General features: G+C 38.4%; 20 protein-coding genes and 1 long non-coding RNA gene across 39 annotated transcripts; 12 read left to right on the top strand and 9 right to left on the bottom strand.

Annotated features, from left to right (window-relative positions):
- Positions 1-8,265: 8,265 nt before the first annotated feature.
- On the top strand, positions 8,266-180,922 carry rptor (regulatory associated protein of MTOR, complex 1). Of its 4 annotated transcripts, none has more exons than XM_062440702.1 (36): positions 8,266-11,110; positions 13,666-13,840; positions 28,654-28,756; positions 30,747-30,829; positions 68,097-68,255; positions 69,756-69,902; positions 79,969-80,144; positions 94,640-94,699; positions 104,849-104,949; positions 106,397-106,541; positions 112,172-112,247; positions 113,980-114,081; positions 117,799-117,882; positions 119,798-119,908; positions 120,553-120,627; positions 120,873-120,938; positions 124,207-124,398; positions 127,392-127,532; positions 128,131-128,251; positions 133,509-133,649; positions 137,676-137,831; positions 144,926-145,044; positions 149,844-149,947; positions 150,383-150,560; positions 150,671-150,781; positions 155,636-155,741; positions 159,518-159,632; positions 159,729-159,853; positions 161,508-161,609; positions 164,820-164,867; positions 173,217-173,323; positions 174,896-175,023; positions 176,239-176,325; positions 176,407-176,523; positions 176,904-177,033; positions 177,807-180,922. In XM_062440702.1, the coding sequence occupies exons 2-36, from the start codon at positions 13,673-13,675 to the stop codon at positions 177,873-177,875; spliced, it is 4,053 nt and encodes a 1,350-aa protein (XP_062296686.1). In that variant the 5' UTR covers positions 8,266-11,110; positions 13,666-13,672; the 3' UTR covers positions 177,876-180,922. The 4 variants fall into 4 exon arrangements, with proteins under 4 accessions (XP_062296686.1, XP_062296678.1, XP_062296694.1 ...); XM_062440694.1 differs by having other exon boundaries at positions 161,508-161,633; XM_062440710.1 differs by lacking the exon at positions 164,820-164,867.
- Positions 13,685-17,478, bottom strand: LOC134001157 (uncharacterized). The gene is made up of 3 exons (XR_009927462.1): positions 17,103-17,478; positions 16,947-17,011; positions 13,685-13,821 (listed from the first exon to the last, which is right to left on the bottom strand). It is a non-coding gene; the product is annotated as an uncharacterized LOC134001157 (long non-coding RNA).
- A 1,917-nt stretch (positions 180,923-182,839) lies between the features above and the next one.
- Positions 182,840-199,351, top strand: pecam1b (platelet and endothelial cell adhesion molecule 1b). 11 transcript variants are annotated; one of them, XM_062437881.1, is made up of 16 exons: positions 182,840-183,012; positions 183,113-183,148; positions 186,103-186,399; positions 186,696-186,977; positions 187,062-187,334; positions 187,442-187,714; positions 188,768-189,040; positions 189,246-189,524; positions 190,766-190,867; positions 190,985-191,015; positions 192,779-192,858; positions 195,385-195,438; positions 196,020-196,109; positions 196,590-196,646; positions 197,568-197,590; positions 199,111-199,351. In XM_062437881.1, exons 1-16 carry the CDS (start codon positions 182,964-182,966, stop codon positions 199,210-199,212), a joined length of 2,301 nt encoding a protein of 766 aa, XP_062293865.1. In that variant the 5' UTR covers positions 182,840-182,963; the 3' UTR covers positions 199,213-199,351. The 11 variants fall into 11 exon arrangements, 10 of the variants coding, with proteins under 10 accessions (XP_062293865.1, XP_062293864.1, XP_062293867.1 ...); XM_062437880.1 differs by having other exon boundaries at positions 196,017-196,109; XM_062437883.1 differs by lacking the exon at positions 196,590-196,646.
- A 12,494-nt stretch (positions 199,352-211,845) lies between these two features.
- On the top strand, positions 211,846-225,865 carry p4hb (prolyl 4-hydroxylase, beta polypeptide). The gene is made up of 11 exons (XM_062426980.1): positions 211,846-212,199; positions 214,089-214,295; positions 215,527-215,660; positions 215,983-216,120; positions 218,372-218,476; positions 218,588-218,713; positions 218,834-219,034; positions 219,167-219,287; positions 220,472-220,653; positions 221,602-221,715; positions 224,054-225,865. The coding sequence occupies exons 1-11, from the start codon at positions 212,061-212,063 to the stop codon at positions 224,126-224,128; spliced, it is 1,542 nt and encodes a 513-aa protein (XP_062282964.1). The 5' UTR covers positions 211,846-212,060; the 3' UTR covers positions 224,129-225,865.
- Positions 225,866-227,614: 1,749 nt separating this feature from the next.
- ppp1r27b (protein phosphatase 1, regulatory subunit 27b) lies at positions 227,615-229,369 on the top strand. Its single transcript, XM_062437869.1, has 3 exons — positions 227,615-228,027; positions 228,237-228,387; positions 228,707-229,369. Exons 1-3 carry the CDS (start codon positions 227,802-227,804, stop codon positions 228,828-228,830), a joined length of 501 nt encoding a protein of 166 aa, XP_062293853.1. The 5' UTR covers positions 227,615-227,801; the 3' UTR covers positions 228,831-229,369.
- Positions 229,370-230,538: 1,169 nt separating this feature from the next.
- anapc11 (APC11 anaphase promoting complex subunit 11 homolog (yeast)) lies at positions 230,539-233,400 on the bottom strand. Its single transcript, XM_062435762.1, has 3 exons — positions 233,247-233,400; positions 233,017-233,136; positions 230,539-230,827 (listed from the first exon to the last, which is right to left on the bottom strand). The coding sequence occupies exons 2-3, from the start codon at positions 233,123-233,125 to the stop codon at positions 230,682-230,684; spliced, it is 255 nt and encodes an 84-aa protein (XP_062291746.1). The 5' UTR covers positions 233,126-233,136; positions 233,247-233,400; the 3' UTR covers positions 230,539-230,681.
- Positions 233,401-234,032: 632 nt separating this feature from the next.
- Positions 234,033-243,541, bottom strand: LOC134000660 (excitatory amino acid transporter 3-like). Its single transcript, XM_062440086.1, has 14 exons — positions 243,427-243,541; positions 241,807-241,947; positions 240,712-240,804; positions 240,465-240,576; positions 240,146-240,188; positions 240,003-240,065; positions 239,686-239,903; positions 239,143-239,250; positions 238,068-238,190; positions 237,671-237,865; positions 237,429-237,563; positions 236,856-236,957; positions 236,434-236,617; positions 234,033-234,287 (listed from the first exon to the last, which is right to left on the bottom strand). The coding sequence occupies exons 1-14, from the start codon at positions 243,539-243,541 to the stop codon at positions 234,033-234,035; spliced, it is 1,887 nt and encodes a 628-aa protein (XP_062296070.1).
- A 1,554-nt stretch (positions 243,542-245,095) lies between these two features.
- Positions 245,096-249,788, top strand: LOC133993565 (THO complex subunit 4-like). Its single transcript, XM_062432559.1, has 6 exons — positions 245,096-245,409; positions 246,903-247,070; positions 247,178-247,325; positions 247,443-247,509; positions 249,055-249,280; positions 249,365-249,788. The coding sequence occupies exons 1-6, from the start codon at positions 245,188-245,190 to the stop codon at positions 249,383-249,385; spliced, it is 852 nt and encodes a 283-aa protein (XP_062288543.1). The 5' UTR covers positions 245,096-245,187; the 3' UTR covers positions 249,386-249,788.
- A 2,181-nt stretch (positions 249,789-251,969) lies between these two features.
- LOC133989244 (rho GDP-dissociation inhibitor 1-like) lies at positions 251,970-265,391 on the top strand. The gene is given in 7 exon segments (XM_062428127.1): positions 251,970-252,045; positions 256,229-256,417; positions 259,305-259,388; positions 262,170-262,246; positions 263,519-263,582; positions 263,881-263,910; positions 263,913-265,391. Coding segments are annotated over 6 exon segments (609 nt in total). The 5' UTR covers positions 251,970-252,045; positions 256,229-256,230; the 3' UTR covers positions 264,080-265,391.
- Positions 252,949-363,497, bottom strand: ppp1r12c (protein phosphatase 1, regulatory subunit 12C). Of its 2 annotated transcripts, XM_062428124.1 has the most exons (20): positions 363,182-363,497; positions 361,486-361,660; positions 361,259-361,389; positions 360,711-360,829; positions 360,233-360,392; positions 359,943-360,087; positions 359,761-359,835; positions 359,589-359,668; positions 358,298-358,410; positions 358,126-358,193; positions 357,137-357,267; positions 356,881-356,968; positions 356,247-356,364; positions 353,618-353,733; positions 352,475-352,527; positions 352,055-352,094; positions 351,603-351,707; positions 351,149-351,199; positions 350,411-350,461; positions 348,157-349,470 (listed from the first exon to the last, which is right to left on the bottom strand). In XM_062428124.1, exons 1-20 carry the CDS (start codon positions 363,385-363,387, stop codon positions 349,384-349,386), a joined length of 2,112 nt encoding a protein of 703 aa, XP_062284108.1. In that variant the 5' UTR covers positions 363,388-363,497; the 3' UTR covers positions 348,157-349,383. The 2 variants fall into 2 exon arrangements, with proteins under 2 accessions (XP_062284109.1, XP_062284108.1); XM_062428125.1 differs by lacking the exons at positions 348,157-349,470; positions 350,411-350,461 and adding an exon at positions 252,949-252,962 and having other exon boundaries at positions 351,136-351,199.
- A 3,092-nt stretch (positions 363,498-366,589) lies between these two features.
- On the top strand, positions 366,590-372,762 carry LOC133996937 (nicotinate-nucleotide pyrophosphorylase [carboxylating]-like). Of its 2 annotated transcripts, none has more exons than XM_062436447.1 (5): positions 366,590-366,741; positions 367,426-367,679; positions 369,852-370,162; positions 371,199-371,330; positions 371,406-372,762. In XM_062436447.1, exons 2-5 carry the CDS (start codon positions 367,427-367,429, stop codon positions 371,628-371,630), a joined length of 921 nt encoding a protein of 306 aa, XP_062292431.1. In that variant the 5' UTR covers positions 366,590-366,741; position 367,426; the 3' UTR covers positions 371,631-372,762. The 2 variants fall into 2 exon arrangements, with proteins under 2 accessions (XP_062292431.1, XP_062292439.1); XM_062436455.1 differs by having other exon boundaries at positions 366,592-366,737.
- A 2,174-nt stretch (positions 372,763-374,936) lies between these two features.
- On the top strand, positions 374,937-395,347 carry zmp:0000001082 (integrin alpha-D). Its single transcript, XM_062435670.1, has 36 exons — positions 374,937-374,982; positions 377,245-377,362; positions 377,689-377,780; positions 378,566-378,648; positions 378,740-378,854; positions 379,004-379,134; positions 379,220-379,362; positions 379,709-379,862; positions 380,165-380,300; positions 380,421-380,494; positions 381,092-381,212; positions 381,477-381,619; positions 382,575-382,721; positions 382,824-383,021; positions 383,527-383,657; positions 383,975-384,132; positions 384,216-384,382; positions 384,795-384,911; positions 385,950-386,020; positions 386,119-386,260; positions 387,443-387,541; positions 387,695-387,783; positions 387,898-387,978; positions 388,100-388,178; positions 388,458-388,565; positions 388,657-388,701; positions 388,782-388,907; positions 389,003-389,113; positions 389,216-389,260; positions 389,357-389,467; positions 389,700-389,735; positions 390,032-390,085; positions 390,758-390,811; positions 391,615-391,668; positions 392,417-392,467; positions 393,954-395,347. The coding sequence occupies exons 1-36, from the start codon at positions 374,937-374,939 to the stop codon at positions 393,957-393,959; spliced, it is 3,636 nt and encodes a 1,211-aa protein (XP_062291654.1). The 3' UTR covers positions 393,960-395,347.
- Positions 395,348-396,028: 681 nt separating this feature from the next.
- LOC133994457 (uncharacterized) lies at positions 396,029-403,026 on the bottom strand. The gene is made up of 9 exons (XM_062433715.1): positions 402,682-403,026; positions 402,307-402,420; positions 402,053-402,167; positions 401,834-401,943; positions 401,622-401,752; positions 399,813-401,260; positions 399,617-399,730; positions 399,422-399,516; positions 396,029-396,575 (listed from the first exon to the last, which is right to left on the bottom strand). Exons 1-9 carry the CDS (start codon positions 402,979-402,981, stop codon positions 396,348-396,350), a joined length of 2,655 nt encoding a protein of 884 aa, XP_062289699.1. The 5' UTR covers positions 402,982-403,026; the 3' UTR covers positions 396,029-396,347.
- Positions 403,027-413,730: 10,704 nt separating this feature from the next.
- On the top strand, positions 413,731-417,166 carry LOC133991188 (group XIIB secretory phospholipase A2-like protein). The gene is made up of 4 exons (XM_062429686.1): positions 413,731-414,049; positions 415,132-415,220; positions 416,179-416,344; positions 416,766-417,166. The coding sequence occupies exons 1-4, from the start codon at positions 413,794-413,796 to the stop codon at positions 416,882-416,884; spliced, it is 630 nt and encodes a 209-aa protein (XP_062285670.1). The 5' UTR covers positions 413,731-413,793; the 3' UTR covers positions 416,885-417,166.
- A 1,189-nt stretch (positions 417,167-418,355) lies between these two features.
- LOC133994439 (zinc finger protein 318-like) lies at positions 418,356-425,681 on the bottom strand. Of its 2 annotated transcripts, none has more exons than XM_062433696.1 (7): positions 425,518-425,681; positions 424,611-425,199; positions 424,291-424,437; positions 422,569-422,703; positions 419,800-421,470; positions 419,079-419,150; positions 418,356-418,934 (listed from the first exon to the last, which is right to left on the bottom strand). In XM_062433696.1, exons 2-7 carry the CDS (start codon positions 425,103-425,105, stop codon positions 418,905-418,907), a joined length of 2,550 nt encoding a protein of 849 aa, XP_062289680.1. In that variant the 5' UTR covers positions 425,106-425,199; positions 425,518-425,681; the 3' UTR covers positions 418,356-418,904. The 2 variants fall into 2 exon arrangements, with proteins under 2 accessions (XP_062289680.1, XP_062289688.1); XM_062433704.1 differs by having other exon boundaries at positions 424,611-425,146.
- Positions 425,682-429,202: 3,521 nt separating this feature from the next.
- LOC133995978 (cyclin-dependent kinase 12-like) lies at positions 429,203-433,614 on the bottom strand. The gene is made up of 4 exons (XM_062435487.1): positions 433,478-433,614; positions 431,864-432,530; positions 431,658-431,759; positions 429,203-430,909 (listed from the first exon to the last, which is right to left on the bottom strand). Exons 2-4 carry the CDS (start codon positions 432,497-432,499, stop codon positions 429,689-429,691), a joined length of 1,959 nt encoding a protein of 652 aa, XP_062291471.1. The 5' UTR covers positions 432,500-432,530; positions 433,478-433,614; the 3' UTR covers positions 429,203-429,688.
- A 2,680-nt stretch (positions 433,615-436,294) lies between these two features.
- scrn2 (secernin 2) lies at positions 436,295-470,857 on the bottom strand. 2 transcript variants are annotated; one of them, XM_062431735.1, is made up of 9 exons: positions 470,772-470,857; positions 445,255-445,417; positions 443,383-443,564; positions 442,443-442,642; positions 441,299-441,514; positions 440,618-440,783; positions 439,794-439,974; positions 437,486-437,642; positions 436,295-436,682 (listed from the first exon to the last, which is right to left on the bottom strand). In XM_062431735.1, exons 2-8 carry the CDS (start codon positions 445,414-445,416, stop codon positions 437,490-437,492), a joined length of 1,260 nt encoding a protein of 419 aa, XP_062287719.1. In that variant the 5' UTR covers position 445,417; positions 470,772-470,857; the 3' UTR covers positions 436,295-436,682; positions 437,486-437,489. The 2 variants fall into 2 exon arrangements, with proteins under 2 accessions (XP_062287719.1, XP_062287726.1); XM_062431742.1 differs by lacking the exon at positions 470,772-470,857 and adding an exon at positions 446,201-446,249.
- Positions 462,014-462,940, top strand: sp6 (Sp6 transcription factor). Its single transcript, XM_062439994.1, has one exon. It carries the CDS (start codon positions 462,014-462,016, stop codon positions 462,938-462,940), a length of 927 nt encoding a protein of 308 aa, XP_062295978.1.
- Positions 466,748-471,310, top strand: cwc25 (CWC25 spliceosome associated protein homolog). The gene is made up of 9 exons (XM_062431754.1): positions 466,748-466,912; positions 467,875-468,047; positions 468,140-468,376; positions 468,467-468,536; positions 468,685-468,836; positions 469,621-469,693; positions 469,789-469,997; positions 470,536-470,703; positions 470,787-471,310. The coding sequence occupies exons 1-9, from the start codon at positions 466,895-466,897 to the stop codon at positions 470,896-470,898; spliced, it is 1,212 nt and encodes a 403-aa protein (XP_062287738.1). The 5' UTR covers positions 466,748-466,894; the 3' UTR covers positions 470,899-471,310.
- A 731-nt stretch (positions 471,311-472,041) lies between these two features.
- psmb3 (proteasome 20S subunit beta 3) lies at positions 472,042-475,279 on the top strand. The gene is made up of 6 exons (XM_062431778.1): positions 472,042-472,172; positions 473,970-474,154; positions 474,310-474,417; positions 474,537-474,714; positions 474,915-475,009; positions 475,110-475,279. Exons 1-6 carry the CDS (start codon positions 472,170-472,172, stop codon positions 475,156-475,158), a joined length of 618 nt encoding a protein of 205 aa, XP_062287762.1. The 5' UTR covers positions 472,042-472,169; the 3' UTR covers positions 475,159-475,279.
- Positions 475,280-477,101: 1,822 nt separating this feature from the next.
- On the bottom strand, positions 477,102-491,937 carry LOC133994161 (phosphatidylinositol 5-phosphate 4-kinase type-2 beta). Of its 2 annotated transcripts, none has more exons than XM_062433380.1 (10): positions 491,271-491,937; positions 487,174-487,271; positions 485,601-485,697; positions 485,366-485,518; positions 484,904-485,050; positions 483,262-483,300; positions 482,831-482,944; positions 481,076-481,370; positions 480,130-480,233; positions 477,102-478,498 (listed from the first exon to the last, which is right to left on the bottom strand). In XM_062433380.1, the coding sequence occupies exons 1-10, from the start codon at positions 491,412-491,414 to the stop codon at positions 478,418-478,420; spliced, it is 1,272 nt and encodes a 423-aa protein (XP_062289364.1). In that variant the 5' UTR covers positions 491,415-491,937; the 3' UTR covers positions 477,102-478,417. The 2 variants fall into 2 exon arrangements, with proteins under 2 accessions (XP_062289364.1, XP_062289371.1); XM_062433387.1 differs by having other exon boundaries at positions 481,109-481,370.
- Between the last annotated feature and the right edge of the window lie 2,158 nt (positions 491,938-494,095).

Below are 494,095 nucleotides of genomic sequence, written 5' to 3'. Positions count from 1 at the left end.
CTTCTCCCTGACAACCATATATTCCCAAAGTAAAATATCACTTTCTTAACCTGCTGACGCCGTGGCAGGTAATCTTTCAGAGAGCCTCACGCACATTCATTTTGCCAGGAGGTAGACACATAACGCAGACACACCACATTCATTCAATTGACTGGGTGTCGTCTGGTCTCGTATGAACTCATTGATCAAGGCTAAGTGGAGACATGGAGGATGTGTGCTCCATGATGCCTGTACTGGTCATGAATGAATAGGTACCTGTGTAAGTGGCTATCGATTATCCTGTCAGGAGAAGATTACAGAAGAATTGCATGTACACAGAGGCAATTTGCATGTCTCACATACCTCTCAAAGCTAATTATTGACAAAGGTGTTTGGTAGGTTTTTAATAAGCGCAGGGTTGTCAGATTCAGTTATGATTTTAAAAAGTGTGTTTGAAACATTTCTGCAGGTTGCTAAAGTCAACATGTAGCAATCTATAGTCATGATATAATGTATCTTCTTTCTCATTACTAATGCTGGTAATTCAAAAGCATCAGTTTATCTGTGATGCAGATGTGATCATTTGATTAACTGTAACTATCTATTGTTTTGCCCAGCCTTGAAGACTGTTAATCAGCTTTGCTCATTACTGAACCCAAGATGAGAAGCCTAGTCTTCAATGTTTTTGACATGTTTTTAAAAATTCATTAATTGATAATAAATCAAACATATTTCTCAATAATATATCAGCCAGTCAGAGTGTCTTACACCCTTCTTAAACCCTTCAAAAAATGTATAAAATGAATCTTACCTCAAAAGTGTTGCGACAAATCTGGTCAAAGTGACAAATATGAAGAAAATAATAATAATAATGAAAATCAGCTTAAATGTTTTATTTACTTTCACACACTTTTCTTTCTGCATTAAAGAACACTGCACTAAAGAACACTGCAGTAAAGAACACTGCATTAAAGAACACTGCACTAAAGGACTAAAGGCATCATAGACAATACTGTGCTATGAAGTGCAATATTATTATTTATTTAATTTTACTATACAACAATGTGTGTGTGTGTGTGTGTGTGTGTGTGTGTGTGTGTGTGTGTGTGTGTGTGTGTGTGTGTGTGTGTGTGTGTGTGTGTGTGTGTGTGTGTGTGTGTGTGTGAGTGTGTGTGAGTATCTTTATATTTCAGCTCCACTCATGCAGTTCTGTTCTACTCTCATGCACACACATATCATCACATGACATCTCAGCCATTGCTATTTTGTTTTGTGTGCAAAACAGCTGTATGGACTTTTGCAAAATATTGAACTAAAAATAATTATTTGAATAGAAAATAGAAGAAAATATGTGATGTGAATTTAGTTGAACAAACAAATTTTAGCATGGTTCATTCTTGTTTTTAGCCGCTCCATCCACTGACATATGAGCGGCAATAATTAATCGTACCTTGTGTTTTATTGAAAATGTTTATTTCTTCTGCATCAGTATTTTTCCTCCTCAGTTTGTGGGGGTCTGAGATGATATTTTTTCTATACTGGTTCAGGAGAATTTATCCTCGATTAATGATTTTCAGACAGTTACGTAAAACTGTGTGACTGATGGTATGAAACATCTGATTCATATGGTGAGATGTTGAAGCTGCAGCAGATCGATGTTCACAGACCTGAAAGATTTCATGTTGCTATGTTTCATCACCATCATCATTTTTAGCAGGTTTCACATTTAAACATAAACTAAATCCAAAGTCTTGACCAAGAGAAAGTTTTACTCGAGGATTTCTTTTAAAGAAAGACATCAAGTGATGATTTTCTTCAACTTGACTTCTTCCAAACATCAGATAAAAGAAATTTCAGCATGGAAGTTGTGAGATTTTTTTTTAGCCTTTAAAAAAAACATACCATATTAGCCATTAAGACCGTTAGAGCCCTCAAATACAGTATGTAGTCAATATTCCATGAAAAGGTTTTTTTTTTTCTCTTGAGTGACATTAATCAAATGCAACAATATCTCAGCTGTGTGAGCATGGCTTTAATAGGACCCGCATTTCTGTAGAGCAGGGACATATGGCTGAGAAATTATACTTCCATATATTATAGCTTTTTTTATAAGATTTGGACGAGCTATATTAGATCTGTGCAAAAAAATATTCTTTAACAAATTAACCACATAAACAAAGTGTAAAATAATGGAATCTCATATATTTTTAGCTCATAACCTTATATGATAGGATGCAAACAGTTTTAACAGCTTTACCACAAACTAACACCTGTTGAATCTGGAGCCTCTGGGCCCACTTAGGATCTGGGGTCCCAGAGCAGTTTTTTATGCTTTGCCCAACACAAAATCCAACCTGTATTATATGTTTTAAAATAATTGAATGAACCAAAATGCATAGAAAGAGCAATAAAATGACTGAATACTGGTCAGTATGTTTTCCTTTTTATTTTCAATTCCACATCACATATATTGAAATATTTGCTATTCCAGCTCTATGTGTAGCCTATACTGTATAGTAGTATTGTGAAGTTAAGTACAGTTCTGAAGAGCTTACATTTTGTTATTACCAGCAAAGCAGATTTTATGACATTTCACGCAGTGTGTGGCAAAATACTGCATGTTCAACTTTTTCTTGCTGACAGTTGAGAAGGAAATACTCTTTATTCAATTCAGCATGCTGCTTTTACCTTAGTGGAGCCTAATTCTGGTCTTAATGAGATGTTTTGTTGCAGTGTTGTGTGCAGGAGGAGGAGGAGGAGGAGGAGGAGGAGGAGGACCCTGCTTAAGGAAAAACCTGCAGGCTGCTACAACCAGGTAAACACTGCTTTTACTGTTTCTGACACAATGCACATTTAATTAATAAGACCTAACTGACTAGAAAATGAATCTATAATTAAATATTCTAATACTGTATATACTCATATTGTCTGGTGAATGAAACAACTTTCATTGCTATAAATCTTTGGTAAACCCTGTAAACTTGACAGTAACAGTAACACAAATCTGTTTGTTTTTAATGTATGCAATGTAGTGTATCAGATATTCATTTACTGTCAAAGGATGCTGTTAAAAGTGTGCCAGAACAGCAACCGTGTGCTTCTCACCTTCTACAGGTCCAGGATTTAATCCCCAGGCCCCAGCTGGCAAGCCCTAGTCCTGACTTCCACCAGGTCCTAGGTTTGTCCCTGACTCCCCAGGCTGACACCATGACTCACCTCTGATGAACAGAGGATCTACCACTCTGTGCTGCATGACATGCTGAGGTATGTTTGGAAATGTTAGCATTTTCCCCTTTTTGAATGTAAATTATAATAGACAATGAATTCTGATTTATTTTTTGTCAAATACTTCCTGCTTTAATGAAATCATGCTTGAAAAGGTTTGCTTCATTTTGAGCACATCACCTTTTTTAATTACATTTCTCTTTACAATTAAATGTTTGTCTCTCTTTTTGTCTTTTTTTAACCCTTATTTATTCAGGTAAGTTTCACAGACAGGAAGCCTCTCTCTTTTGCAGAAACACCCTCATCACACTCACACATTTGCCCACATTCACACCTGGAAGTACAAGCAGTACAACCACAGTCTGATCTGCTGACTGCTGACAGCTCTACTGCGGCAGGGTTAAGGGCCTTGCTCAGGTGCACCTCAGGGTGAGGAGGGGAGGGGAAAGCGCTGATTTTTCACTTTTCCCCATCCAGATTTGTCCTGCTGATCTGGGGATTGAACCTTCCGATCACAAGCTTGCTCCCCCAACCTTTAGTCCACCACTGCCCCCCTGTCTTCAGCTTGGACAAACATTTAAACAAGCGTCCCTTGCAGAAACTGAATTCTCTAAAAGTATTGGATGGATTTCTGAAAGTAATTGAATCAAAGGTTAAAATGGGATGTCTCCACCTCCTATAGATGTGGACATCTCAGCTGAACTGAACCCTTGGGAGTCGAAAAGGAAAAAAAAGCTTAACTAAACTAAATATAGTATTTCTAGGACAAGAAATATGTATTTGTAAAATATCTGTGGTAATATGGATTATCTATCTTAAGAAACAAGAAAACTAAAATTACATGTTAATGTAGAATTCTTTAATCAAATTACCTCACAGAAAAATCCAAAGCCGATTACATTTAAATAAATACTCCAAAGTAGTCAGAAGAACATGAGTTCAGCCCCAGCCTCCACCTTCATCAGCAAACAACACCTACAACCCAGAATCACACTGCAGCTTCTGACTCCCAGTTGCACCTCAGCTTCCACCTACAGCTGCTAACATCCAGCCTTCGTAAAGCCAGCTCCAGTATCATCCGCCCTCCATCTGCAGCCTTTGGCTTCAAAACGCTTCCATCCTTCTCATTTCCTGCCTCCAGTGACCACCAGCTGCCTCCAACCACCTCCAACTCCAGCTTCAATTTCAACAAAGCCCCCAGCAGACTCGGCTTCTCGCAAATTGAAAAGATTTTGCATGTTAACCTTTTGCAGTACCGATGCAGGTTCATTTGCAGCCTGCAGCTTCAGCCTCTGGCACCCAAAGGCAGCCAACCATAAGCAAGCTGCCTCAGCCTACAATGTTTGGCAGCCAGCATTTTCTACCTGCACGCGGCCACTTACAGCCACGGTTTTTAGAGAGACAGGTGTAGCCTGAGCCTCCACCCATGAGCCTCTGATAGTCAGCTGCATCCCCAACCAGTCCCTACTGTGTTTATCAGCTACGGCCTGTGAGCTGACAATGAATGGCAAGTGTGCCTTAAAGCCAGCAAGAAGGTTAATGGATGATACATGTCTTAAATACCAAGATGTTATTTGTTGTCTTTTATTGTGCTGAACAATATGTTGAGAAAAGCAAGGTTGAGCACAACTAACATCAACCATAACCTTTTTTTGAAAAGAAAGCTACTTATTATTGCAGCCACTTCTATCTCTTTTTTTTTTGTCCCTTTCTTTTGGCACCCCCGCTGGGCTGTTGGTTACTGCCTGTGCTGTCCATTTTTCACTCCTTGATCATTTTCCCCTCACGCTCATTGATACAGCCTCACCATATTGCATTGTGGCCTGCTAAGCAATCATCACTTGCCCACCCATCAAACTGACACATAAAACAGTCAATTATGAGACTTACACTTCTTGGAAACAACTTTTATTTCATTCTGATTGGCTAACACTGCTGTTGGGTGGAAACCAAACTGAACTGCATCCACGGTCACTGCCAACAACCATTGGCATCCAGACTCAGCTTTTCCCCACAGCCACTGCCTGTAAGATAGCACCCAATGACATTCAATCTTTAGAACACAATGATGGAAAATGGAAAATCATTCCTTAAATAACACAATTTTATTTATTTTGATTAATGATGTTAGTTGTGTTCGACCTCAGCACCAGCTTTTCCAGCTACCGCCAGTCAACAGGAGCCCCAGTGTCCAAATTCAGCTCCTGGCATCTGTCCATTTACCTCTGCCTGCCCCTGCAGCTCCCACAGCAACAGCTTTGGCCTAAAAAGCATCTGACAGCCCATTTCATCCACAGCCACTGCCTTCAATCCTCAACTTCCACCTGCAGCTAAAGCCTGTGAGTTTCAGTCTCACTATTCGCCTGCAGCTTGTGGAAGCCAATTAAGGCCTGAAATCTTTATTCTGACTTGTTAGAGCAACCAGTCTCAGCCCCAGCCTCCACATGCAGCCTCAGGATTCAAAAAGCTATGTCTTCTTTGTGCAGTCTCTAACAGCCGGCAGCAAAACTGAATTCACCCAGCTCAGGCTAGTAATTTAATACGTTTTATATACTATGTTTAAAAAAATGCTTTATAATGAAGTATACACTGTAAGTATGTGGATTTTTTTCTAAATATATTATTAAAAACTAAATTGTTCACAGTGCATTGTGCATCATAAACGATTTTTTCCTAACATCATGCTCATATAAGACCATACAAAACACTTGATCTGACATAGGTCTGTATTTTAAAATAGAAACTATAGTTTTGATCATTATTTTTCTGTAACGAGTACTTAAATATCCCACTCAAGTGAAAGTAAAAGTACTTGTGTAAAAAATGACTCAAGTAAAAGTAAAAAGTAGCTCACTTAAAAAGTACTCAAAGTAGAAGTTACTTAGTTACTCCCCAAAGCTACCTTACATGAGCATCACATGCAATGAACTGAAAAAGTTCCATTAAAATCATGTTATATTTGGAGTGCTTAAGTAGCTGAGTGGTTACAGCGCATACCACATATAGTCCCTGGTTTGACTCCGGCAAGGTATCTTGTTGCATTTCATTCCCCTAACCCTAACCCTCTCCCTGTTTCCTGTCGGCCTCTATGCCATCTACTTTCAAATAAGGGCAAAAGGCCCAAAACATAATATTAAAAAAATTATTAAAAATGTGTTATATTTTGATTTACGAATATTCGACTCTAAGAGTTCATGCTGAGGTTTGTGGATTTTCTTGAGTAACATGGATGTTTTTGGACAGGCACACTGCTGAATTTTTTCAATATTTTTCAATGCTTTGAGAAGCATAAATAAAATATCAATCGCTTCCCCTGTATTGGCTTAGTGGGTAAGCCAGATCAACCTCAGCTGTCATAAAGAAAAGCTCAGTACCAGCTATCATCCGCAGCACACTCTGCAGCTACAGCCCTTCGGTCAGCTACAGCCATTCCCATCAGCCTTCATCCACAGCCTCGGGCGCCCAGCTTCAACCTGCAGCCTCCGAAAGCCATCTGCACCCTCGTCCTCAGCTCAAACCCCTGCCTGATGCTTCTGACAGCCGAGAAACTCATTTGATGTCGGTCTTGACATCAACCACTGGTGAATGTCATTTAAAGCTATCATTGTCTCGCAAATTTCACACGGGGGACTTAATGGATTTACAATTCATATTCTCAGTCAACCTTGAGTGTGAGTTATGAAGGCTGAGGCTTTCACTGGAGTGGCCTGTGCTCAGAGAGTAAATACTGATCATCATTATGCAACACGGTACAAAGCATTAATCACTGCAGCAGGGTTTTTATTGATGTACTGTAAACTTGGCTTGAAAACAGCAATGGGACGCATGATTAAAATGGAGGGAGTATGGCCTTTTTTCTTTGGTTGAAAACACACAAAAAAAAGCTCAGAATAACCTTTCTTGTTCCTTGAAAACGTCTCGGAAGAGTTTGATGAGAGTGTGTATATGGGGATTTTAGCTCGTCTAACTCGAACACATTGTAATTGTTGATGAACTTGATTTATGACTGTGGCGAGTGAGAAAGTTCCTGTTAAATCTATATCTTTATGAGACATGAAACACAAGAGAAGAGGATTAATGCTCCATTACTACAGATTGTGTGTCTCCAGTTTCCTTCTTGAGAAGAGACACTGTTCTATTGGCGTCCCATTGGAGAATCACGTGACACCCAAAGCTTTCCTCTTCTGAAACACTCCCTTCCTCAAATCCATCCATCAATCTCTTTTCTCTCTGGCCATATTTCCCCTCATCTTGTTGCAATCAATCCTTGGAAACAAGATGTTAGCCTTTTCTCCTCCCGCTGTCAGATCTGTTCCTGGTAACAGCTCCAGCTTCCAGGACCAAGCCTAGTTGATCATGTCACCATATTCTCAACATGTAAGACAGGCGTATGAGGAGAAAAAAGTAGACTAATCCTCTCTTTCTTGTCCTCCCTCTTATACCCATCATCCATCCCAGGGTCCTAACCTCTATCACACCTAGGAGATTGGATTGGTCCCCCCTCCCCCCCAACACTGCAGGTGGACACTGAGACTAGGAGGCGAGAGGAACAAATTCAGTCAGATGTACCTATGAGTTTCTTACACACCAGATTGTTCCGGTGCTGTTAGAGAGGCGAGCCAAGGGTCTGTAGCGGTGATTGCTACGCCGTTGAATGCATTGAGAGGGATGTTTTCATGCGACATCCATCTGGTGGAGCGTTTTCATGTTTTCTGATGAGCTGACATCCCAAAAGAAAGCTGCTAGTCATCTCAGCGCAGCATTGTCCTTTGTGCCCAAGACATACTGTGTTGTGCTTGATTAAAGTCATCAAGGCCTTTAAGCAAATGTCTTTGTTGGCCAAGAACAAACTGGTAAACATGTTGATTGTGCTGCCCCCAATTACAAGGCTCTCAGTAATGTCACGACCAACTGCCCGAGTGAGTGAGTACGCGTGAACTGGTGTTAGATTCAGACTTGCAGACAGATGGGACAGCTTTTTCCTCTCTCTGGGACTTTTCTTTCAAAAACAAACCTTTGGCTCCTGCTGTTTGAGAAATGAGTGTGAAGCTTGACAGTGAAGGATGTTGAAGACATAACACGTGTAAATTCACCTTGTTCACCCTGACTCATGCATGTGCTGAGACCAGCAAGGTTTCTACACAGCAAACATCACTGTGTTGTTGAAGAAAAACAAATAAAACATGTGAAACCATCACATTCAAAGTATCCTTCTTCCATTGACATTTTCGGTCTATAATCAATATTTTATACCAACAATGAAACACATGACTACTTGTGTGAGAAAGGGATCGCTTGTATTGATGAACCCCTCGAATTTCTACCAAATTCTGCAGTTCCCTTTAGCTCTGCGGAGCTTTTTAGCATCTTTCAGATCATTGTTTTGGTTTTTCGGCCTGCAGATTTATTGTATTGATGAATTCTCACAACTTTTTTTGTTACTGGATCAAAATTAAGCATCAAATCCATCCATCAGTGTTTTTTCTCTGTGGCTTTATTTCCCTCGCCTGAGAAATTAAGCATCCAATGGCAGACAGACAAAGTTAGCCACTAGCTTGTTAGCATAATGGATTTAGCAACTACGGTACCAGATATTTCCCTTAAAAGCTGGTGGACAGAAAAGAACACACAGTGAAAGGACATGAATATTTATTGAATCATTTTCATTAGGTGGCAAGAAACATAACTCACTTAATGCTGGTGTATTGTTGCTCTTTATTACTGTGTAAATAGGCAAATGTTTGCTCACAAGTTCACTGTTTCAACTTAAAATATGATAACAGATCAGTGTTCCTGCTGCCCCCAAGTAACCAAAAAATCAATTATTGAAGGTTTAAATAATACAAAATAAATGTTTACCCTCAGTGATTCACCATTCTGAAGGCACCTCTATGACTTAAATAGAGCACAGGCTACTTTTAAAAGACTCCCACATGCAGTGAAGGATTTTGGAACAGCTGCTCCCCTGTTAGTTTGTGATGGATGCAGTTATCAGATGAACTGGCTCAGGATTGAAAACATCACACAGAGGGAAGATGTCCTGAATGTCCTCACTTGGCCATGAAATCAGCCAAATACATACACAATGATACAGTATACTATACTTTTGATAGAAAGTTCTCTTTAAGAAGAGAGGTTGGAAATAAATAAAGGTATTTGCTTCATGTGTACTCTCTGGAGCCATTTTCAGAATAATCTTTACAGAAAAACATGTTTCATTTTAAAAGATTACCTCTGTTTTTCAATTAAATCGTTAGTTGACTTTTTGTTGTTGTAAACATGTCATGTATGTATGTGCTATGTATACACAAAGCAGGGTGATGTATGGCATGATGTATGGCAGTTCTTGAGCCCCTCCTACTCAACTTCTACATGCCTCCTATTGGTCAAATTGTCCAAGACTATACGATTGCTTATCATAGCTATGCAGTAGACACCCAGATTTATGTAGCACTCTCACCAAATCACTACAGTCCTGTATAGTCACTTTATTTGTGCTGTGAGGAATTAAACAACTGAATGCACTAAAATATCTTCCCATTAAACAAAGGCTGAATTAATTCATTTTTGGCAATAACGAAGGAAGGCTGGCACTTAGTACTCATTTCGATTCTGGAGCACCAAAAGTTAACACCCGGGTCAAGAATATTGGTGTAACCATTGATGAGGATTTAAATTTCAGTGGCGACATCAAAGCTTTAACAAAATCATCATTTTGGCATCTTAAAAAAACTTTGCTAAATCCAAGCAAGATGTAAGGTGGACTACTGCGATGCACTTCTTACTCATTATGAAGAGTCAGTAAATATTGGATATTAGTGGCCCACTAATGAATTGTATATTTATTGTTTATTGTGTATAGTATTTTATTATTATGTTTTTTAAAATCACTTTTAAAGAATACTGTTGTGTCAATTTTGAATTTTCACTAGGGGGATGAATGAAGTAACCTTACCTACCTACCCATTATGCAGTCAGCAGATATTTGTGGGTTTTAAATATATTATGCAGAGTTAGTCGATATTAATGTTTTTTGTGTAGGACTATTATGGAGTCAGTAAATATTAGTGGGTTTTTAGTATATATAATGGAGAGTTAGTAGATATGAATTGTTTTTTTAGATATATTGTGGAGAGTGAGTAGATATTAGTGGGTATTTATATATGTAGGCCTACATATAATGGAGAGTGAGTAGATATTAGTGGGTTTTTACATAGCTGTGTTATGCAGATACAGCATAGTGGGCTTTTAAATATAGGCCTATTATGCAGAGTCAGTATATTAGTGGGTTTTTACATATATTACGCTGACTTACTATCTGTATTTACATGTGGGTTTTTTGAGTTTGTGTGTGTGTGTGTGTGCATGTGTCGCAGGAACAACAGCAGTGACGTTTTCATGACAGCCTCGCGCAGCCTCGCCGCCGCTCCAACAGTGCATTCTGGGTCCAACCCAAGATGGCTGCGCCCTTGCAGAAGTGCTGAAGCAGTGCCTCTCCGGAGAAATTGTCGGGGATTATTTGAGACATTTCCGCGGTAACCGTCGCGAGAAACCGCCGAGCGGCGACGCCGGTTTGTAGTAGAACACCGTAGCACCGCAGTCATCGATAAGCACGGCCCGTGCCTCGTGTGGCTGTGGCAGACTGTCCGCGTGAAGATGGGCCTGGTCTCGAGCCGCTTCCCATAGCGTCGCGCGGCGCGGAGAGGAGCCGCACGTTCCCCTGCAAACACGCGCCTGTGCAGCTCGGGTTTGACGGCTTTGACATACTGTACCGCCTGTGGACGCTGCCCTACAACCTCTTGACCAGGATAGTCTGTGCCACCGTGTCTGTCATCGTCCGGAGAAGGAGAGCGTCCCCGGCCCGGGCTGACCCCGACACCGATACCGTCACCGCCAGAGCTCCGAGGTGTGCACCGCCACCAGCTACATGTTCTGTTCACCTGCACTGTGTGTGTGTTCACGTACCAGCCGAGGACAGCTTTTAACATAGTGCTACCCTCTCATGCAGGCTGACAGCTTTATTTGGCAACAGCTACTGGCTAGCAAAGAAACCCCAGCTGTGACACAACCAGCTCCTGTTAACTGGACTTAAAGGATATGTTCACAGTTTTGAAATTCGTCTCAGAAACAAAAGGCAGGTGTCTATATGAACAGTGAAAGAGGTTTTCCTCGCTGTAATCATTCCTCCTGTTCATACTTGTTGTTAAAACACTTCCTTCCAATGTGCAACAGTGCATTTAAAAGTGAATCTGAAGCATATAGACGGTTCAACAGCCTGAGTTAGTCATATCAAGTGGATATCTGACACATTTAGCATCAAATTCCCTCTTTGTGTTTCCCTGTTGAGCTGTGGTGGAAGTATAGTAACAAAAAAAAGGAATTTGGCACTAAAAAGACTGTAATGCTGAAACTTACCTACTTGGTTTGACTCATTTGGATGGCTGAAGCTTCATATTAGCTTCAGATCATAATACACTCATACATGCCATACACAGTCAAACAAATACAATAGAAGGACTGTAGATTTTGTCCTCCATCACTTACATTATAAGTGCATTATGAAGGGATCTTCTAATGGTCAGTATGAACAAGAGGAATGATTACAGCAAGAATAAACCTGTTGCAGTTGTTTTAAGGCACCTGAGGGATTATTGTTTGAAGAGACTAGATAAATTGTGATCCCATCCTTTAATATACGTTCACATAACACAATGACTGAGCTAGCATCTCATCTGTGCCTAGAGGTGTGTTTATGTGGGCACAGGAGCCCAAACATGACGACATCCAAGTGCAGGTCTGTCAAAGAGTGAGCAGCTGGTCTGTTAGCAGTTTAGTACTGCTGTTGTTTTTGTAAGAATCCACATGTGAGAGTGTGTTATGGTTTCAGTTGTTGTTGTGGTGGTTTTCATTCACAGCAGAGCATCAAATGTGACTCATAACCAACATCCCATCAACTAAAGGAACTTTTCTGGCTTAAGGTCGTGAATCAGAAAACACAAGCCATTGTGGTTTTAGGGATTGTCAAATATCGGTGTTGTGATATTTAAAAAAATATACAAATGTCAAATTTATTGAATTCCAAACCAACTTTCTCCCTCGTTTTTAAAGCCAGTTAGTGAGTCACTGGCACAGCTGCACTATACACCCCTTAGATGGAAGTTAGTCATGTTGTATCATTTGAAATTCTTTGATACAACACTTTTGATATCTCAGACCACCAAGACGCATCATAATCTGATCCCTCAAACCACTTGCCAAGGTGGTCTGAGACACATTTGACCACATATCTTTTGTAGAGTAAACACAAATGTGTCCTGGGGCGTTCCCTCCGAGGACATAACTGGTAAATGCGTCATCAGAGCAGGATGTTGTGGTTGTATCGGTGATGGCGCACCAACGCCAAATGACTTTGTTGTAGCAATCCGAGCAGTTGGTATAGTCAGTGCATGTTCCTGATTTGTTCTTGAAACATTTTTGTTTTCTCAGTCAGCCTGTGCAAAACAAACCTGGGATAATAAAATAGTAACTGTGTGTGAGGTCCTCTTGCGCTCTAGTGGAAGTGATGAAGGCAGTAAAGGAATCGGAGATGCATGATAGAAACTGGTGTGAATGGTGTGTGTCAGCTTTCCACTTGTGTTCAGATCACCGAAATGTACTTTAAGTCCAGGTGTAAAGAGCGTCTGTCTTTGAGGATTAGAGTGTGCAAAACATTTTTGTCATTTAACAAAAGAAGCAAAAATTCTCACATATTAAATATCTGAACATAAACAGCAAAAGGATTTTGCCCACGTAAACTAGTCTGAAATCAGCAGTTTCATCATCATCATAGAAAAAGTAAACGAGATGACCACAATAATCTGATTCTTTAAAAAAATTATCTATGGCCATTTCGTTCATTATCAAAATATATTGCCCTATGATGTAATGTTCTGTTTTTACTATCTAATTTGCTATATATCAGCGTTGTTAGTCTCATGTTAGAGTCCTCATAGTATGGCTACGCAGACTGTTTGGCATTCCAGTATTGCACAATACATTTATTGAGTCAGATGGTTTGTTTTTAGCACACATGGCAGTGGAGCCCAACCGATACTGGATTTGTTATCGCTGTATTCGCAGATAATATTATATTTATTAAATAAAAAACAAAACATATGCATATATTAAACCTGAATTAAGAAAAGGGGTCAAATATACATACAATGCCGCCTAGATAACTTTCAGGTGATGTCTTACACATATTTAGGTTTCTTCAGTAAGATTTCAGTCAGTTGTCAGCTGATGATTGGTTTAGATCTTCAGGGGAAACCCTAACAGCTGTTTTCATTATTGTAATGAAATTAGAGCACCAGCCACAGTGAAAATTCTAGATTGTTTGTTAGCATTAGTTTCCCACCTGCACTGCACCACATGAAGTGACCAAGATCTGTTGTTTTAACATGAGCTCTCCCCCTCCGTCAGGGCCCTGATGAAAATGGACTCAGACTTGCTTCACTCCCCAGCGGTGGGCCTCGCTGAGGAGGAGGAGGCCGACATGAACGACTGGAAGCTCCCGCTGGCCTTCATGAAGAAGCGGCACTCGGAGAAGATCGAGGGCTCCAAGGCCTTAGCGCAGAGCTGGAGGATGAAGGACAGGGTAAGGAGGCTCTTTCTCAGTCTAATGCATGTAGAGCTGCTGAGGTATCAACTCATCCTCATACACAGCTCTGCAATAACATTTTAATATTCAAATATCTGTGAAGGGAACATGTTCATCTTCATAGATGGAACTCAGGGAACAGTTGATTATAACTGATGATTTATTACGCAAATGAGAGGGAAAAAAAGTCAGATGCAAGATATCCCATCAGACTTAAACGATACACTCATCAGTTCATTATTTTTAAAGCATGATGATATTCTGTGTGATTGACTTCAGTAGAAATGAATATTAGTCAGTTTTGGTCTTTTTCTTGAGATAAAAATATTAAAAAATATATAGAATATCGACAGCATTCTTCTTTAATATGAAAATCTCTATCTGAAAACACACTTCTTGTTAATGATGAAGCTGTGTTGGGTCAATAATATGACGTCCCATACCATTTATCCACTTACTTTAATCAATAGTTGATGAGAATCGGGGGAAAGAAATTTCAATTCAGTAAAAAAGAAGCAAATGAAACGCGCCGCTGTCACACTCTGAGAGGACATAAGTCTTTAAACAGCCGGGGACACAGCCAGCAAATCATTCATTCATCAAATTCATTTCATTGTGCTGGAGGCTAACCCGCGCTCCGCTTTGACAGGGGAACCTCAAAGCTTTCCCTCACCGATGGCTACAGTGCATTTCAGCTAACATAAAGCTGTCGTTTGATCCACCGCCGCGCCACCGACCTGATTGTTTCCACCGCCTCACGGCTACGGAGCGCCGCCGCTGTAATGATGGCAAATGCCACGCAGCCGCACATAACCCCACCTCACAAACTCTGCGCGCCTATTGCAGAAGAAAATTCACCCTAAATTAAATTTTAACACCCCTTCCACCCCTACTGCTGCTAGGATATCACCAGAATCACAGCGCAATGCTGGCTCAAGTGTCGAGCTTCAGGAGAAATGTGGGATAGGAAGGCGTCATTAAACGTGTTGCAGGTATTGATTTAAAAAGAGGTTATAGGAGCAGGATGAAATGAGCTTTCCTTTCAGAAAGTCGCACTAAGTCGACTACAGAACATTTTTCATCGCTCAGAGTATTTTCAGGCTGTGAACCCTCATTTGTACACTTGTAAGACAGCTGAGACCTAAGAGTTTAGTGTTTTATGCAGGAAGAATGTGTCTGTGAATGCACCTCTGGCTTGGTGTTAAATCCATCTTTTTAAGAGAGCAGTAATTACAAAAAAATGCTTTCCTGAATAGTGCGATTGGGTATACGAATGATATTTCTCTTCACTTTTTAGCATAAATCATTCCAGTTTTTTTCTATTAATACTGTGCAGCGCTCTGAATGAAATCATCATCTGATGGCTTGCAGGGTCTCACTCTGCAGCTTTGGACAGTTTTAATCTCATGTTCATGGCTGTTCACATCACAATCACACTACTTGGATTATCCATGTATATCACATCAGGCGATTTTGGTCAGAATCAGCAGATACGACATTTACAAAGCACTAGATTTACATTGTACTCCTCATTATTCGTATTTCGCTAATCCACCCTCAATGTACTATTCTTTATACCATCATCATCTCAGCTGGAGCGCCGTAATCTATCAGCTGTTGAAATGGTTGCTTGGCACAGATGTTGATTCGCTCTCCTTATTTGTTGTGTGTGTGAGACATTCTTTGGAACGATTTTGCATGTAGACTTCATTCAGGCCATTGATGGTGGAGGTAATGAATGTAGCATTATGCGCTGCACTAGTATGTGAGTTGCATTCTTTGACTCATGTCCATCTACAGCGTCTTTTGTCTTTATACCTATGTAAAATTTCACTTTTTTACATGTAAATTGGGTGGAGGGGGACACTTTGAACGTGGTCACCCTATTACCCCGCACTTTGTGAATCTGGGCCTGGCTCCGGGTGATTTCAGCTGACGGACAGTATCTGTGGCAGTGAGAATGTGGAGTGAGTTGGAACATGAACAGTTAAGCCTGTGGAGAGCAGCGTGCAGCGCAGGGCTTTTGGAGTGGGCCGTAAATGATGTTCTGCACTGTGGGAAATCAGAGGTCTTGCTCTTGCAGACACGCACACACACACAGACAAAAACACACACAAATACACACACAGTTGTCTCAGTGTGATGCAGAACACAGGAGGGGAAAGGGAGGCTGTACAATTGACCCATTGGTCAAAGCAGTGTGTTTGTTCTGCTGGGCGGATGGCAGCTATTGAATCGTGTGTGTGTGTGTGTGTGTGTGTATTTGAAATTGTACACAGCTGTGTGTGTTCCTCACTCTATGTGCAGTATGAGTATGCGTACAGTTACTGCACCTGCCAAGTGGGATTGTGTAACAGTGAGATATAAGAATGGTTATCAGTATTTTTCAGCACAGTACAAAGTCAGAGCTGACTTCAAATGAGCAGAGACTCTATATAAGTGACACAGTGCTACTTAATTGTTGATTAGAAAGCTATCAAGATGTCAATGAGGATAGTTGTTGTTAGTAATGTTAATCGCAATAAGAGGAGGTAAGATCAGAGGTGTGGCCGGAGCTCATCTAGGTATCGAGTTTACGTTATTGGACTGCTTGACCTGCAGTGAGGAATTAAACCAGTCAGGTTGATCAGCTTTTCAGTGTTTTATGTAGGTTCGATCGGCTGCCTCCAATTTGTTGCCGTAATTTGTTGTTTTCAGTCTATTTTCACCCTCGCACCAACAGCAATCGTAGAACGTGACACCTGCGTGCGATGATGGCAAACACACCTGGACCTCGACCCCAGAAGATAACCCAGTAAAGCGATTGATTGCAGCATCATTGATCACATCTTGTTCACAAACATCGACTTAAAATATAGGTTGTAACAAAGTCAGAAGTTGGAATAGAAATAATAACAGTAACATTGCCTTTTAAAGTCCGTATCAATAATGCAGGAGAGATTGGGAATTTATGAGTGGATGTTCGGGGAGTTAGAATGTCTCGTTGGGACCAGCAGGTACTGTAGCTACCACAGCTGTTCATACTGCCCTCTCCACTGCCATGAGAATATATATAAACTACCTTCGGGCTGTGTGCCAAAGACAGGGTGAGTGATGTACTTACCTGTTGTTGACAATAAGAAAAATGTAGATTTCCAGCCATGTCTGCAGAAGGTGTTACAGAAATACCTACAGAATAAATAAATAATTTAGCATTATTTCCACCTTACGGCATTAAAGGATTAAATACTATATCTGTGCTGGATGGAAGTTGACCTACCTTGCATGCACAGAAACTTTTCTATTGTTATTATTGTTCAGAATCTCCAGGTCTGTGACGTCAAAGTGGCAGTGACGCAAACTTTACATCCATCACTTCAGAGTCTACCACTGTCGACTCTTTCTAAAAGCTGCCAGCGTCCCGTTTGTCCCGGCCTGATATTCTGTCAGACATAGAAATGGCATCGTTGAGGCTTATTTTTAGGACTTAGTGCATACGGGCGTGAAGGTGGATCAGAATTGATTTGCCAATAACAAATGGATATGAATGTTAGAAGCAATTGTGTGGAGACTGTAGGACATGCAAGCAGACTACAGAGGCTGAATAAGAGAGAGCAGAACAAACATGCAGAGGGGAGAATAAACATAAGCGGCAGCAGAACGTACAGTCCGATCTGAGTGTCAGAGTACACCGAGTGTGATCAGAGCACTTTGGCCTCAACATTTGTCAAAGTTTGTTTAACAATCACTTTTCAAGGTGAAGTTTTTGGTCAGCCTGTATTTAGCCTTTTTTTCCAATTGTAAGCACCCTAAAATTAGATAATACATTTAGAGAGCATGTTTGTGACTCTATTTTATTGGAAATGACCCTGATCTTCTTGGAACTACATCTTGATTCCTCTTGTGTGTGACCTTGTGTGGCAGCTGCAGCAGACATAATACCTCCACAGTGCACCTGTGTGGCTTTTAGTTACAGACCTGAGACCCTGCTATCAATGTTCCTAAAATAAAAACATTTGGTCATTAGTTGGCCGCTCTTAAGGAAACCGATGAACTGAATGTTTTAAAAATATCAAATAGAAGTGCTTGGCTAAACACAACTTGCCACACCTGTTTAAAATTGATAAAAAATCATTAAAAACACAAAGACAGTGTTAACATCATCTACAAGACACACTGTGTGTCCCATACAGTAAAAAGTCCAAAATGTTTCTGTATTAATTCATATGTTTTTTGATAAAGTACATGTACAAAAACATATTCAGGCTTAAGTAATATATTAAACAATTTAAATATTATATCTAGTGTATTCTATCTAGACAGTATCAAGGGGTTTGAGGGCGTGGACAGCGGCATGCATGTTAATTACATCTGCATAGTCAATAAATAGTAGATACAAATGTTGCTTTTATAATCTGCAACCTACTGCTCAAAGAGAGGCACTGTTTATTTCTAGTCAGTTCCTCAACATGAGTTTTAAAAGATTATTTTGCATCTGACCAGATACCCACGTACTTATAACATAGGGCTTTTAAAATTTGAGTCCCAGTTATTGTACTGATGGTAAAACTTTAGAGGTTTTTTCATTTGGGATCTGGTGAAGAGCATGTTATTGTTCTTATCTGGATTTAGTTAAGTTCAAGTCTTATTTCTAATCTAAAAGTTGAAAACAAACAACCAGTGTTTCCAAATGGTATTAGTGTTTGTGCTGCTGTTGCAAAGACAATCAGATTGCTATCTTTTTTTAACAACACCACTCTGGAAATAAGAGGAAAAAAAAGAAGCATGTTCACTGAAGAGGTACATTGAAATTGCCACAATTTTATATTGAATTGGGGAACAGGCAAACGCTATTGTAGTGATGTGCAATACATAGTATTAACATAGTGTGAGTAAAATTATTGCTTTGCTCAAAAAAGTAACTACAACAGGGGTTGGTGTCTGGGTGGATCACGAGACTGTTCATTCATTTAATCAATTATGTAGACATCAGAGACAAGACAAGTTTAAAATGTAGTGTATGCACATATATGGCATATAGAAAAAAGACAATATAAAGAGGTTGGCCACCTAACAAATTATAATGATTTATAGTTACTGGTAGCTACTGGGGGATACTCTTCCTCTTTTGGTTGTGCAATGGTTGATGCACTTCCATTGTGCCGTAAATCATTCTCCTGGTAGATTGTACCTGGTGGCAGACAGAGTTGCATAATGTAAGCCAGGCTTATAGGGGAACAAATCTAAATGCCAATGGTGTCATTGTTTTATAGCCATTACACTGTGCCATCAACATATACTTCATAATGATAAGTTAAAGTATAAAGTTTCCACTTTAAATTAGACAAAGCTTTGTCAATAAATGGCACTGATGGGTTTAAGTGCATCGTCAGCATAAGTCATTTATGTACAATGTGAACAAGAGATGGCCTAATATTGAGCCCTGTGGCACCCCTTTTATAATTTTTAGGGAATCAGATTGGTGACTGTCAGCAACTTTTGCTCAAGTTCTACCAGTAAGATGAATATGAAACCTGTTACATGCATGTGTGTCAAAACCAATTGATCTAAGTCTATCCAAAAGAAGGGTATGGTCCTCTGTGTCAGATGCTTTAGACTAATCAATGAACATGGCAATACAACACTCCTTATCCAAATAACAGATTATATTATTTACTACCTTTTTAAATGTTGCTGTCAAGGTTCTATGTCTAGGTCTGAAATAAGACTGATAGACATTCAAAATGCAAAGCTCAGGTAGAAAAGTGATGCATTTGAATGAGCTTGATGAGCTTTTCTAAGATTTTGGTTTGGAGATTTGGGTGTAGTTGTTTGGATAGCTGGTGTCACTGCTCTTAGGCAGAGGCAATACATATATGGCTTTCTACAATCAAGTAATATTTCTGGACATAAGACTTAGATTAAAAGTATGTGTTAAAGGATAAATTATAACAGGTGGAGCCAGTAGTAAGAGTCTGCCCCAATAGCCTTTTTTTGGTTCATTTGAGGCCAAGACATTTCTAATTGCTGTGACACATATTTTTTCAACTTTGGCTGCCAATCCGTAGAGGACTTTTGCGCATGCTACAGTACATCCCTTAACAATAACATATCTAAGATTTCAGGTGAGAACCAAGGATTATTTCTATTTTTACTCTGTATTTCTTGCAGGGAACAAGTTTATTTTCTAAAGAGTTAAAAAAAACAACCTTCTGTGAAATGGCTTAGTGCTGATTCAGGGTCATGAATAGCACATAACCTTGTGATATCACTGAGAAATAAGTCATGAAGAAAAGCCTGCTCAAGAAAATACTTGAGGTCTCTCTTTACAATAATATGTGTTGGAATCCTTTTTTGCCTGTACATCATCAATGTTACAATGATTTACATGCTGAAAATGAAAGTTAAAGAGAAGATACATTTTGTTGTCACTTCATGTCTTTCATTAATGCTGATCAGACAACAAAGGCAAATCTACACGATGAGTTGTATTCCTAAATTAAACTCCACGCTCCAAGTGACAAAAACAGTGAATCTGTGCACCATGTAAACTTACTGAGAATAGTAAATATTGCAAAACAAGGACACAATGAAAAACAAAAAAACATGATACTGTCAGAACAGTGCATATATAGGGACAGTATTGTGTCTTACATGTGCTTTTTGCCAGTGATGTGTTCTTTCTCACTTTCAGACACTAGCTCAAAAAGGTTGTAGTCCTGATATGACTGGTCGTGTCCTCCTCTCTCTCTCATCAGTAGTCTAGTGATTCATTTTTTCATTTTTCTTGATGCCCACAGCACTCTTGTAATTAACACATTGACAGCCCTTTGTTGGAGAAACACTTTGTTACAGCAAATTGTTAAATTGTCAAAGCAAGTTAGTATCAGTGTGAAAATAGTCTGCCGGTGTTGGTCAAACAATGTACGTCCCTGATATTTAAAATGTCTATCAGTTTATTTGTCATTTGTTGCACCCCTTTTGGACTGTCAGATAGCTCAAATCTGTCTTGTTCTTGTATTTAGCAGCAGTATGATTTGAATTCTATTTAAATATTAAATATATGTTCTGACAGGTTTTATTATCAGCTGGATATGATAGTTGATTTTTGTAATTGATTGTGAATTAATGTGCTTTTGCAAATGTTCCTGTGTGTTACATGAGCAGTAACTTGCATCTGTCTGGACAGCTGTTGGACACACACACACACAATGTTCATTTAAATTTCTCTCCTATCCTCCCCTGCTGTTTTTTCACACATTTTCGGCTTTGGAATAATGAAATCAATAAGTCATCAATAACCAAGCACATTGTAATAATGTGGAAATGAGACAGGTGGTCTGCGCTGCTTTATCTTCCGCACCATTAGTTGAATTCAATCAATGTACACAGTTCATTAGGCAGCATATAGACTTTCAGCCACATAGGCATGAAAACAAAATTTATTTGTAAAGTACTGGGTGTTATTACAGGCAAGTGTTTTTAAAAAAAGAATCTTTGTTGAATCAAGGTCATCTGGTTTTCCGTAGTTAGTTAGTATGTGGACACCATTCTTTACGAAGGATCTGTATTCAAGCCCAGTTGTGATTATAGTCTGTATATAAATATGGACATCATCTTTTTCATTTGGAGCCAGCCACTTTTAGCCATCAGTTATCCATACCTAAAGGTGTGTTCACAATATTTTGACAATCATCCATGGTCCAACGCAGCCAGAGCTCATAATATGACTGAGCAGAGTTCTCTGTAGTTTTTTCTGGATTTGCTTCTGCAACGTCCAACTGACCTGTTGCTGCCCAATTGCTATTGGACGCCCGGAGGAGATCGATGCTCTCCACCGTTTTAATAACCTTCATTTATTGCAGGCCTAACAAATGGAATAATCAGGGGCCATTGATCCAGGCAGCGAGCGGCGCTGGGGGCTGCGTGAGAGTCTTAAACGGGAGCACAGGGAAAAGGCTGGAAAGTCCCCTGGAGTCCCGTGCAGTTATTAATGAGTAGAGGACGGCTACCAATTATATGCACAGGCCCAAAAAAAAGAAAAAGGCAGAAACGCACACACACACACACTTTTTCTCTCAGCACATACATACAATTAATCTCTTTCTCCTCCTTTCCCCCGCCCTCTGTCTCACTTCATTCTCTCCTCACTTGTATCACTTTTTCACATCACACCGCAGGGTCACACACTGCAGAGAGGGAGAAAGAACAAAGTGTTGTGAAAGCACGCTCTCCTCATCTCTTCTGATGCTCCGTCACACCTTGTCTCTAAACCCGTCCTCCTCCTCCCCGTCACCTTTCTCCCCACACCCAAGGAAGAATTTATGGGATTATTGGAAATCCATGAGTTGCAGCGTACCTGTGTTAAACTCTAATTTTGTTTAGGCTTCCCTCTCAGATTAATGCTAACAGTCAAATGAACTGGGTGGGGCCACATGTTTGTTAAAGAACCACTTACAGGTCAAAAGTAGTTTTATCCCCTCATCTCTTTCTATCCTTTCTTCACTCTTTCTTTTTTATTACTTTCTGTAATACTCCCGCCTCCCTTTTTTCCTTTGGTGCAATTTAGCCTCTGTTTTTCTGGGGCTGCAAATAATTAGATTATTTTCATTATAGATGAATTGTATAAAGGGGACGCAGTGTTTCCCGTAATTCATTCTACGATGGTGGTGTGCTGCTGCAAAATTATGAGCGCCGCCGCTAAAAGTTCACAAAATCATTAATTATCAACGGGCTAAAAATGATTTTCACTCGCACATCATGCAAGCAGGATAACAGCCTACGTCATCGTGGAATTGTTTTGAGTCATCCTTCCTCCTCCTCATTCTTCAAAGACATCGATGTGGAAGTTAATGTTGTAAGAGTAGCGTAGCTCTGTGAAGGAATAGGGCAGCAGTAATGTGTGTGTGTGTGTTTGTGTGTGTGTGTAATGAATGTGTGGTTGAGTGAGTGGCAGAAAAGTGAGAGAAAGTGAGGAAAAGGTTAGCAGTAAGTAGTCAATCAGGCAGTAAATTTATATTACAGACTACAGTGTGTCAGTTAATAAATGCTGCAGCTTCTCAACACCAAGAAGAGTGTTGTTTGTTGCTTCCTCAACAGCTGGAAAAATTGAAGGGGGTTAGTGACAATGGGTTAGCCTAACCCTGACCAGGCTCACTTACGGTGGACTGACCTGAAGTATTCTCATTTTAGTGTCAATCTCAGCTACTAAACTTCCTCCCCCTGGGACACATTATGCACATTTCCAGGTCTATAATTGTTAAACTTGGGCTCTCCTAGAATATCTTTACCTGATTCACAGTTCAAAAAGCTCCTTATTTAACTCAGACTCTCTATGTACCCCTCTCAGTTCAGCCTCTGTCTAAAACAGCCTGTTTTAGCTTTTACCTCTTTTAGCCAGTAATGTCCAAACCAGCCTGATAAATGAACTACTTGTTTTTGTTTCCACAGTGTGTGTGTGTGTGCGTATGAGATAATACGTGGAATAAAGGAGCGCATAAATGAATGAGAATAAAGAGCTCCACATATGTGTGCCGTCACACTCAAAGGCCGCGTTGCACTACAATGATGAGATGGAACAGAAAAACACTGTCCCTCATCCATCTGCATTATTCTCATGCAAATGAGTGCCAAATGTATTATAAATTACACTGGACGCTGACTGGAAACAAATACCTCATCAGTGCTGTCTAAAAGGATGTTAATTATCTCGCCGTCTTGGGCCACTTAATTGTAATTATGATTTACGCCAATGTGATACCACTGTGGTGTCATTGGTGCAGCCCCTTGTCCTCACTATACCTGTAGATACAAGTTTGACTTATTTAAGTACTGATTTTGAGTGTTTTTAGTAGGTGCATGTTGACACAAATAAAGCAATGATATCTTACCGTCTCCTCTGGGTAGTCAACACTTTTCTTTGACATTTTGTCTGCCATGACACTAAAATCTTTTTTCTCTCTCGGTGGACTCTGCATTAATACCCAAAAGTGTGCTGTCATTTCAGCTGTTGTATTTTAAAGGGCAAACCTGCCCAGGTTCTGCCTAGTTGTGTCTGTGTCTTTGTAGTATGTCTTCAATACGAATGTCTTTCCCCAGGATATTGGTACACACATTTTACTTCTCCTGCAGAATTGATACAGAACAGACAGACATATTATATACAAAAGTCATTTGGGGTCAATGTCTTTCAGTTTTTTTAAATGTGCACAGCAGAGATTAACCCACATCTGAGTTCATTGTATTGTATTCAAATGACAGATACACTTCTTCTTTTACAAAGTCAGACTCATGCTCTGACGTAACACAGTCAAATGAATTGTAATAAGGTCTTCTGTCTGCCAACAGTGTATCTTACAGCACTGTGCCTTTCATTCACAACAATGATGAAGAGATACTTGGACAACATAATGTTAAAATCTCATAGAATAAATGTATGGCCATAAGAAGCAGTTGGGCCACCTTTTGCTTTCCAAACATCGGCAGTCTTTATTGAATTCTCTTTCACAGACAGTTTGAGCTGTTTGTCAGGGGACATTCAATGATTCTTGAAGGAAAGCCTCCAGTTTTTTGAAAGATGAAGGAAGTAAAAATCTTTACACCATGTCCCATGAAGCCTTACTAGGTTTTAGATCTGGTGACTAGGGAGGCCGGGTTTGGCTTTTAGCCTCGTTTCGTGAAACAACTCTTGAGCTTTCACTGGATTTAAAGACACCATTACAGATCCAACAGTTGGCAACAGGTAGATGTGTATTGGAGGCATCTTCTGGCTTTCCCCCAGACATATGTCTGTCTCAGTGAGAGAGTTAACCACCAGCACCACCAGCAGGTTCACATTTGTGGTTTTTAGTTAAATGTCCTGATATATAGGACGGGTTGCGATGTGTGCACTGTGGTAGATTTATAGATTCATGTTCCCTTTGGGGTGAATTGAACTTAACTCCTGAGCTTTTTACCTCAGCACTATCATCAGGTTACGTTTTTCTATTCGTCCAATATTTTGCTTTGTGACCAATGACATGCTAAACTAATGACATTCACACTAGCCTCATCTAGAGCTGCGTGATATGATGATTTATATCGCGTGCTGGTAGAAAACCGTCCATCGTTTCACATTATGCTCTATCATTTATGTAGTTGTGACCCAAATCACACTCTTAACAGCAATAGTTTTCGTCATTGGGAGTCAGGCAAGGCTGAGCCCTCTGTGTATCCTACACACACAGGAGAGACAGTGAACCAGGTGAAGTATTCAAGTTGCACGGGTGCACGGACCAACTATATATTCATTGAATATGAAAATGTGGTATATCAGGATAGATATCGTCACCAGGTTTTGAAATGATCTATATCGGAAAATGAGATTCTGGTCATATCACCCAGCTCTAGCCTCAGCTGTATTTTGTGTTTAGTCCTAATTAGCACATTTTAGCATGCTAACACGCTAATCAAAGATTTTAAAAGTAGTGTTTCTTCGATCTTTAGTAAAGCACATTCTAGTGCAAGTTAACTTTCACTTGAAAATCATTTACCTTTCAGTCATTTTGTTAACCCACTGCAAAAATGTGGCAGTAATAGTGCTATACTAATGGCTCTATAGTGGCAAAAGCTGGAGTGATTGTCCATTAGTTGGATAGTTGATCTAGCACTTTGCTCCTGACTGAAATATCTCAAGTATTGTATGGATTTCAGTAAAATGCAGTACAGTCAAAAAGGTTTCCCCTCAGGGTACACAGTAATATCTTCGGTAATTCACTGACTTTTCATTTGACATCATAATCTGGTCAACATTTGAATTTTGCCAAAACTTTAGGTCATGACCATGTACTTAAAATAGTGAAATGACATTAGCCTTTAGCTCAAAGCTTCACTCTGCCCAAGTACATGCTCACAGAGCTGCTAGCGAGGCTGTAGACTCCAGTTTCATTATTCTCAGTAACTGGGGTATTGTGTGCATATAGTGTTGTACCCAAGCAGAACACTTTGACATCAGTTTCCATTCAGCAGAATGAGTTCATGATGTACACTGTGCAAGCAGTAAAAGGGCAGGGGGTGAGGAGGTCAGGTGAGAATGGAGGAGACAATGCGATGCAGTGAGCCTGTGTGTGTGAATACATGTACGTGTCTAGTCTTGTCCTGCTGAGTCCCACTAGCACAGTGACCTTTTTCTTGGTCAGTGGGAAAGCAGAGGGCGCCTTAATTACCTTTACAACAACAGCCATCCTAACCCTCTTCAGCCCTGGGACATCACATAACTCGCAGTGAACACAAAACGTCTTCCATAGGTGTACATATCACACAGAGACAGTATCTAACACTACCTGCGAAAGGTCACTTGGCACCATTACATTGACCCATATGTCTGTATATGTAGTGGCTGACATTTCTGCCCCAGATTATCCATTCTTGACTTTTGGAAATGTATTTTATTATTCTCAAATTCAGTCTTTGGAGGTTTTTATTTATTTATTTATTTTCCCACAGATTTTAGGTTTTATGTTCAATAATTGTAAAACGTGTATGGCTTATGAGATTAGCTTCTTTATAGGCACTCAGTACAAATAAAGTTTTAGAGCCATTTAATTATTTGTATGATGCCTTTTTCAAATGTACCAGACACCTGGATTTGGCCTGATTTTAGAAAAAATGAAAACAAGGGTCTGCAATGAAGAATACAGTCCAGAGACTGACACCGTGGGTAGCTGACCTTCGGCTAATTGGTGCCAAGAGGACACACAAGGGCCTCGTGAAGTTCAAGCACCATCTGTCTCAGAGTAAACGCCATCAGGCTTTGACTTGAAAAGTGACACAATGATGATACAGTGACTCGTCAACTCGGGTCAAAGCGGGCCATCAACAAACAGTTGTCTTTCTGAATCAACGGCCAGTTGAACTGGTAACTGGTCCAGTTATGAAGTAATTCTGTTTTTCATGCCAAACCTTTAACTGAACAGAAGAAGACGAAAACACTGAATACTTACGTACTGCACTCTAGTCTTGCTTCTTAACAGAACTAATGTTGACACAATATATTGGAATCATGTGATTTTATTGGTCGTTTTCATCTTGATTTATGCTTCCTAATTAGATACACAGCTATGTTAAAGTAACTCATTAAACTCAGAGAATATATTCATTCTTCACTCTGTAAAGTTGATTAAAGCCTTGGTTGGTTAACTTGGCGCACCAGATGGTTTGTTACAAAGAACCATCTGAGAAGTTGTCCCTGGAAACTGTTTGGAAAAGGGCAGACACTTTCAAACAATGCTTGGCAGGTTACTGATAAACCATCTGTCTATCATCGTCCATCAACATCTTCCCTTGTGAGGCAGCTGGATTCAAAAGATCACGCAAGAATCTTCATAAGACACTGATTGGTCCAAACATTGATGGTTTGGACACAAGCACAAAACTTGAACCGTGACTGGATGGATTCTCATGTGATCTTCTAATATTGTGATCTCGCCAATCCAGCTGCCTCCCAAGGTAATTAGTTGGTTGGATGATGGAAAAACATTGTTTGGACAAGGAGATGCCAACACTGGCTGTAAGCACTGTCGTAGAAATGTTGCTTACTTTATATTTTAATGAAGCTCTTTCTGGTTTTACCTTTCATTTGAGCAAACTCAATGACCTCATATGCTTACTTTAAATTAGGATTCTGCAACTGTACTGAAACACTGATGGCTACAGATAAAGTCTCTTTCATCCTCACATAATAAAAACGACAATGTTTCTATTCGAAATGGCACAGACACTGCAAACTTCAAAGATGTTCCACTATAAATGATCATTTATTTCAATAAGTGACAGCTTCCTGTCATCATTGGTCAACATAATAAGGATAATGCACCAATTTTCCTGAGTGAAGTCCGCTTACTACATGGATTACACTTATATTCAGAACCCATCTCAGTTTGAGAAGCCACACCTGACACTGCGAAAGGTAGGGTAGGGTCAGGGGTCAGGGTTATGTTAAGAGGGTTAACGTGTTCAAGGTGCGACAGTGGCACTCTAGTTTTCTTTGTTTGTTAGTTTTTCTTACATTATGAACAACGTATGCATTTTATGATAAGCTGGGCATCATGTGTAGTCTTTACGTTGGGTTTAAGTTCAGCTGTAAGCTTTTAAGGTCAGCATATTTTTTTCAAACTCATTAAAGCTACAAGTTGGAGCAAAAAATGTGTCAGGAACGCTGACGTCCGTGGTGACGCACAAAGAAAGAGTGATGGCTCATCGCTACTGCAAAGTGTAATTTGCACTACTGGAGACCTGAGCTGCCTGATCATGTCTGTGTGTGTGTGTGTGTCAGGATGGTGCACATAACCCATGGATCAATGATCGTTCTGTTTCAGATGGCGTACTTCCCATTGCGTTTACTTCATGCGACAGTGCTGTGCTGTGTCAGGTTCATTACCTGTCAGCTTGTTGTCCTATTTCTACAATTATTTATGCCTTGATCGGCACCTTTCTGCTGTAAATTCATACAATCATACACATTTATACCAACAATCTGTCTCACTGAGGTGGTTGTAGATGAGATTCCTTGATGAAGTGACAGCACTAGTCTTATGATCAGTGATATTTCTGTGGTTTGAATCCCAGGTTTCATTTGGGAAATGTAATATAAGGGGAGTGAATAGCAAAATCCAATCCACTGAATGTGTGTAACTGAGCTGAATACAAGCATGGGTGCTCAATCCAGTTAGATGAATAAAGATTTAATGTGGTCTGAAAAACACAATTAATCCAGTAGTACATTATGATTCATGCACTGAGCTGTGTGTGTGTGTGTGAGAGGGTAATATTGTGTTTTATGTCCTCTCCCCCAGATGAAGACTGTGAGCGTAGCGCTGGTGTTGTGCCTCAATGTGGGAGTGGACCCTCCTGATGTAGTCAAGACGTCCCCCTGCGCCAGACTGGAGTGCTGGATAGGTGAGTCCACACAGAGACCTACATGAGTATCTGAATATCATAAATAAATGAGTGTGACATTTAATTATAGGTAATTAATGGGGCAAATGCATGAACCCAAAGTACAAGTTTGCATCAAAAATCTGAAGGCACAATACACACTCTTGAAACCAGAGCGACAAACTCTTTACAGACTGTATCTGTGATGTCCTTCATGGATAAATGTCTGTAAATCCACTTAGAAATCATATGAATAAAAGACGCTTTTTTTTTTCTCCAAAAGGATTATTCTGTTTTTATTCAAGGGCGGGAATATAGAGGAGACCAGAAATGAAGGGGCAGAGGGCACATGCAACAAAGAGTCCAAGACCATGAATTGAACGGCAGACATTTCAATCATAGTGCAAACCTATCTTAACCACTAGAGCACCATTAAGACCATGTATATCTATGCAACCAGTAAATCCTAACAGTTAATGTTTGGGTGTTTAGTTCAAATATAAACAATCAATCATTCTCCAGAATGACTGACTCTACCTTTTAAATGCTTTGTGGGACTGTCAACTTCTACTTGACAGCAAAAGTTGAGCTTTTACTTTGTAGCATTTAGGGATATTGTCAGTCTTCCCCATGGGAGCTCAGTTCATACGGCCTCTGTCAAACAAGGATGAAGCAGCGTGCCCTCACCAGAACCACAAAATGTCACACAGAACAAAAACAAAAAGAACCAGCTCCATTGAATGAGAACCTCAAAACTATTCTTCAGCTCCCCTGAGACAGCTTGTCTCTCAGGAGTGAATAAAGTACATGAAAGAGGCAACAAAGCTCTGAAAGTTTCTGAAACTTTCTCTGTGACTTCTGAGGACACTGACACCACTTAGACCTGCCACTTGGTTTATGAGATGGGGTTTGGGAATATTAAAGGACCAGTGTGTAGGGTTTAGTGGCATCTAGCGGGGAGATTGCAGATTGCAACCAACTGAATACCCCTCCCCTTTCAAGTGTGTAGGAGATTCTATGGTGGCCACGAAACATGTGAAAGTTCCTCTGTAGAGCCAGTGATTGGTTTGTCCTTTCTGGGATACTGTAGACACATAGTGCAACATGACCTTTGTAGATATAAGAGGCTCAATGTAAGGTAACGAAAATACAACAATTTTCAAATTTCAGGTGATGATACACTAATAAAAACAAATGAGTATTATAGACCATTTTATATTAAAGTCCAATAGATCCCTTTTAAATCCTACGCACTGGTCCTTTTTAAAAAGGGTAAAGGCTGTGGTCATGACCTACAAAGCACCACAGTGTTTGAATGATAACATATGATGAGTCATAGGCTTATAAAAGGTATTATATGTGCTTTTCAGTGGCTTTGGTATGTGTGAGAACTTCCTTGATAAACTGGCATTGTTTCAGTTTGCACAATAACAGGAAATTGTAAAATGGTTTCACACAGTGTGAAACAAAGTCCAAGTTTCATTTTTACCATTGTAGGACGTTGCTTCTCACTCCATGTCTAATTTGAGAAACACCTATAAAGATTATAGATCATTTCATCAATAACAAGTCATTTTGTGTTTATGCAGGTATCTTATATTTTGCTATAATTTGACTCATCTAACACATCTCCATTGTCTTTTTTTTGTGCTGATGCCTTTTTTTTCAGAAGGCCTCATTCATCATAACAGTTAATGGTTTAATTCGCTATAAAAAGCATATCCGTGTCTCTTGCAAACTTGCCTGCTGAGCGCAATTTGATCTTTCCTCAATCTATATGCAGCTATTCTTCATCTTATATTGATTTACCCTCATCAATATTTCAATTTCCCAAACCCTACTCCTGTTTTTAATAAGAATGCTTATAAACTTGCCTTACTTTTAGAAATACTACAGTGATGTTGTAATGTAAGTGAGGGTGATTGTGTCAGCACCAGATTGAGCATGCATGCTTTAGCTATGCTGTGAGAGCTTTGTGTTTGATTGTGTTTTCACTCTGTTTTCTTGCCAGATCCTCTGTCGATGAGTCCACAGAAAGCCCTGGAGACCATCGGGGCCAACCTTCAGAAGCAATATGAAAACTGGCAGCCCAGGGTGAGTACATTCACATGAACTAGCCTCCTTTCCTCCTCTTATACGTCCTTATTATGATACAGTGGGAACATACACTCACTCACACAACAGTAAATGACAGATTTGGATCAGACGGTCACTCCAAGACATATTTTGACTGATTGATTCTGACATCCCTTAAGCCATTCTTCTGTATTTTCAAAGATATTTTAAAAAGATGTTTTATAGATTCTAACAAACTACCCTGAAAGTCTTTCGATTCTTTTGTCAATCCTGTAGCCGAACTGATTGTTAAAGCTCTCGATGAGCACTGCTCAGTCTCACAAATGATGAACCTCTTTCCCCTGTTGATTCAGAATGAGCTTTTCAGGACAGTGACAGCTATTGATTCCAATCACGTTTTCTTTGGGTCTCTTATCACTTAAAGGGCATCGGTTTTTACTCTGATTTGTTCAAGTGCGAAAAATCCAATTCTTGAGTACATGAAGCTTTACAGAAGGCCATGAGAACTTGTTTCACATTACTAGCTTGTTAAAAATTTGCAGAAAAAAGATTTTATTCACAGCCTTAATGCAAGCAAGCATGAAAAGACAGTGTACGTGTCACGCTAACACTGTGGCTCCACACAGTCAGTGATCATTTGAACATGAACGAGGGTTGAATGAGATTATTTTAGATATTTCATTGTGTCAGCTCTAATACACTTCCTGTCTGCACTGTGCCAACAAAACACCCACATGCTCTTCATAGTGATTCATTTTTTAAAAAACAGACACATCATGTGGTCCTGTAAATTCAGCTGTAAGTTTGTGTGTGTGTGTGTGTGTGTGTGTGTGTGTGTGCATGCATTTGTATCATTGCCAGCAGTGGTTGTTCTCTTTGGCCGCAAGTTGTAAGCGAGCTCAGTGTTTTCTCAGAGGCTCTTCAGTCCGTTGTCCTCCTGCAGCAGCTCCTTGGCCTCTGAGCATTGGAGCCTCACTGCTGGAGCAGATGGAAAGGGCTGCCCTCCCCCCATCACTCCTAAAAACACTTTAAGAAAACACTACCCAGGAGAAAGTTTAAAGTATTGGAAGAAAGGATTTTAGGTGGTGAGGTGTGTAGAGGAGATGAAGAAAAAGACTCTGGAAACCTGCTCGCACACTGCTCGACCAGAGAAAACTTAAACCTTTGTTGTTGAAATCTGATCTTTGAGATTGACTGTCCACATTGTAAGTGGCCAGTCATTTTCCACCACTATGACATTAGATGTCATGTAATGGTGAATTCTCATTAAAGGGCAATCCACACCACCAGCATCTTTTGAAATGTAGACATCCGTCTTATGTAACAGATATACTTCTATTCATTACATCTCTACATGTGTAACAAGCACATTGATCCATCACACACCCTCAAAGCCTCTCCATAGGGTGGGCTATATGGACATAATCAAATATCGCAATATTTTTGACCAAATACATCTGTCGATATTACGACTATTGTACGGGTGACTATTGGTACTTTTACAAGGTTTTTGATAAATAATCATCAGTAATGAGGATATAATGACTAAGTGGTGGAAGACAAATAATAGAACAACTAGAAAAATGACATCACTTTATTGTAATGCAGCCTTTAAAACCAGGGGAAGACTTATACCATATCACAATATAACGATATCTAAAATGATATTAAGTCTAATGTCGCGTGATCTCGATATCTAAGACGATATCTAGTCTCAAATCGCGGTATTACGTTATCTAAGACGATAACTTGAATCATATCGTGGTATTACGATATCTAGTCTCACATCATGATATTGATATAATATCAATATATTGTCCATCCCTATTCTTCTGTTTTTTACACTGTTTTTCTCTGGCACACATAGCCAAGTGTAATCTTTAATATTGCTCAAATATCTACAGCTGAAACAGAATGGTTTTCTGATTAAAAAAAAAAATAAAAAAATATATATATATATTTTTTTTAAATACAAAGATATGAGAAATGTATGAGTTCCACATATTTGGTAGGTTATTGAATCCATAAGTAAAACTAAATGCCATTCTCCTCCTATAAACACCTTATGAAGCCTGCTCTAAAACAAGCACATTTTTCTGACAGCTAAGAAATGAGTCTAATTTCTGTTTTTTTTTACACAGACATTTTGAAGTTACGGTACAGAACACATTTGCGACTCAAGGTGACAAAAATGAACAGTTGTGTTGCGCCACTGTCGATGCACATTTTGACTCCTCCATATTTGTTTCCCTTGTGCTCTTACCATGTCAAATATGCATCAGGAGGTGGGCAACAGAAGAAAAAAAAAAGCAAACACTTGAAATCTGATCCGAGCTCTTGAGCCAGATCACATTTGCAGATATTGGATTTGAATTGCATTTCAAAGCACCTGCGAATATGTGTTTAAATCCGGTCAGAAAGGATTGGATTGGATCTTGCCCTCTTTTTTCCAGTCGTAATAAAATGCATCTGTATTTGTATTTCACCCATCTCTGTCTGAACATGGCCTCTGAGAGACAGCTTGATGGGAGAAGTGAGTTTTTCTTTTCCTTTGGAGATGAGGTGGCAGGAGGATATATGAAGGGCCTGTTGCTGGGATTGACAGAAAGTGAAAGAGAGACAAGTCGGTAATACACAGAGAAACTTCTGCGCAATAATACCCTTTGAGTTGCTTCAGCACTGTTGCTGGGAAACATCAAAATAGGCGTCATATCATTGCATTGCTGATGGAAGTTGTATAACCAAAATCATCTTATTTCAGGCAAGTTGAAGTAGAAGCTAACGATATGTGTCTGTTTTGGTTAGATAGTAAGTAAGAGGAGGAGGAAGAGACATCCCAAGAGAGAAAGCGGCTAAAGGAATGTAGGCTTGGGCTTGGTTGACCCAGTAGGTCAGCAGCAAATGGTTTTAGGAGTGCAGGAGGAGGAGTGGGAGGGTGACAAAGCTGTTCCTCTTTTCCAGCCTCAGGATTCACAGCTTCGCCAACACACCTTACATAAACCGTTGACAAAGCAATCAATTTACCTGCTTTGTCGCCGCAACGAGGAATCACGATACAAGTATGTTTTCGGATGAGGAGATTCGATAAACACTAGAATCCTGAGAGCAAATCTAAAATCCATGGTTACCCGTTGTACTGGTGTATAAGAACAATGTTTGTAACATTTGAGCTGCCCAGAGAGTTTTAGCCGTGCCAACCTGCCGTCACGAATCCATTTCTCTGTTTGCTTCTGTGCTCTTACATTAACCCTCATGGCCAGAAAAACACAGAAAGAATGGCAAACACAGTCTTGGCTGCTTCCCACTCACTTTCTCTACCATCGCACATCTTTTTCTCTCCCTTTCTGACCTTTCTTCATCATCGTTTTCCACTCCACATCAAAGATCTTTATTTTTTTTCAATCAAGGCTCTCTTGTGTCCATCCTCACTCTTCATTTTTTCTCTACCAGTCTTCTTTGCCTGTGGATTTGTTTTGTGTGTATGTGTATATGTTGTTTGTGCTGGAGTGCCGAAGCCAGGTTATGAAACCTCTTGTGGCTCGGAGCGGAGAGCTCAACAGCAGATGCAGATTGTCAAAGATAGATGTCCAGCTGCGTCTCCAGTGAGAGCCAACTTGAATTCTGTAGTTGTATGTGTGTTTTGATCTTGTAGGAAATGTGTGTTTAGTTCAAATCATAGCACGTCATGGTGAAGTTATCAGACAAATGACACGAGTATTGATGCCAGCTGATCAGATAATAGATACATTTATCAATACTCAATCTCTTTTAAGGTCTGAATCCTTAAGATTGTCTTTATAATAAACCTCAAACCACATTTCATATAATACAATTACCAACACCATCATGTCTATATATGGACTTATTGTATAATACATGAACATGACCTTGATCATTTTTTTTTTGCCACACTTCACATTAGCAGCTAAGAGGCTATTCATGTCACATTGGCTAAGCAAGCAGTGTCCTCCATTCCTCACTGTGTACGTCCTGAGTGGAGACTGCAGGAGCGAGCGGTGCCGCTTATATGGAATTAAAGGTACAGAAGCATAGCGCCCCGCCCCGCTTGCATTATTATGCTACTATATTATCATTATATCAGTGGTATAAAACGATCTTCAAATGACAATAATATTGTTTATTGCGATAATTTCTGAGACAATATATTGTCCAACAAAAGTAGTTATCGTGACAGGACTAGTGAACAGTAATTGTTCTTAATTAAAAACTAACATTTATGCATTAAACATACAATACACAAAAGACAAGAGATTACTAAATATAGGCTGTACAGGGGAATCTGCTTATTGAATCTGATTACTATTATATATGCCATTTGATCAATTCAAATCCTTACTGAATCTATTAGAGGATTAGACAAGATTGAATTGAATCATCCAATAGGGTTTTTTGGTGACAAAGAAGCTCCGTGTCAATAGCTGGCATCGCAGTTTGACCACCTGTTGCAGCTTGGCCATCATTTTGAGATATGAATAATAATAATGTGATGTTTGTAAGTACTGTTTTTGTCTGTAGACGATCTCGTTGATTGAGAACAGTGTACAGATTCTATTTTTCGCCATGATGTCTCCTTTTCTGGTCCCGCACCTTTTGAAGAGTTCATTAGATGTGGATACTTTTTTTTTTCTCCTTCTCTTCAGCTGTAGCAGGCTCAGATAAGTCTTCCAGTATGGATGTCAATTATTTATAACAGCATGTAAAAAAAACAAAAAACCCTGACAAAACTAAAAACCAGCACAACCAAACACACTGAATGGTACATTGTATCTATATCTTCACCATCATAATTACATTTGTCAGCCATCTTTGTTGTGGAGCTTTACTAGAAGACAGCCTTTCCTTTGCTGTCTTTTCTTTATTGAATGTGGCTGTACTGCGTAATATTAAAAACCCAGACTGGATTCAACTGAGGACTCCTTTTGTTTCATACACAGGCAGAAAGAAAGAGATATCTCTCTTTGTTTTCATCTGCTCTTTTGAGTTTTCCGTCTCAACATGCATCCTCTGCTCTCCTATTCCCTTTCAAGCCTCAGATGTTCACTTTCATTTTCTGCCTGCATGTCATCCTTTTTTTTTTTTTCTCTCCCTCCATCTCGCTTTCTCTCTCTATCCTCTGTTATATGTTTGGGGAATCTAGTGTGAAATGTTCCACTCTTGACTGTTTTGGTAGTTATTGAGATGAAAAGCAGCGTGCTTGTCTCGTCAAATGACCCCTTCAAAGCCACGCAGAGCGCCATACTTGCAGAACATGTTGCACCTGCCAAACAGGTTTAAACCGTATCTCCAGCATGTGTAATTGTCATTTCTCCTTCGTTCTGCCTTTTTCTCTGGATCTGTGCCTCCTCTGCTTGCCCGTGAACCCCTGCTGTCCACTCCACTAACTACTTCTACATAATGCATCAGAGAGCCGCATCTCAAACACTTTGCTTCTGATTAGCTTCGAGTTTTTTTCCTCTTATCGTCACAGAAACACCGAACTGCTCAGCGGAGGATGAGCGCAAGTGAAGGATTTCTGTGTGTAGTCAGTAATGATGCACGTTTTAGGCTTGGTAATTTAAGACTCAGACGCCATGACAATACGACATTAGTGACACGACAAAAAATCATGCACATATTTCTACAATTGACGTGTTATTCTGTGCTTGTTTGGTCTTTGTTTATAGCCAACAAATGTTATTAATGAGGGTCATTATTATTAATGAATCATTCATGGACAACTAAATAAATGTAACAGTAGGCAAACTGAGAGCACCTAATGGTAACTTACCTAATGAATGAGGTTCAGATATCGATAGGAGCTCAAACTGCCCTGGAGTTATTGGTTGCGGTTCATACTAATCAGGAACCAGTTCAGATTGGCCCCTTAGTAGCCATTCCTACGAGAGAAGCTAGATGAAGGTGGACCTGTTTTCCATTTACCACAGAAGGCTGACAGCACCTTTTTTTACACCTCTGAATTCATCATGTCATGCTTATTTCATGAAGGTCGAGTGCACCTATATCCACTGTTAAAGAAGCAACAAATAGTTGAGTTTATCATGGTAATGTATGATTGTGCACTGTTTTGGTCTTGTAACCGGGTGCCTTGTGGAATGTGCTCATTTCTATTGTTAACTGCTGTTTACTTCTTCTTCCTTGCCTTGGTCCATGTCTGGATAAGATATAAAATGTGAGTTTTGGGATGTGAGGATGTATGACCACTGCTTTGACCTTGTAGGGTTGTGTGTCCTGAGGAATACTCTCATTGACTACATTAAGGGGTCTGATGGTTACCAGGTTCTTGACCTATGCCCAGATATGGTTAAGGTTTGGGGTCTTGGAAAGGGTCTATTATTGAGGACTGTGAAGGAGACTTGATTGGCAAAGAGTACAGATAAAGTTTCCTGTTTTGAGATCCTGTGTGAAAAAGTAAGGTAACATATTGTCAGTTGAATCACATAACTAGATTTTGATAGTGGACCAAAGATATGATATAGGTGCATTAATTTATAGTGCTCTGTATATTGACTTATTGATGTGTTTATATGTGATGATACTCTGTCTGTGATGACAACAAAAGGTAACAAAAGCACAGGTGGAATCAATAATTAATAACGAGCCACTTCCGTTGTCTCTGCTCTTGCGAATACTGGGACATGTAATGGAACTGAATCTTTGTTAATGTGATTGGTTAGAACTGTGCTTCTTATTTTTATTGAGGGATAGATAGTGAGACAGTGTTTGTGTGACTGAAACTAAGAGAGCGAAAATACAAGAGGGACAAAAACAACATTAATTAGGCGGCTTCCCTCGACAGCGTGATTTTCTTTTTTCAAGGAAGTTTGGGGGGGGGGGGAAAATAAATAACAGTAGTGATGTGCCCATGTGACATTAATCATTTTCAAAGGACTGCACTATAGTAGCTCCACTCACATCTTTAAGCTTGCCAGTGTTGGATTATTCGAGGCAGTAACAGAAGAATTCGCCACGTCTAAACTTTATGATGATATAAATAACAGAGGGTTGGTTTTAAGTGAGCGTATCAGGTGAAAACATCATGTGAGGATAATTAGAACAAACCCAAATCATGTGAGGATAACAATGTGTGGAATTGAGCAGCTGTTTTGTAGGAAAAATGTTGGTTCGGTCGCATTTAGTGTGCTGAGAAAGTAGGAGTTGGTGTAGGAGTGAGGCTCCCACACTCACGAAAGTACATAAAAAAAAGAAAGAAGAACACATAAAGACTGAATATGAGCAGAGCTTGAACGTCTACATATGGATTGTTTTCACACTTTCAGTTTCTGTTTAGATTTTTCAAAATAAAACCACCTCTTTGGCTGATTAAGATATAAAAAATGGGTTGTGCTGTCTCTGGTGGTAATAGAGCAACAGTACTTCTTCTCCACGCTTTAAACTCAACTTATTCCTTTTGGGGGACCCCTCACAGCCACCAAATCATTTCGTCGGCCGGCGTGCGTGGAGTGAATAACACAGCGCAGAAACCGTCTTAATGATCTCGCCTCTCCTCGTACACTCAGTCTAGTCGGAGCCATGGAGAGAAAACCATTAGGCCCACTGGAAGACTTATGGACATCCCATTAATGCATCTATAAACATTGTGCTCACGAGGAAGGCTACAGGTCACGGCTGTCGTATCCTCGCAGGGCAGAGGGAGGAGAGGGAGAGCGGATCGATCAATTCTCTGCCGCTGATCACCTCATAAATATCCCGCTAAACGACAAACCATCTGGAGTTGACGGTCGGATGCAGAGATTAACCGTTATGATGATGTCAATGTGATGCAGAGTGGTTATTGTCTCAACAGGCCTAGAAGAGGTATTTGCTCTACAAAGCAAGTGGTCGGGACTCACAGTGGGCTTCTGCTTTGTGGCATGTGGGTCCTCATGTGAGCGGGGCAGTAATGCATTTCATCGATCATTCGCTCCCAGGACAATAGAGCTAATCTCTCATTATTTTTAAAGTGGTGTGTGTGTGCCACGAGACACAAGACATTTTGAGGAGCAGAGTTTTGTATGTGGGCTATTGGTTAGGATAAAACAAGACATTTGAGGACATTATCAACAATTTTCACCATTCTCTAACATTCTATGGACCAAACAACCAATCAGTTTATTGAGAAAACAATCAACAGATTAATCGATACGGACAAGTATAATCTATAGCGACCCTACATCTTTAACAGCTCAGTATTGTATCTGTTAAATTGCAATATCTAAGTTTGCTAGCATTAGCCAACATTAGCCTCCATCAGTTACTTTTACACCAGACTACATTAGACTCTCAGTCTATGTTATGATGTTAGCATGTCATGTTAGCAAACAGTTCATTTTGTACACATTAAACGCATTTTTTAAAAAGCTAAATGCTTCATTATGTTCACCAAGTAGCTGCTAACTGCTAGCTGTTTTGTCAGCCATTTGGTGCTGGACAGATAGTGTACTGTGGTTTTATCTTAGCTTGTTTAACTAAAAACAGCTACCTCCTCCTGCTACTGCTAGATATAAGGTTGATGAGAGCCGTGACACTGAACCACACAGTGAATTTATGGGCTTGAAAACCAAAGCGATGAGTTAAAAGTAGCAGAGTCAGGCGATAATTCTCTTTGGATTTGTCACTATAAGCAACCCCTGTCACATTATACATAATAGTTTAAGGGAATTGTTAGTATAAAAGTATTGATTTGTGCACTTTTAAGCTTTAAATCATAAACTGAGAAAAAGACACATTTAAAAGTGTGTTTTCGTCAGCTGGGTTGAAAGAAATACAGCTGACAGGATTTTGGAAAAGCACAAACACTGGTGAGAAAAATCACAGAGAATTGAGAACATTATTAAGAGTCCAAGGCTCACAGGTGTCATTAATAACACGAATAATGACTCTGTTCTAATTAGATGAGCCAGTTCCAGGACACAGCTATTGTGCATTACTGCCTCACAGGCACAGCTTGCTGGGACATTAAATGGGGACTGCAAGATTTTTAACTGCTCTATTTGTTTTTTTCATATAAAACAACACTTTCAATATTTTTTGTCATCCCGAGGAAACTTTTATTGTTCAAAAAGAGACTTTAATAAAATAAGGACTGTTCCAGTAGTTGTATATGTGTCCAGTCAATAAAGAGAAGGTGATTTATTACACTGTATTACTGAATATATGTGTTTGTCCAATACAGCAGTGTGTGTAATGACTCCCCTCCATGTGTGCCTGCATTTCATTGAGCTTCAGCATCAAATTGCCAACGTATGACTATTATTATCCCATTACAGTACGTGTCTGTGCGTGTCAAAGACATTATTATGTATGTGTGCGTGTGTTGGCCTGAACCTTCTGGAGAGGATGCAGAGCAGGAGGGGACAGCGCAGGAGGCCAGGATGCGACTCAGTGGACAAAGACACACCGCCCACCTTTCATTCAGCTATTTTTCATTCTGGCGATGTGTTAAAAAAAAAAAAAAAGAATCACCAGGGTTGCATGTGTGCACGCCAATCCACCAAAAAGCTTCCAGTTGAGCGATGTGTGGGCACTGGTGCATTGGCGTGTTTGGAGGACAACGGTGCAAAATTCAGGGCGGATCCAGTCAGCGTCAAGGTTTCCGAATTTAAACCGCGGAGGAAGTGAGTGTTTTTTTGGTGACAAATCGCTGATCCCTGAAGGCCTTTTTGTGACTTTGCAAGTCATCGGAGCCACATGACTACCCGCCACCCCTGCAGATCATCCACAGCCCATAGTCTACATGTTACTGTTACTTTATTATTAATACAGCTCTACTCAGCCAGCCGTGGATGTCATATTAAATTCAAAAGCTCTTTTGTTCTGTGCTGTGAGTTCAACTGTTTCTGAAAATTGTCTGGTCTCCAGAGAGAAATGTACTTTTTTTTTATTTTTTATCATAACATTTGGCTTCAGTTCACAGCTTCAGTTTAAGGATTAGAAAAGCATACAGTGCTATATCCAACCTTTTAACATTGTGAAACATTACATTTAAACAGTCTTTTTAAGGTATCACTCTGTTGAAGTACAAAAAAACCCCCAATCAACAAATGTCACTCCTCTGATCATCAAGACTAATGGTAAATTATAGTATTAAAGTTTCAGCATAATTGAAGCTGTAATGATGCAGCTGTTAGAGGAACATCGTTTATGATACACCATGAATGCTGCTTGGCCGCTATTCAAGAACGTCTGGCAGTCAGATCTGTCTCTTCCAGTAACCGTCATGTGTGAACGGGACAATATGTCTGTGCGTGTGGTGTCTAAACATTTGCCCTGTTGAGGAACTGATGCGTACACACATACACACATGAGTTCAGCCTCTCCTTATTCTCTCTGTATTAACCCATGAATCAACAGTTACACGTAATCATATGGATGAATGGACGTTATGTGGGTGGAGCAGCTCTATCATTTATGTATGCTGCTGTTGTGTGAAGGTACCTTAGTGCTGTCATTCTATATCTTTTAAAACAAAAAGCCTTCTGCATGCTTCAAGATAGATACTTTATTGATCCTTCTCAGGAAATGACTTGGTCACACATGATATAAAACACATCTCTTTTGCTAAAATACCCCAAAATTGTACCAATAAAACAAATATGTAATAAATAATAATAAGATGTAATAAAATATGTGCGAAAAGTGCCTTGCAGTATTTAAAAATATATAAAAGATATATAAAAGACCAAAAAAAAACCCTGTGTACATGGCATCCAATGACTGTATAGCTCCATTTGTTGTTACATAAATGGTTCTTTTTCTGCATGCCAGCTGTAGCTGATATTCATTATCTTTAAAAAAAATCTAGCAATCTTATCGATCTAAAAGTAGCATTTAAGCAACACACCACAAAAAATCTTTGGTGCTATGTCAAAGTATAAAAACAAAAGTTGTGTAGTTTTCAGGCAGCTATAAGTCAAGACTCCATGCTATAAATACATCTTTTAAATAAATAGTGCAGTGCTAGGTAAAAACGTGCCTCCAGTATTGCTGCTTCAAAGCATAGAAATATTAATAGTGCTTTGTGAATGAGTATATACAACAACAAAATGAAAGAAACTAACATTCTATCATATACAGATGGTAATTACTGTAATAGTGAATCATTTCTCTTTGAAATGTAATGAGGGATGCATTTAAAAAAACAAAAAACAAACATCCTGAAATAAAGCAGATCGATCATATCAGCGTCTTACTGATCGGACGACTTGAGCTGGAATGTTTGCTCAAAAGATTTGTGCATATATAAGACAAACTGGTTTTGAACTGCCTGTGGGAAGTGGTGTTTTCTACTTTTCTCTATGTGGATGAACTTTGCCGCACCACTTTTTGGTGCGACTTGTTTCCTGTAGCTTTGCAGCATTGTGGATAAATGGCACCTTAGCATTTGTCCATCCTCTGCTTCTCAACCTCCCAAAAGGCAAATGTTTGTGTGAGTGTATGTGCAAAGTGTTCCCTTTTGTTGCTTCCACTGCCAACAAAGCATCTGCTAATAGAGACTAATGTCCCTGCTGCAGATGCACTGGCATATAAGACTCTGTGACACAGACGTAATTCATTATGAGAAGCAAAGTGCAAAATTAACTTTTTTCCCCCCAGCAGCCAAATGGATCGTGAATGTTGAATTTTTACCAACGACTCAATAGACGACCATTGTTCTTTTGGCTGCTGAGTAAAACAAGTGGCTGATGTTAATTCTAAGCCACTGCATGTATACAGCAGTGTTTTATATCTGTCCTCCATTAAGATATCAGACAGAATTGAGAATCCGCTTCAGCCTTGAATGAGTGTAACTAATGTATTCTAAGTAATGAGCCGTCAGCACGCTTCATGCAGACGCCGCCGTTCTCGTTGTAAATAATAATCGCTGTCGATCCGGCAGATGTGCGGAGGGCTCTGTGTTCTTTTAATGGTATTTTAAAATTATTAGGCTGCACAGTCCAATAATTATTAAGTCTTTTTTTTTTCTTTCCTCTAAAGTGGCTTCAATTAAAGAGCTAGTTCTTCCAATTACGCACTCGGCAGATTGTGAGATCAGTCTTTTCTGTGTTCTGTCTCTCATTAGCGCCGAATAGGAAGTCTATATGTCACCAGACTACGTCGGGCTTGGTCAGCAGCCACCCAGCATCCCTCACTCCCTACCCCCACCCCCCCACCCCCTCCTACCGTCAGTCAACCACGCCGTCCTTCACTTTGGCCCTGATTACTAGTGAATGCTGGGACCTCTACCTCTCACTCTGCACTAATTAGTAGGACAGCTGTCTGTATAGATCATTAGTCCCCATCCTCCTCCTCTCTGCTACCCCAATCTTCAGCTAATAGCTCCCCTGTCCCACCCTTCTTCTCTCTCTCTCTCTCTCTCTCTCTCTTTTTCTATCTCTAATGGCGCGCTCTCCTCTCCCAGTGTCTCTCTCTGTCTCAAGGCAGTGTGGCATATCTGTATCAGTGACCTGACCGGCGGTGGCCTTTTAATGGGCTCATTTTACAACATGATTTCTGGCTCGCTGTCCATCTTTAAATGTAATGACACTTAACCCCAAGATGAAAGTGTTTTTTTTCTTTCCTTTTTTTTTCAATGGCAGATGTCCCACTGCTTGTTAGGATGATTCTTGAGATGTGCAGCAGATTTTTATTACATTTTCCACGAGGGTAAAAAGAATGTTGAATTAAAATGACTGTGTTGGTGTTGTTATGGATACTGGAATAACTGGAATTACTGAAAATTATTCATTCTGGTCCCTTTCTCTGTTTTCATGTGATTGATGTGGATTTAATAAGTAAAATTGAAAGGATTCTAGCTTGATATACACTAAAATATAAGCATCTTCTCCTGTGCTTTTGAAGTAGCAAAACGTTTGCTTGTTTTAAATTGTCCATGGCCTCCAGTCAAACATTTGGGGGTCAGGGTTACTCTGAATTATCTAGCTCAATGATCTGGCTCGCAGCCGTGTAGTAGAGGAGGGCGTCCTCTGACCTTATGTGGGTTTTTTAAAACGCTTGTTTTTTTCCCAGGAAATTGGTTAGCAAAGGTGGCAAGCACTCCCACCAAAGACTGCAAAAATTATGTCTTCTGCTTCAGTGGATAAGACCGTTTAAGAGGAGGTTGAGTTTTTCATCAAGATGCTGCAAACTGGACAATGTCTTGGATCAGTGCCATCCTTGTGTTTGGTGTTTAAAAAAAATACTTTATAGGCACATGGCTTCAGTAACAGGGAGGAGTACTTGCCTTAATGGTGTTGACTTCTCCTCTTAGTAATTTCAGTGTTGGCGCACACTTAGCCTTGTTAAATGAGTAGTGAGGGTAAAGGTGCCACAATAATGAAGTTTAAGGCTACAAATTTCCAACTATTTTGGTGATTGATTATCATTTAGAGGAATTAAAAAAAAGTCTCAACACTCTGATTCCAGTTCTGTAATGTAATAATATATATATGTGTATGTGGGTAGGTACATTGGAGTGTTTGTGATGGTGAGGCTTAACAGTAAAGCTGTAAATGTAGTAGTGCAGTGTGTGTACAGTTTAGACTATTTGTCAGTGAATAAATGCTACAACTCCTCAAGCTCCAAGCCAAGTGCCACCTGCTGATTACATTAGAACGGGTTAGCCCCGAAGTTAGCGAAAGTAGGTTAGCATTATCCGACCAAGCTCTTATGGTTGACTGGCCTTTTAAGGTGGACCGGCTGCTCTCATTTTAGTGACAGTCTCAGCCGTTCCTGAGAAGTATCTTGGTGCTTAGGCCACCCGTGTACCAAACACACTGGTGAATACACACATCGCTCAATCCTACTCAAAACTTGTAGCCATGTGAAGAAACAGAATAACATCCTGAAGAGCCCTAACATCTGAAGTCTGTGAAGTGTATTACAGCTTGTCCTAACATAAGAGAGTCAGGAAAATCCTCCAAAAACCATAAAGCCCAGTCATGCAGAGTTTGACAGGGTTTCTTTCTTCTTCTTTGTCCCTTGGCATCATTAAAAGGAGGGGAGTGTCTTTTCTGGATTAGAGGGGTTTGTAGACTGCCACAGGCTGTGGACAATTGATCATTATACGTCTCCTCTACACTCCAGCACATTTTCTCCCCTCCTCCTTTCTCTTGTACTCACTGTGCCTTCTTTTAGGCCATGTCGACACTAAAACTCTTCTCCCTGCTTTTCCGCTGCTTCCTCTACTTTCCTTTTTCTTCTTGTCCCCTCAGCCCTCATTTGCTCTTATTTTATCGCCCCCACCCCCCTCTCTGCTGAACAGAACTTTAATTAGAACTACCCATGAAGAAATATATCAAGCTTGAACCTCTCAAAAGGCGTGTGTGTGTGTGTGTGTAAAAGCAGAACGAAGGCGGCTTCCTCCACCTTTGTAGGACTAGATAATACACAAAGTAGTGTGAGACAGAATTTGGTTTTATCCCCGAAACCCAATTACTAGAATGATTTATCGCATCCAGTTTAAAGAAAGTAAGTAATGACTGAGCACGCATGCATTTGTATCCAATTTAGTGAAGCAGGGTTTGGGTTAGACGCTTGGCATTTAAGAAGTAAATTCACCACTTGTCTTTTTTAAATTATTTTATTTTATTTGCCTGTTTTTGCTCAACAACCTTTCCGTCAGACGTCATGATTATGAGTTCCCTGCTGATAGAGAAATATACGATAAAGCCTCAGTATCTCACCCAATTTAAACAAACAAAATCTGTAAGAAAACATTCAGAACCACCAAAAACTTTTCTCTCCAAATGATTCAGTATGAAGACATGCCGAGAATTCACGTCATTCTGAAAGTATACACCACATTGATCTGTCAAAATCAAACACTTGCTCTTTATGATCTCCACACACTGTATAATACAACAGTGTGTTGCTTCGTGCCCATAAAACACTTCTGGAAGAAAAATCACTAATGTCTAGAAGGCAAATACAACTTAGATATTCTGTTTGTTTTTGACAACAGTAAAACTTCCAAAAACAAGTGGTTATCCAACAGCCTTCATGGCGAAGAATCTGACTATGCAACGTCTTATTTACCACTGTTCCCACAATGACATTGATCGCTTTCATTGTCGCCAAGGAGTCCAGCTTCTGAAACTGGAACAATAAGAACTCAACGTCACGCAATTGATTGATTATAGAAGACTTCTCATTGGAACAATATGACTGCCTCTATTTATCAGTTTTTCCAGACGGTAAGTCTACCAGCAGGCAGGCCAGTCTTCATAGCATCCTTCGCACCACTATCATCCCATCCACCTTTTAGAAGTTGTCCCCTGCTCAACTTTACTTGTCTCCTCTTTCACCAAGTGGGATCTTTTGACCTGAGCTTCCTGTACATTAAGCAGCTGTCTGATGCCACCCCGAGAACACCTTTCCTAACCTGACGTGCGGGCAATCTTGAACCTGAACTGGCAACACAAGATGTCAAAAAGGCTCATCGAAGTGAAAAGTGAGATCATCTGTGACCTCTGTGCCTCACTTACCTGGTCTCATCCCCATCGGTGTGAGATCAGAAGCACTGCTGACATAAGTCCTCACACAGCTGACCACTGAGCTCTCAAGCATGATGCGCTCCTTCAGGCGTAGTCCAAACCACGACTACTGGTCAATCAGATCTTTGTCTAGTCTCTGTACCACATCCCCATCTTTCCCCATCCTTTATATTCACTTCACACCCTTGGTTTCAGTTGGTAAACCAGACATGACAGGGTTGCTGTGTTACCAGGGCTAAAATGAGTCACCTGCTCCCTGTAGTGGACACTTCACTGAATAAGCAGCATACGACTGTGGTGGCAGGACCTTGAGTGTTCTTGTACATCACTTTAGATTTCTCATGGTGGTTCACGGCTCGCCCAAGACCAAAGCAGAGCTGGTCAGCAGCATCTCTAAACAGGGCCCTGAGTCGCATAATTAAGATTTGTTTCCCAAGTTTCTATTCTGTTAAAAAATATCAGAATGTTTCATTGTCTGAATTACAAAAAGTCTGAAAGTCCCAGTGGTGTCTTTTTTGAAGTTTTTCTACTTATAGTTGGTACTAACTCTTTGATTTGAGACAGACTCGAGTCTAGGTGTCAGAATACACATTTGGCAGTGCCTTTTCACCACCATGTTGTAAAAAAGTTGGTCCCCACTATTTCTGAGACTGTCAGCCATGACTTGGGATAGTCTTGTCTGAATGTACGTGCTTGGCGTTGAAAAATGCCTGGTCGACCATGTCTTTCTGGCCCATGAGAGTTCAGCAGTATGAGAACGCTGAAATAAAACTCTTAAAAGAATGTATCTGAATGTAGGCTTCAGATTCTGTTTAGTGTCACTATGGTATCAGAATCAAAAGATACAATAAGATCTTTAAAAAAAAACCTGTATACCTTAAGGTGGTGGTAATGCACCAATAAGCTGGATGCCACCCGCTGTAAAACAAGAAGAAGAGGGTCCTGTTAGGACTTCTTGCCTCACCTGTTTTTGAGCCCTCAAGCATCAAGTTTGAATGCAGCTAACAAGGAACAGTGGATAAAGAAAAAAGTATTTTGAAGTAAGTTGAGCTTCCCAGTCCTGTCAGACTGGTCTGTCAACAAGACCAAAGTTATTAGTAGTTGCTGTTTTTGTCAACTGAATTACCACCAGAGGACATCTAGTCTTAAATACCTTTCACTTTAAAAATGTCCCTTTGTGCTAAATTTCGAACTGATAAAAAATATGCGATTAATTTGTGATAAATCGCGATTAACTACGCAAAGTCATGTTATTAATCACAATTACATTTTGAGTCCTTTGACAGCGATAATATATAGCTACCTCAATGAGATGTCGGTAAAAGCAGCGGGACTGTGTGCACAAACATGAAAGGCATCAGAAAAAAATAACAGGAGGTGGGTGTGAGAAAAAGAGATAGGAACAGAGTACAGAGGAAGCCATTTATCATAGCCAAACCACGACCGCCACCATCTTAATGAAGATAGATAGTACCTCCGGCTGTCAACATGAGACCCTTATCTCTGTATTAAGCAATCCACCATTAGGAATACATAGACATCATGTAAGGAGATCGATCCGGAGCATTTAGCGACTGGGTGCACACCTTAATTAGGTTGGAGTTTGACACCAGGTCTTGTTTTCCCCTCCTAGTGGTAGAGCAACCTTGTCACTTCAGTCAGAGTAGCAGAAATAGTCCTTCATCTTCAACGGAAAACATCAACTCCTCTTTCACCTGCTAAAGTGGCAGGTTTAGAATAATCTTCTACATCTCACATTTAATTTTATTTATTTATTGTGCGAGTATTTACCTCGGGTGTTATAACGTAGAGGTGGCAGGATCATTGGTAGGCTACTGAAATCGTTATCCTCATAGTCCTTGTTGCTGATTAGCTTATTCACCTGATGTATTTATTGTAAATTGTTCTGAATAAAAGCAGGAGCCGCGTACTGTCTTTCAATTGGAAACATTTAACATTTCCTTTCAGACAGTGTACAACAGTGTAGACGAGTACTCAGGTCAGCACTAAATAAAAAATGGCAGCCTTGTCACAGTGGAAAGACATTAGGAAAAAATGAGAGAGACCATCCTGTAAGCCATGTCCTGTGACCCTGACTATCCTTAGTGTCATGTGATGCTGTATTGATCCACGTTGGAGAAATTGTATTTGTGCTTTCCCCTCCCCTTCACCAAGAGGTCAGAGGGCAGGGTCAGGTACACAGTAACGTCTCCTGAGCTGGCAGGAATTCATTGTCTGACTGCTGGTAATGGAGCTCGGCGAGACACTTTGTTTCTCATTGGCTCAAGTAGATGCACTGTGGTGACCCTGTGTTCAGACCTTCCATGCCCTTCGGATGAAGAGAATATGAAAACCAATAGGCGCGGTCATTCTCTGTGGATTCCCTTCAATATTTGTGATTCACGGAGTATCAATGTGGAATCAGGTTGTCTCAGGTTTGAGTCTTAAAGCCCGTTCACAGCAACAAAAAAAGCAATTTTTTTAGCAAAACCGGCTAACTTTTGTGATTAGCAGAAACACTTTTGTGGACCAAGGCTGTGTCCGAAATCACTCCCTATTTACTATATAGGACAACATATTTACCGTCCGCCATGTTATTTGGTTTTCCGAATGTTGACTGTGTAAATATATCCACTACATAGAGCACTCAAATATTCCAACGTTCTACTGACAATCCCACAATGCAATGCTCCACACTTTAAAGATGTGAAAACTACCGTTGCAAGGTTTACTTTTATTTTATTGGCAATATGTCATAAATCATAATAATTTAACTAAATAACACACGCGTGTCATGTACTCATCTTTTTCAGTCCTTACCCGTTTGCATCCCATTATCACAGTGTCTTGTATCAACTATTTTGCGAGAAAGCACAGATTAATTTTTGTAACTTTTTGTTTTTGTTGGACAAATAAAGTCCCCTTACACTAAAAAAAAATGTGATTATCTTCTTGTTTCTACGCTTGAATGTTTGAGATCTCCTGAACAGAAAAACATGTATGTGCAGGATTTGATTCTAGTGGCTGTTTTTACATTCTTCTGCTGAAGGTGGAAAGTTTCTATTGGGCTCATTGAAAATCTGATTCGAAGGGTTGCTATGAGCAGGATTTGTGACATCACAACTAGTCTGGGATTGTGTGCCAATACACAACTTACACAAGTGTGAGGTGGAAACTTGAAGCCACCAGTACATGTACATTGAGAATGGACTTGACAGTGAAGTAGGAGACATCTTATGAACGATAGTTAACATCTGAAGTGAAATCTATTTGCATATTTATAGGTCCTGGAAGAAGCCAGAGATGCCTTTTCAAGGATTTTAACAAGATAAATGTAATTTTTTGTGGTAAAAAAACATATGGGACATGAACTATGGACTTTATATAGACCTACATTTAAAGCATATCTGGAAGGGCTCTTAAAACGTGTTGGTTCAATTCATAAAAGTAAATGATTATTCTTATTCCTGTATTTCCATTACAATCTACGATCTAATCTTTCCTAAATTGTATTTGTGGATAAAAAATAAATTAATGCGAAAACTAAATTCACACACACAAAACCATGACAAGATGCCCACCAAATAATCTACTTGAGTGATAAAATATTTAAATGATTTATGCAAGTCGGCGTTCTCTCAGAATCTAATGTGTACTCATATCCACCATTAATTTTTTTTTTTTATCAGCCGCCAGTTTGTAATCACTCGATTGTTTATTTTGACTAAGTTTAACTTTTCATTTAATTCTTTCTATTAAAATATCAAGCTAGTCTCCTCTTCAGAAAATTACATGTCCGTGTGTGCACCAGACCTGTTTAATATGTTTTTATGTGTGTATGATTCCAGTCATACAGAACTAGTCAGACATAGAGGAATGTTAGGATTGACAAAGAGCAGTGAAAAGGAAGAGAAAGTTAAAGAAAGATCTGAGAAAAGTAAAAGGTGAAGAGGAAAATAAAGCAGTGAATGGAGTGATGGGAAGAGAATAATCATCTTCCTCTGCATATAACTTCCTGAAGCAGAGGATGATGATAATTATTAACTTCCTGAAGGAGAAAGTTGATAGTCTGCCCATTTGAGATGATTCATTCATCCGGTAGGAGAGGACAGAAGAGAGAGATAGGTCGAGGCAGAACTGTTTGGATAACAAAAAGCACTTCAGACAGCACTGTCCACTTATTGTGTTCTTGCACTCAAATCATGATTCATGCAATTTAACACATTTTAGAGGCAGGAAAATGCTGAACTGTTATAGAGGCGTGCAACATGATGATATTAGATTGTGAATGATTAAAATGTCTGCTCGAGCCTCGGAGGCTAACAGGTAACAGGTAAAGACAAGCTAACAGAAGAGTAAACTATCTGCACTGTTCACCCCAGGAGCCCAAATACTTTTGTTTTCGCTGTTTGTGAGATTTTCAGCAGTTTTAATGTCCTGTTAGGAGGCTCAAAGGTAACAATTTAGCGTTTAGCTCGTCTGCTAACTGGTAGCACTAACTTCTGTCTTGCTACAAGCTAACGCGATGTCAGCTCTGGTGTAATGTGTTGGAGCCTATTTTTTTTAAAACAGCGCACATGTTGCTAGTTATTCGAAAAAACACACTAACACTTCTACACAACATCAACTGTTTTGCTGTGAAAATTTGACACATTTCTATCAAAATAGTCTTAAAAAGCAACATGAAAAACGGTTGTGATAAGATTGCCCGCTCCTACTGTATTAACACTATTGGATGGTTACATTGAATATTTCAGTTGAAGATTTCTTAAAAATTAATATTAAGCTTCAAAACAGGATTTTTCTTGACTTTTGTGCCATACGAATAGTAAGAATATTAGCAACTTCATAGAAATATTCACACATTTAAGCTCACCATTACACTCCATATTTACTTATACATTAACATATTAACTCTCAGTTTTTTCACATTTGCTCGGTGATAAAACGACGCCTCATTTCAAACACTGTACCGCCGGTCACAAACCATGACTAAACAACAGAGCCATGCCTTTACAGTTGATTCTGTCCTTTTTAAATTTGCATAGACACTTTCATTTCCTTCATCAGTTTGCCTTACATGCCTTTTATAAGCTCTGATTCACCCAAACATTTGCTAACTGCTGTTCTTTTTTTATGTGTGCTTGTGGAGGATGTTTTCCTGTTTGTAGTTGTGAGTCATATCAATATAAAGTGCAGGAAACATTCAGGAATGCAGAGATGTTATCAGTCTCCGAAGAGATATACAATATATAATAATATATAAGGAATGTAAAACAAATTCACATTATATGGCTGTTATTCATCTCTTTCTCCCATTAGTGATGCAGCTTTCCATCAGCAAGTTGCTATTGAACACCAACCTAATTTCTTCTACAACATTACAACCCTGGCAATATACCCAATCTCATGATGATGTCAAAAGTTTTCCCGTGAATGCTTTTAGGTGATCTCCTCTTTTCCTTTTCCTGAAAAAACACACTGCGCCAATCCAATAAAGCCATCATCTTCAGCTCCTTCAATGCCATTACGTTTAATGCAATATGAATGGAGCCTCTCTGCTCCTTTCAATGGAAAAAGACGCTCTCTCACTCATTGCTAAAACACTATAGCTACATCCAAAAAGCCTATTAGATTTGATGATGCCGGAGCTATTTTTAGTGACAAATGCCTCAGTGAGATTTCCAGGAATGAGGCAGGAGGGCAGAAAATACACTCCGATGTCCATTTTCCCAGCGCTGGTTACAGTAGGCCTGGGAGGAGGGGGGGGGGGGGGGGGGGGGGGGGTAGGGTGGAGGAAAAGGATTGGGTGGTGGGTGTAGGTCTGTTTAGTGGTGAGGAACATGTATACTCACACACACACACACACACACTGGAAGAAGGTCATTTCCATGCATGCTCAATGGGCTTTAAAGCCCCGAGGGCTAGAGTCACAGCTGCACACACACAAACACACACTGACAGTTCATTAATCACAGCAACGAGGGCTCACCTGACATCCACATGCTTACATCTCTCTTTCCCGTACACACACACACACACACACACACACACACACACACACACACACACACACACACACACACACACACACACACACACACACACACACACACATTCCCATACATTACTCACTAAGCAGGCACAAGGGCTACACAATTAGAGGTATGATTTAAACCCCCCCCCCCCCCCCCACCGATTACGAAGTTACTGCAGCTTACACACGACTAACATCACATTTACTGAGCATGTGCAGAAAAGGCTGCATTGTTTTTCTAGTGAAGTGTTACAGAAAATTACATTAGTTGAAGCTTTTTCAGTTTTTTTTGCTTTTGAGCACAGTGAGGAACACAGTTGTTTTCAAGGATACTGAGAGCCGCCAGTTTATTTGCTTGTATAATCTGATGGAGAACAGTAGAATGTTTTCAATAGAAAATTGACTCCGCTTTCAGATACATGCACAAGATAACATGACTAGTTGCAGTTGAGATATTACGAAGACACAAAGTGTTCAAATTGAACGAAATCATAGTCATAAATACACACAACATATGTAATATAATCATGAAATGTGAAACAGTACAATAACTTTTTCAAACTTGTAAATGTCATCCTCCTTTCCACTTTAACAACGTTTACTGGAGGTCATTCCAGCTGTTTTTATTACACAATGTCCTCTTTCCAAACTCTGCTTTAATTTCACAATGGCGGTTCTTTCCCTAATGATTATTATTTCCTCACGCCACTTTTTGTCCTTTAGTCAAGACAAACTAAACCAAACAGTGTATTTAAAAATGTATTATTGCACAATTTTGTGCTTCTATTCCATATTTTGTATGGTGTTATGCATGATATTATGTATTTCATATGTATGGCAATCATTCAGGGTGGGATATTGACTCCATTCCAGGCCACCTTTTTCACGTAGACCACCAGACCTCTACTTTTGTAGGCTAACCCTATTTGTTCATATAACGGTTTAGACTAGGTATACATTTGTCCACTTTGTTAATTACGGAGGAAAGTTATCCCATAAATTTGGGACCAACAAATCAGCAGAACAAAAACATTAAAAATGGTGCTATTGATCTTCATCATTGTGTTGCACAGACCGTATTAGTTACGTTATTGTAGCCTGTTTTGCTTTCAGGTTATGTGGCATGAATGAGAGCTGGCATGATGAGGGCTTCTCTTTTTTTCCCCTAATCTTCCATTTCTTGCGACTTGCATGTAAACACACGGCTGCAGATTTAAGGCAGCGAAACTGTAAAATCCTTAATTGCTATATTTTTGCTGGTGATGTTCCAGGCCAGACCGACTACCAGGACACCGGGAAATGTCCTGGTGTTCCTGACGTGCAGACCGCCGGTGCTTTGGATCCAGAAATGATCGTAAATCAGCACCACTGTAAAACAGTTTATACAAAAACAGAACATTTAAACTCAAACATGATTTATTGCAGGGCTTGTAGTTTAGACTATACAGTTGGACGTCAACGTGGACGTGTTTTGGTCTATGACGTGTTTGTCTGCAGACAGGTGTGACTGTGTTGATAGTGTACTGTATGCTTTCATAATAGTGGTTGACTTGACACCTGATTGATTTTAGATTTCAATCCAATTTTGCCACACATTTATTATACGATTGAGAATTACAATCAGATTAGATTTGAATTTACCTTTTAAGTTTATGCATACAATACCACAACTCTGCATTTTAACATGAGTTGTGATTGCAGACACAGTAAATACATACACCATTTAAACAGTTTATTGGCTTCTGGCAGCTCTTTCTCCTCAGGTCACGCTGAGCCCATTGACACTCTGAATGGAAGCACTAATGAGGAGCCTGGGGAACCACACACACTCACACACACACACACACATGCACACACACACACACATGCACAAACAGGTCACTCAAGCAACAGTGCACATGCATTATAAAGAAAACACTCCTTCCATGTCAGGTGTACATATAGATCCATTGATCCAGTTAGGAATGTGTTTTGTGAAACCCCCTCTGAGCTCTTCTGAGTTATTATAGGAAACGAATGGGATTGATGCAGACTTGGAACTGAGAAGAGAGACAGAGACTTTGCACATGCTTTGTACATGTGTGTGTGTGTGTGCGTGTGTGTGTGTGTGTGTGTGTGTCTGGGTCAGTCACAGAAACTTTATCCTACTAAACGGCCCCTGGGATCGAGTCGATGCATCTTTTACTGGAGCACACAGCTGACAGACATCCTCTGTGTGCCTTTAATAACACCAAAGTGTGTTTGTGTGTGTGTGTGTGTGTGTGTGTGTGTGTGTCCTGTCTGGTGGATCCTCGGTGCTGTGTACAGAGTTAGCAGCTATTTCTGAAGTGAAATGAATCGATTACATCCGAGTGGGGCTCCGTCTATACGTGCTTGTGTGTCCCTCTCTTCACTGTCCTACTGCTCCACTGCCTCTAACCCTGAAACCCAAATCCCAGTCTGTCTCTCGTCACTTCATTCTACTTCCTGCCAGGGTCATGATTTAATTTTCTCCAACATTTCAATCCATATAAAACGTCAGAAAAAATACAAAATTGGCATCACTATTTCTTTATTAATCAATGAATTGTTAAGTCCAGTGGTTTCCAGCATTCAGTGTATTCCATCCTGTCAGTGGATTCATACTGACAGCCAAACAAACCAATACTGCTACTTTATAAATGAAAAGTAAAAACAGCTGAGTACAACAGAGGCTTAAAACTCAATATAACAAGATGCAATGCAGCAGGAAAGCAATTAAAAGCATTCCAGGTGTTGAAATAACAACTCATTCAGTCTGATTTCAGCTGGTCTTTTATACTGGAAATGTTCAGCACAAACAACAGACCACTACTACTGCATAGTCTCTGTCTGTCTGTCTCTGTTTCTTTCTTTCTTTCTTTCTTTCTTTCTTTCTTTCTTTCTTTCTTTCTTTCTTTCTTTCTTTCTTTCTTTCTTTCTTTCTTTCTTTCTTTCTTTCTTTCTTTCTTTCTTTCTTGTTCAGTGTTAGTAGCTGAGTATATTCAGTGTTTAGTTCAGCCTGTTGTGGAACAAACAACATGTTTGCCTCTGTAAAGACCACTACAGTCAATAGACGTGAAGGTGAGGGTCACATGACCTATGAAGCCAGCACTGATAGGTCACTGGTATTGTCAGCTTTGGGACCACTACAAACTATAAATTCACTACATTCTTTTGGATGAAGTTAACACAAATGCTGAAAACCCACTCATGACCATGACCCGCTTGTTGGGAACCGTTGGTTTAATATTTAGAAAAATAGTGAAAAATTGTCCATTACAGCAACTGAAAGACCAAGGTCATGTATTCAAGTTGCTTCCTTTGTCCAAACAAAAGTCCAAAACTCCAAAATATACAGCAAATTAAAGCTTGATAAATGATTCTTTTGGACTCTTTATTAGCTGTGTTTGGAGGCTAGTATTGACAGATGTGTGTTTTCTTACTTTGGTCGTTAAAGCAGCATTAAGAGGGATTCTTAGTGTCACGCAGCACAATACAATAAGCCTGTGTATTTGTTTATGCTTCTGATCAATACTCTAATACCTCATTATTCTGCCTCATGCTGTAATTTCTGGTCATTTTCATGGCTGTGAGCAAGCATCCAGCATCACAAGACAATCAATTTACCCACCATAAAAAACCTCCAAATGACTAACACGTATTATTACAGCTGGGTTTTTTTTTGCAAAGTGACATTTACTTATTCACTCCACTTTAATGAGGCGTCGCTACTCGTAACTCCTCAGCTCTCTCATCTCTGTGGTTTTATTATGTATATCAGACACAGGCCGCTGTAGGATGAGCCCTTTGAAATCAGGACTCCAGGTGAAAATGAAAAGGTTTTTGATAAAACTTAAATTTGACTTTCAATAGATTCCCTTGACTAGAAAGTACAGACACACACACACACACACACACACACACACACACACACACACACACACACACACACACACACACACACACACACACACACACACACACACACACACACACACACACACACACACACACACACAACATCACACATCACACAGAGTCAGAGACAGCAGCAGTCCCTGAGCTCTGTCTGCAGGCTAATGGTTTGTGGCACTCTTGCCCGCTCCAATCCCTCCTCAATCACCAACTGGTGTAACTCTCCCCTGCAGGTGGCTGGAAATGAGGGCAGCAGTTGATTAGAGCAGAGGAGAGAGCGCCGTAATAGGCAGCCGGCTGCTCTGGATAAGTATAGCTGCTCAAATGCATCTGTTGGACCACAGGTTACTGTTGTGCCCACCAGCACTTCATGACAGATGGAACATCTCTTGCTTGGCCTTGTTTATACCGCTTTACAACTATAACTCTATTAAAAAAAAGCACAAATATATATAACAGGTGTGTATCCTTGACGTTTATATACTGAGTTTCTTCATATATCTATAACTATATAAAGCATAGTCACTGTGGAAAGTATCAAACCCTTGACCTTTTGCTTACATATTGCAATACAGACATGTTCATACACACTGCATTCATACAGCACCTTTCTAGTCTTCTGAGTGCTCAAAATGCTTCATAATACATGTCAACATTCACCTATTCACACACACATTCATGCACTGATGGCAGACCTCCATCAACACATAAAACACACTACAAGCAGTGTTTAAATAGGGTATTTAAAAAACAGAAAAAACATTCTAAAAGGTTAAAAAAAAAAATATATATACAAAAAATAACCAATACTGTGCATCCAGATGTGCATCAGCCAATGGGTAATCCATCAAGGTGGGTTGGATATATGGTCGTGTGACTTCAGGCCAATCATTGTCCCAGACAGGCAGGGAGGCAAGAGGAGTATGCAATAAATGACATAGACGACATCATATTTAGTCCATGAACCATAAAAATACAGCCTCAAATCTAAACTGTGTCTATTTAATACGCAATATTGGCTTACATGTATGCTTAAATATACATACATACATACACATATATAAATACATACATACACATACATATAACATGTATATATAAATGTGCTAAATGTGGGACGAGTAAAAAATATATAATACAAACCATTAAGAAATCACAAATACAAAAGACATTTAAAAAAAATCTATAATAACATTGAAAAGTTCTCATTCATGCCTCCTGGAAATGAACTTTTGCTTCTCTGTTTTTTCTGAGGAAGTTGACCTTACCACCTCTTTGGCTGGGCTTCATAGCTTCCAGGTTTATAAAAAATAGAGATGTGATACGGTGTTGCTCCTCATTGAAATGTCTTGCAACAGGGATAGTTACATCATTCCTCTTGATAGAGCTCCTATGTTCAGTGATTCGCTGTTTAAGGGAAAGAAGTTCAGAATACCCAAATAAAATAAAAAAATGATAAAAGATGAATAAAATATGATACACATATAATAAAATAAAGCCACTATAAAGTGAATTAAACCAAATATGTGAGGTGGGTTATTAAAAGAAAAACAAAGATAAGAAAAATAATAATGCTAATTAATCATAATAACACACTCACATCACTGACGCTGGAGGAGCCAGGAATCAAACTGGCAGCCACCCCTAACATGTAACTTTATCATCCAGAGAAGGAAATGAATTTGTAAAAGCAGCCAAAAAAATTCAGAAATATCATTATTGATTCATCTAAACGTTCCCAATTAATCATTTAATCTACGAAATGTTAAAAAAAGGAAAATATTGTACATTATAATTCGTCTCACCAGCAGTACTCAACCTTAAGTATCCAATGACTATAAAATAAAAGAAGCAAGTCCTCATTAATCTAAAGCTGTGTAATATTTGATGCTTTTGCTTGAAAAATGACAAATAATTGTAAAAGTGGGGGATTATGTATAAAAAAAGCATTACGCTGTTCACCCAAAAGAATTCCAACACCTTTTAAAGCTGATCATCAGCTATTTAAACCTCATAGTGTGATGAGATTAGAGCCAAAAACAATAGAAAACGTGTCAAATACAGGAACATAAGTGCCTGTGTGCAATCTAAAGTAACCTGACTGAATTCTAAATATGTGCTCGTACGCACACACACGCAGGCACACACACACACACACACACACACACACACAAAGACCTCCGAGAGCTGCTAAGAGCTTCGCTTTTAATTGGACTGGTGCTTTAGAAGTCTCTCTGCCCCTTCTCTTAGCACACACGTGTACACTGCACACACACACACACAAACACACATAACATGGATATTCACAGAGGTTTTGATCTCATACAGCCTATTAAAGCTCCCTGAGTCTGACACTGAAATGGTCCCACATGTATAGTGTGTGGGAACATCAGCGTCCTCTTTTGTGTCTCTCTGTGTGTGTGTGTGTGTGTGTGTGTGTGTGTGTGTGTGTGTGTGTGTGTTTGTAATGCTTTACCAATTTTTGTGTTTTTGTTATGACTCTGAAATGAAAGCTGGATATCAGAAGATTTGAATAAGTAAATGAAATCAAGGCTGGCAAATAATGTATTGGTGAAAACTCCAGTTTTTGGGAAGGGCAAGTTGCATGACATGACAAATATCCCTGTCTAGATATGTCTTACTGGGAATGTTACAAGTTCAAGTTCTCATGTAACTACTATGGGAAATTTCCAAAGCATCTACGAGTTGAAGGCATGTTGGGGAACAAAAAAAAAAAAGGGTCGCTATGACTGGATGCGTAGATGAAATGTGAGGAGAGGAATCGGGCAGTCAGTGTGAATGGAAAGCCTACTAAGTAGTTGAAGTTTTCAGGAAGTGAGGTGTGTTATGGTAGCAGAGAGGAAGCCTCATTGATTTCCCAGCTTTTCTCAATGAAGCCGATCATGTTTCCATACAAAACGTAAAGGCCTGAAAGCTGAAGGATGTGATTCAGCAGTGATAGATTTCAAACAGTTATAGCACTTGCATTTGAAGCAGGTTAAGTTTGAAATCCTGTATTAAAATCTATACAAACAGTCAGTCTGTGCGTTTTGGACATTCTGCCGGTTACGTAACTCATGTCACTTAGTCAGCTGCAGCAGCAGTGTTCTGACTCCTGCTGCTCTCTTTCAGCATCGGACTCGTCTTTAAACACAAGAACAGACCCAAGGAGAAATGATGAGTGTTGCCGCACCATCAGTTATCTGCTGTTTGGAACACAAAATGCCTCTTTAAGTTGTTGATAACATAAGATCATACACATAAGTGATAAGAAACCAATGTGTTAGTTGATTTCTAACATGTTGACTGAGAGCTACATAAGCACCAGCTGCCCGCTACTTTATTATATGAATGTTTAATTCTTATAAATGAGTTTTTAATACATTTTTACATTTATGACCACTTACCTCTGCTTTAAAACACTGTGAGCACGATGGTTTTCTTATATGACATACAGATGTTTAGTGGTTTAATGAATGGATGAATTCACTTCATTAACATTGCACCTTTTAACAGCAGTGTCATCAGGCCTGTGTCATGTGAGGAGAATGTCTCTCATCCTCACACTCAGGATGATAGTGATGATGAAGATGACTACAAGTTGAGTAGATTCACATGATTTGAGTCAAGTGATTCTCATGTGTTGTTATTCTAGAGTTATTTTTGGCATATGTTTATTTTTATGAATAAATACATTTTAAACCAATTAACCAAACTAACATAAATAGATAAGACATGAGCTTAAAACATGTTCCTCCTTAGATTAACGGATTATTTTCAATGATTAAGTGCATTTAGGTTTCTCGTAAAACAACTAACCATCATTATGGCATGTCTTGATAAATCTTACAGTGAAGCTGTCAATAAATATATGAAAAAAACCAATGAATAAGGTTGGATGATTCTCAGTTACTAAAGTCCTGATTAGACAGGAAAAGGCGTTAATAACTATTTACAGACTGTGGCTGGTTACTCCATCTACTTGTGTAAAGCCCCGTGTTTAACTTTAGTTAATTATTTTTTATTGAAAACTCCACAAAAAGTGCAGTCGTCCGCACTCCCGAAGCCACAATTTGGGGACCGAGAAATGGCTGCGTGGGTAACGTGATCTGGACAGGAGGCGTGTGTGCTGGCAGGAACGGGAAGGTGACGTGTCATCTTCTCCCTCTGCTCCATCCGACCTGCTGTGAACTGACTCAGCCCTGACACACTGGCCCCAGCAGGGCTGCTGTCACTGGGGAAATGACTAGTGCCACACAGGCCTGCACGCTGCTCTTCATCAGACTGCCTGTACTTTCTCAAATACAGCTGAATAATACACTTTCTTGATTCCTGATATTATCTTTTTTTTGTGCCTGATCCAGTTCCAGGTCAGATCCCATCGCTGGTTGATCTGTACCCCATAGTACCCTCATGAGATATTCTAGGGGACATAATCCCTCTCCAAGTTCACAAAGAACTTGTAGACCCAATGTTCCCCAACCAGGACAGAAACTTCATTGCTCTTCCTGAATCTAAAACTAAAATTTACAAAATACATCACCAATTTGTACATATATAGGGGCACCACAATTTTTGCCGAAGCAATTTTAAACCAACCAAGCCCCGATTTCACTCACATTCTGATCATACACTGATCTCCTGGTGTATGCGATAATAACAGGTAGCTAAGGTGTGATCTGAACTCGATGACTCTCTTTCCCTTCATCTACAGTGACTCACACAATATCATTATGGACATGACTTTTTAACACTTTCCATAATGTGCATCAGTGGCATTTTCAAATTTCCTTTCAAGGTGAGGAAGATGAGGGAAATCGGTTTGTCGAGTGTGTGTTCAGTGCTCTCACATTCATGAGGCATACAGGGTTAAGTGTAGTTGTGTAACCAGGTTATGAATGACACCGTCACTCTGTTATTGATAATTGTCACGGTGAAGTGACGACTTGTTCTTTTGGAGAAGTAAAGTCTCGACCCTGTTGAAAGTAAACTCTGCTGTGATTTGTGTGTCAGCCCACCAGCAGCATTATTGTGACATTGATATATAACACGTGTATGAAACTAAACAAATGTGTCCCATTTGTCTGCTGATTGTAGTAACCATTTCCTCCATCATGTTGCAGAGCAGGGTGTATTTCCTCCTTCACGCTGATTCTAAGACGTTCATTGTTATTTATGAAAGATGAAGTCCACTTACAGACTTGAATAATGCTCATTTCTGCCTACATGACCACTACAGAAGATAAATAAATCCTTCATCTACGGTGAAGCTCGGTGATTTACTATCAGCCACCAGAGTAAACTTATTGTAGTTCCCCTGTGGGGGTAAAAAGTAGTGCTGATACTGAAACTGTCCAATGATTGAGTAGCCTGTCACTTCATGTAACGCCATGTTTAAAACTGTCAGCTGGAACAGTGATGGAAACATTTTCTTCTTGGGTGTGGACCAAGAGAACCCAGCTTTAGCTTCACTGTTTGGAGCTTTGGGCATGGTCCATTATCCAATCCAAATCCTTCTTGAATCCCTCATCAAATCTAATTAGATTTAGTTTTCAACATTTGCTACTAACTAACATTTTAAATAACCAAAACTCACAGATTCAATTCAGATCTGTAATCCAACATAGCTGTTTGGACTTGGAGCCTAATTAATGTTCACAAGCTTTAGCTCCAACATGAAAATCAGATGAGCAGAAGCAGATTGATTAAATATGTATCTTACTCGCGCACTTTTACACCTTATTTTTCACAAGCTGCATACATAAAAGTTGAGACACGACGCGCACCTGTTCAATCCATCAGTTTACATTATTGATATGATGTGTATGAAAGTGTAAATTCTCCTGAAGCTGACATGGTGCGATCACCTGGTCTAGTTGAACTACACACACACACACCATAGTGACTTTCAGGGACATTACATTGACTTACATTCATTTTCTGGAGGCTTACACTCAACTTAACCAATGACACAAAAATCAGCCTTTTCCTAATTGAGGACACTGCTTCTCAGATTCAGACAACTTTATTGATCCCAAGGAAGGCCTGTCCATAATCACATAAACAAACAGAGATATTTAGCAATAAAATAATACGTAAATAGATATTTGTTACATCTGTTATCAAGCAAAAGGGACAGTCATTACAAATTTCATTTAAAATGACTACTGTTGAAGTTTAGTAACCTGACAGCAGAAGGAATGAAAGATTTGGAGTATCTATTAGTTCTCCTCGAAGGTACTTGATCCCCTATTGCCAGGTCATCCGCAATTAACTGGTTCTATATCTGAATTTGTCCCCAGAAGTAGCCTAGGACAGAACACACACACACACACACACACACACACACACACACACACACACACACACACACACACACACACACACACACACACACACACACACACACACCTACAGTCCACTTTTAGCTCTGTTTCTGTTCACTAACAAATGAACGTGGGCTGAGTATAATCACCGGCTCTCAGAGAACACATTAACCATTTAGCCATTAAAAAAAGGAGACAGAATCCTGCTAAATGATTTTTTTATGTTCCTATTGTCCTTATAAAGATTTAAGAGAAAAGTCAAATTTGAATAAACGATTCATTAATTTTTAAAGGTTAGCAAAATGGAAATGGAATATACAGTATTCTAACCCAACTGTACTGCCTTGAGTCACTTTGAAATGCTTCCTCTAGTTTTTTTTTCTATTCCTTGTTTTTCTTTTTAAGCTCCATCTGAGGTCAGCGTTTAGTGATCACATGTTGATTGGCGACTGAGAGGACAGAGGTTAACTTTGCTCATTTCACCTCTCTGACAAGTGGCTGCTGCTATCACTGTCATGTTCTTTAACCCCTCTTTTTTCACAGGGGTAGATGAACCATTAGGTTACTTACAGGTGATAGAAGCGGTCCCTGTCACAAGTGAGAAATTAAATGCAGTAGACACTTATCTTAAAACTACATTTTCTATCACGATGATGACTTGAAATATAATTGTCCACCATCACTACAAACACGTTGTCACGGCCACAGAGGCTCCCAACTGAACTTTCAGCTTAACAGTGTGCATTTTAATTACATCCTGAACGCTCACACTGCTTTTGAAAAGGTCGCTTGTTCTTTGGAGGTGACACGATGATAAATGGCCGAGAGAACACCTTTTAAAGGAAAAGAAAAAAATGAGTTTGTTTCCTGTGGTTTTGATGGACGTAATGGAGGTGTTTTACAGACAGCTGCAGCTTGCATTCACCTCTGGAGGCAGGAGCTCCCCCTACAGGTCGAGGTGGTTAATGTTAGGAAAGGAGTTCACATTTTTTACTATTTATCTTCACCCAGAAAAATCTAATCTGACTCTCAAATGTAACATGAATGTATTTCTTTAACATAACAAATCCAAGCAGGTGTAAACACTCTTTTTCCTCCATACCTCTTATACAAGCTCTGATTTCAGACGCTACACCTCCATCACTGCAGGTCCCTCACTAACACCATTAAGCCATTCAGATACCACTTGATATCATCAGGATGAGTGCTGCGGCTGCTGCCATTCAGACACTCTTATCTGATTATAGCCAAATTGAATAAGCCTGCCGAGCTCTGCTATCACGCTACAATTCAAACTCATCCAGATACGGGAAGCTGAAAGGCAGCATCTTTGATCAAAGTCTGTTCAGTTTGGCCTCTGTAGGATATGTGTGATGTGATGAACAAGTGATCATTTGACTTCTTGAATCAAGATTAATATTTAGGATTACAGCATTTATCATTGATCGCACGGCTGTAACTGTATAAATTACTGTATAGCTAGAAGACTCATATATAAATAAAGCTTACACGATCATTAAAAAAAAACATCACAGTTTGACATCTGACAGCTCACATACAATAGCATGTCAATATTAATAACTTAAAGCGCACGTTCACAGTTTTTTAAGAAAATTGTCTTAAAACAACAGTCAGGAAATCCTTAAATAGCCAGTATGAAAAGTTCTTATGGACACTTTACTGTTGTTTTAACACAAGCTTGAAAAAATGTAAAAATGATGCTGTGCAAATTTCAAACAAAGCACTGTTAGACCATGAAAGGCTTTTAATGTGACAGTGAAGGAAGAGAGTTTTAATGACAGTAGCTTCACAGTAAGTCGAAAAACTACAGAATAGCAGAAGAAGTGTAAATATTTAGTGGAAGAAAACGGAGGAGGAGGTTTTGTCATTTTTTTAAGGGTATATTCGTGTCTTTTATTTTTGTTTGTTTTTAATGGTTTGAAGTTTTGTAAGAAGTTGAGGTCAGAACGTGGCTCTTTGTGTGATTCAGAGTGGTTTGACAGGAGGCAGGCTGTTGGGTAAAAGGCATGTTAGTTACAGTATAACAGAAGGCACATGGTGAGTGTGATAATGAGACAGCCGGTCTAACGGGGCGCTTTTCTGTTGCATAACTCGTTGACACCTCTGTGTCCGTTCCGTCCGTGCTCACACACACACACACACACACACACACACACACACACACACACACACACACACACACACACACACACACACACACACACACACTATTTAATGGACGGAGGGGGAATGCAAACATCGCACATGTCCTGTTTCCCGCTGTTACTCCCAATTTTTGTGGACCAGCTTTTCCACGCCGCAGGTGCAGACCAACTTCACTGTCTGTAGACTGGTGAAGTTGAATCTGAAGTCAGCGACAGGTGGCGGAGAGAATAAGTTAAGCAGCAAACTCAGTGTTGTTGTGTTTTTGAGTTTATGTGTAGAATGGTCTTCCTACTATCAACAGCTTGTTTAAATGTCACACTCAAATGCGGAAAAGCTTTAAAAAAGTGATATTTGTACTATTTATGTTCCTTACAATCAAAACCAAGAGTCCCATAAACACTATTAGTCTATTGATTTAATGCTGGCAGGTTTTCAGCCAAAAATCATTATTACTGTCAAATATAAAAGGACCTTTTTAAAAGGTTTGACATCTTGCAAAGTGCAACATTTGTCTGAGTCAACAGAATGTTGTATCATTGCAAACAAACTGTCTTCATCTGCTCCGCCAGCTCATTAGTCACTTTTTAACTGATTCTCATCTTTATTTTTGGGCTCTTCAGCAGCTCAGCAGATTTCTCCTCACACTTGGAATGTTTGGTATTTTAAAAATGCAAAGTTGTTTTGTTTTTTTTCCTCTTGAAATGGAACAGCTTTTTTCCTCAGGCCATAAGACTTCTTAATTCTTCTTAATGACCACACACACACACACACACACACACACACACACACACACACACACACACACACACACACACACACACACACACACACACACACACACACACTCTTTTTTTTGCAATGATCCCTCAAATGTGAAACCCTTACAAAGACATGTAATGGATGCATTTTATTTTACAGTTTAACTATAATATTCATTGTATAAAATAACATCAGTGCACTGAAACTGTAAACTTCACTGGAAATATGATAATTATAAATTACTATAAATAATAAAACATAGAACAAAAAATATATGTATTAAACTTGAATTAGGAAAAAGGATCAAATGCTCATAAAATGATGCCTATATAACTTTAAAAAAAAAAAATCTATCAGCTGATACGTCTGTGATAGGCCGATATCAGCTGACTGTTATATTTGTTGAGCTTTCATTAAAATGTCTTTTACACTTTATACACCTTATTTCAACACTTATTTTTACACTTTTGTTTTTAAATTTAAATGACTTCAACACCATGTATAACTTTTGTACTTTCTTGCTTTTGTAATGTATATTTATTTGTCTGTTTTCATATTTATGTGCCTTTTATATATTTATTTGCTGTTTCTGTAATGGAGCCTCCCAGCTAAATCATTTCACATTAGTGTGTGTCTAGTTATTTGTTTTTTTCTGACTCAGTGTCTGCCCAAACTTGAAAAAGAACAGAGGACGCAGTGGACAACTTCAAATCTTCGTTTCTGCATTTATTTAAGTTTTCAGTTATTAGATTTCAGGTTGATAACCTTCAATTCAAATCAGGAGAAAGAAAAAATAAAAAAGCTTACTATATAACAGTAGTATGTTGAATTACATTTCACTTTGCAAATGAAAATATTGATTTAATAAATGATAACCACAATTTCAATTAATAATCAAGTAATCAATTAGTAATCAATCTGCAAGTTACACCAATCATGTGCCTACACAATCATAATAAATAGTACTTAACTGTCTAACTATCACACAATATCCATTCACAAAATTGATAATAATGCAAATAGCACACAGCCGCATTGCTCATTAATTATTAACCATCAGAATCTCAGCAACTCCAAATCAGCTGTGCAGGATAAATACATACAAGATAAAGTTTGCACACTCATAGACCAGCGTCTCTGAAGTTGTCTTTCCTTTTCTGTCAGACGATCATGGACTCATTTCTGTCTGTTCCTTCATTCACTGATCTGATCATTCAAACGCTGCTTTTTTAAAATATATATTTTGAATATTGATGTTTGAGGTTCGTAATTTGTGCCTCTGTATATCAATGCGTAGAATCAACATGATAACTTGTCGAACTAGGTTACATTTATTCAAAATAGTTTTACATTTGATTTAATCTGTCAACTCCAAAATGTGCCATAGTGTTCAACTAGATAGAGATCTCCTCTCTTACCAGCTTTATCTAAAATCATGGTACTGTTCAGTATTTGTTGGCCTCTTTTACCATCTTTTCCAGATTAAATGCAAAAAGACTGTGTACAATATTAATGGAAGAAACACTAAACCTGCATTTCAACACTTTTTAACTTAATGTGAAGTTGAAACTGTGAGTGCAACTTGTAGAATTGGACTTTTATTGGAAGTTAATTCATTTATTTTTGTCATAGATTTTGTGTCCTTGTTTGTTCTGCAGATTTATTGAGTTATAAATGAGTTTTTCTCTCTGCTGTTGTTTGATGTTTCCTTCAGGAAAACATCAGGCAGTTTCTTTTACCCGCCGTTAACGTCACACAGCGGCTTTGAAATACATGAAAAAATCTGACATGTCAAATAAAGAAAATCCACTCTCTTCTGTTTATACTGTCGATACATTATAGTTCAAGTATAAACCTTGACTCCACGGCCGTGACGTACATGTAAGACACAGCGAGCCTCCTTACCCTCAAACAAGTTGTCTCCTTTACTACTAATTAACATCATGTTTATGTAAGTCACTGTTTGATCGCTCTGACTCGGCGCCCTCAGCTGCTCTCATATGACGACTCATGACGCAAACATACACGTACTTAAAGAAGTGAGCAGAGAAAACCTCTCATGGTCATCCAACCTTGTTCCTCATAGATGTTTCTTCTCCGTGTGCCTCTCTCTTTCCTCCGGGCTTTGTTTGTTGTATGTTACGTACCAACCGACGTCTACTGTTGCCTCTACACAGGACGTTGCATCATTTACCATGATGTATAAAGATCTAATGCTTGCTCTGCTCTACTTTTATTATCTCTGAGGGTTTGCAGGCATGATAAGTGATGAATGTGTAGATGTTTGCTGCATTCAACTCTGGAGTCCAGATTTTCCTCAAGGGGACATACATACAATTTATTCAAGATGGGTCATTGTACATTTTCATTGTGTGTATTTCTTGTTCTTTCACAAAGCAAAGATTCACACCCACTCACACTGACTGACTGAATGACTGAATGAAGCACAACCTTAGATGTTGGTGGATCTGCTGCTTTATTTGAACAAATGTCAAAATATTATCATCGTACTTAAAGTCATGCTTGGCAAATAAACCAAGTTCTTACTTCCAGATACTGATCTCTTCCTTCCACCCCCTCCTGTTTTTCAGGCTCGTTACAAACAGAGCCTGGACCCCACGGTGGACGAGGTGAAGAAGCTGTGCACGTCGCTGAGACGCAACGCCAAAGAGGAGCGAGTCCTCTTCCACTACAACGGCCACGGAGTGCCGCGACCCACCGTTAATGGAGAGATCTGGGTTTTTAATAAGGTACGACACAAAAAAGGAAATAAGTGTTTGCGTTCACATAGAGTAGCAATAGAAACACTTTAATGCAACATGGTATGTACATGTATGAAAACACCTCTCCACACAGTTTTAGTGTTTAGGTTCACTCTCACTGCTCCCATCAGCATCATTTACAGCAACAGTGGACAGCTCTGATAAAGCCACTGCTCTGTACATGTGGAGCATTTAGCAGTTGGTGGAGAACAAAACAGAGCTATACATGGACACAAACTAAATGCTAGATGCTGGATGTATAAATAAGCAACTGTTTGCTCGAATCTTTGATGTAACAACTTTATAAACTAATTTTGTGTTAACAGCTGTCTCAAATTTCCCTAAGCAGTAAATAAAAAAGAAGCAATTAATGCATATTTAAAGAATGTAGCTTTTTGAATACAGTTATTCTTATTGGATATGGCTGCACTGAATAAAATTGAAGTGTATTTGTTCATTAAAAATGCAGCTGAAAGTTTATATTAGCAGATTTGTTTGCATTTCCACTGCATCTCTGGAACCATGACGATCAGGCAAATGAAACCAGTAAGAGCTGAATAAATGTCCAAGTGGTTTGATATATCATTTTCAGGACTGATGGTGGAATGAAAACGTAAAAAAGATTAAGCTGCTTCTCTCCAAAGTAGTAACTGAACTTGTATTGGACAGTCAACACACATGCAAAAACTTCAGTACCTGAAAAGGCTGGTGTGGTCAGAAACATGTCAGATGTAACATGTCATGTCAAACATGTAAAGGATCATCACAGCCTGCCTGACGTTCAGAGTCCAGCTCCACCGCAGTACAGACATAAAATCTTGACTTGTTCATCGCCTCGTCCTGTTAAGTAAGCACCCACTCACAATGATGCAGCGCCGCTGTCCAGGCTTAGCTGTTGCCTCCACATCCCCACAGTACACCCTCGGGCCTTGTGTCTTCTGTTCTTACTCTGTCCTCCATCCTTCTATCCTTCTATCCTTCTATCCTTCCCCTCCAACAATTTATTTCTCATACTTATTCCTATTTACCTTTATTAAAAAAAAGAAGAAAGAAATGAAGCTGCTGCGTCACCGGCTGCTGAAACAGGAGATCAGTGGGGATTTGGTGTCGAGGAAAGAAAATGACGGGGGGAATGAAGGCTCGTGCGCAACCAAATTTTCCAATTTTCCATGAAGTATAACACTTTTATAGCACAGTTTTTCTTTTCTTTTTTTTTTAGATTTAGCATCACCAGCTTATCTCTGTGTTTCCTACATTCTCATTTTTCTAAATCTCTCATGTTCCCTCGTTATAATTCTCTTTCCCACTGCCTTCCCCTCCTTCTCTCCTCTGCTCACACTCTTCATCAAACAGATGACTAGTTAATAATTAACCAAAGAAATCCATAAAAGTGAGTTATCAGCAATAACATGATGCACCATCTCTCTCTCATCCCTCACTCTGACAGCCTCTCTCTCTCTCTTTTTTTTTCTCTCTCTCTTTTTTCAGAACTACACCCAGTACATCCCGCTGTCCATCTACGACCTGCAGACGTGGATGGGGAGCCCGTCCATTTTCGTCTACGACTGCTCCAACGCAGGAATCATCGTCAAGTCCTTCAAACAGTTCGCCCTGCAGAGAGAGCAGGAGCTGGAGGTGGGCATCTGTGGAGACACACGCACACACGCACACATACATACAAATCAGATACTGGTAATCAGCTTTTTCCCAGTTGAGGACATGGCTTTTTGTCCCCAATTGGACAAGCCATCCTGAGTCTGAAATTTGTCCCAAAAGTAGTCTATAACACACCACACCCCAATTGGACAACCCGTTCTCCAATTAACTGGTCTCAAGTCTAAAATTTGTCCCCAAAAGTAGCCTATGACAGACCACACACACACACACACACACACACACACACACACACACACACACACACACACACACACACACACACACACACACACACACACACACACACATCAGATAATGGTGACTTTTGGGCAAATTAAATAGACTTACATTCCACTGACCCAAAAAACAGCTTTTTCCCCATTTGAAGAGATGGCTCTTGTCCCCAATTGGATAGGCTGTCCCAAGTCTGAAATTTGTCCCCAAAAGTAGTTTATAACAGACCATATCCCAATTGGATAAGCCGTACTCCAATTAACTGGTCTCAAGTCTGAAATTTGTCCTCAAAAGTAGCATATGACAAACCTCACACACATATCAGATAATGGTGACTTTTGGGGACATTAAATAGACTTATATTCCACTGACCCAAAAATCAGCCTTTTCCCAATTAAAGACATGACTCTTGTCCCCAGCTGGACAGGCCTTCCCCCAATTACGTGGACTTGAATCGGAAATTTGTCCCCAAAAGCAGCCTATAACAGACACACACATACACACACACTCTCGTACTTGTACTCGTGGTTTATGGCACGTCACAACACAAGAGCCATGAATTAGTGCTATGGTTGTAATTGGGGGAAAAAACGCACATACACACACACTTCAGAGATTAGGTGAGTCATACAAACACACACAGTAGGTGTGTGCGTATGCCGACAGGGTGAAATGATCTGTCGGTATTTATGAGTTATTAGCAACACACCGAGTGACACACACCACAAATACACACTCACACTCAGTCACTCACTCATTCACACACTCACCGAATCCATAAAGGGGGCTGCAGAGGTGTCGAGTCATGATTCTCAGCTTGACTTGATGATTGAGTTTTGGTCAGGTTTTTTGGAGTACATAATACACACACACACACACACACACACACACACACACACACACACACACACACACACACTCATAGAGACACCACTACTACCAGCCTCAGTCCTTTCACCGCTTCATCTTTTTATTACGTTTTCTCTCTCTTTCTCTCTACGGGCTATGGCATGTTATGTGAATTCCTAATGAGTTGGCGCTGTCATTCATCTCAATTATTCACGAAGAAGTTTCAGCCAGACTGTAGATTAGCCGGGAAACGAGGGAGGAAGAGAGGGGAAGGTACAGAATGAACCATACGAAGTACAGAGGCGGGAGGTAGAGCGAGTGTAAAGAAGAGCCGCTGTGAACACTGTGTTACCGTTAAAGTGAAGGTGAAGGTAGCAGCTAAAGTGCTGAGTTGCTGCAGTGTTTGACAGAACTTGTCACAAGCACCTCTCCGTCCTCAGCCTCCATCCTGCTCTCTGCAGAGGTCACAGCGGGGCAAACAGCACAACTCTTATTACTCTGCCAAAAAATAAAAAAGATTGGCTACAAGGTCATACTTTTCAGTGCTATATAAGGTTCATATCTGGATAATTAAAACAATAACTTTCTCTTACTTTGTGAAGGCGTCGCAACACCAAGAGAAACTCAAACCCATCATGGAGCTGACCTGTAATTTACTCACATGTAATAGTTTCCCACCAGTTCTACACACACTAACTTGCACCACATATAGGAAAGGAAAGTAATAGCATACTTTAGACCTGCATGTATAACACTGTGTACTGTATATTGATGGTGCTTAAAGACAATGACAGTAATCGTAGCAGCAAACTTAACAGTTGCACCACCTACAGACAACAAGTGTTTAAGTTACACTCTTTTTTTTATTAGCCCTGCACAGGTACCCTTACCCTCCCATACCCACTGCGCTTAAAACCACACCCGACCCGTTTATCCAACAGCATCACTCATTAAATTCCAGACCCCACCCACTTTAAATAAAACTTGCGGTTCACCTGTTGCGTACCTGCGGATACTTGAACCCATGTAGGACTCTGATATTAGCTATTTTCTGGATTACATTTAAATAATCTAAAAATGGAACATCTTTGTATCACGCTACATTTTCACTGGATATTAAATAAGTAGAGCTGCAGTGATGAAGAAGAGCTAAATTGTTAACTGCCTGTAGAGATATAGTCACCTGTCCACAGCCAAGTGTTATAATAAAGTGAATATGCAGTAGCTGTACAGTACATTAAAACTGCACTATTATCTCAATACACACATCCAAGTTTGAAGTTTAAATATCCTACAGCAGACAAGACTGCTCATTTTCTATTAGAATGCCTTCTTGTTCTCATTTACTCTCCATAATACACACACAGTGACACCAGAGCAGAAGGAAAATATACTCCAGTTACAAAACTTACAAAAAAAATCTAATGTAACACACACACGTTATATGTTTAAGTGTATGGAGGCCACTTTTTTGATATGTTTCATATTGTCAACACATCTCATATGTAGAACCAAACCTACAATGAATTGATCTGCTTATAGCTACATAATGGGCAGTTGTTAATGACTTGGCTATAATGACTCATCTTTAGGTATATACCAGTTCTCTGTTAACAAAGTTTAGAATTGGTAAAACAGATTGAAGGCTTGTTTCAAATCACATCTCAAAATAAAGCTAGGTTTCATAAAATACTTAGATATAAAACTTTATTAATCCCTTGAGAGAAATGAAATGATCATAGCAGCCATGTATGTAAAAAACAACAGAGATACAATGAAATACAATAGAAATGGCAACACCTCGTCTGAAATTCACAATCTACAAAATGAGCTTTTACTTCCTATTTTCTATGAATGAATTCATACTGAAAGTGAACCGACCCTCCCAACCCTTCCCCGCCTCTTCAATCTCCAACCACGGCGAGCTTTCACAAAGCAGCAGCAGCACGTTAGACTCAAACTGATCAGTGTGTTGTAGCAGCCAGAGAAGAGGCTGGTGGGAGCAGAAACTCCACTCCACTCCACTCTTGTAGATACTTTGTACGAGTGTTACAGAATAATGGGCCACTTGGGGTTCTCCCAAGGCTGCAGCCAAGATAAAAGTTTCAGCTACCGCTGTCTGTCGAGCGTAATTCTAGTCAAACCTTCGGCTTTGAAGCCCGCGATGAGAAGCTTGTGAAGGCTGCTCGTGGTCATCGAGGAGGGCCGTTGTGTGGCTGATGCAAGGGTGGTAAACAGGTGGTGAGTCATTTTTAAAGGGAGGATAGCAGGACATGCCGGATACTCTGAACGTATTAGCCGCACCGTCGCACAAAAAGTATGTATTTAAAAATAGGGGAACTCCGTAGTGTTTTTGGAAGTGAAATAAACTGAGGAAGCCCCCCTCCCTAAGTTAAATGCAGGGGAAGTTGCATAAGGTTCATAAGCAATTTGACTTTTCCACCTGAGCGGATGCCCCTTCTCAACCACTCACATACTAAGAAGAGTATAATAGTGAGAGTGGAGGGTGGGGCAGGGGGGTAATGGAAGATAAAGAGAGCTCTGATGACTTCCCAGAGACCTTCTTTTTTAATCATGCAGTAGATGATCCAAGCAGGGAGTCCCCCACCTCGCCCACGCACTCCTGTACATGCATCTCCCCGTCGCCACAGCCTGTGCATGCACACGGGTGGTCCCGAGTGGAAGCACACACACACACACACACACACACACACACACACACACACTGAGCTCACTTGGGACTGTATCATATTATTTAGGGTACACTGTGATGCAAATGAAGACGAGAGCATGAAGGAGACGGATGAAGAAAAGATGTGAAAGGAGGGAGTAGATGTTTTATCACTCCTCCTCCTCCACCGCAACTTATCAATGCATCCGCCTTCTGCATTCCAGTCAGTCTCAGTGTGTCTGTGTGTGTCTGTGTGTGTGTGTGTGTGTGTGTGTGTGTAGGTGTCTTCTCTGAGTGCTCTATTATAAGGCCACCTGCTTCCTTTTAAATATCTCATCACTTCCTGCATGCACTCAGCAAACATGCTCACTGCATTAGCTGCGGGGCTGAAAGAGGTGTGTGTGACTGACTTTCAAAGAGAATCACTGCAGCACTCACAGCGAGCGGACGCCGGACTGTGAGAGCTTGTGTGTGTGTGTGTGTGTGTGTGTGTGTGTGTGTGTGTGTGTGTGTGTGTGTGTGTGTGTGTGTGTGTGTGTGTGTGTGTGTGTGTGTGTGTGTGTGTGTGTGTGTGTGTGTGTGTGTGTGTGTGTGTGTGTGTGTGTGTGTGTGTTTAGTGCGCTGCAATTCCTGGGACTCTCCGCCGGCTCCTTCTATCATTTTAATGAATAATTAACGCTTGGCTGTAAAATGTATTGCCCAACCAGAGTTGTGTTTTGGTAGTTGTGACAGCGCTCTTCTTCTGCAGTGATCATGTGTTGTTGTGTTACATCTGAAATCAACCCCCCCCCATCCCTCCCTTCTCCTCTTCCTCCTCCTTGTAGGATTAGTCTCATAAATTAGTGTCAATTTTATTAAAAAGACGGGAAAAAATGTGGGGGGAATTCTCAGCAATTAAATTGTAGCTTGATACCCCGCGGCGGGGCGGGTGAGAGAAAAAGAAAGCTGTCATGGTGATTTTCATGGTAATTTGTGAGATTACAATATGCTAATGTGATAATTACAGTGGATGCTCGGCATTAATCAGCTTAATGTTGTCGTATTTACCATGCGGATTACTGCGGCACGCCGTCGCACCGTTTTCTCCCAAATTTCATTCGGGAGACAATGTTCCTCTTATGATGACACGACGAAAGGCTTTGGAAAACGCACGCCTCTTTGTTTGTGATGTCTGCCTCTGAGAGCCGCTCAGCATTTTCCTCATTAGAGACAAGAAGAAGAAGAGGAAGAAGAAGAGGAATTATATTACACCAAGATTGGCACCGATTCACCTGCAACAAGCAACACCCACTCACGCCTGCCAGCATTTCAAAGAGAAATGCACACACATACACACACACACACACACACACACACACACACACACACACACACACACACACACACACACACACACACACACACACACACACACGCACACACACATTAATTAAGACTATTCTTCTGTATTTTTAATATCATGATTTATTCATGTGTGTGCAGGGCTCCTTGTAGAGCGAGTACTGTAAATACATAATGTCTCACACTGAGATCCGGGCTTCTACTGCCGCCGCCTTTTCACAGCTAGTCGACTTATTATAGAGTCAACTAATGAGTTATTGTACTAGCACAGAGTAAGGGGGGGGGGGGGGGTTGCAGTATATACAGGAGCAACAAGGCATTACATAAATCTACAGTGCCCCATCATTTTTTTTTTACACTTTGATTCGTTTAACTGAAAACCGGAGTGCGAAGTTGAATCAAGTTCTGGCAGTTTAATGAATAAAATAGTGTTTGTGTTGCTTGTGACAGATGAATTTTTCAAGCCTACACTAGAAGGAGGTGCCTTTCCCCCCCCCCCCCCCCCCCGTTTTGTTTCCTATTGTTGCAGCTTGTTGATCATTCGTTATGTATTTTTTCATCTCATCTTCCAATCGGCTCTGCTCACCCTCCAGGCGCAGAGAGTCCAGCACGTCCCCTCAGTGCTCGCCTCAGGTAGCATCAGGTTTACCCAGACTTGCGTCAGATGCTGAGCCATAGCACACAGCAAGCTGGGAGGACCAACCAATCAATCAATCAATCAATCAATTAAACTTTATTTATATATCACCTTTCATACAGGTTAGTGTAGTTCAAATGCAATTAATTGATTGACAAGCTGATAATAAGACAGAACAAGTGTAGACCAAGAACAACAAAGAAAAGGAATGAATTAATAAATAAATAAATAATTTTTAAAAGAAATGATGAAACGAAGAAAAAGTTGAGACCAATGCACAAGAGAGAAAATAAGAAATATAATAACGTTAAAAAAAGAAGAAAAAAAGATTTAGGATTTATAATAAAAATCTAAAATAAAATTTAAAAAATAGAATATATGAAAAAGTTTATTAAAAGTAAAAAATTAAAATGAAATAAAATAAATATTGTTTAATAAAAGCTAGACTAAAAACAAGATTAAAAAGACAAAAGAAATGGAGATGAATAGAATCGATAAGATAAAGGAAAAAAAGAGTTCCCATTAAGGAGCCCTGGTGTGTTACTGCTACTGCTTCATGTATCTTTAGGTTATTTCATGTATTAGAGTGTTCTCATTCTATATGTCTGTATATGTTAACCTGCATCATTGCGTGTGTTACTCTGGATTGATTGTCGGGGCTTTTAGTGTATCTTTCACACTGTGCCGGACAGTCTGAAGATGTTTTCACACCCGTCTCTTCCTGCTCGACCTTGCTGCCTTTAGCCCCAAAAGTGTTTGTAAAACACAGAAAGACTTTTAACACTTGAAGCATCGTTTGCTGCTGCAGAATCCAGCTGCTCAGGTGTCTGCAGCTCATGGGAAAGATCTAAGAGTAACGGTCAAGTTTATCTACAGTGAGCTCCAGGTGTTCAATCTGTATGTAATATCACTAGAGGTAGGTGAGGGGGGGCTTTCTTTGGACTTCTTTGAGTCCCCCTATATTTCTGCTATGCCCACGGATATAGAATATTGGGGATTAAAAAAATGTGATACTGATATATCCATGATAGGCTAATATCGGTTGACTGATATATTGGTCGGGTTCTAGTTGTAAGCAACGTTGGGTATTAAAAACTAGCTGGTTGCACAATTTTGGTCTTTTTTTCCTTACTAAAATAATATGAGAGAAATGAAAGCAGATGTTGTGTATTGAGTTTTAATTCTTGTGATGGAATCGGAGATCTCTTTAGTTCTTGCTAATGAAATGTCAGCAGTACTTCAATAATTTGTGATTCCTTGTTAATTCCCTCAGCCGTGATCAGACTAAGTTTCATTTTCTTTTTCTTTATCTTCTTTAATTACAGCATGAGAAACAACTGTAATTTAAAATGTGTATTAATTTGAATCGTTTTATCCTCCAGCAATTTATTGAAGAGTTTTTTTGGAGACAGCAAGAGACAACAAACAAAAAGAGGAGAAATGGTCTTGACTGTAATGTGACATGTCATCATCAGACACCCTCCACCTCCGCACGGACGAGCACCATGACGCAGCGCTTCTCGGCACAGGCTTTTGTTTTCCAGAAAAGAGGCCGTAATAATAATAATGTAATAATCTCCCCTCCCCTTATTTCTTACTAAAATTAGGCAGGGCCTGCGAAATGAAAGAAACAAGCCATAGCAGTCAGTGATGATGAAGGGAAGTCTTTTAGGATTTTTGCCTCCATTAAAGACCCCACAGCTCATTAAAGTCTACTCAGCAAAAGACAGAAACCATATTTAACTCCCAGCAAACAAATCAACAATACAACAGCACAATGAGCATATAAATAGTCAAGTGCTCCAAATATAATTAAAGTTTTACATCATACACCAGCACCCCTCCATTATTCACGTTTGTTAAGTATTGACTGGGCTGTCCGGGAGTGGAGGGAGTAACATGCTAATGCTGTTTTTTAACAATAGGGAAGAGGATTGTTTACCACCCAGGACCACTTGCTCGAAAGGGATCATTTCATCACCGGGATCGATAAACTTCCACATTATCGTTATGTTTTGCCTAAAAGAACGAGGTGGCAAAACCTGCAAAAAACACTGATTTGTATCTCATCTAATTAAATGTTTCTCCTTTTTCTTTTTGTTTAGTGAACGCTGCGAAAACAGAACAAAAAATAGACTTTTAGTGCTCATTTCACAGTGTTTATAATGAAAGAAAAGTTTGAACTTCTAGTTTGTGTCAGTTTTTAGTATCTTTGATAGGCCTGTCATAATAATTACGTTATTGGTTTACCGTACAGTAACGTAATTATTGATATAATCATGTCTATATATCGATTTATCGTATGATACATGGACATGACCTTTTGAACTCAATATTGCCACACTTCACATTAGCAGCTAAGAGGCTATTCATGTCACATTGGCTAAGCTAGTAGTGTCCTCCATTCCTCACTGTGTTTTGAGTGGAGGATGCAGAAGAATTAAAGCGTAGCGCCCACTCTCCAATCCCACCCCCTGTCCCCTTTTGCATTATCATGCTATCATATTATCGTTATATCAGTGGTACAACATTTTCTTCAAATGACAATAATATTGTTTATCGCGATTATTTCTGAGACAATATATCGTCTAACAAAAGTAGTTATCGTTACAGGTCCAGTTGTATCAGAGTCTCACTGTTAAAGGTTTAGAGACAACAATGGGTAAAGACATTTTAAACCCAACCAAGCCCTGAATCCATTCACATACTGATAATATAATACAATAATACAGTTTATCGCGATTATTTTCGAGAAAATATATTGTCCAACAAAAGTAGTAATCTTGACAGACCTAGTTGTATCTCATGCAATTAAATGTTCGTCCTGTGTTTTTTTGTGAATGCTGGTAAAACAGAACAAAAAAAAAAATAGACTGTTGGTGCTCATCCCACGGTGTCCATAATGAAAGCAAAAAGTTTGTTTCAATTTTAGTGTCTTTGTCCAAGTAAACAACATTTTAAATGGGTGTACGGTAACTCTGGAGGAAAAACAGTGATTTTTTTGCTCTTGGTGGAATCTGTGGCTGTTGAATGGAAAGTTAACTGTTGATAATAATAAATAATGAATCCGCCTCGGTTGAAAAGTTTTCTGACGGCGTGATGCCAAATGCGACGAACTCAAACAGCTTGCAGTAATAATGGCAACAGTTAGAGCAGGTTTGTGTAGGTGGTGAGAGGGTGCTCAACCTTCACCTGTTGCCATCGCTGGATTTTGTACACACTCACATACGGAGATCAGATAAGCTTTTTCTTCAAGAGTTCTTCTCTTTTCTATGTTGTCTTTGTTCTCTTTTAACTTCTGTCTTCATTGCATATCTTCCTCCATCAGTTCTGAGCTGCTCTTCAGTCTGTCTCAGACCCTTCATTTCACATAGTATCTAGTCTTCAGTTTGACTTGATCCTGTCTTTTGTCCTCTTTCAGTTTCTGTTGCTATCTTTGAACTCTGTCTCTTTGTCATACCACCACAATATCCGATTTTTACTTTTGTTGCAAAGTTCAGCTCTTACACACTATAGAAAGACGTCTAACCATCAAAGTGAAGTACTTTCACCTTTTTAACACATTTTCCAGTAATCTGTCAGAGGTTGTCACAAATGGATACTCTCCATATCTGAGTCCTCTGACTAGAACTGCAGCTAAAGATTATTTTCATCATTCATTTATCTGACTTCTATTTCACAATGAATGGATTAGTGGTTTGGTCTATAAAATGTGGTAAAAAGTCAAGAGATCTTCTGTCTGTCCCTCTGTCATTAATTTCCCCAGACAGACAGTTAGGTTGTGGACCAGATATTAAACTATAATTCTGTGTCTAGAACTGAAGCTGACTATTAAATGAATCGCCAGCTATATATGATAATCCATTAATCACTTTGAATCGGGTTTTTTTAAGAAGGAAATGTCCAAAATGTTCCATTTAATATCCATTTCCAGCTTCTCAAATGTGAATATTCCATGGTTTTCATAAGGCTTTTATGACAGTAAACTGAATATCTTTGCATTTGACACAAAGCAAGACATTTGAAGATGTCAGAGTATGCTTTTGGAAACAATGATTGTAATATTTTACTCTTTTCTGACATTTTATGGACCAAACAACCAATCATTTACTCAACAACAGTTTAATTGATGATGAAAATCAGCATTGTCTCCTATCTAAAACCCAGATTTGTTCTGAAATCACTCTCTTGATATTTTCAAGCCCATTCTTCTTGTTAGTGGGAACAGGACACATTCGAGTAACATGTTTCCAGACATGGATCATTGCAACCAAACAAACTAAGAGAAACACTGTGCTGTTGTGTCCATCCAGGTGGCAGCCATCAACCCCAGCCATCCGCTGGCCCAGATGCCCCTCCCTCCCTCCATGAAGAACTGCATCCAGCTGGCTGCCTGCGAGGCCAGCGAGCTGCTGCCCATGAACCCCGACCTCCCTGCTGACCTCTTCACCTCCTGCCTCACCACACCCATCAAGATCGCCCTCCGGTGGTAATGTTCCTTTCACATTCCTTCTTTAACTGCTCTCCTCCTCACACAGCTTCTGAAAGCACTGAGGAATTCATGAATATATGATGCAGATGGTATATTCACGATATGCCTTCAATTTATTACTTTAATAATACTTTACCTGACTGTTTTACATTAAAATGTTTAAACTGTGTTCTCCATTAATGAGCCCAAACTGGCTTTAAAACGAAAGGAAGAAAAACTTCAAGAAGCTGATAAAAGAAACTAAAATATACCAAAATATGACAATAATTTATGACATTACTTTAAGATTATAGATGAATTTTCTCAGGTTTTTCTTTATTTCTTAGTGATAATCATGTGAAGGAGCAGAGATTTCTCCTTGCAGTAGACAGCTGCAGTGTGTCATTCGTCTGTCAGGTTAGCGGCAGGTTGGATCACTGTTTGGACACTGTGATGACACCATGATGTGTGCTGTACAGAGTGTGCCAGCTTTTCCTCTGAGCTTCAGCCCTGCTCAGTATTCAGCTCTGATAAGAAATATTCAGCTATGATGAAAAATGTAAACCCGCCTCATCCACAGCGCTGCGAGGGTGATGATCCCCGCAGAGGAGGGAGTGTGGTCCATTAACAGCACCGTTCCTCCTGTAATTCAAATAGTGAAATACGTATTTTAATGAACGATTGGTTTTGTTGTAGTCGTGTTGTGTATGTGTATTAATTCCAGTTGTTAGGCTCACATTAATCATGCGTAATTACAGAAACGTGCGATGACTAATGAAAAAGTGCTGCCAACAATCTGTGCCTGTGTGCTGAAAGTCGTACTTTTCTCTGTCCGACGGCGGTATGTGTGTAATATGTTCAGTATTTCCTGGTGGCCCCTGATTGGTTGATATCACACGGTGAAAATAAATGCAACTGGGGCGGAACATTTTGTTGTATTCCAGTTACGTTGGAAGTTGGAGCTTGGAATGATGTCACACTCGAGCTTGAAGCATTCCAGTTCAAAACTAGTTCTAGCTAACACTGTAGCAACATGTCCACAGATAGAAGACAAAAAACTGCTAATAAACAGGGTATTACTACAACTTTCACACTGTTGATGTGCGGGGCAGCCCTCTTGGGTTTTAAGGTTGGGGCTGGTGAGGTTCCTTTGACCTTCGGAGTCAGATATTTGAATTCAGGAGGCATTCCGGTTGAAATGTTTGACTGGGAACTTCAAAATTCAGACTTCCAAGTACAAATGGAGCACACCATTTTACACCCCAGAAATGTTACCAGATAGTGCAATTGTTCTGTCTAAATGCTGCTTCCTCATTAAATAACATCAATCAAATCAAAACCTACATGAATCATTGTTGTACTGTAGTGATAATTGTAAAGTGAAAGCAGTTGCTAAGTGGCCACCAAACGATAATTCCAAAACATGTTTAGAAACTGCTGGCATGGCTGTTACCCACCAGCAGCTGCCTCTCTGCTACATTGTACTGCACATGCTCAATGCCAAAATACACAGAAGTACCTAGAGCCATCACCCCAGCTAATTGAAAAGTCACAGCACGCCACAGAAAATAGTTCAAAAGATATTCAGGCGAAATGAGTTCATCTGGGAGACTGAGCTGATACAGTGGCCTGATGTAGATGTGCCATGATGTATCATTCAGAAGGATGTACTTCAGAGCTTCAAGATAACCACAGGAGCACACTGGTTTCATCATCCAGTCAGCTGTGTGGGACGCGCTGAGCGTGTGGGGCTTGCACACCCAGCCAAAGGTGATTGCATCACCTCCGACCCACTGTCAACACAAATCACACACACACACACACACATGGAACATATGTCATCCATTTTTAACTTACACATGTAGATCCTCATCCTATGTGTAGAGTGTGTTGTTCCTGACACAAGTGAGAAGTGTTCAGAGAGATAAATTAGGCCACGGTGAGTGATGATGAGGTATCGAATGTCTACTCTGTCAAAGTATGGCAAACTTATACTATCCCACTAGGGGAAATTCATGTGGTGATGCACGTCTCATTTAAACACAAACGTAATGTAAAAGACTGTCCTCATACAGAGTCTTTTCTGCAGGATTCTGCTATTTACTGCCAAATATTGACTGAAATCTGTCACCAGAATCCAAAATCAGATAACTTTGATAGTTTTCAGTCAAATCAAACTATTTTATATAACTCCTTTGTATGTGTGTAATTTAGTTCAAAGTAAAGACATTTTATGTAGTCAAAGTTCTAGTATGGCTGCTTGTGTTTAAACAACATTTAATGACATGCATTGGGACATCTGGCACAATATGGTACATGAAAAAAGAGTTTTGTAGAAAAACAGGTTAAGAGTTTGCCATTAGTAACAAAACTCAGTTATCATATTGACACATTTTAAGCAATACTTAGTCCTAGTTATTGATAGTTCCTCAAAAAAGAAAGGTAGACAGACTGTCATTCCCTTTAGCAGCCTATACAGAGTCCCTTTGGTGCCATGAATCATTACTTACCATCACAGTTTTTGTTGCATTTTAATGATTGAATTCACCTTGCGCACACACTAGAAGTCAGATGGGTGATTCAACACATTTTCAGGAAAAAAAGAAAAAAAATTGAAAGAAGAAGCTAACTTTATTTTTAAAAAGTGCATAAGTGAGAATGACAGGTCGCCTTCAGGAGGTGTCCAACAGCGAGGCCCAATGTTTCTCTTCTGCCATAAATGTTGAAGACTTTCGTTTATCTTCCTCCACTCTTAAATCCACAACCCGCTGTGACCTTCAGCATAATGAGGTCTCAGTATTACGCCATTAATATTGATAACCCTTACCAACATCCCAATTTAAGAAGAGAAGTTGCTAAAAAAGCCTGCTGGATAATATTGACTGTACCACATCTTAATACCCTCCGCCTCCAGAAAAATGGATGTAGTGACTTGCAGGGAAAGTTGGGACTGATTCTTTCTATTAAAAACTCAGCTAGGTCAAGCTTCACTGGTTCACAGTAATGCATTTATTTGTAAGTCGCTAATGAATCAGGGGAAATCTAGCCTCCTATTACATGCGCAATATATTTGAAATTCCCTTACGTGGCTCAGTGGAATTTGATAAGCTCACATGGCATCAATTTTACATGAATGTCAAAGCTTCAAAAGAGAAAATTCAAATGTATTATTCATTAATTCATTTAACCTTTATGTACACTGTGAAAGCACGCAATATAATAATGAAGTAAAGACCAGAAAGATCAGAAAGAATAAAAACTACCCCTTTTCATTTACGTTTCTTAGTGAAAGAAGAATGCTGTAGTGTTTTTTGTTGTCGAGGGAAACAACAAATCCATTCATTACTCATTTATGACATTTAGTTCTCTCTGTTCTAACTTATATTAAAGGGAACTTCCTTGTAAATTAAAGCAAGACTATGACGTTTGGAAAATTAATACAATTTTCTTACACATACAACATGTGCTACTGGTCTGATCTGACCAGTAGCACATGTTGGGTAATGTTGGCAAACTTTACATTTTCTTTACGCCTGGCACGATAACTACTGTTGAAATAATCGCGATGAAGAATATTATTGTATTATATGATCAGTATGTGAGTGGATTCGAGGGGAAAAGATTGTCTCTAAAGCTTAAACAGTGAAACTCTGATACAACTAGGTCTGTCATGATAACTACTTTTTTTGGACGATATATTGTCTCAGAAATAATCGCGATAAATGATATTATTGTCATTTTAAGGTCATTTTATACCACTAATTATTGTACGATATGTCGATCATTATTTTGATTATTAGATATATTTTTATAACAGTAACATTGCTAGCATTACATTTAGAGTTAACTGTTATCATTATGATTGTCACTCATGGTCGTGGTTCAGCAACGGTTATCAAGGCCGTCTTTAAACCGAAGGCTGTTGAAGGAGGAGCTACTGTGTACAGCTGGGAGGTGCATCACTAATTCCAGACATGGTGTATACAGCTGCCGTTCATAATCCTCCTGCCAGGTTTGGTAAAGAATAACAATTTGATGCAGAATAGTCCCACTGCTCGAAAAACCAGATTAAAAATGCCAGCTGTGGCCCGCTGCTACATCAACCTGCTCCCCAACTCACACCGAGACCTGGAAACTCTCAAAGGGTTCTCCAAAGACGCTGTAGCTCCCACTCAACACTTCACTTCTCCTCCTGCTCCTCCTATAGTCAGTCACCGCCTCTCTTGTTCGCTTATCATTTTCTAAATAAAGACATGCCAAGCTGTCTTCTTAATTTCACACAGGCCCAGAATGAGAACCAGAGAGAGAGGGGGGGAAATGAGGAAGGGATGAGGTGGGAGTTTGGCAGGGTATGAGTGGGCGGATGGAGGGATTCACTGATGTGCTGGCTTTACCTTGGCTTTAAAACTTTAATGAGATGCATTGAGGGACGGATGATGGGGTTTACAGAGAGAGAGAGAGAGAGAGGAGAGGTGGTTGGGGCGAGCGAGGTTGACTGAGTGCATGTGTACCTTTCATTGCTCAGCTGAGCAGAAAATCATTACTGATGGAGCTCCATCTTCAAGGGATTTCCCCACCACCGCTACTGCTGCTGCTGCGGCGATGGACAGGGAGAGATGGAGGAGTTGAATGTCTGTAAATAGAGAGAGAGAGAGCGAGGGAGGGAACGGGGTGACACCAGGAGAAGGAAGATGGAGACATGAAGGAAAAGATGCAACATTTTAGCTTTGTCAGTGGAAGAAGTCGAGAGACATTTAATTGAAATGCGGCAGAAACTGACTTTGGACCCAGTGCCATCGTGAGGTTGACAGTTGAATTATCTTCATATCTACTGCTGGATTGGCACAGGTTGTTCACCCATTATACGGGTCATTGAGGGTTTTTTGTGCCCATGTGGTTTAGTCAAATGTAAAGGGGTTGACATTGAAAATAAGCGTATGAATAACTTGCACACATTCTTTTTTTGTGGACCCAGCATCAAATTTCTGCTTTAAATCCATTTTGAGAGAATATATTAGAGGATTATGGCAAAAATGTCTAAGTGGTGTAACCATAAAAACTTTGTACCAAATAATTCAACTTGCTTAAAAACTGTAAATTCTCAATAAAACACCATATCAACTAGTTTGGCATGATCTTACATTATAACGTTTTATATTAAATAAAGGTAATGGATTATAATTGTTGTAAATATTCTGAATCTGGGGAATCATTACAATCAGGAACACATTTACATTTTTTAAATGAAGTAATTATTTGTATGAGTACACTTAAATACACTGTAGGTGGATAAAATATGTAATGTTTATCATTCTTTTGTGGTTACACCATTTGACATTTTCAGGAGCATTCAGTCTTACTTTTGGTTAAATGTCAATTTCATCTTGCCAACTCGTATTTGTCACTGAGCCATATATCATCTCATTGATGTTTTCTTAATGACTTAGTTTGTCTGCTGACTCTTCATCTCGCTCCATCATCAGGACAAAATATCAAATTTTCCAACACTTTGTTTTGTTTACCTGGTCCTCCTCACTGCAGTGTATTGACAGTAAAATGAAACTGAATCATCTCACCGCACTGCCACTGCTGGTTTTCATTTATATACATAGATTTTTATTGAAGTTTGCGACTGTGACGGCAGCTTGCATATAAGCACCCTCCCAAAAAATACACAAAGGCAAAAGTCAATAGAAATCATGAACCTTAAAATCACCTCCATCCAAAACCAATTTGACTAGCAGCAGATATTAGATTTAGATTCTGCAAGTTTATCTCCCAACGTTATTATAGCTTTTGTTTAAAACATCTATGCCACCGCTAAATTTTAAGGGAGGCATTGTTTGAATAAATATGGTAAATATTTCACCTGGAAAAAAAACCCCTCAAATTTGAATGTGGGGACACAACTACTGTAGAACAAAAGCTACAACAGTGATACTTATCAACCCAAGTTTACACAAGGCAGCTCTTAAACTATCCTTAATCAAACAGGTGGAGCATTTGGATCATGACTTTGAATTGTGACAGGACTTGAAAAAACACCTTGTTCAAAAAAACCCACATGTCCACAGTAATAGAAAGATCACTTCAGGGTAAAATGTACTCTCTCTGTCACTCAGAGCTTTAGTGAGGAATCAGGCAGCAGGGCAGAATGCAAAGCAGGCTGAGCCGACTCCACACAGCAGGCACCTGCTCTCATCTCTTCAATATTGCACCAATACAACCCGCTCTCCACTCCTGCTCGCCCTGCCACTGGGATTCCATGTTTTTGCTGCGTGTACGTGAATAATCATCCATAGCTTATACACAAGTGGTATATACATGTTGATAATGACACATAAAAGTGCTCCTTTTAACCTGAATGACTGTGACCTCAAGTAGCATCTCATTATCTTCATGTGTGTGTATGTACAGGAACTCAGATGAGATTTTAATGGGAATGCCGCAGCGGTAAAGGCTCACGTGACCACATCTTATATTCCGTTCATTCAGCAGGAGCTCCCCATTGAAACACACACATACACACATACACACATACACACATTGCAGCCTCATTATGTTCATTGAGAGCAAACGTGGCTGCATATGTTCTTTTTCCAGCTTCTATAGGTGAAATGATTACAACACCCCCCTTCTGCTCTTACTGTGGACCCCTGGCTTTAATGACTTAAATGTAAATTACTTGTAATATTTTGACACTTTCACCCCCTTCTACCTCTCACCACCCCTCCCTTGTCTCTGAGTATAGGGTGAACTACAGAGGGAAAGGTTACATAACACTGCATATGCCTTAGCTGACAAGTTCCTGTGGACCTCTGTTGATTTAAAGGGAGCAGCAGGTTTACCTCAGAAAACCCCCCATCGTACATGCACACTGATTACAGAGTCTGTACACGAGGTCCTGATCAGCAGGAAGCTTCACCCAGTGTGCTGCCTCTTAAAACAGGGTTTTTTGCACAAAACTTCAATTTTCACCTCCCTGAATGTGATCATTATATCATCTTTTATCTGTTTTTACAAAGCAGGTATGACCACTCAAAGTCCATCTCAAGTCAAGTCTCTAAAATAGCAACAGTGCTCAGTGTTGTAGAATAGAAACCCTTTTGAATGGACACTCTCAAGACATCGCTGTCAGCTGTAGGCCTCACATTTATTATCAACTAATAAACGGAATTATGAACATCGTCATGTCTGTATATGGACTTATCGTATGATACATAGACATGACCTTGATCATTTTCTGACCTCAATATTGCCACACTTCACATTAGCAGCTAAGAGGCTATTCATGTCACATTGACTAAGCAAGTAGTGTCCTCCATTCCTCATGGAATTAAAGGTAAATAACTCTGTTTTTAAGGAAGTAGTGCCCACTCTCCAATCCCACCCCCCGCCCCTCTTGCATTATTATGCTATTAAGTTATCATTATATCAGTGGTATAAAATGGTCTTCAAATTACAATAATATCATTTATCGCAATTATTTCTGAGACAATATATTGTCCAACAAAAGTAATCGTGAGTTTCTATTAAAGTTACCTCACTAAGTCATCACTACTCAGTTTTTCTAGACTCTAGGAAAGTGGGGACAAAGTTTGATGAAACAGAACACCTCTGTGCTAAAGCCTCATGTCATTGTGATGATGCTCCACAGAAAGAGTAAGAAAGAAGGTGCATCTCTTTGTAAAGCTTTCAATAGATACCCATACATAGTGGACAGGTTAAAGGAAGAACCAACATACAGCACAGTGTCGACTCTGTAAATCTGTGGAGACATTTCCCCTTTTGATGATGATGATGAAGAGAACGATTGAGATCTGACTGTGACTATAGAATGATTCCATCCATTTTATACTCAAACCATTCTGGTGTCCCCTATAGAAGCAACATTCATCATGTTTCTCCACTTCAATTTTCACCCATCTGTATAAAAAAATAAACCCCTGCAGGATTCAGCCATGAAATCACCACAACATATTCATCTTATTCTGGACAGTCAAAACGAGTAAATATGCACAATAGTCTATCTACTTACTAATGTCATCAGGTGACATCTGCTTATTACTGTACATCCAAATCAGTGTAATTTGAATGTCAGGCTTCTAGCTGTGAGTCAGTAAATGTGTTCATATCCCTGCAAAAATCACCACCACTGCTGTCACATCAAGTCTCAACAGTTGTTCCATTATTCATTGTCGGAGCCGCTCCAGGATTTGTCTCGAGGTGACATCATCTCTAGAGTCTGTGCTGGTCAGAGATGAGGAAAAAAAAAAAAACCCTAATTAAAATGTATCTGCGTAATATTATAGGAAGTAACATATGTGCATTTTTTAAGGTGGATTTTCCTTTAAAGTTGATAGTGCCACAGGCAAGGTTAACATCACTGTATGTTCAGGAAATGTATTTTAATTAGCATAATGTGTCCAGTATAGCAGTAGCACCCCACTTTGATGCTAATGAAGTGAAAGCAGTAAGGGAGCATGTTTCTGTGCTGATCCAGCTTCACATTTATCCTGCACATTAATCACCATGTATCATCATTTGACATTTTAGCTCTGAAACAATCAGCTGGAGTTTAGGAGTCCACTGCCACTTAATGAGCAGCTTGATATGAGCGTTATGTAACAATAAGAAAGTGGAAATGCCAATACTGCTCTTATAGTTCTTTGTACTTATACTACAATAAACTACACACAGCATCAGCTTATTCAGTAGCTGAATAAGTTTAACATGTAACATTAAAAGAATACCACACATAACATAAATATGTACAATAGTAAATTCCTGTGTCCTGTTTGCCACCTGCTGATTAACATGAAGGGGTTATCCCTGTAGTCAATGACAACTGGTTAGCCTAGCCTGGCCGGGCTCACTTAAGGTGGATCAACCTTTAAGGTGGACCATCTATTGTCATCTTAGTGACAATATCAGGTGCTGCTAAACTGAGAACGGAGAAATGTTTTTGGTGGTCGTGAATTAGTTTTTCTTTTTCTTTTTTAAGACAAACAGAAATTGACCTTTGTGTATATGAACTGTTTAACTCATAAAATCCCTTTTTTTGTGAATATCACACTCACCCCCAAATGTAAAAATGGGTCCTGACATTTCTAAAAACCCAACATTCTCCTTAAATGTTTCACTCCCACTACTATATATCATACAGATGCTGGGTGTGTGGACCATGTATGTATGGGTGAATGTGGCATGTATTGTAAAGCGCTTTGAGTGGTTGGAAGACTAGAAAAGTGCCATATAAATTCAGTCCATGCAGTCCAATCTGACCTCACGAAAAATTGACAGTCCTATTCAGTCCTATCTATTTAGTTCACGTTAAAAGTTGAGGTGATTTGAGTCAATTGACAGTGAAATTTCCAAATCACAAGGTCAAAATCTATTCTCCCTTTTCTCTCAGCTTCCACACTGATTTGTTATTGATTATTCGCTTTTCTCCGCCGGCGCTTAACGCTGCCATCACACCCGGGAGCGCATTTGAATTCCAAAAAGGATCGAGAGTTTGTCTCCAACAACTGATCCATCCTGACTGTGACGTAAGACTTAACGCTCCAATTCAAAGGGTCTCCCCACTGCTGGAGAATAATGAGATCCCACATGACATCAGTGGGACTCGCAGTCTCTTTAAAGAGCAAGCAGGCCCTGAGTGACTGACACTCTAGGAACAAAGGGGGGAGGAGAGGAGTGACCGGGACTGCTCGTTCTCAAGTCTTAACGATTGGCAACATATTGACTGCGAGCCATGATGTGCGAAAACCTGCAAACCAATACAGTTCCACATTTATTCATTTGAGCCACAAATTAAATATTAAGTCGGCATTTCAAAAGGGGAAACTGCAAATCTCCAGATATAAACAAAGATGATAAACTGAAAATGGAGTCCAAAGCAAACAGAGCGTAGATATAGCAGGAGGTTGCATCAGGGAGACAGTGTGCAGGGAGATGCAGGACCCCCCCTCTAGGCATTGAAAATAGAGAGGATAGATAAGGAAGGGAGGAGGAGGAGGAGGAGGCATATCAGTATTTATAGTTATTTTGATTCACAACCTGCCTGTGATTAAAAAAGCAAAAAAGAAACTGTTTCGGGCGCCTCTCAAATGATCAAAACCTGACTATTACATTCAGAACACGCTGCGTGATCAGAGGAGAGCGATTGGACGAGGGCTTTTACAATCACAGTGTATGAACGTGAACTGTAACAACTCAAATCCCCTCTGGCCTTTTTTTTTTCTTCCCAATACCAAAACAACAAATGCAACAAAGCAAGCAAATATGTTTACTGCTTAGCAATGAGAGGCAGGGAGCAAAAGTAAATAATTAAAATGGAAAATGTGTTGCCTGGTGTGTGTGTGTGTGATGAGAAGTGATGTTAAATGAAGTATAAAGTGGGTATCAATCTATCAGTCTGTGTGACAGACTCCACAGGGGAACGAGGCAGGGATGCAGATGCGTGTCTGAATCCATAAAACCCTGAATTCCTTCAAAATAAAAGTGAATCTTTAGCAGGAAACAAAGCCATCTTCTACAAGCTGAAACCATGTTTTATACATTAGTTTCTAAGACCTGATTTCTGATTGAAATGAGAGTTGTGAGGTCAGTGGAGGGAGCTTTCATCACATCCAGCCTTGCCAAAAACTCACTGGCCTTCAGAAAATATCTGCTGAATGCTGTTCAGCCTGATAACACGTTCAACTTAAAGTCCCCCCTCCAGCCAAAAATGTGCTTTTTCTTCTAGATCCCTCAGTTAGATTTCTGAGCTTTACTGTGCACAATGATGTATGTGCAGAGTTTGACACTAAAAGACTGTTTTCACATTCAGATGCTAAAATTAGGAAAGTTTCTCTGAGCTCACCTTTAAAATCAAAGTTTAAGGTGTTTATGAGCTTTTGTGACATCACAACTAATCTGGAGCCAATTGTGTTCTTATATTCAATTTACACAAGTGTGATGTGGAAACTCGTAGCTGCCAGTGCATAAACACTGAGAATGGACTTTTAGTGAAGTAGAAGATATCTTGTGTCCAGCAGTTGAACTTTTGAAATAAAATAAAAAATTGCATATTAATAGCTTTGAGATTTTTCCGAACAGTTGGATGTAATTTTAAAGATTTTTAACTAGCTAACTGAACTTTTTTATGGAAAAACCTGTCAGTCGCACAAAGCAAGATGAGTTTTATTTGAAATAAAATATGTCTGGAAGGGATCTTTTAGTATTTGCTAACACCAAAACTATTCAAAGGAAAAACATACAACTTCATAATTCATCTCAGCCATGTCTTAAACTTGGTCAGTCAGACTTCAGAGACAGCTGGACAACCAGATGATTTGAGGAGAAAAATCAACCTCAATAAATATTGAGTGATGTAGTAGTAGCTGTGTCAGTGCTCAGAAAAGTGTAAAGATCACATCTATAGCTTCTTGCATACTTAAGTTTATATTTGGCAAAATGTCCATCTGTCCGACCTGTCAATCACACATTTAGAGACATTTAGTCTGTAATAGTAGCTTATGTCACTCAAGATTTCCAAATGGTTTGAAAGTCTTTGAGTTTTAGTATTCATCATCAATTGCCAATTTGGCCTTAAACTTAGAATATAGCTACAGAAAGGAATGTCATTATTTTTTACAGGTATTTGATGATAAACCTAAGTACTGGAAAAACTGTCTGTGCATTAGATAAAGCTCCCATGGACATACAGTATATACCAGTAAATGCATAATCTTATGTGTGGACTCTATTTTTCTGTTTTTTGCATATTCTTCAGTCCAGCACCTAGTATTTATCATTTGGATGTGCGTACTTTTGCAAACTTTTTTCAAAGTGAAAATGTATCTTGATGACAGTGCTAGAAGGAAAGTCAGGGGAACACCAAATTTATCTAGGGAGGTTCATGAATGTCTGTACCAGATTTTGTAGCAATCCATCCAAAAATTCCTGATATATTTCACTTTGAACTAAATGTGTCTACTTGCTGGTGGAACTAGATGAAAATCAAAGGAATCACTAAAATCATTAGGACTCATCTGAGAACTATAGATGTTTATATTAGTCCGTCAAGTAGACTTGATGTCAACATATTTCATTGTTTAGAGTAACAGTAGAAACTTCTTTATTTCAGCAGGCTGTATATTTCAGTAGGAAACACAGTCATCGTTTGAGAATAAGTCTCTGGAGCAATCTATTGGCTGATCCTCCCAACCAAAAAGGTGAAAGAAATGAAGAATAAAAAAAAGTTCTGTCTTGGAATGAGGGATTTGAAATCAATAAGGAGCTGATAAAAGATTCCCAGAAACTGGATGTTAGAGGTGAGGTGAGACGCTGTATCACTCAACTCACCTCTAACTGCTTTGGGAGTAAAGTAAGCTTTTTTACTTTAAGTGAAATTTAAGATATAACAATAACTATGGCTGGTGAATAAAACATTCCTACACTGAAGACGCTAGGGACAGTTGACACAAAGGTGGAGAGGGTCCGGAGGGCAGAGACGAAGAGGAAATTGAAACATTATTACAGAACAGAGAGCAAGGTGGCCAAACTTAAATTGGTTCAGTGAAGAAGACAGAGCGAGTGTGCGGGGAAATGAGAGGAGAGAGGGGGGGGGGGTAGGAGCGGGCATGTACATATTAAACTTTGAGGAGGGAAATGAAGTGGATCTTATGTGAGGAAACTACTACACTGCTCCTGGGGCGAGGGGGAGGGTGGATGAGGAGGAGGAGGAGGAGGAGAGCGTCTCCTCCGGTCCCCACAGAACAGGCTGTCTTCTCCAGCTCATTACTCCTTCAATCAGCCTTCCTGTCCCAAGTGAATGACTCTATGCCGGGTGATCTCAAATCTAATCTCATCTGTCATTGACCTACAATATCCATGAAATATATCTCACTGTCCAATGAAATCATTTCAATTTTAAATATGGAAAATCCTGTTTATTAGTGAGGGAGGAGCTCTGACTTAGACTCTTCACAATTCATTTTCCCCACCTGTTATTCTGTTTAATAAAATAATTCATATGACCAAAAAAAGTTTCTAGCTTCCACAAATATGCGCAGTAGTGTTTCCCCTGCCGGCCCCAACCCCAAGTTTCATCTCGACCCACAGACTTTACATTGTGACAACATCACAGATTTATAAATCACTTATCTCGGCTAGAGGAAAGTTTCACAAATATAAAACCTCCATGGATCAAAAACTCATAATAGAAAGAGTCATGATTGACCTTGTCTGCTGTTTAAGGTGTCCTGTCAGCAGTTTTACAGACGTCTCTTTTACAGTGGGGGTCTATGGGGAAAATGCTTTTTGGGCCAGATACTCTGCTATTTTCTGACTTTATTTCCATTTGGCTTCATTGTGTCTTGTATTGTGTTGAATGAAGTTGTGTTTAGTTGCTATCCAATGCAGCTGACATAGAAGCAGCTGTAATAGTGTTTGCAGGGAACAGTTAACTCCACATTTATAACACTGATTGAAGAAATATGCTAGTTTCACACTTTTATTTCTGTATGTGAACTTACAGCCACCTCTCCAGTCCCTTTAATTGGCTCATCTGTTACTATATTTCATGGATGTAGGTAAGAAGACGGTGATAATCCCATCTTCAAAGCTCTGATATGATCGAACTGTTTCTGCAGCTGGAGGAGGCAGCTGTATATGAACATTAAACAAGAGCTCTTCAAAGTGCTGCCAACTTTTCAAAGCTACACTGTACATATATATTTCTATACATACGCATGTACACACAGTATCAGACAAAATATTGGACGACACTCATATTGAAATGAATGGAAAGGTGTATCTTTAAGTTCAGTGATGTCGACCCTGTGAATTTTTGCCCTAGAAGAACTACTGATCAAATTAAACCAAGTATTCAGTTGTTGTTCAGTTACCTTTAAATTTAAGGCAGCGTAGTGACAATTTACCTCACATTATATTCCTTGCAGTTGACACACACACACACACACACACACACACACACACACACACACACACACACACACACACACACACACACACACACACACACACACACACACACCTGCTCCCCTCCAGGTGTGCTCCGACTCGCCACAAGCTCCGACGCCTCCGCTCATTCCTGTCAGGGCCTCTGAAAGCCGACCTGCTGTTACTTACAGCTGGCCCGACCTGTCGGAGCTAACCAGGCGCAGTAAACAAAACACACAAAAAAAGAAGAAAACCCACGCCAGACGTTTCAGAAATATGACTGTGTCTCCCGCTGCCCCCACCCAACCCCCTTACCCTGCCCCTCCTCCTCCCCTTTGACTATAATTCAGCCAAAACACACTTATCAAAGCGCTCAGCGGTTGTAATATTTGATAGTCTCGTTTTTCATTCCAGTGTTTTATTCATTGATTGTTTCTCTGGTAGGTTGTAAAGCGTGTACTGTAGAGGCCAAGCAGTTTTTTTATGGCTTTGTCTAGTCTTTGAGCACCTCTTGTTCTCCTCCTGAACCCTTATCAGCAACTTTTTTTTCTTTTTTCCTAAAGGTTTTGTATGCAGAAGAGTGCCAAGCTGGTGCCAGGGGTGACGTTAGACCTCATCGAGAAGTAAGTGGCACTCCACAGCCATACTAAAAACACACACACACACACACACACACACACACACACACACACACACACACACACACACAAACACAACAAACAAATCCGTCGCAGCTCTCTCTCTTTCTTTCTCTCTCTCACTCTCTCTCTCTCTCTCTTAGGAGGGCACAGTCTAGAGAGATCATTATCCAGTTTTCCTGGTTTCTCTCTCTCTCTCTCTCTCTCTCTCTCTCTCTCTCTCTCTCTCTCTCTCTCTCTCTCTCTCTCTCTCTCTCGCCGCCTCCTTATTGTCAGCCTTCTTTCTTTGTTGTTCCATCCTGCAGGTGTAATTCTACTGCCTATATCCCCCCCCCTCATAGCCAAAGCAGCAGCAGTTTGGCAGATTTAAAGCTCCACATTTCTTCAATAAACCTCCGGGTGCCGACCGTCTGAGCACAGAACATCTTTCGCTCTCAGGCACACGCACTCAGATTGATATTAGAGCTCGATATGGATGTCACATCCTAAGTTTTAGTAGTTTCACAGATGCGTCGGGGGTGGCTTTTTCCCTTTCTTCCCCTTATGTGTGGGGGAGAGGAAAATGACACCCATGTACTAAGTTGGTTGAGAGGAGACTTAGATTTAGAAGACTTGAAAGCAGAGAAAAATACACATTGTTGGGAAAACAGCTAGAGGTGCTGAAGTTGAGTGTCTCGACTGTGTCTTAATGATGCTTTTCAGTCTGTTTGATAAAGTTAAATAATTGTTTTTACTCACCTGTTCGAGCTATGATTTCACATTGACACACACACACACACACAGACACAGACACATAGACTTCAGTGAGGGGTTTTGTGCAGAGACGCTGTCAGCTTATCTGCTCGTCTTTGTCCTGTGTGTCCTCAAGAGCTGTTTTCAGTGTGTCTGCGTGTGTCTTTGTTTCTGTGTGTGTGTGTGTGTGTGTGTGTGTGTGTGCGTGCGGTGCTTCACACTCCTGTCCCACAATGACGCACTTTTATTTTTCGCTGTCAAAACATAGATGTTACCTGCTCTACTTTGGAGAAAGCACTTGAAATCACTCGCCTCAGTCAAGTAAACAGAAGTGGATTTGATATGACTGTAAATGTAAAAATTTAGCTTATATATATATATGTTTTTATTTTAATAAGAAGCCTTCCTTGTTTTTGATCTTCTGCCATTTAATTAGCAGCCTTTTGCTTTTTACCATGAATGCAGACTCAACATTTCCTCCATGTTTACCCTTCATAAGTTCAGTATAATGTACACTTCCACAGCACTAACGTCCATCAGTACAGCAACAAACACATTTCATCCTCCCTACTCAACCTTCTCTATCAATAATTCAGCGCAATCGCTCGCACTTTGTCGTTCTTTTGTTCGACATTAAGCTGCCGTCAGTGAAACCCAAACCTTCCTGCGCTGATGTTTCAAATTAAAAGCCTTCCATTGGCTCAAAAGATATAATCACATTCTTTTCCAGTAAGATTTAACTTTTTATAATTTCCAGTATTTTCCCGTCATTGTGTTCATTCATTATTTTCTGTTATTTAGTTGTACTTTTCTCTTTGACTCACATTCCGCTCCACTCATGTCTCACATAATATCCGAGAAACCACTCAAGAGAAGAAGTGATACATCTACTTGTTGTGTTGAGGCCTTTTCAGAGTCGCAGCAATCACACAAAGAGAGGGGCAGATTAGTAGCTGGATCAGCTGTGGGCGGGTGACTCACAACTATCCACTTGTTTCCTGTGTTTCTACAACATAAATAAAGATGATGTGTAATGCTCACCTTTTTCACCTCTCCACATCATTTTTGTCACTCACTCTTCCTTCTATTACCATTTAATTAGCTTTTTAACTATTCATCTTGTTCACTTCCTTCCAGTTTTTCTTTCATCTTTTTTAATTTTTTTTCTCCACAACATTTCCCCCCTATTGCTTCTCTTCCTCTGTCAGACTTCTCTCCAGTGGATAAGTCTCACGCAGGAAATGCCCTAGTACTGTACGTATAGCCTACTGCATCATGACTCCCCAGGCAGGATGGGAAACCACTGAAGCGATGCTGAACACCTTTGAAGAAACAAGGCCTTTCTCCATTTGTCTCTGCCTTATATTTCTCAATTCTTGCCTTCTCAACCTCACCAACATCAGTCGGTGGGTTTGACAACTCTGAAGCCCCTTCATCCATTCATGCTCTAGCTCTCATGTGCTCTTCATCTTTTATCACTTGTCATGACAGATTAAAGAATGGGCTCAGCGCAGGGAGGGTTGGAGGGAGTCATTTATGACGCGCTGGCTGAGAGGAGAGGTTTAGCACCTACAAACGTCAGACTAGTTTACGTCAGAGACGTGTCGGGAAACGCATTCTCACCTGATCTCCTGTGTGAGTAAAGCACTGAAGAGGAGACATCAAAGACGTGACAGTTTAACAATGGTTTTAGAATCAGTCTGCCACCTTAGAATGAATTTCAGAACGGTTCCTGTCAATGGCAAACAAACTGTGGTCTGAATACAAAGCTACAGTCACCAACCAATCATTGGCTCTAAACCAATACATGCTAAAGCAACTCTTAATACAATTCCACTACAGCGTAGATTCGAGGCTTATACACCTTCTCAAAATGTACCACCACGACTACTGAAAAACATTTTACTTTAATAAGAAAAATCCTTCAGACAGCAAGGTTTTCTAAGATCCTGTGCTGTGCTCTAATATCAGTGTTAGCCGCCTGATTCAGACTTTAACACAACAGGACTGTAGACTAATAGCAAGCCACTGAGGTTAAGACAAAGAGTTCTAGCAGCAGCAAAGTGTCAAACTGTTCTGTATTAGTCTGTATGCTCTCCTGAAATTGGATTTGAGATGTTATTGATTCTAAACAATATTGAAAACTAGAAGTAAACTTTGAAATTCATGAGATACATGACTTTAAATTGACATGAAAAAGAAATATTGGTGGTGAAATGTAATCTCTTCGCAAAATAAAATCAAGAATTACAATAAAGAGTGTTATGTTCCATCAGGGGAACATTTGAATTTAAATAAAATAAAAACCTTAATATGCTAAAATGTGTTTAAAGGCACAGACGGAAAGTGGGGGATCCCTGATGCTTAAGTTGCTGTTTTTTTCTTCATTGCATGTCCAGCGAAGTTGTACAGAGGGCTGAGTGTTGACTCAGCTGATGTCCGCCACACTTAAATAATGGATAGTCTCAGCGCTCATAAAAGATAAATGGCACCCTAACTAATTTGCCGCCTCACCTCTCTGCTCTGTGAGGTGGAGCCAGCATTCTCAACTGAAGTCAAGTGCCAGAGTCAAGCATTTTTCAAGGGACACTTCATCATAACAGGAAGTATCACAAAAACAGCACTTTGTGACTACAAGTGTTTTGAGGATGATGAAAATGTTTATACTCAAATGTTATTAAAGCTGCACTTATAAATCTTTTCCTACTAACAATCCATCTAATGATTAGTGCGATGAAAAGGGTGACACTCGTATTGCTGAACCCGCAGAGCATTATCATCCGAAGCTGCAGTTCCTCTTAATGCTGCTGAGCTTTTTAGCCTTTTTAGCTTCTTTTAGTGAAGTCATTTAGTTTCTGCATTACAAACTCCAGTTTAATCAACCACTTTTCCTTACTAGCGTTACCTACCAAACAGTAAACAGACAATGTTAGCCACCAGCTAGTGAACGTAGCGGAGAATATAGCTACTGCAGAGCCAAATATTTCTATCAGAGGTTAGTAGAGACCAAATAACATAACATATTAGATTTAAATTCATCAGATGACCAAGACCATTTCAAATGAATGCTAATCTTGCTTTTTGTCTGTTAGCTGTGTAAATTAGCAATTGTTGCTAGCATGTATGCTTTAACAAATGAAAGTGGTTTAACTATTAATTATTCAAGATGTATAAATGCTAAGATATATTTCAGTATTTTGATGAAAAAGTTGTACATCTTTAATGCTAAAGGAAAATATTCACACTTAGTACACAGATTTTGGCAGTTTAACTTTAAACTCTTTTAACTTCAGCTAAAAGTGCACAGTGTGGCTTCACATATCCAGATTTTTTTATCCAGTACTGTCTATCATTCCTGCAGTTTGAAATGATAATGTAACTGTAGGACAACTAACACAGAAATGGCAGATAGTTGTCAGCTAAATTTGCGGTATCCTAGCAACAACAACACCAAAAAAATCCAAGCAGCTTGCTTTTCTTTGGAGGCTTCAGCAAACAAATGCAGGGCGGCTCGTTTTTGTCGGGCCTTGAAAACGTGTCTCGGATAGTTTTCAAAGGAGCATTTTTCCCTCATCATCATTTTGTTGTGTGTATGTGTGTGTTTGTGTTTGTGTGTGTGTGTCCTGATTGCACACGTGGAGCATGAGCAAGCAGCTAATGGGCTTTACACTCGAGTGAGCACTCACTTGGCACCTTTGTAAAGGTCACGCACAGTTGGTAGGAACGTATCCAATAAGCACTCATCCGCCTTGAAACATTACAAGCATTTATTTATTTATTTAATTTTTTTTTTTTTTTTAAGGGAAAAAGGTATTCAGCATAATGTCAGCGTTGAGTATTTCTGTGCTGTTGATTTGTTTATTAATTTGGATTATTCCTCTGTCTCTTCTCCATCTGTGCACCCTTCTGTCTCCGCTTCCCACATACATCCAACACACATTCTGGCCGCATCCACTCACAATAGCCTTTTTAGATAAGAGAGTCACGACGCCGAGAGCATGTGGATTTTATACCTGCTCGCGACACACACTCACATGTCCGCTCGCTCCATCCCTCTCGAGCTGCAAGTATCTCTCACCGACTTCCTCTCACGCTCAGTCGCACATGAGCCAGTGTCTCGCTCGCACAGTCATCCCTTCTCTTTCATCTTACACGGGGGCTGACACAAGTGTCGTGGGTTGATCCCTACTCACAGCCTCCCTCTGAGTCCTCAGTGTCTGAAAACCAGCTGTGTTCCAGTCACCTGGGGGAGGAAGGGTCTCTGTAGTTTGGCTCCATTATTGAAGAACCCTCTGCATTAATAATACTGTGGAGAAACTTTATTGATCCCGTGAGGATACACTTCATGCTCCACAGAAATGTCAGAGGGGCCAAATTCCCAATACGTCAGTGGGGATGTGGCCCTTTGCTGCAGTCACATCTAGTATCTTGTACACACACATGCTCCAGGTTGTGCATTAGGCCACATATAACAGCTATTGTTCAGAATAAGTGAAATAAATTATTAACCTCTAAATCAAGACTTGTCCCCCGGCTGTGGTTATAATGAAGTCATACACACCTACCTGTTGAATGCCTTACACACAGAGAAACCAGCTCACCTGCAGCACTGACTTTCTGCCATATTTCATGTAGAAAATTGTCTTCAGCGCTAACACTCACAATATAAATTAGATAGAAGCAGACACCCAAGACCTGCCATCAGCAAAATAAAAGACATTGTTAGTAGATCATAAAGCAGCTTTTATAATAAAATACTGAGGCAGCTTCTGTTTTTATAAAATTTGAGGTAGAGTGTTGTAAATTGTTCTTTAGCAGTTGGAAACACTGAGACATATTTTATGCCCTTAGTAAATAATTGAAAATAGAGAAATGACAGAAAAGGAGAGAAGAGAAGGATAAGAATCAACATGCAACAAAGGACTCCAGCCAAATCCAATTCTGTGTGTTTCAGCACCTTAACCCATGAATACATGTTTTTTAACAAAATCTTAGGTTGAATATGGCCCAATATGTACATTTTTTTCTGAAGTTTGAGCAAATTTCACAATCTGTCCAGCAAACTAAAAATGTATGTATTTGTGCTTCTTAGATTCACAATTTTAGTTCCTAATAGACTACTCGTAGCATAGCACTCCTCAAATAACAAGATGCTTTACTGAATAGAAAATAAATAAGAGGATTACTAGCATGTGAATAAACTGGACAATACAGCACAGAATAAACAAGTAACAGGAGTGTTTTGATCAATGACACTCCTGAGGGCATTTCTTCAGCCTGTTCAATGCTTCATCCTTCTATCTGTCCATCCAGCCAACAAAACACTGTCTTTTTCCCCTCCTCAAATACATTACACTGGATACTGAGAAAGGATATGAACTGCTTGAGTGTTCATCCTTTGTGCTGACATGCCAAACACCTCTGGCAAGCACTCAAAGTGCTGGGGAGCTTGCTGGCCCCCAATGGTGATACAGTAAGCTTGTACCTGCCAGAAGCTTCACAGCTGCCATTATTTGTCACTTAGAGGTGAATACGGGAGGTTTAGGTCAGGAAAGGTTCAGATGCTCTTTGTGGAGTTATAAGTCATTTTATTGGATTCTGATTGACTTTACAAGCCAGCAGCCAGACTTTGGTGGTGATTAGACATTATGAATGTATCCTAAAGGTTTCTTTAGATTGATTAGCACTGAGTAAGTTATGCTTTATTATAAAGTGTCATTTATTGTCAGATAATGTTAACTATATTGCATACTTCTATCTGAAGATGAGAGCATGGTCATGGCAGGGTGGTTTTGATTAGTTATGCTTTCATATCCTGTTATCATGACATCACAAGTTAAAGAGGGCCTATTATGCTAATTTTTGGACTCCACTGGAGTAGCTTTGTATGGCTCACATTCAACATATGGGGATATTTGGAGCTCTTTTTTATCACTGGATCAGTTAGAAATAATGCAAGAGGAATAGTACAAGCAGAAACAATCACAGTGATGGTGATGTTTGATGAAGAGCTGTATAGACCAGCACATCTCCAACCAGTAAACTATGTATTTTACTTGGTTGTGTTGTGTAATGGAAAAACACTTAGTGTGCCAGGACGACTCAAGCCATGGTTCGACTGGTCTACTCCCAAAACAATGAAAAATGCCATAATGTAATATAAAATATAAAGGAATCCGTCACCAGCTGACATCAGCTCAGGCTGAAAGTAGAAAAAAACATTGGAAACCAAGTGTCTGAATCAGATGCTTTTTGCTCACAGGAATTACTTCTACCTACTTTAATCTTATCACTTGACACTTTGGTCACGTTTAATATGAACATCTGACACCGTAACTTTATTCATAACTGAAAATAAGGAAAAGCATAACAGGTCCCCATTAATTAACTTGTTAGCTCAAGACAGCAGAGTTGTTTTCTTGTGATAAAGAGTTAATTATCTCATTAATTAACCTTTGAGATAATGAGATGACTATCTCAGTGAAACAAAAACTGCCGTCTTGAGATAGCAAGATGATTATATCATGAGGCACACATGAAACAATGTGCTACTGAGGAGGATTTATAATGTGAATATTATCACTGAGTGTGTCATCCCACCATGTTTATCACAGAAAAACTGGCACTTTTGTTCAGGTTGACACAGTTTTATCTCAAGTTGTTTAAAACATACAGAGTGCTGAGTCTGAGTGGATCTTTATGATTCCTTATACAATTGCTTATCATTATGCACTGAAACCATGACGACCACTGGACATCAGCTTCAAAAAGAGATGTCAATAATGAGTTTATTATCTCATTATGCCCTGTTTCTTTTCTAGAGATAATGAGAACATGTCCCTGTTACCGGGTGAAAATGACTTAGTTACCCCAAGATAACAAACTTTTGAAATAAACTTCAACCACAGCTGCCCTTGTCTTTTGTGTGATATAATAATATTCATCATATAATGATAATATACTGCGATAATCAAAATCAAATATACAACTTTTTCCATCTCAATACAGATTCTAATACCTTAAAGGGAAATAATAGTTTTCAACCTCGACACTGGATCAACCTGGTCTATTTGGGTCTAAGTGACTAAAGTGGACACACATTTTTGCAATTATTCCAGTATTGAGTGAGTTCAGCCAGCATCTGCAAAAGGGGCTGCAATGTAATCCTCGGGGGCAATTGTTTCATTCAAAGTACGTGAAATAAAAAGGCTTGTTTTTGCCACTGACAGGCTCACACTGTTCTAAGTCTCTAACTATGAAGTAAACACAGGAACTGCTCCCTGACAGTGAAATATACTCTTACCTGAATGTAGCATTTTTAGCTGTAATGCTTCAAAGTTTCAAAGGTGTGTAGCAGTGATTTATCTCATTTATCTTGACTCTTCTCTACATTTTTTCCCATTAAGTTAAAGCTTATTCCTCTCTTCTTTTTTTTTCTTCCCTCAGACACAAATGACTCACATGCTCACATTAAGTGTAATATCTGTGAGCCGGATAGTGTTTGCCCTCATTCCCCGTCTCCTCTAAACTGCTTTACACAGTGTTCATTAAAACGCAGACTGCTAGGTGTGGTAAAGGTAATTTTCTCAGATTTGCTACAGTGATTATTGTCACACCGTCTGAGAGAGAGATTTCCCCACTCTCATTTCCATGGTGCTCCCACTCTCCAGTCATAGAATCACTCTCCTCCTATTTCGAGTGCCAGACTATAAGCAGAGGAGTTTCTGTGAAAATGGATGTATCATGCATCGGTTTACATGCCTCAATTTCCTCTGTGCGTTACAGATACACAGCTCTGTGGATACTGTAGTGTAGTGATACCCACTTAAGACTATGATAGATGAAATTCATTTAGCATCCTCAGGCGGTTCTGCTTAAGAGGTTTACAGACAGATTACAAACGGGATAAACTGATATATAAAAGACTTCTTCAGACTTTTGCATTTAAATTGAAGCACTCGAAACCGCCTGTTAAAGGGCAGAAGTTGGTTTTCTCCATTTGCAACATACAAGATGTCAGAAGAGATACTTTTAGCAAGTGCGAGCTGCTCCTGCTGTGAGCTACTTCAAAGGAGTGTGACACAGGTTGGCCAAGACTAAGAAAAGATGCTTCCCTACTTGTGATTTCAATGGACGACTGCTGAATCTTAGACTCAGTAATGATGTTCCTCAAGAAATGTTTATCCTTAAAAGAAGTTATAAAAGAAGTTATAATCATCATAATGTACTAGAATCACATATAATAGACTTTAGTGTGCTATTAGTACATATTTAATAAATAAATAAATTCATCCCCTTTCTCCCCTCATACGTTTCCTATCTGTCGCCACTCTCTATTATTTATTAAAGAAAAGAAAATGTTGAAAATAGAAAGACATTGTTGACTGAAGTGCTTGTTTTGCCAGAGGTGTTGGTCAGTCTGGTACATTATGTACAATGTGAAACTGAATAATCAAACATGTTTAGGTGTTCTTGTCTTTAGCCTCAAGCTCCTACTGTACTGTACCGTCTGAGTTGTATCATTAGTCGCCCATTTACACAGTTGTTTCTTGGCTTCGTTAAAAGACAAAGTGTACACATGTATGATCATGCCGCTATTAGCCACAATAGCAGCTTGTTTTTATTTATTTATTTCACTAAGAGTAAACTGACAGTCTCTTTCACCTTGTTGATATTTGATCATTTTGGCATGTTTAAAGATATGTTGATTCCTGTTCTTTGGACAACAAACTAAACCAGCAATTAAAAAGAAAAGATTAAAATACCTTAAAGGTCAAAATTCGACAATTAACATTATCGTTCATCAGGGGAACAGGAGAAAGTACTGACAAAAAGACTGTCAGGCTTTCGCTTTCTCCCCTCATGTTTCATATTTCTCATGGAGATAGTGGAAGTGGTCTCCAGTTGAGCTGCTGCAGTTAGCCTCCTCAGTAATCAGATACATGTGAGAAAACCCTGCAGATAAAGACTGCTGAAATGACCCTCGTCCAGGCCGAATCACTACACAAATGTATTCCTTTCTGCTGTTACATTACATCACCTGAAACACCACTACGGTATATGTAAATCTCTCATATAATCTAAGCAGTACAACAGTTTTCTCTGCTTGTATCTACAGCTTCAGCGTCTTAGCTCACGGCCTACAGTAACTCACACAGTACACACACACACACACACACAGGAATGTAAAAGTGCACATGAATATTCAGACTGTACTTGAACTCATTGTGAGTCTCTGTGTATAAGAGCCTAAGAGGCTGTAAATGTAAATGTCTTCAGATGTGTTGTGATGATAGTACCGAGCAGTTGCCACTTTGTGCTCTGACTCAACTTGCGCGACATACAGTGAGCACGGCTGACACGGTGCCATCTGTGTTGTGTGTTTTTGTGTGTGTGGTACAGGATCCCTGGCAGGCTCAACGACAGGCGCACTCCCCTCGGAGAGCTCAACTGGATCTTCACCGCCATCACTGACACCATCGCCTGGAATGTGCTGCCCAGAGGTCAGGCTTTACACAAGCAAGCAAACACACACACACCAAATCAGCTCCATTTTATTCTCTGTAGTTACCAATATTACAGGACCAATATAACTCCACACTTTATTAACTTTGAGCATGTCCAATGTAGTTCTGTTTTCATTGGTTGGTTATGATAACAGTGTACTCCTCAAGTTAATTACTGAGATGTAGGAGCACGGTGATGCTACTAAAAAATCCTTATTTGAATGTGACAATGATCATGCCCACTGGGAGCCCAAATCTTGGCATCTAATAATAAAAAAACAGCACTTTATTGAAGCATCAGCAATACTAAAACTTAAAGAACATCCCCAGTGGTTGAAAACAGTATAGATGTTTATATATGAAATGTCAGAAGTGCAGTAAGTGCAGGTTTGCTCCTCAAATGGAGATGAATTGTGTTTAGAGTATCGAGCACAGTAATTGGGGATATCCTTTTAACCATAATTTGGCAAGTATACATACAGATACACTCGAGCATTACTCTGCACAGTATGGTGACAACACACACATGCACGCACATATTAAGCAAGCACACGCTGCCACAAACTATTACCCACACACTCATCTTGGCCAGATGAGAATACACACACACACTTATCATTTTTGACATGTATTTACCTTTTGAATGCAGCACACACAGCTCCTGTTATTGGTCACCTGTCTCTAGTATGCGCCACACACACACTCTCATACACACACACACACATATATAGGCACACTCAGACTCCCCTGAGACACACACCGTATCCCAGCTAGAATAGCAATGTGACAATGCTGATGGCTGCCAAAGCCTTTTAAACCCACAGGGCTCTGCTGTTAATGAAGCAGCCCACATCAGAGAGAATCCCTGTAATGAAGGCACTGCACACCTAATCCAAATCTCTCTCACACACACACACACACACACACACACACACACACACACACGCACACACACGCACACACACACAGTCGTCTCACACTTTAGCACACTAGCACAAACACTTCAACATTTAAACAGCTGAACACTAACAGCTGGCACAGGAGTTGTCAGACACTATGTATCATAAAATATCCCTGGCAGAAACACGCACACACTTTCTCTCACACACAAACAGAGCAATCATAATCATAAACCAGAGATTGGCATGGGATTGGCCTGGCCCCATTAAAGTGAATTAGTGAATACATTAATGAGCTGATGAATATGTGACTGCAACCCATCGCTTTAATCTGCATATCACTGTCCTCTATATTCTGTAAGCATACACACATGCAAACACTGTTTTGGCCACTGATCTAGAGTTTCTTTTTTTTTTAATTCACTCATTCAGTGCCCCCATTTTTTCTTCACTTGTGATCCCATCTTTGTGTTAATTTATTCATCCGCTGCCCCTTTTCTGTCTCTGACGTGACGGGTCATTTCTATTCCGTCTCCGTCTTGTAGATTTGTTCCAGAAGTTGTTTCGTCAGGACCTGCTGGTGGCCAGCTTGTTCCGCAATTTCCTGTTAGCGGAGAGGATAATGAGGTCATACAACTGCACACCGGTCAGCAGTCCACGTCTGCCCCCTACATACATGCACGCCATGTGGTAAGACACACACACACACACATACACACAAAAAGGGGGCTCAGGGCTCGCTTTCATGCATGCAGATACACAGATGTCCTTTGCTTTGCTGAGCAGAAGGCAAGAGGAAGAGTTTTTGTATTTGATCACACTCACTTTGCAGTTAAACGAATAGACTTTCTTACAGATATATACTTTGATTAGACAAGAGTGCTCTCTTTTATGGTATGTTGTGCATATTTAATGATTGTAAGTGCTTACTTTTAAAAAGCCACAGAGAGATGAAAATACTATCAATCTGGTCACTTACTCACAAACTGTAAATCTGCCTTGGGCCTCATTTACCTAAAAGTAAATGAGCTTGCCCATTGAATGAAAATACTTTACTATTGTAAAAAAAAAAAAAAAAAACAGCCATTAGCAATGTACTTTGTGTTTTTCTGGTCATTTTGTTGGGTTTTGTCATTTTTCTTTACCACGTGTAATATCTCACAGTGAGATCATTCCAGCAGTGCTAGATACTCTTCTAGAAACTTTACAGAGTGTAAAATAATGTTGTTACACTTTCTGAAGTATACTTCTTTGTTTTCATACTAGCACAAGTTGGTATCTTGGGGTTTTATATACTAGTTTAGAGAAAAGTAATGAGAAGCTAGCTTACTGAAGCTAGCTCACTATAGCTAATTACTGACCAACAACAGCTGTTTTAGCTCACCACATGCAAAATTGAACTGCCTCGCAACAAAACCCAGGTTATTCTTGGATGTGTTTGTGGCTATTTGCTAACTAACAATTTACAACATGACAAAAAAATACAATACAAATTTGTAGCTCTCTAAAGGTGCAGTTTTCCTCTTTTTGTGGAGGTTAGCCTTTCCCCGCTAGCAGCAGTTAAACTACGATGTTTGCTTTCATACTTTCACAAGTTGTATCTTGTGGTTTTATACACTAATTTAAATAGAGAACAACAGTAACGAGAAGCTACCTTACTGAAGCTAGCTCACTATAGCTAATCACTGACCAAGAACAGCTGTTTTTGTTAACCACATAACCCAGGTGATTGGATATGTTGGTGGATATTTGCTAACTAACAATTTACAACATCACAAAAAAAATACAAATTTGTAACTCTCTAAAGGTGCAGTTTTCCCTATTTTTGTGGAGGTTAGCCTTTCCCTGCTAGCAGCATTTAAGCTAGGATAAGCTAAACACTGAATTTGTCTTTTTACTGAATGCACAGACGCAAATTATATATTTAACATTTCTACAAAATTCCCAGTGAGAAAGTAAAGAAGCATCCCGATGGAGGCATAACAGCATTCAAAAAACAGATCGAATCATGTAAAAAAATAAAAAAAAGGAAGAAAAAAAAGCATGAGTCAGTTTCCTCACCATTTAAGCCGCATTTAACAGAAAACAGCAAAGTTAAATGAAATGCTTTAATCACTCACAACTTCTCAAAATAAATGTTGAGGAAGTGTAAGCCAAAACATGTAGGTGTTTGTATTTGCGTCTGCCCTCCAGCATATGTATACATCTCACTCATGCAAAGTATCATTTGTGTAATTACGTTTCTCAGTTATTTCTGTATGACTGCATTAACCGTTGCCAGCCTTGCCCCCCCTGCCTCATAACGGGGGCACATAAAGCCGTCTGTTCCCTGACGGCAGCCTCAGTCGACCTGAATGTGATGCAGACAGACAGGACAGGTTGTACTGTATATGGAGTAAAAGCATAGCTGCATCTTCAGTCGCCCACACATGTAACCCGCAGCCGAATATCTCTGCCTTTTGATTTAAAGCGGCGAGCTGGCTACTCTTTACTGTAGGATATTAAAAGACTTTGCGGGACGTGTTGAACATCTCTGACAGGGTTAGGTTAAAAGCAAAGAGCACCACAAAACAGAGCCTATACCAGTCCAATGAAAACACATTTATATGAAATAATTAAACAGCACAAAAGTACGACGAGTTAGAGGGTTTTGTCTCTTTTGTGTTCACAGTTGAGACGTGAGCCAGAAGTCATTTTCCCCAATTTAACTTATTTGTCTCCCTTGTATTCTCATTACATGTAACACACACACACACACACACACACACACACACACACACACACACACACACACACACACACACACACACACACACACACACACACACACACACATAAATAGAGGTGCTGAAAATCCTCCCTGTTGTAAATTGACTTAACTTGCTCCTCCACACTGTGTAAGAAATATTATCCAGTCATCTATCTCCCTTTAGTTACACAAACACATCTCCCACTATGTATTGTTTCTCTTCTTGGTCTTCTATAAATGCCTCCCTCTGCTCTCCCACTCATTATCTGGCTCGTGTTGGAAAAAAACAAAACAACTCTCACTCTTTTTCTGCCTCGAGGAGCGACTTGTTGTGTAACACCCTGGCATTGCTTATTGTAAAGAATACTGCTCCTTGCTCCTTTTCTTCTCTCTCCCTCGCTCGCCCTCTCTCTCGTTCCTACAGACCCATTATTTTAGATTGTGGGTAATATTGCTCTGTTTACCGCCAAAGAAATTGGGAGTTGCACTTTGTTTCACAGCAGCACATGCAGTATTAAGGAGGACAGGATAACGACAGAGTGGTGCTTTAAGAGTTGCAGGAAACAAGACTGAAAGAACAATAAAAAATGAAATTACCAGAGATAAAAGGTGAGTAGAAAAATAAAAGTTGGGATCAGTATAGATGAGAAGGAGGAGGAAGAAGGGGGGGTTAAGTAATTTTGGGGGCTCAATGATCGATGTCGGTGGCCAAATGCAAACAGCAATTGTTATTCAGATGGAGCTGAATTGGGGAGAGCAGATAAACCCCAAGGCTGATTACTCCCTTGTGGGCAGTTTCAGTGCGGGTGTGTGTATGTGAGTGTGTGCAAATGTGTCTACTTTAATGTGTGTTTGCGTGTGTGTGTGTGTCTCTGCACCACTCTGCGGGCAACAGGAAAAAGAGCTTAGTCAGCCGCCAACTGGTCCCCTACACTCCTCTGTTGTCGACTGTCCCCTCATCTCACGCACCATACACACACACACACACAGATTTTGGTGATGTGTTACTCATTCATATTGACAGGCATCATCCAAGTTAATGCTGTCATCTCAAACGGTGCTGCGGCCTCCACCCTGTGAGTGCGTCGATGCTGATTAGACCGCTCTGTCGGCCTGCTTCCTCACAGTTGGATTACATAAACACCAGCGGGGATGGATATTTGTTGGCAATATTTCTACACAGATTCAAATCCCAGTACTTCAAGTTATGAAACCTAGATAAATACATTTTGAATTATTTCTTGTTGAAGGAAAGGTTTTTACACTGAAATGTACTTATTTTTCCTTTGACTCTTTTTCATGCCAACCAGTTTGTCTTATCACAAGGAACATTAAGTTTATTTGCTTCACAAAATACTCCAAAATTTGACATTTAAAATATCCATCTTTCAATGTGTTTCAGTGTCGATACCTTGAAGTGCTTTAAAAATCCAGTATGATACAAATTTAGTGAGACAAAAATATTTGCTCTTAAACAGATCTACATTTAATGATTCATCAATAAGTATGCTTTCAACACCAAAAATGAAAGCATCACTATTTCATAGGCATGAAAAGGTTGCTGGATAAAATCTATACATGATGTTTTCCTCTATTAACAACCAATATGTAGTTTTCAGTAAGGTTAGAGTTATTTTTCAACCATACAGCAGGAACCATGCAGTAAATGTGAAATAAACTGGCATGTCTGTCAACAAGTTAAATACTTTGCCTTTAGGCTTCAATGAATAATTCAATATTTTGGGGAAATACAATTATTTTCTGTGAGTGAGATGTACACTGATGTGACTTTCATCTAGGCATGTTAAAGATGGAGCTGTAGTCTGAATGTGCTTAGCTTAGCTTAGCTTAGCTTAGCTTAGCTTAGCATACAGACTGGAAGCAGGGGGTATAGCTAGCATAGTCCTCTCCAAAAATGAAAAGTAACACCTACCGACATCTTTAAAGCTTACTAATTAGCTTTCTTAATGAACTCATTGTATCATCTTTAAATGCTTACACAAACAGATAGGGGGACAATAGCTTTTTGGGGTTATGTAGAAACGGTTTCCTAGTGAAAAGCAGCTAATTTGGTTTTAGCATGTAGCTTTCCCTCTCTAAAAGTTTTCTAAAATAAACTTTTGTGGCAGCTTTAGTCAGCTTTCAGTTAGAGGCTTTAGCTTTAGAGGTTTTAATGGACACATTTTCTAGCTTTGGAGAGTTCAGGCTAGCTGTTGCCTCATTTCCAGTCTTTATACTAAGCTACTTTAGCTAACCATGTTCTGATTCAAGCTCAGTAGGAGATAGATATTGATCTTAACCTTGTTCTCGTAAAAAAAGCTTAGAAAGAGTGCTATGTATATACACATGTAAAGTATATATATATATATATATATATATATATATATATATATATAGGTATAATGTGTATGTGTCTTTATAGATATACATAGTATCGTCGTTGTTTGCTAAATGCAACTGGAGGTGCTAACTAAAAGTTTTAATTTCTTCCTGTTTAATTATTTTTGGTGCAGCAAAGAGCTTGTAATTCATTTGAACAGATAAAAGTCAAATTTCTTTCAAGTAAGAACTTTTTCTGGCAGTAAACTCCTGCAAAGTAGCACCTGTTCTTAATATAATGCAAAAATGTCTGTTTTGCACTGTTGACACTTTTACTCGGAGGGTAAATTATTTCCCTTCCATGGTGGCAGCTGAATTTATAAATTATGCTATTTAGCAGGAACTTGTACCATCTGACTTGAATCCTAGAATAAATTACTGTTCCTTCTGTGACTTTTAAAACAAAATAAGGTGGAGCAGATGAACCACCTGCCAGAATTCAGCTCCCAGTTTCCTAAATAAATACTTTTATAACCACACACTGTAGTGTGTGTTTGCATGTTGCACATACATGGCAACAGTGGATCAACTGTATCTTTAACACCGTTGTGTCAAAGAGTGTAACTGTTACACTGCTCACAGCTAATAGGGGAAGCCGTTTAAGCAGCTGAATGAGTCTCAGACCGAGTGAACTCTGTGTCAGTCATTCAGCATCACATTACAACGCAGCGCATTGACTGGGAACATGACTCAACCCTAACTCGTTCAAACTGAGAGGAAAAAGCCCCACCGAGGCCACAAGCTCAATTTGCCGCAAGAAAAAGAAGCCGTAAAAGCGAGAGGAAAGAGAGACAGACAGAAAAAGAGCGAGAGAAGCTGCCATAAGGTTTGATGCGAGTTACATAACCGCATGAATTAGATATGATGACCATGAGAGAAAGCTGGTGTTTAGAAAGGGATTAAAGGCTCCATGCTGCCCTCTCTAGGACCTAGGGCTGGGAATAAAAAAAAAAAGAGATGTATATGCACAAGAAGGAGTGCAGAGGAGAGAATGAGTTAGATGAGGAGAAATTGGAGTGGTGAGGTGAAAAGGAAAATGCCAAGTGTGTGTGTGCTGCGTTTGCTTCCGTTGGCTTCAGCTCACAAAAACAAGAGATTGAAATAAACGGAAACAAATCTGCACCCTCCCTTGTAATAAATGCCATAATTGTAATGCGGTGTGTGTTTGTGCGCATGTGTCACCTCTCTCCAGGCAAGCGTGGGACCTGGCTGTGGACATCTGCCTCTCTCAGTTGCCTACCATCATCGAGGAGGGCACCGCCTTCAGAGTAAGCAGTGATGCCTCTATAGCTTCACTTGAAATCACTTTGTGTTTATTGCAAGTAAGCATTGTGTGTGCGCGTGTGTGTATATATGTGTGTGTGTAGGTTTAGTGGTTACCGGATGATGGATGGTTTGACGGATGGCTTTTTATCTTGAATCTGTCCACAACTGATGCCCGTAAAACCTCAAACAGTTCTTGTTTGCGCTGCAACTTCTCCACTACCAACATCTACAGCATCTCAATTAATCTCCCAAACACACACACACACACACACACACACTCTCACTCTCACTCTCACTCTCACTCTCACTCAGTCTCAGCAGATAACATTGTAAAACGTCAGGTTTGATAATTCAAGTGCGAGTGTCAAAGAAAAAAAAGAAATAAAAAAGTCGCTGAAACCACGGGCCTTGCACTTTGAACCAGTGGTGTGTTTATGGTTATATTTACTGACATGGCAGGAGCTGTGATGGAGATGCTGAGTGTGATGGAAACACGCTGTGAGAGAGAGATGATAGGACTGATGATAAATTAAGATATCTGGGTCAGCACGAGGCATTTCTGTGTGTGTGTGTGTGTGTGTGTGTGTTTGTGTGTAAGAGCAGAAAGCCACAACATGTGCTTTGTAATGCTAACTAATCAGGGAACATAAGTCTTGAAGAGAAGGGAAAGAGGGAGGGAGGGAGTGGCGCGGCTTTCCCCGATGTTAGCACTTTTTCTCCAGGCTGTTTCTCTTGTCCACCTGGCACTCAGAGGTGGGCATCTTCTACATCACTCTCCCGGGAGCAGTTCCCCCCCCATTCTCACTCCTACTCTTTCTCATCCGCTCAGGCTGAGAAAAAAAAAAGAAAAGAAAAAAAATTACCAGCACCGTAATTGAGCCTCTGAGGACTACTAAAGGAGATCTTCCTTCTCTGTCTTGCTCCTTCTTTGAAGAGCCTTTAATTCTTTCTCAGATGCACTTCAGCTATTTTTTTTCTTACTCTTGTCACAACTGAATTTAGGACTGAATAAAAAATGTGCATGTCAATATCAGTTTTACTGTCTACTCTTTGGATTCCTGCTGCAGAATAATCAACATTTTAATCGTCAAAATAAATCAAATTAATGATTTTGAAGCAGAAGATTTTTGCTTTTTCTCTCCACTGAATAGGAAGGCTGTGTGTGTGGTGAGTAGAAGCAGAGCTTATAGACTCTGCTTCTACTCACCACACACTACAATACTTTTTATTCATGTATCAGTAATGATACGAGTGGTGTGTGTATAGAGTTATTAAGCTTTGATTATGCACAAATTAATTTAGCCGTCCAGCCACGAAGCGTTGATATTTCCCTCTCGCTACATCCATCAAGCGTCTACACACCGCTATTATAATTCCCGTTGAGATATTAACGCTCCACGTGATCAAAAACTCGGCAGCCAGCAGCCAATCAATCAGGCGAACTGTCATTGTAGGAGAGGGGGGCAGGTGTGTGTGTGTGTGGGTGTGTGTGTGTGTGTGTGTGTGTGGGGGGGGGGGGACTGGCTGACCATGACAGATCAGGATTTATGTCGTTACCGCAGTGCAGTGTCACTTCTGAGCTCATTGTGTCAGGGCTTTTTAATGAAATGATAGGCTACACACTGCAGACTGGCTCATTGTGTGTGTGTGTGAGAGAGAGAAAATGAGTGTGCGTGTGACTTTAAAACGGTGATAAACTGTGTGTGTGTGTGTGTGTGTTCTTTCTGTCCACAGCACAGTCCTTTCTTCGCAGAGCAGCTGACGGCATTTCAGGTGTGGTTGACGATGGGTGTGGAGAACAGAAACCCTCCTGAGCAGCTCCCTATTGTACTGCAGGTATACACACACACACACACACACACACACACACACACACACACACACACACACACACACACACACACACACACACACACACACACACACATGTCTCCAAGCTCCAATACATTGTTGTGTGCAAAAACCCTATAAAGAAAAATGATGACTAAAGTCAACATGTGGAGGAACACCTGCACAGTGTAAAGCAGTCTCTCCATCACACTGCTTTCATACATATACATTATTTATATATGCAGGCAGTTTTTTTTCCTGCTTGGTCTAATGCTTCCCCACTCACATTTCTGTAAAAGTCACAACGGCAGCCTTTGACCTACTAACATTTCCACAACACTCTCAACACCGCTGGAGTCTAAATGAAATGATGTCACATTAAAGTAAAAACTACAGCAACACGAGGTAACATTTATGTTTAATATCGTACACCATCTCACACAAATCAAATAAAGAATGCAACTTATTCTGACTTCTAAGAGCACTGGTATGAATTAGTCATTGTATTCTCTTACACACAAAGAAGTATAACATGTTTAATGGAGATTATTATGTCAAAATATACTCTAAGTGTGTTTTCATTCATTTATTTAATTATTTACTATATGTTAATTATTTACTATACTTCATCTCAAATGTGTACACAGAGTTGGGGAGTAACTAGTTACATGTAACTTACTTAATTATAATAATTGAAGCACACATGGCCTTAAATGGTGTCACAGTACCAATTAAGCCCATGCTATACTTTTGACTTCTTTCATAACATATCTTTATTTTATATTCCAAAATCTACATGAACTAATGAATACATTTTCAAATGAGAGTTAAAACTCCCTTATAAATCATGTCAGTATCCATGAAAAACAGCTGACCTTAGATGTTGGTGCTTAATGGGAACACTTACCCTAACAGCTGAAAACATTGGTTAGAAAATGTAAAAAGTCATCAAAAAGTAATAAAATGTAATAAGTTACATAACTTTGATGAAGTAATTGAAATAGTTACATCACTTATTACATTTTAAATAGGGTAACTAGTAATCTGTAACCTATTACATTTCCAAAGGAACCTTCTCAACATTGTGTACAGCATGAACATCTGACAAAAAACTTGACATTCACTACAGCAAACAGGAAGTTCCTTTTTAAACAGTGTTTTCTGAACTGTGCTAACTATGGCCCTAATTAATGTTGATGAGAAAATCTATTAAGGGGATTCACAGGGACCCTCCTGCTCACAGCGGTCATTAATGAAGTCATGATAAACATTAAAGTTCAAAAATAGGTTTTAATAATTCATGCGGCTTGTCAGAGAACTAAACAGGCATATTTTTCCTTTTTTTACATCTTTATTTTCCAGCTCACTTCAACTCTCGAACAGCAGGAGTTTGAGCTTCACGTGTCACATAAACAACGGTGGCAAACAGAGATGTTGCTAATTACATGTCCTCCATTACACACGAGCAACCTCTTTCCTTCGTGATTGAACCCTCACATCAGCTGGCAGGAGTTCTTTATTAGCATAGATGGAAATAGAAATACTATTACAGCAGTGCTTTTCACACTATTACCACACATCTCTTCAAGTCTCCACCCTGGCATGATATGTGCTGCAAAAAAACACACAAATGTCCTTCCTTACAGCCCTTTTAACAAAGCCTGTGACGAGAACAGGGTCTGCTGTGTTCCCTGTAGCAGTGTTACATTTGTTTGGGATGCTTTAATTGGGGGGAAAATCCTGTCAAAAGGGTGCATCAGCTGTTGAGCTATAGCAGTCTAATGTCTCCCCCTCCTCCCCTCCCTTTCCCTCTTTGTCTTCTCCCCGCACCTCCACCTCCACCACCCTGCGGGGTTGTACAGTTGTGATGCTGTATTATATCACGGCGTAGTAACGGTGCACCGCTGTCCGTGCTGAATGGTAATTTAACGCTGAGTCAGCGCTCCGCGAGCCGCAGCCCCATCCGTACGAGCGGCTCTGTGGGGACCTGTTAAAAGCTGAGGAAAAGGAAGAGTGATGGAGGAGAGCTGGATAGTGATGGTGTGTGAAGGCATGTATGTGTACCTGCGTGTGTGTGTGATGTGGACACGAGGAAGGAGAAAGGAAGTAAAGCAGCAGCCGCCTTTAAGATTACGCAACATTATGCAGCTTTACGCCAAAGGGGCTAAAAGTAATCTCAAGGCTACTTTCAAGCGCTCTGACGTAACGGACGGACACAAACTGGTTTTCTCCCTCTTTTTAAGCACACGGTTGCATAAGAATGAACTTTAAAGAGCGCTGTATTCTCAGAGGATTTAACATTTCGATGCCAAAATATAATCTGGCTCCCTTTTTGAAAGATGCAAAAAGCGACAAGAAACAGGCAACGGAGATTAATCCATCAATAATGCTCTTTAATTAAATGAGCAAAGGCAGGGCAACAGAGCTCAGGACAGAGAGATACGGCGCTGCGTTGTCTTGACAACAGCCGTTTTACCCAAGGAAGGATTAACAGATTTTTACAAAGAGATTACAGCATCTCTAAATTGTGATGTTACGCTAACAGCAGCGCATGCACGTTCACACATACGTTCACACACACACGTTTGGCATACGTTTGGCGTAGTGATTAAGTCGTGATGGTAACATGATAGCGTGTGTCTCGCAGCGTGCACACACACACAACATGATGATAGGAAGTGCTTACTCATGGCGCCAAATGAGATTGGAGTCAAGGTGTTACACAAATGAAGGAAGGGAGACAAATATGCACGCACACGCATTTTAATAAAGCTGCATTAGGGATTGTACGCTTAGCCCGGCTATGACAAAATGACATGTGTGTTAATGTGTTATTCAAATCAGGAGGATAAAGTGTGTGTGTGTGTGTGATAGAGGTTTTAAAAGATGAGTCATGTAAAAGAAAAAGGGAGGAAAAGACCTCTTTTTGAAGCTTGGATTGGGAGAGGTTTAGGTTTGATTCTTTCTTCTTGCCTTTTCTTATTCCTGTAGACACACGCGCACGCACACACACACATATCCACATCCGTGTTCCCACGCTGTTCTTGGAGATAAAGGTAACCCTAGACCGGTCTTTCCCCGGCCTCCTTCTGTTTGTGTGGTCACGCTCAACAGATTGAAGTCACAGAGGACGCTAATAATACATTACATGTTGGTGTTCGAAATGTGTGTGCGTGCGTGTGTGTAAACCTGTGTTCCTCCATATGCTTGTTCCCACACACACTGTGGGACAGTCACATGGGGATGGACCGGTGTCCAGCCTTCACGCAGGCTCTGTGCTACACTCTGGCTAATGCTGCATAAGCTACACACACACACACACACACATTTTTAGTAGTACCATATGCATCCTTAAAATAGTTTGGGCCAAAAGTTGCTTCTTGACGATTCCGTTTGGCATCGCTCTTACATTGCGTACATTTGTAGTATCTCAGGAAGTAACTACGAGAAATGGCAGCCAAGAGGACACACCCAGTCAACCCCCCCGCCCACGCACACACACACACACAAACACACACACACACACACACACACACACACACACACACACACACACACACACACATACACACCCACAGTAAACAAGAGCAGTAGTGGTGGGAGAGCCATCTGTTTCACTCCAGCAACTCAGCTTCCTCCCGCTGTCCTTCCTCTTCCTCTTCCTCCTCCTCCTTTAATCTCAGGCGAACGCACAGTTGACCTCTGACCTCTGCTCTCTATCAGGTTCTACTGAGTCAGGTGCATCGGCTACGTGCTCTTGACCTCCTCGGACGGTTTCTGGACCTAGGACCATGGGCCGTCAGTCTGGTGCGTAGAGCTCTACATCCACTGTCCCTGTCTGATGATATGATGATTTAATGGTGCAATAACACTGTTTAAAAAGCAGATCAATGTGAGGATACTGTGACTCAGACACTCACTGCCGTGGCTTAATATTCTCTTCTGCAGCTGGATCATATTTACAGCGAGCAGCAGCGACATTGGTTGATAAAGTAATCTTATAAGTGGTGTCAAAGTGAGTTTAGCCCTGCTGATAGTTTAACTTTTATGAGCGGAGGTTTCAAGATATCTTTCAGCAACATTTCTGCCTTCACCTCAGAAGTGAAGGGAGGTTTCTAACTATTAAATTATTCAGCAGCTATTTTGATAATCGTTTTGAGTCATTTTTTAAAAATTATTATTAAAGAATAAAAGGTCCAAATTGTCTGATTTAAACCTCTTGAATGTGAATATTGTCTGAGAATATTAAGCTGCTCTACCACAGTGACAATAAGCTGAATATGTTTGGGTTGTGGACAAATGAGACATTTGAAGACGTCTTCTTGGACTTTGGGAAACAGTGATAAACATCTTTAACCATTTTCTGACATTTTATTGACCAAGCAATCAATAAAATAATGAAGAGATGAATTGATTATGAAAATAATCGTTTTCCACGACTGCAGCCCTAACAGCAACTAGTTTGTCCAAAAACAGTATTCTATTGCTCATTATTTTTGGACACACCTCAACTGTGAACAGTTTTATATGACTTTTGAGTTTTTAAAATAAGTTTTCAATGAGCATGGGACAAACTCTATCAAAATATTGGCAAACTAGATACAACTACAGGTAAGTGGTAAACTGTTTTTTTACCAATTTGTTATAGAAAAACAATAGAAAATGATGACTCTGTTCTGTTCAAGTGTCCCAATAAGTTATGACAGTGTGACAGTGAGCCAACATGCACAACAGCAGGACCCTGAAACTGAAGCAGCTAAATGGAATTCAGCCATTCAGCCAATTCAGTTTTTCCCACTGCGACATGCCAAAATGTCTTTATTGAAAAAGTCATACTGCATGAATACGCTGTCTGAAAAAACTTAACTTAACCAGTAGACTACCAGGGCGCTCCAACTTTAATACAGTTTTAAGAGTTGTATACAGTTTGATTCCAGCAGCTGACCTTTGTTGCCTGTCATTCCCTGTTTCTCTCTCTCCCCTCACTTCATGTCACCTCTCTCACTATCTAATAAAGTCATAAAATGCCCAAACATATATATATAAAAATATAAAAGACAAAGAGTAAAAAACTGTATTCAAGTCTCCAGAAATTACCCAAATTCTTATAATAAACAGGAATCACAAATTATATTCTTAAATAAGTTGGTGTTTAAGCAGCAAATTCCTTCCTGTATGTACGTTATTAGGACCTGTACACCCATAGTAAACCCACACAGGTGATCTTTAATGATTTTGGCTGGTTAGGCCTCCTATCAGGACCATGTGAGCATGGACAGGTGTGTTTGATAAGCACCAAATTGCACCTTTATCATCCTTATTTGTAAACACACAGTAAAGTGCTAGATTTACTGTAGCTGCTAACCTAGAAAGACAGTATACAGTAATTCCCATTTTCACTTCTTTTCATTACCTGGAAGATACACAGTTTTAAAGATATTATGTAGTTTAATTAATTCGACACCGGCTGCCTCATACTGTCACTCACACTCCTAATTAACAGCGCAGTGTTTACTCCTAAAGGCGAGCTCATCTGATTAACAGTCAAAATTCAGACTCTGTTTCCAATAAGTCTCCCAGCCTCTACTCAGCTACATTCATTCTTGTGTACATGTTTACATTTCAGACCACGTTTATGTGTTGATGATCAGTGAGACCTGGCTCATAACAGCAATATCTAACTCTCTGTAAACACCAGCCCTGTTTGTGTGTGTGTTTCCAGGCCCTCTCTGTAGGGATCTTCCCCTACGTGTTGAAGCTGCTTCAGAGCTCAGCCAGAGAGCTGCGGCCACTGCTGGTTTTTATCTGGGCCAAAATCCTGGCTGTGGACAGTGTAAGTTATATAAAACACTCACACACTTAAAAAATCATGCTGCCCCCTCTCTTTTTAAACCCCGATTGTCGTCATCACAGGTTAAATTATTTGAATTCTGCCTGCTTTTCGTAATAGCTGACGGAAGGGATGAGCTCTCAGTAAAGCAGCCACTGGTAGCTTCTACTGCTGAGTTTAATCTGTGCAAGTCTTGATTTGTGCATGATGTAATGCTGCCAGTTGTCTCAAGGCTACAGTTCCGGAAAAAAAACCCACAGAATCTATGCGAATGTGTTTCATTTCAAAAGTTTAACTACTGGACTGAAGAAGTCTCCTACTGTCTATTCTCAGTGTTTGTTCACTGGAGGCTTCACGTTTACACATCAGACTTGTGTAAGTTGCATACTGGACCACAGTTGGCTCCAAACCAGTTGTGATGTCACCCATAATACTCATAGATACAAGCCTCAAGTTGGGATTTAAAGTGAGCACAGAGAAACTTTCCCCATTTCAGCAGATGAATGTGAAATGGAAAAAATGTCCCTGTCACAGGACTGAATGTGAATGTTGAATGAGTGGAAAGCGACCTTTAGCAACATCTGCACAATTAACCCCTTCCTTCCCTCCCTTTCTACTTTTTCTCTCTCTCTCTCATATCTCCGCAGTCGTGTCAAGCAGACTTAGTGAAAGACAACGGTCACAAGTACTTCCTGTCAGTGTTGGCCGACAATTATATGCCAGTGAGTATTATCATCATGTTGACACAGTTGTGAACAAAGTGACCCATGTAGGACTTTAAATACAATGTAAAGGTATATATAATTGATTTTTCTCTTGATATTGATGCTTAACTTATCACTTTGCTGAGAGGAGTTGTAAAGGTCAGCACAAGCCTGCAGCAGATCATCAGTGCTACAGAGTAAAATGTGTCACTTTTAAGGTTTCAATAAAAAGAAGCTGACAATGTTGAAAAACTGTGTTACAGGCTGAGCATCGAACCATGGCTGTCTTCATATTAGCTGTCATTGTCAACAGCTACAACACAGGACAGGTAGGAGTGTGTGTACGGATACAGAATGTGTGTGTTTATGAAAATGGATGTCATGACAGCTCCTCAAAAGTGAAGCCAAAACCTGTCGATTGCCACCTGGTGGCTGGCTGCAGTATAGCTCATTAGTCCAACCCTGTCCACGTTAGCCAATGAGACATGAGCCAAACTACAAAATAAACGTCAAATAAATTGTTCCCAAACATGGTTTCTGTCATTTTAGTTCATTTTATCGTGTTGTTTTTCAAAGTGCTCATTTTTCAACTTCAACTTTATTTATATAGCACTTTAAACACAATGCAGTTGATCCAATGTGCGTCACACAGAGGAAAAACAAACTGAAGAATAAGAAAACATAAATGATGATAAAAAATTACTACAACATCAATAATAAAAGTACATGGTTATATAGAGCGTAGGGCACACGGGGAGAAAAGTACAAACCTATCGAGACCTCAGGTGAAACACCTAAGTTGGTTTGTATTTATCTGTTTTTGTTTATTTTTCTGATAAGTTTGTTTTGAATGAGTTATTTGGGGGTGTGAAGTCATGATTGACAGCTCTGACAGCCGCTCTCAAACCTCCGTCAGGTTGCAGGGCGGCTGTGACTCAACTGTACAGACTCTGGCTCCAAATGACATCGCACAAGCAAGATGGCCACTCCCAGAAACAAGCTATTTCGGCTTCCCTTTTACATAGCAGTAAGAAGTGGAGACACATCGTCCATATTTATATACAGTCAATGATTTCTGTTTGCTCATGGGGGTCCCGAAGGGAAAACACACCAAACCATTAATTTACTTCACTCACCAAGACCACTGCAGGGTTCTTTAGGGGGCTAGCCGTCACTTTGAGAGATTACTATATCGCCCATTGTGTATTTCTGGAAGATATTGGTTATGTGACAGTTTTGTCACCGACCGTCACCTCTATAATCTCCATCTCCGTCCCAGCCATCTCCACGGTGACACTCCATCACCTCAAGTGTCACTTTGGCCTGCTCCTTGCCTCCGGTTTTCAATCCCAGAAGCCTTTTGTGTCTGACGCTGATCAAACATTCAAGCAGTGCAATGCCGGGATGATGTAGCTCGTCATTTCATGGAGTACAAACACACACAAACACACTCACTGACACACTCTTCCGCAAAGAAATATTCCACTATCACTCCTTTTTTGCCTGCTGTCTTCTTCTCTCTGCAGTTATTTTCCGTCTAGTTGTGAATGTTATTTGACTCATTCATTTTCTCTAGTGAGTTTACCTGCTCACACTACTTTTCCTCCCATTCTCAACATTATATAAATGTGACAAATCAGAAAAAGCTCTATTGGCTCCGAAACACCCATTCTTCTTCCATATCCCTATGTACTTAATGCCCCCACCTCTCTCTCCCCCATAGGCCTGTAAATAATAGATGATCTCCCAACATTACTGAGAGCCTCTCTGCCTGCTTCACATCTCAACGATTTATCTTTTACTTTCAACAACAACGCTCATTACTGCGGTGTTGCTGTTGCGAACATGTCACCGAGCGCCGGAGTCTTAATATTCTCCGCTGGCGGGGTTCAGCTGGGAGGTGCAATCAGATCAGAGGCAAAAACGAAGCAAAGAGAGATCTGAAGCACATGAAGAGAGTCGAGTTGGGGGGGCGTTGAGGAGACGGGGCACATTGTGTCGCTGCTGATATAAGATTTGTTTGTGTGATGCCTCAATCTACAAGAGAGACAAAAAGGGGATTCTCAACACTCTAAACAGGTCTTTATGTTGGTTCATGTGGGTATACTGTGTTTTTTGAACGTTTTTTGAGCTTCTGAGATCATTGATAAATGTGATCAGTGAGTTTTTTTGTCACACAAAAGTTACATATTTACTATAATGCTTTTATTTAAACCAACTGCAGAGCGAGCCTGACTGTCTTTCTTCTTTACTTCCTCGGTTTAAATAGTTTATAACCATAATTCAAGAATCTGCTCCCATTTAATTTCGCTACTACTGCATGGAAGAAATGCAAACTTAACACTTCTTCCATGTTTACTTGTTGTCTTCATATATTCATGTTTAAGTTCCCACTCCATTAGTTTAATCGTGTAACAATGGAGCCATGTTACACTCGTCATCATCATTTTGTTTCTCTTTTCAATAGAAATACTGATTTTTGTTCAATAGTTATTTCCAATGTGTTCAACTTGATTTGCTTGATTACTGTCATTGAACCTTAATACTTCCTGCTAATAAAATTAAAAGCCTGCCAGGAAAAGAAAAAAAATTGTGCACAAAGAGTGCACTGCAAAAAAACACAGCGTAAAAGTGTTTTTCATTGTGAAACATCTGTACAGGAAATGGTGCTCTTTCTCAACGGTACCTTAATGTCAAAAATTCAGCAAAGTAGAAAAAAGCTCAAGATTCTTCACAGTAAAAGCCTGGTTCAAAGGACATAGACTTTTGAAACATGCGCAGGAAGTGTTGAGTTTAATTAACACCGAAACAAAAAAAAACATGGCAAAGTAGAAATGATTGGAGGTAAAAGAGAAAAATAGAAACAAAAGAGCAGGATAGTGAGAAATATGACATGAGCCTATAGTTGTAATGCTATGGAAATGTACATTAAGGCACAGCTAACCCCGTACACAGTCCATTAAAGTGCTGCACCGGTGATAGTTCATGAAAAGAAGAACCACAAAGGCGGCACAAAACAAGAAAGGAGAGAGTGCTTATCAATGCTCTGCAAAGACTAAATCAAACAAAAAAAACAAAAAAAGGGGATTGTGAAGATTTTGATACCAGCTTTTTCCATCTTACTCTAGACGGCTCAAACCTTGATGGACCAATTACTTTTTTGTTCACAAAATAGAGACAGGTTTGAAAAGGGCTGAAGGGGCTCAAAGGAATACGCAAAGCTCATAATCCTTTTGTCCGTCAAACAGTGTGAGGTTACAGGTTAGCAGTGATTAACTGGCTAATGAATTACTGCACTGCTCCAAGCTGGGAGCCTCTGTGCTGCTCAGGAGGGTTTGAATCATATATGATGCAGATATTGTTATTTAATGAAATACATACTTACAGGTCACTGGTGCCTCAGTTTCATGTTCAGTGTCTGCTGTAGACATCAGGACAAAGTCTCAACAAAAATGACCCTTTAACTCTTACAACGTCCTTAAAATCTTCCATGGGTATCCCCCCATTTACACCTAAAAGTCCACTTGTGAACATCTCTCACATCATCCTTCTACATCATCTTCCTCACTCTCCTCTCACCCTCCTCCCCTTTACCAGGAGGCCTGTCTGCAGGGCAACCTAATAGCCAACTGCCTGGAGCAGCTGTCAGACCCCCACCCTCTGCTCCGCCAGTGGGTGGCTATCTGCCTGGGCCGCATCTGGCAGAACTTCGACCCGGCACGCTGGTGTGGAGTCCGGGACAGCGCCCACGAGAAGCTCTACACCCTCCTGTCGGATCCCATCCCCGAGGTGAGACGTTCATAACGGTGTTCTCCTACTTTTTAAATACTATGAGATGTTTCTGATCCTTTTCCAAGTCCTACGCTGCAGAAAGGGCAGTTTAACAAAGTCATTTGTGGTCTTATTTTAGAATGATTGAAAATGAATTATCTTGTCAAGCACCATTAAATTATCTAACATGTTTTAAACTTCATGCTCAGGTTTTTTATTAAGATTGTTTCAGCTTAAATCTGACAAGAAACAAGTCCAATGTCAAATGTCACATCTTCCATAAATTGTATCATTAACGTCTCCTGAAAATAGATTTAAGGATAAAAAATAAAGTTTGAAGAAACTTTATCTTGACATTGTGAAGTTTCATTGCCAATGTCTGTCTTGTGGTTTTGTCAAAAGTTAGTTTTTAAAGTCAGATTTAGTTTTGAAGTGACCTTGTTAACACCTGTCATTAATATGAATCTCAAGTGATCTGATCACAAGTGGACAGCTGAGGACACATTGATATTCACACCTCTAATTGTTATGTGTCTCGAGCGGTCTCGAGCTGACCACTTGGGTCCAGATTTTGTTTCTGCCTACATCACTTCCACAAGAAGGTCAAACGGCCCCGAGCACAGTTATGATGTCAGTCAGACAAGCCCCAGATTTGTTGTTAGTACTAAATAGCTAATTACTCCAACCTTATATATCTGTGCTCCTCTACATTCTTTCAACCGTTGTCCCACTTTTACCAAAACCACCACCACTTCCTACATTGATGACATATTTTCCTGTTACGTCCTTGCCAGGGACCCATCAGGATGTATTAGCGTTTACACTACAAAAACAGATATGTGCAGATTCGTCCCAGACCTCCTCAGCAAGTGGTTTGGCTCACAGTGCATCTTAGTGGTCGCTTACACTTGTATTTAGTGCTGTTCACCCAAGACTGTTGCCTACCTCAATGGCATTTTGTTTGATCATGCCAAATGTCTCTTAATTATACAATATTTTTTCTCATTTGTGTAAGTATAGAGTCCTGAAAGAAAGAGACATCTGGACCAATGTAGAAAATTGTAAAAAATATTTGGGAGGCAACTTTTGGCCCTGCTGTCTAAAAGACTGGGGGATTTAGAACCTTTTAAGGGTACTTAATACATAAAGTTTCTCTTTTCTAATGTAAAATAAGCTCAGATTAAAGTGCATACAGTATTCACCTGAAAACATGTTCTAGATTTTGGGCTAAAAAGCGGACTACACTCAGTGCACTGAGCTCAGTAACATACCCAGACCCACACAGGTTTAAACAGTCGGGAGCCACCGTCAACATCTGACTGGGTCGTATGTGGACCAGAGGGACAGCCAGACAGAGTTTGCCCTGATGCTCACCCAGACACTTTATGCCCTCACTGGCACACTTCACACACATGCAAGCGCACAAACACACACACACACACACACACACACACACACACACACACACACACACACACACACAAACATTCACACACACACATTCAAACACATTCACTCACACACACACACACACATTCACTCACACACGCACACGCAAGGAACATCTGTTTCCAGCAGCAACTTCCTCCCTCTCTCTTGGACAAACAGCTGCTTTGGCCGTAGGGTTGAAATTGGGGTCTGCAGACACAGCTGTCTGTACACACACACACACACACACAAACACACACACACACACACACACACATACAGCTACATTTCCAGGTTGTTCGTTTGTTTTACATCAGGAAGTTTCACCAGAGACTGACTGAGTATAATTAACTCCTTCAAATGCTTTGAGAACATATTAACACATAAATGACAGCTTTGATCATGATTTCTTTTAAAGTAGAAAGTATAGGCTTACCACAAGCTTTAAATTCTACCAATTCAAGGCACATACAATTGAACAACAACCTTAAGCCATCATGCTCCTGACAGGGTGTTAAAGAGTCTCCCGGTGCACGTTGTCTGTTTTAAGGGTTCAGTGACTGATTGTAGTTCTGTGTGAAACAAAGCATTCAGGTTATTGTGATAGGACCAGAGGTGTAGGAAGTGTGCATAATTGCCCATATCTATCTTAAGTCACCCCCCCCCCCCCCCCATCCCCCAGTCATGGCTGATAAAACAACAGAGTACACATGGATCAGTGGGTGGGTTTATGGTGCTCATTGATTATGTAACTTCTCTACTCTTTAATCAATTCTTGTAATGGTTGCTGTGACGGAAAACTGTGGAAATCCACTTAAAACTTAATAATGACTGGTCAAAATCCCTATAGATTTGTATAGAGTTGTTTTGTAATATAAACAAATGCAAATAAACACCATCACTAACAGTAGCTTTCAATCAGCTCATCTTGATGCAGGTGGAAGAGTTAACTGATGTAATTCTCTCTATAGTGTGTATGTGCTGCTATTTGAAGCAGACAGATGTATCGTAGTGCATAACAACACCGATTAAGATGCTTTCCAGTGTTACAGCCTCCTATTTTCATTTGCCTACAAGCCATAGTGGTTTTTATGACTTATTTTTATTCCAGATCTTACAGAGAAAATTACATTATGTTCATGTGCAATGTTGCAGCCGATCATTTTTAATTGGAGTGTAGAAAAAACGATATCAAAGCAACATCTGCGAGCCGTAGCGTCACTAAAGCTGCCTCATAAGATTAACACATAGACAATGACGAACACTACGCCCCAATATCCACTTTTTGTGCTGCAATTTGGTCCTTCATAGAAAATTCCTTCCACCTTGATGATAAGTTTGAATTACACATCTAATCAAGCAGGAGGAGAAAGTAATGAGGTTTACTGACAAAAAAAGCAGCTCACTACAGCGCACAGCACCCACCTGATCATCTCCTGTGTATTTTATGATGATACACTGAGAGAAAATCAAACCCATGATTACCATTTTTAAAAAAGTCAGTTGAAAGGGTTCTAGTGTTTTTTTGTTTTGGTTTTTTGGGGTTTTTTAAAAATATCCATGCTATGACTGTGCCGCTGCAGGTGAGATGTGCTGCTGTCTTCGCTCTCGGGACGTTCGTGGGAAACTCCGCCGAGAGGACGGACCACTCCACCACCATCGACCACAACGTTGCCATGATGCTCGCCCAGCTCATCAACGACGGCAGCCCCGTTGTCCGCAAGGTCACTGCAACACACACACACACACACACACAAAGCACTATGCTTTGAAAAACCTTCATATATATCTCTCATTTGGAGGTAAGTGTAACTTATAGTGATCTAATTGAGTTAATATATGCAGAGAAAGTTGTAATATCATGTTGGTATAATATAGTATAAAAGAACTCTAGAAATCTTTTGACTATCTAAATGAAAAGAAAATGAGAGAGAAAGATGCAAATAACTAAAGAATATTAGAATAATATACTTGATGGGTAAATTGGACAAAAAAAAAATCAAGGTCTTTTGTGAAGGATCTTTTGGAATAACATAATTTGAAAGGGGGCTTTTTTTGGCTTCATAATTGAATTTTTATACAAAGTGGTTCCCTTGGACAAAACAATGCCGGAGGGCATGATGTGTTTAAAAATTGATTGATGTTTTTAATATTTCCCCAGCTTGTCCTTTGATTTTTATCACGCTGGCAAGAAAGAGATAATAGAAATATTCGGATGAGATTGTTATTGCGACTTTGTCAAATCCAAATATTGAAAAATATGAATCAAATTTTATTTTAAGTTCATAAAGTGAACAAATTGTTTGTGTGTGTGTTTTTCAGGAGCTGGTGGTAGCACTGAGTCACCTCGTGGTCCAGTATGAAAGCAACTTCTGCACAGTAGCCCTGCAGTTTATAGAAGAGGAGAAGAACTACACGGTGCCGTCGCCAGCCAACACTGCAGGTAGACACACACACGCACACACACACACACACAGTTTAGATTTGCAGATTGAGTGGATTTAAGGAAAAGCATATCTGTTGAAATGTTATCAATTGTGGTTACAAAGTTCAAGGTACAACAAGTGAAGTATTGCATATCGTGTCTGACACCCCTGTTCACACATTCAAAGCACATGATTTGATAACATCCCAGTTATCCCAGAACCATCCAAAGTGAGTTACAATAGTTACAGTATGTCTACAAAAAGCATGACGTTTCAGAAGCCAAAGCCAGTAACAGTGCAGGCTTATATGAAATAAACTTCCCTTCTACAGACTCATCTGGCGCAAATAGAGGACCACAAAGAGTGTCTTTAGCTCCATTCCCAGATACACGTAGTTATCCCTCTTATGAAAACAGCAGCAGAAGACATTCTCCTTAGAGTTCCTTTACTGTCCTGCCAAATAGATCCCATATTTGAGCCGTCACCAATGGCTGTAACCTCTCCTGAAGAGAAGGTCCACTGCCAGGTTCAGATGGTCTGGGCAGAAAATGAACAGTGCAGCACAATAACAAAGAATGAGACCATTTCCTTACATATGTGTTGGAAGGCAGAAGAAAGTCCACATACTGTAGCTTCCAATGCAGGTATAGTTTAACGTGATGTCAAGAGTGACGTTTGAAGCCTGTCTGTAGAAGAGCAAGAGGCTCAGAATGTCACTCTTGATATCCTGTTAAACTATACCTGCATTGGGAGCTACAGTGTGTGGACTTTCTTCTGCCTTTACAGATTTAGTTCTCTGGTCCAGCACCTTGTTTTTTGTTCCAGATGTGTACGTCTACCACACAACCTTTTCATGTGTATGTAGGAAACCATGAAGGGTCTACTACTGTCCTGATCAGAACATGCTGGCCTGTTAGAACCAGATGTTTTAGAGCTTAGAAGGTAGCCAATTGCTCCAAATAGTGAATGTGAAACTTGCACTGTGCAGGGTAACCATACCCCACCTCACAAAGGCTCAGAACCTCCACCCTATGAGGTAGGCGTCTGTTGATACCACCTTGCGAAAAGACACCGTACCTATGGGAGAGCTCTATCATAGTAATCTGTCCTGACCAGCATGACAGGGTTACCTACAGGTGATGCAACACACACAGCCAGTGAGATTGAGTCCAGCTTTCAAACGCTCACATATTAACAGTCTGAGCTGCACCACCACCACCATCATCAACGCCATGCCCAGCAGCAGTAAAATCATCCTGAAACGCTTTCTGCATCCTAACTGAAGAAGAACCGGGCTGTGGAGAAACGCAGCCGCTCTGTGCTCTGACAGATGTGTTCGACTGCAAAAGTGAAAATGGTTTCCAGCCTCAAAGTTAGCAAACTTTTCTGCATATTCACTGAGAATCCCTAGACTTGAACATGCCAAAGAATGCACCACCACCTCTACCATCAGACCCCAAATAGTCCAGATATGCTAAAATATGGACGCCTTCTTCCTTCTGGAGAGGAACTAATACCTCCTCAACACATTTAGTAAAGGTGTGTGTGGGGGCTATTGACAGGCCAGACAGTGGCACCAAGTACTCGTAGGCTGTGCCCTTTATTAGAGACCTTAGAAACTTTCTCTTATTGCTTCTTCTCTTCACTAAACTCTTAGACTCTTCTCAGGTGGACACAGTGGTGTAGCAGCAGGCCTGCAGGCATCAATAGTGTGTTTGGACTTTAAATCACATTTGAACTTGATGTTGCTTCCTCCTCAGCTCGAATTGCACCTGAATGATGTTAAGCAGCTGAACAAACACACCCTCAGCAGATACTGGCTCACTGAAATAAACGTTCTTGTCTCTGTGCCACCACCGTGGTTGCTAGCGTCCTGCTAAAGAGAGAGCCCTGCTCAGCCTGACATGCAGAGGATGTAGTTGCAGTGATCCTGACACTTGAGCACAGCAGTCAGTGGTTGGGAGAGAAGGTGGCATCTGCGTACCAAACACCAAACCCACTTCTTTTTTTAGCTTCATCCAAATCCACATGCTGTCCATAGCCGATAAAGGGTCACGCAGTGCAACAGCAGTCTTCCTCAGCACTCTTTCCACAAACGTGACCTGCCTCTCCAGGTACTGAGTGCTGCTACAGAACACATGTGAGCGAACATGCTCCAGGCACTGACAGTCCCCAGGGAGTCTGCTGCTGCTGCTGCTCATGAGGACACCGGTGGATGGGACACTTCCTGTTTGCGTGCTTCACTTTAGTGCTCTTCAGGCATGAATGCACAAGATGAACTAAATACAGGACAAAGATGACGTTATATATATAGATAGATAGATAGATAGATAGATAGATAGATAGATAGATGGTGTGATGAATCTTTCTCTTTACTCTTTACTCATGCCAGCATGGGGAGGAGGACCAGGCGTTCTCCTCCGACCATACAGACACAACTTTTATATTGTAACCCCTAGTGGAAATTTGAAGAAGAGAGGGTATTAAAGTAATACAGCATTCAAGTAATAAAGCAATACAGTTATAAAGTCAATAAACCCACCAATAAACACTACTGAACCCTTGTTGACCTCCTAATAAATTAGTCAATTCTACTACCAGTTGTGTCTTCTCTGGGTTCAGGGATTCAGGCATTCATGATAGATAGATAGATAGATAGATAGATAGATAGATAGATAGATAGATAGATAGATAGATAGATAGATAGATAGATAGATAGATAGATAGATAGATAGATAGATAGATAGATAGGCAGACTTTTTTGATCCCAAATTGGCAAATTCTTGTGTAACCGCAGCAGATTACCCAGACAAACAGCTCAATTCAAGAATTATAAGGAAAAAATGTAGCATACACTGTAAATATAAGATACACTGCCTGGCCAAAAAAAAAGTTGCCACCATATTTCGTTGGTCCGCCTTTAGCTTTGATTACGGCATGCATTCGCTGTGGCATTGTTTCGATAAGCTTCTGCAATGTCACAAGATTTATTTCCGTCCGGTGTTGCATTGATTTTTCACCAAGATCTTGTATTGATGATGGGAGAGTCGGACCACTGCGCAAAGCCTTCTCCAGCACATCCCAAAGATTCTCAATGGGGTTAAGGTCTGGACTCTGTGGTGGCTAATCCATGTGTGAGAATGATGTCTCATGCTCCCTGAACCACTCTTTCACAATTTGAGCCCAATGAATCCTGGCATTGTCATCTTGGAATATGCCCGTGCCATCAGGGAAGAAAAAATCCATTGATGGAATAACCTGGTCATTCAGTATATTCAGGTATATTGTATAAACATACAACAACTAAACATACAACAGACCAGATCAGAGGTGTGAACATTTGTTGGTTTTAAAAATGCAGTGAGGTGGAGCAAGAGTATAATAATTTAAATTCACTATGAGCAAAGTTATTAAAGGAGCTAAACAGATGAGTTTGGTTGAGAGTCTACTGTGTTAGACAGAAGTGAGGTGTTGTAGAGAGTTATTGTCCAGGGCTGTAAAGATTTCTTGTATCAGTCCCTGTGACGTCGGAAACTGAAGAGAAAGTGCTCCACTGTGTGTCCAGTTAGCTGTTGGACAGGGTGGTCAGAATTATCTATAATGAATAACAGTTTGTTCAGTGTCCTCCCCATCACCACTTCAATACGTCTGGTTTGCAGCCAATTAAAGAGCCGGCCTTCTTAATCAGTTTATGAAGTCTGCTGGTGTCGCCGGCTCCAGCGCCGCTCCCCCAGCACACTGCAGAGAAGAACAGAGCGCTGGCCACAAACAGACAAAATCTCACTGCACACATTGAAAGATCTCAGCTTCCTTCAGGAAATAGACTCTGCTCATCCACTGATGTTAGTCTTCAAGTTTATTCCTATGAAAGTTGGTCAGTGGTGCATGAAGCCAGAAAATTGGCTTCCTGCTGTAAAGAAATTACCCGGATGTTGCTCATGCTGCCTGATTTTTTTGGGCGCATAGAAGATGAGTTCTGCTGGCTGAGCCGGCCCACGTCCTGCTGGCTCTCTGCTCACTTGAACGGGGATGAAATAATTGAATCTGAAAATATTATTGGACCAAATCGATGAATCGAATGAGTCATTTTGCTAGGGTTGTGATGTTCAAAAGATTCATTCAGTGCTTTACAGCTGCTCCTTTTATAGTTATTGTGTGTGAAGACAAATGCATTTTGTGCCAGTTTGTATCACATGATGGACCCAGTAGTTGTAATTACACAGTTTAGCCACTATGTCAGCTTCACAGTGTTTGGGGCTTGATTTCAGGTCATTCTGTTTACATCGCTAAACTTGAACAAGCCAATATAGATTTAATTGGCTTGGAACAGTGATACACATACACCAGCTCTCTGTCAGTAGCACACTCACCAGCTGAAGCTGATCAACACTGACACCAATTGGAACAGTTTAGCTGAATTTGAGTCAAGTCCTGTCAGTGTTAATGAAATGCAGAGCCGACACTGACGTGCTTTTAGAGAGGTGAAGAGTGTAAGAACTGAGAGATGACTCAAGTCATCTGCCTTTAAGGCAGGAGGAGAGATGTATATGTGTTACACTTAATGAACTGACTGAAAGGGAAGTAGGCATGTTGAATTTAGATTTTTTTTTATTATGTTGTTTTCTGATACTGTGTTTCTATTAATTTAATATTTAGCTAATTTTCAATTAAATTATATGTAAAGTAACACCATCAGTAAATCTAACAGTAAATCAGCAGCTAGTCATAATGAGTGAAAAAAGTTTCATCACTAGCTAACTGGAAGTCATCTTTGACTTTAGCAAACTCAAACTGGAACCAGTATGTTTGACTTTGTGACATCACATTATTTACAAGGCTTGCTTTTATTCGAGAAAAGTATGGGCAGTTATTGTTTCCTCTTCCAGGTCTTATTTCTACTCTCTGTCCCTGAAGCTCTTACTGAACTGGGAACAGGGTTGTTTATGTATGCTGCTCCCTCTGCTTGAATCAGTCGCTAACTAGCTGAATCTTGTGGAGCTGCTTTCACTGGATGCATTTAAAGTGACTGTTAATGACTCAGAGGCAGCCACATCTGGCTGTAGATGTTTTGTCTGACTCTTATCGCCCCTGTTTGATCCCTGATGTTAATGACTTCAACAAATACTGATGTATATTTTCATATTTTCTCTAATTAATTCTTTATTTTCATTGTAAATGATGTTGTTTTGTATGTCTGTAAACCTGGTAATTGTGCTGATGCCTGCCAAGATGTTCTTGATTATTGATTATGTCCTCCTGTGTTTCCATCCACAGAGCTTGGTAACCTGACACCAGTGAGGGACAGTCCGGCCATCCCACGCCTGCGATCGGTCAACTCCTACACCAACATCCGAACTGCCACCACCGCCCGCAACCTGAACAAGAGCCTGCAGAACCTCAACCTCAACGAAGAGGGTAGGAGGGAGGGAGAGAGAGAGAGAGAGAGAGAGACAGAGAGAGAGAGAGAGAGAGAGATAAATAAGATGAAACAGAAATTGAGATGAATCTGCAGGAGGATCGAATGAAGACAAAGAAGTAGATTTACTCTGCCCAATGAAAGAAATTAATCAAAAAAGAGTCCAGTAACACATTTCATTAGGTTTTCTTCCTGCTGTGTGTGTGTGTGTCTGTGTGTGTGGATGTAACAAGTCCTCAGGCTAACTTCTCCATTCAATCATTACTATTCCTGAGACGGACTCAGTGAGCATTAATAAGAGGCTTCACAACCAGCAGAGAGGCTGTGACCAGTTTGCCAAGCAGAAATAATCATTTCAGTTTGCGCTGTGGTCGATATTTATTCCAATCCACATCTCTGGGAAAACTCTCAGCGCCTTTGTCAGGATGCAGAAGTCACAATCAGAGTCATGTTTATTGGCACTTTCATAGTAAACACTCAACATAATACTGTACAACATGTGCAACAAACAAGACACTACTACAAGTTATTAAAAATCACCAGGAGTAAAATAATACATATTTAACTCACTGTTATGGATAAATTCTAAAAACATACAGAACATTTATTACATAATCCCAATCTACCAGTATTTCACTATACGGTGTCTTTCTGCCCAAAGTCACACTCATGGCCATGTACAGCTCTCCGTATTAAAGGGATGATGCAGCACGACGCGTCAAAAGAGATTTTAAGTAGTTAAACACGTCAGCTTTACTTAAATTGATGTTTTATCTATTGCAGCCTCACACTGACTGTAAAAGTCTTCCCACTGGTCTCTTGAGAATTTTCTAACGAGTGAGTTTGGCAGTTTGATTGTAGGGTTTATAGTGTCCTGGCTCTGGTTAAAGCATGGTGCATCCCACTCTGCTCTTCAGGTTTCTCTGTCATAGTGCTTCAGAATGCTTCTTTATAATGCAACTAATAACTAGATGTTCAGTTTCTTAATAAAGCTTCTCGTCAATATTAGCAGCAGTTTTTGTAGTTTGTCCTCAAACTGCAGCCCTGATCTTCATCATAGTGAAGTCTTTCTCCATCAATGAACTTCACCTTCCTACCTTCCTACCTCACAGTCTTAACACAGTGGTACTGTCAAGATAATATTCAGACACCAACATGATACAGGTTCAACACGGACACCAGTGCTGCCAGGTTATTTGAATATTTATCCACATTTTCACACAAAACAGAGGGAGGAAACAGGGACAGCAAACATGCCGCTGAGCTCTTTCGTCTCATTTCAACCCAAATCATTTCATCAGATGTGCAGACCTCGCTTTAGCCTGCAGGGGCAGGATCAGCACAGAGGGCCGGGTGCTGTCCATGGTGCTGAACTGTGGTACAAGCTCACATGCAGTAGTTTAAACAGGGAGAGTATGAACACAGCACAACATGAACAGGAAACATAGAGGCCTCATGACACCTATGTCACCCAGCTGAAGATGTAAAATATAAATTATACTGTATTGTATTTAATATAAAAGTATGAGAATATTATACAGTATAACAGTTTCCCATGTAAATGTAAATATACATTTCCAAAAAACTTCAAACAGACTTAACATGTCTGGAGGGAGTCTTAAAGGATAAGGTTGCCAATGTTTTCATCCTTATACTTCCATGTTCTTTGGGTATCTTATTCCTCTGTGCTGTAGATCTCCATTATTGTCTGGAAACGATTAAAAACACATTATGGAGACCCACAACTGCACTGGGTGCAATGTTCCTTCACCCCCTAAGACTAATCATAGCAATAAAATTGTAACTTTAGGGAAAGAAGTTGCTTGTATATGCCACTGCATATTTGCCTTGCAAGCTTCTTATGCTACATAACTCAACCTCTTGACTTTCCACTACGTTGTAAATTGCTCTAAGAACTTAGTACATTGTTGAAAACATTTTAAAAATATACTGTAAGTCATGTTTTTGCTTTATTTTCATCACACTTCTCTGTGATTTTAATTCAGTTCAATTCAGTTTATTGTATTCATACAGAGCAGAGCAACATTTACTGTAATTAGCAGTGTCATCAAGGCAGTGCAGTACAAAAAGTGCAATTTAATAAGGCAAGAGTAAAAGTAAAAACAAGACTTTTTGTTTTTAATCTGGATTTTCCAACAAAGTGACATACAGTGCATATAGACAAAATAAGCAAAATAAGGCATAATTGTACAGTAGTATGTCAGAAATCATCCTTACACATATCCACCTGCAAATCCACCCAATTTAGGTCAGAACCAGAGAGGGAACGATGACACATACACACATATATGCACACAAAAGGAACTAAAAAAAGAGGGGGAAAGAGAAAATAAAAGGTAGGGGAGTGAGTTAAGTGGCAAGTCGCTGCCATACGCAGCAGTTTTAAAGACAGTCCTTTCATTGTCCAACAGTCCATGAGTGATATTATATAGTGAAGTACCTGAATGTGTTCCAGTTCATTCTTTCTCAGTCCAGCCTATTAGTGTGCATGGCAGTTTCTCTTCTGGGTTATTATGGGTCAATTATGTTTTTTTGTGGTTTAGTCAAATTTAAAGGGGATAAAATGTGAAATTAAACATATGAATAACTTGCACACATTCTTTTTTTGTGCTCTCAGCATAAAATTTGCTTTTAATCCATTTTGAGAGAATATATTAGAGGATTATGGCAAAAATGTTTAAGTGGAGTAACCATAAAAACTTTGTACCAAATAATTAAACATGCTTAAAAATGCTAAATTAATTCATTTCAAATGACATAAAACCAACAAAAATACCAAATGTACATTTAAATGACCAAATGCTGCTTTTAAGACAATTTTTTAACATATTTTTGAATTGCTCATCTTGCCAACCCTTATGTGTCACTGACCCATATACTGTAAAATGAGGAGCAACAAAAAGTTGTGTTTTTGCTTTATTTTCACAGCACTTCTCTGTTATTTATTCCAAATATTCATTGGAAAAATGAGCCTTAACATCGGTTTAAACACAAAATATACTGTATTATCTAACAGAGGAGAAAGGAAGAAAGATCACTTTGACTTTTGTACAAGTGTAATTGCATTCTCTATATAACAAGCTTTTCAGAGGATGCGCTGATTTTGTAGAAGGTCAGATTTGTTATGAGGAAGTTTAATATCCAGGTTTTGTTTCAATAGGAAAGAGAAGGAAGTTCAACTGCTATAAAACTCTTCTTTTGTTTCCAATAAATATATAATCATGACATATAATCCTAATATCAACCACAACAATCAGGTCATAATTCAAGCTGTAATCATGTCACACTAACATCTTTTGGAGCTCTTGACCTGCCCTCCCCGCTGAGCTCTTGACCCTCTGCTTGTGTCACCGCTCTGTTGATTCAGTCGACTATCTCTCCGCTGATCCTCCTTCTAACCACCACCACCAGACTGAGTCATTCATAAGCCCTGAGCGCAGCTAAGTCTCTGGCACTTGGTTAAGCACATAACCTACCGCCGACACCATTTCTAATTCACACTCGCAGCGCTCCTTCCAAATACGCGGCAGTGTTTATCATCAATAAGCGCAGAGCCGAGCAGATTCCCATTCTCCTCCAATCTCCACTTCCACATTTCAGGCCCGCAGTCAGTTCAGAGGATGCATGGCGCCAAGGGTTTGTGTGAGTCAGAGTAATGTTTGGTGATAAAAAGAGTTAGAGGAGGAGAAGACTGAGCCAGACAGCCCCAAATGAAGTTATGGGCCAACTTCCTGTGTCGGTGTTGCAGCCTGCTTTACACTGTCTGCACATCTTACCTCCTTATTGGCTGCTGATTTGACCATTTGCTTCGTCTTTGTCTCTTTTTACAACAATAATAACTTTATTTGTAGAGCACTTTTACAGCAGCTTAAGTGCTTTCTAAACAAAATAAGAGCCGCTTCTTCTTCCACTAAAGCTTGTTTTACATTTACGGTGCTCACGATGTTTTCCGCTGATTGAGTTTAAAGCTTTTGTGTCCTTGTGTGTGATTTCTCTTCATCCAGGTGGACCGGCAGCCTTCTCTCCTGGTAACTTGAGCACCAGCAGCAGCGCCAGCAGCACCCTGGGGAGCCCCGACAACGACGAGTACATCCTGTCCTTCGAAACCATCGACAAAATGAGACGGGTGTCTTCGTATTCCTCCCTCAACTCCCTCATAGGTAATAAACTGTCTGTGGTGCTGCAGTTCTAACAGGCCTGTTCTGAGTGTCAAACTGGCCCGTTCATTCATTCAATTTAAAAGAGAAGTCCACCAATTTTACATTAAGTTCAGTCTACTAATCATGAGGAGTGCTACATAGGCTGTGAAGACAGTAATGTCCTCTGTGGTCATTTACCAGGCAGAGAGAGACTAATGAATACATATTAATGAAATGCTGAAAGTTTGTCCCACACTAGGCTCTAATAGTCAGGATTCTGCTGCTTCTATTTTCACTATTCTTTTATTTGTAACTCTGTCTTCTGCTATTCCCTCAACATTGTGGCTGCTTTAAACCATGCAAGTAAATCAAATGCATGAATATGATCTAGCTGCCATATATGAACTTACATGAACAATAGGGTCAAATCACAACATGTGACATGAAAAGTAAGTAGCTCATAATGACAAACTCACAGAGAATGAGCACATCTTTACAGAGCTTAAAGAGCAGGTTACAGGCTGGAGACCTCACTGTATCAATGTGTAGGAAAATGATGGAAAAACTAGATTTTCCTAAAAATTGTGCAGAATTTTACTTCAGGGAAAATTCAGAGAGAGCGACTTCCTTCTGTGACGTAACATGTCAGTGCCTGTGGCCAAGGTACTAGCATAGAACTGGAGTTGGTCCCCAAGCGCTGCATACTGGCTGCCCACTGCTCCAAGTACTTAAGATGAGTTAAATGCGTGAATCTCACTGTGGTGACAAATAAAGTACAGAAAAATGATAATAAAGTACTGAAAAAAGTAAATAAAGAACACAAAAAAATAAATTACAGAAAAAAGCAAATAAAGTACAGAAAAAATTAAAGTATCAAAAAAAAGTAAATAAAGTACATTTTTAAAAAAGCTTATTGCTTACTGCTCAAAATGCTAACTTTTGTGTCTTAATTTCTGTCCTTATGTAATAAAATCAAACATGAATCATTTACAGGATGATTTTCATTATATAAACATAAATCCAGGTAAAAATTCAACATGCAACCTACTCTTTAATTGCCTCTTTTAGTGTGTTGTTTTGGTTCCTACTGCTTTACTTACTTACTTATTTACTGTTTAACTCAAGCAGAAATAATATGCTGTACTCTTCCTGGCCCAGCACCAAACAGTAAATGAGGTTAGCGACTCCCTAGCGAAGATAAAGGTCATCAGGTAGCCAAAAACACAACGTCAAATCAATGTTAATGTCAGTGCCTTGTGTCTATGGACAAAAAACTGATTAATGCAGCTTAAAGGGACAATAATTTGCTATAATCAATTTTATTGTCACACCTGCTGTAATCATTTAGAAGCTGTGATGTTTTTGAGACATTGTGGATCATCATGTTGTTAATTTTGCATCTAAACAGTGGCAGCAGCATTAGTGATGTAGCTGCACAGAAGCAGATATCAATGAAACACTCCCAAAGGGACAAAACTCGAGAAAAAAAAGACCTCAGACCACCCTTGGAGCGGCTGAAACCCCTTAAAAAACGAGTGCAAGGGACAGAGGTGGAAAGCTCCCAGTCTAAAAATAGAACAAGTGTAAAAAAGCTTTGCAGATGTGTAAAGGACAGCAGAGCAGAGGAGGTGACAGGATAGACCCCCAGGAGCCACCTGAGGCCACTAAAGTGCTTTTCCTGGTACACACTAAACTGGAACCAGCTCACTCCCCCTCTTGCTCTGAGGTGATTGGCAGGCTCCACCATGTGTCCTGACAGCCACTTTGTGTGCGAGCAGGAAAACCATTAACTCACTCCCACCTCCACGGGGGGAAAAGAGAAAGTGAAACAGGGGAATCCCTTCTCTTCTCCCACTCCTTTCTTTTTTTTGTGGTATTGTTGCGTTTCAAGCTACAAACCTTTTATAATCTCCCCGCCACCCTCGTCACATTCCAGCGTGTGCTTTTTCTTTTTTGCACGCAACAGCAGAAAATGGAAAAGTAAATTGAGCTCTGGAGAACGGTATATTTGACTTTGGCATGAAAGGAGGTTCAGGTAGCGTAATGAAATTTCCTTTTCAGCCTGTTTTCTTTGATTTGCTGCTAAATGAATGTCACCTTATTTTAGGCGTGCCTGACTCAGTGACGCTCAACTCAGCCTCATATCTGACTTGGATTTGAACTTTTAACACAGTCTACTTTATAAATGTGGATGGGGATACACTACCATATGCACCTCATGTTCATTTTACTCACACAGACACAGCAGTGACCGAAGATAATCCTATATTGTTTCCTTTTCTCTCTCTGGGAAGACACATCAAGCTGTCACCACACTAAGAACTATTACAATAACAATAACTATAACAATGTGAACATCCACACTATGAACTATAACGTCCTCTAAATAGCGGTGTCAAGCATGTGCTGCGTGCTCCAGCTGTGTCTGCAGCTAGTAAAAATAGATATAGATGAGCTGTTACTGCTGTATGTTGTACAGAGAAATAAGAAGAAAAGCAGGAAGGTTCACGGGCGGGTGCTGATTCAGTGTGTTGATCACAAGTATTTTGGGACACTAGTGTTACGACCCCTCCCTATCTGCTCGCCATGGTGCGGTTGGTCGCTTCCTGCAGGAGCTGGCAGTCAGGGAGGGTTGTTAGGACAATGTGCTGACATTGCTTGGCCTCTACCAAGGTTACAAATACCAGCATGGACTCAGCGTCTCTCTCTTTCTCCTTGACTCCACATCATGTCAGGTTCTGGGTTTGTTTTCTTTTCTTTTGCATTCAACAGCAGCACACACATTCCTAACTCATCCATACCCTTCATTCACCACTGATGCAGCTACTCTCTACACCTCAGGCCTTTTGTAAATAGTTATGTTGTTCAGGTTACAATTAAACATTTTCATTGGCACTTAAACTTGGCTTGTCTCCCCTCTTTGTCACACACATTAAGCTGGTTTGTGACAAGTGGGGGCTCGACCTGTTTGTGACACTAGTTGCTGTGATGTTTCAGTATTTATAGACCAAACTGACCCACAGCAGCACATGTTGAAGCATGATGTGCAAATGTGCACCGCTTTGGCAGTAACACACAGTATGAGAACAGATCTGAAGCCTAAAAGATTCACTAACTTTGTCCTTTTTTTAACATTATAATAGAGAACGGCTTCTTTCAGTTCCAGCATCTTTGTGTCATAGACAGATAAACCTATCCAAATAAATCAGTTCTGGGTGTCATTCTGCTACAATTTTTAGAGAGGAGCAAAGCCGAATTACAATAAATACATATAAATAAATAAAGTCATCAGTCAGTTTCCAGAATAAAGGTGATATTTACTGTTAAAGTTTTACTGTTAATGTCAGGCTGGATGCAGATTTTGTCATGCTGTATGGTTTATAGGAAGGATTTGGATTGGCTGTCATCAAATTGCTCTGAAAGTGATCTAAAGAATATTGTTCTCTAATGTAGTTGTAGTTATAGTTGTGGTGTGAACTCCTGTGACTATAAATTTATAGTTTCAAAAGTTGTTCTGACACCCAGAACGATTTTCAAAGCTATACATTTATAGTCATAGTTTTTGGTGTGGATGAGCCTTTAATCAGACTGGTTTTCTAGCTGTTCTAGTAGGATTTGTTAGGACACAGTATCATGAGACACCAAAGCTTAGAGAAAAAAAAACCAACAGCAACAAAAAAGGTCTGGCACAGGTCTCGCTCTCATCACCTTTTCATCTGACACATTTAGCATTTGATGTTCGCTTAAACTGTTGCAAGCTGCTTGTGGGCACGTATGCTGGCGTGAAGACCCCACGTAAACAGGTTAAAAAACATATTGGCCCCTCGCCCACTAAGCTGCGCCCCCACTACAGCAGAAGAGAGTCCCAGCCTCCCAGCGCTTGTTTGTAACTCCCACCTCGCTGTGTGCTGCATGTATAAACAAGCAGAGCAGAGCAGGTGAATAGATGCTGGGAGTAAAATAAAGAAGATTCAGGAGAAAGCACAATCCAAATCCATGTTCTTTTGACATTTACCTTTCCACATTACTACTTACATTTATTTATCTAACTCAGGTGAGACTTCACTTGTCATTTCTGATATTTGAGTTGTTTACTCATTTGCTTCTGTCCTTTGTTTGGTTTCAAGTAGTTGTGAAAAGACCTCTGGGAGCTTGTTTTTCATCTTGCCTGAAAACGTATTACCGTAACATTTCCTTCCTTTTTGTTTGGCTCACGGCAAAATACATTCTCAGTTTCATTACATCTATTTTTTAACACTGCAAACCCAAACCAGAAGAAATGTTGACATGTAAAGGGGCCTGTGCACTGTAGCGTAGCAGTTTAAAACAAATTGAAACCATGAATGCTAAATGCTGTAGCCGGTGGACGCCGACCTGCAAGAAAATAGCAGCAAAACAAAACTGTGTGGGAGTTAAAGTTGTGATTTATTGATTTACTTTTTTAGAATTATTTCTTTTTTTTCTCTTTGCCCTCTTTCTATAATTTGCATGAATGAATTAGTTAGAGGCTGCAGCCAGGCTGGTATCTCTGTGAGGAAGTTTGTTTGTATTTAAGTAAAAGTAAAAATGTAGGTTGTAGTGACTGGTATGTTAGAGGAAGTCATGTTAACATGCACCAATGCTACAATTTAGCAGGTATAATGTTCATTATGTTTATCATCTTAGCATTAGCGCATGTTAACATTTGGCAATTAGCACTAAATACAAAGTTGAGGCTATGGTAAACACTCACAGCGCCTTTCTAATCATTCACACATACATGCACATACACACACATACATGTGATGACAAGCTATGTAATAGTTGTCAAGACAGTTCACTTAAAGTTCCAATCTGTGGGATTTAGTAGCATCTAGCAGTGAGATTGGACTTTGCAACCAAATGAAAACAGCCCCCCTCCCTTTCCAAGTTGTGGGCTACTTTAGAAACAAAGTGCATCATGATGGGCTCTGTTGAAGAGGACCTACTCCCTATGTAGATATAAAATAAATAAAATAAAATAAAAATATTATCAGTATTAAGATATTTTACTGTAGACCAAAGAGGGTGGACTGGCTGTGTCTGGATATAAATGCCAGATAAAGGTGTCTTGAGGTTGCACCGAGCCTTTCCTGTATCTGCGTTGACATTTCCATTTTGTCACATCAAAGGTTTTAAATCCACGTCTACCTGCGTCAGTGTATTTTAGACTCTCTTATTTCAAAAAGCACCATAGATGTGATTCGGTGCTGCTTCCACTGCTCAATAGCTCTCCTGTAAAATGTCTTTAAAATATGCTTCACAGAGGAATTTCTCCTCTGCTTTCAAATGTTCTGATGCATTTTTTATGCCTCCACCATTTAAAGCTCCAAAAAATCGCTATGCAGTGTTAAAAAGTATTTTATGTCATCTGCCAGAATTGAGGAGGCCATAAAACCGTGATGCAGTGGTTCATTTAGCCAATGGTTAACATCTTTACTACAGTACATCCATTTCACTCAGTGCTCTCTCTCTCTGCACAAGTGACAAGAGTGTCACATCAGGACACGAGCGGCCGGTGCAGCGTGCAGCCGGTGAATAATATCCGCCGCCGCGTTCCCTCATGTGAACTACGTGGCGGCAATTTGTGTGCACCCGTAATATGGCGTGGCGGTTAAATGGCTGAGAAACCATATTTCACATTTATCAACTGGCTGTTTACTGCAGCAGCTAGCGTGCAGGCTAGCCATTGCTATTCATATCCTGCCCCTCAGGCTACAGCCTAATCACCTCTTTAACTCCCTCCCTCTCCCTCTCTCTCTCCCTCTCCCTCTCTCTCTCTCTCTCTGTCACTATTTCCCTCACTATCTTTTCACCCTTTTTCCTGTTTTCCCTTTCATTCATCTCTTTCTGTGTTCTTCCTCTTTTTTGGTCCATATTTCAGAGCACGCAGGCTTTTCCTTATTCCCTTTTTCTTTCCTCCTTCTGGCCTCTCTGCTTCTCACTTTTTTCCACCTTCCTCCTGGTTCCGTACCGCATCCCCCCCGTCTCCTCCCAGCTGTAGCCCTTCTTCCTCCTCCTCCTCCTCTCCTTTCTTGGTCTCCCATCTTTGAAGTGTGGGACTATTGAACACCTCCTGGGGCTCTCTGGAGATCAGTCTGAGCAGTAGAGGGTCCAAGCTTCAGTCATTCTTACCTCTCCACAGCACCCTGAGGAGTTGAGCCTGTTTGCCTCATGGAAAAGTTGGGAGGAAAGCAGAATGATTGGGAGATGAAATGAAGAGCGGTCATCTTCAGAGGTCACATTTACGGAGAGGGTATATAGGGGGTGGAACAGAAAGCGGGGGTCAAGTAAGAAACAGCGAAGTGATTGAAGCTGTCAAACGTAGAGACACAAAGAAAGAACAGAAGAAAAGACACAGCAGCAGTGAAAGATGTTCATTTGAACTGCAAAGGTGACAGAAGAGAAGGAAGCTGCTTCTAACAAAAAAAGACAGATGCGTAAAACAATCACTTTAAGAAGCAACTCTCCAAAAAAAAAAAAAAAAAGGAGAGATGGAGTCAGATTGTAAATTAGCAGACAAGCCACAAAAATCACAAGTTCAAAGAACGATAAACAACCTGAAGGAGCGAAATTGCGTAAAAAATGTCACCTTTCTCTACAAAGACGATGCTGGAGATAAGAGGAGCGACAGATGAACAAAACCACCTGACAGCAGGAGGGATTTTGTCCATTTGTATTCGTGATAACTGCGACTGATGACAGCAGCGAGGCTCTAGTGGATGAGAAGAGCCAGCTGCTTGTAATGTGTGTGTGTGTGTGTGTGTGTGTGTGTGTGTGTGTGTGTGTGTGTGTGTGTGTGTGTGTGTGTGTGTGTGTGTGTGTGTGTGTGTGTGTGTGTGTGTGTGTGTGTGTGTGTGTGTGTGTGTGTGTGTGTGTGTGTGTGTGTGTCCAGAGGAAAATGAGCAGGGCGGGTAGCATGAGGCTAATGAGATGATTGTGTATTACTACTCAGCTGGGCTGCGGTAATGAACTCAGATGAGAGTTGGGGGTATATGTGCCGGATATGATTCATGTTTATTTTCTACAACTACATTTCATTTGCAGATCATTTTTAGAACTGAACCCGCTCATCTCTCTTTGTGCTTCTTTTCCAGGCGTGTCCTTCAACAGTGTTTACACTCAGATCTGGAGAGTGCTGCTACATCTCGCCGCAGACCCTTTCCCCGAAGTGTCTGATCTGGCCATGAAGGTCCTTAACAGCATCGCCTACAAGGTACGACGAGTGTCTGAAGCTTCCGTGACCTTTCTCCTCTCTTTACAGCGCGTCTGCATCACGCACAAATGTTCCAGGAGGAGGTCGGGAGTTGTTGTCGGAAGCCGTCTTTTTAGGCGTTTTGTTCTTTTAGTGTTTCGATTATAAGGTTGAGGATGTTTTTGGAGTATCAACTAATTTCCTCGAGTGTCATTTAATCGGGCTTGTTTTATAATTGACTTTTTGTCTCTGTGTCTGTATGTCAGCGCTATTTCACCACATGGTGAAAAAAGATCCGTTTCTCAGCACACATGCCCCCCCACCCCCCACCCCCACCCTCCCACTAGCATTTCCCTCCTCCAAAAAGGCCATTACTTTTTGTGCAAATGCAATTAAGCTCTGATGACTCCCTCCAGGCTGGGCAGAGCAGAGCACAGTAGAGCGGAGCAAAGAGGCTGCTGGAACTAAAGGAGCTGTAATAACTGTTGTAATCAACCACCTATCGTAACCCTGAGGCTAAAATTTCTTACCACCAACACCAGTCGTCCCTTCAGTTACCTTCAGACAAGCAGCACCTCTGCAATGAAACTCCCTCCTGGACTGCAATAAAAAAAAACACAACAGGACTTGATTTACAACGTAATGCAATAGATTTCTCTTCCACCAACTAATGCACTGGACACTGCAACACACATGCCTGTAGTGTTGGTTACTGCGTACCTGAAGTCAATTAAGCAAACACTGATATCATATTTATTTAAAAAGACAACCAACATATAGGAACAAACAGATTTTCAGGCACTATAATCCCAAGACAGACAACTTGAACCCTAATAAAGACAATTCAACCACTTCAGACCTTCTGCATCATCTTTAGAGGTCTGTTCATTGCAATAGCTGTTGATGTGTCAGGTTTTAATCTTGGCTCAAGTCAGACTTCATTGATACAAATTAGAACATTGCTTGTGCTTGACTGCTGGAATACTTAAATATTAAAGCCTTGAGTTTAAACTGGTAAGATCCATGCATATTAACATTAACCATAAAGGATGAGATGAGAACAAGCAGGCTTTCTATGGCAACACAGCTTCAATATTTAATTGAAACACTGGACATCTGCAAGAAAAAGACTTTTGTCTCATCTTTGTGAAATGAAACCATTTTACACAGCTCGGAAAGGAAAATGTTTAAATGTTAGATATAAAATATTCATTTTAATGATCAACATTCAGAGCTTGTTCATAAACCCAACTTCAGTTGACGTTATGATGTGTCTTACAACATGAGAGTGGACTTGGACTTGGACTACAGCTGACCAGAGACTTGAAGTATTTGTAGCTTCTTTGCAGCAACATCCATATTTTAAGCATTGTCAACTGTCATGACTACAACTGTGTTCTATCAGAATCAGCTGTATCGGCCAAGCATGTGAACACATACCAAGAAAATAAAGTCTTCACTACAGATATTACATGAGTCTGGAGAGACAATTATACAAACCGCAACTTGACTGGTTTGCAGAGGCAGTATTTCTAGATTCTTCCTTGGAGTGAGCTCATCAGAGACATCTTAATCACAGCATTCATCCCAAGTTCACCAGTGTTAACATCAGACTAACAGAGAATCCAGCTCTTTTAATTAGGATTTTAAATGTCAAATGTTATTGATTTGTAACAAAGCGAACAAGGTCAGCAGCTAATTAAAAATGGACTTTCTTCTCAGATGATGGAAAACGTTAAATGTTTTTTTAATAGTCACCTCTTAGCTGCGGGATTCTGTGGTGAAGGTCATGGGTTTTCTTTTCTCTTTTTTTTCAATCCTGATTTTGTAATAGGTCTAGTGGGTGTTTTCACTGAATTTTTACCTTTTGAAGCTGCAGGAGAAATAAAGATGACCTCGTTTATTGACAGATAAAAGTTTCACGGGACAAACGATTATAGTCAACTGAAACATTACCATATAAAGTCCTTAAATGTTTCAATGGACATTCAGTGGAAGACTTAACTCACTCACTAATGCAGTTAGTTTACTTGACAAGAGAATTTGTTGCAGTCATGAGAGGAGAATATGACTTTAGAGAGTCTAATTGTCCTAACCTGACACAGCACAAATCTCCTCCCTTACTCTTCTCCAACCCAACAGCATCTTCAGAACATCATATCTGCTTCAAACAATCCCCTTAGTCAACCAACTAAGGTTTTAGATGCAGCTTCAATAATTAAATAGGACAGTGCAGAGGGTTTTTTTCTCAGCTCACATCCGCTTTCACTCCTGAATCCTGCAAGAGCCCCGGCTCATAGCGTTGACTGTAATTTTTTTTGCTCAGTTGACTTATTTTCCAGCCAATTAATGACTGAAGAAGCGAGGAGGGAAGTGGGGAGAGCAAGCTGCTTCCCAGCATAGAATGACGCAGCTGGTAGAACCGATTACCCCCCACCCCATCATCCATCCACCCACACACCCACCCAACGCCAACCCCTCGTTTCCTGCTAATGCGGGGAGTTTTGCATATCACATTTTCTGGAGAGCTTGTCAGCAGATAAAGGCACGCGGCCTCCTGCGTTAGCGTGATGTTTGTTTACCACATGTTGATGACCCGCAAACGCTGATGAATAATCCATGAACATATTGCATAACGGAGCCCTTTTAACTGACGGGACCTGCAACTTTACATTCATACCAGCATCCGGCCAAACGTATCTAGATTATTCTCTGGTGCTTAAAGGAAGAAAAATACACAGCTGGTGAAATTTGGTGAAAGAAACAGAACGCAGTTGTTAATTGAAGCTCACTTGGTTCAGGGTTAAAACTTCTCATCTCTAGTGCCAGATAGGTTTAATAACCACTTATCCACCCTGCTGCCAAACCATGTTTTGTTTGTGTGCTTACAAGTATAAAGTTGCACTTTGCTACAACCCAGTGTTAGAAAGTATATTATTTACTCAAGTTCTCTACTTAAGTACAATTTTGCATTTCCATTTTATTCAACTTTACTTCCACTCCACTACATCTCAGAGGGAAATATTGTACTTTCTACTCCACTACATTTATTTGACATCTTTAGTTACTTTTCAGATGAAGATTTGACACAATGGATAATATAACAAGCTTTTAAAATACAACACATTGTTGAAGATGAAACCAGTGGTTTCCAACCTTTTTGTCTTTGACGTCTTATAAAAAGCAGTGTGTAGTCAGGCTCACATCTCAGATGTCTATGAGTTGTTAACAGCTCCACCAAATAGTGATTTTTCCCTCTAAACTTCTCACATGGTTTCATTTCAATAAATGTTCAAATGATTCAATATTTCAGCAAAAATCAAAGATTAGAGAAAAAGTCCAAACACTGAAAACACATTTGTGTATCAGAACTTAGTTTTTCTTCTTTCCTCTCCCATTAATCATCTCACCACCCCTCACATTTATCTGCTGACCCTTTGGAGGGGCCCCACCCCTAGGTTGGGACCCACTGGACTAAACTGTATATAAAGTAGTGTAAACTAGCTCCACCTCCAGCAGCTACAACAGTAACATGCTGCTCTAACACTGATGCTTCACTATTAATAATCTAATGATGTCATATATAATAATATATCAGTCAGAGGGACCAAACCACTACTTTTACTGTAATACTGCATACTACATCACTCATAATACTGCAGTACTTTTACATTAATACTTTAACTACATGAAGCTGATAACTAAAGTCAGTTTTTCATGCAGTACTTTTACTTGTAATGGAGTATTTTTACATTGCTGTATTGGTACTTAAATAAAGAATCAAAATACTTCTTCCACTTCTGCTGCAACCCCCCACTAACTTTCAAATGATCTCCAACAGGCTTCATGCTGCAGTGTTGAGCTCACTGTTGTCATTATAATATGAGTAGTCTCTCTGCATGGTGTCTGCGGTGCACTGCTGCCTTCACACACACACACACACACACACACACACACACACACACACACACACACACACACACACACACACTGCTATCCATCGTCCACATTCACTCACCTCCCAATTTGTCCAAAAATGAGGTTGTTTATCCTTCATTTATCATGTCCTACTCATCATATCAATCTGTTCCTGCTTGAGTAGAAAAAGTGCTCGGATTAGTGACACAGCTATTTCCATAATAACCCTTTCAACTGCTTTTACTGCTGTTTTGTTTCATTTCCAATCATCTTAATGGAGCACTAACAGCTAACCCTCGTTACTGAGGCTTTTTCACTATCACAAATGCAATATATTGTATGAGTGTGTGTGTGTGAGCTATGCATTAAAAACTTTTTCTCTCCCTTCCTCTCAGCCTTTTTTAGATGAATGCCAAACAAAAGGGGAACCTGCTGCAATTTTGTAATTAGCATAGAAATCAATTCAAAAGCAATCCCCCGCTAGTAAAATGTGTTTGCCTGTGTTAACTAGATTTACACTGCGTCGACTTTTCTCTCCGACCGGCTTTAGTAAACAACAACTCGGCTATTCATCAGTGATGCTTTCGCTCCATTGTCTTTATTAAGTTTACCCCTCCCCAGTGTGCAACCATTAGACAACTCACAATGAAGAGGGGGTATTACCTGCTCCATTTAATGAGAGAAAGTTCTGGAAATTTTAGGCCAACTTTTTAAAGTCCCGCACTTTTTTTCATGGACTGATACCGTAAGAAGTGAGAATCTGCTTTTAATGCATTGCTTCTAATCCTCGTAAATATCTGAATATTTAAAATTCTCCCCTTTTAACCTCTAATTCCAACTTTCCAGTGACTAGAACTTAAAGAAACAACAGTCAACTAACAAACAAGTTTGTCTCCACCCAGGCGACCATGAACGCTCGGCCTCAGAGGATCCTGGACTCTGGATCTCTCACCCAGTCAGCCCCGGCCAGCCCCACCAGCAAGGGCACGCACATCCACCAGGCCGGGTGAGCAACACACACACACACACACACACGAATCCCAACATACACAGAAAACTCATTAAACTAAAGCCTGAAAACATGTGCGTCACACGTAGAAGCTCGCTCAACCTTCCTGCTAGCGAGACAGAAGCACAGTTTGATTTAATGATGAGGACTTCGACGGGGGATATTTCAGTTGAATTATGTGAATTTCTTGTAAAAATGTTATTGTTTGCATCCCTTTAGATTCATTATTGTAACCCTCAAGATTCTTTCTCATTTTTCAAGCTCCAAGAAAAATAAAAAAAGGGGAAAAACATGACAAACACATGATAACTGCCTAGTTTTAAACAATTTAAACAAGGATTATAGATCATATGTGTAAAATTATACCAGTATGGGATTTGTAGTATTTTATTTTTATTGTCTCCTCTTTTTCTTGTGTTCACCCTCCTCCAGTGGTTCTCCTCCCATGCCCAGCACCAGCAGCTCTAGCCTGACCAACGAGGTGCCCAAACCCCCCGCCAGAGAGCAGCCGGCCACACGCCCCCCTTACACACCCACACTGGGAGGACAGGCGCCCCACTCCCACCAATTCCCCCGCACCCGAAAGATGTTTGACAAGGGACCCGAGCAGGTAGAAGGAGCTCAGACATCATGTGGGAAGAATAAGTCAACAGTTAGTGTGTCTGAATTAACTGCTTAAATCACTAATGTTTGTTTGCGTGTGTGTGTGTGTGTGTTCAGGCAGCTGAGGATGGGGACGAGCCAGGTGGTCACAGGAACTACATCAGCGCAGCCCTCCAGACGGGTCTGTGTGATTGGAGCGCCAAGTATTTTGCTCAGCCAGTCATGAAGGTATTTTCCTCCACTTCCTCTTTTCCATCAATCATTCCTCTTTCCTGTCTTTGTCTCCACCTGTCATCCCTTCTTCTCCTCTGTGTGTGTGTGTGTGTGTGTGTGTGTGTGTGTGTGTGTGTGTGTGTGTGTGTGTGTGTGTGTGTGTGTGTGTGTGTGTGTGTGTGTGTGTGTGTGTGTGTGTGTGTGTGTGTGTGTGTGTGTGTGTGTGTGTGTGTGTGTGTGTGTGTGTCAGGTGAGTTATTGCTCTGCATCCTTTTTTTTAATGAATCATTTAAAAATAATATTTTCATATTATTCCTCCGCCGGGCAATCTCTTCTTGAAGAGCAGCTTTAAGCGGTTGCTTAGCAACAAAGAAGTAGTGATATGACAGGTAATTTTCAGTTTTCACATAAATATTTATGTGAGTGGGTGTCATAGGTGCACGTTGGTCACGCATTTTACATTTGCTGTAAAGGTGACGGAGCAATCTGAGGACATGAACTCTCCATTATAGAATTTATTTTTAAAGAATAATGAAGTCTTATGGAAAACAGCAGGTCAGGGACCAATCACAGTGTGAGAAAGAGCCTGCTGCTTGTACAAAGATGGCTTGGCTGAATAATTGAGCTCTCTCAGCTCCATAACTTAACATCCTCCAGAGTGAAATTTAAGATTACAAGTACTTTTTACCATGCACAGTAGTCGGTGCTGAATTTTGTAATATTAAATCAAGCCTCTGTCTGTTTTAAGAGCTTAAACATACCATCCTGTCCAGAAAAAAGAAGGTAAAACAAATGGTGTCAGCGCATTTTGTAGAGGTTAAACAGAGAAGAAGGGAATTAATAGAAAAAGAGAGCATGAGGGTCAAATAGAGGAGAGAAAGTGTATGTGTGGACGAGGAAAAACAAGTAAGGAAATAATTAGAATTTCATGTGTGTATGATAGACAAAGTACGGGAGATTTTAGTAGAATAAAATATTTACAACAGGAAGACATTTGGAACAAAAAGAGGAAGAAGCTTTGTGTGTGAAGGAGAGAGAGAGCACACACATACAGATAAGTAAGATGATGAAAGTAAAATATTTGTAAAGGAGAGGCAGACGTCGAGGGGTAGATAGATGTGGAAGAAGAGTGTGGGAGAAAGGAGAAGAGGGAAAAACAAGAGGCATAGAAAGTGAAGTAAGAGTGTGTGTAAAGAGCACGGCGGCGGCATGAACAGGATGAAGGGAAGACTGAGCCAGAAGTGGCAACAAAAGGTGATGAAAAGCAGAGAGGTGATTGAATAGGAAGAGCATAGAGCGAGTGAGAAATGGAAGAGGAGGGAGAGAGAGAGAACGCTGAGTTGGCAAAGTTTTGAGTGCTGCCATAAAACTCAGCTCCATTTACAGAGAGCTCTGTATATGTGTGAGAGTGTACCTCGAAGTCTGCACACAGGTTATCATATCACTGTGTCATCAGAAAGAGACGTGTGTTTGTCTGCTCATACAGTTTTAGGGGTGTGTGAGCAGCAAGGACATCCACATGAGAGACTGATGAAAAATGTGGCAGCTAGAAGTTACTGTGTGTGTGTGTGTGTGTGTGTGTGTGTGTGTGTGTGTGTGTGTGTGTGTGTGTGTGTGTGTGTGTGTGTGTGTGTGTGTGTGTGTGTGTGTGTGTGTGTGTGTGTGTGTGTGTGTGTGTGTGTGTGTGTGTGTGTGTGTGTGTGTGTGAGAGCAGTGGATACTCACACAACTTACAGATACACTAATTTATTTATTCATTAATAACAATACATGGTACTTGGTCAATTTTACACATTTAACTACAGTCATGAGGGCTGTCATTTGGGCTCTGAGCGCTTCCAGAACGCATGTGACCTACGCTCAACCATGTACCTGAACGCCTCATGTGTGGTAACTCACTGCTGTTGCTGATCAGCTAAACATGCTGCTTACGCTACGCTTTCTTTCTTCACATGGAGTCAGAGTGTCTATTCTTAATTAAAAGGTCTGTTTTCACGTCTACTTTTCTCTCTTTAGAGCACTTCTCTCTCTGACTCCAAGCGGACGCAGAGCTTTAGGGCTGTGCCCACTGTTTCCACGATGTCAGGGAGAGACCAATCGGATGAATGCTTTTCGAGATATGCAGAAGACATAAATACAAATATACAGACAGTTTCCCTCCTTTAATATATACATAATGCAACTGGATGTTGTAGATTAGATACCAATAAACATAGCTAGTAGTTACTGATAGCTGCTACAATTTAATCCTGACCTCCGCTCCATCCAACACCTTTGGGATGATGTGGAAAAAACAACTGGGAGCCAGATGTTATCGACATCACTGATGCTCTAGTGGCTGAAAGAGAAAGCAGCACATGAATGCACATGGTTTTTAAATGACATGTTCAGCATATACATACTGTGTGATTGTAATGTTCAGGTGTCCATATGCTTAGTGTCCATATACTGTAGGAGTTTTTTTACAGTATATCCACAGTGTGTAGAGCTCTGCTGAAAATGTATGCAAGAGTCTCACACACACATTTCACCTCAGGGTCTCATTATACGTTACATTAGCAGCTGACACAGTACAAGACCACAACCCTGGGAGCCACAGTATCAGCTGGCTCTTACCTTGACACACACACACACACACACACACGCTGCTGCTCACTGATAAATCTGCCTCTTTTCTCAGGCTTGGTCAGGAACCATAAAGCCTGTTGGGACACTGTATGTGTTACAGAGAAAGCTGACTTGACTACACACACACACATTCTGTACGTGCATCTCACACACAAATATATTCATTCATTCAGCACTGCTTAAAGGTGTTAAAATGTGTGCTGTTTACCTAAAAAGCAACATGCAGAGTGAAGACATTATCGGAATATCGATTGCACACAGTAGTAGTGTAGTCGCATGGCGCTGTAGCTGTGTGTGTGTGTGTCTGTGTGTCTGTGTGTGTGTGTGTGTCTGTGTGTGTCTGTGTGTGTCAGGCTGTTTAGCATTCAGTGGGTGTGGGAGGCCTCGCTGTAGAAATGTGCTTAATAAGCACACACTGGCAAGCAGCATTTACCCCCCCCTACACACACATACACACACACACACACACACACAGAGAGACAGTTCCCCACTATTACACTTCTGTGTTGTATACACCCTGTTGTTTATTTATTCACCTATCAAATATGCATTATAGCAAAGTTCTTAATTAATTACTTTAATACTTGTAACTTGAAAAATTACATAAATCACACTCATATAACATTCTGTGTAATTAAAGTATTTTTCTTTTTTTTAAAGGGGAATAATTTTGCTCTTTTAAAGGCGGCAAAAAAAAAGTGTGGGGGGCATTTTCTAATAGAGTTAAAACTTTTCAAATTGTCCCCTCTGCTCTCTGTCACGTTGCATAAAGTGAGCTGAACGCCTTTACTCATTATCTCAATAACTGCAAGAGCATCACTTAACATTGCAGCTGGCACAGTAATCTAGACCTGCGCTGTGATGAGACAAGTTTAAAAATATGAAATACTGTCAATGAGCACAGTGGGTTTCATGTGAGAGGGTGTCAGTGTTTTATAGGGTGACACAAAGCTAGCTGGAAGTGCTCAGACAAACAGTCCAGATCACGTTGCTCTTGGTTTGTGTGTGTGATGGCCAGCCATACACCTACCTACCGTATATCTTTAAATCTTACCAATTAACACATTATATCTTATTTGTTGCTTCTCCACAAAGAAAATTTGATCTGTTTCTTGCGCACAGCAGCCAGGCACAATGACTTCACCTTCACCTGCAATCACTGAAAGGTGTCAAACATACGGATAACTTTGCAAAGTGTGAAAACTCAATCACAGTCAAGGCCTCTGATCTGCCCATGGACATCCAACTTGAGATAACTGACTTACACAAAATTGATTTTACTGTAACTTTATTTTTAGTGAACTTACAAACACTTGGCTTAAGAGAAAAAGTCACAGTAAAGTCAGTTCAATGTGCTGTGGTTAACTTTGACTTTTTGCTTTAGATTTATGTCCCTGTTTATTGGCAAAAATCAATGTTGAATGCTCTTCCACTGGTCAATAGTTATTGGCTGTAATGCACCAAAAAACATGAGAATCCACCATCAAACCACAGAGAAGAAGGTGCCGTTCAGATGATGGAAACACAGAAGCAGAGCATGTGGATTTCAAGATATTCACATAATCAGCTTTGCAAAGGTTTTATAAGGAAGGAGATGCATTAAACATGTTTGTAAAGCCTCAGTGATGCACACAGTGTGGGTTTGGGGAGAAGCATTAAATATAAGCGGTGAGAACTCCCTGTGTGTTTGAATTTTCCCGTTTTCATTCTTTTCAATTCTCCTTATAAACCACATTTCTTATTTTCTCACATGCCTAATGTTTTCACTTCATTCTTTATCACATGCTGTTCTTCCTTACGTCTTCTAATTCACAAAACGTCACTCATGTGTTTTGATGTTACCCCAGAGAGACCCCCACACACACACACACACACGCACACACAGTGATAAACAGAATTGTCTAATCCTCTTCTTAACAAAAACACCCAAATCAGAAACTTCGGTGATGTCTCTTTGCTATTATTTAGTGTAGCAGTCAGAGCATGAAGAGAATCATCAGCATAAATAGACATTTTTAATCCTGGTTGCCTTTAAAATTTAAACCAGGTTTGCAGCTGAGGTGTCACAGTGTTTAGAGGAGCAGTACTTAACGCCTCTCGTACCTGATGTGGGGACTCAGTTAATATCTAAAGTGTCTTATACAGTACGCCCACAGTGTTTATCTACTTATGTCTGAGTGTACAAACATTTAAACTATTTGCTCTTTCTCTCTGTGTCTGTCTTTCTATTTTTCTTCACAGATCCCAGAGGAGCATGACCTGGAGAGTCAGGTGAGGATGGAGCGGCAGTGGAGGTTCCTGAGAAACGCTCGTGTGAGAAGGCACAGCCGGAGCATCACACAAAAAGGTCAGTCTCACACATGCTGATGTATAAATACTCCATAAATACTCCCACATGCACTTTATACTGTTTTATTTACACTTGACAATTGTGTCTGGCAGGCTAAGCCTCCTTACTTATTTACATGTGAAAGAAACAGTTGGTTTAATAAATAATTCATTTGCACAAACTTTACTTGAAATGAAATTAAACCCTTTATCAAACTTTTACTAAGATTTTAATCATATTGGTGTTATATGGTTTTTATTTGGTTTGATATAGGGTTCTCTAATAAAATGACAAGCAAGTTTTAATTTAACACATTTCATACACGGGGCAATTTCAAGTTATAAACATGCAAACAGAATCAAAATCACAGAGATAAGTGTGTGATAAAGTTAAAAAAAACCATAACAATAATAAAAGGCTTTTTAAAAACCACGTAAACGTTAAGGAACAAGTAAAGCATCAGTACTACTCTCTAAAAAAAAGGTAATAAAACATGTATTGAAAATTGAAAACTGCACTAATCCAATATTTTTTATATATCAATTATAAATCAGATGTGTGTGTGTGTAATGATGTGGTGTAACAGGTGTAACTCATAATAATGAACCGACAGAGAGTTTTAGCATTTTAGCTTTTAGTTTCAGCTTTCAGCTTATTATTTTGGATTTATGCAACATTTACTGTTCGGTTCAATCTCCCTGCTCTCAATAATTCAGTTTCCAGCTGTAACAGGCAGTTTTCAGTGACAAGGCTCCAAAAAAAACACTATACCTGCCCAGCTAATGACAGTGCATAGATAAAGTTAGCAACTGGCTAACAAGTTGGAGCATTTAGCATCTTGAGAGCTTCTCTCTGGATTTAGTGGCTACCAGACAGCACTCATTTTTTTGTAAATTTACCAATGTGGGACTAATAAAGGAATATCTTCTTTTATCTTAAAAGCAGAATTAATATTGGAGTTTAATTCATCAGGTGGCCAAAAACAGAACTTTAAATGAATGCTAACTAGCTTCATATTTGCTTAACCGTACTTGATTTTGCTAACAATTTAGCCATAATAGCCTTTAAAGCTCATATTAAGTCTTCTGTCCCCAAGTGGTCAAAAATAGAGCTTTAAGAATACACTTATTTTCTGCCTGTATTTAACATCAGAATAAAAAGCTAATTGTTCATGTTGTATCTGAGTTGAAAATGATAAGAAATGATGATTGTTGTGATATGGCTGTCAAGGGTTTTGAGGTTTGTTTTTGTCCGTCAGACTCAGAGATGTATGATGCATGTTAACTTAAAACTTGAGCAGCAAACACATTCATCTCAGATTTATTGTTATTTATCTTTAGGGATTTGTTCAGTGCAATATGTTAATACTATATTCCAAATACAACAACAATATGTGCATGGTGTTTGTATATTTATGTATGCAAATGAGCTATTTAGCACCACAGAGAGGTCTAAGAATTGAACCTTGAAATAAAAAAGTTGTCAGGTTGACTTATTTGAACTTAATTAGTGATGGACAGAAAAACATCCCAGATAATAAGACATCAGATCATAATTCAGTATTCAGAATGGGTCTGTAATGACTCTGAGGTTTTGTCCTAATAATGTTTACCTGATAATTGTTGACACTTGTTGAGGGAAGAATCACAAACCGAGACTGTCCCAAAAAAAAAAAAAGCCCAAGCCGAGACACACACCAGATGTTACGGCTCTGTTTCAGTCACGCGACTGAGTGTGCGATTGATTTGCCATGACGAGAGGATTGATTGAAATCTACCCAGAGCCAGAAACAACCCTGTTTATGAGTCACAGGACTCCCTTACACACACACACACACACACACACACACACACACACACACACACACACACACACACACACACACACATTGAAGAGCCCGGGGTGCCAGTGTACACACAGACTCCCCAAGTGAAGTCAGAGCTTTCTCAAACAGAATCACTAACACCCCCGACGTCACTGGCAGACCCTACACACACGCACACACATTCACGCAGTCACGAGGTGATTGGCGTCAGAGTTGCCCCCCCCCCCTCTCTCTGTCTGAATCATTGAAATCCCCTCTTTTCTTACAGTGGAGTAGTAGCGTTGCCCTCATTCAGTCTGTTCCCCCCCCAGAGAGGAACAAGACGAGAGAGGAGGGAGAGTGAGATCGAAGGAAAGTAAATGTGAAGATGGAGGAAGCGAGAAGGTGGTGGAGAGGCTAGGAATGAAAAGTAAAGAAGGAGGGAAACTATGTGGAAAAGAGTTTTTTAATTAATAGTTTTTTCTTTTCTGGTTGATGCAAAATTTACACATATCACCAAGCACTTCTAAAGTCTACAGGGTAGTTTAAGATTCTACAGTTAGTTTCATATCGAATGTGCCGTCAAAGAGCACAAACAAAAGCAGTCGATGAAGATTATCTTTTCCCAGCTTTTAACCGAAGGCCTCAAACACTCGTATCTATATTTCCCTCCAACTACATATTTTCCAGCACTGTTGCATCAGTCACGAGTTCATGGTGAATTTTTCCTCATTCTTCCCATCTCATTATGGAAGTCTCGAGAGCGCGTTCAGGTAGCCAAGGACAGGCTGGAAAACCGACATGTGGTGTTGCCATGACAACATATGGCTGAGGCAGTGAACTTATCGAATGTATCAGTGTGTTGGCGCTTTTGTTTTACTCCCATTGAAACCTGCCAAAGGGGTACATAACCAGACTTTTTGTCTCTCCGCCCTGCATCACCTAACAAACATTCTCTTTCTTTTTCTCCTCTTGCTTTGCCTCAAGTCCTGCTGTTGTTATTTTGTAACTACAGCTCTTGCAATGCTGCAATGATCCAATACTCAATCACACATAGTAATATGTTCTGGTTCGAAAATTGTGTTGTAAATGCCTCATTTCTGTTTATTCATTTCTCTTCTGTTCTTTTCTCGGCTCTGTTGTTGTGTCCTATATTTGCAGATGCAACATCTCCCCCTGGCATTAACAAGAAATACATTTTCATTTTCAAAGCATTATAAAATGGCCATCTGCAATCAGAGTACTTTGAATGGACCTATTATGCTCATTTCTCTCTAAATCTCCCCAAACAAATGATGCAACTTCTCAGTTTAGCCTCTGACTCTTAACAGGCAGTCTTAGCTCCTGGCTCTTTAAAGTCAACCTTCCCCCTTATTTGACATTGTTCTATGTATGCACTATGTATTGGAGTCATGAGTGTGACTACTCCCAAAACAATGAAAAATGTCATAATGTTAGTGGAGCGAAGCACTGATCTTGTGTGGAGTCTTTGTGTGTAGAGCAGATGACCCTATAAAGAAATCCATCACCAGCTGATGTCAGCTCAGGCTGAAAGTTGAAAAAACTGTTGGAAACCGAGCATTCAGAGCAGTCTGAAGCCACTGCTTTTTGCCCATAAGGATTACTTCTACATGTGTTTACCTTATTATTTAACATGTCGGCCACTTTTAGCATCCGACATTGTAACATTTTATATATTTTTATATGATTGAAAATAAGGAAAAGCGTAATAGGTCCTTTTTAGGTAGTAGGAAGTGGAAGACACATTCCCAAATCGGGTTTCAAGTACCTATGAAACATTTACGATTGCTATTATCTACAAACTAGTCAATGTTAAGTACAGGTAGACTCAGCCTATGTAGGGGACGACGATAGGACACAGGTGTGCTTGTGTAATTGCAATATGAAACCAAAACACACACAAGGGCATGAGTACCCATGGATGGAACTGGCTGCTCTATTTTACACTTCTTTCTGTCCTCTCTTACAGGTGTTTCCCGTCTGGACGATCAAATATTCATCAACCGCAACCCTGGCGTGCCGTCCGTCGTGAAGTTCCACCCCTTCAACACCTGCATCGCTGTGGCCGACAAGGACAGCATCTGGTCAGAGACGGAGAGCACACACACACAACACAACTGATTGAGTTTACGCACTGGTTTAATTATTTTAAAGACTTTATGTGTGTATGTGTGTTGTAGTTTTTGGGACTGGGAAAAAGGCGAGAGGCTGGACTACTTCTACAACGGGAACCCTCGCTACACCCGCATCACGGCCATGGAGTACCTGAACGGACACGACTGTTCATTACTGCTCACCGCAACAGGTTGGAAACACACACGCAGGCATTTGTATATATGTCCATGTGGTTTAGTCAAATTTAAAGGGGTTAAAATGTGAAAATAAACGTATGAATAACTTGCACACATTCTTTTTTTGTGGACCCAGCATCAAATTTCAGCCTTTAATCCATTTTGAGAGAATATATTAGAGGATTATGGCAAAAATGTTTAAGTGGTGTAACCATAAAAACTTAATACCAAATAATTCAACTTGCTTAAAAACAGTCAATTCTCAATAAAACACCATATCAACTAGTTTGGCATGATCTTACATTATAACTTTTTATATTAAATAAAGGTAATGGAATACAATTGTTCTAAATATTACATTTAATCTGGGGAATCATTACAATCAGGAACACATTTACATTTTATTTAAAATTAAATAATAATTAGTATAAGTCCACTTAAATACACTGTACACTATTTATCATTCTTTTGTGGTTACATCATTTGACATTTTCAGGAGCATTCAGTCTTACTTTTGTTTTTTTTTTAAATGGTGCAAATGTCATTTCAAATGACATAAAAACCAACAAAAATACAAATTGTACATTTTAACAAACCTGATGCAGCTTTTAAAACTATTTTTTTTTAAAAATTTTGAATTGCTCATCTTGCCAACCCTTATTTGTCACTGACCCATACATTCACATGGAAGACTCAGGTCTATGTATTACTACGCTGAGTAAAAACTCAAGGTAGTCCTTCAGCGAGCGGCTCAAGTGTTCACACCCACCAACAGAGTAGAAATCACAGTGCTACTCATTTGTAGCAACAACAAGCCTTAAACACTTGACTTTTCCCCCCACAAACAGGCACACTCAGAGCACTCATGTGTATTCATCATCTTTCATCAACAGAACAAAGCAATTACCCTTCCGTGGCTTTATCTTCATAACCCAGAACAACTGTAGAAAACACACACACACACACACACATACAGAAACACACAGTTGTTTTGTTTTGTCTTGTACAGCGTGACGTTAAACATGAAAATGAACACCGCATTTTCCTCGCACACCTTCCGAAACCCCGATAAAAACTCGGGGGGGATTAATACATTTAAATTCCATCTCATCAAAACGTAATGTGCACTTATTCAGCTTTACTCCATCAGTCATGTTACGAGGGATGTCAGGGAGGACGTTAGTTATAAAAAATATACAGCATTAAAAAAGTAAAATGCGGCATGTAAATCAAGCTGAGACTTTTATGGATTGTAATAGCTTCCTCGTAAGAGAGCGCGGCCGTGTTTTATGTGCGGCTGTGTGTCGTAGCCGTGTTTCACTCTTCTGACAGAGATATTTGGGGTTTAAGACTCCTGCCTCAGGTTGTTTCTCACTGACAGTACAATTTCAGGCAAAGAGGCTTTTAAGATGCTGCTCTACATTTTCTATTGATTCTTTTTTTGTGTGTATATGTGTGTGTGAGGGAGGAGTCATGGTCAGGTCACGCTGTGTGTTGCATGTTTTGATGGAGTCTGAGTTCAAGGTTTTTCTCGAAGTTCAACATGTAATTTCAAGCAAGTGTTTGACCTTCATCTGCATTCTTTTCAAGCTCTCACTTTTTCTCTTCCCTCTCCATCTCTAACCCATCTCTCCCCCCCCCCCCCCCCCCCCTCTCCACTCTTCCCAGATGATGGAGCGCTGCGTATCTGGAAGAACTTCGCCGACCAGAAGAATCCAGAGATGGTGACGGCATGGCAGGGCCTTTCTGACATGCTGCCCACTACCAGAGGTCAGCCCTCCACCAGCGCTCACAGTAAAGACCGACGCTCTATTTTAATATCCGCCCGCCTCCTTCAAACCCATTCTCCCATAGCACTTCCCAATGTATGAATATCACAAACCTTAACACTCGTTGTTTATTTTCACCATCGATGAACATTACATTGAGAAATCCATTGAAGTTACAGTGTTAACTACAGTAACATCTGTGTTGACTTAGAAACACACTGTACTACTCACATGTAGACCCCGTTTATATCAATCAGGATAGACTAAATATTCTACACTCAGTTATCACATGGTACTGTAAAGCATCTCAATCAAACCCAGTCAAACCAGATGTCTTAAATACTGCAGACATGCGCTTTAGGCTATTGTCTATCCATTCTGCAGTAGCCTACAGAAGTTATAATGATGTCACGACTTGGCAAAAATAGTGATAGAGAGTAAGAGTAGCAATCATCGAACTTTTGCCAACCAACCAGAAGGCCATTCAAATTACTGAATATGACAAAATTCACGATCTAATCATAAACACCAAGTTAACAGTGTTGTCAGCAGGTATTTGCAGACACATGATGACATAATAGTCACATGAAGTCCAGCAGAGTAGGTCACGATTTCTTTACAAGAACTGATTTGCAGTGACTGTGAAACCAGGGTTGAACCACACTGGTTGACAGGAGTCTGCATTTAGCTCCATCAGTCAAAACTAATGTAGCAACCTCACCCCCTGCTGTCAGCTCCACCTGTCTTACCCTCTCGACGCGTTCCAAATTCATCACATCTTACACACCTGACCAAGCTGAAGATCTGTCTAGAAGCCTACATTTCATTGTTAGGAATCCCACATTAATCATAAAATGTAACCGGTAGATTAATCATTGTTTTAGGGTCGTTAGTGCTATGTGAATATAATCTCAGACTGGGTGGATGTTTACCTACTGTTTTGGCACACTTTCGTAGTTTGGGAGGCAGAGTTAAACACAAATATTTGAACCAGGACTGACACCCTCAGCACACACTTGTCAATGTTATCCACCCACTTCTTCGTTGTGTTAGGTTACCTACACACACACACACACACTCTAGCTTTCTTTTTCTCTTAACTCTCTCCACTGCCCCACATTTCCATCGCTCTGCCTCAGGGCTTTCCTAGCCATAGTTTCTGGGTCATGAATGTTTTTGGGGAAAGCGTGACAGCCGTAGGAATGATTGTTTTTTTCTGAATACTTTATATGTTTTATAAATGCAAAAATCAACTACCTTTTGTATTTTAAAAAAAGTTTTATCATTTTAGCATGAGCACACGTGGGTGGACGGCTTTCAGATAGTGTTTTTTAGAGCACATCTCATATAGAATAAGACACATTTTTGGTTAATTGGTAGTAACGAGAGCAGAGCTGTCAGGATGAATGACTGGCTGACTGGTTATCTGTGCAGAGGTGTGGACCCCACGCTGCGAGCACACATATATATGTCTCCATAATTACAAAGCCGCAGAGTCACCAAAGCTCGGCGGAGACCCGCAGAGAGGAGACACACTTAACTAGCATCACTGTCTGTGTGACTCTCACGACACAAATCGCCCCGAGAGACTCATCCTCTGCAGAGGACTCCCCCACAGCAAGCCGCAGCCTGGTTTTCACTAAGACTTTAACATTTAATGGTGTGCTTGTTATCCGGGATGTGTCGTTAGTGACAGTTGCTGTATAGGTGCTGCATTCAGTCTGCAGCGGAGGCATCAATTTTAATAAAAACACCCACTTGAGATCTTTTCCTGGAAAAGTTTTACTTGAAGAGTCCGGCTTCAGCTTGTGGTGTTCAAATATAATTTTTTTTTCTCAACTTGGCAACTTCAAAATCATCTGAAAACTCCCCGTCTCTGCATCTCTTACTCACACACACACACACACACACACACACACACCCACACACACCCACACACACATACACATACACAGGGTTTTCCCAATTTTATGCACACAGGCCCTCTCCCCTCCCGGCCCAGTATTAATTATAATATTATTACCATTTCTTGGAACGTTTTTCAGCTGGAGTATGATAATTATATGTGTTTGTTTTGGAATCTTTGAGACTTTTAGCATCGCCTCGTCTGCATTAATAATGCAAAGACCTGATAAAATATTACATGAGTCTGTCTTTGTGCTGCCAAAAAACCTGCTCCACCTCTGTAGGCAGTTGCTGCAAGACTGGGAACGTTTTTTTGTTTTTTTCATGGAGATGCTGGCACACACACACACACACACACACACACACTCTAGTCCCTGTACAACCTGTCCGCACTCATCCCGTCCCTGTCCTTCAATGACATGCTTGTGTGCCGTTTTTCATCATTGAACCATCTCCTTGAACTCAGACTGTCTGGCTTGTTGTTACTTTGCTGGTTCTTTGATATTGTTTTGTGCACCCCCTCCGAGATAGAGAGAGAGAGAGAGAGAGAGAGAAAGAGAGAGAGAGAGAGGCTGAACAAGGCAGCAAGCAGTTTTCCCAATGGCGTACACTCTCCACAGCAATAAATCTTGCTACAGTTGTGCCATTTCATGTCATTACATAGATGGATTTATGGTGATTCCTGTAAGCGCACACACCTTCATGCCTAGTTAAATTATTTCTGTAAGTATTGGTTACTATTGATCTCGCTCCGGCTTTTAGCACATACACACACCATTTAGAGTCCTCTAGCAGCAGCGCTCCACCCTCTTGGCTGCTTTTTTGCCCTGCGGTGAAGGGATTTGGGATTCTGTGTCCTGCAGGCTTGGAGGTTGGGGACCCTGTGCAGCTTCCACAGCCTCTGTTTGTAATGCGGGGGCAGCAACTTTCTCTCTCTCTCTCTCTCTCTCTCTTTCTGTCTTTCTCCTCACGCACTTTGATTCCAGCGTCTCACTGTTATTCATTTGGGAGACGCCACACTGGGAAACAGCAGCCTTGTTCATCCCTCTGCTGTTGGTGTGTGTGTGTGTGTGTGTGTGTGTGTGTGTGTGTGTGTGTGTGTGTGTGTGTGTGTGTGTGTGTGTGTGTGTGTGTGTGTGTGTGTGTGTGTGTGTGTGTGTGTGGAGTACACTCATGAATGCGAGTTTCTGCATGCACAGGGGTCCTTTCTAATTTTTTGCTTGCTTTGTTGCGTTCCCGCTCTCCTTCCCACCCTCCTCCCCTTTTCCGTTTGCCCCCACCCTTCCCTCTCCCCTCCTGCTCGCAGGTCTGGCCAGAAGGGTCTCCATCTATCTTGACAGGAGTAAGCAAGGAGGTGAGTGTGGCCATTCTTTTTTCTCTACTGCCTCGATCCCAAAGCCAAGGTGTTGCACTAAACAGCCAGCAGCGTGCCTCCTTTTTGTTTTCTTTTATTCCCCTGACCAACACCACTCCTTCTTCACTCCATCTGTCCAGTGATGCTCAATCACTCCATCCCAGCTACTCACATGGAGGTTAGGAAAACTCACTAAGAAACAACAAGTTGGAGTTCTGTATTTCTACTAATGCTAACAAGCCCTCTTCTAGAAGCTAGACAGACAGTTATCATAAATGCAGTTTGCAGTAATAACAGCATGAGATTCATCACTTAGTATTCTTCGTAACTTTGAAACAATGAGCTCAAAAGCAGAAAGAGTCAGCCGCCGTCTATTTTTCTGAAAATGACAACTTCGCTATTACATGTAGCTAACTAACTAATCAAGCTAACGTTAGCTCCATGAGTCGGTAAAAAAACGTTGTCTCCGGCTCGCTTTTAATGTTTCCAGCTGACTCATTTTAAAACGTGAACCCGTAAATATGCAGTTTATGGCTGCATACGTAATATTACACAAAAAGTTTCATTCCCCAGACAAAAAGCCAACATTCTCACCATGTAGAAGACATATAAATAAAGAAACAGCACAGTGTTCTTCACACTGCAGTGTAGAGCTAGTTATTCCCGCTTTCTTAAGTATTATACGGAGCAATGTAACATCAGACTGTTATTTCTTCTCTAACATGCCAGTTGCCATTTTTTAAGCAGTATTTTTTCTCTTTGAATGTTAGAAGAGTAAAGGCTTGTAGGATGAGGACCAATGTGTTTGGGGAAGATAACGCTCCCCGGGGATAATGCTAGCAGGGTTTGCTGAAGGCAAACTTTCCCCAAATAAAAAAAAAAAAAAAAGCCAGACAGAGCCACAAACCTTAACTCTGATAACATCCAGGACAGCAATGCTAGATCTACCAATAATACCAAACGTCCTGTAATATATGATAATTTGATCATTTTCTAACACATAGTACACACACAATTTATAAAAACATAATAGTATTTTCTATAAATTTCCCAACACATCGGGATAGTAAAACATCTCTTCTCACACGACTTCTTTCTATCCAATCATGCTTGTTGTGACGGTGGATGTTCATCGTCCCAACAAGCATGGTAAGCTGGCTCGCTCATTTGAAGAGAGTCTGCACGAGAGATAGCGTACTGCTGCATACATGTGAAAAAAGTAAAGAAAATGAGTGCTGAATCAGGCCGACAGCGTTACAGACACATAGAGTAATCTATTTGAAGATTGCACAATAGTAGGCTATGTGGAACTTGAGCTGCTATGATAAGCATGTTCACATCATTTCCATGTAGATTTTGATCAGGCTATAACTTGTATTGTAGTTTACTACTATAGGCTTTAGTTTATTGAACAGCTATGCTTTTGTTTCCAGTGTTGGGACATGTTTATTTGAGTGAGATTTGTAGGCGGTGTCCGAAAGTATTTTCTGAAATTACACATTCACATCTATTTGTTCTCTTAGTTATGACATGCATACCATAATAGTTCTCAAAATGCAATAATTGTGTAGTAATGTTCTGTTACTACTGAGGGTAGTACAGTATGGGGGAAAGCTAGTTAGTAGGGCATATTTACTATTGTAGCATACGTTAGAGTAGATAAGCACACTAAAATGCCAAGTATCACTCTTATAGCCCCACACATTCTGCTTCAGCATGTGAAGGAATGTCAAGTTCATCAGAGGTGCTATGCATGCCGACAGTTGCTAAGCTACATGTAGACAGTTACTGTCTGGGGAATACGGGTTTCACTAACAGTCGGTGGCAGAGCTAATTTGCACCTAGGTATTTGGCTGAAATCAAAATACAAAACTTCACTGAGATAGACACTTTTAAAGTAAGCAAGAAGTAAATAGCTTTTGCCTTCGTTAAGGTCAAGTTCGTCCTCCAAACAGCCACTGCCCCCATTACTCATCTTCACCTTAAAAAGGCCTCTCTCATGTTTAAAAAAAAATACACTAATTTAAGCTGGTCCCAAAGGTGTCAGTGTTTGATTGGGAGTGTGACGGTGCTGTGTGATTTTAATAGCGCAGAGCCACCCAGTTGGTCTCACCAGAGGGATCAGCCTGTTAAACTCCAGAGGTATGAGTGAAATTAGGGGACTGTGACTGACACAGACTGGAGAACTATTCCTGCAGCTGCTGTTGCATTAGTATGCAACGAATGTCACTGGAGGAGAGAGGGGAAGGAGAGATTTGGGCAAAAACAAGAGGGAAGTGCCTTCTGGGTAAAAGTGGGAGATGTCTTATGAGGTAAGGTCAGATTGAGGGTTAAAAGAGTTGGATAAATAGTTGGACAGGCAGAGAGATTGATAGTGGAGATGGCTGTGAATCAAATGGAAAAATAAAGAGGAAGAATAAGGCTCGATGGAGAGAAGATAAACAAATCAAAAAGTTGGAGACTGCACTAAAAGAAGGTCATAATCATATTTATTTCAGGCTAGTAGCAATCACACGCACAACAAAATACAAACACAGATACTCATTACACACATTTGAGTTCTCATCTGCGTTTGTTATGGAGTCAGAGGGAGTGAAGCACAGTCTTTACATCTCTGCAGATTAGATTGAGAGCCGATCTAATTAAAGTCTGATCCACATACTGTTAATAATGTTCCAATTTTATTTTTTTTCATTCTTCATTTACCTCCGTCCCTCCCTTTGTTCATTCTTAGTCCTGCTCATGATTAGGGATATGTTATATCCTTTGTTATCCTTCTTTTTCTCCGTCCCTTTTCTTTTGACTGCATAAGTGAAAGTAGGGCAGCCCTCATCTCTTTGGCTTAAGGGAAGCAGACGCTGTGTCCTGCTCTACATTTGGCTCCGCTGCCTGGTGCCTTGTTAAAATCGGGGCTCTGGGAACTTGCTAAATCCAGAACCGAGAGCTCGGTGAGGAGCCGGAAGAGAAACATGACTTGGAAGTGTCAGGAAAGTGAGACAAAAAGTCTTGAAGGGGACTCTATATTTTGTTTGCTGCAGGGGTTTCAGTGTATGGTGGGTCCCAAATAACTCAGCACTGTTTTTAAGACTTCACATTCTTAAGAGAAAATCAGCTTTACATTGTGGACTTGCTCACCTTGCTTGAGGTCTAACAAATGATGCTGTAGAGTTGCATTATGGGAATTGTAGCACCCAGCATTTTGGGATCTTGAGCCATTCTAAGGAGTAAAAGTTAGGATATCTCAGTGTCTTGCTGCTTTGATCTAGGTGATTCATTTTTGAATTCTTGTGAGTCCCCCAACCTTACGGAAGTGCAGAGCACCCACAGTATCCATCACAGACACAAGATGATCTTCTGCTCCATATTTTTATAAGGACATTGACATGACATTAAGTTCTAATGTGATACAATTGGTTATGAAAGGTCCCCTGAAAGCTTGTTCCAAGTTTGGCCTTCGTGTGCAGCTGCTGAAAATTACAGGCTCTGTTCACAGCTGTTGGAGGACTCCCCTGTTGTGAATTATGCAAAGTAGTTTGAGAAATTAGGGGTAGTCTCCTGTCCACCATAATTAGGTCAGTAAGTGTTAATGTCACGGAGGTTATGCCTCATTTCACTGGGTCTATATCAACCTGGCAGGTCAAAGCTTTTTACCTCTCAGAATGCCAGGGACCGGCATCCAAAGGTTAGACAAATGCCATGGCAGCGAAGTGTCCTGCCAGTCAGAGCACTCCCATACATAACGTCATGATGCCGGGCAACTGCCTGGTATACCTGGAGAAGGTTTATTACCGGAGTCCTGGAAGACCTTTTCAAAGCAAACAGGATGAAGGGAAGAGAAGAGAAAACACTGAGGGAGAGAAGAACCAGGAAGGCCGCCGCACTGGTTTAATGAGCTGCAGTGTGTGGGAGAGCTAGTCCATCACTAGAGATAATGGTGCAGAGTAAGAATACAAAGGAAGTTGCCTTCTCCACAGAGAAATGAAAGGATTGAAACAATGATATTTATGCAAAGGAACAGATTAGGGATTGTCTTGGCACACTGGCACAGGAGCAAGATGATCTAGCACCACTGCTGTCAGACTGTTTGTGGTGGTTAAACTACTTCGTTATTACCCTTGACGAAGATTCAATAAGGGGAAAGCCATCCACCTAACAATATAATTAATGTTTTTGACATCATTATTGGGGGAAAACATTTGAACTGTTTTGCATAGACAAAAAGAGCAGAGGCATAATTAGAGAATATACACTGAAGCTACCTACACCTCTGTATAATGGTACGGTTTAAAGCTGAGGAAGCATTGCCCACACTTCCTTGCTTCCGCTCTTCCATCATCCATCTCCATTCTCCATGTACGTATTGATTTCTGTGTGGGTAACTAAGACTCAGTCAGGCCCACAAAGGTTCCCTTTAAGGCAGATTTTTCTCCCATTTTCAGAGGTGATGACCACAAGAGACAAAACAAGGGTCAGGTTTGAGGTTGCAGATTTGTGAACTCTGACCCCCTGAACTCCCAGTAAACTTTTTTGATGGGACTTAGAGAGGATTCAGTTGTCTGAAGAGGAGAAAATAATGAAGGAGAGATGAAGTAAGATTAGGATAACAGAGAAAGTGGATAGGTGGATATAGAGCAAGAGAGATTGATGGAAGGGATTGAAAGACTAATGGAAAGGCTGAACTGGGCTAAAGGGAAACTTCCCTGGGATCCAAGAACTCCATATGCTCCAAATCCTCTGGTTTACTGAGTCAACATATTGATCGTGTTCAATTAATGGAAAACTGAGAATACACACCATCAAAGCGCAATGTCAACTGACATGGCATGGACCCTGCTTTATTACTCAAGATAATTGTAGTTCATTACTGCCTGGATAAAAAAATGTTCTACTAAAATCACCAGGACGATGATAAGAACCGAAATCAGTTGATTAAACAGATTTTAATCTAGCAAACAGTTTATCCAAATGATCTAAACCACTAATTAATTTGTCGCCTTTTCATTAACTGACATTTTGTTCAGAAATCAGAAAGTAATATTTAAGGGATTAGGGCATGTGTATGAGGTCACATGTTGATGGGATTTTGGATGTTTACAGTGGGAACCTTGGCGTTCTCTTCCAAATAGCTTAAAACCAGTCTTATTGTCTGACTGCTTGGTTTCTTGTCTGGGCTTATTTCTTTTTAATAATGTTGTTGAGTTCTGACATCTCAGCAGTTTTATGAGTAAGTTATTATCACAGATAGAAACAATGGCCAGACCTACAAAATGAGATCTGAAATGTGACACATCAGGGTTATCCTTAAATCTTGCCCTTGGTCAAAATAGTTGTAAGACCTAAGAGTGACGGAGGATCAGGGTCTGCAGCAGGTTCATCCACCCTCAACACAAAGCCAGTTTGGCCATAGCAGTACTGAGTTGGGGATCTTGTACACATGCACAAACACTGTGTTATACATGTAGGAAAACATGGGTGGATAATGAGTAGAGGGATAAAACTGAATCAGAGTCTTAAGAAAGCTCTTTATTGTAGAGGAAGTACATGCAGTTGTGTGTGTGAACAGGGAAATCTTCCGTTCTCCACTCCCTCTCATTGTAACCCACATTTCCTCATTGTGGAGCTGCCAGCTTCAAAGGGAATGCCTCCTTTCCTCTCGCTGCCTCTGAAATGAACCAGCATCAAGCAACTGTGCGAACGTGCTGCTGACTGAGCACAGTTCCGTGAGGTGGTTTTCCCCGCATGCTATCCACCCACGTGCGCTCCCATTACCGGCAGTGTGATGTCGTGATGCCTGAGCGGTCCCATTGACGTCACAATGGAGGATTTGAAGCCACCACATGGGGCTCGGGTTTTCCTGACAACACAGGCCAAGTGGAACAGTAGAAAGCCCCGGTACAGATGGTTAGATAGAGGAGAGTTAAACTAAGTCACAACTCATGAAGGGAGGCACGCTGAGGAGATAATCAGCGGGAAAGGATCTGAATACACATAGTCACTATTGTTTTGAAAAGGCTGTGAGAAAAGTAATAGAGCCTTCATCCTTCTATCTTACTTCAAAATAGTTTGAAAGGAGCCAATTAAGAGGGAAAAATGCAGCATTGAAGCAGGTGGGTGAGCTGAAGATGGTTATTGATCGTGAAAAAACAGGAAGGAGGAAATGAAGCATGCCGTGATGAGTTTCAAGCAGAGAGAGAAGGATGCTGTTGCCTTACCACCTGGTAAAAGCATCCTAGTGAGAGAAAGAAGAGGATGTTTATGGGCATTTTGTTTTCTGGAGTACCTCCTGTCTTCCTTATCTCCTTCCTCCAGCACACGAACTTCCATTATCAAAAGAGCATGTGAACTCTTCTCAGCTCCGTGGCGTATTGGAAATGTCATTTTCCTACTGCTGCTGATGGTCAAGTTCAACAACACAGGGTAGACACAAGGATCAGTGCAAAATAACCTTTGCCTTTAATAATTACTGTTCCAGAACAGATGCATCTAAAAACTCTCAGAAAAGCTATTAAATGGACTTTGAGTTAAGATTATTTTGTTTCCAAGGCTTACAAAGGTCTTTCAACACCCATTAGATGCATCTGAAAGCTGCAGAAAAAGCTACTCCGTTTTGACTTTTTTGACATTTTTACATCTGCCCATGTCTTCAAGGGTCCTCACATAACCTATATGTGGGTAAGACATTTGTGCACAGACGAAATTTAGAAACACATGGACTGTACGCGCCTACACCTGCATTGACTGCACGTGTTGGCCACACAGAGACACCCAGCATAGTGCACATAAAACCAGGTCCACTAGTACTGTATGTTAGAGAAAAAGTAGTTTGTACAAAGGGTCAGCAGACCACATCTTAAGGCAAGTGTTTATACCTTTTCTGAAAAGCCGCACTCATAAGCAGGGGTGAAAGGTCTACCATCAGACCCGAAAGATTCACCGAACATTTTCTGTGGGATGCGAGCACTTTGCAAGACATTGAGGAGTTTCGAGCTAAGTGAAAGAAAAGGAGTTGGACGTTGGAAAAGGTTGAATAAAAGGCTGAAATGTGTTTGGAGGCTCTGCATTCATTTGCCAAAGAACATCACTCTGGAGAAGAAGATCCTTGCTGGGTAGTTTCTTTGCCTTCAAGATTACAGATACTAACTAAAACACAGAGTTGTCACAGAGTCATGTGGTTTGTTGAAGAATGACGTAGGTTGCTTTGGTGATGTCACGTGATATTTTCAACTGCCCATGGTCTTTGCCCGTAGAGGCGATGAATCACACAAATGAGGAGAAGGGCTAACTCTGTTGGACAAACGAATAGTGGTAAAAAATAATCGTGTAAAGAATGAATAAAAAGCTAGACTTTTGCACACCTGGTCAATCTCTACATGAAGTAGGCGTGATTGTCAAAACTTGTTGGGCAACACTTACTTAATTCAAACATCAGAACACTGCAGGTAGACAGGGCTTCAGAGGCTTTTCAACAATCCAACAGATACTTGGTTAGAAGTAAACTGATGTCCTTAGGCTGCAGCCAGAGGCCTCTGCCAGGCATCACTTAGCCAGCAGGCCTTAATGTGACTGAGATGGCTCTGCTCATTTGATTCCTGCTGTGAGTCTTGCTGTCTTCAGCGTCTTCCCCCTTCACTCTCTCACTTGTGTGCCATTTGACTCACTGAAGCCAGAATGTGCTGACAGGCTCAGTTCCAGGGTCAGCTTTGGCATCTCCCAGTGGTCAGCTTGATGGGAAGGCTGCAAAATGCAAAACTACGCTTCCATCTGCATGAAGCCCATGGTTATACACTCAGAAATTAGAAAAAAAAAATGTTAATATGCAGATTTGTTAATCGTTTCTTTTAACAAAATGATGTTATTTAATAAACTGACCTGTGTTTCCCCTTTTTGTTGAGTCCTTTGTACAGTATTTATTATTTACACAGTGGTGCAGTGAGCTGTAGCACTAATATTTCATTTAACTCGCTACATGTGGCAACAAAAGCCTTCCGAACCCTCTAACAGATTGTGTGTGTTGTGTATTACCGGGATAAACACATGCTAGGTGTGTTTAACAGCTGTGTGTGTGTGTGAGGTTCACTTATAAATTCATTTAAAAACAGTAAATGAAACCGGCAGTTCACATATTGTGTGCAAATTATTTCCAGTCATTAAATATTTGATGCTCATGTGAGCCATTTGGGCAGCTTTTGAAGCTCGTTTCAGTTTTAATTTGATTAAAAAGTCGCCTTCTGTTATGTTTGGATTGAATCCGTTCAGTACCGGTGTATGTTTCATGGAGTGTGCACGTGTTCATGTATGTTTGTGTGTTTGCACTGTGCATTGGAACTACTGTGTCATCCTGTTTTGCAGGTGCAGGGATGGTTGTGGACTGGGAGCAGGAGACCGGTCTCCTCATGACGTCTGGAGATGTTCGAGTCATCAGGATCTGGGACACTGACAGAGAGATGAAAGTCCAGGTACTCAGTGCACCTGTCTGTTTGTATGTGTCACTTTCTCAGTAAGGTCACAGTAAATATCAGTAAGGAGAGGCCCATATATAAACTTTATAGGCACACACAGTACTTCTTCTAAGTGTTGTTGTCGTATTATCTAACGATTCCATAAAGGGTCATGTGTCTGCAGGTTTTTGATCCGACCAATCAACAGTACGCTAGTCAACCAATCAACTGCCTGAAAACTGAGATCAGTTGATTAAATGAGTCGAGGCTGGTGTGCTCCTGCTTGGTTGGAATGAAAAACTGCAGCCACGTGAACCCTGAAAGTTGTGACTTATTTTATCATGTTAGTGATTGTTTTTAACCCTGTATGTGAACTTTCATCTTAATGCTTTGTGTGCTAAAGTTATCATGCTAACATGTACAAAATGGCATAAATAGTAGTGTAATCAAACACATGATAAGAACATGCAAATGTGGGCATGTTATCATGCCAGTGTTAGAATTCAACTAACACTGGCATGATTATATATAAAAATGTAAACCTGCCAAAAGTTAGCATTAGCATTCAACCTAAAACAGCAAATGAACAGCTGCACAGTATGGTGATATTTTTACGGCAATTTAATCATTGTCAGAATCCACCTCATTAAATACATGAATGCATAATATAGAGGAATGTTTGTCAATTGGTAAATGACTGTACTTATAGAGTCTTTTCTAGACCTACGACCATTTAAAGCACTTTTTACACTACACACCTTCACACACGTTCATACACTGATGGCAGGGGCTACCACGCAGAGTGCCAATCTGCTCATCAGGAGGAAACTAACTCTCACTCACACATTGATACATAGTTGGCACAGACATCGGGAGCAATTTGGGGTGCAGTATGTTGCCCAAGGACACATCGACATGCAGACTGAAGGACCTGGAAATCAAACCGCTGATCTTCTGATTAGTGGACGACCCTCTCTAACCCCTGAGCCACTGCAACAAACAAAAATATTCAGTTGTATCATTAGGCATCAATTTAACATTTGATTGACAGTGAAGCAGTACCCTCAATCTAAATATTAGTGCATAACAGATGATGTCACAATTAAAACCAAGCTTGTCTTGTTGGTCGGAGCTACTCTGAAAACTGTATTATTACAGTATTCCTCAAAAACAGCCCAAATAACTCTGCTGACACTTTAACATGAATAAATCATGTCTGTGGTTTTTAGCTGCTTCACCACTGAACTGTATCTTCATGTTTTGGTAAACTAATGGAAATCTGTGGCTGTGCCAGCACCATTAGTGGGATTTCTTCTTTTTCTTTTTTCCTTCACTTTACACGTCTAATGGTCCTCGGTGTACTAATCACTGTCTTGATGGATGGACTGAGTACGAGTACAAATAGCCCAGCCTTGCCTGTGGCTGCATATTGATGCTTGGTCCAGCTTCAAACAAGCCAACAGTCAACAGAGCACATGATTGATTATTTCAAAGACCGTTAAATGTGAAATGAGCGTAGTAACAGCAAATTACCTCGCTAGGTTTCTTGAATTGAATCTTTACAAGGGGATTCCTCTGTGTGTCCACCAGGACATCCCGACAGGAGCAGACAGCTGTGTGACCAGCCTGTCATGTGACTCCCAGCGCTCGCTCATCGTCGCCGGTCTGGGTGACGGCTCTGTACGGGTCTTCGATAGGAGAATGGGTCCCAATGAATGGTAACACACACAATCTCTCTCTCTCTCTCTCTCTTAGATATTCATGTAACCTTTGACCTCATCACTGACTAATCATAGAGAAGCTTAAATAATTATTCATTTACAACCTCTTTTAACTGTCTCACTGTTATTTAAACACTCTAAAGAACACACACACAGCAGTTTCTGAGAGCTTTAATTCCTACAGACTCCTACATTATTCACTTCTCTAATCTATATTTATTATATATTGCATGCTGTAAATCTCCCTTTGGGGTTGCCACCTCTTTTAATGGACCCTGGTGGCACTGAATCCCCCCCAGTTGGTTAAACATTATTTTAATTTCAATCCCAAAGGGGCAAAACAAAGCAGTTAAACCGTGAAGTGCCCCATAAATCTTTAAGTAAAGCTAATTTAATAGTTCCCCTCAGGCAAGGAATTACATCTTTAAGCATCTATGTTGCCCCCCCCTGAGATTAGTCAAGGAGTAGTAGACGGGCACGTACAGGTCATGTTTTAAATATGTTTGATGAAATGTTAGTTAACAGTGATGTTTGGGCTTTAGTATGAATGTTATTTCTATTTCTTCTGCTGTTTGTTTCAGTGAAAAATACTTAATTTTGATGTTTCAAATGTTCGACCGTGAACTCTATTTTAAAGAGGATCAGGTGCACTTCCTGTCACAGCTGCAGTCAGAATGAAAAGCACAATATAAAACTCAGTTTCACAGAGTGCATCATGGGTAGAAGCACAGCTCAGTTCTACAAAGATGATCAGACTGTGTTTTGTTTTTTGTTTTTCTGCTCTATTCCGTCTCAGCCGCTCAAAGAACCGCACTTATTTTTCTCCTGTCATGATCACACACTGCCACCCAGTGGTCACTCACCTTCATTACATGGAGCAGGTGTTTCTCACATAATGTGACAGTAGCAGTCCTCAAAAGGCAAGGTTTTATAGTTTTTGCGTTATGTAATTGCTATTAGAGCCCAACCAATATATCAGTCAGCAGATGTTATCGGCCCGTATTGACCTGATGACAGATATGATCAGTGAATATGTTGACAGATATGTGCCGATTTTATTTTTTTTAACTTATAAAGGCAGCATTTTATGTAAATGTTACCCCTATTTTTTAATTCAAGTTTAATATGTTTTTTGTTTGTTTTTTTGTTTCTGCTTTTTTTTCCTGCATAGTATGATGTTTAATTAGTTCTTTCTGTGGTGTGTTTCCATAGTCGGGTGATGACCTACAGAGAGCACGGAGCCTGGGTAGTGAAAGCTCATCTACAGAAGGAGACAGATGGACATATTATCAGTGTCAGGTAGGTTCTTTCTCTTTCTGTTAACAGTCATAGAACTGAAGTGATTTCTGGCCCTCACTGACCCTGATCCTCTCCCACCAGCGTTAACGGAGACGTTCGATTCTTTGAACCGCGGACACCGGACTCCATTAACGTGCTGCAGACGGTGAAGGGGTTAACAGCCCTGGACATCCACCCGCAGGCTAACCTGTTCGCCTGGTCAGTTTATTTCAGAAAAGGTCTTCAAGTGTCCGCTATTTTAAGATCAGCTAAAACTGAAGTCTTCTTTTTGTGTCTTCCTAGTAAAAAAAAAAAAGGAAAAAGAAAAATATATTGATTTTCTGTTTTGTTGCCTTTATATCTAATCAGCTTTCAGTAAAGTCAAAAAATATATAGCTGGACAATACAGCTGACATCAGACAATCCCATACAGTGAACACAGCATGTTATGATTGATGTGATGTTTAAAACTGAGACATTCTCTTACAACTCTCTCTCTCTCTCTCTCTCTCTCTCTCTCTCTCTCTCTCTCTCTCTCTCTCTCTCTCTCTCTCTCTCTCTCTCTCTCTCTCTCTCTCTCTCTCTCTCTCTGTTTCCAGTGGATCGATGAACCAGTTCATAGCGGTCTACAACGCTAACGGCGATGTGATCAGCAACATAAAGTACTACGATGGCTTCATGGGACAAAGGATCGGGGCCATCAGCTGTTTAGCTTTCCATCCTCACTGGGTAAATCAGTACTGATGATGACTTACTTACTTACGACAGGTTTCATACAGTTTCATATCTGGGCCAATAGTTATCAATCATCTTAGTATTACTCTCAGGAGATGCAGTTTAGGTAGTTTGGACACACCTTCACTTTCCTTTGAATGAGAAAGTGCGTCCAAACTTTTGACTGTTGCTGTATAGCAATGCATTAAGTAACCATAGTAACCACAGTTGTTAATAAGTGTTGCGGAATAAAAAAATGTATAGAGCAACAAGACAGTAACAATAAACAAATGACGTCATATAAAAGAAAGTGTGTAGAAATTAGTTTTAAGAAGAAGTTACAGATTCTGCTAGTCTTATTTCCTCAGTCAGGTCGTTCCAAAGCCGAGGGGTCCTGATGGTAAAAGTCACCTTTAGATTTCAGCCTCGACTTTGGAACAGCCAGTAGCAACCACACAGAACCCCTCACTATCTTTTACTTTTAGTTCATTGGCACCAAAGTAAGCATTAGGTAACTTTATAGTGCTGCATTAGCTGATAAGATAAGATAATCTTTTATTAGTCTCACGATGAGGAAATGTAGGCTTCATTAGATTACCACTGCATCTGTGAAGGAAATCCAGCATAGATTGTATCATAATTGCAATACTCTCAATGCGTCTAGACTTGAGACTTTCCCCCTTTGCTCAGTTTCTGTGAAAGTAAGTCTGACTCTCTCTCTCTGTCTCTCTCTCTCTCTCTCTCTCTCTCTCTCTCTCTCTCTCTCTCTCTTCTTCCTCTCCCTGCAGCCCCACCTGGCAGTAGGCAGCAACGACTACTACATGTCCATCTATTCAGCAGAGAAGAGGCTCAGATAACACACCAGCATTCATCACCCCCCTCCTCCTCCTCCAACCACCCACCAAACCACCCACCTCTCCCTCTCTCTTCCCGCCAAAACCACGACATATGACTTCTGACCCTGGGCCGCGAGCGCCTGGATGTAAATGACGTTTTTGTTGTAAATATGCAATTAGCACCCTGAATGTTCTAGTGATGGCTGCTGACAAAAACTCATGCTACAAACGACTATATATATATTATTATTATTATTATTATTATTATTATTCTCATTGTTTATTCATATTCTTATTATGAAGCTAATGATTGTAGACTTGGCTGTGCTGAGGAGTGTGTATATTTAAATAGCGTATACAGAAGAAGAGAGGTTCTATTTTAAAAAAATAAGAAGTGGTACCCGCCGATCACTGGGGCTCTTCCTCGCCTCGCAGCGAGCATCACTACCTGTAAAATGAACTGTGACACATACCCCCCCCACCCCCCACCCACCCCCTCTTCTTCCAACCAGATGTGTGGGCGAGGGGGAGGGAATTTCGCCCCCCAGAGGACAACATACACACACTGTTAAAAACAAATTCACTGGTGCAGGAAACAAGGACTTACCCTCTGCTGGAGCGCAGTGTGTTTAGGAATTCATTTAAAACGGCCGACGGACACACAGTGTTGCTATTGGCTGCACCGCCTCCAACACACACCCAGAGACGGTGGACTGGGGTCGGTTTTTTTTGTTTTTGTTTGGTTTTTTTGCCCGACATGTCAACACAAGGCAGACGTGATGAGTGTTTGTTTGTGCATGCTTGTGTGTGTGTGTGTGTGTGTGTGTGTGTGTGTGTGTGTGTGTGTGTGTGTGTGTGTGTCTGTGTGTGTGTGTGTGTGTGTGTGTGTGTGTGTGTGTGTGTGTGTGTGTGTGTGTGTGTGTGTGTGTGTTACAGTGGATTATAGCACATACAGATGTGCCCCACAGCGGGACTTTATAGCCTTGGACTTTAAGTGATGCCCCCCAAAAAAATGACGCCCGCCACCATGCTTGGACTCTCCTCCCTGCTTTCTTTACCCCAGCGTGCCAAACATAAACATATTTTTCCGTGAACCCCCCCCCCCCCCCCCCCCGTTGTTGCTTGGGGGGGTTTCACAGTGTTTTTGTTGGTTTATTTGTTCAACTCATAGCTTATAATAAGGGAAGACGTCCATCGCCCCGTGGATGATACACACCTTTATACCCAGCACAGTGAGAGGAGGAACTAGAGCGGTCAATTCTAAACTCAACCCCCAATCCAATGCTTCAAGGAGCCTGCAGTACCCGCCTATCTGCCCCACAAAGCAATAAACACCTCCCATGAGTCAGCCTCAAGATCTTCCCATGAATTTTTCGGACAGAAAAAAATCACTTCAGAGAAGGCGATAGCAGCATGACACACTGCTGATAGTGGGTTGTGATTGTCCCCGAAGCACCCGTAGGTGCCTCGCTACAGCAATACACTCATTTCCATTCACTGCAGTAAAATCCTCCTTGGGTTTCTTTTTGTATTCTGGGAGTAGCAGATGGGTGTGTTTTATTTACCCCATCGGTGACGCTCACATCAGTGACAGGAAATGTATCAATTAAATTGGTCTTCCTGTGATTGTCTAAACTTTCTATTATTAATCAGAACAGTCCAAATCCCTCCAGTGTAGAATCAAAAAGAAGGAAAAATAATAATAAAATAATTTTTGGGCTGATCACATTAGTCATGATGACACAGGTCCCAAAAGCAAACGTTTTGTTTGTTTTGCCCTTTGTGTGCCAGTCCGGTCCAGCTCCTCTGTGGCTTCCAGCTTTTTCTGGCTCTTGAATACCCAGCGAGGCAGCTTTCATGTTTCTAGACCTCCTTTGAGCACACAGTACTGTAGATTTAGGAGTACTTTAGGCCATGTGGCTCATCACACCAGGGATCACCTGCCGGCCCGCAATTTGGACGCTTTTTCATTTTTGATCAAACCTCTCTGTAAGGTTTGTTTTTTTCTTCCTGTCTTTGAGTTTTTATTTAGTTTTTATTGCCAGAGGTTTTTTCGGTTTGATTTCCTTTAACAAAGTTTATGAGGCAGAAAGCGTGTTGCGGCGCTCTCTCTTTAACTCCTGTACCTGTACACGCTCGTTGTATCAGGTTTCAAGTCCTCAACTCTCGCTCAGGTACCTCAACCAACCTCAAACCCGCTGCCTCCCGCCGTCCGCAGCATGATGGACGGGCGAGGTCGGTCACGTGACCCCCCCCTCCTCCCCCGCGGGCTGAGCGGAGCGTCACTCCAGAGATGATGGTGCGGTTTGGTATAGATGCCCGTGTATGTGCATTATCACCATGGACGTGCCTCTCTTCTCTGGGGCTGCAGCCTTTGCTTATTTAACCTTTTTTTCTCCTCTTTTTTTTAATCATGTTTCTCTTTTTGTTAATGTGTCATTTTATGTTTTTAATTCTGCTGGTATTTTGTTCGCCTTGGCCTCAGTGACGTGAAAGGAAGAGAATGGGGATGGCCTTAGCCTCACACACTCATACACACACACACACATTGCACTTAAGTCTCTCTCGCCACGCCCCCCTTTTCTATCACGCCCCCCTACTGTGAACTGGAAACACACACAGTCCATATAACTGACTGTAGGATCAGTCACCACATCAGTCCCCCACCATCCACCCAGTCACTGAGCTCCAGCGCTCTCTCTCCGTGGTGTTAGCAGCCCCCTGGACTGCTCCACCGGCTCTCAGCCAAAAGCCCCCCCAATCACTTTCATCTCTAAGTATCCTGCTTTGAGTTTTAAGATTTTAGACCTGGAGAAAAAGAAGAGACTTTAACAAAGTAGTAAGAAAGGAAAAAACAATCAGGTTTGTCTCTGTGACTTTAGACTGCTTTGCTGCCTGTGGTTTATAAGACAGGAGATGAAATCAGTGAAATAAACCAAATACAACACCGGATTTTGGCTTTGGTTTTGACGTTTGCTTTTGAAACAAAATGACGCTGTGGTGCTTGGTGTGGTGATTTGTGTAAATCAGCATTATATATGTTTTTGAGCTCTAACACGTCACGTATGAACAGCAGATTATGTTTTGTTGACTAATTGAATATTTCTGAACTAGAAAAATAATCATCAGGAATATTGAGTATTTTAAGATATATTTCAAGTATTAAGACTGGGATTCATTTGAATTAGAGTGATACATTTTTTTCAAACATCAATACTGTGAATGTTATAGTCTTCAGGCTCTACTGGGGAAAGTCAAGTACACCTGAATATCTCTTTTGCAGTCGAGAGTTAACTGTGTTCTCAACTATGGAAGTCCATTTCTGCCAATGTGATGGGGAAAAAATATGTAGGTCATTATAATAAGAAACTTTCTCACAATATTAACTAAAAATAATGGCTTATTTTATGACTTATTCATGTCTCATTATGAGAAGGTTTCTCATTATATTGACTTACAGGATATTTTTTTCTCAATCATATTACATATATATATATATATATATATATATATATATTGAAATGAAATGATCTTGAAATTTAAGTGGTGCTTTAGAATTTGTATAATTACAATATTACATTACATGTAATTCATTTTTACTCCTAGCTTTATTGATGCTAATCAATAAGTTAAGTGACAGAAAACAACTTTTCATAATCAACCATAATATTTACTGAGAAGACAATCTCCAGATGAACTGATAATGAAAATAATTGTTAGTTTTACCTCTAATTGATAAAGATGGTTTAAAATATTTAACAATAAAATATCTAGATTTAGTTTTTGATATTCAAGGTCTAAAAATGTCTTGCAATGTTTTGAATTGTAGGTGTTAAGGCACTACTTTTTTGTGTGTGTAATTATATTGTTCAGTTGGTGTTATTTATCATTATCATTATTTTCTGATTATTTTACATAAGCAACCAATCAACTAGAATGAAACTAATCATTAGTTGCAGTCCAATATAAATTACTTCAAAATTAGCTCAATTTCAACCCACTGCAACAGTAAGATCCTGCTTTTGCATTATTATACGTCTCAGCAATGGTATTATTTCTTATTTAAAGAGGTTTTAAAAAGATTTAAAAGTCATTAAAAAATGTGCAGATACCCTGTTTTAAACCTCCATTAATTTGGATGTGACTAGTCAAATTTAAAAATGTTAAACAACAGTCAAAATTGTCCTCAAGTATTAGTCAAGCTTACTGGATCTTACAATTCCCACAACACATCTGGATAGTGTTTTTCCTGGTAAAACTGCCTTCAGTTCAACCCCAGACTTGCTGGTTTTTATGTTATGTTTCCAAGCTCAGACCGAGATAATGTTATCAGGGTTATTTTTATTATTTTCAGACTCGACACAGTTCCTCTATAGTCTACAGCAGCTTTGTTCCACAGGTTCAGTACTTCAGAAGACCACAGAACTGTCATAAGTGAAAAGTTGTGGAATTTGTCAATTGCATCAAATCTTTGAAGTCAAAAATGACATTCCACTGACTTTTTCTTTATTGGGTAAGTCATGATGGAAAGTGTGTGTGTATCAGTGAAAATAGCCCCACCTACTTGTGTCCTCTAGGAGCCGGGCTGAGATTTATGTCAGTGGAAACAGTTTTCAGTAGTCAAGCCAAACGATTATCTTCAAATCAGGAAACGGGCTTCAGTTACGCAAAGTGTGTTGTGTTGCTCTTGTGCTTCTGTTTACCTGCTCAGGTCATACTCACCGAGGTCATCGGTCAGAGGCCTGACTACTGCACCCCAAGCAATACGACATTATTGTGACTACCATTTCACACACACACACACACACACACACACACACACATACATGTAGGAGACCAGAGGGCAACATTCCACAACAGCAAAGAACCAGGCAGCACGAACATCCTGAGGAAACAACACTCACTTCCTGTCAAATTAAGCCAAGCCGACGGCTGCTCAGGGTGATAACCGCCATCTCTGGCTGACCACTGAGTGGCTGAGGTAGAGCACCACCTTAGTGTCCGCTCCCGCCCACCAGATCGACATCTGCCTACCACCCACCACCCATCAACCAGCATATTCACAAGTGTGTTAACTTCCAGGACAGTCAGCAGTGTTCCTCACACAGGATGGGCCGCCTAACCCTAATACTGCTCACCTCCACTCTCCTGTCCAGCTGTAAGACTCCTGCTCTTTTATCTGCTGTTTGGATTTCTTTTTGAGGAGATGGTTGATAAGATTTGTTCTAATCTTCTTCTTTTTCTTATCTTGTTCCAAGACTTCCATCCAGGGAGAGTGGTGGATGCACAGTCAAGTAAGTAGAACGTGTTCAGCTTTAGGGTGAAAACAACCTGCACATAGAAAGTTGTGTCTAAGTAAAACACTTGTTCAGAGTCAGTGTGAGTCAGTGGAAACAGTCCTGTTTGTTATCAGAGCTTTCTGATGGCTGCTGTGTGGTGCAATGGAAAAGTCATGGTGTTGGGAACTTGTTGGCGAGCAGTGTCACACGCCTCCCTGTCCACCTTTGATTCGATTGATGGAATGAGTCTGTCCGGATCAACTGTAGATGAGATGGAGGATGTGTAATGAAACATTAACATATCTAGATTGGAAGTAAAAATCTATATTTTTCAAGTGAATTTGTTAATTGTGGTTTGTGGTCACATAGAATTTTCTTGGTGACTCCGATAAAGAGGTCAAAAGGAAATGTCAAAACAGGAATTGCAAGTGCTTATTAAGCTATTTTCCGATATGAGAAAAAACATTTTTTAGTTTCATATCCACCCTTAAATCCCTGCTGTATATATCATCTTTGGTCTTGAGCAGGTCTCACGCTATGTATTGAAGGCCCACAGCAGATCTCTGCTCTGCACGCCTGATTTTTCTCATCATCAGCCCTGCCAGGTCCTGCTGACTGATGCTGGGTGTGGGCCACATTCAGCGGGCTCTGAGATGGTGATAGGTCTCCCGAGTGGCCTGTTTGTCTAACAAAGTGCTTTTCCTGCCTTTTTTCTTCTGTTCTCCTGGTTTGTTTACTGCTCCACAACACCCCACTCTGAAGTCACAGCAGCAGCCTGTTGTCTAATACTCGACCATATGGGTGGTTTGGTGGAGGCTTGATGTACATGTACAGATGTTTTCTGTTTCTGGTTACAATGCGGAAAAGTAAGCTGTTGTCACTCAAAGTTACTGAAAAGTGTGCCACGTTCTGAATCTCAGACAACACTGAGCATCAGAAATACAAATTGTATCCTAAAGGACCGAATGTTGCTCTGTTAAGTCTCGGACAAGCATCTTCTGTGAAACATTCATTAGTTTTTATCTGTTTGTGTCTGTGTGAGCCACATGATTCGTTGCTTTTGGGATTGGTGCAGGTGATTATAAAAGACCTCACAAGCAGCCGTGTGAATGACGCAGTTATACTGTTGTTATTAAATTAGAGACAATGAAGCTGAGAATTGAAAAGCATCCTGAAAGGAAAAAAACATGATTGATAACCATGAAAAGATTGAAAAACCTTCCTCACAAATATGAAATGAGTGATTCTTGAGGTCAGACACAAGTTATTACAACACTTTAAATTGTGTTAGAAAGACAAAACAAGACAAAGATCACGGTGGCTTATTGTTACAAGTTGTGTCCGAGGTGTGATATATAAAGACAAAGCTAGGAATCCAATCTGAGATTTTAAAGACAGATAAATATGGGATCACTATTTGGCAAGCAGCTGGTTACCCTTTTTGCCAATGAGTTTTAACAGCTTGTTAATGATTTTGAAAGGGTTCACAACCTAATTAACAAGCCAACTATAAACCATTCACAAAGCCTTTATAAGGGGAGACTTATTGTAAAGTAGGACCTAGAAACTATACAGGACATTGAGGATAGATAAATGTAGTCAGTGGGTTAGGATGCCAAAATCTACAATCACATACCAGGACTCACCCAGTCTGTCTTTCCTCTGATCTCCAAAAAAGCTGCTAAAAAAAAACCAGATCCAGCTGCGTGCGCCATTGATGGAAAGCACTCTTCCTTACCCACTGTGGCATTGTTGTTGCTTTGTAACATCAGAAAGCTACCAAAGACATTAGCGGTGATGCGTATAAGCATTGTTTCTTGTATTAGTCTCATAGGATGATGTCAATGATTGCATGATAACACACCTGCTTCCGACCTCAATTTGAAGGCAACAGAAATACAACATGTCAGCAGGAGTCATTCTAAATACACCAGTGTTGATTTGAAGTGGGAGTGATTGAAAGGAAATTCTTGTCATTCCACTTCAATGCAAATTGTGGCTCAGAAATCTCCACATAACATGGTAATGAATCATTTGTGGATGTGAGATCTCAAGGAAGTTAAGGAAAAGGTACACAGTCATCAGTAGACTCATAGAGAGGTCAAGAAAGGACTTAAACATCAACATATCCACATTCTAAGAGCCAAACTGGAGAAACACAGCAAAAATCACAACTTACTAACTTTCAAATGAAGCAGTAAGACTACAAAATAATACAAATACATATCCAAGTTACAATGTAACAAACTAACTATCAAATGACTATGTTTCCTCTCCCAGGCTTTACAAATAAAAGAAAATTTAAATAATTATAAATTCAGAAAATGTTGCTAAAAGATATGACTGCTGACCTTAAAGGAATACATTTTTGGGAAGTGTGTCCATTAGCTTTTTTGCTGAGCGTTAGATAAGAAGGTTAATACCATTGTTATGTTTGTGCGGTAAATTTGAAGCTAGCTTAGCTTAGCATAAGGACTGGAAACAGCTAGCCTGGGGGAAAGAGCTAGCCTGTGTTGACCCATAGCTCTTTAGCTGAAATATTGAGCTTCTTATCTAACTCTTGGTTAAAAGAAAAAAAGTCAAACTGTTCCTTGAATATAAGTAGCAATAAAACTTGAATATGTCTTCAGCTTCACCGGAAACACATAACAAAGCCTTTCCTCATCAGGGAAACCATTCAACTCACCTGTCACCTGTATGTGAACATTACTGCACACACACTTCTAACAAGATACCATTTTTAATGCATATGGTTTTAAACTTTAGAGACAATATGTGACCCCAAGGATGGCTCTGTAGGTCTCAACGCACAAAATCATTGTTAAAATGTACTGCTACTACAAAAAATCTAAACACTTAGATAACTATAGCTAGAGCTTTGAGCCTGAGGTCAAATGAACTTTTTCAGGGCCATAGTATATCTTGTAAATCAGCTGACTGCTAATGCATTTTTTAAACTCACTCCACAGTATTCACGATAAGAGAAGTCAGCCTGTCCATGGAGCCCAGTAATGATGTCCCTCGGGACACCAATGTGACAGTGAGATGCCGTGCCGTTGTCAGCAGCTTAGGCCAGGAGGTACTAAATCGTCAGTACACCATACTCAAGGACAGGGTCCAGGTCTATACAAAGACCACCACCAGCTCGGAGGATCTTCTGTACCCGCTGCCCATGGCCAGAGCCTTCAACAGCGGCAAATATACGTGCCAGATCGCCATTGAGGATAAAAGGGAGGTCAGCAAGTATCAGAAACTCACAGTGACAGGTTTGTTTGACTCAAGTTTACCTGTGTTTAAACATCTGTCTGCAAGATACTCCAATCTCTGGGATTTTTTAAATTTACACAAACATTATTGCCAATGTAGAGTGAAGGCCTGATGCCAAGTATTTGCATTATCAATAAATCATTTTAAATGTTATTAGACTGGAATGATATGTTTGGGAGCAACAGCAAGTGGGAGAATGTATTCATTAGCAAAAGATGGTGCAATAAAACTTTCAGAAGCTTCGTTTTGCTTATGCTTAGAATCTGAGCATATTCCTTTCCATTTGTGTCTCCAGGCTTGTCGAAACCAGAGCTCCATCTTAACAAGGCTGTGGTCAATGAGGGGGAGGAGGTAACAGTCAGGTGCACAGCGCCCGGTGAGACAGGCTCCATCATTTTCTATTTCTACGAAGACTCCAAAGAGATCAAGGAGGAGCAGGTCAGCTCCAACTACGCTGAGACCAAGATTCGCTTCACCAGCACTGGCATCCACAAATGTCACTGTGCCTACACTGTGGTGGTAGTGCCAGACGCCTTCAGGTCTGAGCAAAGCAACATCGTCACTGTTTCAGTCAAAGGTATGTAGAGTTTTGATGTTTCTTTATTTTTCAAAGCATCAGTCCTGCCTCAGGGCTTTTTCTCCATTGATTTTGTCTCCTTAGAAATACCCTACACGCCGGTTTTGGAGATTTTGCCTATCTACAAAATCTATGAAGGAGACACACTCGACATCTCTTGCTCCCTCAGAAGACCTCAGTACAGTTCTCAAAGTACTCAGCTGATCCTGAGCCAGGGGACCCAACTTCTCAGCAGCGGCACTAAAGACAAACTCAACCACAGCCTGGTCGCACTGGCAAAGCACTCAGGGGAGTTTGAGTGCAGGTTAGAGATAGGAAATGTAGTGAAAGTTGCCAAAAAGAACGTTTCAGTGACTGGTGAGTAGACCTTTGTTCCACCTCAGATATCATGCTTTTTATCCTAAGAGTATTGATGTCTCTAGGTGTTTCATGTGTCATGACTCTGACTTTTTTTCTACCCACAGAGTTGTTTTCATTGCCCACTCTCACCATGTCTCCAGTTGAAGTCTTTCCAAGGGAACCACTGACACTAATCTGCAAAAGTGAAAGCCTTGCCTCCGAAAGACTCCACAAGGAAGAATTGACGTACACTCTGGAGCCATCTGATGCTTACCTAATCCCAAGGGGCGCTGGGGTATTTCAAGGCAAGGCCCTGAATGCTGATTTCAACTATACCTGCACAGCTACAGCCAAGGGCATCATGAAACAAAGTAAAATCCTGACCGTCCGTCCTAAACGTGAGTTTACTTGCCTCTTTCAGATTTAAAATGTGATAAACACATTAACAGTGAACTTAAGCCTATGTGTCCTCATATCTCTTACTCACAAAAATCAGTTTAGTAAACCATGAAACACTGCTAATGACTCAATTGTTGAGGAAAGAGTTTTTATTCATGACACCTGCATTAATGTGTCACTGAGTATCCAGACAATGTAAGCAAATAAGCGAATTATAATTATTAATCCCAATTTAAAGATGCTTTAATCAGTTTTTATACATTAAAATGGATCAAATGACTATGTGTAATATGAAAGAGGTCACTCATAGTGAAACTACTACAATTCATCTTAACTCTGCTGGGATTTTTCAGCCTATTGCTCTGGCCTGTAACTTAACTGTTTGTTTTATTGTTATATGATGTTTTCGGATACAGCAGTAAAGCTCTAAAACTCCACTATATTCTACCTGTCCAGCATCAAACAGGAAGACACAGTAGCAGCTAGATGATTAATATAAAGCAGCATTATCAGCTAAAGAAACAGATGTTTCCCTCAGGATATGGTGGAGACCAAAGACAGAGCTGAAAGGTTTTGGTAAATGTAAATTAGATTTACAGTCATCAAGTGACCAGAAACATGGCTTCAAATGAATGTTAATGTTCTTCTGTACCTGCTGAATATGTAAAAAAGTAGTTTGCCATATCAATTTGTGTTCACAGCTTCCTCTGCCCCAAATAGCCCAAAAAATCTGTTAACGCTGTTACCAACTTACTGTCCTATCATGCTATGAAGATGCGGACATTAAAAAATGGGCAGTAAAATTGGCTACCTAATGTTAAATGATAAAATTGACATTTGATCCCGCTAACGCACAAGGTGCCAAATATGAAATATGAAAGTGTTGTGGCTTTTTCTGTAATGATAGCAGAATGAAGTCGTGAGAAGCGTTTTCACGATGTCTGAGTGACAGAAGTCATTCAGGTTAGGTTACATATTCCATGCATGAAAAGGGTTTAAGTTATTGATTCATACGATTAACCCCACTTTGTTTTTCCCTTTCTCCTCTTCAGTTCCTGTCTCCGCTCCAAAGATCACGGTGCTTAGCAAGGTGATCCTCGGACGGCCCTTTGAGATCCTCTGTAACTCAAGTACTGGCACCCTGCCGATAAACTACACCCTACTGCATGACTATATGCCAATGGACATGATCACCGTCAAGCAGCCCTATGAAGAAGCGCGCTTCACAGTCACCATCACTCGCACTGATGACATAAGCAAGTACATATGCCAGGCAAATAATGGTCGCAAGGAGCTCAGTAGAAGACTTGACGCTACTGTCATAGGTAAATATTCAAATCAGTTTAGTATGTTTTTGATTTGCCTCATCAACACTGGACAATATATTCAAATCAGTCAACGGGTTGCTGCATGTAGTTTTAACAGTAACAACAACCCTGAACAACACTACTTGACACCCTTTAATCATATAATTTAATTAATGCAAATAAAGTTGTTTCTAAATATGTTTGCTGTTTTTTTTTCTCCCAGTGCCTCTTTCACACCCGACTCTGACCGTCGTCCCCACCTTGGGAGAAATCTATGAGGGAGATCATCTTTACTTGATATGTGGTGTCCAAGGCACACCGCCGGTCACCTTCAAGTGGTATCGTGTTGGGAACGAAAATCCACTGTACAGCACCACCTCCAACTCCAATAACACAGACTACCAGGTCAAAGATTTGGCCAAACATCACAGCGGCATGTACTTCTGCGAAGCCATCAACCCTGCCAACACTGCTGTCGGCAGTAACCCGGTCACCATAGAGGGTGAGAATGACACTTTGTAGTAATCCCAAAAGTTCTGTGATCGTTGATCCGATCTATCTATATTCACCATCCTTATAAAAAGAAACGAAAAATACCTTTAAACAAAAAGTAGAGGGACATAGTTTAGCTCCAGGGGTGCAATTGGTGAGAATCAAGAGATGACTAACCCTGTGGAGCAGATCACAGCAGGGTGTGGTCACAATTACACCAGATCATAGATGACCTAGAGTGTCATCACAGAATCAACAAACTTTTCAACCCATTATGAGTCAGCGTAGCAATGCTTTTCCTCCTAGCATTGCACTGACTATGTGTGTGTATGTGTGTGTGTGTGTGTGTGTGTGTGTGTGTGTGTGACTCAGCTCAGACTCACACTGATCTCAGAACATAGCAGGAAGTCCAGTTCTTCCTGGGGTTTTCCTCCAGACCCCTTTCTTATATCTCTTTATGAAATACAATCAGCTAGCCTCAAGATACGTAAAGGTGGATTTTTCAACCCAACACTTTCAACTCAAATTAACTCATCTTTACTCAATTTGCACCAGTCCTTCACTCCTGGTCCTCCTAGCACTGTAATGTCTACTTATGTATTATTTTATAGACAATATTAAAGATCAGGGACACTGAAATGATCAAGTTTCTAATTCTTTACATAACTATACAAACGTGAACCTGGACCTCATGCTAGCAGACACGTGGAATATTGATTTATCTCTGAAGGCTGGAAGTAAAGGAGCTCTTACATTTTACTAATGAAGGTATCTGGAGCCTTTGAGTAAAACCACAGCAGCGTCTTCCAGAGGCTAATGCGGGCATTGACAGCTGTGAGCTCCCACCTCTGACTTTAGCATTCTCTGATTGGCTACAACTTCGAGGCTAACTTAAATCATTGAGAAGGGAATATCTCTGTATTGCTGCCAAAGAAAATAAGACAGAACTGTATCTTTGACTTCATATCATATCGGCAGATACTCGGTGCAGTTACACAGGAGTTCATGAACTATAGAGATTGTTTTGTGGTACCAGTTCTTCAGATTTTAGAGGTTTAATCAGTGTACATTAAGCATACCTGTTGTTGTTTAGTTACCTCAACCTTTGTGTCATTGTTTTTCGACCCTGTTTTTCTCCTCTAAAGCAACCTTTGTCATCCTGTCCTGTTTTACTCATTCTCCTACTTCCTCCTTGTGTTTTTGTTTGTTACTGACTCTCTCTTCTCTATGTGTGTCTCTCTCTCTCCATAGTTCGCATGGCATTGTGGAAGAAAGCGTTGATTGGAGGGATCTGTTTGCTGGTGTTGGCGGTGCTGGCGTTGCTGTTTGTGCTGTACTACAGATCCAAGAGAGGTAGAGAGACCTACAGTCCTCCAGCGACTAAGGCCTCTTATATCTAACTGTGTATGAAAACCAACCTTCCTCCTCCTCCTTCCTCTTGCTCCTCTCACCTCTCCTCTCTTATTATAGGTAGAAGAGAAGCAGCTGCTGAATTGTCAGTGTGAGTTGGTTCGACTACTTGCTTCCTCTGAATGTGACAGATATCGTAGAGAGGTGACAGCGTATCTAGTCTTATTAGCTGGCTGAGATGGCCGATGGTCTGATAGTGTTGTGTCCCTATTCATATAGACTTACAAGAACTGTACTTGTTGTTTTGCATGTTTGAGCCCATTGAGCGACAGCTGTTATATGAAAAATGTCTCATTGACAAGGTCTGTAAATATGAATAAATTGTCAGAAAACCAGACCTGTAGGACAAACACTAACAAATATATACCTTTTAAAGTATAATTTTAGCCAAAAAAGGTTGCTGTGAAATATCTGAAATAGATCAAAATATCAGAATAGAGACTAAAAGTGGGACCATAATTTAAACTATTATATTTATTGAATATACATTGTATAACAGTACTGCTCAATGACATACGGCACATAAGTTAAGAAAGTAAAGTTGATAACGAGTATGCCTGGTGTATAATATGAAAAAATAGTTATTTGGCAGAATAAAAGTGAAGGAAAATACAAAAAAGTCCAAAAATACTTAGATATTAAAGGTACCATGTTAACTTTTTGACCACTAGTAGTGCTATGGAGCAAACTTTTTATGAGTTGGGCCCAAGCCCCCAGGACCAGCGCTGGGCTTTGAAGCCAATTTAATATAGTGTACAGTATCAAACTTACAACATCATCTAAAGCAGTGGTCTCCAACCCTGCTCCTGGAGAGCTACTGCCTTGCATGTTTTAGGTATCTCCTCACTCTAACACACCTGATTCTAATAATCAACTCGTTATCAAGCCCTTTGACGAGCCTCAGCTGCTTGATAACGAGTTAGAGTGAGGAGATACCTAAAACATGCAGGGCAGTAGCTCTCCAGGAGCAGGGTTGGAGACCACTGATCTAAAGCTACTAGAACCCAAAGGACTATTTCCCATAGCCTTGCTCCTTCTGGCAGGGGGACTGCCAATGGAAACTAACCTTTTTTTAGCTACAATTGGGTGCATTTACATGTTCATTAATGTACACTGTCCCTCTTGAACAAATATAGATAAACTAAACTAAACATAGACTTGTGAAAGAGACTTTTGTGTCACAGTGTCACAAACCCCAATCAGAATTTGATCTTCTTGGTCCAATCAAAGAAGAGTTGCGTGATAAGATCGTTTTATCCACATTCATGTTAGCGTGAGGGCTAAACTTTGAGTAGCTGGCATGGCCAGCTGAAGTTGCTAGTGCTCTAAGGGGTATTACTTTAACCCTAACCCAGTGCTCTATGAGCCCAAAGATGCAAAAGCATTTTTGAATATTGAGCAGCTTTTACAGGAATGAACAGGGCCCATGACGTTTGGCAGTAATGCGCCAAGAAAAGTGGCAACATTTCAGCAAAATGGAAGGAAGATGAAGACTGCAAGCTAGCAAACATGGATGTAAAGGGCAGGTTTAAAAAGGTTCCTTTACAAATGTTTTATAAGGAAATGCATTCAACATGTTTTCCATGTGCTAAACATGACACAATGCACAATACACAGTGCATTGTGGTGACAAAACCTCGACAGGGTACCTGCATCAACATGCTGCCACCACCGTGCCACCACCTTCAATAGGCTACAACATGCAAAACCTCCAGTATAGTTGTTTAAGTGCATTACTAGTTTGTGTCAGAATTTTTTTTTATTGTTTTTTCTGCTTCAGATAATTTGGCATTGAGTAGATTTCTCCTTGATTTTGCTGCTGCCAGAGTTGACTTTATTTTCACCATTTCTCAGAAAGCCTTCGAGCCCTAAATCAGATGACTCTTTAAGATTGAATCTAACCCACGACACAGAAGTTTATAACGCAGCTACAGGTAGCTTGGTTTTACTATTCTTGTGCGTAGCCTACCACCGACTGTCCTCACCAGTCATTACTTTAACAGCCATAGGTCATTTCCTTCGCCTCAACTGCCATGGCATGTTTTGTGTAGTAGCCGTAGTGATCCATACTCACTTCCATGATCCATGATCTAATATGCATGCAGGGGTCATACTGTTGTAACCTGGCTACCTTTTGTGTATGTAACTGTCTATGTTGCTGTAGATTTATCCTGTTTAAGTTTTCATGCAAGCACATTATCATGTCTGTGTGTGTGTGTGTGTGTGAGTGCATTGTCTCTGTCTGTCTCCGACGTTTTGCATGTACATTGTGTTTGTGTGTGTATTCCCGTGGCAGGAAAAGTAGGATGTTGTCAGAACACAGATGCAGTAGGAAGTAAACACTACTGTGTTTATGCAGGAAGAAGCTGCTTGAATAGTTAAATCATAGAACATGGCTTTGACTGTCAAGTGTTGCAAGCTGCTTAGAGCGCCCATTATCATCTTCTTCCAGGCGCAGCGCCGCTCTATGATCGTACGGAGGGGAGAGTGACCAATGGGACGCGAGATAGCGTGGCGTCGCTTCCCGCTGACTTCAGCAACAGGAGCAGCTACAGTATCCCAGCCACAGTGTAGAGACACCCTGATGTGGGAGGGACTTGAATTCAATTTTTTTTTTTAAGAAAACAAAGTTCTAAGAAAAGACTGAGAGCAAAAAATGAAAAGGAACACAAAAGGCAGTAATCCTGCTTGTCACGCCATGTGTTGTAGGATTTGGACATTTTCTTCATAGCTGAAAAGGAGGGGAATGTTACAACACAAAAAAATGAACCAGCACCCACTGCTCCCTCTCCCCTCCACCTACAATCTAGATGGCCTTTGATTTATACATAATATTACTGTCTTTGTTTTCTGTTTCTTCTTTCGCCATGTTTGTGCGATTGCATGTCCTTTAATGTTGAAACTGCTCTTTTTGAATGATATGCATCTTTTAAGAAAGGTTGGTGACTGTTTGATTTGTATATACATTTTTTTATCACCATCACAGGAAATGTGTGTATATATTTTTGGTTTATCCCTTGACTGGCTGAAAGAGACACTTGTAGAATAAAGAAGTTGGTTTTTATTTAGAAGCGTGTCATTACCATTCATTTTGCTCCAGCTGCATCTGATGCTAAATGCATGTGCTGAAATCTTGTGTAGTACAAAACAAAATGCTAAGTGCAAGAATTTGTAATATTATTATGCATGTATTAATGGTACTTTATGTGCTCAGCATGGTGTTACCATATCAGCACAGGTCCAAAGTGAGAATAGCAATATAACATTGAGTCGATTCATTTTCTAAAAAGGAATGCACAACAGAGACTTCCTTTAGAAGCTGAAACAATGGAGTCTGCAAGAAACTTCCTATGTGGGCACAGAGCAGGTTGGGGGTGGAAGGGATGGAGGGGGGGTGTCCACTGTTGATAAAACTGGTAGTGTTGGGGTGGATAGAGTTTATTTTGTTTCAGGCCAGGCAACTTTGAATGCATGCAGCAGGTGGAGGAAATTAATCACATAAGCCTTGGTTGAGCTCTGTGTGAGATTACATTACCAACCGGGAAGTTGCAATGGGATGTTGTTTTGCCAGAACGTACTGTGCAGTCGCTGCTGAATTAACAGTCCATTGTGCAGAAAGCAGTGGAAGATTGTGTGTACAAGATGACAATTTTTAAATCAGCTCCTTTGTTGCTGGTTTTGTGTTGGGAGCAATACATTCAACACCACAGGCCAAAATGTGGAGATATGCCCCAAATGTGTGTCTTATATCTCCATTACTGCCTTTAGAGCAGAATACAGTCTGAAAATATTAAAGGAATAATTTGAGGGTTTTTTTTAAGTACTTTCTTGCTGGGAGTTTGATGAGAAGGTCAATATCACTTTCATATCTGTCCGTTAGGCTATATATGAAGCTACAGCCTGAAGATGGTTTGGTTTGGTTAGCTTAGCATAAAGACTGGAAACAATGAAACAGCTAACTTTTTTACTGTACATTCAGGACTATTAATTTGCCAAGTATAGTAACTTGCTAGACAACCAATAGATGAAGTTACTGCTCCTAGCCAAAAAGAACTCCACATACCCCCCACAAAACCAAAATTACTTTTAAAACTAGATTAAACAAGATATAACATTAGTTAGCATTAGAAGTGCTGTTAGGTGTTTTTTGTCAGGCCAGCTGTTCCCCTTGATTCATAGTTTTCTTCACATTTAGTGGACAGGCCTGCAAGTGATGTTGGTCTTCTCATCTAACTAAAAAATAAATTTAAAAAAATTCCTAAATGTCACACTATTCCTTTATTAAGAGAACATTCAAACCTGTGGCTCTGTAACTCAAGATTTTACAGTTACACTTAATTACCTATTGAGGTATGTTTTTATTGGTTCTCATTGTTGCAGATTCTTTACTACTACAGTACAATGGGTTGATTTTGTCAGATGGTTCACCATGTGCATGTCTGTCTTCCTGTGTCTCACAGTGAGAGTGGACAGAGCAGTCACCAGTGTGTGGAGCGAGCGACCACCTGAAGCAGGTGAGCTGGGCTTGTCAATCAGTTTTTACTCTCGCTTAAAATACCTAATGATAACATGTAAGATTGTGTATTTGCATGGGTTGACCTGGAAGAAAGTTCAAGTTCCTTAAATTTACTTTTACTGGGTAGCAGTCACTGTGTCCTCAAGTACGAGATAACAGTGGATGATAAAACTAAGGGTAACAGCTACACAAGCAGAAAAGAGTCATAGAGTCAGATAACAGATTAAGTAATGTCAATTACACCGTGATACTTACTAACTCAAGGTCCACTTACTAGCTGTTTCTGGCGCTTTCAACTATTTCACATAGTCTTTATCAGTGGATTGAGTTTGCTCAGCTGGCACAGAGTTGAATATGTTAGCCTGTGATATCTGTAACTGCACTTTCAGGATGCACTGTTAGCTGAAAAGTAAAGCGAGAAAGCTGATTTTGGAAACGAACATGAACTCGTTATGCTTCATGCTTAAGAAAACATTATCATAATAACAATAAGATAAGGAGTTGAGTTGAGTACAATAAGTCATGCAGAAGAGTATTTAGCACTTTTCATAGAGAATTTTGTATATGTGCTCCAAGCAGCCAATGATGAGGAGACCAGCATGATGTCCAACGAGCCTGATGTGGAGTACACTGAGGTAGTGCATACCCGGGCGGTAGATTCAGCCCAAGGTAAACAGTTTTCTCACCCCTTCAAACTCATTACTCACTCATATTACTTTGATATCTATTTTTTAAGCATCCTGCATCTTCTTCCATTGCGGATCTTATTGCTAAAAACAATTTTTGCTGCTTGACCAACATTCCTTAATAGTTGATAAGACAGACCAACACTTCCTGGGAGGAGCCTAATTACCCATAATTAAGACATCTCCAGGTTGCTTTAACTGCTGGGATTTCCAGAACCGTTGCAGAACTTATAAACAGGAAGGGCTGAGCTAATTGCTGGGCTGGTTTTCTGATACCGGCCCCTTCTTCGTTATGCTCCGGCGCTCGAGGTCCCTTCATGCTGGAGATGGCAGTTACAGAATGTGACAATTGTCTGCCTATTTTTAGGTTTATGTTAATGGTACATCAAACAGACAGTATCTACAGCAGCAATGTAAACTTTGGATGTTGTAGAAGGCTAATGTGTTGAATTTACATTAACAGTTCCGTTGAAAAAAGGCACAGACACTGTGTACAGCGAGCTCCAAAACGCCCCACATGGTGAGTTTAAATCTTTAAAGCTGCACTGATTCATATTTTTATGTGAAAGACGTCGCTGATAGTGATGAAACCGAGGACCGATAGCCCAACTCTGCATTTCCCTTCAACTCAGTTAAACGTTTCAGCATCTCTTAGCTCATTGTTTTGGTTCACTCTCACAGCTCTCATAGGTGTCATTTCCAGCTGCAGCAGGTTACTGTTTTTAGCAAAAAAAAGCATTTATCTCAGTTTGTTGAAAACTAAACAGAGCCAAAAGAAGAGTGAAAATGAAATTTGACTTGGGTGATCAGAAACACGACTCCCAATGGATTAATGTTACTCTGTGCTTGTAGCAAATCATTGCTATTTACACAAACATCAACTTAAAACTGTAAATGTTGATTTCAGCATGTTGCACGGCCCTCAAGTGGCAAAAAAAACCCCAAAACATCACTGTAACCTGATGATAGTAGAGAAACTTCTATATCACACCAAATATTATGTCCAAGGTGAAGACTGTATTTTTAATAGAAGGAGAGTTTGCTTAGGCCAGAACCGTGAACATATCCTGTTACTGCTGGAAGGAACTTCCTGTTATTAGAACAGCACCTAAATGTTGACGTGTCTATCAAGCAGTCAAGCAGTCCATCGGACTCCTAATGTTTCCTGTTCAACAGTGGCAAAAGAATCATGAATTGTTGAAACATCGGTAAGAGTAGGAGGGAATATTCTAAATATTGACTCAGATGTCAGGGACAGGCTCTTTTTTTTTCCTCTGAAGCAAAACAAAGGCTCTGCAGAGGAGGAACATGTGAGTCAGCAAGGTCAGACGTGTCGTCATAACTGTTAAATGTGTAATTAATCATTCTGAGGTCAGCTAGTAAGTGAGCAGGACACACACCCAATACACACATACGTAACCTGTGATGTTTTTCCCTACAGGTGCTACTGACCCTCATGACTATGTGAGTAATATGCTACAATCACACTCATGCTGTCTTGCTGAAAGTACTTCTTACGGTTCTTCTTTGTTTTTTTTTAAACACCTGTAACTTGAGAATCGTTCACACTGCATGCACTATAGATATCTGTCATCATACTTAATTTTTTAATAGATCGGAGCATTGTATTTATATCTCAGCTATTATATAAATTACAAACTATATTCATATTAAAAGATTCTCACAATGACTAATCAACTGTACACAAGCACATTATAACTATACATAATCTGATGAGTCATTGTGAGTTATATAATGCATTAAAGTATATGGAAAACATTCATTATATAGTACCTGCAGTTTAAATTATGCACCATTATGTATTAAAGATTCATGCATATATTATGTGTTTTTAAGTCCCCATTCACTCCCATTGCATTTACAGTATAACTCATTATATAACTGATTATAATAATTGGAAAATGATGCCGGTCAGAGTTAGTGCTTCCGGCAATCATTTTCTTCAGGGAATGCTACTCTAGTTTAATCTTAACATTGGTTTTAGGTTTTAATTTGTTCTCTGTGTAGCATTATAGAATTATAGAAGTAGATGAACTAAGTCAGGATAAACTTTACATTCCACATTCCACATGAAAAGTCAAATAAGTTTTTAATAGTCTAATTACTCATGTGTGATACTTACTTATTATGTACTGAAACCACCCTCATGTCCCTGCTTTGGCTGCCTCGTTCGTTCCCTCATGGTCGCAGTGACCCTCCGCAGGCCAATAATCCTGAGCGAGAGGGAAACGGCTGTCACAGTTTCCAGACAAGAACAAAGGCATTTGGGCCGGGGCTTCCTTCCCTATCGGCCAGCCAGATCAACGTTGTGGTCCAGTCAAATTACCTCCAGGCCCATCTCAGCCCTGCACACTGTCCCCCAGCATGCCTTAATCACCAGTGTTCCTGACTGCACGCTTTTTCCCTACATGATGTTAGAGGCAGTTAAACAGAGGAATTTGAAATAATAAACTATGGATGTGACATCATGATCTAAAAGCACTTGGTTCTTTCATCAGGGTATCATCTTGATGACTGATAATGTGGTTTGGTCTGACAGTAGCCCCTGTTAAATACATACTCTTATTATGGTTTGTCTGCTCCTCAGGAAGTTGATGTTGAGTTGACAATTAGCAGTTTGTATTTTGAGAGAAAAAAACCTAGAGAGTCTCCTTTTGGAGTGTGTTATTAGGTTTTGCACCCGGGTAAATAAGGGTCAACACTTAGGTGTTTGAGGAGATGGATGAAGATGCAGCTTAAAATCAGATTTGAACACATGCAGAGGTAAGTCTGCTGCACATGTTACTAGAAACCACAAAATAAGTGCTTTTGTTTGATTTTGTTGAACGTATCATATGTTCTGAGATGTAAATGTGTACTTCGCGGCAGCATCGATGTGTGCTTCAGTTTGAACTGCTTTGCATTGTGTGCGCTACGTCTTAACTTTGGTCAGTGATTAATGGACGTGCTCTGTGTGTCAGCAGGGTTCAGTAGAATACGCTGAGCTCAACGGTGAAAAACCTGAGATCAATCACAGCTATACAGAGGTCAACAACTACCAGGACCTGCCGGTGCCAGTGGATTAAATCTCCTTTCTACATACACTGCTCTGTCTCCCCTCCCACCTTCATCTCTTATCATCTCTAAGCATCTCAACAACTCAGCCCCCAATCAGTTATGTGTTATGTGAGCTGTAAATATTTTTTTTACCCTAATAAAGGCATGTTACACCTCCTTCCTGTTTTGTTTGATGAAATGCGATGACAGGTTAAGATAGAACAACTACAAAGAAATTTGATTAGCAAAGAGTAACTCCATTACCGTCAACTGTGACATCATCTTTTAGTATTTACTTCCTCAAGGGCAAGGGACTTGATTTAATATTTTCACGAGTACAGAGGTCAGACTTTTTTTGTAAATGAAATTAAGATTAAATAAAAATGCCTATCGAACATGGATCATGATTATTTTCCTTGGTGTTATGTAGAAGTGTAAAACTGCTATGATATAATACATACAGTATATATTTATACACAATAAAAATAGTGACATGACATGGACAATATACAGAGAATGTGTATTAGTTATAGGGAAAGAAAGATGAACCAAGCTGTATGTACCAATGTGTCAATGAATCAATATTTACATATAAATCAATATTTATATCTGTAAATAGAAAAAAATCAGCATATCAGTGTGTTATCATTTCTAATGTGCAGAGTAGATCAGTGGTGGACAGGAGAGCTTATCTCACAATAATGAGAATACACAGAGATAATCATCATAGTGAGTCAGAATAATACATTAGTGTACTTACCTCAAAGTATAAATAAACATGGCAGGTGGAGGGAAAATGATTAAACCAAAACATATATGACATCAGATCATGGCAAAAAACTAACTGTTCAAGTTTCAAGTCATTTCTAAACTTTTATCAGAAGTTGATCTTTTACGGTGGCCTGTGGGCACAGATGGTGGTTCCCCTTTATTCAGTTGTTAGCCTTTGGACTCTGGGTTGTACCTCAGCTAATCTGCTCATCCACTAACACACACACACACACACATTTGTGTCAGACTCCGGCTCACATCCTATCGCTGAATCACACTTGGAAAAAATACATAAGTCTTTTGACTGAGAGCTGTTCGGTTGTTGCAGCTGCTCAGCTCACTGGTAAAATAGCTGGTCAGTGATTTCATATCCTGTTACACCCAAATCTGTCAGATCTAGTAATGACTCAGAAAAGTACAATCAATCTCTGCTTTGTTGAAATGTTTCATGACTACTAGGCTTTTTACACAGCAGACATTTTCACTTGTCGCAGTAGGAAAATCACAAGTAATGATGGCTCTGTTCTGTTTAAGTGTCCCAGTAAGTCGTGACATTGTGACATTGTGACAGTGTGACGGTGAGACAGCAGGCACAATACCAGGACCCTGAAACTAAAGCAGCTAAATGGAATTCAGCCGTAATTATTTGTATTATTTGCACCTGTCCTCTATGTGCCCTTCCCATCAACCCAAACTCCTCAAGTTCAGTATTTCCCTCAATAAAGTCCAATAATCATCTTTTCCTAGTATATACCACTAGAGAGCACCATTGCCCCAACAATGTACTGTACAGCCGATGACTCTTTTTCTCCTCACTTTGCACTGTTGTCTCAAATGTGTGCAATTGGTACTTGGATCCATCTTGTGGCAGAACCTTGAAAAACACTGCAGCTAAACAAGATACACAATTAACATAGAAAAAGTAATTCTTAGTGAGGCAGTGATTACTAAAATAACACTTAAACACAGATTTAAATTAGAGCAATGAATCTACATGGCATTAGTGTCATATAATCCTGTACTACCATGACAATAGAAGGATTTTTGGACTCGTGTCTAGAATTCCTGTATTCTCTGGTGCAGCTTGATTTTTCAATTTTACATTTATTTTACAAATCTACTGTGGAATAGTCTCATTAAAAGAGACTTAATTTGAACATTCTTCATAAGGCAGATCAGATTAACCTTCACTGATATGAGAATATGCAAATTGGGCAGCTACATTGTTTAAAATCTTGTCAAAATATACTATATCTTAAATTATTTGGTTTGAGAAAGTTGCATTTATCAATAATTTTATATCAACAATGGACCAAATATCTGTGAAACGTGAAAAGAGTCTCTCATTGTGATGAACCCACAGAAAAGAATCACCTGACTGCCCTCCCCCTCAGCTAGCTCTATGTAGCCTTTTAGCTTCTTTTAGTTCATTGTTTCGGTTAGCCGACAACTTTTTCTCTCATGAGCCCCATTTGCAGCTGCTGTTTTGAGTTAAAAATAAATAAATAAATAAATAAAAAGCTCAGATAAAACCTCATTACATAACTCAAGTGACTAGCTGGTAAACTCCAGTGAATACTGGTGCTGCTCTGCGTTAGCTGGGTGTAAACAGCTAACGCAACTGTTTGCTAACACATTGTCTGGAACAGTTTTATGAGGATGAAAATAATATAAATATGTTAAATATGGCAACATGTACGGAGCCCGTAAAGGATCATGGTAAAAAAAAAAAATAATTAAATTGTGGCCACAACATAGCTATAACGTGCGCATGAAATACTAATTTGTGGCCACAAGATACTAATTTGTGCGCACGTTATAGCCTACTTATTTCGTGGCCACGAAATAGGTATAACGTGCACACGAAATACTAATTAATAATATTAATATCATTCCTGGGTGCTCGGTGCACTCTCAATGCCTCCCGTATTTCTGGTGACAGCTGCACATTGTAGAGCTCTGAAACTTTAAACTTGATGCAGCTGATTTAAACATTATGCTCAAGCTCTGACACTGTCCTATGAAATCAATTTAGTCTTTGGCAGATCAAAGTGGAATGAAGTTTATTGATCAGATATTATCTGTGGTAATAAAGGATTGCGCAATTTTCTAATCAGGGTTCTATTAGCTGTAATATAGCAGTGTAAAACGGACTTCAGCGAATCAGGACCAAGCATAAAAACATCATCAAAGTGTTAACATAATGGTTTAAAGGAATTATAGCACATTTCATCAGATATAATATAGTGAACTTTTAATCTTCTGTGATTTTATTGAAGGACAAATGTCCAGAGAACACTACAGACACATTCAGTAGTTCAGTCAGAGCAACAACAACCTGCAAATCAATACAAACTAGATTCTGATCACTGATAGGCTATATTTTCCCATGGCAACGTGATACATACAGTGAGCACTACTGTAACTGCACGGCTTTGTCTGGTGGCATCATTAAACGCTGCGGTTCATATAACCTATGTATTCCCTCAGCTGAGAGTCTGACACACATGATGCTATTTTCAAAGGAGATGATCAGGGACAAAGGCACTTTTTTGAGATGATTTCAAGCTGAAACTGAACAGAATTTGGTCCGGACGTAGGCTATTGCAGGTTATAGAGATGGTGCGCTCGATTTGCTTACCCAGCTGTCCAGGAATGATATTAATATTATTAATTAGTATTTCGTGCGCACGTTATACCTATTTCGTGGCCGCTACTTAGTATTTCGTGGGCACGTTATAGCCTACTTATTTCGTGGGCACGTTATAGCCTACTTATTTCGTGGGCACGTTATAGCCTACTTATTTCGTGGGCATGTTATAGCTTACTTATTTCGTGGCCACAAATTAGTATTTTGTGCGCACGTTATAGCTATATTGTGGCCACAATTTAATTAAACGTGCACACGAGTTAATAAAACGTGTACACGAGTTAATAACGTGCACACGAATTAATGAAACGTAAGCACGAGTTAATAAAACGTAAGCACGAGTTAATTAAACGTGCTCACGTTTTATTAAATCGTGCGAACAAGTTAATAAAACGTGTGCTCGATTCCGTCAATATTAAAAATATATTGCATGATCCTTTATGGGCTCCGTAAACATGAGCTCAGGTTGTTGTGTATTCAACTTGTTCTGCTGTCAACAAGGCAATATATGTATATACATATATATAAAATAATGATTCATTATCAATTAATGTAACTTTGAAGTAACATTTGAAACCCAGAATTTGGTTCTCTACCTGAACATGGCATCTAAAACCACTCAAAAATTTGGACACACTTTCTTATTCAAATGAATGAGAAAGTGTGTCCAAAACTTTTAACTGGTGCTGTATCTGCAAATGCCACATTATTGTAAAAACCTTGCTAATTCTTCTTTATCTTTTCCCCTATCATTGTCTTACTTAAACGCACATATCATATCTAGTTGTATTGTAATGATCAACTTTAAAAGCTAATAGGAAATGGCTCTTATGGACGGAAGTGTAGTGGTAATGAAGCAGAAGGCTGATGTGGCATCAACAGAGGAAGCTGATGTTGTCTTGTCACTGTAGCTTACACAAGGCTGTTGAGCAAACAGCTTTGTGGGTTCACAGAAAATAACAGTGATGTACAATATGGACATGTGGAATGCAGCGTACAATGTGATGTCCATGGTGACAGTTGGTTGGCTGTTATGACTAATCCAGTTTTATATGCACTAAATTGCGTGAAAAAACACATTTTCAGGATCTTTCATTTGTGAAAACACAACCCTCTGACACATTTCAACACTGTATATATTAATAACATCATGTTTTATGCAATTGTGCTGCTGAACGTCTAAATGTGTACTGCTAACTCAAATATATGCTGAAATGTATACATTTTTTAGAGCTGTGTTGAAAACGAAACATTTTCTCACTATAGAAAACAGCTCATCGTATAGGAAATGACACATTGTTTGATATCAAGATACAGAATCACACACATTTTTAAAGATACTTTTAAATGGCATCCTTTCACATGTCGTACACAATGACCAAAACATGAAAGCACACTAACTCACATCATATTCAGAATGTCCTCCCTCTACTAACCTCAGGGACTCCAGGGACCTGCACTGGTAACGTTGGCATGGCAACTGCACTTAGAGGTTTTTTTTTTTTTCTTCTTTTTTAATGAATGCATTTAGGCTTCAATGTTCCTCTACCTCTCTAGCCCTGCCAGCATCCTCATTAAAATCCCATTAAGCTTTAATGAACTGACTTCATTCGAACGGTCAGAACATGAGTTCAATCGCCGTGTTTACGTCAATCAGCGTGTCCTCATCTTTCATTCTGTCCTCCGCTCTGAATTGATCCTGCTTATTACTGAACTTCCTGCTGCACTCATTCATATGAACAATTAAATTCACCCTGTACGTCAGCTCTATAGGTCCCTCTGGTTGGTGCTGTCTCCTGTTGTTCATCCCTAGTGGGAGAAAAACATAGAGCTGAGTTAATCATCTTTTCAATTCACAGAGGAACACAAATTGTTAGAGACATATTGAGTTAAAGCTCAGTAGTCTAAAAGTTTAAGAATTATTCTCTAACTTGCCTCTTCCTCATTCTCTAAATGTCTTTGTTCAGTTTTATTGAGGTAAGTAAATATAATAGGATAATGGATTTTACCTGGATTCATTTGATACTTGTTACTTGAATATCTGGTCCAGTCATGCATATTTCTAATCTGGTCAAAACTTCAGCAACAACTTTGTTCTTAAACCGATGCACTTTGGTACCAATGCACAAGCCAAACACATTTAAAGGTCAGGTTCACAATTTTTCAAAGCTTCTCTCAAAACAACACTCAGATGTCCATATGAGCACAGAAAGAGATTTCTGCACTGTCATCATTCCTCCTATTCATACTACCTATTATAAGACTCCCTTCAAATGCTAACAGGAAGAATGGTTATGGCAATGAAAAACCTGTTTCAAAGTTCATGTGAGCACCTGACTATTTTTTTTCAAGACAGACTGGAAACTTGAAATTGTGAATCTGCCCTTTAAGACTACTCTCTCTTCTTCATGCATTGTGTAAGTAGGTGAAGAAACTTCCATTCTACTCATGGAAATATGTCCTGTCATATCACTACTACTACTACTTTAATCTTCAATTCATTTCCCACGATCTCCCATCATTAAACACAGCAGACTGCTCAGCGTTGACATGCCTGATTACATAAAAGTTAAGCAAATAGAAAAAAAAAAAAAAGATTACATTTGCAGTCCGCAAGGGCAAAATTTGAATTCAGAAATTGCCCCTGAAAAAATGAACAGATAGCCTATTCCTTTATTAATGACTTAATTGTTTCATGTCTGAAAAGTGCAGCTGCATAAGATCACACACTGAAAACTACTGTAGGACTGTACTGTAAGTGCAGTAAAATAAACATAAAGTTGCAATAAAGATTCTTTAATGAAAGCAAGAAGAAAATGTTCATATTTAGCATTAATAGAGATCCTGTATGAATGTGCATTTCACTATTGTACTGACTGGATTAACTTGTATTAAACCATTAAAAAAAATCATGTGTGATTATGCAAGTTTGACTTTGGCTTGAACTTATTTTAGTTTCCTTTTATGTGTCAGAGTGCATGATGTGGCCAAACAGAGTGTAAATGTGACAAACTGTCAAATAGCTTCAGCCAATCAACTTGCTGATCTCACTGCTGTGTCAAACTGAGCGCCAAACAGTCATGACTCGAATGATTTGCATTTAACAAGGAGTGAGCTGCCTTCTGGCTTTTTGTCCTTCCTTGAAATAAAAGTGTGTCATGAAACACTGAGGTGATACAGTACTACATTTGTTTCACAAACACTATTACTGAACAAGCACACACCAATTATATTCAGATATTCTCTGTGAAATATTGACAGGATCTATTTAAAGCAACGCAAACAGCAGAACACCTTGTGTACAAAGACTTTAGGTAAACATGCGGCCAACAGACATAATCCTATGGCTACCCTATCATATGACATTGTCACAGCAGCTCCAAAGTCAGACATGTAGAATAAAGGGAGCTATGGGTGAATACTAATTTGCTTGAACACTGTTGCTTCAATCTGGAGAGCTTGTTGCCAAGAAACAGAAAAAAAACTTTTGCAGTGCATCTGCATGAAATCTAACCAAAAACTGTTGGATGGAGCCAAATACCTTAATTCCTAAATGAGATTTCCACTCTTCTTTTAACATACAATTGATCAAAGATTGAACTTGTGTGGCAGTAAGGTCACTGCAGTTTCCTTCTTTAAGTAGAGGGATTACATGAGCCAAATTCTGGGGAGTATGTCAGATATTATGTCAAGATTATATAATATGCTCTATAATTAATGATACAGGTTCATGCAGGAAGAAATAATCCAAATTGTCCGTATTCAGTTTTCTAACAGGCTGAGCAAAGATCAGAGACCTGGTATAATCTGCATGCACATAACTGCTGTTTGCAGGAGAGTCCCTGGGCAATCATACTTAAACAAATGGCCAGCAGGAGCACAATGTCTTTTGAAATGTAAGGCAAGGCAAGGCAAGGCAAGGTAAGGCAAGGTGGGGTAGGGTAGGGTAGTTTTATTTATATAGCGCATTTCATACACAGTGGCAACTCAATGTGCTTTACATAAAACAAACATTTAACAGAATTTTTTTTTTTTTAAATCATGGAATTTGAGATATAAAAATAAAACCCAATCATAGTAAATACATCCAAACCCTAACCGCCCCCCCCACACACACACACACACACACACACACACACACACATACACAAACTAATAATAAAAACAAAGTACAGAAACATAGAAAGAGAGAGAAATAAAATACTATAATAAAGCATTAAATATAAGGTTGCAGCATAAAATAATGATTTGCTTTAAAATCATTAAAAGGACATAGAGTGCAAATGAAAGATTCAAATTTAAAGTGCTTTGAAAGAGCTCAATCATAAGCACAGGAGAAGAGAAGTGTTTTTAACCTGGATTTAAAAGATATTCACAGTTGAGGCTGATTTCAGTTCTGCTGGTAGTTTGTTCCAGTTGTGTGCAGCATAACAGCTAAAAGCTGCTTCACCATGTTTAGTCTGAACTCTGGTATGCATATATCATTCTGATTTGATGATAAATAGCTGTTGGATTTAAAATAATAACTGGAGGCATTTTATATGATTTGGCCTGCTTCCCGAAAGTTAAGTTGGGTGTGAGAGAGAACTTCTGACCTAGTCTGCAGCATTCACTCCATTTCTGAGCAGTTGGTTGGATCATCCAGGCTAGAGACCTGCCTGAATCCTGCAGTGCACTACCAAGTCAGGAGTACACCTTTAGTCAATTTTTAGTCTTTGTTTTAAAAGTTGATGATAACGGTGAAAAGGACTTTAAAATAGGCCAAAGTAATATTAGGCCTGATAAATATCACTATGGTACATATTACTCAGGAATTGTTTGTTAAAGTTTGTACTCCACCAATTGTACACATGTTCAGTTTACTCGTCCATGTTTGTATTTCTCACTCTGTGAAAACATTTGCGTAGTGTAGCCTACTCCGCCGCAATAAAAAAGTGCTTCTGAGTCTAAATAAATGTGAATTTGGGCTGGGAAAATCCTAATTTTTAACAGAAATCCACAGTTACAAACCAGGGGCATAGTGTGCGATATACTGGTAATGCAAAATCAGTCAAATACATGATAATCAATCATTTCTTTTGCGGAGAAACTGAGTTACGGATTTCCACCTTTTTGTCAAATCCTGATATTTTCTGAGACACTAACATAACATCACAGTATAATAAATCAATCTTCACTGTCACAGTCCAGCGTGAGCATTAAAAGTCAACTAGTCTAATTTAAATACTGTATACAGATTACAGTGTAGTATAGTGCAAGTACAATGTATTTGCAGTAGCAATGAATGACAACAGACATGTATAACCTGCTTGGCTGGACCATCAGACAAGTAACACTTTTAACTGAACACCACATGTTACAGAATGACTGCATTACAGTAGCTTTTAGTGTTTAAGTCTGGCAATTGACTATATACCCGGGACTCCCCATCAGTTTGTTAGAACTGAAGAGCCCCTTGGATGAGAGGCGTAACACCTTCAAGTATATACTAACAAGTCCAGTTGCCCTTAATTGAACCTTGGATAATCATGACTTGGATGTCTAAGAATCTCCACAGACATCTTTAGTCAGCATTTTAGGATGAGCACACTCAGGATGGTAGAGGAGTATGAAAGGACAGCCCGGAAAATTGCAAACCACACCTGTGGTTTAACCTGAGATACCAACAACAAAGACTCATACCCAACATCCTAGGTTCCACTGTGAAAGGCCACAGAGCTGGAATGATCCTAGAGAGGGCGCGGATACAGCTACTGAATGAGAGAGGGAGACAGGTCCATTTCACCACTGAAGCTTTGAATAAGGAGGCTTTACTCCAGAAATTGAAATCACATCTGCCCAATACAATCTTGGAGAAGGCCAGTGATTTCATTGGGAAGGCTCCTGGATCTTAACAAGCCAAACGCAAAAAAAGCCTAAAGACAGACACAGACATTCCAAAACCTACAGTCATGAGCCAGTAACACAATAAATCTTCCCTTGAGGCAGAAAGATAATTCCACACTGGATTAAACATACGACCGACAAGTCAAGAACCTGTTAGACATGGAACTCATTCAATCAGAGCAAAATGTCCCAGTCAAAGGAAAACTACCTCATCGCAGGACCTTCCAAGGCAAAGTCACTCCCTTCCAACTTCCCAGGAAAGGAAGGCTGTAATGTCACTTAGCAAGAAAAAAAAATCACCATCCTACCGGCTTGTAAAGGAAGATGCACGGTGGTCCAAAACAGAACAGACTACCATGTCAGGATCACCACACTACTCAGCAAACGAATACATATGAAACACTGCGGCTAAAGGCTTTCTTTCTTTCTTTCCCACTAGTGGATGCAAAAAAAGGGCTATATAATGTTTAAATCAGCCATAGAAGGAGAAAACCATTAATTGTGAATTATATGATCACATGTATCCTTGGGAAGCCATATCATGAATGTAGTGGCTCCCAGATTCACAAAGACGTAGCCCCCCTTCAGGCCCAATATCAGCAGCATCATATCTACATATATCTATCATCTTAGCCCCCTTGGTTGGTAACAGTCCTCACTATATTTAAAACTCCATGGACTTTGTGAACAAGTTTCCAGGATTGAAACCACAGTGTCCAAATGAAACCCTAACACAGGAAAAGCAATCTAGTATGTAACTGTATGTATGTATGTATGTATGTGTAGTCCAATGCAGTGAGGAATTCACAGACTTGTATATCAGGGAAACTAAACAACCATTAAGCATGGCTCAACATCGGAGGGTCAACTCCTTGAGTCAAGAATAAGCAGATTACCTAAAACTGGAAGATAAGGGACACTCTTTTGAGGACAACAACGTACACATTTTGGATAGGGAAGACAGATGGTTTGAAAGAGGAGTGAAGGAGGCCATTTACGCCATAGTAGAGAAACCAACCCTCAACAAGTGAGGACACCACTTATTCCCCAACTGCAATGGTGTCCTTTTAACCCTTCCTATGAGATTTAACAACCATTCACATTTGGCTTAGCAAACACATTCATTTCTAACTGTAAGCTCAGTTTCTGCCAGTTAACATGGTGACAGGTATAAAATCACAAGAGGAATCAGGTTGCACTAAGGTATTTTCCCTGACGGTTTCTTTTGTACCAGATAAACCTGATCTTCAGTATTTAGGATATGAGCACTGACTTAGCCTGCTGAGCTGCTTCTTAGGTTCCTCATTCGTCCACATAGACATTAGATGCTCAACTCAGAGCAGCTAAAGCCACGTGTTGTAACTAGATGTACTTGTGCATAGTAAACCACTTCTGTTCAACTTCAGTTAAATGATCCAGTTAAGGATGTGTAAAACACACCAGACACCACAAGATGGATGATTAGATTTTTGACATTTAATGTATCTCTTACTATCTGTGTAGTTTAAGTTATCTTTAGTTAAGAAAACTTACTAAGTTGTACCAGCACCACATATTGAACTTGTCTGACATCCTGACCTCTCTATGGCCTTAATGCCTCTCACTACCTTGTGTCTTATCTCATGTCAGAAAACACCACATGTCCAAGCTCTTGACCGGTGTCTCTAAAACTATTACATCTCCATAAATGTGTCCTCATACTGTAGGCATGCTCTTAAGGATAGTGTGTACTTCTTCGACTTCCTTGTAAATAGCTTCCTCTTAACATCCCTGATCATCACCTTTTCCATGTTGTTCCTTAACTCCTGATCACAAGACACACTTCCCCTCTTTACTAGATAAAGTGACAAGTCAGTACAAGAGTATCATAAGAAAGTGTTTTGATAAAACAGAGCAGGTTTATAATTACTAATACTATTTAAAATGTGCCTGATATAATTCATTGAGACTCTCAGATGAAACTAACACTGACCTCAGCCCTCAAGATTACCCTTAAATCACCCAAATCACAAAAAAATAAACTACACACATAAAGATTAATGAAGATTTAAGAAGCTACATCCTACCAAATAGTCCTTAAAAACTATTGAAAGGGTGCTATTTGAATTATTCAGAGACATTGTATTGGGGAAATTGCTGTTGAATCTTTTTTAAATGTATATTTTCAAACCTTTGAGCCCCACAAACAAAATTCCACTCAAATCCACTTTATTGGAGGTAACAGCAGATATCTTAGGGAAAATTATGTCAGCATCTGGATAAATAAAATCAGAACTGTCTGCATGGCCGGATATCATTGTGAGTTGTGTTTTTTTTAATATATCAATTATAATATATGATAAGCACTTTTTGGGGCACTTTCAGTAAAAAAATGTCATGTGACTGAGTGACCGCTTAGTGTTAGTCATCATTCAGACTTTGCCCTACCCTATGCAAACATTAAAACGAATGCTGTAAATCGCCAAACAACCCTCTCCCCATTACAGCTGCATGAGTACACACACCTGAAAGTCCACAGCTGGAGCAGTACTGTAAATACCCAAGTTACAACATACTTTGTATATTTTTACTTTTTGTTCATATATCTCCCTCTATAAAAAAATATATCGATAGTAATAATTTATTTGTACCGCACCTTCCAACCTTCCATTCATATTGAAACTCAAAGTGCTGCAGTATTGATAACATAGAACATACAACACAGGCACTTTTTGCACATTGTTTTATTATCAATTACATATATACATATATTTGTTTAATTAATAGGCCTACAACTTTTGGGTATTTTTAGTAATACGTTTTTTGTTGTTTTTTTCTTCCATCTATCTATCTATCTAAAATAATAAGAGTTGAGCTGAAAAAGCCTTCATGAATAGAAATGTGTTAGTTGTTGATCTATGTGATGTTATATGTGGCTGTTTTAAGTGTGGATGTAGCAGCTGTGAACCAAGCAATTTTCTGTGAATGATCAATAAAGTATGTATGTATGTATGTATGTATGTATGTATGTATGTATGTATGTATGTATGTATGTATGTATGTATGTATGTATCTATCTATCTATCTATCTATCTATCTATCTATCTATCTATCTATCTATCTATCGAAATAAAATAATACGAGTTGAGCTGAAACGGCCTTCCTGAATAGAAATGTTTTAGGTAATATGATTGAAACATGTAAATATTTGTGTCCGTTTAAAAAGCTTAGGTGCTTAAAAATCATGTTTTTCCGTCATGTTCTGGTGTAACGTTCTCGGGCTGATGTGTAGACATACCAGCAGAGAGCAGGGAGCGTCTCTCTTTCACTTCCAGGTGCAGCCCGCTGCGGTCCAGTCACATTTCAACACGAACTGCTTTCGGCCTAATAAATGCGCATGCGCACAATAGCTGACCCCTCCGGTTTCTGCGTGCAATGCCACGTTAGTAGCGGTACACACAAAATACCAGCTACTCTCCCAACGTCTAACAGGGACACAGACCAAAAGCTAAGACCAATTACCCGCCTAAGCTTAACCCACCGTGTCTGCAGCTCTCTCTTTTCTGTCCGGAAGACTACTCGACGGTAACTATGTTGAAGTTGTTCCTTTTATGCACTCTGGCTGTGGCCAGCAGGGCTGAAGTCGGTGAGGAAGAAGATGTCCTGGTGCTGAAGAAAAGTAACATCGAAGAGGCTCTGAAAGCTCACCCAAACATCCTGGTTGAATTCTGTAAGTAAAAAAAATACCTTGTAAATATCTCCAGCTATAATGCTAGCTGCTCCTCTGCATGCTCACCGGTCCCCCCGGCTAGCTAGCTAAATGAAGCCCAGTTGAGTGTTAGCATTAAACTTTGACACTTCTGACAAGTTGCTGCTGTTCGTGGCTAACTTTCTCATGTCCTGCACAGTTTTGCACACATGCGTGAAGCTACGTCTCGTAGTTATTCCACCGTAGTTCAAGCTATGTAGGAATAGACGGGGCATTGTTTATCAGACGGCGTTTTCTCTTTGTCAGACTGTTTCTCGTCTCATTTGACTAGCTAGCACCGAGTCTCCTCGAAAATACATCGTTGCATGGATTCAAACAGGGCCATAAGAACTGCAGCTCTGCTCACACTGTCTTACTACTGTGTTTAATCACTGTACGTTTGTCTAGCCAAATGATTACTTTAACACGGCTAATAGACATTTCGATACCCCCAGGATATTGAAGCAGCTCATATTGCATTTAGGGTAATTGGCCGTTGCTTGCATTATCACACAATGCAGTTATATCAGAGTTATAAACACCAGAAGTGAAAAGAGAAGATGAATGCTTGAAGTGAGGGGGTTAGTAAGTTTCGATTGTCTTTCGTGGTTTTCATATGAGTTTCATTTATGAGCAGTCATTTTATCCTGCTATGTGTCGCCTGTCATTTTCATGCAGATCTAGGCTTTGAATAACTTCAACATTTCTTGAATAAAAGGGTTAATTTGTGTGTTGTAACGCAGGCTTTACTAAGCCTCCTCTTGATAGCCTGCAGGCCCATCCCGCTACACTAAAGTGGGATTGTTGACCTGCTCAGATATGATGCGACTGATTCGTGGACCAGTCAGAGGAGACTCTCCAATGAGCTCTCCAATGAAGGCCGGGATGGGAGGGATAAAGGCTTTGTTGGCCCACGTATTTCTCAGCTGGGCGGGATCTCTGTGGGGCTGTGCAGCTAGGTTGACGTGTACTTTTACAAAAGTTTATCTATGCGTTTGTATTGCCTGGATGTGGAACAAGGAAGTTTTTTTTTTATTTTTTGTTAAGACTTTATGATGATGCAAGGCAACGTCAGTTTATTTGACGTGTCACTTCTGATTAGGTGATTGTTTGTTGGGTGGTGGTGGCCACTGCCAGTTTTGAATTTACAATTGGACACCATGGCTTACAAATTAACACGTGAAACCACAGTAGAAATTGAATTATTTCCCACATATTTGTAGCAGTCTGCTCTAGCCAATAGGATAGGTTCCCACTAACCACAAACTATTGAAACTATTCCTTTAAAAAGGCTACAAATTAAATTCAATAAAAGTTGTCCTGAAACTTAATAATGTAGCGTTGCAACTGTGTGTGTGTATTATTGTTTAGTTTTTAAAATGTCAGAAAATAATGTAAAAGCTCAAAGGTAACTTCTCAAGTCACTTATTTTGTCTGACCAACAGCCCAAAACTTAAAGATATTGAAATTACAATCAAATAAAATGAAGAAAATGGCTAAATAATTTGAATGATTAATAACATAAACCATAAAATAGTTGTTAATTAATTCTCTTATTGGTCAACCAGTTGTTTCCATATCAGTATATGTTGCTCTGCTGTGTATGAACAGGACTTTGTCTTGGTCAATTGATAAAACGGTTATGTGGTGGATGATTATCAGGAAAAAACATTTTTTTAAATGTTTGTGATTTATTTTTCTCTAAAAATAAAACAACCGTTTCCCAACAGTATTATAAGATAATATCCAACCCTATTCACCATGAAGGGCTTTCTTGTGCCAAAACTTATCACCTCTTTGCATCAGGTTTACCTAAACAGTGCAAACCTTTGTATGTGCTTGGCTAAATCTCCTCCCGACCCTTCCTACAGATGCCCCATGGTGCGGTCATTGCAAGGCCCTGGCTCCAGAGTACGCCAAGGCCGCCGGCATGCTGAAGGCCGAGGGTTCACAGATCCGCCTGGGTAAGGTGGACGCCACAGAGGAGACCGAGCTGGCCCAGGAGTACGGCGTCCGGGGGTACCCCACCATCAAGTTCTTCAAGGGTGGCGAGAAGGAGTCACCCAAAGAGTACTCTGGTGAGCATCCATGCATTTTATAAGCACTTACTTCAGATACTGTAGATGACTTTTATTTATTTATTGCAGGTTTATGTACTAAATACTGTTGTGTTAAGATTTGAAGTTGTAGTGCATTTAACTTGGCTTTTCACTAACCAATGCAATGAGTGGAGGACTTGTTTTTTTTCTTCTCTTTTTTAAACACAATGATGTAATGTTGAGTAACCCCGTCAAAGTCAAGAAAGGGAATTTATTATTTCATACTAAAATATTATGAGATGCTTCCTTAATAGTAAAGAGTCAGGGCCAGGCCCTATTGACTTTCCTTCATACTGGTAATATGATCTGAGCAGCATAAACAGGCAGCCAGCCAGCCAATCAGCTTTCGGCAGCATGACTGGGGCAAAAAGTGGGTCGGGCCTCCCCCTGCACGTTCCTCACACGCTGACTCTCAGCCCTGGAAGTGAGATGTGCTGTTCTTCACGTCGCCTCTTTTCTGTGGTCCAGCTTGGTTTAGAAAGGGAGGAGGGAATAAGTTGGGAAGTCTTTTATTTTTGTGTGTGGAAATAACTACTCTTGACTTCAGCCCCAGCTTCTAGAAAACTCCCTGCTCTTTTCTCCCACACACTGCCTCAGATTTCGTAGCACTAGTCTGCACCAAGACTACGTGCTGTATCACTTCATCAGCATGTGATTGCTACTGTGTTGCATCACTGGTTCGGTCTGAATTAAGTCCAGTTGAATAGTAACAGGCTTATTCCAAAGAAAGGTGAATGTGTTTCTGCAGCTTCACAGACTTGGAATAATCGTTAAATGTAATTTTAACGAAAACAAGTCAAAGACAAATGAGCAGCGCTGTGTATTTTCATCAAAGATGCAGGAGCTATGGCCCTTAAAATGCAGAAGTGATCTGGTAGTGATGTTACTTGTCTTTCACACCAGTACATTTATGAAGGGTGTGCCCATGGTTCTGTGTTTTGAGTTAACTACAGTCGAGGCAGTGCAAAATTAACTTGAACATCCAAACCCCTCAGGCATTATAGCATTTAATCAAGGTCAGAAATATCTCCAGAGAAAAGAGTTTCCTCCCTTCTTCATATGAACGGCGAATGTCAGCCTAACACCTTGTCCACGCTTGAATAAACCTTTTGAAGTTTAGTCTTTCAGGTGTGAATTTGTGGCGATTCACGTGCCGTCTTTGCGCACATGAGCGCTCAAGTTGTGTGTGTTTTTTCTGCCCGTCTCACAGCTGGCAGACAGGCAGAAGACATCGTCAGCTGGTTGAAGAAACGCACAGGCCCAGCCGTCGCCACCCTCGACGGAGTCACCGGGGCTGAGTCTCTGATCGCTGACAATGAAGTGGCCGTCATCGGATTCTTTAAGGTGTGATTCTGATCCCACGGTTTAAGCCCTTTCTGTTTGTTGTAATAGTGCTCATACACTCATGGTCTGGTTCCTGGATGGTCCATGTAATACAATCCCTTTCCTATATGCCTGTGTCATCTCCAAAGCTCAATAAATGCTTTTTAGTCTAACCCATAAGTTCATTAGACACACACAATGTTCCTGGCATCATCTTTAATATCATCATATGTTTTCCAAGTCTCTGCAAAGCCACACTGCTCTAACTGTTTAAAAGTAAGTTTTAATCACATCTCTTGCACAGTGCTTTTATCTGAAGGAAAGTTGTCATGTATGTCCGTAGGATCCCGAGTCTGCCGACGCCAAGGCTTTCGAAAAAGCAGCTGAAGCAATAGACGACATTCCCTTCGCCACAACCGCAGATGATGCTGTTTATTCCAAGTTTGAGGTGTCCAAGGACGGTGTCGTCCTCTTCAAGAAGGTGACTTCAAGTTCTTATTTCTCCACTGCTCAGAATCATTCATTTTATAACCAGATGTCATGCGGTGACACATCTGTGCATATCCAGTCATCATATGCACAAACTACCTACTGTGGTTCCAGGATATCACAATCTACCGGTTACAAATTGAATTACTTGATTATTTAATTTAATCAGAACATACTGTAAATAGGTTATTCATGTTCTTGCACAAGTATTTCAGAGAGACGGTCACATGTGTAAGTGCTTACAGCAGCGTCTGGAGAAGACACTCACAGTATGTTTGATCTACTCCTCGGTAACGTAACGCCGACGACCTCACAGTATCAACTCTCTGTTGCTAATCTGGGCTCGCCTGAGGTCCTTCAACGGTTCTGACGTGAGGCTGCCTCCGAGCCTTCTCCTAGACCTTGCCAGTGTATGACCTCAGCATGTTGAGCTCATGGTGATAGATGGTGAAGAGCTGTATTAGGCAATGCTACTTCTTTCAAGTAAGCTCATTGGCTTGCGAGCAGGTGATGAATGAATCACAGCTGAATGCGTTCAAGCTCGTCCTCCCTTTTTTGTCGAAATTTGCACAAACTGGGATCTTTTTATTTTTAAACAGGAGGTCATGTTTGTCTTTTACCGCTTATATCGATGACACCGTTTTTCAGGTCATAGATCAATGAGGTGTCTTATCAGTTAAACCATATCTCAGTGTGTGGATTTGTCAAAGTTGGTCAAAGTCCAGAATGTCTGTCAATAAAAATGAAGTAACTAGTGTGTTAAATTAATTTAAATTAACTGCAAAGTCATCCTACAGGAGCAGATGGATAGAATAGTGTGACAGTCACTCAACCTAAGAAGCAGCACTGCAAATAGAAACATAGGGACACTTATTGCATTTCCTTTAGCTGTTCTTTAGGATTTAATTTCAACATAAAACTAGTCAAATGCTTCAAATTGACAGCGACATGCATCCAGTAAAATTTGTACACACCTCATTCTTGTGTTTTTGTAATTCCTGTTTAATATATACATATGTTTGTTTTGTTCTGTGTTATTTATAGTTATTTATAATGATTGAATTCCCAGTAAAGTTTACTGGGTTACTGGGTCAGTTCACTGACGTCATTTTATATGAACAAGTAACTAACTTTATAACCACAGTTGGGGGTTGATTGCAGAAAAAATGTACATTTTTGAATACAAACGATGTATTTGCTGATATATCGATTATCAGGATTATTTAATATCAGTATCAGCCCCAAGAATCCAGTATTAGTCTAACCCTAGTAAGAAGCTCAAACTTAAGAAGCTTAAATTCTATTTACAATATACAACTTCAATCAAAGTTAATCAGTGTTTTCTAAAATCAATAAGTGACATATTTGTAAATGCAGTTATATTACAAAGTAAAATGCATGTTTAATTACTCACAGATGATGGTTTCCAGTAACACTGAATGTGTGTGTATGTGACACAATCTAAAAGTTTTAGACTCTGCTCTAAAGTGATATGTAATTGTAGTTCATTTACTTTATTTTGTTTCTCATAGATGACTTTAATATGTTATATACAGTCTTGTTCAGTCTTAAACACTCATTTCAGTTCATTTTTAACACTCACATCTTATTTCTTCATCATTTTGGAACATTTTATAGTTGTTACTATCTCAGTAGTGAAATAATCATTTGTTGCAGCCCCCGTTTACTTCAGCACAAACAAACTCTAAATATATCAGCGTGTTGAGTTATTGATGATTATCTTTCACTCTGACACATGCTCAGTCCTCCCGCTGATATTGTCTGCTCTTTTAATTCATGATGGTAACTTAACCCTAACGCAAACACCGCTGACATGAGGCATGTTAAATGAACCCTCCCAAAGCAGGGGCTCGGCATTAATAAACAGCTGGCGTTTTTTCACTTGTTTATTGCAAAGGGGGAGGGAGGGGTTGGGGGCTTAAGTTTGACAGCCTCGGTCAGTATCTGCACGGCTGGCAGCAAGCCACCAGACAAATGTCCTCCTTCCTATTGTGTGCCAGTGAAGGCTGCTTGGCACAGCTGTACCACCGCTATTCTTAACACTCAATAAAAGTCAGTTTGGTCTCGTAGCTCTTTGGTTACCAGGGGATTTGAAAGTGGTCTGTCTGGTAAATCTATGTTTGGTGTTCACAGGCAGACTAGATGAGACACCAGCTGGGAGGATAATATTTTTATCTAAATGTTTCCATCTTATTTTTTTTTTTGTGCGTGTGTGTTTACAGTTTGACGAGGGACGCAATACCTTTGATGGAGAGATGACCAAAGAGAACCTCCTGTCTTTCGTCAAGGCCAACCAGCTGCCCCTGGTCATCGAGTTCACCGAGCAGGTAATTATGACCGGCCAACGTGAGCACTTCTATCCATTTTCCCAGCAACAGGCAGTGCACGTTCAAAAGTGATTCTCACATGTGACACTAGTATATGTCTATTTCCTGCAGACCGCCCCCAAAATCTTCGGTGGAGAAATCAAGTCCCACATCCTCATGTTTTTGCCCAAAACTGCCTCAGACTTCCAGGACAAAATGGACCAGTTTAAGAAAGCCGCAGAGGGATTCAGGGGTCAGGTATGTGAAGTGAACTGAGACATGCTGAACACACACACACACACACCATAAAACCCAAGGCATTGCTCAGCTAGGATATTTCAAAATAAAACACTGACTCCTTTCATCTCTCCTCTCCAGATCCTGTTCATTTTCATCGACAGCGACGTTGACGACAACCAGCGCATCCTGGAGTTCTTCGGCCTGAAGAAGGAGGAGTGCCCCGCCATCCGCCTCATCACCCTGGAGGATGAGATGACCAAGTACAAGCCCGACAGCGATTCCATCACCGCAGAGAGCATCACCCAATTCTGCAAAAAATTCACCGATGGCAAACTCAAGGTGAGGGAACGAGAGTGGTTGTAGACTCACTCCCCTATACATCCATAATGGTGCTTAGGGTTAGCTTTGAGTTATTTAATTCACTTTTTGTTTTAATTTATAACTCAAATTCATCTTCCCCTTCTCTCACAGCCCCACCTCATGAGCCAGGATATCCCCGAAGACTGGGACAAAAACGCCGTCACTGTTTTAGTGGGCAAGAACTTCGAGGAAGTCGTCTTCAACCCCGCTAAGAACGTCTTTGTGGAATTTTGTAAGAGCTTCATCTTTACTCATCGTTATTTTTGACCCGTGTGCATTTTTATTATGAGCAGAAAGTCAGCAAGTGTCTCAGTTTGATTAATTATCTTCGGGTTGAGGTGTTAAAGGGCTTCACCTGTTGCAGGGTCAATTTCTGGCAGTGAAGCGCTGTAGATTTGTCAAACGCTCGAGCATCAATATCTGAAACTCGATTCTCGCCCTTCCTTTCTTTTCCTCTCGCCAAGACGTTTTCAAATACCTAAGAGAAGAGTCAATGCTAGGGCCCCTCACTCACACCCTCGCAACAACAAATTAAATTGTTACCTGACACCGATGCTGAAAACGTGCGGTTAAATATAGCTCACAGCATTATTTTTATAATGATCAGCATCCAAATTTGCACTATTTTTGGAGGAATTTTTTCCATTGCTGGCCGCTTTTAAACACAGCTTTACAGGCCAGTCATGCACAACAGGGTAGGCCCGTATTCCCTGACAGGTGATGAGAGTTTCCCAGCCGGTCAAAGGGGAGCGAGGTCGTGAAGCTGAGGCTGCATGTGACACACTCGGTGTGTGTCTGCTACCGACCATATCAGGGCTCGAGATCAACGGGCAGTAGACAGTAGAACATTCTCGATGCACAAATTACTAACTCACAACTCACAAGACACTAATAACAGCCATTTCTACAATTATAAGACACATTGGTGCACTCTGCTACAATCTGTCCAGACTGCACAGGGCAGAATCAGGCAGCATATACATTAAAAAAAACTGAATCTGTATTGCAAAAGCACAGGTCAACCATGAAAACATTTACAAGTACTGAAAGCAGCATCTCCAATCTTTTTAAGTAAATAGTTAGAGAAAACACTCACATATCCATAGGGGCAGATTTAGTGATTTAGGGGGAAACTCTGCCTTGTTTTACCAAGTAGAGAAATAACTAACTCTAATTTTGGGACAGTTTATTTTCACTTTGGGATGATTTAAAAATTGTTTTTCAGGCATTTCTGTGTTAACGGTGGAAGAGTTATATATATAAGCCCTGAGCCATATAATGTACACATGTCTGCAATCCAACACCACATCCTTAATTTTATGTGCTAAACAAGCCCACACAGCATGTTATTGCATTTCAATGAGTTCAATGCTCTGTATATTTAACCTCTGTTCTCTCTTCACCATTGTGTTCCAGATGCACCTTGGTGCGGACACTGCAAACAGCTGACTCCCATCTGGGAAAAGCTCGGCGAGAAGTACAAGGACAGCGGAGACATCATCGTCGCAAAGATGGACTCCACAGCCAATGAGATCGATTCAGTCAAAGTCCACAGCTTCCCCACTCTTAAATTCTTCCCTGCAGGAGATGAGCACAAGGTGAGCTCTCCATCACTTAGTATTTTTCTCTCTTCTATGACTTTTCGTGCTTACTTACTTGGAGAGAAAACAGTAAGAGAATAAACATCACCTCCTCTAATCTACAAGCTGTTTTTGGGTTGACTGATGGTAATCCATCCGTCTTCCCCCCTCCGGCCCGTAATAATCGTATTTGCTTTCTTATTCATTACATGCCTTTGCAGTTGTGAGCTACAGTGATCTGGGTGGTTATTTGGAACCAAAATCATTGACATAGGGCCCTCCAAAGTATCATTAGTGCCTCTTGATATAGCAGTGTTAACCACATGCAGAAACCTGAGCCTGCTGGCCTTGTAAGATTCTGCACCTTTATGTTGATGCAGTTTTGCTTTCTTCCAGATGCTACTGGATGATTTCACTTACTTTAAGACTGTGTGCCTCAGCCTGCACCTGCTACACTTTCTCAGCCCTGCTTTTATTGAGCGAGCATCTCGTGCCAGCCTTCAGTTCAACAGTTAATGAGCAGTGTATTGACTTAGGGGGGCCACCCCATAGTAAGTCTAAGGATTAGCCCATGACCCTAGTTAGACGAAGCATGCAAAGAAGAGCAGAAAGGCTGGAGCTGTGCGGCAGGTCATTAAGGCTGGATTATGTAACTAAAAATGTGAAATAGCAGCTTAGAAAACGTGTTTTGATCGTCCCTTTGCTAAAATAAGTCATGTGAAATCAACCCACTGCTGGTTTGTTGCTGAATCACTTCTCATAGATCACATCTGGACAAGTTATGGAGACCAGGTGCCAACATTTTGTTGACCGCATTTTAAAATGGCTCAGCGATGGTCAGCGGGTTATTTTTTGCTTCATGACTGAAACTCAGCTGGTTTCATGTTTGAATCATAGACACCATTTTCAGGTCAGGAGGTGAGACACAATGTTGTGCATTTACCAGAAATAAAATCTCCTCAACAGGTGATTGATTACAATGGGGAGAGGACCCTGGAAGGCTTCACCAAGTTCCTGGAGAGTGGCGGCAAGGACGGCGGTGCACCTGCAGGAGACGAGGAGGAGGATCTGGATGCAGAGGTAAGATGGGCTGCACTGAGAAACACAGCTATGCACTTGATACTGTTGCAAGCAACACAACAACAGCATATTTTTAGCCCTATATGATCTGATCTATATTCATTTCTACTGTTCTTTTTATCAGCTGCAAAGGAAAAGTAGTGTCTGGGGTTTGCATTTTTTTCAAAACAACAAAAAAAAGACCTTATTCTGAAATATCCCACCATACACATGTCTGAAAAGTCCACTAAACTTCCTCTGAGTGTGCAGGACTATCTGCTTGTTATTTGACATATAGGCCCCAAGCTGCCTGTATATTTTCCACTGGAGCCAAATCAAGGAAACAGTAAATGTCAAAAAATCCAAACCCTCTTTGAAGTCCAAAGGGAAACAGGAAATAGCAGTGAGCAAATGTGATAACAAAAGCTGCTGCAGTGAAAGTTAGAAAATCGAGGCCCAGTTTCTCAAACTGAACACAAGATTCTGTGAAAAGAGGTCTAGTCTTGGACTAAATTTAATCCCTATCCAGGGTATTGGCCCATTGCCTTTTTCTAAAGAGTTAGCCAATGTTTTTAGTGTTTAATTTTATCATTCAAACATTACACTTCAGGTGTTGTTACAGGATATAGTCAAAACCTCGCCATGAAGAGTATCTATTGAAAAATGGGCAGTTTTCCAGTTGCCTGTGCATTATTATTCAAGTTATTATTGAAAGATCAGGTTTATGTGCATACTTATGTTTCTGATTGAACCCTTTCAGTGCTTTTTGGAGGCAGATTCAGCATTAAACTCCTATTAGCAGTTTAGGGTATAACAACTCTTACAACTGACCCAGTTTGCAAATGAGCCAACTTTTAAAGGGGGACATGAGATGACTGTATAAAAGAAAGCTCTGGATTCAATAGCCATTTGAGGAAAAATTCTTAAGGCATATATCCTACACTTACACCATGCACACAATTTATAAAATGAGCAATAGATCAATCAGAGCAACCACACTGGTGAAAATGACCAAAGGTGCAGAGAAAGCAAGCTCTCCCATATCTTACTGACTCCACTGCATCCTCTTCACTCATTCCACCCAGCTATTGTCACCACGCCCCCCTTCTCGGAAGTCTAATTACAGCACAGCCGATCGCTGTCCGCTAAATATCCCCCACAGCTGTTGTAGCTGTTTACTAGGCTCTGCCTGGAGACCTAAGCCTCCAGAGAAAAAGCGGCACGTGCAGCGCTGCAGTCAACATTAGCGCCTCCATGTATCTCACACATCTCCTCACCACACCTGTCCACCAGACTAGACTTAAAGATATGGCCCCGCAAGACAAAGATGTCATCTATATGCGGCGGTCATGGTTGTGACGGTGTTGATTACACACATTACGAGTGACAGATGATATGATTTGGTTAGACTATTTTTTTATTAGTGATAATTATTATGATTATTAATGTCCGTCACAACCTCATGATTTATTTTTACCTGATGATGTATATTTTGAGCAGCAGTTAGGTTGTGGGTTCACTCAGGGTGATCCAGCTTCCTCCCAAAGTCCAAAATCATGCAGGTTAGGTTAACTGATGACATCAAATTGCCTACAAGATGTGAGTGGGAATGGTCTCTTTACTGTACTATACTATATTATACTATACTATATATTAGCCCTGGTGTTGAGTGGCGATCTAGCCAGGGTGTACCCCGCCTCTCACCCAATGTTAGCTGAGATTAGCTCCAGCTCCCCTGCGACCCTCTAGAGGATTAACAAAAGGATAGGTGTGTCCAAAAGGATGGAAACATACCATGGATATATTATAAGAGCTGGATACCGGGCCAAATGGTACCCGTTCAGTCTTATATTCCCATTCAGTTTCTAGCTTCCACGTTATGCCGCCCACTGAAAATGCTCAATAGTGTTTCTCTCTTCCTGATCGGCCCACAGACTTTACATTGTGATGACATTGTGGATTTTTAAATAGCTTTTCTTGGCTCGAGGAAAGTTTTACAAATATAAAACCACCATGAATCAAAAGTTCATAATAGAAAGAGTAATAATTAACCTTGTCTGCAGTTCGAGGTGTCCTGTCAACAGTTTTACAGACGTCTCTTTAACAATGGTGGTCTATGTGGAAAATGCTTTGTGGGGCGCAGGGGGATTTTGGTTACAATACCACGAGTGGCCACCGGGGGTAAAAATTGGCTGACAGGCTGAGCGCGTCCTATCCAGCTCCTTATAATACATCCATGATACCAATTCCACCATACATACATGAAGCTTGCAGGTGTAGAGTAGGATCGATTTATTATCACATAGCATGCAATGGTATATTGGAGAGATTCTTAACAACTTCTCCTCCTGCACTCCAGGATTTGGACGAGGAAGGACAGGACGACTCTGACATGGAGGACGGCGGTGAGGATGACGGACACGACGAGTTGTAAGAGCCGGCAGAGGAGAGAAGCGGAGAGAGAGAGAGGAGACAAGTCCCGCCCCAACCCGTTCCAACCAGTCACCATCACCACCTTCACTTCCTTTGTGGACCTTCCCTGTCCTGTGAACATTAATAGTTCCCCTTTAAAACTGCCTCTGTCAGTCAGTCGTCAGCCGGCCTGCTAGCCAGCCCGCCAGTCAGTCCATCAGTGGTGTGGCAGGCCCCCTTTTTGTTTGCCACATCTCCAACCTCGCAATCTCTGGCCAGACTGGTCCTGTCTCACCTTGGGGGGGGGGGGACTCTGTGGAAACCGTGCACCACCTCTACGGGAGACCTCAATGCCTTCTCTACAAAAAGCTCCACATCAAGCTGTTTGCCTTGTGTATTTTAAACCAAATGTTAAAAAATAGTGGCATTGAGATCTAGTTTTCAAAATGTTTTTTTTTTTTTTGTTCCAACTGAATTTGTTCCCCTCCTCTTTTAACAAAAAAAAAGAAAAGAAAAAAAAGCCTTGCCATTGATCAGTGTGGGTGTGAGCTAAATGAGTGTTGTAACCTGTATTCATTGGTAAAGGGGGGGCTGCCAATGTTCGTCTCCCTCTGGTAGGAATCCAGAGGACCAGGGTTTTCGTGTGGCGGTTTTTGTACAGGACTGATCTCTCAGGGGACAAGGGGCCATTCTATTAGATGTGTTTTTATTTTGCAATTCTAAACTAACATTACCCCCCCCCCCCCCACAGAGCTTGGTCTAGCACAAAGGGCCCCCTCATCTGTGGCTGAGACCAATTTCTTACTTTCTTTCAGTGTGGTGGGCGGCGGAGGTGTAGGGGGTCTACTTTCTTTCAATGTCTTCATTCCCAAACTCCTCTTTACAGCACGGCTACTGACTATTTTCTAAAAGGAACAAAGGTTAACTTTTTTGAGGGGGGGAAATCCTATTTTTATTTAATTGCTTTCACTATAATTATATTTTTTTGTTCTTTTTAATTTAGGACTTGTCATTTGTAACGATGTGCCATTGTGCCCAGCTGTAGCCAGTTGGCCTTGTTGGGGCAGAGTTGGCCCTCGGACACACTCTCAGACTCGGGAATGGGGTTTATTTTTTTGGCGCCAGTTCTGATAGGTCGCACTGCATTCATGCCTGATCAGAGATTCATTGTGGTTACTAAAGCAGTTGGAGATTTGGTCGGTCTGAGAGAAGTCTGTTCTGTCTGAGGTGGGGAGGGAAACATTGCACAGCCCCACCCCCTCGCCCATACTGTACCTAAGGCATCCCTTTTGGCTCTACCCAACACCCTTGTTGCCACAGCAGCGTGAGTGTGTGTGTATGTGTGCTGTGTGAATGATGTATAAATTGCTGTGTGATGAGTGGAATGACTACTTACATTTTTGGTGGTCAGTGAACAGGTGAATGAATGTGTTGTGTGAATGTTGGTGTTTTGTTTTTTTTGGCAGGGAGGGGAGGCTTGAGTAGAGCAAGGTGATGGGTTTGACAGCTGTACAGCGGTGGGGGAAATTTAACAAAGCATTCCATCATATCCAAATTGATGTGGAAAACGTGAAATGGTGGCCAATAAACAAAAAACTATAAAAAATGTATTTGTCTTCAGTTTTGATTTTTTGTATTGAAGCAAATTCTGAATTTCTACAGCTGTATTGTTCCACACAATGAACCTGGGGGAGATGTCACTACACTTTTTCACAAATCACATTTTATGAAGATGAATAAAAACAGAGAATCAAGCATCTACCTGTGACACTCAAACACTGTAGCACCAATTGGAGACCAATGAATGTCCAATTTGCCTCATCAGCAGCTCAGAACAGTAAATATAAAGTAGTATCTTTAAAAAAAAAAAAGTTTTTAAAACTCTTTACCATCATTTCGGATGCATACAAGCAACATCACATCCAGTGATGGGATGTAACATGACTACATATACTGAACATCTGATATGCAATGTTATACTTCCACTCTACTACAATGCAGAAGAAAATATTTCACTTTTTATAGTTCTGCACGTCTGACAACTAGTTAGTAGTTGCTTTTCCAATTATGATGCTATGTAAAACAAGATATATGAAAGGGTGTCATGTTTTATACATCCATAAGCTATGTCAGTTTATACATATTGATATTATTAACCTTTATTTTACCTCGAAAGACCATTGAGGAGGAATCCTCATTTACAATGGTGTCAAGAAACATTTACAGCAACACAAAAAAACACAAAACAATATTAAGTACAAGAAAACAAAACTTTACTTAAAAGATCTTCATGCTTTTTCCACCTCTGTTCTATTATCAATCAATCAATCAGACTTTATTTGTATAGCACTTTTCATACAATATAATATGTAATATAACACAAAGTGCTCTAGTAAAAACAAACAAAGCAAAGCAAAAAAGAAGACAAATAATGACTGGATAAATACAGGACCTGAGGAAATGCTATCATAACTCGTGAATCTGCAATAATCTGTAATGAATCTATAAATTAACCTACGCCGAGAAAAAAGTGGATTATTATTATTTCAAGGACTTTCTGTAAAACTCACCCACACTGAATGCTGTTTGAAAGCTCCACATTGTTGTAAAAGTTAAAAATGAGTCTAAAAATACCTGCCGTGTAAAGATGCCCCTCCTACTCCCCCCGGCCGGGTTTGCTAAACCCCCCAAATTCCCAGGACGAATACAGAAGGCATGACCTAAGTGTACTCAACAGAAGCTACAAAACTGTCTCTACACTGTTGTCACTCCATCACTCAGGTTAAAGATGACTTGAAAAATGAAAAAAAATAAGCTGAAAGTACCAAAACAAATCTATGAATGTGTTGATCATTGATGCGTAAAATATCAGGAAATTGTGAAAAATAAACTTGAATGAATCAGTTGCTGACCATTCAACTAACACATAAACCAAGGTTTATTTTAGATAGATTGAACATTTCCCATCGCTCATACAGGGGATGATGCAAGCTGTGATGTCATGTGGACGTGATCATTACCCATCCTGCATCCCACATCAGTGATTAAGATAGTGTATGACTGTGAGGACAGCGTACCTTCTAGATTGTTTATGTCAGTGCCAGTGCAGTGAGTGCAGCCTTTCACATGGCATCTCACCCTCGCAACATTGGCAGCAACACTCTCAGGCAGTAAACCGCTTTTAGTCAACCGCATGTTTACTAGAAACCTCCAAACTCCCCAGCCCCCCGCCCCCTGCCCCCCGCCCTCGCCCACCTCTCTGCTGCTGGGATGTCACCACTATCTGGAGTGTACTGCATCTGGGTATGCAGAGCTGAAAATGGAGCCAGAGGTTACTGGATGAACTTGGCTAGTGACTGACTTAGTGGGAGGGCCCTGACCCGAGAGGTCTACTCATCTTCCAAATCTCGCCACTGCGATCTGTGAGGTGTTGCGTCTTAAAATAGCCTGATGGAGAGTATAAAGGATCCACAGGGGGAGGCCTGGCCTTCAGAGAGACAAGCGTCACTGTTGATACACTAGACGGAACAGCAGGAGAGCCCCAACCGAGAGGGACTACCGGATCACTCTTCAGGGAGAAAGAAGACTGAGCTCACATAGACCTCAGAGAAGACCTTTAAGACCTGATTTTTGTAATCATTTTCCTGGAATTCACCAGTTTTTCTGCAAGAACTGAGCAAGAAACTCTGAGCAGGATGAAGTACTACCAGTGCCCCGTGTCACAGAACATGAGGAGCAAGGCTTACAATGAGGACTGCGTCATCCCAGTCAGCTGCAAGACCTCTTCTCTGAAGCCTATCCGCAATGTGCACTTCCCCAACGACATCGTTTTCCAGGACTACGTCAGACACGGCGAGCTGGAGAGGATTGGACTTTTCCTCCGAGCCAAAAGGGTTAACCTGGACACCATCTACCACTCTGGTGAGAAGCCACGAAACAATCACGTGCTGATCTTGGAAAAGCTTTTGCAGTTAGAGATCTTCCTTTTAAACTATAAATATGAATCTTTGCTGCTAATGCTGAGTCTGTTTCTCACTGCTCTCTCTCTCTCTCTCTCTCTCTCTCTCTCTCTCTCTCTCTCTCTCTCTCTCTCTCTCTCTCTCTCTCCCTTTCTCTCTCTCTCTGTGCAGGCATGGCTGCTATCCACGAGGCCGTCCTGTCTGGGAACCTGGAGTGTGTGAAGCTGCTGGTGGACCACGGAGCAGATATCCACCAGAGAGACGAGGAGGGATGGACCCCCCTGCACATGGCTTGCAGCGACAGTTTTCCACACATTGCACGGTGAGCATCTCGTCCTGAAAAAATCAATCCGAACTCTATCTCAGTTTCAAGCCAAAACTTTGACGCAAACAAAATGTAGCCAGAAGGAGGTGTGGCGTTACATGTTGACAGTTTGCAAACACATACCACACACAGGCATTGGTTCAGCTCTCTGACACCACAGAAGTAAGAGAAACTGGAGTATCTCTGACCTCTCTAGACCTTTCTGACCTTTCTGACTCTGAAGTATGCCTGAAACTCGCATTGAGTTTACCAAACATCCAAAACCAGCAAGATTCCATCTCTTTTACTAACCAAGCTTGTATTTCGCTCATTTCAGCTACCTCCTCTCGCTGGGCGCCGACCCCGAGCTGGAGAACGACTGCGGGGAGAGGCCAGCTGACCTCATAGACCCAGAGAACAAGGAGCCGCTGGAGCTGTTCGGCCTGGCCGTCAACGACTGAATGAGAGACACCAGGATTTTAAAGCATGCACACTTTTGTCTGAAACCTGCTGATCCGGTCACCCGACTGTTGTGCAGAAACGGACCGAAGAGGCCTCGTCGATCCAGCGTCCCGATTTTGCGAGCGGCCTCGTTTCTGGAGGTTGAGGACTGACCTCGAATGTCTGGTGTAAAGAGGCCTGGTCTAGCTGGTTGAGCAGAGACGTTTCCAGCTTTACAGATTTACAGCTTCACATCACATATTTTTTATACCGCAGTGAATTGCGTGAAGCATTTGATTTTTAGGTGTTGATTTTATTTGGCTTGTCGCTGGATTTAGGAAGACTTTTGTATGTTGTGAAATTTGACACTTGCTTGTGGCTCAGATCACTGGCACCCCTCTGAAAGCACCTCTGTAATGTAGTACACAAGGGTAAACAGGCTTGTCAACTAGTTTGCAGTCTATCAAAAGTTATAAACCCAATGTATTTTTTTTATTCTTGCCTTCTTCTTGTTGTTTGTATATTATTTTTATACTATTTTTTAAAATAAAGTTATTAAACAATAGATTTCAGTTTGTCTGCCATTTCTTCCATTTCTTTCATTTTCCAGGTAGATGAAAACCAAAACTGATCAAAGCACTACAGTGAACATGGCACCATCTATAAAAAAGGAGGAATTCAGTATACAACCTTTATCAGCGTTATTATGACTAGTGTGCCTTCAAAAGGTTGTTCTTCATGCCACAAATGCTGGCTTTCCTCATCAAAAACAACCAAAAGGATCTGTAATGCAAAACCTTTTGGTACAAAACTTATAAAATGGTCGGATTCATGCTGTTTACCAGGACCAGATGAGTTTTGTGGATAACAGGTCTGCTACAAATCTAAAGTCCTAAAAACTAGAAAAACTACAAAAACATTCAATTTTAAATTTGATGTGGAGCTGTAATTTCATTTATTTATTGAGAAAAATGATTACATCTTCTTCTAGCTTTCCTATTTGTAGAATTAAGAACACACACCATTGACGTTCCATGTTCTCTTGATGGTGGACTCGTGAACATTGACCGTAGCCACTGCAATAAAAGGCCCTTAGTTTCCTAGCCATTGCCTTGGGGTCCCTGTGGAATCCTGGACTATTATACACCTGCTCTTGGTGTGATCTTTGTTGTTCAACCACACCTAGGGAAGGTAACACTGGTGTTTGATGTCTTCCATTTCTACACAATCTGCTGTTGCTCAGGTTTTCTTGCTTTTCAGTTGGTGGAGATCAAAACAGCTGTAACATTGAATCACATGGACAGAAACATGACCCTCACTCATGCCAGCGTTGCTCTGTCTACTGGCTGTGTAAACAAGCAACTGTCTGCCAACATGTTACCCTAACTTTATAAGGTGAAAATATGTCAAGTGTTTTCAGCTTGTTCTGCTGGACCAGAGTGCCCAAACAATTCAATTAGCTTCAGAAAGGTATCATTTCTGAATATGAACATCTCCAATCCCATTTCAATTGCAAAAGTTTTTAGCTCTGATAATAAACTACCTTCTTGTTCCTCTTGAGAGTCATTACTGGAAACACAAAACAATCAGGTTAATCTCATCAAGAGGGATTAAAGTCAGAATCAGTCAGCAGAGCATTGAAATTCAGGTCATATGCTTAACCCACCAGCACAGACCTCAAATGCACCGTGAAAAGCAGGAGGCGTACAGTGCCACAAGTTATGTGGGATTTTTATTTATTTATTTAAACACCTTTTCTGTTGATAGAATATGTTTCAGGTGTTTATTGAATTAAACAAGAAGCAGAATTACAAAAACAGAAGTTATTTACAGTCGATACAAAAACAAACGAGTAAATCCGAGAAGATGCTTCATTCTTTAAACTTCCACTCCTGTCGGCACATGGGGCACTGCTGCTGCACCTGCTGCGAGTTCAGCCATTTCAAGATGCAGTGCATGTGGAAACAGTGAGAGCACTGACCCCAGACCAGCGGGCAGTCGTCGCCAGGTACCTTACCTGCAAAGAAAGAAGAAAAAAAAGGATTAAGATTAAAAAGATAAAGGATGTTAAGCATTAATAGGACATTCATAAAGTGTTGCTCTGTGTTGATTCGGGGATTCAGCTTTGAATATTTTGAGTCTAGCCCAGATTTGGTTCTGTTATTTTCTGGAGCTCTGCGTTGGAGGGGGTGAGCTGCTGCCTCCAGCATTATACACTTTTCTCCACATTTCAACTCTGAGATTAGTCATAAGTAAACTGCATAGAGCACAAAAGCCACAGTTTGCACACTTTATTTCCATCTAGTCCATTGAAATGTTGCTCAAAATACAAGTATTCACAGCAGGCAGGTCAGTAACAAGCTGGATTAATGTCTGAATCTTACTAATCAATGTTGGTCAAGTGTTACTGCATAAGCCTCTAATACTGATGTTATGTTTCCCATCAGTGAATGAGTGCAGAACTCTTTCTTTACGTTTATTCAATAGCTGCAGCATCTCACAGCTGCTGAAATGATAAGAGACTCTTTAACTTTAAAGCAGTTCTGTCTGCATTTACACACAAGCAGCTGTAACTTTTTGAATGATTTAAATCTCCCGACTTGCCAACAGAATAATGTTCCTTTACACATCTGATATTTTTATTATTAGTATGTAAAAGTCCAAACTCTGTTTCCTCTGTACTGTCCTGTTATCTGTTCTAGTGTTTCTGCTTAAATGTAATGTCTCATAATATTTGCTGTAGTGACATTATTGAGCACACGAAACGTTTTCCACGTACTGAACAAAGACTGAAATCGAAACAGGAGCTGTTGCCTGATTGGACAGGAAGGTGAACTTGAAGGTGAACCTGTGCCTCGTTCCAACTGCTCTATTCAAAAAGGCACATTTTCTGTCATCAAGCTATATCTCTCCATGTGGATAGTTTTCATTTTGTTTGTCCAGGTTTGGAAATCACTCTCCAACTGGGATTGTGGTTGCCTCCACTCAACACTGTGGTTACAACTGTTTGATGGGTTGCTTCCCACAAAACAATAATGCTAAAGTCTACTAAATGTGAGAGTATTATTGTAAATGTACATTGAAATATTTGAGGGTTGGTGTCTTGAATAAAATCATAATTTGTGGTAGATACAGGAAATAAAGTATGTGCCACAATCATGCCTTCTAAGATGTACTGTAGCCTAAAGTCAGGCTTCATTATCTATATTTACATTAATACTACAATAAATAAAATGTTTTTAAGTCATTCTTATTCTGTCTTATGAATACAGACTCCTGAGGAAATTTCCCATTTCTATATAATGCTTAAGTTAGCTTCTGATTCATAGCTAAGGGAAAAGTTAAAGGTGAAAGTTAAGGGAGACCATTTATACTTCCACTTGTGAAAAAGTGTTGAACATTGTAGCATAAAGCTGTTTAAACCCACTTTATTTTGCTTTAGAAAACAGACAAGAGGGTGATTTCACTGCTTTTATCCTCATGCACGCCATATTAGACCTGTTCTAGATCAAAAACAACTGTACTTTGACCTCTTTTATCTTCAATCTTATATTAGTTATGTAGTCTACGTATATGTGGCGTGTCTGTGGCTCAGGAGGTAAAGCGGTCGTCCACCAATCAGAAGATTGGCAGTTTAATTCCCGGCTCCTCCAGTCCATATGTGTCCTTGCTCCCGTTGGGGTGCCAACGGTGTATGAATGTGTAGGAATGGGTGAATGAGATGTAGTGTAAAGCGCTTTGAGTGGTCATAATGACCAGAAAAGCGCTATATAAGTACAGTCCATTTAGTCCAGATTTGACAAGTCAAAGTACAGTGGTTTTTGATCTGGACCTGGGTGGGAGAAAGCAGTGAAATCTCCCTTTTTAGTTTGGTTTTCATAAGGGAGGCAAAATGGTTTCACATATCTGAAAGTAGGTTAAAAGAGAGTTAAAGCTTTTTGCTAGTGTAAGTGGTGACAAAACAGACAATCAGCCACTAAATATCATTATTATTTATGAATATTAGTTACTATTTGACAGCATGACTGAAATGTTTTACTACAGCACAGTTGGTATATTGTAGTTATTCTCTTTACCTAAGGGATGTTTAATGCTGACAAGCTGATATTGGTATAAAACACATCAGTGAGCAGCTGCTACAGATACTGTCAGCTGTTCCATCTTTAGCATCATCCACACAGCATGAAGGCTGGCGGGGCTACTCACAGTCTGGGCAGCAGCCATTAAACGGCATCCTGCAGATCCCACAGTTTTCATCATTAGCCACCCACAACCAGGACGCCACTCCGCTCCAATTCCGGATCTTCACCTTCATCCTGAGAGTCTCTAACAGGAGAAACAAAACACTCATTATCACACCTAAGTTAGCATGTGAGCTACTGTTGACAGCTAACTTCAGCAGTTCACTGGCTGTTCAGAGATATCAACTGACTTACTGAGTAGCGTCTCCTTCAGATATATTCAACACGAGTTACGTTTCAATGTTTCTTAGCCAACGAGAAGTCATTTTATGTGCAGCCTGAAGTCAGAAGTCAACAATACGTAGCTAACGTTTCAGCTGCCCGGGAGAATGGCCCCTTTCTTCTTCGTCTGTTGGAATTGCGGCAGGCTGCATGCTTGGAGTAGACAAGCTGCCATCTAGAGGTGATGTACGGAACAGCTGGTGAGGCTCAAATTATTGATAACAGTTTTTTGTTTTTTTTTAGAGATTTACATTATTACAGCAGCAAAGAGGACAGTAAAAATAGAAGAGCATCAATAAAAAAGAATAAAGAACAATAAATAATAGGTACATTCAAAAGCAATAAAAACAATAGTAATAAAAATATAGTAAAATTACGTAACATTATGTACAAGAGTAATATTGGTGTTGAGTGATAATATACCTGTGTTTGATGGATTTAAAATGGAAATATATTTATATATTTATATTTTCAGTTGAACTGAAAGTAGTGGTATACCTTATTAAATTAAGATTAAGATTCAATTTTCATTTTCATTCACTACAGCATCCAAAATGCATAGAGAAGCAAATTACGAGCAAAGCTCTGTCAAAAACACATAAGATAAATTGAAATAGATATATAACAAATAAATAATTAAAATAATTCATTTCTGGACAGGTAAGAAGTTTGGAGAATGTGAAAACGTACACATCAATAAATAATGAATAATATTGCTCATATTCATGACAGCTGCCATCTGTAAGATGAACAAAGCAGTCAGCGGTGTGTAATTTTTTTTAGCAGTTTGATAACAGCAGGGTAGACGCTGTTAATGAACCTAGCAGTGCTGCTATGCAGGCTGCTGTACCTCCAGCCTGAAGGCAAGAGGGAGAACAGTCCATGACAGGGCTGAGTGGAGTCTCTCAGGATGCTGGTTTCTTTGGTCAGCATGCGCTTTTGGGCCATGTCTTCTAAAGGTGGCAGTGTGACCCCAGTAGTCGCCTCTGCTGTCCTCACCAGTTTCCTCAGGGCCTTTATGTCTCATACCAGAGAGAGATGCTGCTGATCAGAACACTCTCTGGTGCCCCTTTAGAAGGTGGTGAGGATGGATGGACTGAGATGAGCCCTCTTCAGCCGCCACAGGAAATGTAGACGCTGGTCAGCCTTTTCCACCAGAATGAAAAAGGTGAAAAAATATACATTGCAGTCATGTATATTAAATAGTGCCGTTTATAAAATTATCCAGGTCAGGGGTGTGTGAGGTTTACTGGTAGCAGTGCTGATTGTACAGTTTGACACCTGCAGGGAGGAAGGACCTGCTAGATTGCTGCTTCACACACTTTGGATGAACCAGTTTGTCACTGAAGGAGCTCTCCAGTGCGGTCAGAGTGCCCTTCATGGGGTGGGATTCATTGTTCATCAGAGATGACAGCTTGACCAAAATAAAATTATTAATAATAATAACTTTATTTGAAGAAAGAAGTCATTAGAGGGATATATTGATCACTTTACCAGCCTTTCAATTTTTTTTTTTATTTACTTTTGATAATTTTATCAAACATCATGTTAAAATAAATGGCTATTTTGCCAATATTATCATTAAATGAGTTTAAATATTTATTTTAACACTGCTGATAATCATAATATTACAATCATATGATCAGTTATGCATCTTGTAATATCCTTCTATACAGATTCTGTATACATGCTGAAATCTATGTAAATTACGTAACACTGAGTTTCTTGGTGGTACATACTGTACAAAAACTGCAGTGTGCACATGCTTCCCAAGAAAGTGGTTGTCAGGATAAAATCATTGTATTTCCCATACTTAACTGGTCACAAAATATTTTTTATGGTAAACCCTCAAAAAAAACTCAAAACAAGTAATCCTGGACTGTCGCTGGATTGGCACATTGGCAAAGGCAGTCATGTTTAATGTGCTGCACCTCAATTTTAAACCACACATTATAATATAATAGTTAACATACATTTTTATTCTGAAATTATAACTACCATGTGTGACTCCAAATAATCATTAAAAAATGAGCAGTTTTTCAACCATTGAGTGTGCCTCCATTTAGCATTTATGAGCAGTATATGAACATTAATAAATGGTATGTAAAACACTATCATTTAGTTATAAGCAGATATAAGATCATTTAGCATTTCCTTTACTTTGATTCAACATAAAATTCTAAATGTTTAAAGACAAAGAGTCCTTTCAACAACTTTTTGGTGATTAATTATACTACATATGTAATACATATGTAATACTACATATACCATATCAAATACTACAAATACTACATACACGACAACAAATACTACATCAAATACTACACATACTACATCAAATACTGCATATACTGCATCAAATACTACAAATTCTACATCAAATATTACAAATACTACATGTACTACATCAAATATTGCAAATACTACATATACAAATACTAAAATATTACATATACTAAATCAAATACTACAAATGCTACATCAATTCACTTCAATAATTATTGCACATCTGTTACACCAAAACAATTAAAATAAATTGAATTCAGTTAAATTCAATTCAATTCAATTGAGTAACATCTATTACTATAATGTACAGACACCAGCCACTTCATTAGGTACACCTGTGCAATCTAATTCAATCCAATGCAACGACTCTTCCATAAATTCTACTTTTTTCAAGTGTATACATTTTCAGTTCATGAATGTTAATGGAGTGGACAAAATATCAAAATACCATTCAATATAATGCACCCTAATACACCTCCATCACCCACTATGACCTCAGTAATATGGAAATGGAAATGTATAAACTTATAAATGTAATATTTATAGCAGAGCTGTTGTATTGGATTGAATTAGATTGCACAGATGTACCTAATATAGAGGCCAATTACATTTTTGTAAAGGAAATTACATCTCTAATACAAAACACAAAATTAAATGATGGTGACACCAAAAAAGTCAAATAATCCCAAATAATAAAAAACTGAAGACATGAGACAATATTTTAGCACTTTAAGGTCAGCATTGTTTCCACTGTTGATGAGCAGTCTTTGTTCAGGCTGAGCTGACACTAAAAAAACTCATCATCATCATCATCATCATCATCATCATCATCATCATCATCATAATCATCAGAGTCCTGGCTTCTGATGTGAACCTGGATCTTGCTTGGAGTGCAGATTTCAGCATCACTGTCCCAGACTGACAAGTATTCTGGAGTGTGTTGAAAATCAAGAGCAGAATCCTCACTGGCCTGAAAGTACTCATCTTCCCCATCCACGGCTGGGTACATGACACCATCAGAGTCCTGGCTCATGTGAACCTGGTCTCCACCATGGGCCCTATCCAGGAAAAGTACAAAACGGTCATCAATGGTGTCAATAGTTTTGCGACATTTAGATGTGTTCAAGGTTTAGTGTATTACATTTAGTGTGGGAGCAGATTATTGCTGCTTGACTTTGCTCAAGGCTACTAGTATGCCATTTTCTTCATTGGAATAAACATGCATCAGATTGAAACATGTTGAAAAACCCATGTTTTCAGCAAAAAAAGAACAATTAAGACTATCAGCAATTTCACCTGTGTCTGTCCATTTCTTCCAGTTCTTTCATGGATATTTCGTTAACCAGTGCCACACCAACGCAGTCTCCAAATACATTAACAACTGTGTTGCAGCGGTCTCTGAAAGGCACAAACAACACCAATTTATGAAAGCAGAGGATATATGCTGATTAAAACTATTTTGTACATTTTTTTCTAATTCCAGTGACTCAGGAGGTAGTTACTCCAGCTGCTCTTAAGTTCAAACTTAGCCTTCTTATAACAGCAGTTTCTACTAAACTGAAAATAACAGACCATACAATTTAGCAGTGGTGGAAGAAGAACTCAGATCTTTCACTTTTAGTAAAAGTACCAATACAGCAGTGTAAAAATACTACATTACAAGTAAAAGTCCTGCATGGAAAATCCTACTTCAGTAAAAGCACATAAGTATTATCAGCTTGATGTTCTTAGAGTAAAAAGTAGGGGTTTGGTCTAGGGGAGGTAGTTACTAAGAATTTAAGAAAGATTTACAAGTAGCTACTGCAACCCAATCCTGATGCAGCTGCAGTATTGATTCATTAGACACTAAAATGTTGGGTTTGAACTTACAGGAGCCATTCTACAACCACCAGAATGGACGCTTCCTTCGCAGGTAAACCAATGGATGTCAAAACAAAGAGAGTGGTCACTGCTCCTGTAGCTGGGATCCCTGCCGCTCCTATGCTGGACACCGCTGATGTCACACTGGGGATCGAGCACAAAGACCATTAAGCATGTTTGTGAAGAGACTAATATCAAACTTTAACATATGATTAGTCTTGATTTCCATTGGAACATGGAGAGTGACTTACGAAAGGGTTAACAACTGGCTGATATCCAGAGGGATGTTGTTGAGTTGGGCGATAAAAACCGCCGCCACCACTTCATAAAGGGCAGTTCCGTCCATGTTGATGTTGGTTCCAATGGGCAGCATGAAGCGAGTGATCCTTTTGTCGATAATGAGTTTTTCCTCACAGCATTGGAAAGTGATCGGCAGTGTGGCGGAGCTTGGAGAGACCATGCATACTTGTTAGTGCACAATCCAAATAGGGGAAAAAATCACTTTAAACCCTCTTAAAATGTTACCTGCCACTTGGCTTGAACAGTTCTGATGAATGGGAATGGAATGTATGGGGAAAAAAGCTGTGCTCAAGAACTCTCTCCATATAAAATATCTCTCCAAGATACTTCACTGTTGAGTAACCTTACCTGGATGAGATGACCAGTGCAGTCAGTAAGGCAGAAGAAACCCCCCTGACGACGGTAATAGGGTTCTTTCTCACACACACGAAATAGACCAGAGGTAAAACTATCACTCCGTGAATTATAAGCCTGAAACACACAGTGAATACTGATTACTTGGACGTATTTATTTATTTATTCGTATTTATGAGTTTTTCTTTTCTAAATTCATGTTTTTAATTCCAATCAATTAATTTTGTTGTTGTGTTTTAATCTGTTGTGTGATCTGTGTTGTTTTTCTGTATACCTTCTGCAAACTAAGTGCCCTTTTGGGACAAAGAATAAAATGAATCTGAATCTGAATGAATCTACATCAAATACAATTAATGACAACAGCAAGAGTTTGTATTCACAATTCTCTGCTGGCTAGGAGACTTAAAATGAAACTGTATAACCTATGAAAGAAGAAATAACATGTTTCTTTTAAAATGCAATGTTGAATTCATAATCAATGAAACTCATGATTGCTCTTGTCATTACATGCAGGAGTTTTGCTGATATAGCTTTATTTGGTCTGCTATGTTTGGTGGCCAACGTGAGCAAACTTTGCTTAGATACTGCTTTTTAACTCACAATACTGAGTCAGTAGTCTATTTAACTTTTACTAAGCAGCTGACAGTGTGGCCACAAGTGATAAGGTTCATGCTAAAACATGACATCATAACATAATACTAATAATAAAACAAGCACAGAAAAGTAAAAGCTACCTACAATTTGCTAGCATTAGCTAACATTACCCCAGATAAACGTGTTTTTTCTGAGAGGAATGTGTTGTTTCATCTTTAAAAAATTGAATAGTTTCTATAGTTTCTGTTTAGATTTTTGGTGGGCAAATCTACCATTTGATGTACATTTGGATTGTGACTTCATGGGCAGTATTACCAGTTCTCATAGGACATAGCAATGATGACTTTGCAAATTAATATACTGGCCACAGCCTCCTGCTCTTACTCACTCAAAGAATTAGAAACGTTGGTGTACTGGCATCATGCACATTCATATTAGGAGTCCATAAAAACATTTTTTGTGAAGGTGAACATACCCTACAAAAACTACGACCATGAACTTTCCAAGTTTAAAGGTAGTTTCCCAGTCGTGAACCTCAACAACATGGCTTGCAATCAGGAACAGCACTCCAAATGGCAAGTAGCTGTAAAGGAAACAATGGATTTAAAAATAAAGGGAATACTTAAGTGACTTAGTCAATGAAGTATGATGATTAACTTAAGAAAGAAAGCAGTCATGGGGAAAGGGAATAAATCAAGTATGATTAATATTACATATTGTTGGAACTTGTTTTCAGAACTTGAAAAATTATCTGAAACACTTAACCCCAAATTGCTCCCGTTGCTGTGCCAACGGTGTATGAATGTGTATAAATGGTTAACCTCCCCTGATGTGCACCCTGCGTGGTAGCTCCTGCCATCAGTGTATGAATGTATGTGAATGGGTGAATGAAATGTAGTGTAAAGCGCTTTGAGTGGTTGTAAAGACTAGAAAGGCGCTATATAAGTACCATTACGAAATATTTTGAACTATGGAAACAGAGTGTCATGTATTTTGTTGTTATGGCGTTCCACTTTACCCCAGTATCAACTTGACCATACGTTTCGTGGACTCGTTGAGGACAGTAAGGACCTCCACAAGTACTTCCCCTCTTTCTCCCATGACGTTGAGGATCAGGCCAAAAACAAAAGACCAGACAATCAGGCCCAATGTATTGGCTCCTTCCACATAGTGGCCCACCAGTCGCAATTCTGTTCCATTCTGTAATAAGGCCGGACAATCATTAAGAATAATGGTCTATGTGCACAACACAACAAATCCATATATCTGGGATTCTTACAGCTATGTAAACCTTATAGATTAGTCTCTACAAGAAGACGACGGAAAAAACCATACCGTTTCCAGGCTTGAATTTTGCTCATCCGCATCAATTTCAAACTCCACCCTCTCCGTCTTGTACTATGAAAAAAATTTAACAGGAGTCACATCATAATTCAAGGAAATGAGTAGCATTACGTATATCTTAATGAAAAACATACCTGTCGGAAGCAAGCCTGAATCAGATTTTGTGGCACCATGTTCCTAGAAACAATTTTTAAAATGTTACACTATCAGTAAGCTTGTAAATGTCAGCCAAGAACACAAAAAAGCAACCATATCTTTGTAACTTTGTAAAGCTGACATTTCTGCTTAAGACAAACATAGATGGATGTGACTCTAAAGGAATATAATACATTTAAACTCTATTGATCTCATTAAATGTTCCAGGACTTTCTGAAGTGGTGCTGACTGACCTAAACATTGCTGAACTGGTGAATAAGTAGAGAAAGCTGGTTGTCAGAACACACACTTTCTTACCTCACTAGATCCAACAAGGCATCGACAGTGGAAAAGGCCTCCTCATCCTCCGTTTCACCTTTTTCAGCAGCATAGCCAATCCCAGGCTTGATCATCAGCACCAAGACTAACCCTACAACACAAAATCCAGGGGTAAAAAAACAGCATGTATTCTATAGCTGTTCTGTATTAACCCAATAATAATCATGGATTTAAAAAGAAAAAAAAAAAGCCCTTGTAAAGCCAAACAATAGGCCACTTTTCTTACCTATAGTCACAGACATTACAGTGGTTGAAACAAAGTATGCTGCTGCACGTCCAGCGATCCTCTTGGAGGTTTTAACACTTAGACCAGAAACACCTGTAAAAAAAAAAAAAAACCCAACAACAACATAAGTCATATATGGGTTTTGCATCACTATAATTTAATGGAAAGTAAGGGCAACACAGGTAAAATGTCAATTTACATATCACTGACATAGCACAGAGTTGACCAGCTGTCAAACATGTTGTCTTGCATGTAAAGAAAGCCGGCACATCCTTATAGAGAGCTGAGGTTTCATCTTTTGTACTGTGGCCTCTGTTCCAGAATATTCTCTTCTTTTACATTAAAAGAAACATAACCCTGCTAAAATGATTGAAAAAATAAATGTACCTGTTATCGCAGGTAAAACACTTGCAGAAGATAAAACAAATATTTTGTTAAGCATTCAATGACTACATATCCCAGAAGTCTTAGCCAATGAGTCTTAGAGGAAGATCAGTTGATAAATTCAGTTTGTTATTCACCAAAACATGTACGATGTTCCTGATACTCTGGACAGTTCATTTTATATAAATTATATACAGTATTTGATCATTATAATAAGAGCACATAGTAGACTTTTTAGTTCCAGTTGACATTAAGAACCATGACGTACGAAGAGGAAGAGAAGTCATGGTAAACCTATGGAGATATAGTTTTTCTAGTCGTCCAACCACTCAAAGCACTTAACAATACTTGTCAAACTTGTCACAAATGTATATGCTGATGAAAGAGACTGCCAGTGTACATCATGAATGTACACTATTCCCTTTTTAAAAAAAAATGTATTCATATGTTGATGGAAGAGACTGCCATGTAAGGTGCCAACCTGCAGGATCTAATCTAATGCACATTCACACACACACACACTAACAGAAACATGTTACATTACAACATGTAATGTTTTAAACAAGAAGTAACATTTTCTAGATTATATAATATATTTAATGGCTTCAGACTTGCTGAAACACCACTATGTTCCTCTACTGTAAATGTGGAAAGTATAACATGTGTAACCTAATGTAACAGTTAACACAGGGAGGAATATAACTGTCTTACCTGTTATCACACTTGTAACAATGAGAGGAACGGTAACCGCCTGAAGCATCCGCATGAGCATTTCTCCTGGAAAGCTGAGGTATTGCTGGTCGAGTTCAGACAAGTTGAGAAAAATCTTGAGAATGAAGCCCAGAATAATACCTGTGAGACAAAAACAAAGAAATATTAGAAGATGTAACAACACAAAAACGACACAAACTGTTTCACAAAAAAGGTTTTCATCTCTTCAGCCAGCAAAATCATATGGTGTAAATTCACAGAAAACATGGCCCTTGAAACTTTAGATGAAATTTACAGGTCACACAATAATAAATCATAATTCATCCCTTGTTATTTTTGTGTCTAATGATTAAAACTGAGTTAAGAAGATAAAGAATTGTAAATGATGTGTGATAAAACTAAAGTCTCATGTCTGTATCATTTGACTAAAAACACGCATGCTGATCAGAGGCATTTGCTTTGGGGCATTTAAAGTGGTCACACTTTTAAAACAAATGTAATGATTCACATTGTCCACCAGATGAAGCTGTTTATCACAGTATGATTCTGTGACCCAGCTGCAAAATATTTCACCATAAAACTGCAACACCGTACCTCTGATATCTCAAAGTGAAATCATGAGTTGTACAATTTATTTCATCTTTAATAACTAAAACATTTAGTCTGTCTAATTAAAACCTTATTGATGGAATAATAACTTTCACCAGTGCACACATTAGAAGTGTAAATGACAATTTTCAGTTTCATGGTAAACATAAAAAAGCAATCATTTAAAAAAGATAGGACTGAACGTGAATTATTAGGAAACGAAGGAAAACTTTCCATGACAATTTTAACTTAAAACAATATGTTACAAACAACTATTGGTGAAGATTACACTTATTTCCTAGTTGTCTCAATTTATTGAGGAATATAAAATATGAAAAAAACAACAACAACAAACTCTTAGAAACGTCTTAATTATGGACTGTAATTTCCGTACAGTCCCTAATTAGTCTGTCAATATCAGATCATATGGGTTAGGGTTAGGGTTAGGGTCTTTTCATGTAAAAGTTTCATGTAGCCTAACAGAATCTGGCAGATTACCCTAATCTGTGACAATTTTAATACTGTAGTAGCGTTTGTGGCTGTTTGGTAACAGCTATTAAAATATAAGTTATGATAAAGTATGATGAAACGTTGAAACTGGGTTACCCTGATGAGTTACAGCATTTGAGGCAAATCACTCAGCAGCTCTGGTTGCCTAGCAACGGAATGTGACATTTATTTAACTTGATGTAAATCTGACTTCTGTAACTGACAGTAAATATGCGGTGTAAATGGTCATTAAAACTCAGACAATATCTAGACAACATAACTTCTTAATACAGTTGTGTCCTGGACAACATTAAATGTCGGAATTTTCATTTAATATCGTTCCCCCTTATAAACGACAGAAAAGGTAGGACTAAACTGTTTTCTTTTGCTTCAGTTGGCTATCATTCATTTTTCATTCAGATGTGATTCTAACTTCAGTCACACTTATAATATAATAGTATAAAAGTTTCCTACACAGCATTATTGGTTCCTGAAGTAACGTTCACCCAGCTGTTAATTAAAAGCTTGTCGGTTATCACTTACCCAGTGCAACAGCACCCAGGCTTGAAACGATAAATTTATGATGAATAATGTAATTCCATACTGTCTTCAGGCAGCCAGTACTGTCAGAACCGCTATTTGACTCAGAGGACTGCATTTTTCACTCAGTGAAGCGGACAGTAAACAAACTAGAAAGTTCAGTGGCATCAATACTCTGTCCTCCCCTTTTTATGTTGTGGTTTAAAAAAATTAATCATAGAACCTTATGACAAATATGACGTCACTCACCTAGTTTAGTGTGATTTATTTTAGATGTATTCTTTTTTTTTTTTAACTTTTTATTTGTATCATGCATTTCATGTATTCATTTCAATTCTTAATTCATGTACAATTCATAAATAAAAGAAAGAAAGAAAAGAAAAAAACAGCCGAAAACTACAGAAAAAACAAGCAATAAGCTAGAGGATACACACCAACCATAAGGTTATGATGTTTTTTCTAGCTATCAGGAGAAGGATCCGTAGTAAGTCTCATTTATTTTTCTCAGTTTGGATTCCTACTGGGATGCCTAATACAAATAATTTCGGGTCAAGGTTTAATTTCCTACCCAGAATACTTTTTATTTCCTTCTGAACATCCTCCCAGAACCCCTGTATATTTGGACACACCCATCTTTCTTTACTCTCTAAATCCTTATTTTTAAGATCGTCTTGTAATGCTCTATAGAATCTTGAGATAATTTCCTTTTTCAACTTTTTTGCACAAAAAATACCTAAATATTACAAAGATAATAATATACAGTGCAGGGAAAGAAATACAATCCAGAAGGCTTAGTTGAAGCCTCCGCCTAAATAATGTTCAAATTTCACAAGAAACGGAAAAAGTTATGGAAAACTAATAGTAATACATATTTATATATGAAAGCAACGATGACAATAATAATATCAAAATAAAATCAGAAAGCGTGTGTTGTGTGTTGTGTTTGTGTATCTTTTCCAAGTTGTGAGGTTTTGGGGACATAAATCTGTTTACTCACCTCCTTAGTCCCCATAATCATTCATTTCAGGGTGAAGACTTGGATTAAAGTTAAGGTTAGTTAAGGGTTATGATAAGGTTAGGATAGGTCTGTGTGTGCGTGTGTGTGTGTGTGTGTGTGTGTGTGTGTGTGTGTGTGTGTGTGTGTGTGTGTGTGTGTGTGTGTGTGTGTGTGTGTGTGTGTGTGTGTGTGTGTGTTTATAAAGGGGATATTGTTTTTTTTATAGACCTTTTAAGCATCTTTTGTGACAGTTTTTTGTTAGGTGAGAAAAGCATTCCAAAATGTGGCACTGCTAAATGTAATAAAAAAATTGACCTCTGCGAGTGAGAAATGTAGAAGGATGAAGATCAGCATTTGTAGCATTGTAAACATTATTATTTTGTTAGGTAAATTAAGGTATATGTTTTCTAACCCTAATCCACTATTACGGTTATTTTTAATTGAAATAAAATACTAAAAAAATGATATTGCAGAGATCCATTAGATATATGTAACTAAGTTTTAAAATAGAATTCATACTAAAGTCCTCAAATGAATAAAAAAACAGCAAACACTATTTGAAGTTGTATTGTTCAATAAAGTATTTTGTGAAAAAACGAAGGGGCGGGACTTGCGTGTCGTCGTCACGTCCGCAAACTATTTACGCATTTCCGTCAGCTTCTACACCGCGCCACAGAGGGAAAGTAGCTGTTTTACCACCGTCTGCCGGAACCCAAAGTTCTTTGTTTGTATTCAGCTTCAGGTCAAAAAAAAGCTTGAACGCCACGATGTCCGATAAGATGAGCATGTCTCTGGATGACATTATCAAGCTGAACAAGAAAGGAGGTAGTGGCGGCGGCGGCGGCGGCCGCGGCCGGGGAGGCGGCGGAGCATCGTCCGGCTCGGGTGGAAGTTCAGGTCGGGCCGGTGGTGGATGGTCGAGATCGGTGCGGAGTCGACCGAATAACTTCAACCGCGACCGGAACAACAGAGGCACGCCGTACACCAGGGTATGAAAGTGAAACGCGTTGAATGGAGGCGGAAGAAACGTGTCCATACGTTATTTATCGTGTTGTTCATTTACAGCCATGCTAACACGATAACAGGCTTCCGTTACCGGTGTGTGTTTTAATGACGGAGCTTTCCATGGAAGCTAACTGTCCGCTAATGAGTTCACATACCTACATTGAATGTTTCTGTGGGATGTTTACTATAACCACGTGTCACGCTTACTGATCACCACTGACCAGAGGCAACAGGTCTGAACAGATTTTAAAACCATGTGCCTTGAGTGAGAGACTGGCGCTTTTATCAAGATGGCCGCTTTGTGCCACTGGAGAAGCGGTCTCTTGTAAAGTTATTAGGATTAGGAATTGGTAGCTTATAGTGTGCCACCATTACCCAGGTGTGTTTTTTTTATTCGAAGACTTAGTTGAATATGTTTAAATGTATTTAAAGCTGCCACCTTCAATCCTTTGTTCTTTGTCTTGTCCAGTCCAAACTTTCTTCATCACCACATCATTAGGAGGTGTTTTTCTCTGTTGCAGAAGAAATGCAGATTTCCCACCTTTTTAAGAAGACACTTCTCTGGAGTCACTAGTAGTTTTTAAAAGTGGAAATGACCATACTGGCTGTTTAATGTTATCTGACTTGTGCAAAACACCACAACAACATAGGCTATACAAAGTGTGGTCAGTCCTGCTAGACCCACATCTTTTCCTTTCCTTTTATTACTTTATTAGTCCCACAATGGGGAAATTTGCATTGTTACAGCAGCAGTGGACAGCAAAATAGAGCAGCAATAAGAAAAGAATAAAGGACAATAAATAAGTACAAAAAAAGAACAATACTTGTCTTACTGTTGGTTCTTCCTTTGTATCATCAGTAGAGCTGGGTATTGGTACTCAATACCTCTTTAAGGTATCAATCAAAATACATCAATACCAAGTAGTATCAAAACGTCTCCCATCAAACGATACCTACAATCGATCATTTTGGACCAAGTGCTGAAAATATGACTATTTGTATGCTCACAGCCAATCAACACAGGCGTTGTACGATTTAATGCGACATGTGATTGGCCCACTGCCACAGCAGCTACAACCCGTCTGTGGTGATGAAGTCACGTTGAATTTGAGTTAGCGTGTATAGCAGTTTAGCAGCCAAGAGGCCAGCTAAACGCGGTAAAGTGTGGCTACACTGGATGAAAGCTAGTGCACAAAATGTGTAATGGGTATCGAATGAAGTAATGAATTGGTATCAGTGTCACTTTAAGGGTACTGGTATCATAATATTTTAAATGGTACCAAGCCCTCATCAGATTAATCATGTATTTTATAGACTCTAACCAAAACCACTATTTTGCATACATTTGACTTTGGGGTTGAGTAACATTGTTGTAGCTATCTGAACATGACCACACCCCATTGTGAAATGTTAAGCTGAAACTGTTAACATTTAAAAAGGAACCTAAAGACAATTTTTCTTTTGTTGCTCTTCACAGCCCAGAGAGCTGCCAGACAAATGGCAGCATGACATGTTTGAGGAGCAAGTCCAGTCCAGTGGACGCAGAGTACCAGAGAGAAGCGAAAGAAATGAAAGAAGTGAAGAAAACACTGGCAAGCTGCTAGTTTCCAATCTGGACTTTGGCGTCTCTGACACCGATATGAAGGTAATTCACTAAAAATGATCCTTGATGATGCTTTGAAGCATCATCAAGGATCTTTGCTAGCTTTGAAGCATTGAGAGTGTGACTGACATTACTGTTTTGCTCTGCAGGAGCTGTTTGAAGAGTTTGGGGAAATAAAGAAGGTATCCGTACACTATGACCGGTCCGGTCGCAGTAAAGGGACTGCAGATGTTCACTTTGTAACAAAGGCCGACGCACTCAAAGCCATGAAGCATTACAACGGTGTCCCACTTGATGGTGAGGATTCAGTTCTCGTGCTACAGTGGCGTTATCATACTTTGGGTACTACTTTAGAAGCACTTGGAAGAAATTTACCGTTTCATGTGTTTCCACTTGTTTCCCCGTCATATTCAGGCCGTCCCATGAAAATCCAGCAGATGACTTCAGAGGTCGACACACAGAGTAGACCGTCTACTCAAAGGTATGTCCATATAAAAGTGGTTATTCATTCTGAATGTATGAATAAACCATAGATTTTTGGATGTTTGTGTATTGTGGGGAAAAACATTTATGTAGAAAGCTTGCTTTATTAACAGTCACAAATGCAGTTGCGATTGTAGGTTACTAGTGACTTGGGTGGTATTATGGTATACTTTTTACTATACTATTTATGGTATTTAGAAAATCTTGAAGGTATGATTTTTCCAATACCGTCAAAAATATACAGATGCACCTCTTTCTGTTAAACTGAAATGGAGATGCTGTATTGAGGTGGTGTATTGCTGTGCACAACTTAGGCCACCAGAGGTCAGTCCCTTCTGGTGGAACAGACTGCTGAACTGAGAAAGATTGCAACTGTGATTGAATCATGAAAATATTGTCGCACATAACCTTATCACAAGATTACTTTTTCCAACTACAAGCAGTTTATTAGTGGCATGATGTTATTCAACGGTCAGTTTGCCACCCGCACATTATCTCTGTACAGCCCACTGATGTGCTGATCCGTGCCGTTGCAACAAGTATCATCGGGTCCTCCAGCAAGAGTCTGTGGAAGAAGGCGCTTATTTCCTACCTGTTCATTATTCTATTGGTCATAAGTACTTAAACCCAGCAAGACTTGTCTAAGTAGGCTAATTGCATATTAGACGCACAGCTTTGTAGGCTAGACAGTCTCATATATGTTTACAATGACTCCTATCACCAGCCGCTCAGCTTTTATGGTAAATGGACTGTATTTGTATAGAGCCTTTTTGTAGTCTTCCGAGCACTCAGGGAGCTTTACACGCCACATTCACCCATTCACAACTCACCCTTACTGGGAGTCCACATGGGAAGTGAGTTATGAGCGGCGCAGCAGCCGGACAAGCTACCTTTACCAGGCTGACTGACAGCAGAAATGTACTGAACCAAAATAGTTTGCATGTTGGCTCCACCGGAAGAAAGCGACAGTGTTTTGTATCTATTAATCCATTGATTGACTCATTATTTCCCAGCCTACTGTAGTGAGTGAGGGGAATCTGTCTGTAGTGAAACAGATGAGCTCACAGACAGACCGGGAGCCTTAATCAATCAATGTAAATATGGTTAAGTTAAAACAATCTAAATACATACAGCAGAATATTTATGCAGCACTGACTGATGGTAGAAGCTACTGTATTTTTGTTTGTTTGGGGTTTTTTTAAAATCTCATTTTTGGGGCTTTTCTTGCCTTTATGTAATAGTGGATGGCATAGAGGCCAACAGGAAACAGAGAGAGAGAAAGAGAGAAGGGGGGGAGTGACCTGCAGCAAAGGTACCTTGCTGGAGTCAAATCAGATCGCTGCGATTATGTGGCATGCACGGTAACCACTTGGCTACCAAAGCGCTCCGGCTGGTCTTTTTTTACACAAATACCGACATACAGTATACCCCAGTGAATTTTTGGGAAGATATGAAAAAATAGATATCGCCCAAGCCTTGTTACTATAATAATTATCTGTAAAATGAGATCTCATCTAAAAAAAATGACTTTGTGCTTTTGCAGTTCAAACAGAGGGTTCGACAGGAGCAGGCTTGGTCAACCCAAGTTTGAAAGGAACGAAAGGAATGACAGGACTGAAAGGACTGAAAGGAATGACAGGAGTGAAAGGAGTGAACGGAGGCAAGGTGGCGGCGGCAGAGGCTCCAGAGGGCGAGGAAGGGGAGGCGGAAACAGACCCCAACTTACTGCAGAAGAGCTGGATGCCCAGTTGGATGCTTACAATGCCATGGTATGTACCTGTTAAATCCTTCATTTACTCTATTCTTTCTTCTGCTGTGAAGATCTGATGCTGATCTTGTTTCTTATCTTTCAGTCTCAGATGGACACCAGTTAGAAGCACTTGGACAGAAACCTGCACCAGTCTGGTTTTGTTTTTTGTTTTTTTTAAACATTGGACGTGATGGATTGGACCTCATTACACTTGTTTTGAAGCCATTGTATTTTACGGACCAATACGTTCTATCAGTTTTAATATTTCTCTATATTTTTGTGACCATGTTTTCTGGGATGTTCTATGTTTTAAGGATTTTTTGCACCAAGGCCATCAGCTTCTGTGCTTTTCCAAATGAACGGAGAATAGCCTTAAATCATGCAACATCAGTGATTTTTTTCTTTTTTTTTTCTCAGCGGTTTGATAGACTGTTAAATGTGATGTTTAAAATGTTATTGTACATCAGTTCTGTCACTTGGTACTGTATACTTGACATATGGACATATTTCCAAGGGTTTTGTACATAAATGCAGTATATATACTGGATCATCTGGTGTTTGTTTGTTTATTAAGACATTTCTCAGAGTGCCGTTGCTCCTCTCTGTGAAAGTGTAAGCCGTGAAAAAATTGGGCAAAAACAATATATGACCAAATGAAAACAATTGTCCTGTAAGAACATTTTTTTAAATTTATTTTTCAATTGAATTGAAAACATCTCCAGCAAGGATAAAAGGACAGATTCACATTTTTAACAGTATATACAGTTGCAAAACAATTTATTTAACCCCCACTGCAAATAAGGTTTATTGGCAAAATGTACAAACTAGCAGCTGTTTGCAATAAACAAATCAAACAAGAACAATTTAAATAGCTCAACACAACTAATATTACAAGTGGTTTCTCCAAATTCAACACAAAATGCCACTTTTAATGACCACTGCAGTCTCAAAATTATTCAACCCCTTCATGACAAGCATCTTTAGTACATAGTAGAGCATCCTTTTGCTGTTATGAGCTGCTGCAAATGTGATGCATAGCCACACACCAGCATCTGGCAGCGTTCCTGAGGTATCTTCAGTTCACTAATATTCTTGGGTTTGTGTGCTGCAACTGCCTTTTTCAAATCCCACCAGAGATTGTCAATGGGGTTCAAGTCAGACAACTGTGATGGCCACTGTAGTATCTTCCAGGACTTCTTCTGAAACCAAGCCTTGGTGGACTTTGAGGTATGCTTGGGATCATTGTCCTGTTGGAAGGTCCAATGACATCCAAGCTTCAGCTTCCTCACAGACGGTATGACATTTTCTCCCAGGATTTCCTGATACTTGATTGAATCCATCTTGCCCTCCACACGCTGCAGGTTCCCAGTGCCAGAGGAAGCAAAGCAGCCCCAGAGCATCACTGAGCCATCGCCATGCTTCACTGTAGGCAGGGTGTTCTTTACAGCGTCTGCTTCATTCTCCCTCCTCCAGACATACCGCTGATCCATGCTGTATCTCTAGGAACATTAAGTGCCTTTGCTATCTTTTTGTATCCCTTTCCTTGTTTGTGCAAGGCAATGATCTTTACTCTGAATGTTTTGGACAATTATCTTGACGTAGCCATATTTCTAACATGCAATGAAACGTCACCGTCAACAGTCCAGGTATTTGAGGGGTTCTATCTCAAGCACACCTGATGCAACTAATGAAGCCCTTGATATGTTGCATCAGGTGTGCTTTAGACCACACCTGATTTGCAAATGTGTGCTCATACGAAGAATTCTATTCAGGGGGTTGAATATTTTTGAAACTGCAGTAGTCATTGAAAGTAGGATTTAGTGTTGAATTTGGATAAAATCCTTGTAATATTAGTTTTATTTAACTATTTAAACTGTTCTTGTGTAATTTGTTTATTGCAAACACCTGAACAATTTAAAAAATGTGCCAATAAACCTAAAATGCAATGGGGGTTGAATAATTTTGATTGCAACTGTAAGTATATTTTATTGACATGTCCACAAACACAACCAGTCAAACGTTTGAGAGACACCCTCTAATTCACTTGAATGGGAAATTGTGTCAGAACTATTGACTTGTACTAAGATCATTTTTCCAATGTGATTCTAATGGAAGTGATAGGGACAACATTCTCAGTCCTCCTCCTGTGGAAAAATCCATTTTTATCATTTTACCTAATCCTTATATCAAAATAATCTGTATTGGCCAAGCATGTTTACACATAAAAATAATTTGACTCTCGTCTACTGACTCTAAATATTTATACAGAATAACATTCAGAAATATATACAAAGAAATACTATAAATGGGTGAAAGGTCTACAGTGCTGAGGTGGATTTTAATTAATGAAAGAACATGATGTTAAGATACATATAGTAGGTCATATATGAGGATTCAGCTGTCCTGAGTTAGTCAAATCAGGGGGGTATCTTCCAGAGTTACTGCTATATTGAAATTATTCATTATATATAAGTATGTGGGATGAAAGACATATCCTTAAATTGCAGAGTACATCATGTTTAAGAGGAGAAAACTGTGTCTCTCATATCTTACGCTACATATTACACTGTTTCAAGAGTGAAGATTCAGTAAGGGGTCAATGAGTTTGTCTGAAAACTGAATTTTGATAGTGCGCGCCCCTTCGTACAACGTGCGCGGACCTGTTCCCGGACGCACGGGGCGGCGCCGGCAATCCCGTTGTCCGCCATACTTGCACAGCAGCGCAGAGCTACGAACGCACTTACCGCAAAGGCTCCGGGAAACACTACTGCTTTTAATATAAAGGTAGGTCCTCTCAGTCTCTGCCGCAGCGAGAAACAGCGTCTCTAGAACATTGTTAACCGGCACACACCGTAAAAAAGCGTTTTTATTTCCCTTCCGCCCTCCGTTAAGTGATGATAACTTGTCCGGCTAATGTTAGCCCGCAGGCTGTGGTTAGCTTGGTTGGATTGTTCCCAGAAAAGCAGCAGCTAGCCACTTGTCTTTCTCTTCAGTCCCACCCTGAAGGAAAGGGTCGGCGCCAAGAAAAGTTGAGACCCATTGTTAAATAGAAATGCTTTTTTTTTCTTTTTCCCATTTATCACTTGGACTCGTTAACATGTTGAGCCGGTGAAGGGAAAAGCTGCCGGTATTCAGGGAGAGCAAGCCTTCACAGTCATGACATGTTACTGTTTCATCTGTACGGCAGCTGCATCAGCCTCCTGACTCTCCCGTGCTCTATAACGCTGCATAATATAAGCAACATTTGTAAATGTAACTTTATCTTCATAGCTAATTTTTTCCACCTAGAAAATATTAATTTAAGTTTTTGCACTGATTTCTAAAATAATCTGTGATTGATAACTTTGATGTGTCAGGGGAAAAAAATCTTGAGTTATGCATTTACTTATATTATATATACATATGTTATATAACTAAGTATTTTATTAATATTCTCCTATTTAATTCTGTAGTAGGTGACATTTAATCTTTGGATCAGACCTGCAGGAAGAGACTGGACAGATGGTGCTGTAGCCCTGCAGCTTGTTAGTGTTTAACATTGAAATTGATTTACTGTAAAGAAGGCCAGGCCAGACAGAACAGGTAAACTTAAGTGAGTCACACTCCAGCCTCCTGCACACTGTTTATGTGGATTTGAAGTTTCTAGCTTCCTGTCTTATTCAGTGTGCAGTATGCCTGTTATAAAGGCTGCTTTCCTCTCTCTCTCTCCCTTCAGGCTGGGTGGGGTGGGCCTTTCACACTGCCAGTGCAATCCTCAAATTTCTTTATGTTGGTGTTTTGCATGGCAACACATGATGAGGTTGCTTATATGTGTTTTTTTGCCAGTCCATCCTTAAATCTGGGGTCTTTTGAAGCTGTCTGAGCTACGGAAACTAAGGTGTCATACTTCCATCAGAAATTCTCAGCGGTTTATAAAACAGTAACATAAAAAATAACCCCATCGATTAAAGGCGACATCCTGCCTGCCAGCGTGACCTTTCTATAGGTCCACCTAAATAGAAGCACTGATTTTTCACCACAGTGACACAGGGTTTAATGCCAGCGGCGGTTACATAATGCCTTCACTCTCAAGTACCCCCTCCCCATCACCATCACCACTACCACCTCTCTTGTCATCACAAACAGCCTTGATCTAAACATTTTTTATTCTTGCAGATATTAGATTTGGTTATGCAAAACAGTGGAGTGCATTCTGGCATCAAAGGAGCATTCAATGAAATAAAAAAAGAGTCTGGACTCCTTTGCTGCAGTACCTAGTCATATGACCCATCATCTACCAGGTCTGTTTTGCAGTAGTAGAGGAGAAAAAGAAGAGAAGAAGTCGTGAAACGTAGCAGGGGACTCTCTTCTAATAAGCTCTATTTGAATTTCCATAGGAAAGTATATCATATAAAGTGAGATCTGATCACCAGCTGAGGTTCTAAAAAATGAATCCCCCCCTCATGTAGTCAGCAATCTTTGGTTCCTCCCTGCGCTCAGGTGACAGAATGTGCATGAACGGTGAAAACCAGGATGAAAAAAAGGGGTGAACATATGAGCAGACTATCCCCCCCTCCTGCTCAGGCACGTTTAGCGACTCTACACCGACAGCTCCTCAGGTGATGGAGTCGACCAGTGCCGCTCGTAGACATTCCTCTGACGCTGCTAGTTCGGGCAGGTTAGAAAAGTGAGACCTGTGAAGAAGGTATGCTGAGGCACACACAATGCAAACCGGGAGGAGGATGAACCCGGACAAAGTTTATCACAGCAGCCTTCACAGCTGTTGACAGGACTGTGATTGTTTGTAGAAGTAAAATACTCCACAGCTGGTTTACATCCAGATTAGAAAATGTCACTCGATTTAATAATAGAAATTGTATTTGCAATCATGTCTTAAAACCTTTCCAATCACTCACCACTCTGGTTGAGTGTGTGGTTGCTGGACGCGCTTCGGTCTCTCCACGGCTGCCGTCATAATGTAATGTAAACTGATGTCAAGTAGGCATTAAAGCATTATTACTTACTGAGGACTGTTAGGTTGATATGTGGGTAAAATTAGATCCTGCAGCTTTGTTTCACTGCAGCTTAATGTAAAATGTCTTCTGACCTACCTGCAGGTGTCACACACTTCCACGGTTCAGACGTATAGCTGCGTGTTTGGCGTGACACTGAAGGATTAAGCTAATTTACAAACGCCCAAAGAGATCCTTCATTTCCACATTAGAGCAAATTAGTGTTGTTTTTTTACGCAGAACGGCCCTTTTAGGTTTCTCCAGGTATAGCAGAGCTCAAAATGTTGCCGTAATTATTTAGAGTATCTGTGTTGCTGCACCAACATGATTGGAGATAAAGCAGCAGCGCTAAGGAGGTGTAGGAAGACGCCACTTTAATGATTCTCATGTCTCCACTGCATTGCTCAAGCGTCGGGGGGATTCTTTGGGCCTGTTGCTGCTGTTAAGTGTCGAGGGTGGGATGGCCTTAATGTGAATGTCAGTCTTTTTGGCATAAACAAAGCTCTTCCTGCTTTTGTTCATCGTCGAGTTTCTGGTAGAGGGATTTTTTATTTTTTTTCCCAACAAACCCTCCTTAGTAAGGAATGACCTCGCCATGAGGAAATACAGAAGGAAGAAACAAGGTTATTCCAGGGCTTCCAAGACATTAACTTTTTAGGCACTTAAATTGACCCAACACAGAAATTAAACGCTCTTAGTTCCATTTCACTGGGACTTCAGTGCTGTTGTCCCACATGTAGTAGTTCAGAAGTAGTTTAGCAGACATTGCTATTTTATCAATCAATCTTTATTTATATAGCGCCAAATCACAACAAAAGTCATCTCAAGGCACTTTACACATAGAGCAGGTCTAGACCGTACTCTTTAATTATTATATTATAGTTAGTTATTCAAATTTACATCTATAAAGGTTGAGCATGAAATTTAAATATAATAAGAGTGAGGTTTCTTGTGTCCTACGCCCCAAAATGTCGGGGGGGGGGGGGGTGTTAGATTGTCACTAAAACGAGAATAGCTGTCTGCCTTAAGTGAACCTTGTTAGGTAAGGCTAACCCAGTGTCGTTAATTTCAGGGCTAACCGTTTTCACTTTAATCAGCAGGTGACAAACAGGATGTAGGAACTTGACTGTGGGTCTCGAGGAGTTGTAGCATTTATTCACCGACAAAGAGCCTAAACTGTACACACTGCGCTGCTGTGTTTATATTTTTGCTGCTAACTTCATATTCTAGTTCCAGTTTCCAGGCTCACTGCCACCCCCACCCCCCTTCTCTCAACTGCACACAACCTACACACTGAACTATCCCATTCTGAGTTGGAAAAAATGCACTCGTTTCAAAGCGGTTTTCTAAATGTATTCATTTAACAGAATAGCTGACTAATGAAGACAGTATTTTTTTTAAATTTTTTACTCATCTGGAGCGGCAAGTAAATTCTTCTTCCACTTCTCCCTGATAAGTGACAAGCCTTAACCTGGAGCCCTGTATTCACTGTAGTTGTAAAGCAGTGTGTTGTACACTATTGTGAGCTTATAGCATTTAAAAAGCAGTGAAAGACTCAACTGTGTTTAGACAACTTCTCTAAAAAACAACATCCCTGCAGGTAATTTTTTTTCTCTCGTACCAAAGGAGCATGGTCCATTTCCAGTGATGTAAATACTGTCTGGAAGAGGCGGTGATGTTATTTCAGAGAAGCGTGCTCAGATGATATCACACTGCTGGGTTAAGTCAGCAGCTGCAGGAGCCTCATCAGCTGCAGATTCAGTCGGCTGCACGCTGCACTACAGCATTCCTTCACCAGCAGTATTGTTGTGGTCATCTGTTTGTCATCTGATTAACAACCTCTTTCCTCAGAGGCAAGCCTCCATTACGATCACAGGAAGAATTGTAGTTTACAGCCTTTTTTTTTTTTTAAATCCCTCTCTTACCCGCTGTCTTAGGCCATTTTCCCCACCTTTTCTCCTCATTCTCGTCTCCAGACATGGCTGAGGATGAGGTGACTCCAGAGCAGCTAGCAGCAATTGCTGCCGAAAATGAGGAGCCGGAGCCGGTGAACTACAAACCGCCAGCCCAGAAGAGTGTGAAAGAGATCCAGGAACTGGATAAGGATGATGAGAGCCTACGCAAATATAAGGAAGCCCTGCTTGGTGCCGGGGTTGCTGAAGTTGGTAATGCATTGCATGTGTGTGTGTGTGTGTGGGCAGGCAACTGAATGAGTAGTTCAAAGTAAGCAACTTGTTAAGTATATAGTTGTCACACTTTAAGTTGCATAGAACATTAATCCAACTTTCTGTAGGACATCATCTCTGATTTGATGAATTGGGAAAGATGATACCTGATTGGTCAGTAGAGTGTCATAGTATTAGAAGTATGAGGGGCAATATATGTGATGTATAATCTATTAAGGTCGGGGATTAGACTTTTCTTCTAATTGTCACTTGTTTCTCGTGAATTACAGCATAAATTTAGCACTTCAGCCTCTAAAAAGTAGTTAAAGTTGTAATCGTGAAGATTTTTATTGAATTAAATGTCTATTAAGTCACAATCTATGACTGAATAAGGTGACACGGTGGTGATTGAGTCTATGGCCTGTTGATTAAAGCTCTTATATTTGCAGAATTATGATTATTATGAGCCAGGTGTTGGTGCCGACGTGTTGGTGCCATTCATTCAAATTACAAGTCGTGCAGTTAGTGTTGTGTTTTCCAGAGAGAATAGGTGGAGCTAACACAACAGTCTCACTCTTCAATTGGCTTGTGGTAGCATGATGTCACACAGCAACATGTTTGGATGGGTAGGAGGGACGTTGAGTGAGATCCAAAAACACACCTGCAATTACCTCTTATCACCATAAACTACTGCCAAAGACAATCAAAAGGAGATCTTTAAGATTGTTTAAGGAAAACAATCTGAGAAGGAATAATCAGATGAAGTTTGTGAGGCTGTATCTCAGTGTTGTGTTTTGATGAAATAAACTTTCTACAGTATATGAGTTGTGTGAAGAAAAGTGTGATATTATACCATAAAATGTGCTGTTGCTGCTGTCATAAACTCTATTTTCTACTGACCCACAACACTAAGCTTGCTATCTTTTTCATCTAGTTAAAACATGAGAGCTGACACAGCTATTCCATGAACTAATCAGCAGATTGACAAAATTGCTCAATAGCTCGAGACGTTGGTCATGCCAAATATTTGCTGGTTTCAGTTTGCCCAATGAGAGGATTTACTACATATTAAATTGAGTATCTTGGACTTCTTTAGAATGCTGATTTGACAAAATGAGCTATTTCAAGACGTCATCTTGGGCTCTGAGAAATTGCAAACATTTTTCACTCTCTCTGATATTTCACATGGAGAAAAGATCAAGTTCAAGTTTATTTATATGTTATTCCAACTACATCTATTAAATACATGCAGCAGAACCAAATAGCGTTTCTCTGGACCAAAGTGCAAGAGAAAATATGATTGGCAGTTAAATTGATAATAAAAATAATATTTAGTTGCAGCTATAATAAAAATGTCTTCACTGTTTAGTGAAAGTAGCACCACAGCAGGTCTCAGAGGTTTCCAGATCATAGTGTTGCTTATATAAGACTGTCAGAGGGAGCAGTGTGAGTTCAGTCCACATACAGTCACGACAGCATGTGACCCAATATTTTCTAGTATGTTGAAGCCCTGATGGTCAGTATGTGGTCTCTGTGAGAACAGAAGAGGTCTCTTCACTGGGACTGGGAATAAAGTGAAGTTTAATTAATGCAGAGGCTGTCCCAACTACAGCAGGGCTGTCCTCATTTCAGCTCCTCTAAACTCACACACACACTCCAGCACACACATCTGGTGCAGTCTTGTTGGAAGTGTCTGAGCCTGGCCTAAGCTGTGTGCATGTGGGGTGGTGGGGTTATTATTAAATAATACCCCTCACAAAGTGCACCGCTGCAAATATTTTATATGTATTCAAACAGCTGGGTTAACATGTTGAGCCACTGCTACTAATCTGTTGTCAAAACACACACACGCACACACACACCACACAGAGTAATAGGCTAACATGCCAACGGTCTCAGAAAGCTGTCTGGAGTTGGACTTAGTGTTTTTTGTGCACTTAATCCTTTTTTAAAAGAACTCTTGTCCCAAATTCCTCCCCAAATTAAATATGTAGAACTTAGTGGCATCTAGTTGTGATTTTGCAGATTGCAACCAAATATAGATGCCCCCCCACCAAGCCTGTAGGACAGGGGTGTCCAAACTATGCCATACAGGTTTTCATTCCAACCAAGCAGGAGCACACCAGGCTTGACTCATTTAATCAACTGATCTCAGTCTTCAGACAGTTGATTGAACCTGTTATGGAATAGTTTGGACATACCTCCTGTAGGAGAACCTACGTTGACCCCGAAACTTGCTAAATGCAAAAGGCTTTTCTCTATAGCTAGTGTTTGGTTTGTCCATTCTGTGCTACTGTAGAAACATGGCGGCGCCACATGGTGGGCTGTGGATGATGACCCACTCCCTATGTAGATATATTATATATCATTCATAAGTAACAAAAACATAATGATTCTTATTTTAAAACACTAATTAGAAGATACTTTTGGATATCATGTTCCATTTATGCCAAGTCCGTTCTGTGGACTTACATCCTGCCTGGGATAACAGAAGGTCTGCTCGAGCTCAAATTTGCTATAATAATTGAGCAGTTGGGTCTCCAAGACTGTGTTAAGAGCATATATTGACCAACTTATCAGAGTGAACTCAAATGCATCAGTTTAGGACAAATTTGTGCAGAGATCTCCAGATTGATTTGACGAGCCGTCAACAACCATTAGACCCCGCCTCTTCTTTTAACCAACATTAAAGATGCATGCCGCCACTTCCTCTACCGAGTGTGTAACATCATGCTATTCACAGACAGAGAGACAAAATAGAAAATCAATATTATATTGTAGTGGGCCGCCACAAATGAATGAATGTTTAATAAGGAGCAGTAAATATACAATGTTTAAAATCAAACATCTGTTTTTGAAAATGTCTTGTTTTTTCATCCTGTTTCAGATCCCACCTCTCCCAACGTCCAGGTGACCCGGATGTCTCTGATGTGTGAAAGCGCCCCAGACCCTCTCATCCTGGACCTGCAAGGTGAGTCCCTGTTTACGCTGTTTGATGCAGCAAAGAAGGAGATGACCTGCTTGCATGATAACTTACATGTGTGCCTTTTGTCCTTAATAAAAAAGGTAAGTTGTAACCGGGCATGCTCAGTTCATTAGACTATAAGTGGTCAAAAGCAGCTGTTCCGGATCTGAAAATTCATAGTTGAAGCTGAGAAACGACAGCATGTTCTTCCCCCACATTCTCCAGATATAGTTTCAATACAGAGAAGCTGTCTTCTGTATCTCTGTCCTCATTCTACAGCTGCTTTCACAACACTAGTAACTATATTTGTCGCAGTCAAATATAGAATCACTGCTGACCCCCGCCATTGGCTCTGCTGTTTTAAATTTTTCGTCCAACACACTCCTTTCAAATCCAACTGCGAACGTTCCAAGCTGCTCTGAGCAAGAGCTGCACGAGGCTGCGTTCACGATATTCTCAGCGATGATCCAGTTGTTACGACTCCCGACTCTGGATCCGCTCGTGCCCCCAGATGGCTTAGATACGAATCCACACAGAACATTCTGTGCCGCATCTCCTCTTTCCCTCTATCAGTCCAGCTTTCCCTGCTGTCTCAGCTCAAAACTAACTGCCCCCTCTGTAAATACAATTAAAACGATTTGATTGATTACTGGGTTTCCATTCCATATCCCCACCAGTAATAGCTTTTTTTCAGCTGTTGAAATCTGGCCACATTCTCATCAAGTATTTGGTTTGAATTATACGTAGAAAATACCCCAAAAAACACAATATTCAGATCATCATGGGACACTTAAATTTCTTATATGCACTAAAGGCTTTAAGAGTCAGATTCTCAAAGCTAGATGTTGGTGTTGGAAAAGAGACATGAACAAGTGGAAAAGGAGACTGAAAATATTTGAAGGGTTATCAGATTCTTACTTCTTATTAGTTGTATTTAGATATGCAGAAGGTTCTTGCTGTAGAGAGTGAATATTCACATCAGTAATCATTGCAGGGCTTTTATATTGTATTTTATTATATTTGATCATACAGGACATTCAATAAACTGGTACCTCAGTTTGTGTATGGCCAGTATTCCCCAAAAATGCAATAATGAAGTCTTTATGTTAAATAAAGACAAGGATATGAATGGTGTTTGATTGTCGTGTTTGGGTGAAATGCATCTTTAAGTTGCATGTGAAGTTCCAGTTAAAGCCTGCTGAGGATGAGTCATACTAACATTGATCACTGCCAGGAAAGTGAGCTTCAGCTTGTATGTACCAGCCGTGTCTGATGTCGGGACCCTCGGGAAGAGGAGAACACACAACACATCCTCTGCTCAGCTGGAGGCTCACAGTCACATCAACAGCCTGTTTTTAGAGGCTTGGGAACTTGGGAATCCCAATGTGGAGGCTGCCAAATATTTCAGTTTTTTTTTTAATGGAATAGAAAAGGAAATTCTGGTTTATGAATTTGTTGTTATCATGTTTAGAGTTTGTGGCGTTTCTCTCTATAATTGACATTTTATATACATTCAGAAGCAGTAGATAAACAGTAAATAAGTGGTTTATAACACACTGTAACTCCTACTGTGAGCACCCATAACTGAATTAGGGTTACAACCAAAGATTATTTTTCATTATTGATTAATTTGCTGCTTATCATCTTGATTAATTATGGTGTATAAATCCTTAGAAAACCCAGTAATAAAGCCCATGATATACGCTACAATGAAAGGTACAGAAATATCATTAAGTGACTTGTTTTATCCAACCAACTGTCCCAAAACTAACAATGTTCAATTAACTCTCACGTAAGAACGAGAAAAGCAGCAAAGTAGAACTCAAAACCATCAAATATTTAAATTGTATTTAAGTAATCGTTTTGAATAATTGTTGCGGCTCTTAATGTGGTGCTGGTAAAACATCTATTCTACTGTATTGTAAAAATATAGAAAAATGTCTTAATAGGAGAAGTTATAATAGGGGACGATTTCGACAATTAACAATTAGCCTACCAATTAAAAACCTTGTTAGTTTTGAGAATGATTAACATTTAATATAACAGTTGCATGCCATCAAAAACAAAAACAGCATGTTTCTCACTGATACAGTGTTGAATATATACAGATCAAGAGGGTGTGTGTGTGTGTGTGTGTGTGTGTGTGTGTGTGTGTGTGTGTGTGTGTGTGTGTGTGTGTGTGTGTGTGTGTGTGTGCGTGCGTGCGTGCGTGCGTGCGTGCGTGCGTGCGTGCGTGCGTGCGTGCGTGCGTGCGTGCGTGCGTGCGTGCGTGCGTGCGTGCGTGCGTGCGTGTGTTGCTCTTAATGGTGATTCAGTCCACTCAGTTATAGCAAGCAGCAGTCACAAATCTCCAGCCAGAATTAAATACTTTAACATCACAGTGCCTCATCCATCATTGATGCTTATCACTTATAGTTAATCAATCGTTTAATCAAAACATCAATCAGCCCAGATTGTTCCCTTGTATTTAAAGATGATGGCGTGCTTTCCTGTTGCTCATCATAAAATGTTTCCAAATTGAAACAAGAAATAATAAAAGACTGAGTCATCATATAGTAGTGTATATGAGCTGTGGTCATGTAAAGTAGGCAGTTTGAAACACTTCCATCTGTCTTATAGAAAGTATCTTAGTGCTCAAACCATAAAGAATTTAACTGGAAGCTTTCTCAAATATAAAATATTGCCTTGGTTGGATTGTGTCTTTGATTCTCCCAATGATTAAATCATTGTGACTGATGAACTGAGTATTGATACTTGTGCATTTTGTTCTCTTTTGGTTTCTAACAGGAGACCTGGAAGCCTTTAAGAAGCAGGCCTTTGTGCTGAAGGAGGGAGTGGAATACAAAATAAAGATCAGCTTTAAGGTGAGAGCTGCTCTAGCTACAGTTATATATACAGGGAATAAGACTTATCATTATCTGTCCCTATTATTTGTTGTAGTTATGAAAATACACCAGTTGGAGGTGATTGATGAACTGGAGATTGATGCTATTATTATCAGATCACAGATATAGGCTGCCCAATATTACCAAGCTGACAATCCATGAGTGTGACATAGTTTAGAAAAGTAAATTCATTACGCTTCTTTCACACATGCTGTTCCACCAGGACATTCTCAGTATATTTGTTGGTTTAAAAAAAAAAAGTTAAAGCATTGAATTGAATTTCTTCAAAGAATGTATTCCATTTAATTTACAAAGGTCTTGAGTATTTTTTTCTCGACTGCTGCAGACAGCTGCATTAACAGGCTGTTATAGACGTTGTACATCTATAAAGTGAGACTAGGGTGACAGTGGATGGTGCTGCAGAAAGCTGTTGCAAACACTGTCACTACTACTAGCTACAGTAGACGACACTCATCCACTCATGTGGCAGTCATTTCTTTAAATAATGGAAGTCTATGGGAGCCATTTCTTTAATCTGACACTACAAAAAAACAAAAAAACCCTGGAAATCAATCTTGTTACTCATCAGTGACATATCCAATACTGTTATAATCCCCCCCCCAAACCAATTTCAATTTGCATTCAGTAAATTTGAAATAACCACCTTTTCATGTGGCATCAAACAAATAAAATGTGCCAGTAAAAAATATTAGGGTACAAAGGTTAATCAATCCATCAATGTTCTGTCAGTCTCGGCCAAGGTCATGTTTTTTATTGGTAGAAATTGTTAACAGCTGGGAGATACTGACAAAAATGGGATATGAATGTCAGTAAATTATTAAATAATTGTACACCTTAGTGTCTCTACTGGCTTAATGTCATTGTCTGGACTTTGTGTTTGTGAAAAAGGTATTAAAGTATTAAACTGCAGAAACTCAGAGTCCACAACTTATCTATAAAACTCTTATAATGGCAGCACTTGTTCGACAACATTTTCCTGTTTAAAGCTGTGTATTTATTTTTTCTGATAAATATTAGTCTTGTTTTTTATCTTGAAGAATCCCCTAATAGATTTCAAAATAACATGTTGTACTTTTGGGACATTAGTCACAGTCATGTGTTATTATACAACAGAGTATTCTCAACTTCCAGTCCTCCACAGAAGCTTTAGAAAACTTTGAGGGCAGTTTGAACTGGAGCCCGCTGTTATCACTCAAACTTCTGCTTGCTTGTGGGTTTTTGTCTCTGCAGGTGAACAGGGAGATTGTTTCAGGCCTGAAGTATGTGCAGCAGACATACAGGAAAGGAATGAAGAGTGAGTGAACAAACACTAACACTAACACATCACTTCTTCCTCTGAACGCTCAACATCTGACAAATTCTGAGCTGCTTCCAGTCAAGTCTGACACTGAGGATGTGAGAATACTGGAAACAGCTTTTCATTATCACCCTACATCAATTATATATATATATATATATATATATATATATATATAAATATACTAAAAGACAACAAGAAAACAAAATGCACAACAGCCTTTCTTACAAAATTTAAGATATGTAAGGATTTGACGTCCACATTCATCTTTTTTTCTTTGTGTCTTTGTGCACAGTTGACAAATCGGATTACATGGTGGGCAGCTACGGCCTCGTCCCGACGAATACGACTTCCTGACCACGGTGGAGGAGGCCCCGAAGGGCGTGCTGGCCCGCGGCAACTACGTCATCAAATCCAAGTTTACCGACGACGACAAGCACGACCACCTGAGCTGGGAGTGGAACCTCAACATCAAGAAAGACTGGAAAGACTAAAAAAAAAAACTAAAAAAAACAAGGGAAAAAAAGAGGCCTTTGTGTCGGGGGGGGCCGAGGGAAATCCCTCAGCCTCCATGTGTTCCTCAGCACCCCTCCCATTTCCCCTTACTCATCCCCCCTCAAACACACACACACGCCTGCTCCCGCGCCCCACGTTTCTGCCTTGTTTGTTTTTACTCTGTTGTGCATTTCATGCTCTCATGCCTTACTTCACACCTTCGCTGTCTTAACACCCCAGCGTACATCCTCGGCCACCCCTCTCTGTCCGCATCAGTAGCATCAGCGGTAGCAGCAGCCCCCCCCACCTCCACCCTACTCCCACAGCCTCCACTCGCCCGTCCGTCCATCCATCCATCACCATCCTCCTTAAAGTTTCATCGGTTGCACACCTGCTCACCAACCTGCCATCCTCACTCACTCACTCACTCACTCACCGAGCTGTGCCATGTAGCACCTTACTCCCCCCCACCCCCCCCCCCCCCCGCCATCCCCTCCTCCTCCCTCCCCCACTCAGCCTTCATTCGTTTCTTTTGACCCAGTCGTTCGCTGCTTGAAGAGATTAACCCCCCCCCCGCCCGCTCGCCTTCCACCTCTCCAGAATGGTGTCTTCCTCTCAGTATGAAGTACATGTGGGAAAAAAAGCAACTGTACAATCAACTTTTGTTTGCCTTTTTTTTTATATAATTGTATCAATGGTTGTGTATTGTGACTGTATTCACATCACTGTTAATCAGCTGTTGTGTTCATAGCAGGCCCCACCACATCCACCTGCTCCTCCTCCACCCTCTCCCCTACCTCCTTCGCTCACATCCAGCATTCCTTTGCTTGCCTACTTGCTTGCTGTCTTTTGATATAATTACCAATACCTGCCTTGTATTAAAAAAAAAAAAAGAATTCATTCAGAGCTGCTCTACAGCGCCTCCCTCCCTTTCCCTAAATGTATTCACCCACTCCCCCTTTCAAACGGGGGCTGGGGGCCAAAGTGAACAAGGGAGTAAAAATAGTATAAGGGTAAAAAAAAAAACAAAGGAAAAAAAAAAGCTGCCTTACGTATCAACTTAACTTCATAATGTCTGTCCTGTCGCCCCCCCCCCCCCGGAGGAGGACAGGACAGGACAGGAGCTCTGCAGAAATTTTAGCATGCCTTGTGTGTCATTGGCTGTCAGGTAGTCTGTATATGAAAGGGCTCACTCTCGCTATCAACTAATAACCATCTGTAGCCCTGTTGTAGTGGAGACTGTTTATACAGGTTACTCAGATACAGCTGTGCACACGCCCACTGCACCACCACCGCACCTACTTCCCCCCCCCCCCAAAAAAATAAATAAATAAATAAACACGTCTTGTAGTTGCAGGGGACTGAATGTTAAGAATAGGAGAGGGAGAAAAAAAAAGATACCAAACCCTGTTATAGAAAAAAAAAGAATCAGTATTGGTGAATCTTGGCACTTGTTCCTTTCAGCCATGAGGCCTTACCACCAACTATGATCATGTAGAGGAAAAAAACAGCAACAAATGTTTCAAATTGCCTTTTTTTTTTGTTTGTTTGTTGTTTTTGTTTTTTGTTGTGTTGTTCCCCTTTTTGCCTTAATGTACATCATTCTTCCCACCCAACCCCCTCACCTCCCACACCCCTCTTTCCCTTGTTCAGATCGCTTCAAACTCGTAGGCTGCAGTCAGGAGATGCGGGGTGTGTAGGAGAGAAGAAGTAGCACCAGATAAAGCACAGGAGGAGGCTGAGTCAGGCACCGTCTGCTGCTGCCGCCACCGGAGACCTCGGCGGTGTCTGAGCTCAGCCGTTAGAACTTCCAAAGCTGGTAGCGAAGAGAAAACTGACAGAACTTCAGCCTTTTTGTTTTTTGTTTTTTTTAGTTTTTTAAATATTTTTACCCAGTGACCCTCTCAGACGCACACAACAGCGACATAAACTGTCAGAGAAATGTCTGACCAGAGAAACGCACGCTCTAGTATGTAATGAGAGAGGAGGGTTTTTAAAACTGACCAGTTAACACTAAATTGAAATCGACTCGTACTGTAAAAGAACATATGGATGTAAAACTGTTTTTGGTTTTTTTCTTCTTCTGATGTTGAAAAGTATGTATTCCTGCTCCATACATTCCTTCACATTGTACAGTTTCTATGAAAACGCTGGCATGCTGGTGGGGTTGTATATTCTATCATCATTTGTGATTGCTCTTCTCGGTCAATAAAGATTTTGCTCAACTTGGCCTCTAACATGTGCGCTGGTTTGACCTGAACACTGGGTGGGGGGGAATCACTCATAATTAAGATGCCTTCCAGACATGTTAATGCTCTGCTTTGAATAATTTGTAATGTCTTACATCCTCAAAATGACAGCTCCTCCCTCAATGAAAAATCAAGCAAGTATAATATAAGAAGTTCAACTGTTGGACACATGATGTCTCCTACTTCACTGAAAAGTCTATTCTCAATATTTGTACGCTCAACTTGCATACTGGATTGTGATTGGCTCAAAACTAGTGATGTCATACATCAGACTCATAGAAAGACGCTTTAAAGTTTAAGGCCTAAATTTTAAGGTGAACACACTTCTTAAGCAGATGAATGTAAAAGTGTAAAGATAAGCAAAACACATTTTTGAGTGTAGGAGATGTCGTGTTGAAATTTCAGGAAAGCGATACTCTCGATGTCTAAAGATCAAAGGGTTTATTGACAGAGCAAAGAACCGAATGCACAGCCGTGTTCAGCTGCAGACCCAATCTACTTCGCTCGGGAGCTCCATAGAAAATATGTAGAATGTATATTTACAATCCCTTATATTCAACTGCAGTTTGGGTGCTGATTCTTGCAAATGTATTGGTTAGTTCTCGTTACTATGGTTCTTTTTGGGGATCAGCCAATCAGCTATGGGCTTGTCATACATTTTGGCAGTTTTCTTTGAAAAAGTCTAGAATTCTTATTCTATCTTTTTGTCTATCGCCTTTTAAAATAGCTATGTGTCTGGAGTTGCTTCCTGCAGAGGCGCTTACTGCTGCACTTGGGCTTCTTGTTAAACGGTCTCTTCACACCTGCAGCTCCGTACTAGTTCCACTCAAGACGGTGATCTGCCCTTTTGCACTTTCGATAACTCAGTATTCACATTTTTGACCATCTGCTAATACGTCTTTTTGGCCTAAGTATGAACTTTCATAACTGCATTACCACGTCAACACCTGCACTGACAGTGATTAACTTGGGTAAAGTTAGAAAGAGATTGGCAGATTCGAACTTCAGCGATGAATAGCTCACAAACGAAACATTGTTAAAACATAAAAAATGCCTCTTTCCTATCGTGGTAAGGTAGACTATTGACTACAAACTCATTTTTGCCAAAACGAGTCGTCCTCCAGGCTGCAGGATATATATTGCTCTCTATGCGCTGCGGGCGGAGAGGCGAGCGTTTAGGGACCGTTTGCAAAGTGCAGTACCAAAACGAAATATTCAATATCTCCACTTGTATTCACTGTAGTCTCACCAAATTCACTCCACACAACAAGGATCACCTGATAATCATACTACAACAGTTATTTCAGAAAAAAAATCTTTTTGCATATTTTTGGGGAATTTTATTGTGAAAAATCGTCAATAGCGTTAATATTATAGACTGTATACTCACCAAAATCATGCTACACAACAACGGTCACCTTATAATCATACTACAACAGTTATTTCAGGAAACAAAAAAGTTTGCATATTTTTGGGGAATTTTATTGTGAAAAATCGTCAATAGCGTTAATATTATACACTGTATACTCACCAAAATCATGCTATACAGCAAGGGTCACCTGATAATCTTACTACAACAGTTATTTCAGAAAAATGTGTATTTGCATATTTTTGGGGAATTTTATTGTGAGAGATCGTCAATAGCGTTAATATTATAGAGTGTAGGATGACCAAAATCATGCTACACAACAAGGGTCACCTGATAGTCGTACTACAACAGTCATTTCAGAAAAAAAATCTTTTTGCATATTTTTGGGGATTTTTTATATTCAAAAATATTCAATATCGTCAATATTATACACTGTATACTCACCAAAATCATGCTACACAACAAGGGTCACCTGATAATCATACTACAACAGTTATTTCAGAAAAATGTGTTTTTGTTTATTTTTGGGGAATTTTATTGTGAAAAATCGTCAATAGCGTTAATATTATACACTGTATACTCATCCAAATCATGCTATACAACAAGGGTCACCTGATAATCATACTACAACAGTTATTTCAGAAAAATGTGTTTTTGTTTATTTTTGGGGAATTTTATTGTGAAAAATCGTCAATAGCGTTAATATTATACACTGTATACTCACCAAAATCATGATACACAACAAGGGTCACCTGATAATCATACTACAACAGTTATTTCAGGAAAATGTGTTTTTATTTATTTTTGGGGAATTTTATATTAAAAAATATTCAATATCGTCAATATTATACACTGTATACTCACCAAAATCATGATACACAACAATGGTCACCTGATAATCATACTACAACAGTTATTTCAGAAAAATGTGTTTTTGTTTATTTTTGGAAAATTTTATTGTGAAAAATCATCAATAGCGTTAATTTTATACACTGTATACTCATCCAAATCATGCTATACAACAAGGGTCACCTGATAATCATACTACAACAGTTATTTCAGGGGGGAAAAAAATTGTATATTTTTGGGGAATTTTATTGTGAAAAATCTTCAATAGCGTTAATATTATACAGTGTAGGATGACCAAAATCATGATACACAACAAGGGTCACCTGATAATCATACTACAACAGTTATTTCAGGAAAATGTGTTTTTGTTTATTTTTGGGGAATTTTATTGTGAAAAATCGTCAATAGCGTTAATATTATACACTGTATACTCACCCAAATCATGCTACACAACAATGGTCACCTGATAATCATACTACAACACTTATTTCAGGGGGAAAAAAAGTTTGCATATTTTTGGGAAATTTTGTATTAAAATATTTTCAATAGCGTTAATATTTTACAGTGTAGGATGACCAAAATCATGCTATACAACAAGGGTCACCTGATAATCATACTACAACAGTTATTTCAGAAAAAATGTGTTTTTGTTTATTTTTGGAGAATTTTATTGTGAAAAATCGTCAATAGCGTTAATATTATAAACTGTATACTCACCAAAATCATGCTATACAACAAGGGTCACCTGATAATCATACTACAACAGTTATTTCAGGGGAGAAAAAAATTGTATATTTTTGGGGAATTTTATTGTGAAAAATCGTCAATAGCGTTAATATTATACAGTGTAGGATGACCAAAATCATGATAAACAACAAGGGTCACCTGATAATCATACTACAACAGTTATTTCAGGAAAATGTGTTTTTGTTTATTTTTGGGGAATTTTATTGTGAAAAATCGTCAATAGCGTTAATATTATAAACTGTATACTCACCAAAATCATGCTATACAACAAGGGTCACCTGATAATCATACTACAATAGTTATTTCAGGGGGGAAAAAATTGTTAATTTTTGGGGAATTTTATTGTGAAAAATCGTCAATAGCGTTAATATTATACACTGTATACTCACCAAAATCATGCTACACAACAAGGGTCACCTGATAATCATACTACAACAGTTATTTCAGAAAAATGTGTTTTTGTTCATTTTTGGGGAATTTTATTGTGAAAAATCGTCAATAGTGTTAATATTATACACTGTATATTCACCCAAATCATGCGACACAACAATGGTCACCTGATAATCATACTACAATAGTTATTTAAGGGGGGGAAAAAATTGTATATTTTTGGGGAATTTTATTGTGAAAAATCGTCAATAGCGTTAATATTATACAGTGTAGGATGACCAAAATCATGCTACACAACAAGGGTCACCTGATAATCACACTACAACAGTTATTTCAGGAAAAAAAAAAGTTTGTATATTTTTGGGGAATTTTATATTTAAATATTTTCAATAGCGTTAATATTATACAGTGTAGGATGACCAAAATCATGCTTTACAACAAGGGTCACCTGATAATCATACTACAACAGTTATTTCAGAAAAACGTGTTTTTGTTTATTTTTGGAGAATTTTATTGTGAAAAACGTCAATAGCGTTAATATTATAAACTGTATTCTCACCAAAATCATGCTATACAACAAGGGTTCACCTGATAATCATACTACAACAGTTATTTCAGGGGGGAAAAAAATTGTATATTTTTGGGGAATTTTATTGTGAAAAATCGTCAATAGCGTTAATATTATACAGTGTAGGATGACCAAAATCATGCTACACAACAAGGGTCACCTGATAATCACACGACAACAGTTATTTCAGAAAAACGTGTTTTTGTTTATTTTTGGAGAATTTTATTGTGAAAAACGTCAATAGCGTTAATATTATACACTGTATTCTCACCAGAATCATGCTACCAACAAGGGTCACCTGATAATCATACTACAACAGTTATTTCAGGAAAAAAAAAAAGTTTGCATATTTTTGGGGAATTTTATATTTAAATATTTTCAATAGCGTTAATATTATACAGTGTAGTATGACCAAAATCATGATACACAACAAGGGACACCTGATAATCATACTACAACAGTTATTTTAGGGGGAAAAACAGTTGTATATTTTTGGGGAATTTTATTGTGAAAAATCATCAATAGCGTTAATATTATACAGTGTAGGATGACCAAAATCATGATACACAACAAGGGTCACCTGATAATCATACTACAACAGTTATTTCAGGGGTAAAAAAATGGTATATTTTTGGGGAATTTTATTGTGAAAAATCATCAATAGCGTTAATATTATACAGTGTAGGATGACCAAAATCATGATACACAACAAGGGTCACCTGATAATCATACTACAACAGTTATTTCAGGGGGGGGGGAAATTGTATATTTTTGGGGAATTTTATTGTGAAAAATCGTCAATAGCGTTAATATTATACAGTGTAGGATGACCAAAATCATGATACACATCAAAGGTCACCTGATAATCGTATTACAACAGTTATTTCAGGGGGAAAAGCAGTTGTATATTTTTGGGGAATTTTATTGTGAAAAATCATCAATAGCGTTAATATTATACAGTGTAGGATCACCAAAATCATGATACACAACAAGGGTCACCTGATAATCATACTACAACAGTTATTTCAGGGGTAAAAAAAAATGGTATATTTTTGAGGAATTTTATTGTGAAAAATCGTCAATAGCGTTAATATTATACAGTGTAGGATGACCAAAATCATGATACACAACAAGGGTCACCTGATAATCATACTACAACAGTTATTTCAGAAAAACGTGTTTTTGTTTATTTTTGGAGAAATTTATTGTGAAATATCGTCAATAGCGTTAATATTATACACTGTATACTCACCAAAATCATGCTATACAACAAGGGTCACCTGATAATCATACTACAACAGTTATTTCAGGGGGGGAAAAAATTGTATATTTTTGGGGAATTTTATTGTAAAAAATCGTCAATAGCGTTAATATTATACAGTGTAGGATGACCAAAATCATGCTACACAACAAGGGTCACCTGATAATCATATTACAACAGTTATTTCAGGAAAATGTGTTTTTGTTTATTTTTGGGGAATTTTATTTTGAAAAATCGTCAATAGCGTTAATATTATACACTGTATACTCACCAAAATCATGCTACACAACAAGGGTCACCTGATAATCATACTACAACAGTTATTTCAGGAAAAAAAAAGTTTGCATTTTTTGGGGAATTTTATATTTAAATATTTTCAATAGCGTTAATATTATACAGTGTAGGATGACCAAAATCATGCTATACAACATGGGTCACCTGATAATCATACTACAACAGTTATTTCAGGGGGGGGATAAATTGTATATTCTTGGGGAATTTTATTGTGAAAAATCGTCAATAGCGTTAATATTATACAGTGTAGGATGACCAAAATCATGATACACAACAAGGGTCACCTGATAATCATACTACAACAGTTATTTCAGGGGGGGGGGAAATTGTATATTTTTGGGGAATTTTATTGTGAAAAATCGTCAATAGCGTTAATATTATACAGTGTAGGATGACCAAAATCATGATACACATCAAGGGTCACCTGATAATCGTATTACAACAGTTATTTCAGGGGGAAAAGCAGTTGTATATTTTTGGGGAATTTTATTGTGAAAAATCATCAATAGCGTTAATATTATACAGTGTAGGATCACCAAAATCATGATACACAACAAGGGTCACCTGATAATCATACTACAACAGTTATTTCAGGGGTAAAAAAAAATGGTATATTTTTGAGGAATTTTATTGTGAAAAATCGTCAATAGCGTTAATATTATACAGTGTAGGATGACCAAAATCATGATACACAACAAGGGTCACCTGATAATCATACTACAACAGTTATTTCAGAAAAACGTGTTTTTGTTTATTTTTGGAGAATTTTATTGTGAAATATCGTCAATAGCGTTAATATTATACACTGTATACTCACCAAAATCATGCTATACAACAAGGGTCACCTGATAATCATACTACAACAGTTATTTCAGGGGGGGAAAAAATTGTATATTTTTGTTGAATTTTATTGTAAAAAATCGTCAATAGCGTTAATATTATACAGTGTAGGATGACCAAAATCATGCTACACAACAAGGGTCACCTGATAATCATATTACAACAGTTATTTCAGGAAAATGTGTTTTTGTTTATTTTTGGGGAATTTTATTTTGAAAAATCGTCAATAGCGTTAATATTATACACTGTATACTCACCAAAATCATGCTACACAACAAGGGTCACCTGATAATCATACTACAACAGTTATTTCAGGAAAATGTGTTTTTATTTATTTTTGTGGAATTTTATTGTGAAAAATCGTCAATAGCGTTAATATTATACACTGTATACTCACCAAAATCATGCTACACAACAAGGGTCACCTGATAATCATACAACAACAGTTATTTCAGGGGTAAAAAAAAGTTTGCATATTTTTGGGGAATTTTATATTTAAATATTTTCAATAGCGTTAATATTATACAGTGTAGGATGACCAAAATCATGATACACAACAAGGGTCACCTGATAATCATACTACAACAGTTATTTCAGGAAAAAAAAGAAGTTTGCATATTTTTGGGGAATTTTATATTTAAATATTTTCAATAGCGTTAATATTATACAGTGTAGTATTACCAAAATCATGATACACAACAAGGGACACCTGATAATCATACTACAACAGTTATTTCAGGGGGAAAAGCAGTTGTATATTTTTGGGTAATTTTATTGTGAAAAATCATCAATAGCGTTAATATTATACAGTGTAGGATCACCAAAATCATGATACACAACAAGGGTCACCTGATAATCATACTACAACAGTTATTTCAGGGGTAAAAAAAAATGGTATATTTTTGAGGAATTTTATTGTGAAAAATCGTCAATAGCGTTAATATTATACAGTGTAGGATGACCAAAATCATGATACACAACAAGGGTCACCTGATAATCATACTACAACAGTTATTTCAGGGGGGGGGGAAATTGTATATTTTTGGGGAATTTTATTGTGAAAAATCGTCAATAGCGTTAATATTATACAGTGTAGGATGACCAAAATCATGATACACATCAAGGGTCACCTGATAATCGTATTACAACAGTTATTTCAGGGGGAAAAGCAGTTGTATATTTTTGGGGAATTTTATTGTGAAAAATCATCAATAGCGTTAATATTATACAGTGTAGGATCACCAAAATCATGATACACAACAAGGGTCACCTGATAATCATACTACAACAGTTATTTCAGGGGTAAAAAAAAATGGTATATTTTTGAGGAATTTTATTGTGAAAAATCGTCAATAGCGTTAATATTATACAGTGTAGGATGACCAAAATCATGATACACAACAAGGGTCACCTGATAATCATACTACAACAGTTATTTCAGAAAAACGTGTTTTTGTTTATTTTTGGAGAATTTTATTGTGAAATATCGTCAATAGCGTTAATATTATACACTGTATACTCACCAAAATCATGCTATACAACAAGGGTCACCTGATAATCATACTACAACAGTTATTTCAGGGGGGGAAAAAATTGTATATTTTTGTTGAATTTTATTGTAAAAAATCGTCAATAGCGTTAATATTATACAGTGTAGGATGACCAAAATCATGCTACACAACAAGGGTCACCTGATAATCATATTACAACAGTTATTTCAGGAAAATGTGTTTTTGTTTATTTTTGGGGAATTTTATTTTGAAAAATCGTCAATAGCGTTAATATTATACACTGTATACTCACCAAAATCATGCTACACAACAAGGGTCACCTGATAATCATACTACAACAGTTATTTCAGGAAAATGTGTTTTTATTTATTTTTGTGGAATTTTATTGTGAAAAATCGTCAATAGCGTTAATATTATACACTGTATACTCACCAAAATCATGCTACACAACAAGGGTCACCTGATAATCATACAACAACAGTTATTTCAGGGGTAAAAAAAAGTTTGCATATTTTTGGGGAATTTTATATTTAAATATTTTCAATAGCGTTAATATTATACAGTGTAGGATGACCAAAATCATGATACACAACAAGGGTCACCTGATAATCATACTACAACAGTTATTTCAGGAAAAAAAAGAAGTTTGCATATTTTTGGGGAATTTTATATTTAAATATTTTCAATAGCGTTAATATTATACAGTGTAGTATTACCAAAATCATGATACACAACAAGGGACACCTGATAATCATACTACAACAGTTATTTCAGGGGGAAAAGCAGTTGTATATTTTTGGGTAATTTTATTGTGAAAAATCATCAATAGCGTTAATATTATACAGTGTAGGATCACCAAAATCATGATACACAACAAGGGTCACCTGATAATCATACTACAACAGTTATTTCAGGGGTAAAAAAAAATGGTATATTTTTGAGGAATTTTATTGTGAAAAATCGTCAATAGCGTTAATATTATACAGTGTAGGATGACCAAAATCATGATACACAACAAGGGTCACCTGATAATCATACTACAACAGTTATTTCAGAAAAACGTGTTTTTGTTTATTTTTGGAGAATTTTATTGTGAAATATCGTCAATAGCGTTAATATTATACACTGTATACTCACCAAAATCATGCTATACAACAAGGGTCACCTGATAATCATACTACAACAGTTATTTCAGGGGGGGAAAAAATTGTATATTTTTGGGGAATTTTATTGTAAAAAATCGTCAATAGCGTTAATATTATACAGTGTAGGATGACCAAAATCATGCTACACAACAAGGGTCACCTGATAATCATATTACAACAGTTATTTCAGGAAAATGTGTTTTTGTTTATTTTTGGGGAATTTTATTTTGAAAAATCGTCAATAGCGTTAATATTATACACTGTATACTCACCAAAATCATGCTACACAACAAGGGTCACCTGATAATCATACTACAACAGTTATTTCAGGAAAAAAAAAAGTTTGCATATTTTTGGGGAATTTTATATTTAAATATTTTCAATAGCGTTAATATTATACAGTGTAGGATGACCAAAATCATGCTATACAACATGGGTCACCTGATAATCATACTACAACAGTTATTTCAGGGGGGGGATAAATTGTATATTCTTGGGGAATTTTATTGTGAAAAATCGTCAATAGCGTTAATATTATACAGTGTAGGATGACCAAAATCATGATACACAACAAGGGTCACCTGATAATCATACTACAACAGTTATTTCAGGGGGCAAAATTTTTTTATATTTTTGGGTAATTTTATTGTGAAAAATCGTCAATAGCGTTAATATTATACAGTGTAGGATGACCAAAATCATGATACACAACAAGGGTCACCTGATAATCATACTACAACAGTTATTTCAGGAAAATGTGTTTTTGTTTATTTTTCGGGAATTTTATTGTAAAAAATCGTCAATAGCGTTAATATTATACACTGTATACTCACCAAAATCATGCTACACAACAAGGGTCACCTGATAATCATACTACAACAGTTATTTCAGGGGGAAAAAAAGTTTGCATATTTTTGGGGAATTTTATATTTAAATATTTTCAATAGCGTTAATATTATACAGTGTAGCATGACCAAAATCATGCTATACAACAAGGGTCACCTGATAATCATACTACAACAGTTATTTCAGAAAAACGTGTTTTTGTTTATTTTTCGGGAATTTTATTGTAAAAAATCGTCAATAGCGTTAATATTATACACTGTATACTCACCAAAATCATGCTACACAACAAGGGTCACCTGATAATCATACTACAACAGTTATTTCAGAAAAACGTGTTTTTGTTTATTTTTGGAGAATTTTATTGTGAAAAATCGTCAATAGCGTTAATATTATACAGTGTAGGATGACCAAAATCATGATACACAACAAGGGTCACCTGATAATCATACTACAATAGTAATTTCAGGGGGCAAAACATTTTTATATTTTTGGGGAATTTTATTGTGAAAAATCGTCAATAGCGTTAATATTATACAGTGTAGGATGACCAAAATCATGATACACAACAAGGGTCACCTGATAATCATACTACAACAGTTATTTCAGGGGTACAAGAAATTGTATATTTTTGGGGAATTTTATTGTGAAAAATTGTCAATAGCGTCAATATTATACAGTGTAGGATGACCAAAATCATGATACACAACAAGGGTCACCTGATAATCATACTACAACAGTAATTTCAGGGGGCAAAACATTTTTAATTTTTGGCGAATTTTATTGTGAAAAATCATCAATAGCGTTAATATTATACAGTGTAGGATCACCAAAATCATGATACACAACAAGGGTCACCTGATAATCATACTACAACAGTTATTTCAGGGGTAAAAAAAAATGGTATATTTTTGAGGAATTTTATTGTGAAAAATCGTCAATAGCGTTAATATTATACAGTGTAGGATGACCAAAATCATGATACACAACAAGGGTCACCTGATAATCATACTACAACAGTTATTTCAGGGGGGGGAAAAATTGTATATTTTTGGGGAATTTTATTGTGAAAAATCGTCAATAGTGTTAATATTATACAGTGTAGGATGACCAAAATCATGATACACAACAAGGGTCACCTGATAATCATACTACAACAGTTATTTCAGGGGGCAAATTTTTTTTATATTTTTGGGGAATTTTATTGTGAAAAATCGTCAATAGCGTTAATATTATACAGTGTAGGATGACCAAAATCATGATACACAACAAGGGTCACCTGATAATCATACTACAACAGTTATTTCAGGGGGGGGGGGGGTTATTGTATATTTTTGGGGAATTTTATTGTAAAAAAATCGTCAATAGCGTTAATATTATACACTGTATACTCACCAAAATCATGCTATACAACAAGGGTCACCTGATAATCATACTACAACAGTTATTTCAGGGGGGGGAAAATTGTATATTTTTGGGGAATTTTATTGTGAAAAATCGTCAATACCGTTAATATTATACAGTGTAGGATGACCAAAATCATGATACACAACAAGGGTCACCTGATAATCATACTACAACAGTGATTTCAGAAAAACGTGTTTTTGTTTATTTTTGGAGATTTTTATTGTGAAAAATCGCCAATAGCGTTAATATTATACACTGTATACTCACCAAAATCATGCTATACAACAAGGGTCACCTGATAATCATACTACAACAGTTATTTCAGGGGGGGGAAAAATTGTATATTTTTGGGGAATTTTATTGTGAAAAATCATCAATAGCGTTAATATTATACAGTGTAGGATGACCAAAATCATGATACACAACAAGGGTCACCTGATAATCATACTACAACAGTTATTTCAGGGGGGGGAAAATTGTATATTTTTGGGGAATTTTATTGTGAAAAATCATCAATAGCGTTAATATTATACAGTGTAGGATGACAAAAATCATGATACACAACAAGGGTCACCTGATAATCATACTACAACAGTTATTTCTGGAAAATGTGTTTTTGTTCATTTTCGGGGAATTTTATTGTGAAAGATCGTCAATAGCGTTAATATTATACACTGTATACTCACCAAAATCATGCTATACAACAAGGGTCACCTGATAATCATACTACAACAGTTATTTCAGGGGTAGAAAAAAATTGTATATTTTTGGGGAATTTTATTGTGAAAAATCGTCAATAGCGTTAATATTAGACAGTGTAGGATGACCAAAATCATGATACACAACAAGGGTCACCTGATAATCATACTACAACAGTCATTTCAGAAAAAAAACTCTTTTTGCATATTTTTCGGGAATTTTATTTTGAAATATCGTCAATAGCGTTAATATCATACACTGTATACTCACCAAAATCATGCTATACAACAAGGGTCACCTGATAATCATACTACAACAGTTATTTCAGGGGGGGGAAATTTTTAATATTTTTGGTGAATTTTATTGTGAAAAATCGTCAATAGCATTAATATTATACAGTGTAGGATGACAAAAATCATGATACACAACAAGGGTCACCTGATAATCATACTACAACAGTTATTTCAGGGGGGGGGGGGAAATTGTATATTTTTGGGGAATTTTATTGTGAAAAATCGTCAATAGCGTTAATATTATACAGTGTAGGATGACCAAAATCATGATACACAACAAGGGTCACCTGATAATCATACTACAACAGTGATTTCAGAAAAAGGTGTTTTTGTTTATTTTTGGAGAAATTTATTGTGAAAAATCGTCAATAGCGTTAATATTATACACTGTATACTCACCAAAATCATGCTATACAACAAGGGTCACCTGATAATCATACTACAACAGTTATTTCAGGGGGGGGGAAATTGTATATTTTTGGGGAATTTTATTGTGAAAAATCATCAATAGCGTTAATATTATACAGTGTAGGATGACCAAAATCATGATAAACAACAAGGGTCACCTGATAATCATACTACAACAGTTATTTCAGGGGTAAAAAAAATTGTATATTTTTGGGGAATTTTATTGTGAAAAATCGTCAATAGCGTTAATATTATACAGTGTAGGATGACCAAAATCATGCTATACAACAAGGGTCACCTGATAATCATACTACAACAGTTATTTCAGGAAAATGTGTTTTTGCTTATTTTTGGGGAATTTTATTGTGAAAAATCGTCAATAGCGTTAATATTATACAGTGTAGGATGTCCAAAATCATGATACACAACAAGGGTCACCTGATAATCATACTACAACAGTTATTTCAGAAAAACGTGTTTTTGTTTATTTTTGGAGAATTTTATTTTGAAATATCGTCAATAGCGTTAATATTATATACTGTATACTCACCAAAATCATGCTACACAACAAGGGTCACCTGATAATCATACTACAACAGTTATTTCAGGAAAAAAAAAAAGTTTGCATAATTTTGGGGAATTTTATTGTGAAAAATCGTCAATAGCGTTAATATTATACAGTGTAGGATGACCAAAATCATGCTATACAACAAGGGTCACCTGATAATCATACTACAACAGTTATTTCAGGAAAATGTGTTTTTGCTTATTTTTGGGGAATTTTATTGTGAAAAATCGTCAATAGCGTTAATATTATACACTGTATACTATCCAAATTCATGCTATACAACAAGGGTCACCTGATAATCATACTAAAACAGTTATTTCAGGGGGGGGGGGAATTGTATATTTTTGGGGAATTTTATTGTGAAAAATCGTCAATAGCGTTAATATTATACAGTGTAGGATGACCAAAATCATGATACACAACAAGGGTCACCTGATAATCATACTACAACAGTTATTTCATGGGGAAAAACAGTTGTATATTTTTGGGGAATTTTATTGTGAAAAATCGTCAATAGCGTTAATATTATACACTGTATACTCACCAAAATCATGCTACACAACAAGGGTCACCTGATAATCATACTACAACAGTTATTTCATTGGGAAAAAAAGTTGTATATTTTTGGGGAATTTTATTGTGAAAAATCGTCAATAGCGTTAATATTATACAGTGTAGGATGACCAAAATCATGCTACACAACAAGGGTCACCTGATAATCATACTACAACAGTTATTTCAGAAAAAAAAAATTTTGTTTATTTTTGGAGAATTTCATTTTGAAAAATCGTCAATAGCGTTAATATTATACACTGTATACTCACCAAAATCATGCTATACAACAAGGGTCACCTGATAATCATACTACAACAGTTATTTCACGGGGGGAAAAAATTGTATATTTTTGGGGAATTTTATTGTGAAAAATCGTCAATAGCGTTAATATTATAAAGTGTAGGATGACCAAAATCATGATACACAACAAGGGTCACCTGATAATCATACTACAACAGTTATTTCAGGGGGAAAAACAGTTGTATATTTTTTGGGAATTTTATTGTGAAAAATCGTCAATAGCGTTAATATTATACAGTGTTGGATGACCAAAATCATGATACACAACAAGGGTCACCTGATAATCATACTACAACAGTTATTTCAGGGGGCATAAAAATTGTATATTTTTGGGGAATTTTATATTTAAATATTTTCAATAGCGTTAATATTATACAGTGTAGGATGACCAAATTCATGCTATACAACAAGGGTCACCTGATAATCATACTACAACAGTTATTTCAGAAAAAAGTGTTTTTGTTTATTTTTGGGGAATTTTATTTTGAAAAATCGTCAATAGCGTTAATATTATACAGTGTAGGATGACCAAAATCATGATACACAACAAGGGTCACCTGATAATCATACTACACCAGTTATTTCAGGGGTACAAGAAATTGTATATTTTTGGGGAATTTTATTGTGAAAAATCATCAATAGCGTTAATATTATACAGTGTAGGATGACCAAAATCATGATACACAACAAGGGTCACCTGATAATCATACTACAACAGTTATTTCAGGAAAATGTGTTTTTGTTTATTTTTGGAGAATTTTATTGTGAAAAATCGTCAATAGCGTTAATATTATACACTGTATACTCACCAAAATCATGCTATACAACAAGGGTCACCTGATAATCATACTACAACAGTTATATCAGGGGGGGGAAAATTGTATATTTTTGGGGAATTTTATTGTGAAAAATCATCAATAGCGTTAATATTATACAGTGTAGGATGACCAAAATCATGATACACAACAAGGGTCACCTGATAATCATACTACACCAGTTATTTCAGGGGTACAAGAAATTGTATATTTTTGGGGAATTTTATTGTGAAAAATTGTCAATAGCGTTAATATTATACAGTGTAGGATGACCAAAATCATGATACACAACAAGGGTCACCTGATAATCATACTACAACAGTTATTTCAGGAAAATGTGTTTTTGTTTATTTTTGGAGAATTTTATTGTGAAAAATCGTCAATAGCGTTAATATTATACACTGTATACTCACCAAAATCATGCTATACAACAAGGGTCACCTGATAATCATACTACAACAGTTATATCAGGGGGGGGGAAAATTGTATATTTTTGGGGAATTTTATTGTGAAAAATCATCAATAGCGTTAATATTATACAGTGTAGGATGACCAAAATCATGATACACAACAAGGGTCACCTCATAATCATACTACAACAGTTATTTCAGAAAAACGTGTTTTTGTTTATTTTTGGGGAATTTTATTTTGAAATATCGTCAATAGCGTTAATATTATATACTGTATACTCACCAAAATCATGCTACACAACAAGGGTCACCTGATAATCATACTACAACAGTTATTTCAGAGAAACGTGTTTTTGTTTATTTTTGGAGAATTTTATTTTTAATATCGTCAATAGCGTTAATATTATATACTGTATACTCACCAAAATCATGCTACACAACAAGGGTCACCTGATAATCATACTACAACAGTTATTTCAGGAAAAAAAAAAGTTTGCATATTTTTGGGGAATTTTATATTTAAATATTTTCAATAGCATTAATATTATACAGTGTAGGATGACCAAAATCATGCTATACAACAAGGGTCACCTGATAATCATACTACAACAGTTATTTCAGGAAAATGTGTTTTTGTTTATTTTTGGGGAATTTTATTGTAAAAAAATCGTCAATAGCGTTAATATTATACTCTGTATACTCACCAAAATCATGCTACACAACAAGGGTCACCTGATAATCATACTACAACAGTTATTTCAGGGGGAAAAAAAGTTTGCATATTTTTGGGGAATTTTATATTTAAATATTTTCAATAGCGTTAATATTATACAGTGTAGGATGACCAAAATCATGCTATACAACAAAGGTCACCTGATAATCATACTACAACAGTTATTTCAGGGGGGGGGGGGAATTGTATATTTTTGGGGAATTTTATTGTGAAAAATCGTCAATAGCGTTAATATTATACAGTGTAGGATGACCAAAATCATGATACACAACAAGGGTCACCTGATAATCATACTACAACAGTGATTTCAGAAAAAGGTGTTTTTGTTTATTTTTGGAGAAATTTATTGTGAAAAATCGTCAATAGCGTTAATATTATACACTGTATACTCACCAAAATCATGCTATACAACAAGGGTCACCTGATAATCATACTACAACAGTTATTTCAGGGGGGGGGAAATTGTATATTTTTGGGGAATTTTATTGTGAAAAATCATCAATAGCGTTAATATTATACAGTGTAGGATGACCAAAATCATGATAAACAACAAGGGTCACCTGATAATCATACTACAACAGTTATTTCAGGGGTAAAAAAAATTGTATATTTTTGGGGAATTTTATTGTGAAAAATCGTCAATAGCGTTAATATTATACAGTGTAGGATGACCAAAATCATGCTATACAACAAGGGTCACCTGATAATCATACTACAACAGTTATTTCAGGAAAATGTGTTTTTGCTTATTTTTGGGGAATTTTATTGTGAAAAATCGTCAATAGCGTTAATATTATACAGTGTAGGATGTCCAAAATCATGATACACAACAAGGGTCACCTGATAATCATACTACAACAGTTATTTCAGAAAAACGTGTTTTTGTTTATTTTTGGAGAATTTTATTTTGAAATATCGTCAATAGCGTTAATATTATATACTGTATACTCACCAAAATCATGCTACACAACAAGGGTCACCTGATAATCATACTACAACAGTGATTTCAGGAAAAAAAAAAAGTTTGCATAATTTTGGGGAATTTTATTGTGAAAAATCGTCAATAGCGTTAATATTATACAGTGTAGGATGACCAAAATCATGCTATACAACAAGGGTCACCTGATAATCATACTACAACAGTTATTTCAGGAAAATGTGTTTTTGCTTATTTTTGGGGAATTTTATTGTGAAAAATCGTCAATAGCGTTAATATTATACACTGTATACTATCCAAATTCATGCTATACAACAAGGGTCACCTGATAATCATACTAAAACAGTTATTTCAGGGGGGGGGGGAATTGTATATTTTTGGGGAATTTTATTGTGAAAAATCGTCAATAGCGTTAATATTATACAGTGTAGGATGACCAAAATCATGATACACAACAAGGGTCACCTGATAATCATACTACAACAGTTATTTCATGGGGAAAAACAGTTGTATATTTTTGGGGAATTTTATTGTGAAAAATCGTCAATAGCGTTAATATTATACACTGTATACTCACCAAAATCATGCTACACAACAAGGGTCACCTGATAATCATACTACAACAGTTATTTCATTGGGAAAAAAAGTTGTATATTTTTGGGGAATTTTATTGTGAAAAATCGTCAATAGCGTTAATATTATACAGTGTAGGATGACCAAAATCATGATACACAACAAGGGTCACCTGATAATCATACTACAACAGTTATTTCAGAAAAAAAAATTTTTGTTTATTTTTGGAGAATTTCATTTTGAAAAATCGTCAATAGCGTTAATATTATACACTGTATACTCACCAAAATCATGCTATACAACAAGGGTCACCTGATAATCATACTACAACAGTTATTTCACGGGGGGAAAAAATTGTATATTTTTGGGGAATTTTATTGTGAAAAATCGTCAATAGCGTTAATATTATAAAGTGTAGGATGACCAAAATCATGATACACAACAAGGGTCACCTGATAATCATACTACAACAGTTATTTCAGGGGGAAAAACAGTTGTATATTTTTTGGGAATTTTATTGTGAAAAATCGTCAATAGCGTTAATATTATACAGTGTTGGATGACCAAAATCATGATACACAACAAGGGTCACCTGATAATCATACTACAACAGTTATTTCAGGGGGCATAAAAATTGTATATTTTTGGGGAATTTTATATTTAAATATTTTCAATAGCGTTAATATTATACAGTGTAGGATGACCAAATTCATGCTATACAACAAGGGTCACCTGATAATCATACTACAACAGTTATTTCAGAAAAAAGTGTTTTTGTTTATTTTTGGGGAATTTTATTTTGAAAAATCGTCAATAGCGTTAATATTATACAGTGTAGGATGACCAAAATCATGATACACAACAAGGGTCACCTGATAATCATACTACACCAGTTATTTCAGGGGTACAAGAAATTGTATATTTTTGGGGAATTTTATTGTGAAAAATCATCAATAGCGTTAATATTATACAGTGTAGGATGACCAAAATCATGATACACAACAAGGGTCACCTGATAATCATACTACAACAGTAATTTCAGGGGGCAAAACATTTTTATATTTTTGGGGAATTTTATTGTGAAAAATTGTCAATAGCGTTAATATTATACAGTGTAGGATGACCAAAATCATGATACACAACAAGGGTCACCTGATAATCATACTACAACAGTTATTTCAGGAAAATGTGTTTTTGTTTATTTTTGGAGAATTTTATTGTGAAAAATCGTCAATAGCGTTAATATTATACACTGTATACTCACCAAAATCATGCTATACAACAAGGGTCACCTGATAATCATACTACAACAGTTATATCAGGGGGGGGAAAATTGTATATTTTTGGGGAATTTTATTGTGAAAAATCATCAATAGCGTTAATATTATACAGTGTAGGATGACCAAAATCATGATACACAACAAGGGTCACCTCATAATCATACTACAACAGTTATTTCAGAAAAACGTGTTTTTGTTTATTTTTGGGGAATTTTATTTTGAAATATCGTCAATAGCGTTAATATTATATACTGTATACTCACCAAAATCATGCTACACAACAAGGGTCACCTGATAATCATACTACAACAGTTATTTCAGAGAAACGTGTTTTTGTTTATTTTTGGGGAATTTTATTTTTAATATCGTCAATAGCGTTAATATTATATACTGTATACTCACCAAAATCATGCTACACAACAAGGGTCACCTGATAATCATACTACAACAGTTATTTCAGGGGGAAAAACAGTTGTATATTTTTGGGGAATTTTATTGTAAAAAATCGTCAATAGCGTTAATATTATACAGTGTAGGATGACCAAAATCATGATACACAACAAGGGTCACCTGATAATCATACTACAACAGTTATTTCAGGAAAAAAAAAAGTTTGCATATTTTTGGGGAATTTTATATTTAAATATTTTCAATAGCATTAATATTATACAGTGTAGGATGACCAAAATCATGCTATACAACAAGGGTCACCTGATAATCATACTACAACAGTTATTTCAGGAAAATGTGTTTTTGTTTATTTTTGGGGAATTTTATTGTAAAAAAATCGTCAATAGCGTTAATATTATACTCTGTATACTCACCAAAATCATGCTACACAACAAGGGTCACCTGATAATCATACTACAACAGTTATTTCAGGGGGAAAAAAAGTTTGCATATTTTTGGGGAATTTTATATTTAAATATTTTCAATAGCGTTAATATTATACAGTGTAGGATGACCAAAATCATGCTATACAACAAAGGTCACCTGATAATCATACTACAACAGTTATTTCAGGGGGGGGGGGGAAATTGTATATTTTTGGAGAATTTTATTGTGAAAAATCGTCAATAGCGTTAATATTATACAGTGTAGGATGACCAAAATCATGATACACAACAAGGATCACCTGATAATCATACTACAACAGTGATTTCAGAAAAAAGTGTTTTTGTTTATTTTTGGAGAATTTTATTGTGAAAAATCGTCAATAGCGTTAATATTATACACTGTATACTCACCAAAATCATGCTATACAACAAGGGTCACCTGATAATCATACTACAACAGTTATATCAGGGGGGGGAAAATTGTATATTTTTGGGGAATTTTATTGTGAAAAATCATCAATAGCGTTAATATTATACAGTGTAGGATGACCAAAATCATGATACACAACAAGGGTCACCTGATAATCATACTACAACAGTTATTTCAGGGGTAAAAAAAATAGTATATTTTTGGGGAATTTTATTGTGAAAAATCGTCAATAGCGTTAATATTATACAGTGTAGGATGACCAAAATCATGATACACAACAAGGGTCACCTGATAATCATACTACAACAGTTATTTCAGAAAAACGTGTTTTTGTTTATTTTTGGAGAATTTTATTTTGAAATATCGTCAATAGCGTTAATATTATATACTGTATACTCACCAAAATCATGCTACACAACAAGGGTCACCTGATAATCATACTACAACAGTTATTTCAGAAAAACGTGTTTTTGTTTATTTTTGGAGAATTTTATTTTGAATATCGTCAATAGCGTTAATATTATATACTGTATACTCACCAAAATCATGCTACACAACAAGGGTCACCTGATAATCATACTACAACAGTGATTTCAGGAAAAAAAAAGTTTGCATAATTTTGGGGAATTTTATTGTGAAAAATCGTCAATAGCGTTAATATTATACAGTGTAGGATGACCAAAATCATGCTATACAACAAGGGTCACCTGATAATCATACTACAACAGTTATTTCAGGAAAATGTGTTTTTGCTTATTTTTGGGGAATTTTATTGTGAGAAATCGTCAATAGCGTTAATATTATACACTATATACTATCCAAAATCATGCTATACAACAAGGGTCACCTGATAATCATACTACAACAGTTATTTCAGGGGGAAAAACAGTTGTATATTTTTGGGGAATTTTATTGTGAAAAATCGTCAATAGCGTTAATATTATACAGTGTAGGATGACCAAAATCATGATACACAACAAGGGTCACCTGATAATCATACTACAACAGTTATTTCAGGAAAAAAAAAGTTTGCATATTTTTGGGGAATTTTATATTTAAATATTTTCAATAGCATTAATATTATACAGTGTAGGATGACCAAAATCATGCTATACAACAAGGGTCACCTGATAATCATACTACAACAGTTATTTCAGGAAAATGTGTTTTTGTTTATTTTTGGGGAATTTTATTGTAAAAAAAATCGTCAATAGCGTTAATATTATACTCTGTATACTCACCAAAATCATGCTAAACAACAAGGGTCACCTGATAATCATACTACAACAGTTATTTCAGGGGGAAAAAAAGTTTGCATATTTTTGGGGAATTTTATATTTAAATATTTTCAATAGCGTTAATATTATACAGTGTAGGATGACCAAAATCATGCTATACAACAAAGGTCACCTGATAATCATACTACAACAGTTATTTCAGGGGGGGGGGGGGGGAAATTGTATATTTTTGGGGAATTTTATTGTGAAAAATCGTCAATAGCGTTAATATTATACAGTGTAGGATGACCAAAATCATGATACACAACAAGGATCACCTGATAATCATACTACAACAGTGATTTCAGAAAAAAGTGTTTTTGTTTATTTTTGGAGAATTTTATTGTGAAAAATCGTCAATAGCGTTAATATTATACACTGTATACTCACCAAAATCATGCTATACAACAAGGGTCACCTGATAATCATACTACAACAGTTATATCAGGGGGGGGAAAATTGTATATTTTTGGGGAATTTTATTGTGAAAAATCATCAATAGCGTTAATATTATACAGTGTAGGATGACCAAAATCATGATACACAACAAGGGTCACCTGATAATCATACTACAACAGTTATTTCAGAAAAACGTGTTTTTGTTTATTTTTGGAGAATTTTATTTTGAATATCGTCAATAGCGTTAATATTATATACTGTATACTCACCAAAATCATGCTACACAACAAGGGTCACCTGATAATCATACTACAACAGTGATTTCAGGAAAAAAAAAAGTTTGCATAATTTTGGGGAATTTTATTGTGAAAAATCGTCAATAGCGTTAATATTATACAGTGTAGGATGACCAAAATCATGCTATACAACAAGGGTCACCTGATAATCATACTACAACAGTTATTTCAGGAAAATGTGTTTTTGCTTATTTTTGGGGAATTTTATTGTGAAAAATCGTCAATAGCGTTAATATTATACACTATATACTATCCAAAATCATGCTATACAACAAGGGTCACCTGATAATCATACTACAACAGTTATTTCAGGGGGAAAAACAGTTGTATATTTTTGGGGAATTTTATTGTGAAAAATCGTCAATAGCGTTAATATTATACAGTGTAGGATGACCAAAATCATGATACACAACAAGGGTCACCTGATAATCATACTACAACAGTTATTTCAGGAAAAAAAAAGTTTGCATATTTTTGGGGAATTTTATATTTAAATATTTTCAATAGCATTAATATTATACAGTGTAGGATGACCAAAATCATGCTATACAACAAGGGTCACCTGATAATCATACTACAACAGTTATTTCAGGGGGGGGGGGGGGAATTGTATATATTTGGGGAATTTTATTGTGAAAAATCGTCAATAGCGTTAATATTATACAGTGTAGGATGACCGAAATCATGATACACAACAAGGGTCACCTGATAATCATACTACAACAGTTATTTCAGGGGGAAAAAATGTGATATATTTTTGGGGAATTTTATTGTGAAAAATCATCAATAGCGTTAATATTATACAGTGTAGGATGAACAAAATCATGCTACACAACAAGGGTCACCTGATAATCAACAACAGTTATTTCAGGAAAATTGTTTTTTTTTATTTTTGGGGAATTTTATTGTGAAAAATCGTCAATAGCATTAATATTATACAGTGTAGGTAGACCAAAATCATGATACACAACAAGGGTCACCTGATAATCATACTACAACAGTCATTTCAGGAAAAAAAAAAGTTTGCATATTTTTGGGGAATTTTATGTTAAAATATTTTCAATAGCGTTAATATTATACAGTGTAGGATGACCAAAATCATGCTACACAACAAGGGTCACCTGATAATCATACTACAACAGTTATTTCATAGGGAAAAACAGTTGTATATTTTAGGGGAATTTTATTGTGAAAAATCGTCAATAGCGTTAATATTATACACTGTATACTCACCAAAATCATGCTACACAACAAGGGTCACCTGATAATCATACTACAACAGTTATTTCATGGGGAAAAAAAGTTGTATATTTTTGGGGAATTTTATTGTGAAAAATCGTCAATAGCGTTAATATTATACAGTGTAGGAAGACCAAAATCATGATACACAACAAGGGTCACCTGATAATCATACTACAACAGTTATTTCAGGGGGGGGGGAAATTGTATATTTTTTGGGAATTTTATTGTGAAAAATCGTCAATAGCGTCAATATTATACAGTGTAGGATGACCAAAATCATGATACACAACAAGGGTCACCTGATAATCATACTACAACAGTAATTTCAGGGGGCAAAACATTTTTATATTTTTGGCGAATTTTATTGTGAAAAATAATCAATAACGTTAATATTATACAGTGTAGGATGACCAAAATCATGATACACAACAAGGGTCACCTGATAATCATACTACAACAGTTATTTCAGGAAAATGTGTTTTTGTTTATTTTTGGGGAATTTTATTGTGAAAAATCATCAATAGCGTTAATATTATACAGTGTAGGATGACCAAAATCATGATACTCAACAAGGGTCACCTGATAATCATACTACATCAGTTATTTCTGGAAAATGGGTTTTTGTTCATTTTCGGGGAATTTTATTGTGAAAAATCGTCAATAGCGTTAATATTATAAACTGTATACTCACCAAAATCATGCTATACAACAAGGGTCACCTGATAATCATACTACAACAGTTATTTCAGGGGTAGAAAAAAATTGTATATTTTTGGGGAATTTTATTGTGAAAAATCGTCAATAGCGTTAATATTATACAGTGTAGGATGACCAAAATCATGATACACAACAAGGGTCACCTGATAATCATACTACAACAGTCATTTCAGAAAAAAACAACTCTTTTTGCATATTTTTGGGGAATTTTATTTTGAAATATCGTCAATAGCGTTAATATCATACACTGTATACTCACCAAAATCATGCTATACAACAAGGGTCACCTGATAATCATACTACAACAGTTATATCAGGGGGGGGAAAATTGTATATTTTTGGGGAATTTTATTGTGAAAAATCATCAATAGCGTTAATATTATACAGTGTAGGATGACCAAAATCATGATACACAACAAGGGTCACCTGATAATCATACTACAACAGTTATTTCAGGGGTAAAAAAAATTGTATATTTTTGGGGAATTTTATTGTGAAAAATCGTCAATAGCGTTAATATTATACAGTGTAGGATGACCAAAATCATGATACACAACAAGGGTCACCTTATAATCATACTACAACAGTTATTTCAGAAAAACGTGTTTTTGTTTATTTTTGGAGAATTTTATTTTGAAATATCGTCAATAGCGTTAATATTATATACTGTATACTCACCAAAATCATGCTACACAACAAGGGTCACCTGATAATCATACTACAACAGTTATTTCAGAAAAACGTGTTTTTGTTTATTTTTGGAGAATTTTATTTTGAATATCGTCAATAGCGTTAATATTATATACTGTATACTCACCAAAATCATGCTATACAACAAGGGTCACCTGATAATCATACTACAACAGTTATTTCAGGAAAATGTGTTTTTGCTTATTTTTGGGGAATTTTATTGTGAAAAATCGTCAATAGCGTTAATATTATACACTATATACTATCCAAAATCATGCTATACAACAAGGGTCACCTGATAATCATACTACAACAGTTATTTCAGGGGGAAAAACAGTTGTATATTTTTGAGGAATTTTATTGTGAAAAATCGTCAATAGCGTTAATATTATACAGTGTAGGATGACCAAAATCATGATACACAACAAGGGTCACCTGATAATCATACTACAACAGTTATTTCAGGAAAAAAAAAGTTTGCATATTTTGGGGGAATTTTATATTTAAATATTTTCAATAGCATTAATATTATACAGTGTAGGATGACCAAAATCATGCTATACAACAAGGGTCACCTGATAATCATACTACAACAGTTATTTCAGGAAAATGTGTTTTTGTTTATTTTTGGGGGAATTTTATTGTAAAAAAATCGTCAATAGCGTTAATATTATACTCTGTATACTCACCAAAATCATGCTAAACAACAAGGGTCACCTGATAATCATACTACAACAGTTATTTCAGGGGGAAAAAAAGTTTGCATATTTTTGGGGAATTTTATATTTAAATATTTTCAATAGCGTTAATATTATACAGTGTAGGATGACCAAAATCATGCTATACAACAAAGGTCACCTGATAATCATACTACAACAGTTATTTCAGGGGGGGGGGGGGAAATTGTATATTTTTGGGGAATTTTATTGTGATAAATCGTCAATAGCGTTAATATTATACAGTGTAGGATGACCAAAATCATGATACACAACAAGGATCACCTGATAATCATACTACAACAGTGATTTCAGAAAAACGTGTTTTTGTTTATTTTTGGAGAATTTTATTGTGAAAAATCATCAATAGCGTTAATATTATACACTGTATACTCACCAAAATCATGCTATACAACAAGGGTCACCTGATAATCATACTACAACAGTTATATCAGGGGGGGGAAAATTGTATATTTTTGGGGAATTTTATTGTGAAAAATCATCAATAGCGTTAATATTATACAGTGTAGGATGACCAAAATCATGATACACAACAAGGGTCACCTGATAATCATACTACAACAGTTATTTCAGGGGTAAAAAAAATTGTATATTTTTGGGGAATTTTATTGTGAAAAATCGTCAATAGCGTTAATATTATACAGTGTAGGATGACCAAAATCATGATACACAACAAGGGTCACCTGATAATCATACTACAACAGTTATTTCAGAAAAACGTGTTTTTGTTTATTTTTGGGGAATTTTATTTTGAAATATCGTCAATAGCGTTAATATTATATACTGTATACTCACCAAAATCATGCTACACAACAAGGGTCACCTGATAATCATACTACAACAGTTATTTCAGGAAAATGTGTTTTTGCTTATTTTTGGGGAATTTTATTGTGAAAAATCGTCAATAGCGTTAATATTATACACTATATACTATCCAAAATCATGCTATACAACAAGGGTCACCTGATAATCATACTACAACAGTTATTTCAGGGGGAAAAACAGTTGTATATTTTTGGGGAATTTTATTGTGAAAAATCGTCAATAGCGTTAATATTATACAGTGTAGGATGACCAAAATCATGATACACAACAAGGGTCACCTGATAATCATACTACAACAGTTATTTCAGGAAAAAAAAAGTTTGCATATTTTTGGGGAATTTTATATTTAAATATTTTCAATAGCATTAATATTATACAGTGTAGGATGACCAAAATCATGCTATACAACAAGGGTCACCTGATAATCATACTACAACAGTTATTTCAGGGGGGGGGGGGGGAATTGTATATATTTGGGGAATTTTATTGTGAAAAATCGTCAATAGCGTTAATATTATACAGTGTAGGATGACCGAAATCATGATACACAACAAGGGTCACCTGATAATCATACTACAACAGTTATTTCAGGGGGAAAAAATGTGATATATTTTTGGGGAATTTTATTGTGAAAAATCATCAATAGCGTTAATATTATACAGTGTAGGATGAACAAAATCATGCTACACAACAAGGGTCACCTGATAATCAACAACAGTTATTTCAGGAAAATTGTTTTTTTTTATTTTTGGGGAATTTTATTGTGAAAAATCGTCAATAGCATTAATATTATACAGTGTAGGTAGACCAAAATCATGATACACAACAAGGGTCACCTGATAATCATACTACAACAGTCATTTCAGGAAAAAAAAAAGTTTGCATATTTTTGGGGAATTTTATGTTTAAATATTTTCAATAGCGTTAATATTATACAGTGTAGGATGACCAAAATCATGCTACACAACAAGGGTCACCTGATAATCATACTACAACAGTTATTTCATGGGGAAAAACAGTTGTATATTTTAGGGGAATTTTATTGTGAAAAATCGTCAATAGCGTTAATATTATACACTGTATACTCACCAAAATCATGCTACACAACAAGGGTCACCTGATAATCATACTACAACAGTTATTTCATGGGGAAAAAAAGTTGTATATTTTTGGGGAATTTTATTGTGAAAAATCGTCAATAGCGTTAATATTTTACAGTGTAGGAAGACCAAAATCATGATACACAACAAGGGTCACCTGATAATCATACTACAACAGTTATTTCAGGGGGGGGGGAAATTGTATATTTTTTGGGAATTTTATTGTGAAAAATCGTCAATAGCGTCAATATTATACAGTGTAGGATGACCAAAATCATGATACACAACAAGGGTCACCTGATAATCATACTACAACAGTAATTTCAGGGGGAAAAACATTTTTATATTTTTGGCGAATTTTATTGTGAAAAATAATCAATAACGTTAATATTATACAGTGTAGGATGACCAAAATCATGATACACAACAAGGGTCACCTGATAATCATACTACAACAGTTATTTCAGGGGGAAAAACAGTTGTATATTTTTGGGGAATTTTATTGTGAAAAATCGTCAATAGCATTAATATTATACAGTGTAGGATGACCAAAATCATGATACACAACAAGGGTCACCTGATAATCATACTACATCAGTTATTTCTGGAAAATGTGTTTTTGTTCATTTTCGGGGAATTTTATTGTGAAAAATCGTCAATAGCGTTAATATTATAAACTGTATACTCACCAAAATCATGCTATACAACAAGGGTCACCTGATAATCATACTACAACAGTTATTTCAGGGGTAGAAAAAAATTGTATATTTTTGGGGAATTTTATTGTGAAAAATCGTCAATAGCGTTAATATTATACAGTGTAGGATGACCAAAATCATGATACACAACAAGGGTCACCTGATAATCATACTACAACAGTCATTTCAGAAAAAAAAAACTCTTTTTGCATATTTTTGGGGAATTTTATTTTGAAATATCGTCAATAGCGTTAATATCATACACTGTATACTCACCAAAATCATGCTATACAACAAGGGTCACCTGATAAGCATACTACAACAGTTATTTCAGGGGGGAAAATTTTTTATATTTTTGGTGAATTTTATTGTGAAAAATCGTCAATAGCGTTAATATTATACAGTGTAGGATGACCAAAATCATGCTATACAACAAGGGTCACCTGATAATTATACTACAACAGTTATTTCAGGGGGGGGGGGGTTATTGTATATTTTTGGGGAATTTTATTGTGAAAAATCGTCAATAGCGTTAATATTATACACTGTATACTCACCAAAATCATGCTATACAACAAGGGTCACCTGATAATCATACTACAACAGTTATTTCAGGGGGGGGGAAATTGTATATTTTTGGGGAATTTTATTGTGAAAAATCATCAATAGCGTTAATATTATACAGTGTAGGATGACAAAAATCATGATACACAACAAGGGTCACCTGATAATCATACTACAACAGTTATTTCAGGAAAATGTGTTTTTGTTCATTTTCGGGGAATTTTATTGTGAAAAATCGTCAATAGCGTTAATATTATACACTGTATACTCACCAAAATCATGCTATACAACAAGGGTCACCTGATAATCATACTACAACAGTTATTTCAGGGGTAGAAAAAAATTGTATATTTTTGGGGAATTTTATTGTGAAAAATCGTCAATAGCGTTAATATTATACAGTGTAGGATGACCAAAATAATGATACACAACAAGGGTCACCTGATAATCATACTACAACAGTCATTTCAGAAAAAAAACTCTTTTTGCATATTTTTCGGGAATTTTATTTTGAAATATCGTCAATAGCGTTAATATCATACACTGTATACTCACCAAAATCATGCTATACAACAAGGGTCACCTGATAAGCATACTACAACAGTTATTTCAGGGGGGGGAAATTTTTTTATATTTTTGGTGAATTTTATTGTGAAAAATCGTCAATAGCATTAATATTATACAGTGTAGGATGACCAAAATCATGATACACAACAAGGGTCACCTGATAATCATACTACAACAGTCATTTCAGAAAAAAAACCTCTTTTTGCATATTTTTCGGGAATTTTATTTTGAAATATCGTCAATAGCGTTAATATCATACACTGTATACTCACCAAAATCATGCTATACAACAAGGGTCACCTGATAATCATACTACAACAGTTATATCAGGGGGGGGAAAATTGTATATTTTTGGGGAATTTTATTGTGAAAAATCATCAATAGCGTTAATATTATACAGTGTAGGATGACCAAAATCATGATACACAACAAGGGTCACCTGATAATCATACTACAACAGTTATTTCAGGGGTAAAAAAAATTGTATATTTTTGGGGAATTTTATTGTGAAAAATCGTCAATAGCGTTAATATTATACAGTGTAGGATGACCAAAATCATGATACACAACAAGGGTCACCTGATAATCATACTACAACAGTTATTTCAGAAAAACGTGTTTTTGTTTATTTTTGGAGAATTTTATTTTGAATATCGTCAATAGCGTTAATATTATATACTGTATACTCACCAAAATCATGCTACACAACAAGGGTCACCTGATAATCATACTACAACAGTGATTTCAGGAAAAAAAAAAGTTTGCATAATTTTGGGGAATTTTATTGTGAAAAATCGTCAATAGCGTTAATATTATACAGTGTAGGATGACCAAAATCATGCTATACAACAAGGGTCACCTGATAATCATACTACAACAGTTATTTCAGGAAAATGTGTTTTTGCTTATTTTTGGGGAATTTTATTGTGAAAAATCGTCAATAGCGTTAATATTATACACTATATACTATCCAAAATCATGCTATACAACAAGGGTCACCTGATAATCATACTACAACAGTTATTTCAGGGGTAAAAAAAATTGTATATTTTTGGGGAATTTTATTGTGAAAAATCGTCAATAGCGTTAATATTATACAGTGTAGGATGACCAAAATCATGATACACAACAAGGGTCACCTGATAATCATACTACAACAGTTATTTCAGAAAAACGTGTTTTTGTTTATTTTTGGAGAATTTTATTTTGAAATATCGTCAATAGCGTTAATATTATATACTGTATACTCACCAAAATCATGCTACACAACAAGGGTCACCTGATAATCATACTACAACAGTTATTTCAGAAAAACGTGTTTTTGTTTATTTTTGGAGAATTTTATTTTGAATATCGTCAATAGCGTTAATATTATATACTGTATACTCACCAAAATCATGCTACACAACAAGGGTCACCTGATAAGCATACTACAACAGTTATTTCAGGGGGGGGAAATTTTTTTATATTTTTGGTGAATTTTATTGTGAAAAATCGTCAATAGCATTAATATTATACAGTGTAGGATGACCAAAATCATGATACACAACAAGGGTCACCTGATAATCATACTACAACAGTCATTTCAGAAAAAAAACCTCTTTTTGCATATTTTTCGGGAATTTTATTTTGAAATATCGTCAATAGCGTTAATATCATACACTGTATACTCACCAAAATCATGCTATACAACAAGGGTCACCTGATAATCATACTACAACAGTTATATCAGGGGGGGGAAAATTGTATATTTTTGGGGAATTTTATTGTGAAAAATCATCAATAGCGTTAATATTATACAGTGTAGGATGACCAAAATCATGATACACAACAAGGGTCACCTGATAATCATACTACAACAGTTATTTCAGGGGTAAAAAAAATTGTATATTTTTGGGGAATTTTATTGTGAAAAATCGTCAATAGCGTTAATATTATACAGTGTAGGATGACCAAAATCATGATACACAACAAGGGTCACCTGATAATCATACTACAACAGTTATTTCAGAAAAACGTGTTTTTGTTTATTTTTGGAGAATTTTATTTTGAATATCGTCAATAGCGTTAATATTATATACTGTATACTCACCAAAATCATGCTACACAACAAGGGTCACCTGATAATCATACTACAACAGTGATTTCAGGAAAAAAAAAAGTTTGCATAATTTTGGGGAATTTTATTGTGAAAAATCGTCAATAGCGTTAATATTATACAGTGTAGGATGACCAAAATCATGCTATACAACAAGGGTCACCTGATAATCATACTACAACAGTTATTTCAGGAAAATGTGTTTTTGCTTATTTTTGGGGAATTTTATTGTGAAAAATCGTCAATAGCGTTAATATTATACACTATATACTATCCAAAATCATGCTATACAACAAGGGTCACCTGATAATCATACTACAACAGTTATTTCAGGGGTAAAAAAAATTGTATATTTTTGGGGAATTTTATTGTGAAAAATCGTCAATAGCGTTAATATTATACAGTGTAGGATGACCAAAATCATGATACACAACAAGGGTCACCTGATAATCATACTACAACAGTTATTTCAGAAAAACGTGTTTTTGTTTATTTTTGGAGAATTTTATTTTGAAATATCGTCAATAGCGTTAATATTATATACTGTATACTCACCAAAATCATGCTACACAACAAGGGTCACCTGATAATCATACTACAACAGTTATTTCAGAAAAACGTGTTTTTGTTTATTTTTGGAGAATTTTATTTTGAATATCGTCAATAGCGTTAATATTATATACTGTATACTCACCAAAATCATGCTACACAACAAGGGTCACCTGATAATCATACTACAACAGTGATTTCAGGAAAAAAAAAAGTTTGCATAATTTTGGGGAATTTTATTGTGAAAAATCGTCAATAGCGTTAATATTATACAGTGTAGGATGACCAAAATCATGATACACAACAAGGGTCACCTGATAATCATACTACAACAGTTATTTCAGGGGTAAAAAAAATTGTATATTTTTGGGGAATTTTATTGTGAAAAATCGTCAATAGCGTTAATATTATACAGTGTAGGATGACCAAAATCATGATACACAACAAGGGTCACCTGATAATCATACTACAACAGTAATTTCAGGGGGCAAAACATTTTTATATTTTTGGCGAATTTTATTGTGAAAAATAATCAATAACGTTAATATTATACAGTGTAGGATGACCAAAATCATGATACACAACAAGGGTCACCTGATAATCATACTACAACAGTTATTTCAGGAAAATGTGTTTTTGTTTTTTTTTGGGGAATTTTATTGTGAAAAATCATCAATAGCGTTAATATTATACAGTGTAGGATGACCAAAATCATGATACACAACAAGGGTCACCTGATAATCATACTACATCAGTTATTTCTGGAAAATGTGTTTTTGTTCATTTTCGGGGAATTTTATTGTGAAAAATCGTCAATAGCGTTAATATTATAAACTGTATACTCACCAAAATCATGCTATACAACAAGGGTCACCTGATAATCATACTACAACAGTTATTTCAGGGGTAGAAAAAAATTGTATATTTTTGGGGAATTTTATTGTGAAAAATCGTCAATAGCGTTAATATTATACAGTGTAGGATGACCAAAATCATGATACACAACAAGGGTCACCTGATAATCATACTACAACAGTCATTTCAGAAAAAAAAACTCTTTTTGCATATTTTTGGGGAACTTTATTTTGAAATATCGTCAATAGCGTTAATATCATACACTGTATACTCACCAAAATCATGCTATACAACAAGGGTCACCTGATAAGCATACTACAACAGTTATTTCAGGGGGGAAAATTTTTTATATTTTTGGTGAATTTTATTGTGAAAAATAGTCAATAGCGTTAATATTATACAGTGTAGGATGACCAAAATCATGATACACAACAAGGGTCACCTGATAATCATACTACAACAGTTATTTCAGGGGGGGGGGGGTTATTGTATATTTTTGGGGAATTTTATTGTGAAAAATCGTCAATAGCGTTAATATTATACACTGTATACTCACCAAAATCATGCTATACAACAAGGGTCACCTGATAATCATACTACAACAGTTATTTCAGGGGGGGGAAAATTGTATATTTTTGGGGAATTTTATTGTGAAAAATCATCAATAGCGTTAATATTATACAGTGTAGGATGACCAAAATCATGATACACAACAAGGATCACCTGATAATCATACTACAACAGTTATTTCTGGAAAATGTGTTTTTGTTCATTTTCGGGGAATTTTATTGTTAAAAATCGTCAATAGCGTTAATATTATACACTGTATACTCACCAAAATCATGCTATACAACAAGGGTCACCTGATAATCATACTACAACAGTTTTATCAGGGGGGGGAAAATTGTATATATTTGGGGAATTTTATTGTGAAAAATCATCAATAGCGTTAATATTATACAGTGTAGGATGACCAAAATCATGATACACAACAAGGGTCACCTGATAATCATACTACAACAGTTATTTCAGGGGTAAAAAAAATTGTATATTTTTGGGGAATTTTATTGTGAAAAATCGTCAATAGCGTTAATATTATACAGTGTAGGATGACCGAAATCATGATACACAACAAGGGTCACCTGATAATCATACTACAACAGTTATTTCAGAAAAACGTGTTTTTGTTTATTTTTGGAGAATTTTATTTTGAATATAGTCAATAGCGTTAATATTATATACTGTATACTCACCAAAATCATGCTACACAACAAGGGTCACCTGATAATCATACTACAACAGTGATTTCAGGAAAAAAAAAAGTTTGCATAATTTTGGGGAATTTTATTGTGAAAAATCGTCAATAGCGTTAATATTATACAGTGTAGGATGACCAAAATCATGCTATACAACAAGGGTCACCTGATAATCATACTACAACAGTTATTTCAGGAAAATGTGTTTTTGCTTATTTTTGGGGAATTTTATTGTGAAAAATCGTCAATAGCGTTAATATTATACACTATATACTATCCAAAATCATGCTATACAACAAGGGTCACCTGATAATCATACTACAACAGTTATTTCAGGGGTAAAAAAAATTGTATATTTTTGGGGAATTTTATTGTGAAAAATCGTCAATAGCGTTAATATTATACAGTGTAGGACGACCAAAATCATGATACACAACAAGGGTCACCTGATAATCATACTACAACAGTTATTTCAGAAAAACGTGTTTTTGTTTATTTTTGGAGAATTTTATTTTGAAATATCGTCAATAGCGTTAATATTATATACTGTATACTCACCAAAATCATGCTACACAACAAGGGTCACCTGATAATCATACTACAACAGTTATTTCAGAAAAACGTGTTTTTGTTTATTTTTGGAGAATTTTATTTTGAATATCGTCAATAGCGTTAATATTATATACTGTATACTCACCAAAATCATGCTACACAACAAGGGTCACCTGATAATCATACTACAACAGTGATTTCAGGAAAAAAAAAAGTTTGCATAATTTTGGGGAATTTTATTGTGAAAAATCGTCAATAGCGTTAATATTATACAGTGTAGGATGACCAAAATCATGCTATACAACAAGGGTCACCTGATAATCATACTACAACAGTTATTTCAGGAAAACGTGTTTTTGCTTATTTTTGGGGAATTTTATTGTGAAAAATCGTCAATAGCGTTAATATTATACACTATATACTATCCAAAATCATGCTATACAACAAGGGTCACCTGATAATCATACTACAACAGTTATTTCAGTGGGAAAAACAGTTGTATATTTTTGGGGAATTTTATTGTGAAAAATTGTCAATAGCGTTAATATTATACAGTGTAGGATGACCAAAATCATGATACACAACAAGGGTCACCTGATAATCATACTAAAACAGTTATTTCAGGAAAAAAAAAGTTTGCATATTTTTGGGGAATTTTATATTTAAATATTTTCAATAGCATTAATATTATACAGTGTAGGATGACCAAAATCATGCTATACAACAAGGGTCACCTGATAATCATACTACAACAGTTATTTCAGGAAAATGTGTTTTTGTTTATTTTTGGGGAATTTTATTGTAAAAAAATCGTCAATAGCGTTAATATTATACTCTGTATACTCACCAAAATCATGCTAAACAACAAGGGTCACCTGATAATCATACTACAACAGTTATTTCAGGGGGAAAAAAAGTTTGCATATTTTTGGGGAATTTTATATTTAAATATTTTCAATAGCGTTAATATTATACAGTGTAGGATGACCAAAATCATGCTATACAACAAAGGTCACCTGATAATCATACTACAACAGTTATTTCAGGGGGGGGGGAAATTGTATATTTTTGGGGAATTTTATTGTGAAAAATCGTCAATAGCGTTAATATTATACAGTGTAGGATGACCGAAATCATGATACACAACAAGGGTCACCTGATAATCATACTACAACAGTTATTTCAGGGGGAAAAAATGTGATATATTTTTGGGGAATTTTATTGTGAAAAATCATCAATAGCGTTAATATTATACAGTGTAGGATGAACAAAATCATGCTACACAACAAGGGTCACCTGATAATCAACAACAGTTATTTCAGGAAAATTGTTTTTTTTTATTTTTGGGGAATTTTATTGTGAAAAATCGTCAATAGCATTAATATTATACAGTGTAGGTAGACCAAAATCATGATACACAACAAGGGTCACCTGATAATCATACTACAACAGTCATTTCAGGAAAAAAAAAAGTTTGCATATTTTTGTGGAATTTTATGTTTAAATATTTTCAATAGCGTTAATATTATACAGTGTAGGATGACCAAAATCATGCTACACAACAAGGGTCACCTGATAATCATACTACAACAGTTATTTCATGGGGAAAAACAGTTGTATATTTTAGGGGAATTTTATTGTGAAAAATCGTCAATAGCGTTAATATTATACACTGTATACTCACCAAAATCATGCTACACAACAAGGGTCACCTGATAATCATACTAAAACAGTTATTTCATGGGGAAAAAAAGTTGTATATTTTTGGGGAATTTTATTGTGAAAAATCGTCAATAGCGTTAATATTATACAGTGTAGGAAGACCAAAATCATGATACACAACAAGGGTCACCTGATAATCATACTACAACAGTTATTTCAGGGGGGGGAAAATTGTATATTTTTGGGGAATTTTATTGTGAAAAATCATCAATAGCGTTAATATTATACAGTGTAGGATGACCAAAATCATGATACACAACAAGGATCACCTGATAATCATACTACAACAGTTATTTCTGGAAAATGTGTTTTTGTTCATTTTCGGGGAATTTTATTGTGAAAAATCGTCAATAGCGTTAATATTATACACTGTATACTCACCAAAATCATGCTATACAACAAGGGTCACCTGATAATCATACTACAACAGTTATATCAGGGGGGGGAAAATTGTATATATTTGGGGAATTTTATTGTGAAAAATCATCAATAGCGTTAATATTATACAGTGTAGGATGACCAAAATCATGATACACAACAAGGGTCACCTGATAATCATACTACAACAGTTATTTCAGGGGTAAAAAAAATTGTATATTTTTGGGGAATTTTATTGCGAAAAATCGTCAATAGCGTTAATATTATACAGTGTAGGATGACCAAAATCATGATACACAACAAGGGTCACCTGATAATCATACTACAACAGTTATTTCAGAAAAACGTGTTTTTGTTTATTTTTGGGGAATTTTATTGTGAAAAATCATCAATAGCGTTAATATTATACAGTGTAGGATGAACAAAATCATGCTACACAACAAGGGTCACCTGATAATCAACAACAGTTATTTCAGGAAAATTGGTTTTTTTTATTTTTGGGGAATTTTATTGTGAAAAATCGTCAATAGCATTAATATTATACAGTGTAGGTAGACCAAAATCATGATACACAACAAGGGTCACCTGATAATCATACTACAACAGTCATTTCAGGAAAAAAAAAAGTTTGCATATTTTTGGGGAATTTTATGTTTAAATATTTTCAATAGCGTTAATATTATACAGTGTAGGATGACCAAAATCATGCTACACAACAAGGGTCACCTGATAATCATACTACAACAGTTATTTCATGGGGAAAAACAGTTGTATATTTTAGGGGAATTTTATTGTGAAAAATCGTCAATAGCGTTAATATTATACACTGTATACTCACCAAAATCATGCTACACAACAAGGGTCACCTGATAATCATACTAAAACAGTTATTTCATGGGGAAAAAAAGTTGTATATTTTTGGGGAATTTTATTGTGAAAAATCGTCAATAGCGTTAATATTATACAGTGTAGGAAGACCAAAATCATGATACACAACAAGGGTCACCTGATAATCATACTACAACAGTTATTTCAGGGGGGGGGGAAATTGTATATTTTTGGGGAATTTTATTGTGAAAAATCGTCAATAGCGTCAATATTATACAGTGTAGGATGATCAAAATCATGATACACAACAAGGGTCACCTGATAATCATACTACAACAGTAATTTCAGGGGGCAAAACATTTTTATATTTTTGGCGAATTTTATTGTGAAAAATAATCAATAACGTTAATATTATACAGTGTAGGATGACCAAAATCATGATACACAACAAGGGTCACCTGATAATCATACTACAACAGTTATTTCAGGAAAATGTGTTTTTGTTTATTTTTGGGGAATTTTATTGTGAAAAATCATCAATAGCGTTAATATTATACAGTGTAGGATGACCAAAATCATGATACACAACAAGGGTCACCTGATAATCATACTACAACAGTTATTTCGGGGGGGGGGGGTTATTGTATATTTTTGGGGAATTTTATTGTGAAAAATCGTCAATAGCGTTAATATTATACACTGTATACTCACCAAAATCATGATACAACAAGGGTCACCTGATAATCATACTACAACAGTTATTTCAGGGGGGGGAAAATTGTATATTTTTGGGGAATTTTATTGTGAAAAATCATCAATAGCGTTAATATTATACAGTGTAGGATGACAAAAATCATGATACACAACAAGGGTCACCTGATAATCATACTACAACAGTTATTTCTGGAAAATGTGTTTTTGTTCATTTTCGGGGAATTTTATTGTGAAAAATCGTCAATAGCGTTAATATTATACACTGTATACTCACCAAAATCATGCTATACAACAAGGGTCACCTGATAATCATACTACAACAGTTATTTCAGGGGTAGAAAAAAATTGTATATTTTTGGGGAATTTTATTGTGAAAAATCGTCAATAGCGTTAATATTATACAGTGTAGGATGACCAAAATCATGATACACAACAAGGGTCACCTGATAATCATACTACAAAAGTCATTTCAGAAAAAAAACTCTTTTTGCATATTTTTCGGGAATTTTATTTTGAAATATCGTCAATAGCGTTAATATCATACACTGTATACTCACCAAAATCATGCTATACAACAAGGGTCACCTGATAAGCATACTACAACAGTTATTTCAGGGGGGGGAAATTTTTTATATTTTTGGTGAATTTTATTTTGAAAAATCGTCAATAGCATTAATATTATACAGTGTAGGATGACCAAAATCATGATACACAACAAGGGTCACCTGATAATCATACTACAACAGTTATTTCAGGGGGGGGGGAAATTGTATATTTTTGGGGAATTTTATTGTGAAAAATCGTCAATAGCGTTAATATTATACAGTGTAGGATGACCAAAATCATGATACACAACAAGGGTCACCTGATAATCATACTACAACAGTGATTTCAGAAAAACGTGTTTTTGTTTATTTTTGGAGAATTTCATTGTGAAAAATCGTCAATAGCGTTAATATTATACACTGTATACTCACCAAAATCATGCTATACAACAAGGGTCACCTGATAATCATACTACAACAGTTATTTCAGGGGGGGGAAAATTGTATATTTTTGGGGAATTTTATTGTGAAAAATCATCAATAGCGTTAATATTATACAGTGTAGGATGACCAAAATCATGATAAACAACAAGGGTCACCTGATAATCATACTACAACAGTTATTTCAGGGGTAAAAAAAATGGTATATTTTTGGGGAATTTTATTGTGAAAAATCGTCAATAGCGTTAGTATTATACAGTGTAGGATGACCAAAATCATGATACACAACAAGGGTCACCTGATAATCATACTACAACAGTTATTTCAGAAAAACGTGTTTTTGTTTATTTTTGGAGAATTTTATTGTGAAAAATCGTCAATAGCGTTAATATTATACACTGTATACTCACCAAAATCATGCTATACAACAAGGGTCACCTGATAATCATACTACAACAGTTATATCAGGGGGGGGAAAATTGTATATTTTTGGGGAATTTTATTGTGAAAAATCATCAATAGCGTTAATATTATACAGTGTAGGATGACCAAAATCATGATACACAACAAGGGTCACCTGATAATCATACTACAACAGTTATTTCAGGGGTAAAAAAAATTGTATATTTTTGGGGAATTTTATTGTGAAAAATCGTCAATAGCGTTAATATTATACAGTGTAGGATGACCAAAATCATGATACACAACAAGGGTCACCTGATAATCATACTACAACAGTTATTTCAGAAAAACGTGTTTTTGTTTATTTTTGGGGAATTTTATTTTGAAATATCGTCAATAGCGTTAATATTATATACTGTATACTCACCAAAATCATGCTACACAACAAGGGTCACCTGATAATCATACTACAACAGTTATTTCAGAAAAAAATGTTTTTATTTATTTTTGGAGAATTTTATTTTGAATATCGTCAATAGCGTTAATATTATATACTGTATACTCACCAAAATCATGCTACACAACAAGGGTCACCTGATAATCATACTACAACAGTGATTTCAGGAAAAAAACAGTTTGCATAATTTTGGGGAATTTTATTGTGAAAAATCGTCAATAGCGTTAATATTATACAGTGTAGGATGACCAAAATCATGCTATACAACAAGGGTCACCTGATAATCATACTACAACAGTTATTTCAGGAAAATGTGTTTTTGCTTATTTTTGGGGAATTTTATTGTTAAAAATCGTCAATAGCGTTAATATTATACACTATATACTATCCAAAATCATGCTATACAACAAGGGTCACCTGATAATCATACTACAACAGTTATTTCAGGGGGAAAAACAGTTGTATATTTTTGGGGAATTTTATTGTGAAAAATCGTCAATAGCGTTAATATTATACAGTGTAGGATGAACAAAATCATGATACACAACAAGGGTCACCTGATAATCATACTACAACAGTTATTTCAGGAAAAAAAAAGTTTGCATATTTTTGGGGAATTTTATATTTAAATATTTTCAATAGCATTAATATTATACAGTGTAGGATGACCAAAATCATGCTATACAACAAGGGTCACCTGATAATCATACTACAACAGTTATTTCAGGAAAATGTGTTTTTGTTTATTTTTGGGGAATTTTATTGTAAAAAAAATCGTCAATAGCGTTAATATTATACTCTGTATACTCACCAAAATCATGCTAAACAACAAGGGTCACCTGATAATCATACTACAACAGTTATTTCAGGGGGAAAAAAAGTTTGCATATTTTTGGGGAATTTTATATTTAAATATTTTCAATAGCGTTAATATTATACAGTGTAGGATGACCAAAATCATGCTATACAACAAAGGTCACCTGATAATCATACTACAACAGTTATTTCAGGGGGGGGGGGGGAAATTGTATATTTTTGGGGAATTTTATTGTGAAAAATCGTCAATAGCGTTAATATTATACAGTGTAGGATGACCAAAATCATGATACACAACAAGGATCACCTGATAATCATACTACAACAGTGATTTCAGAAAAAAGTGTTTTTGTTTATTTTTGGAGAATTTTATTGTGAAAAATCGTCAATAGCGTTAATATTATACACTGTATACTCACCAAAATCATGCTATACAACAAGGGTCACCTGATAATCATACTACAACAGTTATATCAGGGGGGGGAAAATTGTATATTTTTGGGGAATTTTATTGTGAAAAATCATCAATAGCGTTAATATTATACAGTGTAGGATGACCAAAATCATGATACACAACAAGGGTCACCTGATAATCATACTACAACAGTTATTTCAGGGGTAAAAAAAATTGTATATTTTTGGGGAATTTTATTGTGAAAAATCGTCAATAGCGTTAATATTATACAGTGTAGGATGACCAAAATCATGATACACAACAAGGGTCACCTGATAATCATACTACAACAGTTATTTCAGAAAAACGTGTTTTTGTTTATTTTTGGAGAATTTTATTTTGAAATATCGTCAATAGCGTTAATATTATATACTGTATACTCACCAAAATCATGCTACACAACAAGGGTCACCTGATAATCATACTACAACAGTGATTTCAGGAGAAAAAAAAGTTTGCATAATTTTGGGGAATTTTATTGTGAAAAATCGTCAATAGCGTCAATATTATACAGTGTAGGATGACCAAAATCATGCTATACAACAAGGGTAACCTGATAATCATACTACAACAGTTATTTCAGGAAAATGTGTTTTTGCTTATTTTTGGGGAATTTTATTGTGAAAAATCGTCAATAGCGTTAATATTATCCACTATATACTATCCAAAATCATGCTATACAACAAGGGTCACCTGATAATCATACTACAACAGTTATTTCAGGAAAATGTGTTTTTGCTTATTTTTGGGGAATTTTATTGTGAAAAATCGTCAATAGCGTTAATATTATACACTATATACTATCCAAAATCATGCTATACAACAAGGGTCACCTGATAATCATACTACAACAGTTATTTCAGGGGGAAAAACAGTTGTATATTTTTGGGGAATTTTATTGTGAAAAATCGTCAATAGCGTTAATATTATACAGTGTAGGATGACCAAAATCATGATACACAACAAGGGTCACCTGATAATCATACTACAACAGTTATTTCAGGAAAAAAAAAGTTTGCATATTTTTGGGGAATTTTATATTTAAATATTTTCAATAGCATTAATATTATACAGTGTAGGATGACCAAAATCATGCTATACAACAAGGGTCACCTGATAATCATACTACAACAGTTATTTCAGGGGGGGGGGGAATTGTATATATTTGGGGAATTTTATTGTGAAAAATCGTCAATAGCGTTAATATTATACAGTGTAGGATGACCGAAATCATGATACACAACAAGGGTCACCTGATAATCATACTACAACAGTTATTTCAGGGGGAAAAAATGTGATATATTTTTGGGGAATTTTATTGTGAAAAATCATCAATAGCGTTAATATTATACAGTGTAGGATGAACAAAATCATGCTACACAACAAGGGTCACCTGATAATCAACAACAGTTATTTCAGGAAAATTGTTTTTTTTTATTTTTGGGGAATTTTATTGTGAAAAATCGTCAATAGCATTATTATTATACAGTGTAGGTAGACCAAAATCATGATACACAACAAGGGTCACCTGATAATCATACTACAACAGTCATTTCAGGAAAAAAAAAAGTTTGCATATTTTTGGGGAATTTTATGTTTAAATATTTTCAATAGCGTTAATATTATACAGTGTAGGAAGACCAAAATCATGCTACACAACAAGGGTCACCTGATAATCATACTACAGCAGTTATTTCATGGGGAAAAACAGTTGTATATTTTAGGGGAATTTTATTGTGAAAAATCGTCAATAGCGTTAATATTATACACTGTATACTCACCAAAATCATGCTACACAACAAGGGTCACCTGATAATCATACTACAACAGTTATTTCATGGGGAAAAAAAGTTGTATATTTTTGGGGAATTTTATTGTGAAAAATCATCAATAGCGTTAATATTATACAGTGTAGGAAGACCAAAATCATGATACACAACAAGGGTCACCTGATAATCATACTACAACAGTTATTTCAGGGGGAAAAAATGTAATATATTTTTGGGGAATTTTATTGTGAAAAATCGTCAATAGCGTTAATATTATACAGTGTAGGATGAACAAAATCATGCTACACAACAAGGGTCACCTGATAATCAACAACAGTTATTTCAGGAAAATTGTTTTTTTTAATTTTTGGAGAATTTTATTTTGAAATATTGTCAATAGGGTTAATATTATACAGTGAAGGATGACCAAAATCATGATACACAACAAGGGTCACCTGATAATCATACTACAACAGTTATTTCAGGGGGGGGGGAAATTGTATATTTTTTGGGAATTTTATTGTGAAAAATCGTCAATAGCGTCAATATTATACAGTGTAGGATGACCAAAATCATGATACACAACAAGGGTCACCTGATAATCATACTACAACAGTAATTTCAGGGGGCAAAACATTTTTATATTTTTGGCGAATTTTATTGTGAAAAATAATCAATAGCGTTAATATTATACAGTGTAGGATGACCAAAATCATGATACACAACAAGGGTCACCTGATAATCATACTACAACAGTTATTTCAGGAAAATGTGTTTTTGTTTATTTTTGGGGATTTTTATTGTGAAAAATCGTCAATAGCGTTAATATTATACACTGTATACTCACCAAAATCATGCTATACAACAAGGGTCACCTGATAATCATACTACAACAGTTATTTCAGGGGGGGGAAAATTGTATATTTTTGGGGAATTTTATTGTGAAAAATCATCAATAGCGTTAATATTATACAGTGTAGGATGACAAAAATCATGATACACAACAAGGGTCACCTGATAATCATACTACAACAGTTATTTCTGGAAAATGTGTTTTTGTTCATTTTCGGGGAATTTTATTGTGAAAAATCGTCAATAGCGTTAATATTATACACTGTATACTCACCAAAATCATGCTATACAACAAGGGTCACCTGATAATCATACTACAACAGTTATTTCAAGGGTAGAAAAAAATTGTATATTTTTGGGGAATTTTATTGTGAAAAATCGTCAATAGCGTTAATATTATACAGTGTAGGATGACCAAAATCATGATACACAACAAGGGTCACCTGATAATCATACTACAACAGTCATTTCAGAAAAAAAACTCTTTTTGCATATTTTTCGGGAATTTTATTTTGAAATATCGTCAATAGCGTTAATATCATACACTGTATACTCACCAAAATCATGCTATACAACAAGGGTCACCTGATAAGCATACTACAACAGTTATTTCAGGGGGGGGAAATTTTTTATATTTTTGGTGAATTTTATTGTGAAAAATCGTCAATAGCATTAATATTATACAGTGTAGGATGACCAAAATCATGATACACAACAAGGGTCACCTGATAATCATACTACAACAGTTATTTCAGGGGGGGGGGAAATTGTATATTTTTGGGGAATTTTATTGTGAAAAATCGTCAATAGCGTTAATATTATACAGTGTAGGATGACCAAAATCATGATACACAACAAGGGTCACCTGATAATCATACTACAACAGTTATTTCAGAAAAACGTGTTTTTGTTTATTTTTGGAGAATTTTATTTTGAAATATCGTCAATAGCGTTAATATTATATACTGTATACTCACCAAAATCATGCTACACAACAAGAGTCACCTGATAATCATACTACAACAGTGATTTCAGGAAAAAAAAAAAGTTTGCATAATTTTGGGGAATTTTATTGTGAAAAATCGTCAATAGCGTTAATATTATACAGTGTAGGATGACCAAAATCATGCTATACAACAAGGGTCACCTGATAATCATACTACAACAGTTATTTCAGGAAAATGTGTTTTTGCTTATTTTTGGGGAATTTTATTGTGAAAAATCATCAATAGCGTTAATATTATACACTGTATACTATCCAAAATCATGCTATACAACAAGGGTCACCTGATAATCATACTACAACAGTTATTTCAGAAAAACGTGTTTTTGTTTATTTTTGGAGAATTTTATTTTGAAATATCGTCAATAGCGTTAATATTATATAATGTATACTCACCAAAATCATGCTACACAACAAGAGTCACCTGATAATCATACTACAACAGTGATTTCAGGAAAAAAAAAAAGTTTGCATAATTTTGGGGAATTTTATTGTGAAAAATCGTCAATAGCGTTAATATTATATACTGTATACTGTCCAAAATCATGCTATACAACAAGGGTCACCTGATAATCATACTACAACAGTTATTTCAGGGGGGGGGGGAATTGTATATTTTTGGGGAATTTTATTGTGAAAAATCGTCAATAGCGTTAATATTATACAGTGTAGGATGACCAAAATCATGCTACACAACAAGGGTCACCTGATAATCATACTACACAAGTTATTTCAGAAAAACGTGTTTTTGTTTATTTTTGGAGAATTTTATTTTGAAATATCGTCAATAGCGTTAATATTATATACTGTATACTCACCAAAATCATGCTACACAACAAGGGACACCTGATAATCATACTACAACAGTGATTTCAGGAAAAAAAAAGTTTGCATAATTTTGGGGAATTTTATTGTGAAAAATCGTCAATAGCGTTAATATTATACAGTGTAGGATGACCAAAATCATGCTATACAACAAGGGTCACCTGATAATCATACTACAACAGTTATTTCAGGAAAATGTGTTTTTGCTTATTTTTGGGGAATTTTATTGTGAAAAATCGTCAATAGCGTTAATATTATACACTATATACTATCCAAAATCATGCTATACAACAAGGGTCACCTGATAATCATACTACAACAGTTATTTCAGGGGGAAAAACAGTTGTATATTTTTGGGGAATTTTATTGTGAAAAATCGTCAATAGCGTTAATATTATACAGTGTAGGATGACCAAAATCATGATACACAACAAGGGTCACCTGATAATCATACTACAACAGTTATTTCAGGAAAAAAAAAGTTTGCATATTTTTGGGGAATTTTATATTTAAATATTTTCAATAGCATTAATATTATACAGTGTAGGATGACCAAAATCATGCTATACAACAAGGGTCACCTGATAATCATACTACAACAGTTATTTCAGGAAAATGTGTTTTTGTTTATTTTTGGGGAATTTTATTGTAAAAAAATCGTCAATAGCGTTAATATTATACTCTGTATACTCACCAAAATCATGCTAAACAACAAGGGTCACCTGATAATCATACTACAACAGTTATTTCAGGGGGAAAAAAAGTTTGCATATTTTTGGGGAATTTTATATTTAAATATTTTCAATAGCGTTAATATTATACAGTGTAGGATGACCAAAATCATGCTATACAACAAAGGTCACCTGATAATCATACTACAACAGTTATTTCAGGGGGGGGGGGAAATTGTATATTTTTGGGGAATTTTATTGTGAAAAATCGTCAATAGCGTTAATATTATACAGTGTAGGATGACCAAAATCATGATACACAACAAGGATCACCTGATAATCATACTAAAACAGTGATTTCAGAAAAAAGTGTTTTTGTTTATTTTTGGAGAATTTTATTGTGAAAAATCGTCAATAGCGTTAATATTATACACTGTATACTCACCAAAATCATGCTATACAACAAGGGTCACCTGATAATCATACTACAACAGTTATATCAGGGGGGGGAAAATTGTATATTTTTGGGGAATTTTATTGTGAAAAATCATCAATAGCGTTAATATTATACAGTGTAGGATGACCAAAATCATGATACACAACAAGGGTCACCTGATAATCATACTACAACAGTTATTTCAGGGGGAAAAAATGTGATATATTTTTGGGGAATTTTATTGTGAAAAATCATCAATAGCGTTAATATTATACAGTGTAGGATGAACAAAATCATGCTACACAACAAGGGTCACCTGATAATCAACAACAGTTATTTCAGGAAAATTGTTTGTTTTTATTTTTGGGGAATTTTATTGTGAAAAATCGTCAATAGCATTAATATTATACAGTGTAGGTAGACCAAAATCATGATACACAACAAGGGTCACCTGATAATCATACTACAACAGTCATTTCAGGAAAAAAAAAAGTTTGCATATTTTTGGGGAATTTTATGTTTAAATATTTTCAATAGCGTTAATATTATACAGTGTAGGATGACCAAAATCATGCTACACAACAAGGGTCACCTGATAATCATACTACAACAGTTATTTCATGGGGAAAAACAGTTGTATATTTTAGGGGAATTTTATTGTGAAAAATCGTCAATAGCGTTAATATTATACACTGTATACTCACCAAAATCATGCTACACAACAAGGGTCACCTGATAATCATACTACAACAGTTATTTCATGGGGAAAAAAAGTTGTATATTTTTGGGGAATTTTATTGTGAAAAATCGTCAATAGCGTTAATATTATACAGTGTAGGAAGACCAAAATCATGATACACAACAAGGGTCACCTGATAATCATACTACAACAGTTATTTCAGGGGGGGGGGAAATTGTATATTTTTTGGGAATTTTATTGTGAAAAATCGTCAATAGCGTCAATATTATACAGTGTAGGATGACCAAAATCATGATACACAACAAGGGTCACCTGATAATCATACTACAACAGTAATTTCAGGGGGCAAAACATTTTTATATTTTTGGCGAATTTTATTGTGAAAAATAATCAATAGCGTTAATATTATACAGTGTAGGATGACCAAAATCATGATACACAACAAGGGTCACCTGATAATCATACTACAACAGATATTTCAGGAAAATGTGTTTTTGTTTATTTTTGGGGAATTTTATTGTGAAAAATCGTCAATAGCGTTAATATTATACACTGTATACTCACCAAAATCATGGTATACAACAAGGGTCACCTGATAATCACACTACAACAGTTATTTCAGGGGGGGGAAAATTGTATATTTTTGGGGAATTTTATTGTGAAAAATCATCAATAGCGTTAATATTATACAGTGTAGGATGACAAAAATCATGATACACAACAAGGGTCACCTGATAATCATACTACAACAGTTATTTCTGGAAAATGTGTTTTTGTTCATTTTCGGGGAATTTTATTGTGAAAAATCGTCAATAGCGTTAATATTATACACTGTATACTCACCAAAATCATGCTATACAACAAGGGTCACCTGATAATCATACTACAACAGTTATTTCAGGGGTAAAAAAAAATTGTATATTTTTGGGGAATTTTATTGTGAAAAATCGTCAATAGCGTTAATATTATACAGTGTAGGATGACCAAAATCATGATACACAACAAGGGTCACCTGATAATCATACTACAACAGTCATTTCAGAAAAAAAACTCTTTTTGCATATTTTTCGGGAATTTTATTTTGAAATATCGTCAATAGCGTTAATATCATAGACTGTATACTCACCAAAATCATGCTATACAACAAGGGTCACCTGATAAGCATACTACAACAGTTATTTCAGGGGGGGGAAATTTTTTATATTTTTGGTTAATTTTATTGTGAAAAATCGTCAATAGCATTAATATTATACAGTGTAGGATGACCAAAATCATGATACACAACAAGGGTCACCTGATAATCATACTACAACAGTTATTTCAGGGGGGGGGGAAATTGTATATTTTTGGGGAATTTTATTGTGAAAAATCGTCAATAGCGTTAATATTATACAGTGTAGGATGACCAAAATCATGATACACAACAAGGGTCACCTGATAATCATACTACAACAGTTATTTCAGAAAAACGTGTTTTTGTTTATTTTTGGAGAATTTTATTTTGAAATATCGTCAATAGCGTTAATATTATATACTGTATACTCACCAAAATCATGCTACACAACAAGAGTCACCTGATAATCATACTACAACAGTGATTTCAGGAAAAAAAAAAAGTTTGCATAATTTTGGGGAATTTTATTGTGAAAAATCGTCAATAGCGTTAATATTATACAGTGTAGGATGACCAAAATCATGCTATACAACAAGGGTCACCTGATAATCATACTACAACAGTTATTTCAGGAAAATGTGTTTTTGCTTATTTTTGGGGAATTTTATTGTGAAAAATCGTCAATAGCGTTAATATTATACACTGTATACTATCCAAAATCATGCTATACAACAAGGGTCACCTGATAATCATACTACAACAGTTATTTCAGGGGGGTGGGGGAATTGTATATTTTTGGGGAATTTTATTGTGAAAAATCGTCAATAGCGTTAATATTATACAGTGTAGGATGTCCAAAATCATGATACACAACAAGGGTCACCTGATAATCATACTACAACAGTTATTTCAAAAAAACGTGTTTTTGTTTATTTTTGGAGAATTTTATTTTGAAATATCGTCAATAGCGTTAATATTATATACTGTATACTCACCAAAATCATGCTACACAACAAGGGTCACCTGATAATCATACTACAACAGTTATTTCAGAAAAACGTGTATTTGTTTATTTTTGGAGAATTTTATTTTGAATATCGTCAATAGCGTTAATATTATATACTGTATACTCACCAAAATCATGCTACACAACAAGAGTCACCTGATAATCATACTACAACAGTGATTTCAGGAAAAAAAAAAAGTTTGCATAATTTTGGGGAATTTTATTGTGAAAAATCGTCAATAGCGTTAATATTATATACTGTATACTGTCCAAAATCATGCTATACAACAAGGGTCACCTGATAATCATACTACAACAGTTATTTCAGGGGGGGGGGGAATTGTATATTTTTGGGGAATTTTATTGTGAAAAATCGTCAATAGCGTTAATATTATACAGTGTAGGAAGACCAAAATCATGATACACAACAAGGGTCACCTGATAATCATACTACAACAGTTATTTCAGGGGGGGGAGGGGAAATTGTATATTTTTTGGGAATTTTATTGTGAAAAATCGTCAATAGCGTCAATATTATACAGTGTAGGATGACCAAAATCATGATACACAACAAGGGTCACCTGATAATCATACTACAACAGTAATTTCAGGGGGCAAAACATTTTTATATTTTTGGCGAATTTTATTGTGAAAAATAATCAATAGCGTTAATATTATACAGTGTAGGATGACCAAAATCATGATACACAACAAGGGTCACCTGATAATCATACTACAACAGATATTTCAGGAAAATGTGTTTTTGTTTATTTTTGGGGAATTTTATTGTGAAAAATCGTCAATAGCGTTAATATTATACACTGTATACTCACCAAAATCATGGTATACAACAAGGGTCACCTGATAATCACACTACAACAGTTATTTCAGGGGGGGGAAAATTGTATATTTTTGGGGAATTTTTATTGTGAAAAATCATCAATAGCGTTAATATTATACAGTGTAGGATGACAAAAATCATGATACACAACAAGGGTCACCTGATAATCATACTACAACAGTTATTTCTGGAAAATGTGTTTTTGTTCATTTTCGGGGAATTTTATTGTGAAAAATCGTCAATAGCGTTAATATTATACACTGTATACTCACCAAAATCATGCTATACAACAAGGGTCACCTGATAATCATACTACAACAGTTATTTCAGGGGTAGAAAAAAATTGTATATTTTTGGGGAATTTTATTGTGAAAAATCGTCAATAGCGTTAATATTATACAGTGTAGGATGACCAAAATCATGATACACAACAAGGGTCACCTGATAATCATACTACAACAGTCATTTCAGAAAAAAAACTCTTTTTGCATATTTTTCGGGAATTTTATTTTGAAATATCGTCAATAGCGTTAATATCATAGACTGCATACTCACCAAAATCATGCTATACAACAAGGGTCACCTGATAAGCATACTACAACAGTTATTTCAGGGGGGGGAAATTTTTTATATTTTTGGTTAATTTTATTGTGAAAAATCGTCAATAGCATTAATATTATACAGTGTAGGATGACCAAAATCATGATACACAACAAGGGTCACCTGATAATCATACTACAACAGTTATTTCAGGGGGGGGGGAAATTGTATATTTTTGGGGAATTTTATTGTGAAAAATCGTCAATAGCGTTAATATTATACAGTGTAGGATGACCAAAATCATGATACACAACAAGGGTCACCTGATAATCATACTACAACAGTTATTTCAGAAAAACGTGTTTTTGTTTATTTTTGGAGAATTTTATTTTGAAATATCGTCAATAGCGTTAATATTATATACTGTATACTCACCAAAATCATGCTACACAACAAGGGTCACCTGATAATCATACTACAACAGTTATTTCAGAAAAACGTGTATTTGTTTATTTTTGGAGAATTTTATTTTGAATATCGTCAATAGCGTTAATATTATATACTGTATACTCACCAAAATCATGCTACACAACAAGAGTCACCTGATAATCATACTACAACAGTGATTTCAGAAAAACGTGTATTTGTTTATTTTTGGAGAATTTTATTTTGAATATCGTCAATAGCGTTAATATTATATACTGTATACTCACCAAAATCATGCTACACAACAAGAGTCACCTGATAATCATACTACAACAGTGATTTCAGGAAAAAAAAAAAGTTTGCATAATTTTGGGGAATTTTATTGTGAAAAATCGTCAATAGCGTTAATATTATATACTGTATACTGTCCAAAATCATGCTATACAACAAGGGTCACCTGATAATCATACTACAACAGTTATTTCAGGGGGGGGGGGGAATTGTATATTTTTGGGGAATTTTATTGTGAAAAATCGTCAATAGCGTTAATATTATACAGTGTAGGAAGACCAAAATCATGATACACAACAAGGGTCACCTGATAATCATACTACAACAGTTATTTCAGGGGGGGGGGGAAATTGTATATTTTTTGGGAATTTTATTGTGAAAAATCGTCAATAGCGTCAATATTATACAGTGTAGGATGACCAAAATCATGATACACAACAAGGGTCACCTGATAATCATACTACAACAGTAATTTCAGGGGGCAAAACATTTTTATATTTTTGGCGAATTTTATTGTGAAAAATAATCAATAGCGTTAATATTATACAGTGTAGGATGACCAAAATCATGATACACAACAAGGGTCACCTGATAATCATACTACAACAGATATTTCAGGAAAATGTGTTTTTGTTTATTTTTGGGGAATTTTATTGTGAAAAATCGTCAATAGCGTTAATATTATACACTGTATACTCACCAAAATCATGGTATACAACAAGGGTCACCTGATAATCACACTACAACAGTTATTTCAGGGGGGGGAAAATTGTATATTTTTGGGGAATTTTATTGTGAAAAATCATCAATAGCGTTAATATTATACAGTGTAGGATGACAAAAATCATGATACACAACAAGGGTCACCTGATAATCATACTACAACAGTTATTTCTGGAAAATGTGTTTTTGTTCATTTTCGGGGAATTTTATTGTGAAAAATCGTCAATAGCGTTAATATTATACACTGTATACTCACCAAAATCATGCTATACAACAAGGGTCACCTGATAATCATACTACAACAGTTATTTCAGGGGTAGAAAAAAATTGTATATTTTTGGGGAATTTTATTGTGAAAAATCGTCAATAGCGTTAATATTATATACTGTATACTGTCCAAAATCATGCTATACAACAAGGGTCACCTGATAATCATACTACAACAGTTATTTCAGGGGGGGGGGGAATTGTATATTTTTGGGGAATTTTATTGTGAAAAATCGTCAATAGCGTTAATATTATACAGTGTAGGAAGACCAAAATCATGATACACAACAAGGGTCACCTGATAATCATACTACAACAGTTATTTCAGGGGGGGGGGAAATTGTATATTTTTTGGGAATTTTATTGTGAAAAATCGTCAATAGCGTCAATATTATACAGTGTAGGATGACCAAAATCATGATACACAACAAGGGTCACCTGATAATCATACTACAACAGTAATTTCAGGGGGCAAAACATTTTTATATTTTTGGCGAATTTTATTGTGAAAAATAATCAATAGCGTTAATATTATACAGTGGACCAAAATCATGATACACAACAAGGGTCACCTGATAATCATACTACAACAGATATTTCAGGAAAATGTGTTTTTGTTTATTTTTGGGGAATTTTATTGTGAAAAATCGTCAATAGCGTTAATATTATACACTGTATACTCACCAAAATCATGGTATACAACAAGGGTCACCTGATAATCACACTACAACAGTTATTTCAGGGGGGGGAAAATTGTATATTTTTGGGGAATTTTATTGTGAAAAATCATCAATAGCGTTAATATTATACAGTGTAGGATGACAAAAATCATGATACACAACAAGGGTCACCTGATAATCATACTACAACAGTTATTTCTGGAAAATGTGTTTTTGTTCATTTTCGGGGAATTTTATTGTGAAAAATCGTCAATAGCGTTAATATTATACACTGTATACTCACCAAAATCATGCTATACAACAAGGGTCACCTGATAATCATACTACAACAGTTATTTCAGGGGTAGAAAAAAATTGTATATTTTTGGGGAATTTTATTGTGAAAAATCGTCAATAGCGTTAATATTATACAGTGTAGGATGACCAAAATCATGATACACAACAAGGGTCACCTGATAATCATACTACAACAGTCATTTCAGAAAAAAAACTCTTTTTGCATATTTTTCGGGAATTTTATTTTGAAATATCGTCAATAGCGTTAATATCATAGACTGTATACTCACCAAAATCATGCTATACAACAAGGGTCACCTGATAAGCATACTACAACAGTTATTTCAGGGGGGGGAAATTTTTTATATTTTTGGTTAATTTTATTGTGAAAAATCGTCAATAGCATTAATATTATACAGTGTAGGATGACCAAAATCATGATACACAACAAGGGTCACCTGATAATCATACTACAACAGTTATTTCAGGGGGGGGGGAAATTGTATATTTTTGGGGAATTTTATTGTGAAAAATCGTCAATAGCGTTAATATTATACAGTGTAGGATGACCAAAATCATGATACACAACAAGGGTCACCTGATAATCATACTACAACAGTTATTTCAGAAAAACGTGTTTTTGTTTATTTTTGGAGAATTTTATTTTGAAATATCGTCAATAGCGTTAATATTATATACTGTATACTCACCAAAATCATGCTACACAACAAGAGTCACCTGATAATCATACTACAACAGTGATTTCAGGAAAAAAAAAAAGTTTGCATAATTTTGGGGAATTTTATTGTGAAAAATCGTCAATAGCGTTAATATTATACAGTGTAGGATGACCAAAATCATGCTATACAACAAGGGTCACCTGATAATCATACTACAACAGTTATTTCAGGAAAATGTGTTTTTGCTTATTTTTGGGGAATTTTATTGTGAAAAATCGTCAATAGCGTTAATATTATACACTGTATACTATCCAAAATCATGCTATACAACAAGGGTCACCTGATAATCATACTACAACAGTTATTTCAGGGGGGTGGGGGAATTGTATATTTTTGGGGAATTTTATTGTGAAAAATCGTCAATAGCGTTAATATTATACAGTGTAGGATGTCCAAAATCATGATACACAACAAGGGTCACCTGATAATCATACTACAACAGTTATTTCAAAAAAACGTGTTTTTGTTTATTTTTGGAGAATTTTATTTTGAAATATCGTCAATAGCGTTAATATTATATACTGTATACTCACCAAAATCATGCTACACAACAAGGGTCACCTGATAATCATACTACAACAGTTATTTCAGAAAAACGTGTATTTGTTTATTTTTGGAGAATTTTATTTTGAATATCGTCAATAGCGTTAATATTATATACTGTATACTCACCAAAATCATGCTACACAACAAGAGTCACCTGATAATCATACTACAACAGTGATTTCAGGAAAAAAAAAAAGTTTGCATAATTTTGGGGAATTTTATTGTGAAAAATCGTCAATAGCGTTAATATTATATACTGTATACTGTCCAAAATCATGCTATACAACAAGGGTCACCTGATAATCATACTACAACAGTTATTTCAGGGGGGGGGGGAATTGTATATTTTTGGGGAATTTTATTGTGAAAAATCGTCAATAGCGTTAATATTATACAGTGTAGGAAGACCAAAATCATGATACACAACAAGGGTCACCTGATAATCATACTACAACAGTTATTTCAGGGGTAGAAAAAAATTGTATATTTTTGGGGAATTTTATTGTGAAAAATCGTCAATAGCGTTAATATTATACAGTGTAGGATGACCAAAATCATGATACACAACAAGGGTCACCTGATAATCATACTACAACAGTGATTTCAGAAAAAAGTGTTTTTGTTTATTTTTGGAGAATTTTATTGTGAAAAATCGTCAATAGCGTTAATATTATACACTGTATACTCACCAAAATCATGCTATACAACAAGGGTCACCTGATAATCATACTATAACAGTTATTTCAGGGGGGGGAAAATTGTATATTTTTGGGGAATTTTATTGTGAAAAATCATCAATAGCGTTAATATTATACAGTGTAGGATGACCAAAATCATGATACACAACAAGGGTCACCTGATAATCATACTACAACAGTGATTTCAGAAAAACGTGTTTTTGTTTATTTTTGGAGAATTTTATTGTGAAAAATCGTCAATAGCGTTAATATTATACACTGTATACTCACCAAAATCATGCTATACAACAAGGGTCACCTGATAATCATACTATAACAGTTATTTCAGGGGGGGGAAAATTGTATATTTTTGGGGAATTTTATTGTGAAAAATCATCAATAGCGTTAATATTATACAGTGTAGGATGACCAAAATCATGATACACAACAAGGGTCACCTGATAATCATACTACAACAGTGATTTCAGAAAAACGTGTTTTTGTTTATTTTTGGAGAATTTTATTGTGAAAAATCGTCAATAGCGTTAATATTATACACTGTATACTCACCAAAATCATGCTATACAACAAGGGTCACCTGATAATCATACTACAACAGTTATTTCAGGGGGGGTAAAATTGTATATTTTTGGGGAATTTTATTGTGAAAAATCATCAATAGCGTTAATATTATACAGTGTAGGATGACCAAAATCATGATACACAACAAGGGTCACCTGATAATCATACTACAACAGTTATTTCAGGGGGAAAAAATGTAATATATTTTTGGGGAATTTTATTGTGAAAAATCGTCAATAGCGTTAATATTATACAGTGTAGGATGAACAAAATCATGCTACACAACAAGGGTCACCTGATAATCAACAACAGTTATTTCAGGAAAATTGTTTTTTTTAATTTTTGGAGAATTTTATTTTGAAATATTGTCAATAGGGTTAATATTATACAGTGAAGGATGACCAAAATCATGATACACAACAAGGGTCACCTGATAATCATACTACAACAGTCATTTCAGGAAAAAAAAAGTTTGCATATTTTTGGGGAATTTTATGTTTAAATATTTTCAATAGCGTTAATATTATACAGTGTAGGATGACCAAAATCATGCTACACAACAAGGGTCACCTGATAATCATACTACAACAGTTATTTCATGGGGAAAAACAGTTGTATATTTTAGGGGAATTTTATTGTGAAAAATCGTCAATAGCGTTAATATTATACACTGTATACTCACCAAAATCATGCTATACAACAAGGGTCACCTGATAATCATACTACAACAGTTATTTCAGGGGGGGTAAAATTGTATATTTTTGGGGAATTTTATTGTGAAAAATCATCAATAGCGTTAATATTATACAGTGTAGGATGACCAAAATCATGATACACAACAAGGGTCACCTGATAATCATACTACAACAGTTATTTCAGGGGGAAAAAATGTAATATATTTTTGGGGAATTTTATTGTGAAAAATCGTCAATAGCGTTAATATTATACAGTGTAGGATGAACAAAATCATGCTACACAACAAGGGTCACCTGATAATCAACAACAGTTATTTCAGGAAAATTGTTTTTTTTAATTTTTGGAGAATTTTATTTTGAAATATTGTCAATAGGGTTAATATTATACAGTGAAGGATGACCAAAATCATGATACACAACAAGGGTCACCTGATAATCATACTACAACAGTCATTTCAGGAAAAAAAAAGTTTGCATATTTTTGGGGAATTTTATGTTTAAATATTTTCAATAGCGTTAATATTATACAGTGTAGGATGACCAAAATCATGCTACACAACAAGGGTCACCTGATAATCATACTACAACAGTTATTTCATGGGGAAAAACAGTTGTATATTTTAGGGGAATTTTATTGTGAAAAATCGTCAATAGCGTTAATATTATACACTGTATACTCACCAAAATCATGCTACACAACAAGGGTCACCTGATAATCATACTACAACAGTTATTTCATGGGGAAAAAAAGTTGTATATTTTTGGCGAATTTTATTGTGAAAAATAATCAATAGCGTTAATATTATACAGTGTAGGATGACCAAAATCATGATACACAACAAGGGTCACCTGATAATCATACTACAACAGTTATTTCAGGGGGGGGGGAAATTGTATATTTTTGGGGAATTTTATTGTGAAAAATCGTCAATAGCGTCAATATTATACAATGTAGGATGACCAAAATTATGCTATACAACAAGGGTCACCTGATAATCATACTACAACAGTTATTTCAGGAAAATGTGTTTTTGCATAATTTTGGGGAATTTTATTGTGAAAAATCGTCAATAGCGTTAATATTATACAGTGTAGGATGACCAAAATCATGCTATACAACAAGGGTCACCTGATAATCATACTACAACAGTTATTTCAGGAAAATGTGTTTTTGCTTATTTTTGGGGAATTTTATTGTGAAAAATCGTCAATAGCGTTAATATTATACACTGTATACTATCCAAAATCATGCTATACAACAAGGGTCACCTGATAATCATACTACAACAGTTATTTCAGGAAAATGTGTTTTTGTTTATTTTCGGGGAATTTTATTGTGAAAAATCGTCAATAGCGTTAATATTATAAACTGTATACTCACCAAAATCATGCTATACAACAAGGGTCACCTGATAATCATACTACAACAGTTATTTCAGGGGTAGAAAAAAATTGTATATTTTTGGGGAATTTTATTGTGAAAAATCGTCAATAGCGTTAATATTATACAGTGTAGGATGACCAAAATCATGATACACAACAAGGGTCACCTGATAATCATACTACAACAGTGATTTCAGAAAAAAGTGTTTTTGTTTATTTTTGGAGAATTTTATTGTGAAAAATCGTCAATAGCGTTAATATTATACAGTGTAGGATGACCAAAATCATGCTATACAACAAGGGTCACCTGATAATCATACTACAACAGTTATTTCAGGAAAATGTGTTTTTGCATAATTTTGGGGAATTTTATTGTGAAAAATCGTCAATAGCGTTAATATTATACAGTGTAGGATGACCAAAATCATGCTATACAACAAGGGTCACCTGATAATCATACTACAACAGTTATTTCAGGAAAATGTGTTTTTGCTTATTTTTGGGGAATTTTATTGTGAAAAATCGTCAATAGCGTTAATATTATACACTGTATACTATCCAAAATCATGCTATACAACAAGGGTCACCTGATAATCATACTACAACAGTTATTTCAGGAAAATGTGTTTTTGTTTATTTTCGGGGAATTTTATTGTGAAAAATCGTCAATAGCGTTAATATTATAAACTGTATACTCACCAAAATCATGCTATACAACAAGGGTCACCTGATAATCATACTACAACAGTTATTTCAGGGGTAGAAAAAAATTGTATATTTTTGGGGAATTTTATTGTGAAAAATCGTCAATAGCGTTAATATTATACAGTGTAGGATGACCAAAATCATGATACACAACAAGGGTCACCTGATAATCATACTACAACAGTGATTTCAGAAAAAAGTGTTTTTGTTTATTTTTGGAGAATTTTATTGTGAAAAATCGTCAATAGCGTTAATATTATACAGTGTAGGATGACCAAAATCATGCTATACAACAAGGGTCACCTGATAATCATACTACAACAGTTATTTCAGGAAAATGTGTTTTTGCATAATTTTGGGGAATTTTATTGTGAAAAATCGTCAATAGCGTTAATATTATACAGTGTAGGATGACCAAAATCATGCTATACAACAAGGGTCACCTGATAATCATACTACAACAGTTATTTCAGGAAAATGTGTTTTTGCATAATTTTGGGGAATTTTATTGTGAAAAATCGTCAATAGCGTTAATATTATACAGTGTAGGATGACCAAAATCATGCTATACAACAAGGGTCACCTGATAATCATACTACAACAGTTATTTCATGAAAATGTGTTTTTGCTTATTTTTGGGGAATTTTATTGTGAAAAATCGTCAATAGCGTTAATATTATACACTGTATACTATCCAAAATCATGCTATACAACAAGGGTCACCTGATAATCATACTACAACAGTTATTTCAGGAAAATGTGTTTTTGCTTATTTTTGGGGAATTTTATTTTGAAAAATCGTCAATAGCGTTAATATTATACACTGTATACTATCCAAAATCATGCTATACAACAAGGGTCACCTGATAATCATACTACAACAGTTATTTCAGGAAAATGTGTTTTTGTTTATTTTCGGGGAATTTTATTGTGAAAAATCGTCAATAGCGTTAATATTATAAACTGTATACTCACCAAAATCATGCTATACAACAAGGGTCACCTGATAATCATACTACAACAGTTATTTCAGGGGTAGAAAAAAATTGTATATTTTTGGGGAATTTTATTGTGAAAAATCGTCAATAGCGTTAATATTATACAGTGTAGGATGACCAAAATCATGATACACAACAAGGGTCACCTGATAATCATACTACAACAGTGATTTCAGAAAAAAGTGTTTTTGTTTATTTTTGGAGAATTTTATTGTGAAAAATCGTCAATAGCGTTAATATTATACACTGTATACTCACCAAAATCATGCTATACAACAAGGGTCACCTGATAATCATACTATAACAGTTATTTCAGGGGGGGGAAAATTGTATATTTTTGGGGAATTTTATTGTGAAAAATCATCAATAGCGTTAATATTATACAGTGTAGGATGACCAAAATCATGATACACAACAAGGGTCACCTGATAATCATACTACAACAGTGATTTCAGAAAAACGTGTTTTTGTTTATTTTTGGAGAATTTTATTGTGAAAAATCGTCAATAGCGTTAATATTATACACTGTATACTCACCAAAATCATGCTATACAACAAGGGTCACCTGATAATCATACTACAACAGTTATTTCAGGGGGGGTAAAATTGTATATTTTTGGGGAATTTTATTGTGAAAAATCATCAATAGCGTTAATATTATACAGTGTAGGATGACCAAAATCATGATACACAACAAGGGTCACCTGATAATCATACTACAACAGTTATTTCAGGGGGAAAAAATGTAATATATTTTTGGGGAATTTTATTGTGAAAAATCGTCAATAGCGTTAATATTATACAGTGTAGGATGAACAAAATCATGCTACACAACAAGGGTCACCTGATAATCAACAACAGTTATTTCAGGAAAATTGGTTTTTTTAATTTTTGGAGAATTTTATTTTGAAATATTGTCAATAGGGTTAATATTATACAGTGTAGGATGACCAAAATCATGATACACAACAAGGGTCACCTGATAATCATACTACAACAGTCATTTCAGGAAAAAAAAAGTTTGCATATTTTTGGGGAATTTTATGTTTAAATATTTTCAATAGCGTTAATATTATACAGTGTAGGATGACCAAAATCATGCTACACAACAAGGGTCACCTGATAATCATACTACAACAGTTATTTCATGGGGAAAAACAGTTGTATATTTTAGGGGAATTTTATTGTGAAAAATCGTCAATAGCGTTAATATTATACACTGTATACTCACCAAAATCATGCTACACAACAAGGGTCACCTGATAATCATACTACAACAGTTATTTCATGGGGAAAAAAAGTTGTATATTTTTGGCGAATTTTATTGTGAAAAATAATCAATAGCGTTAATATTATACAGTGTAGGATGACCAAAATCATGATACACAACAAGGGTCACCTGATAATCATACTACAACAGTTATTTCAGGGGGGGGGGAAATTGTATATTTTTGGGGAATTTTATTGTGAAAAATCGTCAATAGCGTCAATATTATACAATGTAGGATGACCAAAATCATGATACACAACAAGGGTCACCTGATAATCATACTACAACAGTTATTTCAGGAAAATGTGTTTTTGCATAATTTTGGGGAATTTTATTGTGAAAAATCGTCAATAGCGTTAATATTATACAGTGTAGGATGACCAAAATCATGCTATACAACAAGGGTCACCTGATAATCATACTACAACAGTTATTTCAGGAAAATGTGTTTTTGCTTATTTTTGGGGAATTTTATTGTGAAAAATCGTCAATAGCGTTAATATTATACACTGTATACTATCCAAAATCATGCTATACAACAAGGGTCACCTGATAATCATACTACAACAGTTATTTCAGGAAAATGTGTTTTTGTTTATTTTCGGGGAATTTTATTGTGAAAAATCGTCAATAGCGTTAATATTATAAACTGTATACTCACCAAAATCATGCTATACAACAAGGGTCACCTGATAATCATACTACAACAGTTATTTCAGGGGTAGAAAAAAATTGTATATTTTTGGGGAATTTTATTGTGAAAAATCGTCAATAGCGTTAATATTATACAGTGTAGGATGACCAAAATCATGATACACAACAAGGGTCACCTGATAATCATACTACAACAGTGATTTCAGAAAAAAGTGTTTTTGTTTATTTTTGGAGAATTTTATTGTGAAAAATCGTCAATAGCGTTAATATTATACAGTGTAGGATGACCAAAATCATGCTATACAACAAGGGTCACCTGATAATCATACTACAACAGTTATTTCAGGAAAATGTGTTTTTGCATAATTTTGGGGAATTTTATTGTGAAAAATCGTCAATAGCGTTAATATTATACAGTGTAGGATGACCAAAATCATGCTATACAACAAGGGTCACCTGATAATCATACTACAACAGTTATTTCAGGAAAATGTGTTTTTGCATAATTTTGGGGAATTTTATTGTGAAAAATCGTCAATAGCGTTAATATTATACAGTGTAGGATGACCAAAATCATGCTATACAACAAGGGTCACCTGATAATCATACTACAACAGTTATTTCAGGAAAATGTGTTTTTGCTTATTTTTGGGGAATTTTATTGTGAAAAATCGTCAATAGCGTTAATATTATACACTGTATACTATCCAAAATCATGCTATACAACAAGGGTCACCTGATAATCATACTACAACAGTTATTTCAGGAAAATGTGTTTTTGCTTATTTTTGGGGAATTTTATTGTGAAAAATCGTCAATAGCGTTAATATTATACACTGTATACTATCCAAAATCATGCTATACAACAAGGGTCACCTGATAATCATACTACAACAGTTATTTCAGGAAAATGTGTTTTTGTTTATTTTCGGGGAATTTTATTGTGAAAAATCGTCAATAGCGTTAATATTATAAACTGTATACTCACCAAAATCATGCTATACAACAAGGGTCACCTGATAATCATACTACAACAGTTATTTCAGGGGTAGAAAAAAATTGTATATTTTTGGGGAATTTTATTGTGAAAAATCGTCAATAGCGTTAATATTATACAGTGTAGGATGACCAAAATCATGATACACAACAAGGGTCACCTGATAATCATACTACAACAGTGATTTCAGAAAAAAGTGTTTTTGTTTATTTTTGGAGAATTTTATTGTGAAAAATCGTCAATAGCGTTAATATTATACAGTGTAGGATGACCAAAATCATGCTATACAACAAGGGTCACCTGATAATCATACTACAACAGTTATTTCAGGAAAATGTGTTTTTGCATAATTTTGGGGAATTTTATTGTGAAAAATCGTCAATAGCGTTAATATTATACAGTGTAGGATGACCAAAATCATGCTATACAACAAGGGTCACCTGATAATCATACTACAACAGTTATTTCAGGAAAATGTGTTTTTGCATAATTTTGGGGAATTTTATTGTGAAAAATCGTCAATAGCGTTAATATTATACAGTGTAGGATGACCAAAATCATGCTATACAACAAGGGTCACCTGATAATCATACTACAACAGTTATTTCAGGAAAATGTGTTTTTGCTTATTTTTGGGGAATTTTATTGTGAAAAATCGTCAATAGCGTTAATATTATACACTGTATACTATCCAAAATCATGCTATACAACAAGGGTCACCTGATAATCATACTACAACAGTTATTTCAGGAAAATGTGTTTTTGCTTATTTTTGGGGAATTTTATTGTGAAAAATCGTCAATAGCGTTAATATTATACACTGTATACTATCCAAAATCATGCTATACAACAAGGGTCACCTGATAATCATACTACAACAGTTATTTCAGGAAAATGTGTTTTTGTTTATTTTCGGGGAATTTTATTGTGAAAAATCGTCAATAGCGTTAATATTATAAACTGTATACTCACCAAAATCATGCTATACAACAAGGGTCACCTGATAATCATACTACAACAGTTATTTCAGGGGTAGAAAAAAATTGTATATTTTTGGGGAATTTTATTGTGAAAAATCGTCAATAGCGTTAATATTATACAGTGTAGGATGACCAAAATCATGATACACAACAAGGGTCACCTGATAATCATACTACAACAGTGATTTCAGAAAAAAATGTTTTTGTTTATTTTTGGAGAATTTTATTGTGAAAAATCGTCAATAGCGTTAATATTATACACTGTATACTCACCAAAATCATGCTATACAACAAGGGTCACCTGATAATCATACTACAACAGTTATTTCAGGGGGGGGGGAAATTGTATATTTTTGGGGAATTTTATTGTGAAAAATCATCAATAGCGTTAATATTATACAGTGTAGGATGACCAAAATCATGATACACAACAAGGGTCACCTGATAATCATACTACAACAGTTATTTCAGAAAAACGTGTTTTTGTTTATTTTTGGAGAATTTTATTGTGAAAAATCGTCAATAGCGTTAATATTATATACTGTATACTCACCAAAACCTTGCTACACAACAAGGGTCACCTGATAATCATCCTACAACAGTTATTTCAGAAAAACGTGTTTTTGTTTATTTTTGGAGAATTTTATTTTGAAATATCGTCAATAGCGTTAATATTATATACTGTATACTCACCAAAATCATGCTACACAACAAGGGTCACCTGATAATCATACTACAACAGTGATTTCAGGAAAAAAAACAAGTTTGCATAATTTTGGGGAATTTTATTGTGAAAAATCGTCAATAGCGTTAATATTATACAGTGTAGGATGACCAAAATCATGCTATACAACAAGGGTCACCTGATAATCATACTACAACAGTTATTTCATGAAAATGTGTTTTTGCTTATTTTTGGGGAATTTTATTGTGAAAAATCGTCAATAGCGTTAATATTATACACTGTATACTATCCAAAATCATGCTATACAACAAGGGTCACCTGATAATCATACTACAACAGTTATTTCAGGAAAATGTGTTTTTGCTTATTTTTGGGGAATTTTATTGTGAAAAATCGTCAATAGCGTTAATATTATACACTGTATACTATCCAAAATCATGCTATACAACAAGGGTCACCTGATAATCATACTACAACAGTTATTTCAGGAAAATGTGTTTTTGTTTATTTTCGGGGAATTTTATTGTGAAAAATCGTCAATAGCGTTAATATTATAAACTGTATACTCACCAAAATCATGCTATACAACAAGGGTCACCTGATAATCATACTACAACAGTTATTTCAGGGGTAGAAAAAAATTGTATATTTTTGGGGAATTTTATTGTGAAAAATCGTCAATAGCGTTAATATTATACAGTGTAGGATGACCAAAATCATGATACACAACAAGGGTCACCTGATAATCATACTACAACAGTGATTTCAGAAAAAAGTGTTTTTGTTTATTTTTGGAGAATTTTATTGTGAAAAATCGTCAATAGCGTTAATATTATACACTGTATACTCACCAAAATCATGCTATACAACAAGGGTGACCTGATAATCATACTATAACAGTTATTTCAGGGGGGGGAAAATTGTATATTTTTGGGGAATTTTATTGTGAAAAATCATCAATAGCGTTAATATTATACAGTGTAGGATGACCAAAATCATGATACACAACAAGGGTCACCTGATAATCATACTACAACAGTGATTTCAGAAAAACGTGATTTTGTTTATTTTTGGAGAATTTTATTGTGAAAAATCGTCAATAGCGTTAATATTATACACTGTATACTCACCAAAATCATGCTATACAACAAGGGTCACCTGATAATCATACTACAACAGTTATTTCAGGGGGGGTAAAATTGTATATTTTTGGGGAATTTTATTGTGAAAAATCATCAATAGCGTTAATATTATACAGTGTAGGATGACCAAAATCATGATACACAACAAGGGTCACCTGATAATCATACTACAACAGTTATTTCAGGGGGAAAAAATGTAATATATTTTTGGGGAATTTTATTGTGAAAAATCGTCAATAGCGTTAATATTATACAGTGTAGGATGAACAAAATCATGCTACACAACAAGGGTCACCTGATAATCAACAACAGTTATTTCAGGAAAATTGGTTTTTTTAATTTTTGGAGAATTTTATTTTGAAATATTGTCAATAGGGTTAATATTATACAGTGTAGGATGACCAAAATCATGATACACAACAAGGGTCACCTGATAATCATACTACAACAGTCATTTCAGGAAAAAAAAAGTTTGCATATTTTTGGGGAATTTTATGTTTAAATATTTTCAATAGCGTTAATATTATACAGTGTAGGATGACCAAAATCATGCTACACAACAAGGGTCACCTGATAATCATACTACAACAGTTATTTCATGGGGAAAAACAGTTGTATATTTTAGGGGAATTTTATTGTGAAAAATCGTCAATAGCGTTAATATTATACACTGTATACTCACCAAAATCATGCTACACAACAAGGGTCACCTGATAATCATACTACAACAGTTATTTCATGGGGAAAAAAAGTTGTATATTTTTGGCGAATTTTATTGTGAAAAATAATCAATAGCGTTAATATTATACAGTGTAGGATGACCAAAATCATGATACACAACAAGGGTCACCTGATAATCATACTACAACAGTTATTTCAGGGGGGGGGGAAATTGTATATTTTTGGGGAATTTTATTGTGAAAAATCGTCAATAGCGTCAATATTATACAATGTAGGATGACCAAAATCATGATACACAACAAGGGTCACCTGATAATCATACTACAACAGTTATTTCAGGAAAATGTGTTTTTGCATAATTTTGGGGAATTTTATTGTGAAAAATCGTCAATAGCGTTAATATTATACAGTGTAGGATGACCAAAATCATGCTATACAACAAGGGTCACCTGATAATCATACTACAACAGTTATTTCAGGAAAATGTGTTTTTGCTTATTTTTGGGGAATTTTATTGTGAAAAATCGTCAATAGCGTTAATATTATACACTGTATACTATCCAAAATCATGCTATACAACAAGGGTCACCTGATAATCATACTACAACAGTTATTTCAGGAAAATGTGTTTTTGTTTATTTTCGGGGAATTTTATTGTGAAAAATCGTCAATAGCGTTAATATTATAAACTGTATACTCACCAAAATCATGCTATACAACAAGGGTCACCTGATAATCATACTACAACAGTTATTTCAGGGGTAGAAAAAAATTGTATATTTTTGGGGAATTTTATTGTGAAAAATCGTCAATAGCGTTAATATTATACAGTGTAGGATGACCAAAATCATGATACACAACAAGGGTCACCTGATAATCATACTACAACAGTGATTTCAGAAAAAAGTGTTTTTGTTTATTTTTGGAGAATTTTATTGTGAAAAATCGTCAATAGCGTTAATATTATACAGTGTAGGATGACCAAAATCATGCTATACAACAAGGGTCACCTGATAATCATACTACAACAGTTATTTCAGGAAAATGTGTTTTTGCATAATTTTGGGGAATTTTATTGTGAAAAATCGTCAATAGCGTTAATATTATACAGTGTAGGATGACCAAAATCATGCTATACAACAAGGGTCACCTGATAATCATACTACAACAGTTATTTCAGGAAAATGTGTTTTTGCATAATTTTGGGGAATTTTATTGTGAAAAATCGTCAATAGCGTTAATATTATACAGTGTAGGATGACCAAAATCATGCTATACAACAAGGGTCACCTGATAATCATACTACAACAGTTATTTCAGGAAAATGTGTTTTTGCTTATTTTTGGGGAATTTTATTGTGAAAAATCGTCAATAGCGTTAATATTATACACTGTATACTATCCAAAATCATGCTATACAACAAGGGTCACCTGATAATCATACTACAACAGTTATTTCAGGAAAATGTGTTTTTGCTTATTTTTGGGGAATTTTATTGTGAAAAATCGTCAATAGCGTTAATATTATACACTGTATACTATCCAAAATCATGCTATACAACAAGGGTCACCTGATAATCATACTACAACAGTTATTTCAGGAAAATGTGTTTTTGTTTATTTTCGGGGAATTTTATTGTGAAAAATCGTCAATAGCGTTAATATTATAAACTGTATACTCACCAAAATCATGCTATACAACAAGGGTCACCTGATAATCATACTACAACAGTTATTTCAGGGGTAGAAAAAAATTGTATATTTTTGGGGAATTTTATTGTGAAAAATCGTCAATAGCGTTAATATTATACAGTGTAGGATGACCAAAATCATGATACACAACAAGGGTCACCTGATAATCATACTACAACAGTGATTTCAGAAAAAAGTGTTTTTGTTTATTTTTGGAGAATTTTATTGTGAAAAATCGTCAATAGCGTTAATATTATACAGTGTAGGATGACCAAAATCATGCTATACAACAAGGGTCACCTGATAATCATACTACAACAGTTATTTCAGGAAAATGTGTTTTTGCATAATTTTGGGGAATTTTATTGTGAAAAATCGTCAATAGCGTTAATATTATACAGTGTAGGATGACCAAAATCATGCTATACAACAAGGGTCACCTGATAATCATACTACAACAGTTATTTCAGGAAAATGTGTTTTTGCATAATTTTGGGGAATTTTATTGTGAAAAATCGTCAATAGCGTTAATATTATACAGTGTAGGATGACCAAAATCATGCTATACAACAAGGGTCACCTGATAATCATACTACAACAGTTATTTCAGGAAAATGTGTTTTTGCTTATTTTTGGGGAATTTTATTGTGAAAAATCGTCAATAGCGTTAATATTATACACTGTATACTATCCAAAATCATGCTATACAACAAGGGTCACCTGATAATCATACTACAACAGTTATTTCAGGAAAATGTGTTTTTGCTTATTTTTGGGGAATTTTATTGTGAAAAATCGTCAATAGCGTTAATATTATACACTGTATACTATCCAAAATCATGCTATACAACAAGGGTCACCTGATAATCATACTACAACAGTTATTTCAGGAAAATGTGTTTTTGTTTATTTTCGGGGAATTTTATTGTGAAAAATCGTCAATAGCGTTAATATTATAAACTGTATACTCACCAAAATCATGCTATACAACAAGGGTCACCTGATAATCATACTACAACAGTTATTTCAGGGGTAGAAAAAAATTGTATATTTTTGGGGAATTTTATTGTGAAAAATCGTCAATAGCGTTAATATTATACAGTGTAGGATGACCAAAATCATGATACACAACAAGGGTCACCTGATAATCATACTACAACAGTTATTTCAGGGGTACAAGAAATTGTATATTTTTGGGGAATTTTATTGTGAAAAATTGTCAATAGCGTCAATATTATACAGTGTAGGATGACCAAAATCATGATACACAACAAGGGTCATCTGATAATCTTATTACAACAGTAATTTCAGGGGGCAAAACATTTTTATATTTTTGGGGAATTTTATTGTGAAAAATTGTCAATAGCGTTAATATTATACAGTGTAGGATGACCAAAATCATGATACACAACAAGGGTCACCTGATAATCATACTACAACAGTTATTTCAGGGGTAAAATAAAATTGTATATTTTTGGGGAATTTTAATGTGAAAAATCGTCAATAGCGTTAATATTATACAGTGTAGGATGACCAAAATCATGATACACAACAAGGGTCACCTGATAATCATACTACAACAGTTATTTCAGGAAAATGTGTTTTTGTTTATTTATGGGGAATTTTATTGTGAAAAATCATCAATAGCGTTAATATTATACACTGTATACTCACCAAAATCATGCTATACAACAAGGGTCACCTGATAATCATACTACAACAGTTATTTCAGGGGGGGGGGAATTGTATATTTTTGGGGAATTTTATTGTGAAAAATCGTCAATAGCGTTAATATTATACACTGTATACTCACCAAAATCATGCTACACAACAAGGGTCACCTGATAATCATACTACAACAGTTATTTCAGAAAAACGTGTTTTTGTTTATTTTTGGAGAATTTTATTGTGAAAAATCGTCAATAGCGTTAATATTATACAGTGTAGGATGACCAAAATCATGATACACAACAAGGGTCACCTGATAATCATACTACAACAGTTATTTCAGGAAAATGTGTTTTTGTTTATTTATGGGGAATTTTATTGTGAAAAATCATCAATAGCGTTAATATTATACACTGTATACTCACCAAAATCATGCTATACAACAAGGGTCACCTGATAATCATACTACAACAGTTATTTCAGGGGGGGGGGAAATTGTATATTTTTGGGGAATTTTATTGTGAAAAATCGTCAATAGCGTTAATATTATACACTGTATACTCACCAAAATCATGCTACACAACAAGGGTCACCTGATAATCATACTACAACAGTTATTTCAGAAAAAATTGTTTTTTTTTATTTTTGGAGAATTTTATTGTGAAAAATCGTCAATAGCGTTAATATTATACAGTGTAGGATGACCAAAATCATGATACACAACAAGGGTCACCTGATAATCATACTACAACAGTTATTTCAGGGGTACAAGAAATTGTATATTTTTGGGGAATTTTATTGTGAAAAATTGTCAATAGCGTCAATATTATACAGTGTAGGATGACCAAAATCATGATACACAACAAGGGTCATCTGATAATCTTATTACAACAGTAATTTCAGGGGGCAAAACATTTTTATATTTTTGGGGAATTTTATTGTGAAAAATTGTCAATAGCGTTAATATTATACAGTGTAGGATGACCAAAATCATGATACACAACAAGGGTCACCTGATAATCATACTACAACAGTTATTTCAGAAAAACGTGTTTTTGTTTATTTTTGGAGAATTTTATTTTGAATATCGTCAATAGCGTTAATATTATATACTGTATACTCACCAAAATCATGCTACACAACAAGGGTCACCTGATAATCATACTACAACAGTGATTTCAGGAAAAAAAAAAGTTTGCATAATTTTGGGGAATTTTATTGTGAAAAATCGTCAATAGCGTTAATATTATACAGTGTAGGATGACCAAAATCATGCTATACAACAAGGGTCACCTGATAATCATACTACAACAGTTATTTCAGGGGGGGAAAAAATTGTATATTTTTGGGGAATTTTATTGTGGAAAATCGTCAATAGCGTTAATATTATACAGTGTAGGATGACCAAAATCATGATACACAACAAGGGTCACCTGATAATCATACTACAACAGTTATTTCAGAAAAACGTGTTTTTGTTTATTTTTGGAGAATTTTATTGTGAAAAATCGTCAATAGCGTTAATATTATACAGTGTAGGATGACCAAAATCATGATACACAACAAGGGTCACCTGATAATCATACTACAACAGTTATTTCAGGAAAATGTGTTTTTGTTTATTTATGGGGAATTTTATTGTGAAAAATCATCAATAGCGTTAATATTATACACTGTATACTCACCAAAATCATGCTATACAACAAGGGTCACCTGATAATCATACTACAACAGTTATTTCAGGGGGGGGGGAAATTGTATATTTTTGGGGAATTTTATTGTGAAAAATCGTCAATAGCGTTAATATTATACACTGTATACTCACCAAAATCATGCTACACAACAAGGGTCACCTGATAATCATACTACAACAGTTATTTCAGAAAAACGTGTTTTTGTTTATTTTTGGAGAATTTTATTGTGAAAAATCGTCAATAGCGTTAATATTATACAGTGTAGGATGACCAAAATCATGATACACAACAAGGGTCACCTGATAATCATACTACAACAGTTATTTCAGGGGTACAAGAAATTGTATATTTTTGGGGAATTTTATTGTGAAAAATTGTCAATAGCGTCAATATTATACAGTGTAGGATGACCAAAATCATGATACACAACAAGGGTCATCTGATAATCTTATTACAACAGTAATTTCAGGGGGCAAACATTTTTATATTTTTGGGGAATTTTATTGTGAAAAATTGTCAATAGCGTTAATATTATACAGTGTAGGATGACCAAAATCATGATACACAACAAGGGTCACCTGATAATCATACTACAACAGTTATTTCAGGGGTAAAATAAAATTGTATATTTTTGGGGAATTTTAATGTGAAAAATCGTCAATAGCGTTAATATTATACAGTGTAGGATGACCAAAATCATGATACACAACAAGGGTCACCTGATAATCATACTACAACAGTTATTTCAGGAAAATGTGTTTTTGTTTATTTATGGGGAATTTTATTGTGAAAAATCATCAATAGCGTTAATATTATACACTGTATACTCACCAAAATCATGCTATACAACAAGGGTCACCTGATAATCATACTACAACAGTTATTTCAGGGGGGGGGGAATTGTATATTTTTGGGGAATTTTATTGTGAAAAATCGTCAATAGCGTTAATATTATACACTGTATACTCACCCAAAATCATGCTACACAACAAGGGTCACCTGATAATCATACTACAACAGTTATTTCAGAAAAACGTGTTTTTGTTTATTTTTGGAGAATTTTATTGTGAAAAATCGTCAATAGCGTTAATATTATACAGTGTAGGATGACCAAAATCATGATACACAACAAGGGTCACCTGATAATCATACTACAACAGTTATTTCAGGAAAATGTGTTTTTGTTTATTTATGGGGAATTTTATTGTGAAAAATCATCAATAGCGTTAATATTATACACTGTATACTCACCAAAATCATGCTATACAACAAGGGTCACCTGATAATCATACTACAACAGTTATTTCAGGGGGGGGGGAAATTGTATATTTTTGGGGAATTTTATTGTGAAAAATCGTCAATAGCGTTAATATTATACACTGTATACTCACCAAAATCATGCTACACAACAAGGGTCACCTGATAATCATACTACAACAGTTATTTCAGAAAAAATTGTTTTTTTTATTTTTGGAGAATTTTATTGTGAAAAATCGTCAATAGCGTTAATATTATACAGTGTAGGATGACCAAAATCATGATACACAACAAGGGTCACCTGATAATCATACTACAACAGTTATTTCAGGGGTACAAGAAATTGTATATTTTTGGGGAATTTTATTGTGAAAAATTGTCAATAGCGTCAATATTATACAGTGTAGGATGACCAAAATCATGATACACAACAAGGGTCATCTGATAATCTTATTACAACAGTAATTTCAGGGGCCAAAACATTTTTATATTTTTGGGGAATTTTATTGTGAAAAATTGTCAATAGCGTTAATATTATACAGTGTAGGATGACCAAAATCATGATACACAACAAGGGTCACCTGATAATCATACTACAACAGTTATTTCAGAAAAACGTGTTTTTGTTTATTTTTGGAGAATTTTATTTTGAATATCGTCAATAGCGTTAATATTATATACTGTATACTCACCAAAATCATGCTACACAACAAGGGTCACCTGATAATCATACTACAACAGTGATTTCAGGAAAAAAAAAAGTTTGCATAATTTTGGGGAATTTTATTGTGAAAAATCGTCAATAGCGTTAATATTATACAGTGTAGGATGACCAAAATCATGCTATACAACAAGGGTCACCTGATAATCATACTACAACAGTTATTTCAGGGGGGGAAAAAATTGTATATTTTTGGGGAATTTTATTGTGGAAAATCGTCAATAGCGTTAATATTATACAGTGTAGGATGACCAAAATCATGATACACAACAAGGGTCACCTGATAATCATACTACAACAGTTACTTCAGGGGGGGAAAAATTGTATATTTTTGGGGAATTCTATTGTGAAAAATCCTCAATAGCTTTAATATTATACAGTGTAGGATGACCAAAATCATGATACACAACAAGGGTCACCTCATAATCATACTACAACAGTTATTTCAGGGGGGGAAAAAATTGTATATTTTTTGGGAATTCTATTGTGAAAAATCGTCAATAGCGTTAATATTATACAGTGTAGGATGACCAAAATCATGATACACAACAAGGGTCACCTGATAATCATACTACAACAGTCATTTCAGAAAAATGTGTTTTTGTTTATTTTTGGAGAATTTTATTGTGAAAAATCGTCAATAGCGTTAATATTATACACTGTATACTCACCAAAATCATGATACACAACAAAAGTCACCTGATAATCATACTACAACAGTCATTTCAGAATAAAAATCTTTTTGCATATTTTTGGGGAATTTTATTGTGAAAAATTGTCAATAGCGTTAATATTATACACTGTATACTCACCAAAATCATACTACTCAACAAGGGTCACCTGATAATCATACTACAACAGTTATTTCAGGAAAAAAAGAATTGCATGTTTTTGGGGAATTTTATTTTGAAATATCGTCAATAGCGTTAATATTATACACTGTATACTCACCAAAATCATGCTATACAACAAGGGTCACCTGATAATCATACTACAACAGTTATTTCAGGAAATTGTGTTTTTGTTTATTTTTGGGGAATTTTATTTTGAAAAATCGTCAATAGCGTTAATATTATACACTGTATACTCACCAAAATCATGCTACACAACAAGGGTCATCTGATAATCATACTTCAAGACTTATTTCAGGGGGGGAAAAATTGCATATTTTTGGGGAATTTTATTGTGAAAAATCATCAATAGCGTTAATATTATACACTGTATACTCACCAAAATCATGCTACATTTGCACAACTGAAACATCTGTACATAGTTTTTCATTATTTGATAGGTGATGGCAATCTAACCATTTATTAAGCTTTTCAAAGGACTGACTCAGGTGTTAGCTCCTTTTTCAGTATTGACAGTATTGTCTGAAACAATAAACTTTTTTTTTTTCAGAACTGGTTATATATTTGAGCGATTTAAATATTTGCAACATGGGCATTGGTGTTCTCCTTAGGTCTACTATATTTTCTTATTGGTGGATAACATTTGACTTTGAATATAAAAAAATAGCTTGAGGAAAAATTATTAATATACATTCTAACATAATTCTATATCGTGTCAAGACTATCTCTCCATCCTATATATTCCATATGTGGGGGGGGGGGGGGGGGTGTTTAGACGGCTTGTGTGCACAATATCCACTTACTTTGAGTTTGGGAGAACTGGTCTACGGGCCCCTCTCTGGATTGCTGCGACTGTCTTTGCTACCCGGGCTGGTGAAAGCGTGGCAGCTCGTGACACCGGTTTGCCGGTCACACAAGAGATGTCTGGTATGCTGTCGGTGCCAGCCCCACAGCCAAGACCACCTCAATTAGGTTCTGCTGCTTCCAGTGATCTACAGGTCCTTTTGGAGGCCAGCCAACGTGTGTGCTCGCTCGGAGGGGCAGTGCCGCAGAGATGAGGCTCGTCTCCAGCAGCACTTAGAGTACCTAGGCCTGCACCTCAACAGGAAGAAGAGCAGGCTCCAGCCCTCACAGTCCACGGAGTTCCTAGGCATGTGTTTGGATGCCAGGGCAGGGACTCTTTACTTGACTCCTGTGAGACAGGCCGCCCTCAGGGCTTGCTTGTCCCAGTTCCGGCTTGGGGCCAGGGTGACCTGGAGGCTATGTCTCCGCCTCTTGGGGTTAATGGCAGCCACAGTGCATGTCATACCCCTGGCTCTTCTGAACATGCGCCCAGTGCAGCGCTGCCTCCTGGGCCTTGGATTTTGCCGACAGAGGAATCTACAGGCCAGCGTATTGGTGATGCGCAGACTGTGTGTGGCTCTCCGTTGGTGGCGGCGGCCGACCAACTTGGCACGTGGGACGGTACTGGGGCTTGTGTTGCGTCGCCAGGTGGTGTCATCAGATGCATCCCTGGTAGGCTGGGGGGCTGTCCACGAAGGCAAGGGCATCAGCGGCCTTTTGCACAGACCCTGGTTAGTGCAGCACATAAATGTTTTGGAGCTGCAGGCTATCCATCTGGCTCTTCTGCACTTCCTGCCAGAGCTACAGGACCGCCATGTGCTGGTGAGAACAGACAGTACAGTAGCGGCGGCATATATCAACAGGCAAGGGGGCCTAGGTTCCCCTCGCCTGTGCAGATTGGCTCGGGCAATATGGGAGTGGGCTCATCCCCAGTTCAAGTCCCTGAGGGCCACATACGTGCCGGGTCGGGAGAACCTTGCTTTAGATCGGCTCTCCTGGGGGGACCCCTCCCCGGAGAGTGGCAGCTGCATCCAGAGGTTGTGAGCGGAATATGGGATCGCTACGGCACAGCCGTGGCAGATCTTTTTGCATCCAGGGAGAACACTCATTGTCCCCTCTTTTTCTCCATGGGGAGGGACAATCCTCCCTTAGGGACGGATTTGATGGCACATCAGTGGCCATTGGACCTCCTGTATGCCTTCCCTCCCTTCCTCCTCCTGCACCAACTCCTACAGAGAGTCCAGCCTCATCCTGGTGGCCCCCAATTGGCCCCAGATGATTTGGTTTGCCGAGATTCCGCTCCTTCTTCAGGGACAACCGTGGGAGCTACCCATTCGCCGGGACCTCCTGTCCAGGCCGAGGGAACTCTTTTTCATCCTTTTCCCCAGGGCCTCATGCTTTGGGCCTGGCCCCTGAAAGGGCCGAATTTCTAGCTTTGGGATTCCCCCAGTCTGTAGTGGGTACTTTGCAGGGGGCCTGGGCTCCCTCGACCAGGGTTGCTTATTCCCATCGTTGGGGGGTGTTTCAATCATGGTGTGCCTCACGACACGTGGATCCCCTCTCCTGTATGGCCCCTGGTATCCTTCAGTTCCTTCAGGAGCTGTTAGAGGCAGGCAAGTCTCCCTCGACGTTGAGGGGGGCGGTGGCAGCCATAAAGGGGGCCCATGTTGGGCCTCGTAAACTGGCACAGGGTTGTTGTGACCTTATTGCTCAGTTCTTTAGGGGGGCTTGTAGGGTTGCTCCCTCTCCCAGGAGGCCGGGGGTACCCCCATGGGATTTGGAGATGGTTTTGTCAGACTTGCGGCATGGGCCGTTCGAGCCTCTGGAAACGGTTGAGCTGAAATGGCTTTCGTTCAAGACTACATTCTTGATGGCTATTGTGTCGACAAAAAGGGTGGGTGAGCTACATGCACTTTCCGTGCATGAAGAGTGCTACCGCTTCTTGCCTGGGAATGCTGGAGTGCTGCTGCGCCCTAATCCTGCATTCCATCCTAAGGTCTGGTCTGAGTCCCACGGCAACCAATCTCTTGAGCTGCGCCCTTTCCGCCCTCCTCAGGATATTAACGCTATTGACAATTTTTCACAATAAAATTCCCCAAAAATATGCAAAAAGATTTTTATTCTGAAATGACTGTTGTAGTATGATTATCAGGTGACTTTTGTTGTGTATCATGATTTTGGTGAGTATACAGTGTATAATATTAACGCTATTGACGATTTTTCACAATAAAATTCCCCAAAAATATGCACATTTTTTTTCTCCTGAAATAACTGTTGTAGTATGATTATCAGGTGACCCTTGTTGTGTAGCATGATTTTGGTGAGTATACAGTGTATAATATTAACGCTATTGACGATTTTTCACAATAAAATTCCCCAAAAATAAACAAAAACACATTTTTCTGAAATAACTGTTGTAGTATGATTATCAGGTGACTTTTGTTGTGTATCATGATTTTGGTGAGTATACAGTGTATAATATTAACGCTATTGACGATTTTTCACAATAAAATTCTCCAAAAATAAACAAAAACACATTTTTCTGAAATGACTGTTGTAGTATGATTATCAGGTGACCCTTGTTGTGTATCATGATTTTGGTCATCCTACACTTTATAATATTAACGCTATTGACGATTATTCACAATAAAATTCCCCCAAAATATGCAATTTTTCCCCCCCCTGAAATAAGTCTTGTAGTATGATTATCAGGTGACCCTTGTTGTGTAGCATGATTTTGGTGAGTATACAGTGTATAACATTGACAATATTGAAGATTTTTGAATATAAAAACTCCCCAAAATTATATCAAAACTAATTTTCCTAAAATAAATGTTGTAGTATGATTTTTAGGTGACCCTTGTTGTGTAGCATGATTTTGGTCATCCTACACTGTATAATATTAACGCTATTGACGATTTTTCACAATAAAATTCCCCAAAAATAAACAAAAACACATTTTTCTGAAATGACTGTTGTAGTATGATTATCAGGTGACCCTTGTTGTGTATCATGATTTTGGTCATCCTACACTTTATAATATTAACGCTATTGACGATTATTCACAATAAAATTCCCCCAAAATATGCAATTTTTCCCCCCCCTGAAATAAGTCTTGTAGTATGATTATCAGGTGACCCTTGTTGTGTAGCATGATTTTGGTGAGTATACAGTGTATAACATTGACAATATTGAAGATTTTTGAATATAAAAACTCCCCAAAATTATATCAAAACTAATTTTCCTAAAATAAATGTTGTAGTATGATTTTTAGGTGACCCTTGTTGTGTAGCATGATTTTGGTCATCCTACACTGTATAATATTAACGCTATTGACGATTTTTCACAATAAAATTCCCCAAAAATATTCAAAAAGATTTTTTATGAAATAACTGTTGTAGTGTGATTATCAGGTGACCGTTGGTGTGTGGAGTGAATTTGGTGAGACTACAGTGAATAAAAGTGGAGATATTGAATATTTTTTACTTTGGTACTGCACTTTGTAGACGGTCCCTAAGTGCTCGCTTCTCCGCCCGCAGCGCATAGAGGGCAATATATTTCCTGCAGCCTGGATGACGACTCGTTTTGGCGAAAATGAGTTTGTAGTCAATAGTCTACCTTACTACGATAGGAAAGAGACATTTTTTATGTTTTAACAATGTTTCGTTTATGAGCTATTGATCACTGAAGTTCGAATCTGCCAATCTCTTTCTAACTTTACCCAAGTCAGTGATTAACCATGTCATGCCCATGTTCAGCATCAGTTTAACACAACACTTGATATTAAGGTTTACAAAACTTCACAAAACTTCACAGAGACCTAATAGCAAATTTACCAGTGGCGAAACACTTTTACCAGTGGCCAAACAAATTTACAAACAACACAATCTTCCAGTCCACCAGTTTATTTATTTTCATGAACCATATGCGTATATATACGCATATATGTCTATGGTTTATTTAGCAGAGCTGAGGAAATAAACTAGCTGCTACTCTCATGCTATGTACAACACTCTCTCTCTCTCTCTCTCTCTCTCTCTCTCTCTCTCTCTCTCGACGCGTTCATAGTTCATTTCTTACTGACTCCACACAGCATCACCTGGTGGCGGAATTCATACACCGCTTTACTCAATTTATTACATTGGCTGGTTTAATTTGCATTTCAGTTCGTTCATGAGTGAAGCATTGTATAAATTCCGCCACCTGGTGGTGCTGTAGAGTCAGTAAGAGTCTGTATATAGCTCTGTCAGCAAAATAACTACGTTCAGTGTTGTACACAGCATGAGAGTAGCATTTCAAACATATATAGCCCATAGACTGTATGGCCTACGTATATATGTTTATTTCATAGACATATACGTATATATATCTATTGTTTATTTTCATAGACATATTATACATATGTCTATGGTTTATTTCATAGACATATAGACATATATATGTCATACGACATATAGACATATATATGTCTATGGTTTATTTCATAGACATATAGACATATATATGTCATACAACATATAGACATATGTCTATGGTTTATTTAGCAGCTGAGGAAACAGTGGTGGACTGTTTCATGACTGATGACATTAAGATCAGCCCACCAGCACTCTAATATATGATAACTGCAGGATCTGGCTTTTTTCAATATGAATGCACCAGATGAGGCCATTAATAGAAATTTGTTGAATGTTGACTTGAGTCAAATCCATATTGGAGTTAAAAAATACAAAAATACAACTATCTATACAGCAGATGCACTTGAAGGGTGTTTTTAAAGAGTTGTGACCTGGGGCCTGTTTCAGGAAGCAAGTTTAACTAACTCTGAGTTAAAACCTTAACTCTAGGTTGACTGACTCTGAGCTGTCAAACTCAGAGTTTTCGGTTTCAGAACAGGTGATAACAGTTAGTTCAATCAACTCTGAGTCAAAGTAACTCTGAGTGAAGCTCATGCATGAGGAGATAACAAGCCTTCATCAATGGAGCACAGATAACATGATTCACCATGGCAACAGGAGAAACAAAGGGCTCAGTCCTCCTACTTCTCCCCATTGGAGTTAGAAATATTAAAGAATGCATGCAGATGATGAGTATATACTTAAGAAAAAAAGCAATACAGTAGCAGCAGCAAAGGAACATGAGCTGATGTGGCAGAAAATTACCAACCGAGTCAATGTGTGAGTATTAATGAAAAAAAAAAGGAAAAAGTTTTGTCTCAAGTGTTCCACTTATTCAACATTTATATTCTGTGTATGTGTTTGTGCGTGGTACATTTAATATTCATGCAGACCCCAACAGGTACAAAACACAGGCCTACTTGGCAGCAACTGAATATGAAATATAAAAAGCTAGTTCAAACAAGTCAGGTATAATTTCATTACAAGCAATTGTGAAGTTGTTTAGCCTGCCCTCATTAAACAGCATTCAGAGGCTACATTCAACATGTGATATATTTCAGTAGTTAGTGAAATCTTCTAAGCAAAAAAGAAAGTCAATTCTTCAGCCACCCCAACTCTGCCAGTATTTAATATTGTATATTTGAAAGCAACACCTAAATGCCTTTATACATACAACACTACCAAAGTATAAACGTTTCAGTGCAAGAGTCACATTTCTTTATTCTTTTTTTTTTAAAGATTTATGTATGGGCACTTTCACCTTAATTTAACATTAGCTGGTATAGAGGTTGACAGGAAACAGAGAGAGAGAGAGAGAGAGAGAGAGAGAGAGAGAGAGAGAGAGAGAGAGAGAGAGAGAGAGAGAGAGAGAGAGAGAGAGAGAGAGAGAGAGAGAGAGAGAGAGAGAGAGAGATGGGGGGGGACCTGCAAGCATCACAGGTCCTCGCTGGAATCGAACCAGAGACAGTCATTATGACGCATGCGCAGTAACCACTTGGCTATCAATTTTCAAATATTACGTGTCTGACAGCCTGACAGACGGTTGCCTTGGTAACATGCTCAGCGTCACAGATGTTGTTATATAAAACTGCCATTGGCAAAGAAAAATAGTGCAACACTTGCTCTGAACTGAGAGCACGTCCACGATGTGTCGTACAGACGATACGAGGGCTGAGAATATTGTTCAGATAAAATGATCGATTGTACAAAAAAACGGAAACACTCAAACAGAACATCATCAGAGATAAAACATCCCAGCGGGGTCTGATCACCCTCTGACGGAGATTTGTGCTTCGTATTTGTGCTTCAATATTAACTAACTCTTTAAGAAATGTCTGACACCTCCTTCAGTCTGCAGGCTTCAGTTAAAAATGAAGATAAACTCAGGCTTAGTTGAAGAAAACCTGCCAAGGAGCAGGTTAGGTTCACGGAGTATGTTGCCAGGGTAATTGACTCAGAGTTAAGCTGAACTGACTTTGTGAAACCGAAAAAACCAGAGTTTCCCTCATCTCAGGGTTAACTAACTCAGAGTTTTCACTAAACCTGCTTTCTGAAACGGGCCCCAGGACATGTAGTAAGTTGGATGTTTTACAGCTGAACACTGTTGTGGTTGTAACAGTGACAAATGTTTGGGCTAATATGCGAATTCTCATTATTTGCTGCTCTGTGTATTCACCAACACCATATATATATATATATATATATAGATGTATATGCAATATGTTGACATCAGCTGGATCCACCTATATTTCTCATCTACATACTCAAATAACTTGTACGTGAGGTAAAAAGAAAGAAACACAAGCTTGAATGATTTATGCCCATACTGTTTTATACTCAACAGTGTACGTTCGCCAAAGCAAAATAGAAATATTACTTACAAATGTATATGGAAAGGCACAGCATAAAAATACTATTTGACATGCACAATGTTTGTTTTTTTTAACTTTAAACTGGAGTAAACATTCAGAAGTTGACCCCTCTGGCCTGTCTGTTGAACACTAACAGCCATCCGTCACAGGGTGAATACTTAGCTTGGGAGTCGTTGCTTTCATCAGAAGCGTCCAGTCAAAAAACACAAAAGACTTAAGTGAAATGACTACTCACTTACAGTACTAAAGCATAGAGCGTGCGCTTTTTTTTCTCCACACACCCCCTCCCCCCCCACTCTTCAAAGAGCTGTAACAAGTATTTTCTGTAGCAGTCCCACCTGAACACGAACTACACCTGACATCCACGAGTAGCACCCTTTAACTCTGCGTCCTTTACTGCAACACAGACCCCCCCCCCTCCCTCAACTACACCTTCACATGGCTGTGTCAGGACAGAAGGCCCCCCGTACATAAATATATACAGTATATTAAATACACATTCAGAGATTCAGAGGAGTGGGAGAGAGATGGGCATGCAAAATTTTGGTCCACCTTTTACAGTAGTCAGCTAAAATAGAAAAAAAAGCATCGGCCCAGACTCATCCTGAGAAACAACACTGACCACTTGGAGTACCCCCCCTCCCCCCTCCCTCCCCAGACCACATGCAAAACTGGGGCTGGTTTTTTGGCACATTAAAGTAGGGTTTTGTGTTTGTTTGTTTGTTTTTTGTCTTTTCTTATAGTAACCAACGAAAGCGTTTCTAAAACATTCCTGTGAGCTCCCGCTGTGCATGGCTTTAAATCTCTCAGTACAGATTTTATACAAAGTATCGCAGGAGCAAAGCACATTAAAATATTCCAGTTTTAAAAAAATACGACGATAAAAACTGAATAAAAAAAAGTGGACGTGAACAGGAACGTCCCCCGTCAGTCCACAAGGAGGTGCAGTTCAGCTTGTTATACAGTAGATCTGCCAAAACATAAAGGCCCAAACACAGGCTGATAATAACCCTGAAATCTATACATTGTTTCCAGTTAACTGTTTGAATGTGCTGTTTGTGTCATTGTCTCTGTTCCTGGTTTGCGTCTTCTGAGTTGGACTAAAGAAGAATCCTGTAATACTTTTTTTTTTTTATCCACCAAGGTATTTTTTGTTGTTTTTTAACGTTCATCTTGACAGTTTGCTGATGACTCGGATGAGGGCAGCGTTCTCGTCTTTGAGCCTCTGGTTGTCTGCTTTCAGGTCTCCCAGAACCTTCAGAGAAAAAAAACACAGGACACATTGATGTCAAAAAATAACAGTAATGATGCCTTCTCTGTAGATCTCTCTTGAGCTGTTAGGGAAGTGCTCATGTTGAAGTCATTTTTAAACCTGATAGGTGTTGCTGCTGGGTCATGTAGCATCTCACTAGCTCAGCTGTGGTTTAAAACATTTCGATTTCAGTGAAACAGGAAGTTGATGTTCAAAATAGAGTAGGTGCTAATGCTACGGTCACGTCGTATGAGATGTATGATAGATTAATAAGTTCCTGTCGAAATGGTTATATAATTACAGAGTTGGTGGTTGTGAGAGTTAAAACTGGAGATTGGGGTTTATTTTATTGAACGGCTGATGTGAGGCGCCGGTGTGTGTTTGGTTATTACTGATATGTGAACTAGTACATGCAAATTCAGATCTTCTATAATCAGTTGCAACTTTGATTATTAATTTGTCTTTTTATCATGGGACTTATGGCCTCAGGTGACACACTCATTATCAAAAATGAAGTGAGGCTGAAGTGACACCTTAAAATGATGACTTTAAAACACTGATGTAGCTTTAGGTTAAACATCAGATACAGTGATCTCTAGTAGCACTTTGGTGATTTACACTGTTGGGTTGGGGTGTGGAATTAGATGTAGTGATTTGGGTTCCAAGGGAAACTTAAAAAATGTATTTCATATTTATGTGATTGTTCCTAAATAGCTGTAAACTGATGTCTGATTTGTTTATATGTGGATCTGAGGAGGAACACCTGCTTAACAACCTATAATAAAATGTTTCACTCTCAACTTTCACATGTTGAGAGTGAAACATGTGAAAGTTGCAATATTTATGCAAAAGCTGAATTTGATGTAAATTTTATGGGATTGGAGCATCAAATTATTTCTATACTCAGTACAGTGGTCATCATTGTTGAAGTGAACATATGTACCTTCAGCTCATCCTCCAGTTCCACTGCTTTCCTCTGGAGGGCCAACTTCTCCTGTGGGAAAAAAAAAGTGTTAACATCATAAGAGCAATCATCTGATTTCATAACTTCTAATGTTTCAGACCAGAGATTTCTGGTCTTACATTTTATTATCTTTGCACAACAGGAAATAAAAGCACTGTTTGATTCAAATTATAAATTACACTGTGTGGTTGTACGCCTCCACCGATCAAGTCAAGTTGCAGTTTACATCATATCTGTCCGCACTCACTTTGGAGGAATTGAATAAAGAGGTATTAAGTAAATCTAGCGATATAGAAGTTATGTTTGACCTGTATGATCCCAGTGATGACAAACATGCTGTCTTTACTTAGAGACTGATTGGATATAAAATGTTACCATCCTATTAGACATTTTTCATAATTCATGTAGGAATTCTTGATTTACAGCCAACAATGTGTTTTGTGACCTTTGACCACCAAATTCTGATCAGTTCCTTTTTGTGCCCAAGTGGACGTTTGAGCCAAATTTGAAAAAATTCCCTCAAGGCCGGAGATATCGTGTTCATGAGAACGGGACGGGCGGACAAACCAGAAATAACACCTCCTCCGTCCACAGCCGTTTGGTGGCGCAGAGGCGTTAAAAATAAACAAAAAACAGCAAACAAACAAAAAAAGACTTTTACATGTTCTTGCTTGTGAACTGAGATGTGTTCCTGATATTATCACAAAGCAGACTTACAAATCTCTCCAGCTCCAGCAGGGCCGGTCTGTCTGAGCTGCTCTCTTGACTCTGTGACGGAGAGAAGCAGAAATACACATGTGACAACTGCAACAGGCACTGAAGGAAAAAGTACATTTCAAAAAAAGACATCCACCACTCTCAAAACATTACAGCCATTCTCATTCTCAACCGTCAGTAAAAAAAAATCAACCTAAATTCTTAAATTTGATCTATAAATTAAGTTTCTGACAGACAATTCCAAATAAAGAAATCAAGACTTCCATAAAATCAAACATAAACAACTGTTGGATGGATGATTTTTGCTGTTGTTTATGTTGACATGCTCTATTTGTTATGGCTGACTCGCCCACATAGCATCCCTCTGTGCATAATGACACGTACACACACACACACACACACACACACACACACACTCTCTCAAAGGTCAGACACATCAGCAAACCTGCCCAACCTGTCGGAGTCTTTCCAGCTCCACTTTGTTCTGGCTGAGCAGCAGCTCCATCTCCTGCAGCTTTTCCTTCAGGGCCAAGTTATCCTGCGCTACCTTTAAGTACAGCTACACAAAGAGAGAGAGAGACAGAGAGAGAGAGAGAGAAAGAGAAAGACAGAGAGAGAGAAAGAGAAAGAGAAAGAGAAAGAGAGAGAGAGAAGAGAGACAGTCAGTCAGTGAGGAGAGTCTGCTGGAGAGAGAAGCTTCATGTGTGCAGGTTTGAAGTATGATGTTATAGCCTGCTGAGGAGGGGGAGGTGGAGGTGGAGGTGGTGGTGGTATACTGTTCACATCTTTTGAAAGCCTGTTGGGTATCATTCCTGTCCTGGTCTGTCTAGATCTCAGCTATAATTCACTTTTCAGCCCTCAGCTATGTTTTTCAGGAATGTGTGTGAGGAGGGGTCGGACACGTACCGTTCTGTAGTCAGCTGACGAGACTTCCAGTTGACTCTCACTGCAGAGACACACAAAAGACTTCAGTCCTGGAAATCAAACTACCTTTTTTGGTTTTGTTGTTATTGGTGGCAGAACATTTTCTTCTCAAGCAAAGAAGCCAGACATTTTTTATCTGTTTCCCACTCCAGCCCTCACACAAAAACTTTGAAACATGACGCATGGCATCATCAGATCCCCCAAATCTTGCTGTTTTTCTACAGTAAGAAACTTAAACACATTTTAAGAAGACCAAACATCAAACTTGACTAATTACACATCAAGATTTAATGGAAAGCTTTGCTCATTTTCTGACTTTCAACCGAGCCTCTATGTGCATTAAAAGTGTCGAAAATGATTAAATGACAGAGAGGAAAAATGAATCCAAAAAGCAACACTCACTTGGAAATGCTGTTACTGTTTGTATCGTCTGATTGAGCATCCTCATCTTCATTCTGAAATACAAAAAAAGGTTCCTATTCAGCTACACAGCAGTTACTTTATAAGTCAAGTTTCTCTGAATGAGCATTTTTAAAGTTGAAATTAAAATGTCTGCCAAAACCACTCATGAAATGCTGTTATGTGTAATTGGTTCAGTGACAAATAAGGGTTGGCAAGATGAGCTATTCAAAAATGTTTTAAAAAAAATAGTTTTAAAATTAGCATCAGGCTTGTTAAAATGTACATTTGGTATTTTTTTGGTTTTGTCATTTGAAATAACATTTGCATCATTTAAAAAACAAAAGTAAGACTGAATGCTCCTGAAAATGTCAAATGGTGTAGCCACAGAAGAATGATAAATAATAAATATTGTTTCCACCTACAGTGTATTTAAGTGCACATATACATATAATTACATCCTTCTTTTAAAAAAATGTAAATGGTTCCACAGATTAAATGTAATATTTAATAATTACATTTAATCATTGTATTCCATTACCTTTATTTAATATAAAAAGTTATAATGTTAGATCATGCCAAACTAGTCTATATGGTGTTTTATTGAGAAGTTGAATTATTTGGTACAAAGTTATTATCGTTACACCACTTAGACATTTTTGCCAGAATCCTCTAATATATTCTATCAAAATGGATTAAAAACAGAAATGTTATGCTGGGTCCACAAAAAAGAATGTGTGCAAGTTATTCATACGTTTATGAACCCCTTTAAACACACACACACACACACACACAAAAAACTTCATTGACCCAATTACCTTTTAAAAAAAGTATCATCTATAATGTAAACTGTGCCAGCTATAACCTACAGACTGCAGTGAGAAACTTACTTTACATTAAAGTGAATGCATTCCACTCTTGCAAACACTTCAGTAACAGCACCAGTCATCATAGTCATATTCCCCTGCTGTCAAGGTTCACTCATTATCAGTCATAATATCTGTTACATCATGACAAAGAAGTACTGGTTTCTCCATCCTTTGTTTCCATGACACTATTAAAATTAAAAAGCTAAAAATCTCCTTCTCTGACTGGCACTGAGCTCTCTGCTGTCTGTGATGATGATGATGCGAGGTGCTTTCTCACCTCTCCGCCCTGCTGGACGATGCCAGTGGAGCGTCTCTCCCTCCTCGCTCTCCTCTTGTCCTTCACTCCCAGGCGCTTCTCTCCCTCCTGCTCCACCTGCTTCACCGCGTCTGTATCTGACACACAAGAAGAAGAAGAAAAGAAAACGCTGCTGAGGTCTGAGCGTGCAGAGGCTCGTGCTGCTCATATGGAGAACATATGACAAACATGACAAACAGATAAAACTATAACAAGCTTCAGTGAGGCTGTAGCTGAGAAACAATCAAAACGCAACAGTGTGTGATAAAGGAAAACGTCTTATCTTTTAGTCTCAGTCTGTGCTGCAGATGACTGCAAGCTGAGACTTGATCAGTGAGTTCAGTTAACCTGAACGAGCTACTGTTTTTTGACTCTGAAAAGAAAACTGCTGCTGGCTCACATATCGAGAAGCAGCTGTGTTTGGAGGAAGACAAATCACTGAGTTAACACGCTCAATGATCTCAACATGCTGTTGATCAGACAGTCCTGTGCAAAGGTTTTAGGCACTTGAGATGTTTCCATTCTTATCCAAAATGTGTTTTTCTAAATCTATTTTTACCTAGTTACCTAGTAACTTTTTCTTATAATTTTATTTTGTTAAATTTTTTAGTACAGTGTTTTTGTTCTTTTTCTTTGTCGTCCTCTGTCTACAGTGTTTTATTATCAGCTTGTCAATCAACTGTGAAGTACTTTGAAAGCTGCTATATAAATAAAGTTTGATTTGATAATGCTACACCAAGACAGACTGTCAGAAATGTATTCTGCAGCCTGACGATTAGGTCTTACACGATAACTACTTTTGTTGGATGATATATTGTCTCAGATTAATCGCGATAAACAATATTATGGTTGGGCACAAAGTTATTTACCTTTAATTCTTCTGCAGTCTCCAGTCAGGTTGTGCACAGTGAGGAATGGAGGACACTACTTGATTAACCAATGTGACATGTATAGCCTCTTAGCTGCTAATGTGAAGTGTGGCAATATTGTGGTCAAAGGTCATGTCCATGTATCATACGATAAGTCCATATATAGACAAGATGATGTTGATAATTACATTATTGTACGATGAGTCGATAATTATTGTGACAGGCCTAATGACATTGAGGCCAACATCATGGCGTCAGACAGCTGAGAAGCTGAAATCTACAGAAGAAGTGTGGCAATTGCTCCAAAATGCAGGAACAACCTGCAGCACCTGTCAAGTACCTAAAAACCCATGTGCAGGTGTACTGAGGAGAACTGCTGCGGTTTTAAAAGGTAAAGCTGCTCACACCTGCAAAATGGAGCAATCTCTGGAGATAACACATCAGTGTAAAGATGGGCCTTTACAGAGTTTGTTAGGATGCCCAATGGCTGCTAAACAATATGATATCCAGAGTCAGTGGGTTAGATTTTCTATTGTTGCCTGGTTTGGCTTAGCCAAACAACTCAACATCCAGAAAGAAATCCGAATCTTAACCAACCCATGATCCAGATTTTAAGCCAGTTGTGAACGATAAAGAGGTGATAACTTGTCTTGCATTTGATATATTCTGGTTAAGATAAACAATGATGTTATTGCTTTAGCAAGTCCGATGTATCACTCACACCCCCATGATTTTCTATACTTATCTTTATACTTTAACACACTGTATGCAACCACACTTAATTTTTTTCCATAGTGTAATTTCTATTGATGTGCTTATCCATTGCATTAATGCTCCTTTTATTCTGTCTGTACAAAATGTTGAAAAAATGTTAAATGTTAAAAAGTTTTTTAAAAAAAGAAAAAAAAAGCTGCTCACACTGAATATTAATTTCATTTTTTATCTGTTTACTGAATTTATGAATAAAAACTATTCATGAGTTTATTTCTGAAAGCCTCCTTACAACAGATGTACAGTACTGTATATAAGAGGGATAAATGCTTTAGTTCCATTTCCGCAAACAAGGGTGGAGTCTCTCTGTGTGTGTGTGTGTGTGTGTGTGTGTGTGTGTGTGTGTGGGGGGGGGGGGGGGCACTTCCACCATGACCACGATAAAGAGGTCAGACGATGGATGCGCCCAACATCTTCCGATGGCCCCTTCGATGTGAGAAACCCTCATTTCCTTTCAAAGCTGCACAGAGGACTCCACCCTGTACATGGTGTTTTTAAAAGAGGTTTCGTCTTACAGTAAACAGAAGTCTCTAACCACAGAGTGTGTTACTGGTAAACAAAGCCTGACAGATGACATCAAAATCAATATTTGAGAGTCGAATAACATATCAGTTAATAGTTCTGTTGTTTTTTTCCCCTTAAACACAGTTATTAAAGAGTTAGGATATGAACTGAGTGACACATTTTATGGTTTGAAAATGCATTTGTTAGAAATCTCTGAAGGATAATGTCGACCACAGTTACCTTAAATAATTTGTTGGTATTTCTCTACTTCAATTTTTTGATACTATCGGCCAATTCTGATACACCTTATGCCAAAAATCAGTAGATGATATCAGCCTGTGTGACTGTTTCTGCCACTTGATTGATAAGAAGACATTTTCAGACACCTGTCTATAAAAATCAATCTAACCGGTAAAATAAAACTGGTGGAGAGTGAATTTTGGACTATAAGCACGACCCTCGCTCACCTCTTTCAGCGGGCGTCAGGGTGATGATGGGGCTGACGGGCTGGATGTTGCGAGCTGGAGGATCAGCAGCTTTGGGCACGGTCTTCTCTGCTTCCTTCAGGTCTGTCAGAGTCACGCCCTGCCGAAAGAAAGCAAAAACACAAACACTCAGAGGCGTTGACAACTGTTTCTTGGTTTCTATCATTGAATGAAAAGATTAAGTAAAGGTGCTGATGCAGTACGTGTGTTAAACTCAATTCAGTCCTGCCATAATCAGCTTAATCACATTTAAACCTTCACATGATTCACTTTATTCTGCTGCTGTGTTCAGGCAGGTCGGCGCCCAAACTGTTTAATCATCCACAGAATATTTATAGCGTTTAGACGCATTAGTGAGATTGTTATAGCAGCTGAGTGAGCATCTCAGCAGATAAGAGAGCGGTGTGTGTTTTTTGCAACGATGTGTGAGAGAATCAGTCTGAGTCAATACAGCTTCTGATAACAAAAGAAGAAGTGTGCGGCAAAGTGAAAATTTTGAAGATGTAGTCAGACACTGAAAAAGGATTTACAGTTAATGACTCCACGTGTCTGATAATGAATAGAAAAAACAGAAAACAAATGAAAACTTTAAAGATGCGTCCTCTGTGACTCGCACCTGCGTGGAGCGGCGAGACTGACGCAGCAGTCGAGAACGAGCTTTCCTCTGAGACTCCGACTCCTCGTCTCTGACTGGAGCCTGAAACCTGAAGAGACAAAACGTCCAACCAAACAGACACCGCAAATTAGAACTCAAGTCCACATCATGGTTGAAAAGAAATCCTTAAAAATCAAGCATAAGTGATTTTTGTCCTGAGCCACACAGACACAGGACAAAATTATTTATTTATATATTTTGTGTTTGTGTCTCTTACTTGCGGCGGTCAGTGCTGGGGGTGTTGGGACTCTCGGCGTTGGCGTCCCTCGTCTGAGGAGTGGGCTGGACTCTGGCGGTGCGGTTGGCCTTGTCCTGCTCCTTCTCCTCTTCATCTTTCTCCTCTGGTGTCTGAACCACGTGTGAGACAAGGGGGGGAGAAAGAAAAAAAGCCCAACTGTAATCAACTGTGACCAATTAAATTAGGATTTGTCATCCCAGTGGAGAAGCATGACTAGCACACTGTTGAAATTAAGACTTTTTTTTTTTTTGGTTGACAGGCTTTAATCCTAAAAGCCTACACGTGTGAAGTTTCGACACATCAGAGGTGTGTTTTAAACCTCTGATGAAATGCTGGGTGTGTTGAGGTTATGTGAACTGATACTCTTGGATTAAAGGAACTGATTTGAAAAGTGTTCCCAACAAGCTGAGATGTGATGTTGATGTTGTTATTCCTGGTGTATCTGATAGTCTCTGGAACTTTATTAGAAGCTTAAACAGATTGTTTATGATCTCTGTTGTTATATTCTGTACCACCTCCCTGCCCCTATATTTGGTCTTTTCTCTCTCTCTCTCACTAACTCACTGTTGTGGTTACTGTTTCTTTTTGTGTGTCAATTTTGTTTTTTAAGTCTTCCCACCTACATCTATGTACTCCCTTATTATGTATATTTCTTACATAATTGCTGTTTCTGAATTTGTACATATGTTAAATAAGTACATTCTGAAAGATACTCTTTAAAGATTTGCTCATTTTTATATTGTTTTCAATCACATATTTCTTTAAATGTGTAGAATATGCATGGAAATTGAGAATATGTTCCCTTCATATCCACAAATGATCTTTTTGTATCTTCTTTAGTTCTGTCTTTATCAAATACACAGTGGAAAATCCCATCTCACATTTTTTCAAGTAAGTTGTGATGTCACCAACAGGACTGGAGCAACAGGAAGCTGCTGTGTGAAACATTAGTGCTTTGTGATTCTTACCTTGTCAGCAGGGCTGACAGTGGACGTTGTCACACTCTCAGTGTCTGGACTGGACACGTTGGAGCTTTCTGGGGAATAGAGAACAAGTGGCTTCAAGAATGAGCACAATCACACGTATTTACAGACAATGCACTGCTCGAGGTCAACTTATCACATGCAGCAGCTGGTTTACCTGGGCTGCTCTCTTTCTCCTCGCTGAGCTCCAAGCCTCCTGATATACCCCTCTCTTTAGACTGGTCCTGCACGTTCATCTTGTCTTTACTGCTCATCCTGCACACGGAGCTCCTGGGAGGTGTTAAAACAGGACAGGCGAGTTGATTACATTGCACCCTTTGTGTTTTATTTTTAAATGTGAGGCTTTTGATTAATGTCTTACACAGCACTGTAACTTGTATTCTCCTGTTTTAACTTATTCTATTTAACTTGTTTTTTGTATTTTCTATTATATGCATATGCATTACATTATGCATACAACTATTTATTTAATTGTGTTATACGTTTAATTATGCTTTTACATTTAGTCTTGATGCCTTCTATGTTTTATGTAAAGCACTTTTAATTGCCTTGTTGAAACGTGCTATACAAATAAACATAGTGGTGGTAGTAGTAGTAGTAGTAGTAGTAGTAGTGGTGGTAGTGGTAATAGTAATAGTAATAGTGGAGGTAGTGGTAATAGTAGTAGTGGAGGTAGTGGTTATAGTAATAGTGGAGGTAGTGGTAATAGTGGAGGTAGTGGTAATAGTAGTAGTGGAAGTAGTGGTAATAGTGGTAGTGGTAATAGTGGTAGTGGTGGTAGTGGTAGTGGTAATAGTAGTGGTGGTAGTGGTAATAGTAGTAGTGGTAGTGGTGGTAGTGGTAATAGTAGTAGTGGTGTTAGTGGTAATAGTGGTAGTGGTAGTGGTGGTAGTGGTAATAGCAGTAGTGGTAATAGTAGTAGTGGTGGTAGTGGTAATAGTAGTAGTGGTAGTGGTAATAGTAGTAGTGGTGGTAGTGGTAATAGTGGTAGTGGTAATAGTAGTAATGGTAATAGTAGTAGTGGTGGTGGTGGTGGTAGTAGTAGTGGTGGTAGTGGTAATAGTAGTAGTGGTGGTAGTGGTAGTAGTAGTAGTGGTGGTAGTGGTAATAGTAGTAGTGGTGGTAGTGGTAATAGTGGTAATAGTAGTAGTGGTGGTAGTGGTAATAGTAGTAGTGGTGGTACTGGTAATAGTAGTAGTGGTAGTGGTAATAGTAGTAGTGGTAGTGGTGGTGGTAGTGGTGGTGGTAGTGGTAGTGGTAGTAGTAGTAGTGGTGGTGGTGGTGGTAGTGGTAGTAGTAGAATCTGTCCAAACTCTGTTCCTTTAGGTCATATATAGAAGTGTTACTGGCATGTTCCAGAGGATAAATTGGCCCTTGATTTTCACAGGAAGGACTATTTCTTTTAAAAGTGCTGATACAGCACAGATAGATCATAGGTGGACACTCACCTCCGCCGTTTGTTTTGTGCGTTTGCAGCATTGGAGCCCTGTTGGTTTTGCCTTTCCAGTATAGACTGTTCATTACGCCACTGCAGAGACAGATACAGCTGTAAGTGATCAACACACTAGATCTAAGCTAAAATCACTTGAACTCACTGAGTAAAGATAAACACTTTCTCACATTGGCTTGTTTCTGTGATAAATCCTCCAGGAGCTCCTCCACGCTTTCATCAGCAACATCAAACGGAGTCTGACCCTGCAGAGTTCATGTTTTAAAAATAACATGACCAAAAAGGAAATGTAACATCCTGTCTGAATGTGAGGCTGTAATGAGAAGACTTATCATGATTTTGTGGGCCTTACCGCGTTGCTGCGGGCCTCCATATTGCACAGCTTTTCAGCCAGAATGTGACAGGCCTCCCCCTGACCCCAGTGTGATGCTGCATGAAGAGGCGTCCAGCCATCAAAGTCCGTAGCCGAGACGTCCAGCCCGCATTGACACAATATCCTGGACACGTGAGAGAGCAGAGCGAGAGAAGTGTGTGAGACAGTGAAGGGCAAAATAATGAGGTGGAGACACTCTGAAAAAGAAAATGAAGAAGATTCAAGTACATCATATATATTAATTCTGAAAAATATCAAGAAATGGTTACTTTAGAGCCTCCACGTAGCCTTTGGCTGCAGCCACATGCAGCGGGGTGGCTCCAGTCCTGGGGTGTCGTACATCTGCAGGTAGGCCCTCAGCCAGCCAGGTCCGGGCGTCTGTCATGATGTGTTCCTCCTCCAGCCGCTTAGCTGCCTCCAAATCCACACCTGGACACAAGCAAAGAATTAAAGGGAAGTTAAAAAAAGAAGCAGAAACACAATTTTAAAAAAGGCAGAGCGACATTAATAACTAACTAATTGCTAAGATTTTTTTCCAGTATAGACATAAAAAGAAATGTACGTAGCTGGGAATGACTGTACACACACGTGTCATAAAAGATAGTCAATGTGTCATAAAAAATAGCCAACCACATAAGTCAACCACAAAGAAACATGGAAATGTGATAAAAATTTGGCCATGATCAAGCACAAATGATGACGCATCCTTTTAAAAGGGGTGTGCGGTGGTCAAAGAACAGTGCTCACCCTGTCTGTGAGTGTAGCCCTGAATAAGAGACTCTGTGGCCTCATCCAGAGCGATGTCCAGAGGAACGTCACCGTCACAGTTCACAGCAGAGAGAGATGCTCCATCCCGCAAAAGGAAACTGACAAAAACAAACACAAACAGAGTGAAAATCCACTTAACAACAGAAACAAAGTCTACACAAAGACACCCAACTCTAAATAGAGAACACCAAATCACATCACATTATCTGTGTTTGCAGTGCCTTCAAAGGAAGCCCAAAAGACATTATTCACAAAGAAGGAACATGAAACCATGGAAAAACAAAAAGAAAGGTGCATCAATTCTTATATCTTTTGGAGCTGCATGTATTTGGGTGCCAGTCCAGCCCACTCGTGCTTTAGCTGGCTTGTTGTCCTGCCAATCGCTACAACAATGTTAGTATTGTTGAAAGCAGAAATAGTCTGGCACCCACGCCGCATTCTGAAGTCCCCACAGTGACAAACAGTGCTGTGTTACACAGCTGTTACGCTGCTGTGCTCTGCTAACTGTAGAGACAAATGCCACGTACTCTACGATGTCGGGGTAGCCGCAGGAGGCAGCGACGTGCAGCGGTGTCCATCCCTCACTGTCCACCTGGTTCACGCTGGCACCGTGCTCCAAAAGGAAGGACACCATCTCCATGCTGCCGTCTATGCAGGACTTTGAAGAGAGGAGAACCGTAACGCAACCGTAAATACATTTTTTATTCATCAGTCAATAATTCCAATTTAACCTCAAGAAGACACGCTGTCTCACCTGGTGGAGAGCAGTGATGCCATCAGCGTTTGAACAATTGATAATTTCAAGCGCGTCTTCCTCATTGTTCTTTTTGGTCTCTTTGGCCTCCATCAGCATTATCTGGGCCTCCTCCGTGTCCCCGCTGGCACAGGCCGCCAGGAACTCTGCAGCCCTGTCAAACCTCACCCTTTTGCTAAAAAAAAAAATGAGATGGTGTCCCTGATTAGCTGTTGTAGCTGGTTTATCAATTTCAGGTGACAAACATGCCTTGTAGCACCACTATGTTCATACAATGAGAGGAAAAACAAGTTACGATACAGTAGAATAACACTGTAGGGGGAAAAAACACACACACACACACACACACACACAGTTGATGAATTTGTAAGAGGGTTTTAGTTAAAGGAAACAACTGATGATAACCTATAGTTAGTTTAAATGTCAACAAATGCCATCAATGTGAGAGTGCCACTCAGTACTTCCCTATCCTGTCTGAGGCTCTCACCCAAAGTCCATTAGTTCCTACTGAATATGTAAATCTTCACATCAGGTCACAAATACTATATATACCTTTTCATTTTTTTTAAAAAGGCCTTGTAATTTCCTGGAAGAGATGGACACTGTAGTGTCTTTTTGCATACCTTACTCAAACAGGAACAATATCATGTTTGTTTTGGTGACTATTTTCAGCCACAAATTTGTTGTGCCAGGGAGTATTTCCAGCTGCAGGACGATGTTTGTGGGATTGACTATAGCGCCTTTGTCCATGGTAATGAAGGAACATGTCACCCAGTGCAACAGTGTGGCTTACTGATTATGTTTTAATAACCTCACATTTTGGACAACAAGAGGCACAGAGGAATACGCTGTACCAGGCTTTGGATACATATAGACTATTCCTGTTGGTAGCATCATTGGGTTTTATTGTTATCATATGATTTGTTGACAATTGTTGAGTGTGACCATATTTTAATTTGGTCATTTTGAGGCCTTTGAGTTTAAGCTATTAAACAAATATCACTTTAAGTGTCTTTCAAGTGTCTACTTGTGACCTCTCTGTGCTAACGCAGTTGTTTATAGTCACATCATTCATTATCACATCCCTATATCTTCAAATCTTCGGTATTTTATAATTTCGCAGCATTTATGACTTTCTGGAGGGACATACAACTGAGGCAGTACCTAAACACACAACTATAATCCAAGCCTGTCTGCTTTAATTCATCAGTTAGCATTAGGCTAACGTGTAAGGTTTTAAAAGAGATGGCAGCTGCCTGAATTTGACTGACTGGTTGAAAACAAAGACAGCAAAATGATGTGGCAGTCTCAATGAGGATAATGATATATATGCCCAAAGAGGAAGGCAGTGGTCACGGGCAAACTCTCACCAAGACTGCCTGTAAAAGACAGTTAACTACGTTAGCAAGCTAACAGGGAGCTAACACACCGAACTGCGGCCTCAGAAACGACCAAACACCTCGACACGGAGCACATTATGAGCTTCATTATACGGGTAACGTTATTAAACTGTTAAGAGGGCTGTTGTATGGAGCTTCTGTTATTGTGCTCCCCCCCCCCTCCTCCCTCCCATACAAGTCCACGCACTGACGTTACATTGCTACATTAGCATATCTTTAGACGCTTCGGCTAAGCTATTTGGCGGCAGGCTGCTCGTTTCTGCTTTAACAGTGTGGCAGAGGAGGTTTTTCCTCACCGTCTCTTCAGTAAGGGGCTGGTTCCGTCTCTGCCCGACACTTGCTGGTCCCTCGGCGGGTCGCAGAGCTCGGCCTCCGTCTCCGTTGCTCCGTTCTCGGCGTCGCCCCGCCACCTCCGCCGAGGTACGGCCGACGCTTTGTCGGTGCCGGAGCCGGCCCAGCGCTTCAGCTGCTCCCGCCGCTTGGTCCTCGCCGAGTCCCCCATTTATTCTATCCGAGGAGGACTGTGTTTTTAAAAATAAAAACATACACTGGCAGGGAACGACACACCCTCCATGTGTATACTTTCACTTCCTGGTTCTTGCTCTGGATGTGGAGGAGGAAGCCTCGGCTCGTGTTCGCGGGCATCGGGAGCGCGCAGGGACTGACGTAAGCACCGCTGCTCAGTAGGCCCTGGAGGGGAAATGCTGAAATAGCTCCAAGCCTGGACGTTCCTGTTATTGTTACTGAGACTGTGATAGGCGTCATGTTAAGGAATATCCACGATAGAGGCAAATAGGGGAGAGCGGGGATGGTTGTAACATGGGATAGTTGTGACACTTTCAATTTCTTCAATCAGGATTTAGGAAAAAGGTACAAATCACCTGATTCACTCTGCACATGCACTATTTAGTCCTTGTTTCATATGTGTGGAAGTGGAACCCTGTTGCAGACACAGCCGATTTTACAAATAAAAAACTAATTTTAGGTAAGAAAGTTGTTTTTTGTAGCTGCTTTTTGTGACAGCACTGCCTGCTTTGTAAATAAACTCTTCAATTATCTAACACAAACTCTTCAATTATGTATCAGTGTAGCTATCTTACATGGAAGTTTGTTAATGTTAATGTTTTAGTTGTCAGCTGTAAGGTAAACTACTAAATGGCTACAATAGTCTAGGTTAGTTGTAACAACATCTGAAAAAATCTTAAAATCTACTCCAAGCAAATATTTCATATTATTTTAGTAATCAGTATTTCAGTATGTCTAGGTCTTGTAAGAGAAAGATTGACTGACAGGGGGTGCCTCTTAACATTTTGAAGAGAACATCAAATGATAGAAAAGAGCAGGGAAAGTCTATCAGATCGCTGTCAAAATACAGATTCTGTAGGCTTTTGAGAGGCAGACGTTAGAAAAGAAGGAATCAAAGAAACCTCCATGTGTAGGCTACCATAATGGAAACAAGTTCTTCACTGATGAACAAGAGAAGGAATTGACGGAATATCTGATGAGGTGCATGCATATTACAGACTGTGTCCACATGAGGTTAGTAGATGGGAATTAGTAAAGGATAAGTTAGTGGAAAGTTAGCATATGGGAAAATATTGAACATAACTGGCACACATGAACACACTCATACGGAAACACACTCATATTCAATTGTTGAGACTGGTGCCCATTTTGTTTTGTTTCATTATTATGGTTAAATGGAATTGAAACTGACACTGACCGACACATCCCAGTTATGTTAAAAAGTCATTTAAGTGCTGATTAAAAAGTGTTTTTGTCATAATCCTTATTTCATAATGTTACATCTCACCCCAAGGTATGTTCCAACTAATCCAGACTATGGGGTTAGTTGTAACATACCTAAAGGCTTCTTATAATAATATGTCTACAGTCGTACATGTTAATAGATGTTAATAGTTTTGGCCCTGATGTTGTCTGCTTTTTCAGGAAATAGCAGAGGTGAAAGAGTCTATTTGAGGTTCTCTCTGATGAACCAAAGAGCAAAAAGGTCAAAGCAACTGTCCTGCTGGTGGAGGATAAAAACCAGGCAGAGGGATTTTTCACTGAAAACCTAGACATTATTGTTATGAATGGGTGATAGGCGAACGATAAAGCATAAGCATATGGGACGTTAGATACACATTTTTAAACAAATCTACCTTTTTAGACGTGGTACTAGACTAATAAACGATCTGATCAGGTGTGAAACTCCTGAAGTTCTTCCAGTTTGCTTCCAAGCCAGAGATAACAACAAGCAACACATTCATCATTTTGTTAAGAGGTGGCATATTAAACTATTTGTCCTCAGGCAGCAAGTGTGGTGCTACCACTTAGCTGAGCATGTCTCCATCTGGCACTGCTCATTCTGATGATCTGTTTACCTTGAAACAGCCACCAGCCTGTGAGGCTCAGGTAACCTGCAGTAAGAAAGTCTCCACGGAAATGTAAAAGGCAGCAGTCTTTAATAGTATAAATAACAATTCTGCAGGTTTAAGGCATTGTCATTGCTTGTCACCACCACAGTTGGTGTTGCAATAACTTCCCTTTGCATGGTATACTGTGGTTGGCCTCGCCCTTGGGTCACACAGTGAAAAAAAGAGAAGCAAAAATGTGTTCATCATGGTGGAAAGCCAATTTTAGGAAACAGGCAGGTGTAGGCATGTTTGCAGTGCTGCAGAGAAAATAATTACACAAACTATCCCCAATTACTTTTGTTGTAATTCATTTTGACATATATTAGGAAAAGAACAAGTGCAAAAGATAAAATGACTAATTTCCATTTATCTGCCCTAGTTTCGGAGTACCACCTCCTGGAAACTTGAGTGGAACTGAGCCATTGTTGGCATTATCAGGCCCAGATCTACCACACGGACAATCTGGGCAGTGTTTCATTTCTCATTTTGACGGCTGGTCAAGTGACGATTGGTTAGCATGTCAAAAGCTCTGTGGTTAGATTGTGTCAACTAGTGTGCTGGAAAATTGATCACTTTGCAGAAAATGGACAGTGCCAGCTGTAACTAAAAGCCCAATGGAGAAGCCAAAAAATGGAAAAAAAGGAAGAGAAAGATAAATATAAATAAAAAAGTCCTGTGAATAAAGTCATATTCATAGTAAGGAGGCTTTCAGCGCTCTTTGATACCTCGAGTTTGAGTTTGTAAAGGAGCTGGACTTTGAGCACCTGATCTCTGACTTTGCAAAGGAAAAGGCATAAGGTCAGAACCATTGTTCTGTGTGTGCATGTAGTTGTATTATCTGTTTACCAGATAATGTTATCTGGTCATCCACAATATATATGTATATGTATGTATGTATAGATAGATAGATGTATATGTAGGCCTATATATGTATATGTATGTATAGATAGATAGATAAATAGATGTATAGGCCTATATATGTATATGTAAATGTATATATATATGTATTGTGCGGCAAGACGGTGTGGGGGGTCCATGAGCACCAGTGGGCTCCAGGGGGTACTAATCCAGCCTTGGGTGAAGTCTGGTTGCTGAATTACTGTAACATTGTCATGGGTCCCTGTGACTCTTGAATAGTATAAAGCCAGTTTTCTTTATGTTATTAGCAACACAAGTGCTTTCCTTCAATGGCCAATCAAAATGTCTCCTGTGAAAAAGGCCTATTGCAGGTTTTTTAACTGCAGGTCTCTTTTTCCAAATATGCACTTTGGCCTGTAGAGCAGCCTCAAAACAATCTATGTTAACTTTTCTTTAGCTTGCAAACATTCCAACATGAACGCAGGGTCAAATTCCACGACACATTTTCCTTGTGGCTCTCTGTATGCTCTGGACTACAGCTCAGTCTGTGACCCACAGGAAAAGGATAGCCGCTAATGTAAGTAAGTAAATCTTTCAACTACATTTATTCGTGCTACTCCAATTAAATACATTGATCTTGGTCTGGTTGCTTATGAACAACCCCACTTGTGACATGCTCTTTGATTTGAAACTAGTTTTGAAACTAGTTGTAGCTTATAATACAGCAGTGACTTCTCATCACGTTGTCCTCGCAAATTCGTTTTTATGTGCAGGTTATAATGAAAGAATGATGAAATTAAATTCATGGAAAGGAAACAAAAGCGTGGGTGAGAAATTAGCCTTAAAAACAACGTAAAGTGAATTGTCGTTCCACCACGAACCTCCAGAACAGCTTGAGTGCTCCTTGTCAAAGATTTACGGAGGCATTTGCATTGGTTATGTTTTTCCACTCACTTATTTAGTTGTTTTTTTCACTTTAATTTGTCGGTATTTTTTGTAATTTACTGTTTCTTTTTAGATCAAACACTGTGTTATTAATTATTAATCGTGCAGTTGTTGCTGTTCTACAACTTCTCCATATCTACCATCAGACTTTAGATATGTCATCCATGCAGTCATGATCTTGCATTTTCTGACTCACACAGTCACTATAACCCAAGAAAGTGCTGTGTAAGCATGATGTATTTATTTTCTGCTTTCAGTTTGTGCTTCTGTATCAGCTGGAGCAACAAATGACAGTATCTTCATTGTACACTTGTTTGCAGAATGTCTCTCCACAAACACACAGCTGCACACTCAGTCCCTCCTCACGCCCTGACTCGGCTGGCACGCGAGTGGCTGGCAGAAGACGTGCCGAACTTTGACCCAGCTGGGGTGTGTGTAGGTTCACAGGAAGTTGAGGGAAGATTGCTGTGTAAAACACCACACAGCATCCTGGCAGGGAGTCCCTTTTTTACAGCTGTGTTCACTGAGGTTGGCTGTACTGTGGACTGGAATTACCAAGAGGGAGCTGAGATCGGTAGACACCTCACACTTTTATCCAAAGCATCTTACAGCACCAAGATATTAGATGTGTTTAATAATCCTCAGATGGAAAACTAGCTGGGTCACCCATGCACAGTGGCAAATAAGCAAAGAGTCACAAATCCACAAATGAGAGGCATACTGTCACTTCAGTGCCAACACTATCACGCTAACACATATTCCAAGAAAACATTAGTGCAGCTCAGAATAGACACACCTTCATATTCAGAAATTTTCTTCTTGCTATTTTCTGCATTGTAGAACAACAAGGAAGACATCAAAACTATGAAATAACACGTGGAATCATGTTTTAAATTTTTAAAAAGTTCCTCTAAGTATCCACTGTGCCTTGATGACAGCTTTGCACACTCTTGGTAATATCTTAACCAACTTAACCACACCTGTTTTCAATAAACAGGTGTGTCAAAAGTTAATTGGTGGAATTTCTTGTCCTCTGGATGTGTTTGAGACTGTCAGATGTGTTGTGCTGAGGTAGTGTTGCCATACAGCAAAGAGCCCTATTCCACTACTGCGGTAATCCATATTATAGCAGTAACTGCTCAACTAAGTGAAGAGGAAAAATAGTCCACCATTACTTTAAGACACGAAGGTCAGTCAGTACAGAAAATGTATTTTTGCAAGTGCAGTTGCAAAATCTGTCGACCGCCTGAGGACCTTCGAAGGCAAAGGAAAGTAAGAGTTCCCACGAAGAAAAGGGGAAGTTCTTTAGAGTTTCCACACAGATATCTAAAGAAATCACCAATTGACAGCAGCTCATGTTAGAGCTTATATTAATGCTTCCCAGAGTTCAATAGCAAAGACATCTCAATCAACCTCAACTGTGTCTGGAAGAGTTTGCATGGATCAGGCCATCATGGTGGGTAGCTGGAGGGATAGGGGTGGGTGGGGCTTTATTGTTCACACTATTGGCCATTTACTCAGAATTGAAAGCACACTTAACCAACATGGCCTCCACAACATTCTGCAATGACACACCATCCCACCTGGTTTGAGTTTAGTGGGACTATCATTTGTTTTTCACCAGGACAATGACCTCCAGGCTCTATACGGCCTGTTTGATTATGCATCAGATGATCTGGGCTCCACAATCACCCAGCCTAAACCTAACTGAGATGGTTTGGGTGAGTTGAACCACAGCATGAAGGAAAAGCATTCAACAAGTGCTCAGCATGTGTGCGAACTGTTCCTGGTGACAACCTCATGAAGCTGGTTAAGATATTTCCAATAGTGTGCAAAGTTGTCATCAAGGTACAGTGGCTACGTTGAGAACTCTAAAATATGAAAGATATTTATATAGTTTTTGTCTACTACATGATTCCACTTGCGTTATTTTCTAGTTTTGATGGCGTCAGAATTGTTCAACAATGTAGAGACTAGTAGTAATAAAGAAAAACCCTTAAATGAGTAGCTTTTGACTGGTACTGTGTTTTGGGGGCCTTCAAAAAATAACAATTTACTTTATCACAGGCCTTAAAATATGTTAGAAGTAGAGGAATGGAAGATATTCAAGAGGAAACAACTTCAACCTGATTTTTATTTTTTTAAATGAAAACTTGTCATGCATCTCTGTCCTTTTTTCAGCCATCAGTAACTATCACCTTCATCATAGTAATACAAAGGTTGAGATAATATTAACATCACACCGGCTGATAAATCTGTTAACCTATGAGGCCAACCACGGCAGAATAATTAGAAAACTTCTAAAGGTGACATGACACCTAGCTATGCCTGCATGTATAAAAGGTATATAAAAAGGTTGTTATCAGGCCAGGAGGTGGGGCTGTGCTGTATTAAATGCACTTGATATAATAAAACATGATATGAACTGAGCCGCCCCCAAATAACTTTATCTAGTTTGTAAGATGTAAAACAATGCATCATTAACACTGACTCTATTTCTATAAGCAAACCGCATAGGTTCCTGTAATGGGCAGACCTGCATATTAGGGGCTTCCAAACATTTCATAACATGGCATTAAATGTTTTATAAGCTACTATTCAAGTGCAATACATTTACTCTACTCTACTTTACTGACAAGCCAAGTAGTGTAATTTGTATGACCTGGACATTATTATTAGGGCTCATATGATAAATGTAAGGCTCTATTAAGCTCCATTCAATGTTGGTTTATCTCACCTACACAAGGTCCAGATGCTGTTACACTGACTGCTGTTGTTCGAGGCCCAGCGAGGTGCCTGCTCCTGGGTGAAAGGCCCGCTCTCAACTGCCTGGCCCGGGCCTCGGGGATCGCCACCCGCTGTGCTCAGCTCCAGGCAATGGCAAAGGCAAGGCGCTGGCACGGAGAAGTAGCTGGCACAAGAAAGACCACCCCTGGTTTCCGTCTGGTGGAGAAGTACGCCATGTTGGTCGGCGCGGTGTCCACGCACAGACAGGATCTGAGTGGAATGGTGATGCTGAAGGACAACCACATCTGGGCGTCAGGGAGTATCACAGAGGTGGGAGAGTGCACCACTGGTCCATTTAAAGTGTCCCAGACAATATATGTAATTGCAATAACAGAGTTAACACAGCTTGGAAGTGTATAACCCTTTCGGTAAAAGCAGTTAAGTGATGGTACATATGGAAGCAAAAAAAAGGCCTCAGTTATTTGAATTTTGTAATAGTGAATTTTACTGAAAACTTCTGAAATATACATAACACTGAATTTATAGCACTAAAATAGGCTATATAGGAATGTAATTTGATAGAAAATGTAATTATGCAATAATAATATAACTATGAAATGTAATGTAAAATAATACAATAGTACATACAAGTTTCTCAAATTCAAATGTGTAGGTAGGAGCTCATCGTCTGTCCCATGGTGCCTAAAACAGCGGATGTTAATCTGCCCAGTGACATCTATTGTTTGTTGAATTTATTTATTTTTAACAACTTTAGACCACTTCCTCCTCCTCCTCCTCCTCCTCCTCCTCTTTTTCCTCCTCACACTTTCTGTGTCAAAAGCACACCTCTTCAACATAAATGGACGGAGAGTGTGGTTGATATAAACATTGTATTCAGTATAGGTTACATTTCACAATTAGATATTCAGTTGCTTATAACATATCACAGCAAATGCATTAAAAAGACACAGCACTGCTGGTCGCAGTACTTTGATATTACTTTTTTTATGCATTCATATATCAAAATAGTAATACAAAAATAAACACTGTGTGAGAAATGAATATTCAGCTCTCAGTTTGATAGTTCGAATAATAAGCGAGAGATAAGAGAAGTCACAACATTACAAATAGTTTCCTACCTTTCTGAAGTGTGATTCTCATGCTCTTCTACGTGTTGCAATCACTTTTAATTTAGGAAGTGTGGTTTTATTTTTTCGCAAGCAGATACAACACATGATGGCAGCTCTAGTAGGGGACAGTTGAAAGTCACAATTGTCCTTCTTTAAGTCAACCACAGCAACAACAACAAAAACCACAAAAAAAACCCCCCAAAAAACCTCAATCCTTTGTCCTGTGTGTTCTCCAGGCTGTGAAAGCTGCCCGATCAGTGTGTGGCTTCAGCAGTAAGATTGAGGTGGAGTGCTGCTCTACAGAGGAGGGCCGAGAGTCAGCCAGAGCCGGAGCAGACATTGTTATGCTGGACAACTTTCAACCTCAGGTAGAGAAGTTTCTACTCCCTCTGCTACTTATGCTACCTCCACATGAAATAACACACCCTGTCTCTCTCCTGCAGGAGCTCCATGTTGCAGCTCATGCACTGAAAAAGGAGTTCCCAGCTCTCCTGATAGAGGCTAGCGGAGGAGTGACTCCAGACAACTTAGCCATGTATTTCTCCCCACATGTGGATATCATTTCACTGGGCTGCATTACACAGGGCTGCCCGGTTGTGGACTTCTCACTCAAGGTTCAACCACCTGTTCTCCACTCGAGAGGACGTACAGACAGAACCACCGACTGAATGTTGTGCAACTTTGTTCTGATGAATCGAGGAGGTGTTTTAATCGTGTTCATTTATTTCTCAGAATAACTGCTGTCAATTGTTTTAAGATAGAGAAATGATTCACTTCCTGTTTGCTATCTGTGTCATAACTCATTTGATCGTGATTTGAAGATTAGAACCTGGACTCCAAATGCTTTTCTGCCTCAAGGCATGAAAATGTGCATTGCAAAAAAGGAACATCACTCACAAGGTTAAATTGACCAACAGAAAAAATCATGTACAGAATAAATGGAAAGTACAACTATTTATCAAGAAATCTACAGTATGGGTTATAATGCACATTGTAAGTGTTCAGTTACTTCAAAGTTCACGTACATATATTTTTTCACTAGTGGTGAAGTGGATTAGTGGACATGCAATTCTTATTTTCAGATGATTATACACCAGTCCGTTCCACTAGATGCCGTTCATTTCTACACACTGCACCTTCAATTGTCATGCAATGATTCATGAACCCAAAGGTCTGTACTAGTCTATATCACTGCACTGCACTGCGGAGCTAGTTTCCTGAAAACATGATAAAAGTGTCCAAAAATGACTGTTATCTCTAGTGTCTGTAACTGCATACAGAGTTCAGTTGCTTCTATGAGCTTTCTGTAGATAGTCACCTAAAGCAACAGCACCAACATGCAGTGGAGAGAGTTTTAGTCAATTAGCATATCAGAATCTCCAAATACTTTGTCCCAGCGATGCATGGAAGTGTGTAAAGATACTGGTATAGGTCAGAATAGACGTCAACTACATGACTAGAGGCTTCAATACTACTGACTCCAACCAGAATGAGCAGCAAAAGGGACAAAGAATATATTTCTTCTCTTTGAATACAACATTTTGCAATTGCTGGTGTTGTTTTCTCTCCAAATGAATTATTTTCAGATGGTTGAAGATGCATTAGAAATGATACCCCTCTACCTTTTGCCAGGTCCTGCAGCTGCTCTTCAAGGACTTCATGGTTCAGGGCAGGATAGGAAACTGTCAAGTGATCAAAAGAGCTGAACGTGACATTTGATAGAAAACTCTTATCTTCTACAACTTTTATCAGTCGAAGAGACAGAGAACATTCAGTCAATAAATATTTCTAATAACAACAGTATGAGCATTATGTAATTATTGAATTCTTGTCAGTATTATGAACTGAAACTTTAAATGTGACATGAAGATTCTTCTCTGTACAGTTGTGAAGCTCTGACAGATAGAGGAAGTAACGTCTCTCCTCTTACGCTGATGACTGATTGCTGTTTCAATTCATTTCTTTCTTTCTTTCTTTGCACATTACAGAGTACGACTTGTATGTTACAAAAATACATTTTTAACCTGTGTTTTAACCTAAAGTTAAAATAAATTAACATTTTCAGAGAGTTAGGAAACACTTATACCAAGAACTCTCCCAAATAATCAAGACAAGCTAAACAGAAATGCATTCAGTCAAAATCATTTCCTTTTATTTGAGTTTCTTTATCTCTGGAATGAGTTGGATTATGATGAGCAGCAGTTGATTTATGAGCAGGTAGTGGTCCACCTGCTGTAGCAATTGAATTCCTATGTACATTAATTCAATATTGTACACTGTTCAAATTTAAATGTACGGTAAAAACAATTCTGTAAATATATTTCCAATGACGATATTCACATGCAATTTTCACCAGACTTTGGTATCAACTCAATAAATATACACATATAAAGAAATCAAAACATTAAAGTCCATAAATAAAGTGATGTGGAATAAAGTGGAATGACACAGGAAAAAAGTATTGAACACACTAAGAAAAAGCAGTACACCAAAGCAAGGAAAGGTAAGGAACCAGCTGAAATCCACAAGTAGTTAATATCAGCTGGGTTAGTGCATGTTGATGGGCTATAAAAAGGTTTTTGTTACCAAGGTGTCACACAAGAGACATCTCATGATGGGTAAAAGGAAAGAGGTAAATGTTGAAGCTCATTTAAAGCAACATTTGGACAAGCCTATGAAATACTGGTAGAATGTAGACCAAGATCGAAGACCAAAATTGAACTTTTTGGCTCTCATACTCATAGGAGAAACGGCACTGCACATCACATCACAGCATCTTGAAGCTGTCATTACAAACAAAGCATTCTCCACTACATATTAAATACATTTCAGTTAGCGTGTTCAATACTTAAATGAGAATCAGCCAACACAAGTCTCTCTTGTTTATTATCGGCATGCATGGTTGGGGTTTGGGTGCACATTAAACTGAAAAGAGTTTCTGAGAAGTGTTGTTTCAATTCAGACAGAGGGTGAACATCATTTCCTGTGGAAACCTTAATCATTGCCCTTATTGCCACAGGACATCAAAAAAAAAAAGACTACTGTATGCCTTTATATGTTAAAGCTATTCCTTCAGGGGGTTTTTAGAAGGTCGTTAGGAGCCTTTTTATTGACATGACAGACTGAGACCTGTCAGTCTGCAACAAGAAATGTGTGAAACAGGCTCATCTCTGTGGCCCAGGCCTGTGCTCGGTACTCTCGCTCAGTAATCCATCCTTTTCTACAGTTCACCCCTCTCACACGTCTATATCTCCACCCTCTCTCACCGCATCTGCCCTCAGGCTGGTTCATATTACGTAAGACCTGCCCCGACCCGGTAATGAATGGGGCAGTTCTGTATAATGGAGTATTTTTAAGGTGTGGAATCGAACTTTAACTGTAGCAATTCTAATTTGACCACATTTAAGAGATGCTATAAGCAGCAGAGCGCTATGGTTCTCACCAGTTTCTCACTTCTCGTAAATGTCAACACACCCTGATGTGTGTATTATCAGTTGATTTATAGATAACTGTGAATTCTTCTTATTGCATTATGTGTATACATGTGAAGGGTTTCAAATTCAACAATTCAAAAATATTAAGATAATATGATATAAACAAATGGATTAAAAAAAGAGAAAACTATCCTAGTGATGCTAGATTGAGACCTGCAGATAATCATTATAATAATCGTTAATAATATTCTTCCTGTTTTCATTATCATTTTTGATTCAGCAGATAATATAACCACAAAAAGGCCCTCAGTGGTTGAAAAAATGCCAATTACATCTTAATACTTATTATTTTTTTTTATGTCTGAATCATTTTAAAATTACCACAGAAAAGAGGAAAGACAGATTACTGTGAGAACATGTTCCAACCACCTGTGAAAGGAAACACCCTCTTTTTTTTTATAGCTAACAGGAAGTACAGCACTGCACAGACGCATGTATCAGCGAGCTCACAGCAGAAGAACCGTTAGAGTGATGTGAAAGATGCATGGGTGCCTCATCTTCCTGCTCACCTATATGGTGGCTTTTGGTAAGATCACATTTTTTTTTGCTTTGTTTTGGGTCCGGTGTGAAACAGTAATATAGAAAGACACAGGGTGAAAGTTTGATGACTTATTTAAGATTTTCAGGTAAAAGTACAGAAAAAAATGAATAATCTCACGTAGAATTTAGTTAAACCTTAAAAAGTTTGATTTACTAAAATGTTCACTGTTTTATTTATTTATTTATTTTCCATTTTTATTCATATTCAACTATTTTAACGTTTCAATCTGAAACTGTGCTGCATGCAAAGGCTCAGGAAATGTATCATGTGGCAGGATGAGTGTTCAAAGACAAAGTTTCACTACAACATTTGAATCATTTTATGCAGGTTTGCAGTTTCAGTGTTCATCCCGTTAGTTTCCACCAAAGCTACTTTTCACAGAAGTAATAAATAAACAAGAAGTTTGTGTGTTATCCACATTAACCAAAAAATGACCTTTGCAAATCTGAACAGAAGGCACAGAAAACAGGAACGCACTCATCTAAGAGCCACTTTATTTTAGGATGCACATTATATTTACTTATTTTATTTGGAAAAAGAAAATAACATTTACTTACTGTTAAAGTACTTAGCCTATTATTCATACTCTCTGTGCATAATAGGATGTTGTTGACGTATATACTCATTCACACCTCACATTAACTCTGTATCTACTTAAACACATTTCTTGAGGCCATTTCTTTATTCAATGGGGGCCTGCGGCAACAGTTTTTGTGGTGGATGTGTCAAACGTTCAGCCCAGCAAACCCAAACCATTATCGTAACTAGATAATCTAATAGAGAAATCATTTTTGTGATTTAGGTGAACCTCTAAGTCCAAAAATATCAGTTATGTGTTGACAAAGTTGCCTATTCACACATCTAGTATAGATTAGCATTCAGCACATTAGGGTGTGTACCCGGTCTCTTCTCATGTATTGTAACTCACAGTGTGTCTGTGTCTGATTGTGGTGCGTTTTGGTTGTTTTTTTAATGCTTGCTTGTGTTTTTAAGAGTTTTATACACTTATAATAGTGTTATTTAAAGAGTTGTATATACTTACTTATAATAGTGTTTTTTTAAGAGTTTTATGTACTTATAATAGTGTTATTTAAAGAGTTGTATATACTTACTTATAATAGTGTTTTTTAAGAGTTTTATGTACTTATAATAGTGTTTTTAAGAGTTTTATATACTTACTTATAATAGTGTTTTTTAAGAGTTTTATACACTTATAATAATGTTTTTAAGAGTTTTATACACTTATAATAGTGTTTTTTAAGAGTTGTATGTACTTACTTATAATAGTGTTTTTAAGAGTTTTACTTATAATAGTGTTTTTTAAGAGTTTTATACACTTATACTAGTGTTTTTAAGAGTTTTATACACTTATAATAGTGTTTTTAAGAGTTTTATATACTTATAATTGTGTTTTTTAAGAGTTTTATATACTTATAATTGTGTTTTTTAAGAGTTTTATGTACTTATAATAGTGTTTTTAAGAGTTTTATATACTTACTTATAATAGTGTTTTTTAAGAGTTTTATACACTTATAATAGTGTTTTTAAGAGTTTTATACACTTATAATAGTGTTATTTAAAGAGTTGTATATACTTACTTATAATAGTGTTTTTTAAGAGTTTTATGTACTTATAATAGTGTTTTTAAGAGTTTTATATACTTACTTATAATAGTGTTTTTAAGAGTTTTATATACTTACTTATAATAGTGTTTTTTAAGAGTTTTATACACTTATAATAGTGTTTTTAAGAGTTTTATACACTTATAATAGTGTTTTTTAAGAGTTGTATGTACTTACTTATAATAGTGTTTTTAAGAGTTTTACTTATAATAGTGTTTTTTAAGAGTTTTATACACTTATAATAGTGTTTTTAAGAGTTTTATATACTTATAATTGTGTTTTTTAAGAGTTTTATATACTTAGAATTGTGTTTTTTAAAGAGTTTTATATACTTACTTATAATTGTGTTTTTTCATCAACTTTCCATCCCAAGTTTGACAATGTTGTAGGAGTGCAATGCTAAATTGTTGCAGTACTCTTTTAACAGTATCACAATAGTAACATCATCACATGTTACACTTATGTTTAGTTATGTAAAAACAATGGTAGTGGTGAATGTCTGGGATATTATGTCTAAAGCAGTCACTCTATACTTCTGTGCGTTATTATTTTAAATAAGTTTCCATCTATTAAGAATAAGGCTAACAAAAATTGTTTGTTTTGTTTTTTTCTTCAAAAATGGCAGCCATCTCTGTTTCTTTGGCTTTTAACCTCGATACAGCAAACCCTGAAGTCTACGAAGGTGAACAAGAAGATTTCTTTGGATACAAAGTGCATCAGTACACGTCTGGAAAGGACAAAGGGTGGGTTTTTTCATTTGATTTTTTTATTTTTTTTATTCTTTTTTATTGTTGGTAATTGCCAAAATTGTTATTTCTTCCAAATCTAAATTGTTCACATTTCTATCAGCCATGCACGCTTTTTCTTTTGCATTCATATTTATTATAGATGAATGACAAATCTTACGTCACCGGAAGTAAGTAGAAAAGTGATGATAACATTGTGTCCTCTGACTCTTCTTCCTGTGGCATCATAAACTGATTGCGCTAACATCCTGTGCTCCCCATGTAAGCCTGACTACTGACATAGTTAAATTGACTGCTAATGTGGTTGCTGATCTAATCCATAGGATAATTGTCACTGCACCGCTGAAGCTGAATGGATCTGGGGGAATATGCAAACCCCGCCAAAACCAAACGCCAGAGTGTTTCAACCCTAAAGGTATATGAATGTTGTTTTCAATATTTCACGCTTAAACATAGCATTTAAAAAACAAAAACAAAAAATATATATGAAATATGAAATGTAAATATTTAAAAATTAAAAAAGTGTTTGTATTATTTCAGTGAATAGTAATAGTCAATGAGGTGTTTTGTGTCCATGTGGTTTAGTCAAATTTAAAGGGGTTAAAATTTGAAAATAAACGTATGAATAACTTGCACACGTTCTTTTTTTGTGGATCCAACATCAAATTTCTGCATAAAAAAAGTAAAAATCTGTAAGTTGTGTAACCATAAAAACTTTGTATCAAATAATTCAACTTGCTTAAAAACACTAAATTCTCAATAAAACACCATATCAACTAGTTTGGCATGATCTTACATTATAACTTTTATATTAAATAAAGGTAATGGAATACAATTGTTCTAAATATTACATTTAATCTGGGGAATCATTACAATCAGGAACACATTTACATTTTATTTAAAATTAAGTAATTATTAGTATAAGTACATATAAATACACTGTAGGTGGATAAAATATTTAATATTCATCATTCTTTCGTGGTTACATCATTTGACATGTTCAGGAGCATTCAGTCTTACTTTTGGTTTTTAAAATAATGGTGCAAATGTCATTTCAAATGACATAAAACCAACAAAGATACAAAATGTACATTTTAACAATTAGGGTATTAAGGTATTTTTTTTAAACATATTTTCGAATTGCTCATCTTGCCAACCCTTATTTGTTACTGACCCACTAATCAAATTCTACTGTCACAGGAGATCCTTTTAGAAACACAAAAGTACAAGTCAAGCACCTTGGACTGTCCCTGGCAGTGAACTCCATGAGCTCCATATTCACTGTAAGGAAATGACAACGCTCATGTAGTTATCAAGTTAAACACACTTGCTATGTGACATTACCTACAACGCCTCTGTTTCGCTCTCATGTAGGTCTGCAGTCCAAGTGTGGTTCACGAGTGTGATGAGAACTCCTATCTGAACAGTGTGTGCTACAAGATCACAGATCAACTTCAGCAAATCTCCTCTTTCAAATCCGGTTTCCAAGGTAAAAGACATTTTCTGTAGTGTAGAGGGTAAAATTCTCCAACTCTGGCTGTTTTGCCAGCTGGTTTGAAATGTTCCCCCCTGTGGTAAAATATTCTTCTCAATCTCTATGTTCAAACTAAATATTAAATACTCATTTTTGTTTTTCAGAATGCACAAAAAAGACAGTGGACCTTGTCTTTCTATTTGATGGATCAGAGAGTATGACCACCGCTGAATTTGGAAAAAATAAAGATTTCATAGTTGAGATAATGAATAGTTTCGGTAACTCATCAATCAAGGTCAGTGCAACATTAAAAGAATTCACAGCATTTATTTGTAAAATGTAATATAGATACTGTATTACCACATCTGTTTTTTCCCCAGTTTGCAGCAGCTCAGTTCAGCACATATACCAGTAAAGTGTTTGACTTCAAAGACTATGCAGCTAAAACAAGTGGCACAAAACTTACGGCTGAACCTCATATGAAGGGTCTCACCAACACACACAAAGCCCTCAAATTTGTGCTGTAAGTTAAATTACATTATTATCCAAAAACAGAAACTGTCACAGCATATTGTTTTTCTGGGCAAATATGGGCATGTGATGAGTATTTTATAGATTTCTATGTCAAACTGTTCCCAGTGCAGTTATAATGAAATTGAATAGCAGGCCTCATTTAGCAGTTACCTTTAAAAGATATTGAGAGAGGATGCATAGTTAGACACACCTGCTTTCTGGGAATTGCAGCAACATTATTATAATTTTATTGGTTAGACTAATGAATGTTAATTTATTCACCTATTTTTAAAAAAAGTCTAATGAAGTTTTGAGGGTTTGAAGCATCAAAAATGCTATTTTTATATTTCTTTCAGGGACAATATCCTTACAAACGAGAATGCAGGCGCCTCTCCTGATGCAACCAAAGTTCTGGTACTGATCACAGATGGAGATCCAAGTGATGGCAACAATAAATTACAAATTATTGAGAAATACGATGAATTAAATATCATTCGATTTGTCATCGGGGTAAGCAACAATATCTCATTATTCTGTTTTATTTGTCCATAAGAAGTCTCAGTAGAATAACTTTTATCAGCTAAAACAATCACATGTGGTATAATGTAACTGACAGATCAATATTTATGTTGTCATTGTGCTTGCTAACCTTAGGGACAAAATGTTATAAAAGCTCATTTAGTGCCGTCTTAAATTCTGCAGCTTCTACTGATTACAGTTTTGAATCCTGTAATGTTCATAACTGTGTTCTTTATCTCGCTGGCATCAAACTTGGAAGTATTTCATAATTTTAAGCAGAGTTCTGATTTCAGGTTAAAATTAGAACACTGGATAAAGTTAAGACCATTGCTTCAGAACCAAAAGACCAAAATGCCTTCAAAATAGATGACTACTCTGGACTCACAGGAATACTGTTTAACTTTCAAAAAAGGATCTTTACTACGGAAGGTGATGTATAATGTTTACCCCCTCTCTGTGCAATCATTTTACAAAAATATGTATCATCTTCATAGTTTCTCTATGCAATAGTAACTGTTTAACTACATACAACTGTTTACTCATATTTAGGCTCCAAAGTGGCTCGAGCTGGAGAGATGACCAATGAAATGTCCCAGAGTGGATTCAGTGCTGTCGCCTACAAAGTAAGTACATTCAAAAAGACTAATGCTGTGTGTCAAATGTTGTACTTCTGGGCTTACACTTAATATTTTGAGTGCATTCACACTGAGTAGTATGGGAAAATGCAGCACACTATGGGCCTGATTTACTAAAGGTTTGCATGTGTAAAAACGTGTGCAAGCTAACGCAGTGCACTGAGCTTTGCCTCTTTCAAATGTGTCAAATTTTTTTGACACATTTAGAAAGTTTTTGTTAAAACGCACGCAAACTAAATGCGCAATCTATTGCACTGTGCACGAAATGAAGTACCCTTTATTTGGGATCTTAGTAAATCAGTACCTGGATAGTGCCCTCAGAATGGTCAAAAAGTTTAGTATTGAACCTTGAACTGTGAATCCAGAGAATGGGCAATTTGAGTTTCGTGTAGGAATAATGAAAATTACCTACTATAATCGAAAGTAAATATACAACAAATATACTAAGTGGCGATTGCAGAAGAAGCTGACAACTGACACGTCCATTTGAAAGCTGCATTGGTAACCACATAATAAAAATGTCATATGTTTGGTACCTCCACTCCTCTATGTGCTCTGATCACACCTGCACATTTCTGTTAACAGGACACCTTGATTCTGGGTTCAGTGGGATCAAACAGCTGGCGCGGGTCTCTACATGAATTTGAAAAAAAACAAACAGAAAAAACAATTGAAGATCCAGACATGAAGATGGACTCCTACATGGGTATCAAACATAAAATAATTTTCTCACTTTGTATATTATCTGTCACTTTATTAGATGCATTTCTATGTTATTTCATACTGTATGAAATATATGCCACAGTAAATTACCTCAATCAGTTTACTCTCTAAATTATGGGCTAAAAATAGCTTTAGATTCTAAATGTAGCAAATAGACATATGTGATCATTAACTTAGTATCTACAAATGAACCTAACATCGTGAATGTGAGTTTATGTTTTGTCATACGTGACTGACACTGTTGCAGGATACTCTGTTGCTGTTGGAGAGAGGGACAACACCACTCTGTATTTCACGGGTGCACCGAGATTTGATTACAAAGGACAGGTTGTAGTTTTCAAACACAATGGCAGTAACTGGATCACAAGCAAACGCATAAATGGGGAACAGGTAGGTAAATGTTGACACTGTAAAGTGCTTTTAATCATTATTGCATGTCAAGGGCAAGAAAGTATTTTAAAGCCTTTTTGATCTAGTTAGAGCTTGTATAGCTGATAATTCTCATAAACCTAGTTTGTATCTAAGGAACTTGAATCTGAATCAAACTTAGATTGTACTTTGCAAAGTTAGGAGGAAACTATGGAAACTACAGGAAACTATTACAACCTGCTTCTTGAAACAGGCTTGGCCTTGTTTGAATTTAACTGCATTGCTTTGAATGATACAAAATACAACATTGGCAAGCAGATATATCTGCGGTAACAAAAGAGAAAACCACAGAACTTCCTTGTTGCAAGCGCTGGCACTTTCTTTTTCTTGAAGAAAAGCAACTCTGAGCAAATGTGTGTCTTTCAAAGCACATCTTAACTTATCCTAAATTCACCTTTATTACATGAAATCAAACTTTTCAGAAAGGATCACGAGTGTGTATCTTTTTCAACTTGAAGGATAAAATGATTAAAGGCGAGCTCCATCACCATCCAGTCACAGACTGATCGCACCAAGGTGCAGGAGTGAACGCTGCAGGAACTCTGTCTTGCCATCTGCCTTCAGACTGGTTCATGTGCTTAAGTAGTGACTGTGGCGTATGTTAGACTGTGTGCTGTGTACACAGGTTTTCAAATGTTTTCATATCTTTTACATATTTTTAAATACTTTTTTCTGGCGCGTTTTTCACACTGAATTCTTCATTATTATTTTGTTTTATCAGCATAATTTTGGGTATTTTAGTATATATTTAAGGTTTTTTTCCCCCTGTGGATAGTTACAGATGTGCTTTATGTTATGTGGCTGTCCTGGCTGTGGACATAGCTGCTGTAACCAAGTAATTTCCTGAGAATGATCAATAAAGTATTTATCAAAATCTCTATGATATAAACCTCACTTTCATCCCACACATTTTCAGATCGGTTCCTACTTCGGTGCAGAGCTCTGCTCAGTAGATATTAACTCAGATGGTGACACTGATTTCCTGCTGGTGGGAGCTCCACTGTTCTACCATGCTGATGAGAAGAAAGAAGGACGGATCTATATCTACACACTGACTGATGAGGTGGGCTGTGATGATGGTTGAGACTCAGTTTACCGTATGTGAGCTTGCATAAGCTTACAGGGAGATAGTTATTGCATCTATTTTCTAAATCATTTCCCACAGATGGAACTGAAAAGTGAGATGAATGTGATTGCACCCTCCATGGGTAGATTTGGCACCACCATATCCAGTATCGCCGATCTAAATGGAGATCTTCTCCGAGACCTTGCTGTTGGAGCGCCCCTTGAGGATGAAAACAGGGGGGCTGTGTACATCTACCTGGGTGACAGTCGCAAAGGCATACGCAGCACTTTCAGCCAGGTGAGAAAAAAAAAAATCTTTCTTTTGGTTTGGTTTTACTTGTAGAAAAAAGGGTAGATATCCCTCTAGATATCAGTTGTCACCAACTCTGCTCCTGGAGAGCTACTACTCTGCATGTTTCACTCTAACACATTAACTCGTTATCAAGCCTCATGCTTCAGCTGCTTGATAATGAGCTAATAATTAGAATCAGGTGTGTCAGAGTGGGGAGCTAAAATATGGAGGGCAGTATCTTTCCAGGAGCAGGGTTGGTGACCTTTGCTCTAGATGAAGAAAACAGCAACAGGTAGAGTAACCAGTAACTATGCTGCAAGTAGGTGAAAAACTGTGTGCATCATAGTGCATCAGGACACCTCTGTGTATTGGAGGTTTAGACATCACATTACCTCTGTTACATTTCTGTCTCTTTCACTACTCTACCAAAATAATGATAAAAATGTGCATTTGTCTTCATATCTGGAAAGAGTATTTTCAAATATGTCATGCATTGTTTTTGTTATTCCAGAGAATAACAGGACAAGATTTCAGCCCTGTGCTAAGATTCCTTGGACAGTCCATTGATGGAAACATTGACCTTGGAGAGGATGGCCTCCCAGATATCGTGGTGGGATCACGTGGCGCAGCCGTTGTCTTAAGGTATAGATACTTTATACGCATTTAGGTAACACAAAAAAGCAGTCCTTCACAGAAATGGTCACAGTTAACAGAATGTGAAGCGGTGTGTGAACGTGTGAAGTGCATTGCCTGAGAATCTGACAAGTTATCACAAGCTCACTTCCGTCCAACGTTTCATACCTTATTGAAGGCAAGTGCTCTCAATCATCTCCTGTACAACAGTCAAAGTGACTTCTGTCTCTAACAAATTCATCCTCAGCTTTGTCAGTATACTGTCTGTCTTATCATAGAAAAATCATGTGCAACTTCTATTAATCCATTCAATCAATGTCTTTCAGATCCAGGCCTGTCTTTAATGTCAAAGCTCATCTGTCTTTTCAACCTAAGGAGATAAGCACTGAGGAAATTGACTGTGTGGGCAATACAGATCAGATTTTACCATTGGTTACATTAACAGTCTGCTTTGAAATGGTAGAAGCAACAAAGAGCATAGAAGGTAAGGACCATGATGCATCAACTGCTGCTGATATTTCACACCCTTGCAATGTGTGAATGAAATCATACGATGTGCCTTTGCAGACAAAGCAGGCTACGGATTCAACATTTCCTACATGCTTGACGTTGATCCAACGAGACCAACACATCGAGGTTTCTTCAGTGATACTGACAAGAAAGCTAGAAATCTTATTACCACCTATGAGCTGACAGATACAGAGACCTGCGTCAACCACTCCATCAACATGAAAGTATGTAAATGTATTAATAAAGTTCACCCCAAAATTCACTTTAACCATAAAGCAGCTATCACCTATCTATACATTTATAAATGTCATCTAAGACTCTTCTTCTTAGCATTCAAGATTATATTTGGTTTCAGAAATGTAAAAATAAAGATTTCTAGTAAATATTCTTGCTTAACAGTAACCAGCCCAACAAACCATAGCAATGCCTTTTTGGTGACATTACCATAAATGTAGCTTGTAAAACCACATTTTTAGCTTTAAAGTATCACCAAAACAGAATAGTTATACAACTAATAACTTTGGCTTTACGGTCATGCCAAACTTTAGAAAGACACAACTCCTCCCATTTTGTCTGTTCTGTTTGAATTTTTTTCGTCAACATGCAGATGATTCTTTTTTTTTTTTTTTGTTACAGAAATGTGTGAGGGACACATTATCATCCGTCAGCATCAAATTAAACTTTTCACAAGTTGACATGGATGGAGCGAGTGCCGTGCTGAACGTGGACAGCGAAAAGCAGGCTGGTGTTGAGGTTTGTACAGTGATTACAGCAGGAGACTGCAAACTTCTTTTTTTCCCTCCCAAACATAGGCTACATGCTCAACGTAGAAGGCAATATTTCTCCATTTTAAACAGCAAATGATCACATCCTCCGTTTTGAGGATGTGATGTCTTCTTCTAATTTTAACTTCATTTCCCCTCATTTGGGCCCTGAAACAAACAGCAAGGACTTCCTTTAGGGCATTTATTATTACACATCTGAACTGAATCAGTGACATTTTTACCAAGACAACTTTTAAAGCTTTTGAAAACTTTAAAATCACAAACTTTTTCTCATCACGTTGTGTGAAAGAATGTTCCTATTGATGATATAAATTTACAACAAACCTGTGATAGGCATACAGTATTTGAATAAACTGTACATCAAGCTTTGGCTATCCAGGTTAATGGCCTACTTGAGTCTACTCTACAGCCATGTATTAAGGCACATACTGTACTGCTCGGAGCTGAATGCTAACGTTAGCATGCTAACGTTAGCATTCAGCTCCGAGCAGTACATGCACCGAATGGAAATGTTGACATACTAACTTTTAAATCATTTACTTTATTTCTCATATAGTTGAAATAATTTGTTCCTATTAATTATGTACATTCACAACAGACCTGTGACGGGTATACAGTATTTGAAAAAGCTACTGTACTTCAAGCTTTGGCCAAAGATAGCCTAGCCTACTTGAGTCTAATACAGCCATGTATTTAGGGTGGCAAATGCTGTTTGGAGCAGAGTGCTAACGTTAGCAACACTGAATGATAATGTTTAGCAGGTATACTGTTTGCTATGTTCGTTTTAGTATGTGTGTTGGTGTGATAACATTAGCACCAAACAGAGAGTAGAACATAGACTGTGGTTAGGTGAGTTCAGAATAGCTTTTGTGGTCCGTCACATGTCATGTTTCAGTCACTAGCTCTGATAGTAATGGCGCTTTGGTGTTGTTGAAATCTTTTTTTTTTCTATCTTGCTCTGCATTTTCATGTATGACACTAACAGAACATAATTTTTGTCTTACAGGTTCCCTTTAAAAAAGAATGTAGAAAGAATGACACCTGTATTGCTGAGCTTGAGGTGGATTTCAATTTCGAGTACGTATATCTCACAAGCATGGCACAGTGACATATAAAAGAATATTGCAATATTAACATCATATGGCCACATGTAAGAACTGCTATGTATCTTTTAGGAGCCCAACATTTTTGGTGGCAGAAGATAACAGCTTTAATGTGGCTATAACACTGTCGAACGAAGGCGATGACTCATACAACACCAGCCTCACAATGCACTATCCTCCAGGACTCTCCTTCTCTCGGCTGACTCGTATAAAGGTGACTTAAACATTTAACACTCACTTTTATAATATCCACACTCAGTGGCCATTTATTGTGCATATGTACATTTATTATTATGTATGCCTATACACCTGTTTGATATAGTCAGTTAACTTGAAGTATAAAAGCATGCAGGCATGACTAAGAGGTCCAGTTGTTCATAAAAATGTTAGCATGGGGAAGAAGAGTGATCTAAAAGACTTGACTGACTGGAACAATTTTGTTGGTGCCAGGCAAGTTGGTTTGTGTAACTCAGAGACCCCTGATCTGGGGTTTTGAATTCATGACACAAAGAATTCAGGCTGTTATGAGGGCGACAGCTGCTGTACCTAATAAAGTGGCCACTGGGTGTAAATACAACATTGTTTAATGTAAGATTACACCAATTACACTGCTTTTTGCTACCATATGACAACTGCATTCAAACTCACAAGAAGATATTTTATTGAATAAAATCTGTTTTTGCCACTAATGTGATATGGTGACTAAAAGTGAAAAAAACTAAGTTCCCACTTCCCGTAACTTGAGCTTTATACAACACTTTCACATGACTTGTCTGGCTTCGCAATCCTTCCAACGGATATGTGAAGAAAAGGCCACATGTCATCACAAATCAAAGACTTTTCATCTATTGCAGAAGGTTAAAGCTAGAGGGACAATACTGCCGTTTGCTTGGTTTTGGGGTCAAAGTACTACGTAAAGGTTTCTGTTGCCTATAAAGAACAAATTTGAGCATCAAACACTTTAGACTTAGAATTAACTCTTATTCCGTCTTTGCTGAACTATAAATACTCTGCTATGCTTTGTATTGAAGCTGCATTTAAATAGAAAGAGAGACTAGAGACTAACAATCCTGTCTGTCAGAGAAATACTGAGATTATTTTTATTGGCAAAACCTCCAGAGATTTCAAGTGCATGCACAGTGCAAGGCTTTCACACACACCCCCACCCCACACCCAACCCCCTACCTCTGTGCTAGTAAAAGAGAACAGAAATTCTTTGGAGGTTTTGAAACACAGGATGTGAGTGTATTCAGAGGCAGGCGTGTCATTACAATATAATCTCTGAGAACCTCAATGCTGTTTGAAGGTTAAATTGACCTTGGGTCAAATTGGGTTTAAACTAGAAGCTTTAGAGGGTCACGATTTAAACTGACTTGTGTGTGTTTTCTTAAAATAGGCAACAAGACCAACACTCCACATATGTCATGATCTTCATGAAGTATATAACAAATCTTTATGTAGCATCAGCCTTCCTGTGTATCGGAGCAGATCAAAGGTGAGTCATATCGCACTCAGGCGCCTTCATACGTGACAGAATGGAAGTTTCATATGTTGACCTTTCACATTTGCACAACCATGGCAACGTCTCTCAAACAGACATTTCATCTGTGAATCATATCTAACGTCATTGTCTTTTTTTCCCGTAAAGGTATCATATAAAGCTTCTTTCCGCATTGAATATGACCCCAAAAAGTATGAGTGGAATGACACAATTTCAATGACTGTTGTTGGAAACAGGTAGAGGCCTTCTCATTTAATCAAAACCACTTTGCCAGTGTTGTTGAATTATCATTTACTACCTTTACATATTCCATGTTTGTTATTTACAAGTAATGCATTTTGTGTCCTCAGTGATAATGTGGCATCTAACATAAACAATTCAATGACCAAAAGCCTCCCAGTACAATACGAAATTAAAATGGCAACAACAGTGTAAGTGCAGCTATTCACACATATAGCATTTTGTGACTGTTATATGTGCCTATATCTGAATTAGCATTATATATTACCCCACAGCTATCTTCATATTGTGATCATCCTGTATTTATTTCAGGTCAGATGACTCCATCAAGTACATGATCTTTACACCGGAGGACAGTGTACCTGTGAAAAAACTGGTCAATATATTCACGGTGAGGTCAATTACAATGTAACATCCAGTCCCATAGTACAGATTTTCTATAGGCTGTATATAAGCTGAGCCATTCTGTCATCAAGGTAAACTTTAACGTTATTAAAAAAATGTACATGAAAGCAGAGACATTAGGGCCACTTTGATGCTCTGCACCTACAAAATGTCAAGCCAGTCTGTTCTGTGCCATTACATGTCGTAATATATTTTTAAAGACATATCTCCCAAAATGTTGAACTATTCCTTTTAAAATGGACCAATTGTCTCTCACTATTCACAGATTGATAATCTTGGTTTGAAGGCCTTTCCTGTCAATATGTCCCTGCGCTTCCCAACTAAACTGGCACATGATTTTGAAATGAAGAACTATCAAGTCTCTGTCCAGCAGGTAACTTGGCAACTGCAACAATACTAACTTTCATATACTGCTGCTGTGACAGAAACACAAATCCATGCCATTGTTATTTTTCATTTTTAAGAACAAGACTGAATGTACACGCATTATCGACTTGATTGATTCAAAAGTAAGTAAAGATATTTTTAGCATCAAAATGTTCGATTTGAAAATGTCATGAAATTACTCATCCCTATCACTGTATTACAGGACTACTTACCAGACCAACAGTGGAAAATGATAATGTGTGACAGTTTCATCCTGGACGGAGAGTCAGCCACTGAGGTTATATTGTCTGGAGATGTACAATTCAGGGGCCTCAAAGAGAAAGCAGAGGTACATCTCAATAACACATACAAACACAGAATACACACAATTATACTATTTGGAGTGTTGAATATGTCATTAACTGACTGACTTTTACCTTGCAGAATATGAGATTTATAGAAAAATATAGAAACAAAGGAGGAGAGGTTCAATTCAAAAGCCTTCTACATGTTAGTTATGACAACCGATTTGTGCTAAATTCTGACAGACAAAAGGTATGTTTGATTTAACCACAGCTCGGTCAATTAACAAATTCATTGCCATTAGTGTTTTTCAGTATGACGATAACCTAATTTTATCACATTTATTACCCATAGAAAGATCGCGGGACTGTAAAATCAAACGATCCAAGAAAGACATGGGTAATCTGTGTGCTCACACTCATCCAAAACTGAACCAAATTCTAGACACTCATTAATAAATCTCACTCTGAAATCATGTATTTTCTCTACCAACAGACTGGAGTTCAGTTTGAGTTTTTAATTTCTGCTAGTGAACCACTGATAATCGGAACTGGAGTTGGGTTGGGATTAATCTTTTTGTTAATACTCACTGTCTGTCTAATTAAGGTGAGTGTTGGCAGATCAAATTTTCAAATAATTTCATTTTAAACTAATACATAATCCCTTCTGAGAACAATCATACCAAGTAAAACAGAATTTAATTACACACTTCTATTTTCATCTTCACACTTCTTGCTTCAGCATTAATAACTGAATGAAAAACAGTTAAACTATGTCTTTCTGTTCTAAAAATGGGTCACAATGACTTTTGGTAAAATCTTTTTTCTTGTGTCCCAAGTGTGGTTGCTTCAAGAGGAGAAGACCTGAAGATGATGTGAGTATAGCTGTGGGTTGTTATTTTATAGCATATGAGAGATGGTATAGGATACTGAAGTTATAAAGCACACAGAATGAGCACAGGGTCATTTCTAGTGAGCAGCTAATTAGTTCATTATTTATACAGCACAAGATAAATTACAAACAGGACAAGTGGCAGGGATACCAACAAAATATATCATTTTGAACACTGGAAACATGAGATGTCTGTAAACACAGTCACAGTGGTCATTTACATCACACACCAGACAACTTTAAAGTTCAACTGAAATCCCATTTCACCATCTCTATTAGGTCGGGAACGGGGCCAATGTCGTGGCTCAGCAAGAGCCTCTGAACCCTGATCAGGTAAATGGCAACTCTACACCAGATGATACAGATATTGAACAGACATCTGTGAATTGTTTATTTTATAATATGTTAGACATGCTGCTCAGGTTATAAAGCACACAGAATGAGCACAGGGTCATTTCTAGTGAGCAGCTAGTGACTTCATTATTTATACAGCACAGGATAAATGACAAAACAAGACAATGATGAGGACAAGTGGCAGGAATACCAACAAAATACATAATTTTAAGATCAAATGGAAATTAGTTCAAATACAAGAAACAATTGTTACACATCTGGGGAAATATTCATATTTGCTTTCTTGCCAAGAGTTTGATGAGAAGATCAAATCCACTCTCATATCTATTAATTTAATATAAAGATGGAACCAGGAGATGGTTAGTTTAGTTTAGCATAAAGACAAAAACTAAACCTAAAAAACCTTCAGACACATGATGACAGGGGAAGATCAGAACCCTGAACACAGATCCCACTGGAAAAGGAAACTGGAGTTCTGTATGATATCACATGTAAAATGTTACATAGGTAAAACATCAAAGACTCTGGACAAGAGACTGAATGAACACTGGAAACATGAGATGTCTGTAAACACAGTCACAGTGGTCATTTACATCACACACCAGACAACTTTAAAGTTCAACTGAAATCCCATTTCACCATCTCTATTAGGTCGGGAACGGGGCCAATGTCGTGGCTCAGCAAGAGCCTCTGAACCCTGATCAGGTAAATGGCAACTCTGCACCAGATGATACAGATATTGAACAGACATCTGTGAATTGTTTATTTTATAATATGTTCGACATACTGCTCAAGTTATAAAGCACACAGAATGAGCACAGGGTCATTTCTAGTGAGCAGCTAGTGACTTCATTATTTATACAGCACAGGATAAATGACAAACAGGACAATGATGAGGACAAGTGGCAGGAATACCAACAAAATACATCATTTTAACATCAAATGGAAATGTGTTCAAATACAAAGAAACAATAGTTGCACATTTGGGGAAATATTCATATTTGCTTTCTTGCTGAGAGTTAGATGAGAAGATCAAATCCACTCTCATATCTGTTAATTTAATATGACGATGGAACCAGGAGATGGTTAGTTTAGTTTAGCATAAAGACAAAAACTAAACCTAAAAAACCTTCAGACACATGATGACAGGGGAAGATCAGAACCCTGAACACAGATCCCACTGGAAAAGGAAACTGGAGTGCTGTATGATATCACATGTAAAATGTCACATAGGTAAAACATCAAAGACTCTGGACAAGAGTGTGAATGAACACTGGAAACATGAGATGTCTGTAAACACAGTCACAGTGGTCATTTACATCACACACCAGACAACTTTAAAGTTCAACTGAAATCCCATTTCACCCAAACATAATGTTAACATGTGTTTAAATGTATTGTTATATTATGTTTGTTTTCAATTTAAAAAATCAATATACAAAGCATTGAAAAAAATAACTTAATGGAAAATAGTTAAACAATGTTTTTCTGTTATTAAAACACTTAAGGAAAATGAAAAGGATCTTGAATTATTAAGCGACAAAGACGATGAGGACCATCCGGTGAGTATACCTGTGACTTGTTATTTTATAACATATTAGACATGCTGAAGTTAGACTGAAGTTATAAAGCACACAGAATGAATACAGGGTACTTTTTAGTGAGCAGCTAGTGACTTAATTATTTATACAGCACAGGATAAATGACAAAACAAGACAATGATGAGGACAAGTGGCAGAAATACCAACAAAATACATAATTTGAAGATAAAATGGAAATGTGTTCAAATACAAGAAACAATAGTTACACATTTTGAGTAAATGCATATTTGCTTTCTTGCCAAGAATCACATCTGTTAATTTAATATGACGATGGAACCAGGAGATGGTTAGTTTAGTTTAGCATAAAGACAAAAACTAAACCTAAAAAACCTTCAGACACATGATGACAGGGGAAGATCAGAACCCTGAACACAGATCCCACTGGAAAAGGAAACTGGAGTGCTGTATGATATCATATGTAAAATGTTACATAGGTAAAACATCAAAGACTCTGGACAAGAGACTGAATGAACACTGGAAACATGAGATGTCTGTAAACACAGTCACAGTGGTCATTTACATCACACACCAGACAACTTTAATGTTTAACTGAAATCCCATTTCACCCAAACATAATGTTAACATGTTTTTAAATGTATTGTTATATTATGTTTGTTTTCAATTTAAAAAATCAATATACAAAGCATTGAAAAAAATAACTTAATGGAAAATAGTTAAACAATGTTTTTCTGTTATTAAAACACTTAAGGAATACGATTACGAAAACACTGGTGATTTTTTGTGCGATGAAGACAGTCCGGTGAGTATACCTGTGACTTGTTATTTTATAACATATTAGACATGCTGAAGTTAGACTGAAGTTATAAAGTACAAAGAATGTTCCCTGTTTCACTCAAACATAATGTTAACATGTTTTTAAATGTATTGTTACTAGCTTTATGTTATTAATAAAGAAGAAATATCAGAAATGTATTTTGTGTCAGCAGCTGGGTGGGGGGATGTTAGTGGGGGGATGGTGGAGGCTTGTTTGATTGACATTAGCTGGCAGGCTAGCAGTGCTACAGAATCAAGACAAAGTAAACAAAGTTCTGTAGCTACAGTTCATGAGCAGACAGTGTGTCACTGATCCAGATTCTGAAGAACAAAGACCAAAGCAGTCTGTAACTGGTCCACAGTCACATTAGCTGAGCAGCTAATTAGCTATGAAGCTGCTAACTGACCATGTAACTGACATTAGCAGTGAATGTTTGTTTGCTGTCATTTAACAAGCTGAGCTGCAGGACAAGATGTGTCTTCATTTTTGTAAGTTAGATAAGATGAATCTTTAGCAGGGTGTGTTGACAGACCATTGTTCAAATCATTTCATTTCAAACTAATACAGAATCACTTCTGAGAACAATCCTACCACATAAAACAGAAATTAAAGAGAAACTTCTATTTTCATCTTCACACTTGTTGCTTCAGAATTAATATGATAAGACAAGATCAGATAAGAGAAACTTTATTGTCCCTAAAGAATTTTATTTTGGCCCAAAAATGCAACAGAGAACACATTAACATAATAGGGTTGACATGGTTTCAGTATTCAATGAGGTAGGTTAATTTGCATATTGAATATTGCATGCATTCCTAAGTAAATATGGACATGTTAAGGCACCATGTAAAGAAGAAAAAATTAGCATAAAATGACAATTAATAAACTGCGTAAAAACATCCATGTTAAACCTATAAAAAATAGTAGAACATGAGCAATAATTATAATAAACAGTAAGTGATAAAAAAAAGTAGATAACAGTGATCTCAAGTTAAAAGGGATGTTTGCTTCTCAAACTGAGGTATGTTATGTCTGTTGCTGCTTGTTTAGGAGTGTTATAAATGTAGGGACGAATGAGAGTTTAAAACATGTTCTTTTTGTTGACTCCAAACAGTCTCAACCTCCTGAGAAAGTGAATTCTCTGAGACAGTTTGCCACAAAGAAACTCCACATGATCGCACCATTTAAGTTTATAATTATTTCTAGAGATACGATGAGAGGTGATTTCCTTGTGGTACCTAGAGGAACAGTCATCACTGAACAGCAAGATCCGAATAATTGTGTTATTGGAAAATTTGATGATATGGTTGTTTGGTTCCTTGCTTCTACATTCATTAGTGTAAAGAGTGAACAGGAAAGGGGAACTTACACAACCTTGGGGTACTCCTGTGTTACACAGTTTGATCTCAGTTTGATAATAACTGAATGAAAAACAGTTAAACTATGTCTTTCTCTTATTAAAACACTCAAGGAATAACAAGAAGCTGTTCGTTAAGATGACACCAACCCTGAGCCCACCCCTACCCAGACCAGCTACCCACAGATTGATCAGACTGCTGGCAAGTCCAACCAAGAGGAGGACATGTTGCTATCACCTAATGTTGGGGCAATGGCAGGTCTCCACTGGATGATGAATATATTGAATGGATATCTGTGATTTGTTATATTCTAGCATATGAGACATGCAATGCGGAAGTTATAAAGCACACAGAATGAATATAGGGTCTTTTTTAGTGAGCAGCTAGTTACTTAATTATTCATACAGCATATTTATACAGATAAATGACAAAGCAGGACAATGATGAGGACAAGTGGCGGGAATACCATGAAAAATACATCATTTTAAGAAAAAATGGAAATTAGTTCCAATAAAATAAACAGTAGTTACACATTTGGGGAAATATTCATATTGCCAAGTTAGATAAGAATATCAAATTCACTCTTATATCTATTAATTTAATATAAAGATGGAACCAGTAGATGGTTAGTTTAGTTTAGCATAAAGACAAAAACTAAACCTAAAAACCTTCAGACACGATGACAGTGGTCATTTACATCACATACCGAAGTTAGATAAGATGAATCTTTAGCAGGAAAGCTAGTGTGGGTTGTTCAGAGTCTGTGGCTCTTGTGTTGTGTAGCAGGATGCTATCAGGCTCAGTGTGATTGTCTGCTCTGTCTATGATACAACACCATGTTAGTTCTATGGATGGTTCCATGTGTTCAGAACGGGTTGTGTTCACGAGTGGAAAGGGCTGTCACTAGCCTAGCATCTCCTCCTTATTCATTAATGTGCGTTATTAATGCATGTATTATTTGCACTATACTGTAATGTAAAAACAATACTTTCAATAGATGGCTTGTGTTATATATTTTTATTGTGTACCCTGAAGAGCGCTTCATAAAAGTAGAATATATTATGGGCTGCACGATATGGACAAATTATCGTATCTCGATATTGAAGCCAAATATCTCGACATAGATATGATATGACATACGATTTGACTATGATTTCACAATTGTTTGAAATTCAAAGTGTAGCAACAGTGGAAGTTAAGCATTGTTGCATAATAATACCACATTCACTTTACACTGAAGCTGAAGCTGCTGCATGTGCACGCCGCTGTTGAACTTGAACTTAAATGCTTATTGATTTGATTCACCGGCTTTCTTACTGACAGCGCTCTCTCTCTTCATTCACTCTCTATACCTCGCTCGACCACAGCAAACACAACAGCGTCCTGTAGCCGCATACTGACGGAGCAACTCTGTCATATCTATAGATACGATAACGATATATCGTTCAGCCCTACCTCATATTATGTGTCTTTTATGATTTTGCACAGTATTAAATATTTAGCCCCCCATTGTCTGTGTGTGTTATTTTAAATTCTGCCTTCGTACATTTGCATTTGCAAGGACCAGATTGAAATAATTAAATAAATTAATAATATTACTGCCATGATAACCTGCCCAGAGAAATAGGTATAGCCAAATAGGGGTAATATTTTCACTGAGTCTAAATGGTGTCTGTCTTTTCAGGTCTGTTGAATCGCTGTCCCTAAAAATACAATGTCTAACCAAAACTTTATTTATTTATGGGAACTTGCATTATTAATTAGCTAGTAATTAGGGTGGGGGCCACACCTCCAGCCAGTCAAAGAAGGTGGTCATTGTTTATTGATAGTCATTTGTAGATAGCTTTGGAAACTGCTTGCTGGAGGACAGAGGGGAATTTGAGCTGTAAGGAAAGCTGGATTTAGTTGGGTGAATAAAATGTCACAGATGTTTAAAATAGACCAAGCATTTAGTTTTAAAAAATCTGTAAAAAAAATGATCATTAAAAATATGTACAAGATGCTGTTGGGATTGTTTTATGGAATTTCCACATTTAACAATAGCAGAAAAATAGAGGGAAACCTGTAGCTTTTAAATATAAACAAGATTTAAATGTCTGTGTGTGCCCCTTGTAACATGTGAGAATATAAACAAAAGCACAATGCACTCAATTTTCCAGTTTATTAGTTTTTATGTTAGTTTTCAAAAACTAGATGTGGCTCAAACTGGCAATACATGTAGAAAAACTCATAATTATGTTTGATGCAATGATATGATTCAGTCCATTATTACGGCACAGGTATCAGCAGATATCGAGTAACTGAAAAAACTCTGAATTAACACTGAACTGCGCTGATAAAAAGTGAACACATAAAGGTTATAAAGATCAACACATTTAGCTTCGAATCACACAAGATTTACTTGATTTTTACAGTTCGAACACTTGCATAAAAAAAGTACATATGTGCATCTCATATTTTAAAAATCAAGATTATTAGAGTGATTAAACCCAAGGGTAATCCAAACATTATTGTCTGAAGTGGAAAACAGTGGGGTCTAATGTCTTAAAAAGGTCCTTGAGTGGTGTGACCGCAACGTTCCCATTTACACACGTTCTCCCCTCTGAGGTTTGCTTCAGAGTCTGTCCGGTATGAGGCTGACTCATCAGCGGCAATGCTCTGATTGGAAAGCTGTGTGTGCAAGATGTTGTGTGTGCAGCCGTTTTCTCAGCGGATTGTTTGTGGGAATCCTGAGCCTGGAGAGCAGAGTACAGATAATGGGGATTTAGGGATTAAAAATCATTAACACATTCCATCATAAACAAAGTATATGAGGGTTTGGAGCCTTTCCACTTTGATGTATCAATATGATATATGGCCATAATTATTAGTAAATTAACCAAATCAGATATATTGGACAGAAGATTGATAAAAAAAAATATATAGGAATTCAATGTGGAAAAACTACAATACAGAGATATGATCAATTTTAAAAGATAACCAGGGACATGGATGTTATTCCAAAAGTGTCCACTTGCAGAACAAAAAAAGTTTCCATAGTGCAAAAAGAGGAAGGTCATGTTCAAATTGGAATCCATGCTGTAACAAAACTTATTTCCTTAGGTGTTTTTTTAGCTTGGGTGGTGGGGGTCACAAAGATAAATAATGAGTAAAGGGAATTTTTAGGTTTATGAAAAGAGAAAAAGGGTAATGCAATGGAAGGTGCTGTTATGATGCTAAGCCGTGTTTCACCCACTCATGATCCAGGTGGCATGGTATGTTTGATTTGTTGCTATGCTGAAGATGAGCATGTGCTTTATTCAATGAATGATCTGCAGTGTTTTATTATTACAGATATTGACTGATATATGAACTAGTGCTAACCCGGTGTTTCCCATATAATGGGAATGCGGCCTGCCACGAAATCGACACTGACCACCACATATTGATTTTCTATTTTCTATTTTCTATTCCTCTTTTTATGCGATCAAACCATCCCCAGTGTTTTTATTTAGTTTTTTTAGCATTTTTTTTGCCTTTATTTGATAGTTGATGGCAAAGCCGTCAGGAAACAGGGAGAGAGGGGGGGGGGTGACCTGCAGTAAAGATCCCTTGCTGGAGTCGAAGCAGGGATGCTGCCATTATGAGCGGTAATCACTCCCCCTGTGTTGTTATGTGGTAGATGTATATACTAGGCATTATGGTAAGAGCTGTAAGAACTGATTTCAGAATAAAGCGACTTTCCAATGAGTCTGATTTCAACAAAAAGCATAAAATAAACAGAAGAAAAAAAGAAATAACTAAATAAAACAAAATTAATATTAAATAATAAATAAAATTAATATTTAAATAACTAACTTCTACAAGCTGTATTTCAAAGAAAAAAAGTTTGGCTTTGCCATTTCAACTGTTTATAATAGAGACCCAACTCAAATAAATTATTAGCAAGCATGTAAGGGATTAGCTAGTAAGGATTGCTATAAATAACTGCTGGGCTGTGTTTTTAGTGGGGACCCTTATTTATAGTATTATTTAATAATTCATTTAAGAAAGCATGGGTGTGCTCCCAGTGCACATATACACTGATAAACAATAGCATTGCAGACATTTGCCTCAACACACACCCAAAAGAAACTAAAATACAGTGCACACGAAAAAAACATTTTTGACCACAACAGGAAGTGAGAAGAGGAATCCCATCTTCAGACCGTAACAGTCTGCACAGTTCCTCTTTCAGAATCTGTGGGTTGACTAGGCCACCTGATTGGCTCATTTTAGTGTCAATCAGTCAACTTCGGATAACCTTTCTAGCCTGGCCTACATCCTCATCATTTGAACTGTAGTCAGACATGTCAAGGACTACCCATGTATGATTATGCCTTTAAGCTTCGCTACTCAACAGGCGGGTCACCACCAGGTGTCAGTGTTTCCTGGTAATAAGCTGTGGTTGCTGCCCCCTACAGGCACCGTTTTAGTTTGTGTTATGTTGACTTAAGTTTTGTTTTTCTGCAACTAAAAACATGCAAATACTGTAAAAACTGGTGTATAAGTTGCACCGGTGTCTATTTTTTTCTATTAAAGAGTAGTTATTCATTTATAAACACATATGTTTATAATCAAGACACACATATTCCACCTGAAACAGTGTGTGGGATTGATGGTTAATGGTCTGCCTAACTGAACTGGACTGGTATATTAACTCAGACGGCCTGAGTCACTGTAAGGCTCACCAAGCACACTGTCCTCAGACTCTGTGTCAGTCAGAGTCAAACAGCTTCATCCTCTGTTCCATCCAGAGGAAAAACAACAAAGTTAGTGAATCTTTTAGTCTTCAGATCTGTGCTCATACTGTGTGTCGCTGTCACAGCTCAATAAAAACTGCTCATCTGTGAGCTTTTGTATATTGTGCTCTGCGGTCTCAAACTAGTGTCCCGAAATACTTCTGATCAACACATTGAATTAGCACCTGCCAGTGAAACCGCCTGGATTTATTCTATATTTTCCGTACAGCATACAGCATTAACGGGTCATCAATAGTCTATTCTAATCTATTTTCATTAGCTGCTGACACAGCTGGAGAAATCACGTTAAAGGTGCGTCTTATATCTTCCACCCACACATACCTTACACCACTGACTCTGCTGACATCCACACCCCATGCTTTATTAAATGTTCAATTAAGTTGATTTATTTAATTATATTTAAGAAATTATCTTTTGTTAAAATTCAACATGGTATGTCTCCTATTTCTTTTGGCCAGAGAGACGGATCATAACACTCATATTTCTCTCTAAACACATATTGTAATTATATTTCAGCGTTTAGTGATTTAATTTGTAACAATAGCCTGAGATATAGATTTTCAATGGCAACGACTGCATCATTGTGATTGTTATGAACACAACAAATACAGAACATCAACTTAAACTTAAAGATACTTTAGAGAAGTACATTGATGGAGATGTGTGTCAAATTTCAATTTTAATTCCAGTCACAATGTCAACCTTGGACTTTTCACAGGATTAATTTGACCATAAGAAAAATCCAGAATAATACCAGCCAGATCCTTTAAATCAACATACTGACACACACATAAACCTACCTTCAGCTTTTTCTTTCTTCCCCCCTTTTTTGTAATCCCCTGCTGTTGCTCCACAGAGATGAACCCGGTGCTGCCTTCGTCTTTCTTCTCACTGTCTGAAACACCATTAAAACAATAACAGATTATTGTTCACTTCTACCAAAACAGTGAGTACATAATCTATAAATACTAATATGAATCTCTTTTACTGCACACCTGAAGAGACACTGATCTCAACACTGCCCTGTTGTTCTACGTCCTGTTGATACGGGCCCAGGGACTGGAAGAGGCTTTTCAGAAGTGAACCAGAGGTAGCTGCTACTGAAGAACCTACAAAATGAAAGAAAAAGACAGTAATACTTGGCTGCATTTCACTCTGGTATTCACAATCTGTCTTCACAATCGATCTTACCTTCATGGGAGGAGACATCAGGTGCAGGCTGATCGGTTTGGTCGAGAGAATCTATGTGGTTTGTAGAGGTTTTCTTATATGAACTCCTGTCATCTACCTTTATAGGATTTGTAGAGACATTAGGAGATCTTGATGCATGACATGTTTCTTTGTCATCAGGTCTGGCGAGGCAAGGAAGAGGCATCTCTAACTCTTCTCTAGCTCTTTGTTTAGACTCGGATAAATGAGATGCAGCATCTGGTTGAGACGGCATTCCTGTTGCAGAACCAGTCATCTCGCTGAGAGGACTTGCAAAAAGGCTGAGGAAGGACCGGGCAGAGTTCAACTTGTCAGGTTTAACCGCAGCTTTACTTCTACAATCTGCCAACTGTGGGGTTAGACAGGAAGATTGAATACAAGCAGAATCTGCTGTTGGCCTCATGGTGTCAGTAATGGGGCTTGCAAAAAGGCTATAAAAGGGTCTCTTCTGGGTTTTACTAGGTTCAATTGCCAAATCACTGCAATGTATTGTTTTACTGCCGCACTCTGCTGTCGTTTCACTAGAATAATGTTGATCTGCCCCTATTTTGAGGCCAGATTGTGAGTTTCTAGAGTCCTTATGGACCTCAGTGAGGTTTTTTGATGCAAAATGATGAGCAGAATCCCTGGTTTTACAGGAGGTAGCAACAGGTTCAGTGGAAAGAGCATCTCTTCCTTTAAACTCTTTGAAACCTGAAGAGGGATTTATTGAGACTTTTGAGTCAGATGTCAGACCGGCTCGATGTGGCTTTAAGGGTGCAGGAAGTTTGGGTGTAGATGTCTGACTGGGGGGCCTTGAAAAAAGGCTGTACAACAGTTTTCCGCTGGGTTTAGGCACTTCACTTTTACAGTCTCCAGAGGACGTAATGTCAATAGACAGTCGCCCATTTCCTTTTCCAAGATGATGATCGGGGCAGGTTTTTGAAATCGGGCCACTTTGCACTTGCAGGAATTTGTTCGGTTCATTTTTGGTGTTTCCCAAATACAAGTCCTTATCCTTATTTTTTGCCGAGCTGAGCTGCTCAGATTTTGGAGTGTAGGATACAGTTTGTGCAGTAGGAGCAGCAGGAGTTGAACTGTCTAGTGATTTATACGATCTGAGCACAGCATCAACAGAGTAAGGAACTTCACTTTGGTTTGCAGAACCTGAAGTGTTATCAGACTGCGGGATAGGGACAGAGGACGAATCTTGACCTCCAGGAGTTGTAAAGAGACCAGAGAAGGGTTTGGACAGTTTCGGTCCGAGCACTGCTTCCACAGAGTAACACACCGGTTCCTTGTGGTTATGGTCATTTGACGGTGAGTTGTGAGATTGGGAAGCTGCTGCATGTGCTGGGTTGGCTTCCTCTGTAACATTAGCCGGTTCTTCAGTCTGACATGACAAGGCTTCCCTTTGTGCGTTTGATTCTGTGCTGTTGTAAAAATTAGCCCTGAAAAATAAAAATATCATCGTTATAATGTAAGATCATGCCAAACTAGTTGATATGGTGTTTTATTTTTTAATTTTTTAATTTACTGTTTTTAAGCAAGTTTAATTATTTAGTACAAAGTTTTTATGGTTACACCACTTAGACATTTTTGCCATAATCCTCTAATATATTCTCTCAAAATGGATTAAAAGCAGAAACTTTATGCTGGATCCACAAACAAAGAATGTGTGCAAGTTATTATATATTTATTTTCAAATTTTAACCCCTTTAAATTTGACTAAACCACATGGACACAAAAAACCCTAATTGAGCCTTATACTGATAGGCGCACAATGACAGGTTTCAGTTTGTACGTGCTTACCTGAGTGGCTGTATTAGTATATCAGGGGTTTCATTTGCTTCTGTAATTTCTGGCTCTGCTGATTTCACCGGCTGTGCTGAGGATTCTTCTTCAGCTTTTGCAACTTTATAGAGCTCGTCCTTTTTTATTACCTGCATGCAAAGAGAAGAAGTCATTAATTCTGCACACAGCAATGCATTTACAGCTAAATGTTTAACTATACGCACACACACCTCATCCAACAGTTGTTTCGTGACATCATCAAGCGGCTCGTGGGAAAACTTGCAATCTGCACCCTGAGAACATTTTCCTTTTCTGTGGAAAAACTTGCAGGGGAAGGTCTGTTCAGCATAGTGAAGGAAATAACAGAATTCTAATGAAGAGTTTAGTAACCTGCGATGGGTTTATGATAGAAAGACATACATATTATTGCTGTTAAATCAAAAGGATATTGTGCATGTATGGACAGCTCTCCCCTTTTGTGCAAAACCCCTGGATGTAAAATTTGCACACTCCTTTGATGAGATTGTTGTAACCCTTAATATGCTCCAGTTGGCATTCATCACCCTGCAAGAATGGATGGAAAAAACGTTACAACAACATTAAAATAAGTACATTTTTTAAATCAAAAAGCACTCAATACAAGGGCTGTTGTTCACTTTGGTGCATATTCATTTTCAGTAAGTTCAGTAAAAACGTGACGTGCCTTGATGCACCTTCCCCAGAGGAAATGTCGACAGAGTAAACGTCCATCCACCATCATAGCATTCTGCTCCTTGAACTCTTGAGACATGAACCTGGTACGATTCACTTGGACGTCCTGAGAGGAAAGAGGAGCGTGATAATCAAACACCATCATCTTTTGTTAGGGGAAGCTACTTCAATATTCATGTTACTAATGTTTCTTTTGAACTACTTTCCCATTGTCAGAAACAGATGGGAGATAGATTGGATAATGCTTTTAAAAGTTATTTCAATTTTATGGATTGGAAATTGGAAACTTTGACTTCTATTTCTGGCCCTACTTTCTGCAGCAAATAACAGGCTGATGATGGATAATATTTATTAATGCCTTGCTTACCTGCTTGTATTTTCTATTTCTACTGCCTCCTCCATCTTTCTTTGAAGTAGACCTATTCTGATGGTTTCCGCCTCTATTGGGAGGCCTCCGTTGATCTTTCTGCTGCTGCTGCTGCTGCTGATGATGATTCTTCTGCTCCTGTGTTTTACATCTCTGCTGTTGCTGCTTGTGCACATGGTGGTTATGTTCCGTTTTGTAGTTGTGACCTTTGTGACTCATGTTATTGTGGCTGGCTTTATTGCAGTGGTTAAGTAGAAGTTCCTCAGTGAAGTTGGCACGCTCATTGCAAGTATTATGCATCTGGTTGTGTGTGGTCTTGTAGTTATAAGTCCTGGTATTCTTGACCTGGTAATGTTGTTTCTGTAGAAAGTTAAGAAAAGAAAAAAAAAAACAGGGTAAAGCTGACATCAGTATTGAAAGGTTTATCATAACTTCATTGTGAATCATTTTGAAGACTGCAGTTTGTGGTGCTGTTGAAGTCATTTGTTTTAATATTGTGTCCAATACACTTCTATCAACTAGGGAAGACTAAATAAGATTATGTGTATGACTGCACCTAACAATTACTTTAATTATAGATTAATCTCTCAATTATTTTCTCAATTAATTGATTCATTTTTAGTCTATAAAATATTGACATTTGAGAAGCTGGGACAAGAGACGTTGGCCTTTTTTTTCTTAAAGAATGACTCCAAACAACTATGACAATGAATTGATTACCATAATAGTCGACAGTTAATCTAACAGTTAGCAGCTAATTGACTAATCATTGCAGCTTGTCTTCATTAGTAGACTCCCGAAACATTGATTTTCCTGTTAAGATCCTTTTCTCATTAATCATGGATATAAACTTATTTGCCTCAATTTAAAGATGTTCTATCAATCACCAGCATTGTAATGAATTTGGGTTTTTGTATTTCACATGGTGAATCTGATGTCTGATAAACATCCATGACCAAAACAATGCTACTGACATAAACTGTGTGCAAACATTGTGTGGGAATTAAACTTGCAAGGTTTCATTATCCTCCAGATCTGTCCAGCAGGCGTGTTTGACACTTACCATATAAAAGTGAATGAAGGTTAGGGTTAATTGCAGGAGGGTACTGAATTGCATTATGATTAACTAATTGCATCAATTAAACTGCCAACTGAGTTCATCTGAAACTATGCAGAATACATGTAGAGCTCATGTAATGTGATGTGGTGATGTGGACAGTAACTATTTTCCACTGAATGTCAGATATGAATGTCTCACATTTAAGGACACAAAACGTGATTTTGACTAACTTGCCTTGTTATGAGGGCCAGTCTGCTCACACTGGGTTTTCCTCTTTCTTGCATTACCTCTTTTACCATTCTCAGTGTCGTCCCTGTAAAGAAAAAAACAAGCGAGTGGTGAACATGCAGAGAGGATTTGTAGGTCAATAAGCTGAATTGTTCCTGCTAACACATAAATGTCTATCATTGATTAAATACCTGTGAGTAAATGCAGGTTGAGCAGGGCTGTCGTCACCTCCACTGACAGCAGACAGGCTGGTAAATAGGTTTGCGAAAGCCATTTTATTTCGTTTATCATTAGTTATTTGTTTCCTCTTGTGTAAATTCTCTGCTAGACATCAGGATGTAAAACACGTGACAGAATATAGTCTACTTTAACTTTAGTACCAGGGAAATGTGGTTCACATGGCTCCGTTTTTACGCCATCGTTTACATTCTGCTTCCGTACTGGATAAAAAACGTCATCTCCTGGACGCGTTATTTTGGTTCCCACCCGCATTCCGGGAAGACCCGCCCTACTCTGCATCTGATTGGCTGTAACCCTGAAATCCTTACTCTAATCCAACCAGTCAACTCCTCATGCCTACAGCGAGCCAACCCAACCGACAAAGGAAACAAGTAATAGCCAATCACAGTCAGAGTAAGGCGGGTCTTTGCAGAATGTAGGTGTGGGGGAAAAATAAGGCGGCCTAGACTCTTGCTTACAGATCTTTGGCGCCACCTGCTGTTTCACCAATAAAACATGTTTGACCTTTGACTCATTTTGACATTTAAAGGCAGTAAAGACACCTTAAATTACATTCTTTAAACCTAATATTTCCAAATTATTTATTTTGTGCAGCTGTCATAAATATTTGTACATAAAGGATGTTTCAGTTCAAATTTGACCTATATTTATTCAAAGGGATTTTGAAGTCACTAGAGGTGTTGGAAGGTTAGGTGGTTACGCTGGTTATCTGGAATTGGGACACACTGAGATTATAGATTGTCACGCTTGTGTATATCTTTTTTGTGATCAATCTTTTATCACAGATAAGTCAGATATGACATAAAGCAAAGTGGAAGAATCACCATTCCCCTCCGTACTACGGTGGCCGGGAAGTGCAAAACAACATTACAAAATGTGAAACACTTTTACAAAACTTGATAGAAATGTACATTTTGGAAAACAAATTAACAAAACGCGAAACACTTACGAGCATTGAGACAAATTTATAAGTGGCAAAACACCTTTACCAGTCCTGAAATACATTTACAATTGACACAATCTTCACGGAAAGGGAATGTACTAAAAGCCAGATGTGACGTAGAAGTGATACATTGAGTGGCAACAGTCCACCAGTATGTTTCCTCAGCTGCTAAATAAACCATAGACAAACCAGCCAAAAAACAGCCACACACCAGTCATACACCAGTCACACACCTGCCACGCATCAGCCAAACATCAGCCATACACCAGTCATACATCAGCCAAACATCAGCCATACACCAGTCATACATCAGCCAAACATCAGCCATACACCAGTCATACACCAACCAAACATCAGGCACACACCAGCTACAGCAGCACAATATTCCATATCTTGTAGTAGTCAGTTTCCACAATTTCTGCACAACAAAATAGGATTGGTATGTTTTTTGTAGGTTTTTTCTTCCAGTTTTGTTTGTTTTAAATTTGCAAACAGGTTTGTTGTTTTGTTTTATGACTAATACTGTGACAGAAAAGGATTGGGTGTGTAGCATGTTGTGGAGGTCAGGTGATATAACTGGTGGTACAACTGCTGGACAAACAGTGTCTAAAATAGGTAAAGTAAATGTCAGAGCAAAATAGACTGAAAAATGGGTTGGTTGATAAAAATGTAGGTCTCTGTTTCCTTTACATCATAGCAATAAGATTTCCAGGCAGTAGAAGGTGCCGTGGGAACTGATTTTACTCTGGTTTTCACCTGTAAGGCTACATTAAGGATGAGGCTGCCATTTTGTCTGACTGGTGGAAGTAGTGGAGCACTGTCAATTCTTTCACATGCCTCTAGGGGGAAAATAAGACATTTGTTTGGAGCTAATACTCTTAAAAATGTAATTAATACAATCAATCTCAGGTAAGGTAAAAAATAAAAAAAATAAAAAGGAAAGATGCAACAACAGTATCTATGCAACTTGTGTACAAAAAGAAAAAGAAAAAAGAAAAACAAGAGGGAAAAATCCCTGCACGCATGCACACTCACACATACACTCCCAACCCTTATGTTACTTGTAACAGGATATGAGGACTAACTTGCTTTACACTGCAATACAACATGCTGTTTCTTTACTTTGGCCTCAGTGATTCAGCATGACATCATGTATGGAGGCATCAAGAGCATATTAACAAATTATTTTTAAAAAGCTCTGTTCTAAAACAAGTCCCTTGGAAACATTAAATAGTAAGATGACACAGCACTTTCAACCAACTGATGGCGATAACATTAGCCTAAGTTGCTAGATGGCTGAAGAACTGATAAAAAAAAACCACACCACAAACATGCACTGGAACTACTGCTTCATTCCAAACACATGAGTCACTAGCCTATACTGTAGGTCCTATGTGTGTGTGTGTGTGTGTGTGTGTGTGTGTGTGTGTGTGTGTGTGTGTGTGTGTGTGTGTGTGTGTGTGTGTGTGTGTCTGCCCTCCACATATGCACAACAGGGCTGCAGCATGGTAACTTTCCAGAGTTGTGCATATTATAAACCACCATGCAGTGTTATTTGGATCAGCCTTTACATGCAATATTCTGTTACTCCAAGCTCACTACCAGCACTTTAAAGACGTCCACACCAACACAGCACCTAGTATTATTTCATACAAGACTGCTGGGTTTCAGACTTATCTTGAACTTTTAACTGCAGTGATGGCCCCTCTGTTTTGCTGCTCTTAACACTACTGTGCTGTCTGGCAGAGGAGATTCCTCGTTAGCTCTAACACTGATCAGCAGGATGGGACAGACCTGGGCCCAGTGTGCTCTTTTTAAAAATGTCAGTTCAGCTGATATACATTTTTATATGTGCAAATGTACAAGTTTTACCTGTTTATTAAACAAATTCAAAAATCAGCCTTTAAATATGTTGTTGAATAGTGATTGTGAATGCTTTATTTCCATAAGATTAATCAAACATAACATTTATTATTAACTGATAGGGAATTTATGAATGTGAATAGGTGTAGAGATTAATTATGTGTCAGAATATGAACAGTATGTGAGGGTTAAGAATGTGTTGTCTAACTCCTGTTGGTTTGTGCAGGCTACTTGTCTGGATACCAGCATGGGTTTTGTTATGTTGAGGTGAAAATGTAAAAGTTCCTGTACTTGTCTCTTTAAAAGTGTCATGATGTCAGGTATTGGGCCTTGATATACCCATTGTCTGTTGCAATGTTTTACGCCCATGTGCTTTAATCTTCTATATCTACCATGAAATCATGCAGACACTGAATTGGAACCAGAGTTCATGGGAGGACACAACAGTGACCTTATGGCTGCCTATGGAGGGTGGAGCAGTGCAGTCAGGGATGTAATGAGTTGTAAAAAAGAGAGGTAGTGGTGACAAATGAGTGTTTAAGCTCAGTTCTGAATCAATGACAGCAATAAGATCACATGAGCAGCAAACTTTTGACTCCCATTTGATCTTTGTAGGATGAGGTAACACTGGAAAGTTTAATGGTTAGAAACACAACAGGAAACACTGACAGCTGTTCAAACATACATGGTCAGAATGAAGGAGCCAAACGCATGCACAAAGACAATCATGCATTGTTCCCTCTTCTGATTAGACATAATGTGAGTGTGCAAAATGAATTCCAATATCATTACATGCTAATTTTCAGAAAGTATAATTTGTACCATGGTGACCATTTAGTTTTACTGTATTAGCATGCTAACATGTTAAACTACATGGTATATATCATAAAGTACATTGCTTTTGCAAATGTTGTCATTATCCAAAATATTGGACATGTTTAAATTTTGACCTGATGATGGATCCGGATGAAAAATTGTTACAATTCATACTGAAGGGGGGCATGAATGTGTGCAGCACATTTCAAGGAAATCCACCCCATAGCTGTCAAGACATTCCACAAAAATACAAATGTCAAACTCATAATGGAACCAGGGGAAAAGTCAGGCTTCATACTCAGGGGACCATGACCATGTGTACAACATCTGATGACAATCCATCCAGGGATTGCTGAAATATTTCACCTGGGAAGACAACGATCCATACACCAACGCTGCTACCATGACTACAAATAATGACATATGTTAGAGTTTGACACATTCCAGGAGGATTTCAAGTATCCCTGCCAACTAGCCTGTACACAATCCAACAACATGATATTGGATCCATTAGTGAACCTGAAGAATGTCTATGAAGAATACAACTACAAAAAAAGCTTTACTTATTTGCAAGGGCTGCAAATAAGTAAAGTACCTGTATGGGTGAAGTCAACCAGAGAGCAGACCTCAAAAACTTACTCTGAGTCATTTTTACTTTAAGATTAGTATTTTTCATCAACCTCTTTCTGTGAGGCAAGAACCAGTTTGAGGAACACATGATGGAATATCCACTAACACACCTCTTTTTGTTGAGCCCCACCCTCTCTTCCCTCTATATAAACACTAACAGTCACATCAGTTCTCTCTTTCTTTCTTCATCTTTCACTGGTGTACTCAGGATGTGTGACTGGATCCTTCTTTTTCGCCTGCTGCTAACTAGTGAGTACTTAATACTTTCCTGAACTTTCCTCCATTATCTGCTGTTGTCTTTCAAACATTTAACGCAGTGCAGGAAACCAGAAAAATGCTGATCAACTAAGTTTAGACTTGCACCTGACTTCACTGTGTATGAGATGATGGGATAGAATGGTTTGAGGTGAGATACGATTGAGGATTCATTCAGATATTAGAATTAGCCACATGAAAGTACTGAATGTAGCATGAACAGAAAGCCATTGAATTAAAAGAGGGAAACTATTACAGAATACATATCAAAATATTATGATGTGGGGGCAATGGAGGGTTTTAGTTTATGGGAATTATTCATTTGTGTGATGGCCAAGAGGAAGGAGTTGTTCCTGATAATGGATTAGAAAGGTGGGTGGGAAATTGAAGAGTTTGCCATTTGCTGTGCTGAGTGAGCATCATGAGTTGAAGAAAGGCTCGTCATCCACCAGTTTTGTTCAAGTGATTACATGAGCACTTCCTCTGACTTGCTGTAGTGTGGTTTTGGGTCAACAATGCATAAGAGGAAGTTGTCCAGCTGGTTGAGCCAGGCTCTTTTGGACTTTACCCACTACTGGGAAGGAGGTATTATTGATCCAGGACAGGTCTTCAGTGACATGGAATTGTTTATCCACCAATCCACTATCTATGAATATTGCATTATGTTCTGAATGCATACTTAAGGGGGGCATGAATGTGTGTACCAAATGTCATGGAAATCCACCTCATAGCTGTCAAGACATTCCACAACACCACAAATGTCAAACTCATAACGGCACTGAAGGAAAAGTCAGGAGGTTATCAAAGTTGACCGTGAGTGTACATAATCTGATAACAATCCATCCAGGGGTTGTTGATATAAAAAGTGCTGAAGTGCAAAATCTGCCTTTCATACATTCATGCATGCAAGCAAGCATGACTAAAAATAATAACAGACATATTTCTATGAAAGTTTGACACACTCCAGGGAGATCTGACGTGTCTCCCTGCTGGCAAGCCTGTAAACAATCCAACTAAATTATACTGGCTCAAAAGTGAAACTTCAAAATATCTATTTATAATACAACAATATAAAGAAGGCAACACTGTAAATAAGTAAAGCACTTGAATGGGTAAAGCTAACTGGAGAGCAGACCTCAAAAACTCACTTTGAGTTATTATAATTCACACAATATATTCAGGTAGCTCTGGATTAATTGCAACATTACACATCGTCTGTCTGAGAAGAACCACATTGAGGCACAGATGATATGATGGTATATCCTCTTTCCCTTTTTGGCACATTTCGCTTCCCTTCGACATGCCCCACGCCAACCCTTTCTCCCTAATTCTGCAGTGCAGAAAACCGGAAAAACAATGTTCACCCAGGTTTTAACTTGCACCTGACTTCACTGTATATGGGATGATGGGATGGGATGGCTTGCCGTGATATTGTGATTTAGGATTCATTTACATATTAGAATTAGCCACATGAAAGTACTGAATGTAGCATGAACAGAAAGCCATTGAATTAAAAGACAGAATCTTTGTTATAGTATAAATGTCAAAATATTGTGATGTAGGGGCAATGGAGGGTTTTAGTTTATGGGAATTGTTCATTTGTGTGATGGCCCTGAGGAAGACGATGTTCCTTATTATGGATTAGAAAGGTGGGGGAGTTTTAAAAAGTTTGCTGTTTGCTGTGCTGAGTGAGCATTATTTGTTGAAGAAAGGCTTGGCATCTAGCAGTTTTGTTCAAGTGATGTCATGAGCAGTTCAGAACAGTCATTTATGTAAACAGACAGGTGGTTTGAAACCGTGGTGTCATCTGATGATTAACTTTAGTAAGCTATTAGAGGCAACCGATCAGCAGTGTGGGGACAGAAAGGGACACCAAAAGGACTCTATTGCCACCTGCAGGACAAAAGACATGAGAAACTGCCATGTTAGTCACAGAAATAGATGATTGATGGACCAGAATCAACTGGTAAACAGTGTTTCCAAGTAGGCTTTAAGTGTAAAACTAATTTCACAGTATATTAAGAATAATATAGACACAGAAGAAAGTATTGAACTAGCTCATTAAAGACTGACTGGCTGGTCAATGACCTGATGAATACTACTCACTCGTGTCTGCTGACTTTCCCTGTAGCAACACCAGCAAGTTGGTGGTTTTGAGAAACTGTCATTAATTATATTTGGTTTAGACATTTATGATCCCCACGTGATGAATTGTAGCAATTTTGTTGGTCTCTTATCATCTTGTGCAATCATTACATCAGCAGGCCTCCATATTTAAAGTATTTTCTTTTTTCTGATGGTCAAGTCAGATCATATCGTAGTTTACTTGTGTTTTGTTGATTTTTGTTCATTCACTCTCTTTCTTTCTTTTAGTGCTTGTTACTCTGGCATATGGACAGAGTGAAATGACCAAACTGACAGGGGAGGCTGGAAAGAACCTCAGTGTGTACACCGGAGTACAAGCTGATGATGAAGTCGTCCTGTCTTGCTGTCCAGACAGACGTGTTCTACTCAATTATCATGATAGAAAACTGATGTCCAATCAATCAGGTTTTCATCTGGACACAAAAAGGGGAGTCATCACCATTTCACCCCTATACTTCAACCACAGTGGAGAGTATATTTTAGAGATCACTCATCACATCAACAACTCGGTGAACAACTACAAGTATGAAATTAATGTCACACGTGAGTATTGATGACTTAAATACTTCAAGATCCCCTCCAGACATGTATTAATACATCTAAAAATAGCAATAATGTGTCTGACATGCATTTTCAAGAAAAAAAAGTATAATAAGTCCATTCTCAGGGTGTGTGCAATGGAGGCTTCAAGTGTCCACATTGCACATGTGGAAGTGGAATATTGGACCATGACTGGCTTCAAAACTAGTTGTGATGTCACAAATTCTATAAGTTTATCCTAGCTTGTTGTCTCCTGTTGTGTGTTTCACAGAAGCTGATGTGATTAAACACACTGCTGAATCTCCACATGGCACTACTACTGACCAGAAGAATGGCCTGGTGGTTGGTCTGTCCATCTTCGCTGCCGCATCCACTGTTTGTGTCATCGTTGTCGTTGGGCTATTCCTCTATAGAAGTGGGAGAGTTGGAGGTCAGTATTGGCAAACATAGTCCTGATTTTTATATGAAATGAGAAAAACTTTTAAGACTAAGAAGAAAAAGCAAGTTACCCAAAAAGCATTACTCCATAGCTGCAGTACTGTCCTGTTTTTGTGCCCAGCTCTTTAACCAGTCATTTAGACCATTTAGTTTGACTTACTGTAACCTTTTCAACATAAAGCCTGTAGCATCACAAGCATATGATGATATTTTCATGTTTTCTCTTCTTCACAGGAAATTGCTGCTCTTCTCCATGCAAAGGCACCTGTTTAGATAACAGTGTGGTCTAATGAGTTTGATCTTCTGCTAGCACTACAACGGTCAATACTTTTGACTCTACCTCTTGATTCAGCTGTGGAGAACAGACAGAGCTCTGACAATCAAAGTCACATTTAAATCAATTAGATATTCAGCTTTTGTGAGTTTGTCTGTCAGGTACTCCAAGTATGTTGCAAAAAGTGCTTTGGATATGAAGTATTTAGTTACACTCACCGAGGTTGATGTGTCCAGAGGTTCAGGAGATTCAGACTCAGGTACAGAATCATCACTCATCTCAGCAGCTTGTGTTAAGGTACTGGTTGACCTGGTTTTACTGGATCAATATCAGGTTAAGTGGTGATTCCAGTTATGTTAACAAGAGATCATTTGTACTGTCATCATTCCAATCAGTTTCCACTATATGTTAACACTGGTTACCACAAAAATGATTATAGTCCTATGACTTGAACGTACGTGTTCAGATGGTGTGGAAAGGATGCAAAAACTGATTGACACATTCCTTCACTCACACAGTTTACTCAATTTAGTTAAAAATAATCTGCTATGAAATGACAGCTACAGAGACCTATAGTGTCTTTAGGCTCAAAATCCTTCCATCCGACAGTATGTTGTTTTGTTTTCGATTATAACCATGTATTTTTTACCACTGTCCTTTTAGGCTGATTGACATGTTTTTTATTTCTTAAACACTCTCTGGTTGAAATTTCTCAAATTTTGTTCACCTAGGTGCCAAGTTTATGAAATAACATCTAGATTACAAAAAAGGTTATTGTCCCATAATTTGGGAAATGACATTACAATTATCATTTGCAGAGTGTGATGGCCTGTAATGATCCAGTCTGTACTACAATAGCATGTGATCTGTACTAACATCATATGCTTAATGTATTGATGTACAGTTACAGGCTCAGGTATGGATTGTATATGATTAGTGGGCATCTTGGTCTTCCTGCTAGGCTCAACTAAGGGCAAAAAAGCTCCAGAGGCACCCAAGACAGGCTCATCCACCTCTGACCTAAATAAACTTGTATGTACAGCAAATCCAAATTTGGTCATGTTTTTGTTGTTATAAGGGTAAAAAAAAACATCTACATACATACATAGACACACACTGATCAGCGTTCCCTCAAACAGCTGTAACTTCATTGTATTAACCAAGCACTTTAATGTGATTACTCCCTGAAGTTTAGCTGTTGCACAAGGCATCATGAGGTAATTTCATTAATTTGCTTGTATTCAACATTGAGATACAATTTGCACTTGAATAAACTGACTACCATCTATTCTGACCTCTCCTCCCACTAACGGATGATCCTCTCAGAAGCCAGGCAGCAGGGTACAGGGGTCATACTCTCTAAGTGCATTGAAAATCTGGTTTGTTACATGTTGCTTATGTCTACATTCTAGACTGATTTAGTCTAAAATTAATGGGATTAAACGTAATTCAATCCCCATGTCTGAAAAGTGAATACGGACTCTTTGCCTCTCATTAATCAGCCACAATGATAAAAGCTTAGATCTGTTAAAATGACGAGATAGAAGCTGGACTTTGTTCCTCCACATATGAGGCCAGCCCTGCATCTGGCTCAAAGTTCAGGTCACGCAGACACTTTCAGTATTGCCTCTGTGAGTGTGTTAGTGTTTCCCTGTGAACATACTGAGCCGTCTGAACTACATGATGACTCGCTGGGCCTTTCTCGTTTCCCTCCTGCTGGGCCTGTTAGCCCACAGCGCCGTCGGTCAAGAGGCCGAGGACCCGACCGCGGCACCTGCGAGCCAGGCCTCCGATGGCACGGAGGCAGAGGACGAGGACGGTGATTGGGGAATGGGCTCTATCAGAGGAGGCTTTGAGTCAGTCGGTGGCTACTTTGACTCCGTGCTGGAGTTCATGGGCGGACGTGATGGAGTGTGCCAGTACCGCTGTCGATTTGGTAAGTTAGCAGCATTGTGCAGTGTATGGTTTAGGGTTAGGCTGACACTGATATTGACCTTTCATCAGCCAACATCGTCGACTACTGATATATTGTATATTTTTTGGTCCTTTGCCCTTTCAAAGATTTTAATCTCAATTCAAAGACAAAGATACAATTGATAACATGTCAGGGAAAAATGTGTTATTGCTGTTAACCTACATTAAAAAGCTTCACTGGGAAGGTTTAGGTGTCTTATGCTCCAGCTGATGTTTCAAAGTCTCTTCCACCCTGATAAGAAAAACACTTCTGAGGGAAACACTAAATACTGCAATGGTTAAGTGGTCATATTTATATATACTTAATACTGGCATAAAATTTCAGCTTCGAAACAAAACATACAAAACGTATAAAGGTCAAATCCAATCAAAGCCTTTTAACTGCCAGGTTTTTCAAGTGAAATCTTGAATCAGAGTTATTATTCTTCATTCTAACTTTGTTCCTTTATATCTTATGATTAAGATGTAGAAATAAATAAAAAATCTCATTTAAATGGGTTTAAATATTCAATACTATTTTGATGTATCCAAATACTGTTTGTACATCAGTTACATTATTAAAAAACTACAAATCAAATATTAACACGAGGACCAGTGTATGCAGCTGATAATCTATCTTAGCACAAATGCTCCTCTATTGCTTTTCAACTACAGTAAATACAATAGTAAACATTACTGTATGGATATAACTGAGTTCACATCTGGTCACATGATACATTTAAGTGGTTATTATCTGGAACTTGTCTGTATGGATTTAAATGCAACAATTTAAACCTATTCAATAATTGTGTCCTACTTGAAAACACTTGGATTTGCTAAGGCTGATATTGCTAATCCTTACACTTATCATCTTTGTTATCTGGGAGAGGGCTAGGAAATGGACTGTGACCTCAGGGTGATAGGAGAGCTGGCATATGGATATGAACCAAAAGTAGCAACCTTTGTTTCTCTATGTGCAAACGTGGATCTATTTTTCATCACAGAAAAGCACATTCCCATTGCATAACCTACATCTGATGTTTTGCTTTGCTCCCCCCCTCTCAGGTAAAGCTCCACTTCCTCGTCCTGGGTATGAGATGCCTCAACCTAACGGCTGTAGCGCCTACTTCTTTGGGCTTCCTGTTCCAGAGGGGGTATGTTTCCTCTGTCTGTTTTAGAGCAAATGCATTTCTCTCACATGGAAAAAAGGAAAGGTTGAATCTACCTTCCTAAGGAACTGCATAAAAATGATCACAAAGGGGCAGGGAGTTACAACTTGTGTTTGACTTTTACTAAGGTCATGCACAACCCAAAGGTCATTAATAGTTGCTTTGAACCCTCCCCTTAGACAAAAACCGCAACACACGCCCCAATTTCAAGTTTAATATGTCAATGAAACTATATTCTTTAGTCATTTCATGGGATCAACTAATCTCTTGTTATTACCTTTTTTTATTCTTTTTTTTAATATAAGATTTTGTTTCTTTACTGGCATAGAGAGGGGGGTGTGACATGCAGAAAGGTTTTCTTCCATCTAAAACATGTTTTCAGCTGATTTCTTTTGATTTGAAATTATGAGTTGAATGAATGAGTCGCTGAGAGTTCACTCAACTGGTTAAATTAAGTTTGTTATGATACAGGATCATCATTTTTTGCAGTTTCCATCATCAGTATTTAACAGTTAACTCTGATGGTTTTACATTTTCACAATGAGACAACTTAAAACTAAGTATTTAACTTTAATTCATATTTTTTTGAGCAGCAGGGAAATGTTTCTAGGTTGAACCAGCTTTAAATATAACTGTGAAGTATAGAAACACATGATTTGTGTCCTCTGTATGTGGAAAAACACAGCTTTATGGTCAACCTTATGGTTTTTTTCTTTGATGCTTTTATTCAACTTTTCTTTTTTTGTGTGCAAATCTTACCAGAAAAAGATTAAATAAAAATAACCGTGCTCTCCTAGAACTAAACTCAAACCTAAGTCTCCTTTCCTGACCTCGCCTCCTCCCTTAATAATTGTCATATAGTCCCTAAATGTACATAAGTCTACATTTAACAGAATAATGCAAATCAGATTTTGACACATTCATCACCTTTGTCGTGTTCCAGATGGACATGGGCATCCCCGCCATGACCAAATGTTGCAATCAACTGGATATGTGTTACGACACATGCGCCTCCAACAAGTACCGCTGCGACTCCAAGTTCCGCTGGTGCCTCCACAGCATCTGCTCTGACCTCAAGAAGAGCCTTGGCTTTGTGTCAAAAGTAGAAGGTTGGTGGTGACATTTTAATCATTACTTTATCCAAGGCATGTTTACCGAGCCCAATCCCAATCCCAGTTTCTAATGCTGCATCTTCTCAGTCACTCTTTATAATTTTACCTGCTACTGTAAGCATGGAATGAGTTGACTGACATGCTGATTCAAACTCAGCATGTAACTACTGATTTTATGGTATTTTTTAAAATTTCCCTGTGGAAATTTTTTTTAAATTCTGTAGCTGGTCAAGTGATTTTAACCAGTGACCTTTTAATCAGAAACCTAGTCCTGCAATCACTTCTAAAATGTTAGAAATAGTGATTTTTTGTAATGTTTAAAATCCAAATAACAGGATCAAGCTGAACTGAACATTACCTCTTATACATATTATTGATGTCCCTGTCTCTGTTCCTCTCTGTCACTTTCTCTCCTCAGCATGTGAAACGGTGGCGGACACCTTGTTCAACACAGTGTGGACTCTGGGCTGCAGACCCTTCATGAACAGCCAGAGGGCAGCATGCTACTGTCAAGGAGAGGAGAAAGATGAACTTTAGATTAAAAACACAAACCCCTTCTCCTATTTATTAAGATAGTATGAAGTACAGCAGCATATCGGATTACGATGCTGCAAAAGACTGCTGTGCTGCTGTACTTGGCTAATTTATTTGGAAGTCCTCGTTTTAGTTTTGTTAAAGGACGTTTGTTTAAACCACATTTGGATGTTATTTCAACCTGTACTGTTGGTAGATTTCTTCACCGTGATGAACATCCTGTCCTGTAAGAAAAAATGTCTGTGGTGTGAAGATTCTCGACAGTCAATAAAAGATTCAAAACTCCCTTTTACAAACACAGATAGCCTCTTTTGCAATGTGTGTATGTGTCATACAATTTCCCTACGGACATTAAAGTTTATCTATATTATCATACTTCGTCTAATATATTTCACTGTAGCCTATGCTAATGAAAACCAACAGCCTCTAGATTAGCACATAGCATCAGCTAATACAGCTTTCTGAGTGCAAACATTTTTGGGCATCTACTACTACTACATCTACCTTTATGTCTGTGTGGCATAAAAACTATTTTATCTCTATCACAAAATTCTAGAGGTACAGACTACTACTATCTGTAAATGTACTGCATTGGCTTTACTTCTCCTTCAATGCTAACGTGCTAAAGAGCAAACGTTAGCAAGGTCAACCTGAATTATGTCCCAATTACACATTTATACTAATTCTAGGCACATTTAAATATGTAGTCCATACTAGAAAAGTGACCATTTAAAAAAAAAAGTGTGTGTGAGCAATTGACTTTATACAGTTGGTATGTAGTATGAAGAGGTACACAGCTATTGTCAAGAGCTGGCTGTGACATTTAGCAAATCAGTGTGCTAATAGTCAATTTATTTGTAAGCCTAAGATCATGCATCACTAATTTGCCTCAGTGGCCTTTAGAGTCTGTACAGCAATACATCTTCTGTCGTTAATTACAATGAGGAAAAAGTCTATGCATTATGCCTCAAACCTCACAGGAAAGGTCTTCGGGAACTTAGAAGCCGATTAGTTTTTTGAGGTATTTTGTTATGCATTCAAAGGACAACAGTCAGGTGTCCATATGAACAGTAAACGGGGTTTTCCCTCACTGGAATCATTCTTCTTGTTCATACTGGTTATTCAAAGATTCCTTCAAATTCACTTTCAATGTAAGTATTTCTGTTTCCTCGGACAGTGTTTCCCTGTTGAACTGTGGTGGAAGTATAGTAACAAAACTTTAAGGAATTTTTGCGCTTGAGACAGTAAAGTTGAAAGATAACTACCTGATTTTACTCATTTGCTTACCATATTGAAGCTTCATATTAGCGTCAGATAAACTTTTAAATACATTATTGTTTGAATACATTTTGTCCCCCAACACTTACACCACTGTAAATGCACTATAGAGTGAGTATTAACAGGAGGAATGATTATGGATCTTTACTCAGTTTGTTGACACCATCAATGGGTGAATGTAAAACACCAGGACATGACCATTTACCTTCACTTTATGTCTAGAAAAATGTATTTCATCAACAAACTAAGACAGATTCTACAAATATATTTAGATTTTTTACATTTATACAGTATCAAGGGGGGTGTGACATGCAGAAAGGTTTTCTTCCATCTAAAACATGTTTTCAGCTGATTTCTTTTGATTTGAAATTATGAGTTGAATTAATGTGTCGTTGAGAGTTCACTCATCTGGTTAAATTAAAATTCTTATGATACAGGATCATCATTTTAGCAGTTTCCATCATCAGTATTTAACTTAAGTTCATTTAATTCATATTTTTATTATCAAGACAAAAAAGCATAGTTTAGGCAGAAGGTAATATAAACAGAGGTACAAAGTAGTGGTATTATCAGAAATATAGAACTGAAATGAGTAAAAACAATTCTAAAAACAAATCAGCAATAACAGAATTTTCTTCTTTTTTTCTCCTTTTTTTGTAGCAATGGTGATTCACTAAAAATCGAAACAAAACTGCATGTGTGAATAGTGAATGCTTCACAAGAGGTCCACATGGTCTGTTGGGGTTCACAGCAGGTTCAGACACTCTTCACTGGTCTGTAGAAAAATGTAACAATATTTAACATAAGTAGGTACAGAAATGGTCGCAAACCAACCATTTATCAAGTTTCCAATTCTTCACATAAGACATAGAAACATTATCTAACTTCAGTGTACTACTCACAGTAAAAGGTTACTTACTTTCACCAGTCCGTCAGGTGCAGGAGCTGGCTGAGGGACTTTTTTCTTTGCCATCTGGTTAAAAGCTTCAAGCTAAAAAAAAAATTCCATCAGGCAAAGAAAATCATGAATGGAGAGATTTAGGACCATATGGGCATAAAAGTAACCCTAAAGACCTCCCTCCCAAGAAAAACACCCAAGAATCTATGAACCTTGCATACACATTGTTTAAAGTCTCATTTCCACCCCCCAAAATTAGCCATAAATGGATGAAGACACATCCTCAACCTTAACCTCCTACAGCGTCAGAACAGCTGTCATTATGCACAGCTGTTTGGCGATTTATACTGTCTACTGTCTACAGTAATTTCTCATCATCACCATTATAAAACGTCACAAGTGGGGTCAATGGTGCTGGTTTATGGCGCTCAAATACAAACAGACCTTGCGTCATGTCAAATTAAGGATAAAATAAATCGAACATCAACAATGAAATAAAATTATGCTTCTTGTGTAAATTTAAAAGACTGTGACGTTTCTACATCCACATTTGCCTCAAAACACAACTGGTGGTATACAATCACAGGATAAATGTGTCAATCATTTAAAAATACAACTAGGCGCAGTACTTCCTAAGAATATAGCAAAAAATGTAAGAAAAATCCCCCATTAGCAAATAATCCTTTTAAAATATTCCTGGCTACAAGCAGTAAAATGAGATGGACTGAGAGACTCCACCAACCTTTTTCCTTAGGTTTGCTTTTACTTCCTCCTCTGTCGGTTGCCGTTTTTCCTCCTCTGGCTGCTCGGCTGGTGGTTGCTCAACTGCTGGCTGCTGCGCTGCTTCCTGGTCCTCTTTCTTGCTCCGTAGAACCATCTTCGTTAAACCTCCGGTCTGTGGCAATCCTACTTGTTTTTGTAGTCTATTTAACCGTTTCAATTCTTTTTTGGTCTCCAACCATGTTTCATACTTCACCCTCCTCTTGAGTTCTTTGTTCGAGGTCACAGTGAAGATTTTGACGCAGTCAGGGTCATCAAACAATTCACTAGGGCCTTCGCTATAAGACGGGTCTGGATTTGCGAGAGGACTTTTTTTATTTTTGCGCCTCCCCTTCCGCTTACGACTCTTTGTGAGCTGTTTTCGACAACTCTGATTGTTCAACTGCTTAGTCCTGATAACCTGGAGGCAGCGAGGGCCAGAAAGTGATCCCATCTGGCCTTCGCTCTTAGAAAGATCTGGATTCACAAGTAAGTTCATGTCTTCAAAAGGCCTCTGATGAGGGTAAACCATGTTAGGGGTCATTACAGGGCCAGGGAAGTGATGGTAGCTGCTCTGTGGATAAGGATACCCACTGGGATGAAGGGGAGAAGGAACGGCATCCTGAGAATATGTCCAGTAAGAATTTGTGGCAGTGCTGTAAGAGCCGTTGTGGTAGACGGTTTGCTCAGAGTATCGATCCATACTGTAATCTGGATATGCAGGAAAAGTAGGCGGGTGGGCAGGGGGATACAATTGGTTTTGTGGATACGGATGTTGAAAAGACATTTCTTTGGAGTCTTTTCCGTCTTTGTCCATGTACCTCTGTCCGTCTTGGTCGTCCAGACTGCCATCTCCACATGTTACGAGGTTTCGGTTTCTGTCTCTCGAGCGGCTGCGTTCAGACGCTCTTCCTCTTTCTTGGCTGTGGGAGCATGGGTGGCGAGAGGGGCTGTGACTACTAGAGGTCGACCTTGAGGAGGAGGAGGAGGAAGAGGACTTGCTGTAATGTTTGTGGGAAGCCCTCGGCGGACTCTCCTGCTCCTCTCTAGTGTCAGGCCTCCGTCCTCCGTCGTGCTTCTTTCCGTACAGCCTCTCCTGAGTCCGATCCGCTAGCTTACTCATCTCCTCCACTTCCAGGCTCAATCCCAGAGTTTTAAGAATGTTTTGGAGTTGTTCCTGCTGCTCATTCGCCTTTGGTTTTACTTCTTCTTCTTTCTTCGTCTTCTTCACTGCCGGGGGAGACTTCGATCGACTGCTCGAGCCAAAACAGGGGCGTCCTACGTTGTTCTTCTTCTCCTCATCAGGCAGCGATTGGCTCTCATTGTGGGATTGCTCTCGACTCGGCGGGTCAGCCTTCCTCTCTCCACTTTTGGTCCGACTGTGGCTTGACAGTTGGGGGGTTCCACTGTGGGATTGCTGACTCTCACTCATAAAAGGAAGATGTGAATTTCTCTCCACAACAGGGATCTGAAGATTCGGGGGGTCTAAAGTGAGGTCTTCACTGTCATCGTTGACAATCCTACTGAGCAACTCGATGTCCACTCCTTTGTTGAGCATGTCGAGGAAGCGCTGAAAGCCTTTGTTGGCGCTGCTCTCCTCCTGGGCTGGTGAAGGAACAATTTGGCTTGGAGGAATTAGTGTGACATCAGGAACCTAACAAAAGACAGACATGCAGAGATGTCACTTATTAGAACATGAGCAATTAGACTGGACATGAGGGTTACACCATCATTCCTTTCAGGTTTGTTTTGTGTCAACTGGACAGCTGATGTAAAAAAACTTGTTCAGCTTAATCACATCAATTTGTAGTTCTTCACCTAACCTCTTTGTCAATGTGTGGCTACATTTATTTTTACTAATTTTTACTCTCCTCTTAACTAGCATTACAAAACGTTTCCATAGATTCATTTTATTCCATTTTGTAGTCAGGTCCTACGACACAGCGATCCACTTCTTTTCAGTTCAGATTCAATTTCAATACCTGGATTTGGATATCTGCCGATTTCACAGCTCTTTTTTCTTGAATATTATTATTACTATTAGTATTGTTGTTGGTATATGATGATGCTTTTTTGTGATGATCCTGGAGTTCCCAATGATGAGAGGAAACAAGAAGTTTTCTTCAATGCATGTTTAATACGAACTCGGATCATATATCCAGTGTGGTGCCCCATGATTATTCATTATTATTGATTTTAAATCATTAATAACTATCTTTGACAATCATTAATTATTGCTGATAACCAACCCTGCTCCTAACCGACACCCCAACAACACCAAGTCTCCTGTACACCAGTATCAGAACTCGGTATCAACACTGGATCAGGTCTGTCCGAAATCTAGTTTCTCTGCCCACTTGCTGGGCAACTTTCCTTTTACAAGAGTGACACCAATATCTGTAATATGCTTACATTGTCTCATCTAATGCACACTGGGGTGTAAAATAAAAGCTGGATGGATATATTTGATCACTGGTCCAATTTTAGTTTTATCCAACTTAAATGCAAAACATTTCATGAGTCATTTTTTGTATATTTTTTATTTGTATAGAAAACACACAATGTTTTAATGTTACAGTGATGGCAAGTGTAATGCAACTAATGCATCTCCAAAATATAGATTCTTAATCATGTTAATGCTATTTAGTTAGAACATGTATATTGTGCTGTACTACACAATGAACCATTGTATAGCAGCCCAGAACTGATTTGAAGTTGTTGTGGGTGTTTATTAAAGAAATATATTACAAACCTTGTTCAGCAGGTTGATGTCCACTCCTTTGTTGAGCACATCGAGGAAGCGCTGATAGCCCTGGTTGGTGCTGCTCCCCTCCTGGGCTGGTGAATTAACACTTTGGCTGGGAGTAAGCGGTGTGACATCAGGGACCTGACAAAGGTCGGACATACAGAGATGTCACTTATTGGTAAAACATTAGGGTTACAGCATCATTCCTTTCAGGCTTGTCCATATTTTAATTGTACTTTTCTGGGCAGGTTATGATTTGTGTCACTATGATGTGCCAACCTGAGATAAAAATGTACCATATCCTGACCAGAGGATGGACACACTATTACATTCAACTTGTCTAACACATGTAAGACACATAGAACAGATACAGATGAAGCTGCTGTGCTGAGCTGCTGTCATTAACAGTCATCGGATCAAGCCCTCTTTTACCTGTGTGGCAACTTAACAGCTGACACAAAAAGACATGTTCAGTTTAATTACATCAATTTGTAGTTATTCATCCAACTACTTCACTACATGTGTTTCTTAATATTTAAACCGACCCTGACCCTCTGCACTTCTGATAGCACAAGCTACAGCAAGGCAGTGTCACAGCTCAAGTATCGGCTAAATAAAAAGACCTTTCTTGAGCCCAATAATAATGGAGAAGTCAGTCCAGCTAGATTGTGAGATGTAGCCAAAGCTTATCTGAGGAAGAATTATAGCTCAAACAGCTTAAAAAATGGAGCTAAAAACTAGATGTGGAAGTTAAATTTAGGGACTTAACAACTTCATGGTTCTATTAAAGATTTATCAAATCATTGCAAATGAGATCTATTAAACTAAAAATATATAAAAATCCACAATGAAAAGGTTGAGAAGGAAATGAGATTAATGAAACCGAGGTACTTCGAGGCTGGTCCAAAAGCAGCGAAACTGTTGCCTCGCGGCTCCAAAAGAAGGAAGCAGATAGCTCAGTTAATAAAGTTAAAGCAGCTATAACAAACTAGATGAATCAAGAAATCATACAAAACATATTACTTACGACTATGCACCAGAAAAAAAAAGCTAGTGAACAAAAATTGCTGAGTTCTTAAATTCACTAAACCTCTGCTCACTTGGCAATGAGCACCATGACAAACTCACATCTAGAATCTCAAATGAGGAAATACATAAATCATATTCAGTCATTAAGGCAGGTAAATTACAAGATACAAGTCCACGAGGTAATCATTGCTTCCCCACTACTACTACTACAAACGTGTTTCACACTGTGATTGGAGGGAGGCCTTTCTTTCTGTAACCCCAAAAGGTGATATAAGCCAATAAGTATCTTGAATACAGATTATAAATTGAACACATCATTTTCGACTAAGGGGATGGAAAAGGTGACACTGCTCTTGATTGATAAGGATCAAATGTAGTTTAGAAGAAACGGGCAAACACATGATGAACTACAGTGTGCCCTTCCACATTACTGATTACATGAATAAAGGAACAAACTTCTTCATTTCACTATGTCAGGTGGGAATTCCTACTTCAAGTAGATAGACACAATGCATAAAGACACTATATTCAACCACAACTGTTATAAAGTGGAAGTGTTGTAAAATGTTACAAAACTAATGTAGTTCCAAAGTAAATTAAAACACATAGCTTGTCCATTACAAACCATTATATATCAGCTGAGAAATGATTTCAAGTTGTAGTGTGTTTTTATTAAGCTAATATATATATATAACAAACCTTGCAGTTTGCTGGCGGCAGGGGGTCACAGGGGTCACTTAACCTCTGCTTCATCAGTGCTTTCACTCTGAGTTTCAGTGGATGATCCTCCCGCGGCACACCACCACCTTTGCTCAGGCGGGATGAGTTCAGTCTCTCTTTTGCTGACTGGACCGGAGCAGCCAAAGAGGAAGGAATGCAGTATAAAATATATTATGTAGAAAACAACTGGCTTCTGCATACACTTTAAGCATCTTCAATCAGTACAAATATTAAAGATTATATTCTTAAAGTATGTTAATGGTGTATAACAACTGACTGCTTATCTGATCACTACTCACCTTTGTCACAAAGCTGAGAGAGTGCCGTTGCTGCAAAATTGCATTCACCCTGTCTCTAAGAGTTTCACCTTTACATGTATCTGACTGTTCATTACTGGAATAACCATGTGACATTGTCTTCTTTATGATTGGTTCAACTGTTTTCAGAGCTATGGAAAATTTCTTGCGCATTATTTGCTCCTCTATCTCTTTAAGCTCTTTCCTCTTTCTTGTCAGCTCCGGATCCTCCTCATCCATCTCCAGTGGTGCTCCATCCGTGTCCTCGGCTTCTGACTCCTTACTGTAAAAGTTATGGGAGGGAGGATTGAGTTCATTCCATCCTAAATTCACTTCCGTGCTGCTGTGTGGTTCATCAACTGTGTATCTTGAGTACTGGCAGTAAGTGTCCCTAGTTGTGGAGGCGCTTCCACTGCTGTTATTAACACCACTTTGGTGATTTGGGTCCAGATTTCTGGGCAGTCTCCAAAGATTATCTTCCCAGTGAAGTGGATTCATCCTGCAGCCAGCCTCTCACACACTTCAGGAGTCTGTACAGTCTTTGAGAAGCAGCAACAGTGTGGAGACAAGGTGGAGGGTTATTAGCACAAACCTGTGATACAAACAATAATACTTTACTGACAATATAAGGTTACCCTTGTAGTTAAGACAAAACACATCTAATGCCTCTTGGACCTAACCTAGCTGCTTTTAACACGAGTTTTTTTCATTAACACAGACATGAATTTAAAGCTAAATCTTGACTGAGGAAAGACAAAAACTAGAGACTACAACACTTCTGACTAACTCAACCTCAACAGCATTGTAACATAATATAATATTAGTGATATATCTAAACTGTTGACTTTAAACTGACCACCATTAATTCCTGTTTTCACATGTTAGCTTGACAGCTAACGAGACTGTTTACCTACTACAGCTGGTCAAACGACCTCTTCAGATGTCGCATTGCAGGGAGATATATATATATTTAAAGGCTAACGTTACTATTAGTCTGAGTTATTGGCAAGTCAAATAACAAAACTGGGCTTTAATGCGCTTCAGTAGCAGGAGAGGAGCACCGTTATTGGTAAAAACACAGTCTGGGCTGCAGAGCACACAGAGCAGCCTGCTCTCACTGCCCCCTATTGGCCGGAGTAAGTTACTGCGGCTTCTTCTTCTTCTTCTTGCGGATCGCAAACCAACTGCTATATCACATATGGCATTACATCACCTGAATGATAATTGGTCCAAAAGAAGACCCAAAAAAACCATAATCTATTTCCTATTTTTACCTGTATTATATAACCTATGAGCCCCTTTCTGATTTCCATGAAGTCTTATACTATGTTTCTTAATGTCTCCCTCTCTGAATTATATTTCAGGGGTGCATGACAATGTGTTCTACTATCTGATATGTGATTGACTTTTCCTCATTAAATAGGCTACAACATGGAGTAAAAACCCACATGCCAGAACCTTAACCTTAATGATCACCTCATCTCTGCAGTTATATGATGTCCTACCTTAAGCGGTTTAACGTAAACTAACTTCTCTATATTATAATGTCTGCCTTTATTGTCTGTATGCCGTCTATTCTGCCAGGTGATACTTATGGATTTTCTAATGAATGGTTTTGCCATTTGTCATTGACTTTAAGAGCCTTCTTTGCCAATTTATCTGCTTGTTCACTACCTTTAAGGGACATGTGAGCAGGGACACAACAAATAAAGTGCTTTTTTGTTGTGTCCCCGCTCACATGTCTACTTGTATCCTGTCCACTGAAGGCCAACAATGACTGCAATGATTTCTGCATCTTTAACAATGTGATGAATGTTATCTGTTACTGACCAGTTTTTTCTCTTTTCCTCTTTTGTCTGTGCCTGCCTAAAGTCTGAGTTCTTCAGGCTCTCCACAACATGTTATTTCCAAACAAAACAAATACACTAAACCTGGCAGAGTTCAATGCAACAATTAGTATAATAAGCAGAATACATGTAAACTGAGGTGGTCCATGGAGAATTTGTGAAAAACAAACAATTATAGTAAACTTCCTGCTCTTTCTAATTGCAGAGCTGAACATTAACCCACCTAACCCATCTTTTGTGTCCTTGGATACTTAAAAAAATAAAAATAAAAACTATATATATATATATATATATATATATATATATATATATATATATATATATATTCTAACTGCTGTGATCAAACTAATAATGTTTTGCATTCCTCAGTTATCGCTTGCCTGTGTGACTCTTTTATTCTAAGGCACATATATACAAAAAAAGTCCTTCTCTTCCTGTGATGGTGGAGTAAATCACACTTATAAGTGACATGTCTCAAGTGATTATATGACCATGAAAATCACAGCTCTTATCTCAGAAGCACAATCTGGAATACCTCTCCTCCATGTTTGTCGGGCAGCCAGTAAATCCTACATACTTGCAAATGAGCCTCTTCCTCATTAGTCATCACTAATCGTTTAGCATCAACTACAACAGGAATTTGTACAGATGTTCTTTTCCCGCTCATTTCCCTTAACATTGTCCATACTTCTTTTAATTACATTTCCCCTCCTATGCTGGAGAAAAACTGACTCCATGCCTTTCTTTTATTTCTGTTTGTTGATTGTTCGAATTCTGCACAGTAGTCCTTTCATTCACCTCATTTAACTTGAGGAAAACACCATCTACTGTGAGAATGACCGTGCCAGATTTCTTGTCACAAATTGCATCTGTTAAAAAATAAACCTTTTTTCTTAACCATTCACAATTAAACTTGTAGCAATCACTGAAGAATGTGAATTATAATTACCATGATACAGATCGCTGCTTTTGAAGGCATCATCACAGTTCAGTGATTTTTATCTACAAGTAGAGTCCCCTCCTTTACTTACTTGTGTGAACATGATTCTTGCGGTGTTTGCTCTCCTCCCCATGAGAGACTCTTTCTTCATGTGTTTGACTGATGCTCTCCTTTCATGTTTCTGTTATTTTCCTGTCTGCTCCTCCATTTACCTTCTTTAATGCTTCAGCATACAACGTCTGGTTCTTCAAATTTGGGTCTTTGTACTTCTCTCATTAGTTTTGTGTACAGCACAGCCTTGAAAAGCGACACTATGTTCTACTCCACAGTTTTAGCACTTCGCTTTATTTCCTGGACATTATCCGTACCACACCTTTCCTTTCCTTTGCATTGTCCTGCAACATGCAACATGCACTTTCTTCTGATGCAATGTCACCATATACTCTTCATTTTAGCAACCGCACATGGAATGTGTGACTTGACATTTTCTCCATTGATCAATTCCTCTTTCAAAATCTTTCTCTGTTGTTCATCCTTTGCAAATATTTTAAGTCTCCTATCAATCTTCTTCTCAGTTGCCTTTGTAAGTTTTATTGAAGTGGCTGCCTTTGTTCAACTCAAGTGATTGTAAGCCTACTGCTCGAGGCCCCTTTGACGGTGTCATCAGAATCCTTGTTTGAACTATTAGATCTTTCAAACCTTTTCACCTTTTTCTGGTAGTTGCTGAACCATGTCACTATAATCCCAATCATCACCTAATGATGATTCATGTGTTTCAATCTATTTGCCCATGTTCAGGTTTGTCAATGACAGACTGTCAGTGTTAAAGGATAGTTTCACAAATTTGTCTTAAAACAACAGTTCAGTGTGTCCACACAGTCATTTAAAAGTAGATGTGAACTTATGAGACTTCAGCAGTCTGAGTTAGTCATATCAAGTGGATATCTGACACATTTACAAATTCCCTCTTTGTGTTTGCCTGTTGAGCTGTGGTGGAAGTATAATAACAAAAAGAGGGACTTTGGCACTAAAAAAGACTGCAACGTTGATTTGACTAATTTGAATGGCTGAAGCTCCATATTAGCTTCAGATTAACTTAAATACATTTTTACACAGAAGGACTGAATTTTGTCCTGAAGGGATCTTCTAATGGTCATCATGAACAGGAGAAATGCTTACAGCAAGAATAAAGTTACTGTTATTTATAAATCTGTATTTGTGCAATTACCTGCAACCAGATGAGGTTTAGATTACTTTTTTTTTAAATTGATACATTTTCCAGGTTATTGTTTTAACTCTATTGGATGAAGTAACACCTGATTTTGCCCCTAGTAGGAAACACATTTGCAAGTGATTTTCAGTTTCAGGCCTTTAAAAGAGCAATGCAGTAGAGACTGTAGTACCATGTGACTTAATTCAACGGCTGGCAGGGTTCTGCTACCACTGGCTATTAATCTTTACAGGCTGAGTTATGGCTCTTAATCAGCAGAAAGGCTAAACTCTAAACCCTTTCAGCAGCCAGGAATGTTTGCTGAATCAGCATTCATCTTTCTAAGCCTCTAAAGTCCTGAAATATCAATCCCAATTTTGACATTTGTGCAGTATAATGCATATGTCAATAATTAGATAGTTAAGATTTAAAACACTGAGGCCTTTTTTGTAAATCTTCACATCTAATCTTTCATACTTAACTTAATTATTAACCAATTCGATGTGACGTTATACAAGTGTCGTCCGTTTTTTTCTGCTTATTTAGACAAAATAAAACCGCTAAAAAAATGGCGCAATTAAAAAAAGCTTTCAACCAATGACTCAGAAGCGTTGTTTAATATTGTGCAATACATAAAAAAACACAAATACACAAAAAATTGAATGTGTCCACCTGAAACACCAAGAGTCTGTTTGTAATCGTGGGTCGGCCAGAACATTGTGGAGGAGACAACGCAGGACTGTGGTGATGTATTCATCTGAATAAAGATTACAATAATACTGATTGCAACCAAAATGATGATGATTAAGCCAATTAAAGAGGAGGATGTTTTGAGAAACCGTGAAATGTTTGCTGTGCTGTTTGTGTCTTTCGTGGCGTGCTATGTGTGCAACAGCAGACTGGCTGAACGAAGCGGTGCATGTGCATGTGTATTTTGTTTTTTTATATTATTATTTGAGGCCCCCTCCATCAGCACTTGGAGGTTAGTCATTTAACTTGTTGACCACAGCTTTATTATCTGTGTTTTTTTTATCTTTTTCAGCCTTTTTTTTTTGGACGTCTCATTTCCTCTTGTGCTTTATCTTCAACCGGGTTGTTTGGTTTCAATGACCTGCAAACAGCGATGCCTCAGTAGCGTCTTTGACTTCTGTGCGGTGGTCAGCGTCTGGACCGGATTCACATCTGGTAAATTAAAACACGGTGGTTGGTGACTAGCGAGCTGTGGCGGGAGGAGATGTCTTGTTTGAGAAAGTACTGCTGGGTGGATGTTTAAAGGTGGGACACCGGGGTAAGGGAGGAAGGGAGGCAGGTGAGGTAAGAGAAACCTTGGGCCTACGTTGGGCAAGTTAGGAGGCATAGCCGGGTACAACAGCGGCGAATAGTTGACTGGAGGGTATGTGGGCATTATGGGTCGAGGAGGAGGGGGTGCTTCTGATATGGTGTGGGTGTTGTCTGGAGAAAATGTTTGAAATACAGCGGCGCCTTCTTGAAAGTTAGTTTCACATTTCTCAGTGTCCTGAAAAGGACCACTGCTGCTGTTCTGAGTATATTCAACAGCTGGATGCATCTGTACTCGATGTATGTCTGTTGCGTTTCTCTGAGCACTGTAAGAGTTTGTTTGCAGAGAATAATCCTGAGCTACAGGGCTGAAACTAGATCTGCTAGACGGTGATGATCTGCTGTGACGTTTTGGAGAGAAAGAGGGCCTCGTTTCTCTTTCCCTGCTTCCTTTACGATGGCGGACCATCGAGTCGCCGTCCTTCTTCCCGTACAAGCGCTCCTGGATCCGATGAGACATTTGACCCAGTTCCTCGAATCCTAGATCCATACCAATGGCCTGCAAAACATCCTGCATTTGCCTCCGCTTGTGCTCATCTTCGGGCGTCAGCGTGTGGTGTGTTTCCACCACCGAGGGCGACCTGGATCTACTGTTAGAGCTGAAGTGGCTTCGTCCTCCGTCGCTCTTCTGCGGAGGCTTTTCGTCTGAACCACCCTGTGGGCTGAAGGACCTGTGCCCCCGCTGTGGAGAAGCCGCTCTGTAGGATTCCTCGCTCTCGTTCCAGTTCTGGGTGTACTGTTGGCCTTCCTGTTGCCTTGGAGACCAAGGACGTTCTACAGCGCTCGGGAAAGAAGCTGGGGACCATGGTCGATCCTCCTCTTCAGTAGGTGGCCGAGTCACTATCTTGGTGAGAGTGTCGACGTTCACGCCTTTGTTGAGCACGTCGAGGAAACGCTGGAAACCGTTGGTTGCCTTCTTCTCCTCCGGAACAGCAGGACTTTGGTAGGTGACATCATGGTCAAAAGACTGGCAGAAAACACAGAGAAGCAACGGGTTTATCGTACTGTCACCTGCACTCTTTGTTTGAGATTATTTTGGAGAAAATGGAACAACCAGTGACACAAATCTTTCCATCTAAATTCATATTCAACAGCACTTTCTGTCGGAGTGAATTCAATGGGATTCTTTAAGAAGAATATAGTGTTTGTATTGGCTGTGGTGTTACAGTCATCACTACATGTTCCTATCATATGTTGTAATGACACTAAACACGTCACAGAAGAAGCATTAAAAGATAAAGTATGTCGTTAAATAGATTGTAATGTTTAACTAACCATTGTTGAAGGGGATGTGTCAATCACATTTTATGGACCCATATGTCTGCTATCAGACAAGTCAGATATCTCCCAGTATTAAGTCTGATCCAATATTTCAGTGTTGTTGTTACTGTACTGTGCCTCTCTCTCCTCTCCCTGCTCCCTCCCTCTATTTCAACCACAACCGTTCAAGGCAGATCGCCCACCTAGACTGGTTCTGTTTGAGGATTCTTCGCGATAAAAAGGGAATTTTTCCTTGCTGCTGTTGCCAAGTGCTGCTCATGTAGGAATGTTGGGTCTCTTTAAATTAAAGAGTACAGTTTAGACCTGCTCTGTGTGAAAAATGCCTTGAGATAACTTTTGTTGTGATTTGGCGCTATATAAATAAAGATAAGTTATTTTAATAATTGATTGACACATTTCTAATGTGAAAATTGCCACCTGAGAAATCAACCCACCTGTCCACTCGATCCATTCAATGGAAATCTGGTTCCATTTGGACGATAATCATGATCTGTGGATGGGCTGTCATCGCTCTCTCTGGGTTTGGCATAACTCTGCTAAATATGGAGAAATATTTTAGGAATAAACATAACACAGCATACACATCAGGATTTTTTAAGACATGAATGAAGTGTCACAGATAATGTTTACTGTGACATACCGTCATAGAGTGATCTTGTGATTGCATCCTGTCTTGTGAATGGCCTTGGCTCCTCTCTTGACCGTGTCTGTCATTGTAATATCCAGAGGATCGTCTGTAGGTTAAATCATCACGTTGCTGCTTGTATGTAAACTCTTCATTTCGATGCCTGTTTCTGGAGTCTTGAAGTGTTTTCCTATGTCGGAAATCCTCTTCCTGTGGCAGTGTGTGTTTTAAATCCTTGGGTACACGTGAAAAACTGTCCGGTGAGTGTCGGTACATTTTGTCTTCAGACTCTCGCCTGTATCTGTAATTATCTTTGTCATCCTCTGTAACCCGTCGCCTTTTCTTTTCAGAGATGCTCCAATCGGGTGAGGACACGGGTCTCCTCGTTGGGCTCTTTCTACTCCTCTCCCTGTTAAATGAGTCTTTACTGTGCAGCCTCTTTGGTGAGTTACTGTACTCTCTACTCCTGCTCGTCCTCTCTGAGCTACTCTGTCCGTGATCTTCACCATGTTTATGATAGGACTCCCACGGTGCATCTCTGCGAGGTTCGCGCCTTTCTTCCCACCTGTCATTGTAGTCGTCCCACTGCCTCGTGCCTCTGTCGCCGTGCTGCCGCCTGTGGCCGTACTCAGACCTGTCTGAGTGCATCATCTCACAGTGGCTCCAGCAGCTGATCTGATGGCTGCAGCAAAAAGGAAATGATGATTTAAAATCAAGAGATGCAGACTTCAGAAAGAAACCAGATCATACACAGGAAACAATCACTCAGGCATTTAAAGGGAGAAGTCTAATTTCCCACAAATCTTAAAAAGTGGCAAATTCTTGTAGCTACTGGCTGAGACTGCAGCCCCCTCCCAAACAGCAGGAGGACAGGAGGAAGCACTGATGGTGCCTGTGTTTTTCCACTATTACTTAACTACACTAAGTATTATGATGTCGGGAGTATTACTTATTTTAAATTTATTTCCAGTGAGTCATTATTGAGTTCATATAGTGATTTTACTGCTATAAACATTACTGTTGTTGCTCTAGAAACAATATTTAATTGTATCTAAAATATAAATAAATTCTAATCCAGTTCAATATTAAAACGTCATTTCTTTAGTAATGCAAAAAAAAAAAACAGTAAGAATATGAGCCAGACATCTGATACACAGAAGAGTGTAGATGAGATAAAGATAAAAATCCTAGCATAGAGTAGGTTAGGATTTTTATCTTTGTCAAATTCTCTTTACTATACAAATGAATCCTTTGGAAGTTAATTACTTAGTGAAATCACCTGCTGTGCAGTGTTAAAAAAGCCATAATGTAATGGATTTATCACTGGACTTTAGCCGGTGGTAACGACAGTGAGGCATGTTGCCCTAGCTTGCCGCTAACTGTACATTAGTTAGCTAGCTGGTTAGCTTGTGTTTGTTTGTGTGTCGGCAGCGAAATAGCATAAAATACACAGCTGGCTAATGTTTACCTAGCTTGACACAAAACACCAAACGCTCAATTCGCTATTCCAGCCAGTTGTTAGAACAAATCAGCTGAACTGAAAGCTAAAGAGGCCGTTCTACACGTTATAGGCGTTAATGTTACTTAGCAACACTCTGCACTTGTCGTGTTAACTTAACGTTATTTTACCTTTTCCGCTGAACGACTCCACTCTTTTCCAAAGGGGAAACCGGGAGAAAAAGCTGAAACGCTACCTTTCATGCAGCTGGCTAGTGTTTGAACCGAGTTTTAACCTTTACTGGCAGACAGTAGTATGTGCGCCTTACTCACCGGGATGTTTGGTTTGGTAAGCGGCGGAGGAAGTAGAAGAAGCAGCGCCCCCTGTTGGATGGAGTGTAAATAGCATGATGATGCAGGCACAACACAGCGGCTGCAAGGATGATTATTCTATATTATTGGTTTGTAAATGAATTAAGACTTTTTTATTAGAAGTATTCCATCCAAATGAGTTAGGCTAAATGTGTTTGTCAGGCTTACCATCCCTTACAGCTGCTGTCATATTGTTGTATAGGCCATAATGAGAATTTTAGAAAAAAAGTGGCAATAGTATGAGAATGAAGAAGTAATTTAAGACAAAGAAGAATTCATAATTTTATGAGAATAAACTCCAGAAAAATATAATAAGCTGTGTATATAATATCAGACAACACTATGCCGACTGCTGTTTTAACATGAGGACTGTGGAGCATCTTGTCAAGTATAGCATTCACAAATAAATATTTCATCTTTTGGCTCATCAGCATGAGATTATTATGAGTATCAGGATTCTAAATGGTTGTGTGTCTATTCCAAAGAAAGAACCTCACTAACATTGGAAGAATTTTCCTCTTTTAGTAGATAAGGAAATGGCTGGACGTGGTCAACAACAAGACTGCCAGTGGTTTCATCTGATAGGGCTACTTTTCTTTTCCTCCTAGAATTACAACTTTATTACCATTATCTCAAAAAAACACATTTCCTCTCAGTGATCTCCCGATAACCCCTATAGCAGTTATTCCATTTTTTTAAGTCACTACGATTTTTCATTGGTTAGAGGAGAGGTATTTAAAATCATTACATTATATAAATCCTGCTTAGGGGTCTTTTTTCTCTAACATGTCTCAACATTACAGATTAAAATACATCTTATGGCTAGTGGGTGGACTCCCTATTTAAAAAATAGTAACCAAATCACTCAATTTACAGCATGCATCCTTTCAGATTTGATTTCAGATAGGTAGTATAGTGACATCTTATCATTATCATTGCTGCATGTCATAGTCTTGCTATCATAATAAAACAGTCAAGTGCTTTCATGGTTTAAATTTGATTTCTTCCATTTCTTACTCAAGCAAGAGAGAGACGATCAGTATACAGTATATACAATTCTAAAGTGGGGCAATGCTGCCAAAATAAATGACTACAATATGCTAGACCAAATGTGTCAGTGATGATAATGTGGCAGCATTTTGGGGAGGACTTTTGGTACTTTCAGACTATATTTACACACAACGTTTCTATCAATAAGTGCTGGATCATGTGGATCAGTTAAGTTCAAAAGGATGTATCACTTTAACTGTGAATGAATGAATCTTTAACAGACCAGGCACTTATATCAGTATTAGTGTATTAGTTATATTACTTTGTTTCTACCATCAAGACTAAATTATGCCTATACTGCCCTGTTAAGGCTACAATACATGAGATGTGAATGTTGTAATAATTCAGTGATGTGATTCTCACTACACAAGAGAACAGAAAACTGCTAAATGGATGAAAATGAAGTGACAACTTAAAGGCCTTGACAACTTTTTCTTTTTTATTTAATCGGGTACCTGCAATGAGTGTTGAGATCCTACATGAACAAACAACTTTCTGCTACAGTAATACAAATTCTGCTTATTGTTTATCGATTTCTCTATTTGCATTTTTGTCTGAGCTCTTCTCACTGATTTGACGTGGGTGGGGCTCTGCCGGAAAAAGGCATTGCCACATTTTCCCCATACAACTATCAGCAGCAACATCTGACAGTTGTGAGGTTGTTTGCTTGTGTTGGCAGCACTGACAGGGAAATGTGTTCAAAACATACATTCCTAATGAATCACATTGTTGGCTCAGTTTTTTTAGCATTAAAGGTGCAGTGCGTAGAATTTAGTGGCATTTTGCGGAATGTACTTGGCAGAAATGGAATATAATATTCATAAGTATGCTTTGATTAGTGTTGTCACCTGAAAATAACAATCATTGTGGTTTTGTTACCTTAGAATGAGTCTTTATATCTACATAGGGAGCGAGTCCTCTTCCTCAGATCCCACCATGTTGCACCACTGTGTTTCTACAGTAGCCTAGAACAGACAAACCAAACACTGGGTCTAGAAAGGGCCTCTTATATCTTTCGCAACCACCTCAGATTCTCCTGCACGTTTGGAGGGGGGAGGTTCAATTTGTTGCAATCTTCAATCTCAAAACTAGATGCCACTAAATCCCACACACTGGTCCTTTAAACCATAATAATTAATAATATTGAATGCTTCCTTTCAAACAGTTTGATTTGATTCAAGACTTTGATTTTTGTTAATTTAGTCATGAATATCTAATTAATTTAAAACGTTTTCAAATGCTTTAACACTACTGATTGGCATGTTTAGTATGTAACATTTAGCATGCTGTGTGTGTGCCTCCTAATGATAGGCAATGCTATGTTAGCAGTAATCTTCAAGTATATAGCTGAGGTTAACAGAATTGGGTCATTAGTTGTTGAGATATCCTCTCATGTGGAAAATTGTATGTGTTGGTGGTGCTGAATGAAAGGTTCACCAAAGTTGTAATGAGCTCATTTTCTAGGGAATGTGAAAGTCTGTGAAAAAAAACAACCTTAAAAAGTAGTTAAAATATTTCTTGGACAGATGGATCCAGTGACTGCGACACCACTAAAGCAACCAAAAAAAGCTTACAACACACCCAGTACACACTATACACATTCTTTATTAGATCCTTCCCTACTTGTAGCCATCAAATGACAACCCGTTCATTTGCGAGAACAACTGAAATGTTAAACAAATGCCATACTTACAGAATTTGTGCAACGTCACACACAGCTCTACGTAGGCGCCTGTGTAAGTCTACATCATTATACTCACTAATGAGGTGCAGTCATTGCTCCCTGGGTGATACAGATGATAAATAAGCTCCAATCACATGTGCATTATAGACAGTTAGTCTGTGTTAACGATGGAATGGTGTGAGGGATGTGTGTTGCGTGAGTGAGGCGCAGGCCACTCAGAGGAGGATTCAAACAGTCCCAGGGTCCTCTCCTGCCACTCCTGCAAGTGCTAGGGATGTCCACCTGAGGGCACTGTAACAGAGGATAGTTTAATACATGTTAGACGCTTATGGTAAAGGAGGCAGAAAATTCACAATCACACCCCCACATGTTCCTATCAGACATATGAAAGAATGAGTGTAACCAAAAGTGTTGGAGAGGTAAAACCGCACCAAGAGACACCATAATAGGTTTTATTTATATAACGCCTTTCACAGACCCAAGGACGCTTTACATACAAGAACCTGTTGTAAGAATAACAGCTTTCTCTTAAGTTCTTAAAGTGGCTTTGACTTTTTGATCTTATAAACCGTTACTGCCTAACTATAGAGAGGCTCTCATTATCTCGGGTTTTCAATGTGCTTTGTTGGCTTATGCCAAAAACACACAAGAAGCCAGTTAAACTATCATTTAACAGCTAATTACAATTACAAGGTTACAAAAAAGTTCAGATTTGTGCCTTTAACCAGCTCAGACTTCAGGGATCATGGTCAGGTCTGTCCAGATTTCAGCAAGTTTGACTAAATGTCACTTGAGAGTTGAGATATTTAAATTTTCTGCACCTGCCCAGCCCTTTTTCACAGATCAATGTAACCTTGACAATAATGATTAAATTAGGTGTGAATCAGCCTTTATGTAATTTAGTGTATTCTGAAGTTATGTAGGTGTCTTATATCTGCCAACATAAAAAAAAGAGTAACTTTCTGGTTCATTGTATTATAATAATCAGGCATATTCATCACTGTGTAACTTTTAAGCGTCAATCTGGAAATTTAGCATCCTTACGCACACACACACACACACACACATCAAATACAGCTCCTGTAGCCTCCCACCTCCTCACTCGTAGAACTTAATCTCTGTGTCCACGCAATCAAAAAACAAGTCCCCCAGCTCGTCTCCGGATATCTCTCCACTCAGCATGGCTGAAATCTCGCTCAGACACTGCGACTCCAGGTCCCTCAGAATCTCATAGATAGCTAAACCCTCGTCCTGTGGGAGAGAGAGACAGACAGACAGAGAGAGAGAGAAAGACAGAGAGACGTCAAAACAACAGTAACAGCCTTGTCAAATGTTACTTAGTTTAAATTTGTTTAAACCTACTCAAGCAGGCTAGATCTTAAGATATGGTGGAGACTTTTTGTGCTAAACTTAGAAACACACTTCTAAGCATTAGGTTTACATACAAAAGAGCATCAGAGAATTATGTCTTTTATTTGTTCAATTATTAGATTTCAGTTTCATAACAGTATACCTTTAAGTGTGTAGATAATAGAACTACATAAACACCATAAAAAGTTTTCTTGTTTTGCTTCTTTCCATCTTTTATAATATTAAAGTTTATCAAACTGTGTCGAGCCTCACTCGGGATAAGACAGATTTTTTTTTAAGGAGCCGGATCCTACTGTTGGGCCTTTTTGAGAAGCTTCCTAAGACTAATTTAACCTTAAAACCGTTAACACATAAATGATCATTTATGGGACTTAATAACAGCCGGTATACACCTGCTATCACACAAAGCCTCTTCCTCTACAGGCTAATCTGGCTCTACACATTCTTATTTGCTCACCAAAACAACAGGAAATAGTTTGAAATTCCATCCATACCAACTGATAGTATTTTGTATGTACAAAACACAGTTTAGTACAGGCTATATAAAAAAATAACACACTTTGCTGGAATGCAACACATGCAACCACACTTTAACTTTTGGAAAAGCCTCTGCCACAAATCCACAACCAGAAAGCATACGGAAGTGGAGCTTAAGACTTTTCTCAGTGTCCCAGAATGAACTTCCACGCTTCACTTTTAAGCCCAACCTGTATTTAAAAAGTGCTACGAATGAGCTGACAGCAGAGTACTGAGCTTGAACGTGAGCACATTCATCCCCATGACAACCAGGCAAAGTCCACACACCGATGAAGCCTGTGTGCTACGTTGACATCTCTGGAAAAAAAAGGGAGCAAGTTGACCGTGACCTGAAATAGCTTTGTCAAACTACTAATTCCAAAAGTCAAACATTGCAGAGTTACATAGAACTTCTCGTGATGTTTTACTATTATCTGCAGTTATTTTGAAGCAAGTCTACAAAACTTTTAAAAGAAGAGATAACACATTCTTCCTCTTACAAATGAAAAAGTTGAATTAATAAGTAGTTAAACACAGCATTACTCAGTTTCATACAGTATGGGGCTTTTTCGAGCTACAGCCTGGTATGACTGCTACCTAATGTTACTACTTTAGTAAACTTTAGACAGATATTGCTGTGTAACTGTGTAACTTAGTGAAGTTGCTGACACTTCTCTATGTGTGCTACCATTATTTCATAACTGTCACATGTGGCAACATTGGCGGTTGTTCCAGAAAAGTTACACACAATAAGTTAGCTTTAGCATTTTATAGCTGTGAGCAGTTCCTCTATTTCATGTTTTGCATTGCTTTGATGGAGAACAATGTTCATCAACAGCACACTTCAAAATAAAGTATTTTTTTTTACTATGAATACTTCATTTGATCACTTTTCCAGTATGATCGCAACACATTAAAACCTGCTCAAAATTAGTATGTAGGGCCACAGCTAATTGGTTACTTCACCCTCGCTTTGTACTTAGCAACAACACAGAGGCCCCTCCGGTGAAGGTGGATTCACCTCACACTACCAGAATTATGATGTAATAAGCCCAAAGCAGAATAGAATGTATATGTATAATGTCTGACACACATCATCTCAGACGGGACCGTCAGCTAAACAGTGTAAATCTCACATTGTTTTGAAGTGCTAATACCTCCCAGCGTCTTCATGTTGTCTTTGATTGCACAGCGTACTGAGAATGGAAACCCTGCTCTTTGGCTTTGAGTGTGTACTTGTAGTGTGTTTATGTTTAGTCTACACTCGCGCCGTGCGTCTTGTCTGCGCTAACTGTGAGGTCCTGTTGTGTGTTGTGTGTTGTTTTGCAGTTGGTTGGTTGGTTGGGGGGGGGGGGTGATGGGATGTGTCGGTCCCGTGCTGCGCAACCGTCCTTACGTTCAACTCTCAATAACAGTGATTCTGCTTCGGTTTGCACACGTAATGAATGAGAACTCCTGGCTCTGCCAGGATCTGTACAGGACTATCATTGACCTAGGTCATCCATCAGTGCCCACCGGGTTGGTCTCCAAGGTGTTGAGCGCCGTCTGGTGGGCCTTGTACAGGTCGTGTCTGCGGTCCACCTGGGTCTGGAAACGAGGCTGCTTCCTGACGGGGTCGTCTGGGCCGAACTGTGGGGAGACCACCCTCAGCACTCGGGTGGAACCCTCCGAGAAGATAAAAGGCTTGAATATAGACCTACCAGGGTACAGGTGTGGTGGGATGGCGGGGAGAAAACAGGAGAGGTAGACACAATCAGAATTTCATATTGACATGTTGAAAGGAAAAGCAGAGATGAGGAGGTAAAGAATGTTGGAATCTCAACACCTTCATAATGAATGCATTCTTATCCAAGCTTCCTATATGATGTTTATTCTTGTGTTTTAGCTACAGCACGCAATGTTTTGAAAATGCATTGGTGATAAATGAGGATCAGTTTTTCATGCCGTAAGTTCAGAGAACCTCATGGCTGAAAAAGCTGGTTGACTACATTTAGAGTACAGTGTGTGTTTGGACAGAATGGCCCCATTTAAATCCGAGTGAATATTTATCCCTTATTCCCCTGTAATAGGAAACTTAATGCTGAAATACAGTGCAGTGTTTTTTTCCAGGAAACGTGCTAGGAAATTATTTAGAAATTACAAGGAATTTACAGACCCATAAAATAAACTTCTACCCATATGTTTTTACCTTTTGACTCATTTCTTTCTGATCATTTCTAAAACAAAACACCCAGAACAGCATTATTTCACAAATAGAGTATCAATCAGTGCTGAAACCTTTCAACTGAGTGTTCAGAGTGCCTTAACTGAAGTTTTTCTTAATGTTGTCTGTGTCACACCTGGAGGGGTCTGGAGTGGCAGTGAAGAAGTGGATGCAGGGCAGGCTGGTGTCTTTGGGCAGGACAGACACCATGCTTCCTGTGGTGCAGAAACCACCAGAATCCATGCAGATGCCGCTGGGCTTGTCCCTCAGAATGGACATCATCACCTCTGCTGTCACTGAGCCTGGGGCAAGACAGGAGGGACACAGAGCAGATGACAGATGCCACAAATTCCCATTAAAAATATATGAATGACCATGACAGAATATTGAAGGAAAAATCCAGCCTGGGAACAATGCAATTCTACCGTATGCTGATGTCAGGTGATGCATTTGAATTCTTGAATTATTACTATTTTGAATTTACGATTCAACGATTACGATTAAAATATTTCACGTGGAGCTGCAATTACCTAAAGCAGAAAATTCTTCAGCTCTTAAAAACACATAAACACTGACTGATTGTGTGTTATCCTCTCAAAACAAACAAACAAACAAAAAAAAAGTCACAATATTGCAATGCTTAGTCATAAAAGAGAATAGGCACCCATTTGTTTACTGAAAGTAGCCTCAAAAGAGCTTAAAGATCAGAAAAAAAATCTGTTATTCTCTTGGTACAAATATCCTAATCCCTAGCATGGGCAGGCATGCTCAGGGGTCCAACGGCATTCTGGGAAGTGTAGGAGTTGACCACCCTCACCATCATGCTGCTGGAGGAGCTCTGTGCCTCCCTTGTAGCGCTTTTTGGCCATCTCCATCCTGGCGGGCGGGTTCTCCGGGCTGAACGCCTCAGAGAAGTTGAACTCCCCTTCACCGTCCCACCAGCCCTGAGCCTGAGCCACGCTCCGCAGCTCCGGGTGCTCTGCCGCGATGTCGGCGCCAATGGTCAGCTGGTTGGATATGTTCTTCACACCCTCTGGAAAAAGAAAGAAGCCGTTACCGTTCTGCCTTTCAAAAGCAAACCCGTGCACGTCTCCTGCGTGTTAGTGCAACGTGTGTGAAATTTCTCAGCCGTTAGTCAGAAACTTGTGCTCGGATTGGTTTATCTCCATTTTAACAGAGTGATCCAGCCATGACGGCTGAGCGTCACTTCACCGCAGATTCAGGATTCCCTGAATTACATGACACATGTCTATAAGCTGTGGTCTCATGTTGAAGATATTTAGTTTTCCACATTAAAGAACAACAATTAGTTACGCGATCATTACATTTTCTTTATGAGTTTTAGAGCTGATTTGCCCTTTAAGGCTGATTAAGCAGCCAAGCACCTTAACATTGGATTAGTTTAGTTTTTAGTCCTGGAGATGTTTCTGAGTCAGCTTTGGAAATGCAAGAAGCATTTTAATCTAATTATTGAGGTGGACTTGAGCTGCCTTCCTATTACTTTGTAGCGTTAGTACTTTTATCTTGTGTATTATAATTTTGTAATTTTGTTTCTCTATGTTGTAACTCCACTACTCTACTACTCCTCTTCTGTTTCTCCTCCTGACCTTTATTTCATCATTTCAAGTTCTTTTTTTTTTTTTAATGGATCGTAAAGCCTTCTTGAGGCTTTATAAACAAACTTGCCATGACTTGACTTAGTAGCGAGAACATCTTGACAATGCACAATATAGCTAGATGCTGTATTTGGATTAAACCTCATTATTTATAATTAACCCCAAGCCCTCAACAGTTTTAACCTGCACAAACTGCTGAACACACACACACACACACACATACACACACTCAGCGGTTCAAGCTGTTCATTCTGCAGCTTCATTCGGCACTCAAATAAAAAAAGCAAGTCGTAATTATTTTAGTGATAGTGGAGCAGTGAAATTCTCTGCACCCTCCATCCTCACCTGTGACTTTCTGCGCCACCCACAGCCTCCCGGCGGTTTCCAGGACCCAGGCCTCGTTGCGGTCCACCAACAGGAAGGTGTTGTGGTAGCTGAAGGGCTCCGGATCCTCCCTGCACGGCCCTCCCTGGCCATGCTGCTCCAGGAGGCCGGTGATCACTGCCAGAGCCGCCCACGCACTGTCGCCACGCTCCAGCCCCAGCCTGACCATCACACACACACATACCAGTTTACTTCAAAATGTAAAAGCTGAGTTGAGTTCCCAATGCAGTTTCAAATGTTAGCATGCAATTTACTGTTATTAAAAGCTTTCATTTAAATTCAAACCAAATATCCTTTTTTTAATGCATTTGGACAAAATATAAGTCATTTCAAAGCATTAACATATGTTTTTCTTTAAAGTATGCTTCATTGTAAAGCGGTAAACACAATTTTAAATTGTCAGAAAGTCAGACTCAAATTTCGAAAACTATCAACATGTTTCACGTTCCTTCAGGCGCTTTAAGCAAACACGCTTCTATTTTCATTTATTTAGTCTTATCTTTTCATTTAGGTTTTTTTTTTCCCCTCGCAGTCCTTTAAAAACCTGTTCAGTTTGTTGGCAATGTTTACATGCTCTTCTGTCTTGTTTCTTTTTTGAGGAAATGCTATTGTATCACTTGGCGCCTCGCCATACTTGCAGAGTATTCTAATACACGGAGATGCACAGATAAGCGCTACGCTTCAGCGGCACTTACACTTCCTGTCATAACACGCTTCTGACAATCTACACACCCTCCTGATCAAAGGCTGAGAGGATTAAGCTAATACTTCCACTGTATAAATGCAGTCAATAGTAGCGCCAATCAGCTCTGAAGATTACTTGTTCTTCATTGCTAAAATTGGATGATGTTGCTGTTTAGTATCTATGGTGCTGTGTATGCGAGGCTTTTTCGGAGCTCACCGGACAAGGTCCATGCCCAGCAGAGCCTCTCCGGGGCAGACGGGCTCTCGAGTCCAGACCGCCTCATTCCCAATACAGACCCCCTGATCGTTGGCTCCCATTTCAGCCCCCCACATCCAGGCGGGTTTGCTGAGGATGACAGCATGGGTCTGCTCCACCTGTGGGATCTGGATGTACGTGCACTAAAGGTGAAAATACAGAGTGAGAGACAGACTGAGAGTGAGAAAAATGCAATGCTGTTTATATTAAAGTCACATTGCATGGATAAATCTGAATTATATCTAGTGTGTGTGATAAGCTGACACATCCATACTGTAACTGGATAACAAATTGCATCAATTCCCTTTTGATATAATGTTGAACAGCCTTTTTCTTAAGGGTAGAGTGTCCACTTGAGAGATACTGAAAGGCCAAAAAACAAACCTGTTTCCACAAGTAACACGTGACACATCTAAAAATATTGACATACTTGTGGTTCCATAAATCTGGCTTCAGATAAAACAGCATTGATGCATCAACTTGTTTAATTAAGTATTAAACACTGAAGAAACAGAAATGGGAGACGGATGAGCGTCACATTAAACTGTAGGACACTTTCAAATATATGTATCATAAATGATTGACAAACTGCATTTACATTTATGTGAAGCTTAAAGGATCAGTTCACCCAAATTACCAAAAAACATTTTTATTCTCACTTACCTCTCATGATGTTTAAGCATGCAAATAGTTTTACTTTTATGTGTCTGTGCCCAGAACAATGGAGGTAAATGGAAATTTGTTTGTGATGCTGACAGATTTTTTTTAAAAAGTACATATAAAAAAATCAACAGTTACATCAAGTGTCAGTGGCCCCCGTTATTGGACAGCAACACTTTTCACCGGGACTACAAGGAAAACGGTGTACACAGAGGTCGGGGATAATTAAGAGCGATAAGAAAACTGTTTCAAAAAAGAGATGCTGATGTTATTTTTTTAAATGCTGTGAGCACCACTTGTAACATTTCATTCACCTCCATTGCATTTTCTTTTTTTTTGTTTTTGTAATTTTGCTAAAGCAACCCTCTAAGCCTCCGAAACTCTGATCTGATTATCGCCACTGAGCTCAAAGATTATTCTTTCCTCAAAAGCAAAGCTTAAAGGACAGGTTCACAATTTATCACGTCTGTGTTAAAACAACAGTCAGGTGCCAATGTGAATATTTAAGCAGTTGTTTTTTTTTGCTGTGATCATTCCTCGTGTTCATTATGAAGATTAAATAATCCCCTCTGAGCGTGCTCGCAATGGAAATGAACGGGGGGCAAAATTCATCGTCCTCGCTTTGACCGACAAATGTATTTAAAAGTTTCTCTTAAGATAATATGAGGCTCCAGCTTTCTGAGTTGGTAAAATAAAGCGAATGAATATCTTCCACAGTTACAGTCTTTTCCCTCTTTGTGTCTGGACTTCACATCATTGCACTAATATTAATATAAACACTCAGCTGTGGATATGCTCGAGTGAAAATGTAACAAAAGAGCAACGAAAAGGAGAAAAATATTTCATGAACCTTAAGTTAGTTCCCTGTTAACTATTAACAGGATTTCCAAATGAAGTCCTCAAGTAAATGTTTAACAGTTGTGGCTCAGACTGCAGTCAAGACAGGTTTATTATTATAAATAGTGATGTATTATTAGTATCGGGAAGTATGTTATTAGAAACTTTTTATGCCTGAATTCATTTTACTGCAGTGTACCAGACTGGATGTACGCAGTGTATCAGTCAAGTATGAATTTAAAATGATGTATAATGGTTATTGTCAGTCAGCTGTAGCAGCATCAGCAGCAGAGGAGGCAGTAATGTGGGGCTGTGTGTGTCTCAGGGCTGCTTCACCTCCAGCATGGAGCCTGGAGGGTGGGATGCTGCAGGGTAGGACGCCACCTCCTGCACCTCATCCCGGGGACGGTCCGAGTTCTTCCCAAAAATCACATGGTCGTCGCGAGAGCCGGGGGGCAAGGAAACAAAACAGTCACATGACCTGGGGGCCTCTGCCATCCTGCAACACAATCACAACAACAACAACACATAAATAAAAATAAAATAAAATAAAATAAAATAAGTGGGTGGATAAAACACTAAATGAAGCCTGGCTGCTTCTAGAGGACTGAATTAAAACTGTTTATTGAGAGATGAGATGCCAAAATAAGTACTCATTCAACCAAGTAAACACTCTGATTTCATCTGACAGTGTGTTTGACATCCAGCACAAGTGTGTGAGCCTACACCCTGTGACCATAATGTGCATGTGTGGGGTAAAGGAAGAGTCTCCTTCCATTCCCCACCCAGCTTGTTTGCAGAAAGTCAGACTCAGCCGGTGCACTCACTGCCCATCCCTTTCACACAGGGATTAGGAGGCAGTCTTGTGCAGAGCACTTTATTGACTGTAATCTTCACAAATCCGACCGCCACGTCGCTCTATTATCGCTCTAGCATTTTCTTGCGACCATGAATCGCTTTCGATCTTTTCCAATAACGTCGCCCCAACTTCCCCACCCCTCAAAAAAAGTGCGGCGATGGCGGAGGCAGCCTGTGGCGGAACTCCGTGTGCGATCAGTGTTTATAACAGAGATAAGGCCTGACTGATCGGCGTGCCCACACTGTCACTACCCGGCTCTGTCTCGCTCTCTTTCGGAGCAGCGACACGCCCGTTGCTTCCTGTCATTTCGTGTCTTTCGGACAGCTGAGTTAAAAAAAAAGAAGAGGGGGGCTTCAACTCCCGCGTTAATATTGTGTGATCTAAGCACTACGCTGTTTAATGCTGCTGCAGAAAAATGTTTACCTTTTTTTTTTCAATCGTGAGAGCGGACGGCCGGCTGGGGGAAGGCAGGTTGTTGTAGATACCGAGTCACGTGACCGAGCAATCCAAAGGTCTGTACTTAAAGGTCTCGTCTCGTCTGGCCACAAGCACAGCTCACCGTCTCAAAAGAGTCCGGTCCACACCTGTGCAAAGCTGCACAGCAGGCCCGGCTGAATGCTGATGTAGCTCTCCATCATTAGTCTGCACACCCACAGCAGATATGATGCTTATAATTACACTCAAGGTCATGGGAATCCTTCAATCCATCATTTCTTTCTTTTTTTCTTCTATTTTTTTGGGGCCATTTTTTGCCTTTCAGACCACATACACTGTAAAAAAGGAGAGAAAAAATAAAGAAAATAAAAAACAGGCCCAAGAGGGTAATTAAATAGTATTGAAACCAGTTTGGTTGCTTGTTATCAGCGTCAATGAGTTGATGTCTGTGTGTCTCCAGCAACTATACAGGTCCTCCTTCCTTTCAACATCAATTGCTCTTCTTAATAAACAACCTGCCAAATTTCAATCTTAATCTAATTATATATTTATTTTACTTTGAACTCTTGCACTTTATTCCTTTTAAAAACTTGGTCCCTGCCCTGTGGTTTATTGTATTATTGTGTACTTTTACTCTCTAACTTAAGCCACTGGTTCTAAAGGTTGAGCTACCTTGTGCACAGTATTCTCAACTTTTAAAAAAAATATTTTTTTATTCTTGTATAAATCAGTTCCAGCACTAGGTTACTTTTAATCTATATGCAATATTTCTTATTAGGTTTAAGTGCAATATCTGATGGATAATCCAGAAACCACGTTAATGTGTAGACTGTCGATGTTCCTGTATGTCACTTATGTCATATGTAAATGTAATGTGATCGTCGCCACTATACACTGTTGTCCAAGACAAATTTCCTCCTTGAGGACAATAAAGTTTATTCTGATTCTGATTCTGATTTTATATTCACTTTCTAACATGTCTTTTATTTCAGATTCTTCCATAAGACTACAGGTCAGGGATGTGTCTACCTATGGACACCTGTTGATATATTGGTAGCCTATTTATTCAAGTCAAGTCATCGCAGTCTTTGCAAAGGTTTTATAAGTTGTACACAATGGTTATATTAATAGTTTTTCTATTATAAAATCATACACTGATGCTTTACATTACTAAATTATTTATTTTGATAAACTTGTAACACCTTAGACTATTTTTTTGTTTAACTTTTATATGTATTTGTACATATTTCTTTACTCGTAAGTTTTTATGGTGTATATCTTATCATAGAAGGGCCATCCTACAAGCCTTTATGGGTTTTATTGGCTGAAAGAAATTCTGCATGTATTATGTTTCTTGTAAATTTATATTTTTCTTTATTTGCAATAAATTAAAATAAAAAGTAAATAAAAAATTACTAACACCTATATTAACAGTTACAACAAAATACCTGTTTATCCATTAGGATATCTTTGAGGCTCACTGTATTTAATTTAATTGACTAAAGTTTACAATTGACCACAGACAGAACAATTCATCTACAATAGTGAATATGTGTATTACTTAAATGAATCTAACTATATGGGACTGCTTCGGTCAGTGTGTTTCTCAGAGTCATTTACAGTATGTTTGTTTTGCAGTCTGAGCGTCACAGTTTTTGGCGTTGTGAAAACACCACTGCTCACCACCGCTCTTTACCAGTCCTCTGGATCACATACTGGCTAATCAGTGTAATTAAAGTTGGATGAATTCCTGTGTGTCAGTGGGTTAATTGAGTGGCTGTCTCCTCTCACTGGTGTTTCATTCAACTATGTTGCATACACTTCCTGTCTGTGAGCTTGTTTTTTCCAGACACAAACATTCATCACCAACTTCCACCTGTTCTCAACATTGATCCCATTTACCCCTACAGTGATTGGTATCTAGCCGTGCTGATAGTTTTGATTTTATAGTGTGGAGATGAGCCTTTGTCTGAGGGATGTCTGCCACAATGTTGTTACTGTGCAATGGGGGCAAGTGGAAAACTGTCTTTCACAAACAATGTCCCTGTTACTGTGGATAATAACAGTTTTCATGGGGACTATTTCTTCAGCAGCAGTTGTAAACAATGTAAACTATTCAGCGCGAGGCTTGTGGACAAAGTTTCTGGAGTGAAAGTCATAGATAGTGGAACATTGTTGTTGTTGTTGTTGTTTTAAAACTCAGAATCTCTGTCCACACCTCCAATTTATGTTTTTTTGGCAACTCCTACAGTGTGCCCATTGGCAGTAATGTCTATCAGCATTTTGAAAAGTGGCTGTGTCAGAGCCAGAACTATAGAAAGTTAAAAAATGGACATGAACATGATGTTGATAAGACTGACATAGCTACATACATAACTTTCAAAGCTGGCATATTTTTAATCAACATGAGAAATGGTAAAAATGCAGCTATAATCAATGTATACGTACCTAGCACTTTATTAAAAACACCTGTGCAATCTAATGTAATCTGATACCACAGCTCTGCCATATATTCTACTTTAATATCAGTTATTGTTTACATTGTTAGAAAGGTGACAATTCTACTTTATGTTTATTACTGAGGTTTTAGTGGGTGTAGGTGGTGTACTGGAATGCATTATACTGAAGTATTCTTGATATTTTGTCCACCCCATTAATGACTTAACCTAACACTGTGCACAGGTGTAATGTGAAAGAAGTCACTTGTATTAAGGAATACAGAGAATCACCGACTCTACTAACCTAACCCTAACCCTACTTTTATGTATTACACCCTACTACTTTACTGTTTTCATTCACTTTAACTGCTCTCGTCAAGCTTGTTTCCAACCAGAGCAGGTAGCTGTTTGGAGTGAAAAAGCTTTAAAAAACCTGCTGTATATTATCTGCCCTGGCACAAAAAAGGACAAAGTTAGCTACTGTTTGGTGAACATGGTGGAGCAGTAAGCAGCTAAAGAGCAAAGCAGAGCTACAACATTAGGTTTATCAGGTGGTCCCAAACATAACTCCAAATGAATGCTAATGTTGCCTTGTGTTAGCTGATGGTTTATTACATGACACTTTGTTCATTTTTCCATATCAACTTTATAAAGTGATAAAATGTCTTCTGTTGCCCCAAGTAGCAAAACAAGTAATAAAGTTAGCTAGAAGTTAACTGCTCCTAGCAAACACTAGCTAGCGCTAACGCCTGCTGCCTGACTGAAACCCAATACAGATATATGCTAACATGAACATGACTGGACATGACATGACTCGGACTGATAATAAAGTGAAAATTCCATTTGGTTCTTGGGTAAATATTTAAATGCTGTGAGAAAATGAATTCCTTACTCTTCCAACGGCTTTCTGTTTACTTAGATTCCATTGACTGAACAGTAAATTGACAATATGAAGGCAAACAATAGATTTAACCTAAGCTAAAAATAGAGTGTCTAGGATGTGGTTGCTGTTAGTTTGAACTTTAACGATGTAATCCTGCCCAACCGCATTGCAGTGACTGACAGCATTCTTGGTTTGTTGTGCTCCACGTCCGAACCAGACGGCTGTCTGTCAAAAGCTATGACTCATTAATATATAAATCAGTGGGCGCCATAATGTCAACTTTTGGTGATGCACTCAGTTGCATGGTAGCTGTCTAATAACAGCTCAATTGTACAGGTGAGCGAGCAACCAACAGGAGGACCATCCTATCTGCTCCCAGCTTCTGTTGCGTTTGAGAACGTGTTGAGCACCTGGATGCTATGCTAAGTTATGCCCAGATTTGTAGGAGGTGTTGAGTTATCTTGAAGCAGCTGGGTGGTGAGTGGTGTTCCCTCGTTATACACCAGGAATGCCTAAGGCAACAGTACTGAATTCTCAAGAGGTTTCTGAGAAGACAACCTGTTACCTGAACGGCGCTCGGCTACTTCCACACCCTTACCAGCCTTTCATCTCCTGGAGCGTGCTGACAAGCATTGCACATCCTGTCTGCCTTTACACACAAACATTAAAAACACCATGGGAAGTAAACACCCACCTGAGCCAAAGGCAGACACACCCAAGTGAGACCTCGCACACATATACAGTACGCGCACACACGCACACATACACACACACACACACACACACACACACACACACACAGAGACGCAGAAACAAGCACAGACAGAGTGAAACTAAACAGAAGAGTGAAAAACAAACCTTGTAAATACATCACATCACTTTGACAACAAACACTTGTGTTGATTGATGAAGTGATAAAAAAAATATTCAGAACAGATTCAATCAACTAAAGTCATTTAAACAAGGTACTCTTTTAGCTTTTGCTTCCCCTTTAAAAAGTTTATATTGTACGACATTTAAAATCAGTTCCAAAGTGGTGAAACGGTCGCACCATAAGCAGGGAATCTGTAGAAAGGTAGTGTATACAATTTTTGTCTGTCTGCGTCTGTCCCTCCTCATGTGGGAGCAAATAAGATGGTTAAAACCACGCAGGTTCACATATATCATGAACTTATCAACACTGTGTCTCGGCATGATGATATATTTTAAGATGCGTGGACAAAAGAGCCAACATTTGGCTTGCTTGGTGAACACACATATTGACATAAGCGCGCACACACACACACACAAACACACACGCACACACGCACACACACACACACACACACACACACACACACACACACACACACACACACACACACACACACACACACAGTGCTAAGCTGAAGACCTCTCCAAAAGCCACGAAGGCGTTATGGCCCGGTCTGTAAGCCCTGCCATGTGAAGCAGAGGGACGGCCTGAGGAAGATGAGGGGTGTTAAGGGACGGAAACAGCTGGTGAAAAGCCCAGAGGATATTAATCTGGAGGGGGGGGAGACAGGATGGCAGGAGAGGCCGTCTAATAAAGCATGGTATTACTGCTGCAAAGGTGTCTGTCTGCCTGTCTGTCTGCCTGTCTGTCTTCCGGGAGGATTACTGGTGAGCTAAGAAAAAAAATGTTGGCTGTCTGTGTCCATCTGGTACAAACTTTATGCTCTATAAATCTCGAAAAGTTCCCGCATCTCCTCGTAACAAATCTGAGTACATTTTTGTGTTGAGTGCACCTTTTATAGCTGTTAGGAAATCTGTGATCATCTCCAGCTCATCCGATAAATCTAGTTAGACACTTCAAGTTTTACAACCCTTCACACTGACATACCCACACACACACACACACACACACACACACACACACAACCACACACACACACACACACACACACACACACACACACACAACCACACACACAACCACACACACACATAGAGGTTTTTGAAAATTAGATAAAATAAAGCAATCCAAATTTTCTCTGAGCAATTAAAGTTCCGGTTAAAAGGCAGAGGTGGAAGATGGGAGGGGAAGCTGGGCGGCATCAGTCGCACAGACAGTAATGACGGCGCCACTAATGTTTAACAATCAAAGATGGGAGGCGGGGGCTCGCAAGGAAGTCTCTCCTCGAAAAATACAGGTGTTTGGTACAATCAAAGCGCAGCTTGCAGAAATGACTGGGTTTGAAGTTGAAAGGGGAGGCAGGAGGAGAGGGGGGCCGTTGTGGTGAGTGAGTGCCTCTATGAGAGAGAGAGAAAAAAAGTGACTCAGAAGGCAACTGTGGGCCGGTCTCTCCTCCGGGATTTTGAATAATTAACAAGGATAAGGAAGTTGCCTACTAGGTGCTTACTATTTACTTTGTTTGGATTTTTTTCTGCTTCTGGAGGGGAAGTGAGGCTTTAGCTGGCCTAGCTCTCTGGAGGATGGCGTGTTGGCAGGAGGATTTGTCTGGGACACCAGTGTGGTTCCCGTGGGACTAGAGCAAGTCAAACCAGCCAGAGGCCAGTGAATCAGAACCAACTTTATACGGTGGGAATCTTGTATACAAAACAGATAAACACACACACAAGGATAGTCCCACGTTACACACACAGAGGCACACTCACACAAACTGTGAGCTCGTGAATTCAAGCTCATGTCTCATGACCTTTAGGGAAACCAACGCAAATGCTCCAAAAACTAGTTCTTGGCTAATTGCTATAATTATAAATACAATAGATACTAACAGAAATGATACAGTATGATTAAGGCGTGTAAGACATATACATTTGTTACATCATAGTGATTAACCAAATTACTCGACATTTTCTTATTTCCTTTCCTGCTAAGAGTTAGTTGAAAAGATTGAGGAGCAGAGGCAGCTTACTTAGCTTAGCGTCAAGAACTGCTAGCCTGGCTCAAAATATAAACCGCACCTCTAAAGCTTACCAATTAACACGTCATCTAATTTAGGAAAAAAAAAAAGAATGAAAAAGAAAGAAGTGTAAAGACAAGAGGTTGTGGTTGTATGTGCCAGGCTATGTCTTGGCTCACTGTGACTTTTTTTTTATTAACACCTGAAAAACCACAAAGTATCATTTTCAAACAGGCTAATTTTTAAATGTCCTTGTGCTAAGCTAATCAACTGCTAGCTGTCAATCCATACTTACAATTGTCTTACGTAACTCTCTTTAACATCCGTTACATCATAGTGATTTACCAAATGACTTGACATTTAATTGTTTGCTTTCCTGTGAGAGTTAGAGTTAGTTGCTAGCCTGGCTAAAAATCCTACCTGCACCTCAAAAGCTAACCAATAAATACATCATTTATGGGGGTTATGTGCCACACTATGGCTTGTCTGGGCACTGTGGCTTTTTATTTACACCTGTAAAACCACAAAGTATAATTTTCAAACAGGCTAGCTGTTTACAGCCCTTGTGCTAAGCTAATCAATTTTCTAAGCTAATCTTTTTATATAATTTCCCTCCAAAAAGAGAATTACAGTTTTCCCCCAAAGGTTAAACTATTTCTATGAATATAATGAACACAAATATTAATTCTTGAGCCTGGAAACAGCAGTTTGAAACTTGTTTTTTCAAGTGCAGTTTTCATTCCTAAAAGATAGAATTTGCTTGGAATTGTATGGAGATTGTTCATTTATCATTAACTAATCCTTTTTAAATTTGTCAAGTACAAATTCACAAATTCAATTGAAATTCAAACAGTAAAATGTACAATCTGTGAAAAACTGTACACTGTATTTAGATTTTATGAATCTTGTGTTGATTGTTGCTGAATATAAAAAGTTCAGGGTGGAGTATCATTCTCGAGCTGCGGCAGCTCACACAAACCTCAAGAAAAAAAAGGTAGTAAATCCTTGGCAAAACATTTCAGTTAACATTTGAATTGTCAATTTTTAATTTAGCAGTATGGCTTAAACTTGCAGTGTGATTGATGTCGGTAAGTACACACCCTGTATGACTGTGTATTGCTTTATACTACATGCCAAGAGAGCAACTGTTGACATTAGAACATGGAGCATGCTCTCCAGTAGGCTATAGTGAGAGTTGACCTATATGTGGTGAATGGCTTCGGTCTGGAGACTACAACAGCGCTAACGCGTAAAGGTCAAAGGTGCCTCAGTAACATAAATAGATCGCTTACTTCACCGCAGTAAACTTCACAGGGATTTTGCAAGATTAATGACAAGAGTAAATGTCAGTACTTTAAAAAAAATCCTCCTTTTACATGAAGGAACCACAAACATTTCCATACACACAGCACAAAGTCAGATACAAAAAAAATATGTAAGCAGTGACAGAAATAAAAACTGTCAAACAAGCTATCTAAACACATTTAAATCATTAGGAGAATTTGTAAGCCCCCAGCTGAAATTACACTGTAATTAAATGTTATTAAGCAGTCTCTTTTTGATTGTGCTGCATTGTATTCATGAGGAAATATGCTTGACTATTTAAAGACTTCAGTAAACACCATTTAGACGTGGTGTGTGGTCTTCAGTTCAGTGGCCTGATCTCCTCTACAGTATGTGTACCAGTACATTACACTGAGAAGGTGTTGAGGTATTATACTAATTTCAATTTTATCTAAGTTTTGCTTTTGCTCGCAACAAATTAGTCAAAGTAGGTTTTCTATCTGTGTATATCTACACTGTTTGCAGTTAGTTTAAAATCAAATACTTCTAATGCTAAAGTCTCAGAAAGATGTCTGTTTCATGAAATGTGCTCATTTCATGAAACGTCTTGGCCTGATTAGTACAGCTTGAAGGTGTGTATCTCTATCAAGGCGCATGCTGAATCAGGACTTTGTGTATATTTGCTGATCGCCCTGTGGTTCCATTATATCAGCGTCATGTACTCAGCTCAAACTCAGCACTTCTAGAGTGCTGCTTCAGAGAAAGAGGAGCAGAGAGGGTAGGAAGTCACTTCCCACCGGCCTGTCTGTGGTCTGTATTTGGCAGTTGATTTGAAGCTACTCCACCAACATGCTGTGACAGGAAAGGAATTAACTCAGAGAGGAGACAAAATTTTAAAAAAGATTTTTTTTTAAAAAGGCCTCAAAGGAAGAGATGTTGAAAAACTGTTAAATGTGTGATGCACATTCAAAGCCACTGCAATCCATTAAACTCTGTCCAATTACAAGACTCACAGGCTGGAAGAAATTCAACACTTGGCACCTACTTTAAGACTTTTGTAGCAGTTAGACTGACATATTAAACACCGTGTAACTGGAGGTTTTTGTTTCTTCTGATATGGATTACACATGCTTTCCCTAAAGGGTCCAGATCGTTTGATAGGCAGAACTGGTGCACACACAAGTGGCTGCTTTCTGCCAAGTAAGATCTTCAGATTTGTGTATTGTGACTGTGTTTTGGCCCGAGCCAAACCACCTCTGAGGAGTGTCCGCAATCAAAGGATTTCCAGGTCTCAACTATCTGATTCACAGGCTGCAGTCACTACACTGTCCAGGCTGCAACACCAGTGCTGTATGCTGTGTAAAAGTGTATCTACATGGACACATAAGAGATTGTGTAACTGACACAGTGTGACATGAGAGTTCATGATGAATTAGTTTTCTTTATCTTAGGTATTAAAGTGTTAAAGTTTTGAAAGAATAGTGTTTTAGAAATGAAGTTTATATTGTATCATTAGTTTCATAAGCTAAATATGTTTTCCTTATAATTAGGAACAAGGAAGAACATGCTACAAGGAAGAACTTATTATTTGAAAAAATGTTGTAATGTGGCTGTCTTCCTCATTGGATAGAGGGCTGTGAAAGCCCTGAAAAAACTAGCGACATTAAACATTTAATATTTTTGGTCAAAGGTCAATGACTGGAAAGTTGTGATATCTAATATTTGTATTAACTTGCTAAATCTTTATGCAATTTATCTGGATCCCCTGATCCCCTCGAGTTTTAAATAAAAGTTAAAAAATAAATGACAGAATAAAAAATTAAAAGAGTCCTCAACTCTACATGTCATGATCCCAGAGGTGATTTTGCTCACAGTCAGACTAAGATTTGTTTTGTGGATCATTTTGTTGTTAGACTTTTATATTGTTCATATTATATATTGTGCATAGACGCAGTTGGAGTGATGAGATAACACTGTAAATACACTCAATTACAAGTAAGTTCTACATTGAAAATGTTACGTAAAAGTGCACAAATATTATCAGCAAAATGTATCAAAGTAGAAATTCTGAATGCAGATGTATGACCCATATAAGTGTTAAATATTAACCTACTAAATTATTATTAATGCATTCGTGTGTAAGTGGCATTTGACTATTTTAGCTGTTCAAGGTGGAGTCATTTAACTACTTTTTATAGCCAGTTGTTAGTTAGTTTAATCAGTTATAGTGTGTCATATTCTACAAGCTCATTATGTGCTTGGTGTTAAAAATGCTGGTAAACTAACTAGCAGTGGTGGAAAGTTACTAAAGTTCTGTACTTCATTATAATTCTGAGGTCCTTTTACTTTACTTGAGTATTTCCATGTGATGCTACTTTATACTTCCACTCCACTACATCTCAGAGGGAAATATTGTACTTTCTACTCCACTACATTTATTTAGTTACTTTTCAGATGAAGATTTGACACAATGGATAATATAACACGCTTTTAAAATACAACACATTGTTAAAGATGAAACCAGTGGTTTCCAACCTTTTTGTCTTTGACATCTTACAAAAAGCAGTGTGTAGTCAGGCTCACATCTCAGATATCTATGAGTTGTTAACAGCTCCACCAAATAGCAATTTTCCCTCTAAACTTCTCACATGGTTTCATTTCAATAAATGTTCAAATGATTCAATGTTTCAGCAAAAATCAAAGATTAGAGAAAAAGTCCAAACACTGAAAACACATTTGTGTATCAGAACTTAGTTTTTTCTTCTTTCCTCTCCCATTAATCATCTCACCAACTCTCACATTTATCTGCTGACCCTTTGGAGGAACCCAACCTCTAGGTTGGGAACCACTGGACTAAACTAGTAGGCCTATGTGAAATACTGTATATGAAACTGTGTATAAAGTAATTCAAACTAGCTCCACCTCCTGCAGCTACAACAGGAAAATACAGCACATTGATGCATCAGAAATAATAATGTCATCTAAATTATATCATATAAAAATATCAGTCAAGGGGACAAAACAACAACTACTTTTACTTTAATAATTTAACTAGCCAACACGTATGTACTTTTGATTAAGTAAGATTTTTTTTTATTAAGGACTTTTACTTGTAATGGAGTCTTTTTACATTACATTACATTTGTATTGGTACTTTTACATAAGTAAAGGTTGTGAATACTTCTTTCACCACTGCTAACCATCAGGAGCAGTCAACTAAACGCAGATGAATAAAAAACGTCATATTTCCCCCTAAATTCTGGTGAAGTGGGAATCTAGGTGGCATGACCACTCAGGTAAAGCACGAGCACCTGAAAGTTGTAAGTAAATACATTATTTAAGTAAATGTACAAGTCAGATTCCAGCTCTGTCGGCGGCTCTGTCGAACCGTCCCACTGATCCTCTTCCTCACCTCCAGCCGAGGAGGGCGCATCTTCAAAGGGGGAGACAGACACCAGCAGAGGGCGGAGCCTGGAGGCACTCAAGACGCACAGCCTATCATAAAGTTTGTCACTACTGAGAATGCACCGTACCTGTGCGCCAAAACATCGATATTGCAGATGAAGACAATCAGATGAAATATGATGAGGATATTATTTTTTCTGTGCGCATTTTCCGACGAAGGAAAGCTGAGTTGAGCCAAAGTTTGTCCAACAGAGGAGCCTTTATTCCATAAAGAAAATAACAGCAGCAGCTCCAGGAACGAACAGGTAACTCGGGAATTTGTATTTGCTGTCACTGCGATGTACTCTAAGTGTGTCTAAGTTTGTGTAGTGTGAGTTGCTGATGGTGCGATGTCTCAGTGGTGAGTTCGAGCCCCGGCCGTCCCAGGACCTCTGTGTGTGTGGAGATTGTATGTTCTCCCTGTGTTTGTGTGGGTTTCCTCCCACCATCTAACACATGTATGTAAGGGTTAATATTCCTGTTATTGCCCCCGATCACTGGCACTGGCAGGAAGAATGGGAGTTGGTGCCAAGTGCTCCCAGTGTTATAGGATGGATCAAATGCAGTGGTCAAATCTCATTTCAGTTGTATGTATCAATCAAGGAATCTTCATTTTAATCTTCACTGACACTGTTCAGAGTTACTATAATAGTCACATAGGTATTAAACTGTTGCGTCCTTGCTTCAAGTCAGTTAAAGGGAACTTAAAGTCTGTATCCTGTTTTTAAAAATGATTGAAATTTAATTTGTACTTTTCTGTTATTAAATATTACTCAATTGTTGCAAAATAAGAAACTTTAAGTTTAAATCTCTATAAAACAGACCATTGAACACAAAATAAGCACTTAAAACTCCTTTCACTAGAAGACAGATGTTAAAAATTCACAACTGTCCCAAAAAACAGGCGACCACAGCTGCAGTATAACCTATTGCAATTTATTTTTTTAAATAAAGTTTTAAATCTAGTTCTGTATTTTTTGGAGGATGGTGTTTCAGGCAGGCTGAGATTGTTCAGCAGTAGCCGCCTGAGTATAACATGGATATGTGTCGATTATGAGAAACTAAAGTCCATATTTTTCAGGTACAATAACATTAAAATGTTCATTTCATTCAATTTAACCGGCAGTTTGTGTGAGGCTGGTGTGGAAGATGTATTTTACTTTATTTTACAAAATAATTATACATTAATTGTACTACATTAATACTCTAAATAATGTTTCACTTGATGCAATTAAAAAATGATAAATGAATGTAATTATTTTATGTCATTGTTCGTGTTCATTTAATATTATCAGCAACAATGTGATAGTGGGCCTGTACATGTTTCAATACAGAAAACAAGCAGTCATCATAAAAAAAAAAAGAATATCTTACTTGATTGCTTAAAGTTAACTGATATAAAGATGAAAAAATAGTTACATAAAGTACTGCAGTACATTCAGAGATTAGATAGACAAAATTAAGAACTAGATTTAAATAGGCTACTTGTGACGTGAAAAAAAACCTGATAAAATCCAATAACTTGTTTTGTGTTTGTATGTCATTCTAAACTGTTTGGTAGCATAAAGTCAACTGTTTTTATTCATTAAGTTTGCGAAAAGAAGGGGTTTTTATTACAAAAAAGGCTTTTTGTGATGATTGATCAACACTTTAAATGCAAGTCTTCATAACCTGTACATGTCTATTTTATAGTAAGTTAAATTGATGATATACATACTACCAAGTGGTTTGTAATTTGGATGTTATATGAAACACTATATTTATGGTTGATATTAAATCTCAGGGTTCATTAAAACATAAAAACTGGAACAACATGAACAAGCATGAAAAACAGCGTTAAAAAAATTACTCTTGTGACTTTTAGCAGGAGGAGAAATAAAACTGCAGCCTGCTTTAGAGACATATGCGCATTTTCCTGAAAAGTCTGGAGTGTCGAACTTGGCATAAAATACACTCACACGTAAAAGTACTGTGCTAGACGACGGCAGCTTTGAAAACTACATTTCTGGTTACACTATCAGTTCACTCAGAAAAAAAATTGCTCTTAAAACCCTCATTGTGACACCTGCTGTTTATATTTTCGTCAAATATGTAGCAGCGATCGCATTTTGCGCAGTTGTGCGTCAGTCAGTGTCACAGAGACACTCTTAAATCACTGAGGATGTAAAGCTGTCATTCATATCTAAACGACTGTATCTCTGCACTTAATCATACATTTAAAGCAAAGAGCAAGAGATTAGTAGAGATAAGCCCTCCATGCACGTCACTAACTTAATCCTTCCCTCAGGTGTGCAAATGACATTTTAGGTTAAAATACAGTCAGCATTTTGTTCAATTCAAATATGAAATTATTATCAGTGCACGCATCTGATTTATTGTACAAGTTTTGGGTCAGATTTGGGTCTTCACACCAGTTCTTTGTGTTTGTTTTAACATCTTTAAAGTTTTGGTGGTGATGGCAGCAATTTTCTAGCATAAAGTTTTGATTCTGATAAAGAAGTGTCTCTTCTTACAAGTGACCTGACCCTTGCCAAAAGTAGTGTGTTCAACTCCACCCATCTCGTTCTCCGAGCAGGTTAAAACAAACTACTTGTAAATGCCATTTGACCCAAACTGTTCTGTTTGGAGTGTCGGCAGACGGCCGGCGCTTATGTTTGAACCGTGTTTTTCTACATCTGGGAAGAGATGAGGCAGGAGACTGGTGGACTGATGTTTAAATTTGAGCTATAAATTACTCTGGAGACTTTGTAATACAGTTTTAAAAGTCCTAAACCTTGTAAAAGACCAAATTTCAAAGTTGAAGTGATATTTAAAATGAGGCGCAGGGAACAAGAGTGGTATAAAAACCTTTCAAACACAGAAAAACTGTACAAATATTATCAAAAATATGTTCTTTAAAAACAATCTTCTTCCTCGTTACTCCCTCTCTTTGCCTCTTCCCTATGGCAGACTTGTAAACTAGGGCCCTTGTTGGGTCTTGGTCGGGCAGGTTTTATGACCAGAGCTCTGTCATTGCTCTGTACCATCCTCCTCCTCCCAGGCTCCTGTCCCCCCATCCCCTGAGGCCCCCCATGCCAGCTGTTTCCCTTAGGAGCTCAGAATGCTCCCAGCACTTTAGCGGATGGAGGAGGATGCTGCTGTCTTCGTTTGTTTACGGTCATGTCAGTAAGAGCGGAGTTGCGGGGACCAATCCACCGTGTGTCTGAGTCGCATTCCCAAAAAATTACAGAGCACTGAGCGCTAGTTCTGGCTCCAGGCTGACATGAAATAAATCAGCTTGACCTTTAACACCAGACCTTTCATTAGGGAATTCCAAACTAATTGCTTTACGATTTCATTGCAAGTAGAATCTCTCTGAGTGGGTTTGACTGAACCCTTGAGTAAGAAGTGTAATCCTCTAGGTTTGGCTGTATTGACTCAACAAATTGAGATGTAAAGAGGGGATCCTTCAGTGTCAGTCTGAGTGACACCACCTGTGTGCTGAACCATGTGTGCACTGCCTCCATCTCATGCATCTAGATGTTAAACAGGACGTTTGTCGTCCACAGGAGCTTGACCTCTTGTTCCTGGGCGACCTTATGCAGTTTGCTATGTCAGTTAAGATATCACACCAAGTGATCTCACGACCGAGATACCAACGTCTATAGCTTCAGACTGCTTTACTGTTTCCTGCTGTAAAGATAATTGCAGATGTTCGAGGATGGGGGTGTGGTGGAAGTCAACAAGATTGTTTGGGGCTAGGACATGCTTGGAGCCAAGCACAAGTTGTGCAGGCTGGTGATTCTTGTCATAAATTTCCACAGACTTGTTGATCTTTAACAAGCTTTATGTAACCTTTGGAAACCGGAGCCTCTCCTTCTATGTGGGACGTCTGGCTGTCGCTGTTGAGGGATGCAGGACTGGTACATACCTGGAGCGTGTGGGGGGGCCAGGATGCTATTTCGGAGCGTGTGCCCATGATTATATACATAAAAATAATTGTTCTCATGTTATTGTTGGACTTCCATTCTCAGGCTTCTGAATGCCGTCAGTCTGCAACTGTTGATGCTTTCTGCTGCCAGTGTGTAAGAGGCGGGGCGTTTTACGGGGCTCCTTTTGTAACTTGCCTGAGGGGCTGTTGTTGTAAATCATGTGTGATTCATAAAAAACAGGTTCTTCTGTCTGCCAGGTTTCATCTCCACAAACCTCAGAGACGTACAAATAGAGTTTGGCCTGCAGCCATACCTCCCTGGAACTTCTTCCTTTACCAAACTGCTCTGCTGTCAACACTCCTCTTCGCTCTCTTCCCTCCCCCTGTCTCAGCAGCATTTAACTCCCCCCGCTGCTGCCTCAGCCTTTGCACAGGGCCGATGATGTTGTTTTCTTTGCGCTTGTCTTTGACTGTCCTACATGGGAAGTACCTGGCAGCGGATGCATGTGGCAGGCTTCTGCCTGGACACGTCTGTCTCCCCCTCTTTCCTGGCTGCACGGCCACGCAGCGTGAGAACTGCAGTATCCATGGTGATGAAGGGGGTGTGCTGGGGGGCTGGTTATTTAAATGTTGTAGACAAGAGGATTTAGGCATATCTGAAGTTCAGAAACGTCATATCAGCAGAGGCTTAGTCACCCAAAGCCTTTCAAACTGCAAAAAATAACCTCAAGACTTTAAAGTCATTGTATGTGATTCTGAGAAGTCATTGAGAAAATTCAACTAACTTGATACCATATTGAATAAATAACTATTTGTATTTTCTTTCTTTCTGCAGGTTTTTTCTATGCACCACCTTCCCACCATGTGTTAATCTTGTCGCTGCTACCCAAAAGATAGTGAACCACACTTTGAGCTGCTGACCTCATCCACAGTCCTGCACCTGCAACAGCTGCTCACATGGCCCACCCTTACGAGCCCTGGCTACGGACAGCACCACCTAGTGGCAGCTCAGAAGACATGAACATCCCCTCCTGGTGGGATCTCCACAGGGATGTCCAATCAGGGAGCTGGATAGACCTCCAGACAGGGCAAGGTGTCGGCTTGCCTTCAGTGAGTCCAGGAAGCTCCATGGGGTTGCAGACCTCTTTAGGGCCTTATGGCTCTGACCCGCAGCTGTGCTCCCTGCCTCCAGCTCAGCACGCTCCGGCCTCGCACTCGTCTCACCTCTTCCCCCAGGATGGCTTCAAGATGGAGCCGCTGGCCCCTGAAATGCTGCAGCAAGAACCGTTCTCCCTGGAGGAACCTCAGGAGAGTGCCGTCTCAGCCCGACCCAAGCCCCAGCGGCGCTCGTCCTCCAGAGGTGCCGGCCAGGCAGTGTGCCGCTGCCCTAACTGCGTCCATGCTGAACAGCTGGGCCAGAGCACTGACGACAGCCGGAGGAAGCACATGCACAACTGCCACATCCCTGGCTGCGGCAAAGCCTATGCCAAGACCTCCCATCTGAAGGCCCACCTACGCTGGCACAGCGGGGACCGGCCGTTTGTCTGCAACTGGCTCTTCTGCGGCAAGAGATTCACACGCTCTGACGAACTGCAGCGCCACCTACAGACGCACACTGGCGCCAAGAAGTTTAGCTGCGCGTTATGTCCAAGAGTGTTTATGCGCAACGATCACTTGGCCAAGCACATGCGCACACATGAGTCCCCACCAGGACACGGGGAAGAGAGGGTAAATGGAGACGGTAGGATGGAAAAAGGCTTCGATTCACCCACACCACCTCAGCCATCCTCAAACGTGTCTGCATCCGACACCACAGAGCCACCGCTGAAGCTGAAATGTGAGACAGACCCCTCAGTCTCCAGTGTAACAGGGCAGTCAGGCTAATTTCATCACTTTCAGAAGAATACTTTTGCAGTTTACCATCTGTTGCTCTTTCTGAGGTGTCATAGTTTTACAATAGCGTAGAGAATAGAAGGTTAAAATTGAAATACAAGGTTTGGACAATCGTTCAAGGCTGGATGGGACAGAAAGTGTTCTTCTGTGGATCTATGAGTTTATCAACTGGGCTCAGTGATCACATAAATGTTATAGCACACAGGTAAAAAAGTGGATCAAAGTTTCACTATTTGTCTAATAAAAGTGAATGGTGGCTTAGGAGGAAACTGAGCTGAAGCTGCAGCTTGTTGCTGGACTTCCATTGCTGCTAGAGCTACTATCACCAGTAGACCAAGAGACTGGTATGAGTTCAACTGAAGGTGGCTTGTTAACTTGTTTACAATGAAATTAATCCAATGTGTTATTGGAAGAGTTGGGGAAATGTTTGGAGTATGGAGACAAAGTGATATTTTCTTTTGGTTTCAGACTGTCACCATACACGTGTAGCCTACTGTGCAAGTTGTGACAAGACACTGGAATATAATACTGCGATTTTTCTAATTTTAAATGGTCAGTAGCCATTTGGGTGGGTGACAGTTCATTCCACAAAAGTAGGTGTGTGTATGTTGGTAGCCTATGTAATGAAAGTACAAGAGACAGTAATGCTGCACCATGGCAGCGTGCTGTGATTCTCCACAATAAGAGCCAGTGTGATGTCAATGTGATACTGACAATAATACAATATAATATAACATAATATAATATCATATAATATAATATAATACAATATAATATAATAAAAAACTACTGTTACTACATTAATACGGTGTGCCAAAAAGGATGGTGACACTAAAACCAAACCAGCAAACAACAGTTTTGATGGTAAAACACTTAATTGAAGAGAATGATCATACATTCAGATAATGTGAACACTGGTTCAGATGGAACACATCGATGCAAAAATGCTACAGTAATGTGAAAATAACCAACAACAACTCATTACGTGTTGAAGTATCACAACAGCCAGACAGCGCGGCCTTCTCTCCCGTCAGGTAAGAACAGGAAGTCGAGGCCGGACACGGAGAGAGAAACTTCTGCCTGGTTAAACAGATCCTGGTTTCTGTCAGGACATGCTGATTCCAGCAACCATATCTGACATAAACACGACTACACAGATCAACCCTGTCAACACTAAAGGCTGCTGGCGCTGAATGAAACTTTCAGTGGGATAGCGTATCTTCATTACATCATGATTCAGGGAAGGTAATTTAATCCAGTGGCCCATGCAGTCCCAAGATTTAAATCTGCACTTATTAATATTCTTATTGTTTAAAAAAAAATAAAAGATCAAATGACTGTAATGTGAAAAGGGTTGCTCACAGTGACAGACAGAGAATTCTCATATGACTGTGCAGAGCTTTGGCAACTCAAAGCCCACATACTTCTGTTTTGGTTCTGTCCCACTGCTCCCTTGTTTCCAGCAGATGAGAAACTATTACACTACTACTACACTACCTGCCAAGCACCGACACACAGAGTTAGTGACTGACAGGTGAACATAGTGGAACATTTAGCAACTAATGTGCTGCATGTGGTGATAACATGTCAGCGTTGTGTTTACAGCTTGTTCCACTGCCCCCTAGTGGCCAAATAAATAAAAAAATCTATTAATACTATTAAACCCAACAGAGCCACAATGTGATGAGGTGGATGTTTGTGTCTTTAATGTGTGACAGAAATCTTAAAGGAACCGACCTTAAATTCAGGTTCAGACTGTACCTATCTGTACTATCCAGTAATACCTCAAAAGGTGGCTTCGTAAGGATCCGCCCGAATATCATCATCTGGACTGGTAGACAACCACATGCGTGTCACATCAAGCTTAAGTTTCAATGAAAAACAAATAGTGTGTGAAGGGTTTATCTCTCAACACATTTTATTAACAGCTGTGGGTGTATCTGAAACTGCAGCTAACCCACATAAATAACCTTGTTGAAACATGACATTTGAAAAATTTGCATAAAAAAAAAAAAAAAAAGGAAACACTGTTGGCAGTCCAGTCAAAATGGTCAAAATGCAAATGAACAAACTTTTTCTCATTTTAAATATGAACAACATTATTTACGTTACTTGTTTTGGATAGTTAACTTTCATAATCAATATTGTATGATCAATAGTTCTATAGCAAGCAGTTTGAGGAGTTTTAAAACACTTTAGGATGTGTGTAAACCATCACAGACATTAGGCTGAGATTTCTACATATTAGGGAACTTACATTCTTGGAGTCTCACAATTGCTGTATTTATGTATAGAAGATAAGAAATGGAAGACAGTGCTTAAACAGTAGTCAATGTTTGTCTATTGACTATTATTATTATTATTGTATGGCTGTTATTAGATTATTATTAAATAGGCTTATGATGTTTTCTTTTGTGTTGGTCAGTAGAACAAGATGGACACCCTTTTTCATTGATTGCTGTAGTATATGTTTTAGTTGTGGAGACTGTAATAAAATAAGTTCTAAAACTTTTGATAAGTTAAATATCATGGTGTAATAACTTGTATTTAATCTATTATTTGTCTTTTATTAAATAAAAACTATATTCTGTGTCCATGTCAAACCTTTATTTATTGAAAACTACTTTATATGTGCTAACAATTCTTGCAATTCTACTCACAACCTAAGACAACATTATTGTTTTTATTATTATTGTTGCTGTCAGTAATATGGAATCAATTTGATTCAATTAATACATCAAATATTACACTGTAGATGATTCCACCACAAAACTGACATTCTATACAATAAGATTAGATTATTATATCTGCAGTGATGATTGAGTTTAGTGTTTTTAATGCAGTAATTTAAGGCCATCCAAGGTTTCCCAGAATAAATCTAATGTGTCGCTAAATGTTAAAAAGAATAGAGAAATATCACATACAGTTACCTATTCAAGAGATATGGTGATGATGATAAAAGTGGCAGTAATGCTTTAATCTTAAGGGACCACAAGCCCAAAATGATAAACTTTCACTCAGGGCAGGATGCTTGTCTGAAATATAAAATCACAAATGAAAACGTACATGAATGACACAGGCAGAAACATCTAGTGATGGTAATTAAGTACATTTACTCAACTTCTGTACTTAATTACAATGTTGAGGTACTTGTACTTGAATATTTCCATGTGTTGCTACTTTATAATTCCACTCCACTACATTTCAGAGGGCAATATCGTACTTTGTACACCACTACATTTATTTGACAGCTTTAGTTACTTTTCAGATGAAGATTTGACACAATGGATAATATAACAAGCTTTTAAAATACAACACATTGTTAAAGATGAAACCAGTACTCCCAAGGCTGCTTATACACTGATGCTTCAGTATTTATAATCCAATGATGTCATATATAATAATATATCAGTCAGAGGGACCAAACCACTACTTTTACTGTAACACTTTAACTACATCAAGCTGTAGTAAGAAGAATTTTTACTTTTAATGGAGCATGTTACATTGCTGTATTGACACTTTTACTTAAGTAAAGGATTTAAATACTTCTTCCACCACTATAAACATCATACCTGTGTCAACAACCTGATGGCAAAAATATACAAAATATATAATTGTACAACTAAATAAAAGCCAAACCATTAAAAGCCAAGCGCAAAACCGATCGAACGTTAAGCCGATTCAAATCATTGACTGCGTGACTTGGTGTGCGATGACGAAGCTTACGAGCGGCTCTTGAATGCACCACGAGCTGGAACCGGAAAGAGAATTACACACAACAGGAAGTACATCAAACACATCACGCAAACAAGTGTCGGTAGCTCTTCGAACTCTCTCCTAGCTCTCTAGCTAACGTTTAAGTTTCGTTGTCTCACCTTTTTCATTTAACAAACAGTTCTTTTTCATTTCCATTTCTTGTTGGACTAAAACAGCCAATTTTTCAAGATGGGGGGCGGTGACCTGGTAAGTATGAGAGCTATGCCAGTCTCCGTATAGAATATGGGCAATTAAAAATGTTTGTTTGTTTATTTGTGTCAGTCCAGCTGCTACAACATGAATTAAGACATTTACAGACTTGTTACAAGCCAATGTTCAGTTCAGCAGCATTCACTTCGACTTCAGTCACTTTTTTTTCTCCTATTTTAACAGCTATGAGGAGTAGTTAGCTTCACATGCTAGACGTTAGCGGTTATATGAAAGTCAGTACTAATGGTTGAGATTTATTTGAGCATAAAGTGCTTCATAGAGACTCATTTCTGCAATCAATATATCTGATAATAATAATAATCAGTATTCATAGTTGTTAATCATAATCGTTATTATAATAATTATTATTATTATTATCATCAGATGTTATCCTTTGATCATAGGCAGTGAAACATACAAGTGATGTTTATAGTGATATATATATACATTCTGCCTACTTGAATGGTTTTGATTGACAGGTATACAGAATATGTTTAAATTATATTGTGTATAATTTGTCTAAAAGGCAAAGATCTCTATGTGTCCAACTAAGATCTGGTATTTAACCTCTTACTATACAAACCGGACAGTAAGAGAAGCACATTCGTCCAATATGCTGTCTAAATAATAAATAAAATGAGTTTTATTTTGATTTCTACTGTCATTTTTATGTATGATATAAAATAGATTATGTGGATGTCAAAGACTGAGGACTTTACCAAAATAATTTGTAGATATGTTAAAATTCTTTACTTGAAACAGTTAATTTGGGACTTCTATCCTTTTTCCACTTTCTTCTGTATGTGCTTTGAATGTATATTTCTGGAAGATGTAGAATATTGGTGTCTTATAATCCTATGTGGGATGTGCTAAATGTTTGCCATGACTCAAGTCAAACTGATTTATACATTAAAGGTACGGCGTAAACATACTAAATGTTTTCTCTTGTCTTCTAACAGAACTTGAAGAAGAGCTGGCATCCCCAGACTATGAAAAACATAGAGCGCGTCTGGAAAGCCGAGCAGAAACATGAAGCCGAGTGTAAGAAGATCGAAGAGCTCCAGAAAGAGCTGAAAGAGGAACGAGCTCGAGAAGAAATTACAAAATACGCAGAGGTCACGGGCGCCATCAAGTTAGTTCTCTCTGATATTATCAAGAAGCGTCTTTACACAAACAGTCAGTTTTTCAGTCGTGTTCTAAAATGTGTTTTTTGTTCAATGACAGAAAAAAAGATGATCGCCTCGACTGGATGTACCAGGGCCCTGCCGGTCAGGTGTCCAGAGACGAGTATCTGATGGGACGTCCCATCGACAAGCAGATCACCGAACAATACGAGGAGCCCGAGAGCGGTCCATCAGCGGAGACCGGCCTCCTGCCCGGGTCTATCTTCAACCCGACCACCCCCGCCTCCAACCTCGACATGGCTGCCAAGATCAGGGAAGACCCCCTGTTTGAAATCAGGTCAGTAAATCTTCCTTGCTGTGGTTTGAACTGACATTATGTTTAATAGTTACACGTATTGATTATTGATATTTTGTTTGTTCCCTGAAGGAAACGCGAGGAAGCAAAGAAGAGAGAAGTGTTGTCTAATCCAGTGAAGATGAAGAAAATCAAAGAAATGGTAAGTGTGCCCTTTTGATGGTTTTCACTCTATTTATTAAAACTTGTCAGCTGCAGTCATGTTAGATAAGTGGCACGAAATCAGTAGTTTACAGCTAATGTCAATAGTTTTCAAATGTATGGTTAAACATTGGTTGGCTTTCTTACAGCTGCGCCAGAATCTTGACAAGAAAGACAAGAAGAAGAAGAGGAAGAAGGACAAGAAGGAGAAGAAAGGAGACAAAGAGAGAAGAAAGGAGAAGAAGCACAAGAGGAGGAGCACGAGTTCGAGCTCAGAGGATGAAGACGATAAAAAACACAGGTACGTCAAACACAACATGTCAAAGTCATTTTCTGTTTTACCATTTTGTTAAAACCTATAAATGACTGACATTTCTTACTAACTATATCTCACATCACACTTGACCACCCTCATTATCAGTGCGCTTCCATTTTCAGCTGCAACAAAGAGTCAAAGAGCTGATTATGCTGTTATGATATTTAGTGTAGCACCTGAGTAGAAGAAGTAAACCCCACTGCAGCTGGACAGATGTTGTGGATTTGATAGTGATGGTTATATTTCTTAAGCCACACCTGGATGAATTTCACTTGGAGCAATATCTATAAATAAATAAATACATTCTGCCATATCTTGTCAATGAGATTGATGGACTGTAAATATAAACCTTTTAACTGTCCACCTTACAACCTTACTAGAGGGTCAAGATTCCTCTCATCCGAGATTGACTGTCAACAAGAGAACAATGGAGCTAGACCAGAGCCACACTTGAATGAAGACTACTGAGCAAATCATGAGTGATGTTGAAATGTTTCCCTCTGAAACTAATTTTACTGTCCGTCTTTTGAATTCTTCACATATTGAGTGAGAAAATAGTTCTCATACAGGAATATCTATACTTAAATTTTTTTTTTTTTTTACATTCAATCAATTAGACTGTTATATTAGTATTTTTTTCTATAGACCATCTAAGTTATACTGCAGAAAGACAGCGAATGCATTGTGTCAAACTTATGCATTGATCCTTTAAGAAAATAGTAGTTTGTAATCATTAACTCAGTTCATTTTGGTCTGTTTTTTCTTCCAGGTCACATTCACGATACGAATCATCATCAGACACTAAATCTCATCACCATCATGTTCCAGGCTACGGCCTACAGGTCAGTGAGCAGCCTGATACTAAAAACACAAATTACATTACAGTACGATCTATTCTCAACATCAGTTATTGATCTGTCCCTGTCCTCCCTCCCAGCTTCCTGCAGGCAGGCAGCACCAGTCCTCAGCTTCTAACAACCACTCAGGGCGCCGCGACAGGAGCCGCACCCGATCGCCTCACAGGAACCACAGGGAGAGTCACTCCTCCTCCTCCTCTTCCTCACACAGAAATGACAGGAAGGTCCAGCCCAGAGCTCCCAGCCCACAGAGACAGAATTACCACAGACAGAGGAACTACGTGTCCAAGTAAATTGATATTTATTTAATATTGCCTATCTCAACTTTTTGTAGTTGAAACAATTACATGATTAAAAGTCAAAATCTTAATCTGCAACTATTTCATAATTGATAACACTTTAAATACTTTTTAAGCACAAAATTCTCTGGTTACAGCTTCTTAAATGTGAGAATGTGCTTATCTGTGCTTTTATATCAAGTTTTGGATGATGGCTGGTTAAAATGAGCTATTTTAAGGTCTCACCTTAGATTTTGGGAAATCAGCATTTGCACTAATTTCTGGCATTTTACAGAACAAACAATCAACCACTCAATATAGAAAATAATTTGCACATTGATCGATATTGCAAATGACCTTTTATTGTAGCTATATGTGCAAGTTTTCAAATTTTAAGCAAATTTAATCACTTTATGAGTCAGAGTTTTTCAGTTAAGGTCAAGAGAAAATGCTGTTTGAATACTAATCTGCAGTAATTCAGAGGATTGTCTTCGCCACCACCAATACTCAATCAATTCCACTCATTTTCCCATGTTTTTTTCTCTGTAGGAAGCTCTCTGCAGAGGAGCTGGAGCAAAAAAGGCTGGACATGATGGACCAGGCCAAGCAGAGGGAGGAGGACAGAGAGAACAACGTGAGAAGATACAAGAGGCAAGACGAGCAGGAGAAGCAGCGGGAGCAAAATGTCAAGCGCGACCGCCACGCCGGATTTATCCAGTAAGTCTCTGGGCGGCACGGACACTCACTGGTGTTAAATGTTTTATTTCAGCCCTAGTAACACTCACCTTTTTCTCCTGCAGTAACATGAAGCTGGAGAGTGCTGCTAGTTCTTCCTTAGAGGACAGAGTGAAGAGGAACATCCACTCCATCCAGAGGACGGCCGCCTCCCTGGACAACTTCATGAAGAGATGAAGACACACACATTAACCACAGAGAGCCTATGAACTGATTCAAATAATAGGCAAGAGTACTCCATCCACATACATATAATTGTGTCTCTTAATGTACTGAGGCTGAGGGATGGAAGGTGTGGTAGGAGTCTGTCTGAGTTCAATAAGAGAACCACATCTACACATGGCTTTTATTTTGAAAAGCAGAATCCACAGTGGTGTTTCAGATCTATCATGGCTTATCTGCTGTTATTACTCTCTAGAAAGCTGGTATCCCTTTAAGGTTCATGCAATCTCAACTTTGTAAACTATATTTTTTTGCTTTTTTTTCTCCAGTATAATTGGACATGCTTTTATCTCAAGTGTTTTTTGTATTATATTTGTTACTTTGTGTACTCTTGTGAGTAGGAACTGGAATAAAACAATATATCCAGAACTCCCTTTATTTGTCTTTTCTTCTCTTTTTTATAACAAACATACTCTGTCATCACTGGTATACTCAATGAAACATTAATCATAAACTTGGCCAAATATTTACAAAAACCCAAAACTGTTCCAGATTATATTTATAAATAACTTACATTGTTGCCTGTGCCAAACCTGACAGAGCTCACCTAAGAGCTGTTTAAAATTTGATTTGGTCTGTCTTTATTTTGACATTGTTACAAAATAATGCATTATATACATAAATCATATCAGATTACAGTACTTGGTACTGTATATCAAAAACATTATTGACTGAGGAGTAGGCTTGAAGCTTTAACTTATAATGCCTAACTGTTTTACCTCATATAATAAAAAAGTAGTTTTTATTGAAGTAATTATTGAACTTAAAAAAAAAAAAAAAAAATTCAAGTGTTTTACACAGTTTTAACTTCTTTAAAATGTTTGTCATTCATTAATATTCGTTTAGCTGATAATAACTGAGACATGAACCAATAAAAGCTTTGGTTGCATCTCTCCTCCGGGCAGGGACACTCATACACATGAACCTTAAAGTTTTAACATTTTAAAGCTAACTCACAGTTTTAATTTCGCTTTAACACGCCTCGAGCAAACTATGCCAGTGCCGGTCGCCCCCTATCCCACATCTTCCAATGATAGCAGCGCGTTGCACAGAGCTTTTCATCCAGCCAATGAACTTTGAGCTCCTTAGTGGCGTACAGCGATCACGTTACGTTGGTTTCTGTATTCCTTCTAAATCGTGTAGTCACTGCGGGAAGCTAGCAGCAGCTCATAACAGCTAAGTGGACAAAGTTTTAGCTGTTAGGAATACACCGCAATAGATTCACCATGGTAAGAAGAGCACACAGTAGCTCGCGTTTTCATTTGAATCTGCTGTTTTTAGCATTAGTTGAGAAAGCTAATCGGTACTAGAGTTTGGCTAAGCTAATGTTGATAGCATCTTAGCATGCTCACCAAAGCTAGCTCATATTTACTGTAAACTGGTATCATAAATGAGCAGTTATCATAATATCCCTGATAACTTTATGTTATCAGTAATGTATCAGCTAACTTAGAGGTTAATAAGCATATAATAGTAAGCTAGCAGTTGGTTTATCGGTAGATGGCTTTATTAGCTTATATTAGCTTACTTAGCCGCACACGAGCTAACATTACATAGCGTTATTTTAAAGTCACTTTAAAGCCATTTTACTACAGCTGAGGTAAACTTCCACTGCTCTGGTATAACTAACAGTTGCTGTTCACGTTCAACCTCAAATAAAATAAGACATTGTTACCTTGTTTAGCTGAAACTTAAACTTTATGTGGAGCGTCGTTAAGCTTCAGTCAGCATCAAACTAACAGACAGCTATCAAATAAAGAAACCTTTAGAGATATTCTCACTCATTATAATTTAGACATTCATCAACTCTAAGTCATTAACCAAAATGTTTTAATATTTAACATGTTACTGAATACATATGTTGCTGTTTTTTAATTCTTTGAAATCAATATATCATGACACGAACTTATTTGGAGCACACATTGGCTTAAATGGTGTCAGAGTACCAATTAAGCCCATGACTTTTCACTTTGTTAAAAAAAAATATCTCTATTTTATATTCCAAACTCACAAGATAAATCTTGCTTTAAAAATTAAAAAGTAATCAATTGTAACAATTTACATTACTTTAATTAAGGTTTTACTTATTACACTTTTAAAATAGAATAAACAGTAATCTGTAACTGTAATTACATTTCCAAATTAACCATCCCAACTCTACTTATAGCTACTTATAAGCACACAGTGGGTTTCTGCCTCACCCTCACATGTTTTTATTTTTATTTACTATTTTTCTCTGACTTTTATTTTACAAATTTGCAAATAAACCAAATAGAGAGAGATAACTAATAGTGTCAAATCAATTGTATTTCTAAAGCCCTATGTCAGATGTTGTGTGTACAGAATAGACCAAGAAACAGAAAAACAGGGTGACAAAATGACAATGGATTTATAATACTAATAGGTTGAACGGTTTTACATACATGATTTGATAAATATATATCAGGTATATTATATATTTTACATTACACACTGATTTCGATACATTCAGCTGATTCCTGTTGTCGAGCCTTAGGTCTATTTTTTAATTCATGCATTATTATTCTGTTTTCGTGTCATTGTTGAACTTCAGCTAATAATCATTTTCATTATCGATTAATCTGAATTTTGAATTGAATTTATTTATTTAAAAAAAACAGTTGAGTAAAGAAAACAGAACAAGAATAACAGTGTCTGAAAAGGAGTAGGAATAACTATATATATATATATTCACACTACACCTCCCTTAATCATAATCATAAGTTATAAAAATACTATCCAAAAATGATTTACAGCCCAAATATTCACCTGGTCTCAGTTTTCTCTATAAATAATCAATACGTTTATATCCATAATATATGTCTATAAGAAGATGGAATGTTTTCTCAGTCAGTTTGCAGTCACAGGGGATTAAAATAATATTTGAGAATCTACTGTAAGAAAAGTTTAGCTTTAAACAATTTGCATTGATTCAATCATTGAACGTCCTGGTGAAAATTCTGTCTAGTAACCAAAGTACTTGTTCTCTCCTCTCCTTCTTCATCTAGTCTATTATGTCCTATAATGGAGGGGCCGTCATGGCCATGCGGGGGAAGAACTGCGTGGCGATCGCAGCTGACCGGAGGTTTGGCATTCAGGCTCAGATGGTCACAACAGACTTTGAGAAGATCTTCCCCATGGGAGAGAGGCTGTACATCGGGCTGGCTGGACTGGCCACTGACGTTCAGACAGTGTGAGTGTGTCCAGCCTCCATGTCACAAAACTGTTATTTGGGTTACAGTCTTGGTTATACATCTGAGTATGGATAATGTATCCGGACTGATGAATAACAGGTATCCTCTCTCTGATAACACTGTTGGTAACTGCCTGTCTTTGTCTTGTGTGCAGGTCCCAGAGGCTTAAATTCAGACTGAACCTGTACGAGCTGAAGGAGGGACGCCAGATCAAGCCCAAGACCTTCATGAGCATGGTGTCTAACCTGCTGTATGAAAAGAGGTGAGCCCTCTCAACTTCAACAACATCCACTTTTGATCAGAACACTGCATAATGACCAGATACACACTCCAACCTTTAAACTCTTACATGGAAAATAAATATGGGATTTTTAAAATTAGGTTTGGACCATACTACATCGAGCCTGTGATCGCTGGACTAGATCCCAAAACCTTGGAGCCATTCATCTGCTCCCTGGATTTGATCGGTTGCCCCATGGTGACGGAGGACTTTGTCGTGAGCGGTACCTGCTCGGAGCAGATGTACGGCATGTGTGAATCTTTGTGGGAGCCAGACATGGTAAGAACACACAGTGTGAAGTCACTCATACACCTGTAGGCTGGTATATTTATATCCACATGAGTATCCCTCTAATTTTGCAAATATAACCTGTCCCATAACTGTTAGGGGTAGGTAGCAAAGTTTGTCACGCAGAAGTGACGGACTTAGTTTACACACAATCATGACTGTTTACCTGAGAACTGTGTGCGCACGTGCAGGAACCAGAGGACCTGTTCGAGACCATCTCCCAGGCAATGCTCAATGCAGTTGATAGAGATGCTGTGTCTGGTATGGGCGTGGTCGTACATGTAATGTAAGTAAAGCAGTGACATGTTGAGTATATACAGGTCATGGTTAGTTGGAGTGACAGATTTGCAGTGACTGACAGCTGTTTCTTTTTTGTTCTGTTGCAGTGAGAAAGACAAGATCACCACACGAACCCTGAAGGCCAGGATGGACTAGAGCTCTTGCTTCCCACACTTCACCAACACATGTTTTTTGTATAAAAATAATAACAACGCTTGTACTGTTCTTTTTTTCTTTTTCTTATTGATATTGTTCAATAAATGAACATAGGTTGAAACAGTCTTGCGTGAAGTTAGTGTGTGTGTGTGTGTGTGTGTGTGTGTGTATGAAATTTCCACAACTTTTCAGATCTCTTTGGGAATGTTGCATATAGTGTAAACCTGATACACAGATTAATGAAAGAAGGGGACACCAGCAGGATTGGCTGATGAAAATGTTTGAACTTTTTATATACAATCAGTGAGTCTGGACTGTTCACCAGGTTATTAAAAAAATCTTAAACTGTCATTTAATTTTGCCAGAATGGTTTGCATTACACTGAAAGTAGCATGATCGTATAATAATGCAGACATTCCCTAATCTCTTAAAGACTATGCATCATGATCTGTGACATTTTGCCAGAGATGAAGTGCCCTCATAAATCCTAATCATGGAAGCATCAGACTTTAACATCAAGCATCTTTAACTACATACTGGGTGACAAAATGACTTACCATTTGTAAAACAAGACAGTATGAAAGTTAGATTAGATATTAGTTATATTAGATTTAGGATGATTCAGTCATGCATATTTATCATAAATAACCATTTGAAATTTTAAAGGGATGTTCCACCATTGCTACATATGAGGAGTATTACTCAGCATGTGAAAACAGTTGTATGTCTGTTTAAATCTGACAGAAAGATCCTTGTTGATGTCATGAGGTTTATCATGGCTGAGACTACAAATAAACAAAAAACATTATAAACTAGAGATGAAGTTGAAGGATGATTTTAAAGTGCAGGGAAGTTCAAACAAAAAACTGCTTCGTGGGAAATGTACGATCTAGCTTCCGTTAGCATTTGAACCAAACTAGGGGCTAAAAGTCAGAATCTGAGCATCTGCAGCTTCAACTTTGACCATTCTTTTTCAAATTAAACTCTCTTATAAGTCCCCGAACTCTTGAAGCACAACACTAAATTGTTTTAGCTGCCCTTTAGAGGACAAGTGTGGAATTTAGTGGCATCTAGTGGTGAGATTGCAGATTGCAACCCGCTGATAATCCCTTCCTCTCAAGTGTGTAAGAGAGTGTATGGTGGCCTCTGAAAAATGTGAAAGTCCCTCTTTAAAGCCAATGTTTGGTTTGTCCATTTTGGGCTACTGTAGAAACATGGTGGCGCAACATTACCACTTCCTATGTAGATATAAATGGATCATTCTATGGTAATAAACATTTTCAGGTGATTATACTGATTAAAAGAAACTATATTCCATTTCTGCCACATACCACTAAATTCTACATACTTGCACCTTTAATATCACCTGATAGTTCTGCTTTGGTCCACCTGCCAGCTTTCAGCCGCATCTCACTGTCTTCTTCATTGGATGGAGTTTGCTCAGTCGTCACGGAGATAGCTCAATTATCCTCACATGACACAGGTACACTTCTTTAAAAGTCACAGCACTTTTCCCAAAGGTCTGGGTCAGTGGTCACCAACCCTGCTCCTGTATGTTTTAGGTATCTCCCCACACCTGATTCTAATTATTAACTTGTCAAGCCCTTGACGAGCTTTAGCTGTTTGATAACGAGCTAATAATTAGAATCAGGTATGTTAGAGTGGGGAGATACCTAAAACAAGCAGGAGCAGGGTTGGTGACCACTGATCTAGAATGAGCTTTCACTCAGTTCACAGTGATGTCGAGTATAAAAAACCCTACAGCACTCAAACACACCACGAAGCAAAGCAAAAACACATCTTACCAAAAATATACAAGGAGGGTGGGATTAATATATTTAAGTGAAATAACTGCTTCGTCATGCTTTAAACACAACAACATGAACTGAAAAAGACGAACAAACAGCCAGTTTAAAAGAAATAAGTGCAGCCAAACCACAAAGACAAGATAAAACTCCCTTTAATATGCAATGAATCATTTTTCAAGTAACCTTTTTTTTCTTTTCTAATGTCTGTCGGTAACAAAACAATACTGTATACAAACACAAAATTGCTACATTAATGTAAACAAGATATAAAAATGATTCTTATGGTAATAAAACAAGTATTTGCTGCAGAATTCCCCTTTTTTATGTGAATTTTTTTTGTTGTTTTTTGTTTTTTTCTTCTCAGACCGACCTCCACCAAGCTCACGGTTAAAATTCCAAAAATATTCAAAAACAATATGGCAACGTAACATTCAAACACCAAATTTTTTTCTTGATTTTTTTTCCTCTGTTTTTAACACTCAGATGCTAAGTTTCAGTGGTTTGATGTTTCAACTTACTGGTGGAGTCTCGTGTACACATCAGCCATGCATTTTTGATATTGCATTCATTTTTTTACGTAATACACCTTTATATAGTCATGTGTTTAATCCTGTTGTTCCAATTTGTCAGCAGTACTTTTTATCATTATTATTATTATTATTATCTTTTGTTGATATTGAGAGAGAGAGAGAGAGAGAAGCCTGATGGCGACTGTTTGTCATGCATTGACCATTCTGCATCGGTGCGAGTTTTGTCTACATCTGCGTGTGTGTGTGTGTGTGTGAGAGAGAGAATGTGTGTGTGTGTGAGAGAGAGTGTGTGTGTGTCTAAAAGAAATCATAAGAACAACAACGACATGAACAGAAAACCCGAAGAGACTTTTTACTAAAACGGACTGTTAAACTGCTGAAGCGGACACACTCGTCGTTCAAGGCATTAGTGAGACAGTTCCCATGCTGGCGTGATGTGTAACAAGGTGGGTTGAGGAGGAAGAAGAGGAGGAGGAGGAGTAGGAATTTAAAAAAAGACAAAACAAAAACAAAAAAAAGGAGAGGAAGAGTTATCCGGGTGTTGTTCCAAATTCAGTGAGGGTGTGTCAGGAGTTTTCATTGCAGTGGATGAAGGAGCCAAGAAGGTGGTAGTTGGAGGTGGGCAAGGAGAAAAGGGGAGGGGGTCATTGCTTTATCTGTATATATGTGTGTGTGTGTGACAGTGTAACAGCCTCTAAGCATCCTTTCCTTGCCAGACTTGTCCTGGCTGTTAGAAGGATACTGGTAGTTTTAGGGGGGTAAGGGAGAGGGAGGATTGGGTTGAGAGATGGTGGACCTACACTGAGGTGATGGAGGGAAGGGGAAGAAATAAGTGCGTGGCATCTGACAGATCTATGACAGGAAAAAGTGACTGGCTGGACCGGGCGATGGGGGGGGGGGGGAGGGGGGAGAGAGATGAGTCTATGACAAGATGTTGGACATGAACTCGTAGAATCGTTTGGAGTACTGCTCCGGGTTCACCGTCGAGATCTCCGCCCCCGCCTGACAAAACCGAAAAGGAAAAGAAGTGAGATTCAGCCCAAAGATATGAATTATACACAGTGATATAAAACAGAGAAAAGAGACTGGCTGGTGTTTGTGCTTTAATGACTTGCATGATTAATTGATTATCATGATCTTATCTTCTGAAAATTGTCTGATCATTTCAGCATTTGATTCATGTAAAAAAAAGAGTTGAGACAGATTCATGTGTTGTGCTCTTTAAAGATGCAGCCATCACTGACAGTAAAAGCAGAGATGCTTGGGTCTCAAAACACTAGTGTGAATTTGGTTATGATGGTACAGGCTTTGGGAAAAAAACTACATTATTAAAAGGGTGGGTTGAGTTTTTCAAATCTGTCTTAAAACAACAGTCAGTAGCCCCAATTTCTAAGCTAATATGAAGCTTCAGCCATCCAAATGAGTCAAATCAAGTAGATGTATTTTAATGTTAGTCTGTTTAGTGCCAAAGTCCTTCTTTTTGTTACTATACTTCCACCACAGCTCAACATGGAAAGGAGGAAAATTAATGCTAAAAACTGTAAATGTGTCAGATATCCACTTGATATGACTAACTCAGAATGCTGAAGCCTCATATAAGATTCACATCTACTTGACTGTGTGGACACACTGGATTGTGTCCCATTCCTCCTGTCCATATCAGGACACTGACTATTAAAAGATGCCTTCAAATGTACATGCATTTTGGAGGCATCTTTTAATAGTCAGTAGAACAGGAGGACACCTCTTTACTGTTCATATGGACACCTGACTGCTGGTTTAAGACAGATTTAAAGAATTGTGAGCATTTCCTATAAGTCACATCTTTAACTAACATGAGGGTAAACATCCGCCTGACTCAGCCGTGAAGCTCAGACTGATGCAACCTCATATAGGCTTCACATCTACTTTTAAATGACTCTGTGGACACTGTGGATTTTGGCCCCCGCCAGTTACATTGAAAGCACATTTGAAGGAGATCCTTTAATAGTCAGTGTGAACAGGAGGAATGATTACAGAGAGGAAAACCTCTTTCACTGTTCATACGGACACCTGACTGCTGGTTTATGAGTCTTTAAAAAATTGTCCTTTAATGTTGTTGTCGGGCTTGTACTGTAAAACCCTTGTTGGTATGACCTGCAGCTTATAATTAAACACGTACAAACTTGTGATCCATGTTTTCCTTAATTGTGATCAGATGAGATGTGTCATGTAAAAAAAAAATCTGAAACATGAGACTCCATTAGTGAAATGTCAGCTCTACAGAGAGTCTCCTAACACCAGACGCAGACTGTTCTGTGTTTAGAAGCTGCTGCTCAGACTGCGTCAGGATGCAAGCGAGTGGATTTAATGGAGATGAGTCAAAGTGAGATTGATTTTGTGGAGCAGGGGTTTATAGATTTTGCTTTTCTGTTTTTTCCCTAAAGTTGGAGCTTATTGCTGGAGCAGCTGATAACAGCACAGCCCAATTAGTGCACTTGTAATGATTTGCAGTCAGGTAGAATGGGCTACTTCATTAACAGCAGCTTGTTTTCTTCCACTTTCAACACAGATCCATCTATATATCTCCGTGCTTCTGCCTCTTTTATGTGTAGTAACAGACTAATGCGAGATGATGTCGTCCTGAGACTCACCCCGTGTTTCACAGTTTTGGCAGCATGTGCAGCTTTTTTCTTAGCGTCGTAGTGCGTGAGGATGTCGATGATAGCCATGAAGTATACCTCCTTCTTCACAGCACCTGGTAGAGAACAACACATCACAGTTAACTCTCCACTGCTACTGTCTGAAGACAATGGCACAATTGGTGCTTTAAATTTTAAAGATGCAATATACGAGATTCAAGCCCTACTAGATGCATCTAGACCGTAGCGCTTCAATATGGAGGCAGCACCCAGATAATAAGATGCGTTAAGTCCAGTGTTGAGGTCAGCAATGATGCCCACATGCTCTGAAGGGAATCTTTATTTTAATGTCGTCTCCGCCTCACCTGGAACACTCATCAAGTCCTCTCTGACTTCACATTATCAGCCGTTTCTTACATCCTCCACCTCATCAGTCCCTCTTTTTTCACCTCGTTTATCAATGCCATCACATTTATCAGGTTTTTTAAAGAAACATCGGACACTCAGCTGCCGTGCCTTTTAATGTTTAGTGACGGCTAAAGGCACCTAAACAACGAGGTCATGCACGTAAAATTAAAGACAAGACAAGACTAGATAATACCTCATTCATATGCGCACTTGCCACCAACTGGACTTATCACCTTCGGTGTAATCTGTCAAAATGATGGACAACCTTCAGATTCCCATCACCTTCCATTATTGTTTTAATAATTCTGTCAATGATGGATTCGGTTAAAGTGACCTCTGGTGCTGATTGAATATGGATCTACCATTTAGCTGCAATATGAGAAACTTAGTGACCCAGCTACAGGCTCAGATAACAACACACACAAAGAGAGTGTGACTTTATTCTCTGCTCAGGATATCTTACATAGCAATTAGTTGTTTGCTGACATCCGGCGGGGCTTAATATCGTATATTGCACCTTTAAGTTTGGACTGCTCTTGCTAAGTTTTACGTAAGTCAGACGGATGTGAAGGACGAGGCTCACTGTCGTTGCTCTTGATTGCGTAAACGTCCACGGAGGGGTCGAACTCTCCGGGGCCGAAGAATCCTCCGCAGTTGAGGGGGTTTCCGGGGCTGTCGGGTGGGGTGCCGAAGGAGCCCGTGAGCACGCCTCCGCCCATTCCGTCGTTCTCGTACTCCTCCTCGTCTGCGGCGCCCTCCACGTCCATCTCCTCCTGCTCTGCCCGCTCCACGTCATGGATGCCCACCAGGAGACTGTAGTCCATGATCTTCAGGGTGGCCAGGAACTGACAGACACACACAGAAAAACACTGTTCAGTGTCTTGTTGCATGTTTTGGTTTCTCAGACAGATGGTCACACAGTTGTAAAATATACAGTAAAAACCTGTGTATAACATGCACTTTTAACGCAATATTTTTTCATTTAAAAGTGGGGTGCATCTAATACACCGGTGTCCTATACAGCAGTAAAATACAGAGAGAGGTGGGATCTGGATATGATTATAGGTATGTAAAAGGCTGTCCAACATAAATAATTATAACCTATGGACATAATGATGTGAGCGTCCATACTAATGAACTATAATGTCCTATAAACATCGGTGTCAGGCATGTGCTGCGCTCCAGCTGTTTCAGCAGATAATGAAAATAGATTTTAGACTATTGATGACCTGTTAATGCTAAAAAATGGTTGTGTGTTGATTAAAAATATTTCGGGACACTAGTTGCTGTGATGTTTCAGTATTTACAGACCAGACTGATGTTGAAGCGTTAAGTGCAAAAGCGTGACTCGGGTGCAGTAGTCTATTTACAGTGACAGCTCTGATGAAGAGTTTTTGGGACTCAAGTGAGCATACAGCTACACACTGTATTAAATATGTAAAGTTACTATAGTAACTTTACAGTTACAAGTGGAGATATTTATACTTGGAGGAATATAAATGTTTCATGGCACAAATGTTCTTTTATTTAACAAATGAACTTTTGTCCAAAAGAAAATAGTGTAAAACTGGCAAACTCAGGAACTTTCTGATCAAAGAACAACTTCAGAAGAGTAAGAATCCCAACTTTCTGTACTCAACAGTTTTCCATTCTCGATGCTACACACACATTTTAGTTGGTACCAAAAAACCCTGAAAACTGATAATAGACTAAAAAAAAACATCTTAAACAGCTGTGTGTTAGAGCAAATCTATGACAGAGAGTTTTCACATGTAAAACTGAATAAGAGTTGTTTGAATTTGATATCTGTCAATCAACATTATCTGCCGATACTGACCTATATAACAGATATATCCCTATCGGCGTACATGTTCTGATATGCACTGATATTTTTTTTAAGTCATATAAGCAGCATTTTATATGCATATGTGATCAATTTTTTAATATACTCAAAAAGACGTATTTATTATAAGTTTATTGTTAAATTGTAAAATATCATGTCTTACATTACATATCTTTGTCACAAGTATTTGATAAACACTTTTGAGGGATCACTGCAAAAAATGTGCGTTTCAGATTATCAGCCAATATATCAGAATTTTTTTTACTACCTAATATTGGCATCAGCCCCAAAAATCCAGTATTAGTCGGGCCTCAGATGGAGGAATTCACTGTGAGGTCCTGACCACAGAAGCTCAGTGACAAGTCTGTGGTTTAAATCAAAGTGGTCTAAAATATTTTCAATGGACTAAAGGGCCCATCAAATTTCCACCAGACCAGATGAAAACCTGCACGTATTTCTTACCTCTACGTCACGTTTTAGCTTTTCCAAAAAGTACTTCTTGTTGTCGTCTCCTATCTGCAGCTTCTGGCCTTCATTCAGGAAGTCGTTGTCTTTAAAAGTGGGGAGTTCTTTAGCCTGAGGACAGGGGACAGATGTTAGACTATCAGACAGCAGAAGGTAAAACTCTTTAATATTTAATGTCTAACTCGAGTTTCCCAAAAATCGGGAATTTGTCTTGGTTATACAGAGTAGAGATCTGCATCATCAGTACAACACAGTAATACACACACATAAGATATCATGAGAACACAAGGTAGCACTAAAATACATCTGCTTACTTCTAACTACTTCATTTAGCTTTCATTTGACAAGTTAGCATCTGGGGTGAGATGAGGGTGCTTATTTTTGTCGCAACCTGTCAGCAGTCGTCACGGCACATAAATAAAACGCACCTTCTCCTTGTCGCTGGCTTCCCTTGAGACCGTAGAACCCTAAAAACCAAGAAAAAAATGAGAATTAAAAATAAATCTAATTGAAAGGCGGCCGAGGACACATGAAAGGCTTTGTAAGCATCTCGCTGCTTATCCTTAGACAGCGCTTTTTTAAACTGTCAATATTAGGAAGCGAGGGTTGTTGTTCTCTAGAGAATACTTGGCAGATGAAGAGGCATATGCTCGGAAGATTTTCTTTTGGGGGGGGGGGGGGCTCTGTTAACAGCTACTGGCAAGGAAACTGTACAACTGATACTTTATAAACACAGTTCTCTTTTATATCAATATCTACTGCAAATTTTATCACCAGATAATGAACTCTTTCTTTTTCCAAGAAAAGCTACACACATCTGCTGTACATTTCCTCCTTCGAATGAAAAACCTCTCAAAAATAAACAGAACATTTTAAATATACAAAACGGTTTTTTGATGAGTCAGAAACACAAATCAAACTATGACATAGGCCTGTCACAATTACTACTCGTTTGACGATTCACTGTCTCAGAAATAATTGAAATAAACAATATTATTGTATTATATGATCAGTATGTGAGTGGATTCAGGTCTTGGTTGGCTTTGAAACAGCTTCAGCAAAACGAAACCCTTTAACAGTGAGACTGATACAACTAGTTCTGTCATGATAACTACTTTTGTTGGATGATATATTGTCTCAGAAATAATCACGATAAACAATATTATTGTCATTTGAAGATCATTTTATACCACTGATATAATGCTTGTGTAAAAAAACAGACTGTCATTATGGTTGGGGACAGAGTTATTTACCTTTAATTCTTCTACAGTCTCCACTCAGGACGTACACAGTGAGGAATGGAGGACACTACATGTTTAGCCAATGTGACATGAATAGCCTCTTAGCTGCTAATGTGAAGTGTGGCAATACTGAGGTCTAAAAATGATCAAAGTCATGTCCATGTATCATATGATAAGCCCATATATAGATATGATGATGTTGATAATTAGGTTATTGTATGATAAGTCAATAATTATTGTGACAGGCCTACTACGACCACAATAAAAAGCAAAGTTGTGCATGCACATTAGTTTCGGTCCTGTATTTAAACACAACATTAAATGGAAAACCGAAAAAGATCGACTTGAATCCAGTAATGAAAACACAAGACGAGTCCTAATAAACGTACAAACGGAAGCAAACACTACAAACATGGACTTTAATCATACATGTAAGAGTGTGTGCAGCAACGCTGGCTCACTTTCATTATAAGGATGAAAGCAGGATGGAATAAGGAATTTAAAGGTGGAAGTAGTGTTGCACATTTCAGATAATTATCTTAATTGATTAATGGATGTGTTGAAAAACGTTAGGCAACACAAACTGCATGTTCTCTCATAATAACAGTGTTTTTAAAGCCCAGGCATTGCCCATAATGTGTCAAATCTATGGAAAATTAAAAATCTGTGATGCTCCGACTCCCTTTTAAATCGAATTAAAGCTGCCAGTAACAAATCAGTGCCTTCACTTATTGGGAGATGATGTCCTGGCATCATTTCTATCCTCCCACCTTTATTTCAGACACTGTAACAGTCACATATCACAGTGTGCACGGCGGGCCAAACACACCTTCAGGTCATATTTGCGATGTACGGTGAGGCGATGGCTGAATACATTCCGGGTCACCACCATGTACGTCTCCACGCCGTCTACTGTTAGCCTGTACATGCCCAGGAACTGAGGGAGCAGCGTGTTGCCATGACACTCCACTATAAACTGCAGACAATCAAGGGAGGAGAGGAGAAGAGAGAGAGAGATATTAACTGGAAGTGTGGGAGTGAAGAATCAAGTATACAGTATGAAGACTGATTAAAGCTCTGCAGTCTTATCCTTTCTGCAGTGCTGCATCATTTTACATACATGAAGATTCTAATGAAGGAGGCAGATTTTAAATTGTTTTTTACAGACTGAGGCTTCTGAATTTCTAACCCTAACCCTAACCCTTAAATGTAATATTTAGAACAAAAACAAAAAAATCACTGACCCATATATAAAGTTATATAAAGCTCTATGTGGTGCCAGAGCTCCTACCTGGTGGTATTTCTTTAGGATGTTGTGCATCTCGGCGATGTCCTCACTGGACACGGTTTTGATTACAAAGCGGTGGTCATAGCTGGACAGGAAGCGGTTGCCGAAGCGACCCTGGGAGTCGCTGTTGAGTGGGGCGCTCCTCGTCAGAGAGTTCTGTACAAATACATCCGGGTTCAGAATAGAAACTTCACAAAGCTCTTTCAACAGTTGCATCTTCTAGTCTTAAATGTCTCACCTGGTAGTCCTGGTCATCGATGCAGAACCTCTCCCTCAGGTTTCTGAACACCATGGGACAGTATTCTTTGAACTTAAAGCGACTAGGCAGGTTTTCTCTGACGGAGAGGAGAGACGGAGAGTCAGCACACACAACAAACGGCAGCTCAGAGGCTCGTTACTGGAAACGAGGAACTGGCGGATGCTGAAGTTTGCTTGTAAATAAAGGTTTGCTTTGCTTATTGTTGTTGGGATTTATTTCCCCTGCTGCAGACGATAATACAGATCAGAGCTGACATTTACAGCTACCTGCTCCTTCTACTCGTGCATTTGTTCTGCTTGTCTTTGGGTGCTGCTACCGCTTCACGGATGAGCAGAGAGACAGCAAAGCAAACGTTGAGCTTTTTTATCAACATCTCATCTAGATTCAGCTTTGCAAACAAAACAGTGAATTTACAGTATATAAATATACATATAAACTCACATTTGACTCTGTCTATTCAGGACATCCTGTATTCCTGGCAGGTAAAGAAATACCAAAAAAAACTTTGATTTCAAAAGAACTAAAAACAGCAAAGCAAAAAGTATTATCAAGATGACACAGAGCTGTGATTTGCATTCAAATCAAAGTTTTACCGTGGTGAAAAAACTGTGATTTTGGATGCAAATTGAAATTCCTTTGAGTTATAAATATAAGCTCTGTGTCAAGCTGCTAACTGTTCTGATTTACTGTTAAAGTTTGTGATGGTACGTTCATTCTTTGTGTCTTTAGTTGGATGAAATTGATTCCATATGCTGCTATAAATGCAGAATGTCCCTAACAGACCAATCGAACGTCACACTGTAGCTCCTTATCACATACTATAACGATAACATGGTTTTATGTGTGCTTATTATAATTTGATGGTATCTGATCTGATCACTACTTTCTCTTTCTTTATGTGGACTGAATTCATGCCATAGAACTAGCTGGAAAAGTGGCTTAACCATCTTCAGCTTATCTGCAGGTGCATCACCCAAATAACTTAAATAGATGGCTGGATTGTGTGTCTCTGTGTGTATTAATCTGTCAAAAGAGGAACATGCTTCAGAATCATGACAATAAACAGATGTAATGCACAGCTGAACAGGAACAAGAGGTTAAAAATTAAATCAACAGCTAACTCATACATGACCTGGCTTCTGCAGAGAGAGAATGCACTTTCTTATTTGAGTGTTTTCATTATTTTGTCCACACTGCTTCAAGTCCTGTGCTGCTACTTTCCTCCACGAGGGCCGATTTGAATTGCAAAGCTGCTCAGTTACACACCGCTTTAACAATCTGTGAGTGAACGTGACCTCTGACCCTTAACTGACATTCATTCTGAATACAGCTAATAGAAAAAAGATGAGTAGAAGATGTTAAAGGCACAATGTGTCTTTTTTAGGTCATAAATGACTGATACATTCACACACATATATATATAAAGAGAGTTTGAGCGACGGTGGAAAGTAATCCTGTCATTGATTTTTTGGGATTGACAGCAGGTGAGGTGACACTTGGACTACAGATTGTGCTTTTAACAGACTGCGTGTATAATCTGCAATGTACCTACTTGTTAAATAGGTGGTTGTCCACTTTGATCTTACTGTAGGCTTTAAAGTCATCTGGCATCAGCATTACTGGTACAGGCACATTACTTAACTCGTTAATCTGAAGGAGAAGGAGAGAATAAAAAGAGAGGGAGAGACATCAGATAAAAGGAAAAAGGATGACAGGCTGTGACAGTTATTTAGGGAGCAAAAGACATTAAAACAGCAATATTAGATGTAGCAGTTTAGACTTAATATGCCAAAGTGTTGAACAGTGTCAGACAAAGAAATACACTTTGAATCTCGTGAAAAACAAAAACGAGCATCTCATTTTACCCTCAAATTATATATATGGGTCAATGTTGTTTTTTGTGTTTATGTGGTTTAGTTTAAATTTAAAGGGGTTAAAATGTGAAAATAAACGTATGAATAACTTGCACACATTCTTTTTTTGTGGATCCAAAATCAAATTTCTGCTTTTAATCCATTTTGAGAGAATATATTAAAGGGTTATGGCAAAAATGTCTAAGTGGTGTAACCATAAAAACTTAATACCAAATAATTCAACTTGCTTAAAAACACTAAATTCTCAATAAAACATCATATCAACTAGTTTGGCATGATTTTACATTATAACTTTTATATTAAATAAAGGTAATGGAATACAATTGTTCTAAATATTACATTTCATCTGGGGAATCATGTCATTTCAAATGATATAAAACCAACAAAATACTAAATGTACATTTTAACAAACCTGATGCTGCTTATTTGTCACTGACCCATATATATATATATATATATATACATATATACATATATATATATATATATATGCTGAACATTTTTTAAAAACATGTCAATATATTTTATCTGTGAGTTTTGTGCCACTTGAACGTATTGTCTCAAATCTTGGCGTGTTCACCGCCACCGATCACTAACAGCGGAGAGCAAAGAACGTGCAGAGTGTTCTTCTTCTTCTCCTTGCCGTCGCTAAGCCTCCAGACATTGATCTTATCTCCTGACACGCATCCAGAGTGAAAAGCTCTCGCCGACGGACTCCAGACAAAAAAACAAAACAAACTCCTATCAAGTAAACAGCCTAACAGAGGAAATTGGGAGGAAAGATAGAAGAAGATAACAACCACTCTACTGCAGAGAGGGGGGGGGGGGAATTGAGTCATACAGCCTTTAAGGAAGTACTACAGCAACACACTACACAGTCCCGGTGATGCTGTTTGCTCATTTAATCCTGATCTTTCTCTCGTGTTGAAAGGCAATTGAAACTCCTGATGATGTATTAATGTGGTGCAACAGCTGCTCGGGACAATACGTCTTTCAACGAACTTACACTTTTTGAGCAGTCGTTCTATTCGTGGCGTGTCTAAACAGCCAAACACGATAGGAACAGCCTCTCATTCCACACAGCTGACGTTTGTACGATACAAGCCAGATTTTTAATGAGGCTTTCAAAACGTAAACAGTGGAGTCAGGTGATGAAGCTTCCGGTTGCTTGTTAGTGAACTCAAAAAGTGAGCTTCACAATATGTGGCTGCTTGGGTACGTATGTGAGTTACCTTTCTGATTTGTTGATGTAATATATTGCCACCTCGACCCTTAAGAGCTGGAGCCCTGCTGGTCACTCCCAGGTCACAGTGGTGACAAAGGGTGTTCGAGCCCCAACACTCTGGAACTCAGACATACTAAATCTTTATCTTCTTTTCAAACTTTTTTCTTTGTGAGAGCTTTTGGAAATGTTTCAATAGCTCTATTTTTTTTTTTTAATATAACTTTAAATTGATCTTTTTCTTTTACTGTTTTTTTACTGTGTGTTTCATTATAATTTTATTATTTTATACAGCATGTACCATCACTTCTGTACATCTGTCTTTATCTCTGTGCGCCTCGTTGCCTTATTTTTATCTGCCTGGTTCTGTTTTATTTCTTCCGTAAAGCACTTTCTAACATTGTTAAGAAAAGTGCCATTTAAATGTTATTATTATTACTATTATTATTACACTAGAGCCCCTCTCCCACCTTTCTGAGTGTGACTCCATATGAAATAAACAAAAATAACTTATTATCCTGCATCAATCGCTGTGTTTGTAACCCTAACTCAGTGGAGTTAGACTTTTATTTTTGTGTTACTTCCTGTTTTTCCTTTTTGGATTGTTGTGCAACTGTTTTATATGTTTGAAAAAGCCAATTTAAACACGTCAAAAAAACCCCAGAAGTTAAGTGGAATGAAATCATACGCTGTGTTTGTGTCTCAAAGTTTCTTTACGAGGCGTGCCTTCATAAAAGTGTCATTAATCGTTACTTGAACGCATGTGAAATACAAACATTCCCGACAAGACCCGACTTGGTGATTGACAATCAAATGTATTGATGTCCGTGTGGGTTTCTGGGGGGGGGGGGGGGATTAACAGCATCAAACAGGTCTGTGTAGAACATGGCTTAAACGCCATGTTGGAAGCTGAGGCTGGGGCTTGATTAAAAATGCATTCGACTTGTGACTGGAAGGAAAAAGCTTTGATGAGAGAGGGAGAGAGAGAGAGATGGAAAGAAAAAGAGAGAGAGAGAGAGAGAGGCCCCCTGTTTGATGTCTTCGACCGGCTTCCCACCCACACCTCAAATCACAGAGCCTGCGTGCCCACACGCCCACTGCCAAAGTTCACCCACCCAATATCTGGAGATGCTGCAGCGATAACCATATCATTAGCCCGGCTCCTTAATTACTCAGTCGTGTGCCACCGCATCCCAATGTGTCCTTTCCGTTGAATAGCCAAGCAAGTGTTACATCTTAGAGGAATCAGCTTGGGTTTAATGCTCACCTGCCTGCACGCAAGTTGGCACACAAACCTACCTCCAATCTCACGGTGTCAGATCTGCTGTGGCTGTTGTCACCATCAGCAGTTGTGTGCGATGAAGACTATTTGACCTAAGTGTCAGCTTACTACTCAAATACTGTCACTGGATCACAATGCGCTCCTTTAATGCCACGAGAGAACCAAAAATAAAAGGCTGGGAGACAAATCGCACGTAACTGTGGCACCTGGAAGCCTCAAAGCAGATTAAAAGATGCTCATTCAGAGCCAATTCAGAAAGTTTCGGCTCTGGCCAAAGTTCTCTGTCACACCTGAGAGGCTGCTGACAAAACAGCTTTATGCACATTAGGCAGGAAATCAAAACTGCTGGTGCAAAAAAAAAAAAAAAGAAAGAAAGAAGAAAACACTCCATCAATCAGCTGCTGTCCCTTCACTGAGCTTTTCATAGCCAACACAGTGGAGGCTGAGCCAAAAGTGAATGTGATATATTTTTCTTTACTCTATTTATAGTGGAAATGAAGTGATGAGATCAATTGGGAGCAACTGGATGCAAGACATAGAGTATGGGGGGGTGTGACAGAAAGAAAGAAAGAAAGAAAGAAAGAAAGAAAGAAAGAAAGAAAGAAAGAAAGAAAGAAAGCAAGCAAGCTCGGGGCAGGTTTATTTTAAAACAACAGGCAGACAGCTGTGGAGCTCAACATCAGTGCAACCCACCCCTCTCCTCCACCCATCTACTCCATGCCTGCAGCTGCTCACGACTTGGCTCCCAAACACTTCCATAAGATCTATGATTTATGAAGACACATTGTTATGGTTGGTGCGTTGAGTATGGGGAAGGGGAAATGCACAACCTGCCATGCACACACACACACACACACATTCCTTCTTGTTCTTTTTTCCTTTCTCAGTTAAAGGCAATCACTCCCCCAGCTGCTGCAGAGTTTGACAGACACATTTAAATCCCCGCAGGGACGCTTGAGCCACAGAGAGCTAGCTAAAAGCAGCAGCAGCGGTGGTAGCTCCAAAAACTATAAGAAAAAACCACCAGCTTAGTATGGAAGCAAGACAGCCTGGAGGTTTTCTACCAAAGCACGCCACTAAACACTTCAGCCGGATATCCATGACATGATAATTTCATGGATAATTACACAGCGGGCTGACAAAACATCAGAAAGCTAGCTTGACAGATGAGGGCAACTGGCTAACCCACTAGCTACCAAAGCTAAATGAAAACAGCAGCATATAAACAAACCGCTTCAGCACTCAGCACAAGACATTTAACATGTATTTACCGTATGGTTGACACCCCACATTAAAACGCTGAGAATGGGCTCACTCGCACGGAATAGTTTCACTTTCTGTCCTATAAAATGCTTCTTTTTCGTCTTGGTTTTGCTGGCGCTGACGGGCGCAGCGCTGGAGCAGTTGGATGACATGTCTGCGGGGTTGAGTGGAAACGCAAGACGGCACCTTCGCTTGTCGCTCTCGGCCTCTACACCAACGACGACTCAATTGAAAGTTAAGAGCGGGGTTTAAAAAAAAAAAAAAAAAAATTCTATAAGTGCATCGTGCTCGTCTTCCACCTCGCAGCGAGTCTCTGGGTAGGGTTCAGTGTCTCGTTTGGGAGTCAGCGGTGGAGCATTTTTGCGCCGTCACCACCCTTCCTCCTCCCGAGCAGGCCGCGGCGGAGTCCAGAGCTCAGCTAGCCGGCCATCAGGCTCTACAGGGCGGCCTCTCTCCTGTCAGACAAGCCGGGGCGGTCCAACACACTCGCCGGGACAGCTCCTCTCCTTTTCCCCCCTTTGAAAGTCTCGCAACTCCCCCGGAAAAAGTGCCGTGATGCTGTTTTACTTGTTGGTGGTGTGTAATCCCATCATGATGCGCCCCAGATTGTTGTCAGTCACTAAAAAGCAGCGCTGCGTTCAGTGTCTCCTCAAGATGGCGTCCCTGCTTGCGCTTCCTCGCAGTCAACAGCGCCTCCAGCAGGCCGCCCGAGGGAACTGCAGGGGTTCCCACACACTTCTCCACTGCTTTAGTATGGATCAGGACCTGCATCACCCACAGGGCATGATGTCTGCAGGGCAGTAGCAGCAATGATTTTTTAGTCTCCCAGCACTCCCACTGTCTAGTTATATTCCCAGTTAAGTTTGATTTAAGATAAGATAAAATGTATCTTTATTGATCCCCTTGGGAAAAATTCAAATTGACACAGCAGTACAGTGGGGGAAAGTAGCAGCATAAGGGTGAAAGTGATAAAATAAAATACTATACACAGTAAACAATTTCTGTGTACAGAAATCTGCAATATATCAATGTGCAATATGCAGAAGTTCCTGAGATTATATACATTTGTGCAATGTTCCTGGGATTTACATAGTGAGGTGCAATATTCCAACATGAAGGTATAAATGCTGTTTGAAAACCGTGCACACACCACCATCAGTATAATTCTGATACGTCTTTAAAGTCCCCTTCCACTAAAATATATGTTTTTCTTTTTGTTCCTACAGTTGGATATATGAGCTTCACTGTGCCGAATGATGTACATGCAGCATGACACTAGAAGGCTGTTATAACATTAGTCTGCTGGAACATTTTTCTGCTCATTGAAATATCTGATTTTTAACAGCTCCGAGCAGGATTTGTGACATCATGACCCCATTTCCAAAAATTTGAATAAAATTAAGAATTTCCCCCCAAAAAAAACACCAACTTTAAAGGCACTACTTCTCTGATTTTACCCATGAAACTCATTTCACATTTTAAAGAGAGGATAGGGTATGTATAGGAGTACTGCTCACGCTCAGACTGTGAAAACATATAATGTCTTCTGTAGCTCTGCTGGAGCTTTTAAAGCCTGAGAAAATAACTCTGTTGTCATCATCATGGTTATTTAGGACTGAGCTTGGAGACTACAGTAAGCCTGCATTAAACACCATGGATTTGGAGTTGGACAGATACGGGCATTTGCCAGGCAGAGTCTAACTAACAGATGCTGGTTTATTATAGGAGGGGGTGAGATTCGGTGTGATTGAAGCTTGACCAATATGATGAACTAAAAGAAAGGATATATCTCAACTGCTGCTGCTTTGATTGTGACTCTTCAAATCATAGCTGTAATGACCTTTAGTTGTTTGTTTGATGTTCAAAGGTACCTCATATAGGTATATTATCTCCATTACCATGAATTTTTCTTTCCCTTTTGAGAAATGAACCAATCATTTTGTATGTTTCCTGTACTGCCAGTATTCAGTCATCTCTGCACTGTATTCACCTGCAAATGTTCAGTCTGTCAAATGTCAAAATCTACCCCATAAGCACAGTTTTTTATTTATGAGATAACGCTGAGTCCTGTTTTATTACTTATATATTTACATATGTCGCTCAGTAGTCTGCAGTCTTGGTATTCATGTCTTTTTTTTTTTTTTTTTTACGAGTTGTCTCCAGGGCTTTTTCTGGGTTTAGGATGAACGTTTTGAGGAACTCTGCCTCCCCCTGCAGCAACACCGGTACTTAAAGGGGCCGCTGACTCCTCAAGAGTTTACAGTATCTACTATTACACCATCTGGTGATACTCAGTGCTTTTATACCGTGTCATATTTTTTTGCAGTGTGTAAATCTGTGCAGATTTAATCATGATGAGTGTCTTTACAAACAGGAGATTTTTACTCTAAGTTAAAGCCCCCCCCCCCTCCACTCTAAAATGTGTTGCTTATTGTTCTTTCTGGATGTTTTCACTTTGCAAAAATAAAGTATGTGGAGGGTTCAACGCTAGAAGGTTGTTTTCACATTCATCCTCTAAAGGTGGAATGTTTCTCCGTGCTTCATCTTAAACTTTTAAAGCATGTACGTTCCTTTCGAGATGATTTATGACATCACAACTGGTTTGGAGCCAATTGTCGTGCACAACTTACATAAGTGTGATGTTGAAACTTTAAGTCTCCAGTGCACAAACATTAAGAATGGACTTTACATTGAAGTAGGAGACATCTTGTATCCAGTAGTTAAACTATGTATTTATACTGTATTTTTAAATGAGGGAGGAGGAGTAGGATGTCATTTTAGGAATTGTTCCCAAGCAATTTTTTTGTTTGTTTGTTTTTTTTAGAATAGTATT

This window comes from Scomber scombrus, chromosome 2, assembly GCF_963691925.1.
Source record: "Scomber scombrus chromosome 2, fScoSco1.1, whole genome shotgun sequence".
In the NCBI taxonomy this organism is placed as follows: domain Eukaryota; kingdom Metazoa; phylum Chordata; class Actinopteri; order Scombriformes; family Scombridae; genus Scomber; species Scomber scombrus.
The sequence above is the reverse complement of the archived record's forward strand: the minus strand, read 5'-3'. Positions and strand labels throughout refer to the sequence as shown.

What these genes read in the sequence shown, in the direction of transcription:
- rptor (XM_062440694.1), top strand. Translation starts at nt 13,673, where the DNA reads ATGAAAATGGACTCAGACTTGCTTCACTCCCCAGCGGTGGGCCTCGCT. An exon ending in CAGACTGGAGTGCTGGATAG is followed by an intron (nt 28,757 to 30,746) that starts GTGAGTCCACAC and finishes TTTTCTTGCCAG; the next exon opens with ATCCTCTGTCGATGAGTCCA. An exon ending in TAGCTTTCCATCCTCACTGG is followed by an intron (nt 177,034 to 177,806) that starts GTAAATCAGTAC and finishes CTCTCCCTGCAG; the next exon opens with CCCCACCTGGCAGTAGGCAG.
- pecam1b (XM_062437880.1), top strand. Translation starts at nt 182,964, where the DNA reads ATGGGCCGCCTAACCCTAATACTGCTCACCTCCACTCTCCTGTCCAGC. An exon ending in CGTCACTGTTTCAGTCAAAG is followed by an intron (nt 186,978 to 187,061) that starts GTATGTAGAGTT and finishes TTGTCTCCTTAG; the next exon opens with AAATACCCTACACGCCGGTT. An exon ending in ACTTGACGCTACTGTCATAG is followed by an intron (nt 189,041 to 189,245) that starts GTAAATATTCAA and finishes TTTTTCTCCCAG; the next exon opens with TGCCTCTTTCACACCCGACT.
- p4hb (XM_062426980.1), top strand. Translation starts at nt 212,061, where the DNA reads ATGTTGAAGTTGTTCCTTTTATGCACTCTGGCTGTGGCCAGCAGGGCT. An exon ending in TCACCGATGGCAAACTCAAG is followed by an intron (nt 219,035 to 219,166) that starts GTGAGGGAACGA and finishes CTTCTCTCACAG; the next exon opens with CCCCACCTCATGAGCCAGGA. An exon ending in AGGAGGATCTGGATGCAGAG is followed by an intron (nt 221,716 to 224,053) that starts GTAAGATGGGCT and finishes CCTGCACTCCAG; the next exon opens with GATTTGGACGAGGAAGGACA.
- ppp1r27b (XM_062437869.1), top strand. Translation starts at nt 227,802, where the DNA reads ATGAAGTACTACCAGTGCCCCGTGTCACAGAACATGAGGAGCAAGGCT. An exon ending in GGACACCATCTACCACTCTG is followed by an intron (nt 228,028 to 228,236) that starts GTGAGAAGCCAC and finishes CTCTCTGTGCAG; the next exon opens with GCATGGCTGCTATCCACGAG. An exon ending in AGTTTTCCACACATTGCACG is followed by an intron (nt 228,388 to 228,706) that starts GTGAGCATCTCG and finishes CGCTCATTTCAG; the next exon opens with CTACCTCCTCTCGCTGGGCG.
- anapc11 (XM_062435762.1), bottom strand. Translation starts at nt 233,125, where the DNA reads ATGAAGGTGAAGATCCGGAATTGGAGCGGAGTGGCGTCCTGGTTGTGG. An exon ending in TAATGGCTGCTGCCCAGACT is followed by an intron (nt 230,828 to 233,016) that starts GTGAGTAGCCCC and finishes CTTTCTTTGCAG; the next exon opens with GTAAGGTACCTGGCGACGAC.
- LOC134000660 (XM_062440086.1), bottom strand. Translation starts at nt 243,541, where the DNA reads ATGCAGTCCTCTGAGTCAAATAGCGGTTCTGACAGTACTGGCTGCCTG. An exon ending in TTCAGGCTTGCTTCCGACAG is followed by an intron (nt 240,066 to 240,145) that starts GTATGTTTTTCA and finishes TTTTTTTCATAG; the next exon opens with TACAAGACGGAGAGGGTGGA. An exon ending in ATGGTCAAGTTGATACTGGG is followed by an intron (nt 239,251 to 239,685) that starts GTAAAGTGGAAC and finishes TTTCCTTTACAG; the next exon opens with CTACTTGCCATTTGGAGTGC.
- LOC133993565 (XM_062432559.1), top strand. Translation starts at nt 245,188, where the DNA reads ATGTCCGATAAGATGAGCATGTCTCTGGATGACATTATCAAGCTGAAC. An exon ending in TCTCTGACACCGATATGAAG is followed by an intron (nt 247,071 to 247,177) that starts GTAATTCACTAA and finishes TTTGCTCTGCAG; the next exon opens with GAGCTGTTTGAAGAGTTTGG. An exon ending in CAACGGTGTCCCACTTGATG is followed by an intron (nt 247,326 to 247,442) that starts GTGAGGATTCAG and finishes CGTCATATTCAG; the next exon opens with GCCGTCCCATGAAAATCCAG.
- ppp1r12c (XM_062428124.1), bottom strand. Translation starts at nt 363,387, where the DNA reads ATGGGGGACTCGGCGAGGACCAAGCGGCGGGAGCAGCTGAAGCGCTGG. An exon ending in GGCTACGTGGAGGCTCTAAA is followed by an intron (nt 360,088 to 360,232) that starts GTAACCATTTCT and finishes TCACGTGTCCAG; the next exon opens with GATATTGTGTCAATGCGGGC. An exon ending in AACTGGAGGATGAGCTGAAG is followed by an intron (nt 349,471 to 350,410) that starts GTACATATGTTC and finishes TTTTCTCTGAAG; the next exon opens with GTTCTGGGAGACCTGAAAGC.
- LOC133996937 (XM_062436447.1), top strand. Translation starts at nt 367,427, where the DNA reads ATGTCTCTCCACAAACACACAGCTGCACACTCAGTCCCTCCTCACGCC. An exon ending in CCAAGAGGGAGCTGAGATCG is followed by an intron (nt 367,680 to 369,851) that starts GTAGACACCTCA and finishes CACCTACACAAG; the next exon opens with GTCCAGATGCTGTTACACTG. An exon ending in TGGACAACTTTCAACCTCAG is followed by an intron (nt 371,331 to 371,405) that starts GTAGAGAAGTTT and finishes TCTCTCCTGCAG; the next exon opens with GAGCTCCATGTTGCAGCTCA.
- zmp:0000001082 (XM_062435670.1), top strand. Translation starts at nt 374,937, where the DNA reads ATGCATGGGTGCCTCATCTTCCTGCTCACCTATATGGTGGCTTTTG. An exon ending in AAGGATCTTTACTACGGAAG is followed by an intron (nt 380,301 to 380,420) that starts GTGATGTATAAT and finishes ACTCATATTTAG; the next exon opens with GCTCCAAAGTGGCTCGAGCT. An exon ending in TACGCAGCACTTTCAGCCAG is followed by an intron (nt 383,022 to 383,526) that starts GTGAGAAAAAAA and finishes TTGTTATTCCAG; the next exon opens with AGAATAACAGGACAAGATTT.
- LOC133994457 (XM_062433715.1), bottom strand. Translation starts at nt 402,981, where the DNA reads ATGCATAATACTTGCAATGAGCGTGCCAACTTCACTGAGGAACTTCTA. An exon ending in TCTGGGGAAGGTGCATCAAG is followed by an intron (nt 402,168 to 402,306) that starts GCACGTCACGTT and finishes CCATTCTTGCAG; the next exon opens with GGTGATGAATGCCAACTGGA. An exon ending in CGAAACAACTGTTGGATGAG is followed by an intron (nt 401,753 to 401,833) that starts GTGTGTGTGCGT and finishes CTTTGCATGCAG; the next exon opens with GTAATAAAAAAGGACGAGCT.
- LOC133991188 (XM_062429686.1), top strand. Translation starts at nt 413,794, where the DNA reads ATGATGACTCGCTGGGCCTTTCTCGTTTCCCTCCTGCTGGGCCTGTTA. An exon ending in CCAGTACCGCTGTCGATTTG is followed by an intron (nt 414,050 to 415,131) that starts GTAAGTTAGCAG and finishes CCCCCCTCTCAG; the next exon opens with GTAAAGCTCCACTTCCTCGT. An exon ending in CTTTGTGTCAAAAGTAGAAG is followed by an intron (nt 416,345 to 416,765) that starts GTTGGTGGTGAC and finishes TTCTCTCCTCAG; the next exon opens with CATGTGAAACGGTGGCGGAC.
- LOC133994439 (XM_062433696.1), bottom strand. Translation starts at nt 425,105, where the DNA reads ATGAATCCACTTCACTGGGAAGATAATCTTTGGAGACTGCCCAGAAAT. An exon ending in TGCCGCCAGCAAACTGCAAG is followed by an intron (nt 422,704 to 424,290) that starts GTTTGTTATATA and finishes GACCTTTGTCAG; the next exon opens with GTCCCTGATGTCACACCGCT. An exon ending in ACATCAACCTGCTGAACAAG is followed by an intron (nt 421,471 to 422,568) that starts GTTTGTAATATA and finishes GTCTTTTGTTAG; the next exon opens with GTTCCTGATGTCACACTAAT.
- LOC133995978 (XM_062435487.1), bottom strand. Translation starts at nt 432,499, where the DNA reads ATGATGCACTCAGACAGGTCTGAGTACGGCCACAGGCGGCAGCACGGC. An exon ending in CACAAGATCACTCTATGACG is followed by an intron (nt 431,760 to 431,863) that starts GTATGTCACAGT and finishes CTCCATATTTAG; the next exon opens with CAGAGTTATGCCAAACCCAG. An exon ending in TGAATGGATCGAGTGGACAG is followed by an intron (nt 430,910 to 431,657) that starts GTGGGTTGATTT and finishes GTTTTCTGCCAG; the next exon opens with TCTTTTGACCATGATGTCAC.
- scrn2 (XM_062431735.1), bottom strand. Translation starts at nt 445,416, where the DNA reads ATGGCAGAGGCCCCCAGGTCATGTGACTGTTTTGTTTCCTTGCCCCCC. An exon ending in GGTGGCGCAGAAAGTCACAG is followed by an intron (nt 441,515 to 442,442) that starts GTGAGGATGGAG and finishes TTCTTTTTCCAG; the next exon opens with AGGGTGTGAAGAACATATCC. An exon ending in GCTCCTCCAGCAGCATGATG is followed by an intron (nt 440,784 to 441,298) that starts GTGAGGGTGGTC and finishes GTCTTGCCCCAG; the next exon opens with GCTCAGTGACAGCAGAGGTG.
- sp6 (XM_062439994.1), top strand. Translation starts at nt 462,014, where the DNA reads ATGGCCCACCCTTACGAGCCCTGGCTACGGACAGCACCACCTAGTGGC.
- cwc25 (XM_062431754.1), top strand. An exon ending in GAAGACGATAAAAAACACAG is followed by an intron (nt 468,837 to 469,620) that starts GTACGTCAAACA and finishes TTTTTCTTCCAG; the next exon opens with GTCACATTCACGATACGAAT. An exon ending in CGCCACGCCGGATTTATCCA is followed by an intron (nt 470,704 to 470,786) that starts GTAAGTCTCTGG and finishes TTTCTCCTGCAG; the next exon opens with TAACATGAAGCTGGAGAGTG.
- psmb3 (XM_062431778.1), top strand. An exon ending in GCCACTGACGTTCAGACAGT is followed by an intron (nt 474,155 to 474,309) that starts GTGAGTGTGTCC and finishes TCTTGTGTGCAG; the next exon opens with GTCCCAGAGGCTTAAATTCA. An exon ending in AACCTGCTGTATGAAAAGAG is followed by an intron (nt 474,418 to 474,536) that starts GTGAGCCCTCTC and finishes TTTTAAAATTAG; the next exon opens with GTTTGGACCATACTACATCG.
- LOC133994161 (XM_062433380.1), bottom strand. Translation starts at nt 491,414, where the DNA reads ATGTCATCCAACTGCTCCAGCGCTGCGCCCGTCAGCGCCAGCAAAACC. An exon ending in AGCTAAAACGTGACGTAGAG is followed by an intron (nt 481,371 to 482,830) that starts GTAAGAAATACG and finishes TGTGTCTGTCAG; the next exon opens with TTCCTGGCCACCCTGAAGAT. An exon ending in TTCACATCCGTCTGACTTAC is followed by an intron (nt 480,234 to 481,075) that starts GTAAAACTTAGC and finishes GTTCTCTACCAG; the next exon opens with GTGCTGTGAAGAAGGAGGTA.